We start from the raw sequence: 576,716 nt of genomic DNA, 5'->3' as shown, positions 1-576,716 counted from the left end.
GCTGCTCAGCTGCTCATCCCAGTAACTCACCTGTCAGGGCGGGATCCACTCGCCTCTGGGGCTTCCCCTGCGCGCGGGCGAAGTGCTCTGTAAAAGCCAGAAACTCACCGCCACAGCCACTACGAAGGTGAGGATGAAACTGAACACTTCGGAGTCCTCAGCCCGGGCTTCCTCCCTGCACACGCCTTTCCTGCGGTGCCCCAGGGCAGCCCGCTGCTCGCGCCGGTGTGGACAGCAGGGCATGCAGCTCAGAAATGGTGGGGTGGCAGGAGGAAGGGGTGGGGGGTGCGGTTGCTCCGAACACGTAGCCGGGCCCTCCAGCGTTTGCTGTTTGCCTGGTTCTGGTCTGTAACCAGCCCTCCACTGCAATGGAGGAAAGCCGGAGCTTTAGATTTTTTCCAAAATGAGTCTTAGAGACCAAACACCCTGTAGCCTCAGACCCTGCGGACGTGCCCGGCGCCTCTGCACAGAGCAGCCAGCTGCTGTCACGGCTGCTCCCGGCCACCTGCACTGGACTCTGCACCGGGGCGACCGTCTGCTGCCTACCGACGAGTCTGGGCTTGGAAGCCGGACGCCTGGCTCCCAGGCCGGTCGCCGTCTCCCGCCTCCCCGTCTGTAAAACGGGGTAATAATAACCGCCCCGCTTCCTCACGTGGTGGCTGCGAGACAGAGTGAGTAAAGTGTGTTCAGAATAAGAAACACTATTCAAATGCAGGGCCCTCAGGCCTCCGCTCCTCCCTAAGCCGGCAGGCCTCTCCTCGCCCAAGCCCTGGCCGGCAGGCTGTCCTGGTTCTTCGGGGATGGAGGAGGTGCTCCTGGGGCTGCAGCCGCCCAGCCAGTGACAGCTGGGAGGGGGTGGCTTCCCCTGCAGACCTGCAAGCGTCCATCAGAGCCCATGGCTTCCGCGTCCCGTCAGAGCCCTTGGGAGCCCACGGAGAAGCGTTTGCGAGGCCAAGCTGCCAGTGGCGGGGCGGCCGGGCGTGCAGCAGCTTCCTCCTGGGAACCTGAGCTGGGGCTCCCGGGAGCAGGCCTAGGGCCTGCCCAGTCCCGGCCACACTGGTGGCCATGCGGCCCACGCCCTGGTCACCGGCAGCCACCAGCCTGTGTCATTACACCAGCAGCTTAGGGGCTGGGTGGATGGCCACCTGGTCAGATGCCCAGCAGGGCTTCCCTCAGTTCCTGCTGCAACAGGGTGGAGCCCTCCAGGACAGAGGACCAGCTGCCTCCGAGAATGGAAAGACACTCGGAGATCTCTCTAGTCCACACCTCTCACTATCGATAGAAGACAGAGGGTCCCGGGGAGTAGAAACTGGGTCATGGGTAGGGACTGGGTCTGTTTTGGGCTCTCACAGATCTGGAGGTCCAGTCTCAGCTCCACTTTCGGACCCAGGAGAGGCGCACAGAGGAGGGCTGAATGGGACAAGTGTCTGCCGACACCGAGCACCTAGCAGGCGCTGCAGCCCAAAGAGCCCGGGTCGGACTAGGTGCGTGGTGGCAAACAGCTGAACTAGCTCACCTTAGCTGGAGAGAAAGGATGTTCTTAGCAGAGCCTCAGGTAGCTCCGCAGTTTGTCTGCAGGACGCCCAAGTCAAACGTGGACACTACACAGCCAGGAGCCAAGTTCATGTGCATCAGGCGCGTCAGGCGCGGTGTGCGGCTGCAGCCTGCTCGTCATGCCTCCCTAGGCAGTCTCTTCAGAAAGCAGCTGCCAGCAGAATGGCTTCCTCAGGCTGCTCTAGTCCAAACTAAAATCCCAGGTGACTGCTATGATTGGCAGAGCCCAGGTCACATGGCTGTGTTGCAGTTGCAAGGGAGGCTGGGAAAATGAGTTCTCAAGGTCTCTAGCTTGGGGAGGAGGCACTCACTGTGGAAGATTCCCTGAGCTTAGAGAGAATTTTCAGAGTGATGGAGAGTTTAAGGCATAATCTCTGTGGTTCTCCGGGCTGCTCTCTGTTCCTGTCCCTTTCTGTGCACATGGGCCTTCGCCAGCCCACCCCTCAGGCTCCAGAATCCCAAACCGTGTCCCCTGTCGCACTGTTCCCTCCAGCAGCCACAGGTGAGCTCGTTGAAGGTGGCTGCCACTTTGAGTGTTTCCTGGAGTCAGTCCCTCACCTTCATTGCTGCCACTATATTGCAAGCATTTTCCTCGTTATTAACTTTTCTTTTGCAACATGATTTTTAACAAGTACCTAGTATTCCCGAGTGGGGGGTGCATCAAATGTATTTAAGCAGCTTTAAAATGTGCCTTCAAGTTGTGCCTATTATTCTCCCCCTACCAATGACTTAGCAAAGAACGTACTTGTGCAAAAATCTCTCTGCATACTTCTGATTATTTCTTTAGCTTAGTTTTCTTGAAATGAAAATACTAAGCCACATGATCTTTAAAAATTCTTGATATTTTCCAAGTTGTGCTCTAGTACTGTGGCAGGAGTTTCGTATCCCCAGCCAGTGGGCAACATGTGCTTGATCATTGTCTTGCAAACTCGGGGTGTTACCATTCTTTAATCTTTACCAATTTTATAGGTGAAAGATGGTCTTCACTATTATTTCAGTGAAAAATTCTTTGATTATTAGTGATAGTAAATATTTACTTCATTTGTATGTTTTTACTAGCAGGTGCCTGAAAGCATGGATAGTACTGAGCCCTCTAGACTATGTTTTTCCTATATCTACATTATCTCTGGTAAAGTTTAATCAATAAACTAGGCACAGTGAGAGATTGACAACAATAACTAATAATAAAATAGAGCAATGATAACAGCACACTGGGTTGAGTGGGAATGTGGCGTTATCAAGTGAAACAAGGGCCATTTGGACACAAGCACTGAGATACGGCGACAGCGGATCTGATAACTGAGCCGGCTACTGGGCGGGGAGCACACGCAGCGTGGACATGCAGGACAAAGGGGTGATCACGTCTAGGGTGGGACGGAGCGGGACAGCTGGAGGTTTTATCACGTTACTCAGAACCTATTGATTATTCATTTGTGGAATTTTCCATTTAATAATTTTTGGACTATGGTTGACCACAGGTAACTGAAGTTGGAAGGTGAGACCACGGGTAGAGCGCATTGCTTTTACTTCCTCCCATGTTGATGGTGGTTACCTTTAAGTTGTGAGATTACGGGTGATTTATCTCCCTTTTTTCTCACATTAGTTTTACATTCTCTACAATAAACATTAATTGCCTTTGAAATCGAAAGGCCAGTTATTTATGTATCTACTTACTACTTTACTGACAATCCCCGTCCTGGATGGCTTGCGGAGACGGGTGTTGTGTTTTCACAGTGGAGTGCGACTTAGCTCAACATTTCTGAAAACTGATTTGTCAGGAGAGAAACCTTCAAGGCCTACATTCTCTTCAAGCTGACAGGTCTGCTTTATTAAAGTCATCTTAAACTGTATGAAGGCACAAGATATAGGGACAAGAAATTCATTACAATACAGATATTTGTAGTTAAATCATGACAACTTAAATGTACAAGGAGACAAGACTGGCATACAGAGGAGTCAGCACCGCTTTAAGGATGTTATTTGAAGTGCCTCAGGAAAGTGAGTCATGCTCAAATATGGTTGCAAAATACCATGCTAAGCAAAGTCAAATGTTTTTCTTTACTTGTAGGGTTTTAGAGACTTTATAGTTAATGTGTATTATAATGGTTAAAATAGGCAGTATTTTCCAAACTTATTTCACCATTGAATGTCTTTTTTTTCTCGATGTACCTATTAGAGTATTTTAGAGTGATGTTCAGAACATCAATTTTGGAAACACTGCCATACAGAGTCATTCAAATGTTATTGTAGGAGGATGTTTCATTACATGGGAAGGTATACACCATACATACAAGATGATAAAACAGGTTGCAGAAGAATCTGCATAACAATATGGAAGACTAAATGCACCGGAAAAAAACTGGACCAAAAACACAACAGCAAAGTGTTAGAAGTGGTTCTGTTGGGTACTGGAAATGAGTAATTTTTAAATATTTTTCTCCTTGCTTGTACACATTTAATAAGATTTCACAATGAGCATATGCTACCGTTAAAATAAAATAAAAAGATAAAAGTTACAAAAGTGGTTTAGAAGAATATGCAAGATATTATTCACAATGTGTCCTATGGGAAAAGAGGATTACAAAGCAGTTTGCCCATTATACTTTCTTTCTAAAGGTACTTCTGTGTATGGGCAGCGGTGCAGAGGAAAAGGTGATGTACCACGACATTAACAATTATGATTTTGGGATGACAGATAATTTCATATAAACACATACCCTTTCCTTATTGTCTCTTACCCCTAAAAATGTGCCTTTTACCCCTTGGTCCTTTATGGGAATGTCTCCGGAGTGGAGTGCAAACATCCCAGGGAGGGTGTGAGATGATGTATTGGATGAAAAACACATGAAGGCATATATTTTTACATCATCCTTTAAATGTCTATTTTGCGTGCTTAGTAATGCACATAATATATAACATAGTAGTACACATATTAAATTTATAGATGCATTGGTGGTATATTCTCCAAAATTGTTTTCCAAAGGTTTCCATGATAAAACATGTTTGTTAACTACACCTTCCAGGCAGCGACACACTGGCAGGCGGCATCCCTGGCCACATTCCCAGTCTTTGAGAAGATGCTGTCCTGATGACCTGGCACAGTTCCAGTGGCCTAACTGCTCCATTTTCCTCCCTGGGTTTGCTGACCAACCATCTGAAGAGCCCAGTTTTCCTCTCGGTTCGGATTCCCGGATCCCAGTACCTGCTCTCGGGATCTGAGAATGGGCATTATATTGCCATGGCAGCCACTAATGCTAAACACTCAAAGTTTCTGGCTCTTCATCTTCTGGATACAAGGTGAGGGTGCTATTCTTGTTCCTGTTGGGTGGATCCAGGTAACCAGTCCTGGCCAGTGAGCTGTGGAGTCACATGTCTCTCCAAGTGCAATCACTTGATCACTACTGTGAGACCCTCCTTCCCACCGCCGTGACCTGCAATGCTGGATACTGTGGGGGCCCCATCAGCCGGGGTCCTGCAGAAAAGACAGTGATGACAGGGAGCAGAGCCCCCACATAAGTGGGTGAGTAATAAGCCCTAAGTATCCATCAGTGGCTGAGTGGAGAATTAAAATGTAGTGTATACATAAACAATGGAGTATTATTCAGTCATAAAAAAGAAAGAAATGGTGCCATTTTCAACAGCACGAATGGAACTAGAGGACACTATGCTGAGGGAACTAAGCCAGGCACAGAAAGACAAATGCTGTATGATCTCACTTATAGTGGGAGTTTACAAAGTCAAACAGGGAACCGGAGGGTAGCATGGTTATTGCCAGGGCCAGGAGGGTGAGGAAAACAGGGCAATGCTGGTCAAAGGGTACACACTTCCAGGTATAAGATGAGTAAGTTCTGGGAATCTGATGTGCAGTATGGTGGTTATAGTTAACAAGACCGCATTGTATATGGTCACGCACCCAATAATGCGTTTTGGTCAATGACTGGCCACATATACGACAGCGGCTCTGTAAGATTGCAATGGAGCCAAAGCATTCCTAGTACTGGGGGACATCGAGGCTGTCAGAACCTCTTGGTGCAGTGCATTAGTCACGTGTTGTGACGATGCTGGTGTAAACAAACCTACTGCACGGCCAGGCGTGCAGGTGATGTACAATACCAAGTACCCGATGATGATTATAAAGGGCGCTCGTGCTGGTTCACGTATCTGCCGCACCTTTATCATGGCTGCAGAGGGTGCTCTTTCTTCTTATAAAGAAAAGCTTGTCGTGAACAGCATGCCACGTTACGGCAGCAGCCTCCTACAGTTCATGTTCCCGCATCCCTCGATGGCATCGTCGTCTTGTGTTGGATTGAGTTTTGTGCTGTTTTGTGCAGTAACGTGCTGTGCGGGCTTGTAGCCGGGAGCCGTAGACTGCACCACGCAGCCCAGGTGTGTAGTGGGCTGTGTCAGTGCACTCACTCTACGGTGCTCGCACGAGGAAAATCACCTAACGACACATTTCTCAGAATACATCCCTGTCATTAGGCAGCACATGACTGTACCTGAAAGTTTCTGGGGGTAGATCTTAAGTGTTCTCATTAGAAAGAGGGAACTATGTGAGGTGACGGGTGTGTTAATATAGTTAATGTGCATATATTATATATGTATAACATATGTAATTGTATAATAAGGATGTATATATACACACACATATATAAATGTATATATGTGTGCGTGTATATATATGTATGTATGTATACATATAAATATACAATTTTTATTTGTCAGTTATCTATATATATAAAACCCTAATATGCAAATAGACTGAATGGCTGAAGAACCAAACAACCAGTCGCTATGACGTGCACTGACCACGCGTGTGGAACATGGAAGGCATCAGCAGCAGACAGCAGAGCACGGAACGTGGCAGCATCGGCAGCAGCGGGAAGGTGGAGCAGGTGAGCAGGGGTGCCAGACCAAGGCGGGGTGCTGATCGCTGTCATGGGGTGAGCCTCTGGTGGTTGCTGAAAATTCTTTGCTCCTGCACCTTGGTCCCGCCCGGTGCTTGCACCTATTGCCGGTGACGGCCCCACTTGCATCCCAATCACTCGGCGCCATCAGCGGGTGCGAGAGTCAGCTGCTGGCCCTGAGCACCCCTGAGGGCTTCACCACCTCCCCCTGCTCCTGAGGGTGATTGGGGGCAGTAGTCACCACTCTCATCTGCTGCTGGCGCCGGTCCCAGTTGCTCTGCACGGTCAGCGGGTGCAAGTGGGACCCGCGCCGTCAGCATGTGGGAGCAGTGGTGGTGGCGGGAGTGGGCAGGAGGGGCCGGGTGGGGGCATGGAGGATGGGCCGAGACCCGCCCCTGTGCCCACCGCAGTCTCACAGCCCACAGTTCCTTTCAAGGTGCATGAATTCGTGCACTGGGCCCCTAGTACCCCAATAAAGCTGGGAGAAAATGAAATAATCCCTTATTTGTTTAAGCTCATGAAGTTTGGGGAACCTAATCTATTGCTGACTTGGAGATCAGAGTTTAGTAGTTTACCAAGAATGTTCTAGAAGCTGTCAAACTTGTCCAATATTATAGTCCTACCCCTGGTTTTTATACATGAATGGAAAATAATTAAGTCAATTTAAAAATATTTTTATTGATTTCAGAGAGGAAGGGAGAGGGAGGGAGAGATAGAAACATCAATGATGAGAGAGAATCATTGATTGGCTGCCTCCTGCATGCCCCACAGTGGGGACTGAGCCCACTACCCAAGCATGTGCCCTGACTGGGGATTGAACCATGACCTCTTGGTTCATAGGTTGATGCTCAACCACTGAATGACATCAGCCAGGCTAAATAGATTTTTATTTCTTGTATGATTAAGGCCTACTTTTATGTGACCTCCGAAGGGAATTACTAAACATACAAAATGTTTATATTCAGAAACAAAAGTTAGCAAGTTACTAAAGTTTTTTGAGGACTTTAACTCGTTATTCTACTAAAAGATCTCCTTTCATTCTCTACTCATTTCCATAGTAGACTCTCCACAGCAGCCTTTGCTAATTCCTGCCAGGGCGTTAAGGTATTTCCCTAGACCATAGTTTATGCAGGAGTAAGATTTTCAAGTCAGTGAACAAGAAACAATACATACAAACAGGCAGTTCATTCTCAAAAATATTTTTCACGAGGTTTGGTGATTTTAAAAAGAATTGTTGACAGCTCTAAAGAATTAAAACCCTTGAACATTTCTTAAATCACTTTTAAAGAACAGTACATATGATTTTCTGTGTGCAGACCTGCACATATGCATAAATATTAACATATATAGTAATCCAAAGTATGTAATAAAGGGTTTGTGACTGCATTTACACACACCAAAATCACACACAGTGTGGCAAACTCCTTCACTCTGAGAGGCTCAAAGGCACTGTGATCGATGGGGGACCGTGGATCACTGCCACCGGCTCATGCTCACTTGCACACATAACCGTGTGCAGTGCGTGGTGGGCAGAATTCCCTCATTGTTTAAACACATTCTCTTCCCTCCCTGTGGCCACCCTGCAACAGATTTGAATTTCCAGATGTTTAATGCCTGACTGTTAACACATACACTGAGCTTCCTAATCACAGCATTCTCTTCTACGCATTGTCTGACTCTTCCCACTAATGGAAAGCAAAGCTAATCTATCCATCCAACCATCGGTTCCTGAAGAGATTTTCGATTTCACCAGATGGATGCTTGCTCACCCTGGAACAGTAGTATTCCACACCCCGCATGCCAGCCGTTCCTGTGTCTTCCCGACACCTGACGTCTGAGAGCTGGGCCCCGGCAGCGGAGCCTGGCTTCTGAGCTGGATGTTCACTTTGCCTCACTCTCCACTCTCAGTCCACCACTTTGTCCTACAGGTGATTGGGAGCCACCAGGGAATTTCGGTCAAGGACATGATACAATTTACTTTCTGTTTGGCTCTGATGACAAAGGCAGCAAAAGAGAGACATGGCATTATAAAGCTGCTAGTTAATGACTTAGGCAATAGATGCCCAAGATGGGAGGGAAGCATTTGGAGGCCAAGTCATCAGGATGGTGATGGAGTAGTGGAGTGAGAATTAAGGCTCTCAAAGAGAGAGAGAGAGAGAGAGAGAGAGAGAGAGAGAGAGAGAGAGAGAAGAGGTGGGGGATATTCCTGTATTGAATTTATGGCAGGATCAGAGATGTAAACAATTGGAAAAAAAGAGTTTCTTATTTCCATCACTTCTCCATGATAAACCACATCTCTGTTTTCCTCCGTCTTTAGTTTTTCTCTTCCTTCTTGTGCCTTTTCTCCCCTTATCTCCATTTTCCTTTCCCCCATTCATTCACTGGGTCATTTAACACCTTCACTAAAAGTTCCTCTGTGCCGTGCCTCTGCTTCTGTATTCCCTGCCCTGCCATCACTGCTGTGGTACTTAACTGTGCATCACCTGCAGGGAGCTTTCCACTGAATCAAACCATGTGCGTGTCCGCATTGATGTTTGCTGTGTCGGGCCGGCTCCCCTGAGACTGTGGTGCCTGAACGGTGGCGTCTGACACTCAGTCGCACTGCTTGGCTTGCTCGCGACGCCCCGTGTCTCGGCTGTGCAAATGCCAAGGTGTTCAGGTTCCAGGGAACTGTCCGTCCTTAGCAGACTTGCACAGTTCATGGTGCTCTTCATTGACAATGGGATTTCCAGCGCCAGGTCCCCCGGCTGTTCAGGGCTCCGCTTGTGCTCCCAGCAGCTAGCCAGATGCTCATCCTTGTATTTCTCCTGGAGAAGCAGGCTCATTGCAGGCAATGGGATTGGCAAAATACTGCTGGGATTAATGAGTTTCCCAGCAGGCTCCCTACTTATAGTCTTGTTACTTCGAGTGGCCTCAAATGTCCCTCTCCGTAGTCCTTCCTCCTTGCTGTGATTTTATTTCTGTTCAGATCTTTCCACATTGTCCCAGAAACTTTTTGTCAGCTAGTGAGTGAACGGTCAGCAACATGAAACCCAACACAGACTCAGAGGATAAGATGCCTTTAATTCGAAGCCTTTTAATCACCTCCAATCCGGAAATGACTACTAAAACTAGAATGGGTAAAACCCAACAACAGCAACCTACTCTGTTTGTGACCTGGTTGCTAATTAGGTCCAGATCTTAGTTTCTGCTCTTTGCTTCCTTCTTCTCCATGGGAGAAGGGCTTGGTTTTTATTTTGTGGGTTTGCTAATGCAAAACTAACAACTTTATCTTCCTGCCAGAGAGTAAAGACCAAGAATCACTGCTTTGGACTAAGAGGGTTGTTGTTATAAAAGGAATGTTTACAAGTCTTTAAGATAGAATCCAGCTTGGGGTAGCCTTGGCAGCCTGACAGTTTTTTCCTATACTGTCCTCTCTGTCACTCAGCTACTGAGTTTGGGATCAGAGTGTGGCTGAACACGACTGACTAAGACACTGCTGCTCCAATGGTGGCCAAATGTTGTTCTCCAGCTCATGATGTAAAGACACTAACAATTTCTCTGTTGAGTCATTTTTAAAAGTGAACACTAAAGTGGCATCAGGGTCACTTACGCATTGGTCAATCTAAGCGTGCGATACAGGTGAGATGGGTAGTGAGGTCAGCTTTCGATTGACCTTCAGGCATCAAGGAAAGTTGTGTGATACTATTTTCATTGTTAAGTGGTGTCTCAGTGGCAAGAAAAACTTGTTTGCAAGTTTTAAAAAAAGTGTCTAGTATTAGCTCATTAATCTCCATTTTAATTCATCATCGATACTTTAGTTTCAGTGACTATTTCCTTCACTATAATTTGTATTTGGCCCTTTTCAAATATTCTTGTTGTTTTTCATAATGGTTTGTGTTCCCCAAAATTGGCTCCCCCAAATGGCTGGAAGTTGGTGCTGTCTGTTAGATGAGAGTTTAGCTTGAGTTGTCATCAAATTCAGATTCTAAGATTACATTCTCCAACTCAGGTTGAGGTGTGGGTGAGGCTCCTGTGTGGCTCCTTGAGCATACACCCTGTCCACCTAAAGACTTGGAGAGACAAAACACCTGTTCCTCCACACTCCTAACACACAGTGATGGTCTAAGGGCAGAATCCTGCCATAGACACTCCTGTTTAGTATGGTATGTGGGGGAGAGAAATACATGTCCATTGCTGGTCCATAGCAGTTCTGAAATCTAGCCTGGCAAATGTCAGTTCCTTGGTTAGCACTCGGTCTTATACCTTGAGAGCTGTTCTCCATAGCTCTTGTCTTCACCCTCTTGGCTTCTGGTTCCCCAATTTTATTGAGATGTAATTGAGCTATAACACTGTGTAAGATTAATGTTTCAAATATAATAATTTAAGATATATATTTGTGGGGTGATTACTGCAATAAGGTTAAATACACCCATCACCTCACATAGTTACAATGTGTGTGTGTGTGTGTGTATTGATAACTTTTAAGATCTACTCTCTTTGCAACCTTCAAATATACAAAATAGTATTGTTAAGTATAGTCACCATGCTGTCTGTTACATCCCCAGAGCTTATTAATTTTAAAACTGGAAGTTGCACCCTTTGACCACTTTCACCCATTATCCTCCTCAGCCCCTCACTCCTGGCAACCACCAATCTGATCTCTGCTTCTGTGAGGTCAGCTTCTTTTAGATTTCACATGTAAGTGAAGTCTTACAGTATTTGTCTTTCTCTGTCTGACTTATTTCACATAGCATGTGTCCTCAATGATCATCCATGTTGTCACAAACGCAGAATTTCCTTTTTTGTTATGACTGAGTAATATTCAATTTTATAATACTTAGGTGGTTTCCATGTCTTGGCTACTGTGAATAACGCTGCAATGAACATGAATTGCAGGTATCTCTTCAACATAGTAATTTTATTTCCTTTGGATATGTACCCAGAAGTGGAATTGCTGGATCATATGATAGTTCTATTTTTAACTTTTCGAGGAACCTCCATACTGTTTTCCATAGTGGCTGCACCAATTTACATTCCCATCAGCAGTGCACAAGGATTCTCTTTTCTCTGTCCCCTCGCAAGCACTTGTTATCTCTTGTATTTTTGATAATAGCTATCTTAGCAAGTGTGATGTATTATCTCATTATGAGATTGTTTTGCATTTCCTTGATAATTAATGATGTTGACTACCTTTTTATGTACCTGTTAGCCATTCATATTTGTTCTCTGAAAAAATGTCTATTCAGGCCTTTCAACTGGTATTAATTGGATCTTTTTTTTTTTTTTTTTTGCTATTGAGTTGTATAAGTTTCTTATATATTTTGAATATTAAGCCATTACCAGCTAGATGGTTTGCAAATATTTTCTTTTTAGTTTGATGTAATCCCCTTGCTGATTTTTTCCTTTGTTGCTTGTGCTTTGGTGTCATATCCATAAAAATCATAGCCAAGACCAATGTCAAGGATTTCCCCCTCTCTTTTCTTCTAGGCGTTTTATGGCTTCTAGCTTTATATTTAACTCTTTATGCATTTCAAATTAATTTTTGTGAGCAGTATAAGGTTGGGATCCAATTTCATTCTTTTGCATGTGAATATCCAGTTTTCCCAACACTATTTATTGAAGAGACTATCTTTTTCCATTGAGTATTCTTTGTTCCCCTGTCAAATTTAATTGAGTGTATATACATGGGTTTATTTCTGGGCTCTTGATTCTGTTACATTGGTCTATGTGTCTGTTTTTATGCCGGCACCGGGCTATTTTGATTATTTTATAGTTTTTTATTATAGTTTGAAATGCCTCCAGCTTTGTTTTTCTTTCTCAGGATAATTTTCTCTTCCCTCTGAGAAGTGGCGCATGTTGTAATGGAGGCACCTGCCCAGCCTGATTCCTTCCTATAAAACTTCGGGAGTCCAAAGGTCTCTTTTCATTTTGTACTCTCACTGTCCCTTGCAGTTATATCTGACACAATTCCTTTAGAGACTTGAAGAGATTCTCTCTGTAAATTTAGAATGTATTCCACCAGACAAAAGTCACCCTGACAAATGTGTTTGACATACACTCTTCTCTACCTTGGGCTTCCGGTGAGGCTGCTGTGGGAAAATGCTCCTCTGGTTTTTGAAAGTCTCATTGTTTAAGGTCTGCGAGACATCTTCTTAAGATCCTTGGGTGGTTTATTGTCTGTTTGGAAGGGTCTAGGATACACTCCCTTTGAACTTTCTGATATCTTATAATTATAAGAAACGATCTTACAATTCCACCCTGGATTTGATTCTCGCCCTGAGGCCATTTCTTACATTGAGAATCTTTTGTTGGAGAGATTGAACATTGGAAATAGTTTTATTTTTGAACCTAAAATACCTTGGCTTCTTTATAATTCTTCTAAATCCTACTTGAAAATGGAACAGTTCACTCTCTAGTTCATTTCCTTCATTTTTGAGTTTTCTATAGGTTTCAGGTGGAGACAGATGGGACCGTCAGCAGCTGTGAAGAAACATCTTAGCCAGATGACTGAGTTCTTAGTGCATTTCTCATTATGCACATTACTGAGGAGGGGAGTTTTGCTACATTTTATGTCACCACAAAACGATGGTCTCCTTTCTATCAGCTTTTAGTGACGTTTTCCTTACTTTCCTGTAAGCTCTTCCCTACAGCCTCCTTGAGGCCCTCTTCTTTCATTAACACTCTGTCGGATGCCTTTGGGGCTGTTGCTAAGTATATAATGAACTTCCATAACTCAATAACAATAACATGAAATCCGATTAAAAATGAGCAAAGAATTTGAATAGACACTTTTCCAAAGAAGCTATATGAATGGCCAATAGCATATGAAAAGATACTCAACATCACCACTCATGAGAGAAATGCAAATCAAACCCACAATGAGATATCACCTCATACACATGCGGATGGACTATATATCCCACCAAAAATAATAAGTGCTGGTGAGGATGTGGTGAAATTGGAACTCTACACACTGCTGGTGGGAATGTAAAATGGTACAACCTTTATGAAAAAAGTTCCTCGAAAAATTAAAAATTGAATTTCCAGATTATCTGGCAAGTCCACTTCTGAGCAGATACCCAAAAGGATTTAAAGCAGGATCTTGAATATTTGCTTCCTTGTGTCTATTACAGGCATTACTCATAAGGTCCAAGAGGTGGAGGCAACTCAAATATCTATAGGCAAATGAATGGATAAAGAAAGTTCAGTGTGTACAGACAGTGGGATATTATGCAGCATGAAAAAAAATAAGGAAGTTTTGACACATGTTACAACATAAATAAGCCTCACGGACATTATGCTAAGTGAAATTAGCCAATCGCAAAAGGACAAATCTTGAATGATCCCACTAATATGAAGTACCTACAGTCTTCAAAAAATTTTAGAGATAGGAAGTAGAAAGGTGGTTGCCAAGGGCTGGAAGAGGGGGAATTAGTATTTAATGGGTAGAGTTTCAGTTTTCCAAGATGAAAAAGTTCTAGAGATCTGTTGCACAACAATATAAAATGTATGCTTAAGAAAGGTTAAGATGGTAACTTTAATGTTCGTTTTTTGTCATAATAAAATAACCCCGAGCCATTTAAGTTTCCTCCTGATCTGTGAGTCAAGAATTCAGGCAGGGCCCAGCTGGGGATTCTCATGAAATTGCAGTCAGATGTTGGCAGTTGCTATAGTGATTTAAAGGCTTAACTGGGCTGGCTGTACAAGATCACTTATCCCCATGGCTGGCAGGTGATGCTGGCTGCTGGAAACTCAGCCGGGATGATTGATTCGAGAACCTGCTCAATGGCCTCTCCATGTGCCTTGAGATTCTTCACAGTGTGGTGGCCGCAAGTCAATGAAACTCCTAAAATGGTGGCTCCAGACTCCAATATACATAAGTGTTGCAGGATACAAGATGGAAACTTGACTGTATTTTTCTCAAGTGTAGCTTCAGAAATCGCATAGAGTTACATCTGCCACAGTCTTTGGGTTGTCCATGAGTTACAAGCCTGCCATGTTCAAGAGGAGGGGCTGTAGACTCCACCTCTGGGTGGCAGAATTGTCCAAGAATATATAAACACATATAAAATATAAATATCTTAAAACCGATATAATACGTAGGCTTCAAACACATTCATTTGTGATACCTCCACCCTAATGGCAAGATAGAGTATTTCCCTGAGAACTGAGAGACAGTGAGCTATGCAGAAGAGAATTCTCAGCTCAGACCTGAACCAATATCTCTGGGTACCCAAAGGACTGAACCGGGATTGGCAAACTTTAATCTGCAAAGGGCCAGATTGTACATATTTTAGGCTTTGTAGTCCATATGGTCTCTGTCACAACTCCTTAACTTTGCTGTTATAGTATAAAAGCAGCCGTAGACAATACATAAACAAGCGAGCATGGCTGTGTTTCAATAAAATCTTATTTATAAAAGCAGGCAGTGAGCCAGATTTGGCCCATCAGCCACAGTTTGCTGGCCCCTGGACTAGACTGTGGTTCTTTCCTGAGCTCCAGGTTAGCGATGGAGGGGGCAGCACTCATGCTACATCACTAAAGGTGATGCTGATGTCGGCAAACCTGGCCTTAGGTGAGACCCTTTCCCCACTTACCTCTGATGGTGGCTCACTGAGGGTCTGAGGCTACTCCTGGATTTCCCTTGTAATCAAAGTACTAGCTGGGAGAGTTTACATAAAATCCATTTACGTAAAAATATCTTTTGGAACTTTCAAAGATCTGGCAACATGAGTCCTCTGTTAAGGCACAGTGACATTTCAATCTTGTTTGGTGGATGGTAAAATCAGGCCTCACAGCAGGTCCTTGAAGAACCTTCTGGGGCTGTGATTAGTGGAGAGAATGCAACAGATTCAAGTCCAGGGCTTTAGTTCTAAGGAAAAGTCTTTGCCAGATCAGGGCAGTTCCTCTGTCTCAAGAGATAGTCTGGGGCAGTGGTCGGCAAACTCATTAGCCAACAGAGCCAAATATCAACAGTACAATGATTGAAATTTCTTTTGAGAGCCAAATTTTTTAAACTTATACTATATAGGTAGGTACATTGTTAGTCACTTAATTAGGGTACTCCTAAGGCCACACTCAAGGGGCCAAAGAGCCGCATGTGGCTCACGAGCCGCAGTTTGCCGAACACTGATCTGGGGGAAGCAGGAAATTGTCAGAATAGCGACTTACAGTGAGGATCAAACTAGAAACCCCGCATCAAGATTTAGGGCACCACAAAGTCTGATAGGAAGACGAGGCGACCTCTCTATCCGAAGAGCATCAGAGGGATCAATGACTTCTGACTCCGGACCTAATTCATCACATATCCCTTCATGGTCTGTGTTATTGCCAGGGCTTGCCCTTGCTGGTTGGGAATCTGTGCTAGTACAAAGGCGAGAGGGAGAGGGACATTTGACTTACTGTCAAGGCCCTGTGTCTGCTCTAACTGAATGCAAATCAGCTTGTTATTCAAACAATCTCTGTGTTTCAAGAGAAAGAGTTCGCTCTTATTTACCTTCTAACTCAAAGGCTAAGCTGTAATGTGAAATAGCTACCATGTCACTTGATAGATGCACAATGTTATTTTGGCACAGTTACATTTTCATTTTTTTTAAATGATTTCAGTCTAGAAACATATGGAATGGTTCTGCTGCCATGGAAGAGCCCGTCTTCCCCCTGTAGTCCCACTTGCCTCTCTCCTCTGTTCCTTTGTGTCTTGTAACCATAGGGGTTTGACCGTACAGGGCTTGACCATGACTCTGACCATCTAACACACAGACAGAGATCAACTGACACATTTCTAAGGCTCAACATTATAGTGAGCTTCTGAAGCGAGGCAAAGATGTCTAGGGTGTGAAAGAGAGGGACAGTCGGGGTCACATCGTGGGGAAGTGCACAGGAGACCTGTTTTCAAAGCGTGTTCTGCCACTTACTAGTAAGTGTGTGTGGCACCCACCAAGGTGTTTAACCTCCCTGACACTCAGCTTCTGTGTCTGTGAAACGGAGGTGATTACACAGACTACACTGGGCTCTTGTGAAGACTCTATTTGATAATATTTAGAAAGTGCTTGATGCAGGGCCAGGCACAATATATTCCCTCAATTAATGGGAGCTGTGAGAGATATGATTAATGTTCAATGTATGTTCATTTCCTCCTCACCCTGATCTTCATACCCTGGATGTCCCATTGATGTTGGGATTTGCCAGATGACTGGCTTTGGCCCGAGGAATGTGGGTGGAAATGGCAGCGCTTAAATTCTGAGCCTAGGCCTTCAGGGCATGTGTGTTTCTGCCTGCTGCTCAGGTAGCCACTCTTCTTCCCCCTACATAGCTTGGCCCCAAAATGGGATCAGGGCTCTTCCCCGTGGCTTGAGCTAGACCATATATCTGGAACCAAGCCCAAGACCGTGTCCCTGAAGACAGCTGGACCCTGGCTGACCTGCAGTCCTGTGAGTGAGAAATCGTTGCCTATTGTGGTATGCCACTGATATTTTGTTTGTTATGCAGGAACACCTAACTGATACAGCCAAGAAAAGATTAATCAAACACATCTTGAGCTCTCAGCCAGGCATGAGGGAGAGAACAGGCTGAGAGCCAGCAAAGCTAGTTGTCATTCTCACTTTGCCAGGAACTCACTGTATGACCTTTGAGCAGCCCAGGTTGTCTACCTGGCTCTGGTTTCTTCTAATGTGAGGAGATTATGCTCATTTTAGGTGGCTCAGTATAACATCAATTTTAGCTACAAACCTCTCTATATCTATAGAACTGTCCTTTGAACATAGACTAATTTTTAATATTTGTTCAGAAACAAGAAGGCAGAAAGGGGTTATGATTCAAGTCAACAAAATGACAAATTACATGAATAAGTTGAGGAGGGCCTTGTTCCTAAATTCGTGGCACAGCATAAAGGAGGAGGACCCTGATATACATGGAAATTCTTCCATGTTGATGTAGGGCCAATGGAAAGAGCTACTTTTATAACTAAAAGAAACTTCTGGAGCTCCTTCTTACAAAGTTATCACAAAGTGATAAACAAGACAAATATATAAACTTTCAGGTTTAAAATCCAGGGTCTGGGTAAATTCCATTGGCTAGCACAGTGTTTTTATTTTTTTTTTATTTTTATTTTTTATTTATTTATTTATTTTTTTTATTATTAGTTAAGGTATTACAAATGTGTCCTCATCCCCCCCATTAACCCCCAACCTCCCCCCCCCACACACTCATGCTCCCATCCCCCTGTTGTCCATGTCCATTGGTATGGCTTATATACATGTATACAAGTCCTTCGGTTGATCTCTTCCCCTTACCCCCGCCCTCCCCTACTTTCCTTCTGGGGATTGATAGCCTGATTGCTGTTTCTCAGTCTTTGAGTCTGTCCCTTTTCATCAGTCTATGTTGTTCTCTATAATCCACAAATGAGTGAGATCATGTGGTATTTATCTTTCTCTGACTGGCTTATTTCACTTAGCATAATGCTCTCCAGTTCCATCCATGCTGTTGCAAAAGGCAAGAGTTCCTTCTTTTTTACCGCAGCATAATATTCCATTGTGTAGATGTACCACAGTTTTCTAATCCACTCATCTGCTGATGGGCACTTAGGCTGTTTCCAAATCTTAGCTATGGTGAATTGTGCTGCTATGAACATAGGGGTGCATATATCCTTTCTGATTGGCGTTTCTGGTTTCTTGGGATATATTCCTAGTAGTGGGATCACTGGGTCAAATGGGAGTTCCATTTTTAGTCTTCTGAGGTAGCTCCATGCTGTTCTCCACAGTGGCTGCACCAGTCTGCATTCCCACCAGCAGTGCAGAAGGGTTCCTTTTTCTCCACATCCTCTCCAACACTTGTTGTTTGTTGATTTGTTGATGATAGCCATTCTGACAGGTGTGAGATGATAACGCATTGTCGTTTTGATTTGCATCTCTCGTATAATTAGTGACTTTGAGCAGGTTTTCATATGTCTTTCGGCCTTCTGTATGTCCTCTTTCGAAAAGTGTCTATCTAGGTCCGTTGCCCATTTTTTGATTGGATTGTTTATCTTCCTTTTGTTAAGTTTCATGAGATCCCTGTAAATGTTGGAAATTAAACCCTTATCGGTGGTATCATTGGCAAATATGTTCTCCCATGTAGTGGGTCTTCTTGTTGTTTTGTTGATGGTTTCCTTTGCTGTGCAAAAGCTTTTTATTTTGATGTAGTCCCATTTGTTTATTTTCTCTTTAGTTTCCATTGCCCTAGGAGCATTATCAGAGAAGAAATTTCTTCGGCATATGTTTGCGATTTCGCTGCCTGTGGATTCCTCTAGTATTTTTATGGTTTCCCGTCTTACGTTTAAGTCTTTTATCCATTTTGAGTTTATTTTTGTGTATGGTGTGAGTTGGTGATCTAGTTTCATCCTTTTGCATGTATCTGTCCAATTTTCCCAACACCATTTATTGAAAAGACTGTCTTGACTCCATTGTATGTTCTTGCCTCCTTTGTCGAATATTAATTGGGCATAGTGGTTTGGGTTGATTTCTGGGGTCTCTATTCTATTCCATTGATCTATATGTCTGTTCTTGTGCCAGTACCAAGCTGTTTTAAGAACAGTGGCTTTGTAATACAGTTTGATATCTGGTATTGAGATCCCACCTACTTTGTTCTTTCTGAGGATTGTTGCAGCTATTCGGGGTCTTTTTTTATTCCAGATGAATTTTTGGAACGTTCATTCTAGATCTGTGAAATATGCTGTGAAATTGGTAATTTAATGGGGATTGCATTGAATCTATAAATTGCTTTGGGTAGTATGGACATTTTGATGATGTTGATTCTACCAATCCATGAACACGGTATATTCTTCCATCTGTTTATGTCTTCCTCTATCTCTTTTTTCAGTGTCCTGTAGTTTTCAGCATATAAGTCTTTTACCTCCTTAGTTAAGTTTATTCCTAGGTATTTTAATTTTTTTGGTGCAATGGTAAATGGGATTGCTTCTGTAGTTTCACTTTCTGTAAGTTCACTATTGGTGTAAAGAAATGCCATGGATTTCTTAGCATTAATTTTGTATCCTGCTACATTGCCGAATTCATTTATTAAGTCTAATAATTTTTTGATGGAGTCTTTAGGGTTCTGTATGTACAGTATCATGTCATCTGCAAATAAGGACAGTTTTACTTCTTCTTTTCCAATCTGGATGCCTTTTATTTCTTCTTCGTGTCTGATCGCAATGGCTAGTACTTCCAGTACTATGTTGAACAGGAGTGGTGAGAGGGGGCATCCCTGTCTTGTTCCTGTTTTTAGGGGGAATGGTTTTAGTTTTTGCCCATTGATTATGATGTTGGCTGTGGGTTTGTCATATATGGCTTTTATTGTGTTGAGGTATGATCCCTCAATTCCTATCTTGCTGAGAGTTTTTATCAAGAAAGGGTGTTGGATTTTGTCAAATGCTTTTTCCGCATCAATTGATATGACTATGTGGTTTTTCTCTCTCAATTTGTTTATGTGATGTATCACATTTATTGATTTGCGGATATTGTACCATCCTTGCATCCCTGGGATAAATCCTACTTGGTCATGGTGTATGATCTTTTTGATGTACTGCTGGATCCGATTTGCTAGGATTTTGTTGAGGATTTTGGCATCTATGTTCATGAGGGATATTGGCCTGTAATTCTCTTTCATTGTATTGTCTTTATCTGGTTTTGGGATTAGTGTGATGTTGGCTTCATAGAATGAGCTGGGAAGTGCTCCTTCCTCTTGGATCTTTTGACATAGTCTGAGGAGGATAGGTTTTAGGTCTTCCTTGAATGTTTGGTAAAACTCCCCTGTGAAGCCATCTGGCCCCGGGCTTTTGTTTGCTGGAAGCTTTTTGATTACTGCTTCGATTTCCTCCATAGTTATTGGCCTATTGAGATTTTTAGATTCTTCCTGGTTAAGTTTTGGAAGGTTGTATTTATCTAGGAATATGTCCATTTCCTCCAGGTTGTCTAGTGTGTTGGAGTAGAGTTGTTCATAGTATTTTCTAACAATCCTTTGTATTTCTATGGGGTCTGTTGTTATTTCTCCTCTTTCATTTCTGATTTTGTTTATTTGGGTCCTCTCTCTTTGTTTCTTGGTGAGCCTGGCTAGAGGTGTATCAATCTTGTTTATCCTTTCAAAGAACCAGCTCTTGGTTTTGTTGATCTTTTGTATTGTTTTTTTGGTCTCTATGTCGTTTATCTCCGCTCTGATCTTTGTTATTTCCTTCCTTCTGCTTACAGTGGGCTTTTTTTGTTGCTCTCTTTCTAATTCTTCGAGTTGTAGAGTTAGGTCATTTATTCTCATTGTTTCTTGTTTCTTGCAGTAGGCTTGTAGAGCTATGAACTTCCCTCTCAAGACTGCTTTTGCTGTGTCCCATAGGTTTTGGATTGTTGTGTTTTCATTGTCATTTGTTGCCATGATGTTTTTTATTTCTTCTTTGATCTCACTGGTGACCCAGTTGTTGTTTAATAGCATGCTATTTATTCTCCATGTGTTTGATTTTTTTGGATTGTTTTTGTTGTAGTTGATTTCCAGTTTTATGCCTTTGTGATCTGAGAAGATACTTGATATGATTTCAATTTTCTTGAATTTGAAGAGACTTTGTCTGTGACCCAATATATGGTCTATCTTTGAAGATGACAAATGTGCACCCGAGGAGAATGTATATTCTGTGACTTTGGGGTGAAATGTTCTGAAGATGTCAATTAATTCCATCTGATCTAGTGAGTCATTTAGGATTGATGTTTCTTTGCTGAGTTTCTGTTTAGAGGATTTGTCCAGTGGAGATAATGGGGTGTTAAGATCCCCTACTATGATTGTATTGCTGTCAATCTCTCCCTTGATCTTCTCCAGAAGATTTCTTACGTATTTGGGTGCTCCTATATTGGGTGCATATATATTTACCAGAGTTATTTCTTCTTGTTGGACTGCTCCCTTTAGTATTATGAAGTGGCCTTCTTGATCTCTTTTTATGTCCTTCACTTTGAGATCTAATTTGTCAGATATAAGTATTGCTACCCCGGCTTTTTTTTCACTTCCATTGGCCTGAAAAACCTTTTTCCATCCCTTCACCATCAGTCTGTGTGCGTCTTTTTTTGTGAGGTGGGTTTCCTGTAGACAGCAGATATATGGGTCATGTTTTCTTATCCACTCATTTACCCTATGCCTTTTGACTGGGGAATTTAATCCATTTACATTTAAAGTTATTATTGATAGAAACTTGTTAGTCGCCATTTTTGTTCTTTACCGCTGAGTTCCTTCTTTGTTTCCTGTTTTTTCTATTTACAGCAGACCCTGTAGCATTTCTTGCATTGCTGGTTTGGTTGTAATAAACTCCCGTAGACCGTTTTTGTCTGTGAAGCTCCTGATTTGACCCTCAATTTTGATTGATAGCCTCGCTGGGTATAGTATTCTTGGATTCAGACCCTTCCTTTGCATGACTTTGTATATTTCATTCCATTCCCTTCTTGCCTGATGTGTTTCTGTTGAGAAATCGGTTGCTAGTCTGATGGGGGATCCTTTGTAGGTAACTTTCTGTCTCTCTCTGGCTGCTTTTAAGATTCTTGCTTTGTCGTTGGTGTTTGCCAATTTAATTATTATGTGCCTTGGTGTCGGTCTTTTCGGGTTCATTTTGTTTGGGACTCTGTGAGCTTCTTGGATTTGTGTGAGTTTTTTCCTCCCTATATCAGGGAAATTTTCTGTTACTATTTTTTCAAACAGGTTTTCTATTCCTTGCTCAGTTTCCTCTCCTTCTGGCATCCCTATTATTCGGATGTTGTTTCGTTTAGCATTGTCCCAGAGTTCTCTTAGGCTCTCCTCCTGCTTTTTAATTTTTTTTTCTAGAAGCTGTTCTGTTTGGGTATTTTTTTCTACCTTGTCTTCTAGCTCGCTGATGCGGTCCTCTGCTTCTTCTAGTCTACTGTTGATGCTTTCTATTGAGTTCTTTATGGCAGTGATGTCGTTTTTCATTTCTTCTTGGTTTCTCTTCATTTCCTCTTGGTTCTTCTTCATTTCCTCTTGGTTCCTACACATATTGTTGAATTGGTCTTCCATTTTTTTCATCCACCTTATGACCATTACTCTGAATTCTTTCTCTGACAGGTTGCTTGCCTCCATTGCCTCCATTTCGTTTACTTCCTTTTCTGATGATGCCTGTTTTTCTCTCATATTTGGGTTGGTTCTTTGTTTCACCATGATTTCTCTTCTCAAGGTGTTTGGTTATGTAGTTCTCTCTCTGCTGCGCTGATTCAAAGGCACAAAATACAACACAAGAAGGCACAACGTACAAGGCAACAAACTAAATGCATTCACGATATTAATAACCCCAAATAAAGGTGACCCCCCGAGCGAAGAGAATTAGGGGATATAGAAGAAAAAAGAGAAAAAGATTAAAGAGAAAAATAAAAAACAAGAAGGAGTGCCGAAATGAGATTGGGAAAAGGGAGAGAAGAAGAAAAACAAAAATACAAAAAAAAAAAAAAAGTAAGAGAATGAAATAGAGGTGGGGAAGAGGCTATTTGTATGGGGAGAGCGAGGGATTGGAAATTAGATATATAAGTAGGGTGAAATTTAGACAGTGGTTAGAAAGAAGGAATAGGTAAAATCCAAAGCAGGAATAGGGTACGAGAAACAGGACAACAAAAGTGGAAAAGTGAGGAAGAGAGTTTTGGCTTAAGGGTAAATGTGAGCTAGAGAGAAATGATGCTAAAGGAATGATGAAAATAGTGTGTATAACACTAATCCCAAAATAAAATAAAGAAAAATTAAAAAAATAATAAAAAATAAAATGACACTTGAAAAAATGGTAAAAGGATAGCAATAATACTGGTTAAAAAAATGTAGTAATTAAAAAGGTAAAATCAAGTGATGAAAAAAATAAAAAATAAAAAATAAAAAAAAATAAAATAGGTTCTTAATGAAATGGTGAAAAAAGAATTTAAAAAATATATATATATATATATAAAAATATTCGGAAGTGAAGGTGCTTCAGATCTTCCACTCTTCTTTTTGGCACGCCTCAGTCCTGCCAGGCATTCAGGGGAGTGTTGAACTTCCCTGCGATACACTGTCCCTCCGTGCAGTAAACCACAGACCTGATTTCAAGGCAGCTTGTATTTGTTTACCAGACTGCCTTTATTTGTGATCGCAGAAGAGACAGTTCGTGGCTCTGCCTCTGGGTGGCAGTGTGTCTGGATTGACCTCCGAGGCTATAAGTCCTCTCTATCAGTAGGGTTTTTTTTTTTTTTTTTTTTTTTCCCTCTATGGTATTGGGAACTGATTCAGGAAAGACCACTGCCCAGAGCTGGTTCCTTGCCACTGCCCGCTGTTTCCCAGGCTCCCCAAAAAGAACTTTCCCCGACAGGCTCTGTGAATGACCCCAACTGGGGAATCCCATGCACTGGGTTTAATAATCAAATGCACGGATCTAAGGGGAACTGTAACAAGAGCCTGATAGTTGTGCGAATTCGCAAGCCTCCACCTTCCAGGTCTGCGCACAGTCTCCGCGCGCAGTCTCCGCGCGCTCACTCACCCCTGGCACCAAGCAGCCATCAGATTGGCAAAGTCCAAGGCTGCTCCCTTACATCCAGTCCAGCTATGGGCTCATTTTTCGCGTTCCCTTCTGCCAGCAGCCCTGTGGGGCCCCTTCCCCACTCGTGGGTCACGCTGGTCCCAACGGCTGCAGACTCTGTGGGGCGCAGATTCCTCCCCGCGCGCGCGAGCTCGGTCCTCCCTCCAACCCGAACTGCAAACCGCACCTTTAGGGGATGTCCAACCTTTCCGTGAGAAGAAGCAGTGCTTGTCCGAGTTCAGGCAGTGACGCTGCTTGAGATCCCTTGTTCCCAGGTTAGTAGCTGGTCTCTGGATGCCGGCAACAACCACCCAAGATGGCGCAGTCTCCGCTGCTTAGCTGGCAAACCACGAGAGGCTTCAGCCGCAGTCTCCAACCGTCCTTTTCTTCCTGGGGGTTCTCGGTCTTTCCTAGCTGCAGACAGTCTCTCAGCTGAAAATCCTCTGCCTATTCGGGCTGCATGTTACCCGTTTCAGCTGCTCACCCTTATCTGCTCCAGGACACGGCACAGGACACGTCCGTTTATACTGCCGCCATTTTTCCACCCAATCTAGCACAGTGTTTTTAAAAATAAATTGTCAACATGTAGAAATGGAAGTATTTACATAAAAATTTATTTACATAAAATTCATTTACATGAAAATACTTCTTTGGAGCATTCAAAGATCTGTCAACACAGTTTCCGTTAAAGCACAGGGACAAACATTTGGAGCCAAGTGAGAGCTTTCTCCTCTTGATAGGACTTAACTTTCCGATTCACTCCGGTCTCCCTCTGACCTGTGCTGGCCGCCTTGCCCAAAAAGTCCTTTGAGGTTATGATCCTCTGTTTTGACAAACGCAATGACTGTTCCTAAATTGGTGCGCAATGGCCTTGAGTGTGTGAAATCATTAATAGCTTTAGGTTATTGTCATAAAAGGTGACTGGGTCCTTGCCCAGGGAACTCTCCTGTGTCTCCATCCTGGAGCAACTTGGAGACCTATTTTTCTTTGCGCTTTACAGAGAGCGGGTCAGTAAAAGGTCTTCTTTCAATGGTGAGAAGTAGGATAGGCAATTTCATGTCAAAAACTGAACCCATACGCTCATCTCCTAACTTGCTCGTTCTCCTTATTCTACATTTTGGTTAATGATATCACCCACTCACTCAGGCTAGAAACCTAAAGATCATCTGATTTTCTTCTTCCTTCCACTCACTATAGCCAAGTTCACATCCAAGTTACCAGCTTCTCTGAAAAGTCCATTGTGTTAGTCCCTCTTTATTCTATTCTCATGGCCACTACATCTGGACAACAATAATAATTGATATGTGTCCACCCTATAACCAGAACAAGATTTCTAATCATGTGTCAATCTATTCCTGTCACCCTCTCTTTAAAAACTTTCAATAGTTGATTAGTCATTGCCCAAGGAGTACACACTTCTCAATGCAGGGGTCCTCAAAATTTAGCTCTTATTTCTTCAATTTTACCTCTTGCTGTCCTTTGCCATACATCCTGTGTCATAGCCACTCTGACACAGTTGTGAAAATAAACGTTTCTTTTTTTTTATTGCTTAAATTATTACAGAGGGTATTACATATGTGTCCATTCCCCCCCCCCCCCCGCCCTAGACAGTCCCCTAGCCTCCCCTATCCCCCAGTGTCTTATGTCCATTGGTTATGCTTATATGCATGCATACAAGTCCTTTGGTTGATCTCTTACCCCCCTACCTCCTGCCCCCCAACCCTCCCCGGCCTTCCCGCTGCAGTTTGACACTCTGTTTGAGGCAGCTCTGCCTCTGTATCTATTATTGTTCAAAAGTTTATAATGGTCTCTATTATCCATGAATGAGTGAGATCATGTGGTATTTTTCCTTCATTGACTGGCTTATTTCACTTAGCATAATGCTCTCCAGTTCCATCCATGCCGTTGCAAATGGTAAGAGTTCCTTCCTTTTTACAGCAGTGTAGTATTCCATCGTGTAGATGTACCACAGTTTTCTAATCCATTCATCTACTGATGGGCACATAGGCTGTTTCCAGATCTTAGCTATGGTGAATTGTGCTGCTATGAACATAGTGGTGCATATATCCTTTCTGATTGGTGTTTCTGGTTTCTTGGGATATATTCCTAGAAGTGGGATCACAGGGTCAAATGGGAGTTCCATTTTCAGTTTTTTGAGGAAACACCATACTGTCTTCCATAGTGGCTGCACCAGTCTGCATTCCCACCAGCAGTGCACAAGTGTTCCTTTTTCTCCACATCCTCTCCAGCACTTGTTGTTTGTTGATTTGTTGATGATAGCCAGTCTGACAGGTGTGAGATGGTATCTCATTGTTGTTTTGATTTCCATCTCTCGGATGATTAGTGACTTTGAGCATGTTTTCATATGTCTCTTGGCTTTCTGAATGTCCTCTTTTGAAAGGTGTCTATTTAGGTCCTTTGCCCATTTTTTGATTGGATTGTTTATCTTCCTTTTGTTAAGTTGTATGAGTTCCCTATAAATTTTGGAGATTAGGCCCTTATCAGATATGACATTGGCAAATATGTTTTCCCACACAGTGGGTTTTCTCGTTGTTTTGTTGATGGTTTCTTTTGCTGTGCAGAAGCTTTTTATTTTGATGTAGTCCCTTTTGTTCATTTTCTCTTTAGTTTCAAGTGCCCTAGGAGCTGTATCAGTGAAGAAATTGCTTCGGCATATGTCTGAGATTTTGTTGCCTTTGGATTCTTCCAGAATTTTTATGGTTTCCTGTCATACATTTAAGTCCTTTATCCATTTTGAGTTTATTTTTGTGTATGGTGTAAGTTGGTGGTCTAGTTTCATTTTCTTGCATATATCTGTCCAATTTTCCCAGCACCATTTATTGAAGAGACTATCTTGGCTCCATTGTATGTTCTTGCCTCCTTTGTCAAATATTAATTGAGCATATTGGTTCGGGCCGATTTCTGGGCTCTCTATTCTATTCCATTGATCTATATGCCTATTCTTGTGCCAGTACCAGGCAGTTTTGAGAACAGTGGCTTTGTAATACATCCTGATATCTGGTATTGAGATCCCACCTACTTTGTTCTTTTTCAGGATTGCTGCAGCTATTCGGGGTCTTTTTTTATTCCAGATGAATTTTTGGAGAGTTCGTTCTAGATCTGTGAAGTATGCCTTTGGTATTTTAATGGGAAGTGCGTTGAATTTATAGATTGCTTTGGGTAGTATGGACATTTTAATGATGTTGATTCTACCAATCCATGAACACGGTATGTTCTTCCATCTGTTTATGTCTTCCTCTATATCTTTTTTCAACGTCCTGTAGTTTTCTGAGTAGAGGTCTTTTACCTCTTTAGTTAAGTTTATTCCTAGGTAGCTTAATTTTTTTGGTGCGATGGTAAACGGGATTGTTTTTATAATCTCTCTTTCTGAAAGTTCACTATTGGTGTATAGAAATGCCACAGATTTCTTGGGGTTAATTTTGTATCCTGCTACATTGCCAAATTCATGTATTAAGTCTAGTAGCTTTTTGATGGAGTCTCTAGGGTTTTGTATGTATAATATCATGTCGTCTGCAAATAAGGACAGTTTTACTTCCTCTTTTCCAATTAGGATGCCTTTTATTTCTTCTTCTTGCCTAATTGCAATGGCTAACACTTCCAGTACTATGTTGAACAGGAGTGGTGAGAGGGGGCATCCCTGTCTTGTTCCTGTTCTTAGGGGAAATGGTGTTAGTTTTTGTCCATTGAGTATGCTGTTGGCTGTGGGCCTGTCATATATGGCTTTTATTATGTTGAGGTATGATCCTTCTACTCCCACCTTGCTGAGAGCTTTTATCAAAAATGGGTGTTGAATTTTGTCAAATGCTTTTTCTGCATCAATTGATATGACCATGTGGTTTTTTTCTTTCAATTTGTTTATGTGATGTATCACGTTTATTGATTTGCGGATATTGTACCATCCTTGCATCCCTGGGATAAATCCTACTTGGTCATGGTGTATGATCTTTCTGATGTACTGCTGGATCCGATTTGCTACGATTTTGTTGAGGATTTTGGCATCTATGTTCATGAGAGATATTGTCCTGTAATTCTCTTTATTGTGTTGTCTTTACCTGGTTTTGGTATTAGGGTGATGCTGGCTTCATAGAATGAGCTTGGAAGTGTTCCTTCCTCTTGAATTTTTTGTAGTAGTCTGAGGAGGATAGGTTTTAGTTCTTCCTTGAATGTTTGGTAAAACTCCCCTGTGAAGCCATCTGGTCCTGGGCTTTTGTTTGATGGAAGCTTTTTGATGACTGCTTCAATTTATTCCATAGTTATTTGCCTGTTGAGATTTTTAGATTCTTCCTGATTGAGTTTTGGAATGTTGTATTTTTCTAGGAATTTGTCCATTTCCTCCAGGTTGTCTAGTTTGTTGGAGTAGAGTTGTCCATAGTATTTTTTAACAATCATTTGTATTTCTGTGGGGTCTGTTGTTATTTCGCCTCTATCATTTCTGATTTTGTTTATTTGGGTCCTCTCTCTTTGCTTCTTGGTGAGTCTGGCTAGAGGTTTGTCAATCTTGTTTATCCTTTCAAAGAACCAGCTCTTGGTTTCATTGATTTTCTGAATTTTTTTTTTGGTCTCTATGTCATTTATTTCTGCTCTAATCTTTATCTCCTTCCTTCTGCTCACTCTGGGGTTTTCTTGTTGCTCTCTTTCTAATTCTTTGAGTTGTAGAGTTAAATGATTTACTACCATTTTTTTCTTGTTTTTTTGAGATAGGCCTGTAGAGCTATAAACTTCCCTCTCAGGACTGCTTTCATTGTGTCCCATAGGTTTTGGATTGTTGTGTTTTCATTGTCATTAGTTTCCAGGATGTTTTTAATTTCTTCTTTGATCTCATTGGTAACCCAATCAATATTTAATAGCATGCTATTCAGCTTCCAGGTGTTTGAGTATTTTGGGTTGTTTTTATTGTAGTTTATTTCTAATATTATGCCATCGTGGTCTGCAAAGATGCTTTTTATGATTTCAATCTTCTTGAATTTGGGGATACTTTGCTTGTGACCCAACATATGGTCTATTTTTGAATATGTCTTATGAGCACTTGAGTAGAATGTATATTCCCTGGCTTTGGGGTGAAGTGTTCTGAAGATGTCTATTAAGTCCATCTGATCTAGTGAGTCATTTAGGATTGCTGTATCTTTGCTGATTGTTTGTCTAGAGGACTTATCCAGTGCTGTCAGTGGTGTATTAAAGTCCCCTACTATGATTGTATTGTTGTCGATCTCTCCTTTGATATCTTCCAGGAGTTTTTTTATGAATTTGGGTGCTCCTGCATTGGGTGCATATATGTTTACCAGGGCTTTATCTTCTTGTTGTATTGATCCCTTTAGTATTATGAAGTGGCCTTCCTTATCTCTTGTTATGGCATTCACTTTGAGGTCTATTTTGTCCGATATAAGTATTGCTACCCCAGCTTTCTTTTCCTTTCCATTTGCCTGAAAGATATTTTTCCATCATTTCACTTTCAGTCCGTGTGAGTCCCTTCTAATGAGGTGGGTTTCTTGTAGACAGCAGATGTATGGGTCATGTTTTTTTATCCATTCAGCCACTCGATGTCTTTTGGTTGGAGCATTTAGTCCATTTACGTTTAAAGTTATTATTGAAAGGTACTTGTTTGTAGCCATTTCTTTTTGTGTGTGGCTGTTTTCTTTCTGAGCTTTTTATTTCTTCTTTTTATACCAGTCCCTTTAGCATTCCTTGCATTGCTGGCTTGGTGGTGATAAACTCCCTTAGCCTTTTTTTGTCTGTGACGCTTATTATTTCCCCTTCAAGTTTGAATGATAGCCTTGCTGGATAGAGTATTCTTGGATTCAGTCCTTTGCTTTGCATCACTTTGTAAATTTCCGTCCATTCTTTTCTGGCCTGATGTGTTTCTGTTGAGAAATCATTTGATAATCTAATGGGAGATCCCTTGTATGTAACTTCCCGTCTCTCTCTTGCAGCATGTAAGATTCTCTCTTTGTCCTGAACATTTGCCATGGTAATTATGATGTGTCTTGGTGTGGATCTTTTCGGGTTCACCTTGTTTGGGACTCTCTGGGCTTGTGTGACTTTTTTCTTCCCCACCTCAGGGAAGTTTTCTGATATTATTTCTTCGAATAGGTTTTCTAATCCTTGTTCATCTTTCTGTTGTTCTGGCACCCCTATTATTCATATGTTGTTTCGTTTCATGTTTTCCCAAAGCTCCCTTAGGCTCTCCTCCTGTCTTTTAATTTTTTTCTCCAATTGAAGTACATTTTGGGTGTGTTTTGCTTCCTTGTCTTCTAATTCACTAATTCGGTCCTTCGCTTCTCCTAGTCTACTGTTGATACTTTCAATGGAGTTTTTTATTGCAGCTATATCACTCTTCATTTCTTCTTGGGTCTTACTTAAGTTGTTGATTTTTTCATCTGATTCTTCTAGCTTCTTCCATATGTTATTGATTTTTTCATCTGTTTCTTCTTGCTTCTTGCATAGGTAGTTGACTTTTTCATCTGTTTCTTCTTGCTTCTTGCAGAAGTTGTTGATTTTTTCCTCCATCCAGTTTATGCACTCTAGGACCCTTATTCTGAATTCTTTTTCTGTCATGTTGCATGCATCTGTATTACTTAGCTGCTTTTCTGGAGAGTCCTCCTTCTCTTTCCTTTGGGGGTTTCTTTGTCTACCCATTTTTTATCTCACTGACATATCTAGATGTTGAGTCGTTCAGTGGCTGCTTCCTGGGAGGCAGTGACTCCTTCGTCTGTGGTTGCTCTTGGGGTGGTTGCGGTAGCAGCTGCTCTTCAGTTGGCAGCAACTCCTCTGGTGGGTGCTGTTCACAGCTGTGGTGGCTTTTCTGGCTGGTGGGGGGAGGTTTCACATACAGCTGCTGTTCCTCAGCAGAGGGTGTGGTGCTCAGGAGGCTGCTGATGCTTGGATCTGCTGTGTTGATTTAAAGGCACAAAATACAACACAACAAGGCACCACGTACCAGGCACTTTCCAGGGGAGTTCTGTCCTTCCCGGCTGCAAACCGTCTCACCAGCTGAGCAATTTCGCCAATTCAGGGTGGGTGTTATTAGTTTCAGCTGCTCACTCCATTTGCTCCGGGACACGACCTGGGACGCGTCTGCCTATATCGCCGCCATCTCGAAAATAAACGTTTCATGGGCATGACTCTTCATTTTTTTTCTGGTCTCCACCTTCCATGGCTATCAAAATTTTTTTTACTAAAAGTTCACCTTTTTTTGAAGCCTTTTTCCAGTTCTCCTCAACCCTAAGTCAGATTTAATTATATCAGTCCCTTTCCAATTTCATCTGTTAGAAAATTTACTCTAATTGGGTATAATTATCTACACTAATAAAAGAGAAAGATGCAAATTGACCAGACCTTCGTGACGCCCACCAGCTAATCAGGAGTGAGTATGCAAACTAACCCAACAAAGATGGTGGGTTAATTTGCATATGCAGGCACCCAGCGGTGGGGCTGGGTGGTACGCTTGCATCGCCATGGCGACGATGCAAGCGTTCCACACTGCCCCAGCTGCTCAGGGCCTCGGGGCAGTGTGGGAAGGTGGAAAGACAGCTCCCGGCCAAAGAGATGGTGATGCGGGCAGCCAGGGGGAAGAAAGGCCCATTCTTGCACGAATCTTCGTGCATTGGGCCTCTAGTGTTTATATATGTTTCCCTGCCTCATTATTGACTTCTGGAAGACAAGATTAGGTCTCATTAATTGTTGTAGCACCACCATCCCACAATGCTGGGCACATTGTAGGTATCAGTAAATGGTTGCTTAAAGAGGGAATGAATGCTCTGGCCGGCATCTCAGTGGTTAGAGCATTGACCTGCACACTGCATGGTTGTGGGTTCAATTCTGGTTCAGGAGCACATACCTGGGTTGCAGGTCCTGTCCCCACCCATGGTCTGGATGTGTGTGGGAAGCAACTAATGGATGTGTCTCTGTCACATCAATGTTTCTCTCTCTCCCTCTCCCCCCTCCCTTTTACTCTCTCTAAAGTTAATGGGAAAAATATCCTCACTCATTGTGTGAGGATTAAAAAAAATAAAAAAGGGGATGAATGTATTACAAACAGACCTCTCTGAGTCCCCTCAGTGTCCAGCATATACTTTACTTGGTATTTCTAGTACCCACCTAGCACCATTCATAGTTATTAGCGTATTATTGACTATATTCCCCAAGCTGTACTTTCCATCCCTGTGAATAGTTTGTAACTACATTTGAAGATCTTAATCTCTTATCCTTTTTCTCCCAGTCTCCTAACCCCGCTTTCCTCTGGCAGCCATCAGTCTGTTCTCTGTATCTATGAGTCTGTTTCTATTTTGTTTGTTCATTTATTTTGTTAGATTCCACATATAAGTGAAGTAATATGGCATTTGTCTTTTTCTGTTTGACTCATTTTACTTACCATATATGTCCATCCAGGCTGTGGCAAATGGTAAGGTTTCATTCTTTTTCATGGCCAAGTAATATTCCATTGTATATACGTACCACCATTATTTTTATCCATTTGGGCACTTAGTTGCTTCCATATCTTGGCTATTGTAAATAATGCTGCAATGAACATAGAGGTGCATATGTTCTTTTGAATTAGTATTTTGGTTTTCTTTTAATATACACCCAGAAGTGGAATTGCTGGATAACAAGGCAGTTGTATTTTTAATTTTTTGAGGAACCTCCATACTGCTCCAGTGGCTGCAGCACTCTGCATTCCCACCAACAGTGCTTGGTGGTTCCCTTTTCTCCAGATCATCCCAACATTCATTTGGTGATTTATTGATGACAGCTATTCTGACAGGTGTGAGGTGCTATCTCATTGTGGTTTTAATTTGCATTTCTATGATAATTAGTGAGGTTGAGCATCTTTTCATGTGTCTATTGTCCATCAGTATATCCTCCTTAAAGAAGTTCCTGTTCAGGTCCTCTGCCCACTTCCTAATTGGATTGTTTGTTTTTTGTTGTTGAATTGTCTGAGTTCTTTCTAAATTTTGGTTATTACCTCCTTATCAACGTATCATTGACACTATCTTCCTTTACTCAGTAGGTTTTCTTTTTGTTTTGTAGATGGTTTCCTTTACTGTGAAAAATAACTTTTTAGTTTGATGTGGTACCACTTGTTTCATTTTTATTTTGTTTCCCTTGCCTGAGGAGTTAGTTACATCAGAAGAAATATTACTAAGAAAAATGTCAGAGACTTTACTGCTTGTGTCTTCCTCTAGGAGTTTTATAGTTTAAAGTCTTACATTTAAGTCTTTAGTGCATTTTGAGTTTATTCTTGCATATGTGTAAGAAGGTGGTTAGTTTCACTTTTTACATGAAACTTAGGTTCAATTTTCCCACCATTTATTAAATAGACTGTCTTTATCTGATTGTATGTTCTTGCCTCCTTCGTCATGTATTAAGTGACTATGTAGCTGTGGGTTTATTTCTGGGCTCTCTAGTCTGTTCTATTGATGTTGGTGTCTTTTTTTATGCCAGTACCATGTGTTTTGCTTACCGTAGCCTCATAGTATGGTTTGATATCAGGAAGCATGATACCTCTAACGTTTGTTCTTTCTCTAGATTGCTGTGGCTATTTGGGGTCTTCTGTGGTTCCATGTAAATTTTTGGAGTATTTGCTCTGGTTCTGTGAAAAAAGTTATTGATAGGAATTGCATTGAATCTCTAGATTGCTTTCAGTACTGTGGATATTTTAATAACATTAACTCTTCTTACCCATGAGCACAGTATATGCTTCCACTGATTTGTATCTTCAATTTCTTTCTTCAGTCTCTTAATATTTTCCAAGTACAGGTCGTTTACCTCATTGGTTAAATTTATTCCTGAGCATATTATTTTACTTTTTTAATGCAATTGTAAATGGGATAGTATTCTTAGTTTCTCTTTCTGATAGTTCATTAGTGGCATATAAAAATGCAACTGATATCTGATTATTTTGTATCCTGCTACTTTACTGAATTCATTGATCAGTTCTAGTAGTTTTTGATGGAGTTTTTAGGGTTCTCTCCAAATAGTATATCGTATGTAAATAATGAGTTTTACTTCTTCCTTTTCAACTTGGATGGCTTTTATTTCTCCTTCTTGCCTGATTCCTGTAGCTAGGACTTCCAGTACTATGTTGAATAAGAGTGATGAAAGTGGACATCCCTGTCTTGTTCCCGATCTTAAGGGAAACACTTTTTAATGTGTCTCCATTGAATATGATGTTAGCTGTGGGTTTGTCATATATGGCCTTTACTATGTTGAAATATGTTCTCTCTATTCCCACTTTGTTGAGAGTTTTTATCAATGGATGCTGGATTTTAAAAATTCTTTTTCTGCATTAATTGATATGGTCATATAATTGTATCCTTTATTTTTTTATGTGATGTATCACGTTAATCAATTTCCAAATATTGAATCAACCTTGCAACCCAGGAATACTAGTAAATCCCACTTGATCACATGGTCTATGATCTTTTTAATGTATTGCAGAATTTGATTAGCTAATATTTTATTGAGCATTTTTGTATCTATGTTCATCAGGGATATTGTATTGGCCTTTAATTTTTTTCTTTGTAGTACCTTTATCTGGTTTTAGAATCAGGATAATGCTTGCCTCATAAAATTAGCTTGGGAGTCTTTCCTCCTCTTGAATTTTTTTGAAGTTTGAGGAGGAAAGGTGTTAATTCTATGAATGTTTGGTAAAATTCACCTATGAAGCTTCTGGTCCAGGACATTTGCTTATTGGTTGTTTTGTTTGTTTGTTTGTTTACTGATTTGATTCTGTTGGTCATAATCAGAGTGTTCAGTCTTGGAAAATGGTATGTTTCTAGGATTTTACCCATTTCTTTCAGATTTCCCAATGTGTTGGCATATAATTGCTCATAGTATTTTTGTATAATTCTTTTTATTTTTGGCTGTTTTGTGATTCTTAGCTATGTATATATATTTTTTTATTGCTTAAAGTATTACAAAGGGTATTACATATGTGTCCTTTTTTTCCCCCCGCCTTTGACAGTCCCCTAGCCTCCCCTATCCCCCAGTGTCTTATGTCCATTGGTTATGCTTATATGCATGCATACAAGTCCTTTAGTTGATCTCTTACCCCCCTACCTCCTGCCCTCCCACCCTCCCCGGCCTTCCCGCTGCAGTTTGACAATCTGTTTGAGGCAGCTCTGCCTCTGTATCTATTATTGTTCAAAAGTTTATAATGGTCTCTATTATCCATGAATGAGTGAGGTCATGTGGTATTTTTCCTTCATTGACTGGCTTATTTCACTTAGCATAATGCTCTCCAGTTCCATCCATGCCGTTGCAAATGGTAAGAGTTCCTTCCTTTTTACAGCAGTGTAGTATTCCATCGTGTAGATGTACCACAGTTTTCTAATCCATTCATCTACTGATGGGCACATAGGCTGTTTCCAGATCTTAGCTATGGTGAATTGTGCTGCTATGAACATAGGGGTGCATATATCCTTTCTGACTGGTGTTTCTGGTTTCTTGGAATATATTTCTGTGGTGTCAGTTTTCACATCTCTCCTTTCATTTCTGATATTATTTATTTAGGTCCTCTCCCTTTTTTTTTTGATGAGTCTGGTTAAAGGCTTATCAATCTTGTTATCTTTTCAAAGAACCAGCTCCTGGTTTCACTGATATTTTGTATTGTTGGTTTAAGACCCGTTTTGTTTATTTACTTTCTGATCTTTATTATTTCCTCCCTTCTGCTAACTTTGGGCTTTGTTTGTTGTTCTTTTTATAGTTCCTTTATGTGTAAGGTTAGATTGTTTATTTGAGACTCATCTTGTTTCCTGAGGTAGGCCCGTAATGCTATGAATTTGTCTCTTAGGACTGCTCTTTCTACGTCCTACAGATTTTAGGTTATTGTGTTTTTATTTTCATTTGTCTCATTTCATTTTTCCTCAATGTCACTGTTAACCCATTCATTGTTTAGTAACATGCTGTTTATCCTCCATGTGTTTGTGTGTTTTTCAGTTCTTTTTTGTAATTGATTTTTAGTTTTGTACCATTGTGGTTGGAGAAGATGCTTGAAATGATTTCAATCATCTTAAATTTATTAAGACTTGTTTTGTGGCCTAACATGTGGTCTGTCCTAAAAAATGTTCCGTGTTCACTTGAGTATGTTCTTTTTGTGTGTGTGTGTGTGTGTGTTGGGGCGGCGGGGGTGTGTGAAATGCTCTGAAAATATCAATAAAATCTATCTGGTTTAATGTGTGATTTAAGGCCACTGTTTTCTTGTTGATATTCTGTCTGGAAGATTTAGCCATTGATGTCAATTGGGTTTTAAAATACTTTTAAAGTTTTTATTACAGTGAAATTATTTTCATTTAATTTTATAATTGACACAATTATTGAAAAGTGAAGCAATAGAGAATACGACCAAGTTTACTGAGAGAATTTCCGCAGGGTGCATCGCCTTCTGGTAACTCAGGCCAACATTTGATGCCTGTCCTTTTCTCTTCCTGATCTGGGTTCAAAATTGTGTCTAAACAATTCTCTCTTCCTTGAGTTTTAGGGGCTATTTTCAATTTTGGAGGCAGCTCTACCAACCTTGATTACCAGGGGAACTGTTATTTTGTATGCAGTTTGAAATACTCGACTCATCATTCATAGTTGGTTGGCCCAATGGTGAGCATCTTATAGGGAAATCTTCCCTGTTTGCAGCCAGCCTCTGGAGGAAATAAGTTCAAATATGCCTTGTGAACACAGGTAGTGGATGCCACAATGGACTGTAAACATATGTGAGGAATTGAAAAGTAAACGACCTGCACTAGATTGGGGGACATGAGTGAGAAAAAGTGAACAGTTTTTATTTTACCTCCCAAAGCCACTTATTACAGTACAATCCATATGGGATGAAGGACATCGTGTATCTCACTGTAAATCACATTTAATTGGAATAAAAACTTGATTTGGGGCAACATCTCAGGAAGATCCTGCCTTGTCACGAGGCTAAGAAAGAGTGGACAACAGGTGGGGCAAAGCCCTGAACAGGGGTTCGAAAGGCATGCCTGATGAGACGTCTGTCACGGGCTAGCAGGAAGCGCTCTTAACGGGATTGCTAGGTAGCTATCGATTTTCACTGGGAGTTGTTTCTTCAGAAGAATTCCAAAAAGCTGGAAATAATGGCCTGGTTGGCATACCCGTCAAGGCGATCCCGGGTCCCAAACACCTGCACTGAGAGCCAGCACACGGCCCCACGGTGCAGTTCCCTGTCCGGGAAATTGTCCTGAATTTCCCCGCATGCGTGGTTTTGAAAATCACTAGACAAAAATATGTTTGCTTCAGAAAGACTTTAGGGAGCCAAGTTTCAGAACAGAAAACTTACGTTCCTACCGGGGTACTTGCTGTCCTTACCCCCTCATTGTTCCAAACTTTGCTTGTCTGTCCGAATCCACCAGTGGTTCCCAATTGGTGGGGATTTTGTCCCCAGAGGGCATTTGGCAGTATCTGCAGACATGTTTGAGTGCCACCACTGGGGGAGGTGCTCCTGGCATGTAGAGGCCTGACGTAAACAAGTCTCCCCTAACAGAGCATCTGACCGCCGTGTGAATAAGGTCAAGGCTGAGAAAGACCGCAGCAGAGTCTGGGCTCTGGACCTAGTTCTCCTTCACTGTCACTTTCAAATGACAACCATGCTGCACGTGGGCTGCTTTCCTCCCCTGCTTCGTGTCCAGTTATGCCTTGTAGTGCTGGGTAGTAAGGATCTGTGGGAGACGGTCCTGGAGGAAAGTGCGTCACCTGAGAGCAGGTTATTGATACCACCCTCACAGAAGCTACTCTGCTTGGTGCGTGGGTTTGCTGTGTAGATGTGGTAGTTTTGAAGTAAATGGGAAAAAGTGACTGTGTCTGTTTTCTGGAGAGCAGTTAGATGGAATATACCTGTTTTAATGGACCAGTTCCTCCACCCTGGGTTTTCTGGGAATTGTCCTCATTTTACAGGAACAGCGCCACCTCCCCACCCCGGCTACCACAGAACAATTTTATACAATATGACACTGTCACCCAATCAACAGTTGGTTAAACCAGGGTTAGATGGTTCTCTAGATTGGGTCAATCAGAGTGGTTTCTCAAGGACTTCGAGGTGAGGCCAACATATTCCAGTTTATTTTGTCTGCCTCATGGAGCTAAAGAAATGCACATTTAGGATATGATATTTGTAACTATTTTTGGCCATATGGAAACAAGGACAACAAAAAGGCAGGGTGGAGTGAGCCTTCAGAATGAAAGCTATGTGCAAAGAAGAGCAGAGAGACTGAGAGATGGTTATGATAATATGCTTGCTGGTTCTGATTGCAATTCTGTTCTTAGAGGCTGTGGGTTTGGATTGTATATTTATGATCAGAAAATACAATAGGATAGCTTTGTTATTTATTAAACAATATAATTTAGCCAATTTTTCCAGGTCAATAAATATAACCCTGCAGGCTGTATTTCATTGTTGATGAACATACAATGGTTTATTTAACAAGGTCTCTTTGCTCGTGGTATTCAGGCCTCCAATAAGTTTATTCCTACGATGCACAACCTTTAAAAAGTACTTGCACACTTATCATCTCCCCAAAAATTCTTTAAGTAAGATTGCTGGGTCAAAGGATATTTTTATTCAAAGTTGTTTACATATTAACATGCTTCCCTCCAGAACAATGACATTAATTTACACTTTTACTAGCAGAGATTGGGAGATAGTGTTTTCCCCAAATTATTACCAACTCTAGATTTTGTAAATATTTTCAATATTTGCATTTTGGTAGGAAAAGTTCATGTCACATTTTAAACTTTGAATTTATTTGGTCACCAGTAAAAAGGAACATCATGTGCTTATTGGTGATTTGTATTTCTTATTTTGTGAGTTGCTCCTTCATGTCTTTGACCCTTTTGATTTGGAGTTTACATTTTATTATTGATTCACTAGAGGCCCGATGCACGAAATTTGTGCAAGGGGTTTGGCCCTCACAGCCGTGGCTTTGTCCGGAAGGTCGTCTGGAAGGTCGTTCAGCTGTCCGGTCTAATTAGCATATTACATTTGTATTATTATAGATAAGCAATCTTTACATGTTAGGACCTCCACTCTATTATCTGTGTTGCAAGTTTTTTCCCCACTTTGTATTTGTTTTCCTTTCTTTTTGACCTTGTGCATATGTCAAAGAAGAGTGCAGGCATTTTTAAAGCTTTGTAGTCAAATTTCTCAGCTTCCAATTTTTCCAGGTTTCCTAATTATGAAAATAAAGGCAATACTTTTCACCTGTATTTTATTCTGGAATTTTAATTCTTTATATTTTAAATATTTGATCCACCCTGGTGCCTGACATTTTGGATTTTCCGCACACAACCATCTGTTTCTGAAGTTCTTTCAATTCTATCTTAAAATATTTTTGGAATGTGTCCTCTTGTTCCACCTTCAACTTCATCACTTTGGCCAGAACTCATTATTTTTGGCCCACATCCTCCTAACTAGTCTTTCTGAATTCAGTCTTAAAACTCTAAAATTCTGTCCCAGATGTTGCCAAAGTTTTTTGAAAAATACTTCTGGGAGACCTTCAGGAAAGATTTTGACTTGAGCACAGTCACTTAATTGTTCTCGCCAATATTCTTATGGAAAATACTATTGTGGGAAGTTTGAACTACTTTAGAATATTCCGAGTGCAGATCTGGCCATCTTTTTTAATTTCTCAAAATTAAATTACCATTTTAATAGGACCCGTTGCTTCAGACAGATAGACAGTTTAGTGTGGCCTTAAATGGGATTTTCTGACCTATGACACAAAGCTCTACTGACCATTTATTTAAGTAGCATCAGAGCAAGAGAGACTTCCATGAATGTGGTACTCCTTGTATTACAGACATCTATTGCTTACCAAATGTGTGTCATGCCCTGCACATTCCCAAGCTTCCTAGCAGGTAGGTTTGAGCTAGGTGACTGGTTTTCACTAATGGGCTGTGAGCAGGTGTAAGGTGTGACATGTCCAAGGAGCAGCCCCCAGAGCCAACATATAGCGACTGCATTCTATTGTTTTCCTCTTCCATGAAACTGTTATGGTCCAGAAAGAGACATTTTACTCATCCCGTGACCTGCAATGAACAGCATGTGGGCCAGAGTTGCAGTGAACTCGCAGTAACTTGAAATGGGAGTAAGGAACAAATCACTGAGAATTTGTCAGCATCTGCTTCTGCAGCATAAATAAACCATATCCCAAGACACCAAGGGAGTACCCGCAAGTCCTTTTAAAGCCCAGGCTCTGAACCAGGACATGCCACTTCTACTCTACTCCAGTGATGGAAGAATTCCCAGGCCATCGCAGACTCAAAAGAGGGGGAAATGGATGGAAGCAAGTGTCAAAAAATTTGTGACCATCTTTCATGTACCACAATCTGTTCTCTGGCCACAAGTACATTCCTCTCACATGAAAAACATACTCATTCTCCTCCAAGACCAGCCAAACCTCACACCATGATGGCTTTGGTTCAAACTCCAGGGTATCGTCATCTAACTCAGGTCCAGGATGGATGAGACAGTTTGGATGTGGTCCCTTGAGTGTGGCTCTTCTGGATCTGAATATCTGTGGATTAAAGAGTTCTTTCGAGCATACCCAGCATGCAATGGAAAGACAAAGATCAGATAACCACAGCAGTTACTAAATGGGGGGAGTGGGTGCACACACAGCAGTTGCTCATCTGCAGCGATGCTGAAATCCAGCCCGGACCATGTTGTTGGCTCCTTGATTTGGGCCTGGTTTTAGTCTCCGGTAAGGATTTTCCACGGCTCCTGGTTCCATCCTCTGAGACCGTTCCACTTAATGAGAAATAGGTCAGTGTGCAACTGAGTAGGCTTCTCAGCTTTTTTTCTTTTTTTTTTTATCCCTATAAAACGTTGGATACAACTTGCCAGTACTTTCATCAGTTGAATTCTCTTAAACATTATGTGAGTTTCCCATAATAAATCTTATTAGGTTTCACTCCATTAGGCAAAGCAGCACCCACGAATCTCTTCATGCCAGGCTGTTCCTGGCTTTCTTTTAGAATCACTGTGCTGTGGGACAATGCTCTGCAGATGCTCTGAGGCCTTTTTGTTGAGTTGAAGTGAAAAGGGTCGTAGTCCCTTTCTTGAGATGATATTTACCCTGAGGCCATTTGGGGGGTGATATTGAGATCCTTTTGCTGTCTTGAGAGTTTGAGAATAAGAAATGATTTTCTTTTTGAATCAACAAGTTCTGGCTCCCTCATATTTCTTCTAAATTCTTATTGAAATTAAAAACCAAAGAGTTCTTTTTATTTCATTTTAGCTCATTTCTCCCCTTCTGTACTTTATTATATGTAGCTAAACAAAATAAGTTGGTAGTTTCAACATTGGTAGAAGTCTCCTTAGCAAAATCTATAAATGTATTAGATATATCTTCTGTTTTGTACATTACCTCTGGCAAAAATGTTGGCAAACTTTTCAGCATTAAGGATACATATCTCCTTTACTCCAATATCTAATAACAAGTTTCTACTGAATTTCAAGCTTTCACTAAGGCTCCTTGAGGCTCTTCCAGCTCTTGTCTACAACTCAGCCCCCCCCCAAAATGTCATATATTTTAGTTTTTGTGTTTTTAAAAATATTTTTATTGATTTCTGAGAGGAAGAGAGAGGGGGAGAGAGAGATAGAAACATCAATGATGAGAGAGAATCATTGATCGCTGCATCCTGCATGTTCCACACTGGGGATTGAGTCCACAAGCAGGCATGTGCCCTGACCTGGAATCGAACCGTGACCACTGAGCAACTCCAGCTAGCCAGTTCATTGTTTTTTAATGAAAGCACGCCACTCCATGTACCAATCTATGTTCTTATCATTTATTGATGTTGCTAGGGCTTTGGCTGGTGATGTGGGCTATGAAAGAATTCACAACTAAAAGAATAGATGCAGAGAGAAAGTTTATTTTTACTTTCCCCAAAGGAAAAGGGCTGGTGCATTGCTAATCAATACAAGGGCAAAGAACAAAAGCGACTCCCCCTTTTAAAGCCTTGGCTGCTGTTGCTAGGTGACAAGGAAGGGAGAAGGATTTGGGGGCTGAAGTTGAGCAGACATCAGGGGGGTTGTCTTTGTTAGTTCCTCAGGAGACAGTCTGGGCAGATGTCCTAGGGAGGTGTCTTACCAGTATTTTTCCAAAGCCTGTAAAATATCCTTAGAGCAAAAGTTATGAATAGTTCAAAAGAGGCTTCTTTGAAGGGGGAGAAGGTAACTTTCTACTAATAATCGCTGAGTTGTAAAAACAGCAGAGAGGAGGGGTATGCAAAAATGTAGCATTGAGAGTAACTTGTCTTGTCTTGCAGTTTGAACAGAGGGGCCGTTTGAATCAGAGGAGCTAACAGTCTTGGGGTTTAATTACCAGGTGCTTCTCATAAATTGTGCAAAGCCACAGCAAAGAAAAAGAACAGCCTTCTTTCCATCCCTACAGATGTGTTACAAAACTTAGAGGCATACGACTATTTTATGCTCATGATTATTTGGGTATGGGACTCATTTGGGACGTAGCAAGGATTACTGTTACTTGTGTCTGCACTTCCATGCCTGAGATCTCAGTTGGAGAGGCTCAAGTGTCTGTAGGTGGCGTGGGTCCTTGACTAGGGCCCAGTTGGAAGAGTGACTTCCTCTTGAGTTCTCTATCTGTCTCTCGCTTTCGGGCAGCCCTCAGGCAAGGGATGCCACGCCAGGAGGACCCTCAGGCAGCCTATGGAGAGGTCCACATAGCAAGGAACTGAGGTTTGCCATCAGCCATGAGTGATCTTGGTGGTGGATCTTCTGAGGCCTGCACACAGCCACATGAGTGAGTTTGGAAGTATGTTCCCCCTCAGTCCAGCCCCCACGTGGCCACAGCCCTGGTTCTCATCCTGATTGCCATCTTACAAAGAGCACGGAGGCAGAACCTCTCAGCTGCTCCTGGATTCTGATTGACAGAAACCGAGAGAAGTGTTTGCTGTTTTAAGCGCCAACATTTTGGGCAATTTGTTATGCAGCAACTGGTAATTAAGAACATTAGCCCACTCTTTGCCCATGATAATATGTTGGGCATGTGTGTGGCAGAGAACATCTCTCTGGACCAGGAGCTGCTGTATGTGCCCTGATGCAGAACTCTTGGGCTTTGTGCCTAACGCCTTATTGAGTGGGACTTTCAGACTGTCTCCCTCAGGGAGAGGAAGAGTGTGTGTCTGTAGAAGGGAGGGAAGTGAATGTTCATGACAAGAGGGTGGACTGTGAGACAGAGCACACCATGAGAAATACCTGCTGCCTTTCCTGCGGGGAAGATGATACTTCTCCACGCCACTGATACCTGATGGACATGTGGTTCTCCTCAGCCAATGAATGATGAGAGAAATGAGGTGTGCTGTGTTGAGCAGGAGTTTTATTTTATTTATTATTTTTAATAAAATCTTTATTGTTGAGAGTATTACAGATGCCCTCCTTTTTCCTCCCAATGCCCTCCTCCACCCGGTTCCCACCCTGTCCCAGGCCTTCACCACCCTATGGTCTGTGTCCATAGGCTATGCATATATGCATGTAAGATTTTTAGTTAATTCTCTTCCCCCCACCCCCCCGCCCCACACACACACCCCTCTGAGATTCGTCAGTCTGTTCCGTGTTTCCATGCCTCTGGTTCTATTTTATTCGTCAGTTTATTTTATTCATTACATTTCTTGTTTGTTTATTTTGAATTTTTAGATTCAATTGTTCATAGATATGTATTTATTACCATTTTATTGTTTGCATTTCTGATTTCTTTTTCTTCTTCCTCTCCTTAAAGAATACCTTTCAATATTTCATGTAATACTGGTTTGGTGGTGATGAACTCCTTTAGCTTTTTCTTGTCTGTGAAGCTCTTTATCTGACCTTCTATTCTGAATGATAGCTTTGCTGGCTGGAGTGATCTGTGTTGTAAGTCCTTGCTATTCATCACTTTGAATATTTCTTGCCACTCCCTTCTGGTCGGAAAAGCTTCTGTTGAGAAATCAGCTGACAATTGTATGGGTGCTCCCTTGTAGGTAACTAACTGCTTTTTTCTCACTGTTTTTAAGATTCTCTCTTGGTCTTTAACCCTTGGCATTTTAATTATGATGTGTCTTGGTGTGGGCCTCTTTGGGTTCCTCTTATTTGGGACTCTGCATTTCCTGGACTTATAAGTCTATTTCTTTCACCAGGTAGGGGAAGTTTTCTGTCATTATTATTTTCAAATAGGTTTCAATATTTGCTTTCTCTCTTTTCCTGCTGGCACCCCCATAATGTGAATGTTGGTACACTTGAAGAGTTCCCAGAGGCTCTTTACACTATCTTCATATTTTTTGGATTCTTTTTTCTTTTTGCTCTTCTGATTGCTTTTTGCTTCCTCATATTACAAAATGTTGATTTGATTCTCTGAATCCTCTATTATAGTCTTGACTCCCTATGAATTATTCTTTATTTCAGTTAATGTATGCTTAATTTTGACTGGTTCTTTTTCATGTCTTTGATGCTCTCACTAAGGTTCTTAAAATTCTCACTAAGGTCCTTGAAAGTCTCACTAAGTCCCTTGAAGCTCTTATTAAGATCCTTGAGCACCCTTATAACCATTGTTTTGAACTCTGTATCTAGTAGTTTGCTTGTTTCCATTTCATTTAGTTCTTTTTCTGGAGATTTCTCCTGTTCTTTCATTTGTGACATGTTTCTTTGTCTCCACATTTTGGCTGTTTCCCTGTGTTTGTTTCTATGTATTAGGAAGAGCTGCTATGTCTCCTGGAATTGGTAGAGCAGCCTTGTGTAATAAGTGTCCTGTAGGGCCCAGTGGCTCGGTCTCTCAGTCACCTAGGCTGGGTACTCTAAGTGTACCCTATGTGTGGGCTGTGTGCACTGTCTTGTTGTAGTTGAGCCTTGATTGTTGTTGGTATCACTGGGAGGAATTGACCTCCAGCACAACCAGCTGTGAGGACCAGCTGGGGTTACAGTGGGAGAGCCGCTGCACAGGAGACACCCCTATGGAACAGGACTTGCTTCAGTGGGGCTTTGGTGCTCACTGAGTCTGCCCCTTGAGTGTGTCGCTTGTAGACACATAGAGTTGTAATTTGCTATGGTCTGAAGCTCTCCATGAGGTGCACTTGCTCTGGGGCTTCCCAAGAGGTGCAAAGTCAGCCAGTGCCTGGGGTCACCTGGCAGGAGCTTCCAAGCAATCTGCAGATGGTTGCTACTTGTATTGGGCATGGAAATGCTCAGGTGAGTCCCAGCTGTGAAACAAGGCAGGCTGGTGCTAGTGCTGGTCTTGGACCTCTTATTGATATGCATGGGACATACTGTCATCAGCTCCTGGTTGTTTGAGAGATTTTAGGAAAGTCTGAAGCCTGAGCCAGGACAGGCAGCTTGGGTGGGGCCACAAATTGGATGGAGAAGGGTTCAGGGAATTATCAGAGCAGAGTGAACAGTGTGAACCAGGCTGATGAAAACTCAGATATGGCTGCCAGTCAACTCTGCGACAGGGGTGGTCCCAGCATAAGAACAGTAGCCTTTGGGAGCACCCCGACCCAGGAGAAAGCCACCCCTGAGTGCTTGCCCTGATGCCAGCCAATCCAGCTCCTCCCCAAATGTCCCAGGTGCCTTTCAAGCTGCTGCCCCAGTGCTGGAGCTCAGAGGGATTGAGTCTGAGTAAGTCCATGCTCTGGCCCTTTAAGAATTGCTTGGGTCTCCAGCAGCCTCAGTGTCAGGCAGCCACAATGCCCTCTGGTTTTTACAACCCAAATTACGGACACTTCTCTTCCCAGCTCTGGAACCCTGGGCTGAGGGTCTGGTGTGGGGCTAGGACACTTTGCTCCTCACAGGAGGCCTCTGCAGTCACAATATCCCTCCCGATTAAAAAAAATGGCACAAGTGAGTGTTGGCCAAGCCTGTTCCATGCCTCCGCCCCTCCTACCAGCCTCAATGTGCTTCCTTCTTTTCTTCTCTAGTTGTAGGACTTCCATTCAGCCAGAGTTCAGGCAGCTCTGAATGATGGCTGTTTGGTATTTTAGCTTTAATTTTGAGGTGGTTGCAGGAGGCAGCGAGTACCAGCATTTACCTGTGCTACCATCTTGGTTCTCCCTATATATCCAGCAGGAGAGTCGTAGTCACCTTAAGATCCTTCCCTTTTATCTTTTCCCTTTGCCACGAGAGCAGCGAGTCTCAGGCGAGGGTGGCTTCTTCAGCCTAGGACCTGGAGTGAGAAATATGTGCAACAGCTGGTTTGTATGTGCACATGGGCTGTGGCCGGAAACCAGCCCTTGGTGCTGCAAGCCATGGGGACTCAGGGGCGCTGGTCACTGGAGCGCTACGTAACCTAAGCTGACGCAGTCAGTGACTCTGCAGTCCTGTCTCCCCTGCCGTCTCTGGGTCCCTGTGTGCCTGTGGGGCAGAGCGCACGGACACCCACAGCTCTAACAGCAACAGCCAGCATTTACTCTATAAGCCTCTGAGATATGGGAATTATGCTTTAAAAGACAAACAACCATGGTATAAATGAGCCTATTCTAATACACACCTCTTCACCCTGAACATTGATCCCAACTTCATTTAAAATTTTGATAGCTGTTCATTGTGAATTTTTGCATTAATTTGATGTTTAAAAGTCATGCATTAAAATAACATTTATCTCAATTACTGAATTGGGGGGTATCCTTAAATGTCGCATGTGAAGGTCTCACCAGCTTTCCCTCTATCCTGGTCCTGCCCTGCAGTGATGCAGGGGAGTATGATTTGGTTCCCGGCCACAGGGTTGCCCTTATTGTCTACTATAACCACCCGGCATTGAACCCGAGATGTATCAGCTGGACTGTTACAGCGCCGTTAGAAGCAGGAGGCCGTGGCTTCTACCGGTGGAAGGATCTTAGAGACACAATCCCAGGTTCTTCTGTTAGAGAGAAGGGAACGGAAACTCAAAGGGGTAGGATAATTTGGACACAGTCACAATCTGGTAAATTACAGTTCTGGTATCCAAACTCATTATCTTTCCCCCCAAGTTTAGCATTCTTTCCGCGACAATAAAACAGCCGATCTGAGATCCCTGTCTTCACGAAAAGAAATCATCTCCTTGTTAAATTTCATGTGGGTCTTCTGGGGGAAAATGTTAGGAAATAATAAAAATCTGGAGCTCCTTCCTGTAACTCCAGAGCACAATTTCACTGCAGCGCAGTCTATAAACTGACACGGATTATGAGGTTATGTGGTATTTAGCGTTATGATAATTACCTATTTGAATAGCTGATAAGAGTTAATTTATCCTGAAGACAACTAGAAATAAAAGAATAATTGGGTTATAAAATTAAAGCAATAACATCTGTAGTTTCTACTACATTGAACATATTTGATGTAGAGAATATTTCAATTAGGCTGAAAAACCCTGTGAATGTTTTTCTTCCTTATATTCTTCCTCAAAAGACTAAAAGGCCTACCACACTAAAAAAAAAAATACTCAAAACTAGAAAACGTTTCCAGCCTTTTGCTGTTTCACATTTCTCCAGAGAAAAGTATGCCCCCTGGGCCGCAGATGTTCTTCTGTGACGGGTCATAGCTGAAGGGAAGCAGTGGTCAGTCTGCCTTCTGTGAGCTCAGGTAGGTAGAGCGAGTGGGCGGTCCCTGCGTGCTGGTTGGCTGGACTCAATCAGGCAGCGTGGGGCTGCGTGCCGGCGCGGCTGAGAGCTCTGTGACTCTGGGTAGGTTGTGTAACCTCTCTGGGCCTCCGCTCCCTTCCCCGTGTTTACTCATGACTTTTAACTGCAGCAGCGAGAAGCGATGGCCTTTTTAGTTTCAGACACGCTGCTGAGCCCTGGGGAAGATGGAAAAGATGTGGCCCCCGATGTCAAACAGCTTGTGATAAAACATGGACACAATTGCTTTCATGTGGGATAGCCATGTCGGGCGGGGAGGTGGGGAGAAGTCTGTGCTGGGTGTAGCAGTTGCAGAAAACTCAAAAACAATAGCAAACCCAACACGAAATGAGTCTGCTTTCCATTGTCGCCGTATGCCGGCAGCTCTAAATAACGTAAGAGATACATACGCTCTCCGCGGGCTGGCCATCACCGTTAGGCCACCATCTGGAGGGTGGAGGAAAGGATGCAGGAAGGAATGAAAGGGGCGCCTGACCCCGGAGCGTATAGTTTATGGGAGAAAGTGGGAGATGTGCTGTAAAGTTGGGTGGTGGCAAATTGTAGAAAAACATCTACCTTGTTGCTTTATTTACTTAATCTTGCTCTATGACAAATACAGTATTTAAATATAATCATTAATATTTAAAAGGAGTTCATTGTTAGCTCTTTAACGCATGCATATTTATTTTTGAGTGTAATTAATGGGAGAGAAGAAATGTGCGGCCACTTAGCAAGGTGCCTTAAGAACGGCTCCGACGACTGTGACTTGGAGAAATAGAGTATGAAATTACGAGGAAAAGGAGACGTCTAGGTTTGGAAGTGTCCCCTTGAGAGAAGAAGCAAGTTGTAACCTTGCATCCAATCCCATCAGCTTCTTTGTTTTCTTATTGCTAAAATTTTCTTCACTGACTAAGATGAAATAGTTGACTCGGTAAGAAAGAGGCTCCTACTTCTGTGTTTGACCTGAGATGTAAGAAGACGGTTAGGAGGGAATTACCACTCCGATGCGTCACTGTTGGAGCATTGGGACATGCAGGTGACAGATGGAGGGAAAGGGGATGGTGAAGGCAGAGTCCGTGGTCCGAATGAGGTGGGCTTTTTGGTATCAGAGGCTCCTGCGTGCTTCATGTCTGAGGGGAGCCCCGCGTCTCCCTGGAAAGGGGCACCCATGGTGGCATTAGTGTGTTTGCCACGCTCTGGTGTTGCCATGCATTTTCACACAGTCATACGGGCCGGTTGTGTGCTTGCTCCGGGGTCAGCTTCATCACATAGGACTTACCCTCAGAGGAGCCACCTTGTGGGCTACGTCGGGAGAGCGCCGCGTGCAGTACAGCCGTGGACTGGCATGGTGCCCGCTGTGCACACAGGACTCATGTAAAGCGGCTTGGAAACGACTGCTTCTGTGCATGGTAAGGGCTCTGCTCGCCCCCCACCCCCCCACCTCCCGCACTCCAGACTCTGTGCATGGAGAACACTGTCTTAGATGCAATAACTTTCCGTGACACGTCTTCATTCTAATAGTCATAAAAGCACCAAATACCCCGTCTTCTATTCTCCGCAGGGTAGCTAGGGAAACAGATTCATGTGCGCGTCTTCCTTCAGAAAGCAAAACTGCCTGCAGTTCGGGGCTTACCTTATTTCAGCTCTTTGTTGCCATCCCAGTTGGGATTACCCTGCTTTCGCTCTCTCCCTTTTCGCCTTACATCATCTACATAGGAAGCTGGAGACAGCCAGGACTGGACAAATTCAGGGGCATTAAATGCGGGCAGGAAAGGGCTGCAGTCTTTTAAATGTCTCCATGGAGAGGGGTAGCCTGGTTCTCCCTGGAGGGAGGGTTTGGGGAGCCACACAGACTGTAGTCCCATTTCTAACCATTCATGCCGACACGTCGATACCAAACTGAAATCCCCGGAGTCACCTGCCCTTGACCACCCTGAACAGCGCCTCATGGGCCCTCTTGGCCTGGAAGCACATCTTAGTCTTTCCAGTCACAGCTCTTCCACCGTGAGCCGTGTGGCCACACTACTCCCGACGACTTAACCGTGTAACATCCCAGGTATTTCATACCCACATGCCTTTGTGCCCGCCGTTCCTCTGCCTGGGACAGTCTCACCTTAGTCCTGCAGAGCCAGGCCAGGGACCCTGTAAGCGGCGACCACGTGCCTGCAGCGGCCGGGTCTGAACCAGAGCACACACCCGGGAAATGCTTCCTCAGGACTGCCCCGCCCAGCTCACAGCCACCTCTTCTTCCCTAAAGTGTCTCCTTTTAATATTCTTCCTGTGAGTGTCCAGGCGGGGCTGTAGGTAATATATTTTTTAATGTTTGCATATTGGAACATGCCTTTATTTCGCCTTTACATTCAGCAGATGTGAGTTGAGGGTTGCGGCTGCTTTCCCCCCACACTGTGAGGATATGCTGCCCGTTGCCTCCGGCATTGACGGCTGGTGAGGCGTCTGCTGGGGTGTGATGGTCACCCCTCGGGGGTCACCTGCGATCCCTGTGCGAGGCTGTGTCCAGGTGTGCATTCGTTCTCACCTCTACGACCTGGACTTGGTGCCGCAGCCATTAGTTACCTTTTAAATATGTCTGCTCTGCCACTTGCTGTATTGTGTGCGTTTAACACTCCTATTAGGCCTGTTTGAAGCCTATCAGCTTATTCTCCATGTACTGACCACGTTCAGTGAAAAATGTCTTCTCTCTCTGTGCTGCATTCTTGTTGCACCCTCAGTGGCATCTTCCAGTTCGCTAATTCTTGCTAATGACGTCGCTTAGAGATTTTATCATCTACTGATTTAACATTTTTAATGACCGTATTTTTCACTTCCAACGTTTCTAGGAGACACTTTGTAAATACACATTTGTAATGATTTGTGGCACCCCCATAATTTTTTTAAAGTTATTTCTTTATTTTGTTGAAAGATATAAAACATTATCTTATTTATTTATTTAAGTTAGATTTTCACTTTTTCTCCAGCTTTATTGAGATGTGATTAACATAACACTGTGTGAGGTTAAGGTGGACAGCTTGTTGCTTTGATACATGTTGCAAAATGATGACCCCATAGCGTTAGCTGACACATCACGTAGCTCCCATTTCTTTTCTGTGGTGAGAACCTGTGAAATGTCCTGCCTTCACGGCTTTCAATACATAACACAGTATTCTTAACTGTAATCAGTGCGCTGAACTTTATACCCCAGAACTTACTTATCCTCTAGCTGGAACTTGTACTCTTAGACCAACATCTCCCCGTTTTCACCATCTTCTCCCCAGCTGCTGGCCACCACGGCTCTACCCTCTGTGTCTATATGAGTTTGGCTTTTCTCGGTTCCACATGGAAGTGGGCCAGACAGTGTTTCTTTCTCGGTTTGACCCATCTCGCTTAGCGTAATGCGGTCACGGTCCATCAGGCTGCTGCCAAGGGCAGGGTTTCCTCCCTTCACGCGTCTGAGTGCTTCCCAGGGGTGCCCAGCCCGCAGCTGAGAGGAGCCAGTTCCAGGGCCGCTGCATGGAGCACAGCCAGGACAGGCCTGTCTGCCGCTGCCTGGCGTGGCCCACTGCCTGGCATGGCGGTGACTCCCCCAGGTCCCGCCACATGTGGTGCTGGACCCACAGCTCCCTCCAGGCACTTCTGTCTCTGGATGGATGCTGGGTTCCTGCTATTGGGGTGAATGGCAGTGACAGACATCTTATGCCACCATGATGCTGACAGCTCGCTACCATAAAATACTAACCATCATGTAATCCTTTGGTGAGGGTAATCTTTTTGCACGTGGAGGGTCTTGCCTCAGTTTTGATAAAAAAAAATGCATTGTCCGCAAAGCACAGTGAAATAAAGTAAGGCTGCATTTACAGGTGAAAACATCTGATGTGACACATTTTTATGCTCTAGTACTGTCTTTGCACGTGGTTCATAATTTCATTGAGACCAAGTAATTATCAGTGTCAATTAAAGGCAGCGTTTACCTTTAAAGATCCAAGTAAGCAGAATGGGCTGTTATTAGATTGGCATTTCTGATGCCAAAGCAATAACTTCTGGTTGAAATTGACTACTTGACCACAGGAGTTTATTTCTCCTCTCTACCAATACCTCAATAAAAGGGTAGTTTAGAAATGAGAATAATGTCTACATACATAATGATAAGAAGCTGAAGAAAGATTCCATCGAATTTCTGGAAGGTGGATACGATACACAGGATTGGAAATGTTCAGGAGATGTAACTCAGCATGTACAGAAGGAGAAAGACGCGAAGAAGGAGCCGCTGTGTCCTTCCGTGCGTGTAAGGGCCTCCGCCCTGGGACATTGGGCGCAAAAGACAGGAGAGTACAAGGCGGAGCAGAACACAGGTGCTTAATCGAAAGTTCACATATGAAACAGTCAAACCCTTTCCCTCTTGAGGGCGTGATTCTTGTAATTCCTGGAAGTCGGGGTTCTATGCTGAGACTTAGAAAAGGAGGAGTCTCCTCCAGCATCACGGGGAGGCGCCAGGAGACGCCTGTACATTTGATCACACAGGGGCTCACCATGCCGTAACTCACTTGTTCGCGCGAACTGGTCTCACGTAGAGCAAATGGGCGAAATCAGCAAGGCCTGTAGGCACCACGGGACTCGTCTCAGGCTCAACTGGCTTTCCCTTGAGCATGATCTCAGGAACGGCCTTCAAATGGGAGGCCTGCAGCATGGAGAGAGACGTGGAGACGAGCCGGAGCCACAACACTCACCCTGTGCTCAGAGAGGCCCGGCACAGTGAGAACGGAGTAAACACATACCAGGAAGTAGCTCCTCTAGGCAAACCTATGACACGTGTGTCAGAGGTGACACGCGAACTCATTTTTATGGTTGATTTTTCTTTGTTAAATGACATTTAAATATATAAAATAAATATCAAAAATATAAGTCTTTGTTTTACTATGGTTGCAAATATCAAAAAATTTCTATATGTGACACGGCACCAGAGTTAAGTTAGGGTGACACGCTGAGCTCAAAAGGTTCACCATCACTGTCCTAGACCGTTAATGACCTGTTTGTTAGAATAGAAATTAGCCCAATAGAAAAGTTGGGAAATTAGACCTGGGAGATTTTTCAGAAGTAGAGAGAAACACAGCAAGATGGAAAGTGTGAGAAAGCAACACAGAAGGTCAACGCAGGAGCATTCAACAGCTGACCAAGAGGCAAATAGCAGGGGAAGTGTCAAAGACATCATGACATTGTCTGGAACTGAAGGACTGAATGTTCAGACTGAAAACGTGCACGCAGTGTCCAGCACAATGAATTAAAACACCACAAACCTCACGTAACCCATGACCATAACACGTCGGAACAGTAAGGATAAAAGGAAAATCCTAACAGCAAAAAAGAGAAAAACATCCAAAATGAAAACAATAAGTCAACCTCAGTCTGTACTCATCAGCAACCCTAGAAATTAAGAGCTTTTGGCTTTTTGAGGGAAAGTCAATCGATTGAGGCTCAACACATAGCTAAAGTATCAATAAATAGGATGGTAGAATGAAGACGTTAGCAGGCGTGTGAGGCTCAGAAGGGACTCTCCGGGGAAACAGGAGGGCTTGACAGAATACGAAATTTGTAAGAGAAGTTGAACAAAATTAAAAACATGTCAAAAGTAATTAGTTAAAAAAATTGAACTCCAGGCAAAAAGTCATACGAGAAAGAACAGTTCATCAGAAAATGCAAAGGCTGTGCAATGAACCACATTGAAACAGTCAGAATCATGAAATCACTATTGATTTCAGAATCAACCTACTGATAAAGCTCAGATGGCTAATTGCCATTATAGAACGCAGTGTAAGTGTTGTAAATTTGACATCGTGAAAGTAACAATTCAGGACGTAGAAACGGGAGCAGAACGGAAATCGGCACCTGCACTCTCATGTTTGAAAGTAGGAAGTGCCCTGGCCAGTGTGGCTCAGTTGGTTGAGCATTGCCCCATGCACCTAGAAGTCAGTGGTTTGATTCCCAGTCAGGGCACATGCCCAGGATATGGGCACCATCTCCAGTAGGGGGTGTGCAGAAGGCGGCTGACTGATGTTTCTCTATGTCATCAATGTTTCTCTCTTTCTCTCCCTCTTCCTCTCCCTTCCTTTCTGGCTCTAGAATCAAAAAAACATATTAAAAAATTAAAAAGAAAGTAGGAAGTGAAGATTGTTGTGCTAGAAGAAAAAATAAAGATCTTTTAAAATAATTTTTAAAAATTAACCAACAACAAAATCACACATAATTTTGCATCTTCTGGCTCTTGTATCCATTTAGAAGTATGTTGGCAGGAATAAAAGCAAAGATTCCCCTTTAAAGCCGAAAAATATTTTCATGAAAGAGTTTAGCTTTTGATGTTAGGATTAATCCAGGTTTTGATTTGTCATTACGAAAGCAACGACATTGCCACCAGTTGTCGCAGGCTAACGCCAGAATGAGAGAGGGGAGTGTAACAAACAAAGGGTGCCCTTGGGCAAGCGGAGGCCGAGCGCTGCAGGGTGGGCAGGGCAGATGGGTGTAACCGCTGCAATCTCGCATCGCCAAGATGAACAGAAACCTGGCCATCGCCAGTTATATCCTGTTCACGTCATGGGTGCTCATTTACCACAATATTGCACATATTAGATGAATGTGGAAAACGTAATTTTGTTAGCTTTGCGGTTTTGCTTCTATTTGATGTGCATTTTTAAAACAGGGTGTCATTTGTTACTGTGTTGGAAGCATTGTAACTCCACTTGGAGAACTAAGGAGAGACGTATGTGGATGGGCCTCATGTCCAGGCCACTGTGCCCTTTCCTGAAAGAGCAGCTTGTTGGCTCCGCGGGTGTGAGCTAGCTCAGTGGCACACAGGCTGAGCCCAGGCCTACACCTTCCAAGCAGGTCAGCCCTCCCACGACAAGCTCCATTGCTACATGGTTGCCCAGATCCCGGCTACTCCTAAAGTGATGGGACCAGCGGCACTGCCATTCCCTGGGGACGAACCAGTCGGCATCTCTCACTGACCCCCCAGTGACCTGTGTGCACTGAAGTCTGGGAGGCACTGTCCTGCCCTTTCTCTGGGACTTGGCGAGCATGGGAGCAGCATCCCCTCCAGGAACCCTCGCCCGGCCGGGCTTGCGGCTCTGCCCGCGAAGTGCCGCTTCTCCGAGCACCACCAGGGCTTAGGGACGCTGTGAGCTCCCGCTTCCAGCACTTGGCAATGTTTGCAGTTTCCAGGTGCCCAGACTTCGTGTCTGTAAATCACAGCAGCAATAATATTTGTCTCATAGGGTTGCTGTGAGGCTCACAGGTAATAACCCATATGAAGCGCTCAGCACAGAGTAACATCTCAATAAAAGGGGCTGTGATGCTGAGCTACCATCAGAGTCGGGGTGATAACACCCAGCAGGAAAGGCTGATGTGTAATGGTCTCAGCCTCGGCTGTCATCAGGCCCATTTCCCTCATCAGTAGCTCATTACTGGGTTGTCAAGTCACAGACGCTGTAAGCCACACGCCATCACACCAAATAATAGCAATTATTGCAGGCCTCGTGTGAAAGCATTGCAGAGCCGGTACCCTCTGCTCCTGAGAGAGATGTTCACTGGAGGGGTGTGAGGAGCAGGGGCACTGCCCACTGGAGGGGGGTAAGGAGCAGGGGCACTGCCCACTGGAGGGGTGTGAGGAGCAGGGGCACTGCCCGCTGGATGGGGTGTGAGGAGCAGGGGCACTGCCCGCTGGATGGGGTGTGAGGAGCAGGGGCACTGCCCGCTGGAGGGGGGTGTGAAGCATGGGGCACTGCACGTGGAAGGTTGTCTCTCTCGCCCTTACCGTCCAGTCCAGTTTGTCTCATGAGATTGCCAGCGTGCTGCCATGTGTCCCAATACTTAACAAGGCCTGAGGGTTCTCTCCCTTGTGTTCCTGTTACTCACTCCTTGATGTACCGCCTCCTTAGACAGCCGGGCACACAGCACATGCTGTGCTACCAAAAGCCGTTCCCCACGCCCACCTTCCTTGTTAGTTAATTGCCAACATCTACAAATTGGTAGATTTCAGCCACATTCAGATTCAAAAACTTGGCAAACAGGGAGACGTGGCAATTCCCACATGTGCGCTGGCAACAGCTGAGCGGTGGCTGGGCCGGTAGGCAGGACACTGCTCTTGGCTCACAGGCTCCCACCACCTTACAAGGCCCCTGTCGGTCTTCTCTTGCTACATTCTCTGCCTGGACTCTGACGATAAAAAACCAGGACAATTGACGTTTCCTGCTGTCACGTGGCAAGGAGCGCAGCTCAGAGACTGGCTGCTCTTGTGACACTTCTCATGGACTCATGTTCCCTCCGGGCCTGGCTTGAAGTTGCCATATACAGAGTATGAACAGCCAGCCATTAGGATATTTGCTCTCATGCAGAATAATGACTAAGTGGCATGTACAACCTCTTCCAACAGTGAGCCACGCCAGCCACTGAGCAATGAAGTGGGTTCGTTAAACCCTGGATGAAACCAAGACAGGCAAGGACTAGGGCACACGTGCGCTGGCCGGGTGCTCGAGGATTACAGCGTTGGCCCGCAGACTAAAGGGTTGTGGGTCCAATTCCTGGCCCTAGTTGGGCTGTGTGTGGGAGGCAACTGATTATCTCTCTCATGACAATGTTTCTCCCTCTCTCTCTCTCTCTCTCTCCACTCTCCCTTCCACTCTCTCTACAAAATCAATGGAAGAGTTTGAGACACAGTCCTGGTAGATGCTCAGTGAGTATTTGTGAGATGGACCAATGTAGGAACGACAGATGTTTTTACTCATTGACTAGAGTTAAATAGAGAACCTGGAAAACTAGCCTCAAAAGCCCAAAGCCAGTTGGAGAGGAGATAACTTTCCAAAAAAAAATCAGGGTGACATTGCTAAGATCGAGTGAGTGGGTGCTGGGCAGCCAGTGGAGTGGGCACGCAGGAAGACGCCTTTGCGTTCCCAGCAAGGCTTATATAACCACGCGGAAAACATCAGCCCTCTCCCATCTTTCGCACTTCGACATAGCAGCAAGGGAGCCAGGGTCCAAGTGCACCTAAGTCTGCCCTGTTTTCTTGCACACACAATGGCAGCCAGATCTGGGGTGCGACCCTGTTCTGGTTCTGATGGGGAAGGCCGCTTGCTGGTGCCAGCCCTGCCCTGAGTGCTTCCCTGAGCTGCAGGCACGTCTCCTCCAAGAACACGCCACATGCACATGAGGCTGTTCCACGGAGAAGCAAACTTGCACATCCCAACTCAAAGGGGCAAAGGCAAGGATGGGTGCGAGGAGCCCCCAACTTCCTGCTCTTCCTCTAAGGACTCCCTTTAAGGATCCGGGAAAGAATGCCACTGGGATGGGATGGCCAGGAAGGCTCTGACCATGAAGCAGCCTTCGTTCAGTTGGCAATGAAGCCACATCCTTCTTTGCCGGGAGCCGGTCCATCCATGCTGTTTCAAGGGACCTGAAACATATATGGCATACTGTTCTTAATATGTTTGCTCACCTTCTTGGCACTATGTGTTTTAACCAAGGTCACCTCTCTGAGAAAGGTTGTTTCCCCAGGTAGGGATTTTCCCCTGAAGTTAGGGAGGGAATAAAACCCCTTGACTAAGTGCCAGGCGGGTAGTTAATCACTTTAACTATGAAAAATCATGCTTAAGCTACATAATCTTTACTCCCTGGAATGGAGATAAGAAACGCCCTAACCTTTGGAATAGAGATTGATAGGATTGGAATCAACTGGTATAAATACAGATGTAACAAGACAACAGGATACAGAACCTAGACACAGAACCTAGACTCAGAACCTAGACACAGAACCTAGAGACAGAACCTGGCTACAGAACCTGGATAGAACATGGCAAGAGAACCTGACTAGAACCTGGTGACTGAACTTGGCTTGAGAACCTGGACAGAACCTGGCTGGAGAACCTAGCGAGGGAACATGGCTACAGAACCTGGCTGGAGAACCTAGGAAGAGAACATGGACACAGAACCTGGCTGGAGATCTTAACCAGAACTTCGCTGGAGATCCAGACCAGAACTTGGCTGGAGATCCTGGCTAGGCTGCTGATCAACTGAACGCTGTCTCCGTGTCATTCCTTCTTCACCGGCTCCGTCCACACCTTTGGGGACCCCTGGACCTGCTGGGGTTGGACCCCAGCACTTCTTATGCTGAGTGGCCATGGCCCAGCCCACACTGCCAGCTGGTCATACATGATTTAGCCCCTGATTGTAAGTCCTCCTGTGAGGCCCTCAGAGCATGAGCCCCAGCCAGGCCGTCAGAGGACAGACTTGGAGAGGCCTTCCAAGGGGCAGCAAGAGCAGATGGCTCTCCAGCCCCCACCTCAGCTGCAGCTGGAGACTTCCGTGGCATTTCTGTGGTACTTGGGCTGGAAGCGTGGGTGCTGAGTATTGGGGTGAACTTGTTTGGAGAAGAAGGGGGACAATATGCCCTCTGAGAGATCTGAGGGCCCATGCATCTAATCTGACTACATACATTTTTTTTCAGCCTTCATAAGATTAACTTTTTCAAATATTATTTTTGAATTCTATAAAATTAGGAAGCTTTCCATACCAATCTGGATTTCCAACTTGTCTTGAAGCCAGGTACAGTCTCGTGTTCCTAGGCCTGCTTTCCCGCGAGGCAGCGGGCGTGGAGCTGGCCAAGTGGTGGCAGCTCGCTGGGCCAGGGCCTGGGCTGCCCACTTAGCTTTGGTTATAGCACAGTGTGTGTGTGTGTGTGTGTGTGGCCGGAGGGCGGGGGGGCGGTGTGTGTGTGAGGGGCGGGGGTATTACTTGGAGCCGGCTGGAGGATGCTGGGAACCGGAGCCAGGACTCCGTGTGCCCGGGGGAAAGTCCACCATACCTTGGCTTCCTGCTTTCCAGCTTTTAAGCAGTTTGGCTTCTAGATAAGGCCCATGTCACTGCATTACATGATGTGCCAGATTGTAAGAGGCCTAGCATGCCATGCTAAGGGTTTCTATGGGAACAGTAGGTTTGAAAACATCGAAGCACTCTGAGTCCTGAGTCCCGCGGGCATGGAGCGGGTCCCCGTGTGCAGGGCCGCCTGTTCCTCCAGCTCCCATGTTGGAGTCCCCTGCTCCCTGCAGAGCCCCGCACGCCCTCTGAGGGGCCCTCTTGCTTTGGGGGTCGCCATGCACAGAAAGACATTCATTTAAAAAAAACAACCAAAATCTTTGTACTTTCATATCTTTGACCCCTAGTCCTTTCTTTTGGGAATTTATGTCACAGATATTAGAGGATGTGACCATGGCATATGCGTGGCCTGCTTTACTAGCTGGAGACGGACGCCCGCAGGGCCCGTCAGCAGGGAGAGAGGCAGAACTAGCAGAGGCCCAGCCGCAGGTCCAGTCCCGGGTGCGGGGAAGACGCGGCCTATGGCTCACGCGGAGTGCAGCCAGGCAAACGGCAGGTGCTGCGGGCTTCCTATGTGCTTCCTCCATTTAGGAAATGTGCTGGCTCTCACTTACTCTTACGTCAGGTGGATATTTTAGGAGGTGACAGCTTCGGGGAGGGGGCCTGGGCCCGCAGGGGAGGGAGACACACTCTGCATTGCATCGCCCCATAGTGGTTGCTGATGGCATCGCATGTATATGTGCTATTTGTTTCCTATTTATTTATTTATTTTTTAGAGTTGGGGTACAGTATACAATAAGAGAACAGAGCTGGCGGCTGTGTGCGCTTACTTCTGAGCTTTCCTTCTGGAGACTGCTTCATTCCTTTTGAGAAAAGGTACCCCAGTCTAGCCAGTGACGCCCCACAGAGCGGTCTTCTCCAAGGAGTCACCCGTCTGCCCGGCTGGCCGGTCACCTGCGGAGACTGGGACTCTTTCCGTGTCTGCTGCTGGAGGAGGCTCTCAGCTGCGGCTGGTGCCAGGGAGCTGGGGGGAGAGGGCAGAGCCCGCTCTGTGCAGCCCTCCCCGCCTCACTTTGCTGACCCTCCCTCTTCTCCCTTCGGAATGCACGTGACGAATCTGTCCTTTCCACGCGGGGAGCTGTCCACGCACAAACAGTGGGGACAACGCTACCTCAGAGGACTGTGTCCCTCCGCAGCCCCCAAAGGGCAGGGTGACGTACTCCGGCCCCACACTGAGGACCGAGGCAGAGTGGGGTGGGGTGAGTGGCACCACGTGTGAGACCAGGAAGGACTGTAGAGGCTCATAGAAGACATGCAGCCGAAGGGGAAAGGATTCGGGGAGAGGGAAGCTAAGGCACGCGAGCGCCCTGGAGGAGACGCCTCTAAGAGCAGCCGGAGCCCAGCGCGGCTGGCACAGGGAAACAGGAAAGGCAGCAGGGGTGCGACTGGCAAACCCTCTAAGGGATGGAGACTTTATTCTGAAAACGTTTGATTCCTGGAAGGTTTCTAAAATAAGAGAATATGATCTAGTTTTATTTGACAAAGATAACTGGCAGGAGTGTAGGATATAGTTACTAAAACAAATCCTCTTTCGAGCTCAAGATGATAAATCCCGAGGAAGGTGGTGGCAGGGTGAGGGCAGGTGTGAAAGGGTTTTGTGAAGTAAAATCAAATAGCTCAGCAAGGATCAGATGAAGGAGAAGGGGGGATGTCCACAACGGCTGAGTGAAAGGGGACTTGGATCCAGGGGGTAAAACACACAGCGGGAAGAGAGAGCCCACAGCGGGAAGAGAGAGCACACAGCTGGAAGAGAGAGCCCACAGCTGGAAGAGAGAGCACACAGCTGGAAGAGAGAACACACAGCTGGATTGTAGAGCACACAGCTGGAAGAGAGAGCACACAGTGGGAAGAGAGAGCCCACAGCTGGAAGAGAGAGGACACAGCTGGATGAGAGAACACACAGCTGGATTGTAGAGCACACAGCTGGAAGAGAGAGGACACAGCTGGAAGAGAGAGGACACAGCTAGAAGAGAGAACACACAGCTGGATTGTAGAGCACACAGATGGAAGAGAGAGGACACAGCTGGAAGAGAGAGCACACAGCTGGAGGAGAGAACACACATCTGGAGGAGAGAGCACACAGCTGGGAGAGAGAGCACACAACTGGAGGAGAGAACACACAGCTAGAATAGAGAGCACAGCTGGAAGAGAGAGCACACATCTGGAAGGTAGAGTACACAGTTGGAAGAGAGCACATCTGGAAGAGAAAGCACACAGTTGGAAGAGAGCACATCTGGAAGAGAAAGCACACAGCTGGAAGGTAGAGCACACAGCTGGAAGAGAGAGCACACAGCTGGAAGAGAGAGCACACAGCTGGAGGAGAGAACACACAGCTGGATTGTAGAGCACACAGCTGGAAGAGAGAGCACACAGCGGGAAGAGAGAGCCCACAGCTGGAAGAGAGAGGACACAGCTGGAAGAGAGAGGACACAGCTGGAAGAGAGAACACACAGCTGGAAGTGTGGCTTTTGACCTTGAAGTTTTAAATCTTTGTATTTTACTCACCATACGGGTTTGTGTGTGAATGTCCTCTGATTTCATGAGTTTACTTGACCAAACATTTATCAAGTCCTCACACTGGGATCTTGGACAAGAAATTGTGTAAGACATGAAGGTCAAGGCAGTCTTTGGAACTGAGTATTTTACATCTTGCTCCTGCTCCTTCTCCTCCAACAGAACCAGCCAAGTATTCCCTCTCTTCTAAAGAACAATTAAGGTATCCATAGCAATCAACCAGAAATAACACCATTGTCCGTGGAAGGTTAGTTTCCAGCCTTCTCTGTCAGGACTCTCCCTGTGTACCAGCCAGCATGTCTCTGCCTCCATGGCAGTGGCTTGGGGTTACCCAGGAAAGCCTGCAGGGAGACAACGGGGTTATGAGCAGGTCATTCCTCGAAGAGGGTAAGACTAGCAAGCTCACAGCTGCTGAGCGGGGAGTTGCTTCCACCCGAGCCACATGGGGAATCGGGGAGAGAGAAAGGGGGGCTGGCTACCCACAGACAGCCTGGCTTCTCTCTCAGCTGCGGGTCCTGCTCGGTGGCTTCCGGACGAGGCGTCACCGTGGCCCTGCTGGGTTTTGGGGTGTGGGATGTGGGTGCGCTGTCCTGGGGAGGGCAGTTCCTCCTGGTGACAGTTTCCTGGAACCTGCTGGCTTGGAGGCTGCTTTCTTTGCCTCCAGCAGGCTCCAACAAGCTGGGGGGTGGGGGGGAGTCCTTCTGCAGCTTCTTTGCACCTCTCTTCCTGTTTGGGTGCCAGCAGGCCTCATCCTTCTAGGAGTTCAAGCGGTGGGTTCTCCCAAGGTGAACGGGTATAACGGGTCTAAGCCTCAGAACAGGACCAGGCGTGATGCCATCTGCTGTGTGCCCCTCGCTGGGCTCTTTCCTCTCTCGCCAGCCTTTCCACAGCCCGCCGGCACCTTTCCCAGGGGCTTCCTTCCTGCCGTCCCGCCTGCGTGGGCTGCCCCAGGAAGTGGCGTGCTTTCCGACGGTGGGTCTGTATGAAGAGAGGCCAGGGCACTCATGTCGGGCTCAGCTTCTTGTCTGAGTTCTGCTCAGCATTTTGCTTGGGGCAGTGGGCGCACAGTGCAGGGAGCAGATGATGTTTTGTTGAGTCGTACACTTGAATCCCGTTTGGTTTTGTGGACCAATGTCACCCCGATCCTATATAACAAAGAACTAATATGCTAATTAGACTGAACAGCAGAACAACTGTCTGGACGGCCTTCTAAACCAGCGGTTCTCAACCTGTGGGTCGCCACCCCTTTGGCGGTCGAACGACCCTTTCACAGGGGTGGCCTAAGACCATCCTGCATATCAGATATTTACATGACGATTCATAACAGTAGCAACATCACAGGTATGAAGCAGCAACGAAAATAATTTTATGGTTGGGTCACAACATGAGGAACTGCATTTAAAGGGCCAGAAGGTTGAGAACCAGTGTTCTAAACAAAGCCGGGGCTGTGAGGGCCAGCCGATAGAGTTGTGGCTGCGAGGACTGAGCCACTTGCATGAATTTTGTGCATTGGGCCTCTAGTGAATTTCATAAAGGAAGAAAGAAATCACACATCCTTCCAAATCACATTATTGTTATCACTGATCTATCAATGTAGAAATGTTTACGTAGGACACAGCTTTGACGTAACTGTGGTTAATAGACAGGGCTAGATCTTTTATTGAATATGTCAAAGACTCACATGTGTCACCATATTAAGATGTATGCTGATATTTAAGGCAAAGAAAATGCTTGTTGACCCTCTGTGCTCTGCCAGGCCCTGCCCTAAGCGCGGGGCCTGTAACAGGGCGGACGCCGTGGCCCGTGGAGCCCAGCCCGGCCCTTCCAGCTGGCCCAGGTGCTAGGCTCACGCATGCCTCACACCTGTCCCGTCTGGGTTTCTCATCTTGGCTCTTCAGCCTGTCCCTCTGCTGGCAGACTTCTTAAGGGCATCACAGTCTCATTGTCCTCCGTCGAACCGCATCCTTTCCTCACTCCTGCCTCTTAACCTCAGGCAACCTGCTGCCCAGCTGTATTGGTTCTGCCTCCTGATTTCCCTGGTGCACCCCCCCACACACACACCCTTCCCCTCGTCACCCCCAGCCTCAGTTCATGCTCAGCATCCCGCGCCCAGGCAGCTCCTTCCCTGCTGTCAGAGCTTCTTGTTTCCTTCCTCCCCAAAGAATTGGGATGCTTTTCTGTGACGTCACCATCCATCCCCACCCCCCCCATTGGAATAAACCCCGATTGTGGTCTCTTAGCTGCACGACCTGCTTCTGGCCTGCCTTTCAGAACGAGTTTGCTTTCCTGGAAGAAGGAAGAAGAGGAGGCGAGTATAAAAGGAAAAGGGAGACAGGAGGGGTGTTGACAGTGTGCTGTGCACTGAACTGAAGACTAGATCACTGGCCACTTACTTACCCTCCCCAAGGGGCAGATGCTTAAGCTCCCTTTAAAGTAGAAGAAGAGGGACATTCTGAGAGTTTAGATAACGTATCCAAGGCAAGTGAAATAGTAACAATAACAGTGACCCTGTACTGCAGCGGTTCTCAACCTGTGGGTCGCGACCCCTTTTGGGGGTCAAACGACCCTTTCACAGGGGTCACCTAAGACCATCGGAAAACACATATCCTATATAATAAAAGCCTAATATGCTAAGTGTCCAGTCATCTTTTCAACCAATCAAAGCATAATATGCTAATGATATGCTAAGACTGCTCAACCGCTTGCTATGACATGCACTGACCACCAGGGGGCAGACACTCTGACCAGTAGATTAGCTTGCTGCTGGGGACTGAGCGAGACAGGCTGGACATGCCCTGGAGCCCTCCCGCAATCCCTCCCGGCTGACCAACCTTCCATGTCCCTCCCCAGTCCCAATTGTGCACCAGTGGGGTCCCTCAGCCTGGCCTGCACCCTCTCGCAATCTGGGACCCCTCAGGGGATGTTGGAGAGCCAGTTTCGGCCCAGTCCCACAGGCCAGGCCAAGGGACCCCACTGGTGCACGAGTTCGTGCACCAGGCCTCTAGTTGAATATATAATTACATATTGTTTTTGTCATTAATCACTATGCTTTAATTATGTTCAATTTGTAACAATGAAAATACATCCTGCATATCAGATATTTACATTAAGATTCATAACAGCAGCAAAATTACAGTTATGAAGCAGCAACGAAAATAATTTTATGGTTGGGGGTCACCACAACATGAGGAACTGTATGAAAGGGCCGCGGCATCAGGAAGGTGGAGAACCACTGCTCTACTGAGAAGTGGATCGCGTCTGGCCCTGCCAAGTGCTTTACCAACATCATCTCCACAGGCAGGTGCTCTCAGGGTTCATCTCACAGATGAAGAAACTGGTCACAGACCGGGGAGTGACACCAAGTCCAAGGCCACCAGCCCTGTGTGGTGCAGCAAAACAAACTTTCAACCTATGCAAAAAAAAGAAAAGAAAAAAAAGCCATTTAAATAGATGCTGGTCTTCTCGCTACAGGAGTGCAAAGGGCGTTCCACTGCTGGACATGAAGGACAGCCTCTTGCAATCCCTCCCCCTCTCCTTTCGCCCAGGATTTCACACATTATCAGCATGGCCGTTCCTGTGGTTCCCGCGCCCCCCCCCCCCATCTCCCTCCACCCCAGCCTCTTTTCTCCTGGGAGCAGCTCTGTGCCTTTTCTAATGAAAATCCATCAAGCCTCTGGGCTTTATCCGACTCTCCTCTCTGTGCCAAATGCCCCAAACCAATGGCTCACAGGCTGGATGCAGCCATCAGGCGTGTTTTATGTTTGGCCAAGACAATTTTAAAACAATTCTAGACAACAGTGACAAATGGGTGGCTCTCACACCGACTTCCAAATGCGGAAATGCCTTTGCCTTGTTTCTGGGAGATCCAGTGAGAAAGGACCTGCAGCCCAGACGGCCAGTCACACACCCTCTGTCTGCCTTGCCCCTCCACCCACCTTGTCGTCTCCCCACCCCAGGGCTTGGTGCCAACCACTCTGGGCTCCAGGTCGCCTTAAAGATGGCAAATAAAAGCTAGAGAGATGACACTGCCTAGGGCCCCATTTTTACTCTGAGGCAAATGGTGATCCTCATGGAAAAAAGATCAAGGGTCTTTGACAAAGACCCTCACTGGCTTCTCTACATATTCCTGTGGGCACTCGAGTTTATGCCTGAGCAGGTCTTCAGAGCACCCCCTCCCCTTCCCCAGCCCAGGTCAGCACCGCCCCCTTCCCCAGCCCAGGTCAGCACCGCCCCCCTTCCCCAGCCCAGGTCAGCACCCCCTCCCCTTCCCCAGCCCAGGTCAGCACCCCCTCCCCTTCCCCATTCCAGGTCAGCACCCCCTCCGCTTCCCCAGCCCAGGTCAGCACCCCCCCCTTCCCCAGCCCAGGTCAGCACCCCCTCCCCTTCTCCAGCCCAGGTCAGCAACCCCCTCCCCGTCCCCAGCCCAGGTCAGCACCCCCCCCTTCCCCAGCCCAGGTCAGCACCCCCTCCCCTTTCCCAGCCCAGGTCAACACCCCCCCCCCCCTTCCCCAGCCCAGGTCAGCGGCAGAGGCCCAGTTGAGCAGGTGAACCTGGTCAGCAGGAGGAAGGCAGGGAGAGAAGGAAGCTGTGATCACAGGTTCGTGTTACCTGCCACTGTAGTTGCAGCTTTTGACCCCACATAGTAAAAACCTAACCAACAAACAAGCAAACAGCTCCTTCCTAACAGAAACCGCAGGCTGTTAGGGGTTGTAGTCGGTGTTGAATTTAAGTGAACCGGCCCCTTGGGCAGCCACCGGCCAGGCTTCCTGAGGCAAAGGGCTTCTCAAGGAGCTTGTATCCTTTACTACCAAGCTTACGTGCCGAACAGAAACTTAATCAGATTTTCCGCAGAGATTTCAGGAGGCCCCATCACAGGGCTTAACTACAACTACGATCTATTGCTTTTAGTGCATTTTCAATTTGACTTTACGGCCCCCCAAGTTGTGTTCAAGTTAAAAGTTAAAAATCGGTACCGGGAGAGAGCAAAGACTTTGGGCTGCAACTTCCGTTTGAATTCCGCTGTTGCTCACTCTGAGCTTTTGCGCTGCGAGCGAATGGCTTCACTAATGTGTGCCTCCGTTTCCCACGCTCTAAAGCAAGCATGTCAAACTCGAGGCCCGCGGGCGCATGGGGCCCACAACGAGTATTTTTGGAGCCCAGCCAATATAACGGTATGTAAGAAACGTTTTAATAAAAATTTTGTAACTTAATTTTCACAATATCCTGTTATACATAATTATTAATAACGAACTACAACTAATGTTCACTAATGACTGATTACTATATCGTGTTGCATGCATTTCCCTTACACGCCTTACGTGCAGGGGTGCCATTTCTCTCCACTAACACCAGCAGTGAATATTTTAGCAGCCGGTGGCCACGTCATTAGTCTTGGACTGACTTGTTCAGTGTGTGCAACAGGAAATATTTCGTTTTTGGAGAACAAAAAATAATAGGTTTATTTGCGTGATGCTGATTAATTTGTGCAGTTATTCAGTGTCTGGTAAGTTAATGTTCAAGAAAAAAATGTTAATTTTTATTCGAATTTTCTATTATTTTATGTTAACAATTACTCATTTATTTCAGTCCTTTGTATTCAGCATGTCTCTATGAAATAAACCTATGTTTCTATGAAAATTGAAGCTTTTGTTTTTTGTTGTGGCCACATACACGTAAACCTTGTTTATTTGGCCCGTGTGAGCCTTGGAGCTTGACAGGCTTGCTCTCAAGGAAGTGATGCTACTGCAGGACGGCTGACCCGCATGGTGCAGGGCCTGGTGTACAGCAGGATGCCCGAGACGCGTGAGGTTGAATGGGACAGTAACGCCACTCAAACCAGCTTTGCTTACTGACTTGCCTAACTGGGAAGGTCAAGACTATCTTGGCTGGGGGTGGCTGAGTCCAGGGCACGAGCACTGTCATCGGGACTCAGCCCTTCTCCTGGTGGGTTCTGTTTTCTCCCGGGCTTGACTTCATTCTTCACTGTGCCCAGCAGGCTAGCTGGCTGATTTCTGGAGGCAGCAGAGCAGAGCTCTGAAAGATCGTGGGCTGAGGTGTGGGCAGTGTGGGTGGCAGCCTCCTTGGGCAGGTGAAGCCAGTGTGGGCATCACAGTTCACGGGGTGGGGGGTGCCCTAGAAGGGGTGGCACTCAGGGCCAACATAAGAACACAAGACACTGCATCCTCAGCAAAGACACACAGAATAGCAAGGCCAAGCTTATGGTCTCCAGATGGCAAATAAGGAAACGGAGGCTCTGCATTAGCTTCCCGTTGCTGCTGCAACAAATCACCATGAACGGGCTGGCTTTAAACCTCAGGCTTTGTTACCCTGCAGGGTTAGAGGCTGGAAGACCAGAGTGAAAGTCAGTGGGCTAAAGTCCAGGCGTCCACAGGGCTGCCCCCTCCTGGAGGCCCTGGGGGGACCGTTTCCAGCCTGGAGAGGTGCCTGCATTCCTCAGCTAGGGGCCCCTCCATCGTCAAAACCAGCACCCCGCCCCTGCCGCCTCCTCCTTCCCTTTGTAAGGTCCCTGTGACTGCACTGGGTCTGCCCGGATAGTCCAGGAAAACCTCCCCTCTCAGATCCCAAATCTAATCCCACCTGCAGGTCCCTTTGCCATGGCAGGTGGCAGTCACAGGCCTCGGGCATTAGGTCAGGGCCCTCTCTGCAGAGGCTTCTAAAGGGGGAAGCCCATGGTCACCCCTGAAGTTAGTAGCTGAGTCCCAGCTGGGACCAAGGTAAATGGCTCTAAATGAAGATGATGGGCCAGGGTCCTGTCAGCCTCAGTCAGGCTCGGGGAGCCTGAAGTCTGTGGCGCCAGGGTTGGCGGAGACACGGTGACAGTGCCTAGCACAGCTGACATGAGCACACAGTCAGCGATGTTGGCACTCCCGTTACTCAGCTGTGAACAATCAGGCGCCCTGGATGGCTGGCCGAGGGAATGCTGGGGAAGAGCCAGCATTCAGGGGGGACAAGACCTTCGGGGTCTGAGTCAGCCCTGCGCCCATAAAGAGTGTGAACTTGTCTGAGGGCCAGTTCCTCACTTGTAAGTGAAGGCAGTAGGTCCGCCCCTCACAGCAGGAGCAGCAGGCATCTGTCTGCCTGGGGCTTGCACCCTCAATGAATACCACTCTCTCCCAGAGCTCTCCCTGCCCCTCCGCCCTTTCTTCTCTCCCTCTTCCTGCCTTTCCGTCTCCTCTTTTCCCTCCTCCTTCCCATTGGCCTCCGTCCTCCCTCCTTTCTTGCCCGGACGTGAGACCTCTGTTTAAGAGCGATTGATCAGTTTCTGGTTTCTGGTCTGTGCGTGGTCCCCCTCCTCTGTGTCACAGCGCCACTGCCTTGCACTCATCAGCTCCTCAGTGGGCAATCTAAATGCTAATGATCCTGCCACCTGCCCTCACCCGCTCCTGGTGCCACTGAGCCCCGGAATGACCGACAGAGGCAGACAGGACGCCTCTCCCACCCCCCGCTCACCCGGACGTGGGCTCGAATCCTAACCCTCTGAAGGTGCAGAAGGGGGGCCTTCACCAGGAGCCCCGAGCGCCTCCTCCCCAGCAGGCCCCTATCTACGGAGCTGGCCGATGCCCACCCCGATCACCTCATTCCCTTTCATGCACTGGCAGTTCTCACTCTGATACTGAAAGTGCAATATGCTTGCCAGTAATGATGTCTTATTGGAGTGTAAAGATTTTCCCATTTCACCGCTTTATCCTGAATTTAAAGTATTTCAAAATTCACTTAGATCGGAGAGGACCAGCAGCCGAAAATAAACTGGTGCCTTCTAAGGTGTTATCTCTGAAATGGGAGATGGGAAGGGCTGCGGGCGGGGCGGAATCCATCACCGAGCGTTTCCATCACTTGGACCAGGTGGCCTCTTCTCCTCCGCGTCCCGGTCCTGCATCAGGTCCTGCATCCCAATCCTGCATCCTGTCCTGGTCCTGCATCCCAGTCCTGCATCCGGGTCCTGGTCCTGCATCCTGCATCCTGGTCTCCCTCAGGGAACACTTGCCTTTGCTGTTCCTTCTGCTTAGCACGCTGTTCCCCACATGACTGCCTGGCCGCCCCCCATCCCCCTTAGTCAGGACTCCACCGAGTGCCACCTCCTCGGAGAGGCCCGCCCTCAGTATCCTAGCCAGTTCCCTCCCACGTTTTGCTTCTGTCCCCCCTGGTGGCGGGAGAGGTTGGGTGGCCCACCAGTCGGCGTTTCCGCTGTGCGGGGATAAATAAGACAGACCCTCTCTTCCCAGGGCGCTTATATTTTGAAGTGGGGAGGCAAATGACAAACACATAAACATCTAAATACAGTAATTTCTGGTCTAGTGCAAAGCTTTGAAAAAGCAGTCATGTACAGTATTGGTCCTGGAAAATTGTGGACTACCCCATATGGCCTAAAATCCATTTCTAAATCCCTGCTTGAATGCGGAGCTGGAAGGTTTGTCTGGGCTGCTTTTCAAACTGGGGTGGCTGGGTAGCACCCTCCTGCCTTCCCAGAGGGCCTGACGCCACTCGCTCCTGAGGGCCCTGAGCCGAGGCCAGCTCCATCAGATGTTCACACTCAGTGCTCCTGGAGGTGGGAGGAGGGGATGATGGCCTGTCAAGTCTCTCTCCCTGGGTTCAGGCACGAAACACTCCTAAATTAGCCACCAAAAGGCGGTCTGCCTCAGCGGAGGAGAAAGGCAGGAAAGAGAAGAAGGTGTTTGCAGGGAAATAATGCGGTCCCAGAGCCCAGCACCCAGGAAGCTGGCTGGCACCCGGGCAGCCGGGACTCCCCCCAAGCACAGCCTCCTGCCCTGTGAGACGTGTTGCCCGTGCTCTGCCTTCTGCCCGTGTCTGTGCGCTGCTTCCTTGGAGCCTGTGTAATTATACACACAGTTGTAGTGCAGGGACCTGGGGAAGGTGACGCAGGAGTGCGGGTGTGCACAGAGAAAGAGGCGGGTGAGCACAGGGAAAGAGGCTCCGCTTGGTAAGAATCTGCTCATTCCATGTCTCACACGGAGGAGGGATCCCTCTACCCAGGAAGAAGTTTGACAAGCCCTGGCAGAGAGCTCCTCCCCGGGGGACTCCTGGCTCTCCCCGGAACATGAGCCTGCTGTGGGCGGACGCCCATGTGCCCTTTAAGTCTGTGTCCAAGCTCTATCCCCTGGTGCGGTGGTATTTGGAGGTGGGGCTTCGGGAGATAACTGGGTTCAGGGTGGGGCCCTCAGGACAGGATCAGCGCCCTAGAGAGGAGCGCCTGCCCTCTGCTCCCTGTCTGGCGGTACTGCTTGAGGAGGGCTCCCCAGAACCGCCCTGCAGGTGCCTGATGGAAGGCCTCTGCCCTCCAGAACTGTGGACAATAAATGTCCTTTGTGTCCAAGCCCCTCAGTCCGTGGGGCCTGGCGGTAGCAGCGGAGCCGAGACTCAGGGTCACGTCAGATGTCCTCCTGGGCAGCATCCCGTGTGTGCGTGAGCTGCAGTCCAGGCCTCTCCAAAGGGGCCTTTAGTTCGAAGAAATGTTTGGCATTCACAACCACTCAAGATGTCAAAGGGAAGAGAATTGTTTTTACTTGTGTTACTGAAAAAACTAGAAAATTCTTGAAAAGCAGAAAAGAGAAAGAGACCCATGATATTACCATCCATGCAGAGCCAGTATTTCCGCGTTAATGCCTTTCTTTAGGGCCTCTTTATGCACAGTTTCTTTTACGTAATTATATCCATTCTCTATGTGCAATTATTATCTTGGTGTTTTAGTGACTATTCTATCATAAGCATTTCCACATGGCACAGTCTTCGTGAGCACTGCGTTTTATGGCTCCATAATGTGAGGATTACGGCATGGATTATTTAACCAAACATTTAAGTTTAAAAACATTTATCTCATTACTTATTCTGTTGTGATGATAATCCTTTTGCAAACTCACCCCTCCCGCAGCCCAGCCCACCACCAGGATTTCTCGCTTCATTAAGCTATACCCTCCGATATGTAATTACTGGATCAAAGGCATTCAGTAGACATTTACCAATTACCGTGTAAAAATGCTGGGCCCGTTTACACTCAGACCTGCAGAGTAAGGGAACACCCAGGTGGCCGCACTGGTGCTGTGCCCATTATCATTTTAAAGACCAGTAATTGGGATGGCAGAGAGGCTGCTGTTTCTGTTTGCCGGCTTTGGTTAGCAGTGATAGTGAAACGTTTTCCGTGTTTGTTAAACAGTAGCATTTCCTCTTTGGGGAAATGTCTGTGCATGTCTGTTCTCCAGTCGTCTCCTGGTGGTTTGTTTTTCTTAAAGATTGATATTAATTCAAATGTTTAAACACACCGTAGCGAGGGTTACATTTGCTTCACATGCAGTTCCGTTTGTTGTTTCCCTTTTAAGTCTGATTACACTTTTTCTGTACAGAAGATTTAAACATTTTGTAATCACATCTGCCCATCTTTTTCTTTGTGAATTTTTAAATCATTTCTACATCTAAACACTCCTTTTCTCTCCCGAAGCTTGATAAATATTCATTCCTGTTGTCTTATAGTTGGTTTATGCTTTGATTAAAAAGATAACTCTTTGCTCTAACTGGGAATTATTTCAGTGCATAACACTGAAGAGACTTTTCACATGGCTAACCCTGTATCCCAGCAAAATTCATTCATAATCTTATTTTTCCTTCTTTATTATATATTGAAAAGCCGCATGTACTGGGGCAGAATCTAAGCTGTCTGTCGTGTGGAAGTTTAAGGAAAGACAGGGGTCGAATTTAAGAAGGGACAGCTGGGATGGAGCACCTTCATCTTCCTCCTGCCTCAGGGTAGGAAGCCGGTTCAAAGATGAGCAGGGGTGACAGGGATATCGCCCCAAAGACACAGCATGCCAGTCCAGTGGGCCTCGAGTCCTCCCACACTGATCTCTAACTCTTTTAAATCTCTCACATATCAGTTTTATTGAGGTACAGTTGCCATACACAACTATAAAATATGTAAATGAACACCGCCATGATCCGGTATATACACTGAGAAAGGCTCCCCTCCGTCCAGCTAGCCAGCTCATCCGTCACCATACACAATGATTTTGGTGAGAACATTTAAGTTCCACTCTCCCAGCAAATTTCAATTCTACAGCAGTGTCATCCTCTGTAGTCAGCAAGTTTCACATTAGACCCTCAGAACTTACCTTAGATCAAAGTTTGTATCCTTTTACCAGCCTCCCCCTTCCGCTCCCCCCGCCCCGCCCCACCCCGCCAGCTCCTACCATCACTTTCTTACTCTCTGTTTCTATGAGCTTGACTTTTTTTTTTTTTTTAGATTCCACACCATGCATTCTTTGTCTTTCCCTACCTGGCTTATTTCACAGAGTTTAATGTCCTAAAGGTTCATCCAAGATCTAGCAAACGGTAGGAGTCCCTTCTTTCTCATGTGCGCTCTGTGCTGCTGAGTCGCTTCAATTCCTGGCCGCCCATGAATGAGTGATGTCCACCGTGTCCTGTCCACTCCTGCGGCATCTTTTACGGAGTCAATTCACCTCACCTTTGGTCTCCCTCTTTCCTGCTGCCTTCTATTCCCCAGCATTATGGTCTTCCCCAGAGAACCCCGCCTTCTGGCTGTGCCCGAAGTCGAACAGGTTCAATTTTGTCATCGTTGCCTTCAGGCTTAACTTGCTTCAGAACCTACTTGTTCATCTTTCTGGGGTCCAGGGTATGCACAGAGCTGTCCGCCACCATATGGCAAGTGAATCCATCTTCCCCTACCAGCCTTCTTCACGGCCCAGCTTTCATATCTGTGCACAGTCATTGGGACCATGAGCGTGTAGGTGACGCCGGCCTCTTCTCCGGTGACACACCCTTGCTCTTGGTGAGCTCCCACTTCTCCCATGGCTGCCCTCTGCGCCTCAGCCTTCTCTCCATTTATTGGCTGCGGTCTCCACTTGAACTGATGACGGAACCCAGGTCAGCAGAATCTTTAACAATTTCGCCGTCTTCACTGTGTAGGTTAGAGCTGTGTATCTCTCTGTGGCCATGACCTGTGTCTTGATGTTCAAGTGCAGCCCTGCCTCAGCACTTCCTTCTCTCACTTCCATCAGAAGTTGCCTCAAATCATTGCTACTTCCTGCTGGTAAGACGGTGTCACCTGCAGATCTTGTTATTGATATTTCTTCCACCAAATTCACTTCTCCTTCCTCCGCGTCTAGCCGAGGTTTTCAAACGATATGTTCTGTGTATAGATGAAGCAACTTGAGAGATAAAGTGCACCCTTGTCTGACACCTTTGCCTGTTAGACACCATTTTGCCTCCGCATTCTGTCCAGACAGTGGCTTCCTGCCCGCAGTCCAGGTTTCCCATCAGGACAGTCCAGCGCTGAGGCATGCCCATTCCTTTCAGAGCAAATCGTAGCTTCTCATCATCAACACAGTTGAAGGCTTTACTGCATCTGTAAGTAAACTAACCTTCCTCTGAAATTCTGTGGAGCACGCTGGTTCCCAACAGGTGGTCACAACTAAATCTGAGTGCCTCTTCCTCCTCTGAATCCATCTTGAACTTCGGCATTTCTTGCTCCATATGAGGTAGAAGCTCCAAGTCCCTTTGAGCATCACGTTCCTTGCATGGGGAAGGAGAGCAATGGTCCTATAGCAATGGTCCTCTGTTGCGCCCCCTTTCTTAAAGACTGGGATGTATAGTGACGCATCCAGTCTGCAGGCCATCCTCTTGTTTTCCGTATTTGTTGACATAGTCTTGCTAGGATTTTGACAGATCCAGGCTCTGCAACTTGAAATAATTCTGCCACTGTCTTGCCCCTCTCCTCCTGGTGATTTATTTATTCCCAATACTTTCAGGGCAGCGTCCACTTTCCTTTCTAGAATTACATAGGAACCTTCCTATGGAACCTTTTTCAAAGACGACTGGCATCCTTGTCTCTTCCACACAGATTTTCATTATACTTGCCCATCTTTCCTCTCTTTTCTCTGGGTCAGTCATTTGGCATTCCTAGTCTAGGTCTAATTTCCCTTCATTTCTTGAATCTTCTGGTAGTGACCTCATTTTTCCTTTTTTTGTGGTTCCCTCCTGTCTCCGTAGGTGAAGCATCATCAGAGTTCTCTGCATCTCTATGAGATAGTCACTGGAAAACTGAAGGCTTCTAACCCAGCTTTTGTCACCTTTTACTGCTGCCCCTCTGCTGTCTAACAATTGTCAGTGTTTCTTCTGTTATCCATCTTGATTTGTCTTTCCTTTTTACTTCCGGCATTATCTTTTCACTTCTTTTTTCAAATATTTATCCTTACTAGAGGCCTGGTGCATGAAATTTGTGCACTCGGCGGTGGGGGTGGGGTGGGGGGGGAATCCCTCAGCCCAGCCTGCACCCTCTCGCAGTCCAGGAGCCCTCAGGGGATGTCTGACTGATGGCTTAGGCACGGTCCCTGTGGGGAATGGGCCTAAGCTGGCAGTAGGACATCCTTAGTGCTCCTGTGGAGGTGGGAGAGGCTCCCGCCACCGCTGCTGTGCTCACCAGCAGTGAGCCTGAATTCTGGTTGAGTGGCACTCCCCCTGTGGGAGTGCAGTTACCACCAGGGGGCAGCTCCTGCATTGAGCGTCTTCCCCCTGGTGGTCAGTGCGCATCATAGCAACCGGTCGCTCTGCCTTTTTGTCAATTTGCATATTAGCCTTTTATTATATAAGACTAGAGGCCTGGTGCACAAAAATTTGTGCACTGGGGGGGGGGGTCCCCTCAGCCTGGCCTGTGCTCAGTCACAGTCCAGGACCCCTTGGGGGATGTCCACTTGTGGATCCCCACTCCCTGGGGGATCAGGCCTAACCTTGCAGTCAGACATCCTTCTGGCAGCCAGGGAGCCCTCGGGGGATGTCCAAATAAAGGCTTAGGCCCCCAAGGGATCAGGTCTAAACCATTAGTTGGACATTCTTAGTGCTGCCACAGAGGTGGGAGAGGCTCCTGCCATCACCTCTGCGCTGGCCAGCCATGAGCTTCTAGCTGAGTGGCACTCCCTATATGGGTCTTCTGGGTCCCTCCCTGCCTTGCCTTTTTTTTTTTCTAAGACATTTCACTTTATTTAAAAGAAGCCAATATACAGGATATAAAGGGTATGATATTTACAACAGTACAGTAAACAGGTTGGTTTTCCGGTAGGATCAGTAGTCTTTCAGTAAGTATAAACCCCCCTTCCCCTTGATGCTAGACCCAGCTGGCAGACAAACAGCAACAGTGGGGTGGGATGGGACTGCAGGATAGAAAGTCTCCCTGAAGGGATTAAAAATCACATAGATGCTAAAATGTCCATGAAGGGGTCTTAGGGGTGAGGGGTGCCTCTGCCTCATTTCTTTGAGGGCTTGGCAGCAGCAATGCTGAGGGATTTGCCCCAAACTAACACACGGCCCACCCTGAGCCTGTAAATCTTCCACCCATGGAATATTCCCTTCCTGAGAGAATCAGCCCTAATCCCTCAGTCAGGGCCTGGAGGAGCCGCCCAGGCCATGGACACAGCCAGGACTGTGGACATTTCATGGCCTTTCCACTCCCACTCCAGCTGCCTAACAACTCTGTACTGCTCCCCTCTCCCACCTCCCCGTCACCCCGTCAGGACACCGTGTACAGGAGGGGACACTGGTTTTCCCATGCACATTGGGAACTGGCTGTTTCTGTTTTCTGGAGTAAAAAGGTTCCTGTGGGTCGAGTAAGCTCTCTGCTTGGCAAGAAGTTCTGAAACAGAGCCACTGACCACACCCACCTCCTCTGGGCATGGAGCAGCTTGGGCCCTCGGAGCTCATCTCTCCAGCAGAACTGAAGGGAAGACTGTGTATACCCTTCTGTCCCTCACCCTTCACATGCCCAGAACCACCAGTGTCACACTTCCCACTTCCTATCACTGTATTTCAATAGTTCCATACTGTTTTACTAATCCTAAATGTAAACAGATTGGTTCAAAAAGAGATCATTCTATTTTTAAAGTAATTAGTGATGTACCTGTGAGCTTTGCATGGACGAACTAAGCACATGACTCTTGTACATCAGAACCTGCACACACATGTAAAAAGAGGACCCATTTTTGACAGATGTGAAACCACCGTTTATTTGTAATAAATAATTACACAATCTAAAAAAAAAAAAAAAAAAAAAGACCTGGCTTCCACGTGTTCTGGGCCCCTCCCTGCCTCGTCGCCGGGGATGCGATCAGGTCCCCCTGGTGCAGCTGTGCCTGGGACCCCGCCCCTCACTTCCAGATCTCAGATCAGGGGACCACAGGCACCTCAGCACCCGGTGCCCTGGGTGCCGCCATGCCTGTGGCCCCGACCCTCCCTTCGCATCTCAGATCTGATGGCTTCAGGCAGGCTGCACCCTGGACCTGCACCCGGTGCCCAGGATGCTGCCATGCCTGCTGCCCCGCCCCTCCCTTTGCATCACATACCAGAGGGCCCCAGGCATGGCTGCACAAGGTCCCGCCCCTCCCTTCGTGATAGCAGATCCTGGGCCACAGGCACGGCTGCACCTGGTCTTCCAGGTGAGCTGTGCCTGTGGCCCAGCCCCTCCCTTCGAGAGGGCGGCAGGCTCGGCTGCATCCTGGGCCTACACCCAGTGCCCAGGGTGCTGCCATGCCTGCTTCCCCACCCCTCCCTTCAAGATTGCATATCCGGGGGCGCAGGCACTGCTGCACCTGGTGCCCCGGGTGCAGCCGTACCTGCGGCCCCGCCTCTCTCTTCACGATCGCAGATCAGGGGACCGCAGGCACAGCTGCACCTGGTGACCAACTGCCATGCCTGGGGCCCCGCCCCTCCCTTCGCCATGGCAGATCAGGGGGCTGCAGGCCAGCCGGCACCCCTGGCCCTGGGGGTCCTGCACCCCGGCTCTCTCTTCCTCCGATCACCACAGCAATCACTGGCACCCCAGGCCGGGGGTGTTGCCTGGCCTGCTGCCTGGCTTTCCAATGATGATCACTGGCTGGGGGGCGGGTGCAGCCATGCCTGTGGCCCCAGATCTGCTATCACGAAGGGAGGGGCGGGGCCACAGGCACGGCTGCACAGGGAAGGGTGCAGCCTTGCCTGGGGCCCCCTGGTATGCCCGCCTTCCAGCTCTTGCCTGCCACTGTTCTTCCGGCTTTCCCCTTTTGCCTCTCATCATTGCGCCTATGTATGCAAATTAGCCGCCATCTTTGTTGGCAGTTAATTTGCATATCTCCCTGATTAGCCAATGGGAAGGGTAGCAGATGTACGGCTAATTACCATGTTTCTCTTTTATTAGATAGGATTGTTGAAGATGCCACCTTTCTTTCCCCATTCACCCCTCCAACCCAATTCCCCTCCCACCCCAGGCCTTCACCATACTATTATAGTCTGTGTCCTTCGTTATGCATATTAGTTCTTTGGTTAACCTTATAATATTTCTACTTTCAGTATACAGTTCTTGTTCTAGATCAATTAAGCTTAACTGTGTAAATCTGTTTTCCGGTGGACTTTGAATCTATCAGGAATGTTATTTATGCTGTATTTTGGCACCATGATTCTTTTAAGGATCTTCTTTAGCTTTATTCTTGTGTTTGATAATAACAGCTCATGCCCAGTTCTTCATTATGGCTGATTAACACCCCATTGAGTATATACCACGTCTTCTATCCATTCATCCTTTGATGGACACTGGGGTCGTTTTCATATCTTGGCATTGTGAATAATCCTACAAGGAACACAGGAGTGCAGATGTCTCTCAGAGAGGGTGATTTCATTCCTTTGGATACAAACCCAGAAGTGGGATTGCTGGATCAGATGGTAGCCCTATTTGTAATTTTTAAAGAAACCTCCATACTGTTTTGCACAGTGGCCGCACCAATTTGCAATCCCACCAACAGTGCACTGGAGTTCCCTTTTCTCCTCACCTCACCAACACTAGTTATCTCTTGTATTCTTGGTGACAGTCATTCTACGAGGCGGGAGGTGCTATCTCATGTGGGTTTGGTTTGCATTTTCCTGATAATTCGTAATACTGTGCTCATCTTCGTGTACCTGCTGCCCATCTGTCTGTCTGCTCGCTGACCCCTGAGGATGATCTGTGTCAGCTTTTCTCCTGTCGCCCAGCCTGACTTCTACTCTTATTGCTCCGAGTTGGGAGTGGGGCTTAGCAATGAGGATGACCTCCTAGAGGTGAGTTTTCCCCTGGCCAACCAGGGCCAGCCCTTCACTAACTTTTCTCCCATTGACCTCTCCCTGAAGCTCGCCCTCTCCCCCAGGTGGACAGACACCTTGCCTCTGAGGGGACTTACTGATATTTGCTTTCTTTCTCAGATCTCATTTCTTCCTGGTAGGAGACAGATGCCCCTCCCAAGGTCAAAATCTTATACTTAAAACCCCAGAATACATCTACTTCCTTCCAGACCTGATAATTTCCAGATTTTTGTTACTTCTGATTTCCCTCCTGTAATCTCAGGGGGGAATAGGAAGAGCTAAATTAAGGGCGTATACAATCCCTGATAGAAAGGCCCTAGGAGCTGCTCCATAAGAACCACCAGGCCATCTGCAATGACATGTGTCCCGGGAGTAAAGGAGCAATGCTCCGTATTCATGCAGCCACCGCACTGGGCAAACAGACCACAGGAATGAACTCTCCACCACACCTGCAGGCCCTTGGACTTGTCTTCCCCTCATCCAGCTACCAAGCCTGCTCTTCTCCTTTAGCTTTTTGCAAATTTAGCATTTGCAAATTTCAACACCCATCAGAAGGGTCTGAGCAGATCATGTCAGGATGGACCAGGTCTCTGCAAAGGTGTAGTAAACGTGTGGGGCAGGATTCATCAGTCACTTATCTACTCATTCATTCATTCATTCACTCACTCACTCATGTGACAAATACCCATCAGGTTCCTCCTCTGTGGCAAGCTTCATTCTGATCTTAGGAATCTGGGATTCAGTGGTGAAATCAACCCAGTCTAGAGGAGGAGGCATGCTAGCGAACCAAAGGGAGGAGACAGGGAACGGGTACACTATGTCATCGTCTACTCTTTATTTTCAGCCATCTGCATTAATGCTTCTGGGTGAAACATGGACATCAATTCTGGTTTGCGGTGTAGGGGTGATCAGCAGGTACCCTCACGCAGGCTGCATTCTAGAAGCAGTGCAGGAGTGTGTTCTGTGGCTCTTTCATACATGCTCTGCCCGCCACCGCCTCTTGAGAGGGAATGGCCACACCCACCGGGAAGCTGTACGTGAGGTATTTTGCTAATAAACAACCGAACAACAGGTAACTGTCCAGCAGTTCTTCCCACATGGGATCAGAGAAACTGGAGGCCTGCAAGCAGTGGGCAGGATCTATGCTTGCAGACCCACCGAATAGGTCAGCTTGTTTGAAAACAAAGACGTTTCCCCCTTTTCTCCCCAGGGGTTAAAAAAGAGAGAGAAGAAGTGTCTGAGCATTTATACAAGGGGGTTCAAGATTAATTACAAATACTTTATGGGCTTAATGGACAGTTGGAAAATTGTAAACCACAGTCTCTTGACTTCTTAATTTGATGCCATGAATCCGTGCTTAGCCACTGCCCGTCATTGGCCCGCGTGGTGTCGGGCATGGAGTGGGCCCGGAGTGGTTTTTAGCGATGCACTGTGACAGAGTCTGAGACACAAGACACCGCCATTAGGTTTAAGGAGAACACAATTTAGGGTAGAAGACAGTTATGTGAGCAGCGATGCTCATGCAATCATGGCCGATGTTTATTGAGCACCGACTGTATTTCAGGCGCCATGCTAAACACATGCTCATGCCTCCTGCAGCTCTCCAGTAAGCGCTGCAGTGGGCACGAGCGCTTCTGCTGAGGGAGGACACAGGTGCTGGAGAGGCCCATAGAGCTCTGGCCACGCTGTGATCCGAACCCAGGCCTCTGTGGTCCCAGTGGCCCTGCCTGAGCGCCATGCGTGCGCCTCTCCCACGGTCCCTGCTGCCTCCAGGTGTAAATGATCTATCTAGAGACAGAGCAGGGTGGGCGCCGGGCCCTGGAGAACATTCACCAGGGAAGTGTTACACTCGCAGCTTGAGGTTTCCAGAGCGGGTGAGCTGCCATCGGTTGAGATGAAACGGGTGGGAAACTGCACATCACATCACATCATTTTGCAACTAGTGTGGCTTTGGCCTGATGCCTCATCCTGGTAACAGCGAGGTCACCCACTGCGCTGGCTCCTCCGTCTCCGGGTGACAGGAGAGCTTGGCCTCCGTCCAGCTCCACTTCCCTGAGGCTGTCCCAAACCATCAGACCCCTTTCTATCTGGAATATGGGGGGCCCTCTCTTTTGGTCCACCCCATCTCCGTTTCTATGGTTACGTCATGCTGGGCAGTGCTGTCTTCAGGCTGAGCCACTACCTGTGTTACTGACACGCCCATACTGGGAAACAGATGCAGTCGTCTTCCTCTCAGAGTCCACAACCAGCCCTCCCCTGCGATCCCACCGTCCACACGGACCTGGCAAAGGTCAAAGCTCATCCCAGCGCTCTCCCACTCTCTCCTCTCCTCCCCGCACCAGCAACTTTCCACAGAAACTGCAGACACATAGAAGCTCAGCCCCTAGAGGAGGTCGGGGTCTCCCTTCCTTCCCCGTGGGGAGTCGCCCTGTCTGTGGAGTGCGCCGCCTCCTGCTGGTCCCCTTGCCTCGCCTGGAAGGAGCAATTGCAGCTGTGCCCTTATGGCAGCCCCCCCCCGCGCCCCCCCCCCGCCGCCCCCCCCCCTCCCGCCGGCTTCATTAATAAACTCTTCCACTTCAAACTCTGTGCTGATTGGCCTTTGAATTCTTCCTTTTAAGAAGCCAAGAGCCCCACCCCCACCCCATCCCCCTGGCTCAGGGCTGAGCCCCCAGCCTTGCCATCCCGCATAGCCCTCAGCTACCCCACCCCCAGCCTCAGTGGCAGGAAGGCCTCCTCGCCCACAGACATGTGACACATGCCCTCACTGGGGGAGACACTTCGCCTCATTCATATATTTTAATTCATTTAATCCTCACAGCCCACCCTAGGAGGTAAGTATCTATTATCCCCAATTTACAAATTGCAGGACTCACACAACCCTAGGGAGGCTGAGGGTCTAAATGACATCAGACAGCAATTCAGCACGAGGGCCGGCTGCACGCCCAGGTCCCCAGCTCTGCCCCCCGCTGTGCAGAGCCTGGGTTCAGTGCTCAGGGCTCCAGCTGCGCTCAACTCTGGGTTACATACAAGGGCGCGTGGCCTGTACCTGGAAGCACTCCGGGCCGACTGGAGGGTTTCCTCCCCCAGGACGCTCTGGGCACCGGGACAGCAGAAATTATCTCACTGGCTACTATTCCTCACTCTCCGGCACTGCAGACTGAAAAGGCCTCGGGTGAGGGCTCCACTCAGCCCGCTGGGGCCACAGGTGAGGCTGGGTGGGTGGGTCCCAGTCAGCCTGGCGGTGTCTCAGCACCTGCAGCCCAGCCAGCACTGGCGTCTGGGGCTGATTCCTGGGCGGGAGAGGCGGGGTGAGCCCAGCCCTGTGGGCTGTTGAGGAATTACCTCCCTAATGCTTCCCCTGAGAAGTGCTATTGCACCGCGGCCTCCCGGGGCGGCCCCTTCCATGTCCATTCCTCCTATTCTCCGGTCCCTCAATTTAATGAGGTCTTCCCTTTGCTTTGAAGAGCGCTCTGACCCCGTGGAGCCCAGCTGTTAGCTGGAATTCAGCACTGAAGGGAGCAGGGAGAGAGCTGGAGGGAAGGGACCAGGGGGTCAGCCCCGCACACTGAGGAGGCGCTGCTGTGGCTCCGTGGAGGCCAGCCCCTCCTCTGCCTTTCCTGAGATTCCACATTCAGTGTCTGCCTCCGAGACGTCCCACCTGCGGGTGAGCCCGCTCCCGCCCCCGCCCCCCCCCCCCCCCACCCCGCACCTCCCCACTCCAGAGCAGACTTTCTAGGGGCATAGAATTTATTAATAGCCTTGACCCTGGACAAGTGGGGATCAGAAAAAATTCACATTCTCAGAAAACGGAGCCAACACAATGGCTGGGCCTCTGGCTGCCCGTCCGCCCTGCTGCTCCCAGGCTGTTGCTGGCACGTAGACGCCCACCACTGACCCTGTGCCAGGGGACCCTTGGGTGCCACATCGCGCCACAGGCAGCACTTCTGGGATATGGTGCTCCACTCACTGCTTCCTCCCCTGACACCGGCTCAGCTGCCAGCCAGGCACAGTCCTCCGGAGACCCTGCTTAGTGCTGGAGACTCGGCTTTGGCCCAAGCTCAACCCCCGCCTACCTGTCAGGAGCCCGCAGACACACTCAGACCCTCCTAAGCTGGGTCACAAGGGAGGAGAAGGAAACTGAGGCATGACCACTGTGACGACATGACCACTGCGACCGCACTCCACTGTCCATCACGTGAGTGACAGACGCAGGCTCGGGCTAGCCACCTGCTCAGGCTCAGAGTCAGGCAGTGGAGCTACTGGAGAGTGGCTCCTCCGTCGCATCACCTGCCTTCATCTGAGGCTGAACACGGCCCTCACTCTGGCTGCACATTGGAATCACCAAGGGAGATTTTGAGATCTCAGATGCCTCATCTCGCACCCAGGAATTATGACTTAGTTGGTCTGGGGTAAGGTCTGGGCACTAGCACTTTTGAAAAACTCCCCAGGTGATTCTAATGGGAAAGTGCCGACAGTAAAGAGAGCTACTGGCACACACAGAATAGGATTTAGAGCAGCGGTTCTCAACCTGTGGGTCGAGACCCCTTTGGGGGTCGAACGACCCTTTCACAGGGGTCGCCTAAGACCATTGGAAAACACATATATAATTACATATTGTTTTTGTGATTAATCACTATGCTTTAATTATGTCCAATTTGTAACAATGAAAATACATCCTGCATATCAGATATTTACATGACGATTCATAACAGTAGTAAAATTACAGTTATGAAGTAGCAACAAAAATAATTTTATGGTTGGGGGTCACCACAACATGAGGAACTGTATTAAAGGCTCGCAGCATTAGGAAGGTTGAGAACCACTGATTTAGAGCTTGATGGAGGTGTAGTAGGCAGTTAGACAGACATGAGCAGAGTAGGAAAGACCAGGTCGCCGGGGCAAAAAGCCCCAGGAGCCTAGCAATGGGCAAATCTGGGCAGGGACCTCGCCCCCAGGTGACCTTTCCTCCCCTAGCGTATTGCTAGTCATGGGGTTTAGACCCCCCATCTTCCATATCCCTGGTCATGGGGTTCGGACCCTCCCCTGACCTTCCCTCCCCTGGCCTGTCACTAGTCATGGCATTTAGACCCCTTGGAGGAGGAGCAGGGGGCACGGGAATAGCCTCACAGACTCCCGGACACGCTCTTTCTTGCACCACCACTCCCTTGAGCATTAAGCTCTCAGGACAATGAAGTTGGGACCTGCATCAAATTATCTTAGGAAGGAAGCCTCGGGTCTATTGACCACAGAGACAGAGTTTTGGTCAAACTAGAGATGACATCTAGGCTTCGGCTGTGTTTCAGCTCCAGGCCCAGAAAAGCAGCCAGGCCAGGCAAGGCATCAAGGCCCGCTTCAATGACTGATGACTCATTGCTCTGGTGCCAACCGATCAGTGGAGAACAGCTCCCCAAGGGGACACACCTGGAAAGCTGATGCATAATCCATTGAGATCCTCCTGTGGGACCTCCCCTGGGTCCCAGCCTTCAGAACACTGACAAAGGCCCTCAAGACAAAGGACTCAGGGGGCACCGTCTCTCTTGAGTGTGCTGGCACCTCCCCCGCTCCTTCCTGCAGGCCAGTTCTCTTTGCCTTTCGTTCTCCTGAGCTCCGAGAGCCCTTTTTCAGCCTCTGTAACTTGCTTCCCGAGTCCACACAGCGCAGCTCGCTCCCTGCTTTCATGGCTCCTTCTTCTATCTCTGTGACTTTCTAAGTAAACCTTTGCTTGTATTTGAGTCTTGGCTCTGAATTCTTTCTTAGCCAAAACTCCAGGACCAAGGTTTCATATCCTGGTGCTGTTTCACGGCAGCAGAGGCAGCTGGGTTGAGGGCTCTGGCTCTGGCGTGGAACTGGAACACAAGGCAGGAGAAGAGAACACGCCTAATCATAGAGACTAGCCCTAAGCAAGTTAGGTGATTTCTTACAGATTCACCATTTGCGGTCTATTCCAGATCTCTCTCCCCCAGCAACTGGTAAAGCTGAGGTTCCTAGTGAACCCCCGCTGAGTTCTGGTTAAGGGGCCAGGCTGAACTGAGTTGAGGAGTTGAGGACAAAAAAGGAACCACATGCTAGATGTGACAAGCTCAGGGAGGCCTGCATGGTGGCTTATGAACTCAGACCTAAGTAACCACAAAGGATGGTCTGAAATTAAAACTAAAAGCAAGTCATGGTGTTAGTCATGTCCTAGGCCAGTATCTTCCCTGACAAAGATCCATCTGTACCCTACCTGGGCCTGTCTATTGTCTTTTTGCATCCACGATAACATACCTTTGGAATGTCCGAGTAATCCCCTTTCCCAGACCCCTCAGGCCACCATCTCTCACCAGAGCTGAGACACAGAGCCTTTCACTGTTATCGTGTTGCCTCCATACCAGCTCTATGTGTATAAACGTTGACTGTGAGCTATCCTGTGCCCACCAAGGAAAAGAAGTATGTGTCTCTCTGTTTTACTTTTTATCCAATCCCAGAGATTTGCTGCTTTGCTTTCTCCCGCCTCCCTAATCTACCTCCAATGAACTTCACGTATCCCCCTTACATCTTCCCCTTGGATTATAAGGTAAGTGGTAAAACTGCCATTTTCTGGAATATTTTCTCAATCTATTGAGATTTTGCTTCCCAGCAATTGTCCTAAGTTTGGTTCAAATAAACTCATTAAATTCTCCACAGCTTTGAACGTTTCTTGCATCAACAGAGTGAAGGGTCCCACTGACCACACCCGGAGGAGTCAGGGGCTTACATTTTGGCACCACCACTGTTCCCGGTAAAACTACATTTGGACTATTATTCTATAACATAAAACCCTCCTCCAGGAGTCCTTTTAAAAGTTACAATAAGAGGAGGCTATAGACCTGGGATGCAGAGAAGATAAAATGAGCCATTCAAGAGCCTTCCTTTCTGAGCCACGTAAATTCTCTTTATAGAGTTAACCTGGAAAGAAAACCATCTGAAAACAAACCCTGTGGTTGATGTGATGAGCAGAGAGGGGATTGAGCCTGGAACGTGGTGGAGGAGGTGAGCAACGCTAATGGCATGACAATGATCCATGGAGTTGAGCACCTATTGGGTCTGCTACCAACTGGATCCAAGGGAGAGCTCTTCGGGGACACGGTCCCCTGATAAAGCTGTGTAAGGCTGCTGATGCCTTTGGCTGGTTTAGATGAACAAAGGTCGCCTAACATAGCTCAGCCTCATTTCCATACAAGCAGCCCATACCCTGCCCCAGGCAACCTCCCAGCCAGGGCCTTTGTTCCCCCAGGACCTGCAGTGCCCTGGAGCCGTGAGGATGGGAGGGGGCTGCAGGAGGCTTCTGAAACTGAGTTTTGAGTAGGGAATAAATAAACCAACCACCTCATCCGACGCTTTCTCATTGCTAACATGTTGCGCCTCACCGTGCTGCTGTTGCTAGGACAGTATAAAGAATCGTATATTCATTCATGTAAAATATTTATCAAGTGTCTACTTTGGGTAGCAGACTTTTTTAGGTCCTGAGATGGAGCAGTGAGCATAACAGACGAGCTTCTGTCTTCGTATTGAATATATTCCGGTGGGAGACAGGAAATAAGCAGCTATACCAATAAATAAATAAAATATCAGTGAGCTTAAAAGTTATGAGGAAAGCAGCACAGGGTAACCTGAGCTTCAAGAAGAACCCAGCACAAGCAACAATAGAAAAATAGATAAATTGGACTTTATCAAAATTTAAAACTTTTGTGTTGCCATGGAAGTGATGCAGTGGAAAAGATAAATAACCCAATTGTTTTCTTTAAGGGCCAAGGATCAGAATAGATATTTTCCCAAAGAAAATATACAAATGATCAATAAGCACATGAAAAGTTGTTCAACATCGTTAGCCATCAGTCAAATGCAAGTCAAAACTACCATATGATACCACTTCACACATGCTAAGATGGCTGTAATAAAAAAGACAGATGATGACAAGGATGCTGCTGATGAGAATGTAAAACGATGCGGTGACAGTGGAAACAGCCTGACAGTTCCCCAAAACTTAAACACGGAGTTACCGTATGACCCAGCAGATCCATTTGATGTATATAATCAAGAGAAATGAAAACAGATGTCCACACAAAAGCGCGTATATGAACGTTCACAGCAGCATCATTCCTAGCCGCCTAAAGTGGAAACAAACCAGATGTTCACCAACTGGTGACTGGATCAATCAAAGTGGCACATCCACACCAAGGAATATTATGTGGCAATAAAAAGGGACAAAGTGCTGACTCATGCTGTACAATGTGGATGAACCTTGAAACCCCATGCGGGGTGAAAGAAGCCGGATGCCAAAAGGCGCACATTGTACAATTGCATGTACTTAGAATGTTCCGGAGAGGCCAGTCTCCTGAGACAGAAAGCAGATTAGTGGTTGCCAGGGGATACCCGGTGGAGGGGGGAGGGGAGTGACTGCTAATGGGTACAGGGTTTTTTTGGGGGGGTGGGGGTGATAAACATGTTCTAAAATTGGTTGTGGTGAGAGTAGCACAACTTTGTGAATCTACTAAAAATCATCGAGTATACCAAAAATAGGTGAAATGTGTGGTATGTGAATAGATATTTTATTTAAAAAAGGAAGAGGAGGAGAGGATGAGGAAGGGAGGGAAAGTACTGGCCTCTGCCACCAGCCACAGAGGAATTAAGGATTTGGGAGAGGCATTCTGTGTAGAGAGAACAAATAATGTAAGTACCCTACATTATTCTTCAATATTTTATGGTATAATAACAAGACTATGGGTTTGGGGTAGGCACATTAGACTTACCATTTACCACGCTACCTTCATCTAAATCTTTTTACGCTTCCTTTCTAACTTATTATGTACTAGATGTTGTGCTAATAGGCCTAGGGCATTGATGTGACTGGGCCCCTGTAAACATCTCTGAGGGGGTGGTACTCTCTGCCTTTCACAGGAAGTGGAGACCCAGGGGGCCTTTCAGCACCACACTGCACTGAAGGGATGACCCGGGGGACACACCACCTCCTTGGTCTCATGCATCTCATTTACAAAATGGGCATAATATCTCCACGTGATGGTACTGTAGATTGGGAACCCATGTGTACCTAGCAATGACTTTATCATTATTTTAAATTGAATGTATGGGGGTGACATTGGTTAATAAAATTATGTGGGTTTCATCATCTGTACATTGCATTGTGTGCTCACCTCCCCAAGTCAAGTCTCCTTCCATCACCATTTATGCCCCCTTCACCCTCTTCTACCTCTCCCCACCCTTTCCCTCTGGCAATTGCCATATTGTTTCCTGTGTCCAGGAGGCTTTCTTTTTTTAGTTTGCTTAATCCCGTCATGCATCTCACTCAGCCCCCAACCCCTACCCAACAGCTGTCAGTCTGTTCTCTATATCCATGAGTCTGTCTCCACTTTGTTAGTTTATGTTGTTCATTAGATTCCACATATATGTGAAATCATATGGTACTTGTCTTTCTCTGCCTGGCTTATTTCACTTAGCATAATTATTTCCAGGTCCATCCATGCTGTTGCAAAAGGTACAGGTTCCTTCTCTTCTTGTGGCTGGGTAGCATTCCATTGTGCCTACAATTATTTTAGAAGTTTGTTTTTTTTTAGTTTAACTTTGCACCAGACAAAACTATGTTTGGTACGCATAGTGGGCTGAATAATGGACATAATATGTTCAAGTCCCAACATCCAGGCGGTGGGAATGCTAGAAAAAGGTTTTTGCAGATGTAAAGAAGTTAAAGATCTTGAGATGAACTCATTCTGGATTACCCTTGTGGGACCCGTATCCAATGACACGCATCTTTATATGACAGAAGAAGAGGAGAGACAGACACCAGGAGAAGGCATGTGAGAACAAAGCAGGGGCTGGAGCTGTGCATTCCCAAGCTAAAGCAGCAGAAGCTGGAAGAGGCAAGGAAGGATTCTGCCCTGGAGCACTTGGAATGGGGCCCAAGCAACACCCTGACTTAGACTCCGGCCTCCGGAACTCAGAGAGACTTACTGCAACACATTTCTGTGCCATAAGTCTCCCGGTTTGTGATAATCTGTTATGGCAGCCACATATAGTACTTAGCAGATTGTGTGTAAATAAATATTGATTAATTGAGGCTGTTAACCATAAAGGCCACCAGGGCACAGAGGAAGAAAAGGAGGATTGTCATTAGTAACTTTGAACACCCACTATGCACAAGACACTGTCCTAGGTACTTTCACAGCTGTCACCTTCTTACAGATGGAGCAAGTCAGGATGGCTGACTGCATGGACTTTGGAGTCAGAGTCAAGTTCAAGTTCTGGTCCCATCACTTATATGTGACACCAGGCCATCAGTGTAACCTGTGTGTATATCAGTTCCTTCATCTGTAAAATGGGGTTGTGAAGAGCAATGAGAAGTAGAATTAATATTTAAGATAAACCATTTACCTGAATAAATAAGCAGCGGCCCTCGAAGAACTAACAATTCCACAGAAGGTGAGCTCTGCATAGATTTTCAGCAATTGGACGGTGACATGCCTACGCATGGTTTTCTTCATGTTTGTTTTGTTTTCTGGGCTTCTTGACTAACTTTATGTCTTTCACCAAAAGTGGGAACTTTTCAGCTATTATTTATTCAAATAATGTTTTCTATCCATTAAAATTGCTTCAGCAATTATGTATATATTAGATATCTTGATTTTCCCCCACAGATCCCTGTACATTTTTTCTGATATTTTTCTTTCCAGTCTTCATTCTGTATTTCTATTGATCTGCCTTCAAGTTTACTTTTACTGGCTTTCCTATGTCATCTCCATTCTGCTATTAACACTGTCCAAAACACTTTAAATTTCAGAAATATATTTTTTAGTTCTAAAATTTTCAGCTGGTCCTTTTTATATTTTCTATTTCTCTAGAGATATTCTATATTTTTATTCCTTAGGAGCATATTTTCCTTGACCTTGTAGAGCATGGTTATACTGTTTTAGAGTCTTTGTCTGATAATTTTAACATCAAGACATCTCAGGGTTGGCCTCTGTTGATTGTCTTTTTTCTTAAGAATGGGTCATATTTTCTTTATTCTTCACATGTTGGATAGTTTTGGGAGGCATCCTGGACATTGTGAATTCTATGCTGTGAATTCTGTTATATTCCCCTGAGGAGTGTTGATGTTTATAACCTGCATTAACTTGGTGAGGAGGCGGTAACTCAAGCCTCAGTTTCACTTGGGCAGAATCTGGACACAGAATTGAGGGCCCTCCTTCTCAGTTCTCCCCCTTTCTGAGAGTGCCCCCTCACTCTTTCGCAGCCAGAGTTGTTCCAGGTCCTATCCCTCTGCTCCTTAGGTGAGAAAATCAGTGGGTTTTTTATGGTGTTTGATTCCCTAAGTCATCAGGACAAGGACCCCAACCCCCCCAAATGACATGGTGACTTCCAAGTGTTGACTCCCCTCCTCTCTTGCCTTTGTTCACACTACAGACCCCTCGGGTGGTTGCGAGGGGTGTTTTTGCCCAGAGAGCATAGCTGTTACCCGTAGGAGGGTCAGTCTACTGGAGTTTGCATCTTTATCCTGGGAGTAGAACCTGCATTAGGGGTAGGTGGGAAATGTAAGAAAACTTAGATAATGTCTGGCCCTAAGGAATCCTCAACAATAATCACTGTTGATTGTTCTCATCATAAACTGTGTGAGGTAATCACTATTATTCCTACTATTATGAGTTTCAATTTGGAGTTTTGGCTGGATATTTCCAACCCCGTTCCGCCTTGAATTTTGAATGACCGTAAATGACCCTGAAATCTAAGCTTCACTGAATTCCATCTGGAAATGGGGATCCATAATTGTGCTTCTGAGCTCCTGCAGCTGCTTTTCGTGAGGAGGAATTGACTTGAAGTGACTGGAGTGTCAGGCTCCGCTTCTGCTTGAGCAGACACGCAAGCCCCAGGCCTCTAGGCGGCCACCTTGAAGACACTCAGCTCCTCCCTTTACTAACGAGGCATCACTGATCAGTAACCTTCCCTTCGAGCCTCAGTTTCTTCATCTGCAAATTGGATATAATGACGCCAAACCCCTAGACTGGGAGAGAATGCAGTGAGAAAGCTGGCTTTCACAGGCCTGACTTTCTCTTCTGCAAATGGCCGGAAACAGAATGAAATGAGCTGAGTTGGAGCAGTGGGCGCCATACACAGTCCAAAGAGAGAAGAAGCCAAGTCATTGGCACAGAGGGGACCAGGAGTTTCTCTCTGTGTTTGCCCTGATGCAGTTCTTCTTTTCAGAAGGCGGGGAGGGGGGCTCCCACGGCCCGGGGCGGCCAGGCCCAGACAGCGAGCCTTGTACATGGCATCCTCCCGGCCGCGCACCACCGCTCGCTCCCAGAGTGGCCTCTGGCTTCTGCAAACCTTTAGGCAGCTGACAAGGCTGCACACAGTTCCGAAAAGTGGCTTATTATTAGTTGAAGCTTCATTTTTATTTTTAATTTTCTCCTCCTCGTCCTGCCCCAGGGAAGGAAGAATCCTCACATCTGCTACTAGGCTCTCGCCATGCAAAGCAGAGTTTGCGGTCCTTTGGTCTCTCGTGGGACCAGCCTGCATAAACAGAACTATGTGTTTATCACCCTTTGGACTTACATTTGGAAACATTGGTTCATCCCAGGCTTGTCACATAGGTTTGATGATCCCCACGTATCGCAGAAGGAGACTGAGTCAGGGAGGTAGGGCCTGGAGCGAGTCCCCCAGCTCTCAGCGCAGAGCACCCAGGCCATGGGGAGGGAGGTGGCTGCAGCTCGGTGGACATCACTTCTCTAGACCCTGTCTCCATTTTTACCTGTAGTTTCTCAGCTGCCGTCCCAATTAGGGGCTTAATCTTATGTTTTCTCAGAGATTTTCTCCTTGGGACTTTTTAGTCTGGGAGTTGGAGGGCGAGGAGCAGATGTGAGCATCCATTTCAGTGTGGAGATGCCGCCAAATGTCTGGGGGCCGCACGAGACGAGACTGACACTAACCTGCGGGTGTGCTGTCAGGGCTGCGCTCACCATGTCATCGCTGGCAGTGGCGCTCTCTCCTACAGTATCACAGCCGCCTCCTTCCGAGCACAGTTCTCCCCAGTCCCCTATGTGCCCAGGGACCACATAAACAAGGGGACCCGGAACGGCCAGGCAGGCAGCGCTCCTGGGAGCTGGAGTGAACGCCCCCAGGGCTCCGTGGGGGGTTTGTCTGGAGGCCCCGAGCCACGCTGTTTGGGGACAGCTGTCCAGATGAGGGGGTGCTAGGCGTTTGGAGAATGAAGTTGTTTGGCCGCAGTGGTGGTGTGCGACGTGAGTGGCAGATGTCTGGTTTTGCACCAGGCATTCCACCCTCGTGCCTCTCGGTTTCCAAGCAGACACGTGGGGAGAGATGAGAGTGAGGAAACACCACTTCCCTGTGTAGGAGAGATGGCATTATTCTGAGCGGGTGCCATCCTGCCTGGAGGGTCTCAGTGCTTAAAGCTGGTTCCCGCCCCTGCCTCTCTGCAAACCTAACCATTTTCCTCTCTGACCTCGTTGTCCACAGCAGCTCAGAAGCCAGTGGGCACTGAAGCATCCCCCTCGCCGGCCTCATCTCCAGGCTCCCATGCGAGTCTGCGGAATGGAAGCCGCCCTAAGCGCTGCGGCATCAGCCTTGGTCTGGTCCAAAGGACCGGCCGTGTGATGGGCTCTTTGGACAGAGCTGCCTTCACAAAGGACAGTGGCCAATGAGAATCAGGTGCTGTTGCAACCTCTTGTCTGGCACATGCTCCGTACCAGCTCACATCTCCACCTGCCGGCTGCAGTGCAGGGCCAGCCCGGGGCCCACAGTCTCTCCTTGGAGTTTACAGTGTCTGACCAACGAGGGAAAGCTACCCGAACAGGGGCCGTGCGAAGGGAGAGAAGTGCGCTGGAGAAGCTCAGAGACGCGCAGAGGGAACTTGCTGCTTTGGCCTCACAGACACATAGCGAAGGAGAGAGGCCACACACACCTGTGACCGCCATCATGCACGGCCTCTGCTCTTGGAAAACACCACCCAGTCAGTGTCCTTGACTTTGGCCACACATGGTTAGCGCTTCTCCCTTCTGAGGAAGAGTGAGGCGGGGACAGGAGGGAGTGCCCGCCCTCGCTTCCCCCCGGAGCAAGCATTTCCCCCCACGCACTGCCCCCCTCTGTCAGGTCCCCATCTACATCATCAAAAGTCAGGGGGAAAGTCTGCACAAGCCGAGCCAGGAGTGAGAGCTCCGTGGCAAGCCGTGAAGGGGTGTCCCCCAGAGAGAGCACCCAAGGCTGCCAAGTGAAAGGGCGAGGAGGAGGCGCCCACCTCTCCTTCCTCAAGTTACCACAGATGGTAAGCAGCAGGCCCTGCGGGGCAGCCATCACCAGCCACCTGGGCAGGGCCCTGGCTGGAGGGCATCTGAGAGCCGGGACCTCTGATCCCTTCTCATTGCCCTGGGACTTTGGGAGTTGGGAGGCCCCAGGGAGTGAGTGGAGATTCAGCAATAGGAGAGGGGCCAGCTGTTACCATGTCATGTGTGTGGGATGAACTCGGGCCAGAGAAGACCTACGCCTTCCAGTCCAAACACACAGAAGTGATCAATAAAATGCTTTGAAAGTATATAGATACATAGATGTAGGACAGATAAGCAAAAATAAATAAGCAAAATCCCTCCCCCAGCCCCCTTCAGAAGACTTCCATGGACCAAGGCGCAGGGGAAGCCCCAGTGTTCAGTGGAGACCACGCCACAGCCTGGGATGGGACGGGGACACAGCTTCCTGCAGGAAATCCGGTGGACTCACCTCCCCCCGCCCCCCCCCCCCCAACCCCCTGTTCTCCCTGAGCAGAGCCAGGCACCGGGACCCAGTTCTGCCCCAGGCAGAGCAGCATCACAGAGGATGGGCTGGCTTTTGGCGCCAGCCTCCTGGTTCCCAACTATGGGTTGTTCCTCAGTTTCTTAGTCTTTAAAATGGGGATACAGATAGCATCTTCAAGTGTTTATTTTATGGAGATTACGTGAATTGGTATAAGGTATTTGCACCCCATGGGACCATCCTGTGTTTGTAAGTGTGGGCTATTTGTAGGGGGAAAGCTGGGAAAGCTCTCCAGCCTGTTGAGGGTGTGTCAAGAAATGATGTGCCTTCGGCAGAGGGGGAGGTGGAGTGCGGGACCTGGAACTGCACTGCGTGCTGTCGGCGTGCCCACACTGGTTCCTAGTGCTCACCTCCTGAGATTTCAAAGAGTGCAAAGACATTCAGAATGAGCAGCAACCGATCTCCAGGACCCATCGCTGTGCATGCCTTCAACTTCTATCCATTTGACCAACATCTCCCCGTTTAATGTAGAGCAGTGTGACTATTGTTACTACTAAGAGATGTGTGAGGAGAGTAGATCTCAAGTGTTCTCACCACAAAGAGGAAAGGAAATGGTAACTATGTGAGGTGGTGGGTGGCTTGCTTGGAGGGGTTATTTCACAATGCATACGTATAGCAAAATATCAAGCTGTGCCCTGGCTGGTTTGGCTCAGTGGATGGAGCATTGGCCTGCGGACTGAAGGGTCCCGGGTTCAATTATAGTCAAGGGCGCGTACCTTGGTTGTGGGCTCGATCCCTGGCCTGCTCAGGGCAGGTGGGGGGGGGGGGGGTAGCCAATCGATGTGTCTCTCTCACATTGATGTTTCTCTCTTTGTCTTTCCTCCTCTCTTCCACTCTTTCTAAAAGTCAATGGAAAAATATCCTTGGGTGAGGATTAACTAAAATCAAGTTGTGCATCTTAAATTTGTGCAATGACTATGAGTGATTGGCAGAGTTGGGGGCTCAATACATGCCTATCAGTGAAGAATGAGTGCAGGAGTGAATGGAGCTGACCCACCTGGCAAACAAACACGGGGAGTCTTCTTCTGTCCTGCCCACCTTTCCCTACCTGTCCTGCTCCCCTCCACCCCACTCACCAGATGAGCACTCACTGCACTGGTATTTACTGGGCAGCTACTCCATGAAGACACTGTGCTAGGATGTGTGGATGACACCAAGGTGAATGCATAACACATGAACCTGGCCCTCAAAGAGGACAGAGCCTGGGAGGCGACAAGGGGGACCCAGAGAAACCTCACCTGTGCTCAGCACGTGACCATTTTTGATTGAGCGGCCTGTTTTCCCCAAGAGTTCCTATAAAACATAGGAAGCCATCAAGAAGAATTTCAAAGTTGGCAATAACGAAATAGCATCCAGGATGCAGTATCCGAAAAAGAAACCTTCTCACACAGGGCTTGTTCCAACCACCCACTTCGCAAAGGAGTTCGGAAGAAGTAGGTCAGTGTGCAGAGTTAGCTGCCGTAGACTCTGCCGGCAGCTGCCTTCGCTGGAGCCTGTGTTTTCTAGGGAAGATCACAGATGGCACCACTTTAGAATATTCCATAGAGTGATGCCTGCTACTGAATTTTTAAAGGATTGTTTTACTAGATGTTTCCATACTGACTTCTTGAGAAATAGGTCGCTTCTACAGAATCTGATGGCGTCTGATTGCATGTGCAAACTTTCTTTTCCATGTTACCACTGGACTTTCAATAGAACCTACTCCATAGCCGGCTGAAGAATCAGCCACACAAATCCAGGTGCAGGGCTGGTAGGTTATAGAGGACACAGCTTCTCCTCCCATAGTGGTCCGCTGGCTTGTGAAGTGTCTGGTTACAGCAGAACAGAAAATCCTGCCTATTTTCCATTTTCCTGGTGGAGAAGGCCATGATCTAAAATAGGGGCTGGAGCCCTGACCAGTTTGGCTCAGTGGATAGAGCATGGGCCTGCAGACTGAAGGGTCCCAGGTTCAATTCCAGTCAAGGGCATGTACCTTGGTTGTGGGCACATCCCCAGTAGGAGGTGTGCAGGAGGCAGCTGATAGATGTTTCTCTCTCATCAATGTTTCTAACTCTCTATCCCTCTCTCTTCCTCTCTGTAAAAAAATCAATAAACTATATAAAAAAAATAAAAATAAAATAGGGGCTGGAAAGCTATAGTCCGAGACCACAGCCTGTTTTTGTAAATAAAGTTTTATTGGCCACATCCACACTCTTCCATTTCCTTACTGTCCACAGCTGCTCTCAGGCTACACTGGAGAGCTGAGTAGCTGTGACAGAGACTCCAAGGCCTGCAAAGTCTAAAATACTCACATCTGGTTTTTCATAGAGAACCTTTGCTCCCTTGATGGAGAAGGCTCAGCAGTGCAAATGTGTCCTCTGGCTCCTGGGATGGCTGGACTTCCAGAATATGCCTAGGGATGGTGGAAAGAATAGTGTGGGCTGACAACTCACACTTGCTTCTCCCTTTTCATGTCTTTTTTTAAAATATATTTTTATTGACCTCAGGGAGGAAGGGAGAGGGAAAGAGAGAGAGAAACATCAATGATGAGAGAGAATCATTGCTTGGCTGCCTCCTGCGTGCTCCACACTGGGGACTGAGCCCACAACTGGGCATTGACCGGGAATTGAACTGTGACCTCCTGGTTCATAGGTGGATGCTCAAGCACTGAGCCACGCCGGCTGGGCTGCCTCTCCCGCTTCCATCTATAAAGACGCTAGAGGGTATCAAAGTCTGCTCCATCTGAGGACGTATTTTTATCTTGTTGAAGGTACAGGTGAAATAAGACAGGCCCATAAATAACCATCATATAAAGACCAAGGTCGTAAGAGAGAGACAGAGAGGAGTACTGTGGAAGCTCAGTGTGGGAAAACTGCTTAGACTTAGGGGAACAGAGAAAGCGATACAGAAAAAGGTATTCAATCCAGGCTTTGGAACATGGGGAGAATCTGAACTAGAACCTTATGAAAGGGATCAAAATCACAGATCACATGTGGGAAAGCCATCCCGGCGTTGGGCTTCTACATCCATCTCTCTGTGCATTCCATGGAAATTTATGAATTTTCTGCGATGTCGCAGGCATGGCAAATGGAGACCCAAAGCCAGCAGACCAACTCTCCACCCTCTTCTCTCCAATTTCAAGGTCTTACCTAAGATGACCCAAGGAGTATGCAAAGAGACCTGCAGGGAAAGTAGGAGAGATGGAATGCGTGCACCACTCACTTTAAGAGTGTCTCTGAGAGTGAGAGAGAGAGAGAGCTGGGTGGACGAGGGATGCGGCGGCTGGTGAAACATCACTCCGGGGTGTGTGTGTGTCTGTGAAGGTGCTTCTGGGAGGGAGGAGCAGGTGGGTGGGTTGACGGAGTAAAGAGGATTCCTCATCCCCTTGGGGGCATCATCCCATCCACTGAGGCCCCCAGGGAGCAAACAGGCAAAGGAAGGGTGAGCTCGCTCTCTTCTTGAGCTGGACGTCCATCTTTTCTGGCCCCGGTGCCACAGCTCCTGGAACTTGTACTGTTCGCTCCCCTGGTTCTCAGGCCTCAGACTTGGACTGAGTTCCGCCTCCAGCTCTCCTGGGTCTCCAACTTGTGACAGTATATTGTGCAACTTCTCAGCTTTCATAACCATGTGAGCCAATTCTTACATGCATCTTCTTCTGTATATTTACATCTATCCAGGGGCTCTGTTTCTCTGGAGAATCCTTCTACAGGGGGGCAGCAGAGGCCAGAGCAAGAGGCGTGGGAAGTGAGGACAGAAGGTCTGAACTGCTCCTCCAATGTGGAGGGCTGCATGGGAGGCAGAGGAGGCATGGTGCAAACGGGATCACTGCACAGGACTTCATTCATCTGTCAGGAAGGGCTGCTCCCACCATCAAAGATGGTGACACCCAACAGGACACTGGAAAGCAACAGGTCATCTCCGTGACAACACGATTTGCTCTGAGTATGTGGCAGTACCACTTGGAAGGTCAGTAGAGTCAGTGCCCATGGAAGCAGAGGTCAAGTTTCATGCAATCCTATATAATAAAAGGCTAATATGAAAATTGAACCCTAGACCTGGAGTTTGATGAGGAGTTCAATGAAGGGGCGGGGCTGGCCAGCCAACCTCCTGCAGCCCCTCCCCCCAGTAGGCCCCGCCCCCAATTACCCCCCCCCCAATCGGGGCAGGCCAGCCAGACCCCACCCATGCACAAATTCATGCACTGGACCTGTAGTATAAAATAAAGTGGTGCCCAGTTATGTAGCTTTACCAAATACAAAGGAAAAGCCAACCCAGCCAGTGTGGCTCAGTGGTTGAGCGTCAATCTATGAACCAGGAGGTCACGGCTCAATTCCAGTTCAGGGCACATGTCTGGGTTGTGGGCTTGATCCCCAGTGTGGTGTATGCAGGAGGCAGCCGATCAATGACTCTCTCTCATCATTGATGTTTCTCTCTCTCCCTCTCTGAAATCAGTAAAAATATATTTTAAAAACCACACAAAAAAAACAAACAAAGGAAAAACCAGGCAGAGACTTCCTATAGCACCTGGATTCCTATTTAACCCCACCTGGGAACACAGTCTGGAGGATCCGTAACTGATCATGAAAGCACCATCATACTAGGGCGGCACCCGGGCGCACTGTGGAAGCGAGGACACCCCTCGCACTGTCCTGCACAGATATTAGGCAAGGATAGAAATAACTTCAAAGCTTCTAAAAAGCAGGAAACAGAAGCCAACCTGTGTCCCATGTAAAGCTATTTCAACATAAAGGAGGAAAGGAAATGTAGGATTAAAAAGGGTATCTTAGAAAAATAGACATACATTTCAGATAACGTGTTCCCCACTGTCTGTGAAGTGCAAGTGGAAAGATAGCTACCGCAGCCCATGCAGCTGGGATGAGGAGCTTCAGCCTGGGATAAAAGGGAAGTATGAGGAAGCCAGTAATGGCAGTGCGGGATTTTAAAATACATTAGAAAACGAACCAGTGGTGTGTGTTCCTAAACGGGGGAAGCTCTAGAATTCAGAATACCAGGAAAGGCAATGAAGCAACGAGTGAGGATGTTACAGCCTATGTTGAGAGGACAGAGGATGGAGAGTCATGATATGAAGAATTGGTTGTTGCGAGAATGAGAAAGGAATAAAAATTATATGATAATCAAAGGCAAAATTGAGTATAGCCCCCTGAACTGAAGAAAGAACCGAACCTACTGGTGTACAGGGTTCAACTAGTTGTGGGCAAATTTTACAGAAACACTCCAGTATATCCATATTTAATTTAGGGATAAAGAAAATTCTATGAGCATAAAGTTTGTATGAAATGGTTACAGGTCATTAATCTGGCAGTTCTTTATGGGCTCCTCATGTTCCCTTTCCCTTTCCTCATTCTTGAAGAAGAACTCTGTCCAAGCTTAGGAGCTCATAAAAATACAGTATAAACACTTTTCTCCTGTTTAGTCTTATGGCATCTAAATCCCATTTATGCATCTGCAAGTACTTACTGACCACCTACTGTGTGCCACGTGCTGTTCCAGGCCCCGCAGGTATATCAGCAAACAGAAGAGACCAGGTTTCTACTCACATGGACGTATATCCTAGTGGGGGAGGAGAGTGATGCATGAGTCTGATTATGTTGAGCACCGTGAGTGCTGTGGGAGAAAACTCAGTGGACAGAAGGAATGGAGAGCGGCAGGGACTGTTGTCGATGAGTCGGCATTTGCACAGAAACCCAAATGAATCGAGGAAGCCACCCAGGCAGATGTCTCGTGGGGGAAGGAGCTGTAAGTGGGGATGACTTGCACTGGAAACATGTCCGTTTGCAGTGTTTGAGGAGGAGCCAAGGCCTATTTGGCTGAAGCGGAGTGAGGGGTGGGAACTGGGAGTCCTACGTCCTGGGGGTTAGAACATTAGGGCTTTGTGGCTCTGAGTGAGATGATGGGGACCACCTGTGGCATTTTGCACAGAGGAGTGACACGATCTAACTTACATTTTAAAGGTGTCCCCGTGGCTGCTGTGAAAGGGACCAGGGGAAGCAGGCAAGGGAGAAGCAAGGAGCCCGCAAAGAGCTGTTGGGAAGGTCCCCGGGTGAGACAGTGATGGGTTGGAGCTGCTAGCGTCTTCCCAAACCCCCAGCTACAGGCAGGTGCATGGCTCCTCGTGAATCCCCAGTTCCCACTCAGCTCCTTCCTCAGGGATCCCTCTCCTCCGAGGGGACGCCCTCCTCTGTCCCCACTGCAGGTGCCACCATCTCTGAGACGTAGGGCAGCAAATGTGTCAAATGTGGCTACCAGATCCCTTCTGTCTTCACCCCGGGAGCTTTTCTCGTGGAGAGAACACCTCCACAAGTTCATCCACCTCCGTTCTCTCAGGGCTGCCCCTCCGTCCACATGCAGAAATGTCTGGCGAGGTCCCAGAAGGACCGCTGACCAGTTCTCTGATGGTTACAGCCACCCCACCCGGGCTCTGAACCGGGGAAACACTGGCTAACACAAAGTCCTGTTCCCTTTTCTGTGTTCTTGCTTTCAGGAATCAACATAAACAGAAACCCAAGCAGGCTTCATTTTTTCTTTCTTAATCGAGATCCCTTTACCCTATAATTGAATTAAATTCTCCCCAGATTTGGGCATTATAATTGTGTCCCATTTTATTTTTCTGCTGTAAATATTCACAGTTGTTTGAGAAAGGCAAGCAGAGCCTTATATGCCTGAAGCTTTAGCCATCCATCATGTTAAAACAGATGTTACCAAGATTGTGCTTAAAAGTACCAAGCAAGAGAGCAGAGGCTAGCCCACTGCAGCCAGGGGAAGACCAGATGACAGCAGTCACCACTGTCACGAGCATTTCCACACAGAACGCGTCTTCAAAACAAGAACCAGATATGATGACATTACGTAGGAAACACCGTTTGCACCGTGCAGCCCCCTAGAATTATAACAAAACCTAAATTTTCTACAAAGTCACGGGGAACGAAGCTGCTGTGTAGACCAGACATACACACACTTGCTTCGTTTTGGAGGTGGACTGAGCTTTATATGTGGCACTGTTTTGTGTATGTATGAATGTTATACAGCAATCACAACTTCAAATTCAAGGTCATGGATGAGAGAGGAGCCCAAGAAGTACCCGAGTGTGCAGAATGGAAAACAAATGAGGGGGAATTTAAGTCTGTTTTTGTCCATTTTGATTTGGCATTTTTATATCTTATAATAACACAAACACTCTCAAAGCATTATTCTTTAAATTCCTGCAGGACAAATAATGTTGTTGTCCATCTAAAGCCCTTTAACTCCATGAGTATTATTTTCAATGGAATTTATGTTCACAATGCATTTTTGAAACCTTTACAAGGTGTTTAAAACAAAATAATTTAGCAAAATATACTTTACATTGTTCTAGAGTTCTTGCCAACACAATAAAAGAAGAAAAGAGAAATGATCAGTATGCATATTGAAAAAGCAGAGACAAAATTATTATTTATTTATTTTTTTATACATTTTATTGATTTTTTTACAGAGAGGCAAGGGGAGGGATAGAGAGTTAGAAACATCAATGAGAGAGAAACATCGACCAGCTGCCTCCTGCACACCTCCCACTGGGGATGTGCCCGCAACCAAGGTACATGCCCTTGACCGGAATCGAAGCTGGGACCTTTCAGTCTGCAGGCTGATGCTCTATCCACTGAGCCAAACCGGTTTGGCTCAAAAACCCATTTAAAGAAACTTAAAAGCTATTAAGATTAATATGAAAGTTTAATAATTCACTAAACACAAGGGAAATATAAAAAATTAACAATTAAAAAAAACCCAGCCACTTATTCAGCCTGAGCCTGTAGACTGGCAGTGTGGGCTGGGCTTGGCGGTTAGTCCTGGGTCAGCTGGACTCCCTTCTGTGTCTGTAGTCAGCTTCCAGGTCAGTTGGGGATCTATGATCTTTTCTTATTTTTAATTAATTAATTATTTTAAAATGTTCAGTTAGAGTTGACATTCAATATTATTTCATATTTTATAGTTTCAGGGGAACAGCATATTGGTTAGACCTTTGTACAGTTTGAAAAGTGATTCCCCAATAAGTCTAGTACCCGCCTGGCACCATACATAGCTATTACATACAATATTATTGACTAAAATTGCTATCTTGCACTTTCCATCCCTGTGACTGTTCTATAATTACATTTTTCACCCAACAACTTTCTTATATGCCCAGGGGAAAAATTAAGAAAATTGAATGGATTAAAAATGTGCCATTCATATGACGTAAAAATAAAATGTCTGGTAGTAAACTTAACAAATAAGAGTGGACTTCTTTTGAAGAAAAATAAACTTGATGGGAAGACATAAAGGGAAATTTAAACAGACTCAAATAAATACTGACAACACCTATCACATTCTTGGGTAGAAATATAGATTCCCAGAAAGATTTCTATCTAATTTCCTGAAGTTCACCTGAAGTTTAGGGATGTCTCAATATAAATAACAAAAGTAGTTCTTAGCCTTTCTTCTAATTCACTGATCCAATCCTCAGCTTCCCCTAATGTGCTGTGTATTCCTTCCAGTGTGTTCTTTATTTGTGCTATGTCATTCTTTATTTCTGTTTTCATAGTTACTCTATCTTTTCTCATGTAGTTGAGCATCTTTACCATCATTATTCTGAACTCTATATCAAAAATTTCTTATCTCCATTTCATTTATCTCTTCTTCTGGAGAATTATCTTCTTTCATTTGGCAGTTGTTTCTTTGTCTCCTCATTTTGGCTGCCTGTTTGGGTTTGTGGCTATGTATTAGGTAGATCTGCTGCACCTCTCAATCTCTAATGCAGGACAGTGTCAAATGCTATTTCTGACTAATTAGAATAGGCAAAGATTCAAAGTCTCCAGAGACTGCCTCTGCCTGTAGACTGATTGGATTCAGTCTTGAGTAGCCCTCAGGCCATCATCCACAGGTGTGGTGAGAGTTTTCCCAACAAGGTGGGGCAATTGCTTCTGTCTGGAGACTAATTGCTATTCTCAGTCTCTTAATGGGCCTTAGAAACTCCACACCATGGGACAAGGTGTTTTCTAATAGGGTGGGTCAACTGTCTTCCTCCCCCCCCCCCCAGGCAAGGCTGCCTGTATAGTAAATGTCTGTGTGAGAAATATGGGCTCTGCAGTGTGAGGGGATGACTGAGCACAATAAACTGGGGTGTCTACCTTCTGAGCTCTAACCCCAGAGCCCCCACCTCTGGCTTCTGCTCACATAGCTCCTGTCCACTCTGCCCTTCCTCTGCTGGGGCCCAAGGCTGCACAGAGAATTTTGTGTATTGGCCCTTTAAGAGGGTGCCTGCATTTCTAGTCATCTTTCCCTGGCAAACAATACCCCCATTGCTTTTCACAGCCAGATGTTATGTGGGTACCCTTCTCGGTTCCGGTGCTCTCTGCTGGAGGATCTAGCTTGGGAATCAGACCCCAGAGTTCTCAGTGGCAACAACTGAGACATCTCTCCAGAACTTCAGTTGCTGTCTGTGGGTGCCTGGCCAACCCTTCTGCTCCTCTGCCCTCCTACCAGTCTCTACGCTTCAGTCCTTGGTTATCAGGGTTCTCTCCAGCGAGTCTTCCGTTGATTATTCAGGAAGTTTTTCTGTATTTTAATTGTAATTCCAGTTTGGTCCTGGGAGCGTGTCTATGCAGCATCCACTAACTCTGCCACCATTTTTAATCTCCCCAAAAGTAATTTTTAGAAGCTAGGAGAATGACAGAATAACTTAGTAGCTCATTTGTAAGAAGACATAGGGCTATAGCCAATACTCTTTTTAGAAGAACTGCAATGTGAAGCACTGTAGGTACTAAAACATATTATGAAGGCGTACACTGTGGAAGCCACCTGTGACCAACAGCTCGCTGGAACGGAACAGAAAGCATAGAAGTAGATTTAAGCACAAATAAGTATTTATCACCCAAGAATTTAAATAAGTTAAACCAAATTTAAATAAGTTAAACAAAAACAAGATAATTTAAAAAAATGGTTAACATTTTTTTTGTGTGTGGGGGGTAGGGAGGGGGGTGGTGGAAATGACTCCGTAAATTCCTGTTTGATATTATGCACCAAAATAAATTTCAGACAGATGAAGGAGTTAGATGGAAAGTTAAAATGCACAACGATGTGAAGAACGTGCTGGTGAAGTTGGTAAGGGTGCGCTTTCTGCATACTCCGAGCCCGCGCTGGCTCTTTGATGTTCGGCATGTCTCCCCTAATGGAAAGCACATGTGTCTGAGGTGCCGGTGACCTGGGTGGGGTTGTTTCAGACAATTATTTATCACAGACTGAGAGGCTTCCCAGGAAGGACTCAGGCCTTGGGAAAATGATTGGGATAGGACAGACGTGGCCCAGCATCCGGGCACAGTGAGTGCAGGTCAGGATTATGTGGGCTCCCACGGTGACTGTCACAGCTTTGTCTCTAGGTAGCCTGTGGGTTATCTCTGGGGTCTGGGAGAGAGACTTGCACATTGAAACCGGAAGAGTTGTTTCACCCAAACTTAAAAAACAGTGTAGCTCCAGCAGCCAGCCCCTCGGGGACCATTTATAACAGAATAAAAGGCAAACGGACGTGGGCTCATTGATGGGCGTCTCCCAGTCATGCTGGGCTGGAGGCAGCCACACCAGGTAACCCCAGATCTCCATGACTCCCAGCAACACGTGTTTATTTCTTGCTCACATTACGTGAACCCCTGTTCTCAGTCCCAGTGCTGAACACAACACCTTGCCCCAGGAGTCGGGCTAACAGAGCAGGCACTCTGGTGTCACTGCAGCTCTCAGGGCAAAGGGAAAAGGAACTTGGTCCACCCCCACGCTGTCGCGAAGGCTCCCTTTCGGAAGTGACACTGGCCAAAGTCAGTCATATGACAAGGCGGGATGTCAATGCACCAGGAAGTATAACTCTCCCTGGCGGACGGACGTCCCTGGGCGGACCCAGGACGCTCGGTGGGTAGTAATGCTGTGCCTCCCTTACCCATAGTGCTGCTTCCACAGTTTCGGTTATCTGCAGCCAACAGCAATCCAAAAACATTAATTGCAAAATTCCAGAAGCAAACGATCTGTAACTTTAAATTGCATGCCGTTGTGAGTAGCGCGATGCAGTCCTTCAGCGCCCCCTCCTCACCCACTGTCTGGGGTTCCCACACTGCATACACTTCCCCCGTTAGTCCCTTAGCAGCCTTCTTGGGTTATCAGACGTTTTCAGATAGAGAGACCACATGCACCAAACTTTTATTAGAGAATATTGTTATAATTGTTCTATTTTATTATTAGTTCTTTTTGTCAGTCTCTTTTGTGCCTAATTTATAAATTGAATTTTATCATAAAAATGTGTGTATAGGAAAAAACATAGTACAGATAGCACTATCTGAGGTTCCTGGCATCCATGGGTAAGGGGGGAAGGCTGCACAATCTAGCGAACCACGTTTGCAGAGACGACCTTGTTGCTCGGGAACTCACAAGGCCCTAGACTCTCCTGTTTATTTGGGAAATTGCCCGACGGCCTCAGACGCAGCAAGACTGGAGTTTGTCTAGAAGCCAGCTGCTTGCTCTCCCCTCTCCGAGGTGAGCGCTCAGCCGCTGGAGCCGATGCCGGCGGCCGGGAGGGCCAGACCCGCCGTGCTGGGCAGCCCCTCCGTGTAGTTCACTCCTCCAGGCAGGGTGATAAATCCTCCCTCTAATCGGCTGGTGCTCCTCACTCTGCAGGGCCCGGCTAATGAATGATCCACCAAGTTAGCAACTCAGACCCCGAAGCGCGGAGCTGCTCTGCCTTTGTTATGCAGAGTCATGCCCTCACTATCTCCCTTACAGCACAGCCTTGAGTTCGGAGGATGGCTGGATGGCGCGGAGGGATGATGGAGTGTGCACCAGCCTCAGGTAATCTGTTCCCAGTAATTCAGGCCACTATAGACTGTCAGGCCTGCTGCCGAATACATTGGTTTAACTTGCCGAGGGAGAATGGGGGACTCTACAAGCAGTGGAGAGGGACCCCACGCTGCCTGTCCAGGAGACCTCCAGGTGAGCCTGCCCGCACTGCCCGGCAGAGGAAGATCCACATTGGGGGGTCCCAGGAGCAACCCCAAGGAGACCCCGCTCCCTGCCACCACTCACCAAGGCTTGAGAGAAGTTAAATGCATACAGAATGGAGAGATTGTTTTTTTTTTCAATCTGGGCCATGAATTTTTTTCAAAATTCATATTAAAACCAAGACTAGTCAAAAAGAGGTAAGAGAAGAGGATCTTAAACCACAGCACGTCTGCTAGACCTCCGCTTGAAGCTACTGTCCAAGCAGCTGGGGATTAAAAATGGGTCAGGCTTAGAGCAAGATACCCTAGGACCGTGGTCGGCAAACCACGGCTCGCGAGCCACATGCAGCTCTTTGGCCCCTTGAGTGTGGCTCTTCCATAAAATACCACGTGTGGGCGCGCACGTACAGTGCAATTGAAACTTCGTGGCCCATGCGCAGAAGTCGGTATTTTGTGGAAGAGCCATACTCAAGGGGCCAAAGAGCCGCGTGTGGCTCACAAGCCGACCACTGTGAGTCACAGGGGCAGAGACGTGCACCTGGCCAGGCTGCTCTCTGTGGGCAGCAGGTAGCCCATGTGTGGCTATCTAAAGCGTGTGAGGATGCTGTGGAGAAGTGTTGGTCCCATGGAAGGTGGGAGTGCTCAGCAGTAAAGGTCCATATGCCCAGGGGGAAGGTAGAGCTCAAGGTCAACTGGGCAGAGAGTTGTGGTCACACAACGGACTCTAAGAAAACAACCTTCTCTTAACTGCAACCTCTCACCTGAGAGGTAATCAGCCTGTGTCACCTGGTAGGCAGCTGAGTCAGCACGCCCCTCCCAGTGCTCACCTGGAGTCCAGGCGTGGCCTTGAACAGTCGGCAACACGGACGATGACCAGGGAAGACTGGGGTTCTGTGGACAGTGGCTCCCAGCCTGCAAACACGCGCGATGTGTCCGAGGGAGAAACTCCATCAGGGTAAGACTTGGTTCTGGTGATGTGAACACATACACCGTGACTAACCTGTGCCAACCAGGAGCCTGTATTTTCAGAACTTTGCCATAAGCACCAAACGGATGAACCAGCCAGAGGGAGAGCAGTGAGTGCTGATATAGGTGTGCTTGGTTGTGGCCGATTTACTCTCCATGTGAGCCATCTTGGTCAAGGATAGCTTGTCAGGAGCGGAGAGCCACCTGAGTCACCTTAAGTAAAAAAATAGTTACTCTAAGTGCAGTGGGTACAGCTCTGATGCAGGAATATCTCTGCTTCCTCCCATGAAAACAGCATCTTTCCTCAAGTCCCCACTCCCCTAACGACGTCAGAAAAACGTAACCCACACCGGTTCTTCCTGTGACATGCCCTCTCCCATGAAGTTTCCATGTGAGGCTGCAGGGAGGCATGAGTGGCATAGAGTCTATGCCATAGACCTTAGCTTTCAGTTTCTGGTCTTCCTGGGGCGCTGCTGAGACGTCCACGTGTCTCCCCACATGTGGACTCAGGGGCTCTCCACTACTTCATGTTCATGCCCATGCGGAGAGTCGGGGGTCTGGCGAGAGCAGAACCCGCAGGAGGCACAGAGCTAGAGATGCACTGTGAGGGGTCAGCTCATGTGGCTGTGGAAGCTGCGAGGAATCGCAGTGTGTTGCCTGCAAGCTGGATGCCCGGGGGTGTGGTTCCAGCCCCGGCTGAGGGCCCGAGAACCAGGCGCTCCGGGGTTGGGGTCTGGAGATGATGCCCCACTCAGTGGAGTGGGTGATGCCCACTGGTGGGGGGGGTCTTCTCTTCTCAGTCCACCTATTCAAATGCTCTCCCTCCAGACGCGCCCTCGCAGACACACCAAGAACAGTGTGGCTCCAGCCCCTTCGCCCAGTGACGCTGACACACCGATTCACCCTCAGGGAGCCGCCTGGAGACAGACAGTGTTCTTGCGGGTGTGACTGGAAAGGAGGGAGTTAGGGTCTCTCTTTTGGGCCCTAGGTATTCTCTCCCCGCTCCCCAGACCAGGGAAATGTCTTGGGTTAAGTATCTGCCTTTCTTTGCTAAACCTGAGAACACCCGAGACACTGGTTTTTACAAATAAAACCCAGGACAAGAAGAGAGATTTGGTAGCTTTGGTTTCTCCCTTCAGATGCTTGGGCCCATGAGAAAGAACCAACTTCCGTGATTAAAGGGAGGAGAGAGGAAAGTGAGGAGGCTGTCCGTGTGCCATCTCAGAATCAGGGACCAGCCATGGGAGCAGGCTGCTTCGGGGAGCGCAGGAACAAACGCGCCGCCAAGTCCCAGTGAACGGCGGTGTCAGGGCAGGGACGCCGTGCTCCATTCCCTCCTGGTTGGGGCACATGGTTTGTCACCTCTCTCTTCTTGGTGAGTTTGGTTCGCCTTGTACCTTTAAAAGCCTGGTCTCCTGTTTTTTCTTAACATGGGCCCCCCACCCCCCATTGTGAGTTTACATGACCTTCATGTGGAGAAGCCACAGTAAACGACCTACAGTCCCTGGCCTCCAGCTGCACATTCCTGGGAGAAGGATCTCATTATCCCACTGGGGACAAGCCCCAGGAGCTGTAGTGCAAGGACGTGCAGGCGTGGGGCACAGATAGGACCAGTGTTTCAGGGATCATAGTCCTCCTGTCTAGGGAGGCACGTGGACAGGCATTCGGGGGCTTTCACCACGATTTCCCCCAGAATCAACAGCTCACGGGTGCTACGACCACCCATGTTGCTTCCTTAATCTCAAGGCTTCAGGGCTACCTCAGACCTTGTTGAGTGACCTTGTTGCGAACCTAGCTCCTCCCCCCAATAATTGAAGGACCTCCTCTTAACTGTAGCAGAAGTTTCCTAATATGGGAGTGAAATTAACACTCCATCGGGCTGTTAGGAGAAACAACTTATTCAATCCAGAGAGATCTTGAGAGAACACATAATTTAAATCAGAGGACACTGGGTGGAGCCCCGTCTGCCACCTACCAGCTGTGTGACCATAAGATATTTGCTAAGCCTCTCTGGGCCTCGTAGGCAAAATAGGGGATGGTGACGATGACAGCGAAGTCACCATGTAGCACAGAGGGTATGTCTGCTTCTCCCATTCCTTCACTCTGCACCCCTCCTAATTGGCAGTTTTTAAGCTCATCAGGTACCCACTGTGCCGCCAGCTTGGAGAAGCCCTGCTCTAACCTGCTCGAGCTTCCCCTCGCTTAAACCGAGCTGGTCTCACCTATTATCTCCCCTTTCCCAACCGGCTTTCCTGGACCTCTGTCCTAGTCCAGGCCTTCATTGCTTTTTACCTGGGTGGTTCCCACATTTTTAATTGATCTTTTTTATCCCTGGATATTCTGAGAATCCCTTAATCTCACGGATGACTTACAGATCTCAGGATATTCCCTACTTGTTTACAGGCCTCTAATGGTCTCTTCCTACCTCCAGGGCAAAATCAAAACTGCCTCACTGTCAGGCACCTGCCTTCAAATCTGGTCCTTCCATCTTCTCTTTTTCCTTCCTTCCCTCCCTCCCCTCCATCTTTCTTCCTCTCTTCAACTCTTTTTTTCTAGTTGCAGAATAGCTAAATGCATTGTAATAGTCATTACTCATATGCATGTGTGTATATTTAATGCAAATATATACAAATCACAAAGTGAAATTCCCCTTGTCATCCCTCCGCCCCCACTTCACAGTCCACGCAGAGGCAGCCCTAGGATCAGCCTGGTGCACCCTTCCAGTTAGTCCCATGTGTTGTGTGTCGCTCTGCACCTGCATCTATAGCTGTGCCTACCTCTCTGTCTATATCTATACCCGCATCTCTGTAATGAGTGTGTGCTCTTTCAAAATACAGTTCACGTTTGCATTTGTGAGACGTTTCTCTTTTAACAGAAATAGCGTCGTACTATCTAATAGCTGCCTCTTACTGTTTTACTTAACTCTACATGGAAGATAGTGCCAGGCAAACAGAAATCTCTTTCATTTGCTTAGCAGCTGCATGGCCTTCCATCGCACGGGCACGCCATCGTTTCTTTCACTGTCCTGTGTGTGCGCCACTTCGTGCCCATGCGTTTCTCGGGATATCTACCCGATTTCGTGGTAGAGATTCAATTCTTTAAGAAGAAATTAAGACACTGCTGAATTGCTCTCTGGGAAAGCATTTCTGGATTGATCTGCTACCAGCAAGGTCTGAAAAAGCTCATCACCATGCACTGAACAGTCCCCACACTTCACTATTCTGTTGGAAAAACCCACAAAATACCATTGCAGTTTTATTTTACATTCTCTTGGTTCTTAGCAAGATTAAACATCTTTTCATTTGCATTCTTTTCTTTGTTCATTGCCTGTTTATATTGTCTGCCCAATTTTCTATTACACTTTCGTGTTTATATCTTATTGATTTTTGAAAAATCTTGATATATTTGTACATCAATCCTTTGGCTATTTTTTCCAGCTTTATTGAGATACAATTGACATACAGCATCCTGTAAGTTTAAACTGCACATGTTGATTTGATACACATATACACCCATATGGGGCAAAATGATGGCCACGGTGGTGTTAGCTATCACCTCCACCACATGCCTTCTTGCACCTAATCGGCATTCTTCTGTTTCAGTGAGAGCCTTTCACCCGCCAGCATTTCTCATAGGCAGGGCTAGCGGGTGACTTCCCTCAGCTTTTGCATGTCTGGATAAGTCCCTCATCTCCTTTGTTCTGGAGGATAAATTTGCCAGGTATATTTAGCGTTTTCATTCAGCGGTTCTCAACCTGTGGGTTGCGACCCCTGAAAATACATCCTGCATGTCAGATATTTACATTACAATTCATAACAGTAGCAAAATTACAGTTATGAAGTAGCAACGAAAGTAATTTTATGGGTGGGAGTCACCACAACATGAGGAACTGTATTAAAGGGTCGAGGCATTAGGAAGGTTGAGAACCACTGACTAGATTCTGAAAGCTAGGTATCCGTCTCTTTGTCTTCCCAAAGGGTTAAATACTATTTGTTCAGGAACCTCTTCCTCCCGCTTTTTTTATTTTTTATTTTTTTATTTTATTGATTTTTTACAGAGAGGAAGGGAGAGAGATAGAGAGTTAGAAACATCGATGAGAGAGAAACATCGGTCAGCTGCCTCCTGCACATCTCCCACTGGGGATGTGCCCGCAACCCAGGCACGTGCCCTTGACCGGAATCGAACCCGGGACCCTTCAGTCCGCAGGCCGACACTCTATCTGCTGAGCCAAACCGGTTTCGGCTTCCTCCCGCCTTTGAAATGCTGCTTGTGTCACACACTGATTGCCTGCCCATCGGAGCCTCGCCTGGCTCTCTGTTCTCCTCCGTTGATGTATTTGGCTCTTCCCATACCTGCACCACCTTGAGACCACCTGTGTCTTTCAAGAAGGCTTTCCTGGAGTTGCTGCACTCAGAACTGAGAGAGGGCCTCGCTCCCCTCACACACGCTCAGATCCCTTCTGGGGACTCTGGCTCAGCCTGTTTCCCACTGCGGGGGGCGAGGAAGTCTGTGCGCCAAGGAAGAGCTTCAGGCATTTTCAAACCTCCGTGTTTGCCCTAATTTGTTAATAATCACAGAAAGAGGAGAAAACACCACATCATCTCAGCCTGGGCCTGCCCCTCAAATCCTCCCATCCTGTCCTGGGAGCCAGGTGTTCCCAGGACGACGGGCCCCAGGAGGAAGCTTCACGTCTGGGCTGAGGCCACCTTTCATGTGGGGCCGTGTGGCTGTCTGGATGGCCCATCCCACAAGACAACCACACAGCAGCCCAGTGCCAGCTGCTTTACAGTGTCTGGGTCCCTGCCATTAAATCATACCCATGTGATGTCACAGCCCAGCCAGCATGAGAATGTGCCCAGCCAATCTCGTTCCTATTCAATTTCTTATCAAGAGCTGACTCCCCCAACCCCCCCCCCAAAAAAAACCCCACAATCACGAGCCCAGTCTCCCCAGGACCATACCTCTGTCCCTTCACCCCTGGACTGGTGCTGAGCCAGCCTCTAGCGCCCAGCTGTGAGCTCCCGTAAGGCAGGCATGGCATCTACGGCCCTTCAGATTGTCTTGTCCTGCTTTCCTGGTTGGCACTGTGTCTTCATAAAGCAAGTACGTTATTACGAAGCCGTCTGTCTAGGGGCTGAGTAATTAGCGCTGCCACACAGTCCCCAACGTCATCCTCACCGCGGAAAGCCTTCCTCGCCCTGTCACTCATCCCATAATTTCCACTTGCTCCTTCGCCCCCCACGGCGCCATTGTGCAATTTCTTATCTCAATATTTGCTCAGTTGTCTGTGTGGCCCTCGTGTCTGTCTCCATTAGCGTCCTTTACATGCAATCGGATATCTGCACCCGCACAGAGGCTCTGCGGCTTGATCAGCGAGCAGCGTCTCAGGCAGCTGAGAGGGCCTGTAACTGGCATGAAATAACGGAGCATCTGCTCCGTGGCACAGAGCCTCTCAGCGTTGCTCTCTCGTCTGCCCGGAAATGCCTTGGCCACCTGGAAAGACCATGTGTGTCAGATGGCAGGTCATGAAAGATGGCGGCTCTAGGACAGAGCAGGAGTTTGAGGGAAGTGGAAGGATGCTATGTGCTCTGTCCTTCATCCTGTGTTCTCTGTTCTCTTTGCAGCACTGCCCAGTGCCCGCCCGATTTCATGGCCACTTGTCTCCCTCAGTAGAAGCTAAGCACTTTTACTCCCCCTGCTGATGCCAGGCCTAGATCACATGACTCACCTTGATTTGGGCACCGATGAGCTCTGCTCAGTTCCTTGGGTTTAATTCTGCCAGGACTCAGAGGGACATGGGTCCACTGGAGAGGAGGTACGGAGGCCAGCACAGGAAGGAGTCAAGTGCAGCTCGGCAAGTTAGGGCCTGCAGCAAACTTGATTCACGTGTGGGGTGGCCCTGGAGCTCCAAGGTCTATTCTGGAGGGGCAGGGCGGGCTGCACACCATAGGGGCTGCACAGCCGTGGTGGGGTGGCAGCGTGGAGAGGTGGACTTGGCCATGTTAACCTTTCTGAATCTCGGTGCCTTCATCTGTAAAATGGGGACAATGCTTACCACTTCCAATGTATGAAGATTAAATAAGAGAATGTACAGGCAGTCCTTGGGTTATGTCGGATTCGACATATGTCGTTTCATGGGTACGTCGCCATCTCCCATTTATTTATGTAAAAAAAACCTTCCATCATTTTGACATATGTACATATGTGCTTTATGTTTTTTATTATTTATTTACCACAAGTAAAGGTCAGGAATTGTTATCTTTCTTTTAATTTGTTTTTTACTGCTTCACTTCATTACTGCTGTGTATGTGTTCCATGTGAGTGACTTATGTAGGTGCTTATGTAGGTGGGTTCCGACTTAAGGTGAAAATCGCGTTAATCGCACTGTAGGAACGGATCTCCGACGTAACCCGAGGATCTACTGTACATTAAATAATTGCTAGCACATCTAGCACTACATGCAGGTAGCATTTTAAGTGCTTTGTATATCCTGACTCCCTATGGCCTCAGAATTAGGAACCAGTATTCTTCCCAGCTTATTTTGTAATGGGGTGACCCGCAGAAATGACCACCAGGACTCAGATAAAAATTTAGGAGCCTTTATTAAGTTGGCCAGTGACTACAGCTACAGCACCCTGCCGAAGCAGAGGCTGAACTGCAGTGCAGACTACAGGAGTTACAGTGTTTTTATTTGCAAAAACCACAGAGTTACAAAACCTTAGTTCCCCACACAGTATAGGGTCATTACAGTGACTACCTTCCTATCTATGTGTTCTAGGAACAGAGAGTACAGAGTGCCGGGAAGGGGCCATGAGACCATATCTCAAGGCCTGGCCTGATGTCAGCACATTCCTATCTATGTGTTTTAGGAACAGACAGCACAGAGCACCCCGTCTGGCCGAAGCGCCAGATATGCAGCCCAGCACAATTTAGACAGGGAAACTGAGGCACAAAGGTGTGTCCAAGGTCTCCTACTTAGAAAGTGGTAAAGGTAGGACTCAAACCAAGGCCAGTCCCCGAGTCCAGAAGCGGGGCATATAATGGTGAATAATGAGTGCGGCAATGCCTGCGTCCCCGACTTCTTCCCACTTTTCTAGACATTGGCGATCTGGAAGGCGAGACAGGACGTCAAGTAGGTTGCACAACTGAAGACCTGGACCGCGTGTCAGAGAAACTGAGTATGTGGGCACGGAGGTTAAAGTGCACGGAGGCGGCGTTAGGCCAGCTGCCCGGGGCTCTGGGACAGGCTCGGTGCAGTGGGAAATGGAGAGGGAGGCCGGTGAGCCAAGAGCAGGGAGCGCGCGGGGAGACGGCAGTTTGCACACCAGCCTGACAGCCTCCTCGGGGAAGGACCTGGAGACACACAGCAGGCAAGCTGCTGTCGGCACCTCGGCCTGGAAAGCCACGTGTGATAGGCCGACATCATTGGTGGTCAGGCAAGGCTGGGGCCCGCAATCCCCACCCTGTCCCCTGCCTCTCCCTGCCTGAGGCCAACCCTTAGCCCTGTTGGGTGGGCATGGGGCCCAAACCTCCTCTCTAGGGTGAGGCCTCCAACAGCCCGTGGTTTTGAGAGAGAAGGTGTTCTTGGAACAAGCGAAGGTCTCATCTATGGACGACAGGATGTTTGAGGAAGGACAACGGAAAACAGAAAACGTTTTGCTTTTTAAAGAATCATGTATGGAGTACGCCTAGTGTGCCAGGCCCTCTTCTAAGCAAATGGCACAGATTAATTCACTCCATACTCTCAACAGCCCTGCCAGGTAGGCTCTTTCCTCCCCATTTTCATATGGAAACTGCGGCCAGAGAGCACCGTCTGGTGAGTGCAGGCAGACAGTGACGCGGCCAGCACCGGGCCAGCGCGGCGCCCGCAGACCTTTCTCTCCGGCCCCCATGTCTCTGGAAAGTGTTCCAGGCTCGGCTCCCAAGGCCGCTTGGTCTCCAGTTCTAGCCTCCTCCTCCTCCTTCATGTTCAGTGACGACCCTTCCTTCAGACCTAGTCTTGTGTCTGACCACGCCCAGACTCTAAGCTTTATTTGTCCATTCAAGTAGTTAAGGAGCAGATACCATATTGCCACACAGTTTCTGGGCAGACCGGCCCTGCCCTGGGAGCACACATTTGCGTTGGTGTGGGAGACAACGGAACGAACCAGCACATATGCACCCAAGTCATCTTGGGTAACAATGCGCGCTATGAAGCAGATAAAGCAGGTCAACCAGGGAAGGCTTCTCAGAGGAGGTGACATTTGGGCTGAGAGTTGAGTAGTGAGAGAGGGCTGATGATACAGATCCTAGAGAAGAGCATGCTAAGTAAAGGAGACAGAAAGTGCAATGTTCTGAGGTGAAAATGAACTTGCTACGTTCCAGACACGGAGAAGAGGGGCCATCTGGGGGTGTGGGCACTGGCATGAGTTGGGATAGAGACCCAGCTTGTAAACAACCTTTTGGAGTGCACCGAGGAGCAGCCAGTGCCTTGATTCCCACGTTTTCCCTGACAGTGTGGCTGCTAATGTCCTCTAGAACACAGAAGTGTGGTGTTGTCTGCTACCTATACATAACATCCCCGCAGTTGAATGAGCCTGTCGCAAAGTTGTCTTATCTGGTGCAGCTTGAAATAGTGGAGGTAAGTGCCTTTCTCTCGGTGGATGACGCCAAGTCCAGAAACTCCAACAGCTCATCCAGTTTCCCACAGAAACCTCCTTAAAGGCAGCGAGTTAATTATCCTGCTTAGTGATGAGAACGGAGTGTCATCAAGGCTTCCTCCCAGGAGGGCCGCTAAGAAGGCCTCCTGCCTCCGGGCCGGTGGCTGCAAGACCCGGTAGGCAGGCTGACTACCTGATGTTGTGACTGTTGCCAGGATGTGGCTGATGTTCCATTCAGGAAATGTGTAAATGCTGCATGTCGCCACCCTGTGCCTTTCAGCCTCCAGGTGCCAATCACCATCCTTCAGCATTTCCAGATCCTTCCACCCGACCGCGGGGAGTCAGCCTCCTGTGGGAACCCAAGCTGGGGTGGGTGTGGAAGGAGATGCTGGATCCAATGCTCATGTCCTAGTAGAGAACCAGAAGAAAGAGCACGCGGAGGTGAAGCTGCAGGCAGCGGACCATCCTAAGGAACGTGTGTGCAGAGAGCACTCATCGAGGGGGTCCGAGCCGTGTGCATGGTGCTTATACATAAGCAAATGTGGTATTTACCTAAGTGCTATCTGTTCATCTCTAGATAAATGTCTGTCTGTCTCTGCAGAGACCCTCCAGGGACCAGGGACGCAAGGTAACCGTTCCAGGAACCAAGTCTGTACAAAGGGAGCGCGTGAAAGAGATGCCAGGTCCGCTCCCCCCCGTGTATATGCCAGTGCGTAGAGAGTACACTGACCAGCATTTGCTCTCGAGCCACCAGTCCCTTCTCCACACAGTGGACTGGGTGGTCCTCCGACAACACAGGCCGCCTGCAGCTGGCCAGCCTGGAGCTCAGGTGAACCCAGCAGCGTCATGTGATCCGGGCTGCATCTCTGGGTGGAAGACTCAGAGCCCTAGGAGCACTTGGGGATCGGATGCTAACCCCTCTAAAGTGAGCTGTCAGCTGGGGCACTGCTGGGAAGTGGCAGCTTCCTCTACCCGAGAGTCTGGAGAAGCCTGGATCAGGCGAGCATTTGAGTCCAGGTAACACTCCTTTCCCAGAGGTGACTGTGGCATCCCCACTGTCTGAGCACCGGAAGGACTTGTCCAGCCCACTCCTCAGCAAGGCCTGCTGGATCACAGCAGGCCAGGGCCACCCGTTCCCCTTGAAGAAAACGCAGCATGCTTGCATGGTGCTGCGCTTGGCTCAGCTGGCTACTCTCCTTGTTCAGGACGTTGCAGCGGGACTAGCCTCCTTTCCATTTCCTGAAAGCTGCCTGCACCGCCCGGCCCCTGGGCCTTTGCACAGTCAGGGTCTCACTGCAGCTCTGGCTTAATGAGCTCCTATTCTTCCTTCAGATGTCAACTCAAATACTTCTTGGAAACTTTCCCACATCCCTGAGGAAACTTCCTCTATGAAAAGTTTCCCTGTTCGTACCCTGTATTTTCTTCCCAACAGTTCCCTGCATGCATTTGCATCGTTCTTTGTTTCTGATCTGCCTCCACACCAGCATGTACTCTCTGCGACAGAAACAACTGTACAGTATGTTTTCTTTGCTGTCAAAGAAGCAACCAGTGCTCAGCACAGTGCCTGGAATACAGAAGGGGCTCAGCGGATACTGTCACACTGTGCAAATACCCCTAGAACATGCTTGTTCACGTTAAAGCTGTTCATCAATGGAATCAAACAACCTCTGTCCAACTCCAGCCATCTCTTTGCCCTTAGCAGGGGCTCAATAAATATTTGCTGACCAACTGACAGATATGGAAGGAGAAAAAGGGAAAGGCTGCTCAAGCAGGCTTGCTGCCCTCAGCATCTCCTTTCTAGTCTATCAGCTCAGCCACAGGCATCCCATAAACATGGGCATCTGCCTGCACCCCGTGGTCCTCGGGACGCCCTCCAAACTGGGCCTTCAAACCCACTAGCATTGTTCTGCGTCCTCCCTTTGCTGGTTGTCTGCTTCAGTTCCAATCTCTGCCTTGTGCACTTGGCGAGCCTGGCGACTCCTGCTCTGTCTTTGCTGCACACTCTGCACAGTCAATATAGGCTCTTTCCTTCGTGTTCTGAAGCCCTAGGCCTGACCCATTTACTTGCTCAACTGGTTTTTAGAGACCACAGTCCAGATCAGAGTGCGTGGCCGTCACCCCAGAGGGGAAGTCAGGTGGTCACTGTCCACCAAGGGTAACATGGCTGCTTTGGACATTTAACTGGTCATGAAGTAACTCTTTAAACCAGGAAACAGCACGGCCTGCATGTTAAGCACGCAGCCGGCAGAGCACTGAAGCCAGGCTCCGCGCCTGACCAGATGGCCGTTTGTGGATCAGTTACTTTGGCCGTTGGCCATTCCAGGCATTGGCTGGTGGTCATCATCCAAGTGGCCATGTGGCTTCATCGCTGGCAGGGTCTCGGCTGTGGCAGAATCGGGACGTGCTGAGGAACCAATGGCGTTGCTTCCTGGGACCTGGGGTAGAGTCGGGCCTCCCTCCCACAGCATGTCCGCCCAGGCACGCAGGCTGCTGTGTAGGCACAACGGACGTCAGGTATATGCAACCCCATCCCCACCTTTAGCTAAAATCCCCTCTTCTTTTCAAAAAGCACATTCCTATTTCTCCAATGTGGACAAAACGCACAGAAGACTCTATGAACTCACGGGCAGTGGCCCTCAACCTTGACTGCAAAGTAAAACCATCCAGAAGTTTGAGAATCCTGTTGCCCGACTCCCCTCCGGACTCATTCCCACCCTCTCTGGGCATCAGGATTCTGAAAGCTCCCAGCAATTCCAGCCACCAGGGCGGGGCACGGGCAGGCGGCGCTGCTGGAACTCGCTGCTCAGAACCACTCGAGAGGCTGCCAGTCCAGGGCCCCAGGACTCTGGGTTCCGTGCGGCAGGGCTGCGAGGATCCCACGTTAACCAGCCGGTGCTGCTGCGGAGGGTCCAGGAGCCGCACATGAGCAGCCCTGGCCCAGAGCTTTGCGCGTGCGGTCTACCGAGCAGCCGCAGAAAACATCGTCCGACATTGAAGGTCTCAAGCCCACCCAGACCTGTTACATCAGAACCCATGTTTAAAGGGCTCTAGGCAACTCATATGTTCACCACGGAATGAAAAGCGTTCGTCACACAGGGTGCCCACGTGCGTGCCGGGCCAGTTAGCCGGCGGGTGTGTATTTCCTGCCCGCACAGTGTTTTTAGAGATTTGGAATTAATTGACAGAACTTAAAAACTGGGATTTGGGGCTGCTGTTGAAAAACTGGAAGATGTAGCAACATTGGGCCTCCATCCTCACTGACAGCCTGGAAACAGGGTACACGTGCTCCCAGCTGCCAGGGGACGTTCGCTCTCTAATGACCCGGTGTGGCCTCCGCAGGCGTTTAAGCTTCCGGCTCCCAGTTCACACCCTCTCCTCTCCACAGGCAGAGGTGCTGCCCCCAAGCATCGGATCTTGAATCCACCCATTTTCTGTCTTTGCACCTCATGCTGCCCATCTGTGGAGGGGATGGTGTCACCTACTCAGGGTGCTGAGGAAGGTCCGAGGGAGATGGAGACCATGCCTTCAGCTCTCTCCCCTTTGCACAGGAGTTGTTATTAAACCCCGAGTTCCTCAGAGTTTGTCCCTGAACCCGTGGCACTGACACCACCAGGGCACTTGTGAGAAATGAAGACTTTCTGGCCCCACCCCAGACCCAAATGCTGGGAGGATCGCCAGGTGTTTCCAGGGAAAGTGGAACTTTGCGTGGATTTCAGGGGACGGAGAGCCCACTGCAGGCTCCATACTTTATGTGCAGAAAGTTACAGCAGGACTCACGGTGGCTGAGGTTTGCGGGTGAGAGACGTGGAAAGGAAAGGTTAGTATGTGTGGATGGAGCGTCCCCAGGCCTTTCATCCGGAGTCCCTGACTCCGCCGGCCTCAGTTTCCCTGGCAGGCTCTTGAAGTGTGACTCTGAGTCCGCCTGCTGCCCGGGGCCCCTGAGTTCACCACGTCTGCTAGATCGGGCTCCGCAGGTCGCAGGTCACAGGTCACCTCCGGCCAGCCCAACCCTGCTGCCGGTAGACGTGTGTGTTTGGGACTGGGCCAGCTCAGCCCTCGCCCCTGCCTCTCCCCGTCTGCACTGGCTCCTTCCCAGGGTCCCAGGAGGCCTGTGGCCAGAGCTGCCCGAGTAACAGGAGAAGAAAATGGGGGTCATATGACCTTCAGAGAGGAAGCTGTGAGGTCACCAGACATGATTCTTAAGGCAAGAGAAGTGGCTGTTCATCTAAAACCTCTTGCTCTCGACGGGTAATAGCACAGGTGTTGCGGCAGCAGCGAAGGGAAGGCTAAACACGTGTGTTTTCCCGCGTGATGGCAGGTGCGTGGGATGGATTGCAGAGGGCTCCTCGGGAGCTCTGCCCTGGCAGTTTCTAAAGAGGGCGTCCGCAGGAGCAGTCTTGGGGTTGCTTAGGGGTGACACTGCCGCAGCAGGGAATTCTTCCAGCAGAGGTCCGTCAGCCATGGCAGTGATGACAACGAGCCATCCATCGGCAGCAACAACAGCAGCGCCGTTTCTGTGACAGCGCTCTTCTAGGTAGTGTCTGCACACCACCGCAGGGTCAGCAAGCTTCTGCAGTGAGGGCCAAAGAGTGCATGTTTTAAATTCTTTTCTTAAAGATTTTTTAATTTTTAATGTTCTTTAAATTTATCTTTACTGTTGAAAGTATTACAGATGTCCCCTTTTCATCCCCTTCCACCCCCACCCTCCCAGGCCTTCACTGCACTATTGTCTGTGTCCCCAGGTTATGCATATATGCATATAAGTTGTTTGGTTAATCCAGCCGTTCTCAACCTGTGGGTTGTGACCCCTTTGGGGGTCGAACGACCCTTTCACAGGGGTCGTTCGAAAATGCATCCTGCATATCTGATATTTACATTACAATTCATACCAGTAGCAAAAGTACAGTTATGAAGTAGCAACGAAAATAATTTTATGGTTGGGGGTCACCACAACATGAGGAACTGTATTAAAGGGTGGCGGCATTAGGAAGGTTGAGAACCACTGGGTTAATCTCTCTTAATTTTTAGAGAGAGGAAGAAAAAGGGAGAGAGAGAGAGAGACATCAATAGGCTGCCATCTGCACACCCCTGCTGGGGATGGAGCCTGACCTGGAATTGAATGGGCAACCTTTTGTTACACAGAATAACAGCCAATCAGCTGAGCCACACTGGCGAGGGCTAGTAAATATTTTAGGTTTGAGGGCCACATGGTTGCAACAACTCAAGTCTGCCCTTATAGCACAAAAGTAGTCATGGACAGAAAGAAAAAAAATGGCATGCCCGTGTTTCAATAAAACTTTATTTACAAAAGCAAGTGGTGGGCCAGATTTGACCCACAAGGTATATAGTTTGTTGCTAACACCTACATTACCTCAGTGACCCTCAGGACACTGTGAAGTAGGTGCTTTTACTCTTCCCCATTTTACAGATAAAGAAGCTGAATCTTGAAAAGATGAAGCAGCTTTCCAGGACAGTAAGCGATGGATTTCAGGACTTCCTACACCATCCCGCCTGGCAAACACGTCTATTCCCAGAAGTTTCAGCATTCTGGCTCACATGTCCTGGGCCCAGTTTTTGAATTATCTAGCAATTATTTAGCAGCCTCAACATATCTATCGTGCTGCATCATCTCATTTAACTATCGGGGCAGCTGCACGAGGTACAGCTTCAGTAACAGAAGGGAGCCGACACCTAATTAAGCCGCATTAACTAGGAAGGGGCAGCTTCAGGCCCTCCAGGGAACAGCTGCCCCCTCCACCAACAGATGCTAATCCCTGAGTAGGCGGGAAAGGCGGCTCTCCACCCCCCAGGGAAATCCATCATCCCCCAGATTCCGGTGGGAGGGGATAAACACGGAGGGGGAAGGCCTCCGCTGAGGCAAGTGCAGTGAAAACCAGATGGCGAAGCAGAACTACCAGGCATGTGCAGCAGGAGCCAAAATGGCGGCATAAAGGGAGCGTCTACCCTGGGAAACCAGTGGGCAACCGCAGATAGGCAGGAGCCTAGAGGGATGGAGGGAGAGGCCCAGCACAGCCCGGGGAAGACCCAGGAAGGAGGTCGGATAGTTTGGAAGAAAGCCTGCTCTCCTCCAAGCCCAAGGAATACAGTCAAAGTGCAACAAAGGCCAGAGGCCCTGGCCCTCCCTCTGCAGCAGCTGCTCGGCCGAAGCACAGCCCCGATTGCGGGCCAGACAGGGACAGACGGGCAGGGACAGAGGAAGCTCGCCGCCTGGAGCCTGGGTGCTCTGGGTCCTGGCCTCCTGCTGGGCGTGGTGGGCCCTGCGGCCTGCGGCCCGAGGCTCGGCCTCCTCCTCAGAGAGAGGAGCTGAGCCACCTGGTTGTGGATGAGACACAGGCACCAGGGCAGTCCTGCTGGGGGCAGAAGGGACTGGTAGGGACTAGCTATCATGATAAGTAATATTACTGTTAAGAAATATCATCTGTTAACTGTGGTGGTTCTGTTCTGAGAGAAAGCACATTCTCACCTGGCTGAGAGCTGGACGCCCTGGGATGGGAGCAACATTGGAATGCAGCCCGTCCTCCTTCCCCAGCACTGCCTGTCAATCATGGAAAGATGACCATAACTGTTGCTGAAAAGATCTGGTCCCAGAGGCACTCACCCTCTGCGACCACCCCCACCCCCGCCCCACCCGCATTGTCTGGAGCCTGCAACCATTATACCTCGCCCACTTCCCCTGCCTGTAATCCCTACGTCCCCTTTTAATCTTTGTGCTTCTACCCCATGTAAGCAGCTGGCTTATTGGGAGGGGCAGAGCAGATTGTCACGAGGACCTGCTGCCCCGCCATGCTGCTGGCAGGACTGGAATGAATGCTCAGGAATGATTCAACCCCGTCTCTGCTTCACTGGCTCAAGTAGGGACAGGCAGCCCGGACCCATTGGTTGTCCGGGTTCAGTCCTTTGTTGTCCCTCCTGTAAGTCTTGTCACTGCACCTCAAATCCTCCTGTGTGTGTGTCCCTGGGATGCATTCGCTGTGCTACTGCAGAAGAATCCGGCTCCCCACCTCCCCCCAGAGCCTGAGGTTCTCAGAGGACAAGGTTGGATCCACCTTAGTGAGAAGCTGAGCTTGGAGTCAGGCGAGGTCCTCAGGGTCCAAGTGTTAAGCCCAGATTTCAGGATCCCCAAAAGACCACCAGGGAGTGCTGAGTCCAATGCAAAAGCAGAGAGTCTTTATTCAAGCTAGCTTGAGCTCCCCGTCAGCCACACTTGCCGACGCAGCGGCAAGTGGCAGAGAGAGAGCTAGCCCTGTGGGAAGAGGGGTTTTATAGGGGGGTTGGAGTAAGGGGGGGAGAGAGGACTGTGGGCCCTGCCGATTGGCCAGGTGCAAGTTTGGGTCTTGTTACACAGGATGTGGTTGTGTCTATGGCACGCACTTCCCTTGATTGTCATTAGTTAGTTTAAAGAGCAGAGGCTTGGGCTTCTGGGAAGAAGCTCCTTGCCCAGCACATGGCTAATGGCTGCTGCCCAAATATGAAGGATCTGGGGTAAGATGGAGGGCATAGCCCTCGCCCTCTCACCAAGTCCAACGGTCTTTCCTCCAGGCCTGTTGCCTCCAGATTTTAAAAATCCTCCACAATCCTGAGAAGTCCAAGTAGAATGTGTCTATTGTACACGGACTTGTCTACTGTACAATCATAAAGATAAAGACAGGACAAAGGGTCACTCGGGATCCATCCATCTAAAATTAACCTCAGCTCTCCGTCTCACACTTTCCCCATGTGGGCCCACGCCCATTCTCCCACACACTTACACACTAAATGAAACATTTCTGTACTTGTCACATAGATTGTGAGCATTTTATTATGTTATAAAATTTAATGAAAGCACCGTTTTAATGATTGCACACTTTCCCAGCATAGGACATAAATAATTCTTAATGACTTTGATACTTTCTCTCTATCCTGAGCGTTTTGAATACAGATTCTGAAGCACTGGCAATTTTCCTAGGGTAAATGCCTAGAAGGGGGATCATTGCTCCTTAAGGTGTTGGTTATTTTTAAAGCACTTTATACATACTTCCAGATTACATATTTTTTTAGAGATTTGTGCTAATTTTTGTTCCCCTCAGTTGGTCAGATTTACCTAAGCCCAAATCAACAATAGAATCTTAAAATTTGATAATTTTGTGGACTAAAAGGGTCCATTTTTTACTTTGACTTTTATTAAGAAGGGAAGCTTAGAAGTTTTCTTATTGATCTGCTAGACTTTTCTGGAAAATTCTACCTGCAGGTTTTTATTTGCCTTTAACGGGAAAATAAACGCATCTGTACTCACGGATCTTACTCCTGGCAAGGAGCACGCAGGCCATTACCACTCGGCGCATCAGCAGCAAGAGAGTCACCGCGGGAAGCTGCCTGCCCAGGCGGAGGGCCAGATGCTGGGGTCCACGGGCTGAGAGGCCGAGCACAGACCCCAGCTCCTGGCTGCAGACTTGCTGGGCTGTGCGCACACAGGTTACTCCAGGGCAGGAATCCGCCCCGGCAGGAGGCAGCCAGAGGCAGGCGGGAGCTTTCCAGGCTGATTGTCAGCGCCAGGCCAGGGCGGCCTTTGTTCTGTAACAGCCGCAGGCACTGCCGCCATCTCACCATCCTTTCAAATATGTACAAGGAGGTAAAAACAATGTCACGAAAAACTTTATTTATAGACTGTGTGCTTGAAGATCAAACTTTCTTTTCTTTTCTTTTTGGTAAACTTAGAGAAAATAAAAATGCTTTGAGGGCTGACATTTTCTCCCCTCAATCCTCAAGCATCTTTGGTTCTGAAGCAAAATAATCCCTTTGCCATGTGGGGCTCTTCTATTGGAAGCAATCGCATTTCTGTTTATGTATTAGAATGGGCCAGGATGGTGTTTCTCAATCCAGGCACCATCGACAGTTTTATAACAAGTAATTGTTTGTTCTTGGGACTAAGGAATGAATGATCCAATAGTTTCCATTTAAGTATTTGGGGAATTGTGATATGAGAACATCACCTTTCCCACCCTCTGTTGGCCTATGGGGTGGAATGAATGACAGGGAGAAAGATCTAGGGATCAGTGTGAAAGCCGGGCGGGTCTGGCTCTGGGAGAATGAGCTCCATTCGCCAGAGGCGTCTGAGGAAGACCGTGGTCCTAGGGCAGGATGCTGCGCAGACTCCACAAAAGAGGAAGGAATCTCTGTTTCTCGCTGTCTCTTTTTAAGTATTCATATTTGGGTTGTATTGCCTCTTGAGGAACTTATTTTTAAAAACAGAAGCTAAACTTTCTAGAGTACTCAAACATCACCGCACACACTGCAAATACTGGCTTCCCGGGGCCCCGCAGAGAAAGCTTTCTTTAAAGAAGTTAAAATAGAAATTTTCTGCAAGCCGAACTATTTTTACCAGCCTAGAGCCATAGATTGTTCATGGTCTCTCTCAGATGCCATATGGTTGACAATGGGCAGTGGAGTGAAATCAGTAGTGGGAAGGACAAGTGTGTGTGTGTGTGTGTGTGTGTGTGTGTGCGCGCGTGCGTGTGTGTTGCGGGGGGGGGGGGGGGGTGGAGGCAGGTGTTACACTCCTAGGCAGTTTCCATAACTAGTGCTACAGATCTTTGCTGAGATCCCAGGCCTGCCCTGAACTGAGATCTAGTTTTCTGGAACTTGAATCTTCTGAAGGACTGGACCCTTTTTCTCTTCCCGCCAGAAGCCATGGGTGACCAAGAGGCATGGGTCTGCAGGAACTATGTATCAGCAAAGGACACGGGTCAGCAGGGGCCATGGACACTCAAGTAGTTGCCATGGATCACCGGGAACGAGGGGTCAACAGAAGCCAGGAGCTGGGAGAACCGGGGTCTGTTGAAAGCAGGAGTCATTCAGCACGAGCCATGAGTCTGCGAGGCCAACGGGAGACATGGGTCAGGGGGAACATGCATCAGCCAGAAGGAGTAGGCAGAAGGTGGTGGGGCAGAGGCTAGAAGACAATGGGGTAGCTGATGGCCCCCTGAGAAGACAGGGGAAGCCACGCCTAGGCCAAAGCTACAGGCTAACAACAAAGCCCAGTAGAAAGCACTTGTATCAATAAGGTATAGAGATAAGTCAGTCACCATCACAATGTGTTTCCGAGAGGGTGCAGGATAGCCTGGTGTGTGCAGGAGCGAGGAATCCTGGGTGACCTAACCCTGAACAGTCCCGACTTGGAAAGAACTGGCAGTTTGGCAATTGAGATTCATATCTTTCCTAATTTCCCAGGTGTCCTTATCATAAGCCCCCGCTACTAATTATTTTTTGAGGTTGGATGCTTATGAAGGGAAATTCTTGAGATATAGTATCCAAGCCCATTTTTTAAGGTTCTTGATACCTATTGCTAAATTGCTTTTCAAAAAGGGTGTAAAATTTGCTCTTTCCCACCTTCTAATTAAAATACTTATTAAAATGTAGTCTCACAGGCGCAAAGTTTTCGGGGGACGGAAAGCTATGAGCATTGCTATCCGCCAGGAGGAATTTCCAGCCCAAAACTTGCAGGTAGAATCTCGATGCATCGAGCAAAATGGCAAAGGAGGTTGATAGTGCCCATCCTGGCCGGGCCTCCACCACACAACGCAGGACTCCGTGGGATTTAAGAGAAAGAATGCAATTCAAATGTAATTGGCCCAGTTCAATAAAGTAATTGACAAGACCACGTGACTTGAGAATCAGAAAGTAGAGTGGTAGATTTCAGGTGTGGCTGGATGCAGGGGTCGGCAGTGTCCATCAGGATAAATGCATCTGCTCTTAACTCCGCCCGCCTCAGCCCCGGTGCCTGGAAGCTCTGACTGGCCGGCGCCTGCAGCGTGCCCACTCTTGGAGCCGGATGTGGCGGGAGTTACTCACCGACCTCCCCTGCTTCAAGCTACGGGACTCAGGAGAGTGTGGTTTTTAAATGCAGATGGAAGCGAAAACACACGTCCGCAATCCCGTCTAATGGACACGGGGACTTGAGGGAGCCCTTCGGCTGGGTCGCAGCTGCCGCTGGAAGTGTTCGGAATGGCTGGGACATCCCCATCGGTTCTCTCCGTGGCACCCGTCTTCTGGAAGGCAGGCTGTGGTTTTCAGAGCCAGAATGCCACAGGCTGGGAGAAAGAGGACGTGGCTGCCTGTTGCATCCAAGATGCGGAGTCCACGGAGATAAAGTTGTGGCTGGAGCAGGCATAGGAACGATGCATAAAAACTTTTATAAAAAAGATTTTAAATTGCATTTTAAAGAGAGCAAAACATCAATCTGCTGCCTCCTGCCCCGACCGGAATGGACCCTGCAACCTCCTGGCGCACTGGACGGTGCCCAACCAGTGAGCGCACCGGCCGGGTGAGAACTCCTCTCCAGCATCACTTCAACAGCAGCAAACAGAGGGTGTGAAGGCGGGCAAACACGCCTTCCGGTGCAGCGCCCAGGCACTCCGGGGGCACAGCCAGCCCCTGCCCGCCCTGCCCGCCCTCCCCAGTGGCAGACTGCAGGGAGAGGCACCCGTTTTTATTTAATTTGGGTGTTTCTAATATCTCGCTAGGCAAAAGCAACTGTCCCCAGAGGCTCTGGAAATTTCAAGTCATCCGTCCTCCTGACTTGCTCTCCTCCTGCACGGAGACATTTCCAGAATATCACATGCTCCCGGAAATGTACTTCCCGGCATGCGGAGCCTGCTAACAGCTCCCCCGAGGAGCCGCTGAGCGGGTAACGAGAGCCCGGCCCCGGTGTCAGAGCGTGATGGAGCGGCGCCTCTCCCCAAGGCTGCGTTCCCGCCAGCAGCGTCCACCGGGCGACGCTGGGGAGCAGTTGGTGTTAACTCCAGGCTGCTGAGGTGGGGAACCACTTTTCAACACCTCAGCCCCTTTCTCCTCGTGCTCCAGCTCTGGGTGAAAAACGGATTCTCCACAGGCTGCTCATAACCTGCCTCCGTGCCCCTGGAGAGCCCGTCTCTAAGGGGCTTCAAATCCGTCCTCCTGGGCCACGCCACTTGGTGGAGGACACCGAGGTGGAATTAGCCACGATAACACGGTTTTGAAAGTAGCACTCGTCAGAATAATAAAAACGCTAAAGGACCCTAGAGGTGGGAGAAAGAAAATTTGCCCAGGAGATCTAGCAACTCAGCGAAAGAGGAAGCATTCGAATTCAGTGGTGAAAGAACAGGAGTTTGCCAGAGGGAGACAAGAGAGGGTAATAAAAGAGCTAACATCTTCAGGGTAGATAGGCAGCCAGCATTTGGGGCCAAAGCACAGAGTCTGCCAACAACTAGCCAGGGGTGAGGCTTTCGGGATAAATTATAAAGCCCTGCCGCCATCCTGCATGCCATCCAAGGTCACTACTCACCAGAGGAACGCTAACCTCTCTGTCCTTATCCCTCCACCTCCAGCCAGAAAATGCCTCCGCCTGTATAACGCCTTTCCGCACCCGTAGGAGCTTTCATTACCTCATTCCTTGTTGTGCAGCCGTTTGCAGACCCGCTTTCTTCCCAACTGGATGGCAAGCTCCTGGAGGGCTGAGCTCACATTCTATCCTTCCTCCTCGCATACAATCCCTCGGTCACGGCAGGAAACCCATCAAGGTCGGTGGGATGAACGCTGTCCACTGGGAAACCACACAGCTGATGGACCGACTTTCATTCCGTTCCAGCCAACGTGCTGTTTCCTTGTCTTGGGCTTTGAGTCTGATGTCCGTGAGCAGGACAGATTGAGACCCAATAGGCTGACTAGTTTAAAGTCCCGGCAGGTGAGCTGGACACGCTCAGCACAATGGTGTGAAGTGATGCACAGCTATGCGGGCTCAGGGATGATGGGTCAGGGAGACAGGGCGATAAGCCCGGATAGAGACATGCCTGGGGTAAGTAAGGCTGGCCGTCAGGGGAGATGCACATCAATACAAACCATCATTCCTGTGCAACGTTTGAGTGAATTCCTCTTTTCTGCCTTGTTCTCCACTGTGTGCTCAGTTCCTGCCCATAGAATGTCTGATACATATTTGCTGAACTGAAGAAGGCTGATGTAGAGAATAAGTGTATTCATGACACTCAGTTCTCTGGGCTGTTCCTACAGACAAGGAGTTGGGTCTCATTGAAAAGGATGTTTATGGATAAAGGGGGACTCCATCCGGTCACAGGAGATCCAAGGCAGGGACATGGTGGGGACATCCCCACCTGACACGTCCTCCCAGGACACTGGGGAGGGATTCCAGGACATAAAATTCATTGAAGAGGAGAAGCCCAGCCATGTTAGTTAATATAGGAGACATCTTTTTTGTTGTTGTTTTTTCCAAAGCTATCTATTAGTTTCTCCTTCTTTATAACAGTCCCCCGAGTCCCAATGAGAATCTGTGGGGCCTTGGTTGCTATTGATGGGAGAGAAGTTGCCCTTCTTCCAGCAGCACTTGACCTGGAAAGAGCTGGTTTCAGAGATACTGTATCCATTTGCCATCAAGTTGTAGAACTTGAGAATGAAGCCCGCAAGAGTGAAAGAATGCGAAACAGTGCGGATGACACAATTTCCCACAAAGTCTCCGGGCTTTTAGGTTGAATAGGTCAGATTCCCATTTCATTTTAAGATAGCATGACTGTAGTTTTCTGTCACTTGCAATTTTGAGAGTCCTGACCGCAGGGACCACCGCTGGATGCTACACCAGTAGCCAGGGCCACACGGAGGAAAAGATATCAGGCACAAGGCCCAAGAGAGAGTCAATTTCCACTGATTACTAACCTTACTTTTGTAACTTAATAAGAAGATTTGTTTTCCATTATTATGCAGCTATATAGGGCCAGTATTTTCTCTGAAATGATTCAGCAATTATCTCCAAATATTATCTTCACAAAAGTGAAATGTCACCTTTATCATATTCTAAACTTACACACAATTTTCTCTCACCTATTCTATCTTCCCCAGTCTGCTCCATTGATCTGTGTATTTCTGTGTCATCCACTGGTTTTATCATTTAGCTTTATGATACATGTTAATATCTATTGACTACTCATTACCCTCTTTTGCCTTCAAACTTCAATTTTTCTGTTTCTGGCATGACATTCTTATAGATGAGAATTAGAAACTTACAATCAAGGTCTAGAAAAGTCCCATTGGGATTAAGATTAGAGAAAATTGGAGAAAAATGAATTTTCAATTCAGGACTCTGGTGAATATTTTTCATTTATTTAAGTCTGTACACCTCTGAGTAAACTTTTGTAACCTCATCTCATTAGACAGAAAGGATTATCTGAGACGTAGGTGACTCAGCTCCGACCCCGATTCCCTCCATATCCCTTTCATCTAATGGCATTCCGGACCTCGTTCCTTTGTTTCTATTTTTCTAGTTTTACTGCGATGCGACTAACACACAGCACTGCATGCACGGGAGGTGTGCACATACTGCTTCGACTTCCGTACATTCTGAAATGATGGCCACAGTCAGCTGAGCTAGCATGCATTGTCTTATACACATACAAATAAAGGAAACAAGTTTTTTCCTTGGCTGAGAACTCTTAGGATTTATCCTCTTAACTCTCGGAGTTAGCTGCAGTCATCATGCTATACATTACATCCTTGATACTTATTTATCTTATAACCTGAAGTTTGTGCCTTTGACCTCGTTTATTTATTTAATTCTTAGAACACGTCTTCCTTTCCATCTCAGCCTTTGCCAGCCTCTGGGCCTGGTCAGTGGCCATGCAGGTGGTCTCAGGCCTGTGATTTCCTCGTCCCTAACGCCTTGACCTGCATTCCGTCTCAGCCCTCCCTCCGACCAAAGAGTCCCCTCTACATTACTAACCCAGGCATCGACCTCTTCTCCTTATGACTTACTTACTTAAACATTTTCATGACTGTGAATATTAAATATGATATTGCTGTTCTTTCACTCCTTTGGTTCCTCCAGCTCAACGTTTCCCGCGTCCCTCAGGGCCCATTCAGGAAAAAGAAATGACCCAAGTGATTGGAACAGGGAGATTTTAACATCAGCAGTGCTAACTGGTGTTGGAGAGGTGAAAAGTCTCTGATGCTAGGCCCGTGGCAGGGGCACCTGCAGGAGCAGCGAGTGCCTGCGGGAAAGGCGCAGCCAGGGAAGGCCCTGGGGCTGAGAAGGCACGGAGCTTGGAGCGGGTGCCCTGCATGGCGAGCTGCTCAGTGAGGCCGAGGCCACCAGGAGCCGGTTCTGAGGCTGCCCAGAGGCTGCTGCTCAGAGGGCCACCCAACCTGGAGGAGCTCTGCCTGGGTGCCGGGCACGGACATGGTGGGAGGAGTGAGCCAGTCGCTGCCCCACCTCCAGTCTTGCAGCCCCCTCAGGGCTGTCTCTCCCTCTCCAGGCAAAGCGACAGGAAGCCAGCCGGCCCGCAGAAATGCCATTTGCCGTGTACCAACCCCAGCTCCTGTGAAGCCTGGACGAAGCTTGACTCCTGGGTATTCACCTAAGACAACAGAAAACGTCTTCACACAGAAACCTGCCGCGCAGGTTCACTGCAGCTCTCTTCAGACCAGGAACTGTCAGACACGGGGAATGAGGCCTTCGCTGGTGCCCGGATGGAGAAGCGGGGGCCTCCGCACAATGGGGTACTCCTCAGCCCTAAAAGGGGTGAGCTACTCACACACAACAGCAGGGGTGGATCTGAAATGCATTTTGCCAAGTGAAAGAAGACAGATTAACAAGGGGCACGGGTCTGACTTATTTATATGCCCTTTTGGAAAAGGTGAAGCTATCAGGGAAAGGACAGATCAGTGAATGCCATCGAGAACCCCTGTGAAATTGTAATAGACAAGCCTCTTTCATTAAAAAAATCTCACCGAAGGCTCTTTGGGGCGTCACCGTCCCCTGGACACACCGCCAGAGTTACTCTGACTCTCACAGGACATTTCACCAAGCGATGGCGGCCGGAGAAGGCTGTGTGAAAAGCCCGTGCTTTCACTGCCTGCCCTCGATTCGCTTCTCAGCAGCGGCAGCGGCTCTCACACCTGGCAGGTCTCTGTCCTCCTCCTGGGCCTTGTCCCAGCACCAGAGCTGGGGCTCCCTCCCTGTTCAGTGTGGGGGTCTCCCCGCGGAAGCCGTGCAGAGGCAGGGGCTGGCCGGGTCCCCCAGCCGTGGCCCTGGCCTCCGACAGTCACCCGGAGTAGGGAGACCCGCGGCCCTTTCTGGGAAGCAGCTTTGGAACAGGCGGCTGGACAAGGCGGCGCCATCCTGGGGTTTCAGGAAAATTCAGTCTCACCTGCTCTGCACTGAGGACACCTTCTCACCAAGACCTTCCCCGTTTATCCTGCCCCCGGAGGAACGAGACAGAAACCGTCCTCACCGCAAACACTAACACGGCCCTCTCACGTCCTTAATTCTACCCCCTCCACCCCCCACCCCGCCAGTGCAGCTCCCACAGGGACGGGCTCTTTTGTTGAATCCTGAAGGAGAAGCTCCTGCTGCCTGGACCGGGTTCGAGTCAGGTTTATGGCCTGTTGCCTGTATCTTCCGTGATGGATTGTGCTGGACAGGCGGCAGCAGCAGCATGATCATCCCGGGATGGACCGCACAGGTGGCCTCAGGACTCTGAATTTGGAAAGCATCCCCACCAAGCAAAGGACGCCGCTGCTGCCAGCAGGAGGCGCTGTCAGGACTCAACTCCGTCACTTAGGGTCCAGCGGGTCCAGCAACTGCCCTACATCAGGGCTTCCCGGCTCTGCCCAGTGGTTAGCGGGGTCAGCTGAAATGCCAAGTGTCCTCCTATCTGTGCCTGAGAGAGCTTGGTAAGAGAGCTTGGTAGGCTCTTCCTTCTTGTGGGGCATGGGCTGCTACAGGCAAATCGGTGCGATGGGCCTAATCACGAAGCAGAGCTGGTGGGATGTGAGGGACCCACCTCTTCCCCATCAGCCGGTCTCTGAGGCCCAGAGTTCGCTGTTGAATAGAAGCAGGCGCCCTAGGAAATGGAGAAGTTGAGACCTAATTTAAAAAACGAGGTAGGAGGGAAGCTGCGTTGGTCCCAAGGCCGTCCCAGGTGCCATGTCTGCGGCACACACAGCGCTCCGCTCCCCAGAGCCTGGCTGCCATTTCTCTTACTGGGAATTGCTGGGGCGTCGCTAAGCGGGTTTTTGCAGACCATCTACTTGGTGTGAGGACACGGTGCCAGGCGTGAGGCGTACAGGCGTGAATTGCCATCCTCCCTGCCCTCAGTGGCTCATGCACTAAAGCACTTCGATGACTGGAACTCAACAGCCGCAGAGCTCTGGGGCGTGAGGACCGCGTGGGAGCGCGGGAGGGAGCCGGGCTGCGCTCTGCAGGACGGGCACTGAGAAGAGACGTTGAAATGACATTCAGAGCTTCTCCAGGTGAAGAACAAGGGGCAGATGAGCATGTGGAATAGGCAAGGCGGCCTGAAAAGAAACAATTTCAGGGAGAAAAGGATTCGTTTCATGTGTTCAGAGCACAGGCTTCGTGGGGGGTGCGGAGGAAGTGGAATCAGAAAACCTTCCGGAAGGTGGCTCCCCCAGCTGGGTGGTTCTGCTCCCTAAGACACAGGGGCGACCGCAGCCCCCAAGCAGGAGCACAGCAAATGTGCTGCTCGGAGAGATGCCGTCACTGAGTCCGCAAACTGCAGCCTGCAGGCCACGCTCAGTCCCAGGCTTTTTATTTTATGGTCCATGAGGTAAAGATGTCTTCTGCATTTTTAAATGCTCAGAAATCAATCAAAAGAAGAAGATCTGGCCCTAACCGGTTTGGCTCAGTGGATAGAGCGTCGGCCTGCGGACTGAAGGGTCCTTGGTTCAATTCCGGTCAGGGGCATGTGCCTTGGTTGCGGGCATATCCCCAGTAGGGGGTGTGCAGGAGGCAGCTGATCGATGTTTCTCTCTCATCGATGTTTCTAACTTTCTGTCCCTCTCTCTTCCTCTCTGTGAAAATTCAATAAAATATATTTTAAAAAAAAGAAGAAGAAGAAGATCCGATGGCACATGGAAAGTTATGTTTCAGTAGTAAAAGGGTCTAGTGCAGTGGTTCTCAACCTTCTGGCCCTTTAAATACAGCTCCTCATGTTGTGACCCAACCATAAAATTATTTTCGTTGCTACCTCATAACTGTAATGTTGCTACTGTTATGAATTGTAATGTAAATATCTGATATGCAGGATGGTCTTAGGCGACCCCTGTGAAAGGGTTGTTTGACCGCCAAAAGGGTCGCGACCCACAGGTTGAGAACCGCTGGTCTAGTGGAACCCAGCCAGGCCCATCTCTTGATGCCTGGTGTTGGAGAACAGAGACCTTGTAACATATGTACTACGTGCCCTCTGGGAAAGGCTGCTGGCCCCGGTGAGAGGCGCCGATTAAACAGAGAGGAAGGGGCAAGGGAAGCCAGGGAGAAGGTCTAGGGAAAGACGCTGCACATTTCTCACACCTGGAAATGCACAGGCTCCTTTACAAAACTTCTCAGGAGTCCTCCTTCCTTTACATTATTTGCATTCAAATGTAAATTAAATATTTACAGACATGTGGCAAAAATTCCTTATTCTTTTAGCTCTTGTATAATTGTAAAACCAAAACAACCTTTAAAAGGGGATACAAACGAAACTAGGAGACCAGTCCATTTTCCATGAGCACCTCAATTTCACGTGGGAGATGCTGCCTTTCTGTGGCCATGGGACTGGGACTGCTGCTCAGAGGCCCAAGGCTGGTCCCAGGTTCGTCTGAATGTGAGTGCAGGTGATGATTTAATTCTCACACAACCTTCTCTGGGTGCAAACACTTTAGAAAACTTCATTCATATAGAATAGGGTTGGCAAATCTTTCTGTAAAGAGTCAGATAATAAAAATTTTAGGGTTTGCAGATCCCTGCTGCACCTCCTCAATTCTGCCATTATTGCTTGAAAGCACTCACAGACAATACATAAATGAATGGGCATGGATGTGTTCCAATAAAACTTTATTGACAAAACAAGCAATGGGCCAAAATTGGCCTGTGGGCTCTAGTTGTAGATCATGGACGTCCTCCAGGAAAGTGGGAAATTGGTGGATTTTGGATCTGTTGTGGACACATTTGACAGCCAGGAGACCGCTGTGCAATGAGAAGGAATATCTGCTACAAGCAACTCTAAAACGGATTTGCAAACACAGGCATTAGGCTGGATGTGGTCCAGGAGCTATAACCTGTGGGCCCTGGATATGAAACAGGGTCAAGTAATGATTACCTCCAAACCTGCTCACAGCGGGAATGGTCACATCGCCACTCTCCTCGGCCCAGCGCGGGGTTTCCACCCATCACCACTTCCCTTTAAGGGGCTCAGCGATGCCTGTGGGCATTCAGAGGGCTGGCCATCATGGGCTTTGCACATTAGCCACCAGAGACCAGTGCCCACTGGTGTGGTAGTCTGAGCATCATGAGGTCAGAGGCCTCAAGCTCTAAAATGCAGCAAGAACGCAGACTTGGGGAACATCTTTCTCATCTGGTACCCAACTTTTTATCCACACTGCAAAGCATTTGGGGCCAGAGATTGGACTCTCTTTTTGAAGCCCTCCTGTATAGAGAATCACATCCTGCCTTTATCTCTCGGCCTGATATACCAGAGAATTGACTTTATTATTGTTGGGCTTTAATTTTAGACAAAGAATACATTTTAAAAGAAAGAAAAGCCAGGAAATACTATGAGTAGGATGAGAAATGGTCTCCTTTAAAAGTGTTGCAAGGAAAGAAAACTTTGTCATCCTTTCCCTCACCTGGTTACTCTCCCTCCCGAAGATCGTCAGTTATGGGGAAAGTGGCGGTAAAATCCGATTCTGGCTTGTGTGTGTCTAAACCAGGGGTGGGCAAACTTTTTGACTCGAGGGCCACAATGGGTTCTTAAACTGGACCGGAGGGCCGGAACAAAAGCATGGATGGAGTGTTTGTGTGAACTAATATAAATTCAAAATAAACATCATTACATAAAGGGTACGGTCTTTTTTTTTTTTTTTTTTTTTTTTTTTAGTTTTATTCATTTCAAATGGGCCGGATCCGGCCCGCGGGCCGTAGTTTGCCCACGGCTGGTCTAAACTTTCACCTGCTGAGTGGATGGGTGGCTATTTACCAACCAGGTAGGGATGGTGAGTTCTCCAGGGCTGGTTGTGTTGTTCTGGATATCCCTGGACACACTGCACCCCATTACTCACAACCATGTAACCCATGCCGGGCTCTGTGCCAGGCTCTGGTAAAGGTGAACTAGAATGGAGGATGGGAGAGGCCTTGTCCCGCAGCAGACGGCACTGGTGTGGACCACCAGAAAGTGCTAACTTTTATCTGTAAAACATGGAACGCTTCGCGAATTTGCATGCCGTCCCTGCACAGGCCATGCTCGTCTTCTCCGTCCCGTCCAATTCCAGTACATGTGCGGCCGAAGCGAGCACAGCGTGTTTAACTTTAATTAAGTGCTTGCTGTCTGCCCAGCACTGTGCTAAGTGCTCTACATACAATTTCTCTGGCAATACTGATGACAAAACCACTTCATAGATATTATCTCATTATTACGAATAAGGAAATGGAAACTCATTGAGGTTAAATAACTTGCCCAAGGACCATCAGTATAAATGGCACAGGCAGGCTTTGCTTACCCTTGTCCTGAGCTTCTAAACTGCTGCATGTGGATGATGCTCAGCCAGACAGACAGACCATTCCATGATGTTCAGACAGACAGACTATTTTATGATGCTCAGCCAGACAGACAGACCATTCCAAGATGCTCAACCAGACAGACCATTCCATAAAGTTCAGTCAGCCAGCCAGCCAGCCAGACCACGGTGCTCAGACAGACAGACCATTCCACGGTGCTCAGACAGACAGACCATTCCACGGTGCTCAGACAGACAGACCATTCCACGGTGCTCAGACAGACAGACCATTCCACGGTGCTCAGATAGACAGACCAGTCCACGGTGCTCAGACAGACAGACAGACCATTCCATGATGTTCAGACAGACAGACTATTCTATGATGCTCAGCCAGACAGACAGACCATTCCAAGATGCTCAACCAGACAGACCATTCCATAAAGTTCAGTCAGCCAGCCAGCCAGCCAGACCACGGTGCTCAGACAGACAGACCATTCCACGGTGCTCAGACAGACAGACCATTCCACGGTGCTCAGACAGACAGACCATTCCACGGTGCTCAGATAGACAGACCATTCCACGGTGCTCAGACAGACAGACAGGCCATTCCACGATGCTCAGACCAACAGACAGACCATTCCATAATGCTCAGGCAGACCATTCCATGATGCTCAGACACTATATTCCCTTATGCTGCCCCACGGACGAGCTGAAGCAGAGGTGTGGGGAGCATGGACTTGGAGTCCATGGACTTGGACGCGTGGAGGGCTAGTTTAGAGGGTTGTGGAAGGAATTGATTAGGGCACATGCCTCAGGGGTGGGACACAGGCAAAACTGAGCTTCTGAGGCTGATGAATCGCTCTTGCTAAAAATCCCACTTTAGATTGCTCTGGACTGTCTTAGAGGGAAAATAAAGGAAGAATCAACCAGGCTTTCCTCCCAGAGACCCCATGCCAGCTCCTTCATCTCTGCTGAGTCTTCTCTCAAACATCTCTGACATGAGAGCCACTCCACCATCTCATTTAACCTGCAACCAGCCCCCATCCATCACTCCAACCTCTCCACCTGCCCTCCTTTCCCTCGTCATGGAACTGTGTTCACCTCCCAGCACACTGCGCTGCAGCCGTTGTGTCTACTGCTTATCCTCATTGTTCTTTCCTGAATCCCCTCTTCAGAAGATCAAGTCAACGAGGGGAGAGAGCTGTGTCTGTGATGTTCACGAACGTATTCCATGTTCCTGAGGAGTGCCTCGTATACAGTAGGTGCTCAATAAATGCTTGTTACGTTAATAGGTGAGTGAATGAATGCTTGAAAAACAACTGTGGAGGAAAGATTGAGCTGCACGTCCTGGAGGCCCACGCAGCCCTAGCATTCTGGTCGCACACCCTTCCCTTTGGGATTCGGGTATTGAAAGCCAAGTGCTCACCTGTGCGGCTACCTGACGTGGGTCTCCCTGAGGCTGTGCTTTTGAACCTGGACTAAGCCTCCATGCTCAATACACTGCCACCTCCGGCCTGCTGCGCTCATCTTCATTCCAGCCTCTGCACTCCTGACACGGGCGGTTACAGAAGAGAATTTAGTGCATTCGGCAAATATTCCCCACATCCCAGTGGCAGGAGAACAAACCCTGTGATCTGGGTTGGAAATATTTTTTAAAAATTCATGGGAGTGTCTTCAAGTTTGAATTAACATAATTATAGAATTTACAGGCACCCAGAGTGCTTTCTGTAAGACTCCTATAACAGATGTGTCAAATGTCTAGTTTTGAAAGGACTTCATAATTCAGTTACAATTTCCTCTGGGTTAAATATTGGAGTCTGAGAGTTGGGGAGGGGCGAGAGTAATGCATTTATTTCCTGATGTGCTGTCTGAATGCGGAGGAATGCCTCCTGCATTTCTTTTTCTCATTATGCTGAGTCATCCCCTTACGAGGGTGGGGAGCACTCACCTTCTTTACAGGTTGACACTAACCTCCGAACTCTCCAGAGCACGTGTGGGCTTCCGCCAGGCCCTGGCTCTGTTTGAGCCCGTGTGGAAGGCATGGAGGCACCGACCTTTACTCCTGTGGGCGGGCTCAGCACTGATCGGATCTGGAGCTCTGATTCGCAGTTGACGTCCGAGAACAAATCTGTTGTTTGCTTGTGTACTCGTTCCTTTTTTATGCACATCCCTCCAGCTTCCAAAGCCAAAATATCTGCAGTTCATTCTCCATTATTCCTGACCTAACATCTTCCCTGGCTGTCATTTCTCACCAAGTTCCATCAATTTACCTCGAAATGCTTCTGAGTCACCCACTCTTCACCACGGTTGCCTTGACTATGGCCACCGACCACACTGCTCTTCTGCTGAGGCCCAAAGAACTGAATGAGGCCTGGAAACAGGGACCACATCACCGCGGTTTGCCTGGGACTGTCCAGGTTTTAACACGGAACGTCCACATCCAAGGAGCCCTCCCCACTCAGCCCCGGCCACACTGGGACTGTCGGTCACCCTGCCTCTAAGTCTCTGTAACTCTCTGCCTCCCTGGCCCGCTCCAGCCCACCGACCTGTGTCCAGCCCCTGGACCTCGGCCCTGTGCCTTCCCACCTGCAGACCCCACAGGCTGGTTTCCTCTCGGAGTTGCCTTTCGGATCATGATCCACGCCCAGCCCAAGGTATCCGGGACCTGGCTCTAACCGCATTGTCCTCTTCACTTTTCCCTCATGGCCCTCACTTCGGAGTTGTGTTTTATCTGAGTAATCACTTGTTTAAAGAAGCACGTCCTCATTCAAAATTCAGTTCCTCGAAGGTCAAGGACACATCTCTTCGTACGGCCGTTGTGTCCTGGCTCAGTCCGGACCTGGCAGTATTAAGCATCTATAAATACATCTTCAATAAATTTACTTTCTGTGTGCTTTCCTTTCCCCTTCATTAAACTTGCAGTACCTTTGCGCGGCCCCCTCCACCCCCCATTCGCTTGCCCTTTCTTTTGAAGGAACAACTCTAGGACTTGTTTTTAATTCTGCTGTTTCTAGGATTTTTAAAGCAATGGTTTCTGATTTTATCAATATTGTTTCTTTACCTAATTTGGGGTATAGTCTTTGCTTCCCTTTGTGGGCTCTCAGGCGTCTCGCTGCCACTCTCTTTCTCTGCCCCATTAGCTGACGGAGGCCTCTTTTCCCGAGGACACGGGGCTGTCCGAATGTGGTCACTGCTCAGCGTTTTGCCTGTGCGCCAGGCCCGCGGTCCCCAATGTAACAAACCTTTCATGGGTGCCCGCCCGCCTTGCTACTGAACTGCGATCTTTAGGACCACGCGCGGCTGTACGGTGTCCATCATGCTTTCCTGCTCCCAGCCCCAGTGACTTCATCCGTTTCTTTGTGCCACGGCCGCGCCCTGAGCAACACCCATCACGGCACCGGGCCGCAGCAATTCCCTGTCCGTGCGCACCTGCCCCACCGCACTCAGCTCCACGCGGACACTGTGGGACCCTGTGTCCGCTGGGGGAGGTGTAGTTCCACAGGAAGGGAGCAAATATGTAACCAGCATGGCTCCCCTCCCTCTTAAGCCAGGAGAGCCTCTAAGACAGGGAAAGAAGCATTGGGTCATGCACCATGTTTTCAACCTCACTAGATAAGCCAAGGAAATTTCATTATTTGAGGCAAGAAGAATAAAAAGAGAGAGGCAAAGCCAGATATAAATCTGATGTAGATAAGAGAGATTTTGAGGAAACTCACACTGGATGGACTTGGTACCCACACAAGGGCTTAGTGGTAGGGATGGAATATGGACCTTGTTCAGAGTGGAATAGGTTTGAAATCCTTGAAAACATGTTATGAAGTCAACCTGTGTAGGATCAAGGACATTGGAGCCATCAAAAATGTTAGGGTCCAGGAGATGAAGAGAAAATAACTCATGATTTTACTCAGCGAGGCCTGACATTCTAGACACGGGAGGGGGCATCGGGGCACAGCTGAGGGTGTGGGCAGGAGGCGGCCAGCGCCTCAGGGATGCTCCTGAGAACTGTGAGGTGGCTGACCATTCGGGACCAGGCAAGACCAGAGAGGTGAGAGGAGGAAGCTCCTGGGCTGGACAGACAACAGGCTCCGGGGAAACGGATGAAGAGGTGGGAGGAGAAGTTCCTGTGGCCAGTGGGTTAAGGATGCCAGCCAGTACCACGTCATCATGTTATTTGATGGAAATGAAATAAAAACTAGGAGATATTAAAAGACTAAAACTGGCCTTACCTATCCCTTCACTAGCCATCAAACCCAATGCCAAGTTCTACTCCGGGGTCATGACCTGCACTGCTGCTGCCTCTGGCCGCGGGCCAGGCTGCCTGTGGCCTTTTGGTGGCGGAGCAGGTTTCAGAGCCACTGCCCCAGCTCCTGCTGAGCCTTTGTTGGGGACAGCAGGAGAGGGCCCCTCCTTCCATGGTGCCATCGAAGCACGGGCTCCTGTGACTCTGGAGTACGGAGGGGCAGGATCATAGAGGCTGCAGATCTGCAGACGCTCCCCTTCCCGCTGCATATCTCTCTTCTTTGGGAGGAAACACACAGAGCGCGGGGCTGCTTTCTTTAAAACAAGAGGAAAGCGTCCAAACAGGGAACCTCACGTGCCTCACATGGTACAAAAGGCAGCACAGGCTGCTGTGGGAGGCTCTGGAGTAAAGATTCTCCCCGATGCGGCTCTCCCAGGAGAGATTCCAAGTAACAGGAACATCACAGGCCAGGCCCACAGATAACTCAGGCGGCGGAAGTGAGGGTCACGCCGACGAGGAAGTCAAGGACCACAGCCAGGGGACGGGCAGGTGATGGATGGCCCTGAGGATACTGAGTCAAGGGGACAGATGAGAGGGATAAACACAGCCAAGGTCTGAAACTCCAGGAACTGAGATGGCGATGGTGCCATAAACAGAAGAGGGAGGCGCAGAAGGAACTGCAAGAAGGGGGTGGATCAGGGGTGGAGGGGGTGGGGGGATGGGTGGGGCAGCCTGCCTGCAGCTGAGCGGAGAAGGCAGGTGGCAGAAGCTGGAAGTCAGAGGGGACTGCCTTGACCGCCTTCAAGTTCCGCCTGAACAGACATCCAGCTCGTCCACTCCCTCCGGAGAGCTCCCAGGGCCCCGCTTCCCTGGCCGTGCATTTGGGACGGGCAGTTTGAAGGCAGCCCTCACAGTGGCTGATGTGGGTGGACAGCGGAGGGAGAGCTTGAGGCTCCGGTGCTCTCAGATCCACGCTCGCTCCTTTCTCCACCTCGGCACCAGCCCCGGCCCTCCCCCGGACAGCGGGCAGGTGGATTAAAACAACAGGAAAGAGTCCAAACAATGAACCTCACTCACGTGCCTCAAGCCCTGCAAGCCCTCCATGTGCGCTGGTGTGCAGTGCCAGTGAGATGCTGCAGGCGGCCTCCCCCCTCCCCACCTGCCCGCTTAGGCCTTGGAGTGTGAGCCCAGCTCCTGCCCAACCGAACTTCTCAGCCTCACTTCCCAATAATCTGAATTTCCTGCATCGCATGTGTAAGTGACAAGAAGTGGTGTTTAAAAATATTTGCATATGAAGTAATTTCTAAACCCTCCTGTGGGGCTCATACCATTAGTCAGATTCCCCACCGGCCCCGCGAACACGAGCCGTCATGCTTTATTAGTGTCTGCTGCTCCCGTGCTCCCGAGGGGCTACGTGTGGGAGAAGAGCCTTTGTCATGGCTTTGAACCTTACACTTGTCAGTGAGTTAACCCCTGCTTCCCCATCTTTAACCAAAGCCGTTTCTCTTCAGGGAGAGCACAGGTCCGGGACCGACTTGTTGGCACTTAAAATTAACTCGTAGTAACACCTCTATTGAATTTTGGATTTAATGATTGTACTAAAAACTTTAAAAAATAGCCCTTTGTATCGGGCCAGACAAACCACTTTGCTTCCTAGACGCCAGCATTGCCTCCAGGGCGAGTTGCTGTGTCCCCGTGTCTTTCCCGCCTTCACTTCGGAGAGGGGGGAGGGGAGAGGGGAGCCCTCAGGCCCGGCTCCCGTGTGGCCAGCTCAGGGAGCACTATTCGCATCCAAGTCTGACCGGGGAACCTCCATCGCAGCGAGAGGTGCGGGTCAGAGAGCAAAAGCCACTCAGTTGGGTAAACAAGTAGCAAACCTCTCAGAGCTTTCTCGGTGTCACAGGTCTGGTTCCTGCAAGCAGGGCCTGCGGTAGCGACTCTGGGGAAAACGCGTTCGGAGAGGTGCTCCCTGGAGAGGGTGGAGGGAAGCAGGAGGTGGGAGAAGAAAGCTAAGCACAGGTGTGGTCTCTGCCAGAGGCCGCCTTCGGTCTGAATCCCCGGGGGGCGCTGGTCCTGCCCCAGCCAACTACTGGCCACTGATTGACCCCTTTGGCCAAGAGTAACCCCCTGGGAAGGCGGCGCCATTTAGGCAGTGAGTGCTCTCAGCACCTGGGAAACGTGCTGACCGGGGAAGGGGACCTGGACGCAGGCAGCATCCAGGACACGGGAGGAGGGAAAGGACCGTGGGAAAGCAGGGGAAGCCATTGCGCTGTGACCAGAAGGATGAGGAAGGGACTCGGGAGAGAAGTGGGAAGATGGTGTCCCGGGCAAAGGGAACAGCACATGCAATGGCCCTGGGTAGAGAGAGAATGCGGGTCTCCCTGTCTCTTTACTCACATTGCTCGCTCGAGTCTGGTTGTGGATTTGAGGGAAGGGTGCAGTGGGGCTCCCGTAAGGCAGCGGCAGGATGGGCAGAATGTGCTGTACTCGGGGTTCTGCAAAGAAACTAACAGACATGTGGCAGGAAAGAGTGTGAGCGTGGACTGGGCTCTGAAGATGCTAATACCACAGACAAGCACTCTAATCGCTGTACAAAAGCACATTTATCTGCCTTAGGGGAAGGAGTGAAGATTCCTGTGCCTGGGAACTTTACAAATGCCGAACAAAGCAAAGGTTTGTCTGCAAGGTTGAGGGTCTTCTCTTCCCACCGGGGTAACAGGGTACATCCCTCCCATGACATCTGTGTGTGCCACTCAATGGAGAGAAATAGACAGATGAAAGAGAGAGAGAGAGAGAGAGAGAGAGAGAGAGAGAGAGAGAGAGAGAGAGAGAGAGAAGACCAGGAGTTGAAGTAGGTATTTCAGCATATTAGCACTGCAGACAGATCACGAGAATTCTTGCTTCGTATTACACAGTGTTTTATAAAGTATCATACTTTAAAAAGATATTAGCTTGTAAGAACATGTAATAAATAACTGCAAAATGCAATGGGTATTTAATTTTAAAGCGTGCCTTTAACATTTATGTAAAACGTTTTTTGTACTCGTTCAATAGAAATTTATCTGGCCACTGGGTGAAGCTAGCAATAAAACTTCTGGTCCACAAAGTGTTAAGGCACTGGAAGAATTAACCCATTTCTTCAGTGCGACAGCACAAGGTTTTTGATGAGCTATACTCAGCTCAGCTGGAATTGAACAAGGCAGGCAGATGCGAGTACAACCAGTAGGGAAAGGCCTCAATTTTGTTTGCAGATAAAAGGTACACAATAAATATATATTGGATGGTGAGTAAATGCCTATTGAGTTCTCTGCTCTTACCAGGCAGTCTAAAGACAAGTTGTAAAGAAGAAACAAAGAGAAAGAGGACGAAGAAAGGATAATAGAGTGTGATGAGCTTAGAGCTACCACTTTACAAATGAGATAAGAGAATTTCAATTGGAGATGGTGAGTTGGGGACAGTCATGTAACAGTCCTTAAAATGTGAAAAACCATTGATAAGATAATTTATCATAATCCTAGAACACTAGAAAGGTGGTGTGGGAACCCTGTCCAGAATATGCCGGATGTTCAAGGCCAAGTTGAGTGTGGGGGCCGGATAGGCAAAGCCGATCTGAGCATGGGACTCCTAATCAGAGTGCTCAAGGCTAATTTGCTACACGCAGGTACGAAAGCATAGACTGCCCAGGCGTGCCTTCTAGAACCCAAAAGACTGAGGTCATTACTTTGTCAAGAAGCCTCTTTGTCGAAGCCAGTATAAACTATGTCACTGTGTTACTGACCAGCCAGTGTGGGGCTGCTTTACAGGGAAGATGTGTTACTGACCAGCCGAGACTAGGCCGCGTTTATGTAGGGCTGGACTACCGTATTGGCTCCTGTGGCTACTGTATTTGCGGCTACGTAGTCAGGCTACTATATTTGTATAGTTCTTATATTGGAGGCTGCTTTGTAGGAAAGATGTAATATTAACCAGCCAGTGTGGGGCTGCCTGTTTTATGGGACTTTCCTTTGAAGAACTGCTTTGTCTGATGGCTCCTTGTTAGTGATGGCTACTGGGTCTGCAATAAAGCCTCTCTCATACACCTATGACTTCTCATGTCTTCTCTATCTAATAACCAGTGTCCCAGGAAATCCAGTCCCTGGCAGGGAAACTGAGCCCCAACAGTTGGCATGACCGAGGAGTGAGTACTCCCACAATTGGCTCAGCGAGGAGGGTCGAGGAAGAACTTACTCCAACATTTGGCGCAGCGAGCAGGGCTCTGGAGTATGTGTGGACTCAGGAGCGAGAGCTCCTGGCAGGTGACGACTGGATGAGGACATTTTGAAGAAATTCTGAGAGCGAAAGCCGATGGATCCGACTGAGATAACAGATCGTGGAAAGTTGTAGCACAAAATGTTGGCGGGAAGAGGGGTCCTTCCTATGAGTCTCTTAAAAGCATCCCAGTCCACAAACATGGAGGATAGGGAGGAGGCATGGAAGAGCATCAGACAATTCATTACAGTCCAGGTCCTCCCACATGGTCAGTCTCCCCAACTTCCAACCCTTCCTCTCGCTCTTTGCTTCTTTGCTCTTTGCTTCCTACTCCAGCCTCATTGACTTCCTTTATGTCCTTTACTGTGTTCCCACCTCAATGCCTTTGCTCTTGTTTCTTTCGTCTGGAACAATCCATCTCTAGACCTCATGTGCTAGGCTCTTCCTTGTCATCCAGATCTTAACTCAGAGTTCACCTACTCAAAGAATTCTTCTCTGCCCCCAGTATCTAAAACAGATCTCAGCCCCAGCCAGTCGCTCTAGCACAGTGATGGCGAACCTTTTGAGCTCGGCGTGTCAGCATTTTGAAAAACCCTAACTTAACTCTGGTGCCGTGTCACATATAGAAATTTTTTGATATTTGCAACCAGAGTAAAACAAAGACTTATATTTTTGATATTTATTTTATATATTTAAATGCCATTTAACAAAGAAAAATCAACCAAAAAAATGAGTTCGTGTGTCACCTCTGACACGCTTGTCATAGGTTCGCCATCTCTGCTCTAGCATGCCCCCTGACTCTCCCTTCACAGTGCATATGGACCCCTGAAATGTCTTACTTATTTATTTCTTTGTTTATCATCATGTCAGGGCAGAAGCCTTATCTACTTTCCTTAACACAGTATCCACAGCATCTGGAACATTCATGCACTTTGGTGCTTGTATGTGTTAGCTTTTCCTGTGCAACAAACCACCCCAAACTTCGTGCCGAGCAGGGTTCAGTAGCACTTGATTTAGCGGGTGGTTTGGATCAGCTGGGCAGTTCTCTGTGTGGGCTCTTCCAGCCTGGGTGGGCAGTTCTGGGCAGCTGCTGGTTGGACAATCCCAGCCGGTGTTTCACAGGGTTGGCGCCCGCAGGCTGTGGATCACGGCTGAGGCAAATGGGCCCCACGCTCCTTGCTGCCCTGAAGGGCTCCTTCACCAAGCTGTTGTGTGGATGTCTCTGCATTCACTCGCGAGAAACTGTATTTTAACGCTCTCATCTTTTATCTATCTTCTTTGCAAGAGCAGCAAGAGAGAGCCAGCCCCAAGGCCCATGCGATTTCCCAGTTTCTGTCTCAGATCACCTTTCTGTAGTCCACTGAACAAAGCAAGCCACGTGGCCAAGCCCACACTCAAGAGGGTAGAGAAATAAACCTCACCTCCTGAGAGGCAGAGCTCCAGTCACATGGCCAAGAGGCATGGATACAGCGATGGAAGATTTTAGCCATTTGTGCACGCTTTTTATACTGGTCAGTGAATGCATGTGGAATATATTTTATTTAAAGAACTGGATGTAGGATGGCTATGCTAGTTGGACTCCATCTCTTGCCTGTCCTCCCCCAGGTACATGCAGCAGGTAAGAGAGGCTTTGGCCCCCTGTGAAAACCGACACTGCACACGCTGAAGAACGCGGCCGGCTTCCATGCAGATGCCTCCTCATCGGAGTGTAAGACCAGGAACAGGAAGCAAAGCCGAGTTTGAGGGACCTCGGGAGCACAAGCAGGTACTGTAGTAAGGAAGGCAAGGCAGCTTTTCTCAAGAAGGAAGACATCGGAATAGCCTGCTGCTGTGTCATGTCCTCACGCCCTGCCCGCTAGTACGGAGTCATCCAGGGAGAAGTTTCCTGGCAGACAGATCTGCCCAAATCCAGATGGAATCCCAGCTCTTAGGCCTAGGTCTTTATTCATAAACAGGAACTACCCACCAGGGGTCAGCAAGCAAGTGAATTAAAGAAATCACATACTAATAATCAGCATAAAGCTAATGAATTCTATTGAGATCTTCCCTTAAATGCCCAGTCTTTACAACCCCTTAGAACAAAGGTCCAGCGTGTGCTCTCCTGAATAATAAACTTAATTAAGTAAATAAATTTAAAGATCAAAAGTAAGGTACTACAGAATTGGAATTTGGATCTTTTTCACTTTGCTAAAAAGACAAGAATTTTCATCTGGCTTTTCAAATATAAGGATATTTTTTAAAGCAATTTGGTGAAAAAAAAAAAATATATATATATATATATATATTACAGGCCCAGTGCATGAAATTTTTGAACTTGGGGGTGGGGGGCCTCAGCCCAGCCTGCACCCTCTCGTAGTCCGGGAACCCACAGGAGTGGGCCTAAGCCATCAGTAGGACATCTTTAGTAGTCGATTTGCATATTAGTCTTTTATGCCTGTAGGACCAGGCAGAAACTGGCTCTCTGACATCCCCCAAGGGGTCCCGGATTGCGAGATTGTGCAGGCCAGGCTGGAGGATTCCACCAGTGCATGATTGGGGCCAGGGAGGGACTTGGAAGGGCTCCAGGGCATGCCCGGCCCATCTTGATCAGTCCTGATCGGCTGGACCCCAGCAGCAAGCTAGTCTACCGGTCAGAGCGTCTGCCCCCTGGTGTTCAGTGCACGTCATAGTGAGCAGTTGAGCAACCTTAGCATATCATTAGCATATTATGCTTTGATTGGTTGAACGGACAACTGGACACTTAGCACATTAGGCTTTTATAATATAGGATATATATATCCCCTACCTGATCCCTCCAGAATTTGGCAATTCTTTTTTTTTTTTTTTTTTTAAATTATTTCTTTTTTTTTTAATATATTTTTTATTGATTTTTTACAGAGAGGAAGGGAGAGAGATAGAGAGTTAGAAACATCGATGAGAGAGAATCATCGATCAGCTGCCTCCTGCACATCTCCTACTGGGGATATGCCCGCAACCCAGGCACGTGCCCCCGACCGGAATCGAACCTGGGACCTCTCAGTCCGCAGGCCGACGCTCTATCCACTGAGCCAAACCGGTTTCGGCATTAAGAATTTGGCAATTCTTAATGATTGAGTCATGACAGTATGATTGTTTCATGAATTCAATAAGCCCTTCATTAAACTTGCAGTACCTTTGCACGGCCCCCTCCACCCCCTAGTCTCTTGCCCTTTCTTTTGAAGGAACAACTCTAGGACTTGTTAATTCTGCTGTTTCTATGATTTTTAAAGCAATGGTTTCTGATTTTATCAATATTGTTTCTTTACCTAATTTGGGGTATAGTCTTTTGTGGGCTCTCAGGCGCCTCGCTGCCACTTTCTTCCTCCGCCCCATTAGCTGACGGAGACCTCTTTTCCTGAGGATACGGGGCTGTCTGAATGGGCTCACTGCTCAGCGTTTTGCCTGTGCACCACTGTCATGTCTAAGAGACATACCTGGGCTCTGGCTGTCACCAGAAGCCCTAAGAACTGAACACTGACTGCGAAACCAATAAGAGCCCCTTGGGGAAAGTCTGGTGCCTTGCTTGGCCATGTGGTCCATAGCAGTCTTTCCAGGTAAGGAGCAAAGGTTGCTTTCCTGAGGGATGCAAGGAAGGAGCTTCAAGACATTTCGGGAACCTCAAGAATTCAAGGAGTCCCCCAAGGCTGCAGGTGTTGCAGGAAAACCTGATGCAGCTAGGTGGCTCAGCTTCTTTGCCCTGAGGGGCTAATTAAAGCTCAATCATGGGATTCCAGCAAAGCAGATTTTAAAGAGCCTATTATCAGTGGCTCTCAACCTTCCTAATGCTGCGACCCTTTAATACAATTCCTCACGTTGTGGTGACCCCCAACCATAAAATTATTTTCGTTGCTACTTCATAACTATAATTTTGCTACTGTTATGAATCGTCATGTAAATAGCTGATATGCAGGATGTATTTAGGTGACCCCTGTGAAAGGGTCATTTGACCCCCAAGGGGGTCGCGACCCACAGGTTGAGAACCACTGGCCTATATGATCAATTGCTGTTTTTATTGTGTTTATGCAAACAACCAGGTCACACTGAAACTGGACTTAATACAGTCAGTAAATTGTTCTTAATTTGGATTTTTAATAAAAATGAGGGTGATTTGAGGGGAAACTGTGTTTCAAGAGATTCTGTAATACACAGTTAGGAATATTAGACTCTAATGCAATTAATTGTCTTCAAAGTTTTATTTTTCACCTATGAATTGAACTGAATCCTGAACTTATCTGATTTTCTTAAATATTTGGCTACAACCCTTCAAAATAATGTTTCATTTTTCTCCCATCCTTTGACTTGGAATTAGTGGGAACTAAAATGTGTTTTCTATCTACTGGAACACCTGTCATAATACTTGTTCTAGCTTTTGCCCAAATAATACGAACATTTATAAGTTTGTCTCCACCAGGTTACAAGCCCTACTCATACTCAGGAAATTCCACCTCTAGACACCATCACCACCTCCTTCCCTGCCCAGGCCTCATCTCCCCTCTGACAGAGAGTGAGGATCACTTGGCTCTAAGGTAAAACGTCACCCCCTTTCAGCAGGAAGCAGCTACAGAAGAGACCCTGTACCCCTTTTCTCAGAAAGAATTTAGAGGCAAGGTCCTTGAGGGGGAGTGTGGTAGGCAGTCAGACAGACACGGAAGGTCACCAGGTGAAAAGCCACAGGTGCCTAGCGAGGGACAATAAGTTGGAGAGAGGGACCTTGCCCAGGGTGACTGTTCCTCCTCTAGCATATCACTGGTCATGTGATTTGGACCCCCTGACCTTTCCTCCCTAGCGATGACATCTAGGCCTCAGTTGTATTTCAGCTCCAGGTCCAGGTAAGCAACAAAACCAGCCTCAGAACCAGCTGCATTGACTACTGACTCTCTGCCCAGGTGCTGGCCAAACAATCAGTAGAGACCATAACCATAGCTGGAAAGCTGCTGAGGGTTCTATTGAGATCTTCCCCAGGACCTCCCCTAACATCTCCACCCTTGCCTGGCCAACATGGCTCCGTGGTTGAGCATTGACCTATGAACCAGGAGGTCACAGTTTGATTCCCAGTCAGGGTACATGCCCGGGTTGTGGGCTCAATTGCCAGTGTGGGGTATGTAGGAAGCAGCCAATCAATGATTCTCTCTCATCATTGATGTTTCTCTCTCTCTCTCTCTCTCTCTCTCTCTCTCTCTTTCTCTCTCTCTCTTTCTCTCTCTCTCCCTTGCTTTCTCTCTCCATCTCTGAAATCAATAAAAATATATTTTGAAAAATAATAAAATAAAATCTTCACCCTTAAAACCCTTAGGATGGAGGACCCAGGGCATACCTGTGCCTTCCCCCTTCCCCTCCCGCTTCCTGCACCTGGCATGTTACCATTAGCTTCCTCACTAAGGGCCCTCCCTTTACCTCCATGACTTGTTTCCTAAGCCCATTTCTTTTAGGAAGTCTTTCTACCTCTGTGACTTACCAAATAAATGTTCTCTTACAAAATAAAAAAAAGAAATTACATATCAGAGAAACATTAATATTAACAAATAAAATAGTCATGTTTTTAGGAAACAAAGATCACTCAGGAAAGAAAACAATTTTTTGGCCCTGGCTGGGTAGCTCAGTTGGTTAGAGCATTGTCCTGATATGCCAAGGTTGCAGGTTCATTCCCCAGTCAGGGCACATACAAGAATCAACCAATGAATGCATAAATAAGTGGAACAATAAATCAATGTCTCTCTCTCTCTCTCTCTCTCTCTCTCTGATACTCTCCCTTTCTCTCTCTCTCAAATCAATAAAAAAATTAAAAATTTTATTTACAACAGCAAGAACAGACTGCTGCTACACAAAAGGAGCAATCAGAGACCCAAATGAGACCTGGTAACTGAAAACATGTTTGGCACTACAGCAAATTCTGTGGACAACAAAGTTGGGGATAGATCTGGGGATAACCAAGATCTGGGGATAAAGTCAATGCAATGTTGCAGACTGGACCACAGAAAATAATGGAGTGCATGAGATAAATGAGAAGCAGCACAGATGTTTGCCACTTCTTTTTTGGGGATTTTGGAGGCAGAGAACAGAGGCTATAAAAGGGGGGAAAAGTTTAGTGATCTATTAAAAGATAATTTCCTTCAGACAAAAACTAGGGATGTCTCTCAGGCCACTCTTATAAGGGCACTAATCCCACTTATAAGGGCCCAGCCCTCATGACCTAATCACCTCTCAAACATCCCAGCTCCAAATAACACCACGTTAAGCATTAGGACTTAAATTAATTCTGGAGGGACACAGCCAATACAACATTCAGACCATAGCAATGCAGCCACAGAGAATGGTGTAGTTTTGCTTTGGGTACCTGGGAGTAGCACACAGAGGAGATGCTGCTATTTCTGCTCCACCCTGAAGGATAAGTAGGAATTTCTGGCTGTGAGGCAAGGCGTTACAGGCAGGCAAACAGTATCTGAGCAGAAATAGCAAGGTCTGAAATTACCTGGCAGGCTTGGAGAAATAGCTTAACAGCCTAGTGTGGTGAGAGTTTGTGATACATGGCAGATGTGAGTACAGGTGAGATGCTGGTTGGTCCCAGGCTGTACAGAGCTCACAGCTGTTCCGGGGGCTTTCACACCTTGCCCTGTGCACAGTTGGAGAGCCTTGTAGGGAGGGCCGCATGCAGCAGTGACATAATCACAGCCCACTTAGTGCTGAGTCGTGATGATAGGGAGCCAGGGCTCTCTGACTTGCCATTCTGCAAACTCATAAATATAACAACTCAAGAGGGGATGGACAAGGTCAGTAGCACAAGGAGCTAGGAATATCACACAAGGACCAGCTGGAAAACAGGGAGGATTTCCATGAGTCAAACCTTCGAAGCCTACAGGCACGATGGTGGAACCACTAGTGGAAAAATACTTCCAGGATCTCACAAGCTCGGACTTGATTCATCAGAGTGGAGGAGTTCAAATCTCCCTCTGTACAGAAACTACTGACTAGAGCAGGGGTGGGCAAACTTTCTGACTCGAGGGCCACAGTGGGTTCTTAAACTGGACCGGAGGGCCGGAACAAAAGCATGGATGGAGTGTTTGTGTGAACTAATATAAATTCAAAGTAAACATCATTTCATAAAAGGGTACGGTCTTTTTTTTTTTTAGTTTTATTCATTTCAAACCGGCCGGATCCGGCCCGCAGGCCATAGTTTGCCCACGGCTGGACTAGAGTGTTCAAAGTCTGTTAACACCCATTTCCAGCATTAGCTGTGATCTGACATCTGCAATCTAGAAGGAAACCAGGTGTGCGGTGGCTGTTGATTTCAGTCATGAGTGCAGAAATAGCTGATCCAGGAATAAATTCTAAACTTTGTCGACAGACAAGATAGTGGTATGACACTGGCCCTCCTTGAACACCAGAGTACTATTTTTAAGAATAAGTGGCTTTTTGAAGTAGAAAGTTTAATGATAACAGGCGATTGTAAACTAGAAATTTGGCTAAAGGTTGCGCACATCAAATAGTTCTCCAATTTCAGAGCAGGAAGAAGGAACGTATCACATAGCAATCTGATGGCACTTGGGGGAATAAAAGGGAAATTATGTATAACACAGGAAATGGTATAACTTTCTTGTTCCTTGATAAACAAGCAGAAGTGGAAATAAGAATAGCATATATCTCAGCCATGTGTCTTAGTCTTATTTTATTCAAAATCATCTAGCATGAAGACAGAAAGGTGACGCTGAAGAGTCAGAAGGAGAGTCTTTGGATGAGTACTACCGGAGGAAACAGAAGCATACTTCAGAGAGCATCTGCTGCCTTATGTTCTCAATAAAATTCAGGAAATTGCTCAAAACAAGAGATGGAAAACTGTATGATAAGTTGGGATATTGTGATGTAAAGGGAGAGGGTGGCATGATAGAAAATAAAGTTGAAGAAAGGCAGTAAGACAACCAAATGGGTGGAATGGGAGATAGGCAAAGGAGGTCCAACATAAATATAATTAAAGATTCAAAGGGAAGGATAGGGGAAAACAATCGAATAAAACTAGCATTTAAACTATAATCTAAGAAAACTTAATGGAAATGAAAGAAAACTTAAATCTGCATTTTATTTTATTATTTTTTTAAAAAATAAATTTTTATTGGTTTCAGAGAGGAAGGGAGAGAGAGAAAGATAGAAACATCAGTGATGAGACTCATTGATTGGCTACCTCCTCACACCTCCTACTGGGGCTCAAGCCTGCAACCCAGGCAAGTACCCTTGACCGGAATCGAACCCGGGACCCTTGAGTCCGCAGACCAATGCTCTACCCACTGAGCCAAACCAGCCAGGGCTTAAATCTGCATTTTAAAAGAGACTACAATATTCTGGGAAAATTGACCTGGAACAATAAATTCTAAGCCATATCTTATTAAAATGATTAAAATTCAAAGACAAATGAAAAGAATCATTTGGGCTTCCAGGAATAAAATCAAAATCAAAATTATTCACCAGCACAAGAAAATTAGGATGGCATCACACTTTTAAAAAGAGGAAACAATTCAAGGAAACAGGGGACCTCAAGGAAAGAAAGTGTAGCCAAAGGCTTTCCATTTCTGTGTCAACCCTGTAGGAGAGTGAGAGCCTCCCTGCCCTGCCCCTCAGGACACTTGTCAATGTCTGAGGCATTTTCTGTTGTCACCAGTGGGGGATGGAGTGCTACTGGCACCTAGTGGGCAGTAGTCAGGAGAGCTGCTAACCATCCCACCCTGTGCAGACCAGCACTATGTAACAAAGAATTACCCAGCCCCCAATGGTATTAGTGTTGAGGTTGAGCTATTCTGCAGTAGAAGGAGTTCTGAACATGCCAGCATTCAGGAGACATTGTACACTTGTGACCACCCTGAAGAATTTATTGTGGATGAACTTTGGCCAACCAGGAAATAATTTGGAAAATGTTGGCAAAAGGGCTAATAGTGAGCATTTCATGTATTTAATTGTAGAGGTAAGACTAATACAGGGAAGGGACATCTGTGAAAGAATAGTATATAAATGTTATAGATTCTGACAAAAACAGAAAAATGCAACTAAGGTGCTAACATTTTACATATTCAAAAATATGTAACTGAAAAACACACAAAGACATAGAGGCTAAATAAGATGTTACTATACAATGAATGGGTTAACAAGGAAGAGATCAAGGAAGAAATCCAAAGATAACTTGAAACAAATAAAGATGAGATCACAACAGCCCTAAGGGACACAGTGAAAGCAGTCCTAAGAGGGAAATTCATAGCACTATAGGCCTATCTCAAGAAACAAGAAAAAAAATCTCAAATAAACAGTATAACTTAACACTTAAAGGAACTTGAAAAAGAACAACAAACAACAAAGTGAGTAGAAAGAAGGAAATAATAAAGATAAGAGCAGAAATAAACAAGATACAATCTAAAAAAAATACAAAAGATCAATGAAACCAAGAGCTAATTCTTTGAAAAGATAAACAAGATTGACTAACCTGATTCATCAAGAAAAAAAGAGAGGACCCAATAAATAGATTAAGAAATAAAAGTGGAGATGTAACAACTGACACCAAAGAAATACAAAGGATTATAAGAAAATATTACAAACCAAACAACTACATGAATGTTTCACATATAACCTTAATTTCATTGAGGTATGCTCCCTCTAGTCCCACTTTGCTGAGAGTTGTTATCATAAATGAGTGCTGGATTTTGTCAAATGCTGTTTCTGCATCTTTTGATATGATCATGTGATTTCATCCTTCATTTTGCTTATGTGATATATCATGTTTACTGATTTGCAGCTATTGTACCTACCTGCATCCTCAGAATAAATCCCACTTGATCACAATGTATGAATTTTTTAATATATTGCTGGATCTGATTTGCTAATATTTTGTTGAGTAACTAACAATCTTGGGGTTTGATCACCAGGTGCTTCTCATAAATCGTGGAAGGCCACAGCAAAGAAAAAAAGAGGCTTTTTTCCCTGTCCTTACAGATCCATGCAAAAACTGAAACTAGACCACCTCTGACACCACACACACAAATAAACTCAAAATGAATTAAAAATTTAAATGTAAGACTTGAAACCCTAAAAATCCTAGAAGAAAACATAGGCAGTTAAATCTCAGACATTTCTTATAGCAATATCTTTTCTAATATATCTCCTTGGGCAAGGGAAACAAAAGAAAAAATAAACAAATGGGATGACATCTAACTAAAAAGCTTCTGCACAGTAAAAAAACCATCAACAAAATGAAAAGACAACCCACTGCATCGGAGAACATATTTGCTAATGATACATCTGATAAGGGGTTAATATCCAAAAGGCATAAAGAACTTATAACACTGAAAGGCAAAAACAAAACAAAACACAATCCAATTTAAAAAAACAGGCAAAAGACCTGAATAGACACGTCTCCAAAGAGGACACACAGATGGCCAATGGACATATGAAAATTGCCCAATCAATGTCAATAATCATCACAGAAATGCAAATTAAAACTTCAGTGAGGCCCGGTCAGCTGGTGTGGCTCAGTGGTTGAGCTTCGACCTGTGAGCCAGGAGGTCGTGGTTCGATTCCTGATCAGGGCACATGCCTAGGTTGTGGACTCAATCCCCAGTGTGGGGCATGCAGGAGGCAGCCGATCAATGATTCTCTCTTATCATTGATGTTTCTGTCCCTTGCTCCTTCTCCCTTCCTCTCTGAAATCAATAAAAATATATTAAAGACAAACAAACAACAATAACAACAAAAAAAACTTCAGTGAGATATCCCCTCACACCTGCCAGAATGGCTACCATCAATAAATCAACAAACAACAAGTGCTGGCGAGGATGTGGAGAAAATGAAAGCCTCGTGCACTGGAATCTAATGAACAAAATGAACTAACAAACAAAATAGAAACAGACTCATAGATAGAGAATAGACTGATAGCTGTCAGAGGGGAGGGGGGTTCAGGCTGGGTGAAAATGGTGACGGGATTAAGCAAAACAACAATATCAACAACTCATAGACACAGAGGCAACAGCATGGCATTTACCAGAGGGAAAGGGGGTGGAGGTAGAAGAGGGTAAAGAGGGGATAAATGGTGATGGATGGAGACTTGACTTGGGATGGTGAACACACAGTACAATATGCAGATGACGTATTATAGAATTGTACACCTGAAACCTATGATTTCATTAAGCAACTAGAGGCTCAGTGCATGAAAATTGTGCACTCGGTTGGGGGGGGGGCAGTCCTCAGCCTGGCCTGGGCCCTCTCACAGTCCAGAAGCCGGACCTAAGATGGCAGTCAGACATCCTTAGCACTGCTGTGGAGGTGGGAGAGGCTCCCGCCACCACTGCTACACTTGCTCCTCATGAGCCTGGCTTCTGGCTGAGTGGTGCTCCCCCTGTGGGAGTGCACTGATCCCCAGGGGGCAGCTCCTGTGTTAAGTGTCTGCCCCCTGGTGCTCAGTGTGTGTCATAGAAACTGGTCATTACACTGTCAGGCCAAAACCAGCTCTCTGACATCCCCTGAGGGTCCTGGATTGTGAGAGGACACAGGTCAGGCCGAGGGACCCCACTGGTGCACGATCAGGTCTGGGGAAGGGCACAGGAGGTTGGCCAGCCGGGGAGAGACTGCTGGAGGGCTCCAGGGTATGCCTCACCTGTCTTGCCCAGTCCCAGTCAGCCAGACCCCAGCAACAAGCTAACCTTTCTGTTGGAGCATCTGCCCCCTGGTGGTCAGTGCATGTCATAGCAAGCGGTTGAGCGGCCTTAACATATCATTAGCATATTATGCTTTGATTGGTTGAGTGGCCGACTGGATGACCAGACACTTAGCATATTAGGCTTTTATTATACAGGATTTCACCCCAATAAATTCAATAAAAAATGTAATCATTATAAGGGGAAAAAGAGGCTAAATTGAATGCAAACAGAGGCCAATGAACCCATTTGTTTTGTAAATTTAAGCTGCAGAGGAAACTAGTAATGTTAGTAACAACTGAACAAGGTACTTTCAGTGCAGGGGATAATGAACTGCAAATTAATCTTGAGCTTTTCTTAGTAGGTATGTTTGTCATGGTATGTAGTATGTGTGTAGCAACCTGAACAACTTTCTGTGGGATACAGGATTATGCAAATGTGCCTTGTGTTGGGAGCCAGGGTTGCCCCTGGGGATGGGGAAACAGAAGAATCTTGGGGGTTAGACTGGGATTTGAGGGCTATCCGTGTAAATCTATGATTCCTAATATTCAAATACAAACATTTCACAGCCCTGTCCAGGGAGATGATGTAAGGCAGGGAGATCTCAGTGACAGTGAACAAACTCAGACCCGGGTCTTGGTGTCGGTCCCCAGCAAGGAGAGCCAGGACGCCTGGAGCAGGCACTAACTCAGGGCTGGGGCAGCAAAGGTGCCAGCCCTGGACTCACTGTGCCAGAAGGTAAGCATGTACTAAAAACCTTAGGGGACTTAGCAAAAGGACGCACGGGCCTGCTTAAAGGGATCCTGCCAGCCAGATCTGGCAAAAGAAATCAAGTATCAAAATAAAGACAGTAATGTAATATAACCAATTGAATAAAATAGTAAGCCATTGATCTATACTAATGGTAAATAGACAAGTGATTGGGTGGATGGATGGATGGGTAGACTGAGATAGTAAGACAACTAGAGAGCTAGATAAAGAGATGAAAAGAAAATGCTCTTTCCTCAATAAAATGCCAGCTGGTAAATGAGGAGGGGGTGGTGGTGAGCTGGACATTGCCGTTTGGAAGTCATTATAGGAAAGACTTGTCCAGATAGTAACTGTTGATGGGTAGTATGTCTGGGACATGAGAGTCTGATGAGAAACAGGCATTTGCATGATCTGAATCTGTCTCCCTTCGGGGAATTTAATACATACAAGTGGGTGATAGCAATTACACCGAGACACTGAGCTAGATAAGACTTACCCGCTGAGAAAAAATGAAAATGCCGAAACCAGTTTGGCTCAGTGGATAGAGCGTTGGCCTGCAGACTGAAAGGTCCCAGGTTCGATTCCAGTCAAGGGCATGTACCTGGGTTGCAGGCACATCCCCAGTGGGAGATGTGCAGGAGGCAGCGGATTGATGTTTCTCTCTCATCGATGTTTCTAGCTCTCTCCCTTCCTCTCTGTAAAAAATCAATAAAAATATATTTTTTAAAAAAGAAAAAGAAAAAATGAACATGGCCCCTGAGTGGGCCAGTGGCACGTGCCTCTAGGGGTAGCTTTCTGAGAACATAGCACCATTTCCACGGTTCTGGCCGGAATGTTAAACATGACTTCAATCATGAGGAAACCTCAGACCAACCCAAACCGAGGCACATTCTGTGAGATAACCTGCCGTGTTTTACAGAAAGGTCAACGGCATGAAAAACAACGGAAGGCTAAGCAAGGACTGCTTCCAGATTAAAGGAGGCTAAGGAGCCACAACAATTAAATGCAAAACCAGATTCTGGACCCGATCCCGTAATGGCGGGAAAATGCTGGAAAGGCATTGCTGGACAACTGACAAAAGTGGAACAGAACTGTGCAGCGGGGAACAGTGCTGTCAGTGTTCAAACCACCGAACTGGGTGAGGGGAGTGTGGTTACATAAAGGAACAGGTTGTTTTCAGAAAACACAGAGTGAGATGTTAGAGGATAAATTGTATTATATATGAAACTACTCTGAAATCAAAAAGAATGAGAAAAGAGAGAGGAGAGAATGAATGAATGAATGTGGTCAATGTTAACAACCGTGAATCTTGTTAAAGGTATTCTGGAGCTCTAGGTATTAATCTTGTAAATGTTAGATACATATAATATTTTTTTTCAAAATAAGAACATTAAAAATAACTGGGTGAAAATATGAATTGCCACAGAATTTTAGTTCTTCAAATTATGAAATGTATGTACAAGTTGACATAGCAATTCTACTGAATATATATATACACACATATGTATACACACATGTGCACACATATGTAATACATACGTATGTTTACACACTCATATAAATATACACCCACTCCCCAATTGGAAATATCCTAAATGTCCACCAGTGGAATTGTTTAATATTTTATGATATGAATTTCTACACATGACTCTGTGGTCATTAAAAGAAATAGGGTATATCTATATGTTCTGATAAAAAAAAAAAAAAAAAGCCCCCTACACCTTTGTGACAGAAAGCATTAGTAAATAACAATGTATATTTTGTAACCCAATTTTTATTTATAACAACAACAAAAAGATCAGGGCCTACCACACTGTTACTTAGGGCAAGTCTATACTTTGGGTAGATGAGGGTCTGAAGGATATTTGTAAATTCATGGTTTTAAGCCCGAATAACTGAGACAGACATAAACTGGTGGTTCCCCATTGCACGTCTGCCTAACAGGAAAGTGAATCAATGTTCGTGACGCTTATTCGTCTCCTCTGACATGTATATTTTGTAGCAGATTTATTTCCCCCAAATAGACAAACGCTGTCTTCCTTGGAAACCCAAGGCAGGCATTTGTCTCGTCCCGCGGAACCTGCCGGGCCACCCATTATTCTTCAGCCCTCTGAGGGCCACCCGTGCTGCTCTGTGATTCCCACTGATGGTGCTGACTCCCTCGGAGCCAGGGTCAGCAGCTGCCCAGAGAGGGCACTTCGCCCTTCATTCTCCGCACCAGGTCTCCGCCACATTCACACCAGGGCGGCGGATGTCGGGCTTGTTTGCCTCTCTCAGTCCAACAGTTCCTCTCACTTTTCGAGAATGAAGTTGATTTCACAGGCACTTTCTCTTCTCCTGCCCCGTTCACTCTCCCCTCAAAACCACTCAGGCTCTCAAACAGCTCAGGCAGTGCCTCTGCGCCGCCTTCTTCCTTCTCTCATTGCCAGAAGCCTCTTCCCCCTTTAACCGTGTGCCCTTTCTCAGTAACTTTTTCAATATCCTTGCTGCTTCTCTGCTGACTCGATGTGACGGTGCCAATCATATTTGTAAAGATCTGAACACGAGGCACCAGCCAGGTACACCCAGTGCAGCCCGGGCCGCCGAGGGAAGGCCCCACACGTGGTCACTTCACCCCACAGAGCGGACTCTGAGCTCTCACCACATCCGTGGGAATTTGCAGGCTCAATATTTGTTAACAGAGGAGCTTGCAGTTACATCTGTGTTCTTGGAGTTATTTTTTGCTAAATTTACGACTATATTTTTATCTTGTAGGTTGTAATTACAAAAACAGAAGAAGGAAAATGAAGATATGTTATAAGTGTTATGCACTGGCAGGCAGAATTGTATTTCTCCACATTTTGATCCCCTTGTGGAAAATGTTTTTGTTTGTTTGTTTGTTTTGATCGAATCACAGCTTGAGAGTCCTTTGTATCCAGAAAAACAATCGATTTTGACTTTTATGGAAAAGCACACTACATAATTGGGAGCCCTGCCAAGTTCAAAGCTCAGACTTGGAGGAAAGCTGTGTTCCAGAAACCCAAAGGCGAATCAAGACTCAAGTGTAGGGTTGTAAAGGGACTGGAGTGAATCACAAAGGACCTAACGCAGCAGACACTAGAAAAAGTGGTTGTACAAATGCGGGTGGAAATACATGCAACTGTAAAAGAAGATGGACAATTAAAACATGGATTCAGCGGTGACAGTAAGTCTAAAGTTCCAAAGTTTAGTCACAGGATTAGGTGTGGGAAAGGCTGCGAGGCGCTGAGAGTAAAGGTTGGATACTTTATTCCCTATGGGAGTCGTGATGGTTGATTCTATGTCCCAATGTGACTGGGTGACAAGGTGCCCAGGCATTTGGCCAAACATGAGTCTGGGTGTCCCTGCGGGTGTTTCTGGAGGAGAGTACCATTTTGAGTAAAGCAGATTGCCCTTCCCAAGGTGGTGGGCCTCAGCAATCCATGCTAGGCCTGAGCCAAAGGGCTGACAACCTCCAGGGAAGGATGGGGGGGCGGGGCTTTCCCCCACCTTTGGACTTGAACTGAGACCTTGGCTTGCCTGGAGCCAATTCCAGCATGTCAGCAGGGCTAAATCATCTGGAGATGGCTGAGGGCATTTCCCAAAACCTGAAAAGGATGCATTAAATTGATTGTTTGCTGCCAGACAGCTCAGGGCATCTTAATCTACATGTTATTGCCTCCTACTGGCCAAACACCTGAACAGCCGTAGGCTAATTCTTCCAATCTGATAATCGACTGTGTATAGAAACCCTACCCTTTGAAGTGTATATCTCCACCTCGCCTCAGGACAATTTGTGTTAATAAAAAGCATGGGGTCCTGAGACAAGGAGATCTTAGTTTCTTTAACTAGGCTCCCCTGATCCCCAAATGCCTTTCAAAATTATATTTTGTCTCTGGACTCCTATTTAATCTATGCACAACCTTCTCCAGATTGCTGCACCCTTCTTAATGCCAGAACAAGAACCCCGGCATTGGCTCTCATGGTTCTCAGGCCCTCGTACTCAAACTGGAAAGACACCTCCAGCTCTGCTGGGTCTTCAGCTTCCCAATTCCAGAATTGACTGAGCCAATTCCTTAGAATAAATTGATTATCTATCTATCTATACCTATATCTATTTATCTATCATCATCATCATCATCATCATCATCATCATCATCATCTATCAATATCTCTTATTGGTTCTCTGGAGAACCCTGAGTAATACAGGAGCTAATATTCTTCTATTGATGGCATTTAACTGTAGTAATTTGAAGTTCTTGGTTATGACAGTGTGGGTAGGACGATGCGTTGCTTGTCCAAATCCACACTCTCTCCTTGTCCTGGGTGCCCGGCGAGGCAGATCACAGGGGCTTGCAGTCAGAGGCAGCGGGGGACTGGGTTTCAGCTGGTGAGTGGCAGGGGGCGTGATGTGCACCATTTCCAGGCTGACACTAAGCAGGTGTGCCTGCCCCGGGCACCTTCTGCAGGTCAGTGTCAGGCAGTGATACTGCCCTCGGGGTTGGCAGAGACAAGAGACGGGAAGTCCTGTCCTGTGTCCAAGACACACACCCCGTGCGGGGACACCCATCCACCCAAATAGAGTGCCCACACCTCAGCCTGAAAGGTGGTCAAAGGTACATTTTTTATTGTATTTGTGTCACTCTTTTTTGGAATCTTATTATTTTCTTAATATAGAAATATAAGGTGTCCCCAAAATGTATATACACTTTGAATAATTATTAATTCCAATGGGTTAAATCTGTAAAGAAAGAAACATCAATTGAGCTATCAGAAAAAAAAGTGTGCATACATTTTTGGGGGACACTCTATATTTGGAACATACAGAAGAGTATATAATATAATCTATAGTTATGGTCCCAATAAACTATAGAATAAACATGTTACACTTTGCCAGGTTTGCTCCAGATATTGTAGTAGTTTACTAGGCCTGTCATAAGAAAATCCCACAGACTGGGTGGCTTAAACAACAGAAATTTATTTCTTTACAGTTCTGGAAGCTAGAAGCCCTAGATCAGTGGTTCTCAACCTTCTGGCCCTTTAAATACAGTTCCTCATGTTGTGACCCAACCATAAAATTATTTTCGTTGCTACTTCATAACTGTAATGTTGCTACTGTTATGAATCGTAATGTAAAAATCTGCTATGCAGGATGGTCTTAGGCGACCCCTGTGAAAGGGTCGTTCGACCGCCAAAGGGGTCGGGACCCACAGGTTGAGAACCGCTGTCCTAGATCAAGGGCTTGGCAAGTGGAGTTTCTGCTGAGGCCTCTCTCCGTGGCTTGCAGACGGCCACCTTCTTGCTGTGCCCTCACATCCTCTCTGTAGTCTCTGTGCTGTCTGCGTCCTAATCTCCTGTCCTTAAAGGACACGGGTTCTATTGGACTGGGGCTTCTCCATATGACCTCATGTTCCCTTAACTACTTCTTTAAAGGCTCTATCTCCAAATACAGCCATATTCTGGGGTCCTGGAGTTAGGACTTCCACATATGCATTTGAAGGACACGTTTTAGCCCATAACAGTGTTTTTGTTTTTAAGAAACAAAATATTGCAGTTACAGCTAAAATTCCCCTTTTCATCCCATTCCCTCCCTCTCTCATCATAGGTATCAACAGCCTGTGATTAATAATATATGTGAATGTCACCATGAATCATATATTACATTCTTACGCATTTAACTCTTTACACAAACAGCACCACAAAGCACAAATCCGTCTTTGGTTGGCTTTTATCAGTCAGCAATAGCTTTTGAGCTGCACCCATGTTGTTAATACGTGTAGAGGGGGTTGGTTTTCTTTAACTGCAGCACCTTACTCCAGGGCATGAATAAAGCACAGCAATCACCCCCCACTGAGGGGAAGGGAACTTGCTCCCCCTTTACCTGTAGCCGCCGCCAGAGCCACTGCACACGCCCTGTGTGTGCAGACCAGGCAGTGGCTTCTGGTCAGGTGACGCCGTGATAGTGTTCTCTCCAAAGGAGTTGTACCAGCTCACAGCAATTCTGTGGGATGGGCTAGCTTTTCCCCACAGCCTTGCTAAGATTTGGAAGCATACGGCAGTACATTTTGCCGATCTCATGGGCAGGCCATGGAATTTTAACTATTTAATCTTCACGGTCCCGGGTGATAGGGAGGCTGATATAACCTTATGAATACCTGCCATTCAGGTGTTCTCCTTTGAGAATTGCCTCCTTACAGCCGTTTCATCTTTTTCTAGTGATTTTCAAATTACTTGAGGGATTTTCTTATATATATCCCAAATTTTAAGTAATTTTAGCAGGCTTTGTTTTTCATTTCTCTTGACGGGCAAATTTATGAATTTTTCTTTCTGATGTGTGCTCTTTGCCATTTTGTTTATGGCATTCTCCCCTACCTGATGCCATCAAGTTCATAGCCTGTGTTTTCTTATAAAATTTAGTCTTTCTTTTCATACTTAGGTCTCCATCTAAGATGCCTGGACTTCGTTTGGGGTAGGGCGGGTTTTTCCTTTTGCCTATGGACAGCCGATGATTTATTAAGTAGCCCCGTTCTTCCTCCCACTGACTTGTGATGCCTTCTTTGTTAAAATCCAGTTTTCTGTTTCTGGGTTTTCTATTCTCTTTTATCATTTTGTTTACCAACCCCTGGGCCATCGTTCTCATTGTTTTAATTACCATAATTTTATAATATATATACATCGTTTTGCCATCTGATCGTGTGGATACTCATTTTTTATTTGTGTTCTTCAGAATTGTGTTGGGTATTCTCTGCCCTTTTCCCTTGTGTAGAAGAATAAACATGGTCTTCTGTTGTGCTTGTAGAGGCTGTCGGAGGGATTTCCATATTAATTGTTACAGAGGGGAGATGACAGACCACACTGATAGCTAAACACCTAAAGTAAGGCTGAGGCCTTTGTCAGACATGCAGAGCCAATGATTCAGTTTAAGGGAGGAGTGTTGGGGTCCAGCCCCAGTGGGTCCAGGGGTTCCTAAAGGTGTGGACGGAGTCAGCAAAGAAGGAATGACACGGAGGCAGCGTTCAGATGATCAGCATAGCCAGCTTCTCCCTTTATTCTCCTGTTACATCTATATTTATACCATTTGATCCTATAAGCATGCCTCTATAATCACTTCAAGGTCTGTTTTGGGTAACCTTCTACAGTTCCTTTTTCACTTCCATAGTTTATCTGACCTTTGCCAAAAATCCTGTCTCTATCTAGTTCTGTTGATTTTAATCTTGTCTAGGTTAATCTCTGTGTTCCATTATAAGGGCTATTCCAAGGTCACTATTCTACTGCTCTACTGATAAGCTACAAGGAAGTGACTGAAGGAGATTATCCTACCCAGTAAAGGTTATGTCCTCCCAGCTCCGCTGCTTGCCTTCCCTGGGATTGCCCTGTGTCAGTGGGTCTTCAGGGGTATAGGCTTTGGTGCTTTCCCTGGTGGGCAGACCCCTGGGGATGTGGGCCCAACAAGTCCCAAATTTATTGCCAACAGTCTTAGTCCAAGTTCTTCATAAGTAGTACATGGTATTTCTGTAACACTAGGGGGTTTTATTGATTTATTCCCTTCCCTAGTCCTGTTAATCCCTAACTCCAGGGAAAAATCCCCACCTGGGGGAACAACCTTTCTCAGGGAGGTGGTTCTGGTTATAACACATAGCACTAAGAAGGGGAGCAAACATATTAAGAACAGTATGCCGTATACACCAGGTACCTTGAAACATATGCTGTGCAGATGTTTCTTCCCTGCAACGACTGTGTCAAGCAACAAGGGTAAACCGGCTTCCCACAGAGGAGAATCACAAACCATGAGTTACACAGGGATATGGGCTAGCTGATACCATTCTGCATGCTTACTAAGGCTGACAAATCTTATATAAAAAGCTAATATGCAAATTGAACAAATGGCAGAATGACCAGCCTCTATGACAGGCACTGACCATCAGGGGGCAGACGCTCAATGCAGGAGCTGCCCCCTGGTGGTCAGTGTGCTCCCACAGCCAGGCTCATGGCTGGCGAGTGCAGTGGTGGTGGCTGGAGCCTCTCCCACCTCCGCGGCAGTGGGACATCCCCCAAAGGCTCCTGGACTGCGAGAGGGTGCAGGCTGGGCCGAGGGACCCTGCCGAGTGCACACAGTTTGTGCACCGGGCCTCTAGTAAATAAATAAATCATGTACACTGGGAACCAGAGAAAGGGACTGCCAGTAAGGAAGTGTGAAGATGAGAGTGAACGCCTACGCTGACTTAGAGCTGCAGACTTTAGTAGGCACTCATGTTACTTTTATGTAAATATGTAAATGAACTGGTGTTAATAGGCAGGTATGTGAATTCCTATTCCTAGGTCGGTCTTAGGAGGGAGCCTGAGAGCAGTGAGAGTGATGCCCGGTAGCAACGAGAATGCAGCACTTGCTTCTTGATTTCTCTCTTTCCCGGATGAGAGGACCAGGAATCTTTGGAGAAATGCTGGTTTTAGGCTGGACAGGGAAAACACAACATGGGCCTGGGGCATCTTGAAGTGTCTAGAAAGAAGGAAGAACAAATAAGTAAAAAGATGGGAGCCAGTCAAAAGGATACAGGCTCCAACACGCAAGAACTCCCAATGGCCAAATCTGGAACATTGTTGGCAATGACATAAATTATAATAGAATACATTTATACTGCTTGTATGGGCCAAAGAATAAAATAAATATTCACGAACCCATGCAGATGTAAATACGGAATTGAATAAATAAGCAAATGGAGAAAAGGGATACATCTTTCTGACATAAAAATTCCAATTAATAAACATAAAAAAATGAGAGAAATGGAAAATCACCATTAGACCACAGCAGTGAGCATTGCTATGGATAAGACCCCCAGATGATACTAAAACTACTGGGTGGAACTTTAAAGAGAAGCAGGATGCTTGGATAACCTCATATATATCCCCCCAATACTTGTGAATTACTGTACTGTTTTAACATGTGTTCACATAATCTTTGCCAGTCCTCACTCTCACAGGGGTCACCTAAGACCATCGGAAAACACATATATAATTACATTACGATTCATTTAACAGTAACAAAATTACAGTTATGAAGTAGCAATGAAAATAATTTTATGGTTGAGAGTCACCACAACATGAGGAACTGTATTAAAGGGTCGCGGCATTAGGAAGGTTGAGAACCACTGCTCTAGGAGGTAAAACTTAATTGTCCTCCTTTTGAGCATGAGCGGGACTCAGGCAGTCACATCTAAAACATAGATTATGGGGCCCTGGCTGGTGTGGTTCAGCTGGTTGAAGGTTCATCCAATGCACCAAAGGGTTGTGGGTTTGATTCCAGGTCAGAGCACATACCTAGGTTGTGGGTTCAATCCCAGGTCGAGGCAGGTACAGGAGACAACTGATCGATGTTTCTTCCTCTCCCTTCCTTTCTCTAAAAAATCAATTTTGAAAAAGTTTAATAAAACATAGATTATGGAAAGAGAAAGAAATAACGTCACAGTGGAGAAACCTAGCAAACAACCCGTTAATCTTGTTTTTACGGTTAACGGCACCAATCAGTCATGCTGATGTCATGCATCCTGATAGGATGTCACTGGACAGGCACTTCACCTGTGTTGTCTTCTTCTCCCATATGTATAACCTCCAGGAAATCATGAGGAAAACCCCAGACAACCCAAAGCTGAGGGGTATTCTACACCATACCTGTCCGCTGCTCTCCAAAAGTGTCAATGCAGAGAAAGACAATGCCATATAGAGACCTGGTATTAGTTTACAACCAGGGGCAAGGAGAGGCTGAAGGAGGAGGCAGGCCACTCCACATAGGTAGGCGGCTGGTTTGTCAACCACGGGCGCTTACCAAGCTTGTCTTGGGTGACTGCAGGGCAGCGAGATCTCCACCCTGCCCCCTGGAATCTTAAAAGCTTCTAGAGAGGCCGTAACGGGTTCAGTCACATATACAATCCTTTCAGTCACATATTCCATCCAGACGTCTCAACAACACTTCACTCTCTCCAAGCTGTGTCCTTGAAACAGCTCCCACGGTGGGACAGTGGGCAGAACACACATACCACCGACAGGGGAGGAGGCACGGAGCCTCAGTGCCTGGGTGCAGCCTGAGGGCCAAGGGTGGTCCTGCCCTCCAGGTGACCTCCTCCTCCACGCAGACCAGAGGACATTAAGAAGACATGAGGACAGACACAGCACAGTTGGACACTGGTACAAAAAAAAGGGTGTCAGTGGAGACACCAGCGAAACAGGAAGATAAGCGTGTGGGTTAGTTGACAGTACTGTGGCAAGGCTCACTTCTGCGTTTGGACACTGTGCCATCTCATATACGATGCTAGCACCAGGGGAGGTGGGTGAAGAGGGGGAAGGACTCTGCGCTACCCACACACTCATTTGTCAGTACAACTACTTCAAAATAAAAGTGCGTCAATCCCCCAGTGAATTAATTGTAAATGACTGCACTGAGAGGAATGACAATACCAACAATCACTACCTCTTCCTTCATTAGTCATATTTTTTGACTTCTCACAATTATGAAAAATGTATTTTGCACATCAACATTCACGCACATACAAATATTTACATGTCAGATAGGTAAAGACCTACTCTGCTATAAAAATAACTTTAGCCTGACTGGTGTGGCTCAATGGTTGAACATCGCCCTATGAACCAGGAGGTCAGGGTTCGATTCCTGATCAGGGCACATGCCTGGGTTGCAGGCTTGATCCCCAGTTTGGGATGTGTAGGAGGCAGCCGATCAACGATTCTCTCTCATCATTGATGTTTCTATCTCTCTCTCCCTCTCCCTTCCTCTCTGAAATCAATAAAAATACATTAAAAAATAACTTCATAACAAGAGACTTCTTTATACATAGAAGGGTAGGAAAATACACGGGGTCCAACCTGTCATTCCCAGAGATCAGATTACCTGGTTACATTTGCTTCTACTTGCAATATTTTCTACTTGGGAACTTCATCTTAGTTTATATCAACAACCTGAGCTCCTTGATTAGCTCATGAGGTTGTCAATTCAGCTTTCCTATCAGAATATGGAAAGAATTTACCTCATAGCACCTGAATAATCAAAGTACTTTGGGGCTAAGAAATTTCCTTCAATCTTTCCATTTAATTAAAGTCCCTCTCCCTTCTTTACTCTCCCTCCTTCAAGGGAGACTAGTTTTTCTTGTTACACATTTTTGTGCTTTTTTTTTCCCTAAAGGAGGGGTTGATATTAGGTTTCCTCTACACCTCCATGTGAAATTTAAAATTAATACGAAAATATACACATAATCCATAATACTTACTCCACACCTACACATGGCCCTGTTGGGATTCTGTTTGAAATTACATGGAATTTATTGATTAACTAGAGGCCCAGTGCACGAAATTCATGCACTCAGGGGTGGGGGTCTCCCTCAGCCCGGCCTGTGCCCTCTTGCAGTCCGGGAGCCCTCAGGGGATGTCCAACTGCTGGCTTAGGCCTGCTCCCCCAGCGGGAACACATTGTATGCGGGAAACATATTTACACGTTTTACGTATTTATACGTTCTACCAGTGTAGTAGAGCGCAGGACACGTATTAATACATTTTTTATAGACTAGCGGTAGACTGCAGGTAACATATAAATATGTAAACTAAAGTTATCGTAATTTTACTGAACGTTGCCATTTACACAAAAAATTAGCAAAAATGGCCCGCACCACCTGTTAGCACGTGATAAAAACTACCCGCAAACAATGTGTTAAGAGGGTGGAGAAGGCTCCCGCCACCACTGCTGCTGTGCTTGCCAGCTTTGAGCCCAGCTCAGGGCTTCTGGCTGAACGGTGCTCTCCTGTGGGAGCACACTGACCACCAGGGGGAAGCTCCTGTGTTGAGCATCTGCCCCTTGGTGGTCAGTGTGCATCATAGTGACTGGTCATTCCGCCTTTCAGTTGATTTGCATATTAGCCTTTTATTATATAGGATGATGAGAATTTTATCTTTACAGTACTGAGTTTTTCATAATAAATATAATAAATGCATAGGTTTTATTTGTTTATTCATATAGATATTTTAATCCTCATCCAAGGATATGTTTTTATTAATTTTGAGAGACAGAGAGAGAAAGAGAGAGAGAGAGAGAGAGAGAGAGAGAGAGAGAGAGAGACATTGATGTGAGAGAGAGACATTGTTCAGTAGCCTTTCGTATGCACCCTGACCAGAAGTGGAACCTGCAACCTTTTCCGTGTATAGGATGACACTCCAACCGACTGAGCCACAGCAGCCAGGGCTGTTTATTCATATATTTTTATGCCTGTTTGAGTTGAACTGTGTCTCCCAAAAAGGTATGTTGAAGTCCTACCTCCTAGTACCTGTGAATGGAAACTTACTTGGGAATAGGATCTTTGTAGATGTAACCAAGTTAAGACACGGTCGTTAGGGTGGGCCCTGAGCCATCTGACCGGTGTCCTCACCAGAGGGGAAAGTGGCCTGAAAAGACAGAGACACGCAGGGAGGAGGCCATGTGACCACAGAGCGGAGCTGGGTGGAACCGCGCAAGCTGAGGAACTCCGAGGATGCCGCCCCGCCCGTCGGGAGCCGGGCCAGGCAGGAGGGCTCTGCAGCCTCAGAGGCAGCCTGCTGCCCACACCCAGATGCCTGACCCCTGACCTCTGGACTGAAAAGAGGGAATTTCCGGCGTAAGCCACACGGTTTGTGGTACTTTGTTATGACAGCCAGGAAACGTAATTAATACAATGTCCTTCCAAAAAGTTATATAATTTTATCTTTTATAAAGGACTTGCTTGCTTTTCATTAGGTTTATTTCTAAGTATTTAATGGATTTTACTGTAATTCTGAGTAGGATCTTCTTTTAAAATTATATTTTCTAATTGTAGCCTGATTGTCTATAAGAATGTTGTTACTACTTGCATTTTTAATTTATTTTTTTGTTTGTATATTTCCATAGGGTTTTTTTTTTTGTCACCAAACATAGTTTGCAAGTAACAAAACTTTGTTTCTTTCTTCCCAACTCTCACACTTTGTTGTCCTCTCTTGTTTTATCGCATCCACTGAGCCCGGTGTGTGCTGAGTGAGGCCGTGACGGAAGGCCTGCCCGTCTTGTTCTGGTCTTTCCGGTTCTCTTCTCTCACGGCTCCCTTTGCTCAGTGTATTTATAATGCATGAGGTGGGTGAGATGTTGCGCTGCTAAAAATAATCTCGCTTTACCTGGCTTAATCCCATGTTCCTTTTACACATGGACGTAAATGCCACTTCCTCTTGGAGGTTCTCTCTTGCCGGTGAGCTGGCTGCTGTGCCCCCCCCATGGGCTCCCCGCGCTCGGCATTTTCTCTCTCCTGGCGCCTGCCTCACGTTCAGAAACGTGCTTGTGTGATTGTTTCTGCCTGAACGGGCTCTTGCTTTCTGCCTCGCTGCTCCCTCCACGTCCAGTCCAGGGTCCAGAGAATACCAGTTGCTTCAAATGGCAATGGAAAGAATGAATGAAACAAAAGGAGAACAAGAAGCCTTATAAAATTAAGCAAAGTACAATTAGATGTCAGAACATTCATCCAGACAAAGATATTTCAGGGTTTATGTCAATAAAAGTATAGAAGTCCCATAAGAGATAAGAAAGAAGATTGAATGAGTGGAGATTCGTCGTCTGTGTTTCTGGGTGGGAAGCTCCACCATTATACCTTTATTATGTCACATTTGAGTTTCAAACTGTCGGGAAGTAACCAGTGCCAGGAAAATGAAGAACAAAATACAGTTAGATCCGTGTGTAAGACCATATGTCAAAATAAATGTCAGATGCTTTCAACATTTAAGTTTAGAAAAAAATAATAAACCAAAAATGTACTAGAAGAAAATGTACATTGACTTTGGGGACACCATTTTCCACCAAAGGTTAAAAACTACAAAGAAAATGCCTGAGACATGGAATTTGAATCATAAAAATGAAAAGCATATGTAATTAAAAACACTAAAACAATTTCCTGGTAAAGACAAGCTGGTAACTCAGTCATTGGAAGAATACGATAGAGGGGAAAATCTGTATCCTTATTACCTAAGAGGCTTTTACGAATCAGTAAAAGCAGTAATAGCAACTAAGCCATTGGCAACTAATAAAAATAAAAAATGAACTCCTTCCTGAGTGTGTGCTCCCACTTCGTGTGAACATGAGTGGGGCTGAAGGATGTCCCAGGGGTTGTCTTGCTCTGTTTTTTGGTGGATCTGGGAAAGGGGGTGTGGGAACGGTGCTGATGCGACCGCAGTTCTTGCCAATGGAGGACAATAATGACTATACCTTTTCCTCTTCTTCCCGCGTCACCTACATGTTTCCCTCCTTGATGCAGTGATCACAGGACCAGGGCTGCAGCTACAGGGGCTGTGAACAGGGACGGTTCCTGAGCTGGGAGCTGTCACAATTCCCAAGGGCCTGACTGAGCAGGCGGTGCCTTCACCCTGCCGGCAATTGGGATCAGCAGTGAGTGCAGTTGCGCTGCCTGGAGGTGAAGCTGTCCCTCCAGTTCTGCACCTCACCTCACCCCACTCGGACGGAGGGAGGCACTTGCTAGACCAGTACTGCTGCCTGCGGTCCAGGCCAGCAAAAGGGGTGAGAGTTTGGGCCCACGTGGGGAGGAGGGTCAGGGATGAACATATGGCTGGGCTTCGTCATGAGGGAAACCCAACATTACACTCGAAAGAGGCTCAGAGCGAGACAGTATTGTCTCCTGGCTCCTTATAGCAGGTCCTCCTGGAAGAGGGGCATATGCAGCTGAGACCACTCATGCTCTGGGGACCCGAGGAGATCAGATGGCGGCCTGTAAACTTAAGTGGCCTCGCCCTGCGCCATATTTTCATGTGATAAGATGCTGGGCCTGCTGGTTACTCGTGACGGAATGAGGTTCTAGTCATGTGTCACTACCTTTTGACCTCTGTGATTGGTTGCTCTAAGGGACCCTGTGAGAAGACCAGGGGTCAACTGTGAGACTGTGATTTATAATAAGAAATATATGATTGGCCCGGCTGGCGTGGCTCAGTGGTTGGGCATCATACCAGGAGGTGATGGGATTCCCAGTCAGGATACATGCCCGGGTTTTGGGCTGGATCCCCAGTTGGGGGTGTGCAGGAGACAGCTGATCAATGATTCTCTCTCATCATTAATGTTTCTGTCCCTCTCTCCCTCACTCTGAAAAAAAAAAAAAAAAAAGTAATGTATTTTCAGTCTTGGACCCATTCCTGGCACAGAGCTCCTAAAACCTTGGAATCTTCTGTGATAAGAGCAATAGAGGTGTTTTTTGTTATTGAGGTGACTTCTGGAAAGCCTTACAATAATTTGAGGATGGGGACCCAACCATGTAAATGTAATTCGAGGGTTGGAACTTTTAACAATCCCCATCCCCAACCTCCAGGGAGAGGAGGGACTGGAGGTCGAATTTACAGCCGAAGACCAAAGATTTAATCAGCCATGGATAGGTCACAACCCTCCACAGACACAAAACAAACAAGCAAACAAAACCAGAGGAGGCTCTGAGGGCTCCCAGGGGGTGAACACAGGATTTAGGGAGAGGGGCACCTGGAAACGCATGGACGCTCCGAGCAGGTCCCTACTCCTGCTCCCCCATCTCCCACCGCCTGTTCGAGTCACATCCTTTCCTGATAACTGGTGATCTAGAGCAGTGGTCAGCAAACCGCAGCTCGCGAGCCACATGTGGCTCTTTGGCCCCTTGAGTGTGGCTCTTCCACAAAATACCACGTGCGGGAGCGCATGTACAGTGCGATTGAAACTTCGTGGCCCATGCCCAGAAGTCGGTTTTCGGCCTGGGTGAGTCTATTTTGAAGAAGTGGCGTTAGAAGAATTGGGGGTACGTTCGCTGAAGTCGACCCCTCAGATTGAGGACGTTTTTAGCAAAGGCCAGCTTAGGAGTACCCTAATTAAGTTCATAACAATGTACCTACCTATATAGTTTAAGTTTAAAAAATTTGGCTCTCAAAAGAAATTTCAATCGTTGTACTGTTGATATTTGGCTCTGTTGACTAATGAGTTTGCTGACCACTGAGCTAGAGAGTAAAGTGCTGCTCTGAGTTCTGGGAGTCGTTCCAGCGAAGTACTGGAACCCAGGGAGGGAGTCGTGCGAACCTCTGACTTAGAGCCAGTGGGTCACCAGCACAGGTGATGACGGGGCTGGCGCCTGGCAGCTGAGGGGCGGAGACAGTCTTGCAGGATTGAGCACTGCCCCAGCGGGTCTGGCGCTCTCTGTGGGCGCAGCGCCTCAGAATCGTGTCGAATTGTAGGGTGCCCCGTGGGGTCCAGGCATTGCTTGTTGGTGTGGGGGGTCCGCCCTGCCCCTGACACACACATTGGAATTGGTACCAGAAACTATTTACAAACCGTGGAAGACCAAGGTTGTAGCCCAGGCTACCAACAAGAAGCCATAGACGGGGCCAAACAACAGAGACCCCCATCTCACGGTTCTGGGCTGGAAGTCTGAGATGGGGTGCCAGCAGGGGGGCTTCTGTGAGGGCCCTCTTCCTGCGTCACAAGGTCCCCTCCTCTCTGCGTCCTCAGATGGTGGGATGTGGGTACCTGTGTGAGGAGACGTGGAGAGCTGTTCAGCTTCCTCTGAGGCCAGTCCTACCTGGTGAGGGCTCCACCACGGAGACCTCATTTTAACTTCAATACGTCCGAGAGGCCCCGCCTCTGGATATGGTCACCTTGGGGGTTGTTAGCGCTTCAACAAACGGGTTCTGGGGGACACAGTTCAGTCCACAGATAAATAAACAGCAAATAAATATAAACGGAGGTGTGGCATTTATCTTGGTCATTCTCTTTCTTCCGGAATTTACTCTCTTGTTCGTTTTTGGCTTCTTGAGCCAATCATGTAGCTCATTTGTCTCTACTTTTTCTTCTCTTGGGGCGAGTCTGTTGAACATATAACCTTGCTTGTTAGTGTGGCCTCATCCCGCCCGCTAGGCTTTGTCACGGAGTGCTTTCAGCTCTGAGCATTTCTGATTTCCATGTGGGATCTTTCCCACCCAAGGTTCTAGATGTTCTCGGCCATTATTGTTAGTTTCTGCTCCTTTGACAAATATCTACTGTTCCTCTTTGTCACCATGTGGCCTGTCAGGAGCTTTCCCTCCAGACGGACAGGACAAAGACAGACGGGGAAGTGCATGCGCTGGGTGGGAGGCGAGGGTTCTGTCCACACTGCTGGCCTAGCGTAAACTTCTGACCTGTCTCCCTCCCCTGACTCTAACGGGGCCTGCTCACCCTCTTCTCCCCTAACTCTGACGGGGCCTGCTCACCCTCCTCCCCCCTAACTCTGACGGGGCCTGCTCACCCTCCTCCCCCCTAACTCTTACGGGGCCTGCTCACCCTCCTCCCCCCCTAACTCTGACGGGGCCTGCTCACCCTCCTCCCCCCTAACTCTGACGGGGCCTGCTCACCCTCCTCCCCCCTAACTCTGACGGGGCCTGCTCACCCTCCTCCCGGCCCCCCTCCTCCCCCCCTAACTCTAACGGGGCCTGCTCACCCTCCTCCTCCCCTAACTCTAACAGGGCCTGCTGACCCGCCTCCCCCACTAACTCTAACGGGGCCTGCTCACCCTCCTCCCCCCCTAACTCTAACGGGGCCTGCTCACCCTCCTCCCCCCCTAACTCTAACGGGGCCTGCTCACCCTCCTCCCCTAACTCTAACGGGGCCTGCTGACCCTCCTCCCGCCCTAACACTAACAGGGCCTGCTCACCCTCCTCCCCCCCTAACTCTAACGGGGCCTGCTCACCCTCCTCCTCCCCTAACTCTAACAGGGCCTGCTCACCCTCCTCCCCCCTAACTCTAACAGGGCCTGCTCACCCTCCTACCCCCCTAACTCTAACAGGGCCTGCTCACCCTCCTACCCCCCTAACTCTAACAGGGCCTGCTCACCCTCCTCCCCCCTAACTCTAACAGGGCCTGCTCACCCTCCTCCTCCCCTAACTCTAACGGAGCCCGCTGACGTCACTGGTCAACACGAGAGGAAAGGAATATGTGTGTTTTTGTAAGTCACATAGTGTGGGGTGTGTTGCACTCACAACCAACCCCAGGTCTTAGGGGCTGACAACAGCCCAGGGCACGTGCTGCGGCTGCGGCTGCTGCCTGTCATCAGCGCTGGCTCTGCACTGTCCTCTCTCAGCGCGGGGACGGAGCAGGTGGCGGTGAAGACAGGCCACTCCAACTCCTGGCACGATTGTCAGGCGGGAAACACTCCCACTGGCAACTGCCTCGCCTGTGCCCGAGCTCCATCAGCCCGTGTCAGTCACACGGCACTGGAAGAGGCAGGAAGAGGGTCCTGCCTGTGGGCCGCCGGACGCCGGGACTGTGTGGTGAAGGGCAGTACCAACATCTGTACACCATATGCTCTATCAGCAAGCATGTCGAACTCTCGGGCCGCACGCCTCCCGCTGGCCGCGAGTCTGGCATGCTTGCAGGCCTTCCCCAAACCCGTCTTTGCTTCTTATTTGTTGATTTTTTAAAAATCCCCTTCAGTATGGGAGTTATTACACATCCTCCTCATAAATTTCTTTAATTAAAAAACAACAACACACAAATGAAGATAGCCAGAGTTAGTTTCTATTGCTTAAAAATTTAGAAGGCATTTGACTTGGCATGATGATTGTTACTGACAGCTCAGTGCCCACGCCGGCTGGCTGGACAGAAGGGTGCACACACATGTTCTGAGGATAAGGCTTTCCTGGGAGCAGGCATGGCAGGAGCCAGCATTTAGATAAATAATTATTGGTGACCACTGTATGTCAGGCACCAGGCCCGGTAATTTGCTTATGTTATGTAAGCCAATTTCATTTTTTTTCTTTTTTTAAATTTTAATATGTTTTTATTGATTTCAGAAAGAGGAAGGGAGAGGGAGAGAGAGATACAAACATCAATGATTAGAGAGAATCAGTGATCAGCTGCCTCCTGCACGCCCCCTATTGGGGATGGAGCCCACAACCCGGACATGTGCCCTGGACCTGGAATCGAACCCTGACCCCTGGTTCACAGGTCGGCGTTCAACCACTGAGCCACGCTGGCCAATCAATTTCATTCTTGATAAAAACATAATTTACATATGCAGAAAATGCGGCGCAGGGAGGTGAAATGACCAGTCGGGAAGCCACTCAGCTGGCCAAGGACGGCCGTACTCTAATGTTATCATCTAACCGTGTGGAGGAGGACGAGGATACCGCGATGCATGCTCAGGTGGCGGGGCACGCAGGACCGTGAGCGCAAAGGGGAAGCGGTTGTGGCTTCTCAGTCGGGCGGGGCAGGCGGCTCTGGGTCAGAGAGGGCACCTGCAGCTTCTGGGGCCTGTAGCAATGAGGTGTGCTGGAGGCCTGGGCACACCTGGGGGGGCATTGTAAAACTCAGGCGGGTCTGACGGAGCATGGGTGTAGCTGAGGAAACAGAACAATCCTTCTCTCCAGTCTCCAGGCCCGGGGGGTCTTGGAGGCCGAGTTCTCCCTATGAAACGGCCCCTACTTCTCATCACAGGGTCCTGAAGAACCTGCTCCCAGAAAAAGCCTGGATCAAGAGCAGAGAAGAGGAAGAGGCACCAGCTGAGAGACGCTCTTCTCCCCACACCAACTCTCCCCCAGCAGCTGTAGCCTAACATTCCCGGCGGGCTCTGTTCCTGCAAGAGTCTCTTATTCAAGTGTGACCGTTTGGGTTTGGGGACAAGAGGGGGAAAGGGTCCTGGGAGATTTCCTCTTTAGCAGTCTCCAGGCAAGTAAGATACATGCGGGGTAGTTTGCCGGGGTGGGCACCACGAAGACCCTGCAGACGCCCCACCTACATGGCTTTTTAGCTCCAGCAAGGGGCCCAGAGTTGCCGGATCTGCTGTTTCAACAGAAACCTCGTATCCAGATATTTTTGGGGAAAGCCCTCAATTTTAAAATATTGCAACTGTTTTATATTTCTTCCTATCACTGTGCTGGCCACACTCAGCTCTCAGTTTGCCACCTCTGGGCTCAATTTTAATACCATTTTGTCCAAACCTTTCCAAATTTGAAAGCACGTCTTTCGTAAAACTAGACTGTGGCACAGGTTCTTTGCATGGCTGAGAGGGTGGGTAGAGAGTGCGGGTGCTACTTGTGTAGGCGAGCCCTGGGCCACAGGCTTGGCCTCCCGGCGCCTGGCCTTGCAAGGGTGAGGGACCCTGGCAGTGGCCTCCTGGCTGACCTCCCTACGCTGGGCTGGGCTGGAAAGAGGGATGGGTGAGCTGCGTCCCTCAGCTGTTCCCAGCACAGTAATGCAGCTGTGTGAGCCTGAAAAAGCACCCCTGGTTCCCAGGGTGATTTACAGGACACCAGACCCTGCGTTCTGAGCCCCCAGTGCACCATAAAGATGCATTACGAGGGAATAATCTTTATCTGAACTAGAGCTGCGGTGAAGGAGACTCTGTCCAGCTGAGAGCAGCAGTGAGCTTTTGTTCGCTCGGGGAAAAGTCCCTGTTCTTCATCTTATTTGATTAACATTTCTTTTTCCTCTTTGACACTAGGTATCTAGTTAATATTTAGACATTATATACATTTTCTTTCAACTGTTGTATCTATTATGTGATCAAACAAAACTCGAGATGCCAACCACATCAGACCTGCCAGGCACCCAGCTGTGGCTAGCGGATACCTGGGACTCACAGGGCCAGGTCCTGGGAGGGATGGCGCCAGGTGGGGGGTGGGGGGGGTATGGGGGTCCAGGGCCAGCCCTGTCCCCAGGAAGCAGAGTCGCCCAACTTGTTTGTTTATTAGGTGTATAGATCGACGATGGTCTCAGTCTATTTCAGTCCAGGGAAATCTGAATTCTTTTAGTGGCAATGTCCCCAAGGGACGATGGCGTAACTGTGATTAAAAAGGGGGCAGCCTCAAGTTTCTGGGCAGAAAGCAGTCACCTGGTGGCAGGACAGAGGCAAAAGGTTTGGGGCAGGAAAACTGGGGGTTTGTGTCAAAGCTCCACCCACTAGGAGCTCCAAGCTAAGATGGGGAGGCTGGGAAGATGGAAATTGGGGTGGGGAAGCTGCTATGGAGAAGAAATCGCTCCGGGGGCAAGGCAGGAGGCTATCCAGGGAGAGAAGGGCGGGTCAGGGGCCAGCAGAGTTTGCCTGGAGTCCCAGGGCAAAGGGAAGCTGAGCTCGCTCGCCCCTGGCCCCCTGCTTCCTGGTGCCTGGCACCGGAGGCGGGCGGCGGGCGGCAGGCGGCGGGCGGCGGGCTTTACGCCCTGAAAGTACTGGGGAAGGATGGAGAAAGCGGCGTCCCAGGCTCCAGGGAAAGGGATGCCGCGGGGCTGGGCGGGGAACACCTCCAGTGTGTGTGCGTTCAGGCGGGGGGCACACGATCTCCGCTTCCCGGGCTCCCCAGCCCTGCGCTCGCCTCCGCTCCCGCGCCCCCTCCGCAGGCGCGCGCGAGGCGCACACCCCCTCCCTCGGCGGCGCGGGGCGCGCGCCCGGCCTCCGCCTCCCCTCGCGCCGCTCGCTCTCCCGGCAGAAAGTTAGCAGCGGGAAGGAACTCGGGGCCGCAACAGCGCGCGGCGGCGGCGGCAGAGGCTGGAGCAGGAGCCGCGGCCGAGCCTGGAAACGGAGGCGCTGCAGGCGGAGCAGGTGCAGCCGGGCCCGCGCGCCCCCCTCGGTCCCCTTGCCAGAGGCTGAGGGGGGGAGCCGGGGGGCCGCCCGGACTCCGCGGGCAGAGCGGGGAAGGGGGCCATGCGGCCGGGCTTGCCCCGGGCTCAGCGGGACAGCGGCCAGGGCCGGGGGCGCAGCGGCGTCGCTTCATGCAGCCGGGGCGGCTGGGCAGCGGCGGCGGCGGCGGCGGCGGCGGGGGCGGCGGCTGAAACCATGTCCGGGCAGCGCTGGGGGCCGCCGCCGCCGCGAGCCGGGAGCCGCGATGGCCCCGTGGCCCGTACCTCCTCCGCCGCCGCCTCCGCCTCCACCTCTCGCCGCGCCGCCGCCGCCCGGCGCCTCGGCTAAGGGGCCGCCGGCGCGCAAGCTGCTGTTTATGTGCACCTTGTCCCTGTCCGTCACCTACCTGTGCTACAACCTCCTGGGCGGCTCGGGGTCCCTGCAGTTCCCGCTGGCGCTGCAGGAGCCGCCGGGCGCCGCCGCCGAGCCCCCGCCGAGCCCGCCGCCGCCCTCTCTGCCGCCTCCCCCCGTGCGCCTCGGCGCCCCCTCGCAGCCGCCCGCGCCGCCGCCGGACAACGCGAGCCGCGTGGAGCTGACCGAGCCTCCCGAGCAGCCCGCCGCCCCCGGGGCCGACGGCTGGGGGCTGGCGAGCGGCGGCGGCGGCGCCCGGGACGCCTGGCTCCGGACCCCGCCGGACCCCAGCGAGATGACCGCGGTGCGGAGCGCGCTGCTGGAGAGGGACGCGCAGGAGTCCAGCACCACCGACGAGGACCTCGCAGGCCGGAGGGCGGCCAACGCGAGCAGCGAGCGGGGCGGCGCCGCCAGCACCCCGGACTACGGGGAGAAGAAGCTGCCCCAGGCGCTGATCATCGGGGTCAAGAAAGGCGGAACCCGCGCGCTGCTGGAGGCGATCCGCGTGCACCCGGACGTGCGGGCGGTGGGCGTAGAGCCGCACTTCTTCGACAGGAACTACGAGAAGGGCTTGGAGTGGTACAGGTAGGACCCGGGCTCGGCGGTTGGGGGACTCGGAGGGAAGTCCTGGCGCCGTCCTGGGGGCCCCGCGCCCCGCGGAGGCTCTGGAACCCGGGCGGGGCGCCCGGGGCGCGGCGGGGAGCGCTGGGGCCAGCCAGGGCGAGGGAGGAGGTGGCGGCGGGCTCTGCCTCCCGAGCTGCGCGTCCAGCCAGCTGCTTTCTGAATCTGCGCAGCTCCATGCCTGGAGTCCCCAGCCCTGGTGCCCCCAGCGTTCCTCCCGCAGGCTCTTGGGGAGCTCTGCGTTCCTGTTGGGGACGCTGAGGACTGAGTCAGGACAGCTATGTTGACTAAAGGGCGTTGAGATCCCCGGGAATCTCTCAGAATCGCCCTGGAACGCATCTGCGTGGCTGGAATCCAACTTTAAGTATTTTCAGGTTAAAGCAAAATGAACAGGGAACAGTTAAAAAGGTGGTGCTGGCGAGTTCGGGCTTTCTAGTAAAGACCTAGGATGTCCCCCATCTCCAGAACTTTCTGTCCCCCTTGGCTGGATGAACACTGGGTGCAGGTGACAGAGGTGCCCTGGGTGTTGCTGCCTGCACCCAAGCCCTTCCCAGGAAGGTGGACATTCACCCTCCTCCTGTTCCCCCCTCTGCTGGTGGCGGCGGGGGGCGGGGTGGTGGGGGAGGCAGGGGTACGGGGAGAGAAGAGGGGACCAGAAAGTTGAGCGCAGGTGAAATAAATGGATGCCCCAGCTTCCTTGCCAGCCATAACATTTAAAGCAGCACTGGCGCAGATGCCCGCATGCAAGCCTCCGTTGCGTTTCTCCTTCCCTCTCTCCTCCTGTTTTATGTCTCTTCGGAAAACGGATCTGGCTGGCTGGCCCCATCTCTGTTGCATCTCAGTAATTAATTGCAATTGTCAAACGGAAACACAGGCTGTGTCAGCTAAAGTGATGTTATCATCTTAACAGAGCCAATAGGTAAACTAAGGATTGTTTCCTAACAAGCTGTTTTCCTGTTGAAGGGATGGCTGTCTCAGTTTAAATTACAGCCTGGGAAAGTTTTAGAAATGACAACTTCGGAAATATACAATAAATGTGTGATTGATTTCCCCCCTTTTAAAATGTGCCTTGTACTTGGGAAGCTGGAGAGAAGTGCACTTGGGGCATAAACATTCCAGCACATGAAAGAAAATAGCAAATGTGTCTGTTAATGTCCTGTCTGTTTCAAAAGCCAGAACTAATTGCAACATTTTAGGAGGCTTCAAACAGCCCCTTCCTCTCCAGACATGAAACAGCAAGTGCCCCATTTAACTGGAAAATCAGTGCCGCAGACATCACAGCCATGCCTTCCAGGTCGCAGTTATCACTAAGACGGTGTTAGGATGAGGAATGCACCCCTACGGGGGGCGTGATGTCTGGGGAGGGTTCCCTTAACTGATGGTTGCAGAAAGGTTCTAGCTTCTTCTGTGGGGCAGCTTTGGTCTCATGAGGGTAGCTGGCTCCCCCCCACCCCCCTTCTGATTTCAAAGCTGTGTATCTTGTGAGAAGTGTCAAGTGCCCTTTTGGGGAGAGGGTGGCTTAAGGATCAGATCTTTCCGAAATGTGTGTGGGTAGTTTCGCAGCAGCTGGAAACAGAAGGGGGGGCTGAGGAGATGCCGCAAAGGTGGTGCGGGGTGTGTGTGGGATGCGAGTCAGGAAGCCCGCCGGAGGGGCTGGACAATTTTCTGAGGAGGGGATGGAAGATGCCTGTTTTCCCATGTCCTTTTACACCGAGGCTGGAAAAGGAGGCGCATGCACTGCCTGGCCGTGGGGACCTGGCTGTGGCGTCTGGGGCTCCCCTTCCAGCTGGGACAGCAGGGAGATGTGGCGGGAAGTGGAGGACCGCGTGTCGTCCTGTCCTCAGTCCCGCCCCAGGCTGTCCGGGTGGTGGGCCCCTGTATTGCTGAGGTGTCACCGGAAGCGCTGGAGGAGAGTCTGTCGAACACGGAGGGAATTTTAGCCGAGCGGACTCCCAGGACCCCCTGCCACGTGTGCCCGGACGACTTGGTGTCTCTCTAGCCTTACCAGGGCCACGGTGCTCGGAGGCCCGGGGATTTTCCTGGGCTCTGTCCCTGGCTCCCGCCTGTGTGCGTGGAGGAAGCGGGCATGGCATCCTCGCTGGCTGGTAGAGAGGAGGCTGTGGCTCCGAGTCAGACCAGGACAGACACCTTGCTCTGGGGTCGCTGGTGTGGCTCCGCCTTGGCAGTGGCGGCCTCTGGACTGAAGCGCTCCTCTTGCCTGGAGCGCCGAAACCCACCGGAGCCTTCCTTTTCTGTCGCCCGATGACACAGCCCTAGGTGAATTCAAGCCCCCCCCCCCCCATGCACTTCTTTTTCTTTTCAGGGTGCCTCCCATGGCCCACCAATTCTGCAAATGTTTCCCGCGAGGGGGGCAGGAGCAGCGGCTGCTGCCAGCAGGGCTGGCCTGGGCCTTCCGCGGGCCGCCCAGCAGCCAGCAGCTGTGCCTTCTCCGAGCCACTCCAGTGGTGTCTAGATCCGGGTTTTGCTTCCTCCCGTGCTGTTGATCTAATGTGATTTAAAAACACATTTGGGATTAGAACATGTGCCTCAGATTTCCAGGCCCAGATAGCCTCCTGGATTAGGGTGTGTTCCAGCCGCTGCAGAGCCGGCTCCCCTCGTGGACAGCACAGGCCAGCGGTCAGTCAGGGTGTGGGGCAGCTTGCACCCTCCACGCCCCGCCCCAGACAAAAGGGCAGAGTCCCAGGCGCCTCACGTGCTCTGATGTGAGCTGTGAGCTGCACAGGCAGGGCCTTGAAGGGCTGTAAGGACCGGCCCGGTGGCGGGGCTGCCACAGCAGAACTCATCAAAGTGAGGAGGCCAGGAGCGCGGCCTCCCCCCCGCGGTTTAGACTGTGCGGCAGCCGTGGCCGCATAGCCTTTTGGAAACTGCCCAGGGCGATGGGAAGTGACCCTCCAGGGCTTCAGGCTGTCCTCACTGCCAGCAGCTGACACACGGCCCACTGGCTGGGCAGCGCCACTCAGGGGAGGGCTGCTGTAGTCCCGCCAGCTTCCGGAGGACAGTGGTGACAGCGTGGTTCCCACACGGCGTCTGGAGAGAGAAGGGAGGAGGACGGCGCCTGTGATTGCGGTGGTTGGCGCTGTAGAGGCCTGTGATGACGTTTGAGCGTCATGATGAGGCTGTGAGTGTGATCGAGACACCCCTGGCCCACAGGTGGCTCGGAGGGAACACATCCTGCTCAGGGTTTCTGGGAGGGTCCCCGTGAGCTGCCCGCGGTGAGCTGGCTGCGTCTGCCCCATGAAGGCACTGGGACGACCGTCCTCGTTTTTGTGTTCCACAACTTTAACCAGTATCTTCCGTGTCCCAGGACTGTTTCCGGTCCTGGGGAGAACGTGGGCCACAGGAGAGCGGAAGCCAGCCCCGTTCGTTCTGGAACTGGCATTTCACCAGGGGTGGGGGGAATGGCAAACCCACACGTCTTTCTTTGTGCCTCTGTCAGTGTGGCTGCTAGGAAATTTAAAGGTACACTGGCGGCTCACATTTTATACCCGCTGGACAGGGCTCCCGCAGATCAGTTCTTTTAAACTCCAACACGAGTCACCTGGGGATGTTGTTAACATGCAGGCTCTGATTCAGACTGGGAGGGGCGGGGGATGCTGACACTGCAGGTCCCAGGGCCTCGCTGTGAGGGGCAGGGGCTTAGAGCGTAATCGGTGCGCACACAAGTTTTACCTAAAATCAAATGATCAGGGAACTCCTCTCTGTGGAAAGGATGTCAATGAAGCGAAGGAGGAAGGTCCTCCCAGGTGAAGAGCTGGGTGGAGAGGTTTTCAAATCGAGGGGACAGCAAGTGCAAAGGCCCTGGGGTGGAAGTGAGCCTCAAGGATTTCCAAAGTGTTCTTTTATTATCCCCAAAGCACGTCCTTGGTAGCCGGACTAGCCTGGGTTCAATTCCTGGCTTTGCCGCGTTCTAGTTGGATGGTCTTGGTTGGATAACAGCTTCAGTTTACCTGAGAGTAAGTCCTTCCTTGAAGGATTGTTGGGAGGAATAAATGAAATAATACAAGTGAATATATTTTCTAGGCAAAAAGTGGGTTCTAGAGCAGAAATCCAAATAGGCCCGAACTGGGTTTTCCATTTCTCAGTCTTGTTGGTCTCATCCGCTTTACCTGCTATCTCGGCTGTGAGAATGTTCACGAATGTTTCCTTACCCGGGTGTTTTGGGAAAAGCCTAATAATGACTGGCTTTTCAATCTGTCAGCTTAACCTTTTACGCCAGGGGTCGCGAGGGCCGTGGGGAGCCTGCAAATGAGGGAAATGAACCAGGTGGGGAGAAACGGGGTGAATGTATTCTGTTAAAGGGGTGCACTGCTGGCTTCCCAGCTACTCTTCTCCATGCTCAGAGGTGGCGTCAGGGTTACCCGGTCTCCCGTTTGGTAAGAAAGTGGAAATTAGGTTTTGATGTGAAATCTCCTGCTTTTGAATGCTGGCAACAGAGTGAAATTTCTTGGAAGTGCTGTGAGGGCCAGCACCGGGAGGCACGCGGAGCCCATCGCGGGCTGGATGCCGCAGCTGCTCCCGCTCCCAGCTTCTGCTTCCGGCCATGTCGGAGACGGCTGGCGTGCCCAGCCCCTTGCCCCCGCTAGGACCCTGCCTCCCGGGCTACTTCAGTGTCCGTTCCCCGCCCGGTCCCAGGGCATCACAGCGTGGGGCAGAGGCGGTGGCCGCAACGCAAGGGGGCTGGATGGAAACGGACATCGAGGCAGAACAGGGCCGCTCCCAAGCACATTTCCCGCTTCTTCCCAGTGAGCGTTTTCTGGAAGGTGGGAAATGCCCATGTGTTCACTCACTGATCGTGAGTGCCCGGATCTGATCCATGTGGTTAAGTTGCGCTTATAGGCTCTGGTCAGAAAAGTTGGGTTCTAGGCTGTGTTCTGCCACCTACCAGTTCTACTGGACATCAGGTTACTTAAATCAACCAGTCTCTCTCTCTCCTCTCTCTCTCTCTCTCTCTCTCTCTCTCTCTCTCTCTCTCTCTCTCTCTCTCTTGCTCTCGCTCTCATCTTTGTTTCTTAGATGATGATGCCTTAGATGATGATGCTAGATTGTCTCCAAAGGGCCTGCCTATTCATTCACTCAGTGAAATGTTTTGGTTCTAGAACAGATTTCTGTATTGCTCAGAGGAAGAAAAGGGTAGAGTAGACGCAACACTGTTCGCAGCATGAATCCACTCATCCTCATTGCGTGACACTGGACAAGCGACTTAATGTCACCAGGCCTCGATTTCTTCATCTGCATAATGGGCTTCCTGATACTTCCCAGGGGTTATGTGAGGATGAAATAAAATGGTATCCATAGTACACAGAGTTTGTGAGAGCCAGTTTCCCTCTCCCCTTCTTTCCTCTCTCTCCCAGTTTTTCTTTTTCCCTTGCTTTTCTCTTCATTTCCTTCCTTTTATTTTATCAGTCCTGAAGGTCCCAGAGAGAAAGCTGTAATGCATTTTTCCATTTGAATGTAGTCTTTTATTTCCAGATTATGTCTGAATGAGGGACTTCAAACCCTGAAGCAGCTCTTAAGTAGCTCTCCAGAGAATAATCAAAGCCGGTTCCAGAATTTGGTCTCTTGTACCTTGAGCTGAAGGAGGAGAGGAGTCAGCGGGGCTGTCCAGCACGGGTGAGCTGTGGGCGGCAGGCCCAGCGGCAGGCGGGCATTTTCCGGAGCCTGCGGTAGGAGTGCGTGCTGCCCGGGACAGGGCGGCTTGCCCTCTCCGTCTGCGGAGCTGAAGCAACTGCGAACGCAGGGCTGGTCAGAAAGGCCCGGGAACGCCTGTGACGGGGCTGCTCCCACTGCCCCCGGCCATCACAGCACAGCTCACTCTTAGTCTAACTTCCATTCGGTCAGGAGAGAGGTCTAGAGACGGGTGAAGGGCCGATGCTAGGCCGCATGTCAGAAGGCGTCCAAGGCTTTGGTCTCACATGACGGACGGGGACGCTGGCTCCGCACCTGCCGAACCTCCGCCCGTTACGGCAACCGCTCGATTCCATGGGTTTCTGTGGTTTAACCAGCGCCTCTCTCACTGTCTTGGGAATTTCACTCTGAAATTATAACTCGCTGAGGGAACCTTTCAGCCCAGTTTGCCGTTAATTAAAAGCAGGCTGTTGAATTTTTTTTTTTTTTTAACACTTACCAGTTAGGATTACCTTCTTTTAAAATTTTTTTTTCGACCTTTACTTAGATATAAACATCTGTTTACAGGGAAACAAGGCGACACATGAAGGCCGTAAATGCTAGAGATTGAACTGAAACTGTTATAAACAAGAAAAGTAATTTATTGGCTTATGTAATCAGGAAGACTTAGGGGGTACTTGGCATCAGGAAAAGCTGAATCCAGGGGCTCCAATGGCGTCGCCAGGTCTCCCCCTTCCCGGTCTCTGCCATGTTGGTTCCTGCCTTGCTTCATTCTCAGTTAGGCGGTGTCACCACATTTTAGGCAAGATGGTCAGCAGCAACCGTGATAAGCATGTGTATGTTTATCAATTTATGGGAAATGATTTTCCTTAAGAGCTTCTGTAAGAAACTCCTGCAGACCCTGTGGCCCCGCTGGTCATGTGCCCCTCCCCACAGCAGTCCTTGTGCAGCGTCCAGCCAGGCTGGCGAGGTGGCCACCCCTCGGCTTGGGGGGTGGTGGGAGCCGGGAAGCAGGGTGAGTCCCATTGGAACCGTAAGGAATGGTTTCCCTGCAGAGAATGTGGTGTTCAGGGATTCTGTTGCTAGAAGTGGGGGCCAGTACACCACAGGCCTGTTAAGCATATAGACCCACGCTGGGCCAGGCCAGGCCCAGGGTCCCTCTCAGTATTTTAACCCAGGAAGGGAAGCAAAGGGTTATTTTGGGAGGCTCAGTGCCTTTGTCTTAGCCATTCATTTATTCGTTTATTGCGCATGTATTGATCGTTAACTACTTGCGGGGTCAGACGTGCATCAGTCATGGCCAGTGATCTGAAGGAGCTCCTGGGGCAGAGAAATGGACAAGCACCTGATTCCATTTCACTAAAGTTTGGACAAAGTGGGATTCACTCCAGGAATGGAAGGATGGTTGAATCTTAGAAAAATCTAATAATTTGACTTATTCTTAATATGGATAAATGAGAAAATCCTCGGATTTGTTTTATGGATGCTAAAAAGACATCTGATCAAATTAAATATCTATTCCTGATTTTTAGTACAACCCGTGATAAAACAGGGTCATTCCCAAACCCAGCATCATGTTTAGTGGTGTAACACTAGACACCCCCCACAATTCCAGACCCAGAACAGAAGCCCACGGTCATCACTGTTATTTACTGTTGCTCAGGAATTAATAAATGATACAATTAGATATGGAAAAGAGGAAGAAAGTGGGAGGTAGAATTATCACCATTTGCCAGTAAGTTACTCTCTTTTTTTGAAAACTTAAGTAAACAATGACGCTATTAGGAACGATAATAGGATTTATTAAGGCAAGGAAATTAATATGCAAATCTACAATTTTCCTATATGCCTACACCAGCAATTTTGAAAATATAATGAGAGACAATATTCTATTTATAGAATCAACCCAAGAGACAAAATAACTAGGAATAAATTTAGCAAAAATTGCAAGGGACTTGTAAGAACAACATTTTAATACTTTACTGAGGGGCAATAAAAAGAGACGAGTAAATGGAGAGAGACCTCTTTCTCTAGGACAGTATTTCTTTCTTTCCACCCATCTGCCAGCCCCTCTCCCCTGCCCTTTCTACTGGAGTTCTTTGCTGCTAGATTGAGATCAGCCCAGTGTGTCTAACAAAGGTGTGAAAATATTAATTCTGTGAACATGGCCCAAGTGTTGGACTTCATTCTTAGGATTCCCTTACTTCCCACATTTTGTTTGACTGAAGAGAGGATGGTAAGACAACCGTTACGGTTCTGATTCAAAAACAGTGTTATAAATCCTTGGTGGGGGTGTTGCCTGATTTATATCCCAGATTTAGGGGTGGTCGGACTGTGCCCAGGTGTGGATTAACAGCTGAGTTGGTGTAAATTTAGATGCACTCCTGCTGTTACAAAACAAAAAACAAACAAACCAGGGACAAGTGATGGTTATTTTTAATGCACCAGAAAGATGAGGATTTGGATGTGAATGAATAACAGTATCAGCTGTGGCAACAGGATCGGGCTGGCAACAGCAGGAGCAGTGGCAGCCGCAGCAATGGTAACAGTAGTGGCGGCAGCGGTAGCTGTGGTGGTAACAGTGGTGGCAGTGGTAACAATAGTGGCGGCAACAGTAGCTGCAGAAGCAGTGGCAGTGGTGGTCGCGGTTGCCGTGGCGGCAGCAACAGTGGTGACAGTAGCGGCAGGAACCGTAGCGGCGGTGACAACAGAAGCGGCAGGAACCGTAGCGGCGGTGGTAGCGGCGGTGACAACAGAAGCGGCGGTGGACACATATTGTATTTGCGTGTGCCAGGCTGTGTTCCAAATGGCGGATTCGTGCAGTCTTCACAAGCACTTGGTGAGGCAGGTACTGTTTTGCCCGCATTTTACAGACGAGGAAATTAAATGATGGCACAAGGAGGTCTGAATGTGGAGTTGGGATTCACACCCAGGGGTTGGCCCCACACATACACAGGTCCTTTACTTGCCCTGGCTCTTTCCCTCCCCTCCGGCGTGTCTCCAGCCTCCCGGGGAGGGGGCGGGAGCTTGAGGCTGGCCTCGCTTTCCCTCTGCAGCTGTGGGGCCCTGCATCAGACTGGCGGGCAGGCCCACCACCCAGCTCCCTGAGGGCTCTTGTCGCAACACAAGGGCTTCCTTTCTGCCCTTCGAGCAAGTTCATCCCCACATTAGGGCCTTTTTATTCCCTGTGTCCCCTCCTGGGACCCTCTGCCCCATCCTCGGCTGCAGGTCTCCTCACCTCCCCTTCAGGTGGCGGCTCAGATCTGAGCTCAGAGCCCTTCCCAGCCCCTAATGTGCTTGTCCGTGAGCGTTTCTTCCTCGGCTCCTCTTGCCCTCACTAGAGGGCAGGCTGCATGGGACCAGGGGCCTTGTCCATCGTCTTTGTTGCCAGTATTTGGCACCCAGTAGGTACTCAGTAACGGTTAACTAATCACTAACTACGAATGAATGAATGAAAGGAGTGCATTGTGTGTGCTAAGTTGTCTTCCGAAACCGTCTGAAAAGAAATAACACCTCTTTTGGTAACTGGCTGAGAATTGTTCTGATGTCTTTCTCACACTATTTTTGCAAGATTATTTTGGGTGTAAGAAAGAGAAACCCACTCAGACAAGCTGTGGGTTAGATAGTCTCCCCAAAAGTTGCCTTCAGCACACGGCATTGTCCCAGTTATGCCGCACAGCAGCCTGGCGCGGCCCATACCCCCTTATCCCCTTTTAACAAATAAAGAGAACGCCATCTCAGAAGGGCGAGAGGCAGTCCCCGGGTCACCTACAGGCTGTCACAAGCCAGGTGTCTTTTCGCTGCCACACGTGGCTTTTGGTTTCTGGCCTTTTCGTTGCTGTCACTGCCAAAGTGTTAGGAGAGCCTGGGTTATTCCCCATGGGCTGTTGGGCTCCAAGAGCAGTTGGGATTACATGTCTCTAAATGCATGATTAAAATTGCGTAATTGCCACTTAATAATCCAACCATCCCACGGAGGCCCTCTGCTTCATTTGTGACTCCCCGAGGCATACACACACCTTTCCCTGTGCCTCCGGGGGAAGCCTTCTGTGGGGGTCAGAGGTCTGGGTGCCTCAGGAGCTGAGGAAGGAACAAAACATTCACGTCAAACTCCCTGAGCGCGTCTGTCATAGGGCGCTGGGGCTGTTTGGAGCTTTGTGGTATTTTGAACAATAAAGCTGAGCCTGGAACCAGGAATTAAGGGTTGGAGTCCGCGTCCCGGTCTACCTTGCTTTGTGTGCATAGGTGAGTTTGGAGCTTTGTGGTATTTTGAACAATAAAGCTGAGCCTGGAACCAGGAATTAAGGGTTGGAGTCCGCGTCCCGGTCTACCTTGCTTTGTGTGCATAGGTGAGTATGTAGCCTGCTAGCCCTGCTCCCTCATCTCCACGGTGGGAAAACAGCCTCCCGTCACGGCACAGGGACGGCCAGGATAGGCTGACGGGATGCGCTGGCACCTGCTTTGCCTACCCCGGTTGCGTGTTGCTAATCCCTGCACGTTTGCGAGAATCCCCCTGGTAATTGGTTTTCTGGAATGCTGCACTCCAGGGACACCTGAGATGCAGGACGAGCGCTCTCATCATAAAGTCAGATTAAGAAGTTTAATTTACAGAAACATCAGAGACCGTGGGTATCACACCCTGTGAGGCCCACTGCATGAAGATGCCAGGATTCTGAGGCCCCGTCTGTGTACTGTTCTACTTGACACCTGCGCTGCTGCATCTGCTTTTACCCTGAAACACGTGGACGCTCCAGGGCACATTTGCTGTTAGGATTGCCCTGCAGCTGATGAGCTTCGGAGGGGACCAGACACTCTCTCATTTGTTCCCAGTTGGCCCGACACCCCTTCTCACGTGCTCCCGGTCAGTGCTGCCCGGGTCAGCATATTCACGCCCCCCCTCTGGCTGCCTGGCTGCCTACTTTGTGTGCAGCGTGATGGCCCTGAGATAACCCGTCCTGGTCTCCAGAACCTCTGACCTTCCTCCATTATGTGCACCGGGAATTAAGGCTGCAGATGGAATTAGATTGCTAACGGCTGACCCTGAGACTGGGATTATCTGGGATCATCTCATGGGCCCTGTAATCACAGGCTCCTGAAGGGGGAGGCCGGGGAGCTGGAACCAGAGGGATGGCGGCAGGAGAGGGGCTCCGCCCGCTGTCCTGGCTTTGAAGATGGAGAGAGGGGCCAGGAGCCAAGGAATCCAGGCCGCTCTGGAAGCTGGAAAAGGAAAGGAAAGGATTCTTCCTTGGAGCCTCCAAAAGGCAGCCCTGCGGACCTGCCCTCGCCTGTGGGCCTCTGGGCGTGGCTCAGAGCGGGCTGTGGGCCTCCTGCAGGAGCAGCCCCTCCCCCGTCCCTAGCAGGCGCCTGCTCTGTCCTTCCCTCCCTGCTTCTCTCTTCCTGGAGAAGAGCCCCTCCCCGGTGCTGCTGGTCTGCCAAAGGCCACATGCATGTGAATGCCCACCATCTGCAGGTGGTCACCATGCTGGATGGGGTAAAACCCAACTTCTGCCGCCAAGAAACCCAACATACAGCGGCTTCCATAAGATCCATGGCTGCTCTCCTGTGTGGTGACATCCGCATTCACAGCTGAGCACTGCGTGGAGGCGGCCAGGTGGGAGCACCCTGAGCTGGAGCACCCCGAATGCTGCGTGGAGGTGGCCGGGCGGGAGCACCCCAGAGCTGCATGGAGGCGATTGGTTGCCTCCCACATTTGCCTTGGTCGGGGCACAGGGATGGAACCTGCAACTGAAGTGCGTGCCCTTGCCTGGGAATCGAACCTCGACCCTTCCGTGTGCGAGTCTGCGCTCTAACCACTGAGAAAACTGGCCAGGGCTCACATTCCTACTTTAAATTTTCCAATGGCTTCTTGTCCACCTACAAAAAAATTTTTGTCTTGACCATGGTCTACAAGGCCCTACAGCAGCGGTTCTCAACCTGTGGGTCGCGACCCCTTTGGCGGTCGAATGACCCTTTCACAGGGGTCGCCTAAGACCATCCTGCAATATCAGATATTTACATTATGATTCATAACAGTAGCAACGTTACAGTTATGAAGTAGCAACGAAAATAATTTTATGGTTGGGTCACAACATGAGGAACGGTATTTAAAGGGCCAGAAGGTTGAGAACCACTGCCCTACAGGATCTGGCTCTGCCCACCTCTTCACCACACTCACTTGCCTTCTTCTCTTTGCTCCTCTGCTGAGCCCCCTGCTCCTGCTGGACCCAGGAAGCAAGCATGGCCTGCTCGGCGCCTGTGCACTTGCTGCTCCCTCCTCCTGTGCTGCTGTTTCCTTAGACAACTGCACGGCTGGCGCCCTCCCTTCAATTCAAGCCTCTGCTCAGCCATGTCCCCTCCACATGGCCTTCTCTTGCCCGCCCTGGATGGAGCTTGGTCACTCCTACTGGTGAGAGCTCCATTCATTGGAAATTGCTGCAGGGGTGCCATTAATATTTGCCTACATTCATCGTTACTTCAACTTCACCCAAATTAAGAACCGGGTGTCTTCATTTCCTGGTTCTTATTTCTCCCATTCTGCTGGGAGGATCTTGTTTTGATCTGGTGCCACCAAATGACCTTGACGTTGCTGAGGTCAATTTAAAATATGTGTATGAATGCTCAGCTACCCCTGTCATTTAAGGACACGACCACTCGATGTGGTTATGGGACACGTGCTGAGCCCAAAGTAAGGTGTGTCCTGCAATGTAGACGCGGGTGGCTTCTGGCTTCTTCGGGGTGACCCTGCAGGCTGCCCTGTGCAGCATGAGGCTCTGTGAAAGGGCTGCTCGCAGTGAGCAATAAGCAGGCGTCAGGACAGACGTGTCCAGCATGTTCTAAGCAAACAAACAAACTCGGATACAGTCGGGCACCTTTGATCCGTGCCTACTTCGCAGCCAATGTTTTCACTTGTGATTGGATACAGAGAGTATTGCCAGGCGGTATTTTTCTTTCCTCCTTACACGCCTCCGACTACCTGGATGGGGACAAACATGAACATACCACGTTACCATAAGTACCTGCTAAGACATTTAATATCAGGAAATGTTACTACAATACATGCCAGATATGAAACAGGTGCCCTGCCCACCTCACACCTGAACGGTGCCTGGCATTGTCCGCCAGCGAACCCGGGACCTCGCAGCGCCACTGAGTCTGTACTAACTGGTTCTCACCCACTGAGGAGCTGCTGTGTTGGGAGTCCCTCCTTCAACTCTACCTTCAACTCTGGCCGTGGTGCTTCTAGATTTTCTTGGGATTGTGCTGCTTTTTTTAAAAATAAATTGGATGTTTATTTATTTATTTATTTATTTATTTATTTATTTCAGAGAGAAAGGGAGAGGGAGAGAGAGACAGAAACATCAATGATGAGAGAGAATCATTGATCGGCTGCCTCCTGCATGCCCCCTACTGGGGATTGAGCCCACAACCCTGACATGTGCCCTTGGCCGGAATCGAACCTGGGACCCTTCAGTCCACAGGCCAACACTCTATTCACTAAGCCAAACCCACGAGGGTGGGATTGTGCTTCTTATCAGTCTCTTCACCAGGAGGAAGAAATGGCCTAAAGGCAATATAGTAGAGCACATTTGAAGAAAAATCCTCCTGTTGGTTAGAAACTAGCTTCAGCTATGGAACTCTATTGGCCAGGATTCTCCTGGTTAAAACACAAAAACAAGAGGTAAAATTTGAACCAAATAGGAACCAGAAAGGAATGGAGTGGCTTAGGTGCTGAGAAGTCCTGGGTGGGGTGGCCTCAGTGGAGCTGAAGCAGTCACCAGGCCTCTTCTTTTGGGCATCTGCTGCCTCTGAGGCAGTCGGCTACCTTCTTCACCCTGTCCCCTGTGCTTGTCAGTGCTGCCAGCCGATCTCTTGCCCCAATTGCTGTAGGAAAAGTGGTCCACCTTTTCCCAGATGCCTCTGCTGCAGTGTCCTCGCGCTCAGTTTCCTTTGGACCCCAGGCACGTGCACATGGGCCTCCAGGCCTGTTGCCAGAGCCCCCGGGAGCCAGTGGGGTCAGTTCCCCGCAGGCGCAGAGGAGGAAACGCGGGCATCTTCCCAGAGCGAAAGCAGGCTGCGGTTATCAGAGAAGGGAAGCGGATGCTGGTGCCAAAACAACAGATGTCTGTTTCGAGACTCGTCTGTTCAGATGTAATCTTTCCCCGAAGAACAACCGAAGGGAACACACACACCAGGCTCCCGCTGGCTTGTGGGGCGACAGGATCTGGGCTGATCTGTGGCTTCCACCAAGGAGGGCGCCCCGGTGGCCTGGTGGCCTGGCTTGGGATCGCCTCTGCTCACTGCCCAGCGTCTGCGTGTCCCCCGCAGGCAGGAAGGAAGGAGGGAAGAGGAGGGCAGGGGAGGAGAGAGGGAGGGACCGCAGGAAGGACACATCTGTGCACCTAATAGGTGTTAAGGACTGAGAAAGCATTCTAAAGAACCTGCCCTCAGGAACCACTGATTATTTTTTTTAAATTTTTATATAGTGCTGGGGTCCAACCCCAGCAGGTCCAGGGGTCCCCAAAGGTGTGGACGGAGTCGGCGAAGAAGGAATGACACGGAAACAGCGTTCAGTTGATCAGCAGCCTAGCCAGAATCTCTAGCCAGGATCTCCAGCCAAGTTCTATCCAGGATCTCCAGCGAAGTTCTGGTTAGGATCTCCAGCCAGGTTCTGTGTCCATGTTCTCTTGCTAGGTTCTCCAGCCAGGTTCCCCAGCCAGGTTCGGTCACCAGATTCTGTAGCCAGGTTCTTCAGCCAGGTTCTGGCTAGGTTCTCCAACCAAGTTCTGTAGCCAGGCCCTGTCCAGGATCTTTTGCCAGGTTCAGTCACCAGGTTCTAGTCAGGTTCTGTAGCCAGGTTCTGTCTCTAGGTTCTTCAGCCAGGTTCTCTGTCCTGTTGTCTTGTTACATCTGTATTTATACCAGTTGATTCCAATCCTATCAATCTCTATTCCAAAGGTTAGGGCGTTTCTTATCTCCATTCCAGGGAGTAAAGATTATGTAGCTTAAGTGTGATTGTTCGTAGTTAAAGTGATTAACTACCTGCCTGGCACTTAGTTAAGGGGTTTTATTCCCTCCCTAACTTCAGGGAAAAATCCCCACCTGGGGAAACAACCTTTCTCTGAGAGGTGACCTTCGTTAAAACACATAGCACTAAGGGGAGCAAACATATTAAGAACAGTATGCTATATACGCCAGGTCCCTTGAAACATATGCTGTGCAGATGCTTCTTTCCTGCAGCGACTGTGTCAAGCAGCAAGCATGGACTGGCTTCCGGCAATATAGTTTTTATTGTGGATAGTATTACAGATGTCTCCCGTCCCCCCCTTCCCAGCCCCCTAGGTCTTCACCCTATTGTCCATGTCCAGGGGCTGTGCCTATTGGTATGTAAGTTCTTTGGTTTATCTAGTATTTTCTGTTTCGGTCACTCCCTGAGCAACCCCTGGCAGCTGCCTGCGAGTATTTGAAGGGCTCACATCTCTGACTGGAGAGAGTTCTTCGGCCGCGAGGGGAATGGTTTGTCACGTTGTCTTTCTGCGCAGACCTGCTTCTCGGAGGGAGGGCGAAGTGGTTTGGCCTCTCAGTCCGGGTCTAATAGCCCGGTAGCCCGGGATTTCTCATTCTCTGTCATTTTACCTCTTTACTTAGTGGGAGGCCTACGAGAGAGACGTGTATGTGACTTAATATCTGATGCCTTTGGAAGGCGTTTTATGGGAAGAAATCCACATTTGGGAAAAATTTTTTTTTGGTCAAATCTAATGTCCTGACATACAATAGGTACGTTGTGTGTTGTCTGGGGGATTCTCATTGGTGCACATGGGGTTTTGTGTGTGTGTGCACACGCATGTGCACATGTGTGCATATTACATGGTGAAGGTCCCTCAGCAGGGATTCCTTGGGAACTTGCAGGGTTCGGGCTTCTAAAGCCCCAGGGTCCCTATTAGGTCCAGGCCATTTTCCGTGTGACCTTTGAGCTTCTGGAGGCTCCAGCTCCAGCCACCGCTGGCACTGTCCCCTTTGCTGTGGGCCCCTCCCCCGAGCCCTGTGGACTCTACTTCTCATTCCCCACAAAGAACACCGCAGGCCGTTCCCTGAGGGCTGGCCTTGGGGAGCGGGAGGAGGCGGGAATCTCGCAAACACGCTTCTTGTGGTCATGGGTCTCCTTAGCCCCTGTGAGCGCTTGTTTTCAGTTTTCTGGATTTCTCTTGACTTTTTTAAGATTCTCAGGACTTCTTCAAAAGTCTCTCTTATTTCAGAAAAAGGCAAAATTTAATAACCAGGACATTATGCAGGAAGTTAACTTCTGTGGTTTCTACTTCCCAGCACTTGCGCTTGTGCACATTATGAATCTCGGTGACGGTGGCTGACGTCCCTGAGTGCTTATGTGATTAACAGGAACCCCGTGCGTTCCGGTCCGTCCTTGATCTCACTGAGTCCTCACTCGGTAGTCCGCTATGGAGTAGGGTACCGTATGCTTGTGGAAACTGAGGCACAGGGAGCTGAAGGTGGTACCCACAGACCCACAGGTCGTTACTGTGTGGCTGGGATTCGAATAGGGCGTGTAGGGTGCACTGCTCTGGTCACCATCTTGTGCTGCTTCCTGAGGCAGAAGATGCTGAGGTCTTGCCACCCACGGGGACCCGGAGTCCAGCTGTCGCTTGTGCCGCCTGCAGACGGAGACGGATTGTGATGTCTGCGGCGGAGGTCACGTCTGCGTCGGAGGAAGCTCCGTTGCTGCAGGTTCGGGCTGTTTGGGAAATGAACCCGCCTACTTGAATGCCGTGAAAGGCATGGATATGTCCGCCTGCTGGGGTGGGGTGGAGGTCTTGGCACTCGGGGAACTCGGAGAGTCTGTTATTTTCCAAGCCCTGCTGAGAGACCCAGAGGCCCAGCCACCCCTCTCCCCGGGGCAGCTCAGCTGAGAGTGGCTATGGGCTGTGCATTTTATTTTATTTTAATTGATTTCAGGAAGGAAGGGAGAGGGAGAGAGAGAGAAGTTATCAATGATGAGATATAATCATTGATCGGCTGCCTCCTGCACACCCACACTGGGGATCAAGCTCGCAACCCAAGCATGTGCCCTGACTGGGAACCCAACCGTGACCTCCTGGTGCATAGATCGGTGCTCAACCACTGAGCCACGCTGGCCGGGCATGGGCTGTGTGCTTTAAAGAGGGGCCTAGGCTACTTCAGGGCAGTGTACTGTGCGGGACGGGAAGCAGCTCTCTGACCCCCTCGGCTGTGGGCTGGGCACAGACAGTGTTTGCTCTATCGCGGCCACACTCTTGTCCCTCACGAACCCCCCGCCCCCCCCATGAGGTTGACAGCTGCCCTGGGAAATGTGTCTTCATGAACAGGTCTTTGGTTCGGTGTTAGTAACAGCATCACTCCCTCGTTACAAAGCTCCGTGACATGGGCACCCTGGTGTGTGTGAAGCAGGTGCCAGGTACCCGGCAGGGAGCAGATCTTCGGAAACCTGGCTCCTCCGCGTCTGCGCCCTGCGCTGCCTACACCGTGAGCCACACCTGTGCACTGCCCTCCCATCCTGACAGTGGCAGCTGCCCTTCTGTGGCTTTGCCCTTCTCGCTCGTGTGGGACGTTATGGTGCACTGACTGGGTGCTTGGTATGCCCTCTGAGAACTCCACATGCACCGTTCCCCAAAGCGTCCTCCTGGCAGCCCCATGGGAGAGATTGTGCCTTATTTAAAAAATAGTTCCATTCGTTTTTCTTGTCATGAAAAACACAAAATAGATGCTTTCCCATCCTGGCCACTGATGAGCACACTGTTCGGTCGTATGGAGCACATTCCACTGTCGGGAAACAGGTCGCCAGGACTTTTTCTTCCTCTAAATCTGACTCTGTGGCCACTAAACTTTATTTTCCTTAACAGCAAATCACAAGCATCTCTCCATAGCACCAAGAGAGAGTCTATCTGTCTCCGTTCCACACACGAGGAAACTGAGGCAGGGAACAGCAGATGACGTGCCCAGGCCACCCTGACCCGGACACGAGTTCGTCGGAAGCCCAGGGCCTCGCCGTCATCTCTGTATTCTGGTCATAGTTGTGTTCTTGTCTTCCTCACTGCCCAACCCCTGGGATCCAGTAGGATTTCACTTAAGATCGTTACTTAAGTGGTACTTGTTCAGTGAAGACGTTTAGAAAATGCTAAAAGCATACACATTCTGTCACCCAAAGCTCGCTATTCCTAATAATTTAGTGCCAGCGTTTCCGTAAGTTTCCAATAGTTACAAAGTATATATAGTTTTCAAAAATGTGTATTTTTAAAAATAATTACTTTTTTTTCACCTAAAAGTGAACATCTTTCTCTGCCTAAAATAAGCTTCTGTAATATAATTTAAATATTTTCATGAGTGTAAAACTAATAGAATGGGCTTCTGCAAAAAGCTAGGGCATGACCACAAGCAAATCACAGAAATGAGATGCCAGGGAGAAGGAAACAAGAAAGACACCACATTCAGCAACCCCGATAGTGGCCGGAAGAAACAAGGATGGTGTCAGATGGCATCAGCAACCCCGATAGTGACCGGAAGAAACAAGGATGGTGTCAGATGGCATCAGCAACCCCGATAGTGACCGGAAGAAACAAGGATGGTGTCAGAAGGCACTGTGGACACATCTTCGTGATGGTGGGGTGGCAGCATCCTTTCTCATGAGTATTTTAAAAAACGACCCCCCGGAATCCGTAAGGGAGAGACTGATGGGCTTGCCCATAGAAACTGTAAGTCCATGTGAGGGAGGAGTCATCTGCCGTTAGCCTGCTCCTGCCGCCGCGCAGAGCGCCACTCGGGCGTAACCCGGAGAACATTTCTCACCGTTCCGGCCGCTGGAAGGCCAAGTTCAAGATGCGGCCAGGGTCGGTTTCTCTCGGCCTCTGCCTGTGACGGTGGGGGGCCTCTTCTCCTCCCTGTCTCCACATGGCCTCCCCTCTGCATGTCTCTGTCCAAATATCCCTTTTCTCCTAAGGACACTCGTCATCATGGACTGGGGCTCACCTTAGTGACCTCATTGTACCTTAGCTATCTCCTCAAAGGTGCTGCCTCCAGGTCCGTCATGTTCTGAGGTGCTGAGGGTTAGGGCGTGAACACATGCGTTTGGGGGACAAATCTCAGGCTGTGACTCAGAGCGAAAGGCCAACGGGGAGCCTGGAGGCCCCGCTCTCAAAGCAAACACAGGTCCGAGGCCGAGCTGCCCTCCCCTGGGGCTTCTGCAGCTCTGGCCACCTCTGCTGCCTTCTACTTCCTGAGCAGCTCAGACTTGGTGACGTCCCCACCCCCAGCTCTGCATATCTCTCTTCTAATCTCCATTAAGAGATGCAATTAAAGTTTAATTCTTAGAGGCAGATCTTGAAAAAACAACACACCTTTATTGTGAAAGTAACATGAGCTTGTATTAGAAGCAAAAGACACTAACCAATAAGTGGAAATGGAAGCCGTTCCCGGTGTGTGGTTTGCATCCTGCCTCCGGCTCTGCCGCTTCCTTCCCAGAAGGGGCAGCTGACAGTCGCTTTGAGCCGGTGGCACCGGGAGTGAGAGGTGGTCATCCGCGCGCATGGTGACACTGCCCAGGTGTTAGCCACACCCCAGCGCTGTCTCTCGTTAACCCCGTGCTGCTTCGCCATCTCAGGCTGCGTTTGCTTTTTCCAGGACGCCTGGAGGTGGTCCTGCTAGTACCCCATGTGTCAGCTGAGCAAACTCCAGCTCGGAGATGCCCAGGAGCCTGCCCACAGTCACGGAGCTGGAAGCACGGAGGCGGGGCTGCTGGCTGCAGGGCCTGCCTTTGCTGTGGTGACCACCATTAGCTCATGAACACCCCCAGGACACCACATAGAGCTCAAGTTCCTTACCTGTAATCTCGACACCCAGCCTGGCGGGCTGTGTGATGACAGGGCGACCGCCCCCCTCTCCACGGACAGCCTTTGCACTTACAGCCGAGGCGCACAGGGTACCCTGGTGCTCGTGGGTGTCTGTCTGCAGAGAAAACGGACAGATACCCTTTGATATATTTTGATCAGTTGTCAGAAAGCAGTCTTATTTCTAAGTTCTTGGGAGAGACCTCCACGTAGCCACCGAGTAATGCTATAGATGTGGTAAAACTCGGCCCCTCGTCTGCCCCAGGCACCTGCTGCTCCTGATGAAGGCTTTTAATACCGAGGCTGGGTCCCGCGTGCAATTACCACGGGATGGAAGGAAAGGGGCAGCTGGAGTGTGGTTACCACTCCCGGGTGCTCTTTCTTAGAGTTTAGTTTCTATTATCAAAATAATACCCGGCGCTCCTCCTCTCGCCCCTCCCTCCTCTCTCTGAACCGCTGCAGGCATTTTTCTCGCAGGCTTGAGAATTCAGAGAGGCCAGAGATTCCTTTTTCAACTTTCCCAAGCGAACTTAAGGGGAGTGACAGGGTCATTTCAGCTCTACAGCCAGATCGGGTGTCCCAGGTGCTGGTTAGTGATGGCGGGGCAGCCTCGCCGTGTCAGGTACGGCAGAGCCAGAGCCCTGCCTGGGGCCCGCAGCGCCAACTGCCTTCTCTTACTGTGTCCCCTGCTGTGTCCAGCGTGGCACCTGCTGGATTTTGCACATCGCAAGGCGGGCGGACATGAGTGACAGTCGGACGGACCTCTCAGGTTCCTCTCCCTGTGGGACGAGGGAAGAGGTCAGGGACTGGGCAAGACCAGAGCTGAGCCACCTCTCGGGGAACCGTGAGCCCTAGGCCCGTGGACTAAGAAGGCTGGCGTAGGTGTGGTCCTGGGGTTTTGGGTAAAGTGGGGGAGGCGCGTCCCTGTGACCAGCTGAGTGCATTGACGGGCCTCTGCAGCCTCCCTTGCCCGGGCCATCTTCTCCCTGGGGGAGGAGGGGGTGCCCCCGGCATCAAGTGCTCCGTTTCCTGCAAGAATCTTCCTCTCGCCCTTGTTGGGAGAGGCCGCTCTTGGTCTTCAGCTTCTGTTGATCCGTGACAACCTGCAGTAGAGACTGTGTTGCCGGGCTCCCTTCTGCTTGATGTGGCTCATGAGGCTGAGTCCGGGCCGGGGGGATTGAGAGTGGGTGCTGGGGCGACTTCCGAGAACCGTCCTTCCGAGGACACTCTCCCGGCTCGTGACGAGAACGCGCCTGGTGGGGGAAGCTTGAGCAGTCATTCGGCACCATGGTGAGAAAGCCCCATCATGAGAATGACGGAGAACAAGATAGAAGGCGCCCCTGGGAACCTCGGAACAAGACAGAGAGATTTCTGGGTTGCGTCACCGTGTTTTTTTGGGTCTTCAGTTGCTCGTGGCCAAACTTGATTGTAATCGATAACATGTGCCGTCCGTGTCCCAGGCTTCCGGCATTTTAGGTGGACCCTCTCAGGGACTCTTCTTGTTGACCCCATTGTACAGATGAGGAAACTGAGACTTAAGAAGGGAAGGGAAATCGCAAGTGGCTTTTCCCAAGGTGACAACACCTTGCTTTTGGACCGACCAGGATTCTAGCCTGTTTGACTCCAGCACCTGTGCTTTTCCTCGGCACACCTGCTAGAAACGATGCCAGCGTTTACCTCTCAGTTCCTCCTGCTTGCCTGCCAGTGTGCCAGGCGCTGTGCGTGGTGCTGGGGACACAGTAAGAGAAGGCGGTTGACTCTTACTCCTGTGGCACTTGCCTCCAGTGGGGAAGCACTGTGACCCATCAGGGCAAGCAAAGCCAGCGTTCTGAGCCCAAGGCGTCCGAGGGAAGCCGCTACCGCCAAGGGTGGAACCTGAACAGCAAGAGGTTTAACCTTGTGGGGGATCAGAGAGACTGGAAAACTCTCTTCAGAAAGTGGCATGTGAAGGATGAGCAGGGGGTAAAGATGCATGCATGTATGCATGTGTGCATTCGTGCATGCGTGTGTGTATTTGGGGCAGCAATTCAAGCAGAGGGAATGGCATGTGCAGTGACCTCATGACAAGGAAAGCGATGGCGCGCTGGAAGAAATAAAAACCCGCCCTGCGCCCAGCTGGTGTGGCTCAGTGATGAAGCCCCAACCTATGCACCAGGAGGTTGAGGTTCCATTCCCAGTTGGGGCACTGGCCCGGGTTACTGGCTTGATTCCCAGTAGGGGGCGTGCAGGAGGCAGCAGATCCATGATTCTCTCTCATCATTGATGTTTCTCTCTCTCCCTCCCTCTTCCTGCCTCTCTGAAATCAAATTTTATACATATATCCCACAGCGCTGGAGCTCAGGAGGGAGAGGCGTGGTGAGGCTGGAGCTGGAGCTCAGGAGGGGGAGGCGTGGGTGGTGAGGAGGAAGCTGGAGAGGAGAGGAAGGCATGGTGAGGATGAAGCTGGAACTCAGGAGGGGGAGGCGTGGGTGGTGAGGAGGAAGCCGGAGAGGGTCGCTGTGCAGGGCTTGTGAGACGTGTAAAGCTTCGGGGCTTTCTCTTCAGAGAGATGGAGAAGGAGGCTGTTCAATGGTGTTAGCACACAGGTGGCTCAGTCAGCCTCCTGCTGAACCACCAGCCTGGTCGCCATGTAGGGAATGGACAGTAGGGACAAGAGTGTAGGAAGTACTCACAGTAGTGGAGGAAAAGGTACTGGTGGCCCAGGCAGGAGGGTGGCAGGGGAGATGGGAAGGACTGGGGGTGTCTATGGGCTCAGGTAGGAGGGTGGCAGGGAAGATGGGAAGGACAGGGGGGTGTCTGCGGCCCAGGCAGGAGGGTGGCAGGGGAGGTGGGAAGGACTGGGTGCTGTTGAATGGTATCTGGCAGGCAAGATGGAAAGGCTACGATGCTGGCTTACCCCTGGGCCATGAGAGAGAGGGAGGTCAGCAGGGACTGGTAGGCATATGGCTTCGGTAACCCGATGGGAGAATGATGCTTTTAACCCCTGAGACATAACCAGGAGCAGAGGGGGCTTGGGGTAGAGAGAGGACATCTGCTCAGTGAGCCTTCCTGTCTATCCCATGCCCTGGTCCTTTGAAGAGCAGTTCATTCCTCACGTGGTTTTAGTTAGATTTCCCTGGTCGGAGCACGCTGTGCCTCAGGGTGGCAGTGTGCGTGGGGCGAGCACTGGCTTAGTGACCAAGGCTGGTACGATGGAGTGCGCTTTGTGGGGTGTTGAAGATTAAGTGGGAGGGGACTTGCCTGTGGAGTCTTGGAGCAAGAAGGATGGAGTGGGGGAGATGGAGAAAGCTGGTCTAGAGTGGGAGGAACAGGAGTTAGGGGAGGATGAACAGGAGAGAGAGAGAGAGAGAGAGAGAGAGAGAGAGAGAGAGAGAGAGAGAGTGTGAGAGTGAGAGAGAGAGGCAGACACCTTCATCTTCTGGCCCCTGATTAGTCAGGGGAGAAATGTTGAATTTCACATGGTTTTGATGTAGATACTAAACAGCTGGATACATGTGTCTGAGCACAGGGGAGAGGAAAGGCTTGGGGATGCGCGGTTGTGCTACAACATAAAAGTAATAAAGCCACGGCCAAGGTGACTGTGCACAGGGAGTGAGTGCGGTGGGAGGGAGGAAGGCTTAGGGCTGGGCTCTGAAATGGGGGTACATACCGATGGGAGAAATAAAGATGCGGGGCCAGTGGGAACAGGGTGCACTCGATGGCCAACTCAGGGCTCTGCAAGGGAAGGAGGGAGCAGCCGTGTTCAGTGCCACCAAAAGCTCCAGCCTGGAGTCTAAAGAATATGCACTTGACTTCGATAAAGCTCAGGGAAGAGGGATCTTAGCCGTGTCCCGGCATCTGAGAGCCGGGAGCTGGCAGCACCGATGCCTCTGCCGGTGCAGGGAGAGGTGGCTTGGCTCGCGTTTCAGTTCTGGGGAGCTGGGAGAGGTGGAAGTGGGGGCCTGTGTGGGGGACCCTGTTCCTTGCCAGGTGCCGCTGAGGCCAGGCGGATGGGAAATGACAAGGCGTTCTCACCTTGGGGAACTCGGTCCAGGTAGGAAGACAGACCAGCCCGTGCCAGTCACCATTTCGATGAAAAGTGCAGAATGTTTCCTTTTGGATGCTTTTGGCTGTAAGCAAGAGAGACCTATCCAACAGTGATTTAGGGAATTTAGGTTTCACTTAGCAAGAAGCGGGCATCGGGGGTCCAGGGTTGATCCTGCATTTACCCCGCGTGCAGGGCCCGGCTGGCTGCCTCCTCCGTGCTGCACGTGAGCCTGGCGGGTGTGCACGTGGCTTGCTGATCGTGATCTGGAGACGGGGCCGCCGCTCGCGGCTGCCTGTGCTTGCCGAGGGCGTTCGAAGGAGGGAGGGAGAAAAGTGACCAGCCGTGTTCTTCCGGCAGCACTTGTCTTTCATACGGGAGGAAATTCCTTCCCGAAGGCCCTCGTGTGTTTCCTCTGCACCCTACTGGCCACACGCGGGCCCCATCATTTATGACATTATCCATTTATTAGAATCTGCTAAGTCACTGCTTCCTGCCAGGGCTGCTGTGGGTCCGGAGTTCGCACAGTGAACAGAGCAGGGGAGTTCCCGAGGGAAGTGGCCCTGAAGCTGAGACGTGAGGGACCTGTAGGGCTTGTTGTTTAGGCTCAGAGCCGGTGGTGACTGGTGACGGGAGAGTGTCGGGCAGAAGGGAGGAGTAGGCGGAAGGTTGGAGGAGAGGGGGCGTTGGCACGTGAGCATCCCATGGTGAAGTGGCGATTCTTCTCTTTACACGTGTCGTCAGTGCGGGGCGGTGATTTCCAGCTTTTCATCTCATGGCACATAAGCTAATGACTAAGATTCTGCGGCACACCAAAAATAGATATTTTTTGCCAGTCTGACAAAATAGAGGTATAATTGTAATTCACTCACACTGGACAGCTCTTGTGTTGGCTGTTGCCATTTTTCTATTTGACAGTCTGGGGAAAGGAGGTCAGTGGCCCTGACTAACAGCCAGGCATTGCAGGGTTACACACTCCGGCGGCGCATGGTTGAAATTGCTGGCGTGGATTATTGCTAACGGGGCTGGGGCTGCCACTGCAGTGTCACCTGGGGGCACATTCTGGGTTGGGGGTTGCCTTGTGTGCTACTTTACATGGACGAGCTTAGCTTTTTTTTTTTTTTTTTTTTTTTTTTTTTTTTTTGCGACTTTTTCCCTGTGGCTGCTTAGCCATGAGATACACACTTTTCACGCAAAGCAATCTTTCCCAGACCCCACCCGAATGCATGGACATTCCCACCACCTGGCTCCCATGGCGGGACTGTGTTCTGTGCCCACCGTGGCGAGTCTCCACTGCGCAGACAGCCTGGAGAGGCGTGGTCTGACCGCATTTCGCAGGGACATCTGCCGAGTGATGCGTGGCATCCTGTGGGTGGCCTGTCTGCCTGGTGCAGGGTTAGGTGGACGAGAAGGAGGGAGGGCATCGTGAGCTGCTGCGAGGGGCAGAGGCACTGTCTGTTTCTCAGCCAGATGTTTGCCTTCTCTTGACGAGAAGCATCGAGCTGGAGGGAGGACATGGGAGATGGGAGCTTTTATATGCCCCCTTGTGCATTTGTGGCCAGATTCTTCGGTGCACCCGGTTTTCTGTGTTATAAAATAAAAGATTCTGACCCTTGGTTGTCAGTATGATGTGTTGACAGTGTGTGGCCAACTGAGGAAACGCCAGTTTACAAGATAACTGCCTGGGATTTTACTGGGAGTGGTTGACATACGAGACTTCTTTTTGGAGAAGAAAACTAATCAACTCTCTCTACCCTAAAATTAACCTGCTGCAGATTGTTTTTATTAAAATCTGCCCTATCAGATCTCAGAGGATATAAAACCCAGAGCATGGGGCATGTCTATCTTCAGGTGTCTGAGAGTCCATGACAAGGACTATCTGGTCTCCCAAAGGAGCCAGGTAACGGAGGCGTGTGCTCACTTCCCTTCCTCATGGAGACCATTGTGTTTGTGTAGGCCCAGGACACGGAGTGCCCGAAGAACCGCTCACTCTCCTCCTTTTCCTGGTTTCACTTTGCTTTGCGTTTTCGCTAGTGAGAAGGAAGGTGGCATTGCAGGAATTACCTTGGCCTCCCAGACAGTGCCCACATGGGCATGGATATGGAATGACTTGGGGAAGGTCGCTGTATTTTAACAAGCTATTTCCAGGGGCTTCTGGGAGAAGGAATAAGGTGCCATACACTAGACATTTAGACTGCATTGGGCATGGGCACCAGTCGGGTAACAGGAGCCCTGGAGTCAGTTGCTTGGCTAAGAGTATTGGCTGTAAGACCTGTTGGCTGTGTTGCCTTGAATGAGTTACTGAACCGGTCTGTGACTCAGTTTCCTCACCTGTACAGTGGAGGTATTAGTAATACATATTCCATAGGATAATGATAAGGAATAAATGAGATACACATGCAAAGCTCTGGGAAATAAATACTAATAAAGCAACACAATGATGTAGGCATTTTTAAGAATGAGAAGTAAGTTATCTATGGGTACAGACAAGTGGATCCAGGCCTTTGGGAGTTTCTGTATATTTCTTTTCTGAAATCCTTTTGGGATTCCACTAAAAATTCAAGCAACTATATTCATCTAATATTGGATGATTATTTTAACAGTCTGCTATCTCCAGTATGCTGCAAGATGCTAGGAATACACAAGCGAATCACAAGACTTGAGAAAGGGGTATAATTTTGGGCAGTATACTCTTTGACAATGGTATGTGGTCAGTGAAGCCACCTCAGTTTGGCCCCCAGATTTCACAAGGATGGATTGGTCCCTCTGTCCAACAGTGACGTTTAGATGCTTTTCTTCTCCAGCCTGGAAGATTGTCGGTCTCCCTGGGTTAGTGTTCTTCTCCTGTGTTCTCACGTGTTGATACCCACGTCTTGTCTGAGTGGCAACAGAGGGTGGTTTTAACTCTCGCTGCCCATCAGCGAGCATTCTCCCCATCCCAGCGACACTCAGCGTCGCCTGCAGAGAAGTCCTGGAGCGCGTGGCCTCGCCCACAGGACGGCAGCGCGGTGAGGACAGGCCACGCCTGCACCTGCGGAGATTTGGGGAGCGGAGGAGTGGATTCGTGATGGAAAGCAGCCCCATGTCGCACTGGGGTGGGCGCCACGGAGCAGAGCAGAAGGTGAAATAAAGCCACCAACGGCCCTGCTTTCATACTCCAGCTCCCGCCCGCTTTCCCCAAGCGTCTGTGTTGTTAACATGAAGCCATCGGGGCCTGAACCGGCCGGGCTCACAAAGTTCCTCATCTGATGGGAAAGCGGCAGGTCACTGGCCACTTCATTAACCCATTGTGAGTTAAAACACGGCTATTGAGTTCTTGGGCAGTTTAAAGCATAATAAACTCAGAAGGACACTTGGTGGCTGAGACCCGTGGTCATAGGAAAGCTTTGTTAAGCATTTCGCTGCTGTATTTTAAAGACAAGCTTTCCTTTTTTTTTTTAGAATAGCAGATATTTTTGGTACTTTTTCTTTTCAGCCTTTTCCTCCTTTTGCTTCATTTCCTTCCTTTCTGTTTTAATGACACAACAGTCACCTGTGTGTGTTGTCACGCCACGGTACGGAATGCTTTTAGCTCTGAATGCCAGTGCTTTATTCTTCACGGCACCTGCGCCCAGGCACACGCCACTTGCCCCAGGTGTCGGCGCATACCTGTTCCGAAGGATGCTTTTCACTTGCCACAGGCACGCTCCCCAGGACGGGGCGGCGGCCTGGTCGTCTCAGTCATTGCTTCTGTCACATGTCCCCACCCTGAGAGCCATCTTCAGGTTGTACTGTACTAACCACACCACACTTGAGAAATAGCCCTAGCTTTTTTCTGGAAGAAACAATTATTCACATAATAACGGTTCATTACAGGAAATTTAGAAAATACCAGGAAACACTGCATTCTCCCATAATCCTGCTGTCCACGGGGCGCTTCCTTTCTGTGCACACCTGTGCATGTCTCTTTGATTACTGGTATTATCTCAAACCTGGGATTACACTATGTAATTTTTAACCTACATTTTTCCCCTTACACGTAGAATTTTGACATATTACCGTGCTACCAAGTAATTATTCTTCTCACCACAGTGGTCTTTATTTTTTTACTCTATTCTGCAGTAAGAAATACATTCTACTTAATGGCCTGGTGTAAACACACATGCATTTAAAACATTTTTCACGAAGCCCTACTTCCACTCCTCATGTGCGGTGCACTCACATTTTCTCTTCTTCTCTTTGAAAAGCTGGCCGCGGCCCACAAAACTGGCTTCACGACTCATTAGAGCCTGTGACCCGCAGTGTGAACCCTGCTCCTTTACTGCATGCGTTTTATCGGTGTGTGGCGCTCACTGTGTGATATCGCTGTGTCAGAATGCACTTCACTGATGCCAGGCAGTTCCACTGCTCCCGAGGTTTCCCTTGTCCTCCAAGATGGCAGTGAACAAGGGGGTACAAGAAGCCTGCGAACGCGCGCGCGCACACACACACCACACACACACACACACACCACACACACACACACACACACACACTTCCGTACGATAAGTTCCTGGGAGTACATGCCTATACATTTACGGGGTCAGAAGGTGAGTAGTGAGCCTGATTTTAAAGGGAAGCTTGTGCAGATATTTACACTCCAGTCCCCCGTGTCTGGGATGTCCGGCTCTCCCTGCCCTCACACGTAGGGCCTCCGTCACAGGTGAAATCACAGCATCACTCGGCGGTGAGGGAGGGCTGGCCTGTGTTCCCAGTGGTTAGAGCGTTGGCCCGGGCACTGAAAGTTTGTAGGTTCGATTCCTGGTCAAGGGCACATGCCTGGGTGGTGGGTTCGATCCCGGCCTGGTCAGGGAGCTTGAGGGAGGCAACCGATGGATGTGTCTCTTTCAAATGGATCTTTCTCCCTTCCTCCTCCCCTCCCTCCCTCTCAAAAAATCAGTGGAAAAATATCCTTGGTTGAGGATTAACCAAAAAGAGAAAAGAAAAATGTCATCAGAAAACACCTCAATGGTCTAATATTGATGCGGTGTTGCTTCTCGCTGATAACTTTGGGCCGAGTGCTTCCGCGGTGAATATTCTTGGGAACCACACCGACCCTTGGAAGGAGTGGATGCCACATCCCAGATGGCCGTCCCCCTCCACCCGCCTGCACCCAGGAGCCCCCACATGGTCAGTCCCCTTCCGGCTGGGCTGTGCCAGTGGGCACACCTGGTGACTGGAAGTGCGGTCGGCGTCCAGGATTGCTGACCAGCACGTGCTTTATGGAAGGCTGAAACAGGAGGAACCGCGCTCACGCACCCCCATGCACGCTTTCAAGGGGGAAAGTCTGTGTTGAGTTCAGTGTTAGGACCTCATGGGAGCGCAGGGGCGAGCTGGAGGGGGGTGGCTCGGTGTGCACACCCTGGAAATGAGCAATGCTCTCCACACTACCTGCCCCCGGTTTCCGCCGCCTCTTCTCTTCAGCTGGCTGTTCAGTAGGTTTGGGTTCAGGTTTTAGAGTCATCCTGACCTGCGCTCAAAGCTCAGTCTGCCGAATCTTAGCTCTGTGACGGCGGACTAAGGGCTTCGCTTCTCTGAGCTTTATTTTTGATCTTGCAAAGTGGGAAGTGTGATAGCTTTGCTGTAGGCTGTTGGTCGGGTTAAAGGAGAAACGTAACACCTGGCCCCTGGCGGCCCCTGGTGGGGGTCAGACTCCAGTCCCGTGGGAAGCGGCTGTACCACTAAGACCCTAGTGTTGGCTTCTAGTTTCTTCTGTTTCCCAGCAGTGATCATAGTTAAGCCCTGGAAAAGTGTTAGTCCTACAGGTTTGTGCAGGGCCCTCAGGGCAGAGTCTGGAGAGGTGGGCCCCCTCTCCTACCCCCGAGGAGCCGCTGGGAGCCCCACACCGGGGAGCCCAGTGGGAGAAGGACTTTCTTCCTGGGATCCTCTGGAAATAGACATGGGACTCGGCGCTGGGAAAATGGCCCCAGGCATCTGATGTGTGAAAAGCCTGTGGTTTCCCTCATTGGCCACAACTTGTATGTGTGCGTATTGTACTCTCCGGACCCCAGTCTTGCTCGCACTCCATAGCTCACCTGCGCCCTCTGACCCCAGACACAGCAGCCTGGCTGGGACTCAGGTTCCACCTGGCGCCTGGCCCCTCCCTCCTCTTTGACGATGTTAGGATTAGCACCCGGGCAGGCGGCAGAGCTAGAGAGGGAGCTGCTGTCCTGAGGACTGACTTCCAGCTGCCGATCCTGTTGTAAGGGCTCGGGCCCCGGACGCTCGCCCCCTTCCCTGCCCTCTGGTTGTCACGGGACTTCTTTCCCCCGAGTTATTAGATCTTGCATTTCAGCAAACATTTTACTGCTCCAGGACCACTGAGTCTCGCGTGGGACGTTTGTCACTGCACATGGTGTAATGCACGGAGGTGATTTCTTTCAAATGATTTTTGCTGGAAGTGGTTTTCAGTGAATGGGGGAGGGCGAGGGTGTGCCTGGGGGGCTGAGCTTCCGGTGCGGGTCCAGGCACACACCCTGCGGAGCTCCCGATGACTGGCCCCTGGCCCCGCGGCACAGGACTAGGCAGCACTGCGTTCCCTTGTCTTGTTGGACAGAAAGAAAAAGACGGGCATTACTTAATGCTGGGAGCTGGCAGAGTCTCTGCCAGGTCGGTTGTGAAAGTTTTGCTTTGTTTCATGTAGAGTTTTCATCAAAAGGGAACATTTTCTCCCAGGTGGGGCTCGTTACTGCGCTGGGGAAACGGCTGGGGAGACGGTTCTTCGGCCTCAATGATGCCCGTGCGGGGGCGGGGGGGGGGGTGGGGTGGGGCGGGGGGGCTATGCCCTGGGGTCGCACGGGCAGCCGCTGGTTGTTGTCAGTGTTCGGTGTCTCCCAGGCGCGTGTGAACACAGTACACAGTAAGGAGTTCGGCTCTAGAACAATCCTTGGCTCGTTTCTACTGTTTCACTCCTTTCCTTTCTCTCCCTTACCCCTCTCCTGCCTCCCGGCCGGGGTTGGGGGTCCCTCAGACCGCCTCTCAGGTCCCAGGGTTTGCCATGAGGACTTGCCGCACTCAGAGCAGCGGTCGCACTCAGCTATGAGGTGTTGCATCCGAGGGCTGCATGTTGAAATCAGCCAAGGAAGGAACGCCGAGGGGCAGAGTCCAGGAGAGACGGGCCGGCCTCAGCGGGCTCGCTGGTGGAGCTGCAATGAGCGCGAGTCTCCCAGCAACGGTGTGTGACAACACGGCTGAGTGTGCCCCCCAGGGAAGCTCACCGGGCTTGAGGGCCAGGAATTGCCCTGCAGGTCAGTCGTGTGGGCACCGAAAGCTCATGGGCCGGACCTTAGCTCCTCTGGAGGTCGAGCTGGTGGGGCGTGGCCCGGGGCTCCTGCCGGTCTCCACAAATCACAGTGTTAGCCTAGGCCCGTGGTTGGCAAACTCATTAGTCAACAGAGCCAAATACCAACAGTACAACGATTGAAATTTCTTTTGAGAGCCACATTTTTTAAACTTAAACTATATAGGTAGGTACATTGTTATGAACTTAATTAGGGTACTCCTAAGCTGGCCTTTGCTAAAAACGTCCTCATTTTATAATAATAAAGCCACCAACACAAAATAATTACAATTCTTAAATTGATGACAAAAATACCTGTAGGATTTGCAGCTGGTTGGAAAAATACAGGTAACTTTATGCCTCGAGTAGGTACTTTTGTCACCTGCGCGCGATTTGCGGACGCGACTAGCACTAACCACTGCACAATGAAACTGCTGACTGACCGGCTCACTCAACTCGTGCATGAATCGTGTGCACCTCCCCCGCCTGCGCCGTGTCTCCTGTTGCCCGACCGACCGACACCCCCCACTTCTTCTAACGCCACTTCTTCAAAATAGACTCGCCCAGGCCGAAAACCGACTTCTGGGCATGGGCCACGAACGCACTGTACGTGCACGCCCGCACGTGGTATTTTGTGGAAGAGCCACACTCACGGGGCCAAAGAGCTGCATGTGGCTCGCGAGACGCGGTTTGCCGACCACTGGCCTAGGCTATGGGGTCGTCCAGTGTCCCGAGTACACGGAGACCCAGAGACCCTCCGCTAGGCAGGAAGCCCATGGTGATGTCACACTAACCAGCCCTGGAGAGCAGCCAGCAGTCACAGGCCTCCGGGTCCGCCCAGGCCTCCGGGTCCGCCCAGGCCTCCGGGTCAGCGCAGGCCTCCGGGTCCGCCCAGGCCTCCGGGTCAGTCACAGGCCTCCGGGTCCGCCCAGGCCTCCGGGTCAGCGCAGGCCTCCGGGTCCGCCCAGGCCTCCGGGTCAGTCACAGGCCTCCGGGTCCGCCCAGGCCTCCGGGTCAGCCCAGGCCTCCGGGTCAGTCACAGGCCTCCGGGTCCGCCCAGGCCTCCGGGTCAGCCCAGGCCTCCGGGTCCGCCCAGGCCTCCGGGTCCGCCCAGGCCTCCGGGTCCGCCCAGGCCTCCGGGTCAGCCATGATTCTGCCCCTAACGAGGGCCCGGAAAGGGCGAGGGGAAACTCAGCAGTGTGGCTTAATGTCCTCTGCGGACATCATGACGAGGCCCCTCCTTCCAAGGTGGATTCTACCAAAGCTGAGGGACAGAGGGGGACACCAACCTCCTCAGTCGCAGGCAGGTACCAGCCCGCCAGGCTGTCCTGCCTGAGGGTGACGGTCATACCTGCTTCGCGGCACAGGGATGCTGCTGGGAGGACGGAGTGTGGGCCTTGTCCCGTGCCCAGCACACAGGCAACAGCCGCCGAACGGCAGCGTCCCGTTGACAACAGTGTGACAATAAAATGATGCCTGACGGAGCCCAGGACCTCCAGGTGGGAAGTGCCTGCCCAATAAGACAGTCCTGTCCCTGAGATCCCGCCCATGTGAGGGATTTCTAGAACCTTCTGCCTGGGCTGCTCTCCCTCCAGGATTGGGGAGATGAGAACAGCGGGAGAGGAATTTAGATATTACCAAGTCAGAAGCACACGCATTTTATGATTTAAAAGTCCCCATAAATCGGTGCTGTGAGATATGCTTTTGTTCTTTGATTATTACTCACCTGAGTGAACTTGACTCTGCATGGGAGCCTGAGCTGGGATAACTGGCTGCGTTAGGAATTCTCCTCCCAGCCTCTTGGTGCAGGAACCCTGTTCCCAGCAGACCCCGCGCAGGTGCGGGCTCTGGACGTCCGTCCCTCGCGTTCGGGCTCCTTCCCCTGGACCGGGCAGCACGCCTGGCCCTGTGGCATCGCGTTTTACACAGGAGCGAGGGCGAGTCTCTCAGTGACTAGTTCTGGGTTCAGAGAGGCTGTATGAGGACTCGGTCCAGTCCAGGCTCCAGGATTAGCATCACGGTGTAGAAGAAGGAAACGGGCTGGGAGTTGGTTGGCTTGGATTCTGGCCCTGTCCTGTCTCATTTTTTTTGGTATAAAAAGGGGGGTGGGGGGGTGGGGGGGGTAATGTCTTCCCAGCTCTGGGTCTCAGATTCTCTTTCTGAGAAATGGTGGGAAGCAGGGAGGTTCATAGTTGGCAGGTGAGTGCAGCAGTCTGGGTGTGAGGCCGGCTGCTTCCTCCAGCTCAGAAGCACCTTGCAGTAGCGTGTAGCAGGTACATGCAGGCTGCCTGGGCTCCTGGCTGTAGCATGTAGCACCTTGTACATGCAGGCTGCCTGGGCTCCTGGCTGTAGCATGTAGCACCTTGTACATGCAGGCTGCCTGGGCTCGTGGCTGTAGCATGTAGCACCTTGTACATGCAGGCTGCCTGGGCTCGTGGCTGTAGCATGTAGCACCTTGTACATGCAGGCTGCCTGGACTCCTGGCAGTACCGTGTAGCAAGTACATGCAGGCTGCATGGGCTCCTGGCTGTAGCGCGTAGCAGGTACATGCAGGCTGCCTGGGCTCCTGGCTGTAGCACATAGCAGGTACATGCAGGCTGCCTGGACTCCTGGCAGTACCGTGTAGCAAGTACATGCAGGCTGCATGGGCTCCTGGCTGTAGCGCGTAGCAGGTACATGCAGGCTGCCTGGGCTCCTGGCTGTAGCATGTAGCACATTGTACATGCAGGCTGCCTGGGCTCCTGGCAGTAGCGTGTAGCAGGTACATGCAGGCTGCCTGGGCTCCTGGCAGTAGCGTGTAGCAAGTACATGCAGGCTGCATGGGCTCCTGGCTGTAGCATGTAGCACCTTGTACATGCAGGCTGCCTGGGCTCCTGGCAGTAGCGTGTAGCAGGTACATGCAGGCTGCCTGGGCTCCTGGCAGTAGCGTGTAGCAAGTACATGCAGGCTGCATGGGCTCCTGGCTGTAGCATGTAGCACCTTGTACATGCAGGCTGCCTGGGCTCCTGGCAGTAGCGTGTAGCAGGTACATGCAGGCTGCATAGGCTCCTGGCTGTAGTGTGTAGCAAGTACATGCAGGCTGTGTGAACTTGCATGAGTTACTTAACCTTTCTGTGCCTTAGTTTTCTCTTTTTAAAAATATGGATACTCCTAGTGCCTGTCTCCTAGGGTTGCTCTGAAGGTTGAATGGGGCAAATTGATGTGTTTAGAATGGCACTGGCACATGTAATAAATGTGACATGGGTGATTGATTGTATTACTGAGTATTTGGGGTTTAAGTTCACTCCTGTTAAGAAATATGCTCTCTCTCGAAGATGTTAAAACACAACTCTCTTAGAATCTCCATAGATATTTATTTATTCACAAGAAGAAAGGAGATAGGGCCGCGTGACTCTAAATGGCCGCTGACCTTGTGCGGGGACGGCAGTGGGACTATGGAGGGTGGGAGATTTGGTCTCATTCAAAGCGGCAGCCATTATTCTTTCCGGCCCATTGCTGTCCTATACAGGGTGGGCTCCGTGTTGCCAGAAAAGCCAGAGGTCTGAAGTTTTACATGAACTCTCTCAGGTTTGTAGGTTGCTGCAAACATGTAAAATCAAGGGTGGGCCAAACAAACCCAATGGTGCTGGACTCCAGCTCTGATGCCAGGGCTCAGAGGCCACCTCCTCATTGGCTGGAATGAGGCCCCTGGCCCCAGGCCCCAGGGGCATGGCATGAATGGGAGGGTAGACTTGGGGCAGAGCCAAAAGCAGAAACCAGGCCCCTAACTCCTAACCCCAGAACTGTCACTCACAAACCATGTATTCATTACATATCTGTTGTGTGTGTGTGTGTGTGTGTGTGTGTGTGTGTGTGTGTGTGTTCTGGGCACTGCATGGGGTGCTGGGGACAGTGGGCCCAGGAAAGACACTTCCTCCCTCTTAAGGAATTCACAGTGCGGGGGGCCAGCCAGCCGGGAGCAAGCCTGTCTGGTTTCTCTAGGAGGCTGCTCCTCATGTTATGAGCAGACCTGCGTGATCTGGACAGGTGACCCCTCCTGTGTGACACAGATGTATCCCAACAGAAGGCTTTGAGAGAGGGAGGGAGAGAGAGAGAGAGAGAGAGAGAGATCGAGAGAGAGAGCCCACAGGGGAACCTGATGGAGGGGATTTAGACTTTGTGACGGGGTGGTGGGGGGACCGGTGGAGTTTTCTTGTGTCTTACGTCATCCCCTGGGACACCCACACCAGATGGTGGAGGGCTGGCCCCCAGGGGTGCTGTCCACAGTGACGTGTGCTCTGTGGATTCCGACCAGGCTTTGACTAGGAAAGCCCTTGGCCAGGGAGCTCTAGGGGTTGCAGGGAGCACACGTCTGGTGTCTGGTGTTTGTGCACTGCGGAGCTTGGCCGCCCGCCCTGGCACCGTTGCAGAAGAAGTCTCGTGTAAAGCTTGGGTAAGAGGCCAGTGTGGCCCATCTGCCTGGACATTTGGACCATGGGCATGCAGGACGCAGCAGTATGTAGTTAAGTCAGGATTCTGTCTGTTGGAGGTGGCATTGCCCTTCCCCACAAAGGAGTTTATTTGCTCAGCAGACCGAAGCATCGGCCATTGTCCAGAGGCTTCATGCACAGCTGGCCCCGGGACCCAGACCCCCAGGCTGTCTCCAGTCCTAGGCTCTGCACTGGCTTCGCTCCCCAGGCAGTGGCTGCCAGGATTCCAGCTTCCTCTCCAGTGCCCGTCCTTTTCTCAGATACATTCAGCGGAAGTCCCCGGCTGACTGCGACTGGCCCCGATTGGGCTGTGTGCCATCCTGAGCCGATCCCTGTGCACGGATGGCACAGACCTGGGTCTCCTGCGGCCCGGGGGCCGGGGTGGAGGCAGTCTGCCTGAAACAACCCAGCCAGAGGAGGAAGGGGTGCCCCAGAGGGAGTGGGGACTGGTTGCCAGAAGATGGAAGGGTGAAAGCTCGGAGGAGAGGCTCCGATGGGCCCAGTTCTTTGCCGAAGGTCTTACAGCAGTTTGAGTTCTTTAATCACTCAGTCCCGTCTAAGTTTGCAGCGCTTCTCCCCAGTGCGCCTCCATCTGGCCTAGTCCCGGTTTTCATTTCCTTGTGCCTCCCATGGTGTCTGAGCAGAGGTCAAAGGGCATGTTCCCAGGCTGTCGTAATCAGGGTTCTCTAGAGAAATAGAATCAACAGAAAGGGGGGTTGAAGAGAGAGGGAGAGGAGGAGGGGGAGAGGGAGAGAGAGGGAGAGAGTTGGGATTACAGGAATGGGCCCTACGATGAGGAAGACCGAGAAGGCCCACGCTGTGCCACCTGCACGCTGGAGGCTCGGGAGAGCTGGTGGCGTAATTTATTCCGAGTCAGAGGCCCCAGAGGTAGGAGTGATGGTGTTCAGGGCAGGAGAATGTGCTGGTGCCAGCTCAAGCAGGGAGAGACTCGCCCTCCCTCCCCTGTGTGTTCTCCTTAGGCCCTCGGTGGGCTGGGTGATGCCCAGCACGTTGGTGAGGGGGTTTTCCTTTCTCTACTGACTCACATACATGCCCAGAAGTAAGTTTGCATCAGCTGTCTAGCATCCCTCGAATTTCCTGCTCAAGGTTTGACCCTTCTACATCACCCCCGGCGTGCAGCGTCCCTGTCGCCCTTTCCGTATCTTGTTCTCTGTTCCTTCCAGGCCGTTCCTCTTGCAGCGTTTCTCACAGAGCACTCCCTTCTCTCTCGGACGGCCGTCTCTTAGGCTTCTGCTGGTTGTGATGCAGTGACAATCTGTCATGACTTCTACCCGGCCCGTGCTCATTGTGAGACGCTCTGATTTCAGATAGGTTGAAATGTCAGTAAAAGTAAACATTTCAGCCAGGCCCGAGCGTCGGCCCATGAACCAGGAGGTCACAGTTCGATTCCTGGTCAGGGCACATGCCTGGGTTGCAGGCTCGATCCCCAGGAGGGGTCATGCAGGAGGCAGCCGATGGATGATCCTCTCTCATCATTGATGTTCCTCTCTCTCCCTCTTCCTTCCTCTCTCTAAAAACCTATTTTAAAGGTAAACATTTTCAGACTGATGAAATGAGATAGTCGGCTCACTTCTCTGTGCTGCTGGCATCTTGCTAACAGCAGCACCAGGCAGCACCCTTACTTTGATAGCCCATCACATCGTATCCCCTTTCCTGACACTGTGCAGACGCGTGGGACCTGGCTTCCATGCTCTGCTCATCATTTGTCTCCTACGTGAAATGTTACCAGTGGGGAGCTGTCCCTGGGCCCACCTGTTGTGGGGAGGGAGAACTAGGAGGGGGTGGGAGGTGGAGGATGGGGAGGATGTGGGTTTCTTGCGATGTCATGAGAAGAAGAATTTTCTGAGACTTGCACACACGGGGGAATGAATGATACTTATTTGCATGGGATTAGGCTCCGGAATTTCCAAGGTCCCGTTTCCCTTCATCCTGCCGATGACGAAGTCCAGCCTCACCTTCAGCGGAGCCAGGATTACAGCCGTGGCCTAGAGTTTCCATTCCATGTCTGCACAGTCCGACCAGCAGCAGGCTGGCTGAGTTTGTGTTTCCGGCTGTCGTCCATCAGCCCATTGTGTGTGGGTCCGGAGAGCACATGGCTGTGGGGAACAGGAGCAGGAGCAAGCAAAGCCAGAGGAACGAGAGAGCCACATGAGCCAAGAGCGCCAAGAGCCACGGGTGCGCCAAGCAGAGAACTTCTTTGTTTGGGGGATTATGTGTTCCCAAACTTTTGTGGGCTCTACTCCCTGTGGCCAACCCATGGCTCCCAGGCTAGGCTGACAGGCACCTTCCCTATGTCATCCCTACATCACCTGGCATGCGCCACTTCCTCTTTGTCCAGTCCCTTCCCCTGTGACCTGCAGGGAATGGGCGGTGGCTCCCTGGAGCGTGTGAAATGGCAGCTTCCTGGTGAAGTGGCCCAGATGGCCCTACTTACAATGTCTGGCCTCCCCCTTGTCCCTTTCCTGTCATTAGCAACTAGCTAATTACAATGGCATTAAACCCTTCCCAGCTGACGGCGTGCAGTCTCCGCATACCACGGCCAAGCCTGTCTGATGATAAACTCACCCTCCGTCTTTCCCCATCACTCATTCCAGGCCAGACCACCAGCCTTCGCTGCTGTGTGGACAGCCCTTGCTTCTGCCTAACTCAGGCCTTTGCCTTTGTTCGCTCCTTTGTCAGTGGGTATGGAGCGTCATCCCCCTGCTTGTAAGTGAGTGCCAGCACTTTCCACTACCCTAATGATTGCAGAGGGGACCCTACAGCGAGCAGGTCGGTGGGGTCACGGACACTACATGCCCGGCAGTGCTCAGGACAGGCCCACAGTAGGGAGAGAGACCCACTCCGAGCGCCAATGGCACCCCCTTTGAGAAAACCTACACCTACCTCAGTGGCCCTTGTCCGGAGCTCGCCGTGCTGGCTCCCATCACTCATTCATAAAACGTCCAGAGCACAGCCTGGCTGCACAGGCGTCAGCCCTCCTCCCTCCAGCCAGGTCTCTGTCCATCCTGCCGCCCACTTGTCACTGCCTGGGCTCTTGTTTAGCTTCATTATTTTTTGTTTGTGTCTGACTGGCACACACATTCTGTGAGAGCAAGGATTGTGCCTTGTTTGTTTACTGCTCTGCCCTCAGCATCCAGAACAGAACCCCGCACTTAATAAATATGGATTGAATGAATGAATAAATGATTGAATGAACGAATGGAGCCTGAGAATGTTTGCTGATGACCTTAGCCTCCTGTGTGACAGGCAGCTGTCTGTACCTGCCCGCTTCCCCTGGCTCCGCTTGAGCAGATGACGCACTTGAAAGAGAACCACAACTCCAAAGCCGGGCTGGGAGCTGGCGCCACGTGACTGGGCCCTTCGCACTGCCGTGGTGCTCATCAGTGTCAGAGCGAATTGGACGGCGATGTCCTGGCTGATTGTTTCCTGAGAAGAGCTTCCTCCGGCAGGACCCCTGGACGCGGCTGTCTGTTTGGGATGGCAGCGCGTGGGGAGATGATGATGTTGGTTATTGAAAGATGTCCTTTCCACTTAAGCTTTCTTGGAGAGTCCAAGTGCGGCCCACAGACCTTTAGATAGCCGGGCGGCAGTGCTCTCCCGGCCTCAGCATCTTCCTGGGGCTGATGCGATGAAAGCTTCTGGCTCAGGCTCCCCCGGGCAGGGGAGGCGAGACCAGGAGAGAGGGTGCAGCCTGTGCAGGGCTCCTAAGCCTGGGGTGGCTCTGTCTGGCCCCTGGACATGAATAGTTGCCCACCCTGAGTGGGTTCAGGCTCTTAGATGGAGTGAGCCTCCAGGACCTTAGGAGCTGACGGTGACTTAACTTGGCCAAGTGGGCAAGTAGCTGGAAGCAGCCGGTGCTCTGGGGTGGCTGTCTGTATGTGGAGGGTTGTGCTGATTTGTGGTGGCTGGTCTAAGCCAGGTTCGATGAAAGGATGAGTAAACAAATGATGGATTCCTGTGGTAAGCACTTTCCGGGCCGTTTTGTCACTCAACCCCAACAACCTGGGAAAGCATCACTTACCCCGTTTACAGGTAGGAAAACTGAGGTCTGAGAGGTGGGCTGATTTGCTCAAGGTCACACAGGGGCAGCGTCAGGGACGTACATGTCCCCTGTCCTCCCAAGCCCACCTTCTACTTGCTCAGTGGGTGGGCTCTCCTCTTTCCCATCATTTCCCCTTTACTCTCCCTGCTGGCTGAGAACCGGGGAGAGAACCAGGTGGGAGTGAGCATAGTTGGAAGATACGGTGAGAGGTTCTCATCACTTGGCTTATTGTGGGTTTTTAGTTCCCATTTGGAACTGGTCACTGTTACATTTGTGATTATAGTGTACAGTGTGTGTGTGTGTGTGTACTTTACTTTTGCACAAGTTATTTGAATGGAAGGGATTTGTATTTTTGAATCATCTGTCTTTTTCCCTTCCCATGCAGGACTTTAGCAGGCATTGTAAAGTTCATTACCCATAGACATTTTTCTGTCCCATTTTGCATTTGAGCATCAGAGATGGATCATAAATTGTTTTTTTATTGCTTTAAATGATGTACTCCTCCATCTTTTTTGTGTGTGTGTTTTGTTTTTGTATAAAGGAAGCATTTACCTTGCCAAGATTTGATGTTAAGTACCAGCACTGCATTTCCTTAAAGGATGCATTTGAGAAAGAAGAGGAAAAAAGGCAAAGGGCCAGATTGGTAGGACGCCATGCGGCTGAGCAAAACACGCTGAGGGCACCTCTTCTCGGTGAACTCGATGGAGTTTCTGATTCAGCACATTTTAAAAATAAAGAGAGGCTATTACAACACCTCTGTTTGAAATAATAGTAAAAACACTTTACAGTTTATAGCACCCTCTCGCCTGTATTATTTCATTTCATAGACTTGAATGAATTCAGTGACATTTGTTTCTGCAGTGAATGCTCCTGCCCTGGGCGGTACTGCTGGTGGGGGAAGGCCACTCCTTGCTCGTGAGGAACCTGTGATGCAGTAGAGAGGCGTGGTGCAGAAAGCACGTGTTGGGGGCGCGGTCTCCCCAAAGCATAGCGGGACACACTGGCCATCACTGTCAGTAGCAAGTGACAGAAACTGACAAAAAGGAGAATTTATTTGTGTACTTAACAGAAACCCAGGAAGTATCTTATCTAAAAAAAGAGAAATATGTAAATTAACCATCACTTGCAACACCCCAAAGCCAATCAGGAGCAAATATGCAAATTAACCCAACAAAGATGGTGGCAGCCCCGCCCCCCGACCACTCCAGACCTCTGGGCAGCGCGTCTCCTCAGGGCCTCCCTGCCACGCCATGTTCCACACCTGTCAACCATCCTTGCAGCCTCCCTGTGACCCAGCCCCTGGCCTCAGAGGCAACCCTCTGGTACCTGAGGTTGTAGCTCTCTGTGTCTGGCGTCTCCCTCTACCCCACCCTGCCCTGCAGCTCTGGTAAACAAAACCCTAGCATTGGAGCAACCCTGTGGGCTTGGATACGTGGGAGCTCGCTCGGTGCACCGCTAGCATGCCCGGGAGCCCTGTGCCAGCCCAGGGGCGATGGTGGTGGCCATGGCAGCAGCCGCAGGCGGCTCAGCTTTGTTTTGAATAGATGAAAGAGGCCACCTACACAGTAACCCAAATGATCAGACCTCCCTCCTCCCTATCTCGCCAGATCAAGAGGAGAGGGGTGATGGATGTGGAGGGAGGGCGGGCGGGCAGGAGGTGGAGGGCAGAGGAGGAAGAGGATGAGGAAGGGGCCAGTTGCATCCCACTTTCACAATGGGAAAGTGAAACACACTAGCGCACCCGACCTCTCCAGTCCTCCCCGCCTCTGCCGCTGCTGCACAGGCTGCCAGAGCGAGCCCGCCACATGCCAGCAGCCAGGGGAAGGAAGGCCTGTTCTTGCGTGAATCTTTGTGCATCGGGCTTCTAGTATGTAAATAACATACTGGATCTGGATGTGCAAATACCCTCACCCCTTGGCTCTCCTTCCTGTCATGTTTGTTCCTGTATGGACAGCTCTCCCCTAGTGGCAGAGAGGGTCCTAGCAACTCCATGCAGTCGTCATACCCGCACAGGTGCCCTGGCTGGTAAGGAGGAGGATCTTTCCTAATAATTCCACCAATGATTCTCATTGAACCCATATGGGTCCTATGTCCACCTAAACCAACCATGCTGATCTGGGGAATAGGCCACGCTATTGGCCAGGTCTGAACATGGGTGATTGTGGATTCAGGGGTCAGGCACACCTGGGAGCCTGGCAGAGAGGGGGTTCCCAGATAAAATCGGGGTGTTGTTGAAGAACAAAGGGTGGGTTCTGGACACGCCAAGGCAACAGGCCCTCACAGGTCTCAGCACTCAGCCTTGGAGCGGCTCACGTCCCGCCCTCTGCAGGACCAGGCTGTGCCCAGGGCCCGCCTCTGCCCACGCCTGCAGGGTGCGGCTCACGGTTTGAGCCTTAGCCCCTGCCATCCAGGTCTCTGCTTTGCACCTTCTCAAACCCGAATGCCCTGTGGCTTCAGTCCGCACAATGCCAAGGGGTGATTTCAGGCTCTCTGTCTCTTGCCCCGACTTTTCAGACAAACCTATGCCTCTGGTTTCTTTGCTTCTCTTGAACATACAGTTGTGTTACCTTCACATCAAACTGCAGGTCACTAACCCAGCATGTCAACGGTTCCGCAGACCAGCCTCTCTCCGAGCGCCCCTAGGCCCCCGCGGTTGACGGGTCGGAGAGGCCCACAGTCCCCGCTGCTGTCTCAGCGTGGCAGCCTCCCTCGCCGCCTGCCCCGTAGCAGGGTGGCCCTGCCCCGTGGCAAGTGCGCGGGCTCCCAGGCCAGATGCTTGCCTTGGAATCTCGGCTTTGCCTCCATCCTTCTCTCTCTGTGACCTTGGGTGAGGTATTGAACCTTTCTTCTCAGTTTGCTCATCCATAAAAATAGGGATAATAATAGTAGCTGCTTAAGAGTGTCGTGTGAATAAAATGAATTATACATATGAAGCACTCAGACTAGTGTTATCACATAATCACTTTAGAAATGTGAGCTATTTATTTTGGGCACAAGGTGAGGTGTAAATCAATTAATCAATCAGTGTACGAGAGAAGTCAATATTTTGTGAGGCAGCTCGTTTTCGGTCTGGTGGGTCTCGTGCTGATTCCCTCTGGTGCCCATGTGTTTCCTCTTCGGCTGCGCCGATGAGACCTGCTGTTCTAGAACGCGATGGCTTTGCCAGTGTTGGCATCATCTGTCCCTTCCGCCCCAGTGTTCCCTTCTCCAGGTTAGAGTCTAAATTCCGCAGTTGATATTTTCTGACCACTATCTCTAATCCATTCTCGAGTTTTGTTCCTCTCAATTTTATCAGCATTCTTCTTCCAGTGAAGTGTCCAGAAATGAATTTAATATGCCATCTGTTTCCTACAAAGTATATTAAAAGGCTCATCTTTATACGCTACCTCCATTTATATAACCTGACACTGAATTAGCTTTTTGGAATCTTCTGTGTCACAGAGTTGACTAATATTGAGTCCTGTGGTCAACAAAGACCCTAAGAGGTTTTCCTTTGTCCCAGTTTTATTGCTTTACCAGATTTGCCTGACATTTGATTCTGCCACCAAGCACCCTGGAGAGTGAAACCAGCATGGTGAGAAAGGCAGTTAGTAAGCCAAATGGATGCGTTAAGATTAGGTTCAGCTGCACATACCAGAAACATCCCACATAACAGTGACTTAAAATAAGAGGAAAGTTTATATTTCTCTCCAATATAAAAGAAACCCAGTCCTGGCTGGTGTGGCTCAATTGGTTGGGCATCGTACCATGCAACAGGAGGTGGCCAGTTCGATTCCCAGTCAAGGGCTCATGCCTGGGTTGGGCTGGATTCTGGTAGAGGGTGTGCGGGAGGCAGTCAGTCAATATGACACATTGATGTTTCTCTCTCTCCCTCTCCCTTCCTCTCTAAAAAAAAATCAATAACCATTAAAAATAAAGAAGTCCAGAGTTAGACATGGTCTAATATAGTCAATAGTATCTCCATGGCCATCAGGGACTCAGGCTCCTTTTAACAGGTGCTTCTCCACCTTTAACAGGTTGCCTCAGGGTTAAAGATGGATGCTGGGACTCCAGCTGTTGTACTCATATTCTAAGAGGGAGGAATGGAGACAAAAAGGGGCACATTTCCTCTTTTAAAGGAGTTTTCCTGGAAATCTTGAAACCTACTTCTCATTGGTCAGGACTTAATCACATGGCCATATGTAGTTGCAAGAGGGGCTGGGAAATACAGTGTTTCACTGGGGAACTATGTACCCATATAAAACGCATCTATTACTGGAGATGAATGAGAGAATAAATGCTCAGTTAGCAGCTGGAAGTCTCGGCCACACATATGTTGTTGATAGCGTTTGGCACAATTTCAAGCACGATGTCATGTGTCAGACAACTAGAGATCTTCCCAAGTATAACTTGGAGTAGATGATCAATCCATCAGAATTTCTAAAGTGGTTGTTTTCAGACCGTGCACAACAGATTTGCTGGAGATGCTCATTAAAGATTCAGAGTCCTGGATGAGGTCCTGTGTTTTATACATATTAAGTATTTCATTGCTCCCTCTAAAATCAACTTGGTTGAAGTATAATTTACATTCCATAAAATTCACAAAATATCAGTATAAAATTAACGCGTTTTGATGTCCATATACAGTCATGTGTACCTTCAAGGTATAGAATATTTCTGTCACCCAAAAGAGTTCCCTTGCAGTCTCCTCCCACTGTGGCCCCAGTAAATGTGCTTTATGCCAGCTTTTGGCTGTGCCTATAATTTTATATAAAAAGAATCTTATAGCATGTTGTAGTGTTTTGTATACCATTAAAATCTGAGCTTTCCTAATCTACATGTTTTCAATAAAAACAAGCTCTGACGGGTCCTAACCGTTGTTTCATTTGGCTCTGATTTCTTCATCTGGTCCCTATAGTGTCATGGGACAGTTTGTCCGATGTTATGTTTGGCAAATATGGAAACACAAATACCCACTGCAGACAGCCTTTCCCCTTCATTGTCATCTGCCTCAGGCATCCTCCAGATCCCGTGCAGATTCCATGCCCCTTGGAAAGCCGCCTTCATTCCTCTCATCCTGCATCAGCTGCCTGTTCCCCATGGTACATTGCTTCATGGACTTATCTATTGATTCTACTCTAAGTCTGCTCCATTAGACTGTGAGTATCTGGACCTTAAAGGAATTGGTAGGCAAAGAATGGGATTAGAGCATCCTCCATAAAGCAGACAGTGTGTGCAAAAGCACAGAGATACACGTGGATATGCAGTGTTTAAAAGGAAGAAGGAGTGCCAGTGATCGGAGCATGCAGAGTGTAGGGGTTCAAGTCACAAGTGGGTGTTAACCATCACAATTAATCCGAAAGAAGTGGGGGAGTCTTGATGGCCCACGTGGAAAAATATCGTCTGCATTATTCCTCAATACCAGCGTTATTTACTCCTCTTGCCATAGACTGCTGGCCAATTAGAAGCCGTGGACAGGACAGTCAGGTAGCCCTGAGTGCTGTTTCAGAAGGTGGGGATGAGCTCATTTTCAGCACCACAGTTGTGGACAGCACCCATTGCACGGCTGAGCTTTTGCTGCCTCCTATAGGTCAAGATACCTGGTTTGTGTTCACTCAGGACTTGGGGCAGGACTGGACTCCCAACACATGAGCATCAGCACTTAGGAACTGAAAGGCAAGGCACCCTCACTGGCACAGGGATATGCTTAACCCTTGCGTTTCCTCACCTAGTCCTCCCGGCTCTTCTCAGGCAGGTGCCATTTTTGCTTCTCTTTTATGGAAGGCAGGAACTGAGGCACCGATAGAACAGAAGAGGGGCAGGTCCAGGACTCAAGCCTGCGTTTTCCCGACACCAATGTCTGTGCTCTTAGCCACTGGACTTGCCTTCCGTGGGCACCTGCAGACTCTGTGATAGTCTTCAACTTTTGTCAGAGGCCCAAGCGCGGATGTCTTCTCATTGGAGAAGCAGGGCTGTGGGTCATTCACAGGTGGAACCCTGCCGGAGCCAGCGCATTCATCCCGGGAGTGGTGGGAGGAGAGAGCGTTACCTCAGCTGGCTTCCTCCTGTGTTTGAAAGGGCACACTCTCAGCTAACCATGGCAGCTGGCAAGCAGGTGTGTGCATCCGAAATGTTCTAGCAGTTGCACCTGTGAGGGGGAAGGTAGTGGTGTTCAGGAATTAAGTCTCTCCCACACCAATAGGAGTCTTTGATGTCCCCGTGGAAAACCCTTGCCTGCTTCTCCACTAATTTCATTTACAATTATGCTTCCTAATGCTTGCCCGGGACCCGGTCCGTGGGAGGTCCATCTCCTCGTCTGTGGGAGAGATGTGCTGAGCTGTGCTTGGATGGGCATGCTCACATATGGCATACGCAGTGCTTCCTTAATGGTTGCACGCCACTCCTCCTCGCTTCGAAATGAGCCCATACTGTGCCCCATTAGCTGAAATTGACGTGGTGGTTATTTCCAGTGCCATTTCTTTAAAGAACTCCGTACACTGCCTCGGAAGCTCCCCCACTCGCTAAGGGGAAGGAAGGACCCCTGGGAAAGTGTGGTGGCAGCTTTTCCGAACTGCAGAGCCCACTCCTGCCTTTTCACCCTCACACCTACAGCTCAGAGAACATCACGCATTATACAGACATTAAGGATTCCTCCCTCAACGCGAATCCTCTGGAAATCTCAGCATCAAACGGCTCCATGATAAAAATGCATGAAGCGCTACTCTTATTGGTAAACTTATGTATCCAGCTGAGATACCCACATGATAATGCAATTTTCTATGCAAAAAGGCAAATCTCCATCCAGATATTATTCCACGTCATTATTCATTCCGGAGATGTGATTGCTGTCCTAGGTTAACTGATTGAACTTTTAGAATGAAAGCTTCAAGCTTATCTTACTGGCTATTGCCTCACTTCTCATGAATTGCCATTAGATTGGTAGGAACGGGTAAATGTACACTCCATTAGGAAATATAAAAGTTTTTACACTGGTTTAGGATAAAAACATGGTTAAAGGGGGGCATTTCTAAAGTTCAGTACAGCATGAAATTGAAATCTTCGGGGCATAGAGAGTACACACTGCGGATATTCTCCCTGTTGTTTTCTTATGGCTGGGAGGGGTTGCGAGGAGTGGACAGAGCACCCAAAATTCACCTGTAGGTGCCAAACCAGAGAGGGAGGAAAGACCCACTCGGGTGCTTCCTGTCTGTGTCTGCTGATTATCAAATTCTTAACAACAATGCCACTAATAGTAACAGTAACAGTAATGTTGTTCTTCAGCTTAAATATGTCTCAGGCACTGTCCTAAATGCTTGTCTACATGTGAGCAGGTTTTGTGAGTGGTCAAGGAGATGGAGAAGGTTGCTCTGGTTTCAAATTCACCTTCTTCCTCTCACTACGTGTTTCAGAAAGCTACTGTTCTCTCTGGGCCTCGCTTTCTTATTTTAAAGGGGATAATAACAGCTTTCTACATCCTCGGTGGTTAAGAGCATTCATTTATATAATACTAGAGGCCCAGTGCACGAAATTCATGCACGGGTAGGGTCCCTAGCAGCTGCCGGCTGCTGGTTGCTGGCCAGCCCCGCCCCCTGGTCAAACTCCCAGTCGAGGGGACAATTTGCATATTAGACTTCTATTATATAGGATATGCAAGATGAACCCTGAGACATAGCAACTCTAAGTGAATGTCGGTGGTGGTGATTATTATCATAATTTATATTGGTGGCTCTTTTAAAAGCTCTGTGAGCTAGGTAGTATTCGTCTTAGTCCCATTTTCCAGATGCGGAGACTGAGATTAGTCATGCAGAAATGGATGGTTTCCTGAAGAAGCAGAGGAAAGACAGACCTGTTCTGGTTTGCTTTCATGGTGTGACACACTGACGGACTTTTGTGCTGTGAGACGACCATTTTATTAGGCTCTGGTTCTGTGGGGAGGAGCAGAGCGGCGCCTGGCCCACTGGGAGAACCCACATGGCCTGGCGTTGGAATGGCCTGGTCTCCTCAGCGCCATGTGGGCCCCACTGGTGTGCCCGGAGGCTGGGTCCTTGGGGATGGTTGTGATGGTTGAGGAAGTGTCTCCACGGCCTCTCCCGGCATGATGACCTCAGGGCAGCAGCTTAGCACGTGCAGCCCAGGCCTCCCGGAGCCAGTGCTGCAGGGACACAGTAGGCTGTGTTGCCCTCAGGGAGCTGGCCTTGGAGGGCACATGGCATTGCTTCGTCCTCTGGGGTCAAAGGTGGTAAGCCTCTCTGGGCTCCCGTTCTTCATGGAAGATGGGTTGTAGGCATAGTGACCAAGCTGCTGTTGAGACTTGAGGTCACCGTTGTGTCTGGGACAGACCGCGTGCGTACTCACCTAAGCCCGGGAGCTCTGGAGGAGGGTGGACTGCGAGAGGGCCTTTCACAGGCCCTGTGGGCCCCGCCCTGGCCGGCGTTGCCATCTCAGAAGCTGTGCATTCACACCTACGCAGTTTCTCCCCTATGGCTTCCCAGAGCTGGCCCTGCCTGTGTGTGTGTGTGTGTGTGTGTGTGTGTGTGTGTGTGGCACGTGCGCAGGTGTGTCAGCCTCTCCCGCCTCTGTCATTCCATCAGGTTACCTCACCCTCCTTTCTCCTTCTCCCTTCTTCCTTCTCTCCAGTGCATTCAATTAGTTCTCTTTGCTGCCTTAGCAATAAACCAGTTTCCTCCACAGCATCAGAATGAGTCTCTCTCATTATTTCATTTAGATTGTTGTTATGTTTGAAAACTGGAGGGCAGGGCAGGCAGGAGGGAGGAATGCTAATTTGCAAGGAGCTCCTGTTGTGTGGAGGGAGTGCTGCTGGCTGAGCTGGGAGCTCCTGGGACAGGAGGGAGGGCCAGGGAGCTGCCACTGAGCTCCTGGGATAGGAGGGAGGGCCAGGGAGCTTCCCGCTGAGCTCCTGGGACAGGAGGGAGGGCCAGGGAGCTGCCCCCTAAGCTCCTGGGACAGGAGGGAGGGCCAGGGATCTGACTCCTGGGACAGGAGGCACCCATGAGGGAGGCCTCGCACTACCGACATCAGCTCACACCGAGACCGAGCTTCACAGGAGCTGGCACGTGGGGTCCTGGCCGAAGGCCAACTTGAAGTGACTCATTGTCTCGACCCCTTTGTCCACCTCAAAGAAGATATTTCCCATGGAAGTGTAGAGATGTGGGCGATGCCTGTGTGCCTGTGTGTGCACATATGTGTATGTGTACCTGTGTGTGCATGTGTGTGTGCGGCCTCATTCTGCTCTCCATCCTCTCCAGTCAGGGAAAAGCTCTTCATTGTCGCCATCCCTGGGAAAATGAAGTAAGTGGCAGAGACCGAGCTGGGGATCCTTATAATTTCACTCACAGGAGGTCACAGGGCGTTACACAAAGCCAGGAGTTAAGCTGTGTGTGCACGGAATGACGTCGATGATGTAAGCATGACACATACGTGATACGGGCCACTCAGGCCTCTTGGGAACCTGGTAGTCCCCTCAGGAGTGTGCAGTGCCGTCGGGCAGCGAGTCGTGCTAATAGCCGTGTCCTGTTCCGGCTCCACACTGTGCCCGCAGCACTCGCGTTTGTGACGGGACTGAGAGCTTCGCGGGGGAGAGGGCTGGTGGGGCGTGAGCAGGGCTGGACGGAAACCTGAAACCTAATTGCCTCCCGTGGCCCCTGCTGTCTGGCTCACGCACAGGCGGTGTGTGTGGGGAGTGAGGAGTGAGAACAGCCTGCTCCGCTGCTGTCGGGGTCAGGCGTCGGCCCCACGTGGGTGAAAGGAAGTCCCCGCGTCCCTATGCGTGGATTGTTTTAAAACGTGCCTGTCCCGCCGCGTTTCTGTGACTGGCAGGTTTCACATCTGCTCTAGTGCATCCGTTTTCCTTTCCCTTCGGTTTTTATTCCAAGATCCAGTCTGGGGCTGGCTGGGAGCTTGCACACAGGGACCGGTTCGGACCAGCTTTGGACGCGGGGAGGTGGGCGAGGAGGGGCCTCCAGTACCATTTACTCCACGAACCCATTTGTCCCAGAAAGAGGAGTTTCCTGACAGACTCTGAGGGTCACGGTCGCTGATTGTGCCGACATGCCGACGCCTCACCCAGGGGCTGGCTGGGCTCCCCTCCACGCTGCCCCGCTGGCGCTGGGGACAGTCACATCCGCAAACGGCCAGCTTCCCAAATGGGCCGATTGGAACTGTTATTAATAATCTGGGGGCGTGAAATGGAGACGTCTGAGCGGCGCGGGCACGTGCACTTGGACGAGAAAGGCCACTCTGCACATGAAAAATGAGCCCGCGGACGTGTGCAAGAATGAGGGAGAAATTTAGTAATTAATCACCTGGGTCATAACGAGCAGAGGAAGCCCGTGTGATGAAAGGATTTGTCTGAATGGATTACAGGCAGCGTGAAAAAGGAGGAAAGCGCAGCGGCGGGCACTGCTGGCGTGGGAACTGGGCGCTTACGAGATCCTCCGTCGTTCTCACAGGCAGCCCCGCTCTTGCTCTGCAGCCACGTGAGACGCCGCTGCCTCTTCCAGGTGTCAGGTTAGCCCCTGACGCAGACCACACACTTGATGAAGAACCAAGTATGTGTCGTCCCAAAACACACCGAGCGCGCTTGCTTCCCCAGTAGGTGATGCATCAAGGCCTCCAGCTAGCTCCACGCTGTACGTCAGTGTCTGCCCCCAGCCGCCCGCCTCGGGACTCAGCTGTGCAGGGCCCCGCAATTACAGATCGAGTTTTTCTCGTACGCTGTTTGTTTGCTTCTGGAAACAATCAGGCTGACGGCATTATAGAGCGAGTGTTGTATCGCAGCTGGCAATCCTCTTTTTGCCTTTTCTTAACAAAATACCATGTTGACATATGTGGGGCCCATGGAGAAGATTCACATACGGTGGCCTGACCCCCAAGGAAACTGCTCAGAGGAAGTTTCCCCGGAGAACGGCATTGCCAAGAGGAGGCGGTCTGTGAGCGGGTGCTGTCGGCGTCTCGCTGGCCCTGGTGTGGACGCCCTCCCCCCTGCAGGGGCCCAAAGCTGCCTCCCTGTTCAAAGCCCAGTGAAGGCAGCAGAACGTCTGCCCAGTGCTGGAAGCGTTCACAGGCTGGTGGCTTGCAGAGCCGCACGAGGTAAATGCGCAGGGAGGAATCAGGTGTGCCGATGTCTCTGTTGGACAGGCCAGGTCTCAGAACATGGGAGGTCAGAGGGCAGAGAGGCCTCACAGCTTCCCCGTGACGGCCATCACGTGGGTGTTAGTGTGTGAAGAACTTTGTGTCGGGTGCTTTTCATGCAGGACGATCTTACTCCTCTCAGCGCCTTAGGAGTTTGTGTTGTTACTCTTTCTGTTGGACAGATGGGGAAACGGAGGCTTAGAGAGTTCAGTAGTTGGTCTAAGGTCACTTGGTGATGACAGGTGACAAGTCGTAGCCTCAAGCCCAGGTCTATATGGATGTAAGGCCAGGCTCTTAAGAACTGCAGCATGCAGCTGCTTAGAGGGAGTCTCAGTAAGGACTAGAGATTTCTTATTCCCAGTGGGCTTTTTTTATGTCACAAAGGCCAATAAAAGCACCAAAGAACTGGGCTTACTCATTTATTTAGTTGACAAGATGCATGGATTCGTGTACCGGTGGGGTCTCTCGGCCTGACCTGCAGGGATCGGGCTGAAACTGGTTCTCTGACATCCCCCAAGGGGTCCCAGATTGTGAGAGGTCTCAGGTCAGGCTGAGGAACCACACCAGTGCATTATCAGGGCCGGGGAGGGACCCAGGAGGGCTCCAGGGTGTGTCCGGCCCATCTCACCCAGTTCCAATTGGCCGGACCTCAGCAGCAAGCTAACCTACCGGTTGGAGTGTCTGCCCCTTGGTGGTCAGTGCACATCATAGCAACTGGTCAAACAAACGGTCAGACACTTAGCATATTAGGCTTTTATTTTATAGGATTATTTTCTCCGTTAGTAATTCGTTTATCCAACTTTTTCATATTTTACTCAGCATTTGCGTGTGCTGGGCACAATGTGTTCTCATGAAGCTTTCTAGTGGGGTGGATGGGAGGCACAATGTGAACAGGAAAGCAGAAATATACACACACCAATTTCGGATGGTGAAATGATTATGAATAAGCACAGTAATGTAATAATTATTGACTTGGTTGTGGGTCTTCTGATTGGGATGGCTGAGAAGGGCGTTTTAAGGAGGATTTGTCTGAATCATGAGAAGAAACTAGTTTTGGGAAGAGCTGGTGAAAGAACAAGTTCAAAGTCCCTGGTAAAGGATTAAGCTTGGTGTATTTTAGGAGCTTAAATAAAGCGAGAATGTCGGGACTAACCCTTGGCAGCTCTACTGAAGACCCTGGTGAGGAGTCTTCAGTCACACAGTTTATGCAAACAAAGTGTGTCACCCATCCATCCATCCCTCCATCCTTCCATCTATGCACACTCCATCCATCCATCCATCCATCCATCCCTCCATCCTTCCATCTATGCACACTTCATCCATCCATCCATCCATCCATCCATCCACCCTTCCATCCTTCCATACTTTCATCCTTCCATTCCTCCATCCCTCCATCCATCCATCCATCCATTCATCCACCCTTCCATCCCTCCATCCATCCATCCACCCACCCACCCACCCTTCCATCCTTCCATACTTTCATCCTTCCATTCCTCCATTCCTCCAACCATCCATTCATCCACCCTCCCATCCATCCATCGATCTATGCATCAGTCCTACCATACCTCCATTAACCCTTCCATCCTTCCATCCCTCCATCTTTCTATCCATCCATCCTTCCATCCATCCATCCCTGCATCTACCCTTCCACCCCTCCATCAACTCTTCCATCCCTTCATCAACTCTTCCATCCTTCATTCCTCCATCAACCCTTCCATCCTTCCATCCATCCACCCTTCCATCATTCCATCTTTTTATCCTTTAACTAGAGGCCCAATGCATGAAATTTGTGTAAGAGTAGGCCTTCCTTCCCCCGGCTGCCAGCACTGGCTTCCCTCTGGCACCCAGGACCTGGGCTTCCCTCGCAGCCCTGGCTTCATCCGGAAGGATGTCTGGTCTAATTAGCATATTCCGATTTTATTATTATAGATCCTTCCATCCATCCGCCCATTCAACAAACATTCATGCAAGCCTTCTCCGTAACAAGCCCATTGTTGGCGTTAGAGCCACAGCGATGAAAAAGGAGTAACTCTTGCCTTTAAGAAGTTCACATAGAGACAGAAATTAATGCAAATAATGAAGAGTGGCTTCACACTGTGATGTTTAAAGTACTGCGGGAGCCCTATAGAGGCAGCGAGGAACTCCGCCTCTCCCCTGGGGACGAGGGAAAGGCCTCCCTGAGCAGGTGACGCTGGGGGCATGCTTTGGAGGACTTTTCCAGGTGGAAAAGGAGGAAGAGGAAGCAGCATGCCCAGAGGCCCAGGTGTGGGTACACCGTGGCATGCGGGCGGGGCCTGGGGAGAAGGGAGTGACGGCAGTGCTGGAAGGTGAGGATGACCTTTGTGCCCTAGGTCAGAGGTCATAGAGTGGAAGCCACAGGTTACATATGGCTTAGAGCAGTGCTTTGTTTAGACTGGACTGGGGTTTTAAAAATAAAGCAGTTTTCCAGTTTTTAATTAAGAGATCTCACACATAAAAATACAGATTTTCAGCTGTTCTTGGAAAAATCAGAACATTTGGCAACTCTGGGCCTGCCCTCCTACAAGGTGGCAACGGCCGGCTGTCCGGGGAAGGGTGTCCAGCCCTGCCCTCCCAGCTGGCCGAGTATCGGCTTCCTTATCGTCTGACTTGCACTGTTGTCTTGAGTAAAGAGGAAAATAAGGCATTTCCTTTCCTTATGTCGCTACCACAAGAAGGAAAACAAAAACTTCCCTGAGAGGTCTGTCTGTTTCAGGAAAAGTGAGAGGGAACATATTTCTTTGTGGCGGTGAAGACTATTTCTTTGTCTTCAATATGCAAACAAAGTGTGTCAGTGTGGGGGAGACAGCTCTGGGTGCTACTACGCACGCATGCGCACGCACGCTTCGAACTTCACGTGACCTGTCCGGACCGGTAAGACACCTGTGTCTGTGACCCTTCCCACAGGAACGGGGTCTCACGCAGAATCTGAAGCAGAGGAGTGACAGGTGTTTGGTTGGTGATTTAATGAGGCCACGCTGGTCACAGTGGGAAGGGGTGTTGATGATGGTGGTTGGCAGTGGGAGGTGAGGGTGCAGGACAAACCCCCAGAGGCTGTTGCAATTGTCCAATTGAGGGCAGAGGTGAGCCTGAATTAAAATAAGACAGTGGCAGGAGTCTAGAGCAAGGGCAAGCTGGAGATGTTGACCTGACAGGAAGTGACGAATCACATGGCAGCAACTCTCACCCCTCCCCCAGCTCTCATTGCACCCCAAAGAAGAGCCCAGGTCCCCAAATTCAGCATTGACCACAGACCTTCGTGGGGAGGCGGAGGCAGCTGCAGGCTCTTGGAACTACGATATATCCTGTATCGAAACTGCTGTGCTGATAAAAATGACCCCCATGTGAACAGCTGTCCTTGGGGCGGGTGCAGAGGAGGAAAGGTAAAGAATGACAATGGGGTTGAGAAAAGGAGACCTAACAGCATAGCCCAAGGAAGACGCGGGAGGCCCTGGCACCCCGTTTTCCCGCCCTGTTGGGGAAAGGCTGGGGAACTTCTTACCTCATTGAAAGAACTGCAGCAGCAGCTCCGAGCTGGAGGTAGGTCCTGCCTGTGTAATAAGATCAAGAACTACCTGTGGGCAGGCTCCTGGCCCCACCTTTTCTATGCAGTTGATTCTTGAACAACATGGGTCTGAACTGTGTGCTCCACTTATACGTGGATTTTTTCGATAAATGTGTGGTCGGCTTTCTGTGTCCACCGGTGTCGCATCTGTGGTTTGAACCAACTGTGGACCACAGATAGTATTTCCCATCGCGGGTGGGAGTCCGCAGCTGGCGGCCGATGTATGCGTTGTTGTATGCATTTCACGTGAGGGACTTGAGCATCAGCAGATCTTGGTATCTCCGGGGGTCCTGGAGCCAGCCCCCAGGTGTACTGAGGGGTGACTGAGTTTGGGGAGTCCAAGTTGTATGTGGGTTTTTAACTGCATGTGGGGTTGGCACCCCTCACCCCTGCTTTATTTAAGGTCAGCCGTATTATTTTCATGCCCCTCATCTGTGTGTGTAGTTCGGTAAAATCAGTCTCCACGCGTTCAGGGTGCCATGTGGGGTTGAGCAGGTGGGCACTGCACCTCGAGGACAGCGCTGCTCACATAGATCCCGCGTGTGTGGCGCTCTCAGGCCGTAGCCCTGGGCTCCAGCCTGCACAGCTGCGCTCAGCGGCCCTATCAGACGAACCTGACTCCAGTGCCACATTATTTTGGCGACTGCAATTTTGGAATGTGTTTGGAATAAGGGTATGTGAGTCTCCAACTTTATTCTGGTATTACTTTTTGAAAAATATGTGGTCAATATATTGTAATGAGTTTGTATGGTGACAGATGGCTACTAGTATAACTTTTTAAACCTGGGTTCAAATCTGAGCTCTAACACAATAGGCCATGTGACCTTGGGCAAGTTATGTAACTGTCATGAGCCTCATGTTCCTTATCGTTAAACCAGGCACAGCTATGATACCTGCCTTCCTCCTGGGCTCTGCAGCCCGATGCCTGGCTTTGAACCTCCCCTCTGCCACCTCTTGGCTGATGACTTAGAGAAAATTCACTTAAACTCCCTGTGGCTTCATTTTGTCAGCCATAAAATGGGATAATAATGGCGTACACCTCAAGCATGGCTCCGGGAGTAGAGGAGTTAATACATGTGCAGTGTTTGGAACAGAGCACTGTGCATAGTCGGTATTCCCTTCGTTCCAGCTCTTACTACGGTCCGCACTGATGCCCCGCTGGTAGACAGCAGTAGCTCAAAGAAGATTATTGTTTTAACTTGGAGAGCAAAATCTTGCTTGTTTTGTGGGTTTAAGATCTCAGGGCCTGACATGTAGTAGATGGTCAGTTAGCTGTGCGCTACATAGGCCTTGTCAATGGGTCTTGTAAAGACTAGATAGAATGAGGGAATGGCCGTTGAAGCAGTTGAAGGAGATTGTAAGGTTTCTCGTTGCTAGAAGAGGACTAGTGGGATCCTATTGGAAAAAAAAATTATACTTAATAAATTAATTAAAAATTAGACAATTTTTAGAATAATTTTAGATTCACAGCAAAATTGAGAAGGTACAGAAATTTCCCATGTGCTACTTCCCTGAAATATGCACACCCTCCCCACTGTCAGCCTCCCCAGTGTCAGGCTCCCCACTGTCAGCCTCCCCACTGTCAGCCTCCCTGCTGTCAGCTTCCCCCACTGTCAGCCTCCCCAGTGTCAGCCTCCCCAGTGTCAGCCTCCCCACTGTCAGCCTCCCAGTGTCAGCCTCCCACTGTCAGCCTCCCCAGTGTCAGCCTCCCCACTGTCAGCTTCCCCAGTGTCAGCCTCCCCAGTGCCAGCCTCCCCACTGTCAGCCTCCCAGTGTCAGCCTCCCCACTGTCAGCCTCCCCAGTGTCAGCCTCCCCACTGTCAGCTTCCCCAGTGTCAGCCTCCCCAGTGTCAGCCTCCCCACTGTCAGCTTCCCCAGTGTCAGCCTCCCCACTGTCAGCCTCCCAGTGCCAGCCTCCCCCACTGTCAGCTTCCCCAGTGTCAGCCTCCCCACTGTCAGCCTCCCCAGTGTCAGCCTCCCCACTGTCAGCTTCCCCAGTGTCAGCCTCCCCAGTGCCAGCCTCCCCCACTGTCAGCTTCCCCAGTGTCAGCCTCCCCCACTGTTAGCCTCCCAGTGTCAGCCTCCCCACTGTCAGCCTCCCAGTGTCAGCCTCCCCCACTGTCAGCCTCCCAGTGTCAGCCTCCCCACTGTCAGCTTCCCCAGTGTCAGCCTCCCCACTGTCAGCCTCCCAGTGCCAGCCTCCCCCACTGTCAGCTTCCCCAGTGTCAGCCTCCCCACTGTCAGCCTCCCAGTGCCAGCCTCCCCCACTGTCAGCCTCCCAGTGCCAGCCTCCCCCACTGTCAGCTTCCCCAGTGTCAGCCTCCCCACTGTCAGCCTCCCAGTGCCAGCCTCCCCCACTGTCAGCTTCCCCAGTGCCAGCCTCCCCCACTGTCAGCTTCCCCAGTGCCAGCCTCCCCCACTGTCAGCTTCCCCAGTGCCAGCCTTCCCACTGTCAGCCTCCCCACTGTCAGCTTCCCCAGTGTCAGCCTCCCCACTGTCAGCCTCCCAGTGCCAGCCTCCCCCACTGTCAGCTTCCCCAGTGCCAGCCTCCCCCACTGTCAGCTTCCCCAGTGTCAGCCTCCCCACTGTCAGCCTCCCAGTGCCAGCCTCCCCCACTGTCAGCTTCCCCAGTGTCAGCCTCCCCACTGTCAGCCTCCCAGTGCCAGCCTCCCCCACTGTCAGCTTCCCCACTGTCAGCCTCCCCACTGTCAGCCTCCCAGTGCCAGCCTCCCCCACTGTCAGCTTCCCCAGTGCCAGCCTCCCCCACTGTCAGCTTCCCCAGTGCCAGCCTCCCCCACTGTCAGCTTCCCCAGTGCCAGCCTCCCCACTGTCAGCCTCCCCACTGTCAGCTTCCCCAGTGTCAGCCTCCCCACTGTCAGCCTCCCAGTGCCAGCCTCCCCCACTGTCAGCTTCCCCAGTGCCAGCCTCCCCCACTGTCAGCTTCCCCAGTGTCAGCCTCCCCCACTGTCAGCCTCCCAGTGTCAGCCTCCCCACTGTCAGCCTCCCCACTGTCAGCCTCCCAGTGCCAGCCTCCCCCACTGCCAGCTTCCCCAGTGCCAGCCTCCCCCACTGTCAGCCTCCCCACTGTCAGCCTCCCAGTGCCAGCCTCCCCCACTGCCAGCTTCCCCAGTGCCAGCCTCCCCCACTGTCAGCCTCCCCACTGTCAGCTTCCCCAGTGTCAGCCTCCCCCACTGTCAGCCTCCCAGTGCCAGCCTCCCCCACTGCCAGCTTCCCCAGTGTCAGCCTCCCCACTGTCAGCTTCCCCAGTGCCAGCCTCCCCCACTGCCAGCTTCCCCAGTGCCAGCCTCCCCCACCAGATGGTACATTTGTTAACACGGATGAGCCCACGCTGAGCCATCATCACCACCCAGAGTCCATCGTGTACATTAGGGCTCCCTCTAGATGGTGTACATCCTGTGGGGTTGGACTAATTTACAGTGACATGCATCGAACATTGTAGATCATACAGAGTATTTCCACTGCCCTAAACAGCCTCTGAGCATGGCGGAGTCACCCCTCCGTCCTCCCCACCCCGGCAGCCACTGATCCCGTTACTGACTCCACAGCTTCGCCTTTCCCAAATGTCAGATCGTTGGAATCACACAGTGTGCAGCCTTTCAGACTGGCTGCTTTCACTGAGGTGCAGTTAAAGCTCTTTCGAGTCTTTTTATGGCCTGAGAGCTGATTTCCTTTTATGACCGAACAATATTCCACCGTCTGGATGGACCACAGGTTATCCCTCCGTCACCTGCAGAAGGGCATCTCGGTGGCCTCGCAGGTTTGGCAGTTGTGAGGAAAGATGCTGCCGTGTCCGTGAGCAGGCTCCTGTGGGTGTCAGCTTCCGGCTTCTCTGGGTAAACACCAAGGAACACAATGGCACGTCCGAGGGTAGGAGGACAGTTAGTTAAAACCAAGCAGTCCTCAGAAGTGGCTGCACCTCTTCGCATCCCCACCGGCCATGAGTGGAAGTTTTCTCGCTCCATATCCTCTCCAGCGTTCAGTGTCAGTGTTCTGGATTTTGGCTGTTCTAGCTGGTGTGTGGTGGTACCTCATTGTTGCTTTAATTTGCGTTTCCCGGATGACACAGGATGTGGAGCACCCTTTATATTTTAATTTTGTGTTCGCCATGACATTCTGGTCACATGATATGGAATTTCCGTCTTCATTCCTTTTCCCCTCCTCAGGCGCCTCATTCAGGGAAGTTCTCAGACCCTCAGCCTTTCTTCCTAGACACTGAGCTGGAGACTGACTGGGTGCAGGTGCCTGTCAGGTGGGGCTGGTGGAGACTGACTGGGTGCAGGTGCCTGTGCGGGTGGCGCTGGTGGAGACTGACTGGGTGCAGGTGTCTGTGCGGGTGGGGCTGGTGGAGACTGACTGGGTGCAGGTGCCTGTGCGGGTGGGGCTGGTGGAGACTGACTGGGTGCAGGTGTCTGTGCTGGTGGGGCTGGTGGAGACTGACTGGGTGCAGGTGTCTGTGCGGGTGGGGCTGGTGGAGACTGACTGGGTGCAGGTGTCTGTGCGGGTGGGGCTGGTGGAGACTGACTGGGTGCAGGTGACTGTCAGGTGGGGCTGGTGGAGACTGACTGGGTGCAGGTGTCTGTGCGGGTGGGGCTGGTGGAGACTGGGTGCAGGTGCCTGTGCGGGTGGGGCTGGTGGAGACTGACTGGGTGCAGGTGCCTGTCAGGTGGGGCTGGTGGAGACTGACTGGGTGCAGGTGCCTGTGCGGGTGGGGCTGGTGGAGACTGACTGGGTGCAGGTGTCTGTGCGGGTGGGGCTGGTGGAGACTGACTGGGTGCAGGTGTCTGTGCGGGTGGGGCTGGTGGAGACTGACTGGGTGCAGGTGCCTGTCAGGTGGGGCTGGTGGAGACTGACTGGGTGCAGGTGTCTGTGCTGGTGGGGCTGGTGGAGACTGACTGGGTGCAGGTGCCTGTGCGGGTGGGGCTGGTGGGGACTGACTGGGTGCAGGTGCCTGTCAGGTGGGGCTGGTGGAGACTGACTGGGTGCAGGTGTCTGTGCGGGTGGGGCTGGTGGAGACTGACTGGGTGCAGGTGTCTGTGCGGGTGGGGCTGGTGGAGACTGACTGGGTGCAGGTGCCTGTGCGGGTGGGGCTGGTGGAGACTGACTGGGTGCAGGTGTCTGTGCTGGTGGGGCTGGTGGAGACTGACTGGGTGCAGGTGTCTGTGCGGGTGGGGCTGGTGGAGACTGACTGGGTGCAGGTGCCTGTCAGGTGGGGCTGGTGGAGACTGACTGGGTGCAGGTGTCTGTGCGGGTGGGGCTGGTGGAGACTGACTGGGTGCAGGTGCCTGTGCGGGTGGGGCTGGTGGGGACTGACTGGGTGCAGGTGCCTGTCAGGTGGGGCTGGTGGAGACTGACTGGGTGCAGGTGTCTGTGCGGGTGGGGCTGGTGGAGACTGACTGGGTGCAGGTGTCTGTGCGGGTGGGGCTGGTGGAGACTGACTGGGTGCAGGTGCCTGTGCGGGTGGGGCTGGTGGAGACTGACTGGGTGCAGGTGCCCGTGCGGGTGGGGCTGCTGGAGAAGCCTGTCTTGCTCACTGTTGAGGTCCAGCCCCTAGCATGATCTGGAACACTGAAGAATCACAATGACTGTTTAGTATACAAGCTCCCGAGGGGGTGCTTGGATAGAAGGTTAGTGTTTTAGAGGAGAGTTCTCTTCTAGGGACCCACAGGTCCTCACTCTCTTCCTGTGTGTTCCCCGAGCCCCCAGAATGCCTTGCAGTCTCCCAGTGTGTCCCCAGAAATGCTCCTCTGCTCCCAAGATGGCACAGGAGAGGTACGTCCCTCTGTGGGGCCACCCTTTACCCATTTCCTCCCTTTTCCTCAACCCAAAGCTGAGAGAGGGTAGGAAGCTCTGAGTAGAGCAGGGACTTCCTGCCTCTTTCTTACCCGTTTAAACAGTGCCCTTGCTCTGGTCACGGTATCATTCCCATCGGCACCGTGTTGGTTATATCATTGGCCCTCTTCCCGCTGCCTGTAGGTGGTGGGGCAGTTGATCTGACTGTCTCACCGGCTGTGTCTGCTATGATCCCTGCACGCATGCTGCCATTGCCTGTGGGTCTCATTTAGGGCAGTGATGGCGAACCTATGACACGCGTGTCAGAGGTGACATGCGAACTCTTTTTTTGGTTGATTTTTCTTTGTTAAATGGCATTTAAATATATAAAATAAATATCAAAAATATAAGTCTTTGTTTTACTCTGGTTGCAAAGATCAAAAAATTTCTGTATGTGACACGGCACCAGAGTTAAGTTAGGGTTTTTCAAAATGCTGACACGCTGAGCTCAAAAGGTTCGCCATCACTGCTCTAGTGGCTGCACTCGCTGAGTCACCCAGAGTCCTTGTCACTGGGCCCAGCCTGCTTCTCTCAGAGTCCTTCCTCCCAGGTGGCCCAACTGCCACGGTCTTCAAGATGCCGGAACCATCCCTGGGCCGTGCCTGAACCATCCGTGCCTGAACTTGAGTGTGGAGACCTGTTGGCTGGTTCTTTGTTCCCTTTGCGGGTAGAGCAGCCACCCGTGCGTTGGTGCCACAGGAGGCAGGTGGGAAGGTGGGAGACTGGGATGCTAACCATGACCTGCCAGGCTCCAAATAGCTGTTGTCCGGGAGGGAGAGGGGGGCTCGGTGTGAACGAAGGTGCTGAGAGTCAGCCTGGCGCAGAGACGGCCTCTGAGCAACAGGAAACGAGAGGCTAGCGGAAGCCATCCAGGACTTGAATCCATTGGCAGCATCTGTGTTGGTCTGCTCAGCTGCCACAGCAAAGTACCAAACCCTGGGCGCTTCAGCAATGGAAACGTATTTCTTCAAGGTTCTGGAGGCTGGAAGCCCAAGGTCACGGTCCAGCAGGGCAGGTTTTTTGGAGGCCTCTCCTCGCGTGCAGACGGCCGTCTTCTCTGTGTGCCCTCACGGGGTCGTCCCACAGTCTGTGTCTGTGTGTCTGTGACCTAGTCTCTTCCTCTTGTAGGCACACCACTCATCCTGGGTTAGGACCTAGCCTATGGCCCCATTTCAACATAATGACTTCCCTAAAGGCCTCATGACCACAGATCATCATGTTCTAATTACTGGAGGCCAGGGATTCCACATAGACATTTTGGGGAGACACAATTCAGCCACAGAAGTGACCTTCCTATAAAAAGGCTTAGGACCGCCTAAAGGAGCAGTGGGGCTGGTGCCGAGTCAGGGATGAGGTGGAAGAACTTCAGAGGCTCCTGAGGCAGAGCCCCCATGCAGGCGTGTGTGCAAATGGCAAAGCCAAGGGGAAGGGGTTGCGGCTTGCCAAGGAGATGCACGCATGCAGACTGCTCTCCAGGTCAGACCCGGAGTGGGAGAGAGCTGGCTCAGAGCTGGCAGGCCGGCGAGGGTCAGGTCCCGGGGAAGCCTGGGCTTGGTCCGGACCCGCCGGTGGACTTCCTGCAGCCACACTGTGCTCGCAAATACAAGCAGGTAATCCACGTGCGCCATCCCACTCAGATGTTAGCTCCGGGGCACTCGGGTGGCCGTGCGCCGCCCCGCTCAGCAGAGCTGTCTGTGATGACGGAGCGGCCCTCTGTTGTCTGTACGGTCCAGACTGCTGGCCTCCGGTCACCACTGAGATTCACCACCCTGCGCGTGGCTCGTGGCCACCCTGTGGGTAGCATGGTCCTGGCCAGCGCAGCCTGCATCTGAACTGCCTGGAAGGTCAGCAGGAAGGGTCGGGACCTCCGTGAGCCAGGGCACAGGTGAGCCTTCTGAGTTGCAGGTGCTGGATGGAGCAGCCTGGGCACACCTGCCTGACAGGAGGCTGGCCGAGAGGTGGGAAACCAGCGCCTGTGGGCCTGCTCTCTGGTACCCCATGGCACGCAGCCATTCAGGAGCTGTTTGCTAAGTGCGGGCAGGGCCAGCCTCCCTTCTCTGCGGTTTGCTTTTCAAGGTGTCCATTGCCTGCAGTCAACCGCGGACCAAAATAAAGTGGAAAATTACATGGACAAACAGTTACACGTTGTAAATGGCATGCAGTTCTGAGATGAAATCTCACTCTGTCCCGTTCCATCGCCTGGGAGGGAACCATCCCTTTGTCCGGTGTCTCCGCTCTGTGCCCGCCCCCATCCGGTGTCACTCTGTAGCCGTCTGGGTTATCAGAGCGACTGCCCTGCTGCCCCGGTGCCTGGGTTCATGTCGCCTTCTTTTTACTTAATGACGGCTCCGAAGCACAGGAGTGGGGGTGCTGGCAGTTAGGGCATCCAGAGAGAAGCCTGCAGGGCTCCCTCAGGTGAAAAGGTGAAAGTTCTCCACTTACTAAGGAAAGAAGAAATATTGTATGTGACAGTTGCTATGCTCTATGTCAGCAGAAATCTCCTACATGTGAAATTGCATAATTCTCCTATATAATAAAAAGGTAATATGCAAATTGACCCTCACTCTGTCACACCGTCACAAGATGGCTGCGCCCACAGCGGAGGCAGGGTTCCCTTAACGAACCATATGAGTGATCAGCAGGGACCTGAGGCTGCGTGGCGCTGGGCTGGGGTGGGGGACCTGAGGCTGCACCCCCCTGCCTGGTGGGGCTTGACGGGGGTGCGGGGGGGGGGCAGCTGGGTCTGGATCTTGCCCAATGGGCGTGGGGCTGGCTGGGTCTGGGTCTCGCACAATTTCGAGGCGCACGTGGGTGGGCAGGGACTTGACTCTGGTTCCTGTGGCGCGCCCCAGACTCGGACAGGAGGAAGATTTTCATATACATTTTACTAATTTTCTTTCATCTCTGACACTTGTATTATAGAGAAAGGGCAAATAGCAATATTAAAATATTTCCTTTAATTAATTCCCTTTTAATGTGCATGAATTTTGTGCACCAGGTCACTAGTTTATAAATAAAACTTTATCGGAGGTGTGTGCAGGGAAAGCACAGTACATACAGGCTTGGGTGCTCTCCCTGGTTTCAGGCATCTGAGGGATCTTGGAAGGTGTCCCCCGTGGATAAGGAGGGGCCCGGGGCTCGGCCCTGTTCCGGCACCGCCTGTGCCCCACTGGCCCAGCAGTTACCTGAGTGCGCGGAGGAACGGTGGCCTGTGCCAGCTACATGCCTGAGGTGCATTAGTCTCATCCTCAGCGGGATTCTCACCGTACATCATCCCACTCAGATGTTAGCTCCGAAACATGTTCTTTTTTCCTTTTACAACAAAGGCGAGCGGGGAGGCTGGCGGACTCGTGACCCACACTCATGACCACTGAGGTCTCGGGAAGATCCCAGTGGAGTGGGTACCGGTGGGGGGTGGCAGGGGTCCCACGAAACGCAGGGAAAGGGAGCACCTCTTGGTGACTTTAGCGACGCTGTCACTGTGAGACCAGCTCCTGGGGGGCACGCCAGGGACGGGCAAGGCATCCAGAGGCATCTTTGAGGGATTTGCCTCAAGCAAAAGCCAGAGGAGGGGACTGACAACACCAGGCAGAGGGCCAGGCGCCAGGCAGTGGAGCCTGCAGTCTGCGGGGTCCTCATGTGCGCGAGGGTCAGGGCCCGACCTGGCTGCCCAGGAGGAGGGCAGGCGTGCCGGAGGGGAGGAACTGGGTGCACATCTGGGCTCTGGCTCACTTCCGCACCCTGGCCCCGCGCCGGCCACACCAGGCCCATCAGAGCAGCTGCCGGGTTAAGAAGGCTGCTCCCACCTCGACCTCTGGAAGGTCATCCGAGGCCCAGGAGTCCTGGAAGAAACTTCCTGTTCACCGGAGACACTTGCCTTTGGGAAAGTTGCAACAACTGCTGCTTTCCAGCCTGCTCAGCGGTGTCTCCGGATGGAAGGCAGCCCAGGCAGTGGGACCCCTCCTCTGATGGCCGTCCCCCAAGTCCCTGCTCAGCGGGCGGGCGGCAGCCAGGTTGAGAGTGGCCTGGGCAGAGGGAACCCCACCAAGGCCCCAGGGCGTCTGCAGCGGACACTTTCCTGCCATCTCCAGACAACACTTTGAAGGTCAAATTATTTATGCATTTGCCAAATATTGACCTAGCACCAGGCACTGAGCAAGGACAGGACAGACACTGAGTCAGATATCAGCAGGGCAAGCCTTTGGCCAGTGAGGGAGGCAGCGTGGGGGGGGGGGGGGCGGGACGGAGTATTGTGCAGTGGGGAGGAGCGTGCGCAGAGCTCCCAGGGTGCTGGCAGGAGACAGGATCCATGGTGCCTGGCCTGAAAGCAGGGGGCGGGGAGGGCAGGAGTGCCTGCAGAAGGGCTGGGAGCGTGGCAGTGCAGGCTTCCTGAGCGGCCTAAGCAGTTGTCTTTTATGGGAAAGGCAGTGGTGAGCCACCAAAGGCACCTAAGCAAGGGAGTGACCTGCTCAGATTTGAATGTTTAGAAAGATGGCTCTCGCCTGTGATTGGCCAACAGATCAGATGTGGGCAAGAAGGGAAGAGCAGCTGGAAGCAGTGCAGGTAGCAGCCTGGATGGAGTTGGCTGCAGCAGCCGCGGTGGGAAGAGGCAGGGAGTCCAGGCAAGCAGAACGTGAGGACTTGGCGAGGGAGCGCTGCATCCTGCCGACTCCTGGCTTGGGCGGCCGGTGGAGGAGGTCCCTCCCAGCCAGGGGTGCAGGAGCACGCAGGATGAGCAGGTGTGTGGGGGATGGTGGTGGATTCTGTTGGGGACACGTTGGGAAATTGGAGGTGCCCACAAGCAGTGGGACTCGGGTCCTGAGCCCAGCGGAGCTGATGTGCAGAGCTGCAGCGGCAGAGGCGAGAGGGCGTGTTCTGTGCAGATAGGACTTCCCTCCGGGCCTTTTCCTTTAATGCTCACGGTGCAGCCCATTTCACAGATGAGGCACACAAGGCCAAGGGCCATCCACCGCTTCGCATGCAGCCTGGGGTTGGGACCACAGCCTTTGTGTGCATGCACGTGTGTGCATGCATGTTTCCCCAGTAGGCATCCTGTCATCACTCTTCCCTGTGCCAGCCAGTGTTTGAAAATATCACCATTGCCTTTGCCAACTTGGCATATGTCCTTGGCTTAATGCTATGGGACATCCAGTGTTGACTGCCCCAGAATAGGGTTGGCACAGTGACACGAGCTCGGGTGGGCACGTGGAGGAGGCAGTGCCCCGGGAGCTGGCGCCCGGTTAGGAGGTTCTCTTTGCTCCCTGCCATGTGTGGCCACAGACGTGGGTCTCAGTGAGGTCACACTTCCACTCGGCGCTGTGTGTGCCTGGACTGCGGCGTCCTTTGAGGTGAGAGTAACCTGTGAAAGGCCGCCTTCTGCTCATGTCAAGCTGTCGCCTTCACCTGGAGTAAAGCTCAGACAGAAAACAAGAGAAACAGCTCAAGGGGAAGGGAGGGAAGAGAGGGAAGACGTAAGTGGCAGGGACGGTGGCAGCCCCGATTGGAGTGCTGGTGCTGGGCTGCTGGAGTGTGGCAGAGCCGCAGCCACGGGCTTCCTGAGGCCGCAACCTTATTTAAAGTCATGTTTTGATCCTTGGAGCACACCTTTGTTTTGTGAAAAGGAAACGAACCCTGGCATGAAATGCTGTTCCGCTGCATTTATTCTGAGCGACGCTCCTGCTCATTGGGCCAAGGCATTATGAAGATTCAGAGACGCCACTGGGAAGCCGGGTCCACAGGAACTCATGGTCAAGACCAGGATGAGGAGCTGGTTGCCATGGGAGCTGAGCCAGGCTGAAAACTCCGGCTCCCAGCCCTAATCGGTTTGGCTCAGTGGATAGAGCATCAGCCTGTGGACTGAGGGGTCCCGGGTTCGATTCCGGCCAAGGGCATATGCCTGGGTATGAGCTCGATCTCCAGTGGGGTCGTGCAGGAGGCAGCTGATTAATGCTTCTCTCTCATCGATGTTTCTGATTCTCTATCCCTCTCCCTTCCTCTGTGTAAAAAAAAAAAAAAAAATCAATAAATATATATTTTAAAAAATGCTGGCTCCCAGTCCCCCTGAGTCATGGCTGACTCAGAAGGAAGGTCTGTCATTGCTTTGACTAGAGCCATTCCATGGCGGACCCCAGGCTCCTGTGAGTAGGACTCTGGTGGAACACACCTCCTTTTAGGCCCAGCATGGGCTCCTGGCTGCTGTGCATCTCGGTCAATTTGCGGGGATGGTCCGTACCCTCATTGGGTTAGCTGGGTAGCCAATTGGCCAACCTACGGGTGCCCCATTTCTAGTCCAGTCAGTGGTCAACTCAGAGAAAGCGGGTTCCTTTGCTGCACCTGGGGTGCCGGGAGCGGGAGTTGGAAGCGGCTGAGCCCTGCTGACTTGCCCAGTCCCCGTTTCCAGAGTCTCTTTGTGGGAGAAGTCTTGGCTCGAAGCCGAGTTACCGGGTTGGTAACGACTGGTGTGTTTGTTGGTCACTGTGGTGAGAAAGTGGGACCAGGAAGAACACACGCATTGAGTAGCAAGTCAAGAATCCCAGAATAATGCAAGGGCCCCCCACCCCCATGCTCATTTAGTCTATTCGGGCAGGATGTGGGATGAGGTCTCTGGACTTGGGTCAATGGGCAAGGTGAAAAATTAGGCACCACTGCCCTGGCTGGGGGGCTCAGTGGTTAGAGCGTTGGCCCACATACCAAAGGGTCACAGGGTTTGGTTCCTGGTCAAGGACATGTATCTGGTTTGCAGGTTCAATCCCTGGCCCTGTTCTGGCCACATTCAGGAGGCAACTAATCCATGTGTCTCTCTCTCATTGATGTTGACCTCTCTCTCTCCCTCCCTCCTCTCCTTCCACTTTCTCTTAAAAGCAATGGAAAAATATCCTCCAGTGAGGATTAAAAAAAATGGCACCATCATTTAATAGCTGTGTGGTCTTGGGGAGCTCAGTCAGCCAGTCAGAGCCTCAGTCTCTTGGGCTGTGAGCTGGGCCTGCCTCCCGGGCTGTGAGGATGAGGTGAGATGAGGTGCCTGCCCCAGCTCCCGGGACCCTGATGCAGGTGATGACGTGAGACTCTTACAGTGAAATACAGGCGGCCCTTCAGTGTAGAAGGAATTGCAGAAGGAGTGTGTCCTCCAGGGGCCAGTGGGTGGGATATAACCTGTGAATAAATTTTACATATTGACAGTCAAAACAGCTTGGCAGGCTGTGGCCAGACTGTCAGTTAGTGTCCAGAGAGAGGAGATAATAGGTAGTCTTAGCTGGTGATTGTCTGTCTGGCTTTCCCACTCACTCTCTACCACCTTATTATAGTTATCTGTCTATATACCATCTATTGTTTTATCTATCAGTCATCTATGTACATCCATCATTTTTTAAAATAAGCATTTTTATTGATTTCAGAGAGGGAGCGGGAGAGATAGAAACATCATTGATGAGAGAGAATCAATGATTGGCTGCCTCCTGAACGCCCCCTACTGGGAATTGAGCCCACAACCTGGCATGTGCCCTTGACTGAAATCGAACCCAGGACTCTTCAGCCCACAAGCCAATGCTCTAAACACCGAGCAAAACCAGCCAGGGCTGAACATGCATCATTTTTAAATCAAGAACTTTGTTGAATGCCTGTCAGGTGCCAGGCACCGGGAGCACCGAGATGATCAGAGCGAGTACCCTGCCTTCGCCGAGCTACCCTCGGATGGAGGTTTACGACACCGAAAAGCAAGCTTGTTGCAGGTAGTGGCCGTGTAATGAGCTTCATCTGCTTTCCTGTTCCGTCCGCTCAGCGTCTCTGCAGGAAGAGGCCTTCTCCTCCCGCCTTAAAGATGAGCACGTCAGCGCTTGGGAGGTGCCCGTGCCACCAGGTGGGCACAGCCAGCCTGCAGAGCCTGGCTCTGAATCCTGCGCACTGTGAGGGCCCCGTCATGTGACTTCCTGGGGAAGGAAGAAACAGGAACTGATGGATAGAAAGGGAAGGTTTTCAAAATGAGAGTTTGCAAGTCAACGGTAAGAAGTTCCATGAATTGCAAGATGGGAAAACAGCTCATTCAGTTACTTTCTTTTTTCGTTTGGTCCTAAATTCCCACAGCACGCTTTCCTGAGTGGTGCAGGTACTTTAGCATCTGCATTGCCAGGCAAATATTTATCCTGATGGGTAAAGCGATGCCGTAGTCATCTTCACGATTTTATTCACCGAAAGCCCCCCCTCCTCTGCTGCTTCACCCGCCCGCTCTCTCCTTTCTTCTGGGATTGGTCCATGGACTGCAAGGCCAACCCCTGGGTGTCAGAATGAGCGCAGGGCCTGGTGGGGCCATGGGGCGCCCGAGAGTGGATGTGCCACATCCAGGGGCAGCCTGACCCGTCGCCATCCAAGTCCCACGGCGACTCCGGGGTGCTTCAGATGGTCAGTATTCCTCATCTTTAGAAAGAAACACAAATCAGATATTTATATGTGCTGTGTTGAGTTTAAATTTGGGTTCAGCTTTGACCAAAAGAAACAAGCCCACAGTGTGGGCCACGCCGCACGCACCTGAAGGCCAGGCCATTTGGGGCCTGGGCTGAGTGTCTGTCTGTGGATGACACTGTCCAGGTCTGGGCAGCGGGGCTGCTACGCTCTGAGCGCCTGCTCTGTGCCTGGGCCCTGGGCAGTGCCTGGCACATCTCGGGGACGCGGGAGCTCAGAAGGGTTGAGTCACACCCAGGGTTACATAGCCAGTCGGTGACAAACTCAGACTCCTGTTGGCCGAGCTTTGAGCTTCCTGGTTTCTTACGGTGCCCGGCAGACTGGCTCCTTCACGGGGCCGTGTTCCTGGTACCTGAGTGCCAGCAGTGGGTGCGCGGACAAGGAGTCACATCTGCTTCGCTGTGGAGCTCACGGTGGAGATGAGGAGTTGAGAGCGTAAGGCCCAGCCTTCCCATTTTACAGGGAGGAGGCGAGGCGGGAGGCGCAGGGAGCAGCGTGCAGAGCTGGGCTTGGAGGCCGTGCTTCCCTGAGCTGGGCCTTCCTGCCTTCTTTCGCCCACGCGTGTCCCAGTCAGCACGGATGACATCCTACAATAGATGCGCTTTCATGGGTTATACCCTTGCAGTCATTTACTTTCTTTTTAAGTTGTCACAGGCGTGCTGTTTGCTTTCGAGGGGAGACCAGGCAGGTCCAGAGGCCCTGGGCGGGGAGCAGCCATGTTACCTCTCTCCCTTTCTCGTTTCTTGAGCAAACACACTGACCAGAAGCCCAGCGGCTTGGTGGCAGGACCGCAGGGTGGGGTCCCGCCAGGGGGGAGCCGGCTGGGAGCTGAGCAGCCCCGATGTGGCCTGGGGTGCAGTTTGGACGCTTTGCGCTTCACAGTGGCTCCCAGTGGCCTGTGTTGTGAAAGTTGGCCTGCAAGGGCCACCAGGTCCTGCTGTCTCCGTGGAGCACAGGGACAGTGCACACCAGAGGGCAGGTTTGATCTGCTTGGTGCAGTGGGGTTAAGACGATTTCAAACCAGTGGCTGATATTTTTAAGTTTGGAGATTTCACATACACATCTGGGCGTCTGGATTCTTTAAAAAAATCAAAATACGGAACAACACTGGGTCCACATTTTCACCCCGTCACAGCCCCTGGTGCTGAGCGGGGGAGCAGGGGAGACAGCAAGGCGCTCTCCAGTTTGCCGCAGTCCCCACCACTCCTTGGTGTCGAGCTCCGGCCACTTCATGCAGTTGTGAACTCCTGACTCCTGCAGGCATTTGGGTCTGTGACCCCAGGTTCAGATGTGTGTTGGGTCGGAACATGAAAGGGTCATTATTACTCACCTGGTGTCTGACACTTGGGCAGCAGGAATCAGAGTGCCAGCTCTCCCAGGCATGGGCAGCTCCCAGGAGCAAAGCCAGCCCTGACACCTTGCCTGAGTGCCTGTGTGGGTGTGAGTGTGTCTGTGCACACCTGCACGGTCCGGTGCACACACACCTGCATGCATGCTGTGGAGCTGTGGGGCCTCACGTCTCCTTCTGTCCTGCACTCACCAGCCATCTCTGCCGGCTCCCTCTGGCCCCAGGCTTGGAAAGGGGTCCTGGCTCCTGGAGCAGGGAGGACAGGCATCTTCAACAGGGGCTCTTGCGGGGGCTGGCAGCCTTGGCAGGTTACCCTGGATCGCCTCTCACAGCTCCCATTTGCCATGCACTGAACTCGGTAAAGTCGCCTTGAGATACAGCGTTCAGCGCGGGAGCCACTCAAGGCTCATCCCTCCGTTCCGCCACTGCGGCCCTCCCAGCGAAAGGACTTCAGAAGGAAACATTGACTTTAGATTGATTTTTAAATAAGCACCTATTTAGCTACTGGTGCTTTAAGTGCAGGGTGGATTACACTCTTCAAGGAGCAAGCAGTTCTAATTGCTTCCGCTCCTGGAGAGCGAGAGCCCCGCCACGCCAGCCGGGGTTGCGGGGGGGGGGGGGGGGGGGGGGCGGGGAAGACAGCAGGGCAGACGCAGGTGGCGCCTCCCCCTGTCCCAGCTCTCCCCCCGGCGCCTGTCCAGCCCCCACCTCCCCTTCTAAGTGCAGGTGCAGAAGTGTCGCTGGCTCCTGACCGGGTGGAGTTTCCGGGAAAGGTGATGGACAAACCGTGTTTACACTTGGAAAGGGACTTAGAAGTTTCAGGATTTGCACTTGCCTTCCACTCGGTGAACATTTTTCTCCACTTTTATTAGAAACGTCTAGAATCTAAAGTGCTTTTGCCAAGTGAGTACCAGCCCTTGCTCCTCTATCAGGGCTTCCTAGAGTTCGAGGAGAAGACACACACCCTCCTTTCGCTCACGTCAGGTGGCCTTGAAGATGACAAGTTGATGGCCGCCGTTTAGTGATGACTTCCTCCGTGCCAAGCGTGGCCCCGGGCGCTTCTGCAATCATCTCATCTAATTCTCATGACCACCTCAGGGGGTGTCTGGTTCTGTTATCATCCCCGGTTTACAGAGCAGAGACTAAGGCGCAGAGAGGTTAGGTAACCTCTCTCGGGCCACACAGCCAGGAAGGGTGGCGCCTGCATTTGAGCTGTTCTCTGAAGTGGAACACATTCTAACTACAGCCTATAGTGGTACATTTCACCTGCTACTGTTTCCTGACACTTTTCTCTCCAGGTTAAAGCATGGATGGGGGTAGAATGTTGCAGTAGATGAAGGGCAGTTAGCTTGCAGGGCCTTTTGGATCAGCCGGATAAGAGTCTTAACAATACGTGACTGTTCAGTGCTCAGACATATCAGGGCCTGTGCTGAGTGCTGTACATGCATTTTCTGGGCACTTGTCTACATATTCTGTGCTATGTATATAAATCCATGTGGGCCTCATGATGACTGAGAGCTGGGTACAGAAGTCATGGACATGACCCCACAGGCAGGATCTGAACCAGGACTTGTAGGGCCAGGATGGAACTTGTGGAGCTGTCTGCAGAACTGATCTCCAGCCCACGGTACTCCCTCCTCCGGAAGCTGGTGTCCTCAGGCCCTCACAGCCCTCCTCACACCTGCTGCGGTAGTCTCTGTCCCCCAAGGAGTCGTCAGTTCTTTGAAGCAGAGAGATCATAGGGACGTATCTCATCCAAGGGTGGGGACCGTCCGGCCCACAAGCCGTATATGGCCTGAGAAATCATCGGTCTGGCCCTGCCGAAGCATTAGGGATCAGTTAATTAGATGTTTGACCAAACAGAGCAGGCTAATTTTTAAGGTGGTAATTTTGTATGGTCCATGAATGATGTTAATACATATCCAAATGGTCCTCTTGGCAGAAAAAAGTGTCCGTGCACTTGGTGTTGATCACCATCTGCGCACCCCCACTCCATTGCCTGGCACATTGGGGTGCTCGGGCGCTCGGTACCTACTTGTTGAGTGAGTCTCTCGCTGGTGGGCTGTCCCAGCTCCAGCAGAGAGGGAATTGCCTTCCCTCTGCCTTTTGGTCCTGCTTGGGCCGCAGCTGATGGGTGGTGCCTGTCCACTGAGGTGAGATGGTCTTGACGCAGTCCACCGTCCCGTCTCCTCCAGACACGCCCTCACCGACACACCCAGGACAGTGTCACCAGCTCTCCGGGTGTCCCTTGGGCCAATCCGGTTGACTCATGACATTAACCATCGCAGAGCCCAGTGCATTTTCATTGGCAGTTCTCGTCCCCTGCCCCTCCCACCTCGGTCACCCTGGGCTTCACACCGCGCTCATGGGAGGATGGAGATGCACCAGCCGGGGCTGGCGAGCGTTCTCTGTCAAGGGACAGAGGAGGGGTGTTTTAGTTTTGCAAGCCACATGGACCCTGTCACCGCTGCTCACCTATGCCGTCGAAGCGTGAATAAGTCTTGGTTGCAGGTGTGACCACAGGCTGGGTGTGGTGGGCCGGCTGCAGCTTCCCCACCGCTGTTCTAGAGTATTCTTGTCGGGATGGGCACTGGGATGGTACCCAGGCTTCTCTCATCACAGTCAGGATTGGCTCCGTTGTCTCAGCCACAGCCTTCACCTGGGCCTGGAGGAAAGATTATCTGTTTGCGTCAGGCCTGGATCGCTGTGAATGCGTCACCGCCAGCTCACGAGGCGTTGCCTGCCCAGAGGCTGTCCTGGGAGGGCTGTGCTCTGGAGCCAGCCCTGGCAGTGTGGCTTCTGCCTCGGAGCTGTGTGGTCCTGGGCCAGGTGCCGAGCCTCTCTGACCCTCACTTAGATCATCATATGCACCTTGCCCGGATTTAACGGCTGAAAATACTTAGTGTGTTTCAGGCACATGATAGGGATTGAGCAAGTATTGGTTACTTTGTCTTCCTGCAGACGTTTATCCCAAATCTTCACCTTTCAGCGAAAACGTGGAGGTGGGAGTGGAACCGCAGAGAAGGCCAGGGCAGCCGATGTCTTCAGAATTCCGGAGAGAGCCTTTCAGAAGCGAGAGGCGTTTGAGTCTGAGGAAGTCATCCTTCGGTCTCACCATTCTCTTGGAAAGGGAGTGAGAAAAACTCGGCATTTTATTTTCACACCTGGAATGTCACAGTCTAAGGCAAGCCTGGCATGGAAGGGGGCTGTGACGTCGGGCCCGGGCCCGGGGGACGAGGGTAAGCGCGGCATACCTCGGCGGAGGCGCCACGCCCAGCTCTGCCAGGCAGGCGGCTTTGATGCCTGCGGGAATCCCGGGCTCTCAAAGTCCTGGGGCCGGGAGGAGTCCCCGTGAGCCTCTCCACAGGGAAAAGAGGCAATGGGACCGGACACCATACGTGTCTGTACATGCCGCCTGCCCTGAGTGTATCCGTCCCACGCGTGCCGTGCCGTGCAGCCGAGTGTCAGCAGGGCTGCCTGGCCCTCTGCCCACGCGTCCCCAGCTCTGTGCCCGGACAGGGCCACACAGCCTCAAAGACGCCGTGGTCCAGGCGGACCCGGCTCCTCCGCTCTGTCCTCAGGCGCCCCCATTGAGCTTTGCTGGTCTTCCACGCGTGTCCCCTGGATGGGGTCTGCCGGCCTCCCGCCGGCCACACTGTTGGAAATCGCACTGAGCACCTACACGGACTGACCCAGCTGTGAGTTTATCTCCCTCATAGATTACAGTCAGGGCCATGTCTTCCTTCTCTCAGCTCGCATGGTGGTAATAAGAGTTGCTGCATATCACTAAATTTGAAAATAGGGTTGTTTGTTTCTGAATCTGGGCATGGCCCGAGCTGAGCTCTGAAGTGCCTGGAATCCTGGCATCTGGAGAGGAAGGCTGTGTGCTGCCTTGAAAGCGGTGGGGCCTGCCCTTTTCCAGGAGCCCCGCGGAGCCCGGCAGTCGCAGGGCGCCTGGGGACCAGACGAGGTGCCGCAGAGGCCTGCGGCGGGCTTGGTCGCGGTGCACTGTCCTTGCCGTCTGTCCCGCAGGCGTTCCCGGGCCGCCCTGCGACTCGACAGCAGGAAGCGGGGTCCACTGTGAAGGAGGCCCGGGCAGTGGCCACACGAGCACTCGGGGAGTGCCTGGAGTTCAGACCCTGTGAGCCTGCAACAAGAGTGAGCCGCCCCGGCCGGGGCCTCCGACGACTGCTCAGTTGGGGGTTTTGCTGACCCCTGCCCCGGCTAGAGACCCCCGCCAGGCACTGCCGGCATCTGCCTGTCACAGTTGGGAACACCAGGTTCACGTTGAGTGATGGCCCCGCAGACTGGGAGGAGGGGGTGGGCAGAACTACACGGCACACGCACGTCTCCCGCTTTCCAGAAAGTGTCTCCCCTCCGTGGCCGTGGGCGCTCAGACCGTGACCTCCGAAGGCAGCCTACCGGGCTGGGTTTCCTTCCCAGCTCTGTGTGACCTTGGGCAAGTCACTTCACCGCTCCGTGCCGCAGCGGCCTCACCTGGGGATGATGAGAGCTCCCGGCTCGCTGTGAGGCTGAGTGGCCTGTATGTGTGCACCGAGGGCCAGGCTGTGTGAGGGCAGCCAGCCCGCAGGCGGTTACGTGGGAGCCTGTCCCGCACACGGGGCTTCCCCCATGTCCTTGCTCAGAGTTTCCCATTATCTTCTCGTTGGGAGAGTTGGCTGCCAGCAGAGTCTGTGTGCATATCGTGATGCACTCGTCAGCCACTGCCCCTTTCCTAGCAGCACCGAGTTCCCAGGACACGGCGGCGTTTGCTGCGTAACGTCCCAGCTGTAGCTCAAACCCGGTGACTGTTACTTTCCTTTTGCAAGACCGCGCTCCGGGCCGTCTCCTTCAGCGCTGACTGAGCAGGATGCTGTCATGCGGGCCTTCGTGACGCCCGCATACCAACCCGGGTGTGTGGTTTGTGAGCTGGCACCTCGACCCATCGCGGTTCCAGAGCAGAAGCGGGTTTCATTCTGGGACTGGTGAGGACCAGGCCACCCTGCCGGGTTGATGTGCCAGAGGATAGTTTTGCCAGGTGTCCACATGGGGCTCTGGAGAATGGAGCTGGACAATGAGATGCTGGCACATGTTCGTGAGGTGAGCACTGCTCCTGCCATTAGCCATACTGCAGGGGAAGGCAGCACGTGACTGCACAGGTTCTGTGTCTGGAGCACGTGACTGCGTGGGTTCTGTGTCTGGAGCACGTGACTGCGTGGGTTCTGTGGCTGGAGCACGTGACTGCGTGGGTTCTGTGCTGGAGCACGTGACTGCGTGGGTTCTGTGTCTGGAGCACGTGACTGTGGCTGGAGCACATGACTGCGTGGGTTCTGTGGCTGGAGCACGTGACTGCGTGGGTTCTGTGTCTGGAGCACGTGACTGTGTGGGTTCTGTGGCTGGAGCACGTGACTGCGTGGGTTCTGTGGCTGGAGCACGTGACTGTGTGGGTTCTGTGGCTGGAGCACGTGACTGCGTGGGTTCTGTGGCTGGAGCACGTGACTGTGCGGGTTCTGTGGCTGGAGCATGTGACTGTGCGGGTTCTGTGGCTGGAGCATGTGACTGCGCGGGTTCTGTGCCTGGAGCACGTGACTGCGCGGGTTCTGTGCCTGGAGCACGTGACTGCGCGGGTTCTGTGCCTGGAGCACGTGACTGCGCGGGTTCTGTTGCTGGAGCATGTGACTGTGCGGGTTCTGTGGCTGGAGCACGTGACTGTGCGGGTTCTGTGGCTGGAGCATGTGACTGTGCGGGTTCTATGGCTGGAGCCACATGGGCTCTATTATTAGAAACACCAGGGCATGTCACATGGCTTCGTGGGAAAAGCCTTTCCTATGTAATCCAACTGTCTCCCCTGCTGCTTGCAGACCTCCTCTGCAGGAATAGTCGACTTCAGGTCCTCAGTTCTCGGCTAGCACAGCAGGCCCTATAGGAGGACAGTGGGCCCTATAGGAGGACAGTAGGATCAATGGGAGGACAGTGGGCCCTACAGGAGGACAGCAGGCCCTACAGGAGGACAGCGGGCCCTATAAGAGGACAGTGGGCCCTATAGGAGGACAGCGGGCCCTATAGGAGGACAGTAGGATCTACGGGAGGACAGCGGGCCCTACAGGAGGACAGCAGGCCCTACAGGAGGACAGCGGGCCCTATAGGAGGACAGCGGGCCCTATAGGAGGACAGCAGGGTCTACGGGAGGACAGCGGGCCCTACAGGAGGACAGCAGGCCCTACAGGAGGACAGCGGGCCCTATAGGAGAACAGTAGGCCCTATAGGAGGACAGCGGGCCCTATAGGAGGACAGTAGGGTCTATGGGAGGACAGCAGGCCTTACAGGAGGACAGCGGGCCCTATAGGAGGACAGCAGGGTCTATGGGAGGACAGTGGGCCCTACGGGAGGACAGTGGGCCCTACAGGAGGACAACAGTCCCTATAGGAGGACAGCAGGCCTCGCCATCACAGGCACCCATCTCAGCTTCTCCCACTTGGACCCCAGGATCACTTTGCCCTGAGTTTCTAAGATGACCAGCCCCCTGGTGGTTTACGTTTGCGCACAGGTTTGCCTTTGAGTGTGCTCTGCTTTTTGCATGGCTGCCCATCCTCCTCTTCTCCAGGGCAGCCTCCTGCTTAGCCTGTAGACCCTCAGGGAACAGCCCCTGTGGAGAAGCCTTCTGCTGGCTGCGAGCCCAGCCCGCTCTCTCCTGGCCTCATGCCCACTCTCTTCTCCCGTGGTCTCCTGGACCCACTCCTTTTGGTTCTGTCTCTCCACCAGTCCATGCTCCTCGATGGCAGAGACCATATTCTTCTCCGTCTCTGAACTCCTGGGATAGCCCCGGCCGTATTTATTCTAGGAATCACTCATGAGTCCTGGTGTGGAGGAGTCTGCTGTCTGCAGGGCCATGCTCACTGGGAGAGTCTAGCCAGGGCCCAGCGTAGTCCCCTGTCGGAGGAGTAGGCCCTCCTCCCGGGCCACAGGTCCAGCCTTAGCAGTGATGGCCTGTCCCTCGTAGACTCCTGCCCTGGGCTCTTGCTTGGACACCGTGACGGAGGGACATGGGCAGGAGATGCGACCTGAGTCCTCAGATGCCGGGCGCAGTCACCCTGGCCCTGACTCAGAGCCACAGGAGAAAAAAGTCCGCACTCTGCTCAGCATAGTCTCAGCTGCACGCATTCAGCAGAGTCCCCTTTATCTGAAACTCAAACCCGGGACCATGCAGCTTCAGCTCTTTCCTGGTGCCACCTCGCTCATGGTCACAGGAATGTCCCAACTCTAAAACCCATCTTCTGTGTCATTCCAAAGCCTCTCCACGTCGTGGTGACTGAGCCCCATTCTTGCTGGCTAAGTCATGTTGGTCTGGTTCTAGGGAGTCAATGCATTTCACTATTAGCAGCAACACACAACGAAGAATTCCCAAAGAGGCGTGCCCTCCTTACAAGGCGCATTTCTCCACGTGTGTTGCGTAGCCAGTTCTTCCTCCTCCATGTCCTCCGGGCCCTCCGGACCGGTGCTGCCTCCACGCCCCTGTAGGGCGTCCTCTCTGAGGAGCGGTGGGAGTCCTGGAAAAGTGGGGAGGGTCTCCGTTGACGCCAGCACACCAGTCACTGCACATCGGTGAGTGAACCCGTGGTGCACCCACACAGCCTTACAGTTAATACGTTCTGTCTCCACTTTATCTGTTTTGTTTGTTTCTGTAATCTTCTGTTTTGCTCACAACCTGCCAATATCCTTCACACCTCCCCATCTTTGCCAGGACTCAGTAATTATTCCCCCCCGCCCAGAAAATACATATTTGCTTCCTCTGTGCCAGGCACAGCCCTGGGCTTTGGATACAGCAGAAAGCACAACAATGTACAGCTTAGACATGGACTGCGTAACTGAAATCAGTGCTGTGGTAGAAGCTGGGAGTGCTGTGGGGAGAAATGGAGGTGAAGGAATAAGCCTTGTAGGTATTTGGGGGCAGAGCCTTTCAGGGAGGGGGGACAGCAGGTGCAGAGGCCTGAGGTGGAAGCGTGCCCCTGGCTGTGGGGGACACCGCGGGCAGATCGTGTGGGACGTGGGGTCATTGTAAGGACCCTGGCTTTTGTTCCGAGTGAGGCGGGAGACGTTGGAGAGCCTGGAGTGGGCAGACAGGACTGGCTTCATGTCTTAGCAGCATTACTCCAGCTCTCGTGTTGGATTAGACTATGTGAGCAAAACGTGGAAACTGAGGGGAAAATGTGTCCCGTGCTGCAGACCACGTTTCAGATCTTCGGAACAAAATCCGCTTTTCCTGAGCGCCTCAGAGCAAACACCGGTGTAGATGTTGCTGGGAGGTGCTTTAAAGCTGTGGTTTCCTTTCAGATCTGCAGGCTGTGAGTAAAGCAGATGACCCTCTGTGATGTGGCGGGCCTTGTCCAATCAGGCGAATCTCTGTGTCCACACCATTATCTACACCTTCATCTCTATGTCCATTGCATTTAACAGATACTGCATTTGCATGGACATCAGGCAAAACCCTCCACCAGCAAAAAGATTATGAATTGCTGAAGGCTCAGATGATGGTTAACATTATTTAGCAATAAAGTATTTTTAATCAAGGAATGTACTTAAAAAAATATATATGTATATATATGTGTGTGTGTGTGTGTGTGTGTGTGTGTGTGTATACACATATATATATTTGTTACGGCCAAAGGTGATCCTGAGTGGGGGGGTGAAAGGATTAAGGAAAGACAGACAAGAGAATGAAAGCTGGGTCTCGGTGGGACGCTGCTCCCTGATGAGGAGACAACGACGGTGCCCACAAGCCGTGTCTTTATTTTATAGCAGATGCCACGAGGCAAAGTAGGGGCGTGATCAGGTTGTTTACAGCATTCTCTTGAGTTCCAACCTCACTCAACTACATGCACCTGAACTCTATCACAAGGCACGTGGAGCCACGTGTTTGGACCATAGGTTCAAGCTTACAACCACAGCCGTTGGCTATGATTGTGCTGGGAGGGCCCGGCCCTCCAGCTGGGACTTGCACGTGGCAGTGAGAGGACCCTGTCCTTTCATTAGTCCGAGGCTTGAACCTGGCCAAAACACTGCAGCCGCGCCCCACGTATATTGATTTCAGAGAGGAAGGGAAAGGGAGAGAGAGATAGAAACATCAGTGATGGGAGAGAATCATTGATCGACTGCCTCCTGCACACCCCACCCTGGGGATCTACCCTGCAATCCAGGCATGTACGGTATACCCTGACCAGGAACTGAACCATGACCTCCTGGTTCATAGGTCCACATTCAAACTCTGAGCCACACCGGCTGGGCAGAATGTACTTTTTTAAAGGTATAATGCTATTGCACATGTAATAGACTACAGTATAGTATAAACATAACTTTTATATCCACTGGGAAATCAAGAATTATGTGACTCATTTTATTGTGACATTTGCTTTATTTCGGTCCTTGGGAACCGAGCATGCGATGTCCGAGGCATGTTTGTATTTGTATTATCTACATCTGCATCTAGCTACATCATCTGTCTTCATCTATATCTCTCTATACATCTCTATTATCTATGTCTGTGTCTGTCTTTGTATCTATATCTGTCTCTTATTTTTATCTGTCATCTGTGCCTGTGTCTGTTTATATCTCCATCTCTGTATCTATTTTCAACATTTGTATCTGTATCTGCATTCGTATCTGTATTTGTATCTACATTCAAATGGGCTATGGCTTCTGTCTCTCTGGAGAACCCCAACGGACAGGTTGTGATGGGCTGGCCTGACGCATGGTCCTGCCCTGATGCCGTCACCTTCTCCACAGCAGTGCCACACCCTGGCATCAAATCGCATGTGCTCACGCCTGGGGCTGCAGGTGGGGGAGCTGGGCCCACCCAGATGACCACAGTTTTGAGGATGGGAGAGGGGTGGGTCACCAACACAGAACTGGCATTACAGGAAGCGAGAGAAGTGGAGGCTAGAGGGCAACAAGAGAACACCACAGAAGCCCATCATGGTAGTTGTTGCTGTCACCTTTTCCAGATGAGTTAACAGGTCAGAGGTTAAGTGGCCTGGGCAGAGTCCCACAGGGTCAGTGATTGAGCCGGTCCCAGCCCACTGGGCCTGGCCTTGAAGCCTGTATTCTTCCCACTGCCAGTCATTTCATTCATTCATTCACTTACTCATTTTATCAACCAACCAACCAACCAACCAACCAACCGTAAACTGAGAGACTTGGCTGCTCACTGTTGGCCACATGAGCTGTGCCGGACCCTGCAGAATCAAAACCATCTGACCTTAAACGTGTCCCTCTCCCTCTCAGGGAACACGCTTCAGGTATCCTGGCCAAACCCACTCCCCTGCTGTTCCGAGCAGGCACCTCTCAGCACGCTGGTCTCCGGAGACAAGTCCGAATCCTTTCCCACCAAGTGAAGCCATTTTCAGTTCACCCCATGAAGCCGTCAGAGAAGCAGTAGGGTAGAGGCAATGCCAATGACAGCACCCACTCCCGTGCACAGGAGGGAAGCCTTCCTGGTGGGTGTTTTTCCCTCCCTACTTCTCCCTTTCAAATTTCTATCCATTCAGAAAATCAAAAACAAACTCCGCCAGCAAACAGAATCACCCATGTGCTCAGCCTCACGGCGCGTGGCCCCGAGGGCTCAGTGGCCCACGGTGTCCTTCCCGCAAACTGTGTCTCTGCCTCCTGTCTTCCCGTGGCTCACACGGTTCTCCCGGCTCATGCAGAGATCTCCCCATTGTCGGTCGGACCAGGGCAGTTCATGCGAGAAGGACAGCACACTGATTGGGTCCTCCGCCCGCTCTCCCTGGGGACCGGCACCCCCCGTGTTAGAGCGGACGCCGTGAGGAGCCCCAGACAGGGCAGTCACAGGCGCTCTGCAGCTGCCCGGCCGGCCCGTTGTCCTTTAATAAAAACACTGAGAAACCTAATGCAAGCAAATCAGATAGCAGCTTGTTTCCGTGAATGTTCTGACTGCATTGAAAATTAATGAGATTTTATTAAATTAGAAGATTCAAATAGGTTACAATGAAATCAGTTCACATGCTGTTGCAAACATGAGCATATGGAATCAGACTAGCGGTCTTACTGGCTCCATAGTTTAAAAATCCTTCCCCTACGTCTTAGTCCTCCGTGGTTGTGGGCTGGCCGTGTCCCTGGCTGAGGGCTCTCCCCACAGGCTTTCACTGTGAGCGGCGTTTTCTTTCCCCGCTGAACACAAAGGAAACGGAATCCAGCCCTCATTTTGCTGCTTTCTTTGAGAAACAAAATGAAGTGGATTGGGAGTTATTTAGCCAATCTGCCTTGTTCCAGTTTCTCATATCAGAGGAGCACCGCGCGTCTTTTCTTCCTCGTATTTCGTAGATTGCAGATATGTTTGAAGATGTCATTGTCAGTGAACGGATTCTTTCCAATTTTCCACTGTGTTTCTTTTCACCAATCCAATTATCTCTTTAACTCAATGCTGCTTTTATTTATAGCTTGTGACACCTCTTCCAAACCTTCTATCACTTTCCAGAATGGTTCAGTTTTTAAAGCTGCTGCCGACTGCCCATTTCCCCAGCTTTTGTTGTTGAACTGGGGATAGGCTGCCCTGCCCTCTGTTTCAGCACCAGCGCCGATGGCCGCTCTCACCGGAAGTCACGGTTCGCTCCCACCAGCGCTGCTCACACCAGCATTGCCCTCACTAGCGCTCTGGTCGTGGAGCCGATCCATGCCTCCGCCTGTGGCGACTGGCAGGCCCCTGCTTCTCAGACACTCGAGCCATCTAGACGCGGAGCCAGTCTTGGGGGAAATGCATTATATTGGAAGGCAAGGCAAGTGGTGGGGGGAAATCTGATTAAGGAAGAATTTGTGGTGATCAGACGCCGAGCTGCCTTCTTTTACACTCTGAAAGAAGATGTGCGTGAACCTGTTTTTGTTGTAAAATGTAAATAGCACAAAGTTACCATTTTAACGATTTTTAGGGTCCACTTCAGAGGCACAGGTACATTCACAGCATTGAGCTTTTATCACCACCGTCCAGCTCTTGAACTACACACATTTCAGAGATTTTGAACTCCTTGGGGTGACAAAACGTGTTAAACGCTTTTACAGCATTTTTGTACCATGATGTCCAATTTGTTCGTTAAGAAGCATCTTTTCATTGATTTTCAGTCGGTCTGTTGTTTCCACTGCTTCGGGCGTGGTTTCCGCCCAGAGGGCTGCAGTGCCGATGAGGAGGACAGGAGCTCAGAGCTGGGGTATTGCCGGGAGTGAGTCGCAGGCCTTCTGGAGTGGCTCAGCACCACTAGTTACACACGCGTGTGGATATGTTCTTTTCTGAAAAATGAGGCCGCAGTCCCCTGGCGTCAGCTCCACCCCAGCGTCTCAGACCCACCCAGTGCGCATGTGTGACGTGGTCCCCACCCTCGCTCTCCGCAGGCATCTACTGCAGGGCTGGCTCAGGTGCTCAGCACAGGTGGTGCCGTGTTGTGTGATCGCTGAGCCATTGGCTTGACTTTCTCCAGTTGTACTAATGCATTGTTAACATAGAGCATCGTGTACATTTGCGATGTGCAGCATAGGGCCTGGACTTCCAGATATTGTGAAATGATGACCCCAATACGTTTCGTTAATGTCCATTGTCTCATTCAGATACAAAAAAAGAAAAAAAAGAAACGTATTTTCCCTGTGATGGAACTCCCTTAGCAACCTTCAAAGATGCCACCCAGTCGTCATGTTGTACATTACATCCAGTCCTTATTTATCTCATAGTTGGAAGTTTATACTTCTTAAACGCCTGTCATTTGCTTTTTTACTCAATAATATTTCTTGTAAGTCAGTCTGCATTGTTACACGTACGTGTCCAAAAGCGCTAGTTGAATCCTTACCGTGTGGAACGAGCTAGAAGTTAGGCGCCATCGCCTTCTGTCTCATTTAATCTTGACAGAAACCCTGGGAGGGAGGGATGGGTCTGGGCACTATTCTCATTTTATTTATGTAAAAAAGGAGAGTCAGGGAGTCCAGGGTCACACAGGGAGTCCAAGGTCACTGAGCTGGTGAGTAGAGTTAGAATTTGAACTGGAAATGTATGGCTACCATTTCACCAAGTTGCCTCTAACAGTTAAATCAGAAATTTCAGCCATTAAGAAGGATTTGTTTCTAATTAGTCCAAATAAATGGGCCATTAATCATGTGGTCACCCACATAGATGTAACACTGCGGGCGTGGTGAGTGGAGTCTGACCTGCCTGCTCTTCCCTGTCTCAGCTTCCCTGGGGAATGATGGGAGCTGAGCCGGGTGAGGAGGAAGGCAGGGGCTTCTGGGTAGAGGGAAGAGCCTTCCAAACCCAACAGCCAGCGTGGCTTCTGCAGCAGGCAGGAAGGGGGCGCTGGGGCACAGCGGGAGGGGTGGGTCCTGGGCTGGTGGGGAGTGGGGCTCGGTCTGTACTTGGAGAGTCCTGGGAAAGCATTGAATGGTTCTGAGCAGGAAGGGTGGCGCTGCGTTTCTAAAAGACCACTCAGCCACCCTGGACTCAGATGCCAGAGACCAGAGTGGAAGGTGGAGGAATGGTGGCCTGGACACGGCTGCTGGCGGTGGAGACGCGGAGGCGTGAGCTGATGGGATTGCTGTTGAAGAGACAGAGCCAGCAGGTCTTGGAGTCGCCCTGAGTTTGGGGAGGGAGGGGTGAGAGAGGAGGGAGCGGGGGAGGGAGGGAGGATGCGAGCCTGTAATGGCTCCTGGACTTCTGGCTTGAGCAGCTCAGTGGAAGGGGGTGGTATTCACAGAGCTGGGAGGGCAGGAGAGCGGCCCTCTGTGGGGCAAGGTCAGGACCTGGCAGCCCTGTGCAGAGCAGACGGTTGGGGAGCTCGTTTCCAAAGGGCCTCCAACTTAATCAGGGGAACCTATGGGCTGGGGCAGCCTGTGGGGTGGGGCAGCCTGTGGGGTGGGATAGCCTGTGGGGTGGGGCTGCCCGTGGGGTGGGGCAGCCAGTGGGGTGGGGCAGCCCGTGGGGTGGGGCAGCCCGTGGGGTGGGCAGCCAGTGGGGTGGGGCACTCTGTGGGCTGGGGCAGCCTGTGGGGTGGGACAGCCTGTGGGGTGGGATAGCCCGTGGGGTGGGGCTGCCCGTGGGGTGGGGCAGCCCGTGGGGTGGGGCAGCCCGTGGGGTGGGCAGCCAGTGGGGTGGGGCACTCTGTGGGGTGGGGCTGCCCGTGGGGTGGGGCAGCCAGTGGGGTGGGGCAGCCCGTGGGGTGGGGCAGCCCATGGGGTGGGCAGCCAGTGGGGTGGGGCACTCTGTGGGGTGGGGCAGCCCGTGGGGTGGGATAGCCTGTGGGTTGGGGCAGCCAGTGGGTTGGGGCAGCCCGTGGGTTGGGGCAGCCCGTGGGGTGGGGCAGCCCGTGGGTTGGGGCAGCCCGTGGGGTGGGGCAGCTCATGGGATTGGGCAGCTGGCAGTCGCTCCTCTGAGCTCTGGCTCCTCTGGGGTCAGTGCGAGGTCAGAGCACCTGCCCTGCGGGTGGGATGGTTAGGGAAGCAGCAGGCGGGAAGCCCTCCGCCCAGTACTCTTCGACACCAAGTACTCAGTCTGAGGACCCGGATCCTTGTCTGTATCACGGAGGTTGTCATTCCAGAGTGATTTGTAACTAAAATGCCAAAGGTGCCCAGGACGCCGGGCGGATGACTGCTTTTCGGTGTGTATCGATTAGACCTCACCCCTGACTTCGCATGGACTCCCTGGACAGTGGGGTCTTGCTCCCGAAAGGATATTTTATTGCACGTGCATCGGGCAGGCGCTGCCTTGGAATGGATGTTGTACAAGCGCCACGATACATAACTGTAAAGGTCACCGGTGTCCGTTTGTAAATTAATTTTCCCTTTCTTTAATGGTTCAGATCAAATTCTCCATTATATGAAGTTATTAAAACACACCCAGCTGCCCTGTGATTTCAGAGGCTGGGTCTGCCTGATACACGTGCTCTCAGCAGCAGGGATGGGCGATCCCCTGGGAACACCAGCCCCCCGGGAGGACCTGCCTCTGACACGTGCAGAGGGAGCCGCCAGCTCTTTCCGTCTGGAGACTTGCTAAATTAAAAGCAATTCAAACACTGCCGATTGGGGTTGAAACTCTGAGGGTGTTAAAAATGTCACATAAAATGTGAGCGTACCTATCGGAAAAGGGTAGTTTTCCTTCTAGAGATCGCTTAGGCAAAGCCATCTGATTTTCAGAAAGTGCAGTATCGTTCCACTAAGTAAATAGATGCCAGGGCTTCAATGCCTCATCTCTATTTGAAAGAAATATCTTTCGGAAGAAGAAAAATACTGGGTATTTGGAGAACAGATGTTAACAACAGTGCCAGCATTGCCCACGTCTTAGATGGAAGGGAGAAGGATGTGTGTTTGAAGCCAGAGTTGATTCACCTTGCAGATGGGTTCGGCCTGCATGGAGATTACAAAGACTCTCCCGGTGGCCACGCTGCTGGGGCTGAGTTGCAGCCGGCCACACTGAGCATCCTTTGTGGACCCTTTTGTCTCACCGGCCTCACCCCCTGTAGGAATTTGAGGCTATAACCCCTTCCCTAAGCCTGTCCTCATCCTCAAACCACGGAGATGTGGCCCCAGGAGGCCACAGTGCTGGGCGGGGCACGGGCATCTTCAGGATAACACGTGTTCCTGGCGTGTCAGCTTCACATGACAGCCTGGGGGAACAATATATTCATATTAAGACAACAGAGTAGGTAGGAAAATGTGCATGATTTTCTTTCTTTTTCTTTTTTTAAGATAATATGAGACTTCCCAGCTCCTAGTGGGGGAGCTGGTGTCTGCGTGTGCGGCCCATTCTCCTTAGTCCATGGCAGGTGCGGTTGGGAACGTTTGGGAAGGCACTGCCTAGTCCTGGGCTTAAGCCGGAAGTGGCCTTTGACATTTGAAGTCAGGGCTCTTGGCTGCAGGTGACAGGAACCCAATTACTGCCTCAAGCCAAAGCGGGAAGTGATTGGCTCTCAAGACTGAAAAGTCAGAGATTGGATGTGACTCCGCTCAGGTTCTCAAATACATATTAGCACAAGTCAGCCTCCATGAATAATCGATGTATCTTCTCTCTCTCTGCCCGTCTATTATTTATGTATTGTCTATCTGTGGCTCCACATACCATCTCTTGTCTGTCTGTCTGTCAGCGTTGTCCTCATCTCGTCGTCATCATCATCATCGTCATTTCTGCTTTTCTCTATTTTTTCTTTATTCTCAGGCAGAATCTCACAGTGCGATAGCAATGCCAGAATTATCTTCTCTAGGTTGTTGTCAATCTTGGTGGCCAAGTGTGCAGTTCTTGTCAGGTAATTCCATTAAGTTTGTCCTAAAGTCCTTGGCCCTATTTGGGCTACTTACTCACTTCTTAATGCGTTCATGACGTGGCCAGGAGATGGTGTATGCTGATTGGCCAGGCTGGGTCATGTGGGGTTGAGGGTCAGTTCTACCTGAAATTCCTGGTCTGGAAGTGGGCACGTGAGTGTTTCCTTCTGGAAGAAGTTGAAATGACAACTACAAAAGATCTTATTTAGTGCCGATTTCTCACTTTACTAATAAAAGAACACAGGGCCAAAGAGATTTATTGTATTTTATTGTCTCATGAAAAGTAAATGTGGGTAGGACTGGATTTTTAAAAGAAATTTTAAAATAGAAATAGAACACATATAGGAATGTGCACAAATGTTAAGTGTACAGCATGATGAACTGTCGCAAAATGAATCACCATGTACCCACCACCCAGATCAGGAGACAGAGCCCCGCCACGGAGTCCCCCACCAAGCCCCTCGCCATCGCCACCCTGGGTCCCCAGGACCATCTGACGTGCATTACTCAGCTCACTTTGCCTGTGCGAGGTTTCCGTGTGTGGGCCGTACAGGGAATGGCTTTTGAGTCTGTTCTCATCGGCCCCACACTGTGCGTCCTTTTCCCTTCCACGCAGTGTTCCCCGTGTGAGCTCCTGGAAAATAGCGCGTCCACCCACCGCTGGTGCTTGTGTGTGTGTGTGGGGGGGGTGGCGGGGGGGCTCTGGGGTTTAGGTATTACAAAGAGTAATACCCAATTCTTGAATGTTCCTTTGGGGGCGCATGTACTCATTCCTGTTGAGAATATTCCAAATAGTGGAGTCTTTTGGTCATCACGTAGACAAATCTTCCCAGTTAGGTCATATTATAAAATTTTCTAACAGTTTGAAATCCCCCGCAGTGCTGAGTTCAGGCTGCTCCCTGTCTTTGCCAGCACTGGGTGACATTGTAATTCTGAGCGTTTCTGGTGGGTATGGTGTATCCTGTTGGAGCTCTGATTTGCATTTCTCCTGATGATGAACAAGATTGAGCACTTTTTCATGTGCTTCACTGAGCACGTGGTTACACTTTTCTGCGAGGTGCACCTTTGGTCATTGCTTTTAATGGTTTTATATTTCAATAAATATGTAAATATATGTATGTACATGTAGATATAGGTGTATATATAGGCACGTAGATATATAGATGTATATATATGCATATATGTATATATAGATATAGGTATATATAAATATAGGTATATATAAATATATACACTGAGTGGCCAGCTTATTATGACCACCTGACATTTGTAGGCAAATTAGCTATAATTTCACGCTGAAGTTGCTAGAAGGCCAGACCATTATAAACGTCTGAATAGCACAACATACCTAAGTATCGTTGCTGATCAGGTTCATCCTATCATGTTGATGGCGTATCCCAATGGAGATGGCTTCTTCCAACAAGACAATGCGCCATGCCACGGTGCTCGTATTGTGCAGGAGTGCTTTCAAGAACACGAGGGAGACTTTACCTTGCTTAGGTGGCCCCCACAATCACCAGATCTCAATCCAATGGAGCATTTGTGGGACGAAGTTAAAAGAGCCATCAGGCAGCGGTTCCACAACCATCAAATCTCACAGACCTGGACAGTGCTATTCATCAGGCATGGTGTCAGATTCCTCACATCACCTTTCAACAACTCATGGAGTGAATGCCAAGAAGAATTGCTGCAGTATTGAAGGCAAAAGGGGGCCCAACGAAGAACTGATGGGTGGTCATAATAATCTGGCCACTCTGTGTGTGTGTGTGTGTGTGTGTGTGTGTGTATTACACACACATATATATATACACATATATATGTACATATATACATACATATGTATAATCTCACAGTCTGTGACATGCCTTTTTAGTCTCTTCAAGTTACCTTTGTGAACAGCTCTTGTTTTTAGATAGCCTAGTTTATCAATATCTTCTTTTTTATAGCGAGTGCTTTTTCTTCCGCTTAAAAATTAAGACTTGAGCTCAAATTTGTGAAGACGTTTTCTCTGTCTTTTTCCTAAATGTTTGTGGCTATATTTTCAAACTTAAATCCAAAATCCATATGTGATTGATTTTTTTGAGTAAGGTGTGACGTAGAAGCAAAGATCTGTTCTTTCTTTTCTTTTTCCCTGATGATATATCCAAATGACACCCAACCACACTTTCCCTCCTCTGCAACATAATGTCACCTTTGTCACAACGGAAGTGATTGTGTATCTGTGGGTCCCTTCCTTTACTCTGTATTCGGACTTGCTGGACTATTGGTCTATCCTTGAGCCACTTTCACACCATTTTAGTTCTTGTAGCTTCATAATAATTCTTGGTATCTGAAGGTCTAAGCCCTTTGAGCTTGCTCTTTTTCTTCATGATTGTCCTGTCTACTCTCAGCCCTCTGAGATTCCATGTATATTTTAGAATCATCATGTCAATTTCTATAAAAGTAACTTACTGGATTTTGATTGGAATTACATCAGATCTGTAGCTTGATTTGTAGGACAATTGGCATATTTATTTAATTGATCTTTTAACCTATGAATTTAGTATATCCTTACATTTATCAAGGTGACTTTTAATTTATCTTAATAATGCTTTCTAGTTTCTTGTGTAGAGATCTTGTCAGATTTAGTCCTAAGTAGTTGGTGATATTGAAAATGGTATATTTAAGAAATTCTCATTTCCTAATTATTTGTTGCTAGCATATAGAAACACAATAGATTGTTTTTTTTGGAAAAATTTCCAAATCCACTTTCATTTCTAATAATTTGACTGTCTATTCTTTAGAGTATCTGTATATATAATCCAGTGAACTGTGGATAATAACAGTTTTATTTCCTTCTTACTAATCCTCTTATTTTATTTTGTTGTCTTATGGCACTTTATCTCTGATGGATAACAGTGGGGAAAGCAAGCATCCTTGTTCTGTTTCTTACTTCAGAGGGGAAACTTTCAACATTTCAAGTTTAATTATGATAATTGCTTTAGTGTTTTAAAGTTGCTCCTTAGCAGATCAAGAACATTTTATTTTACCAATAATTTGCTTATAAATTCTCATGAATGGGTATTATATGTTATCAAGTGATTTTTATACAGCTATTGGTATGAATTTTCCCTTGTTTGTTCTGTTAATGTGGTGAGTTACATTGATTGAGTTTCAAAAATTATTGAGATGTATTATTACATTCTTTTTCTGATTGCATTTTGTAATTTTTACTTAGAATGTTTACATCTATGTATATTAGAGAGATAGCTCTGTAATTTTCTTTTCTTGTACCAATGTCAGGTTTTGTTTGATGTTTGAGGTAATGCTGGTTTTAAAGAACAAGGTGGGGAACATTCCTGTTTTTTTTTCTGAGAAGTTTGTGAAAGACTGGAGTTAATTATAACCTAAGTGTTTAGGAGAACTCACTGATGAAGCTCTCAGGGACTGCAGGTTTCTGTGTTTCAAAGTTTTAATTTATATTTAAGTTCCCTAATTGACGTAGGACTGTTCAGGCTTACCATGTCTCCTGTACCGGTTCTGTAAGTTGTGTTGTTCTAGGAATTTTCCTAGTAATCTGAATTTCCAAATGTGTTGGCATAAAGTCGTTTTTAATAGCCTTACACTGTCTTTTAAACACCCGTAGGATTTGTAATGCTGTTTTTTTTCATTCTTATTTGCAATTTAATGCAGTTTCTCCTTTTTTGTGACCATCATGCTAGGTGTTTATCAATTTTGCATATTTTTTCAAAGAACGGACTTCTACTTCTTTGATTTTTTTCTGTTTTCATATTAAATTTGCCCTTGTATTTGTTGTTTCTTTTCTTCTCATTTTTAAAGTTTATTTGGCTCCTTTATTAATGTTTTTAGCTATATTGGTAGAATTGTTTTCAGCCTTCCTTATTTTCTAGTAGGTGCATTTATGGCTATAAATTTCCCTCTATTTATGACTTTAGATCCTTTCAACCAATTGCATTTTCATTAATATTTGGAGGAGAATATTTTATAATTTCCATGTTAATATGTCCTTTCCCCATGGTTATTAACACTTGTATTGCTTGGTTTCCAAACATTTTGGATTTTCTAGTTTTTCTTTTATTATTGATTTGTTGCTGAATTCTAATCTATTCAAATAATATTCTTGGAACGACATTTGCTTGGACTTACTTTATGATCCAGGATATGGTAAATTTTAATAAACATCTAGAAAAACTTGAAAATTTTGTGTGTTTATGTCTTTGTGTGTTATGCCAAGTGCAGTGTTATATATATGGTTCAATTAGGTACATACAGTTAATCATGTTAAGATTTTTAAAAAATTCTGGATTTTGCTCTGCTTATTCGACCAGTTACAGTGAGTTACTGAAAGTGTGTTAAAGTTATTACGCTTGTGCATTTGCTTATTTTTTTCTTTCAGTTATATCAGTTTTGCTGGATACATGTACTGTTGTGCTGTTAGTTGCAGACATTTAGAATGTTTAGGTCCTCCAGGCAGTGTGACCATTCTATTAGGATGAAATGTTCTTTATCTTCAGTTACCTGTCTTGTCTTAACGTCTCCCTATCTTATAATAGTATGGCTCCATCAGCTTTCTTTTCTTTAGTTTTTTTTTGGTAGGTATAACTTTTCCAGCCCCTACTGTCAACTTTTATTTGTTCTTATATTTAAGGTGTGTCTCATAAGATCAGCATATAGTTTTTAATGTTAATTCATCTGGACTATATTTAGTTTGGTGCATCTAGACCAGCCATGGGCAAACTATGGCCCGCGGGCCGGATCCGGCCCGTTTGAAATGAATAAAACTAAAAAAAAAAAAAGACTGTGCCCTTTTATGTAATGATGTTTACTTTGAATTTATATTAGTTCACACAAACACTCCATCCATGCTTTTGTTCCGGCCCTCCGGTCCAGTTTAAGAACCCATTGTGGCCCTCGAGTCAAAAAGTTTGCCCACCCCTGATGTAGACTATATTTTAATACTGATACGTTGAAATTTTTATGTAACAATTTAAACTATTTTTTATTTTCCCACTGTTTTATATGACTTTTCTCCCTTACCTCTGCGTTTGCTTTCTTTTTGATTAGTTCAACATTGTAAAATTATTGCATTTACCCCGCTCTATTAGTATGTAGATTTTTTAAGTAGTTCCTTGGGGAATACAATGTTAATCTTTGGAATACCTAATATTAACAAATTCACAGATAATGCTAGGAATGTGGGACATTTTGAATTCTACCCTCCATAGCCTTTTATATTGTTATTGCCATACATTATAATTCTACAAATGGTTCATAAGTGTATTCTTTTGTACAGTCAGAGTTTCACTAAACACATCTCATACTTAGACTTTCTTTAATCCTTTCTGCATTTCTCCTGTCTGCCTGGGACCATTTCCTCCATCCCAAATAACCCTCATATTCTTCCCCTGGCCCAGGTCAGCTCCCAACGAGTTCTTTCAATTTTTTTCCATTTCAGATGTTTTGCTTCACCTTTATTAGTAAAGAATGTTTTCTCTGGGGATAGAATTGTAGGTTGGTGGGTGTTTCTCTGCTCCAAAGATGTAAGTGCATTTTTTCTGGCCCCACTTATGCTATTGAAAAGTTAGCTGCTCGTCTAATTTTGTGCCTTTGAAGACGTGCCTTTTTCTCCCTCAATGCTTTGAAAGTTTTTGTCTCCTTATTGTAGCAGCTTATATATGAGATGCTTTGCATGTATCCTTCTTGGGTGTGGTATCACTTCTTGAGGTCACACTTTGCTGTCATTACCAGTTTTGGGAAATTCTGAGCTATTATCTGTTTATATGTTGGTCTAGTCCCGTTCTCCCTGTTTTCTTCTGTGGGACTCAAATTCTCTATATGATAACCTTTCCCCAGGGTTTCATCGAGCTCTTTCCTACTCTTTCCTGTATTTCAGCTTTTTTTAAAATGACATTTTGTGCATCGCTATGGGTATTTCTAGCCGTGCATCTACAAGCTCTCGTTACCCCGGTCCAATCTGCTGCTTACCTAGCTACCGAGTTCTTAATTTGAGTTTATTATAGATTTCAGCTCTAGAATTTCAGCTCAGTTCTTTTTTACACAGTTCGGTTGTTTGCTCAGATTCTGTAACTTCTCACCATTTTTTAGTGAGCATTTTAACCCATGTTCAGAGTCTGAGTCTGACACCTCCAGGAACCGGGTCCCTGGTGGCTTCCCTTTTCCCCTCGATGCTACTCTTTGCTCTGCCTGGCGACTGCAGCTGGGTGTGGGGCATTGTAGATGTCAAGGTGTTGCCGCGCTGGTGGTGCGGCTGCTCTCGGTGAGGATTCCCTCTGCCCGGGCAGGCAGGCAGTGGACAGATGGCTCCGAGCGCCGTGGAGAGAGCAGACTCGCGGCTGCCTTGCGCTCCTCAAGTTCTGGCTGACGTGGCAGTGCGGATCCCCGATATGTAACGCTTGCCCGCGCTCTTGCCTGAACCCCTGCTGGCTGCCAGGAAGCTCTGGGATGCTTTCACACGGAGGGACTTCGATATGTTACTGGCTGTTGTCGTTGCTGTTGCTGAGAATGCGGGTCCACTGAGAGCTACTCCACATCTGAAGAAAGTGGGTGCTTAGAATTTGGTGTTACACTTAGGTTTCCCGTCTGGGGACGAACTGGGCCTGTCAGTATCATCAGTTCATTGTTGTCACTGAGCAACCAGTGATGACATCACAAAAATGAATCACTGTCAGTGCCACTTACTTAGCATTTTGGGGTTGAAAGTTGCCAACCCCATTTATTCTCACGTTCTGTCTTCTCTGCAGCCATGTAAAGTGAGCATCATTGTCCTCATTCCATAAATGCAGTAGCATCTTCCAGCAGCTCATGGGTAGGTTAACATCACACAGGCAAAAAGTGCCCTGATTTGGACTCAAACAAAACTGTCTAGACCAGCGGTTCTCAATCTGTGGGTCGCGACCCCTTTGCCGGTCAAACGACCCTTTCACAGGGGTCGCCTAAGACCATCCTGCATATCAGATATTTACATTATAATTCATAACAGTAGCAACATGACAGTTATGAAGTAGCAACGAAAATAATTTTATGGTTGGGACACAACATGAGGAACAGTATTTAAAGGGCCAGAAGGTTGAGAACCACTGGTCTACACAGTGAGTTTTTTGTTTGTTTTACTTCTTCCATACTAGTCTTCTTGAAAGAGGATTATAGATATGGGAAGATTCCCAAATGTTACTATTTATTTGTATCATTAATCTCAAGTCATATAATATATTAGAGGCCCAGTGCACTAATTCGTGCACAGGTGGAGTCCAGCTGGCCACCCTTATTGGGGCCGATTGGGGGCAGGACTGGGGTGGGAGGGACTGAGGGAGGTTGGCAGTCCAATCAGGTTGATTGGACCCTGATTGGGCTGGTTGGCTGCTGCAGTGTGTGTCATAGCAACTGGTCATTCTGGTCGTTTCGTCTTTTTGGTTGCTATATGTAGATGATTAGGAGCTCGGACTGTGATGCCCAGAGACCTGCATTCAAATTCAGAACCTCCCCTTGATTGTGGTATGATCCTTTGTAAACCACCTTTATAATCTTCTGTCTTTTCATCTTTAAAGTGTGATAATAGGTTGTACCTCCTCTCAGCTAAGTTGGGAATGGCAAAACAAGTCCTCACGAGGGCTTAGCCACCTTGCTGCCATCAGCAAGAGCTCCTGTTAGCCGCCATATTAATAATGATGACCATGTTGATGTTGTTTCGGACGCCTCTTGCCCATTCCCAGCATGCCCCGCGATTTTATGTCCTTCAAGCCTTCCCTGTAACATTCATGTTGCAGGTTCGCAGCGGCCTGTGATGCTGCTCATGGTGTTCAGAAAGCAGATGCCCGCGTGGCATTGCCAGGGACAACCGTGCTCTGTCGTAGTGCACAGAACTATGAATAACAGCCGGGATTCTGGATTCTTGGAAAACAGTGTTACTCAGGCAGCCTTCCTTTATGCAAAGCTTGAGACACCACAGGCCCTCGAGGATGCTGACTGAAATGAGGGATTTCCTGTCTTGCCATCTTTCGGCTGTCATCTGAAGGCCACGTCATTCTTGCTGGAGCAGCATCCATGGCTCCTCATATCCTGTTAATATCCCAGAAGTGTGGAGGCTGTGCCCATGCTAGATAGAAGGCCAAGTTTTGTGTGGGTTTTTAAAAAATATATATATATTTTAATTTCAGAGAGGAAGGGAGAGGGAGAGAGAATCATTGATTGGCTGCCTCCTGCATGCCAGCTACTGGGGCTTGAGCATGCAACCTGGGCATGTGCCCTGACCGGGAATCTAACCATGACCTCCTGGTTCATAGGTTGTCCCTCAAACACTGAGCCACGCCGGCTGGGCAAGGCCAGATTTTTGATGTAAGATCGCAGTGAACTTGGGGTGGAGGGATGGAGTGCACAGATCAGCCTGCTTTCCACTCCACAGAGGAACCAGTGATTCAATCATCAAGACCAAAGGAGAGAAAAAAGCCCTCATCCCAGGAAGGAAGAGACACCCCAGCCACGTCTGAGAATGCCGGAGGGTCACGGAGCTTCGAGGATGAAGTGGACATGGCGTTGAGCGGGTCTTCACATATGAAAGCAGAGATGCAATAGCGTGTCGGTCAGTTTATACTAAGTTATGCCCCAATGACATATCGCCCCAAAGTGTCTGACTTACGCTCACAGAGGTTTATTGTCCACTTTTCATATCCGCTTTGGGTCAGCTGTAATTATGCTACACAACGGGGGTCCTGGAGGGTCCAGGCCATGGAGCTGCACCTGTCTGGCACATCAGTGGTTTTAAGGCCGAGAGAAGAGGGAGATAGCCAAGTGCTGTGAGCTTACAGCGACTCCAATGACGTCACAAGCAAACTGTGTTTACAAGAAGCTTTCATTTTTATTTCACTGTCCAAAACAGTCACATGGACACCTCGATGTCAGTGGGTGGAGAAAAATAATCCTGCCAAGGGAGTGGCAGTGAATATTTTGAACAATAATATAATCTACCCCAAGGCCAAGTTCATCCATAGAGGGATTGGAAGCCCTAGGACAGCGCAGTTGGAGAAATCTGTGTATTGAGTGCCTGCAGTTGGGGTGTACTAAGCCGTGTAAGCCTTTGCAGCACCCTGATCCTTTAGGGGGGTCTCTAGCGCTTGGAGGGAGCCTGCAGTCCCGTCCTCACCTGAGGTGCCTACCTGCCTCCGTTGGCAGCCCTCCCTGGACCCTGAGGTGAGACTGTTGACAGCACAACACAGAGGTGACACGTGATCCCTCCAATGAGCAGACGGGCTCTCTTGAAGCCCCCACTGCACACGTGGAGGTGGTGTGTGTGAAGCAGGGGCCCGGGCAGCTTGCAGACCCCAGCTATTGGGGTCTCTGCATGAGGAAAGCCCTCACGTCCTATTCATGGGGTGGACTGGAGGGAATTTCCCGGACTTTGCTGTGTTTCCGTAGCTGCCGCCTCGCAGTGTGATGCTGGGTGTTGGAAGTGGTCTCCATGCCACCCACGCTCACGTTCTCATTGTGGCCCGGAAGTACCATTTCTTTCAGGGCACCTGCCTCTCGACTCGCTCTCTGTGGGGTGGATTTGGGAGAGCTGGCCCTCACAGGAGCTCTCATGTGCCCTTTTCCGTTAATACACGAAAATATGTCCCCAATTAAGTGTTTATCACTTACATAGCTCCGGCCCTCTACTTAGGACCAAAAGATGAACCAATAGAAAACAAAGTTTAAATTACTTTGAATTTCATGGCCCAGCGATAGCTAGCCGTCATTCATGCCTTAGTGTCTGATCTTCCAGTGTTTGCTCTGTGAGCCGCCACCACCAGCTGAAATGCCACCATGTGAACAGCGATCACTGGGTGGACATGGGAGACAGCGCTGGGACCCGCCGCAGCCTGCACCCCTGCTCAGAGCTTGGGCTTGGGATCCTGGGCTAGGTACTTACTCTCCAAAAGTGTTTCTTTGTATGTAGAATGGTGGTTTTACTTCTTCATATGGTTGTTAGGAGTAACATTCTTAGAATACTGCCTAATGCATATTAAGTGCTTAATATCCACAGCTACATTTTTAATAGTATCTCTCTCTATATAAAAGCCTAAGTGACTGTTAGGACCGAATGACTGGAACGACCGGAACAACCTGTCGCTATGATGCACACTGACCACCAGGAGGCAGACGCTCAATGCAGTGGCTTCCCCTGGTGGTCAGTGCGCTCCCACAGCCAACTTCTCCCAGCTGGCCAACCTCCTGTAGTCCCTCCCCCCGGTTAGCAGGCCCCGATTGCCCAATTGGGCCCCGGGATGGGATGGGGAAATGAGGGTAGGTGGTGGCAGACGAGGCCCCTTTCCCAGGGGGCCTGAGGGCCAGCTCCCTCCTCAGAGCTGGCGGCCAACCTCCTGGGCCCTGTCCCTCCCCCTGGCTGGCAGTTCCTGATTGGGACCCGCCCACCATGGTGGGGGCATGGTGGTGAGGGAAGGAGGAGGGGAGGAGGTGGGGCACCATGATGGCAGCATTGGTGTTTAGCGTCCAATGTTCAGCATCCGTTCCTTCCACACCTGGCCCAGCGACCGTCGCCTCCTCTCTCAACCCCACCAGGGCCTTCAGGCCCCAGGCTGGGATGGGGAACTGGGGGTGGGTGGCAGCAGACATGGCCTCTTTCCCAGGGGGGCTGAGGGCCGGCTCCCTCCTGGGGCCAGTGGCCAACCTCCCTCAGTCCCTCCTCCCCATCCTGTCCCCTGACCACTAGGTCCCGATTGGCTCGGCCCCACTTGGCCTGGACCTGATTGGCCCTGATCACTGGCCAGACCCAGGGACCCCATCCATGCAAGAAATTCGTGCACCTGTACTCTAGTATTAATATATTACTATATTGCTATATCTACATTCATGCCATCCTTTTAAATGAAATAATTATATCACAATAGCAGTGTGTAACATAATTCTTTTGATCCATTTTATATTATAAAATATTTAGAATGCTTTTATTTTTTGTTATTGAAAAACACATTCCCTCAAATATCTATCTAGGAGAAACCCCTGGAATTTGAGTTTCTGGGTCAAATATATGCCCAGTTTTACACCCTCAGCTATGACTTCCGGTCTGTCTCTGTGGTATCTGCCAAAGGCCTCTGAGAGCCCACTGTGCCCTTCACTCTCTTAATGCTGTTTGATAACTGAAAGAGTTGTCATATTTTAATACATATGTCTTTGAATTCTCATCAAAATGCCTGTTTATTGGGAATTTACTTGGCCCTCCCTCCCTCGCACTACCTCCTTCTTTCTCTGATGGACATACCTTCCCTTTTCGGTGTCAAATGCAGTCATGTCAGCTGCAGTGTAGACGAGGCATCAGAGGAGAAAATGACGTTCCCCCGAAACTGTCCCCGAGACTTGTATTTACAGCGTGGAGTCTGTCTTTCAGGATTTGCCAGTGGTTCTCGAACTTTTGTGGCATCAGTATGTGGTGAAGGCTTGTTGAAGCACAGGTTCTGAGCGCCGTGCCTGCAGTTTATGCTTCAGTAGGGGTGAGGCTGAGAGCTTGCCTCTTGGACAAGTTCCCAGGTGGCACTGACTCTGCTGGACTGGGACGCGGTGTAGAACTGCTGCTACGTATGCACACGGACGCAAGACATCCACGCTGCTCGTAACGGGCTGTTCTGCCCACTCTGTCCCCGACATTGCTCCTGTGGCCCTGACCCACACTGCGGTGCCTCGAGGTGCATCTTACTCCGTCGTGTTGGTGCACCCTCATTTATTTGCTATCAGAGGCACTTGAGTGGTGACATCTTTTTATTGTTATGATAGCAATGCATCAGGAATCCTTGCTTCTCTCTGAGTACTGTTCTGTGCAGAGCTTTTTGTAAGACAGTTGCTAGAAGCAGATTGTTGGTAAGTGGGCATGCACACGAAAAACTGGACGTATTTCATTGCTCCCCAGAAAGATCGTATAGAGTTTACCTCTGCTTAGAGGGGGAGAAGTCTGTTCTTTATGCTCTGGCCGGAGACAGCGTGTGATCCCACTTTGCCAGTCAGTGTGTCTCTCATTTTAATATAATTTTTTATTTGCGATGTTACTTTACATGTTTATTGACCATTAATGTATTTTTCTTTTGGTCATCATCTTTGCCCACTTTTCAATCTAATTGCTTATAAAAGCTAATTATTTAACCATAGTCTTTATAATACAGGTTGCAAATATTTTTCCAATCTCTCTATATTTTTATTTGCCTTTTTTGATGCAGAGAAAAAATTAATTCACCTTGTAATTTGTATAAGGCATATTCTACAACTTTTCTTTCATGTTACCTTCCTCTTTGATTTTATGTTTAGACCGACTTTTTCTAGTTTGATATCGTTTGTTTATTTATTCATTCAACACATGCTTTTGCTTCGCTCCTATGTAACAGGAGTCCCCCAGGGCAGTGGTATAAACAGTTTAAAATCCTGTTCTCACAGAGCTTGCATTTTAGTGTGAAGAGACAGACAGCGAGCAAAACAATACAGAACTGATATCCGATCTTAGAAGCTGACCAGTGCTATGGGGATAAGTGAAGGGGAGAAGGATGATATGAATATTTACTTAGTTTTTCTTCCGTTTATTTTTTATAATTTCATTTTTAAATTTTTATTTTTTTATTCACTTACAAATTGTCCTGTTGTAAGGCTTGAGATGTGGTTTAAACCTTTATATTACCTAAATTTATTTATTGAATATGTGGTTCCTTTCCTACTTATCTGAAACATCAACTTTAGGGACCATTAAATACTTATATGTTTGTGTCTGTTTTCTTTTTATTCTGGCCCATGGATATACCTCAGTTATGGTCTCAGGAACAATTTTTTTATTGTTCTTTTATTTTGTATTTTATTGTCGAATACTTATTCCTCCTTCCCCTCCTCCTCCTCTTTCTCTTACTTCTTCAATATTTTGAAGGCTTTTCTGACCTACTTTACTTCCTGGTAAGTTTTAGAATCATGGTGTCAGATTTCAAATACAATCACGCTGCGATTTTAGTTAAATTGAGTAAGTGACGTCAAACCTGTGGATCAGTGTTAGGATTTACATCGAGGCAGTGTTGTCCCGCGTGAGAACGTGCCATACAGCAGTGTGCTCTGTGCTCTATCAGGGTGCGTGCACGCCCTGTCAAGTTGGTCTGCGTCATGGTTATTGTGACCGTCACGATCACATCTTAGGCATTTAAACTGGGTATGACTGCCGCCTGGGGAAGCTGGTCGTTGGAATTGTGTGTATAATGATTGAATTACAGAGTCTGGCCTGGCCGCCGACTGAACCACGGTAGTCAGTTTGCAGGGAGCCTCCTGGTTACAGGAAGTAGAGTGGGACCCACAATAGCGATACAGGGGCCTCTTCCTGTCCGGTGTGTATATAATGTTGCTCCACTTACATGTGCACATCACCCATGCTGTCCAGAACGAGGGTAGCCAAAAAGCGGGACGACTTCCTTGTCTGATTTTGACTTTCAGGAGGGTCCCTATGTCCGTCGTGCTTCGCGGGCTGCCAGCGAGCACCGCCGTCCCAGGCTATGCGCCCCCGGGCTCCGAGAGGGTGGATGTTCTCAGCATCTGACTCCTGTCCTTTGCTGCCTTTATGACACACTTTCCCCACAAATGAGGTTTTCATTTTTATTTATTTTCTTGTGTGGCGAGAGGACTCCTGGTGGGACTCTGTCACTGGTGTGTCCCATCGTCTCGTGTCTTCCTCAGGGTCCAGGGGCTTTTCCTTCAGGCCAGCAACAGCGTGCAAACCGCTGTGGAGTCATCGCTACGTGGTTCATTCCTTTCCTTTCCTTCTTTCATTCAGAAAGAGCTCCTTCAGTTCGTTTTGCTTAACACAGTGTTGAAATGTCCTGTCTTATCGGGGCAGATCGTCAGTGCTTTAATTCTGTGCGTTACTATTTCTTTCCTCGAATTAATTCCTTCCCTCTCTCCGCGTTCTCCTTATTTTCCCTCAGCAAGTTGCTTTACGATTTCCTCTTATTTTACAGGCTCTGTTTTCTATGATTTCCTTGAGAGTGAAAAGCAGATGGTCTCTAAAATTTCCCAAGCAATTTTTTTTTTTTTTTTTGGAAAATCTGATCCTTCTCTCTGATTGTATGTTCTGTTTAAATCCTGCGCCAACGTTACACGTTCTATTCAAAGCCTGCTGTGGAGGTGGAGGTGGCGTTTGTGGTTCCTGTTAAGTTCTTCCCCGAACGTGGACAGCCATGCTCCGGCTGGTTATCTGCCTCGGAGCTCCCTGGCATTTTCCTGGAGTTCTGTTCTGGGCACCCTTGTGCCCTGGGGATCCTTGTCTCCAGTCTTGTAAGGTTGTTGCTGGATGAAGTGAGATAATGTACTTAGTGTCACTCATTGGCTAACACTTGATATTAGCACTTCATAGTTCAGTGGTCGGCAAACTGCGGCTTGCGAGCCACATGCGGCCCTTTGGCCCCTTGAGTGTGGCCACGAAGTTTCAATCGCACTGTACGTGCATGCCCGCACGTGGTATTTTGTGGAAGAGCCACACTCAAGGGGCCACAGTTTGCTGACCACTATCATAGTTCATGGTTATCACAGTACTAGAGGCCCGGTGCACAGATTTGTGCACCAGTGGGGTCCCTCAGCTTGGCCTGAACCCTCTCGAAATCCAGAACCCCCGGGGGATGTCAGACAGCTGGTTTCTGCCCAATCCCGTCAGGCCCGATCCAGACAGGAGGGAGCCCAATCCTGTGCGTTGAACATCTGTCCCCTGGTGGTCAGTGCGCGTCATAGTGACTGTTCCCTTAGGCTTTTATATATATAGATCTTCTCAAGCTGGAGAGGAGGGTGACTTTCGTTGGCATCAAAAGATGAAGGCGACCACAGTCCGAGGAGGGGTGAATGGGGCTCTTGGGGCCCAAGCAGTCCTGTCAGCTCTGGGATCATGATTATCTTGGCGGATGCTCCATGAGCTTCAAGATGTGTGTTGTGGGCAGGGGATTTTGTGTTTATCACCTGGGGCCTGTTGGCTGATTGTGTTCAGATCTTCGGTGTCTTGGCCGATCTTTCTGATCAGGGGTTCTGTTATTTGCTGAGACTGGGTGTTAATAATGTTCCGAGTCTCACTGTGGACTTGTCTGTTTCTCTCCTTAGCACTTGGTGTTTGCTTCAGTTTTCCAGGCTCTGTTGTCTGGTGCGGACACATTTAGGATCTTTGGCCCACTCGTTCTCATATTTCTAATATAGTACCAGCGCATAATGCCGGCTCTCAGTAAATATCCCTAAATGACTCAGCAAGTTAAAATGAAGTAAAAAAGTAAGCGGTAGGAAATACTTCACTTTTTCAAGTTGTGATTTCCCCCTGGCTGTGTAAGTTATGCATCCTATAGTTTTCAATTAAATCTTACTATAGTTCCTCATTTATGTTTTTAGTGTTGATTCAAAATTGTTAAATTTGGGAAGGAGCAAAACTTTGCAGGAGAAGTATGGACTTTCGAGTGAGACGGTCTGATTTTAAATGCCCTCTGCGTGACACACAGGTAATTTCTCCTCTTTAATTTTCAGCTTCTCAGCTGGAAAATGAACCTGATGGCAGCCTGTCAGCTAGGAAACTGGGTGACAAGGGAAACCACGATGAAATCGGTTTCTTTAACACCAAATTTCAGAAGCAGCTCATTGCAGGTGTGGCCTGGTACCCAGTGCAGAGCGGCTTGGCCGCCTGGGCATGGGGCTGCCTGTTAGCTGAGCTCAGTCTCCCGCAGTGCCAGCTCCCTCCTCAGAGTGGCCTCCCTCGCAGAGGCCACGTGGCGCCCGTTGTTCCGGACATCACGGTGCTCATCCCTCTGCACAGTTTTCACGGAAAGAACGGGTACCTCTCTGGGCAGCTCCTGCAGGAGCTTGCTCCCCAGACGAACCCCCACTTTCTCTTGCTTCTCATTGGCCTTCACTGGACCATGTGACCTTCCCGAGCCCATCACCAGGACTAGGAAAGTGGAGCTCAGGGTGGTCTCAGCGTGGAGCCACTCGGCGGAGAAAGGGTCTGTGGGTCTAAGTTGCAGAGGATGCAGGAGGCAGACAGCGCGTCTGCCATAGTTGCCAGGATCTCAGAGTCGCTATGAGAATTAGGGGTAATATTCAAGGGCACCTCTCATGGTGCCTGGTGTTATTCCTCACAGGTCTAATAACTTCTGATATCAGAATGATGCTGATTATTTGCAGAGTTTGGTCATACGGTATCAGCAAATGTCTCTAGAAAGTTCCTGGAAAGACAATAAGTTGAGCCTTAAATGTGTTTTATCAAAAGTGACACTAACTTCTGAGGTCCAGGGGGACTCACAACGATGATCTCTCTGTCCGTCGGCCGGCCCCCCTCACCGTCCTCTGCGTGGTCTCCGGGGTGAGGTCCTGCATCTGTTCATCTGGTCCAGCTCCCCCGCCCCCCCCCCCCCCCCCCCCACACACACACACTCCCAACAGCTTCAGAGGCTGCGCAGCAGCCAGGAAGCCGTCACATGCGATGGAGTGACACACGCTTGTTCTTGGGGCCACTCTGACAGCCTCCCGGTGCTGCTGCTGCTGTGAGGATGGGCTTTGAGAAGCTGGGTCTGCAGGACAGGAACAAACTGCAGGTGGCAAAGACCCTCGGTAATCTATACCTGCACCCCTTGTCTCACCTCCCCGTCACCACACGCTGCCCTTGCCGATGGCACAGGCATTGGCATTCACTGACCCCCTTATGTGCTCTTCCTGCTCTCTGCCCTCTCCTGCAAGTCTCCGGCCGCCCAGCCGGCCCCAGGCCTCTGCTGAGGCTGGCGAAGCTGGCGAGGCTGGGGCTTCAGGGAGCCCCTCCGTGCTTGCAGCCCGTTCAGGGTGCGAGAGGCCTGCAGTGTGTTCTTGGGGTCATCTCTAAAGCTTGAAATACATTTTTATTTCCATTTGCCCGCAAGCGTGTGAGAGGCTAACGGAAGCCTCAGCCCCATGAGCTGCCTCCATGCCCAGTGCCTTCACGTGGTCAGCAGGCTTCCTCCTACCTACTCAGCCGGCCCCTGACAAGCAGCCCCACCTCCAGCCTCCGCCCGCTTCAGCCCCCGGTGCCCACTGCTCCCTGAATTACTAGGCTAGTGTTTTCAACAGCCATTCCCCAATGTCCCCTTTTTATAAAAAAATACTTGTAGGACGTCCTGGAAGGAAATTCATAGATAATACGACCCATTCACATGCCTGATTAAAATAATCAGTGTGAACTAATTGTAATATGAAGGAGAAATGAAAATGAAAGGAATCGCTCTAAAATAATGCACATACCAGTATGTAAAAGCTCCATCATGACAACAGCAAAAGGCTGGGACTTACTGCCCTGGGACTTACTGCCCTGCCCCCACCCTCTGTGCCTTCAGGGCTGGGAACCATTCTCAAGACCAAGGTTGTCTCAGACTCTTCCGGTTTCAGCACCTTCCGAGGGCCTCCTCCCTGCAGCGCCTTTCCCGCTGTCCTGCCTTCCACAGTCCTCGGAGCGGCCCGACGGTGGCCCTCAGCCCACCCTCCGCAGCACCCGCTGACAGCTGACTGCCCCACAGGCGGCCCCTCCCTTTGTCATCTGTGCCTCTGACATTCGTCCCGACTTGTGGTCTGCCCTGGCTGCACCACATCGCTCCTGCTGATGTCCGATCTGATTAGTATTATTAATCATTTATGTCCAAGTTAGAGACTGGCAGAATCCCAGGGCTCCGGGCCGAGATAAGGCTGACGTGTCCCTGTGATGCGGAGGCTGGAACAGGAAGGGAGGGAAGTGGAGGCAGGGGCCAGTGCAGGGAGCCCACGGTGCCCACAAAGCTGCCTCGTCCACAGCTGCGTCACTCCCTGACCTCGGTTTCCGCATCTGTAAAGCCGGGCGAGTAGCATCACCTTCCACCCACCTGCCTGGTGAGAGAATGAAAAGGAGATGCTTGTGAAGCACCTGCGAGGGGATTAGCACCCGGAAGTGCTCGCTGAGGGGGCTGTGGTTTCAGAACAGCCGCACCCCAGCCTCCTGGGCTGCGTGTACAGCCCTTGGCAGGCTTTCCATCAAGGCGAGGCAGTAAACATTTGGGGCTTTGCTGTCGTACAGTGTCTGTTGCAGTTACTCAGCTCAGTACTGTAGCAGGAAAGAAGACATAGACAATAATGCAAATGAATGGGTGTGTCTATGTTCTAATAAAACTTTATTGACAAATCAGGCCTCAGGCTGGACTTCGCCCAGGGCGTAGTTGGCCACTCCTGTTCCAGAGGATGGGCTAACAGGATGGTCTGTACCCCGGAGAGGGCTGGACCACGTAGCCGACGAAGCCTGGGCTACGTCCATATGTCTTTACATTTCCTTTCAGAAAAATAAGATCATATTTTGCAATCTGTTCTGTGCCCTGTTTTCTCTTTATCCACACAGAGAGGGCGTATGTTGGGTAAATAAATGTATTTATGCAAGCTCATTTTTGTTGCCTACGCTAGTAATTTATTATACATGGATGCACCATCACTCATTTGGCCATTCCTCTGTTGCTGGAGATATGGATGCGCTTTTGCTTATTGTGGTTTGTAATTATATATTTTCGATGTTATTTACTTAATATATTTCTCCCATCAGACCGCACGGGGTATGAAGGTGGGAGTGGTGTGCGCTGCTCAGTCCGTGCTGGAGGTGTGGAGCCATAAGCCCGCACCCGCCACTCCTCGCCCACTGTGCAGCCAGCCGACTTCTCCCCGCCAGCGTCCTCTCCAGCAAAATGTGGGTCCAGGCGGTGCGGGGAGGGACACGCTCTGGGTGCCCGTGAGAGGCTGGACGCTGCAGAGCTGTGTACACGGGGCAGTGTCCCAGGGTGGCAGCCTCTTCCTCGGCTCCTGTGTTACTTACTTTCTAGTCGCCAAGGGGAGAACGCGCCGTGCCCCGAGAGGTGGCAGCTCCAAGCCAAGAGCTCGGAGTACGCAGAGCTGCTCTGAAGATCAGAAGCCATGAGGAAGTGGGACAGTTACAGCAGGAGGGAGGGGACACCACCAGGGGGTCAGCGACACACAGAGGCCCCAATCCCGTGTGCGATGGCTCGATTGCGTCTTGATTTCTTCCTACTTCCATTCGCTTTCTGTTTTCATCTGCCTCACCCAGAGGTGCTCTCCGAGTGCTGGTCCCTGAGGACAGGCTGTGCTGACACCGGGTGCGTGAAGAGGGGCAGATCTAGAGAAAGGGGCAGAGGGTGGAGTCCAAACTCACTGTGAACGGTGCCTTCACAGACCTGTGCAGGGAGTGAGCTTCACAGACCACGCAGGCTCCATGCAGAGGGCCTGCGTGAGAGGCCGGGAACCGAGGCGGCGGGTACGAGGTCAGAGAGGACTTTTGCTTGCAACCCTGGGGGAGCTGCTGCTTTGTGGGGGCCTCGGAGTCTGCAGCCCTCCCAGGCCGGGAGGAGGCAGGACAGGACAGACGCCCATGCGTGCACACACGCTGAGTTTTCTCACGGAGTCTCCTCTCAGCAGCCCCCCTTCACTCTGCAGGCAGGTTCCCCAGCGATGTCCCAGCCACAGAGGGTCATGCACCGCAGCCCCGGGGGTGTCCCTTGACCCTGTCTGATCTGCAGAGGGCAGCTTTCCCAAGATGAAATGCCCTGAAGCCGCAGACCCTGCCCCCAGAGTCATGTGTCCGCTCCTCCCTAACTCCAGCGGCATCACAGGACTGGCGTCTCCCGCAGGACTGCGTGGCCCACTGATTTGTGCTGGGGATTCCGCTGTCGTTACTCCACAGAGCTGTGGTCCCCGGTGGAATTCAGCTCCACTGACATGTGCCCCGGGGCGCTCTGGAGGGAAGCGATTTGTCATTCTGAGCACAGACTCTTACCCCTGGGGGAGATGTCTGGTTCACACAGTGGGTTGGCTGTTGGTGGGATATGTGACAGGCCAAGGGGCCCAGTGTCCATCGGAATGGCTGGTCCTGGCCCGGAGTCCTGAAGAAATGCCATTGAGCAAGAAGTGTCTAAAGCAGCCGTGGGCAAACTGTGGCCCACGGGCTCGATCCGGCCCATTTGAAATGAATAAAACTAAAAAAAAAAAAAAGACTGTACCCTTTTATGTAATGATGTTTACTTTGAATTTATATTAGTTCACACAAACACTCCATCCATGCTTTTATTCCAGCCCTCCGGTCCAGTTTAAGAACCCATTGTGGCCCTCGAGTCAAAAAGTTTGCCCACCCCTGGAAGTCTCTCCTTCCTCCGCCTGAACGCTCGCTCCCCAGAAATGCCGCGTGCTCCCATTTCACGGTGCGCGAGGGGCCTGGCACCTGCAGAGAGCGTGGCCAGGGCCGAGTCTGGCCCATGGACAGTGCTCCCTGTGCACCTGCGCGTCTCCCCTGCCTGTGGGGCTGTGCTTGCCAGAGAAGGCAGGGGGGGTCCGACACCTGTTCTGCCCCTTGGCCGCTGAAGGGATGGGGGTAGGTTAGGGAACCCCTTCCTACGGAGCCGATGTTCTACGCACCCACTCGCCCGATTCCCTCCGCACAGGGCGGGCGGTGGGATTGCTGAACAAAGAGCCTTTTCGTCGGAGGTTTGATACAGAACATCTTTTTGCTCCAGAGAGTGCCTCCCGATGTCTAGACTTACCCGAAGGAAGGTCCAACTTCTTTTCCGTCTTCAAGACCACGGGTTATAGTTATTTCTGTGCCCTTTTCAGAGATGACAAGTGGAAAGTGTTTCTTAATCATTAAAATTCATACATTTACACTTTTTAGTGATGCTAACTCTGCTATTACATGTTGATTATGACATTTGCAGTTTGGGGAAGGTTGATGGCCCTTTTTTGTTGTAACGTGTTTTCTTCTTGTTGCTTTATAAGAACTCTTTACATAGTGATACTCTTAGCCCTTCCTCTGTCTGCTGTGTGGCAAATGGCTTGTCCTCCACCTTCACTTGTTTAAAGCTATTTATTACTTTGTAGATGTTGGTTTATTATTTTTTTATTTTAAAATATTTTTTTATTTTTAGCCGAAACCGGTTTGGCTCAGTGGATAGAGCGTTGGCCTGCGGACTGAAAGGTCCCGGGTTCGATTCTGGTCAAGGGCATGTACCTGGGTTGTGGGCATTTCCCCAGTGGGGGATGTGCCAGAGGCAGCTGATTGATGTTTCTCTCTCATCGATGTTTCTAACTATCTCTCTCTCTTCCTCTCTGTAAAAAAATCAATAAAATATATTTTAAAAAAATATTTTTTATTTTTAAAACATATTTTATTGATTTTTTACAGAGAGGAAGGGAGAGGGATAGAGAGTTAGAAATATCCATGAGAGAGAAACGGCGATGTTGGTTTATTTTTATGTTATCAGTCGGCCAGTCCTTTCAGGATGCTCTCCTTCTTTGTAGTTCCCTTTACACTGGCCCTCACTTCTTTTTTTTTTTTTTTTTTAAATATATTTTATTGATTTTTTACAGAGAGGAAGGGAGAGAGATAGAGAGTTAGAAACATTGATGAGAGAGAAACATCGATCAGCTGCCTCCTGCACATCTCCCACTGGGGATATTCCCGCAACCCAGGTACATGCCCTTGACCGGAATCGAACCTGGGACCCTTCAGTCCGCAAGCCAATGCTCCATCCACTGAGCCAAACCGGTTTCGGCACACAGGCCCTCACTTCTTGGTGCTCATGAAGGAGGCGCTCTGCACACCTGAGGTTTTCTTCCTAATTTGGTGAACCGGATGCCGCACAGCCTGGCTTCCTAGGTCTGCTCGTCCAGAGTCCTGTCCCTGTAGTCCTGGCCCATGGTAGGTCAGTCCACTCCCCTCAGGAGCTTCTGCAGGTCAGAAGGGGACTGTCCCAGGGAAGGCAGGACAGACCTCCCTTTTCAGGGTCCTCCTGGCCCATTGATGGCAGTGGCTTCCAGCCAGGGTCTCTCGGGGCGGAGCTGGCCAGGTGAGTGAGCCGCTCCGGCCCCTCTGCTGGGTGTATGCTCTGCCCTCGCCACTTGGCCGTTTGAACCTGTGCACCTGCAGTTTCATTTCGCTCTGGGCCCTGCACGTTGTGTAGCTGGTCCTGGTCAGCAGTCCCCACTGACGTCTGGGTTCATGTCGTTCTTTGTTGGGGGGGCGGGGGGGCTGTCCTCAGCGTTGGTCTGGTGATTGGCAGCACCTGTTGCTTCTATGGACTAGCTGTCGGCATCCACACCCTTCCCAGTGGTGACACTGCCTGGTGCCCCTGGGGCAAGGCCACCCTGCGGAGCCCTGGGCCAGGCCCCTGCCCCCACAGCTTGCCTGTGTCTCCAGGGCTTGCTCCTCCATCTGTGGGCAGGGAATGTGGGCGGGGAGTGCGGGCAGCGTTCCCCCAGTTCTCACTGTCTCCTTGGATAACAATAACAATAAGAAACTTTCTTAGGAAGGGACTACAAGGCAGACCCCAGCTTTCCCTCTATATGTAGTCTCATCGCCATGTTTAGAAGGATTCCTAGACATGCATCCAGCTGGCTGTGTTTGCACCTTCCACTCCTGTAGTTCGGGGATTCTTTGTTCTGAGGTTCTTACATGTTACATTTCTGCTTCCTGATTCCCCGAGGGCTTAGGTTTATGAAATTCCAAGGTCTGAACTCTTCTCTGACAAAAGCCAGAGGCAGACCCGTGTTTCCGTCCGGGTAGCCGGCCCAGGAGAGTGGCTGTATTTCCCGCGTGGAGGAGGGCCCAGGAAAGAAGAGGCAGGGACGTGGTCTCTCTCGTCACATAGCTCCTCCCCGTCTCAGTCTTCCTTTAGCCATTTGATCTATGATTTACTGGCTCTACGAGACTTCCAACAAGTCTTCTCCAAGGCCACTACTCTTTACATATTTACTTATTCTTTTGTCTCTTCAGTTGTTATTTAAATAAAAAAGAATTGATTTTATACACACAAAACACAAAAACCTAAGTGAAGGGACTGCAGCCCAAGGCATGGGCCGGAGTGGGCGGAGCAGCATGGTCCCGGTGACGGGGGCAGGGGCAGTGTGGCGTTGTCCGGGAGAAACAGCCACGTGCAGAGTGGCTGGGAGGCCGGGCTGAGCTGTGTGCCCCCTCAGGGCAGATGCAGAAGTGGAGGCCGCTGAGGAGGCCTGGCGGGGACCGGCTCAGGACCCTGCAGAGAGAAGTCCAGTCTTCCCAGATCCGGTCCATGGCCCGGAGGGAGCCGCAGGTCTGCGCGCAGGCCATGCTGGGAGCGCGGCCTGCTCTGGCCCAGAGGTGGCTGCAGTCAGGCCTGGTCCCCACGTGGCCGTGAGCTCCGCATCTGCTGCTCCTGTCCAATGTGTCACACCCGGATGAGCGCGAGGGAGTGCGGTGGGTTGAATTGTGCCCCCAAAAGATATGCTGAAGCGCCAACTCCCAGAACCTGTGGATTTTTGGAGGGGACACAATACAGCCCCTAACACATAAGGGGAAGGGTATGTATGATTCATGCCGGCTGGGGCTGGTGTAGGAAATGAGAAAGGCGTAGGGCGGTGGTGATAATATCAAGAACATGGCAGAAGTAAGGACTATAGACAGAGTGTACCTACAGAGAGAAATGAAGGGATCGGGAGGAAAGGAAGATGTTGTGGGAGCCAGTGAGCTCAGAGAGGGTCATGGGGCGTGGCGAGCAGGCGAGTGGAGGGATGGAGGCTGTGGTTGAGGAGGGTCATTGTAGTGGTTTCGGAGGGGATTGTAACACCTCCAGTGGGCTACGGTTTCTACAGCAGTTTCTCTCTTTATGAAATGCAGACGTGCTTGCCCTCCCCAAGCCTCTAGAACAGCCGTAGGCAAACTACGGCCCGTTTGAAATGAATAAAACTAAAAAAAAAAAGACCGTACCCTTTTATGTAATGATGTTTACTTTGAATTTATATTAGTTCACACAAACACTCCATCCATGCTTTTGTTCCGGCCCTCCGGTCCAGTTTAAGAACCCATTGTGGCCCTCGAGTCAAAAAGTTTGCCCACCCCTGCTCTAGAATGTTCACTCTACTAGACGGTGGAGATCCACGGCGCTACCGCCGACCTCAGTGATAGCAAGGTCACTCCAGGCGCCTTTATTTGCAAGTCAGAGGAGCTCTCATTCAAACCTGCCGGGGAACAATGAAAGAGAGATTTATTGTGTGGATTCAAAGATATGAACTGGGACTTAATAAGAAATAGAGCCAGACCTCTCAAGAGGTTAGGATCCGAAATTGGAAAGAGAGTCAGCTGGAACACGGTACTAGAACCAAGAACCCGAAATCCGCCGGGATCAGGGCAGCTGCTCTCAGCGTCTTGCCGGGAGCCACCCAGGCAGCCATGGAGTCCTGCACGCTGGCCTTTTCCTGTCCAGCGCGTGCCGAGCTGCCCTGCGACAGTCTCAGAGCTCATGTGCCCTGTTCAAACCAAAGCAGAGTGTTCCTGGCACCTGTCCCTGAGCAGCCACAGGGTCCCAGGACGGGTGCAGCACTATCCAGGCGGTGTCGGGCGGCCGGACATTGGCTGACAGGTGGAACAAGTCCCTTGGAAGATTTTTCTGTTTCTTACTTTTTAATTAATTGTCGCATAAAAGAAGCAGGCTTTTGGTTTCATGTTGCTGGTCCTCAGTTGTTTACTGCAGGAATCAGTTTAGAAGAAGACCCTGAAGATGCTACACTTGGCGTGTTCTGATGCTCCCACATACACATGCTCCTCGGCTGGGGATGGGGCTGCGTCCCAGTTAACCCACCCTGAGGTGAAAATACTGTGAGCTGAAAATGCACTTAATACACCTGTTCTACCGACTGTCATAGCCGAGCCCTGCCGGCCTGAAGGGTGCTCAGAGCACCACCTGAGCCCACAGGTGGTCGTGCGGGGTGCCCCCTGGCAGGATCAGGAGGCGGAGATGGGAGTTTTGTGACATGGCAGGACGTGAAAGCACAGAATACAATTCTGAACGGCACTGCTAACATAGTGCACCGCCCAGCACCAGCGGGTGACTTGCGGAATCCTGTGGCCGGCTGCCACCGTGGCCGGCTGTGCCGCCAGGAGAGGGAGAGAGAGAAGAGAGAGCGAGAGAGAGAGAGAGCGCGCGCGCGCGAGAGAGAGAGAGAGAATATTAAACTGTGTATTATATCACTAGCCTGAGAAAAGATCAAATTTCAAAATATGATTCCTACTGAATGTGTATCGCTTTTGCACCATGTTCAAGTAAAAAAAAAAAAAGTTTAAGTCAGGGACCATCTGTATAAAATAATGTTAAGCACTTTAATCTGTAGGGATCTCTTTCCAGAGTAAACCTGCCCTACTGTGTGCCAGGCTCTCCACAGTCTCGCCATCAGCAGGACTGGGTTTTGAGCTCACGGGCTTGTCGCCGGTTGGCTCTGTGAAGGTGGACGGGTGTTTACCTCCTTGGACTAGTGTCCTCATCTGTAAGGTGGGCGGTAGGAGTAGAGTCCAGCTTGACGTGGGAACTCCGCACGTGACTGACGTGCCTGCTGGGACTTGGTAGGCAGCATCTCCCTTCCGCCTGACTCTGGGGAGACCAAGGGGAGGCAGAGGAGGCAGTCCTGGCACCTTCGTGCCGAAAGGCAGATGGGCGCTTGGCTTCGTGGGTACAGTGAGTCTGGTTGAATCCAGCACTGGATGGAGGTGCCCATCCGTTCCAGGCAGCACGGGGCTGGGACGCGCTCCCTTCAGGGACGTGCCTAGTAGGACTTCCCCGCAGAAGGTGACGGAAGGCCTGCCTCCTGCCAGCTGCTGGCTTCCTCCAGGGGAAAGGCGATTCCCCAAATGGGATGATCTGAAGGTCACTCCAGGTCCCCGAGGCAGAGAGGGCGGAGCGAGGCCCCCGGAGTGGGAGTGTTTCACCCGGGCCTCCTCCTGCGGAAGGTGGAGGGGAGCTCCTGTGGACAGCAGGCGGCCAGTGTGGGCAGAGCAGAAGGGCAGTCTGCAAGGCAGAGCAGCACGTGTTCCGTGCGTGGTACCAGCTTTCTCCCTTTCTCCTCCTCGGTCACCTTGGCTTGTGCAGACTGTGGACTAGATGAAGACCCCTTGATTGAGGCATCGCACGGTGGCAGGAGCACAGGCCACGGTCTCTGTTCACAGCTCTCTCCTCGGGGCGGGACATCGGTTCTTGTTTATTAACCCCCCTTGCATCTCTGGCCGCCTGCCCCCGGCTCTGAGTTCAGACTTGAACAGTGAGTGGCTAACCTGACTTTACACTCAGAGATCTCCCGACACCACGACACGGATGTCCTGACTTCCCCCAAATCTGTGTCTTTCTCACTTGGAGAGTGGCCCCCCCCCCACCCCCCCGCCCAGCGGCCTGCTGGCGTCCACACACAATGACTTAGTCTGACTGCTTCTTTCCCTCTCCCTCCCACCTTCAGTCCACCAGCGAGTTCTGTCTTTTAACTCTCAATGTAGCCCACCTTGGCCCCCAGGCCTGGCCGCTGCTGAGGCCCTGGTCAGTCGCCTCCATCTCTCGTCCCGTGGGCAGCGATGGCCTGACAGCTGGCTCCTCCTGCCTCTCACGCCACTTGTGATGCTCTGAGGTTTCGGGACGCATCCCTGGCGGTGAGCACCCAGCGCCCCTGCACGAGGACCCGCTCCAGCTCTGCACTGCGGCTCCAGGACTCACCCGCCCGCCCTGCTGGCTTCTCCAGCCCGTGTTCTCGGCTCCCCCACCTGGTCCCCTCGCCTTTCCCGGCACCGCTCCTACTTGAGGACCGTGTGTTGTGCCCTGAGCACCTTCCCCATCATCACATGTTAGTCTGCATCACACCATTCGGATTGGATTGCCCCTCATATGCCACTTCTTCGGAGGAGTATCCCCCCTTCCCCCCGCCGTCTCTCCAGAGGCCCCTTGGTAGGAGCGCTCACTCCTCTCTGCCTGAAATAATCCTGGTTACTTATCTGGGCCTGAGACTATGAATTCCAGACTACATGGCCCTTCCTGGCCTGCTCATTGCTCCGTCTCCAATGACAGAATCATATCTGGCGCATAGTAGGTGCTCAGTACCTGTTTGTTGAATGAAGAGATGATGGAAACGTGAGTGAGGACACCGTAGGGTTGGTGTTAGTGACCCTCTCTGGTCGCCTGCGTACCTTTCTCTTAGGTCTTGCTCGTGGGACTGTAGAACAGACTCCGTCAGGCTGCTCCTGCCCCATCGGCTCCTCAGTCATCACGGTTGATTCTCACATCCTCAAAAATTATCTCAGCTAAAGGTCCTTATTATTAATCCACAACAAAGAAATACCTCAGGCAGCAGAGGCGAGACCTGGTGTCATGGACGGAGAGAGCCCTGGCTGACAGGGAGGCCAGGCCCGGCGGGTGCGGGGAGCGGTGTGCTGGGGAGGGCGTCAGCTCCCTTTCTCGTAATTGAGCGGCACATAATGGTGGGGACTTCACATTTCCCTGTGATTTCGCTGACTTTGCCATTTTAGCAAAAAATAATTTATTCCAACGTAATTTGCATTACATAAAATTATAATGAATGTTTTTAAGAACAAGGTGCTGTATATTTATGAGATCGTTGTGTTTCTATGAGGAAGAGGTTTAAATGTATTGGCATGTATTTCCCACAAACACTTATATGCAAAGCTATATGCTCCGCAGCCTTGGCATTAACATACATTATTTGCATAAACCATAAACACTGGGCAATTTCTTTGTCAAACAAAAAGTACTGATTGCCTCAGAAAGGATATTAATACTTTTCTTCATCCATATTTTTAAATTTGCTGACTGCGTTTTGATGATCATTCATCTTGTCTGGGAGCGCGGTCTGCACAAAGCCTCTCCTGTTTCCCAAAACAAAGACGCTCCGGAGGCCACGGCCTGAATGCCAATGGCCCGAGCCGGCCGCCGCCGCCGGAGCCTCTCTCCAGCGAGGTCACGGCTGCCAGGCCTGGGCGTGCGCCAGGTGGACATCTGATTGACAGAGGGGCGTCAGTAAATCTATTTTCCAATTAAATTTTATGTTTATTTTCAGCTCTCCTTCACAGCTTTCCAGTTGGAGTTTTGGTCCACTGAGCCTAGCTAGTTTCCCTGGAAAAAAAATAGGCTGTTCAAATAATTCTCTGTGCCTCTCCCCTTCGTGGCTTGGGATCCTCGGGACTAATTTCAGCTGAATTCATAGACACAATGCGGAGGTCACCCCCGCCCCCAAAGTTGGGGTTCTATTTCCTTTGCAAAGAAGAAGTGAAGTGACTGACACTGACCAGTTGCAGAATAGTCAGAAGGCTGATCTTGGAGTCAGCCAGATCTGAGTCCACCGGCGGTGACGGGGCTGGACCCGATGATGGAACTGCTCCTCCCATTACCTCCTCCATGAGATGGCGAGAAAGGCGGTCCCTCTGCCATGGACTGCAGTGCGGAGCGGATGAACTGAGCCGCACGGGGAGCATGGGCCAGGGCCTCGTACACAGTCAGCACAGCACTCACTAACTTTAACTGGTGTGTTGCTATTATTATTATTGCTGTGTGAACTGGAGATAGTGATGCTGCAGCACAGGCTGCTGTGAAAATTAAACAAGATCAGGTGCCTGGCGTGCAGTGGAAACCTGGGGTTGGGGGGGGGGGGTTCACAGCGGCAGGCCCAGTGCTCCTGTGGTCTTAACACCAAAGGGCAGGCACAGGCAGCCAGCAGGCGCCCCTTTGCTCGTGCCCAGAGGATTGTTGGATGAAAAGGCAGAATTTGAAATCCAAATAAATGGATAAGTAGAGTCAGCAAGCGTGTCCTTTTCACAGAAGGTGTTTGGTTTGAGCCTCGCAGACGGGAATCCTTTCCATCCCAGGGCCCGGATGCTGCGGGGGAACGAGGGACCTGGCTGGCCTCGCCCGTTGGCAGCAGCTTTGCCGCGTGCTGTGTGCTGTGTGTCTCATGACACTAGTGGGACATGACAAGCCTACTGCACCCCACCCTCCCCCTCTAAACCAAAGCCTGGAGCGGTGGTTCTCAAAGTGTGGCCCCTGGGCCCGCAAAGCCAGCAGCAGCATCCGGGAACGTGTTAAAAGGGTAGATCGCATCGCAGCTCCAACTGTCTGAGTTAGAAACTGGGGGGGGGGGGGGGGGGGGGTGTGTCTTTGTTCTGAGAAGCTGTCCAGCTGCTGCTGATGGCTCTGAGGGTTGAGAACCCCTGGCCCGGAGGCCCTCTGGCATCGAGGTCCGAAGGGGACGGACGCGAGTGTTGGGATCAGACGTGACCTCGCTGTCCATCACCATTGGGTCGCTGTGAGAGATTCCTACAGAGTCAGACCGTCCAGCACGGAGCAGGGCTATACAACCCGGTGCCTCTGCGACATGATGTTGCATGAATACCTGCCCCGTGGCACCTTTTGTTTATAATTTTGAAATCAACAAAATAAATGATATATATAATATTGTGTAGAGATGTACCCACTTGTAGAGAAGCTGGGGGAGAGGAGGAGAGAGGTGTAGACTAGATTTTATTTCTTAAGCCGATAAATATTTTTTTATATTATTTTTTATATTTGTTTGAATGTCTGAAATATATAATCATCAATTCACTTTTATTTTATTTATTTATTTATTTAATATATTTTATTGATTTTTTACAGAGAAGAAGGGAGAGGGATAGAGAGTTAGAAACATCAATGAGAGAGAAACATCGATCAGCTGCCTCCTGCACACCCCCCACTGGGGATGTGCCCGCAACCAAGGTACATGCCCTTGACCGGAATCAAACCTGGGACCCTTCAGTCCCCAGGCCAACGCTCTATCCACTGAGCCAAACCGGTTCGGCTCATCAATTTACTTTTAAAAAGAGAGATTTTTCTAAAACCCCCAGGGCAGCTTCCTACCTGCCTTTGTCTCAACGTGAGAACTCCCGCTGAGGGCTGAGGTCCAGACAGAGGGGCCCGGGGACGGAGCTAGCTAGGTGCTGTGCGCGAGCGGAGGGCAGCGCATCTATTCTTCTGGCTTCGTGTTCGTAGACTCCTTGTGTATTTCAGAGAATTGTCCCCACATTTCATCCTGAAAATGGATCTGGGTGATGAGGACTTTGTTTCCCAGTCGGCGGATGATGAAAGCATCCGTGTTCGCTAACACGTACGGAGCGGCACCATGTGCCGCCCAGAGGGAAGGCTGTGGCCGTGTCTGCTCATGGAGTCATCATAGGGACCCAGGTGACAGGTGAGGAGCCCGAGGCGAGAGGGGTTATAGGAGCTCCCGACATCCAGTAGCTGCAGAACTGGAGTCTAAGCCCCATGGGCACCAAGGCCCAGACTCCTCACTGTCTCGGAGAAAGGCGCGGCCCCCTCAGCGGCCCCGGGCTGGCTGGGCTTGGCTTTAGCTCCTGACAGATATTCTCCCTTCCCCCACGGGCAGCCCACACTGCTCTTGGAATTGCTTTGGCTCTCTCTGTAAGTCAGGCTTCCTGATGGCAAGGAACAAATCGATGCTCATTTAAGCGGAAGAGAACTTAGGGGGAGAATATCAAGGGCCCAAGGGAAGGCAAGGAAGGCTGGACAGAAGGACATGTAGCTGACCGCAGCCATGTCCAGGCCTGGACGAGGGAAGAGAGGCCCCTCTCTCTCCGCTGGGAGAAGCTGTCCGGAATCGCTTCCTCCCAAGTCTACAACACAGAGAGCAACCTTCTCCCTCCATCCCCTCCCACTCTGCGAAGTCAGGGGTGATGCGGGATGGGGGAGGGGGGCTGGTGAGGCAGGGTGGAGACAGGAAGTCCACACCCTACCAGGCAGTCCCCTTCAACAGGGAGGAAAGAGGGAAGTAGACTGTGTCCCTGGCGGCCCCAATGGGTAATTAAAACGATGTCATGGCTGTTTTTACTACATTCAAACGTGTTTTAATTTGTATTTAGCCAGAGGCTTTCCAGCAAGAGGAACATTTTACACATCTAACAAATAATTATAAATAAATAACGTCTCCATTTCTGCTATTTAGGGGAACGTTTCCTTCAGGTAACACAGTTATAAATTCACCTGTTTGACAACATGCAGCTAAAATAACAGTAGGGCTTGAACTGGCGGCGTAAGTGACGGTTGAAATGGCGTATTAATCAGTACAGAAATGAAGAACAGGACCGTGCAGGGCGGCAGTCTTGTCCCAAAGGCACCATGGACTATAAATGCTAAATTACAATAGACCTGGAATACAACCCGCATAATTCCCGACGAAAGATCGCGGAGAGCAGAAAGCCCGAGGCAGCAAGCGTTCCGGTTAGCAGAGGTCCACACAGAAGGCGCAGAGGTGGGTGCGGCGCCTTTCCGGCCACCGAGTGTCTCCTGTGCGCCTGGCGCTCCTCGCACCCTGGGTGCACGTGCGGGGGAGGGGCAGCGTGGGCAGCTGTGCATGGTCAGGGCTCACACCCCCTCCTTGGGACCTCACGTCTCCCCAGGTCAGTATGGTTTGATGTCAACCACTTGAGTTTCCCAGTTTTAGTTCCTGGGTGATTTCAAATCGAGTTTACGTGATACCAGCCTTCCTTCCGAGTGTGAGAGCTGATCTTGGGGACCAGGCCAGTGGCTTCGCTGCGGAACACTGCCGGTCAGAAACTCACTAGGTGCCACAGCTAGTTCATGCCCAGGAGACGTGTGTGTGCGTGTGCGTGTGTGTGTGTGTGTATGTGTGTGTGTGTGGACATGAGCCCTCGTCCTGCTCTCTTTCCTTCTCCATGACACGGGTCCAGGGCGGAAACCGGGTTCCCTGTGGCCCCAGCAGGAAACCGTGGAAACAATGATGAGGCTCCCTTTCCGAAGCCTAAGAAAGGGTAGACTCCTGTCCTTAACGTGCCTGGTATAGGGACAGCGGGGGAGGGAGATGCCAAAGTCAGCAAACACCAACGACTGTGCGTAAGGGGGAGGGCTCAGTCCCTGCCTCCACTGTCAGATGGGCATGTGACCTCCCACCAGGGCACCCGAGGCATGTGAGTGTGAGGGTAGGGTTCCTCCCAGGCACAGACCCACTGGGGGTCTGTGTAAACCATATTTTCAATGCAGTGGTAGGACACACTCTCAAAAGAGGCCCTGCTGTGAGTTAAATGCCCTTTGGGAAGGACACCCCACTTTGGTTGAAGAGAGGCCGTGCCGCCTGGCAGTGAGAGCAGGCTGCTGGCATCAGGCGTCTGGGTTCGAGTCCGGCTCACCTGGCAGCTCCCCAGCCCGAGAGCTGTGCTGGTTCCCAGGGGCCCGGTGGGAATCCTGATAGAGGACACGTTTGCATGGTATGCTGTGCGGATTCGATGGGTACCAGCCACTCCAGGAACGCTGGGCTCCGTGAAGCTGCTGAATGCTGGCGTGGCGTTCTGGGAAGTGCGCTGGGCTCCTCATCACGTGCAGTCTTCCCAGAAGTGCTCCTCCTCCCCGACTCATCCTCTTTATTGCTCGCTCTCCCTCTTCCATTCAGCCGTACGGTGTACCTGCCATGCGTCAGACATACGGAGCTTGTGTCAACAAAAGGGGAAGATAATGGTTTCAGCTCTCAGGGAACTCTCGGTCGAACAGCAGAAAACCAGAGTGGATGGTTTAGGCTTCCGTCTCCTCCTTCGCTGGTAAAATCCGCCCCCGCACGTCACTCACTCACTCCAGGGTCATTGGTAACCATCCGTGCCCTCGGTGGGTGAGCTGGGGGCCCCCTTTGCTCAGGCTCCTTCAGAACTCCAGAACCTTCTGTCCTTGCATAGACGCTTCCATTCCTGGGTCCTTTAGTGGGGGGAGGGGTATCTTTCCAGAGCAGCTGGAATAGGTCCGGCCCCGTGAGGTGGCCCTTGGTTATAAATCACGGGATAGCTTTTAGAATAATTCAGCCAAGAAGATCATGAAGCCTGTTGGGGCCGCCTTTCCCGCTAACCCCAATGAAAACTTAAGGGTCCCTTGAGGGGTGGGAGGTACCACCAGAGAATTCCCTTTTGTGCTTTGCCTTCCCTGCCACTGGGTGTCACTGTTCTACATAAATAAAAGGGGACCACTTCGGCCTGGGCACTGTGCAGCCTGGCCTTGGGTTCAGGGCCCAGGCAGGTTGAGGTGGCTCCTCATTCTGAAGGTGCCAGGTGACCGTGACTGCCACATCCCGGCTGGCCTCGGCACAGGAGCCGGCTGCGGGGAGGAGCCTGGGGGTGAGAGCACCTGGCACGTGCCAGTGCCGTACTCTGAAGATACCCTCTTTGGTATTGATCCTTTAAAACAGACTGAGAGGTGAGCCTCTGGGGCAAGGGTAATGTGTTCATGGCATGCATTATTTATGCACCTGGTTGCATCAGGACGGCATAGGGGAGACAAGGAAACCTCACAGAGAAGCTGTTTGCCCTCTATCCGTGACCTTCCTCTTTGAGAGACAAAGGGGATCATGAACTCACAGTCAGAGATAAAATAGGACATTGTCCACTGGGCCCTCCCTCCTGCCATTTCCAAAGATATCTTCCAGAATTTTCTCCCTTTAGGACAGTCGGTGGTGGTTCTCAGCAGGTACGAGGGGTTATCAGCAAAATAAAACACCGCCCGCTCACCCACTCCCTGCTCCACAGCGGCACCCAGTTACTGAATCGATGGCCTCTGACCCCTCCTTGAGTTATCTGCGTGCTTTTTTCTGACAAGAGGCTCTTGTGTTACCTTGTGGTGTTTACTAACATGCGGGGGCCTGGACAACTGTGGCGGTCAGCCAGCTGCCGCGCCTCACTTTTGTCCGTGACGGGGTGGCGAGTGAGGCTCCGGAATGTCAAACGCAGGACGGGACGGGGAGCTGGAGGGGAAGCCCACGCAGCATGCTCTTCTCACGGAGCTTTCGCCTTGGGAGCCAGGGGTCAGTCCAGCATGTGGTGCAGGGCCACCCCCACGGCGTGCTGCCCAGCGCCGCCAGCCTGCGCCTCTTGCTTGATCTCTCACCACGACCAGCGGCATCGTGGTCATGGTCACCCCGCTTTCCTCCTGCGACTCCCGGGCCTGGCGGGGGTGATGGAGAAGGTTCCGGTCCAGAATCCCTTCACCGCCTTTCCCGAAAATGCCCTAAAAATAGTTCTGGAGGCCTTTGCTGCAGAAAGGGGACAGGGAGCGTGGGTGTTGCAGGAGGAATCTGAGATTGGTTTAGGGTTCCCTGGAGCCATTTTGAGAAGCAATAAGCCACATTCCAGAAGTTTCCCCCCGTACTGTGGATCTGCGAGGTCAGCATGGCATCTTGACTGTTCCACTAGAGAGCATTTTGATAGGTTAGATCACATAATTTCCATATTTTATTTTGCTTCCAATATCAGACAAATTGTTGGTCATCATGGAACTTCCAGGCTCGCCAGGCCTCCATGTAAAGAGTCTTTATGTGCTATCACATTATGATGATGAAGGTAATGGAATGTCAGCTTCCTGGAATAGAAAAGTGATTTTTTCCATAAAGGGCATTTTTAAATGGCTCATTAAGTCATTTTATGAGCACCTTAATGCTTTGAGCACTGTGAAGAAATAATGTACCAACCTATTGGGGCCAAAATGGATTCAGAAAAGGACTCCATCGCCTATGGAATATTCTCTTATAAGGCATTACACGTCCTAACAGCCTGGATCGAATAAACATCGCCGAGCGTTTGTTTCCGCAGGCAGCACCCATGTAAACATCACACTTGGACGAGCCTGCAGTGCACACCCAGCCCACAGGCCGCCGTGGGCAAGCAGGCTTCTTGTCTCAGACAGAAGAGTCTCCAGGATGGCCACACGAAGCCCAGCATTTAATTCTCCCGACATTTTATTCCTTCACATTTAACTCACAGCCAGGGCCACCCGTGGAGCATTTTGTATCGCTAGAGTAGCCTTCAGGGTGGTCTCAGTGTCCCCCGGCCTGAGTTCCCAGGGAAGGTGGTGTCACGTGGACGAGGACCTTCCTCGGTGGCTCATTCAGTGGGTGTCTCCCACATCACACCCTAGAGCTGTGATGAAGGGGCAGGACCATCCACAGACAGGAGTCCTCACCGCGTTCCCATAGAGGCTCGTCAGCGGTGCGCGCTGTGAGGGCCGTGGGAGGAGGTGCTCGCAGATGGCTGGGTGCTTGGGTACCGGGACCATCCGGCGCCTTGGGGCCGAGCCCAGCTCACCACTGCAGGAACCGTGTTTGCGACGTATTGGCACCGGCACGGGAGTCAGTGGCTCCTTGACATTTGGACTCGTCATCATCTGGCAAGTCCAGCCGCAGAGCCTGCCCTTTCCCCGTGGCAGGGAGGCGGGCGGAGCAGGGTGCTTTTGTTGCAGGAAAGGTCAGCTCACGGAGTCGAAGCTTTGGCTTAAGTGTGGGGATTACATGTGGCACCACGAGCCTCTCCTGTTAGGCTCAATGAAATGCTGGCGGCATTGAGGTAGAAATCTACTGAAAGATCTGAGTTTTTGCTGAAATAAACTTGGATAATTGACACGCTGGAACGGTGTGTGCTCTGCCCTCGCTGCCTTTAAACGCTTCACACAGACTCCAGTTATTGGGCACCGCAGGGCAGCATGGAGCTTCTCCATCCCCCCCTTCCCCCCCACCCCCGCCCGCCTCAGGCAGGAACGCGTCTCCTTCACCTTTTTATCCCCAGAATCGAGGGCCTGAACTAGCACATCTTCAGATACCCAGGAAACGAACCGAATTAGCCCCGACAACTTCCTCCGCGTGTGCGCTGTATTAATCCATTATTAGGAAGTCACCAAATACCGCTCTGCCTCCAGCATCCTAGCAGTCAGGACCTGCAGGATGAACAGCTGTTCTGAACTTGGGGGATTGGGGGGCGGGGGGGCTGAGTGCCTCTCACAGGCCTGCCCCGCGGGGCTGTCAGTGTTTCCCCAGAGTTCGCGGCGGGTGGATGTGCTGGCCCCTCTGCTTAGAGCCCTGCGATGCTGAACAAATCATGTGGACTCCAAAGCCTTAGCTTCTTCATCCACAAAATGGAGCTAATGATAGCACCTACCTCCGAAGTACGGATTTAAGGAAATTGAGCGTAGAAGGAGGTGAGCAACGGGAGTGGGGGCTAGAAGCAGTGCCTCCCTGCGCGTCCACACGTAACCTCCATTCATCCCTCCTGCAGGGCCCTGTCCTCTTGGAAAGTGAATGCTTGTTCGGCTCATCTGTTGCTCCCTGTGGGCTGCCCCCACATGGGGTGGTTTCAAGCAACAACTTGTTACTATTTCTCAGTCTGGGGGTCACCGTGGCTCCGCTGGGCGGCTCTCCTTTGTGGCCTCCAGAGCAGTTCGAGGGGAGGCTTGCCGGGGCCCCTCCCTCTGCAGGGGTGACGCTGTGGCCATGGGCGCGGGCGCTCCTGCCTGGCCTCTCCGTATCCTTGGGGTTTTCAGGGTCTCCAGGAAGTTGTGCTTGGAAGGGCAGCTACTTTCCCCCGGGAGCAGTCCTACCAGTGCGCATCCAGAAAGACCAGAGGAAGCGCCAGGCTGCTGTGACCCGCCTCTGGCCCCAGCCCCTTCACAGCATCCCACTGGTCAAAAGGGAGTCCCAGGGCCGGTCTGGGTGTGGAGGGGGGAGCTGTGTTAGGGCTGAACCCTGGGAGGCAGGCTCACTGGGGAGGGAGGGGCACAGGCTGTCTTCACAGAGAGGCGGCCAAAGTGAGCCCAGCAACCCTGGAAGAATCTGGAAATAAAATGGTGAGGGGTCTGTCTGCCGACCATCCGCACGGAGCAGCTGTAATCAACGCCCGTCTTTCCGCCATGGCTGCCGTGAGTCCTGGCACAGATGTGGCCGCAGCCTGGTTGTCGGGCATGTCCGGTGCATTAGCAGCTGCAGAATCAGAACCAGGGCTGCCTGGTCCAGGGCCACCTGCTGTGCCGAGGCTTGCACTTCATTCTGCTGGGCTTTGATTGTCTTCTCCCCTCACGCTGGTCCAGCTGCCTGAAGTTTGTGTCCTGGATTCTTGAAACGGACCATATTTTGCTCCACTTTAAGCTTCGTGCTGTGTTCCCGAGCTGCCCTGCAGATGAATTAAATAGGAATTACCCGCTGTGAACAGGCCACATCCCCGCGGGCCGCGCCGTTCTCCTGGGTGTATGGGTTTTTAGCACTCCGGGTTCCCTCCTATAAGACGGTTCTCTAAGCTTTTGCAAAGATATATTTATAGTCTCATTGGTTGTTAAATACAGTTGGGACCATGCTTTCATTCAATTACAAATTCATGTGTATTCATTCAGAAATTATTTACTGAGTGCCCCTGAGTCTGAAGTTTTATTTTATTTGACACACATGTTGGCCTTTCTTCTGGATGCGCTCATGTAGTTGCCTCATTCTTCCAATTCACTACGTGAGGTGATCTAACCACTCCTTTGGTGGTGCTCACGGAGCATTTTTTTTTTAAATATATTTTTATTGATTTCAGACAAGAAAGGAGAGAGAGAGAGAGAAAGAGAGAGAGAGAGAGAAGCATCAATGATGAGAGAGAATCATTGATCGGCTGCCTCCTGCACACCCCACACTGGGGATCAAGCCTGTAACTTGGGCATGTGCCCTGACTGGGAATCGAACTGTGACCTTCTGGTTCAAAGGTCCATGCTCAACCACTGAGCCACACCGGCTGGGCGTTCATGGAGCAATCTTAATTTGTGACGTCACAAAGCCCCAGCAGGGGCCCTCCATGTATCTGAGGGCCCCCATGCGTTTGTTTCTCTTCTGTGAGATGGAGTCTGAGAAGTGGAAACGCTGGGTCAAAGAGAAGGCCGAGTGTCCGGGTGCACACGCTTCCCGCACATTAGTCCCTTAGTGCCGGCTCAGTTGTCAGGTCCGCTGTGCTTGTGTTCAAGGGATCCTGTTTCCTTAATGATGACCCAGAGCCATCCACATCACTTTTACTGCAGTGCGTTGCTATAATTGCTCTGTTTGATCAGTTATTAAACTTTATCAGTTAAACAGTAATTAAACTTTAAAGTAAATTAAACTTTATCAATGGTATGCATATATAGGAAAAAACCAGTATGTTAGGGCTCAGTACTATCTGAGATTTCAGGCATCTACCGGGGGTTTTGGAATGTATCCCCCACGGATAAGGGTGCCCCTGTATAGTGGGTGCCCCGATGTTGGGTGCTATTATTTATAATTGATATATCTTCCTGGTGAATTGAACCTTTTGTAATTACATAATGATTTCTTTGTCTCTCCAGTTTTAGACTTAAAATGTATTTTGCCTGATAGAAGTATAGTCACTCCTGCTTTCTTTTGGTGACTATTTGCATGGTAGCTCCTTTTTCATCCGTCACTTTCAACATATGCATGTCCTATGCCTGAAGAGAATCTCTGACAGATAGCGCATTACTGGATCATGGTTCTTCATACATTCATCCCTCTGTGTCTTTTGACTGGGAGTTTAATCCATTTACTCTTAAGGGAATCATGGAAAGGAAATGACTTGTCATTTTATTATTTCTGTCTGTTTTGCAGTTACTTTGTTCTCTCCAATTATTGCTATCTTCCTTTGTTGCTTGATTTCTTTTTCAGTGTTTTGCTTTGATTCTTTTCTCTCTCTCTCTTTTTTTTTTTTTTGTATCCACTACAGGTTTTTTTTTTCTTTCTTTATGGTTAATGCAAGGATTGCATAAAATATATTGTATAAATGCAATAAATAAAACACCTGTTTTAAGTTGGTTATACATTAACGTCAGTTGCACACAAAAATGCTGCACTTTTACTCTCCCTGTGTGTTCTTGTCAGCGGAGTTTGCTTCTTTTTATGTTGTGTGTTTTTTTTAATCTTTTAATTTTTATATTAAGGTTAACTATAATTTATGCACCATTTACATTGTAAATTTATTGTGCATTTGTCTTCATTTTACCAGTACAGTTGAAATTATGCTTTCATATACTTTCACATTACTGTTTAGCGTATTTCCACTTAAGAACTCCCTGAAGCATTTCTTGAAAGGCAAATCTATTGGTGACACCATTCCTAATTTGTTTTTTTGTTTTTTTGAGAAGGACTTTATCTCTCCGTTTTTAAAGGTTAGAATTGCCGAGTGTGGTATTCTTGGTTGGCAATATTGTTCTTACTTTTAGGTCATCTCTTTCCTGGTCAAATATTTCCGCTAAGAAACCCTCTGATAATTTGATGGGGGTTCCCTTACAGGTGATGAGTCATTTTTCTCCTTCTGCTTTCAAAATCCTCTCTGTCCGTGGCTTTTGGCAATTTGACTGTCCTGTGTCTCAGTGCAGTCTTCTTTATCTCGTCCTCTTTGGGGTCTTTTGAGCTCCACGAGTCTGGCTCATTTCTCTCCCAAGATCTGGGAATTCTCTCTCATTCCCTTCCCCTCAGGAAGCCTGCATGGCTCTGCCGTGGTGGGGAGGCTGCTGGGACCCCCAGTAGTGAAGCTTGTTGGCTTCCAACTTTCCCCCTCGGGGGCACGTTGTGTCCAAGCGGCTCCCTCTTGACACAGAGCTGTGCCAGCCTGAGCGGATGCAAGTAAAGTGCTTCCTACACTTTCCTGTGTGGCCGTCCCGGTGTTTGTGTCCTCAGGGTGTCTGCAGTTTCCTCACTGTACTCCGGAGCCCTCCCAGAGCTACTTCACTGCTGGGTAGTTGTTAAATTACTGTCTTTTGGGGGGAACCTCCTAGCTCACCATCTTGCTATGGTTGCTTTCTGGGTAGTGAGATTTCTCAATATCATAATTAAACTTTTCATTTGTTTCCGTGTTGTCTGTTCTGTTTCACTCATTCATCTCTCTACCAGAACCATATTGTTTTTATTTATAATTTTAAAATTACCTTTACTGTTGAAAGTATTGCAGATGTCCCCCCGACCCCCATTGATCTCCTCCACCCAGCACACCTCCAGGCCTTCACCACATGATTGTCTGTGTCCATGGGTTATGCATATATGTATATACATTACTCAGTTAATCTCCCCCGCCCCCTTCCCTCTGAGATGTGTCCGCCTGTTTCATGCTGTTGTGTCTCTGGATCGAATTACTGCAGCTTCTTGTGTATGGCAGTGCTGTTTTTTGGGGGTGGCACATCCCCCTGACTGTTCCTGCCTCCAACACCAGATATTTTTGTTTTGGCATATTCTCCCTTGTTCATTTTCCAGATAAATTTTACAAGCAGTTTATTAATTTTATTAAATGCCATCACATTGAGATTTTTCATGGGATTGCATTGAAATAATAGATTGATCAATAAAAGAAATAAAATAAAACATTAATACTTAATCTTTTAAGTATTTTTAAATGTACTTCAGTTAACTATAATTTTTCTTACATCTTATGAATTTTAGTTATGCTTCTAACTGGGCCTTTTTTACTAATGTTGTAATATATCATTATAATTGGGATTCTTATTGGTGTAAATTGTAAATTCTTATTGGTGTTTAGGAGAGCTATTAATTTTTGTTTGCAATTGACCACCTTTATAATGTCCTCCTTAAAAAATTAATAACATTCTTATTAAGAAAATTAACTTGATTTTAGCAGAGTTATTTTTTTTAGGTCAGGAATTACAATACATGCAAGTAACGATAATTTGTGGAATTCTTTATAATTTTGACTCTTGACAGTTTTTTTTCCTTTTAGACTCAATGCGATGTCTAGAATATTCAGAGCAGTTCTGAATAATAACAATGATAATAAACTGTTATATTTAATCCTTTGTTATAATTGGAAAACCTATAATGTTTCACTCCTAAATTTCTGGTGAATACCCTTTATCAGTTGAAATAAAATCTCCTCCTATTTCTTGCTTCCTGTTAGTTTTTCTGGAAATTCAGTTAGATATTTATCAAAGTTATTAGCATGTATTCAGACGATTATGCAGGGTCTCTCCTTTTTTTTATGAAGGTGGCTACTTCCAGAAATTCTAATGATGAACCATCATAGCATTCTTGATGGACCATCATCATAAATTCTTGAATTTATTTACAATCTTCCTTGTCTTTTCATACAAGTCTTTAGTTATAAATTTTCTTCATTCCATAGTTTAGATATGTAGTGATCTAGTTATTGTTCATTTCTAAACAGGTCATAATTTCAGTTTTGAATTTCTGACTATCTTTTAGAAAACAGTTTAAAATCTAAAAATGGATAGTTTTGTGATGATGTCATTTACTTTTTTTTTTTTTTGCCACCTATTAATACTTTGAAATTTATCACGTTAATTGTTCTATACAACTATAATATTTTTGGCTTCTTTTAAAAACTGTTTTTACTGATAGAGAAGAAGGGAGATAGAAACATCACTGAGATAGAAGCATCATCTATCGGCTGCCTCCTCCACACTCCCTACTGGGGATCGAGCCCACAACCTAAAGCCTATGCCCTGACCAGGCATTGAGCCATGACCTCCTGGTTTATAGGTCAAAGCTCAACCACTGAGCCATTCTGGCCAGGCTTTTTTACTTCTTTTGAATTTGAGAATTATATGGCCTGATAAAACATTAAAATTTTTGATAAATTTCTTTTGAAAGAATTTGTATCCTCCTGGTACAGACTATATATGTGAGTACAGACCTGCATATTTATATACATACTAGAGGCCTGGTGCACAAGATTCAGGCACTGGAGGGGGGGGGGTGTCCCTCAGCCTAGCTTGTGCCCTCTTGCAGTCCAGGACCCCTCGGGGATGTCCACCTGCTGACTTAGGCCCAATCCCTCTGGCAGTCAGACATCCCTCTTGCAGTCCGGGGCTCTCGCAGTCCAGGACCCCTTGCTCTTTACCGCTCACCTGCAGCGGAGGCTGGAGAGGCTCCTGCCACCACCTCTGGCTTCTGGCTGAGTGGAGCTCCCCCTGTGGGAGTGCACTGACCACCAGGGGGCAGCTCCTGCATTGAGCATCTGCCTCCTGGTGGTCAGTGCATGTCATAGCGACCGGTCATTCCACCGTCCAGTCGATTTGCATATTACACTTATTATCTAGGGTAACCACATATATGAACATATCTGTTTACTCAGACTTGTTAGTCGTAATCATTGAAATCCTTTCTGTATTTTACCTTGATCTGTGAACATCTGAGCAGGAAGTATGTCACTCCCTCGGCATTCTGAATATCTTTGATGCATTTATTTTGAAGTTCTGTTGTTTGGTATATAACTTTTTATGATATAGCTTCTTAATTGATCATCTTTTATCAGTAAATTATTCTCCAGTGTCCCTTATGATGTCTCTCGCCTTTAATTCTGTTTTTTCTGATGTTTAAATTACTAATTCCATTTCCCCCCACACTTGACTGGCATTTTGTCCTTTTGTTTAATTTTCAATTTTTAAAATTCACTTTGTTCCAGAAGCATGTCCTGTAATGAGCATTACAGATAATTATTTTTTAACTCTCGCTTGTGGCATCAGGTATTTGAAATTTCTGCATGGGCTGAGAATCCTCCACGTCTTGACTGTCTTGACCTTGACAAATTCTCCCCAACCTTTGAGAGGATATCCAAATAGCAGCTTCCAGGTGATACCTTCCCAGAAATTTCTAGCCTTGAAAATAAATGGATCTCTCCTATTTCGAAGGCACTCTGTTACTTTTAATTTCTAGCTCTTAGCACATTTTATGTGTCTACTCAACTATTTTTCTTCAGGATCCATGAAAAACAAAATTCTCATTCTTTGCCACTTTAACCACCCTGCTCCCCACACTTGCAAACAATGCAAAAAACACGACTTCTGTTGTTCTTGGTTCTGCACCTCCTGCAGAGACACAGGGTCCCCTGCAGAGACCCGGGGTCCCCTGCAGAGACCTGCACACAGAAGGATTTCAAAGTGAAGACAGAGATAGTGTGTCACATAGAGGGGCAAAGGCAGGAAGGCAGTGGCCTGTTTGGGACTTTACTAGGAGGTCGTTGTGGCTAAAAACTACTTCGCATCAAGAAGGGGAGCAGACAGTGGTGGTAGGTGCGGATGCAAAGCAACTGATTTTCACGTGGAAATAGTCCTCATTATACAGATGAGGAAATGGAGACACAGGGAGGCTCAGACGTTTTCCCAGGGTCACAGAGACGGTCAGTGATGGAGCAGAGATTCAGGCCCAGGCGGTGGGAGTCCACAGGCTGTTCTTCGCCGTTAGGTTTTGAGGGCAGCCTCCTTCTCATGGCACCTCCCACAGGACCCCACTTGAGATGTTCAGACTTGAAGAAAAAGAGTAGGGGGACTAAGCTATTTTGATGTAATTAACACAGCTCAGCTGTGGAATCTGTGGCTACATCCACTTTTTTTTGGCCAAGGTGATGGGCAGACCTGAGAGAGGAGACATGGGACGAAGCCCCCAACCAGCCAGCCCAGAGTGGGCCCAGAGTGGGAGCAAGAAATAAGCGAGCTCTTTGAGATGTTATTATTATTATTGTTGTTGTTTCCATGCTAATGTACTGGCAAATTGTTGGGGCCCGATGAATTTTGGTGAATGAAGGACAAAATGGCTCAGATTCCACGTGACAGCCTAAGAGTAGGCCAACCAACACACCAGCCATAAAAATTACATATTGCTTTGGACAGAAATATCTACCAATCATCAGGGACTTAATCACGAGGAAATACAATTTACCTGCTATGTGCTAGATGCTTGTAAGGGAAGCAGGATAACGTTATCATCCGGCAGCACCGAAGATGAAAATAATGATGGGGATGGGCGGGGCCCATCCTTACAAATGAGTGTGTAGCAACAGATTCCACATCTGAGCTGCATGAATTACACCAAAATATAATTAATACTTAGTCCCACGATTCCTTTCTTTTTAAAGACATTTTTTGAATTCCCAGCATTGACTCCCTACTCCAGTTTGTGAGGCGTGTGGTGAGTAAGCAGTATAGCGTCACAGTTCTCAGTGGGGAAACGACCAGCTCAGGGGCGTGCACGTCGTTCCGGGGCTATGCCACTTCCTGCGGTTCTGCTGGGCCTGATTTGTTGAGCAGAACTCACAGGCCGCGGTGCTGGTCTGAATATCTGGGTGGCCCTCAGAACATCAGCCTTCACTCCATGATAGTCGGGGGTTCCAGATACACTCTCTTTTTTTTTTTTTAAATATATTTTATTAATTTTTTACAGAGAGGAAGGGAGAGGGATAGAGAGTCAGAAACATCAATGAGCGAGAAACATCGATCAGCTGCCTCCTGCACATCCCCCAGTGGGGAAGTGCCCGCAACCCAGGTACATGCCCTTGACCGGAATCGAACCCGGGACCCTTCAGTCCGCAGGCCGACGCTCTATCCACTGAGCCAAACCGGTTTCGGCTCCAGATACACTCTCATGTGAAGCTTCTTTTCCTTTTATTTCTTAAGTGATCATAGCGTGAAAATCACTGTTTTTAGCACACAGTTCTAAATGTTAACACTTGTAAAGACTCAGGTAACCTCCACCACCATCAGGATTCGGGACAGTTGACCCCACGCCCATGATGCTCTCCTGTCTGCTCGCTTAGCCACAGCCTCGCCCGACCCTCTCCCTCGGCAGCCACTGAGCTGCCTCCATCTGTGCGGTCCAGTCTTTCTAAAAACGTCATATAAATGGAGTCCTGCCAATGATAGCCTTTGGGACAGGCTTCTTTCACTCAGTGTAATGTCATTGAGGCCAAACCAAGTCTTTGCGCACAGTGGTAGAGCACTCTGTGTTATTGCATAATTATTTAATAAATTATTGTTGAATATTATTATGGGGTGAATTGTGTCACCCAGAATATTGGTTGAAGACCTGTCCCCCAGGACTTCCGCATGTGACCTTACTGGGAAACAGGATCATTGCAGACCCATTGGCTACGATGAGGTCATGGTGGAGTGGAGTGGGTCCTCAATCCCATGGGGCTGGTGTCCTCGCAGAAGGGCAGAGACTCAGAGAGGAGAATGCCGTGTGGAGACTCAGGCAGGGAGAGGCAGTTAGGAGGAGACAGAGGCAGGGATTCCAGAGGCTCTCCAAGCCTAGGAACCCTGGGGCCACCAGAAGCGAGGCCGAGGCAGAGAAGGCCCTGTGCACCTTGATGTGGGCTCCTGGCCTCAGATCTGGGAGATGACAGCTTCTGTTGTTTTAAGCCATTCAATTTGTGGTGCTTTGTTACGGCAGCCCCCGGGAAGGAATGCAAGTCGAACTGCTAAAAATTCGTCACCATTCCTATCCACAGAAGATAGCTGAGAAGACATAGGGCAAATACAGTGGGAAGGGAGAGGGTAGCTCACGGGATTAAAGGTCACACTGGAAAAAAGTGTCGCAGAGGGCAGGGAACCCAGGTCTTGGGGCCCGGGTACAGAAACGAATTGCGGGCTCTTCTTGGTGCTGCTAAAACGACGCACCTCAGCTGCTGAGTTCACACCCATTTCTCTGATTACTAGGAAACTTAAACATTTCTACAAATAGTTCCACCTATTTGTACTTTTTAAAAGAATTTAAATTCTTTATTGTTGAAAGTCCCCCCCGCCCCTTGACCTCTCCACGGCAGCTCCCCAACTTACAACATACACACAAATAAACTCAATATGGATAAAAGACTTAAATGTAAGATGAAAAAACCTTAGAAGAATCCATAGGCAGCAAAATATTTATACTTTTTCTGAGTAATCTTTTTTTCTTTAAAAATCTATTGCAGGAGTTTTAGAAATAGTCTAGATTTCAAGTCTATTTCTGTTATGTATGATACAGATAATTTCTCCTAAAATGTTACTTGTCTTGTACTAATTTTGTAACTTTTTTCAGAGTGTTTTGTCAAATGAATGTCAAACAAGGTAAAACCATTGCATTTTTTTCTTTATTGATTCTTTTGTTTATTGCTTAACATTTTCTCATTAAGATTATGAAAGTATTATCCTATATTGTCTTCTAACCTAACTTTTAATGTCCAAGTGTTTAATTATTCTGCAATGTAATTTTGTGTATGTAGTGTGAAGGATGAAGAACTTTAAAATTTTCCAAATGTATAGTCATGTCAGCCACCAGTTTCTGAAGTCAGTTCCGCAAGCGTCCTCTGATTGGCAGTGCCACTGTCAGGGTGTACACATTTCTCTTCCACCCACAGCCCACCTCTGGGCATTCTACGTTAACAGTGCACTTGTTAGATTTCTGTAGCTTCCTAACATTTTTTGATAGAAAATAGAGCACGTGTTCCTCAAAAATTTTTAGAGAACTTTTTTGATTTTAATAAAATATTTACTTTAAAAATAGCTTGCCAATTTGATAAGAATACATTTGAGGATTTACTCTGTAGAACACTAAATTTATAGATGCTTTGAGCAGGGAGATTTTAAATATTTGACTTTTTAAGTTATTCAGGTATTTTTAAAGATACTTCCATAAATTTATAGGAACCTATTAATAAAAGTGTAGTATGCAAATCGTCCCCTCCGCCGGGAGTTCTTCTGGGAATTCGACCAGGGGGCAGGGCCAGCCAGGGGAAGGGAGGGAGGAAGTACCTGGCCGGCTGCCGCCAGCTGCTAGGGACCCTACAGGTGTACACATTTCGTGCACTGAGCCTCTAGTTTTCTTTATATTCTTCTTAACCATTTATTTCTGTTTATCTCATTTGTTTGGAGAAGGGAGAGCTTTTCATTAATGTTATTAATTCACTGTTGTTCAGTTACAGGACAGGAAACAACTTCTGTGTATTTATAAATTATCTGGCCATCTAACTGGATTGTATTATAAATTAATAGTTTTTCAGTTGCTTTTCTTCATTTTTCTAGTTAGTCTTACCTTCCATGAATATTGACTGTTCAGCATTTCTTTTCCAGTATTTCCTCTCCTTTACATGTCACATTGCATTCACTCAAACTCCAGAATAACGATACGTGGTAAATGTGATGCTAGGAGTTTTGTCTTTTCCCGACTTTACTGAGAAGGTTTTTTTATGTTGGCACTTATGTTAGCGTTTTGGTAGATACAGTTTCTGGAGTTGGGAAGTAGTTTTTCCAAGAGTTTTTATTTTTTAAAAAAATGGCTGAAATTTATAAAATACATTTCCAGTGTCCACTGGAATAACAAAATACATTTGCTATTATTCTGTAATGTAGTGGATTATTTGACTAGAAACCCTAAAGTTCATCAGTTCTTTAATTCTGTGCCGTTACCAGGCCTTGTCATTTTTGGTTGAATGTTGGACCTGATGCGTTGGGTAATAGGAACCCGAGGCAAACAGACCATCAATGTGAGGTTTCATATTAGCCGGCTTTGGCTGGGTGGTGTTTGTATTTGCTGCCAGAGACGTTCCCTTCCTACAGGCAGGGAATGAACCCTCCCCCCAGGTGGGGTAAAGCTCAGATGAGGTCTCATCCTCTGAAGATTGGCCCTCTGTGGTGGAGGACGCTCTGACTTCCTCTGCAGCGGTAGCTCTGGCCTCCCCTCTCCTCTACCAGAGCCACGGCCCCCCTTTGCTCTTCCCTGTGAGAACCTGGTGGGAACACACGTGTACGTGCTTCCCTGGACCTTGCCTTTTCACCTCCAGTACGTCCCGCAGATTGCTCCAGGCCACCTGATACAAACCTAGCCGGTTTTTTATGAGCACAGAATTTTTCATGTGAGGGCATTCGCTTGGTTTTCTGCATTTTGGCTTCTGCGGGTAATTCTGCGTTACTGAACCTCACACATGTTCTGTGTGCTGGGGCTTCTGTTACCCCTGGGGAGACTCCCAGCATGGAAGTTCTGAGTGGGAAGGTCTGTGTGTTTTTAATTTGAAAGCTGTTTCCCATTTGCATTCACCGGCAGGTCGTGTTGAGTCGTTTTTGAAAGCATTTGCAATTTCCTCCATGGTTACGGATTTACTCCAGTTTTCCACCTCTTCTTGCGTCAGTTTCATAATTCATGTTTTCCCAAGAAGTCATTCATTTTGCATGGGGTTTCAGGATTGGTGACATAACTTTCACACGTGCAGCCTTAAACATGCTCCCCCACCCGTCGAGCTCTGAGCTGTGTGCCTTCGCTCTTGGTCTAGCTGCCCTCCACGTGACACCCTACTCAACCTAAGGACGCCCAGGGCTTGCCACTTTTTGCGTTTATTTCAGGTTCAGAATGAGTTGCCACTCCTCCCTCCGCGACAGTCATCCTCTGCCATATGGGGGTCACCCATCCCCCCCATAGGCCTGGCTTCGACCTTGGCTACTATGAACTTATTCTTTGAAAAGGTTGTTTGTCATTTCTTGGGGTTGTGGAGAGAGAAAGCAGGTATTTGTTCTAAAACCACATATGGGTCAGTCTTCTCACCTGTACTTCTGAGGAGCCAGCACCTTTAACAAAGTGACTAGGAGAGACGGGACTATGGATACAGCAGAATCCTTGGCAGATCCCTAGGGGCATGGTGACACACAGACGTGAGGCGAAGGCATGAGCTACTGAGCTACATCATGTGTGTTATCTCACTTAATTTCCACAGCTGGACTGTAAGGTAACCCCGTTATCGCATTCATTAGATAACAGAGGAAATCAAGGCTCAGAGAGGTACACCAGCCGCTCTCAGCTAAGAAGTTCAGGGCCGGGGCTCGAAAGCAGTTTTCCTGGTGTGCCCGCGGCTGCTTTCCCGTGAGCAGCTAATTTCTCTGTTCTCATCCCACCGACCTGCAGAATCACCAGGCCCAGCTGTCCGGTTGCGCCCGTGAAAATCTGCCCTCACGTCGGGTACTTCCTGAGCTCTGTGTTTTGATGGTGCCTTGAGCGGGGAAAATGATAGAAATGAAATAGCCACAAGCCTGCGTCCTTCCTGCCCAGCAAACTGGCGGGTGCTGCTGATGGGATGCGGCTGTGTGCGGCAGGGGCTTGAGCTGCGTGGGGAGCATCTGTTTTCCTGGTGTCAGACGTCGGGCGTCTATAGCTGCAGCGGAGGTTCTCGACCCAGGAGTTCCCTGCCCGCAGCAGCTCAGTCGGGGCGCAGGTCTGCCCTGCTGAGCCCAGCTTCGTCGGTTCCTGGTGTGAGGCGAACCGGAGTGAAGTCGCTCCGGTGGCAGGAACCAGCGTGGGTCCTGTTACTCACACGGGAAGGCTGGCCCCTGGCCCAGGCCTGTTCGCGTTGTCGTGGTTATGACTTAAGTCGGCATGCTTGGGCAGGTTTTGTTTGTTTGCTCTTAACATTTTTATTGTAAAATAAAACAAATCAAAAAGTGCACCAAAAAGTATAGTAGATGATAGCAGCGCCCCTGCCCGGGTCAGGAGACGCTGCCCCTCCGACAGCCTGACGCGTTCCTCTTAGGGAAGGAAAACCACACCCTGGCCAGTGGTAATAGTTGGCGCTGCGCCTTTCTTTTGAATTTTACCGCCTGTCATTCTTAAACAATACAGCTTTGCCAGTCTTTGAAATGTACATGAGTGAAATGACACTAGACATGTTACTTCACTGGGCGTTTTGTCTGCAAGAGCCACTTCCTGTGCGGAGCTGTGGTTCGTTCATGTTCGGTTCTGCGTGGTGTTCCGTGGCGTGGCGCTGAGTGTCAGACCCGGTGTTGCTTCCAGTTCATGCCGGTGAAGGTGACGCAGCTGGAGAGAAACGCTCCGTGTCTCCCCTCCAGGACTCACGCGGACACTCCCGTGGCAGGCGCGTGCGGGTTCTCCCCTCGCCAAGAACTCTCGATTTTCTGTGGAACCAAATGGATGTTCCACAATCAGGTCTGTTCTGCACTGTTTGCCTGAAGTTAACATCAGACCCAGGTGCAGGGCTCGGCCCCACCAGATGACTCTTGTCAGACACCAGTCTGCGCCCCAGGCCGTCACCTGTGCTCCCCTGGTCTGCGTACGTCAGGGTGCCCACAGCCTCCTCCGTGGACTTGCTCATTTAGTGGAACAGCTCGCAGAACTCAGGGAAGCACTTACATCACTGGTTTATAATATAATAAAACTAATATAAGGAGTAAGGGGAGCAGTGAGATGAAGAAGGCACAGGGGGAGCAGTGAGATGAAGAAGGCACAGGGCGGGGCGTGGATGCTGAGTGCAGGCGCCCCTGCCCCGTGGAGCTGGGTGCACCCGCTCCCAGCACGTGATGTGTCCACCAGCCCTGAGGTCCCTGAGCCCAAAGTTGTGCGATTTCTGTGGTGGTTTCGCCACGTAGGCACGGCTGATTAACTCGGTGTCCAGTCCCTCTCCCTCCTGGGCAGTGGGGCTGCAGGCTCCACGCTTATACCCAGCACCGTTCTTTCTGGTAACCAGCCTGGTGAAGATATGGAACCAATTCTGACATGTATGAGGGCTTTTTCCCTTTTCTTTTTGTTTTCAAGGTCAAAATTATGCGTAGAGACTGTTTTTTTCTCTGCCAGAGATTTATTTAATACAGGTTCGCTGTGGGAACTTCACCATTCCGTAGCATATGGACTATGTCTCTTAATAAGCCAATAAATATCATACTCCAACGCAATAGTGGGTTAATTATACTGTTGTTCTAGGCAAAGGAAGATGAAAGGAATAAAGTCGCAATTTCATGCAGGTGGACCTTTGGGGAGAGCAGGTCCCGGGAGAGCCGGTTGACCCCAGGAGCTGGACCCCGCTGGCGGCACACAGGGCAAGCCCCTGCCGCTGGAAACATGCTGGGGGGACAGTACCGTGTGGCGGGCTGGTCCTCGGCGCCTCCCCAGGGCCTCCTCACAGCCTTCCCAGGGCAGGAGCTAAAGCCGCCGAGGGCTCCCCAGAGCTGTTTAGGTCAGCCAAGTGTCGCCTGGCCCAAGCTGAAACTCGTGCTTGTCCTCATACACTCTGGGATTGGAAGCTGAATGTCCCCTTCCCATCGATGCTTCTCCACGTGTGTATGGATCCGCGCCCAGCGATGGGCGTCACCCACAGGCCACCGCGTGCTTGCCAGTCACAGCAAATGTGGCGTGATGACATCCCAGCACAGCTTATATGCACATGAAAACAGCTTCACTTCTAAAAACAACGATTTTGGGAGTCTTTATCTTAAACAAATGGATTAAAACAATTTCATTTAAGTGATAGACAAGTGGACTCGAAATCATATCAAACAATACACAGCGTTCCCACACCAACCAGCAATGCGCTGGCATCGGCTGGTGTTCTACATTCAACCCAGTCCTGACCCCTGCGCCTGGCATAGCTCCCACAGGGCCCGGGCTGCGTCCCACGAGACCGCCCCTGCCACTGCAGGTGCCAGTCGCCAGCCCAGTTGGCCCTGTGCTTCTGACCCACGGGGGGCAGATAGGAGGTCCCCACCACGCCCTCCACACACCCCTTGGGTTTGGTTACTTTGCTGTAGCAGCTGCCACAACTCAGGAAACCTGTTTACTCACTAGATTACGGGTTTATCACAAAGGGTATTAAAGGCCAGGGATCTGCAGCCGTATGAAGAGACACATGGGACAAGGTGCTGAGAAGGGGCGTCCCAGGGCTCCGTGCCACTGTCCCTGGTCTCCATGTGCCCACCAACCTCGAAGCTCCTCCAAGCCTGTCCTTTTGAAGTTTTATGGTGGCTTCATGCCCTAGCATCTTGGTTAAATCATGGCCATTGGCAGTTAATTCAACTCCATCTCCTCCTTTCACCTGAAGGCTTAAGGTACAGGGAGGGGTGGGACTAAAAGTTTCAACCCTCGAATCCAGCGGTTCTCAACCTGTGGGTCGCGACCCCTTTGGCGGTCCAATGACCCTTTCACAGGGGTCGCCTAAGACCATCCTGCATATCAGATAGTTACATTATGATTCATAACAGTAGCAACATTACAGTTATGAAGTAGCAATGAAAATAATTGTATGGTTGGGTCACAACATGAGGAACTGTATTTAAAGGGCCAGAAGGTTGAGAACCACTGCTCTAATCAAATGATTGGTTCTCCAAGCAACCAGCCAGCCCCACCCTTAGGTGAAATCCCAAAGTCACCTCATTAACATAGCAAAGAACACCTGGCTTGCTCTCAGGGCTTAAGGAATCCCAAGGGTTTCCGAGCTCCCTGCCCCACATCATCAGAGGCCAAATATTTATTTCTTACTATAAGTCACAGTATCACGAGCCCCACCCGGGCCCACCAGTCACCTTAGAAAGATGCCCCTGTCACCCAGGAAATGACAAGCGATGGAGGAGCAAGGTACCAGGATCTGGGGTCAGATGCCAGGTAGAAGCAAAGATGCTTCTAGTATCTTTATTGCTTAGGAAATTACAAAGGTCTTAGATGCTCAGGCCAGGAGCCAGGGTGAAGGCCGCAGTCTGCATCTCTTATGCTCACTCAGTAGCCAGGCATTTTCTGGTACCTGCATTTGGTGCCTGTGTGCATGCGTTTCTGCAGAGGACTTACCCGGATCATTGGGTATTTGTGCCTCCAACCTCGCTCAATAATGCAAACTGCTTCACCACGTCATCCCGCTGGTTCTGTGCCCCCAGCAGGCGTGCCGGCTCCCGTGGCCTCCTGCTTTTGCTTATTCTTGGCGTTGTGTGAGTTTTCACCTCTGCTGACTGTGTAGCGGCAGCTTCCTGCAGCTTCGATTGTTGTTTCCCTAATTCTGATGGAATTGGGCACTTTTCTGTCTTTCTGGCTGTTTGGATTTCTTTTGTGTTGTGTGATCTGGTATTTTACTCATTTTCTTATCGATTTATACCTTCCAGACATGAATCCTTTGCTAGTTGTATGTGTTAGAAGTATATTTTCCACTGTGAGGCTTGATTGTTCTCTCAGGGATGGTTATGATAAATAGGACTTCTTAACTTTAATGGGATGACATTTATTATTCTGTGTCTTTAGGAATCGAGTTGTTAGGTCTTATCTGAGGTTTCTCTGTCCAGTCTGATGGCATGGAGGTATTCTCCTGGATAATCCTCGAAGAGTCCTATGGGATTGACCAATGGGATTTTAAAAACAAACAAACAACTCAATCTTGTTTTAAAAGATCAAATCGCCCACTGGAATTAAGCATTGTTTTGATCTTATAGAGAGGTGTTATATAGTTATTTTTCTGGACAAATATTGAATCAGGATAGAGGTTTCAAATCTCTGTCCTGTAAGGTCATCTGAACATAGAAACATCATACATAAATTTTTCTGTGATGCTCCCTCATTTTACCCACGATGCCCAGTGTTTGGACACATGTTAGTCTACTCAGGCTACCTTAACAACATATACAGAATATGTGCTCAGTTCTGGCGGCTGGAAGGCCAAAATCAAGGTGTCAGCAGGCTTGGTTTTATCCTGAGGCCTCTCTCCTTGGCTTGCAGACGGTTGCCTTCTAGCTGCCTCTTCATGTGGCTGTTCCTCTGTGCAGGATGCCCCCGTGTCTCCCCCAGTCCCCTAACTTCTTATATGGACACCGGTCAGATTGGATAGGGCCCACCTGATGGCCGCATTTTAGTGTAATCATCTATTGAAAGGCCCTGCCTCCAACGCAGTCACGTTCTGCGGTATTGGGGGAACGGGACCCCCGATCCTGTGTGGGTGGGAGGTCCCTTGGGCCTCTAGGAAATGCACACGTCGCTGGGGAGGACCAGAGACTTGCCTGGGACGCCTTGTGCCGGGGGGCGTGCATTTTCTATATTAAAGGGCGCTTGTTGCTCGGGAGGCAGCAGGTTTCGTCCGTGCGCTGGAATCTCACGAGGAACTGAGTGGTCAGGACACCCATTTCGTCGGCCTCTCCGGTCTGACGTTCGCTCCTTATGTGCATGTGGGGAAGCCTGGTCTCCTGGAAGGCTCCCCCACGCATGCACATAGGAGAGGGGCCACGGAGCCCCAGAACACATGTCCAACCCAGGCTGTCATGTCTTTGATAGAGTTAAAACAACATTGCAATAAAATCCAACCTTAAAACCCTGCCACCCACCAGGAGTAACGAAGATGGAGGAGGATGCAGTCACACAGCAGGGTGTGCTGTCGGGCAGACCCCAGGGCGAAGGAGGCGTCAGAGATGCTGTGGGCGAGAGGCTGGAGGAGGGCAGTGGGGACGAACACCCCACCGATAGGGGCAGGAGTGCTGCCTGTTGTCTGTGCTGTGGATTTGGCAGGGCTGCAAGGGGAGAAATGAGGTCTCCCCCTCGACTTGAAACTCTTGCTAAGAGGGGTCTGCTTTCCTCCGTGCCCCACATGGCTTCCGGTCCTATGCTGATAAAGCTTCCTTCTGCCAGCCGGATACACTGCGGAGTGCATCCCTCTGCTGTCAGTCGGCACGTCCAGTGTCTTCTCCCTCAGTAAGCAACACACACACACACTCACACACACACACTCACACACACTAACACTCCCTCTCACGCACACTCACACACACACACACACACTAACACTCCCTCTCACACGCACACTCACACTCACACACACACACTCACACTCACACATACTAACACTCCCTCTCACATGCACACTCACACACATACACACATACACACACACTCACACTCTCACACACACTCACACACAAACACTCACACGCACACTCATACACACTCACACTCACTCACACTCACACTCACACACACACTCACACATACACTCACACTCTAACACACAAATGCACTCCCTCTCACACTCACACTCACAGACACAGTCACATACATACTTACACTCACACACACTCTCACACACACTCACACACACACTGACTCACACACTAACACACACTCACACAATTGCTCATGCATAAGGGTTGCTAAGGCATTTTTCTTTGGGGGTTTTAATCCCAGACACTCAGCCCTCCTCTCTCAATAGCCTCAGGCCCTGGCACCTGTTCGGTCCTCAGAGAAGCAGGCTGAGTGAGAGATGACTCCTTTAAGTCAAGAGTAAGCACCACTCCGTCAGAGGGATGTGGAGTAAGAGCAGTGGGCGTGAAGTGGAAAGTCCTGGGTCCGTCTCCACTCGCCCACGTGTAGCAAGTTGCTCAACCTCATGGGCCTGACCTGTAACAGGAGCCTGGGAAGTGCTTTTTGGGCCTCAGTTTACCCAGCTGTGAAGTGCACATACAGTGGGTAGGCAGGTGGCTAGAACATGCACAATAGGTCGGGAGGCTGAGAGGTCGGCTTGCAGAGTTAGGTAGTAGGTGTCTCCTTCAGAGTGACCTTTGGTGAGACAGGAAGTTGAGGCAGTGAAGACCCCGGGGCCGCTGATGTCAGATCACTCGGGTGAGCTGAGCCCGACTGTGTCCCCTCCCTGTCCTGTCTCCTGCGGCTCCTCCCCTGTGGCCTCCTCAGATGCAGACGGTGCTGCCAGGGGGAGAAGGCATAGCCTACCGCTCGCTCTGGAACCTGTGCGAGGAGTGGGGCAGTCTCTGACCTTTGGCGGCCACAGTGACTTCTGTGCCAAGAAGATGATTTAAAAAAAATTGAAGATTCAGTGTAAAATGCTAACCCTGGAGGCAACAGCAGGCATCACACCTTCTCTCTCTTCCCAGCCTCCGGGCCTCCCCAGGAGCCGGTGGCCTGACAGCAGTGTCCCTGCCAGCCCCCAGCCCGCGCAGCCGCCGGAGCCCCTGCACAGGGCAGCAGCCTGCTGGCCCCGGCCTCTGAGCACAGAAAGCAATGCCAGCACCTCTAGGTTGGGAAGAAAGTGTGTCCTATACCGAGGCCGTTTGGTGACCTTCACTTTGAAAGGCTCAGAACCCAAACGAACAGGAGAGAACCTCGCACCTCCTCCTCGGGCTACACTCCTGCAGGGGCAGAGGGTGTCACTCAGGTTGTCAGCGTGAAACGCTGGCTAGGAGTCAAGACAAACAGAGGTGGCCCCTGCCAGCCTCAGCATCGCCTGCCTGCCCGTCTCCCACTGGGAAGCTGGGTGGGTGGCACCTGCTGCTCCTGCTGGAGGAACCCGGGGAGGCTCGGGGGCCGGGCCGCTGGCAGGGCGGCTCCTGGAGCTCCTTTGCCTGTGTCACAGCCCCTGCCACGCCCTGTGGCATCCGAGGGCTTGTGTGTGTGTGTGTGTGTGTGTATGTGTGTGTGTGTTTACTTTTCCACTGTACATGTGTTAAATTCTTTGAACACTTCCATTATCTTAACAGAAACATATTATCTAGCTTAGGGGTGAAGAGAATAAGGCCCAGAGAGGTTCAGGAACTTGGTGAGGACTGCACAGCACCAGGACTCGGATCTGTCTCCCCTCTGAGCTCCAGGTCTCCCCGGAGTGTCCATCTCCATCCACCTTTGCGATAGTAACAGGTGGGAGCCACAGGCCATCCAAGCTTAGGTTGCCCCACACAACTCAGGGCCTGGATGGGTGAGTTAATAGAAAGGGAGACCAGGGTGTTTTCAGGATGAAGGCATGGATCCCACGCCCATGGGCATCGATTATGTCCTTGCTGGGGCAGTTTGCTGCTCTCTGAGGGGCCTTGTGCTTTTCCAGCACCTGCTGGCTCTTTCCTACCTTTACCTCCCTCCCTCCCTCCCTCCCTCCCTCCCTCCCTCCCTCCCTCCTTCCCTCTTTCCCTCCCTCCCTCATTTGCCTGATACCATACTTGTTATCATGGATGCAACAGTGAGCAAAACAGACAAAATGACCTGTGACTGTGGAACTTATGTTCTGTTAGGGAGAAATGGACAATCCCCAGCATAAAACAAATGAACATACCATGTTCCATAGTGACGAGTGACATGAAAAAAAAACAACACAAACAAAATAGTGAAGGGAGCAGGGAGGGGGCGTTTGGAAGGTCAGGCAGAGTGGCCAGGGAGGGTCTCCCTGAGAAGGTGGCGATTGAGTACAGTGAGGGAACGAATGACATGGTTGTCTGAAGGAAAGCCTTACGGATGGAGGAGCAGCCAATGCTGAACCCTGAGGTGGAAGCATAAGAGAAAGAAGAGGTGGGCATTGACACCGTGGAAGGAGAGCATGGCTGCACAGAGCCGATTGGGAGGGCTTTGCAGGCCTTTGCGAGGACACTGGCTTTTTTCTGAGTGGGATGGGGCTCTGAGAAGGGCTAGCTACATCATTTGATGAGCTGTAACAGGGCCATAGGGGCCAGCAAGGGTGCCACGCAGGGGGCAGGCAGAGGTGGTAGAGGTGCTGGTCAGGGTCCAGCTGTGTTCAGGTGAAGGAGATAAGGTGAGATGTGGGTGGGAGACACAGTGGGTGCCTCTTGCTGTTCCCGTCCCACCTGGTAGGCGGGGAAGGGAGACACTCCAGGTCTGGAATCCAGTTGTTGGATGTTGGCTGTGGCCCCGGTGGGCAGAGGGAATCAGAGAGCAGACGGGGGATATAGTGTCAAAGAGTGGATTCGTTTGGGTCCGCCAAGAAACGGAAGCAGATGCCAAGACAGAAGACATGCCAGAGGTTTGGGGAGGATGTGAAGGGAAAGGGGAGGCAGATGGAGAGGCAGGGAGGGTTTCCGACTGCACCAGGTCTGACGCCTGCAGGGGAGGAGCAATGGAGGAGGGGGAGGCATTGTCGCTCACGCGATTCTAGCAGAATTAGGTTTGTCCAGGCCAGTGCAGAGTCCTCAAACCAGAACCACCCACCGTGGTGCTCCCCACAGCAGCAGAGTGAGAGGTGCATGTTCACAGTGGCCTCGAGGAGGGAGCCCAGGTCTGAGTCGGGGAAGGCAGATCCACGTGGGTGTAACGGAGCCAGAGCCACATGTCAGAGCCGTGAGCATGAGGAGTGAGAACAGGACGCCAGCAGCAGGAAGGGTGATAAAAGTAACACTTACCAGGAGGCGCTTCCTACGGTGAGCAGGTACTTCCGCCTACAGAGGAGAGGACAATATCAGTCCTGTTTTCTAAATAAGGAGACTGAGTGCAGAGAGACTGATCGACCTAAAGAGTGAGTCCTGGATGCAGACTCAGGCAGCAGAACTGGCCCTTCATGGCGCCGGGCAGAGCGGGCACAGCTGCAGTCCATCCCGGGCGCTATGGGCAGCCTGTGGGCGGGTTTCCTGGCTAAAGGCTCAGATTCAGGAGAGAGATTTGTCCTAGTGCCACTTCCTGCTCAAAACTCTCTTCCTGCCTGGAATCCAGTTCCAGCCTCGATCAGATCCTCAGCCAGTGAGCAGCACCGCCCAGGTCTGTGTGAACACTCAGCCATGGAGGGAGGGGCATACCTGTGTCTGTGTGAACACTCAGCCATGGAGGGAGGGGCACACCTGTGTGTGTCTGTGTGAACACTCAGCCATGGAGGGAGGGGCACACCTGTGTGTGTCTGTGTGAACACTCAGCCATGGAGGGAGGGGCACACCCGTGTGTGTCTGTGTGAACACTCAGCCATGGAGGGAGGGGCACACCCGTGTGTGTCTGTGTGAACACTCAGCCATGGAGGGAGGGGCACACTGTGTCTGTGTGAACACTCAGCCATGGAGGGAGGGGCACAGCTGTGTCTGTGTGAACACTCAGCCATGGAGGGAGGGGCACACTGTGTCTGTGTGAACACTCAGCCATGGAGGGAGGGGCACACCTGTGTGTGTCTGTGTGAACACTCAGCCATGGAGGGAGGGGCACACCTGTGTGTGTCTGTGTGAACACTCAGCCATGGAGGGAGGGGCACACCTGTGTGTGTCTGTGTGAACACTCAGCCATGGAGGGAGGGACACACTGTGTCAGTTTGAACACTCAGCCATGGAGGGAGGGACACACTGTGTCTGTGTGAACACTCAGCCATGGAGGGAGGAACACACTTGTGTCTGTGTGAACACTCAGCCATGGATGGAGGGGCACACCCATGTCTACATGAACACTCAGCCATGGAAGCTGTAGGAACACTCAATCCTGGGGGGACGGCCACCACCGTGACTGACTTGCCTTCCTCTCTATTTGCAGGGCTTACGCCATTGGTGCTCAATCAATTAAAAAGTGCTGAGTAAATACACTCATGCCAAGTGCCTCCCCGATGCCAGAGCGTGCTCAGCTCAGGTGCTGGCACCGCTGGGAAGCTTCTCTGAGGTGTGCCCTCTGCCCCGGGGACTGGCCAGCAGAAAGGAGTGGCCACCTCCACACCAGCCTGTTCCCTCCCTCTGGTGTGGCTACTTATGATTTCGTTTTCAGGGAGATTTCAGAGCTCACCACAACACCAGGCTCAGTGGCTCGGCGTGGTGACCAGGTCCCTGTTCCTCAGGGCTCTGTGGCTGGTTCTTCTGGTTGTGGCCTCCTCAGCTGCTCTCTGCGGTCTCCTGGCACTGAGCGGGGCTGCCCTGTCTACGATGGCCTTGCATGTCTGACAGTTGGCTCTGTGCCAGCCGGGGCGCTAGGGGTGACTCGGCCATGTGTCTCTCATTATGGAGCAGGATGTCACCCTGCCATTTAGGTAACAGTGGCCGCAGGGCACCCAGAGCAGCAGGAGAGCAGACTTCAACATGCAGGCATGGTCAGCCCTGCTCTGTCACATCCTCTCAGGTCCCATGGACCAAAGTGAGCCCCTCGGCAAGGCCAGATTCATGTAGAAACATCAGTCCCACCTCTGGACAGAAGATCGCAAAGTCACAGTGGAAAGGGAGCATCCATGAGATTGGGCCTTGGTGGGCATTTCTGTTACACACCTCACCTGTCTCTCTGGGCCTAGCTAAAGGTGGTCTTCCTTTTTGCCTGTGTTACCTCCTATAGTCTGGCCCTGGTTTTCATCTCCCTCATGTCATCTCAGTTAAAGTTTCTGTCTTTGCCCCAGATCTGCCTGTTATTCCTGTTCCATCCAGCTTTTAAATATGTGGACATCGGCTCAGAGTGGACGGGTTTTTGCCCCTGGATGTAGGTTTTGTGAAATCCTGACTCTTCCCATCTGGACCATTGCTTTAGCTACGTTCTATCCATCTTCCCTCCTTTCCTTCCTTCCTTCCTTCCTTCCTTCCTTCCTTCCTTCCTTCCTTCCTTCCTTCCTTCCCTCCTTCTTCCCCTCCCTCCCTCCCTCCCTCACTTCCTTTCTTCTCTTCTTCCCTCCTTCCTCCCTTCTTTTCCATCCACACATCTATCCATTTTTAATCCATTAGGCAGAATGGGCTCCTCCTTCAGTGCTCTGTGGGCATCTCTCTAAGGCCAGGTGTGGTAGGGGAGACACATATGCAGTGCCGGCTAGCCCAGGTGAAGCACATGGGAGGACCATCACGGAGAGGCTGATCTACCCCAGACATGCCCCCTGAGAATCCTACCCTTCCCTCTTCTCAACCCTCATCTGACATGTTTGTTTTCCCCGTCTTTTCTGCTAAACAGAAATTTCTGAGTACAAGGACCACACTCGCCTGGCTTGCTGTGGTGTCCTTCCCCCAGCACAGTGTCTCCTAACATTTGTTGAACTGACTTGAATTGAAAGCTACAGAAAAGAGATGACACTTGAACTGGGCTCCAAACACTAGCAAATAACATTTAATCCACAGCCACTATGTGAGGAGCTGGGTTATTCTCATTTTATAAGTGAGGAAGCAGGGCCAGCGGGTTAAATGATTTGCTCCAGGTCACAAAATGGGAAAGGGAGGGGCCAGGCTGCTGGTCCCAGAGCCTGTGTGCAGTTCACTGACAAATTACTGTCAAAAGCAGAAAAACCCCGAGGAAGAGAGAGCCACAGCCTCGCTTATTGATGACTCACTGGTGATAGTCTGTTCTCTTTCCACAGCCCTGAATCCCACCTTGTTGTTCATCCATCCTTCTGTCCCTCCATTCTTACATCCATCCTACATCCATTCACCCATCCAACCAGCAGATGCTCAGCGAGCCCCTGACTTCTTCGTCATAGCTGCGCCCCTGCACCTAGAGATGTACCTGGTGTGTGCTCAGTGCTCACTGACCTGCATCCCAGGCAGCTGGAGGCGGCATCCAAGTGGTAGCAGTTAGAGATCATAGGCACTGGGGCCAATTTGCCATAGGTTCGCATCCTGGCTCCACTGGATGCCTGCTGTGACCTCGTGCAAGTTATTCAACCTCCGCCTCAGCTCACTCATCTGTAGGTGGGGTAGTGATGGTGCCAGGGATTATTAAAGGGTCGAACATTGACACACACACACTCTTCGAATATTGCCTGACCTGTTGGAGTCCCATTTTAAAATTACTAGTCTGTTATCTTAGCTATTAAGGAGGGAGTATGCAAATTGACTGTCATGCCATAACGGTCAAGATGGCTGCGCCCACAGCGGAGGCCAAGTTCCTGTAACAAGTCTTAACGAGCAATCAGCAGGGACTTGAGGCTGCATGGTGCTGGGTCGAGGCACCTCAGGCTGCACCCCCCCCCCACCCTGGCATCAGGCTGGGGGACTTCAGGCTGCGCTCCCCACCTAGCAGGGCTTGATAGGACCTCAGACCATGCCCCCCACCCCGGCGCTGGGCTCGGGAACCTCAGGCTATGCCCCCCGCCTGGTGGGTATTTATGGGGACCTCAAGGCATGCCCCCTGCCCCAGCCTGGGCTGGGAGACCTCAGGCTGCATACTCTGGCACCAGGCCAGGGGATCTGAAGCTGCACCCCTGCCTGGCCGGGTTTGACAGGGGACCTCAGGCCGCAGGCCCCCCCACCCCCCCAGCACAGACTGGGGCACCTGAGGGTGTGCCGGGGGCCCTGAGGCTGTGCCGCTACCTGATGGGGCTTGATGGGGGACCTGAGGCTCCGTCCCCTGCCCAGCAGGGCTTGACAGGGGTGGGGGCAGCCAGGTCTGGATCTTGCCCAATGGGGGTGGGGCCTCATGCAATTTTGAGGTGCCATGAGTGTGCGGGAACTTGACTCTGGGTCCCGCAGTGTGCCCCAGACTCTGACAGGAGGAAGATTTTCATATACATTTTACTATTTTTTTTTTTCATCTCTGACACTTCTATTATAGAGAAAGGGCAAATAGCAATATTAAAATATTTCCTCTAATTAATCCCCTTTTAATGTGCATGAATTTCGTGCACTGGGCCACTAGTCATTAAATAAATGGATAATGTCAATCAAGAAAGACAAGGTCACTACTGTCATAAAGCCTACATTTTAGAGCAAGCATGTTAAACTCATGGCCGGCAGGCCACATGCTTTGTTTAAATAAAGAGGATCAGACAGACGATTATCAGGCAAACAACCTGGAAACCAAGACAAGTCCAGACAAGCACAGTCTTCTGTAGCTTCTCCTCTATGTGGAATTGTCCCCTTGTCCCTGTCATTGCTTCTTGGAAAGCCAGCGTATGGGAGCCTTGCTGCTCTCTCACTGGGCCCATTGAAAAAGGAGGGGACACTGCCCCTCTGAGTGTTGTTCATTCATGGCACTAACAAGAATGCCAGGTGGACGTGGCATCTGTATGCCCAGTCTAGCCTGCATGCCCACGCTGGCTGCTGACTGCAGACCATACCTCCTCCCAGACTCACACAGATGCGCCTGTGTGCCCTGTGTACAAACATTGAGACACATACATACACAGGTGTGCCCCATGTATAAACATTGAGACACATACACAGGTGTGCCCCATGTACAACAATTGAGACACATACACACACAGGTGTGCCCCGTGTACAAACATTGAGACACATACACACACAGGTGTGCCCCGTGTACAAACATTGAGACACATACACACACAGGTGTGCCCCGTGTACAAACATTGAGACACATACACACACAGGTGTGCCCCATGTATAAACACAGACACATACACACACAGGCATTCCCTGTGTACAAACACTGAGACACATACACAGGTGTGCCCCGTGTACAAACATTGAGACATATACACACAGGTGTGCCCCGTGTACAAACATTGAGACATATATACACAGGTGTGCCCCGTGTACAAACATTGAGACACATAGACACACAGGTGTGCCCTGTGTACAAACATTGAGACATATACACACAGGTGTGCCCCGTGTACAAACATTGAGACATAGACACACAGGTGTGCCCCGTGTACAAACATTGAGGCATATGCACATAGGTGTGCCCCGTGTATGAACATTGAGACACACATACACAGGTGTGTCTGGTGTACAAACATTGAGACACATACACACACAGGTGTGCCCCATGTACAAACACTGAGACACATACACACACAGGTGTGCTGAGCGCAGTGTTCAGAATGAGTTTCTGGTGATCCTGGGCAGCTGGCTTCTCTGTGTCACTGCTGCTGAGCCCAGTCTGCAGCCTGGGACTCTGCACATAAGATGTGACCGTAGTCTCCAGCTCTGTTTCCTGCTTTTACAAGCTCCCTGGAGCCCAGAAGGGCCATTTCCAGCACCTGAAGTGGACTGGATTGGGAGCAGTTGAGGATGGGGAGGCATGGCCACGGGAGGCGTAGCCATGGGAGGCTCATGCTGGCTGTGAGGCTTCTGCAGGTGTGTGATCAGCCTGCCCAGGGGTCATGGGCTGGAAGTTCTTCCCCGACGGCAGACGGCATACTTTGCTGCAGCGCCTAGACAATGCCATCAGCACCAGCTGTGGCCGTGTGCCTGCTGGATGGCTCCACGCCAGAACCTGCTGTCTTCTTTGGCAGCTTCAAGACTCTCCCGTTGGGGTTGCAAGGTGGTGCCAGCAGCTGCAAGCCTCACGTTCTTACAGCTGAGCAGTGGCGTGCGGGCCTCTGCCCTCCACCTGCCATGGTCCCCTTGGCGCTCATTGGCTCTAGTTAGACAAGGACCCGGCAGGATACGCTGACCGGCCCGAAACGCCTGGAGCTGAGGGTGAGGTCATCCTCCTCAGGGGACAGAGCTCAGAGGGAGAAGTGGTTTCCCACGGATGCTTGGTGTGGTCACTAGATGGAGGAGGGTGGTTTGGGCCAGAGACAGCAGACTTTGCCATGATTTTCCTGCGTGGAGAGCTCCCCTCCTCATTGGCGCTTGATGCCCTTCCATCTCCTTTCTGTGCCTCCACAGCCTGTGGAGTGAGCTTTCTCATGCATCGCTGGTTGTTTGCGAGGCCGCCCTTCCGTTAGGCTCTGAGGAAGGGAGCTCTGTGTCATGACTTCATGCTGGAAACGCGGTCGGGGTGAGTGTCACTGAATGAAAGGATGGTACCCTAATGCCCTGGGCTGACCATGATGTCCTTGCCCACATCCTCACGTTTGGGTCCAGCCCTCTGCCTGATCATGCCTGGCGTGGGCCCAGCCCCATCTTCAAACACCCTCCTCCGCGGTGGCACTGGGCTGAGCAGGGTCCCCCGGAATTCACGTCCACCCCAATGTGTTCCCTGGCAGCCTATTGAAGTAGGGTCTTTGCAGATGCATGAGTGAAGAGGGTCACACTGGGTTAGGGTGCCCCTATTAGGAGAGGTGCAGAGACAGGTGGTGCCCCCAGAAGGCAGGCTGCCTTGTGAGTTGGAGGCGGAAATGGGGATGATGCGGCTACGCCAGCCTGCAAGGTGCTCGGGTACCGCCAGAGTGAGGAGAGACACAGAGGGCTGCTCCCCCAGAGCCTGCAGAGGAGCGTGGCCTGCCCGACACGGGGATCCACATTCCAGCCGACAGGGCTGTCTGTGCAAGAGTAACTTTCCGTGCGTCGCCCACCCGCCGTGTGGTGCGGTGTCACAGAGCCCTAGGGATCGAGCACCGTGCAGCCGTGCTTGTTCATAATCCACTCAGTAGTCAGCAGGTCCCTGTTAGAGATGCGCTGAGCGCTAGGCCTGGAGATGTGAGGTGAGCAGGACAGGCCACACATCCGGTCTGATGGTCCTGCCCAGGGCTGGCGTGACAGGCAGCAGCCTCCCCCACCCTCATCCCACGGATGCCTCTGGGAGGAGCCCCCCACGTAGCAGAGTGGGCTTGGTGAGCGGCTGAATCTGGGTTCAGGCTTAATCTCATCCCGGGTCCACCCTCCCTGATGTGCTGCCTCGGCCCGCGGCCCCTGGCAGCCTGTGTCCTTCTCATTGTGGGTGGCGTGGGGTCGTGGTGAGGGCCGGAGGAGCGGCTGTAGGCCAAACGTTCAGCCCCCCGCCTGGCCCACATCAGCGGCTGTTTTCTTCACCTGCTGCCTCCATAGACTTAAGAATGTGGACATATCAGTCTTGAACCACAAGGTGGGACGTGAAGTCCCCATCCCTTCCTGGTTGTGCTTACTCAGTGGCGCTCACGCGTGCTCACATCAGAGCAGAGCAGGAGTCTCACCTCCCTTGTCCTAGAATTCTGCTCCGGGTAATGCACCCAGAATGATCGGACGGTCTTAGCCGCGTCACACGGACCGGCACTGAGCTCGTAGGCAGCGCAGACGGGCCAGGTGCCCTCACACCTGCTTCCCCATCAAGGGCTCGTCCAGATGGCCGCTGGCCCAGAGGGCAGGACCCGTGTTTCCATCTGTACGTGTCATGCTGAGTGATCAGCCTGCTCACCAGCTGCCGGAGGTCTTCTGGGAGCCTGACTCCATTATGTAGCATATTGCCGACAAGATACATCCCACTCGGTACCGCACACAGGGTTTTATCAGCTTTTATCCGAGCCTTTGGAAGAAATGCTGAATATTGGGCCCCAGGCTGAGACTGCCCTCCCTCCCTCCCGGCTGAAGCCGCGGCGATGACGACGCTGCTCTGGCCATGTGTCCGCCCCGGTGTGGCTCTGGGAGGTCTGCGTCAGGAGGAAGTGGCTGTGGCGCCTCTCCCAGCCCAGACTCCCCGAAAACCCCAGGCAGCTGCGGAGCCAGTGAGAGCGTCTAAGACAAGCTCCTGGGGTTCCCTCGCTCACCGACCCTCACAGCCCTCGCCGGTCCACTGACTTCTGAGGGACCCGAGCCCTGGCGCTGGGAGTGTCCTTGGAGAACAGGGGTCTGGACTGGCCACATCCTGCAGTGCCCACTGGCTTGGGGCGGGCGTGGTGCCCAGCTCACTCAGTCCATCAAAGGATGTTTGAGGCGGCCCCCTGCTGGATGAGGAGACCGAATCTGAGGAAGCACCTGCCTTTCCCGGAGGTGTCTGAGGCCAGGACACTGAGCTTCTCAGCCCCAGGCCTGTGTCCGGGCTCCAGGCTCGCTGGCCTCCTCTCTCAGCACCTCGCAGGGTGTGCCTGTGGCCCAGCAGCGTGTGTGCCACAGCAATGCAAGAACTGCATTTGCCTAGTGGCTGCCTCATTCGTGGGACCAGTGTCACTGGTCAGGGACCATGTCTGCTTCCTCATCTGTGTTCCTCGCAGCCCAGCACAGTGCCTGGCACGTGGCAGACATGTGACAATTACCTGTTGAATAAGCTCAGGGCTCCAGCTGCAAATGTGCCGGAACCCACTTCTCTGAGTGTGAGGCGGACTTGACGTAAGGCGGCTTTTGTTTTGAAGTAAGGCCTCCCCTGTGCAGAGGGGCTAGCTAGCCTCTCATCCCAGAGCATCCAGAACTCATTCAGGTTGGTGACACCCTTTAAAACCCCTTGTAATGTGCAGCCGCCTCAGCGGCCTTAGCCAGGCGCAGCGCTGGCCATTACCAGGCCTGGTGCTAATGGGCATTTGTCACACCTCCCGCTGCCAGGTTGTGAGGTCTGCATGCCCCCGTGATTGCTGAATAACTCCTGGAGTGCTGGGGTTGCTAAATTTAATAGGTAAAATAATAGAACGCATGGGTGTGTGGAATGGACAGAGACGGCCCAACACAGAGGACCCCCTGCTGGCTGCCTCTTAGGGAACTAGGGCGACTCGAGTTCGGGCAGCAAGAGAGGGCTTATAGTTTGGGCAAGTTCCCTGGTTCCGTGGAGGGCGTGGTGCTGTGCTGGAGGGCGTCTGCTCCCACGCATCCTGTGGGAGGAGGAAGTCAGCCGCTTACACTGTGATCAGAGTGTTTGGCTGGCCTGTCCAGGAGGTGAGAAGCAGCAGCCGGGGTCTTGAGCGGAGCACAGTTGTGACTGGGAAACGCCTGGTCTCCAACGACTAGAACAGGCAGGCAGCCCACAGGGGCTGGTCCGGGGCTGAGCGCTAAGTAGGAAGAGCGGAGCCGGGACAGGCGAGGGCCAGCTCATCCCGTCAGGACCAAGGCATTCCCCATGGGGCGCGCTTTCACCTCCTCTCGTCCAATCAAAGTAAAGTGTGAAGTGAAGAACTGAACCCAAACTGGACTCTAAGATTCCGAGTAAAAAATAAAGATGTAACCAGAGGAAGTCGTGCCTAAGAACGCAGGCCTTTCCCGGAACGTACAGGATTCACTCAGTGTTCATTACATGTGCATGATGAAGGTGAATGGTCCTTAGACAAGTTAGATTTTTAAAAAATCCTTAGATGTCGGATACTGACAGTTGGGAATGCCTGGATGACTGAGACACTCAGAAGGGGCTGAATTTGGGGGTGAGCTGGGCCAGGTGAGGGGTTACCTGGGTGCGGCGGACAGGGTGACCAGTGCCTGACAGAAGGCTCCTGGGGCCTGGGCCGGCGTGGGGCTCTTTCCAGAAGGACTTGATCTGGGAGATGGCACTTCATCAGTGGCCACAGGTGGTCATCCTGGGTTGATGGGGGACAGGCCAGAGTAGGGGGCAGGGCTCTGAGAATGGTGGTCCCAGGGGCGAAGCTGCTCCTGCAGCCGGAGGCCAGGGCACCGGAGCGGGCAGCTCTGAGTTCCAGTCTAAGCTCTGTCTCTTCTCAGCAGCGAGATGTTGGATAAAGAGCTTCACGTCTTTGTTCCCCAATGGACTCATCTGCAAGATGGGACAGAAATGGCACCGACTCTAGAATCTCTTTAATGACAGTGAGCTGTGACCGGATATGTTCAGTGTCCAGCTCAGGACCTGGAACACGGTCAGTGACCAGTGAGTGGCCGCAATGGTTGCTGGTGTAACCGCATGATTAAAATAAGGGCAAGATAACGAAACTGCAGCGGTCAGAGCAGCCTGAGGGTCCAGGGCGCACCCGGGAAAGGCAGCGGCCACTGGGCCGTGCTGGGTGGCATAGCTGGGGCAGGAGTGTCTAGGATCCGGTTTCAGACACACTGGTTTGCGAGAATACTTCTTCACGGAATTGCTTTTGGCAGCTGTTATCATTTATCACAGGGTGCAGCAAGGAGTTTCATCTTGCCTGGGAAGCCCGGCTTTTGTCCTTGAGGGCTGGGACGTGGTCCAATGTCAGACCTGCAGGGATGTCTTTGTTCGCTTGGACCTTGGGTCACGCTGGATGGTCTGACGGTATGATTTAGGGTGGGGGTGGCCAACCCACTAGGTATTTGGGGTGGGGCTTTGGGGCACACCCCAATAAAGCCCTAAGCACGGAGGCTCAGTGAGTGTCCTCGGTTTGCGGACTCGCTGTACATGGTCACACACTGGTGTCACGAAAGCTGTGCGTCCTCACGGCACGGGGAGCAGACATCCGGAGCTCCCCGGTCCTCTCCCTGCACTCTGCCCGGCTTCCACGGCTGACCTCAGTCTCCATCCCTCTCATCAGCATAGCTGTCCGAGCTCCCGTTTCTGGAGTGTACAGTCCAGAAGGCAACAGGGATGAGCCTGGAGACCCTGGGGCATCGCTCCTCCTGTCTAACTCAGGAGGTTGTGTTCCTGCAACTTCCTCTCGGTTCTGCAAGAGAAGTGAAGGAGCGGGTAGAGCAAGGGCTGGGCCAGCTCTGAGTCGGGCACGTCTTGGCTGCTCTTTCTCTAGACCAGTGGTTCTTAACCTTCCTAATGCCGCGACCCTTTAATACAGTTCCTCATGTTGTGGTGACGCTCAATTTCATTGTTACAAATTGAACATAATTAAAGCATAGTGATTAATCACAAAAGCAATATGTAATTATAGATGTGTTTTCCGATGGTCTTAGGCGACCCCTGTGGAAGGGTCATTCGACTCCCAAAGGGGTCGCGACCCACAGGTTGAGAACCGCTGCTCTAGACCATAGTTTATCCATGGCGGGTTGTGTCTCCAGCAAATCTCTCCTGATTGCGCGTGTACAGTTGTGAGTGTATAAAGGTGTGTCTGAGTGTCCTTCCAGCTCCGGGAGCTCAGTGGTTCCTCCTGTTCCTCTGGGCGTCCATGCTGAGATGATGCACTTGGATTTTAGGGCCGCCTTTCCACCTGGAGCGCCATGGCCACTCGGCGCCTTCATGAGGGGGATCTGTCCACCTGGGTAATTCCAAGGATACCAAGCAAGTTATTGGGGCGCAGGCGGGTTTCTCTTGGCTGAGGAGGTTGGCTGCTGCCTTCCCAGGTGCCAGGAGGACAGCAGTTCACGTGCTGATGTGACTGCTCACCTGCATGGCTTCTGCCTCCATCCACAGAGTCCTCCCAACCCAGGGACCCTGGCCTCGGCCCTCATCAGCACCAGGCTGCCGCCCCACCCCTGTACTGTGTGACCCTCAGCGCGGCGCTGTAGGGCGCGCAGATCCTGGTCACTTTCCTGGCCCCTCGTGGGAAGTGAGAAGACATTCCCTATATGCTCATATCTGTCATTTCATTCATAACTCCTGTTGCGCTGGCCTTGCCTCACCAGGTTCCCCGAGCAGAGCCTAACCTCATGTTGCTCTTCGCCTCCTCCCCAGCCCGTGGGGTTTCTTGTAGCGGAGAAAACCTCGTTCTCACAGACCAGTAAGTGTGTTCCCCAATGCGTGTTGTTTCGCTTGGGATTTTGGTCTTTTGAAACTCACAGGATGCAGGCGCTGAAACTCAAGAAGCCTTTTTGCTCAAGTCTGTCGTCTTTGCCTGGAGCTTCAATGGCCTGTTTTGAATCTCAAAGGCCAAGCACTGACTTTCTCTTTCCAGATCCCTGCGAGAAAGTCCTACACTGAAGACCCTGGGCATGGAGTGCTCTAGCTATTGAAGGGGTAACAGAACATATCTAGAAACCCCAAAATATCAATCAGTAAATAAAATTGACATCAGCTCCTAGGTCACAGTAATCAGCTCTGACTCAGTCAGACAAGGGGGGACTGGGAACTCAGGTTCAGGCCACGCCGCTGGGACCCGTCCCCGGGCTGGTGTGAACCCAGGCCTCTGCGGAGTGTGTCCGGGAACGCAGGAACATTGGGGTGACGTGCAGGCGTTGTTGTCACCCAGGTAGCAAGGCGAGCATTTCAGCTACACCAGCGCATTTTCCCAGGCAGCTGTGTGATCCCTGTCCCCCTTTCACAGATGGGAACACTGAGGCTCGGAGATTTGTTCCTTGGTTAGCTGGTGATGGAACCAGGAGTGAAAGTCAGCCCAGAGCCTCGTGGCTAAGCCTTGAGAAGAGAAGTGTGGGATGCAGAGCCACGCAGTACTTGAGGGAGGGGATCAAAGACGAGGTGAATCGAAGGAGTGTGGTTGCGGCTGTGGTACCCCGTCTCCCTTTACCAGGAAGGCCCTTCCTTCTGCTGTCCGCGGCTGGCTCCTTCCATTGTTCAAATCTCAGATCAAAATATCATAGAAACCTTGGCCACTGGGCTGATCCCCGCGGCCTGCACAGCCCCCGGGGTGCCTTCCCATGGCCCCTGCTCTATGTTTAAGCAGCCTGGCGCCCCCGCTCTGTCCTTCCATCTGTGAGGACCACCCGTGTTTGCTGCCTGTCTCTCTCCGACTCTCTGGAGCACAGGCTACTGAGGTGAAGTGTTTGTGGTTCTGGCCTCTGGTCTATCCCCGACGTTTTAAAAGTTCCTGCTCATCCAAGTCTGCTCGATTAATATATGTGAGACAGTGTGGCTGAGCGAGAAGGTGCCGTCGGAGGAGAAATGGCCCATCTCGCAGGCCTCTGGGCACATTTGGGAAGGACAGTGACAAGCCTGACCACTCACTGCTTTCAGCTGGTGCCTATGCTGCTTGGGAAGGACCTGCTGGTTGGTGGTGGGGCTGAGTGAGGTCAGAGGCACCTGCAGGGGGAGCTTGGATTGTTTGCTGAAGGCCGGCCCGGCCCTGCATCGCACAGGGGTTCTGTGGATGGGACTCGCTGGAGCCCCTGGAGCTGAAACAGCAGCGGTTCAGGTCTGAGATGATCCTGGGATGTGGAAATTCAGCCCAGACACCCTGAGAGGAGGGGCCGGGGAAGTTCAAGTTCTGACCTGGTTTCTGTAGTCCTTTGTGGGCGGGGAACGCTGGCCCCAGCCAGTTCCTCAAGCTGTGCTTCTTCAGCTCTGGCCACCAAACACTTCCTGGGCATCACCGGGGCATCACCTGGGTTTCAGGAAGGGACGGTGTCCAAAGGCAGCTGCTTCGGCCCGTTATTCTAGGTATCCTCCCCTTAAACTTGACTGGTTTGATATCAAATGTTTGCCATGTCCAAGCACCACCTGTGGTTAATATATGTAGTTATATGTGCAATAAATACTTATTACATGTCATACACATTATATTACATATGCCACAAATATGTGTGTATATATATATGTGTGTGTGTGTGTGTGTGTGTAAACCTTTACTTAATGTCTTTATTCTGATTCAGCATTTAAATGGAAACTTTACATCATTAATAAAAATGGAAAAGAAACAAAAGGTATCAGCTAACTCAAGTAGAAGGGGATTACAAACTAATACAATGAGAAGGAAACAATATGGATTTTATGCCTTTAAAACAAGAGCTTAGCAAGTTCCGTGTGAGATACAAACAAGAGCAATTGGACTGCTGCGAAGTGGCCGGAGAGACAGGAGGAGGACTGAGGGTCCGGTTCCTCTGTGTCTGCTGGCTTTACCTGCTGCCGTGTTGATGCCCCACCTCCAGGCGTCTGAGCCCTGACCAGCGCTGCACCTGCAGGGGCCTCGGGCCCTCCCCCTGCCCGTCTGTAGCCTCTGCTCCGTGACCATCTGCGCTGCCGGCGGCTCCGTCTCCTGACGCTCCCCCCAGGTGCTCTCTCCTTCAGGTGAGAGGTCAGGAGCACGGGAGGCTGAGCGGGTGGGAAGGAAACAGGCCTTAAGATCCTCCGAGAAGCCAAGACATTCAGGCAGATGGCACGGCACTTAGGCAGGCAGCAGGAAAGAGTCAGCGTGGCCTGTTTCAGGGGAACTGCAAGCCTCTCATGCCAGTGGGGCTGGATCCATGCAACCTGCAGGGAAGGAAGGGGGGAGGGAGGAGGGGGAGGCCCGTGGGCGGGGCACCCAGGACAGCAGCCCCCTCCTGAGGGTCCCTGCATGTCCTGCTGCCGTCCTGGCTAGTGTCTATAGTTACAGTCCTACTTGGGTGGCACGGCACTGCCTTCCGGAAGAAAGCTGCATGGATACTTGGGTAAGTTTTGAGGGTCGGTGGGAGAAGCGTGTGAGCGTCCAGGGTTTTGTTTTGGTTCGTGAGATGCAGGCTGAGGGGAGAGATGACTTTCTAAGGATCATGAAGGGGAGTTTGTAAAAGGTTGGGGGGTTCCCTTAGGGGAGGAATGCAGGTGTCAGATGGGGAACGTGCTGACAGGTTGCTCCCTGGGCAGAATCGGGTGCTGAGACAGTGCCCGAGCAGGCGTGGTTTACTGAGGAGGCGCATGTGGGCGGTGCTATGGGGAGTGACGGGGGCATTAATGTGCCAGCTGTCACAGGGGCTGCCTAACACTGTGGAACTCTGGGAAATGGGGTAAAAGATGTCTCAGAATCATCCTTACTGAAGGCAAGTCCATGATGAAGGGTTGCCCTAGGGGGGCACTGCTGGGAGCCGGTCCATCCTTGCTGTTTCAAGGGACCTGGCATATATGGCATACTGTTCTTAATATGTTTGCTCACCTTCTTGGCACTATGTGTTTTAACCAAGGTCACCTCTCTGAGAAAGGTTGTTTCCCCAGGTAGGGATTTTCCCCTGAAGTTAGGGAGGGAATAAAACCTCTTAACTAAGTGCCAGGCGGGTAATTCATCTCTTTGACTATGAACAATCATGCTTAAGCTACATAATCTTTACTCCCTGGAATGGAGATAAGAAATGCCCTAACCTTTGTAATAGAGATTGATAGGATTGGAATCAACTGGTATAAATACAGATGTAACAACAGGACACAGAACCTAGACACAGAACCTACACAGAACCTAGAGACAGAAGAACTTTGCTGGAGAGAACATGGCAAAAGATCCTGGACAGAACCTAGACTCAGAAACTGGCCACAGAACCTAGAGAGAGAACATGGCAAAAGATCCTGGACAGAAACTGGCCACAGAACCTAGAGACAGAACCTAGCGAGAGAACCTGGCTGAAGAACCTAGAGACAGAACCTGGCTACAGAACCTGGATAGAACATGGCAAGAGAACCTGACTAGAACCTAGTGACTGAACCTGTCTGGAGAACCTGGACAGAACCTGGCTGGAGAACCTAGCGAGGGAACATGGCTACAGAACCTGGCTAGAGAACCTGGCGAACCTGGCTGGAGAAACTAGCAAGAGAACATGGACACAGAACTTGGCTGGAGATCCTAACCAGAACTTGGCTAGAGATCCTGGCTAGGCTGCTAATCAACTGAACGCTGTCTCCGTGTCATTCCTTCTTCGCCGACTACGTCCACACCTTTGGGGACCTCTGGACCTGCTGGGGTTGGACCTCAGCAGGGCACTAACTCCCAGGCCCAGTGACGGGTGATGGATGCAGGTGAGGCAGGCTTCTGGCTCAGGCTGTTGGAGTGAGATGGGTGTGTGGGGGGGTGCTGGCGTCTGAGTGGTATGTGGAGGTCCCCAGCATCTGCTGGCCGGGAGGTTGCATCTGCTCCCCAGGAACCAGGTGAAGTCTGCAGCCAGCTGCCCGTGTTGCCCGCGCGGTGCCAAACTGCATGATGGGCAAGGTGGCCCTCACCTGGCTGCTCAGACCTGGCGCTGTCCCAGCCTCCCGCGGGCACAGCTGCCCTGTCTCACCAGTGCTTTCTTAGCTGTAGTGACAAAAACCCAACTTAGGGGGCTTAAGACCCAGGAAAACAGAACCTACGGGTTTGGAATAGAGACGCCCTGAAGGCCTTCAGGTGCAGCTTGATCCCAGGCGCTCACATGGTCTAATCAGGTTTCCTCTGTCTGCCTCTGCTGGTTCCATGCGACTCTGCTGGTTCCATGCTCCTCGTGCTGCGATGAGATGGCGCCCGGAAGCTTCGGGCCTGCAGCCTCTCCCCCGCCCTCCTAGACAGGTGGCTTCTTTCTGCTGCGATTGCAAGGAACCCCAAGACCGGGTCCCACTGGCACTGCCACGCCTGGCACTGCCACGCCTTCCCAGCGTGTTCACTGAGGCCCAGGCTGCTTGGCTCCTTAGGGCTGGAGTGGGCTGAATTCCACGGAAATCTCGGACTGAGAAGAAGTGGGTGCTATTGGTGAGGAAAAGAAGGGTGCATGGGTGCTGGGCAAGCCAAAACCAAGAGATACCTCCACAACCAAGACAAGCCAGCAAGATGCTCACAGATGGAAGCTCAGACCCGTCGTAAGGACCTCGTGCAAAACCAGCCTCTCAGGCAACTGTGGCCCCAAATACCCATCCTGATGACCATCCGCTCCCAGCCAGGCTGGCTTCCTCTCAGAGCTGCGGGCTGTGGCTGAGGGGTTGGGGGGGGAGGGGGCGGTGTCTCAGGGTGTCTGACTGCTCTGACCTTGAACTGCGGGCCTTGTGGCCTTACTGGCAGTATTTAACACAGATCTGTTCTCCATCCTTGTCAAATCCCAGATCCCACTTTAGTATGTGTGGCGGGGGGCCGGGGTGGTGGTGGGGGGAGGCGGATGCTCCACTGATTGCTCTGAAGGGGAGGGCTCCGGAGCAGACACAGCCCTCCTGGGGGTGCCTTGGGGACGTGGTGGGGGTTACAGGGGCATCTTCCTTATTAGCTTTCACAGACGCTTCTCTGTGGGGAGGATGGGACTCCGGTCATCATTTGCCCAATATTCTTTTCTTAGGCTGGAGGCCGAGGGGCCAAGCTTCCAGTCACCAGCCTTTCCAGAGAAGATTGGCACTCAGCATCGTCAGGCGGCTGATCAGTGGCAATGGTTAGGGTCAGATGCTTCCTATCAGCTTGGCTCAGGGAGTGGCTGGAACAGAGCGAATGGACACATCCTTGGACTTGGGATGCGGGGAGGAGGAGGGAGGGAGGGAGGGCGTTCTGGCCTCTTTGTGGGGTGTTAGGCACTGTTTATACCACCGTTTGAGATAATGGGGTATTCCGTTCTAGAATCCAGTGACATTCTGCTTGCTTCTCTTTGGTAAGGGTCCAGGCCATTTCTGTTCATAGTGACATTGATAATAGTCTTTTCTCCCTTTCTTATGTGCCAGGGAGACTGTCTTCATCATCTTACTCCGTCCTCACTGCACCCCCCCCCTGCTACCCCAATGAGGGCATGGGGACTTGCCAGGTCACAGCTTGTGCCAGGTCACACAATGGATGTTAGCGGGACCTGCATTTTGACCTTTGACACCAAAGATTGTTCCTTTAGCCACCACTACCCATTCCCTTTCATGAGATGGCTGTGTACACCCGTCAGTGACGGATCTGGCCCCATCTCTGAGGGCAAGGATCCAGACAGGCCCATTACACCCTGGAATGTTAAGATATGGAAACTGGAGGCACCTGGCCAGTGCAGACCTCCTTGGCCATGGCCACCGGGCCCACTGGTGAGGAAGGACTGTCCCTGTTCCCCAGATGTTTCCCAGATGCGTCGCTGTGAGGTATATCTTCAAGGTAGAGGAAATCTGCGAGGGCTGCTGTCTTGTTGGGACGTCAGGCAGACTCGATGCTCTGCCTGGGGGCACACCCAGTGGCTCTCCGTCTGGGAATCTGCCATCTATCTTGCTGTCCCTCTTCCAAGGTTGGCTTCTCAGGGGCCACTGAGGCACAAACACAAGCAGAACTGCGGGCCCAGAGCTGACTTGCTCTCTGAGCTCGGGTCCTTCGTCCGCAGAAAGGGCCGGAATAGCACTGACCACACGGGATGATTGTGAGGCTCACGTTCCGCCCTGCGCGCTAGGGACTCAGGAGATGCCAGCGGCTGCTGTTCTGTCTTATTTTGCCTCCCGGGTCCCATTCCTCAGGGGAGGAAGAAGGCAGGCGCCGCTCCGTCCTGACCCGGGACTGAGTCCCTGGAAGGGATGGGGCTGGTGGGAAGGGAAGGGGGCAGGAGCCTGAGGCCTATGGGCAGGCGCGAGGGGTCAGCAGCCACTTCAGGAAGGGACAGCAAGTTCAGTCTCACTGGTGACACTGGGTGTCACAGGCTCCAGCGACAGACAAGAAGCGGTAATTGAGGTTGGCTGTGGGCACTCCCGAAGTTCAGCAGGAAATGATGGGGTGACACGGGCGGCAGAAGATGGCGGGCCTGTCACTGCGCATTAGGGACTGCAGCAGATGCTGTTGGCGGCAGAGCCTGTGGCCGGGGTGGACACACGGTTCTGGACGGGCTGGTGTTCCAGCTGCTGTGCTGGTGACAGACCACTGCAACCCCAGCCCCATCAGGGGGTCAGGAGCTCAGGGCCTTGTCTGGGCTCCCTGATGTCTGGGCCTCGGGGGGGAAGACTTACGGGCTGGCAGTGACTGGACTCAGAGCAGGGGCCATCGGGAGGTCTCCACTCACGCAGCTGTGTGATGCTGGTTCCCACTGGACCGCAGCTGGGCTCGCAGGTGGAACCCACTGACGTGGTGCCAGGTACTGAGACTGAGTCCCCTGAGAGCAGGCAAAGTCCATGGCATTTCATTATCCAGCCTCCCAGTCTCACAGTGAGATGCAAGCCAGGTTCAGAGGGAGGGCACAGTGGCATTGTGGGGAAGCCTGGGGGAGGGGGCAGGAGCCCCGCCCTGTGGTGGGAGGGATGTCACAGTAGCATTATGGGGAAGCCTGGGGGAGGGCACAGAAGCCCCGCCCCATGAGGGAAGGAGGGTCACAGTGGCATTGTGGGGAAGCCTGGGGGAGGGCACAGAAGCCCCCCATGGGGGGAAGAGGGTCACAGTGGCATTGTGGGGAAGCCTGTGGGAGGGGATGTGCTTGCATCCATCTGTAGGAAATCTAACCTGCCACCATGGACTAGCTGTGTGATGTTGGCAAGTCACTTAACCTCTCTGTGCCCCAGCTTCCTCCCTTGTGAACTGGGACTACTTACGGTACCTTTCTCATTGGCTCCTTGTGTAGATTAAATGAAGCCAGAACATGAAAAGGACTCAGGACACAGCCAGGCCCACCACAAACACCAACTACAGTTCACTGTTGTGGTCGTCACTAAGAAGGTTTCCAAGGCAGAGCCTGGGGGTAGGAAGCAGCCCGGCACAATTCTGAGACCCAAGCCAAGGAGCCAGGCCCAGGCCAACCTCCTAGAAACAGGGCCTGATGCTGCCCCGCGTGTGAGACTAGAGTGAGTGTGCTTCCCTTTTGGGCCAGCGTGGGTCCTTGAGGTGGTGCCTCCGTTTTAGGGGCAGGAGACAGGAGACGGGGCCAGTGGCCCCTGCGGGTGGGCCCAGCACAGGAGGAGTGTAGGGCCGGGCTCAGTCCCTCTAGCACATCTGACCCTGCCGCACTTCCTCTCCCTCTCTTGGGAAAGCCCCTCCTCCTGGCCAGGTGAAAGGCCTGGAAGTGAGTCGTGTTAAATCACCAGTGAGTGACAGAGGACAGTGGCCGGACCTGCCGTGACCAAGCCTTGTTTAATCCGCTTGGGGATGTGGAGTTAAGTGGAGAAAAGGGGCACGGTCAGGCTCCACCACTCACCCCTCGCTCTGTGCACCCCCACCCCCGTGGAGTACGTCGGAGTGTTGTGGTCCCAGGTGACGGGGACACAAACCAGCTTAAGCTAAGAAGGAAAATTATTTGCTCCCTTAATGGAAAAGTCCAGGAGGAGACAGCCTCAGTTGGGCCATGGGCTCAAATGCTGCTGCTAGGAATCCCGTCTCTGCCTTTCAGAGCCACTTTCTTGTTCATTTTGGGTCTATTCTCAGGTGGGATGGATCCATTCACTCACTAATGCACCCATCTAGTACTTATTAGGGCGTATGGTGCACCAGGTGTGCTACAGGCACTGGGGACGCAGCAGGGAACAAGGCAGCGATGTCCTTGATCTTGTGGAATTTATTTCCAGAGGGGAAGAGAGAATAAATGTGTAGACAAATGGCAGTGCATGTGTAACTTCGGATAATGCTGTAATGAAGGCAATAAAGCTCTGCACAGGGACATAGAGTGAGAGTAGAGGGAATGACCATAGAACACCTCTGTGAGCTGGCGACGTGTGAGAAGGGACACACATGGTGAGCCAAGGACACGTGTACTGAGAGGGAGCCAGGGTGTGCTGATGAGGGGAAGCGTTTCCAGGCAGCAGGAACAGCACCTGCAAAGGCTTTGAGGCAGGCGTGATATTGCTGTGCTCCGGTAGCTAAAGGAGGCCAATATGGCTGGGGCTCAGTGACCAGAGGAAAGTCATGTCAGAGCAAGTCAGAGAGGCAGATGGTAGGGGGATTGTGTCCATGAGAAGGCGCTTGTTATTTTAAGTGTAATGAGAAGCCACTGATGATTTATAAGTAGGGGAGCAATATGATCTTATTTGCTTATTTAAAAGATCACTCAGCTTGGTGGGGAATGTGGTGGCAAAGAGAGACATTTTTGAATCAAGTCTTAAAACCTTCCTGATTAGCAACCCTTCCAGACAAAGTCCCAGGGAAGGATCTCATTGGTCAGACTTGAGTCACATGCCAATTCTTGGACCAATCACTGTGGCCATGGTGATATATTTTGAATGTCCCAGCTGAGGCCACATACCCACTCTGGAGTTGGGGGATAGGGTCAGATCCACCCCATCCACTGAGACTGAAAGAGTAATTCCTTATATGAAAATTGTGGGTACACTCAACAAATGAGGTGATGGGTGCTGGCCAGGCAAAAGTTACAGGAGTCCTCTGTGCCCCTCAGTGTAATTCCGGAAACGGGTACACACTCCCTGCTTTGAATATTCAGTGATGTCCAGAGAGCTGCTTCCTCCTGTCCCTCTTCCCACTTCCCCCTCCCCCTCCCATAGAGAGTGGCTTCAAAGGTGAGGCATTTCTTCCAGGTTTTAACCGGGGTAATCTCACCTCTGTGATCCTCACTCTCCCTCCTGAAGCTGCCAGGGGAGCCGCAGACCTTTGTGTGGAGCCCTTGTGATGGGAGTAGTTCCTGTCCCTGGGCACTGGTTTTTCTGCCTGCAGAGCCTGAGCTCATTCCCTTCTCTTCCAGGTCACAGTGTCGCCGTTCTGCTCGCTTTCCTAGTCGCGCTGAGGACTTCCTCAGATTTTCAAGTGCTGGGTTCTGCTAACGGGGATAACTGCGAGTTCAACGGGAGCAATTTCTTATTTTAAGCTTGATTTAAGCTGAAATAAAACAGTACAGTATGCAAATGAGGTTGTTCCCCACTCTAGACAGAGATGTCACACTAGCCAATAAATCATCGCTACTGGGGGAGACAAGGTGAGGACAAAGCAGCTCAAAAGCAGGAAGGGGGGTTTCAGGGAAGTCGCCTGTCCCTCTGGCTTCTGTGACACGGTGCTAGGCTGCAGTTCGCAGGCCTCTGCCCATGTGCAGAAGGAGAGCCAGTAGGAATGTTTCTCCCACACCACCCGGTTGTGCCTCCATTTGTGGGACCCATCATGTTTACTGATCATGCATTTACTTCACAAGCATCGATTAAGCATCTGCTGCGTACCAACTACTGGGAAGTCGGGATGTAGACATGAGACAGCAAACCTCCTGGACTCTGAGTGGTGTGGGGGATGGACGGTGGTGTGGGGGATGGACGGTGGTGTGGGGGATGGACGGTGGTGTGGGGGATGGAAGGTGGTGTAAGGGATGGACGGTGGTGTGGGGGATGGACGGTGGTGTGAGGGATGGACGGTGGTGTGAGGGATGGACGGTGGTGTGGGGGATGGACGGTGGTGTGGGGGATGGAAGGTGGTGTAAGGGATGGACGGTGGTGTGGGGGATGGACGGTGGTGTGGGGGATGGACGGTGGTGTGAGGGATGGACGGTGGTGTGGGGGATGGACGGTGGTGTGGAGGAACAGGGTGTAATGGGGGAGGGACGATGTTATGGGGGACAGACGAGGTGGTGTGGGGGACAGATCAGAACATCATTGTGGCAGGGAAGTGGGTTCAGGCCTGTAATAAGAGTATATCCCAAGGGGTTCCTTCTAGAAAGGGCCTGAGACTGGGAGGGCAGAATACACGGGTGAGGCACAGTGTGCTTGTGCGTGTGCGTGTGCCTGTGAGTGTGTATGCATGTGTGTGTATGTGTATCTGTGTGCATCTCTGTGTGTGCATGTGTGTGTCTGCATGTGCACATGTGCTCGTATGCATGCATGTGAGCGCGTGCGCGCACACGTGTGAGAGTGTGTGTGTGTGTTCTGGACAGTGGAAGCAGTGTATATAAGGAAAGGCACCAGGCTGGAGAGAACAGGTAATGTGGCTCACAACCTGCCGGGGAGGAGAGGTCAGTGGGATCTGCCGGATATTAAGCCTGGTCAGTTGACAAGGATCAGCAGTGTGGGTCCGGGGATGTCACATGAGGGTGGTGGGAAGATGGAGAGTTTCAATCCCAGGCAGTGACGTGACCAGAGCTTGTTTGAGAAAGATGACGCCGGTAGATTTGCAGAGGGTGGACGGAGACGGGTGGCTAGGGGACAGGCGGCGAGAGCGTGAGCAGGCAGCGGGCAGGGAGGCCGGGACAGAGCCGAAGCGGTGGCTGTCCTCACAGTCCTGCTGCTGTCACAGCACATGCACCGGCGGCATGGAGGGCCTTTCCCTGGCCTCCTCTGCCAAGCGCTCCAATCCCGCTCATGATCCTGTCCCGCCTGCCCTGCCCCCTGCCAGAGCCCCACCTCCAGGTGCTATCACACCGGGGATAGGCTTCACCCTAGGAACTTGGGGGGCACAGACTTCTATCCACAGCAGAGGCCAAGGGGCAGTGGGGCGGGGGGAAGAGGGAGGGGGTGGGTGATAGCAACATGCTCGGCGACCGACTTCCTTTCAGGCCTGAGCAGTGGCAGCCGGGCTCTGCACCTCGTCCTTGGGCCTCACGGAACGGGGCCTCAGTCTCTTCCCGGAGCCCCTCTGGCGCTGAGCACAGGGTGTGGGCGCTGCCTGTCTGATGGACGACCCCCCCCCCCCCCCGCCCGCCCCGGCCCTGTGACAGCACTGGTGGTCGTGATCGTACAGGGAGAGGTGAGGTGCGTCTGGGAGATTCCACATAGGAAGTCAGACGGCACAGCTGGGGTCTCCAAGCCCACGTCCTCGCCTCACCCAGACGGCGGGTTTCCTGAATTGCTGGCCACAGGTGCACTCGGTCCTGCGACCTGGGCAGCTACCTAATCCCTGGGGGCTCTGGGTTCTTGCAGGACTGAACCCGGTGGGCAGTGGGGAGCAGATGGACGGGGCCTGTCTGGACTGGGAGAACCCCTGAGTCGGGCTTCTTCCTTCCCTCCCCTCCTGGGTGAGGTCACAGGGGCTCGTGGGGGGCTGTAGGGAGGATATGTCCTTGGCTCAGGGTTTTGGTCTTCCCTCTAGTTTGTGTTCAGTGTTTTCCTTTCTCACTTCAGCCGATGAGAACACCCCTGTGAGTGACAGCTGGCATTCTGGAAGTGACAAGCGCCTCCATAGGGACGGGCTGTGCTGGGGATGGTGTCTGTGCACAGTGTTCAGGGAGTGAGTCTGTGCGGGCTCCTGGCGGTGTGTCAGCCGCTGAGAGCCTAGCCCAGGGACAGGAGGCCGCTGCCACGCGAGACCTGAGATCCTGCCTCCCCAGCGTGTCCCGCCAGCCCCCTGGCCCTCCTGGCTGAGCTCATAGGAGACTAACAGCCTCCTGGCTCCTCCCCTGAGCGCAGCCTCCCCCCATAACTCACACTGATGATGATGATGGTGTACTGAGGGCGCTGGGGGTGAAGGTCACTTTATGCGCCAGGCAGGATCCCAGGGCTTTGAATGCGTTGACTCCTGTCCTCCTCGAGCGAGTCTGTGCAAAACAGACCTCACCGGCCTCTCTGCGCACATGGGACGGGGCTTCCCCAGCGGCCCCTGCACTCCACCCTCAGGCGTGCGGACGCGAGGGCAGCGCTGTGCGTGGTCTCCCAGGTTCTGTCATTGTCTCCCACCTGTAAATTAACTCATTTCGAAAAATTTCACGTGGATTAAAATGAGAGAAATGCTCTCTTTCCAGTCAGCGCCATGGGTAAAGGGCAACCATAGCACAAATAAAATGCAAACGCAACAGAACAGTTACGCCTGATGGGGCGGGCCGGCCAGGCTGTGCCGGAGGTGGGCATGCTCTGTGCTAAAGGGACATGGATGAGAGAGGGATGTGAACGGGACAGCATCAACCCGGACTTCCTCCTCCATGCAACGTGGAGCCGCGCACAGGCGGCTGTTTCTCATTCGACTCGGCGCTCCTCACGCGTGGCCCTCCGTCTCCCGGAGGCGCCCGCACTCCCGCAGGCAGCCCTGTACGTGGGAAAGCACTGCTTGAGGAGCTAAAGCACAGTGGGACCCCGATCTGTTTGATGTCTCCATCTCTCCCCACTCCCTGGCGGGGTCGCTGTCCCCATTCCAGTCTCACCATTCTGTGCACTGCCTCTCTCCCGCCTGCCTGCCTTCCTGGCTGTCCCCGCGCCTGGAGCCTGGAGGCTGTCCGGACTCCGCCCCAGCCTCCCCTGCCACGGGAGCCTGTGACCCAGTTCCGCCCATTGCGATGCTGGGGGCTACCTGCTGAGTGACTCTACGAGTTTGGGTTCCTGTGGGTGAGGGCAGAGCCCACTAAAGCTGCCCCTCCCACTTCTGCCATGGTAAAGGCAAACTGGTCACAGGGCAGCCTGTGTGGGGAGTGTGGTCACAGGGCAGCCTGTGTGTGGGGGGTGTGGTCACAGGGCAGCCTGTGTGTGGGGGGTGTGGTCACAGGGCAGCCTGTGTGGGGAGTGTGGTCACAGGGCAGCCTGTGTGGGGAGTGTGGTCACAGGGCACCCTGTGTGGGGAGTGTGGTCACAGGGCAGCCTGTGTGTGGGGAGTGTGGTCACAGGGCAGCCTGTGTGTGGGGGGTGTGGTCACAGGGCAGCCTGTGTGGGGAGTGTGGTCACAGGGCAGCCTGTGTGGGGTGAGGTCACAGGGCAGCCTGTGTGTGGGGGTGTGGTCACAGGGCAGCCTGTGTGGGGAGTGTGGTCACAGGGCAGCCTGTGTGGGGGTGAGGTCACAGGGCAGCCTGTGTGTGGGGTGTGGTCACAGGGCAGCCTGTGTGGGGGGTGTGGTCACAGGGCAGCCTGTGTGGGGGGTGTGGTCACAGGGCAGCCTGTGTGGGGAGTGTGGTCACAGGGCACCCTGTGTGGGGAGTGTGGTCACAGGGCAGCCTGTGTGTGGGGGATGTGGTCACAGGGCAGCCTGTGTGGGGGTGCGGTCACAGGGCAGCCTGTGTGGGGGGTGTGGTCACAGGGCAGCCTGTGGGGGGTAATGCCTCAACATCGTAAGGAAGGAGGATGCCAGCCCAACCCCAGCCGCCTCCTGTCGCACTTGCTGCATCTGTTGTACGTGTCGACCTGGGTTGGCCGCTGTTAACTGCAGTTGAGTACATTCCTCATAGACTGGTTCTACCAGTCTCCAGCCCTCGATGGACTTGGAGCCTTTCCCAGACAGGAGCACAGCGTCCCCACAATCCCCTCACCCCCACCGGCTTGGGGCATGGTTGTATTTCTCATTGTCATCACCCAAAACCGCAGGGTGATTCCAGCTCCGTGTCTGGCTGGCTCGAGCCGGGGTTCCTCACCGCTCTGCTGTGGTTCTGCCACTGATCAGTGGAATGAATGAAAGAGTGAATGAATAACGTATCAGCAGGAGAATTTGCAGAAATTGGCTTCTATGCCATTTTACTTCACAACTTTATTAGCACTTGTCGTACAATGTTTGAAACGAGGCTGTCTTTTGTGTTTGTTTTTTCTAACTTCCTTTATTCTAACCCATGAAAATTTACATTCTTGAGCTTTTAGCCAGCATTGAAGGGTGGCAGTTAGGATGGATGGGGTCCCCTGACCTGCCAGATGAGTCAGGTGTGTGGATGAATGTAACACAGCCACCTGGGGTGTAGCTGTGACAGAGGAATGATAGAGGGTGACTATTTTAACACGGTCCTGCTAGACTCTGGGTTCTGTGTTCTTCCTCTCTGCGACCTGGGTGACCCCTGCTTCAGGGTGGCTGGGAGGCCCTGCCATTGACATCCGGTCTGCTGTTCGGGGAGCCAGGGTGGGCACCCCGCGGGGCAGCTCCGCAGTGAGGCTGGGGGTGTGACCCTGCAGGGCCAGGCAGGGTCTCTGGCTTCCCTGAGCTCATGTGCATTGAACCCTCCCTGCTCCCTGCAGGTGAAGACGCCTGGGACAGGACCCACCCTGGCCCCGCACACCTGTCTCTGTCTCTGCCCCGGGAACCTCACGTAGTAACCCTGACTCTGTGCAGCCCGGGTCCTTGTAAAACCGTCTGGGAGCAGCTCTCAGCGCCTGTGGAAACGTAACCAACCCCCCCGGGAGCCAGGGAGTAAGGGACATTCATCAGCCCATCGATCTCAAAGTGCTCTTTCCCTCTGCCCTTCGCCCTTAGTTCCCTGCTCCCGCACTCACGCAGGAGAGCTGCTCCATCCTTCTCTCCTCCAACGCTTTCTCCCCTCCCTCAACATCTTCCACACGTTCTGCAACTTTACATGAAGCCACATGCAACACAGTCCGTGTTACCACAAGCTGATGGACAGAAACAGCTAAGTTCCTAGCGTGTCACTGACGCTGAGCAGAACGATGCTGAGCAGGACAGTGCCGAAGGAGAGGGGGCTCTCGGAGGGCCTGCGCCTTGTGCTCGCGCCTCAGCCCTGTGCTCCTCACCCTGCCTTGCTCTGCCTTTCCTCATCCTCTGCCCGCGCTCATCTTATTACAAACCCCCCAGAAACCTGTGTGGCCAGACAGGGCCTTCCTCAGAGTTTTGGTGAGTGGGAGAAAATGGGTTTAGCGTGCAAGGATTAGGGGGAGTTTAGAAATACAGATGCAGCAATATCGTTTGATCTTATCCTCTGCATATGTGTGCTGTGATCTGTCTATGTCTCTCACTGTGCCCTTCTCTATACCCACCTCCACACCGCGTCTCTATGATAATATGGGTATTAATCTGTGGTTTGTTTCTGTGTGTCGTCCCCTACCCCCTTTCCCTCCTCTCTCCCGGTCCTGTCCAACCAGAGAGACAGCCTGCTCCATGCTGAGTGCCTCCGGGGGGGATCTTGCAGGGAGAAGGTGCATGTTGCCTGCCCCACACTTTTTTCCGGGCTTTGTGCCCAAAAGCTGAAGCCCCAGACGGGGTGAGGGTTTTGGCTGGAGGGTGTCTTCATGGGGAGAGTGTGGGCCTCCTCACCACCCTAAAGAGGGAGGCATCCTTCAGCCAACTCAGTTGGCGGGTGAGTGAGGAGGGGTGAGGGGAGCTCTCTGAGTGCAGAAGAGAGGTGACAAGGCTCACCTGTTGGATGCATGCAGGGGACCAGGAGACGCCACAGGAAGGTGTGGGTGTGGTGCTGCTAGGCAACGGGCCCAGGCAGCTTCCACACATGGCCAGATGCCCAGCGCCTTGGCGGCAGCAGCGTCATACTGGGTAGGTCACCAGAGTCGCCAGCATCTTGCCCTCCAACTTCCACATGGGGACATTAAGCCCCAAGGTCAGGGGAAGACTCCAGAAGAACTAGGAATGTTGTCCCGTTCCCCCCTCCCCCCCCCTGCCCTGCTCAGACTTAGGGTCAGAACCGGAGTTGCTTGACAAAGATGAAGATGGTAGGTCGGCAGAAAGACATAAATATAAACTTGTATGAATGTTTGTATGTGTGTATCTGCACCCCCATATTTGAGTGGTATAATTCATACCCAATTCCTCATTTCATCGATAACCTATAAGGATATGGGTATAACTGAATATGGTTATATTAAGTCCCCTCAACTTGGCACAGCTCTTCCTCAGGGCATCGCTTGTAGACCCGCAGAGCTGCTGACATCCCTAATTATGAGAAGCAAAGGGGGCCGAGCATCCTCGCCCACATCCCTCATCGTTCTCCCTCACTGCTGGCGCTCCTCCTCTAGTCTCTGTTCACCATCCTGGACCTCCTCAGTGCCAGCTCTCTCACAGCTCGCACATGTTACCTGTGTCTCAAAGCTCACACACTTTACCTGTGTGTCTCTCACAGCTCGCACACGTACCTGTGTCTCTTTCACAGCTCACACACGTTACCTGTCTGTCTCACAGCTCACACACATACCTGTGTCTCTTTCACAGCTTGCACACGTTACCTTCACCCACCCCTCCCATTCACTACATCAGACACTCTGATCCACACACCTTTCTGCCTGAATAATTCTTATATATCTTTCAGGGATCAGTTGGGAGGTAATTTTTATTTTTAAGGAAAATTCTTTGACTACTCTCTTCCAACTTTGCCATATTTGCAGCACTTAAATAGTTCCACAACCAAACTAAGGCTTAATAAGTGTTTGGTGAATGAAAGAATGAATATCAGGATGGATCAAAGAATGGAGAAGAATAAACAAATGAAAAATTGGGTAGATGAGTGAGAGCAAAGATGGGTGGACGGGTGGATTGGTAGGTGAGTGGGTGGGTGAGTGGTGTTTGGGGCCTCAGGCCTCTCACACCCTATTATCGCTGGAGGAACAACATGTTCTTCAGCTTCCTGGAGCTCAGCGTGCCAGTCAAGCATCTTTGCATCCTTCATCTCGGTCCCAAGGAGCTGAGATAACAGATGGAGGCATTTGCTTTTTAAAATCAAATTTTATTTTGAGCTGCTAGAGGTCCGGGCAGTAAACCAAAGGCGTAAATCACCCCTTTTGTCCTTACATGTTAGCATGTGGCCATCGGAGCAGGGACCCTGCATAAACTCGTGGGGTGAGGTTGCCTGGCTCCCCAGATCCCCAGGGCAACAGAAGTCATCCATTCGTTTATTCATTCATGTCTTTATTCCCCTCTTTCTCAGTCTTTTAATAAAGCTTGGCATTGAGAGAAAGACTTTTGGAATTTTAATACAATTGCGACCTGGTTCGGTTTTGCTACTTGTGCATCTTTGGGGTGTTATATTGCTTCTCGGAGCCTCAACTGGCTCTTGTGTAAAGTGGGGCTCCCTTATGTAACTCTCAGGGTTGTTCGGGGCATTGAACGAGTTAATAAGCGCACAGCGTGTTGCACATGCCCGGTACGGAGGCAGTGCTCAGTAGATGTCACCTCTTAGGATAACCCCCTAACAGTTAGGGCCTAACTTAATCCTGCCTGTCGCCCAACACTCCTTGAGCTTCTGCTCACTAGCAGACACTCACGTATGGCATTGCGTCAGCTGAGGTCGACAGGTACGCGGGTCACCGAGTAGAAGCTGACAGATACCAAGGCGCAGCGTGTGGGCAGTGGCAGGACCGGGCAGGGGTGGCTCTCGCTCTCTGCGCGGAGACGGTAATCTGGCTGGAGTGGCCAAGAATTCTGGCTTAATCGTGCATGGAAGGCTGTGTTTAGATTATAGTGTCTTAAGCTGGGAAGTGATGGGATTGGCCCTTTCCCCTAAGACAGGGATGGCGAACCTATGACACGCGTGTCAGAGGTGACACACGAACTCATTTTTTGGTTGATTTTTCTTTGTTAAATGGCATTTAAATATATAAAGTAAATATCACGAATATTAGTCTTTGTTTTACTCTGGTTGCAAATATCAAAAAATTTCTATATGTGACACGGCACCAGAGTTAAGTTAGGGTTTTTCAAAATGCTGACACGCCGAGCTCAAAAGGTTCGCCATCACTGCCCTAAGACATCCTTGGCACATAGTGAAGGAAGAGCTAAAGGCACATGGGACTCAGAGAAGGAGACGGAGGGGCAGACGCTAAAGGGGCCGCTGTGCAATGGGAAGGGTCTGCGTTAAGGGAGAGAGGGAGGCGGGGGAGGGGATGTGTTGGGGCTCTCTAATATTTCCCTTCTCAGAGAGGGTTCCTTGGAGCAGCAAGGTCAGCCTGACCTGGGAACTTGTCAGCAATGCAGACTCCCAGGTGCTTGGCGGGTGCGCCGAGCTTGAGGAGGACTGCAGGGGGACGGTGAGGATGTGGTCACCGCCTGGAGGTGGGAGTGAGGGCGTCCACAGGGCCCAGGGCGGATGCTGCTGCTTCAGAACTGGAGAGGGCTCTGTTCTTCAGGAGGGCCGTTCTCCCGGGAAATGACTGGATCAGAGCTGTACCAGGGAACGCGGCTGCTCCCCGAGCCACTGGGACAGCCCCGCGTGCTCTTACATACACGCACGTCGGGGCGGTTTCATTTCTTCATCACCGAAGCGGAGTGTTTATGGCCGAGTGATAAATCCCAGAGCCACGGCCTCTCCCTGCAAGTGCTGACTCAGCCCCACCCCCGCACACGCTGCCGGGATGAAGGGCGTATATCAAAGTTGTGGGGCTGCGAGGCCTTTTACGGCGGAGTTGACACTGCGGTATGTTTCCTCGAGATAAGGTGAGGATTTACGTCCATAAACAGAACTGTGAAGCCTGACACGCATAATTGCCAATTTGGGGTGTTGAGATGCGGGATCTTTTGTCCTTGATCCTCACAGAAGACTCGCTTCTCTTTCCGTGGGAGGCAGCCTTGCTTTCTAGCTTTGAATCTGGCTTTGTCCCCAGAGACCAGGAAGAGGAGGCAATTTGGGGGCGGCCCGGGGTCACCTCCCCTGCAGATGCTTTCAAGCCAACCCAGTTCCACAAAACGGCGTGTGGAGCCCTACCCTGTGCTGGGCACGCACTGAGCGCCGGGATGCAAACCGAACACGAGACTTCTTTTCAGCGAACACACCATCCACCCTGCGCAGTAGACTCATTTTTTTTTTCATTTTTTCAGCAGATCTATGTTGAGTGCTAATTCTATGCCAGGCAGCAATGCTAGGGGCCGGGGTCCCAGCATAAACATGACAGAGTCCCTGTCCTCAAGGGATGCATATTCCAGAGAGGAAGACAGTAAAACGTGTAGACGGATAAGTAGGAGCTACAGTATAATCCCAGGGAACAGGTAATGGACTAGAGCAGGGGTGGGCAACCCCTGGCACGTGTGCCAAACATGGCAAGCCAGTAACTTTTGCTGGCACGCAAAACCCTCTCTTATAATCTTCTACTTACAATGTGAATCTTTGTTCTCAGTGATGAATTTTGTTAAGTCTCGTAATAGGAGTAACCTGACAGATGAAAGTAGTAGCTCGTGCATATCTCTGAAGGTCATGAAATATAAACCTGATATAAAATCTCTCTGTCATCAGTGATGCAGTAGCAAAAGTCCCACTGATAATATCAAACGGAGTCATAAAATTTTCTGTTGGACTATCAGTGTACATGTATACATTAAAAAATAAATGCATCTTTCATCATCATATACTGTGTTTTTGTTGCTCGAATGAATTTTATTATTTCTTCAAGGTTCTTCACATACGTACGCCTTAAGAGATATCAAGTAGGCGTAACACATCCTCAAAAAATTAGGGTTGGCACGCAGAAGAATTTTGAGTCCGAGATTTTGCTGGTTTTGGCACGCACTCACAGCAAGGTTGCCCACCCCTGGACTAGAGGGACGTGTGGGGCCACAGAAAAAACCCCTTATCTGCCCCTGAAAATCTGGACTTGAGAGAAGCCCTAGGAGGCAAGCAGATAGATGCCTGGCATGTGAAGGAACCAGGCACATTGGGTGCCTGCGTGCTTGGTGCCCGGGACGTGTGTGTGGGCGTAACTCCTGAGAGAGGTCACAGGGGGCAGATTCCTAGTGAACTGCCCGCAGTGGCAGAGGGCAAGCAAAGAGAACCTAGTAGGTGGCCATCCTCATGAGGGTTCCATTGAGGCCAGCAGCTGCGTGAGGAGGGCAGACGAGGGCGTACTGGAGGGAGAGTCGTGGCCACGGACATGCGGGGGCCGGTTCTGGTTCTGGCAGGCCTCCAGAGGGACAGGGGAGTGACCGGTGCCGGGGACCCAGGGTGGGGGGGGGCCTTCTCCCAGGTTGGAGGTAAGGATCTGACGTTCTGGCTAGGTCTTTGGGGTGTGTCGTTCTCTCTCTGACTGTCTCTGAAGGGTGTCATCACATGTGGGCGTAAAGAAAGCTGAAGGTCCCTCAGTGCCCCGGGCCCAGCCCCTGTGTCCTGGGCACACAGGCCCGCGTCACACTCATCCCAACAGTCAATATTGACGCTCCTCCGAGCGCCTGATTAGGGTTGTTCGCCGCCCCGGCCCCTTGAAACACGCGCCGCGCACATGTTCTGCATTGCAAAGTGCGTATTTTTAATATCGATCTCTCAAAACCCTACCGGCCTCATTGATTTTCCCAAGCCCGGGAGGCCGCCTGTGATAAACCAGAGACACTTACAGCTTCATCAGCCGAAGGACATGACTTATTTTCCTCTTTCTTGAACTTTGCTTGGCTTCCTGGGAGTATAACTTATTTTTATTCCTCTCTTTATTTCTTTATTTTGTATCAGCCTGTGTTAAAGTCCTATAAATAACCTTGGAGACACACGAAGCAGATTCATTTAATTTTCCTTTAGTTATCCTAAGTCGGAGCAGATGTGTCCTGGTGATCGGCTCGGGGAGGGCGGTGAATCATAGGTGCGGGGGAGACAGGCCTCCTGGCGTCTGTGCTGCAGCAGCTGAGGGATTTCGGGGCTCGGCCAGCAGCGCAGCGAGGCCTGGCTGGGCCTGTTTGTTTGGACAGAGTGACAAAGCGACAGCTGAGCCCCCAGCGGCCACAATGCCAAACAGTGGGGGAGGGGTGGCGATCACAGAGCTGAGGGCTTTCTGTCCTCACTGCCTGCACTGCATCCAGGGCTCAGCCCGTTGACGACTCCCCTGCTGCCTTTCCGTGTGCTCAGAGGGGAAGGTGCGGGAGCCTGAGGTGAGAGGTGCAGCCTGGGAGTTAGAGGCTGGAGACCAGTTGGTCAGTCCACAAGCCAGGCTGAGCGTTGGTGGTGTGCCAGGCTGCCCTGGAGGCTGGGCTGTGGGGGGTGCTCAGAGCCTCATGGACAGGGACCCTGAGTGAGGGCAGGTGCCCTTGGTGGTGCCCTTGGAAGTCCCTGAGTGTCCCTCAGGGCCGAGGAGGCTGGGCTCCTGGAATATGAGCCGGTGAGGACAAGCCGTCAGGATCCCGGTGGCAGGGCAGCGCCAGCTTGTCTCTGCAGGCGTCCGGGGCACATGGTGCCCGGGTGTGACACAGTGTGGTGTTCAGTGCCCAGAGTGCATGTCACGTCCGTGTCTGACCTACTGTGCAGACGGGGCAGTGGAAATGGGAGGCGTGAAGGGCAGGCCCGTGGGGGAGGAGGTGTCGGGGTCCAGCCACCTTGTCCTGGGAGATGGGCGGACAGGCCTGCCTTTGTTGAGTGGTCTCAAAAGAGGAACACGGGACAGAGGTGCCCTGGGCCAGGGTGGCAGGTAGGCTGTGGATGGAGGTGCCCTGGGTCAGTGTGGCAGGTAGGCTGTGGATGGAGGTGCCCTGGGCCAGGGTGGCAGGTAGGCTGTGATGGAGGTGCCCTGGGCCAGGGTGGCAGGTAGGCTGTGGACGGAGGTGCCCTGGGCCAGTGTGGCAGGTAGGCTGTGGAATGTCCCCCCCCCCATAGCACTGACTCCCCCCCCCCCACCCCCCATAGCACTGACTGAGGCTGCTGGCATCACAGTCTCCACTTCATCAGGGTGGGGATGGAGCAGGGGCCTGACCCCTAACCACGGGCACCACTCACCTGGGGGATGTTGTGAGCATGCTCCGTAGGGGCAGGCTTGGGCCGAGGTTCTGCATTTCTAACCAGCTCCCCTGTGGTCTGCTCACACACGCTGAGAAGCAAGAGGGTCGAGGAGCCCATCAGAGTGGATGGTTGGGAGGCGTTTGAGGACAGGACGTGCCATCTGCAGATGGACATGCCACCTACCAGAGAGTGTCGCTCTGAGACGCAGTATGTTTTTACCTGCCAGCCCTCATCTAACTCCAGACAGCACTAACGTGACGGCCTCATCTGACAGGTCCCTTCCCGGTGAGGGCCCTTGCAGCTCAGGCTCAGGTGTGGAGGCCGCAATCAGATCTCTTTTCCCAGCTCAGGGCCCTGGCCCTGACGTGGGTCGAAGGACACAGACCATGCAGAGGCTTCTGCGCAGGACACACCACAGAACACCAGTCAGTAGGCGGGTCGGCAGTCGGTCTGCAAAGGCCTGAGAGTAAACATTCCAGAATCTGAGGGTCTAAGGTCCTGTTGCAACTACTCAGCCCTCCCGTTCCAGCGAGAGCAGCACAGACAGTAAGTCACGGTGCCGTTACTTCCATGCACAGGGACCTTGGGGCCAGGGCTGCCCAGGTGCTCGGCTGCTGGCCCTGAAAGCCTTCTTCAATGGCATCTGACTGAGAAGGCCCAGCGAGGGCGGGGAGAAGCCGGGGAAGAGAGCGCACAGAGCTTTGTTTAACTCACCTACGAATCACAGATGCCCTGCCCTACCCTTTCCTCATGGCTTATCTCACCGAAATGGCGAATAAAACAAAATAACTGTGGGTAACGCAACGCCCAGTAATATGGAACTGTGTCCTAATGGAGCTGTTAGGACAGTGACTGGTGGCGTCGCCGCAGACTCTTGTACTGAGGAGTCAGACATTCCCTCCGCGGCCGGAATTACAGAATGACTCTCCCGGCAGAGTCGCCAGGACCAGGTTTTCAGTCAGGGTGAGCTGCTCCGTCCTGGGTGATTTCCGCTCCCGATAGCGCCTTAGAGACTCATGAAATCAGGGCCTTCTGTCATGCCCGCCCCCTCATTTATGTGGGGGTGTACGGAACTGGGGTCCCTGGGAGGGACGCAGGCGGCGGTGGGAAGGTCCAGGGCGAGCACCAGGCTGTGCTCTGTGGGCAGGTGGCTCACCGTGTGGCTGGCTCAGGTGCGGAGTCCAGGCGGCCTGCGGGGCTGCTCCTGGGAGCTCTCCCTCCCTGGCCCTGCTCCCAGCCCCTGGCCCTCCGGAGAGGGGCAGGCTTTGGTTTTGTTTTGTTGTCCTTATGCCTGTGCCTGTTTTATTCCCCCCTGTGTCCCCAGGACTGGCATGTAGGAAGACGCAGTAAATATGCTGAATGAGTACCCCAGGGAGTGTGGAGGGGCGAGTGTGAAGAATACCGACCGCCTGCCTAAAGCAGCAGGAAGCAGGGAGGGATGCGCCGGAGGAGCAGGAGGCAGCTTTCGGAGCGTGGGAAGGGCGTGGCCGCCATGGCTAGGAGGCTGTGACGCCGAAGGTCTCACATGCAGCTGGGAGAGGGGGCCCTGGTCCAGTCAGAGGTGAGGCCCGCAGAGGGACAGCCAGAATGTGGGCCGCGACGGGATTACCCGCCCCACCTGCAGCTGTGAGCTCCTCACTCTCACCGGATCTCAGCTGCTGTGTCCTCTCCCCGGAGAGCCCGCCCCTGCTCCACTGACTCCTGTTCGCCCTTGGCCGCTCGTCCTGAGCTGCTCAGCTGAACTCCCCCTCCTTCCGGGAGCAAGACTAAGGCAGTGGGCGCACCCCCACACCCCCGACAGCGTTCACCACCTGGGTTACTTGTGCATTTCTGACTCCCTCCCCAGAATGTCAGCCCCAGCCGGAGGAGGGACCAGTGTGGTTTCTTCCTCCTGTGTCCCCACTGGCCAGCACAGGGCTTGGCAGGCGGGGAGCTGCAGGGGGTGTCACAGGATGGGTCCTGGGCACCGCTGGGTGGGTGCTGAGGGTGTCACCACACCCTGTGGCTGGCCCGGGCCCGCACCACACGCAGCTGCCTGGAGAAGGGCCGTCTCCCCTGGCCGGGGCTGGGAAGCGTGGACTGATAGCTGGCTCATTCCTTTAGGCGTCATATATTGGGTGTCTGTTCTGTTTTGATGCCAGTGATATGAAGATGATGCCCATCATGGAAAGAGGAATAAAACACCTCCCTTCTCCAGCTCAGGGTCGGGAAGTGGAGAGAGACACGCACACAGACAGTCGCTGCACTGGGCGCAGCCTGTGAGCAGGGGCTGCCTCGAGGCTCTGGCCCGCAGAGGAGGCACGCTTACCACAGGCCTCTTGTACCGTAAGGGGATCTCGTTGGAAGGCTATGCTGCCTCCCTGGGTCTCGGGGGGCCTGGGACCCTGCTTTTCTCATCCTCTCAGGTGACGCTGGTACCGCTGGTCCCCGAGCCCCACTGTGAGTAGTAGGTTTTCACAAAGGTGTCCAAGGTGACGTGATGGAGCCTCGAGGGACCATGGAGCTTGCAAGGTGGGGGAGGGAGGCCAGGATGACCAGGTGGAAAGTAGTGCAGGCCCAGGGCTTGTCGGGTGATGGTAGGAAGCCTGGCACGGCTGCTCCTGGGGGATGAGACCCGCACGGAGAAGGCCATGGGGATCCTAGCGCTGCGCTGAGGGTCCCAATGCCGCTGTGAGGACAGGGAGACCTGGAGGCTCAATCAGAAAGATATAAAGGAGTGTGTTTTAGAAAAGCCATGTCAGTGACAGGCTGATAGCAATTTGCTAAAAATTTCTTTTTTAAAATTCAAAAACAGATACCCCTTTAAACCAGTGTTTCTCAATTTTGGCACCATGTTCTGCTGGGCACCACCTCCCGGCAGGTCCATCCAGGAGGGGGCTCTGTGGGCACCACCTCCCACAGATCCACCCACGCTCTCTCTGGAGCGGCAGCAGGAGAGGAGCCTGGAGTGATCAAACAAATGCACCTGCTTATGGATTCTGTTTCAGAAATAATACAATTACTTGCCTTTCCTTCCATTTCTCGGCCTTTCTCTCTTCTTGATACATAAGGAGCTATTGAGGAAAATACAGTCATAATGAAAACTCCGTGTCCTTAACCTCCGTGGATGTGTTTGGGGTTCTAACAATACTCTTCAGGTAAAAGGATACCAAAAGTAGATTCGCACAGATACTGACGCCTAGTAATTTCCTGTCCATCATAATATTGGCTCAGGCTGGCTGATTTCCGCACACACCCCAGCCGATCTGTCCGGACCTTGCTACCTTTGCATTCTCCTGGTGGCTGTGCACAATCATAGAATGCCAGGTGAGGGGCTGTTGTTGTGAAAACCTCGAATGAACACAAAAGGCCTGTGCCTTTTCCGTGTTGAGAGTCCTGGTGTGCAGTGAAGGAGTCCGCACGTGCCTTGGCTACGTAGTTGCTTCAGCTTCCAGTGGCTGAGAGTCGAGTCCTGGCCCGTTAGCTGTTGAATCTCTCCAAGACTCAGCCCCAAGACCCGGAAGAAGAAGCATAAATGAAAATACATAGACTTTTCTGGCATGTAAGGCAAAGGGGAGCTGGCGGGTTGCAGGGGAAGCATCACAGGCAGGTGCCCTGCTTGGAGCAGGGAGAGGAAAGGCGAGGCCGCCCTCACTGTGCGTGTGTGGCAGGCCAGGCCACCACGGGGCAGAGAGCCCAGCAGGGCCCGCACATCCGCTCGGAGCTGTGTTTGACTCCAGCGCTCACACCCCTTCTGCAGAGCTGCGCCCGGCGCTGAGCGTGGCTGCGCTGGTCCAGGAAGCTCCTTGGAGATTTGCGTCTGCGGGCAGGTCAGCACCGAAACTTCCAGGTGCTGCTGCTGCTTCCTCTGCTGCTGGTCTGTTCTTTGAATTCTTTCTTCAGTGCCTGTGCCGCTGTCCTCGGCCCTTTGCCAATGTTGTGACCTCAGGCAAGTTATTTAACCTATTGAACCTCGGTTTCCACGTCTCTAAAAAGAGATGATGGTCCCTCTCGAGTGGGGGTCAAATGAGGATGCGTCGCCCAGCTCTGGCACATAGTAGGGGCTCATAAACCTTTCCTGTTATCCCTCTTCCCAAACATGCGTGAGCTGGACAGGTCACAGGTAGACGGTGTAGACCAGTCCGTGTGGGCTGCTGTCACACACTCACTGGGGGGTCACGGAGATGATGTCCGGAGCCTCACAGACGAATGTGAGTCCTACGCTGACCACAGCTGACCTCACCCCCACCAGCTTTGGGCCTCCCCTCCCCGTCATGTCCGACTTGGCTTCACCCTGCGCTGTATGCGTGAGGAAGGTTTTTGACTTTGGGTGAAGACAGACTTTCTATAGTTCTTTTGCTGGTCAGACCTTCAAGCCATAAGCCTCATGTTTATTGACAGACTTCAGGTGCCTTGAAAAATAAGACAGCTAAGAAACAGAAACTCGGTCAGGGAAACAAAGCTTTGCCCTAGGCCTCAGCGTATTGATTCACCGCAAACATGCTTACGGTAAGATCTCCATGCCTCATGGTTGGGTCGGAGCATCTTTTTGAGAAAGAGGATAGGAATGATAGCTGTGGGCCAGGGGACTGACATCGGCTGTCGTTCTTACCGTCCGCAGACAAATAATAATAGCAATTCCGTTCAGCACACATTGGTTGGGCAGTAACTTTATACCAGGAGCTGACGATACAGACACGGGTAGAATAGCCTTTCTCGCCTGCAGAATAAAAATGTAATGAAGTGGCAGGTTGTCTCGTGGCTTTATGTGGTCTATCAAGTTATCCGAGCACAAAGAAGGTCAGTACCACTGCTGTCACGTTACAGGTGAGGAAATGGACCGTCCGGATGTTGTAATGGAGATGGAATTCACTCACCCACCCACCTGGCCGAGGCTTGCTGTGCCAGGCACTGGACATCGGTGGTGACCACCGCAGAGCGTGTGTTTCCAGCCTGCGCGAGGAGAGATGGCACAGAGCTGCCACGCACACACATGGGCAGAATGAGAAATTGCAGGAAGGGCTGTGAAGGAGCACAAGGCAAGGGCAGTTTAGATGGGGTCAGCGATGAGGCCCACGGACGTGACATTGACTGACATCTGCAGGATGGTAGGGGCGAAGTGGTAGGAATGAGGGCTGTTTTTCTGGCAGAGGGAAGGAACTGAGGCAGAAAAGAACCTGGATCTTTTAAGGAATGAAAAAGTGCCAGTGTGGATGGGTCCTAGAATTCTCAGCAGGGAGAAAAGTACAACAGGAGGCTGGTGAGTGGCTGCCCCCACCCCCCGATACCTGCTGGGGTGCCCTGAGCATCAGGGACCTGAAGACTGGGCCATGCATGGGCTTCCTACAGCAGACCTTCACCCTGTGGGAACCCGTGCCAACAGATCTTTCCATTTTTTCTAAGACCGTCTATGATCTTGGATGTTCACATCACATTTTATTTATTTATGTATTTATTGATTGATTGATTGATTTTTTTATAGAGAGGAAGGGAGAGGGATAGAGAGTTAGAAACATCGATGGGAGAGAAACATCGATCAGCTGCCTCTTGCACACCTCCCACTGGGGACGTGCCCGCAACCAAGGTACATGCCCTTGGCCAGAATCAAACCTGGGACCTTTAAATCCTCAGGCTGACACTCTATCCACTGAGCCAAACCGGTTAGGTCAGCGGTTCTCAACCTGTGGGTCGCGACCCCTTTGGGGGTCGGACGACCCTTTCACAGGGGTCGCCTAAGACCATCGGAAAACACATATATAATCACATATTGTTTTTGTAATTAATCACTGTGCTTTAATTATGTTCATTTGTAACAATGAAATTGGGGGTCACCACAACATGAGGAACTGTATTAAAGGGTCGCAGCATTAGGAAGGTTGAGAACTACTGGGTTAGGGCCACATCACATTTTAAGCGTTATCCTTATAGGACCTGACTAGAGAAGATGGGCATATTTGGGGGTGGGGTGGGGAGAGAGCAAGAATGTTGTTTGGATGTGTGAGTCTGACAGCCTTTGGACGTGCACATAGCTTAGGGGGAAGCAGTGTATGTATCAGCCTGAGGTCGGCCATGAGTTAAATTGGGAGGCGCTGGAAATAGCTGGGTTTGTAAGAAACAGGACTATGACATCACTTAGGGAGATAGTGTGGAGGGACCTCCAGCCTGAGGCTCAGCTGGATCTACCACAGCAGCCGTGGGAGGCCCCCGTGAGGAGGCTGAGAAAGAGGAACAGGTGACTTGGAGGGAAATTGGGAACGCTGGTGCCACCAGAGCCAAGAGAAGCTTGCGTTCAGAAAAGCAGCATGGTCGCGCTGAAACACTGTCGCGGTGTGACGCGGTGAGGCCTTAAGTGTGCCCCGTGGCTTTGTGATCATTTTAGAAGAGTGAGAAGGAGAGAATTCGGATTTGAGATGGTTAAAGGATGAAAGGAGGGAGAGAAATTCAATTACTTCAAAAAGCGTGGCTATACGGGGACCAGAGCAAAAGGCCCGCTCCTTCTCACTGAGCGCTCGGTGAGGATGGGCTAAGCATCTGCCCAGCAAAGGGTGCGGGTCTGAGCCCCCTTCGTGTCATCTCTGGGACCTGAGCCTCTTTCCGCTCTTGCCTTGGAGCTTCCGCAGTAGCCGGTGTACTAATGTCAGTGTTGATGAGGCGACTCTCCTCTCCACTGTGCCCCCTAAGTCTAAACCGCCATCACATCTTGCCTGTGGTTTACATAGACCGGCCAGATGCATCTCGTACAGACAAGTTCTACGGGGCCACATCTTCCTCCAAACTGACCTTCGGCTCCCCATGGGCTCAGGAGCAGCCACGCCCTTTCTGATGATGGGCGATGGGGCTCCGTGGTGAGCAGCCCTTCCTCGAAGCCAAGCCCTCTGACTCCGCCTCCTCACTTGCTTCAGTCATTCTCCGGCAGAGACGCCGGTCCCTTGCTTTTCCACAAACACTCCGCGTCCACCCCGCGGCCTTCTGCAGCTGGAGACCTCTGCACCTGGGGCGTTTGCTCTTCAGATCACCACAAGACTTGCCCGTCACCTGCTTCAGGTGTTCATTTACGCAGTCATGCCTTCCCGCTCCCAGATCTAAAATGGTCATCCCCGCCCCTCTTGACACTCTATCCAAGGCACTTAACGCTACCTGATGATACTGCACATGTCCCTCCTTCCACATGCCTTGCTCTCTCCATAACGCATGCTCCGCGGTCTTTGTCTCTCTTGTTTACTGACGTATCCCTGGTACCTAGAACGGGTCTGGCGTGGAGTAGGCCAGGGATGGCGAACCTTTTGAGCTCGGCGTGTCAGCATTGTGAAAAACCCTAACTTAACTCTGGTGCCGTGTCACATATAGAAATTTTTTGATATTTGCAACCAGAGTAAAACAAAGACTTATATTTTTGATATTTATTTTATATATTTAAATGCCATTTAACAAAGAAAAATCAACTAAAAAAATGAGTTTGCGTGTCATAGGTTCGCCATCACTGGAGCAGGCTCTCAAACAATTGTGCAGTGAATGAATACATGAATGAGCCATCTGCAATCTATTCTCAAATTCTCGGAGTTGCCCAAAGTTCAGGAAAGAGATTCAGAATCTACACACATGTTCTTTTTTCTTATCATGGACCACTCGTTACAGCTTGCAGTTTTATGTCCATTATTCTTGTGAAGGGACAGGCCTGTCTCTGTGCCACAGAGGAGTAAACGAACATGAAAGGATTTAAATGAGTTTTCCTTGGTGGCCAAGACGTAAGTCACAAAGTCAGGTTTGACGTCCAGGTCTCGGGCTAAGTCGGGTTGGCCTTTGGCCCTTTCCGGCTGTGGCCAGCAGTCCCCTCAGTCCTTGGGGACAGGATGGTGAGGACACATGGAAAAAGAAGGAAGGCAGGGAATGGTTTATCTTCCCAATGGAGACTGAAGAATTTTTAAAAACTAGAGCCTCACGCAGTCTGGTGTTCTCGTCGCTTCATCGGCAGGAGAGGTTTAGGTGCGTCCCTAGCTCTCTGGAATGTGGCAGCTCGGTGAGCCTTCGCCTTTGCTCCCACGGCCCCGTGTACCACTGACCAGCTTCCCTTCTCTCTAGGTTTTGACTCCACGTGGCCCTGCCAGCTTAGCCTTTTGGTGGCCTTGTGGCTTGTGCTGTCTCGTGGCTTCCTCTGACTTCCTTTTCTGTGTCTTCAGGGTTTCTCTTATCCACTAATGCTGCCTCTAAATGTTGCCCCTCCTTGAGAGAGGGTCATTTATTCAGTACAGTGGCCAGCACTGCTCTGGGCACAGTGGCATTGCCTGGGTGTCCCTGTCATCACAGATGAAATCTGGCAGGCAGAATGCTTGTGCCCATCCTGGGCCCAGTGAGGCCAGCACCACCACCAGGGAGCCCGTTAGAAATGCAGGTTCATGGGCTGCACGCCGACCTACGGAGGTCCTGTCTCAGAGCATGGGCCCCAGAAAACAGCCTTTTAAACGAGCTTTCTGGGTGATTCTTTTGCAGATTAAAATGTAAGAGCCGCTGCCGCATCAGCAGCTCCCCTGGGGCTGCCCCACCATGGCCAGTCAGCTGTGGCAGAGGGACAGGGGCTGGTCACTTTTCCTCTGAAGGGCCTGTTGGCACGGCGCCCTCTGGAACATCATATAAACTTTCCCGATAAAAGGCAGTTGCTTAATGACCATCGCAGCCACCCTTAAAAATTAGGTTTTCTGACTTCACTGCGTAAAGTTCACCAACTTGTTTTTATTGCTCTTGCTTCTTGCACTTTTCTGCCACTGCTGCACAAATCCATCCGCCGAGAGAATTTCCGACAGGCGTCTTTGCTGACTCTTCAAACTCTGGTGTCTGCTCTGCCGGACTTCTGAGGATTGGCCACGTTCTGTGAGAGCTTTTTGGAAGCAAGAGCTGCTGCTAACTGGAAGATACCCCTGATACTCAAGGCTGGACCCCCCCTTCGTGTTGAACAGAGCTAGTAAATGTCTGTTCTCTGCCAGGCTCACCCTGTTCTTTTCTGCTTCCCCGTGTTCAAGCTGGAAAGCTCCGGGCTCAGCTTGCCTGTCTGTCAGGGACTTGCGGCTGAGGTCTGGTGCCTGCAACTCAGGGCATCCATCAAGGGGGCCGACGTTCGGTAGAACAGAATAGTAATGAACAGACTTCTGTAACAGAATCAAGTTGGGGTTTGGTGGGTTTTTTTAATGAAGTTTCAGACATGTTTTATTTGCCTGTCCTTTTGCCTCTGTGTTAATTCTTGAAAATTAAGAAAAATATGGGAGGCAGCCAAAGGGAGTGTAGAATTCAGGAAGTCAGCTGGCTCCGGCAACGGCTTCCTCTCGCTGCCTCTGCTTGAGAATCTGATCTGCAGCCCCAGCTCCAGTCCTGTGCATGCCCCAATTGATTGGTTTGCTTATTCAATGGGTAAATATTTATTTACAGGGGTTGGCGGCATTGGGGGGGGGGGGGAGTTCGAGGTGGCTACAGCATCTGTCAAGCTTGATGGATGCCATCGGCTTTCTCTGGGAATGTGACCCTGGACACTCGGAGCATCTGCTGCATCCCATGGCTTCAACTGCGCAACACCGATGACCCGAAACGTCCCCTTTTCGGGTTCCTCCCCTGAGCTTCAGACATCCATACCCAGATCTCAGCTGACATCTTCACTCACACATTCGATTGCGCCCACATGTAGCATGCACAAGACTAACCTCAGTGCCTTCCCCACACAGCTTGCTTCCCTCCTAGTTCATGGCCTCTGGTAAGTGACATGACCAGCCGTCCAGTTGCTTTCCCCAAACTCCGAACGTCGCCTCTGAGCTGCTTGCTCCTCTGTCCCGCATAGTCTGTCACCAAGCCCTGTCAGGTCCCCCTAGATGTCTCGCTAACATATCGGCTTCTGTTCTATCCACTGACATCCTGCTAGTTAAAGGTACTGTCCTCCGTTGGTGTGAGGATGGCACTAGACTTCTGTCTGCCTCCTGTCCCGTCTGAGGGCTTGACCTAACCATTGTCCACCCTACATCCAGGAGTTGCTTCAAAACTCAAAGTTCATCAATTGCTTCTCCTTATTCTAAGGATAACTATTGTTTAGTAATAGTAACTAGTACTTGATTTGTACCAAGTACATAGTTGAGCCTATCTCCATATATTAATTACCCCGTTTAAACAGAATTGAAATCATTGCAAAGGCCGTCAAGTCCTGCGGCTCTGGCCCCAGCTGCCCCTCCTGAATTGTCTTTATTTGTGGTTTCCACACGCCTTCCTTCTTATATAAAATGCAGCCCTTCTCTGGTTGACCTTGAAGCGGACCTGCATCTGGAAACCATTGGTGCCCGTGTGCAGGGGCCAAGGCTGGCCAGCAGCTGCCCTGCCGCCTGGGTGTGGACCGTGAAGATCCTGTCGGGCAGAAGAGCGGGGTTCTGGGCTCCTGCCTGCACTGTGACTCGGACAAGCCACCCTCTGTCTCAATTAGGACACTGATTACAAAGACTTCATTTCCAACTTGTTTAAGCAGAAGACAGGAATTTACCGGAAGCACACAGAGCACCTGACTATCCCAGGGCCTAGGCAGGTGAACCAGGCTCACAGAGGACCAGGCCCAGGACCCGCACAGCAGTCAGGATGGAGGGGGAGTCAACTCCGTCACTGTCCCCAACCAGATGTCCATGCTCGGCGACAGGCCTCCCGCCTCTCCTCGGGCAAGGCCCACTGACTGGCCCAGAGCAGCGTGCACTTCTCAGCTCAGGCCAGACCCTGCAGCCAGACCATCGCAGCTGCCCTCCAGGACCGGGACCTCAGCCGCCCGCTGGGACCAGGGATCCGATCTCCTAGGTCAGGAACATGGGGTAGACGAATGTAACTCTCTGCCAATGTACAAGGGGGGGCAGTCAGGAGGGACACGTGGCCTGGCCAGAAGCCCTGAGGTGCTGCCGTGGCCTCACCTTGGTCAGCTTTAAACCTGGGCTTCCCCCAGCCCCTCCCTGCATGGAGCTCGGAGCTCACTGCCACAGAGGCGCCTCATGCTCTGGAAACGCACACCATACACCGCCTACATCTGAACTGGAGGGTCTGGGATTAAGCAGGAAAACCTCTTGTGCTGTTTCTGCGAAGAGGCTACAAATCCCCTAAGTGCCAGCGGAGGGAAAGCTTTGCCGGCAGAACATGAGCAAAGTCAAACACTCCTCCTGCTCCCATGTCCTAGGAGGGGATTTCTGGTTGCAAACAGTGAGCTCATGTCTCTTTGCAAAGCCAAAGCCGACATTAGTGCTGGAGAGAGACTGAAGCAGTGGAGACTGCGTGTTGCTGAGGGTGGGGCAAGGGCCTCTGTCCCTGTCCAGGGGCCCACCGCCAAGGTTAGCTTCCCAGCAGTGCCTCAGCCAGCCCTTCACCCATCTCTGCTCCCACCTGGGTGCTGCTGCTCCCTGCGCAGGCGAGCCCCACACTTTCTGCCTTTGCTCTTCACCAGCACCTGTCTGCAGGGCGCTGGAGGCCCTCCTCTCTGTGCAGTGAATCCTGCCCACCCTGTGGGCTTAGCTTACAGGGCACCTCCACTGTGAGCTCTTTTTAAGAACGCTTTCATGAGGTCTGATTTGCATATTTTAAAATTCACTCACATGAATATATAACTCAATGGTTTTCACAATACTTACAGAGTTGTGCAGTTTTGAGCATTTCCTTCTTCCCCTGAAGATCATTCATGCCTTTCTGTAATCAGTCCCATTCCCACCCAGAACCCCAGGCCACCACTAATCTACTCTCTGCCTCCCTGGGAACTCCACACACACACATGCACACACCTACTCCAGCTGAGTAATTCTGTCCTCTGGGCTCAGAGCAGCCTTTGTGTGTACCTGTGAAATGATGAGTAATTGTAGTCTGTGTCCAGTCATCCCCCCCCTTATCTGGGGTTTTGCTTTCTGTGGTTTCAGTTACCCATGGTCAACCCTGGTCTTAAAATATTAAATGGAAAATTCTAGAAATAAGTAATTCATAATTTTAAGTTGCGAGCCATTCTGGGTAGTGTGATGAAATCTCACGGCCTCCTGCCCTGTCCTGCCTGGGACATGAACCAGCCCTTTGTTCTCACATCCATGCTGTGTATGCTCCCTGCCCATTAATCACATAGTAGCCATCTCAGGTATCAGATCACTAACGAGGTTCCACAGTGCTTGTGTTGTGGCCACCTTAATTTTATTTATCAACTAGAGGCCTGGTGCACGAAATTTGTGCATGGCTAGGGTCCCTAGGCCTGGCTGGAGATCAGGGCCAATCTGGGCCTTCCGGCTGCTGGCCGGGGCCTTCCTTCATTCCGTGCCACCCTCTGGTGGTTAGCGAATGTCATAGTGAACGATCGAACTCCTGGTCTCCCGGTTGAACTCCAAAGGGGACACTTTGCATATTAGCCTTTTATATATATATATATATATATATATATATATATATATAGATGCTTCATTCACAGAACTTTTATTACAGTATATTGTTGCAGTTGTTCTTTTATTATTGTTGTTCATCTCTTACTGTGCCTCCTTTATAAGTTAAACTGTATCATAGGTACATATGTATAGTAAAAAGCATACATGTACAGGGCTCAGTACTAGCTGTGGTTTCAGGCATCCACTTCAGGTCTTGGGACGCATTCCCTGTAGGTGAGGGGGGAGTCAACTATATGTTCCTCCAACTAGAGTGTAAATGCCAAGACCACTCTCTTACCCTGGGGGCTCGGCAAAGCGCCTGCTATGGCAGGTGGACTACAACAGTCTGTGTGTGGCTGAGACAGGCAGGAACTAAGTCTATCGCTTGATGGAGGGCAAGTGTCCATGCTGTTTTTCTTTACAAGTAGCATTTACTGACCATCTACTATGTGCTGAATGCTGCACCAAGTGTTTATATTAATGTTGAAACCTCCCAATCCTTATCTAACCTTCACTTCAATTGAAGAAGAACTTACTATTTTTATTAGCATTTGCAGATATGGAGGTTGAGGTTAAGAGAGACTAAGTACCTCAGCACTGGAAAGGGACAAAGCCAGAACTCAAACCTGGTCCTGTTTCCCTAGAAATCTGTTCTCTTAGCCACAAAGCCACTGTGCCTTCCATCTGCTGATGCGGTATCCACAGAACCACGCCCAGGTAGGTTCCTGGGATCTCAGATCTACTCAGTGAGTGCCCCCGCTGCATTCACACTGGGGCCCCCTGAGAGGAGCAGGGCCATTCAGAATACTTTGAGGTCTCTAACTTAATGTGAAGCCATTTGGTTTTCCTGATCAGATAAATCAACTACATTCTTTCCTTCCCATTGCTCCTTTCCTAGCAATGGCCAGTGGAATATGAGGTAATAAAAACAAACAGCGTTTGTAAAGTATTTTAGGAAAAAACAACAACAACTGTCTAAGGAACTGGATTCTTTTGCATTTTGAAGGAATCGCGTTTCACATTTTGGAAATGTTAGAAGCAAAGGAAGAGCGAGGTATGGGATGGTTTGCGACTTTGGCCTCCCGCCGCCACAGACACTAGCAGAAGTGAGGACTGCTCGGGAGGGATGCTTACAGGGCTGGCTATGTCGGTGGTGACCTGCTCTCTCTGCTGTGCCCTCTTCAGGGATGAGAGGGGACTTAACAGGGAAAACTCTTACAATGGCTTAGGCCATAGTCAAGAACGTGAAGGCCTACACATTGGCATGTGAAGGGTAAAATGAAGCGAACCCAGTGTGAGACAATAGGGAGTGGTGAGGACTGTGGTAAAAGGGAAAGAACAGCTCCTGTCTTCAGGGAACAGCTGCTACTTGACCCTAACTCCCTGTTTTCCTAATTTTTCTGTCTCCCCAATTTTTCTGACTTTTTTGTCAAAAGAAACTAGAAATCTGGATGTTCATTAAAAATCAATCACTTCTACCCTAGCTGGTTTGGTTCAGTGGTTAGAGTGTCGGCCCATGGACTGAAGGGTAATAGGTTTAATTCCAGTCAAGGGCACCTAACTCTGTTGCAGGTTCTATCCCTGGCGTCAGTAAGGGCACATGCAGGAGGCAACCAATCAATGTGTCTCTCTTACATTCATGTTTCTTTCTCTCTGTCTCTTTCCCTCCCTTCCACTCTCTAAAAATAAATGGGAAAAAAGGAAAGCAACCACTTCCATCATGTGTTCATCCATCAGCTCAGTAAATATTTACTGAGCCTTTACTCTGTGCCAAATCATGCTCTAGGTGCTGAGAACTTAATGAATAAGACAGACAAAGCTGAGTTTTGACTTCCAGTCAAGATGGCAGAGTACTCATTTCCTCCCACAATTACAGCAAAATTGCAACTAAACTACAAAACCATCATTCAGAACCATCTGAAATCTAGCTGAACAGAAGTCCTATAACTAAGGATATTAAAAAGAAGCCACATCTAGACTTGTAGGAGGGATGAGATGTGAAATAGACTAGTCCCACACCCATGTGTGGTGGTCGAGAACCCATAAGATATCTTAGCTTCAGAGGTCCTTCCTGAGGAGCGAGGGGTCCCAACCGCACACTATGCCCCCTAGTCCAGGGTTCCAGTGCTGGGAAGAGAAATCCCCATAATTTCTGGCTATAAAAATCAATGGGGATTAAGGCTGAGTAAGATTAGAGTCCCAGGCAGTTCTTCTTAAAGGGCTGGCACTCAGGCTTACTCAGACTCACTACCTCTGAGCTCCAGTTCTGGGTCAGCAGCTTGAAAGGCACCAGAGACATATGGGAGGAACTGAATTGTCCAGCATCAGGGCGAGAGCTAGAGGTGCAGCTTTCTCCCAGACACAAGTGCTGGCAGAGGCCATTGTTCCTTTGATGAGCCCTTCTCCCAGAGAGCCAGCAGGTTGCACCATATCTGAGTCTCCATCAACTTGGCTCACACTGTTTGCCCACCCTGGTGATTCCCTGAGACCCTGCCCCACCCCAACTTGTGGGCCCACCCAAGCCATTTCCAGTGTTTTTTGTTTTTTTTCTATACAAATGGCTTGTCTTGGCGCATGCTTCACACTTCCCTAAAATCTCTCAAACAAGCAGCATCTGGCCTTGGTGGCCCTGTACCTCTTACTAAGTGGCCCCAGGCCCAGCACTAGTGGCAGCCGGCCTTGGTTCATAGCTTGGCCTCACATGGGCACATTCAAGCTCAGCACAGATAGCAGCTGTCTGCAGATCACTCTGTATGCATGCAAGGTGACTCTGGGCAGGGCACAGGTGGTGGCTGATTTGGGCCTGCACTCCCTCCCCAGAGGCCCCAGAGCCACTGGACTGCTGTACACCATGCTGAAGCACCACCAACCATCTGCACAAGCAACACACTCAGAGGGCAGACTCATCAGGCACTAGATGCAAGCCTTGCTCTGTGGGGTCAGCCCTTGCACAGTAGCTCCTCTTCGGAGGTCATGGCTTGACCTTGCAGCCAATCAGCCTGGGGGTAGATCCCTCCCAGTGATGTGCCAACAGCAATCAAAGCTCAACTACAACAGGAGGGTGCACACAGCCCACAATGGGGGCACGCCTGGAGCATCCAGCTTAGGTGACTGGGGAGGCTGTGCCACTGGGTCCTATGGGACACTTACTACAAAGGCCACTCTACCAAGACTGGGAGAAATAGCAGCTCTACCTAGTGCATAACACAAACCCAGGAGACAACCAAAATGAGGAGACAATGAAACATATTCCAAATGAAAGAACAACAACAACAAAACAGAAAAAGAACTAAACAAAATGGAGACAAGCAATCTACCAGATGCCACGCTTGAAACTCTGGTTATAAGGATGCTCAATGAACTTAGTGAGAACTTCAACAAAAATACAGGAAACATAAAAATGGGGGCAGTAATTGGCCTCCCTCCTGTTTGGGGGCGGATCCTCTCTCAGTGTCCCAGGCCCAAACATTATTCCCCAGACCCTCTCCTCTAGCTTTGCCACACGGCCAGGAGGAATGCGCCCAGTTGAGGTCCCTCGTGCTCACCATAGGGCATGAGCTTTTCTGAGTGACTATCCTCTTCTACTGGAGCCACAAAGGCACCTGAGAAGGCCAGGTTCAAAGGTGATGATGCTGTCTGTGGTGGGCGTGGGGAGGCGGGATGTTTTGTGTGGGGTCTGAGCCTGGTAAAACGCAGAGAAGTGGTGAACTAAGAAGCGAGTGGAGAAAGACTAGAACTGGAGCAGCTGGCAGATGACAGGTGAGGAGACTGTCTCAGGAAGGTGAAGGTCATCTTCAAGGCACAAGGAAGGAGTCGGGTCTATCCTTCAGGCTTCCTGACTTCTTATCTCATACCCCCACTCACACTGTGAGATCACCCTGCCGGGACCCACCTGAAGACCAGTCAAGTGGGCATGCCTGTCTCTCAGGCCTCAGCTCTCAGGTGATGTGGGCTGGATTCCAGGGAGGCACTGGGAAACTCAGTTTTCAGCACCAAAGTCTCACAGGCTCGGCCAGGTTGATTGCCTAGAAAGCTGGCACCAGGGAAGGAGACACGAGTGTTCGGCTTGTCAAGAAAGAGAAGAAAAGACCTGTTTGCCTTTATTTGAAAAGTCAGGTGGCAGTGGTCTGGGCCAGTCCGTCAGGTGGCAGTGGTCTGGGCCAGTCCGTCAGGTGGCAGTGGTCTGGGCCAGTCCATCAGGTGGCAGTGGTCTGGGCCAGTCCGTCAGGTGGCAGTGGTCTGGGCCAGTCTCTCAGGTGGCTGTGGTCTGGGCCAGTCTCTCAGGTGACTGTGGTCCGGGCCAGTCTGTCAGGTGGCAGTGGTCCGGGTCAGTTTGTCAGGTGGCAGTGGTCTGGGTCAGTCCGTCAGGTGGCAGTGGTCTGGGCCAGTCCGTCAGGTGGCTGTGGTCTGGGTCAGTCTCTCAGGTGGCTGTGGTCTGGGCCAGTCCATCAGGTGGCAGTGGTCTGGGCCAGTCCGTCAGGTGGCTGTGGTCTGGGTCAGTCTCTCAGGTGGCTGTGGTCTGGGCCAGTCTCTCAGGTGGCTGTGGTCTGGGCCAGTCTCTCAGGTGACTGTGGTCCGGGCCAGTCTGTCAGGTGGCTGTGGTCCGGGTCAGTTTGTCAGGTGGCAGTGGTCTGGGTCAGTCTGTCAGGTGGCAGTGGTCTGGGTCAGTCTGTCAGGTGGCTGTGGTCCGGGCCAGTCTGCCTAAACACCAGCCACTCCCATCCCAACCCTTTTCCTACAGAAATAATGGAGTGAAATTCAGTTCCCAGCCTGCTATGAGATTTTCTAGGTCCCGGTCTGAGAAATGCTGGTCTGTCTTCATAGGTCTTTCTGCTTCCTCTTTCTTGGCCTAGTGCATTAGAATTCTTTAAATTGCAAGTGACAGAAATCTACTCAAACTGGCTTAAGAGAAAAAAATGTACTCAATTAACTGGAAAAGTTCAAGGTATAATGTCTTCAGCTGTGGCTGGAACCAGTCTAATTCAGCATGACTGTGGCTAAGAAGTTGTCACTAGAAATCTTTCTTCATCTCTTGCCTCTCTTTTTTCCTTCTGTTGTTTCACCCTCAGCCGTTCCTCCCTAAATATTGATGAAGACACATTGGTCCCTCTGAGTTTCTATTCTACCAATGTAGGAACCCCAGCAACGTAGGATGACCTCCTTTTCAGTAACTCCAGCCAACGTCCAGGTACCCACTCTCAATGGACACCTTGGATCCTGTGCCCACTCCTGAACCAAAATCCCACTGGTCAAGCCCATCCTCGGATTATAAACGCATCCCTGGATTCAGAAGTAGAGTCAGCTGGGCCCATGCCCTATAGACTGGGCGTAGGGAACACATAGGGAGAGCGGGTACTGGAGCGAATCCTAGATCCTAAACTCCATGTGAGCAGTGCCTGGCTTTTCCATCTCTCTATTTCCAAGGGGAGCAAAATGTCAGACCAGAAGAGGTGCTCGGCAAATATTTGTGGGATAAAGCAGTGCGGCCCCGGATACCTTGCACATCCTCTACCCCGAGTGCTGATCGGAGTGCTTAAGACCCTCTTTCCTGGCCTGCCTCCCTCGCTACCCTGAATCCTTGAGGGCTGTGTCTGAGTCGCCATTTATATTCCGACCACTGAGCACGATGCCTGGCACCTGGCGAGCACTCAGTAAATTTAAAGAAAATAGAATAAAAAGGAATGAAAGTTCTTAGAGACCTGAAAGTGATGATAACAGTATAAAGACAAAAGGTTATAGCTTGTGAGGTTGAATGAGCAATGCGGGATATAGTTTGGGGAAACTTGGCCTAAGGCCAGAAGCCACCTGCGGTTATACCACCAGAGTTCATCCTGTAAGCAGATGCCCACTCCTGCACTTGGCAAGGTTGAGGGGCAGGCTTGCTATCATCTCAGCAGTCCAGGCCAGAGGACACAATGGCAGCACTGACAATGCCCAAAGAAAGCTGGCATACTCTATGAGTATTAGAGTATTGCTGGATGGAGGAGGCATGCTCTGTGAGCGCTTGAGTATTGTTGCATGAAGGGGGCATACTCTGTGAGTACCGGAGTATTGTTGGATGAAGGGGGCATACTCTGTGAGTACCGGAGTATTGTTGCATGAAGGGGGCATACTCTGTGAGTACCGGAGTATTGTTGGATGAAGGAGAGTCATGGTGAGCACACATTGAGAGCTTCATGTGTGCCATGACTTGTGTTGAGCACTTTTGTACATGTCACAACAACCCCATGGGGATATGCTGCCTTTTTTAATGATGAGGAGACTACGGCTCAGAAAGTGCTCGAAGTCACTTTCCCACCAGGAAGGCCAGCTCCACAGCCTGTGCTGCTGATCGCTGGGCCATAGGCTTCCCTGTGTGGTGTGGAGCAGGGAGGAAGAGGGGAGGAGCCCTCATATAAAGCAGACATCATGAGGCCACTTATCAACATTCAGCCAAATGACCTCTTCAACACTTAATTGCCCGTTCTATAAAATAGGAACACAAGATTGAGAATTCCTAATGGAAGAAGGAGGGCCAAAGAAAAATTGTGAACTTGGATTTGGGAGACCTGAGAGGCAGGATGAGCTAGGTTATGCTGCGGTAACAAACAGTGCCCAGTCCCGTGGCATGAGATGCAAAGTGTGATTCCTCACTTTTGCTACCTGTCCATCGTGGTCTGACTGGAGCTCTGCTTCCCATCTCCTCACTCCAGGACCCTGGCTGCGGGGCCCACTGTTTGGGGTGTCGATTTTGTAACAGCTGAGAGAAAGTCAGGAATTGCGCTCTGGCTCTCAAAGCTTCTACTGAAGGCTTTGCTCACACTCTGTGCTCTAAAATGAGTCACAGATCACACCTCACTCCTAAGGGCAGGGTGGCGTGATTTTCTGTGAGTCTAAAGGAGAGAGAACTGGAAACATGGTTTCTATCTAAGGTCTAGAATCCCTGTGTGACCTTGAAAAACACCCCCTCCCACCCCTAGCCCTCAGTTTCCCCTTGTGTACAATGAGGTTAATCTCTTGAAACTCTTGGAGGACTGAATATCACCCATGGAACAAAGGCCTTGTAACTGCAAAGTTGGTGCTGGAGTAAGTGATTTCTTCTTTTTATTGCTCCTCCTCCTGAAATCCCAGCCGCATTTGTTCCCACCAGTGGTGAATGCCTCGCTCCCCCTCCCCCACCTACAGAAAACAGTCCATGCGTGTCCCAGCTCTCCCCCTGGCTGTGGCGTTACCACACTCAGGTAGCACGTTCTCACTTCCTTGCAGGAACAAAGCCTAAAAATAGATAAAGTTGGGGGCACAAACCAGAACCATACCACAATGTATTGACCCAGTCGCCAGTTTATGTTGATGAAATTCAAATTTGCTCTTTATTCCTGAATGCAAAAGCACTTTCTATGGGCAGTTGCAGGAGCATTACCAGGGCCATTTGGCAATAAAATGTGACCGACTTCATTATGGAGGAGGAGACAGGAGAGGCCGGTCTGAAGTCCGGGGCGGCTGACCAGGAGGCAGGGGCACAACTCAGGCCTCTGTGGACCCATCCTGGTGGGTGGCAGCGGAGTTGCAGGAGGGGAAGGGGGCTGTTATTAAAATGCAGGATTGTCTTAGGTTCCTTTGTTTAGCTCAGAGCCAAAGGTAATTTATGTGGAACGTGTAGCAAGCCATATGGTCGTGTCTGCTGTCGCTTTGCCTTCCAGGCGTTCCATCTCTGGGAAGCATCATGACGGGGCCACCTCATGCTTCCCACAGGCGGGTTTGGGGAAACAATTCCATTGGAAGGGCCTTGCTCTCTTCTCCGAAGACGAGGCTTCCCTGAGGGGGCGCTGTCCCTGTGGCCCTTTCTCCAGCCGCCTGCCCCCCGGCCCCACTGCACACTGCAGATCAGTTTCCACCTGCGCACTCCGCTACAGCCCGTCTTCAGCCCAGAGAAAGCGCAGGAGCTGCCGCTGTTGTGCCTCTTCCTGCTGGGCACAGGCAAGACTGGCACAGGGCATCTCAGTGTCCTCAGGTGGGATGCTATTGCTCCCACACCTGGGTGAGGGGCCTGAGCCCAAGGGACGGCCAGCTGATAACTGCCCGACAGGCAGCACTCGCCCGGAGCCAGGCAGGTGCCGGCCCTTCCACCCACCGCGACCCCACCGAGGCCTCCACCTGAACCCACTGTGATCGGCCCATCTCACAGGAGGGGCCTGAGCAGGTGGAGGGAATGGTTTAGGGTAGAACAGCTTCCCAGCAGGAACTGGCCTTAAACGCAGGGCAGCCTGGTTTCTGCCATTCTGCAAGGGAGGGGCCATTACGCAGCTGTTTTCCCCGGAGATGGGGGGGGGCCGGGGCAGATCTCAGGCCAGGGGCATCCTTTCCTCTTCCCCTCCCCTCGCAGTGGGCTCCGGGGGTGGCACCCAGGCCTCCTTGATGGGGGCTGGCTCCCAGATGTCCTTGTCCCGCGTGTAGTCAGAGAGGTGGAGGGTGACTCACACCCGTGCGGGCTCCCCACGCCCGTCTGCTTCTGCACGCAGACATTGTTCTCGGGCTCTCATTAAACCGCCTTTAATTACTGCTGTGAAGGCTCGGAGAGAGACTTCTGTGCTCCTCCCCCATGTGCTGTATTGATCGCTGCCCAGAGGTTTCTGTCACAGGGATTAGAAAAGGTTAGTTCCCCTCATTCTCTACCGCTCTTCCTGGTGATAATTGGTTCCCAGGTGCAGCATCATTCTACGCGGACGCGTGGCCTCCTGGTCTACCCGCAGTTCCAGCTGCAGGGAGAGTTAGCAAGGCTGGCAAACCTTCTAGATGCACAGGACCCTGCGTGAGGCTCTTGTCCTGGTCACTGTCAGTCTGTCTGCTGCCCCTCATGCCCACCTCAGGGATGGGTGAATCACACCTGGTTTCCCCAACCCCTCTCTCCTCCCCGAGAGCTTCCTGTTTACCTTAAGGAAGGTCGGGATTCCTGGGATTCCTGCCCACCCTGAGGCTCCTCACGCCTCCTGGCGGGACTTCTTCCTGCTCTCACGTGGGTAACATTTTACTTGTTCCCGTGTGTCTGCTCCCTGCTTGGCTCTTGATGCCACGCTGCCCTCTGGGCTCAGAGCAGGTGGCCAGGCAGACAGGTGGGGCCTAGAAACCGCTGGGCATGAATGTGGTGGACGGACCTGCGAGAAGAAAAGGCTCACTGTTTCCGGGAGGCAGGGACAGAGCCCTCAGAGTGCCTGCGGGAAGGGCGGCGCCTTGCAGCGACTGTGGTCGCCGGACAGCGCCCGGCCCAGTGGGGGAAGCAGGGAGGCTGAGGGATGGTGGTGCCCATGCCCAGGAGAACGAGCATGATGCTCAGCTCTGCCAGGAGGGCCGGGTCCTGCTGTGGCACCTCGGGCTTCTGGACCAGGACGTTCAGGCTGAGGAGGTTTGCTTTCCTGTCCGAGCCTCAGCTGGGATCCGTGTGAGCATCTGGGTGGGGCAATCCTAAGCCCGCGGCAGTTGCTTAAGCACCTGAGAGGAATGCCGAACAGCAGGCTCATGTGGGACAGGGCTGATGTGGGCAGGCAGGGAGGGGAAGGGGCCAGGCGACGTGGACTGTGGCCCACTGGACGGCATGCTCCCTCCATCCTGAGCTTCGGCGGCTGGCGCACTTTGTGGGCATGGGCGCCATGTTGCTAGGTTTGGGGGCTTTTATAAAAGCCAGACATTGAGACCTTTATCTGAAAGCTCCCACATTAAAAGAAGAGTCAACTTAAAAACACTTATGGGACCAACAAATCGCGCAGGTTTACCCAGACTCAGCTTTTGCTGAATACCCAGGGGCCCCTCCACCGGGCCGTCGATCAGATGGCAATGCATTTAGTGGAGGATGACCCCTGCTGGCCCAGCCCTGGCCCGTGATGGACAGTTCCTTTTGCCCCTGGAGAGAGACGTCCCTTTATGATCCTTGGTCCTCTAATGACCCTCTGTGTTTCCTTCTGTCCAGCCTGACATTTTTTATTTGGGGAAATGATTTGATGAGGATCTAAAAGACCTAATAAATTAAGCCTAGGCTCATAGTTAATAAGAAGCACAAACAAACCAGGACTCCAAACTACGGGATCAAGGTGGAGAGCTGGAGAGACCCAAGTTAAAATTCATTGTGGACTAAGGCAACGTCTCGTGTTTAGGTCTAAAATGTGAATTGCATTTTCTCCCAATGAGGAGAAAAACCAACTTGGAATGTGTTCATGTAAAAAGGGGATAAATATAAAATCCGGGAGGATTTATTTGAGCCCAATTTGAATATAACCAGCAGTTTGATAAAGATAATATAAAAACCTGAGGCCAAAAATATATAGTCACCCACTAATGATCTCTGGCTACCATGTTCTCTGTGCCAGAAAAGGCGCTACTCACGGGGGCAGAGGGGCGAGCAGGGTGGGGCCTACTGCTGAGGCACCTCCAGCAGCAGATCTGGGCGCAGCACAGCCCGGGGTCAGCTCTCAGGTGCGATGCCCAGCGCACGGCCCCAGCTTTCCTAGTGTTGCACAATTGCACATCACAGGCAAAGTGAGCTTCTGAGGGCAGAGTCCGTCACAGGCCTTCATGCTTTTGGTCACCGAGTGCTTGGCACTTGACATTGTGGGGCCCGGGGCCTCATAGGGCCTGCACTTTGCATGACGTGGATACAGCTCCTGGGCCTGGGTAGAATGCATGACTGACTAAGGCATTGTGTCTTCTGTCCAACAAGTTGGACCAGCTAGGGACAAGGCACTACCTTTCCGGGACAGTGTTTTAGTTAATAGGAGAATTGAACGTCTGTCTAGCTCAGTGATGGCGAACCTTTTGAGCTCGGCATGCAGCATTTTGAAAAACCCTAACTTAACTCTGGTGCCGTGTCACATATAGAAATTTTTTGATATTTGCAACCATAGTAAAACAAAGACTTATATTTTTGATATTTATTTTATATATTTAAATGCCATTTAACAAAAAAAAATCAACCAAAAAATGAGTTTGCGTGTCATCTCTGACACGCGTGTCATAGGTTCACCATCACTGGTCTAGCTGGTTGCCAACTAGAAAGAAAGTAGGAACTACAGCCACTGGGTGGTGAATTTGTCAGGGGTAAGAATGGAATCCATTTCAAAGTAACACACAAGAAACAAAGAGAAAGTACATCCTATCATTTGAATTCCAGACCAAGTAATGCTTGAAATATTGCCCATGGATAGTCTAGTTACACATACCTGTCAATATCCTGCCCGCCCCTCCCCTTCCTTTCCCCCTCAGCCCCTCCCCTATCCTGCCCTCCTCTCTATTCACCCTCCTCTTCTCTCTCCTCCACTCCCCCCCCTCCTCCTTTTTCTCTTTCCTCCCTTCCCTTTCCTTCTCTATAAGTTGAATTACCTCCCGTTTCAAATAATGGGCATCCTGTGTGGTTTTGGGCGCCCTGTGTGATCTTGCTTACCCATCGGCCATGGAAAGGACATTCCAGGCAGGGAAGCAGCACCTGTGGAACACGGAGGCTCAGAGAGGCACAGCATGTGCCCATGACCCCCCGCGTGGACTGGGTGTGTGAGTGGACTGCGGGAGGTGCAGCTGGGGAGAGGCTAGATTGTGATGGGCCTTGAGGACCCGTGGCCGGCACTATCCATGTTGTTGGTCGGCCCTGAGCTGATGACACAGCGTTCTTGGGCAGAGCGCTAACCCGCTGTGAGAGGCGTATAGGATACTGTCAGGGTGTGCGGGTGCTTCTTCCTTCCCTTACTGCTCTATCCTCCCCGGGGTCATGGCACCGTGGCTGAGTGTATCCACTTCATAAATATACAAATAGGACCAGAGAGATGCAGCAATTAGCTCCAGATGACCTGGTGAAGCATCCAGCTCTGCTGTACCCAGGGTCCCTGGTGGCAGCCAGCGGCCTCCTGGCCACAAGGAGGCAGGAGGGGAAGAGGCGGATGGAGACGTCACATCGCAGGGCCTTTGGGGCAGCAGCATGGGGGACAGCACCGGCCATGCTGTCCAGCTTCAGAGGCGCTTCTGAGCGCAGGCTGCAGGGCAAGTGCTGGACCTCCCAGGACTGCCCTTTGGACCTGAACAGCAGCCGCCTGTGCCCAGAGCCAGGTGCTCAGGGCAGGAGTCACCAGCAAGGACAGCTGGGCCCAGCAAGACAGGCTCAGAGCGGGCAGAAACCACAGCACCGCGGTGGACACGGGGCCGCAAGCTCTCGGAAGCAGCTGGAGGACAGCTGCAGGACCTCCGGCCACAAACGTGCGCGTAGGAACGAAGGGCACCATCTCGCCTTGCAGTCACGGGCTGACGAGGTTGGGGACTTGTGAGTTACATATATTTCACTGCCTTTTTAGGGAGCAAAAAAGGAGCGTGCATCTTCGGCTGGGGATTCTTGCATCTGTGTGTGAAAGCCCAGATAGAACCCTCGCGGCGTCTCTTGCTCAACAATACCGAGTATATTGGAAAGATCACCGTGGCGATAGGGACAAAAGAGTAATGAAACTCTGCCAGGGTTTTATCTAAGGCATTAAAAATAAAAATAAGAGAAAAAAGCCATCTTTTAACTCCCAAGTTGTGCCAGCCTCGTTCCTGCCTGCAGGCCTGTGCACCTGCCGTTCGTCATCGAGACTCCCCCTCCGCCGTGTCCCACGTCCCCTGCCACTCCCCTGTCCTTGAGGTCTCAGCTGAAATGTCACTGTATCAGAGAAAGCGTCCCTGGTCCCCTGGAGAAGGCAGATTTTTCTTTTCTTTGTTTTCCGGTGCACTCTGCTTTTCCTTGGAAATACATCTTACCTTGCCGTTCGTCGGTGAGGCTGATGTTTATAGCCTTTCTCCTCTGCTAAGCGAGAGCTTCTGCCACAGAAGCTGTGTCGCCTGCTGGCACCTGTTCCCAAGGACGAGAGAGTAATGAGATTCTGCTAAGCTTCTGTCTAAGGCATTAAAGGTATCCAGTGAGATATCTCACTCCCAGCCAGTGATCCATGATGGCTTTTTGGCCGAATGGATGGCGTTGGCCCTCTGACTCCAGAGCCGATGTTTGCCCCTGTTGGTTGTTTGCCTGGGGAAGCTGTCCAGCAGAGATCAGAAACGCATGCGCCCCGTTGGACTGGGTGGCGAGGGCGGCACAGGCGAGCTTACCGCAAAGGGAGCAGGTGCCACAGGGCACCGGCTGCGTGCTGCCTCAGAGGCCGGGTGGACCCGGTGTGTGCAGGTGCTGCAGTTGTGTTAAGAAAGCTCTGAGACCTTGCTTTTATGGGTTCCCTGACAGTGTTTTAATGTTGGCAGTTAAAAGTAAACACTCTATCGATCCAAGCGGTCGCATGTGGGAGCAGGACCTGGCCTGTGGGCAGTGGTGGCCTCGGCTCAGACGGACCGGAGAGGAGAGTGCCGGCCTAAGAGAGCTCCACTTAGATCTTGCTCATTTGTGGACCACAGGCCAAACAGGGCAGCCGGCGTGGGGAAGGTCTGGAAACCCTGCCAGGGAAAGAGCTGTTGCCCAAAATGTGAATGTTTCATGTTGATGTTTCAGCTTTGCTGCCCTGGCTCTCCCAGTTGGGTTCCTAATTTACCAGATAAGATCTGGACCTCACTGTGCTGCAAGGGTTATGACCACAGCACATGCCGGGTGGGAGGTAAGAAGCCAATTAGTAACAAATACGTTGGTGCCCGTGCACCCACACGGATGTCGTCCGACTTCCAAGTAGATCCCTGAGGAGGTCAGAGCTTTATTCCAATTACTTGGCAATTTCCCAGCTATTCTGGGAACTGATCTTTGGAAATTGCCATCAGAGCTTGAACATGATTTTTAAATGTCCTCAATTGTGACAAATCTCCAGATTTGATTTTTTTGAAGCAGCCCAGAGTTATTTGGAGCTAAGTCGAGTGAGTCAGGTCTGACGATTAAGCCGTGCACCACTGTTTGGGGCCACTGTGATGTGCCTCAGAGGCTCGGAGAGCATGGCCAGGAAGTTGTGCTGGGGTTAGACACAGGGCCAAGGGGAGGGAAGGACATAGGACCGCATAGATGCCCACCATGTAAGGGCAGGCTGTGGACCTAGGGTGTGCCTACTTGGTTCCAACATGCCCAAAGGTGTTAAGTCCAAAAGGAAAATTAAGCAGAATTAGATTTGGTTCCACAGGCCTGGTGCGAGCACAGGTTTACAGAAGGAACCAGACAGTTGGAGTCAGGTCCAGCTGTGGGAGAATCTCCTTTTGAGGCAAGTCTGCTAGTCCTGGTCAGGATTTTAAGAGCTACACACAAGTCACATAATAGGGATTTAGAAGAAAACTTCTGTTTTGTTGAGAGAATGAAGCATGAGGTAGGTTGACCAGGTGGCCTGAAGTGCTGATGAAAGTAGAAGCTGTATTTCGGTGAACACTGGCCCCTCCTAGTCCTTCGCTGCCCAAGGCATCTGCTTTCTGGCCTCTCACCATCCTCATCGCCTTCCACCTCCTCCTTGCTCTCAGCTTCAACCAGAAAAGCTAACCGACGGCTTTCCTTCTGCTCTTTGAATGCAGCCACTGTATTTCTGCTCAGGGCCTTGGCTCTGCAGTCCTCCTGCCTGGAACACACTTTCTCTAGGTTTTCACTCGGCTGGCTCTTTCTCCCGCAGGTTTCATCTCAGATATCAGCTTCTCAGGAGGCCTTCCCCGACCACCCAGACCAAAGCTGCTTTCTCCCACCCAGTTACTCCCAACCCAATACCCAGCCGTGTCCTTCAGCATTTCCACACCCATGCTGTCTCTGTGTTCCCTTCTTTAGAATCCCTCTCCCAGCACGAGAAAGGAATGAGGTGGGGGTGAGAGCTGGAGTGTGCTCTCCTCTGTCCTCAGAGCTCTGACTACGCATAGCTTTCAGCAGTTACTGAAAGACTCCACAAGTGAATGGCGACTGAGTCCTTAGGGCAGAATCAGCCATTTGGTACAGGGGTTGAAGGAATTCCGGGGAAGGAATTCCCTGTGTCACTTGGTCCCAGACCACTGGGCAGCAGGTCGGAGGTCCTGGGGCTGCTCCAGTGGGTGGTCTCTGGAGTATCATAGTATCATAGGACCTGGGCCCCACACTTGGGGAGCAGGGAAGAGAGACAGGAGCTGATGCAGGGTTTGGGGAGCAGGGAGGAGAGACAGGAGCTGGTGCAGGGTTTGGGGAGCAGGGAGGAGAGACAGGAGCTGGTGCAGGGTTTGGGGAGCAGGGAGGAGAGACAGGAGCTGATGCAGGGTTTGGGGAGCAGGGAGGAGAGATAGGAGCTGATGCAGGGTTTGGGGAGCAGGGAGGAGAGACAGGAGCTGGTGCAGGGTTTGGGGAGCAGGGAGGAGAGACAGGAGCTGGTGCAGGGTTTGGGGAGCAGGGAGGACAGACAGGAGCTGGTGCAGGGTTTGGGGAGCCGGGAGGAGATACAGGAGCTGGTGCAGGGTTTGGGGAGCAGGGAGGAGAGACAGGAGCTGATGCAGGGTTTGGGGAGCAGGGAGGAGAGACAGGAGGTGATGCAGGGTTTGGGGAGCCGGGAGGAGAGACAGGAGCTGATGCAGGTTTATCGCAGAATGAGCAACACAGAGCGGATCCCAAAAAGCTGGCCACTGGCAGAATTCTGGGAAGAAGTGAGTCAACAAGAAGTGAACGCATTCCGAATGCGTGTTGAATTACTCCAGGTTGTAGTCACAGGTTCTGTGCGCCGTTCTGTGTAGTCACAGGTTCAGGCCGGCCTCCGGAGGAAGGTCATCGCTCTCTACACCCCTTCTCAGAGGACGAGAGGAGAGGTCCTCGTCACTGCAGGCGACTTGCTCTTTGAAGCAGTTGCTCTCTCCATAGAAGTCTTTTTGTGGAGACTGTTTTACATTGGAGTTTACGTGTGTTCTCTGCCCTGTCTTGTTTTAAAAAACTCTGTGGTACCTGCAGGGTGATTTTCGTCTTTATCTTAAAAATTAAGGAAGTAAACCAAGCAGTTCATTAAACAGCCCACTTCAGTAACACGAAATAATGATGACAACCATAGCGCTGATAATCAAGGCTGTCAGATGAGCCCTGCCCACCGCCAGCATCACCCATATCCTCAGCACTGCGGCCTTCTTAGGCACCAGGGACAGGCCACAGAATGGGAGACTTTGTACAAAGAGATGCCTGTGGGAAGGGGCATGAGGGTGTGACAATCATTCCCACAGGAAGGATGGATTAAGTGCCTCACGGGAGTGTGGGGAACGCTGCACACCTTTGGGGTATGTGGAGGGCGCAAGGTGTTTGCTCCATCAGTGACATGCAGGTCCCCACTCCCCTAAAGCCCCCACACCCCCGCACTCAGCACCTGCAAACACGCTGAAGCAAAATCCCAATGGATTGAGAAAATGCTCTGGAAAATGGCAGTTTACCACTTATTTTATACACCAGAATCAAAGGGGAAGACATCAGGCGCTTACATGAAATTCATTGGTGACAGAATTGGGAGGCAGGAGAAAGCAAAGGGGATGGGGAACCTCTGGAATCGGATAAAAGGTAAAATGCGTAGACATGTCTTTTACATGGTCGGTACAGAGAGGTAACAGTTAACAAGGACCATGACAGCAGTGCCGATGAGGGCTCTGTGGTCTCTGCTCTGGTGGGAGGTTGTGCCCTGAGGGGGTCTAGAAAAAAGGAAATGACCCTGACATTCCGAAGGTATGTTATTGTAGATTCGAGTCTATAGACAGGCTCAGTTGAGGCAAAGATTGCCCTTTGCCAGGGAAGATGCCCGCCTGGGATGTGACCACACCATGACTCGCTTCTGGTTGGGAAGCTTTCATTTCAGACCGCTTCATTGTTGTATCGTAATTAGCAAATGAGATACATGATGCCTTAATGAACCAATTAATTATGAGTCATTTATTGCATGCGGCCCAGAGGGAGGTGTCTCTTCCAAATCTCTGAGCAACACATATAGGAAGTTTCCCCTATTTATACTTTTTGAGCTTCTTTGTTTGCAGATATTACAAAGAGCTCGCTGTGAGTTACTGTTATAAACAGTTTGTAATCTTGGATACATAAAAAACAAACATTTGGCATAAGAATATGGGAATTATTATCAGTATTAGTCCATTATGTTAGATGGCTAGCTTGCAAGGTCAGACAGTTGTTTTTATCTTTTTCTATTATTCAAACTAAAACAGTTATTTTATAGAATAAGAGACTGTCTAAAAATGACAGAGTTTGCAGAACAAGGGACTATCTAACAATAGCAGAGAATTCAAACAGCAGTTTTATACAAGATGGAGGTTACTGTGCTTCACCATGTGTGACTCAGGGCTGCGTTTGCAAGGCCGCCACACAGGCCTCCCCTGGGCTTGTCAGGGTCAGGCTGTGGCCCTGTCGTCCACGCTGGGAAGGGAGATCCAGGCAGGCCTTCTTCACACCTCGGGGGGACTTGGAGTCAGTAGCTGCCACGCTGCTCTGCTGGCTGAGACACCTTCCTTGCTTGTGCATTGGTTTCGAAGATGATGGCTTGGCCGACCCCTGGGGAGCATTGTGCATCCAGGTTTTATCTGCCTCCCATTGCGGGCGTCCTCTGTGCATAGCATCGTGGTGGGGATGCCCGGGACCAGGAGGGACGCCTGTTGTGTGGATGGGCCATGTGGACTTGGGGAGGTCACATGTCCTGGCTAGTGAGAGCAGGCCGGAGCACCCCCACCTTGTGAGGGATGGCCTTGGCAAGGTCTCAGAGAAAACCTGCCAGAGCTGAAGGGCCCATGGAAGAAGGAAGGATTGCTTCTGCTCTTGTGTGCTTTAGGCAGCCAAAGCAGCCAGCGTCCTCCGTGCTGTTGAAGCTACCAGCTCACAGCACTCTACCATTCACCAGAGTACTGAGCATCAGCCAGGGCAGGGACGTCCTGATGCCGGGGTTACAGAGGTAAGGGGCCAAGACCCTGTAGAGGCTTTCAGGAAGTAGACAGTTTATTGGCAGAGATGGACACTGATCAAATGTTATGAACAAACATGAAATCCTATATAATAAAGAGGGAATATGGTAATTGACCATCATGCCCTCACAAGATGACGGCACCCACAGCCACAAAATGGCGGCACCCAGTCCCCTCAGCCCTGCTGGCAGTGAATTTTCATGCAACCATTATCTCTTTAAAAAATCCTTATCCTGCCCTAGCTGGTTTGGCTCAGTGGATAGAGTGTCGGCCTGCAGACTGAAGGGTCCCAGGTTTGATTCCGGTCAAGGTCATGTACCTTGGTTGTGGGCACATCCCCAGTGGGGGGGGTGCAGGAGGCAGCTGATGGATGTTTCTCACTCTCCCTTCTTCTCTGGAAAAAAATCAATAAAATATATATTTTTTAAAATCCTTATCTAAGGATATGATTATTTCTTTTAGATCACCTGTTCTCAGGGAGCAGGCCTAAGTCAACAGGTGGGCATCCCCCAAGGGTCCCAGACTGTGAGAGGGCACAGGCTGGGCTGAGGGACCCCCCCGTATGCACGAATTTTTATGAACCGGGCCTCTAGTCACAACTCTAATAAGTAAAATGAAAGAGAAACACATGGTGCTCTGAGCACATATCACATAAATGGACTTACCAAAGGGCTCAGGAAGGTTGCTAGAAGGAGATGACACACTGAGAGGTAAGTAGGCGAAGAGTTAGTGAAAGAGCATTTCCACCAACAAGAAAAGCATGTGCAAAGGCCCTGTGGCAAAGGAGTGTGCACATTCAAGGAACTGAAAAGCAGCCGTGTGGTTGGGGACACCTTGAAAGGGGAAGCTCAGTACAAGATGCAGTGGAGTCACCGAGCTGAGCAGGGTCCAGAATGGAGGACCTTGGGTTATGCTAAGGATTTGGGGTTTTATCCTAAGAACAAAGGAAGGCCATTGATGGTTGTTAGGTGAGTGCATGTGTGGTGATGGGGAGGAAGTAGTGACTCAATGTTTAACAGTTTTTGGACACTTCCCAACATGGCTAACATCAACTTTAAATGCCTATCGCAGAAAAGGCTCCCTTAGCCACCTCAAGCTCATTAATTCCAATGAGTCAGCTGTCGCTGTGATAATGCTGTGTAAGAAACGACCCAATATCTCAGTGGCGTACAAGAAGCATTCTTTCTTTTTTCTCCGTGATGAGTCTGCGAGCTGGTGGGGGAAGCTCAGGCTCTGGACTGGGTTCTGGTCTGGTCCAGTTGTCTCTCATTCTAAGAGTCATGCAGCTGCCTGGACCTTGCTTTATCCCTAATAAACTACAAGGCCATTTAGTTTCTGCTAATGTCGCTTCTATGAGCATCTCACTGGTAAACGCAAGCCCACATGCTGGGGGAAGAGTAGTCTTTTTTCAAGGAAAAGGCATGGAAAGGAAGGAGAAGGAAGGGAGGGAAGGGTTGTGAGTAAATAATACAGCCAACCACAGTTGCTCTTAATTACAGCAATACAGGTGGTCGAGTGTACTGTTTAAGGATTCAGGCTTCGTGGCTCTGAGTCCTGGCTTAGAAACTTCCCAGCTGTGTGAGTCTGGGCAGGTTAGTAACCTCCTTAAAAGTCCACTTTATCATCTGTGCTAAAGAGATAATAGCAGTACCAGCCTACACCAGAAGGGTTAACTCAGGTGCTTAGAGAAGTACCTGAATATAACAAGTGCCCAGTAAATATTAGCTATCATTCATGTCTCCTTACCCAAAACCAGGCGTGTTTGGAATTTAGATGAACTGCTGTTTTAGAAAGGCAGCGTGGTACATGCGCCACGTGACACGTACCATCCCGAGGGTCTGGGCAGTGACGCATCGCCAAACTCGCGGACAATCTCTCCTGACACACGATCATTCACACAAAACGGGGAAATGACAATTATACGTGCTTCTGTGTCAGATCAGCTCAGGTTTTGTCACAAACATTCATGAAAGCATTTTGGTTTTCAGAGCCTTCTGGATTTGGGGTTTTAGTTTTGTGGGGAAAGGCTGGTGGCCGGGGTTTGCTTTGACACATGTGCCTGTGGGTCCTAGGGCACCCGGGCTGCCCTCTCCTCCTGAACGCCCGCAGAGCCCTCTTCGTGCACGAATCGAGTCATGCCGTGGTCGCAAACATCACCTTTCCTCGAAGACCCGTGTCCCTGCTGGAAATACTTCCTCCCGCTGCTGGGCCCTCCCCGCATCGGTCCCTGTGTAGCCTGTGTTCTAATGATGCGTATTGACGCCTGCGTTTAGTGGTGTGTGAAACCATAGCTGCCCTTTGCTCCATGCTGTAAGCCACACCACCAAGTCCCTTCCTCCACCTAATGCTCATGATCACTACCGAGCTTGCCACCACGTGCAGTGTGCCCACCCCTGTGCCAACCTAGTCCCTTCCTGCCTGAGCTGACCCTCGCATCTCCCTGCAGCGATGCTGTTATTCGGCCTGTTTACAAACAAGGAAACTAAAGCGAAGTGTAGTTCTCTGGGAGCAGACTTACTACCTGCCGGTTGTAGATGCTGGAGCCTGAGAGTGTTGACCTGGCAGATCCTGGCTTGTCAGATGGATTTGTTCCTCCCCTGACTCAGAGCCAGGGGCTACACCACTGTTCAGAGCAGGTGCACCGAGGGAGTCGCTTTTGAATGAACAAAGGACTCTTCTTTTCCGTGTGCCCTCCTCCCGCGGCATCCACCTATCGGAGGAAAGCAGAGCCGGGGAAGTTAGAGTGGTGGGAGCACACATTACCCAGGATCCATGGCGGTGGGGGAACTGAGGCTCATGTAGAACTAGTTGCGGTTCCAAGTACAACAGGATTTATACAACAGGATTTATTGAGGGGATTTATAGCCAAGCGTCAAGGCGGGGGCCAGGGGGTGGAAATGACTGAGAGGAGACATCAGGGGTGAGGGGGATCCTGGCTAAACTGATTCTGCAAGAGTGAATTGGGCTTGCTGAAGGCAAGGCCAGGGAGGAGGACACGGAGTGGGGAGGAATCGGGTGTATATCCAAGGTGAGGGTTTCTCTAAGCCAACGCTGCATGATTCTTGCTAAAGCTGGACTAAATGGGCCAAAGATGGAGCTCAAAAGAAAGACCCAGTCAAACATGGAGCTCAGAGGAGCTGACCAACCACGTCTGCTGAGGAGCAAGTCTTGTCACCTGGGATGGTCCCCAGGTGTCCTGCACCCCCAGGGATCCCAGGCATCCTGGGGCGCTCCCTCTGCAGGACAGCTCAGATGAGGAAATCTCCTGCACAACTTCACAAATGGCTTGTGTTTTATCAACTTACTAGAGGCCCGGTGCACTGGAGGGGGGGTGGTCCCTCAGGCCGGCCTGTGCCCTATTGCAGTCTGGGATCCCTTGGGGAATGTCCACTTACCTGCTTAAGCCCACTCCCTGGAGGCGGGAGAGGCTCCAGCCACTGCTGCTGCCCTCATCAGCCATGAGCCTAGCCCAGGGTGGGCAAACTTTTTGACTCGAGGGCCACAATGGGTTCTTAAACTGGACCAGAGGGCCAGAACAAAAGCATGGATGGAATGTTTGTGTGAACTAATATAAATTCAAAGTAAACATCATTACATAAAAGGGTACGGTCTTTTTTTTTTTTAGTTTTATTCATTTCAAACGGTCCAGATCTGGCCCGCGGCCGTAGCTTGCCCACGGCTGGCCTAGCCTCTGGCTGAGTGGCGCTCCCCCTGTGGGAGTGCACTGACCACCAGAGGGAAGCTCCTGCATTGAGCATCTGCCCCCTGGTGGTCAGTTCTCATCATGGCGACCAGTCATTCTGCCATTCGGTCAATTTGCATATTAGGGTTTTATTATATAGGATATCTCTTCACTGACCCAGATCCTGATCTCTGGGAACGGTAGCTGTGGTGCCCATTAAGGCAGTGGGCTGCAGAGGCACAAGATGGAGCCATCAAAGAGCACACACTGATCAGCGTCCAGGCAGATGGCCCATCTGACTCCCAGGCCGTGAGTGGCTCCTTTGCGAGGGTCTTCACCTGCCTCTTTCCCACCACTCACTCCCACGGACACACTCAGAAGCATGGCCTCTGTAAAAGGTTAACCCTGTGGGTGGCAGACACTGCGTCTTATTCATCTTTGTGCTTTCCCTCTCCAAGGCTAGCAGGGCCTGACACCCAGGCAATATGGTAACATGTTTTCATGGATGATTGGGTAATTGGATGATTGGGTAATTGGGTGTTTGGATGGATGGATGACCAGATAAATGAGTGAGTGAATGAATGAATGATGGCTGTCAAATTTCTTGTTTGATGCCCTATAGATATGACTACTCTTTAGCTGAAATGGTTATTTTTAAATCAGTTCCGTTGGGTTCATTTTGGGCATATCTAGGTCAGGGGCTGTTGAGCAGCGGTTCTCAACCTGTGGGTCGCGACCCCTTTGGGGGTCGAACGATCCTTTCACAGGGGTCGCCTAAGAAAACACATATATAATTACATATTGTTTACAGTAGCAAAATTACAGTTATGAAGTAGCAACAAAAATAATTTTATGATTGGGGGTCACCACAACATGAGGAACTGTATGAAAGGGTCCGGCATTAGGTGCAGTTTGACACCTGGGAGCTGTTGCTGGCCTTGGAGGTGAAGAGCCTCTGGAATCCAGCACAGGTGCTCAGCGTGAGGCACTGGTCAGCTTCGCTTCGCTCCAGCAGCAGGTACGTGCAGGAAGCCCACCTGCCGGACTTGCCCTGAGGGTTAAGTGACTGAGCCATGTGATGCCTGCTGACCAAGCCCAGCGTGAGGACAGTCCTCCGCGATGCCAGGTTGATCATTGTGCCATTATCATTGGAAACGCGGCCTGTGGCCCGACTCCTCTGTGCTGTTCTATAAGAGGCAGGGACTGTTGCAGGGGCATCCCCCGGGTCTTCAGTGAATTTCTTCCTTGTGAGGCTGACCCCCACCTGCTGGCGGGGCATCCATCCATCCCAGGTGTGGGTAGAGCTGGGCCTGACAGGGACTTTGCTTAGTGTTGGCCGCTCCTGGGTCAGGCTGAGGTTATGAATGTGCAGCGGGCCAGCATGGAGCCGCTGCCAGTTTTCTCAGGGGGCGCACGTGCCTGCGCTCTGCTCCTGTCCCAGCTCCTCCAGGACCCTGGCATGGACACTGGTGTCGGGCCACCCGGAGGTGAATTCCTGCCATGCGCTGGGTGATCAGGCAGGTCACTTCACCCCTGAGTTTTGTTTCCCTTCCCTATAAAGCGGGGATAATAGTACAGTCCTAACTGCGTCACGAAGGAGATACAAGGCAATAAACCACCGGCACGCATACCCAGGAACTGCACATGGTGCTCCCCGCCCCAAGTGGCAACTTAAAGAAGGTTCGGCCTCCTAGGCGAGGCAGTGCGCCCTGCTGTAGGGCCTCACTCTCCATTCCAGTCCTGGTCTGCAGGCATCGGACGCTAACCCTTGAGGTTGGGGTGGGCCAGTCCAACACTATACTTCAATTCTCTAACCATTTGCCATTTTATTAAAATAAAAGCACAATGTATGGCCGTGTCTTTCAGCGCCTTTGTAAGCGGGAAGGAAGATCGGGGCTGTGTCCACATACCTTTGTTCATGCTAGGCCAGGGCACAGTATGGCCAAGCCAACGCGTCAGCTCTACCACCTGATGTGTGGCCCACGGGCCAAGAATGGTTTTCACATTTCCAAGTGCTGGGAAAGAAGTCAAGAGGCATCAGTGTGGTGATACATGAGAATAGCATGACATCCCCAGTTCAGTGTCCATTCCGGAAGTGACCTAGAGCACGGTGTGCCCACTCATCCAGGCGCAGCCTGCGGAGGGTGTGAGCTGCAGCGTGGGAGCCGGGCAGTGGACAGAGACCATGTGGACATAGGAGCTGAAAATATCTACTTTCTCATCCTTTCCAGAAGTTCGCTGAGCTCTGTCCTAGGGCAAACTTGTGTGTGGGCTACTCAGTATGTTTATATATATTTTTTTAAAAGGCCCTTTCCCTGGTGAAGGACATCAGACCTGACCATGGAACTGGCTCCTCCAGGAGAGCAGTGGGTGGGGCTAGGAGGCTGGGCTTCCCCTGATGTTGGGCCTTTCCAGGCGATGTCCTCGTGGTCACAGACAGATAGACAAACAGACAGACAGTTCCATCAAGGGATTCAAGCACCTGATTGGCAGTTGGCCAAGGTGGTCTCTTGCATCCAGCTGTCACTCTTTTCTGACTTGTAGTGTCTCTCAGCCTCAGTGTCCTTATTTGTAAATGGAAATAATAACCGCACTTATCTCAGTGACTGTGTGAAGCGGAACTTAAATGAGCACGATTCTCAGTCCAGCGCCTGGCACCTGAAGAAGAATTTGAATATGCGTCATTATGATTCATATTTTCGTTATTATTCTTAGTCTGGCTCTTGCTGCCTGTGTGACCAGGGCAACTTATTCCATCCACCACAGCCTTAACTTCTTTATCTTTAAAGGTGCCCATCAGGCAACCTACCTGAGTGGCAGGAACTTTAAATGTCTTTGTAGGTAGCGCGATGCTGCGTCCACAGCATTCAGTGGGCGCGTTCTCACGCCCCCATTTCCCTGCAACACTAAGATCCTAGGAGTGTGCGGCGTCCTTAGAGCTTCCCTTTCACCTCTGGACCACTCCCTGCCACCAGCCCCGCCATCCTACATCCGTTTAACGCCTCTCTTGCCTCTGAATGAACCCCCTGAGCCCTTTGAGGCTGGGGTCTCCTGTGGCACTTCTTTATCTAAAATGAAGCTGCCGGAACAGCCAGCTTGAAGGAGCTTGATATACAAACCATCCTGGCCTGGTTTGATGTTAGGAAGTCGAGCTTTTCTCCCAGGCCTGGGGAGATTGGGCTATGCCGAGCCTGGGCCAGGGTGCAGGCGGGGAGGGAGGCACCGAGGTGTGAGGGAGCATGGGGCTGCCAGGGAGGAGCTCGTGAAAGGCTGTTTGTGCTTCATCGGGACCCAAACACCTGCTCCCCAAGCTCGGCCCTGCCCCTCCCCAGACACTGCGAGCTGCGCAGGAGCCCCTCTCGTCTCCCTACAGATGCCTGACCTCGGGGGCACACGGCCCCATACAGATGCCTGACCTCGGGGGCACACGGCCCCATACAGATGCCTGACCTCGGGGGCACACGGCCACAAGTTGAGAACTACACTTCCCAGCTTCCTTTGCTACCCTCTGAGGCCATGTAGGTGTCCTCCCAAGAAATGTTCTTTAGAGGAGGGGACTCACCTTTTTCTGCCCCCTCCTTGCTGGCTGGAATGTGGATGAGACGGCTGGAGCTCCAGTGGCCGTCTCAGGCCATACCTTAGGTCGCATTCCCCAGAAGGGCAGACCCTGAGCCAGGTTGGAGAGCGACTGGTTCATTAGTCGGGTGACCTCAGGAAGCACAGGCGGGGGAGGCGAGGAGGTAGGAAGGGGAGGAAGCCGCATGGGCTGCACTAAGAGCCAGTTATGCCTGGCTGCCTGCTGGGAGCTCTGGGCAGTGGTGTGGCACCCGCTGCAGAGGTGTCCTACGTGAAGGACGGGAGCTGGGGTATGTATACACCATCGCGTGTCCGCTATTGGCTGAGGGCTCCTCCTGCAGCATGACTTCCCCCGCCCCTCCCGCTGCCGCCTGTGGACCGACCCCTCTGCTGGGGCCACCGACAGGGCCAGTGTCAGGTGCCTGCAGCCAGGAGCGCCCAGGCCTGGAGCCGAGAGTCCTCACAGCCACTGCGGACCTAGGGGCCAAGCGTGGCACAGCTGACCGAGGCACTGGTCCCTGCAGCTGCGGTCGCCACTCCCGGCGGGAGGCTTCCCTCTGGATTCATGCCAAAGGGAAAATATGTCTTCTTTAAGCCATTGTTGGGTTTTCTGTGAGAGCCAAACCTAATCAGATAAATAGTAATAATGGTCATCATAATAGTCATCATCACTAGCACTCATCAAACATGTGACATGTGAATCCACCTCCGTGTTTATCCCCCCTCCCCCACACGTGAAGTGAACAAGACGGTATGAGCTTTACGTCCCTTCTGGCCATTCTCTGCAGGGACATGTGAGCTCCCAGAATGGTTATTGAAATGCTAAATAAATGAGAAAAACAGTGAAGGGAAAGCCAGCACTGAGGCCCTGATCTGCCAGCTCCCAGCTGCCAGCTCTAACCCTGGCCGCGGTGGGAAGTGGAGACCCTGGCCTGTAACCACGGGAAGGAGCCCAGTGTGCGCCAGGGAACCCGTCCTGGGAACCCGGCCTGGGAAAGAGCCGGGGATGCGCTGAAGTCGGGGGTGTGCTTGAGGAGCAGGCGGTTTCCTAGTCAGCGTGGGCACTGAGGCAGAGGCTGGCGGCACAGACGCTGTGGAGCAGGGCTGGGCCGGGCCCGGTGGCCCATGAGGGTGAGCCTGGGCGCGAGGCGGTGCTGAGGGCCCACGGCGCCCCTCCCTTGCCACCAAGCTGCTCTGTTCACCTGCTGAGCCTGTGGCCACAGAGCCTTTAGGTACCCCTGGCCCCCAGCACAGCGGCATTGACGCTAAAATTGTTCAAAGGAGCCGACTGGCAGATGGTCAGGGACGCGTGAGGGGATGGATGGCCCTGGGCTGGGAGACGGGATGAGGGGCTTTGCAGCATGTCCTGCAGGTGCCATGCCCTCACCCGTCCCTTTGTAGCCTTCAGCACCGGGTTCCAGTCCACACGCGCAGGCCCGGGCCTCAGTGCGGGCTCCCACGCCCCGTCCTCTTCTCCGGGAAGCCCAGGCAAGTGTTACACAGCTGCCTTCACTATCAGCACCTCGGAATCGGCACAGGGCGCTGTGAAGAGGTGAGTGTGCGAACTGTGTTATTCTCCTCCCGGGCATCCCTGCAGCTCCCGCGCCCGAAGACGGGCCACGGTCACCGGGGCAGCTGTGCTTCTGACGTGATCATCTGATTCGTGAAGTTATCCAAGGAGCCCCTGCTGGAGTGTTAGTCTGTTGTCCGCACTGGATGCTGGGGAGGACCCCAGCGTGAGCAAGACGTGGTGCTGCAGTTTGCAGCATTTGGGGGGATAGACTCCGTGGTATTACAGCGTGGCGTGTATCTGATTAAGGTGTGTCCGGGGAAGGAGTGGGGGCACAGGAGGAGCTGGAGAATCACCCCTCTCCTGAGCCGGCACTCACCTGCCCACCGCTCTGCCCATGTCGGTCCCTCTGCCCGACAGCGTCTCTTCTCCGCTGTTCTCGGCAGAATCTTACTCGTAAGTTAAAGTGACGACAGACGTATTGGTGAGGCCCCAAAGTCGCTCTCCTTCCCTCCATGTTGACAGCCTTTCTGGGGGAGAAACGGCAACGCTTCTGGGAGGGCAGGCCCTGGCGGTCAGGCTGGGTTGACCTAAACCAGACGCGGTGTCCAAGGCCTTTGGCTGATCCCTCCTGTCACTCATCAGTCTCCTCCGGGCCCATCCCTGCAGCACCCGTGTTAGCGGAGTGAATGTTTCACCGAAACAATGTAGTTGGAGTTGCGGCGAGTCTGGGGTGGAGCTGTTCCAGTGTGTCCCTGGGCTGGGAAACCTCATCAATCACTAGGTCTCCTCCCCGTTTCCCCTCTGCCCCCCACTACGATGTCTGCTTCTCCCCTCCACCCTCCCCTCCCCTACGATGTCCGTGTTTCCCCCCCGCCCTCTCCTGCATTGGTGGCTGCTACCTGGTGGCCACCTGAATGCTGCCTGCAGTCCGGGCGCTCTGTCTGGCACAGCTGTGCTTGTGACATGAGCCTCGCCGTCTCCCTGTTTCTCTGTTCTTCCTGGAGGAAACCCTTGCTGGAACCCAGCTCTCAGCTCCGAAGCGAGGCCCAGGTCAGCTGCTCACCCTTAGCCAGGGGTGGGGGGTGACCAAAGAGGAACAGGCCGGGGGTGAAATACTCGGTGTCCTTGGCAGCCTTCCAGAAGCAAGACGAAGGTGAGGTGAGGTTTGTGCACTCACAAAGGACGAGTGGGGCATCTGACTTAAGCCTGAGCTTGGGGTTGGATGTGGGTGACACTGGAGACAGGAGGCGAGGCAGGATTCCAGGGGGAGACCTGAGCCCAGGGGTGGTGAGGCCGGGAGGAGGCGGAGAGGCCTGGGGAGGAGCACGCTGCTCAGAGCTGAAGGCCCGCAATGCCCCCTTTGGGAGAGCCCTCCTGGGCCTCAGTCACAGGGCACGTTACTGGCTGGATCCCCTTCCCCTCTTCTCCAGTGAAGGCCGGGCAAGGGAAATAATTGCACTCGACTCGGAGCAGTGGGCACATCACAGCAGGGATCTATTTAATTAAATTTTATCTGCAGCTCCGTAGTCATGAAAAATCAGGAACCTTACACGGCCCTCTTAACATGTGCACTTTAAATCACAGAAGAGCCGTGTGCGAGAGGCGCTCATCACTGGCAGCTCAGCATTTCCCGGAGCTGCCGGGAGTCTGAGCTCGGGGGAGACGGAGCAGCGGCAGCACGGCTGCAGGTGCGCTGCCTGCCAGGCCGCGGAGGCTGGCTTCCAGGCACGGCACGCTTCCTCTTGCCTCTGTGCACCTACTGTGTGCCAGGCATTGTCCTGGACTGTGGCTGCTCCGCAGGGAACAAGCCCCAGGGAGTCCCAGCGAGGGAGGGAGGCAGCGAGACAGAACCAAATGTTTAGAATCACTGCTCTGATGGGGCAAACGCCACGGAAGCCTTTGGCTGTCTCTGCCGCATCACATCCACTGTGAAACGCAACGATAACAATTATGTCTTTGTTTACGACTCTGCAGTTGGAGCAGAATGCAATCAGGGAGACTTTTCTTTGATTGTGTGGCTTCGCTGAGCCTGCGCCTCGGGGCTGGAGGAGGTGCTCTGAGCCGGTTGCACGCGCAGGCTGGCAGAGGCACGCTGCTGCCCCTCTCCACGCGGCTTGTTCTCGTGGCTCCTCTTGGCTTCTCGGGGCACTGAGGCCTCAGGGGAGTCAAGCTTCTTACACACTGGCTGACGCTCTGCAAAGCACCCAAGTGGACGGTGCCGGGCCTTCATGTCCGAGCTCAGACGCCCCCGAATGTCACTTCTACCACATTCCGGTGGTCAAGGCGGTCGGGCCTGCCCTGAGTCAACGGGCAGGTAAATCGACTCTATTGATAGGGCAGTGACACAGCCACACTGCAGAGTAGCCTAGCGACCAGGACCCACGGCTGCTGCCCTCTGCCCTGCCAGAGCCAGAGGAAGGGCGCCCATCGGGGGGGAGGGGTGCGACCTAGAGACAGGCACCAGGAAGGCGAGTGGGAGATGCTTCATACTGGGGTTCAACCCGCTCCTGCAGTGACCCTGTGGGACTCTCAGTCACGTTGCTTCTCAAGGGCAACTTTTCTTCTAAGTAGAATAAATGAGGCGGGGGCTCATTAAGCTGGTCCAGAGGCTTAGAATAAGCCTGTGTCTCTCTCCCCTGGGAGAACTGCGTGTGCTTTGTTGGTGGGTTTGCAATCTGAAGGTCTGAGTTGCGTGCCCACCATGGCTGCAGACACGATCTTTGCGCAGGGACATGGCATATCAGAGCTGGGCCTCCAGGCCTTGGGGTGGGACCATTTCAGTGGTATTAGCACCGCACAGAGCTGCGGGAAGGTGAAGATGGCACCGCCTCGGAGCTCCCGCTTACAGGTGCGCACTTGCTCTGTGACCATGAAGAACAGGTGTGCAAGGTGTGGTGTGTGGTTGATTTTTAGAAAATAAAATTCGGACATAAAATTGAGACCATCTGCAAGGCTATTGGTCACTCGTTCTCCCTTTGCCCAGGTGTGATTGGAGTGCGATTGGGAAAAGAAGGGACTCGCAGGCAAGTAGTGCTTGAACACACTTGGTGGTGTCTCCAGTAGAATTTCTGGGGCAGGCGGCCTCGTAGACACCCCTGCAAGGACACAAAGTACAAAGTCACGGGTCTCTCCTACGTATCCAGGAAAATGGTGCCCCCACCCCACGCCGGCTCACTTCCACCATTGCAACTGGAACACCATGACATTCTTCCTGGGAATGTGGAGAGAGGCAGGAACCAGGTGGGAAGAAAGGGAGAACACGGATTCTAGAGGCCACAGGCCTGGGCCAGCTCAGCTCCGCCACTCACTGCTTTATGACCGTGGGTGCGTTGCTGACCCTCTGTGGCCTCAGTGTGCTCATCTGTAAACTGGGCATGATGGCATGTTTTAGTCAGAGCAGTTAATTCACGTGAGCTCCCATGACGAACAAACCCAAACGCCAGAGCCTGGCCACAGTGAGCACGTCCAGCTCTACGAACTGTTGGGGCTTCACATCTTCCCTGGATGGCTCTCCTCCAGGCAGCAACTCGGGGGCCAGCTGTGTCCATCATGACTTTGGAATCCTTAGCCTTGGAGTCCAGCTTTGAACACATGGGCCAGCACAGTGGACCCTTAGCCACCTCCACCTGCAGTGACACACATTGTTCTGCTCCATGGGGAATGGGATATGTGGCCGACGACGCCCAGGCAGGAGTGCAGGGGGCTAGCGGCCGACCACGCCCAGGCAGGAGTGCAGGGGGGTAGTGGCCGACCACGCCCAGGCAGGCGTGTGGAGGTGTCCCTCTGAGCACTAAGGACATCTCCCATCCTGAGTCATGTGTTGCTGTGATTAAACAAAATGACACGAATGCCATCACATAGAACAGGCCCAGCATGTAGTAAGTGCTCAATAACTTTTGTGACTGGAGCTACGCCCCTGACCGCATCCAAGGTGCAGAGGGTTGTCTAGTCATGTCACAACAGAAGATTGCCAGGCACACATTCTGGGCAACAGGAATAACACTCAAGTCCAGTCTAGAAAGCAAAGGCGGACTTCTGAGCAAATGCGGCCACTTGGTTGATGTCACGTGGGCCTCGCCTCTGTACCCACGTTGTGAGCAGAGAGCTGCAGCAGCCTGAATCTTGAACGTCACATTCCGCTCCTGGACTGGTCCCTTCCCAGGCAAGTGTCTGTGGCCTCTCTCCCAGCGCCAGCTCTTCGTGCTCCTGATGCCTGGACGCCCGGCTGTGCCAATTTCCCTTGTCCCTGGCCTCCAGCCTTCGACCCCTCCTCCATTCATGTCTTAGGTCGCCTCCCTAAAGCTTTGCCCTGTGGCACATATGTTCCTGAAATGCTGGGACTACTGCACGCTCTCCTGAAACAGTGAAACCTCCGGGAGCTGTCAGTGCAGCTCTGCCTCCAGCGCCCTCTGACTTCCCACCAGAGCCGCTCTGTGTCTGCCTGGCTACAGGTTCCCCATCCCAGACAGAGCGAATGCCTGCGGTAGCTTAACACACAGCATGTACTCCCATAGGGGTTTCATCAACATCTTATTCTCGGAATCATCAAAGAATTTAGTGGGCAGCGCTGGAGGCCAGCGTCCTCCGTCCCAGCTCCGCGTCCTTGTCCGTGAGACTGGCAGCCGTCTGGCCAGGTCGGGGCAGCCTCGCTAGCCTTACGGTGGGAGCGAGGAGCCGGCCAGGCAGCCGGGTGTTCTTCGTGGGCAGGATTTAACGAGTGCCCTTGAAAATGAACCGTTTCACATAAAAATTTTTAAAGTTCCCCAACTTCTCATCATGAAAATGTGTACAGTCATGTGACAGACACTGTTTTAAGTGCTTGACATGTTTCAACTTACGCTCACAGCAACCCTACGAGTTCCCATTTGCAGAGAAGGAAACAGGCATACATATTACATACCCGCCCCAAGTCCCACAGTGAGGGCCCTGTGGAGCGGAGGCGGGACCCCAGGCAAGCCGCCCAGAGCCCGGGAGTCCTGCCGCTCCCGACGGGGAAGGGATCAGCACAGCGCTTCTCGCACAGGCTATCCCAGTGTCGGCCCAGAAGGAGCCACTTCCCAGTTAATCCTACATGTAACCAGCAGCTACCACATGCCAGGCCGTAGGCTAAGCATGCAGACCAAGCAGACCAAGCAGGCGGTTTCGCGGTCTCTGTCTGCATTCACGGTCCCTGGGAGGCGTGTGCAGCTCAGCGGTAGGGAGTGTAGCTGCAGGGGTGTGCACGCGTGTCCGGCTGGGGGCCTGGGGGTGTAGGGTTCCCACCCCGCACATCTGGGAGGCTGGGTCCCTGTCGGGGGCGTGGGGGGCGGTGCAGCCCAGGTAGTGGGACTTGGCTTCTGCGTCCTGGACCCTTGGCGAGGCAGGTCCATCAGGAAGCCATGAGCAGAGGGCCTGCTGTCTCCCGGACAGAAGTCCAGCCCCCCAGTGACGTCATCAGTCAGGACAGGTGAGGCCGGTGAATCCGACTTGGAGTATTTCACGCCCAGGAAGTTCCTGAGTCCGCAGGCTCATGCGGGGCCTCCTGGGGGTGTCTCTGACCCTCCAGCCACTGCTGTGTTCCCAGTCGCCTGCCTGCGGTCCCTTCCTTCTTCCCGCGCCGGTAGCCTCAAAGACCTGGTTAAAGGAAATGTTCCCTTCACTTCGCCTCGAGCTGCCCTCTCTGTGCTGGCTTGAAGCGCTGTGTTCTCTCCCCAGATCACAACGAAAGGGTATTCACAAGGGGACTCTGTCCAGCGTCGTCTTTTTGCAGACGAGCCCCACACAAGTACTTCCCGGACACATATTTCATTGAAGGTGGTGTTGCTTCTGAGAAATGGTGGCTGAGGTTTCCTCTTGCAGGGACCCTGCACGCGATGGCAGGGTCGTCACCTGCTGTACAGGTGAAGGCACCGAGGCCCAGGCGGGTGGAGGGACAGGCTCAGGGCCACGTGGCTGGGACATGAAGGAGCTGAGCCTTCTCGCTCACAGCTCTGACTGGGCCTGCGCATCTGACTGCCGCGCCCGCACCGCCTCCCTGGCCTGTGGGTTTCCAGGATGTTGGAGCGAGATTCCAGTCCTGAGCATTGCCTGGGGACCTGTGGGCAGCGCACCTTCCAGGCCTCCCGGGCCCACAGATTCAGCAACTACTGGGGGCCCAGAGTCCGAGTTGTGGCAGCCGCGGGCGATGCTGGGGCCAGCTCCGTGGGAGCGCCATCCAGGGCCAGGAATCAGGTTAGAGCCCTTATTTTAAAAGCAGAAGTTCGAAATGTTTTACTTTTATTGTACAAACGATACAGTGCTCCTCTAGAAAAATTAGGAGTTGAAAAGAGAAAAGTTGGTAAAATTGCCCACAGTCCTGTCTCAGCAGGAAGTGGCCATGGTCGGGTTTGGGTGTTTCTCTGCAGAGTTCCCTGTCCGCTTCGCTTTGGATGAGCTGGTATGAGGGCCGCCTCCTGGACTCAGGAGAGGGGGGAGATGTGCAGAGGCAGCGACCTGGTGGGGGGCTGGGCGGGTGGGGGGGAGTGGGAAGCTCAGGGTGCAGTGCCTGGGGGGGGGGGCAGGCTGCTGGCACAGTGGCCCTCCAGGCAGTGACCGCCGCTCTGATCTGCTGTGAACACGCGACCCCTTTATCACTCTCGTTAGATGGGACCAGATTTACGTCAGCTCAGAAATCATTTCCGTGATCAAAATATGTGGAGGGCTGTCAGAGGGCGTGGGATTAATCTCTCGGTGATTACAGAAGTGGAGGCTCCCAGGGGAGGCAGGAGGAGGGGGCAGGCTGGCTGCGCCCGATCCTGACCAGGGTGGGGAAGAGCCCTCGCAACCAGAGGCAAGGATGCTGGCAGGATGGCGGGCGAAGTGAGGGCCGTGGTTGCTGGCCCTGAGGACGAGTTGAAACGGGCAATGTGCGAGCAGATGTGGCCGGCGCATGGCCAGCCCCGTGCCCACACCTAACATCTGGGCTTTTCACGGCAAATCTGGAAAACCAGGACCCTGGGAACCCAGCAGCTGTCTTCCTGTGAGCCGGCTCCGTGGCTGCTGCTGGAGGAGACTCGAGTGCTCCAGCTTGCCCTTCCTCTGCCCCCTCCTTCGCTGGGGGGAGTGACAGGTGCCAGTCATCTCATTTGAGCCTTGTTTCCTACCTGCATCCTTCGTTCTGCATGCTGTTGATGATCGGCAGCATTGGGTGCCATTTGAGATGCAGGTTGTCGGGTTCCCATCCCGCCTCTCCCTACCAGCTCTGGGACTGGGCTGCTTACCGAACTGGGCTGTGCGGAGTGTTTCCGATGTCAGCCTTCCCAGGACAGACGGCTGAGGGGAATGGCTGGGTGAACAGTGTCTGTCCCTATCCAGCCGACGCTCTGATGACTGTGAGGGGCGGTCGCTGTCACGGCTGCTGGTCATCACCTACCTGCCCCCGGTGCCCGAGTTTCTGGCCACAGGGTGTCCCCTGGCTCCGTGCTGCTCATGCCCTCGGAGTGTTGGGAAGACAAAGCTTTGGGCAGCTTCCTGGTGGGATAGGAACTTTATTCTCTGAGGCAGGGAGTTCTCTGGGATCCTGGCTGAATTCATTCGAAAATACTGCTACCCTGTTGGCTGGCGGGCGCCGCGTCACCAACCTGTGCAGAGCTGGCAGGTGGCAGGTGGTCTGACGCGCGTGCGTGTGTGTGTGTGTGTGTGTGTGTGTGTGTGTGTGTAGAAGTGCTTTGCAGAGCGGCCCGTGTGCATCTCAGCGTGTGGGTAAGGGGCTGGGCTCCAGAGCAGGGTGTGCTTATTTCCTCCCGCTCCTCGCCTTCCTGGCTGTGACCTCGGCTCTCTGAGCATCGGCCTTTGGCAGCGGTAACTCGCCGTCATGCCAGTGATGAAGGGTGCCGTGTGTGTGGGGGAGGCTGGCACGCTGCAGGGGGCAGTTTTGTGCCCTTTCCCCTCTTTCCTGAGATGAAGGGAAGGGCTTGCCATAGCATGAACTTGAACTTGAGCTTGGCAGGCATGGGTAAGGAGCAGATGGTCCCCATCCACGCTGTCGAGGAGCCTAGGTGAACGAGCTATTATTCCGTGTGTGTGCATTATGGTCACGTGAGCACATTATGGTCACATGCCCTGGTTCGGGCACCTGTGCTGAGCTTTACACCCCAAGCCTGACCCCACACACTGCGCTGCCCCCGGAGCATGGCACAGTGCCCTGCCCAGAGCCATGGATTGAAGGGGTCAGCGGGCAGTGTTCTCACTGTCAGCGCGGGACTGAGATGAGGCTCTCACTCGGAGTGTACACGCACCTCCCTGCCCCATCCCCCATTCATCCTGTGGAGTCGGAAGTGAAGGCTCAGGAGTCTGACACGGTGTCATTCTGAGCGGACCACAAGACCAGCCTGAGCCTCAGTTTCCCCTTTGCAAAATGGAAATGGGATCATCAAACTTCGGGACAAGGCCTGGAACGTAGTAGGTATTCAATAAATGCCAGTCTCCTTTCCCCTGCCTCTGGTTGCTTTAACTTTTTAAACAGGGGGCCAGTTCACTGTCCCTCAGACTGTTGGAGGGCCGGACTATAGTTTAAAAAAAAACTATGAACAAATTCCTATGCACACTGCACATATTTTATTTTGAAGTAAAAAAACAAAATGGGAACAAAATGGGGGTTGTATTTGCATGTGGCCCGCGGGCCGTAGTTTGAGGACCCCTGCTTTGAAGGAAGGGAGTGTTTTGGCCTTTGGATAATCACTTTATCTAAGAATTAGATGTTACATGTGTCCATGTGATAGTTGCCATAAGCTCATTTCCTCCGTCCACCCCAAGGCTGCAGTCAGGTGGTAGCCATGAAGCTATTAAGGCTTGAGGTAGGTCAGCTTCCGTGCTCAGCAGGGTGCCATCAGGATTCAGTTCCTTGAGGATTGTTGGGTCGAGCATCTCAGTTACTCCCGAGCTGTTGGCTAAGGGCTTGCCTCGGTCTCTTGACACATGAACCTCTGCATAAAGCAGCTCACAGCATGTCAGCTAGATTCAGCGGAGGGGGATGGAAAGTGGGGGGAGAGAAAGAGAGAGAGGAGTCCTAGTCTTCTGTACCGAATTTCAGAAGTGACATCCCACACGTTGGCGCATGCTGTTCATCAGAAGTAAGTCACCAGGCCCAGCTTTCACTCCGGGAGGGGATCGTTCAGGGCGTGAGTGCGAGGAGGGGATCCCGGGAGCCCTGTTGGAAGCTGCCCATCACAGTGGTTGTGAGGATTAAATGAGTTTCCGTGAAAAGCATTTAGAAGCTTATGAGGGACATCATTCACACTTAATAACTCTGCATTATTATTATTACTAATATTATGTCATTTTTTTTAGCAAATATTCATTAAGTTTCCTACTACATCAAAGTCGCCATCTCTGTTGCTATTGGGAATGATTAGAGGGGAGCTGGGATCATTCATTGTAGATGAATTACAGGCCGGTCCTTCCACAAGGAACTCCCAGCACACAGGGGACGATGTTCAGTAAAAGGACCACAGGGTAGAAGATGTACTGTCAGGGAGGGCGGTGTGCGGAGCTGGGGGCCTGCGGGGCACAGGACGCCAGGAATAGGACGCCGCACCAGGGAAAGCCAGCTCAGCGCTGGGTCAGACCAGAGTCTGGAGTCTGCCTCCTTCCAGGTGTGAGGCCTGGGGGATTGTTAAGCTGAGGAATGTCACAGGCACAGCTGGACGGCTCCACAGGGAGGGGGCAGGCTGGGAGGGGAAGCCACCTGCTGAAGTCCAGAAGAGAGGTTCTCCTCTCGGTCAGGGTGGTGCAACAGAAGGAAATCCAGTGCGAGAAACCCAATGCTTCTCCCCCAAGACCTCTAAGCTGCGTGGAGGGGCGGAGGAGCGCTTGTCTCTCTCTGCCTGAGGCCACGGGAGGTAATCCAAGAACCCACTGGTGGTGGGGAGTCTGACCCAGTCCACCATCTGTGACCTCGCGTACATCATTCGACCTCCTGCACTTCAGGTTCCTCATCTGAAATGGGAGGGTTTGCTGACCTCGAATGCTTTGATGATCACACACACACACACACACACACACGCACACACACACACACAAGCACACGCACATGCACTGCATGCATGCACACACACATGCACACACACGCACACATGCAGATGCTAGCGTTTATCAAGTGCCTTTTTGGAACTCGGCAGTTCCGTGGGCTGTTTGTTATGGCCATTTTACCAGTGAGAAGACTGAGTCACAGGAGTTGCTTAAGTGACTTGCCAAACCCTGGCGGAGCTCAGTGCTGGAGTCTGTCCACCTGAAGATGACACCTACGAGGCTTTGTCCCAGGGCACGGCCAGGTCAGCCGACCCAGCTCCTCGCCCAGCTCTGACCAGAGGTGAGGCCCTTATATGTGTGCATGCTGCACTACACCACTGGAGGGATTTAAAATGTGCATTCTCCGCGTTTCTCCATAATCTGTCACTGTATCTCTCTGAGAACTCACCTTTAAATCCTTTGAGCTGAGTTTATCCAAATACTTGTTTTTTGTTTTTTTATCAGTCATCAAGCCATTAGTCATTACTGTTCTATCTGATACTAGATTTGGGGAGACATCAGAGGACCCTGAGTGGCCTCTAAATCTATTCCCCTGCCCCCCGATGTCTTGGTCAGCACGCAGACACCCCGGGCACGGAGGTGCTGAACTGCCCTGGAAGGGCCTCTCTCCTAACACAAACTTGTGCTGAAACTGAAGTTCGGAATTAAATGGTGCAGGTTTCTCCAGAGGGCACCTCAGTGTGGACCTGAGGATGGAAATCGGGTCCTGGGAGAAGCCAGCAAAAGGAGACGCCAGATCCTGAAAGCGCGGGCCTCAGACTCTGCCCTGGGCCTGGGGAGACCGAGGGCTGCGCTCTGAGAGCGTAGCCTGGAGTTTGCTCTCTCAGCCGAGGGAGCACAGTGCTGTCTACGAGGCCAGGCATTGTAACTCATTTTACTTTTCCTTGTGTTGTTTACCTTCCAGATTTTCTATAATAAATTTATTTTATAATTTTTACAAAGGATTGTAATTAGAAAAATATGTCGTTTAAAAATAATACACTCTGGTCCTTAAATAACCTGTAGCGGGCAATCATCGACATATTCAGAATTACAGACCCACATGAAATACCAGGATAATACTTTGGACGGAAGGTATCCAAACCAAACAAACTTCCTGGCTGATTGCTCTCTGGAACCTCCTCCAATGCTCCATCCAGTAGCTCCGGCCGAAGCTCTGGACTCATCCTTGACCTCAGCTTCACCACCCCGTCATCTCTACTCCCGAGACATGCCCACGCGAGTTCCCGCATTGGCGCACTGGTCCGAGCCGGCACCTTCCTCGCCTGGAATCCGCAGTGGCCTCCCCTCGTCGCCTTGCCCTCCTGCCGTTCACGTGTCACGTGGTGGGGAAGGCGTCATGAATGTGAAGTCCAAGCAGGCTCTTCTCTTCTGATTTCTCTGTAGCCTCTGCTGACACGCAGAATGAAATGTACACACTAAACGTTCATCGGAAACAGGGCTTCTAAAAGCGGCTGCAATGGCCATGTGGTGTGATGTGCGGAGCCTGCTTGTTGCCGAGGGGTGGGTTCCCCCGTTCAGATGGGGGGCTGGGGCATGTACACAGTGGTCTCTCTTCATCCCAGCGGATCTACGGAGGGTGGACCTTAGCCGTTGACTCAAAAACCACAGGGAGCTCCCCTGGTTCCTAGGGGAGGAGAGAAGCTGAATAATGCTGCCAGCTTAGTTTCTGGAAAGATCCTCCAGCTTCCCTTTCCGCCGATCGATCCTGCTGGAGAGTATCTGGAAAAACACGCCCTCGACAGCAGTGACTTTTACAAACCTGTCCCGTACCCCAGCTTCCTCATTCACACGTTATCTCTACTTTCATGGCACTTACTTCATCACGAGTGGCTCCTGTGCCTGTGTGAAACCACGACTGCTCCTGTGTGACTTGCCAGTTGGTTGGTGTGCTCCGCCCTCATTGCCCAGGCGCGTCCATTTGTTCTGCCTCCTGGCCACTGATGGTCCAGGGGAGCGCGGTGCCCCCAGCGCAGGCGTCTGGGAGGGAGCGGGGTGGGAGGCCACCACGGCGTCCACTACTGCTCCCTGCGTGCTGAGCGGCTGTGCGCGCTTGGCAGGGGGGACTCGTCCACGTCCTGTTCCTCCGGGGAAGCGGGCGGGAGAGTGCCAGCTGTCTCCCGGGGCCAGGCCAACGGGCCCTTCTGTGAAGGACCAGAGAGGGCGCTGGGCGGCTCCGCGGGCCAGGCTGTCTCCTTGCAGCGCTGCATCTCTCCAGCTCTGCCCCCGTGGTGCCCGGAGAATGAGCGAGCACGACTGTGTGGCATGCATTTCATTTGTTGACATTGAAATTTGAATTCCATTTAACTTGTACGTGTCACAAAATCTCCCTCTTTTAAAAATTGTTTCAACTACTTGAAAATGTAAAAACCATCCTTAGCTCATGGCGAGCGGGGCTTGGCCCTTGGCGGCAGCTTGCAGACCCCTCTCGAGGGCCTTGCGTCAAGGAAAAGCTTGGCACAGACCAGGTGCTTAGCATACGCCATTACTGTCTTGTGATGCTGGTAGAACTGTGGTGTGTTGTCAGAATTTCTCAGTGAGAGCTGGTCCTTGCCTTACAGACTCACCGAAGCATGGCAAGGCGACCTGACTGTGGCCTCTCCCGTGGGTCATGACGGGCATCTCCTGTTTCCCTGCCCTGTGTAAATGCAAGTGATCTGTGTCCGCCCCCTGGGTCACTGCGCCCACCTGCAGCCTGTAGTCCCAATGACGGAAACCCTGCTAATCTCTGAACGCCCCAGTCCCCTCCACCTGTCGCCTGTCCCCTAGCTCTTTAACCACGGCCCAGCAGGGTGTCTCCATCCTGAGACAGTGAGCACACTAGCAGACCCTGGAATGCAAGGTCCTTCCATATGCCTCGCTGTGTCCTGTCCACAGTCTTTCTTGTTAAAGTCCCCCCCCATCGAATCACAGTTACGTTCTCTGAACCTGCCCCTGGGTGTCAGCACCCTATCTAGTCGCCTTCTACCTGGAATTCAGGTTCCCTGCCCGTGGCGCTCTGCCCCTGGAAGAGAAGGGAAGGGCATTGCTTATCCTTCCATTAGGGCGTAGCACTGCAGCTGCTGGCAGTCTGACACTCCTCCCTGGACCAGCGGTGGGACACAGGCAGCTCTGGTGGGCCCCCCGCTGTGGCCAGTGATGGGGGACACAGATTGCAGTGTGGGGGAGAGTGAGGCTCCCTCCCGCGGAGTCCGGACACACGTAGGCACTCACGCCCCGTCGCTGCTGAGGATGCTGCCAGCCAGCGCGGCTGTGCATGAAGGTGGGGACTGCTTGTGGTAACGTGCGCTAGGCTCGGGCAGGGGCATGTGGTCCTCCCGGCTCGGGAATTCTGTCTCAGAAGGAAGAGCAGAGGTGCTTTCCAGAGCAGGGCCAGCAAGCGTTTCTGTAAAGGCCCAAGAGTAAGGAGTTAGCTTTGCAGGCCATGCAGTCCCTGTTGGAACTGCAGTCACACACACCCCGCCCCCATTCATGGTTATGCTTTCCACAGTTCCATTACCCACAGTCAACTGCAGTAAAAAAATTATATATATATATATATATATATATATATATATATTTCCAGAAACAAACACTTCATAAGTTGTGAAGTGCACACTGTTCTGAGCGGCGCGATGACACCTCACTTCATCCCAGTCTGTCTGGACCGGGATGTGAATCCTCTGTCCAGCATCCCACGCTGCGGACACCCCGCCTGGAGTCACAGAGTGGCCGTCTCGTTATGGGGGTGGGGGGACAGGGCTGGCGTGTCAGTCACCTTCATTGTACTTAGTAATGCCACACGCTCATGACTTTCATTACAGTATGTTGTTCTAATTGTTCTATTTTTATTATTAGTTGCTAATCTCTTACTGTGCCTAACTCACAAATTAAAACCTATCATAGATGCGGTGTATAGGAAAAAGAGTATATACCGGGCTCTGTACTCTGCAGTTTCAGGCGTCCACTGGGGGTCTTGGCACGTACCCCTGTGGGTAAGGCGGCTCCTGTGCAGGAGGTTGTTCGTGGGTGTGCACGGTATGTGTGCATATTTGCACGTACACACACAGCTCCTCCGAGTACCTGGGGCCCTGCTTCGCCGGCACAGCCCTCCTGGAAAGTTCTCCAGAGAGTGACACGCTCCCACCTGCCCAGAGCTGGGGCGATGCCTGGCAGCCGTGCAGGGTCATCCTGACTGCCCGTTGCCTCTGCCTCCGGCCCCTTGTCACAATCAGGTTGCAGCTTTGCCTCCAGGGCCCAGTGTCTCCCCGGCCACTGCTCTCTTACTAAATAAGCCTGGTCACAGTGCCCGGTTAATCTCCGTTCAGAAACCTGTGTCTATGGAAGGGAAGCTGGCCACTCGCATCGCCAGGTGCTATGTGAGGACGGACATAAACCCGGGTTGCGAGCAGGGCCTCTTACTTCAAGTTCATCTCCTCCCAGTTTCCATCACAGCACACTGGCGTCTTCCTTCCCGTAGAAGCACACTTGGAATCCCCCTTGAACAAGGCAGAAGTTAGCACTTTCCTCCTTCTGCAGGGTTTGTCTATTCAAGACCCGGGTGTTGCAGGCAAGTCCAGGAAACGATCTTTCTCTGATCTCAGATTTATCCAGGAATGGGGCCAGTCTGGGTCTGAGGCCCATACTGTTTGGGGCAAGGGTGGCATGAAGACTGGAACTGAGACCCGGCTCCAGGGCAGTCCTGGCCGCGCACTTATGAGCTTGTGCTCCAAGGCAGGTTCCGTCCTGCTCCGACCTCCCCTCTCATCCAGCACTACTGAGTGCCGGCTGCGCAGGCCGGTTGGGGAGCAGGGGAAAGGACACCCCAAACACAATACTGAAAATGTTCAACAAAACCAGGTGCCCATGGTTTCTACCTCATGGAGGTCAGGGTCCTAGGGGGGTGATGGACATTAATCAAAGAGTCAGCAAAGGAAGAAAATCTGTGCTGGGAAAGAAGCTAAGAGATGTCAGTGGCTTCTGAGTATATCAGGCCAGAGAGGCCTGGGCAGGGAGCTGGGCTGAGCATCTCCAGGCAGCCAGGGTCGGGGGGTGGGGCGGGGGGGTTGGACTAAAGAAGCCAGAGTGGCGGACACAGAGGGTGGAAGAAAACTTGGAACACTTCAGGGATTTTGTCGTTTGTCTTGAGAGATTGGGAAAATTAATTCAATGTTTTAGTCAAGGGAGAGGTGGGGTGGGGGATCAGGTTTGCACCTTGAAAAAAGCAACTGCAAGGTTTACATCCTATATAATAAAAAGCTAATATGTTAATTAGACCAGACAGTGGAACGACCTTCCAGAACCACCAGTGGGCAGGGCCACCAGGCAGCAAGGCAGCCAGGGCTGTGAGGGCCCAGCCCCTTGCACGAATTTCGTGCATCGGGCTTCTAGAATGATAATATAGGTAAAGAGCTCCTTATCCCTGGCACACTGAACCTACTTCACAGTAGCAGGTGTTGATGATGATGATGATGATACTATGGTCTGAATATATGTGTCTCCCCAAAATTCATATGTTGAAATCCTAACCCCCATGGTGACGCTGCCAAGAAGTGTGGTCTTTGGGAGGCGATTAGGTCACCAGGGTGGCGCCCTCATGAATGGGATTAGTGCCCCGATAGAGAGGCTTAAAGATCTCCTCACCCCTTCGGCCCTGTGAGGACCTAAGAAGGAGTCCCCTACCCAGAGGAGGGCCTGCCCTCAGCCTGCAGCCCCAGCTCCGTGAGACCTACGCTTCTGTTGTGTCTAAGCCACACGCCGGTGGCATTTGGTTCCAGCAGCCCAAACGGACTGACAGTTCAAATCCGGCATTCGTTGAGCCCTCAGTCTCCCCGGTGTTTCATCTTGTGGAGGGAGACGGGCCGCACTGGCCACATGGAGTCGGCGAGAACCCAGGAGAGGTCCCCTCCTGGAGCTGCCCCTGGCCCCGTGTGCGTCCAGTTACGCGACCCGGCGGGAAGCTCAGTGTCCACTCGGGCGGGCTGGGGGAGGCTCCTGTGACCTTGAGCCTCAGTTCCCTCGTCTGTAAAGCAGGCATGATGCCTTAGCTTGGGTTGTCCCAAAAGCCGAGCCTAAGACAACAACTCATGTGCAAATAGTACATTTGGAATCTGATTCCAGGAGACAGGGATGGGGTGCAGGGAAGGGAGAGAAACACAAAGGCCTCCTTCAATGGGTGAGTCAGCCTGTGGGTGCTGAATCCCCCTGGGACTCTGGAGCCAAAGTAGACCTTGATCCTCAAGGGAATCCAACCCAAGAGGCCAGGGCGCTGGGTATTGCACACCAACTTCCATCAGCCACTGGTTCTGGCTGTATGTCCCAGGAGTGTGGGCAAGGACTGGCAGTGTCTGCCTCAGGGGGCTCCATTCAGCGTCTGTCCTACCCTTTCTCCTCCTTCCCAGGCTGAGCTTCTTGGGGCCATGCTGCCAGCCTCCTGCCCCAGTAAGGAGCCTGTAGCTGGGACTCAGTCCATGACCGTGGATGAATGGTGATGAGCAGAGATTTGTATGAAATGTCTAGTGTGGTGTCCGACACCGAGGAAGCGCACCCTGAATGTCTGTGCATGTTGCCGCAGTTTCTTGGCCCGGGAGGAAGTGCACTCGGACTTGTTGGGATTTTGAGAGGATTGATCACTGCTCGCCGACCCGAGGAATGCTCTTCCCTGAGGTCCCCGATCTCCCGAGTCACACCCTTTGTCATGTGCAGTGTGCAGGCGGCTTCCCCAGCATCCTTCCATTTCCACAGGGCGCCCTGGAGGTGCCCACACTCCCCCTGCCCAGCAGCAACCAGTCCTGCAGGCCTCCCAAGCTGGTACGTCCATCTGGACCACTTAATTTCCACTCGTTCACTTCACTGGAACAGAAGCTACATGTGCCTGTGTGGATAGAGACGGGGGTAGGGCCAAGGAAGAGGGAAGGGAGTGGGAGAAACTGCTTGCCTTTCTCAGGAGGTGGGTTGTACCACTGCTCTTCCACACACCAAGTCCTAGACAGCATTGTTGTGTCCGGCTGATGTGAGGACACTGGGACGTGGACAGGTGAAAGGACGAGGCCAAGGCCATTAGTAGGTAGCCACAGCTCCTGACCCAGAACCCGGCTTCATACCTCGATCTCTGCCCCTAACACCAAAGACTAAGCACAAAGACCCATGGCTACCAAACAGGTTCTCAGTAATGTGGTCAGACACCCAGTACCCTGGGAAGGAATCTGTGGCTGTCCTCAGGAGTCTGTTTGTAACAAAGCTACAAAAGGGTTAGGCTGCAGGGCTGACATCTTACAGGATGGGTGTCCTTTAAGAGCCTTTTCACTGCAAGTGACAAAAGCCCAACTCAAAATGGCTTCAGGAAAAAAACGTATTGGAGCATTTAACCGATTCAGGTACGGCTGCATCAAGGAGTTCACACAGTGCTATTGGATACATGAATCCTTTTGTTTTCCTCTTGATTCTCATCCAGGCTCTCTCTCCTCCTAAGGGGAAACCTGGTCACAGGCAACTCCAGGGATCACCCTGCCGCTAGCCCACCCCAGCATAAACATTGGGTGTTTCCTGATATAAGTTTAGCAAACATTTTGAGGTGCATTTGTTGGCCCAGGTTGGATGCTATCTCGTTCCTGGAGCTTGGGGTTGCAGTTTAGCTTCAGATTAACCACCTGGACTGATACTTGGGTGTGATGGTTCCCGCCAAAGAAAATTGGAGGTTGTTTCCCAAAGAAGAGATGAGGGATATTGTCAGGCAATAAAACAGCAGATAAGGAAATCAAAAAAGTACTTCCTTGCAAGTCAGGTGAATATTTGGAGTTCAAGAGCAGCCCAGTCACCCCATTACTGTTACTGTTGGCTTCCCTTCAGCCTTGATGAACGTGGAGGGAACTATGTTGAGATGCAGGGAAGGCGCTTGAGGCAGGGAGCCCAGACGTGGGGGCAGGAGCAGCGAGTACAGGCACTGAGGAAAGGGGTTGGCCCTACACAACATCAGGGCTCCTGTCTCCTAAAATACCTACTGTGTGCCCAAAAGCCAGCTGGTTCCTTTAAGGGGTATGGATAGTGGACGCTCCCGACACGGGACCTGGAGTCAGACTGCTTGTGTGTTATCAGAATTTTCCAGCTGTGATGTTGGCCAAAACCTTCCCTCTCTGGGTCAGCCCCCTGCTCGCAGAGTGGGGCGATGATGCCACCCTGCTGTCGGAAGAAAGCCGGCGATGCCCGGAAGAGCTCAGCACCCTGTCCATGGCATGTTAATGCCCAACAGACGTGTGATGCCACTTTTGGTCCCCTCAGCGAAGCGAGGGCAGTAGGATCTCCTGTTACAGGTGGAGGTAATGGCCGGTGGGACACTCCTCTCCCTGAATCCAGCCAGGCCTCCTGCTGTCAGGAAGCTTCCTATGGAGGAAGCGCCCGCGGACAGCTCAGGCAGCGGAGGGTGTGCGGCGGCGGCTGTGTTCTCTCACGTACCCGGTGCTTCCATCAGAGCGGTGCTCTCTCCACCCCGGGTCCACGTGAGCGCGGATTTTAAGTCAGACTTGCACGTACGTCGCACTTCTACCCGTGCTGGTTCTGTGACTCATAAGCGACTCTTACAATCCACACTTCTGGCTAAGTGACATTTCCCCACATCACAGTTAGTCAGAAAGCGTCAAGTGCGAGGAAGCCCAGATTTTAACTCTGGTCTCCAGAGTCTAGAAAGAGGAGATCAGAATCTAGGATTTTCAACTCTTTAGGAATCTCTAGAAAGTCAAGTGCTAAGTGACAGGCAGACTTTTGAGACTCCGTGTGGTGATTGGAAAACCAGGGCTTCTCCTTGCCCCCCCATCCCGGCTTCGTTGAGTCCTAGGCAAGTGTCTGTCCAACGCACACTGGACACTCGAGGCCGAGGGACCTGCTGTGGAACACATGGGCCAGGACGCTCTGGGCTGCCTGGGTCACATGCTGCACCTCCTGCCCGCTCCGCTCATCTCAGAGCCTTCTGGATTGCAGGACGGTGTCAGCGTCTGCGCAGAGGCCTCCGTGAGCCCCTGGCTTGGGGTGCGTGGCTGTGAGTGCGCAGCTCTCTCCCAGGCGCATTTCCACACCTTTCTCCCCGTGGCAACAGCAGCCCAATAACGGTGACAGCGCCGTACAGGGTTGCTCCCTGTGTGCGCCTGGCTCTCGCTGATGCCCTGCTCTATACAGACCCTCCTCCTCCGGGATCATTGAAAGGTCACCTCAGCATGGCCTTTTGACCACTCTATTAAAACTGCCTGCACAGCCCTGGCTGGTGTGGCTCAATTGGTTGGGCGTCCTTCCCTGCACGGAACGGTTGCCGGTTCGATTCCCAGTCAGGGCACATGCCCAGGGCTGTGGGCTCAATCCTCAGTAGGGGGTGTGCAGGAGGTGGCTAGTGAATGTTTCTCTCTCTAAAAAGATCAAAAACATTTAAAATAAATGAAATAAGGTTTCCTGCATTCCCCAGTCCCATTGCTGTTCTGAGCCTTCCCCTTCTGATTACTGTTTCTCAGTTACCTCCTCTGTGTAGCATTTCCATTGTCCGTCTTCTCCCGCGAGCCGAGTGTAGTCCCGCGGGGCAGGCTGTTTCTGTCTGGATCGCCGCTGTGTCCCCAGAACCGAGAGCAGAAAGCTCCCCGGATGGACGAAGGGAAAGGCAGAAGAGCTCAATATTTGCAACATCTGTCTGAGGCTGGGCTCATTATTATCCCCTCTTTATCGACGATGTGACCGAAGGTTGGGGGTGTTTTATTTTCATTTTCTATTTTAGTTAACTTGCCCCCAATGTCACAAAACAGAAGAGGCCCGAGGCGCGAGCAGCCCAGCTCTCTGCTCTCAGGCCCTGCGTCGGGGCGGCTGCTCGGAGGGAGACGGGCAGTCCCGGGCAGTCCTGGTGGACTCAGCCGGCTGTTTATGCTCAGTGTCCATAAACGTGTTATTTTAGTTCTGACGCTGATGCTTGTGAGTGCAATTTAGTCCTCGTTCAAAAGCACATTAGCCGAAGCCATTTGGCGTCGTGCTAGGGCGTTAATTTTTATGGAGCAGCATACACGGGCGCGAGGCCCTGCCACCTCCGGGCAGAGCAGGCCCCGCGAAGGCAGGCCGGGTGCGCTCGCCGCTCTGCATGGACACCCTGGCGGGCGGCTGCAGCTTTGCTCGTGGGACCCGGGATATGATTTTCAGATGGCGGTTTGTTTTGCCGCCGCGCTACGTCTCGGGCTTGGCAATTACCTTTCATTAACAGGGAAACATAAGCCATAAATCATTGATCAGAAACAGGTTGTTAATCGGTCTGCTTAAAGCATCTGCCGGCTGGCAGGGCGCGGACTGCAAATTGATGGATGCCCGGGCCCAGGACCTGCCCGGCTAGCCCATTAAAGCAACACCGCTAATCATCCTCACTGTTTATTGAGCTAGTTTCCTGTATGCCTCTGACTCTACCCTCACAGCAACCCTAAAAGGACTATTCCCATGCGACCGGCGAGGAGGCTGAATCCCAAATGGGTAAATGGCTGGCCGTGACCACGCAGCTTGAACGTGGCGGAGGTTCAAGGACGTGGGCTCCATGACCACCTGCTCTCCTCCTTCCTGAATGCCAGCACCAGGGGGAAGGAGTAGTGTTTGAAGCCCCCAGCCATAGGTCTGACTAGTAGGCCCTAACCCCCCGCCCCTGTGGCAACTCCTTTCTGTGCAACAGACCTCGCCCACCCGGGGGAGGCCGTGGGAGACACTTAGAATCTGCAAGATTGAATTTGAAGCCGCGTCTCCAGCAGCTGGAGCTGACCGGCGCGGCCAGGCTGCCGCTAATCCATCTGACTGCGCTCCACGCCTGTCCTGGGAGAGCAGCGTGGTGGCAGCTGGGCCCGTTCGCATCCTATTAACCTTGTCTGTTGGAATGACACCTGGCTGTGCTGAAGCCTCGGATCCTGTAATTAGGAATGTAAACAACACCAGCTTCCTCCCGTCAGCGCTGGCTCTGTGCCTGCCGAGCAGACACCCTCCTGCGCGCGGGGCCACCAGGGCGGGGACGCCGCCTGGTCTTGGTGTAACTCTCGGCGATCGCCCGCCGATCCTGAGCGGAGGCCGTTAGTGCTCGGCCTCGTTTAAACTCAAGCTGACCTCACCCGGGGTTCCGTCCCATCCCGTGGACAGGACACGGGCTTCTGCAGAGGCCGAGCGCCGTTCTCAGGGACACAGCGGCTCGTCTCTGGGACAGGTTGTTTTTTATCGAAAGTCCATAGTATTCATCCACCCCCGGTGTTGTGCATTCCATGCGAAACATACATGTGTTTGGACAAGTTTAGACAGACATATGCCAACCATGGTAGCATCAGACAGAGGGACTTCATGCCCTAGAGATCCCGTGTGCCCCTGCTGTTTATCCCACCCCCTGCCCCCTGGCGAACACTGGCCTTCTTTCCTTTTCCAGAATGTCAGGTGGTTGGGATCACATGATGTGTAGCCTTGTCAGGTTGGCTCCTGCCCCTTAGTCAGAGGTGTTTACGGGTCCTCCATGTCTTCGCATGGCCTGATGGCTCATTTCTTTTGGGCACTGCGTCACACTCCACGGTCTGGGTGTGCCACAGTGTGTCACCCATCACCTTCCGAGGGCCTTCGTGGGTGCTGGAAGTCTCGGCGATGGTGAATAAAGCTGCTGTTCACATCCATGTGCTGGGTTTCGTGTGGACATAAGTTTTTAATTCCTTTGGTCAAACGCCAAGGAGCGCAAATGCTGGGCCCCATGGTGAAAGCGTGTCTAGTTCTGTAGGGAAGTGCCCGCCTGTCAGGCACAGAGGCTGTGCGTTCCGCACCCCCACCGCAGTGAGCTCCAGGCGCTCCGCTCCTCGCCAGCACCTGGTGTTGGCAGTGCTCTGGCTTTGGGCCATTCTAAACCACTTCGGACCCCAAATATGTTGTCTCTAAATCCAGTGAGCCTTCTGGTGGGATAATAATGCAAACCCGGCAGGACCCGTGTGGATTGTAACAAGAATAGCACCTAACATTTGGCGCTGTGCCAGGCACTGTGCCAAGTGGATGAAGTGGATTTAATCCTCACAGTGACCTCATGAGCCAGGTGCTGTCAGCTCCTTTTTGCAAATAAAGAAACAGCAGATCAGAGGCCCAAGGGTACGTAGGGAGCCGCAGAGCCCTTTCACACCTAACCCTGCCTGACTGCAGGGCCCGCGCCCTTCGCCATGTGCTCTGCGTTGCCTCGGACAGAAGAGGTGTGCAGTAGCAGGTTGTGCTTCTGCCTCAGGCACACCCAGCACCAGCCTCCATCCATGTCAGCCCTGAGATGCCAGGTCCCCATCAAGTAGCTTTCAGTGTAAGGCCCTGCAGTCAGCTCGCCGCACATGCCGGCAGACCCTGTGCCCACAACCCTGTGGAGAACACAGTCCCTGGGGCATCACCCTTGTCATTACGGCCCAGCATGCTCTCTGAATCCTGGAGTCATCAATAACATTGATGCCGACTAATTGAAACCACTGCGCGACTGAGCTCGGGCTGCACACGTCGATGAGTGGGATGCTAAGCAGGTATTCTAACTAAGTGAGCTCTTCTTGCTTCAATTAATGCAAAAGGCGGCAGCTCAAAGGAAATATTCGGAGCATTAAGCTTCGCATTGGCGCCATTTATTATATCTGATAGTTAACACTTTTAATCACTTTATTTCTGTGTTGACAGCTACTGAGAGAAAAAGAGCTCTCATGGTGACTGTGACCCAGGAATTACTGTCAAGCCGAGATAGATGGTCACTAACCCCTGAGTTGTCCTTGTCTCCTGAGGTTACAGGGAGGATACTATTAGCTTTATTAATGGTAATCAGGGAGATCGAGTTAGTGATTAGCAAAAAAGTGACTCCATAAGAAACAAATCTCTCCGAAAGGCTAACATGACAGAGAAGGGAATTAACATTTATTGAGTACCCGCTGTGTGCCAGGTATATGCTGGGCTACCTACCTGCTGAGTTACCTCTCCAAGCAATCCTGCGAGGCTGGCTACAGTTACGTCCATTACACAGTGAATGGAAAGGCTGAGCTACTGGTTCATTCACAGAAACTTTGGCACTGTGCTGATCACGAATACTAATTATACTCTCCCTCCCCTTGTGGGGTTTCTATTCTGGTGGAGGAAGTAGACATTTATGATTATAATAGTGAGACAAGTGCTGAGACAAGGGAAAAAATGGAACTGGAAAAGGTGAGCCTCATTTAGACTTTAGGGTGAGAAGTCAGGGAGGACTTCCTGGAGGAAGTGAAGTCTACTGGGTAAGCTGAGATCTGGATGATGGGCAGTGTTCAGCCAGGGTAACAGGGAGGTGGATGTGTACTCCAGATAGGGGAAATCGTGTGTATCAAGACACAGAGGTATGGGAAAGCCGCTAACTTGCCAAGCATTGTGCTTCTAGGTGACAAAGCTAATATTTGAATCCAGGTTAATCTGACTCTTTCTGCTGAAACCCAATACAATAAGGAATTTGTGATCTTAGGCGTATAATCACCATGATCAGTCTTCAAAGGAAACGTCCAAGGAGTTTGCAGAGGCTGGGGGTTCCAGGTGAGGGCCACAGTAGTCTGGTGCTGACACCTGTGGACCAGGTGAGAGCCACATCGTGGTGGGGCTTTGGGGGGAGGAGAGGGGGGCGAAGCTTTCTCGGCCTCTCATGGCCTCTCACGACAGGGGTACGGGATGTGAGTTGATGTCTCTGGCAGTTAGCTTCTGGCTACAGCCCTGGTGAGATGCGGGGCCCATTCTGCTGCAGGTTTGGCCGGATGGAGGGTAAAGAACTGAGATGCCCCTTCTTCCTCACTCAGGGCTGTCTTGCACACTGAGTTTTAAGACAAAGCTGGGTGGACACGGGATGCTGTGGGGTGGGGTGAGAATCTTGGGTCACCTGCCTTCTCTGGAACCAGTCGCTGTTGTGAAGGGAAAGCAATGAGCTGACTGGCTGAGGCCTGGGCCCGAACGCTCCTGGGCTGAGCACATAGTAGGGATGGGTTCCGGGGGAAATGGGGCTGTTGCCAAAGTAATGGGGGTGGAGCCTGGGCTCCATCCTTTCCCTGACATTCCAAGGATATCAGCCCATCTTGGAATTCCAATGACATCCGAGACAGGAACCAGCTTTGGGGGGCGCTGAATGGGAGGCCAGCTGTTTTCTGAGGTGGTGTGGGGGAACCTGGGAGACTGGGTTCCCTTCCAAGTGCCAGGCACCCCTGCAGGTCCTCCAGGCCTCCTAGCAAACTATCTTATTTAGCTCTCTTCGCTTTATAATACATTTCCCTTGCCCTGGTATTATCTTATCACATTTTAATTTTCATTCTAAGTAGTCTTGTTTGGTATTTTTAATCCTTTACATTTAGTTTTTTTCAGTCTTATTGTAACTTATTTATTCTCTTTATTGCCCATTTTATCTTATTTATATTATCTACCTGTCTTGCTATTTCATACAATATTTTAAAGAGACCATAATGTATAGCCCTTATTTACAAGTCACCATTTTTATCTTTCCAATACTGCCTTTGAGCTAATTTATTCTATTGGTAAATGGAATTAACTTGGTCCAACTTATTTATTTTTTAACCAATATTCATGTCTTCAAATGTTGGTTTTAATGCTGAGTCTAAAGACTCGCTATTATATGTTGCGTTAATAGCACTGGAAATCTAAACTGTGCTTAAATACCCCAGCAACACTGAATACTATTACATTATAGCCCTTGGCAATTAAGAAAAATAAAAGCACTTTAACAGCCAAGATCTTATTTTCATCCCACAGAGCTCTGCTGAGGAAGGGAAAAAAACAAGGCTCTGAGCACTACCCCCTCTTACCTAAAATCGCGCAGCTGAACAGCCCGTTTTTCCTTCCAGCTCCTTCTTTAGCCTGAGCACCATGTGCCGATTGAATCAACCCGAACCCGGGAACTGGTCTTCGTCAATGCAGTTTACACTCATTCTCTTCCGCTTTCCCAGAATGCTCTCCCCTAGTCCCGCTCATGAAAGATGGCGCAGTGCTCACAGCCGGCCAAGGAGGCGGCGGGCATCACAGCAATTTCCTTTGTGAATTGCACTGTTTTCCTCCAGGGAATACACAGTGCTTTTCCAGGAAGCATGGCCTTGTGGGAAGATCATGACCTTCGGAGGCAGAAAGGCATTTATTTATCTGTTGGCCCTATCACTTCTGGGCTCCAGGGTGACTCAGATTTCTGTGCAGGGAACAGCGGTCCAGTGTAAGGTGATTTCAGTGCCTCCAAGAATTTATCGGAGTATGCATCTGCTAAGTCCAAAGGCAGCCTGTGCTTCAGGTATGGCTGGATCCAGGGGCTCAAGCTCGCCAATCAACAAGCTGTGTCTTGGCCCCCTCTTGATTATGATTCCATCTGTTCAGCTCAGTTCTCAGGACGGTCTGTCCATTGGGCAGCTTCTGACAGATCGAGGCGGACAGTTGACCACCTCAGCTACCCGAATTAAAAGAACTTTTGTTTTTCAGCAATCCCAATAACATTGTTAAATGGGCTCTAATAGAACAGCCTAGAGTTCCAGGCCTGTCCCTGATCCCCTCACTGTGGCGAGGGGATGAAGCAAAGTGGTCGTCGATGCCTCAGCGTGTGCCTGCCCGTCCAGAGGCACAAGGGCGGCTGGACGGTTTCTCCAGGACAGATCTGAGTGCAGACAGGAGAAAACAGGCAGGGGGATACATCGGGAAACCTACCCCAGTGGCCTTGAGCAAAATATTTAACCTTGGTGAGCCTTAGTCTCCTCGTTTACAAGACAGGAATAATGAAACACACTTTTTTGGCTGAGATACTGAAAATAGTTTGCAAGTAGTAGGGGAACAGTAAATGTGAGTTTTCCTTTCTCTCTCCTTCTGCTGCCTCCACTTCCGTTTTGCTCAGACTACGGGGACTGTGTGTTGGAACAGTGGCCCCGTGTCACCTTGCTAAGAAGCACATTCGCTTCAGTTGATTTGTTCTTCCTTCTTATGAAAAATGGCATATTTGTAGATAAGATGGGCCAGCAGATACTCAGTATAAATAATGAAACAGGAAACCCTTCCCTTGGCTGGTAACAAGTGAGGAAATATGATCAGAAACCAGATAAGATCCGGGACCAAATGGCTTCTCATTGTTGGTTAAAGCAATTCTCTGCAGGCATTGGTGGAGACCACACTACACCGATACCTTCCTGAATTCTAAGAAGAATTCTCCTTTAGTTATGTGACTGCTTGCATCCATCCTGCACCAGAGGGCTGGCATAAGACTGAGACAGGACAGAGTCTTACAGCGTCTAGCATTTCGTGTGGTTTAAATATCTAGAGATATGCATATCATTTTAAATTATAACCTAGGATTTTTAGCTATGTTATTTCTTTTTACATTTAGTTTTTAATCTATCTCAAATTTAATATACAGTATAAGGTAATTGTTTCTATTTTTTTCCAGATAATAGGCAGTTTTGTCAGCACCATTAATTAAAAAACAAAACAAAAAAACTATGCTTTACTTACTGGCATTTTTATTGTGTACAATTGTCACATATAATGCAATTTATCACAAGGTTTATTCCCTGCCTCCCAATCTATTTATGGATTTATATTAATTCCACATTGTTTTGATTATGGTAATTTCATAGTATGTTTTAATACCTTGCAAGGCAAGTAAACCTTCACTATTCTTCTTGACTCATTTTTTTAGTTATTCTAGGAAATTTATTCTTCCATGTGAAAGTTAACATCATTTTATAAAATTAACAAAAATTTGGTACCCAAATTAAAATTACATTAATATGGTAATTTTCAGATAATTGATATTTTAATGCATTCAGTCATTTCATTCCTGGACATAATATATTTTTTCACTTATTGATATCTAGATTAATATTCTCAAGTACAGTTTTATAGATTTCTTCCTCTAAGTTCCATATCTTTTTGTTTTAATACATTTCTAAGTATTTTTACCATGATTATAAATATGATTTTTTTCAGTTTTCATTTCTAGCTAGTCACTGCTTAATTTAGAAAACATGTTGATGTTTTATATTTATCTTACATCCAGCCACTTTATCAAATTAAATTTTTTTTTAATCTGTAGCTTCTTAGACTTTCTAGATTTATAATCTATATATATAAAAGCCTAACATGCAAATTGTCCCCTCAGGAGTTTGACCAGGAGACTGGAAGTTTGATTGCTCACTGTAACGTCCGTGACCACCAGGGGGTGGCATGGAATGAAGGAAGGCCCCAGCCGGCAGCCAGAGGCCCTGATTAGCCCTGATTGTCGGGTAGGCCTAGGGACCCTACATGTGCACGGATTTCATGCACCGGGCCTCTAGTTAATTATAACTGCAAAAAGAAAAAATGTTAAACTTCCAGAAAAATGCAAATATTACTAGTGATGCAGATCTTTCTTACCTCATTCTTGATTTCCATGAACTGGTTTTTGAGAGGAATGATCTCCATGTGCCATTTAAATTTAAAAATTAATAGTTCCTTAATCATTTCTCATATGGTATATTTGTAAGATTGAATTGGCTAAAGATCTCTTGATGGTGAGTAGCAGACACTGAATTCAAACTAGTTAAAGAGCATTTGTGGAGACACATAAAGGGAACATTCACAGTGACTTTGAGAAAGACTGGACTGAGGTTCTCATCAGTGGCACCAGGACCCTGTCTCTCTCCATCTCTTGTCTATGATATTTTCTCCACTGACCTCATGGTCATAGTATCCCCTAGTAACTCAGACTTAATGTCCCTTCAGTTCAGCAACCCCAGCAGAAAGTCAACATTTTCCTTCAGTTTCCAACTGAAGTCCTGACTTGATTTGGTGATCATGAGCCTAAAGACTAAAAACTAGAGCCAGTTTTATACAGAAAGGTAAAACTGTGCGTGGACATGCCTGGACCATGTACCCACTGCTCTGGCTGATTATAAGACCCAACATGAGCTAAGAATGGTGTAGGAGTAGATGCTTCCCTACGGAGAGATGAATACTGTTCCCCAAAGAATGGTAGTAAGTCGAACAACAGATTCTACCAGGTTGGCACCTCATTCTCCTAATCTTCCTCTAGATATTCTCTCTCTCTCTCTCCCTCTCTCTCTCTCTCTCTCTCTCTCTCTCTCCCTCCCTCCCTCCCTCCCTCCCTCCCTCCTCCTCTCCCTCTCTCTCTCAGATATGACATTCCACCTGTGCAGTAACTATATCAAAGTGTACTGGCCACATGTTCCTGAGTTACACCGAGTAGGTGTTGAACAACTGATCTCATAGATCTGACGACTTTCCTGGCCGTATCTACCAGCGTAAGTACCATATGCAGGTAACTTTAGAAGTATCTCCATCACTCCATATTGTCAGAGTATTTTCCATTCCTGGTCTTAACACTTAGTCCTTTTTTCACCTTTTCCACGCTTGTGCCATTGGATGGGTGTTTATTTCCTCCATCTATTCATACAGGGCAAGCCTCTCCCACCCCCAAATTCCCATTGCTGGGGAGATAGTCCCTGCCATGTCCATTTGATGAATTCGCTGTCAGACTTTGAGAACCAGCAAACGCTCCCGCTGAAGTGCTCTGACAGGTTCCCAAGGGCTCCCTCTGAGCATTTGCCGCAGCGCACCCCGCAGGAACACTCGGCAGCAGTCCGACCTAAGACTGCCCTCCGAAGGTTTAGCAGAATTTACTCCTGAAGTTTCTGGGCATGCATTTTTTCTTGCAAAATGGAATTGCCTCTGCATCTGAGACTACTTCTCTATTCTTACTTCAGTATTGTGAATTTGGATTTTGAATTCGGATTCTTCTCTTCATTAGCCAGGCAGATTTTTTCCCCAGAAAACTATGTTTGGGATTATATTCATCATTTCTACTATTTTTTTCTATTTCATAATCTGGTAATCTCTGCTTTTCTCTTTGTAAATTGATGTCATCTGTTTTCTTTGCATGTGTCTTGTTATTTCTCTAGATCCTTGAGTTCAAGTATAATTTACCTTCATTTGTATAATTTAACTTTTTTTAACATTTAGAACTATGAGATTCCCTCTGAGAACTACTTTAGACATATCCTATGAGTTTTCAAAAATTCTTATGGAGCTTTCTGTTTAAAATATAATATTAAGTAGTTATGTACTTGTCTATTCTACCAGACTCCTCATGAGCAAGCTTGAACAATCTGTACAGCAATATGTGAACACAGAATCTAAGACATGGTGACTGATTCTGTGGATAAATGTGCACAATGTTGAAAAGTAAGTGTATGTGTTATTGCCCCATCTGTAGTCATGCTGGGATTTGGCAACACAGACGAGTGTGAAAAAGATGATAGAGTTATTTCCTTTTGGTTTGCAAGATATAGACACCCGCTTTCAGCTTAAGCAACACAGGAATTTACCAGCTCAAGCAGCTGAAAATCCCAGGTAAGGAAGGCTTCAGGCAGGGCAGGAATCGGGTGCTTAAATGATGCCATCACCTATCTCTTTCTCACTCACACATACTTCCACTTCCAGCTACATTTTTGTCTCATTCTCAGGAATGATGTGATAAGATGTCCTTCCTTCACAGATTCAAACATATGCTCCTCGTCATTCACAAAACTCAAAGAAAAGATGTAAGTCCTGAGAGGTGCAGAAAAGCCGAAGATGGCCTAACCTGGCCTGCGTGCTCATCCTTGGTTGCCTTTCTGTGGCTAAGGAGAGGACAGACTTTGATTGACAGTTCCCGGTTCCTGATGATATCTATGGAACCAGAGAAGTGGGATCTACCCTATGGAAACCATGAGGGTTGAGCAGCGTCAGTAAGGAATTGGGGGAGGGCAACCTGTGGGTCGAGACCCCTTTGGCGGTCGAACGACCCTTTCACAGGGGTCGCCTAAGACCATCCTGCATATCAGATATTTACATGACGATTCATAACAGTAGCAACATTACAGTTATGAAGTAGCAACGGATATAATTTTATGGTTGGGTCAAAACATGAGGAACTGTATTTAAAGGGCCAGAAGATTGAGAACCACTGCCCCAAAGGAATGAAGGTTGGCAGCCAAGCAGATGCCCAGTGGTTGGTCCCTGGGAGGTCAGCCAGACAGGGTTCAGTTGTCAATATTAAAAAGAGGAGTGTGTGGACTCTAGGGAGGGTCAAAATGTAAAGACCTTGCATGCTGCATTAAGAACAGCTTACATGTGCCCCTTAAGGAGGAAGGGATATCACTTATGTAGTATTTGATCAGGGAACTGTTAATTTGAATCCAATCATGAGGAACATCAGGCAACTCCCAAAGAGGAAAATTCTATTAAAAAGAAAAACAAGAACCCAGCCAGAGTGGATCAGTTGGTTGAGTGTCATGTGCACCGGGTTTGATTCCTGGTCAGCATACTAGTATATCCCCATTCGGGGCACGATGTTTCTTTCTTTCTCACATCGATGTTTCTCTCTCTCTCTCTCTCTTTCTCTAAGCATGCTTTCAGGTGAGGATTTTTAAAAAAGAACTGTATTTCTCAAAAAAAAATTCAGTGTCACAAAAGATAAAGGTGGTGGAGATGTCCCAGATTAAAGGGACTAAGGAGACATAGCAACAAAACACAGTCTCTGATCCTTGACCAGATCCTGTGCTAGAGGGAGAAGCAAGCAATAAAGAACTGCATTGGGTCAATCGACAATATCGGGATTCCGACAGCGGATTAGATAAAAGTATTGAGTCGGTGTTCAATTTGGTGAAGAGGATAACTGTGCTGTGGTTACATAAAAATACCTCTTATTCTTAGAAATACACACTGAACTACTTGAAGGTGAAAGGCCCTGCTATATACAATGTGTTCTGAAATGGTTCTGAAAAATACTTGTGTGTGTGTGAGCATTACATATAGAGCAGATAGGAAAGCAAGAGTAGTTGAATCTGGGTGAAATGTATGTCGATATTTCTTGTACTGTTTTTATTCTTGAACCTTCTCTGAAGGTTTGATGATATTTCCAAATAAAATAGTTTAAAAACGATTAAGATTTATCTTTCTTTAGGCAATAACAAAGTAATTGAGGTTTTTCAACAAGCTGGCAACATAAGAAGGTATGTTTTTAGATCTATTTTGAAGGACACTGCAATTAATATAAACTTGTCCCTGATTCCAAGTGTGATTGCTTTTATCCTGTCAGGGGAGATAACAGGCCTTCCTCTTATTGGCTGTTTGTGGGCATTTTAAAGGGAATTGAAGAGCGGGTTTCCTTACTGCTTGCACCTACCTACTGGGCCGTTTCCTCCAAGGCTCCAGAATGGCCTTTGAAGAGGGATCACGCTGGGAAAGGCAGGTTAGGATGGAAATGACCCAGAGGTGGGGGGATGTTTAGGGAGCTCTTGGCAGTAGTTCACCGAGATGGAAGGAGGGAAGGGGAGAGGCTGTGCTGGGGAGATGTTTAAGGGAGCATTGTCAGGACTTGGTAACTGACTGAACTGGAGGGACTCAGGAAAAGCAGAGTCATAAAAGCACAAGGGGCCTCACCTAGGCCCTGAGAACATCTTCTTACCAGATCCCTCCAGAGCCCAGGGGCAAGGAATATTCACCTCAACTGCAGTAGATCTCATGAGGCCACGTGGGCCGAGTTGGGCAAAGTTCTGGTCTGTTTACTTAGAGGAAGGGAACCAGAAATAGTGCAAGAGGTTAAGACCTGAATTCCTTGTGAGCAAAATCCTGCGTAGCTGCCAGGCCAGGTGAAGGGCGGGCGGTAGACCTCGGCCTGGGGATCCAGGAATTAGAGCTGTGGAGCCTTCGGACTTCCGAGAGAGCAGAGCTGTGCGCTGCTCTGTTTCCAGAAAAGGCTGCGGCTCCCTACGTGCGTGCTTCGAGTCCCTTCCTTCAACACGCTCCCCCGGGGAAAGGTCTGCAAGGCTGTAACTCCAGTGTGTGCGCCACACGGCCCATCAGGACGGACTTCTCTCTAGACAAGACAGTCAGTCGCTTGGTTGAGTCTCTCAGGCAGAAGGGGCAGAAATCCAGCCCCAGGGACCTAAGTGGATGTCCTGGACCCACGGAGGGCGCATGTGTGGGAACCCGCAGGCTGTGGAGCCAGTTGGAATTCCCCAGTTGGAATCTTCACTTTCCTACTTACCTAACTTGGTGACTTCTCTCATCGGTATGCGGGGTCAATGCTAGCACCCACCACAGAGGGCTGAGGGTGGGTTCGTTGGTTTAACATGACAAGTCTCCTAGGACAGGGCTGATGCAGGCTAACAGCTCAGTGAGTGCGGGCTGGTTTGATGAAGGGGCTGCAGGCCTGGCCCCCAAGCGCGGCCCCTCATCTCTGGGACCAGCTTTGTCCTTGACTTCATGCTCAGGCACCCTCTTCCCTGGGGCAGGAGGACGCAGACACAGCACCTGAGCCACAGTGTCGCACTCTTGGCAGGGGTGCCTCTGTGCTTAGGATCTCCAGCCTGAGTCCCAGGGCCCACGGAGCAGGCGATAGGCCTTCCCTGCGCTGCTCACTGGGGCAGCGAGTGAGCTGATGGATCTGTCCCCCTCCGGAGCCACAGACGCTGTGTTTCTGTGGCCTTCGAGTTGGAGGTGCTTTCAGGGTGGTATTAGGGGGCCGGGGGGGGGGGGCTGCCTATGCTTCCCAGGGAGGAGAAGTCCTTCAGCCCCACAGCCCCCCTTCACTCGGTGTGGGCGCCCACCGACCCTTCGCTGGAACCTCGGGGGCTGCGCCTTCCGTGCTTCCTTGGAATAAACTCGCTTCTTTTCGGGGTGGGCCAAAGTGGGGCTCAGTTCCAGCTTTCCCACACGCCAGCCCAGTGTGCACCCGACGCTGGTGCCCCCTCCAGTTCTCGCCGTGCACCTGTGATTATGCTGTTTAACTGGGACCTGCTGCCACATTAGTGGTCCCTGGAGGGAGAGGAGACAGGAGCGCTCGCTCCCTCTGCCCGCTAACCGGAGTCCCTACCGAAGGTGCTCAGTGCTTCTTGCCATCCTGACAAATGATGCAGGGACAGATTTCCCTCAGTGTGTGTGTAGGGGGGAGAGGGGTGCAGCCCGGGGATCTGGGGATCTGTGGGCCCTGAGCAGTGGTCCACATCTTTCTCTACCATTGAGCTGTACAGGCCAGGGCCACGCGGGAAGAGTGGCTGGTAGGGAAACCGTTACTGCGCAAAGACACTGCGGAGGACAATGCTGTGAGAGGACAGCGTGCATAGAGACTAAGAGACCGAGGTCATGTGCCCCGTCCTCAACCTGAGATAAAGGTAGAGCCCCCGGGTGAGATCTGTGGAGAAGCGTGAGGAGCAGGCATCCACCGCTTGGGTACTTCCTGGGCGTGCGCGTCAGGAGGCCCTGGCAGTGTCTGTGTGGCACGCGCTGCGTCCTGTGCCCGCCCCCGGAACCAGCGCGTGGGCCCGCACTCAGTGAGACCGCCTTCGCTCCGGCTTGGCTTCCACGGGGAGACGGGAGTCCGTCTGGTGGGAGGCGAGGGCAGAATGCGCCGTGTGGGCTCCGGCACAGCGCCGTGTGCAGAATCCACGGAAACACCTATTCAGAGATTCCATGGCTGCGCCTTCACGCGCCGCCGTCGGTTCCCACCGGAACCGGGAAGATGCTTCCGTGTCTTGCCCTAAGCGTCGGGCCAGCGCCTGTGGCCCATGTGCAGAGTTAACCCACTTTATTGCCACGCCTGTGGGTTTGTGGTTTTGTTCTTTTTTAATATCGCAGTTGATCTTACATTCAATAGCCTTCCTTCAGCCATTAAGTTCCCTGGCCGTTGCTGAAATAGCATCGTGTTAGAAGGGATTCCATGTGAGTGTCTGTTTCCAGGAAGAGAGCAAAGACCGTGTGAAGGTGGAGACAACACTCGCTCCCCAGGCTGTCCGGGAGGAAGGCCGGGACGGTTGGGGGTCACGGGGGCACCGGAGGAGTTTCTTAGCAATGGGCCCACCCTGACAACTCAGGTGACTGTTTACTCCGTAATACAATGAGCCTTGTTTTGAGTGATGCTGGAGCTAATGGCTTAATCAATCTGTGTGTGTAGCAGTGGCTTTATTTCCGCAGGAAGTAAGAGGAGATAAGCCACCTCCGAGTGAGTTAATTGGGTTGTGTTTAGCGTTTCTGCTGCTCAGCAGCACAGAGGCGCCCTGGGCCACCCCTGCCCGCCCAGTGAGGGGTTATCTAGCCCAGGCTCTGTTTACACTATTGACTGCAGTTCACTCGCTCCTGTGCCTCAGACACTGGAACAGGAAGCTGGATTTGCAAGTCTAACTCCAGTCCTTCTGCGTGAGTAAGAAGTAGCCCACATTCGGCACAAGGCAAGCAAAGTGAATAGCAAGGAAATATGTCTCATCCCTGGCACAGGAGAGCTGTGAGGGGCGATGAGACCAGGAGACATCAGAGCTTGAGGGACACCGGGTTAAACCAGGGTTTCTCAACTTCAGCACTTTTGCCATTGGGACTGGATAATTCTTTGTGGAGGCTGGTCTGTGCGGCATATGTGTAGGATGTTTAGAAGCCTCTATCCTTGACCTCTGTCCACCAAATTAAAGGAGCACTCCCTGTCCAAAGTTGTGATAATCAAAAATGTCTCCAGACATTGTCACACGTCTCCTGGGGACCAAAGTAACATCCAGGTGAAATTAGGCTTAACTACAGTGTTGGTCTGTGCAGAGGTGTGGTTGGATGGATGGATGATGGATGGATGGGATGGATGGATGGATAGATGGATGATGGATAGATGGATGGATGGATGGATGGATGATGGATGGATGGATGGATGATGGATGGATGGATGGATGATGGGTGGATGATAGATGGATGATGGATGGATGGATGGATGATGGATGGATGGATGGATGATGGGTGGATGGATGATGGATGGATGGATGGATGGATGATGGGTAGATGGATGGATGATGGATGGATGGATGGATGGATGGATGGATGAATGGATGATGGATGGATGATGGATGGATGGATGGATGATGGATGGATGGATGGATGATGGGTGGATGGATGAATGGATGGATGATGGATGGATGGATGGATGGATGGATGATGGGTAGATGGATGGATGATGGATGGATGGATGGATGAATGGATGATGGATGGATGATGGATGGATGGATGGATGAATAGATGGATGGATGGATGGGTGGATGGATGGGTGGATGGATGGTGGATGGATGATGGATGGATGGATGGATGGATGGATGATGGATGATGGATGGATGGATGGATGATGGATGGATGGTTGGTTGGATGGGTGGATGGATAGGAGGATGGATGGATGATGGATGGATGGATGGATGGATGATGGATGGATGGTTGGTGGATGGATGGGTGGATGGATGATGGATGGATGGATGGTGGATGGATATATTTGTTTGTTTATATCAGATGCTAGCATTTTAGTAGCTTGGAGATTTCACATAATTATCTGAATTTTAGGATTTTCTTGAAATATGGGCAGACCTGTCTTCCTGACCCCGTGGCAGTTGTCAATAGGAGCTGGTTAATGGGGGCCCCTTTGCAAAAGGACATGCCATTTGATCCGCTCTCTGCTGTGTTTCTCCCAGGCCGTGGAGGTGTTTGCTTTTAAAACTCCTGCTTTAATTTTTGCACCAGCGGAAGCTTATCCCTTGCCCCAGGAGGACTCGGGATCAGATAGAACTGGATTCAGGTCTTAACTTTACCCATTACCCGCTTTTAGGCATCTCTCTGCCTCAGTTTCCTTATCTATGGCATTGTTTAGCCTCTGAAAGCATCTGCAAAGTGGGGGTGTTAACATATACAGTTCAGGGAAGTTTGGGGGGTTAAAGAGGCACTATCTGAAAGTACCGTAGAACTTAATAAATGCTGCTACCCTGCCCCATGGTTTCCAAATCCTGCAGGCTCCTGTTCAGAGGCGTGAGTCATAAACCAGCCCTTTCCCCCTTCCCAGTGCTCCCCTTCAGGCCGTGGGGACCCAGCCTCTGCCCACCCCACGACACTGTCCTGCAGGGATGTCACACTTCGCTCCCATGAACCCTGAGTGGGAACGGGGATTATGAGGCCATATGAAGGGAAGCCGCCTCACCACGGTGCTCTCGCTCTTCTTAGGTATAAACTTCTGAGGCCCGTGGCAGGTAGAGTCGGGGTCCCTGTTACAAAACAAGCGAGCAAGCAGGGGTCAAGAGCTTGGTGCACCAGCCGGTCCAGACCCGCTGGTGCCCAGGAGGTGCCTGTGAGAGTCCCTCATCTCCAGGTCCTGCATCACTGCCTGTGCACCGACTCCCTCCGCAGCGCCAGGGGTGGTGGCCAGTGCTGGGCCGGAGCAGGCGTGCAACTCCCCGCTGGTCTTCCTGGCACTTCATTCAGCAACTTAGACCCGGGGTCTTGTCCTGGGGTCCTGGCCCATGCTTCCCCCCCGCCCCCGTCTCACTGCCTCTTCTCCCTGTCCCAAACCTTGAGCTGGGCTTTCTCTTCCTGCAGCTCTGCTCCTCTGTGCATCCCTGGGACGTCTCTGCTCACCTGATCTGTCAGCTTGCCCCATGGCGTCATGCTTCTTGTCTCAGAGCATCTGCCACGTCGTACATTTAAATATCTTTCTTTATAACTGTTTGTCTTCCCCAGTAGACAGTGACTTCTGTGAGGTCACAGGCCGGTCTGACTCTGTGCACTATTACATCCTTAGCCCCGGCCTTGTGCCTGGAACATATAAGGTGCTCAGTAGATCTTGGTCGCGAGGATGAATAAGTAGGTTTTGCTGCAGGAATGCTCTCCGGATACCAGTTGCTTACATAGCAAAGGGGTGTCTTCTACTCGGTGAGCTTCGCATCCCAGCAGTGGGCTCAGGCCTCTGCTTTCAAGACGTGGGGAAGCAGCCTCGGCCAGCTGCCGGGCACATGGTCGGTGTGGCCAAGCGAAAGAAGACAGCACACTGTGCACCAGTTTTGCAGACTTCCTCCCAGGCACATGGCTCGAGTCCATGCACACGGTGTTGGCACAGCAGGTCACTGCTCTCGCCTCCCACCCATGGGGTGGGAAGCGAGGCTCTGGGCTGCAGACGTGTGAAAACTAGCTCACCTCTCAGCTGTGGGACCCTGAGCTGCAGCCGCTGCCTCTGGGGAGTCAGCTCTGCTAAGTCGCCTTTCACTTTGACTTAACTTTCCCTCCCAATGTGGCCACATCGCCATTCTCAGGAAGCCTGTGATGTCATTCATTCATTCATTCGTTCATTCATTCTTTCCGGGCCAGAAGCTGCCAAGGCTGAACAAGGAAGACCAGGAGATGAGAGAAGCACGCCGCCTGCCTGCAGATGGGAGGGTGGGAGTTTTCAGTGTTCCCACCGTCTAACTGGCGTGGCAGCGTGCGAGGGTGATTGTTAAGTCCGCTTTTGTTTGCTAAGGTGGGGCTTTTCCATTGGGGCTCCAGAAAATCCGGAAGATCTGGATATGTTCTCAGACATCTCTCATTGTCAGGCCTGAGAGAGCTGGTCTAGAGGGACACTTACCTGGAACCCAGTCAGTGCAGCGAAGGTGGATAACATCACAGACCTGTTGTGTGGAATGCGGGGGGTCCTCAGAGGGAATAGGACTCCACCATGGGAGCTCACAGAGGCTCCCCAGGGGAGAGACCGTCTGAACAGGGTCTTGAAGAAAAGGCTACTTGCTGGGATAGTTGCTGGTATGTTTTGGGGCTGATGGCCCTTTTCCAATCTGAGATCTGCCATTTATTTGCTACCAGATATTAAACAACTGCCTTACCCTCTCTAAGCGCATGTTTCCTCTCATGTAAGACGGGACCCGGACATTCCCTCTTGTGGGGATGCCAGCACAGTGCCCGCGTGGATGGCAGGACCTCGAGGTGCTTCTGTGGGACTGGAGATGGAGACTGCAAGTGGAAGTGCCTCCAGGGCCAGACGCATCAGTGAAGCCACAGAGCGCGGGCTGGTGAGGACGTGGTGAGTGGAGGGCCTTGAAAGCACTCGGAGGGAACTGTTTAAGGGGACAGGCAGGCACAGCAAGGCCTGGGCTGGCGGGTGGGCCGCTGGTGACACACTGATAGCAGGGGTGCGTGACCGCGAGTGTGTTTGTGTGGAGGTGAGCATGTGTGTGTTCACATACCGGAAACAGGGTTGAGATGGAGACAACGTGGGGGTGAAAGGAAAGGCATGTGAAACCCATTTTTACTAATTCATTGACCACATTGTAAGGCTGAGGGGCGAGTCACAGAAACGAGGAAATGGAGTCTCAGACTCCAGCTTCTCCTCTCGTGAACCCCTTGGGCCAAGATTAACGAAGGACAGGCCAGGGCCACGCAGCCCCTGCTGTTTCTGGAATAAATCAAGAGGGCTGTAAAGTTGAAGAGCAGAATAGATTCTACACCCGAATAATCAATTAATGCCTCTTTAATGGTTGTGAGAGAGTGAGGTACACATTCCAAATCAATCTCAAGGATTAATCAACCGAGGCCGCAGGGCCTGGTGGCCCAGAGGTACACCGGCAGGCGTGGCTCGCAGGCAGTCCTGGTTCACATAGGGCGAGGACACAGGTTCCCGGCTCACTCCTTGCCTGGTGCGTGGGGAAGGACTTCCTGTGGAAGTGTCTGAGCGTGAGGACCAGAGAGAAGCGATGACGTGCAACAAAACCGAAATGGAAGAGGAAGTGTGTCCCTCGCTCAGTGAGCCAGACGGGCTCTGTAAGAGGACAGGTCAAAGGAGAAAGATCAAGGTCGGGGCAGCTGAGAAAACCTGCTTAGCAGAGTTGCTTCCAAGCACAACTGAAGGTTTCCTGGAACCTGCGATTCTGCTTCTGTCGCTCTTTGTTTCTCAGAAGCCACTGATGTTTGTCCCACTGTTCATGAAAAAGTCCAGATTCACCAGCGATGCGTTTTATACGCCACCACCTCTGCTGACATATCCCTGCTGGGAAGACAAGCTGAAGACACATGAGACAATTAAGTAGCGTTTCGGGGCTTGAAATAGCACATTACAATGTGCACTTGCCCCTGCCCACTCTCTCCAGGACGCATAGAGGCCGGCCGCATCCTTTATATTCTCGGAGTCTGTTCAAGGGCTGGGAAGTTGGCAGGTGTTTGATAAATGCTCACTGAATAAATAAATTTATTAAGTAAGAAATTCACAGTGAAAGTCCAAGTGTGTTCTGAGAGGTCAGAGAAAGGAGAGCAGATCTTGGATTAGGGACGTTGTTAAAGGGGCAGTGCTGGGCGCGGTGGGGAAGGGTGCGCAAGGGCCGCCGCCCAGCGCTGAGTCCTGGTTTTACCGCTGAAAGGCTAGTGAGTGTGGGCAGTTCACTTCAGTCTTTCGCCTCTATGGCCCCATCTGTAAAAGTGAGGAAGGCGACGTTATCTACTTAGGAGGTTGTGAGGCTCAAATGAGTGAATTCATATAAAATACATGGTAAGCACACAACAGGATCAGCCATTACTGTTCCTGGGGCGTTTGCAGTAACAGTCAGCACACATGTATGCAGGTTCACCTAACAGGCGCTCACATGGTCATCTCAGTGCCAGGTACTCAGCACATAAATGTCCTAGGCTTCCTTTCATTTCATCCCCAATGATCATACCAGACTTTAGATATGCCAGACGTGCCTACCTCAGGGCCTTTGCACCAATGATATCTGCTCATAAACATGTTCTTAAAGGGCTCGGTGGAGAAAAACATCCACTCTTATATCACTTTCTCTTACCTTATTCTGCTTTATTTTCCCTGTCACCCTTTCCATCATTGGAAGCTATTTGTTTGTTGCCCATCTCTCCTACTAAAATATGACTTCGTGAGGGGTAGGGGCCAAGTTCACTACTATATCCCTGGGGCCTAAATCAGTGCACACTCCATGGACACTGAATGAATGAACGAATGAATGAATGAATGAATGAATGAATGAATAAATGAATGAAAGGTCTATCATCACCATTTTGCACAGGAGGACAGAGTCTCAAAAAGGCGAAGTGACTTTGTTCACCTGAACAGCACCAGATGTTACCCTCAGATATAGAATTCAGAGCCAAGAACTCCAATTAAAAGAGAAAGTTTATTGGGAGAGTCACGGAGGTGGAAGTGAGCCAGCTGGGCTGTGTGGACTCAGGAAACAGGCTAAGGAAGGGCCCTGGGAGCTTAGGAGAAGGGATACAGGCACATGCTGAGGAGAGGAGACGGGAAGGTGCGGACCTGCTCCAGAGGGGGGTGTGGAGAGCTGGGGCACCGGGCCTTCCTCCTAGGGGTTTTTATGTTTCCTAAAGGCGGGACTTTCAGGCAGTCTCAGGGGAGCAATTTAACAGACTATTCATCAGCTTTCCAGGCATGTCCTTCCAGGGTCCTGGTCTCTCCTGATTGGTCAGTGCTCGGGGAGGGGTCATTAGTCATTGCAGCTGGTCCTGATGTCACTTCATCTGGTTTGGCAGCTTTTCTGGGCCTGGAGCTGAAACCCAGTCGAAGCCTAGATGTCAGCTCTAGTTTGACCAAACCTCTGTCTCCGTGGTCAACGACCCCAGGCTTTGTTCCTAAGATAATTTGATGCAGGTCAGAACCTCACTGTCCTGAGGGCCCAATGCTTAAGGGAGTGGTCATGCACGGGCTTGCACGGGAGTCTTTGGGGCTATTTTCCTGCCCCCTGTTCCTCCTCTAAGGGGGTCTAAACCGCACGACTAGTGACAGGCCAGGGGAGGAAGGTCCGAACCCCATGACCATCAATGTGAAAGATCAGGGAGTCTAAACCCATGGCCAGTGATATTCTAGGGAGGAAAGATTGCCCTGGGGGCAAGGCCCACCCTACAATACATGTTTGACCAGTTTAGCCCATTGCTGGGCACCCGGGTTTTCCCTGGGTCCCTTCTGTACTGGGCCTCTCATTCCTGCTCTGCTCTTGTCTAACCGCCTACTCTACACACTTAGCTACCACAGACAAGCAGAAGGGCTGGGCTTGGGATCTGTACCCATGACTCAGAGGCCCGGGCTATTTCCACCTTCCTGGCTTCCTGTGTTGGGAACTCCTGGCTATCATAATGAGTTAAAGCCATTGAACACCGCCCTTTCCCCAAGAGAGTGATGGTAAACTGCTAGAGAAAACATTTTTAAGACAAAATTAATGAAAGTGATGGTTAAAAATACATGACACTGTTACACCTGCACTTGGAGTTGGCAAAGTGGAGGTTAAAGATACCACCTTCTACATGTCAGGCAGCCTGAGATGTTGACCCTCATCACACGTTTGGGGCCCTTAAGGCCACTTCCACTCAGACCTATAGGGGTTTCCACAACAGCCCTTGGGTGTGAAAGTTAACGGAATGACTCACAGAACTCAGGAGAAGGCTATACTTACAATTATGTTTTATTAAAGCAAAAACATGCACATCAAAACCAGCCAGCAGGAGGGAGACAGAGCAGAATCAGGTGTGTGCAGGGGAGGGGGAGGGAGAGGGGAGTAGGTGTTGATGTAAGAAATGAGTTTTTTTTTAGCCCAACTGACAACAATTGCTGGGAAGCAAAATCTCAAATGCCCCAGAAAATTAGTTTTGCACTTTTGTGCCGGGTTGGATTACAGGATCGTTAACAAGGTCATGTGCTCTCGTGAGGGTGGTCACGACTTCTTTCAAAGGTGTGTTAACCTGGTGCACAGACACGATGGACAGGGCTTGCTTCAAGCAACGATAAGCCTTTTCCTAAAAAATTATGTTTGCAGCGTTTATGCCCGGGTTGTGACTACCCACCATGACGTACCCAGTTGGGAATTTAAGATTCATCCCAGCACCCCTGTTTCACCCACACAGGGCTCCAAACACGAAGCTTCATCATCCTTAGAGATGCCCCATCCTCCGGACATTGGCGTGGCCATTAGGGGATGTTCACCCAGGCATCGGGGTCCAGAGATTTTCCCGGGGCCCCATTCATTGAGTTGTTGCCCACGTGGTTGACTCAACCCCCAGCCCTGTTCCCCTGCCTGGTGGTCCGGCTGCTCTCACCAGGTGACTGGTCCATGAGGAGGCGTGGCCAGCCCCTCCAGAGGCATCTGGTTAACAAACCACCTGGGCCCACACGAGTCACCTTGTTAGTGCAAACTGAGTAACAGGTGTTCCTATCACCTGGGAAGTTCAAGGACAAAATCAGACCTCTTTCTGGAGGGCACATTCTTTAAATCACATTTATGCAAAACCAGTGCTTCTCAACCAGGGGTGACTGCACCCTCACCTGGAGACATGGAGCAGGTGTGGACCCCTGTGTGGTTGTCACAGCTGGTGTGCGGGTGGTGTGACTGGGGACTCATGTGGGAGGCCAGGATGCTGCTATATGTTGCACAGTGCACACCTCAGCCCCTCTCTCCACAAGGAAGGGTGTTCTGGCCCCAAATTCAGTTGCGATGAGATTGAGAAGCCTTGGAATAAAGTAAACCTGGAAGTGAGCCTAGGTAGGGGTGGGCAAACTTTTTGACTCGAGGGCCACAATGGGTTCTTAAACTGGACTCAGAAGAAGGAGCTGCGGCCGTGTTTCCTGACGTTGCCATGTTAACACTGCTGCTGGTGAAGGAGCGGAGGGGAGAGCAAGAGAACCCTCCGCTCTTTCGGCTCCGCGGGCCGGATAGAACAGCCCAACGGGCTGGATCCGGCCCACGGGCCGTAGTTTGCCCATGGCTGGCCTAGAGCTACGTGGTTGCTCAGAACGGAATACGGGCGATGGGCTTGCCCTTGCCCTCTCTCATCTTGCCCCTGCAAACACAGGGACACTTGTTGTGGGTAAAGTTTCTGGGACTCTGCCCACAGATGTGGTGTCAGCCCGCCCCCAGGGCCCGAGTCCGCAGGGTATCTCACGAGGTGACACCGCTGGTGTTACTGGGCCATCTTCCGAGCGACCTGGGCAGCGTTAGATAACCTTGACTCACACGGCCAGGATGTCCCTCACATGTTCTTCCCTTTGTCTCCTTACACCCAGGGGAGGGGCTCAGTGTGGCGCCAGCAGCTTTAACACCTGTCTGTCACCAGCTCACACCCCTCTTTTCTTGCAACCTGATCAACAATATCTTCATCAAGTTCTGAAGTGTGTTTTCTCTCTGTTTCTGATATGTTCCTGTTTACCATCTATTTTTGGCAAGTGACGCCGGCTATCTTTTCATGGAGGACGTATCGACTTCCCTTATACATATAATTTCTCTCAGAAGCGTGGCCAGAGCTGAGTAGCAAGAAGTTGCTTATCTCCACCCAGTCCCACCATCCCCACGACCTTTCGCCTGGCCCGGTTCGCCTGCGTCACCTCTCTGGCTCCTCCGGTCACGTGACTTTGCAAGCCCAGCTCCGCAGCCTCTTACCTCCTCTGGAGGCGAAGGGCCCTTCAGGCAGCAAAGGGCAGAGGCACCGTCCCTGCGCTGCGCCCTGCAGGCGGAGGCCGCCACCACTCAACACCTCTCTCATCCGCTCCCCACCCCGCCCCTCGCCCCCGGATTTCCACATGTCCAGGCGGGAGTGGCCCAGGCTGTGTGGTGCTCACACACCGTGCACCCAGACTCCAAGTAGCAGCATTGGCTCGTGAGAAAGGCCACCAGCATTTAGTATTTTTATAATATTTCCTAGTTAATCTGGTCTCTAGGTTCACTCATTATGTATGCAAAAATGAGAATATGCTGATATGTTAATGCTCTTAAGCACACAATGTTCTTAATACAATATTCTTATTAATCAGTTGCCTTTCTCATCCACACTGAAGGCGTGTTTGTGGCAAAGACTCTGCATTTCCATTTCCTTCAGGTGCCTCGTTCTAACAGGAGGGCGCTCAGAGTAAGAGGGCTGGCTGGGCGCTGGCCGCCTTCATTGTCAGAGCAGCTAGGATTCTGGCAGCCGAGCGACCTGGGGCCGCAGGGGAGCCGCGGGGAGGGCGCAGGGCTCCTCTGGGACCCGGGGTGCAGCATGCCACTTCTCCAGACAGATCCCCATCGGCACCCTGTAACCCACTCCCTCAGTGACGACAGCGTGAGCCTGAGCGTGGCCCTAGGGCTATTTATAGCAGTTTGTACATTTAATCGGTTTTCGAGGAGATGTGAACTCTACCCCTGTGTGAGACGTTGGGTTCAAATCGGCCGAGACAGGGAATAATCAAGATTTATGATTCTCTGCCGAAGCCGGTTTGGCTCAGTGGATGGAGCATCGGCCTGCGGACTGAAGGGTCCCGGGTTCGATTCCGGTCGGGGGCATGTACCTGGGTTGTGGGCACATCCCCAGTGGGAGATGTGCAGGAGGCAGCTGGTCGATGTTTCTCTCTCATCGATGTTTCTGGCTCTCTATCTCTCTCCCTTCCTCTCTGTAAAAAATCAATAAAATATATTAAAAAAAAAAAAAGATTTATAATTCTCATTCCGACTCCCATCACAGGCACTTCGACGGCTGCTCACCACTGTGCCAGCCTGGCCTGGCCCGGCCCAGGACACCACTTCACTGGCTCTCCTTCAGGGACTGAGTGTCCCTCTCGACGCTGGCCGCTGCTCCCGCTGCTGCGTATAACAGCTGTGCCGTCTCCGCTCCCCAGACACCCCCTTACACCCGCTCCCTGCAAGGCGCCTTCCAGAGGCTGTGAGTGACCGAAGCCCAGGACGAGGGCAGCTTCTGAGCAGGGTGCCCGTCCAGAGCACACATGCCACCACCTTGACAGGCAGCTGTGGTCACAGGGGTGACTGAGTGGAAGTGGGATAACTTTATCTCACTTGATCTTGGCCTGCGTGGAGGGTACACGTGCAAACGGAAGCAGCCTAAGGTCCCTTGTAACTATTGAAGGAAGGGCTGTGCTTTCGGGTGCAGCAGGAATTACAGCTTCCGAGCCCTGACACCAAGCAGAGGGTCCTTCCCTAGAAATCCAGGGCCTGGTCAGAAAGGATGGGCTGTGGGAGCTCCTCGACTGAGGCTTTGGGTTTCTAAGAACGTGAACTTACATCAGAATCATCTGGCAGACAGATTGCTGGGCCTGATGAGCTGCATTACTAGGGAGCTCCCAGGGCGCGGGCCCTGCTGCGGGGGCAGTGGGACTTTGCGACCCGGGGCCGGCGGTCAGCTGTGCTCCCCAGTGTGCTCCTGGGCCCGCAGCAGCAGCACCTGGGAGTGTGTGAGAAGGGAATCGCGGCCCCACCCCATTCCTGCTGGACATGCATCTGCGTGAGCTAGATGGTCAGGGTGGGGGGTTCTGGCTCAGAACCCGAGGTCTGGGGCCCATGTTGCCCAGGTTCAAACCCAATCTCGACACTTACTAGTGTTGTCGTCTTTAGTGAATGAGTTAACTGTCTGTGCCTCAGTTTCCATATCTGTAACGTGGCATTGGTGCAGCTGGCCCTTGCCCCATGAGGAATAGCTGTGTTAATATACGGAAAGCACTCGCAGTAGAGCCTAGCGTATCACAGGTGCTCACTGTTGATATTTATTTGAGTGCCTGGATATTTAAAACTTCCAAGTAGACCTTGTGCAAGGACTTGAATACCCATAAGTTGTTCAGTCATGCCCGTCAGGTGCACCCTGAGCCCACCTGGGAGGGACCCGCATGCTTGTGAAGTGAGTTTTAGCCGAGTTGACAACTGTCTGCCTAAGGACCAACTGTGTCTAGAAATGTCTACTGTTCTATGTGGTATTTTTTTTAAGTTGCCAACTTTCAAATATGGGGAGTTTTTTTCCTTTGTTTGTTTTTGTTTTATACCTTAGAAAAGTTATTAATCTGTCCACAAGGGTCCGCATTCCTGGGGTGACCAGCCTGGGGTGGGAGCCGCCTGCACCGCTGGATGGATGGGGGCTTCCTGCTCACCTCTGTCCCCATCACTCTCTGTCATCTTGCAGCCCCCGACTCTCTTGCATCCCCTGTCTCGCCCCTGAGGGCACCTGAGTTAGCAAGTCCTGACTTCCCTATGGGAGCCTCACAGGACATGGTGGAAAGAGGCATCCTGGGTCGCTGTCTCTGCACCGGAGACCGGAGGGCGGTCAGGCGGCGGAGATGCACGCAGTGCTGGCGGCTGTGAGTCACCCATGAGGCCCTCTTCTCAGTAAAACCGCCAGCACGCACCTCCCTGTGAATCATGGTTGAAATCAGGGAAGCGAAATCTAGACAGGCTGGTGGTAGACACTTCCCAGTGGCTGGCTGTGTCTACTATTCCTGAGGCCAGAGTCTGAGCCTTGGTGCGGGAGAAGGTCATATCCCAGCACTAAGGCCGGGAGGGGACACACGGATAGGGAGCATTGTCAGGCTTGGGGACCAGGAGGCCCGCCGCTCTGCCCGGGTGGCGTGAGCCCAGACACAGCGATGCGTGAGTGAGGCCCATGGCTGCATGGCAGGCTGTGTGTACCAAGCAGGTGGCAGGCAGACCTGGTCCATCACTCTTCCATCGGTCACTCCTGCTCTGGATCAAGGAGAAGGTCCCTGTGGGGAAAGGAATGCTTTTTAATTTGTGAAAATGCCTTTTAAATCATTATGGTCACCTTTCCTTTTCCTTATCCCATGTTATTTCTCACACATTTTCCCATGTGTTGGGAACCTCGATGATTGTCATTATTCATGGCTCCAGCTTATGTGCTATTGACGTGCCGCCTACGTCTGTGGGAGACTGTTTATATCCAGGGCCACACACGGGGACTCTGCAGACATGCTGGTGGCTCTCCCCTTCTCCAGACGTTGGCACAGCCAGCTGGAAATCATGTGCCCGCATTGAAAGTCCCGCCGGGATGAAGGCGCTGTCCTAAGCGGTTCCTATCTCAGACGTGCTAGTGTGCCTGGCACTGGGGGTAGTGAGCACGAGTATGCCGCTGGGCGTGTAAAAGCCTGCACCCTGGCACTGTCACTTGCAAGTGTGTGACCCCAGCAAGTTGAGCAGCCTGAGTCTCGTGTCCTCATCTAAAAATGCTTTTCCTGCGAGGTGGTTGGCAGCACTAGAGGCAACGTGCGGGGGGCACCCGGATCAGCGCGTGGTACCCGGTGGTGTCCATAGAGGAGGTAGCTATCAGATTTCTACAAAGACCATTTGTTGTGTTAGCTCCCTCGTCCCTTTAGACCTATGACGTAAGTCACAGGTAGGTAAAGCACCTAGAACAGTGGTCGGCAAACTGGCCCCTTGAGTGTGGCTCTTCTACAAAATACTGCATGTGGGCACGCACGTACAGTGTGATTGAAACTTCGTGGCCCATGCCACGGGGCCAGAGAGCTGCATGTGGCTCGAGAGCCGTGGTTTGCCGACCACTGACCTAGAACTATCTTGTGTGTTTTGGGTTTTGCTTTTTTTTATCATTTAAACAAGTCTTGTTTTGAAAACAAGTACTTGATGATTTACAAAACACTCTCAATATCTCCTTAATTAATCTTCATATAATTCCAGCCTCAGACAAAGTGGCAAAACATAGTCTGCCACAGGCTGAGCCCAGTGCGGCAGCCCCGTGCTGGTGGGCAGCCGAATGAAGGCCCGGTGATGGACTCGGCCACTCAGGCTCCATGGCCACTGGAGCTCGCTTGTGGGACTCGACTCATCCTATACTATGGACCCTCCCATTCCATTAATAGTAAAGTCACTACTGGGTAAGGTTTGGATTTGTGTGTTTTTTTACTCAATTCTACCCTGTTCCCTCGCGAGCCACATGCAGCTCTTTGGCCCTTTGAGTGTGGCTCTTCCTAAGCCTTAGGAGTACCCTAATTAAGTTAATAACAATGTACCTACCTATATAGTTTAAGTTTAAAAAATTTGGCTCTCAAAAGAAATTTCAGTCGTTGTACTATTGATATTAGGCTCTGTTGACTGATGAGTTTGCCGACCACTGCTCTAGACCATGGGGTACTTGCTGCTTTTTTATGAATTTGCAGAGCATGAAAGTGACACTCTCTCAAGTTATCTCTGATAGAACAGACGTGCTGCTCTTTAACAGAAGGTCACAATTTTCCAACAGGAAAGTACAGAGCATCGCTGATGTTGGAGAGATCCCAGCTGTAGGTCTGGGTGATGGTGAGTTGGGGTTTCTGTGAGCATCCCGCTATCTGCTCCCACTGTATTCTCACCATGGGTCCCACCTCTGATTGTCACAATGTTCCCCGGAACGCAAGGTGGTGTGATTGGCTGCTGACGTGCCCTTGGTTCTGAAATTGCTAGTAGCAAAGGCGGTGGTGAAGCCAACGATTTGGCAAGATGTAAAGGCTGCCTTTGTCGCATGGATTGATGTCACCCGGGAGGATGGGCAATAACGGAATGAAGTTTCCCAAGGAGCAGAAGGCTTAGCGACGTCTGCTGAGGAACTTCCCTCATGTCTCCTTATGCAGATAACCTGGACCAATTCTTGGGTTTAAAAAGCCAATGGACTGTAGCTCGTCATAAAGCTGCTGTCAGCCCCAAATAACAAAGAGCTCTGACTCCATTGATCAGCAGAGTGGTTTATGATTGCACTTAATTCGATGTTTGGCAAGTAGGGTGGTGCCTGGGCAGATAATTCAGCAGCTCGGTGACGTCACCAGGGATCCGGTTCCTGCCTCCCTCTGTTGTTGTGCGAGGTGGTTTCCCGTACAGGTAAAAGGGCAAAGAGTGAGGTCAGGGAGGGGCTATATTTTAACCCCCCTTAAAAGTTGTGCTAATTAGTGGAAAGCTCTACTGGGCATGTTTGGTGATCCAGGAGAGCAGCTTGTGGGCCTGTGTGTGGAGGGCCGCGTGCTGACTGGGCCCCGTGTCGGCTGAGGAGGAGCTGGGCTTGGCAGCCACAACAGTTGCTTACGAAGTTCCAGCCGCCCAGTGGCTCCATTTGGGCTTCCTCTTGGGGCTCTGGTACTCGTGGCACCAGATAGATGCTGCCGTGTGTATTCATTCCTCCTCTGGGCAAAGCTTGACTGGCCCAGGCCACGTTGACCATCCAGGCCGGAACTGCCCAAGCTCTGGATTGGGCACAGAAGTGCGAGCCCTGTCCAGGCTGGAGGTGGGCAGCAGAGGGCTGGGCAGTCACTCTGAGACCTGTGCCAAGTCCTTTGCCTCAGAGACTGTTTCCTGGACTGAAACATGGAAACAGCTCCCCTGAAGTGCCCTGAGGACTGAAGGAGATGAGGTGTGATGCCGTTACAGCGGGGCACCAGGCAGGGCTGGTTTCATGGGTATGTGCCCGAGTGGGTGCCCGGAGCCCACACTGGGTTTAAGGATCTGCGGTTGAATCTTGAAATTACGTTTGCACAGGGGTCCCCCACTTTCATGTTGCACTGGCCTTGCCGGGGGAGGCCGGGCCTGCTGCATTGCCGTTCCAGGGGTGAGGGTGTGGCCCAAAGAACTGGCTGTGGGTGCACTTCCTGGTGAACAGGGCAAGGCGCTGGCTACCCAGAGTCCGGCAGCTCCTCAGGCCCCACCCCTCAGCCCAGACCAGGCTCCTATCACCCTCATTTCTGTCCACACAAGCCTGGAGTCAGATATGCTTGGCTTGCCCAGGGACGGGGTGTGTCCCAGCAGCGAGAGGCTGGGAGGCCTGCCTACTAACCGCACAGCTCTGCACCGAGGCAAGCTCTCATTATCCTGGTATCTGTTTGGACTAAACCAGTGTCAGATCCTAATCAGGCAGCAAGGAGCAAATTGGTCCCAAATTAAAAGTCTCAAAGGGAAGGCTGGACATTTAGGAAGCGTGTCTCCAGGGGCTGGGGCGGGGTTCTGGAGCAGCGCCGCCCACAGGAAGGGGTCCTGGCTTTCACCCTGGCTCAGATTCTGGCCCAAAGTACCTCCCGGGGAATGACGTGTCTGGAGCTCAGGTGCTCTCTGCACCCCGGAGGGTGTGGGGGAGTGAGACCCGCTCCTCAGGCCTAGAAGAGGCTGGAAGTTGAGTGAAAGGAGCGCAGGCTGGGAACTGGGTGGGCCGGGGTTCGATGCACACCCCACTGTGTGCAGCGGGGCAGCCCAGCCTCTGAGCTCAGCCCCTCATCCCCAACAAAGCCAGGATCATGTGGACCGAGAGAGGTGAAAGGGACAGTGCTAGCCGCGTCCTGTTTAACAAACGTTCTCCCTCCCACACCCCACGATCTGGAACCAGGTTCCACAATCCAACTGCAGCTCTGGGTGGCCCTCAGGACGGAACAGGAGAGCCTCACCCAATTCCTGTCCCCGGGTCCTACGAGTCCCGGCTCTCTGTCTCCCCCATGTCCTCCTGGAGCCCAGGTCTCTGGCTCTGACTTCCCAGGTTCCTGGGCAGAGGGCAGAACAAGGGAGGGAGGGGCTGGCTGGAGCAGGCTGGGGCACCACAAAGTCAGGGGTGGGTTCTAAATGCAGAGATGACCCCTAGTACCCTCACCCAAGCCTGGCCACTGCTCCCTGCATTGGGCATCTGACCTCACTCAGCGCACATGTACAGAGCCTGCTCTCTAGCAGCCTGTGCTGGCTCAGAACATACGAGGTGTAAGTCGTGGATCCTGCTCTACAGCCACACGGAATAAATAAGTCGTCTCTTCTTCTTGCCAGGTCTCTCCATAACACCCCCAAGTTCCCTCGCTCCCCACCCCTCACGGCCTGTGGGCTATTGTCCGTCCTGGACCCTGGTCCACAGTTCATGTATTTCTGCCCTGAGACTGGAGATGCTCCATGAAGTGGGGTGGGAGGTCTCAGCACGTAAAGGCCGAGGTTTCAGAGCCCGGATGCGGAGTCCCCATTAGGAGAACCAATGCAGACGCACAGAATCAGCTTCCTCATTCAGCTCTCTGACCATCTCTGTGGAGACACGGGCATAATCGCGCTGTGTAACATGCTTCCCAGTCAAAACACCACCGCAGGGACCAGCTGTGGTGACATGGGTTTAGTGGGAGCCAGCCATGGGGGGTGCCCTTCGACGGGAAGGAGAATGCTGTAAGCATGAGATGGAAAGAGAGGGGCATCCAAGTGGGCATACAGGGGCAGTTAGTGGTTGGTCTCGGCTCTGCCTTCTCTCGCGGGCACCGTGCACATCCGTGGCTTCATACAGGGGCTGGCATGTCAACATGCCCAACCCACCAGCCTCAGTGTTCCACATGCGTGTGTCCCGCTGCCTCGCTGCCTCGGAGTCCGAGCCGAAGCATCTCTCCACGAGCCCCGCCCCCAGGCTGCTTATCTGTGGGACGTCCCTCCTTCATGGAGTCGCCATTGCCCATCCCTGCACTAAGCTCCCACTTAGGGGTCATGTGTGGCCTCTTTTCTCCCTCACTCCCCGGATCCAGGTCGTCACCAGGCTGCTTCCCTCAGTCCTGCCTGTATTCTAGTCCCCCTGCCGCCTCCCACCCTCAGGCCCTCTCAGTCTCCCTGCGGCTCTGCTCCTGGGAAGTCTCCTCCCACTGCAGCCCGAGGTCTCCCCAAAGCACATCGCACCCCTGGTCCATCCCCGACCCTTTCCTCATTGGCGCCCTAAGACCCCTCAGTGCTGTCCTCTTCCATGACAAAGACAAAGCCACTTAGGGAAACGGGACAATGGAGTCGGGGGCGGGGGGCAGGGCACGTGTACCCTGGGCACAAGCTTATGGCGCCCATTTGGATGGCGCCAGCTGGCGAGGCCTCGGCACCCGGTGCACCTGCTGCTGAAGCTCTCGGTTCATGTGGGGAGAGGGCTGCAGGGCGGCTCGGGCGCCTCCACGCTTCTCCCCGCGCAGAAGCCATCTGCTCCGTGTCCTCCAGAACGGAACAGGGCTTGATGCTACTGCCCAGCCTGCAATTCCGGGAGCAGCCCTGCATCCCCCGTCTTCCCTGAAAATGCAGGCGTTTGCCATGTCCGATCCCTGGTGTCGCTTTCAGCCACCTGCGCGGGAACTTCTGCTTTCCTCCTAGAAGTCCAACGTGTAGGTCAGGATGGACGCCTCGGGTAAGCCACCGTCTGAGGTGCTGGAGGGGCTGCTCTTCCCTTCGGCCCATCTTCCACTTCTCCAGGGACATTAAGAACCCACTTCTCTGTTTAAAGCTAATTTTCTACAGAGTGAAGGTCAACTGCCAATGTGGCACACGGAATTCTTTGTAACACGCCTGCGTCTTGTGCGGTTTCTTGGTTACGGGCACAGTAGCTGTCTCTGAACAGCACAAGCCTAGAAAGAATGCAGGCAAAGCTCCTGGGATGCAGGGAGCTGAGCAGGGAGGCCTGGGGAGGGGGTGAGCCAGAGAGCAGGAGTCCAGACCATCTCCTCAACACCCTGCGGCCAGTACAGACCAGCTCCAACTCTTCCTCCAGCCCTCCCGTCAGGATTCAAAGTCCTAGGAGCGCCCCGCGACAGTTTCCTGGCAGGAGTACCAGTCAGGGGATGCCAGGCCCCTTGGGGGAAGCCAGCTGAGTGAGAAAGAAGGGCAGGACCACTCTTAAGCCCATTCAAGAAGCGTCCTTGCCCGGGTCACACACCCTAGAGGTCTCCCTCTGGCCCTTCTCCAACTGCATGTCTCCCCGTGGGATAAGGAGGCCACAGGCTCAGGGCACCTGCCCACCACACTTGCCCCCTCCCTTCTGGACCCTTCTCTAGGTACTGAGACCCTGGACTCCCTACCCAGCTGCCTTTCCCTGGATCTGTCCTCCCAAGGGCAGATTGCATACCAAACCCAGAGGGGGCGAAGGTTGTCCACTGATGTTCAACTGCACTGACTCACACATGTATAGAAAGCCACCGCCATGGTGGGCAGAGCTGGGGGGAGGAGAATGAGGAGGTGGCGTAGGGCACGGGCTGAGGGCAAGGATGCAGGGCCATCGCAGGAGCCAGCCCTCCCCACGCTGCCGAAGTTTGGCAAGGAAATCTGAGTAGTCACAGGATTCCAGATCTGAACTTGGCCTTCCAGGTCACAGGAAGCTGGGAGGACCATGCGTGTTTTATACACGGCTTTAATAGATTGCTTTGCAACTAGCACACAGGCTGTGCTATGGGCATGTGGTGCGGGCCCAGCAGTGGTACCCTGGCCTGGTTTCTGCAAGGAACAGGCAGGTCTGCCTAAGAGAATTGGGGTGTTGCTTCCTCAGGGAGAGGCACCAGTGATGTCCAGGGCTGCTAAGGCTGCGCCCCAATGCCGTACCTAGGGCCCCCAATACCCAGGCGCCTGGGCCCTGGGCAGGTTCTGCAGGTGCTGGAGACTCCCAGCTGGTCTCCCCAAGCAGCCAAACAGGCCTCGGAAAACACTGGCAGGTAAAGCCACTTCTCCTCCAGAGGCCTCCGGGGACCCCGGCTCCCTCCGAGGAGAAACCAACGTCCTTCCGTGTTTCACAAACCTTCAGGTGTCAGGCCCTGCCCCCACCCCTCACCGACGCACTGCCCTCTTGCTGCCCCTTCCAGGGGCGTCTTCCTGTTGTCCCTGGGACACGTCCAGCTCAGCCCTGACCAGGTCCCCTGCGCCTGCTGCTCTGGTGCCTGGAATGTTTGTCCCCGATGGTCCCCGTGGCTGGTTCTCTTGGCACCTTCAGCTCCGCTGCTGATAGCTACTAGCACGGCCTGCTCAGGCGACCCTGACCAAGTCAGGGAGCCCACTCCCACTGCAGAACACGCCACCACCCGTCCCTGCATGACCCCCGATTGCCACCGCCATCACAGGGCGATTACTCGCTTGTTCCTGCATCGTCTGTCAGGATAAACTAAATGGGAGCATTGGGAGGGGCGGGGCCTTCGTCTGTCCCTCAGTGTCTCCAGCACCCGGCACATTCCTGAGCTCAGAGGAGATGCTCTGCAGATGTGTGTTGAGTGAAGAATGCAAGAACGTGTGACAGCATTCCTGCCCCTGCGCCTTGCGACTGCACATGGCCCTCCCCAGTGGTTCCTCTGTCACAGCCCAGTTTGCTCTGCCTTAACCCGTGGCTGCTCCTGTCCATCCACCCAGCAGAATTCTCCTTGGTACCACCATCACACTATACAACGCGTCTATAATAATGCTCACCGTATTAAATTATTGTCCTTTTCCCTATAAAAATGTCTCTAAGAAGTACATGAATATATTCATATCATTAAATATTCAAACAATATAGGTAGTGGTCTCCCCACCCACTCTAAGCCTATCTTTGCTTCTCGGGAGTAATGTGGTCTAGGAATTTGCCTCCACTTATGGGGATGAAAGCGTAGGGTTTTCGGTTGGGTATGTGTGCTCTTTGATGCATGCTTCTCACACTGCTCTTACCTGCAATGTCGCCCAAAATACTCTGGGCTCCTGTCCGTTTTATACCTGTATGGACTCATCATTTAAAAATAGAGCTTCAGCAGTAACTCTCCAAGAATGGAGGGATGTCGATTTAGTTAGCCCTTCCGTTCCTCAAATTGGGGGTACTTAGGTGGTGGTTTCCGCCGCTGCCACAATCGTAGCGAGCGTTCGCGCACAGTCTCCCAGCGCCTGCACCTCTCTACAGACCAGACACCGAGGGAGAAGAAGGGTGTGGAAGTGCACAGATTTTACCACTTCTGGCAAAGCAGAAAGTTTTCAATGTTAATAGTACGTTTCCTGGGAGAAAATGTCCCTCGGGTTTTATTTCTCATTTCTCCGATTATCACTGAAGTTAAACATTTTTTGGATTTGTCTGTCCGCGTTCTTTCTCCCCTACTGCTGTCATGGTTAACGTGCTGTCTGTCGTACTTGGCCATGAGCTCCTTCAGGTGATCCTCATGTCATGTTTATCCTGGTTTCCCTCCAGAGCACACGGCGGGCTTCACGCATGTGGCCTCAGTGCGCTGTGGAAGCCACGGGCAGCGGCCTCCGTCCCACGTCTCACCGTTATCTCCATCCTCCGGCAAACACTATTTATTCGGACTTACTGCTGAGTCCTGTCTTGGGAGGGAAACAAACATTGTCTCTAATCTTCATCGTAACTTGCCCAACAAAGCGACAGTCCTTTATCAACAATTACTTTATTTTAATTTTTTTTTATTTTTAATTACAGTTGACATACAATATTATATTAGTTTCAGGCATACATAATAGTCTCTAGACTATTATATAACTTACGAAGGGATCCCTCGGTAACTCTAGTACCCACCCGGCACCTTACACAGTTATTACAGTATTATTGACTGTATTCCCTATATTGTACTTTACATCCTGTGACTATTTCGTAATGACCAATTTGTACTTCATAATCCCGTCACTATTTTTACTGAGCCCCTAATCCCACTCCCCTCTGACAATAGTTTGTTCTCTGTATCTATGAGTCTGTTTCTGTTTTGTTTGTTCGCTCATTTTGTTTTATAGATTCCACATGTAAGTGAAACCATATGGCATCTGTCTTTCTCTGTCTCTCTCACTCAGCACAATGCCCTCGAGGCCCATCCTGTTGTTGCCTATGGCAAAGTTTCATCTTTCTTTAATATTCCATAGTACATGCATACCCCTTCTTTCTCCACTCGTCTACTGACGGCCACGTAGGCTGCTTCCACATCTTGGCTGTTGTAAATAATGCTGCAGTGAACACGGGCTGCACGTGTCTTTTCAAATTAATGTTTTGGGTTTCTTCAGATAAACACCCAGAAGTGCATTGCTGGGTCCCTCTTTATCTCCTGCTGTAGACCTTGTTTTGCAGTCTGTTTTGTCTGGTGTAAGTGTTACTACCCAGCTTTTTCAGCCGTTCACATTTGCATGAAATACCCTTTTCATCCCTTTCCTTTCAGCCTGTGTGTGAATTTGATCTGAGGTGGGTCTCTTGCAGACAGCATACGTGCAGGTCTTGTTTTCCTACCTATTCAGCTACCCTGTGTCTTTTGATTGGAGCATTTAATCCATGCACATAGACATCCTGGTTTTACAGATAAGACAGCCGAGACTGACAGAGCTGCCCGGGACACTCAGCTGTGGGAGGTGCGGTAGGAGGCAAGTTCTTCTCAGCCTGGTTCTGAGCCACGAGCAAGCAGCGTACTCACCCTGGCTGCGCATTAGCACCACCTTTTAAAGGAGACCTGTGTTCCAGTCCACTCCAGGCTGCTGATTCAGAATATCTGAGAAAGGTCTGGGAAAGTGAGAGTAAACAAAACAATCCCTAGACGATTCTGATGGACAGAAGTGGTTGAAACCACTGGTCGGTGTTGGAAGTGAGCAGCCTTTCCTGTGAAGGGCCAACAGTAAATATTGTAGACTTCACAGGCGATACGGTCTCTGTAGAAACCACTCAACTTTGCCATCGTAGTTCAAAACACCCGAAGACAAAAATGAATGAACGTGGCTATGTGTCAATAAAACTTTATTTACAAAAGCAAGTGGCAGCCAAATTCAGTGGATGGGCTGTAGTTTGCTGACCTCAAGCCTATATCATAATATTTATTACAGCCTGGAGTTTAAGACTGTCCCTGTGAAACCACGGCATCTGGTCACATTCATTACCATGGTAACTCTCAAGTATAGTGGCATGAGAACCCTTGACCCCCACCCCCACAAGGAGGTTTTGCTTTCGTGGGTTGAGGCCCGGGCCCGGGAGTCTGCATTCCCACCAGCACCACAGAGGATGCTGATGTAGGTGGATATGGGGTCCATACGGCAGCATCCCTGGTCTACTGACGCAGTGTTCCTGGCACGCAGCGAGGGCTTGGCTGGAGAAGCAGAACTGGCGTTGATCCCAGCTTCTCTGAGATCAGGGTAGACATTCTGTGTCCCTGCCTGCCTTATGTTCCAGCAGCCTGCCTGCGAGGTTCTGGAACCTCGGTGCCTCGCCATCCCACCCGCTTCTGCATGCGGGCAGAAGAGGAAGCCCCTTCGCCGTCCACTGTGCAGCTAGTAAAAGGCAGGAGTCCTCTTAAATGTTAACACATTGAGGGAGAAAGTGACTGTTTAACCATCTACATAATGAAAGAGATGCTGGCATTTATGTGTGTGTGTGTGTGTGTGCGCGCTTGTACCTGTGTGTGCCCATGTGTACATGTGTGCATGCATGTGTGTCTGTGCATTTGTTCCTTGTGTGCCTCTGTGTGGGTGTCTGTGCATGTGTGCCCGTGTGTGTGTCTGTGCATGTGTGTGTGTGTGCCTGTGTTCCTGTGTGTGTGTGCCTGTGTTCCTGTGTGTGTGTGTGTGCCTGTGTTCCTCTGTGTCTGTGTGTGTTCCTGTGTGTGTGTGTGCCTCTGTTTCCTGTGTGTGTGTGTGTGCCTGTGTTCCTGTGTGTGTGTGTGCCTGTGTTCCTGTGTGTGTGTGTGTGTGCCTGTGTTCCTCTGTGTCTGTGTGTGTTCCTGTGTGTGTGTGTGCCCGTGTTTCCTGTGTGTGTGTGTGTGCCTGTGTTCCTGTGTGTGTGTGTGCCTGTGTTTCCTGTGTGTGTGTGTGTTTGTGTGCCTGTGTTCCTGTGTGTGTGTGTGTGTGTGTGTGTGTGTGTGTGTGTGTGTGTTGATAGTTCAGGACTTACTATAGAAGATGGAGCCCCCATCCTCCCGTCGTGTCGTGGCTTTCACGCGTTGTGGTGGGTGAATGCCGCCACTCGTTTCCCAGCCTCTCTGGCATCCACACTTCTCTGCTGTGTTTGCCGGACAGGCTCAGCCCTTGTGGTCGTGGATGGTGTGGGACAGCCCGGCGCCCACTGCGAGTGCCATCGCGCATCCGGACAGTTGCACTGGCTGCCCCTCCCTCAGCCCGGCCCAGCTGGGGTGGTTTTGCTGGGAGGACCATCACTTGCAGCTCCATTTTTGGGAGTGAAAATAAATTTCCCCAAAGATGAAGGGGAGTCTGCTCAGTGTAGATCTGCCACATTACTTTCCCTTCTCTCACTTTTTTACATTCCATTTCCACAATTTTCCTCAGGAATAACTCCTCCGGGGAAATAGGAGTGTTCTAAATTGCACAATTGAGTCAAATCAATATTTAGAGTGCTTTGGACTTTTAAGCCCTTTGCTGGGTTGGCAGTATCATTTTAATCCGTAAAGCCCCTTTTTCCCAGGTAACCTGTGATGTTAATATTGAACATTATTCACAGCTTTCTAACACCCCCGATTTCACTTAGCGATCAGCTAAGCAAATAGTGCCCACGAGTTAAAAATATGCTATTCTTCTAAAGCACATGCACTTTTATGTGCAAATGCTATTGCCATGTCCCTAATCTCCATGTACACATCTATCTGTGCATGTAATAGCGTTCAGCACTGTAATTAGACACAGAAACCTCGCCGTGCAGGCAGAATGCGCACACAGGTTTGTAAAGCAGCTGTGACAAATGCACGCTCTGGTAAAACACCGCTCCCCCAGCGGGGCTGAGCCTAGCGTCGCCCGCACCTGAGCTGCGTTGTGCGGGAAGACCGCCAGCTGATGCGTGGGATGCCCTCTGCAGAGTGCATCGAGGGGCAGTGCGCAGAACTGGAGGCCATAGCTCAAGAGGTCCATCCTCTTGAGTGTAAACCAGCCAAGACGCTGTGTGATCTTGGCCAAGTTACTTCACCTCTCTGAGGCTCAGGGACTGCTTTCCATGACGGAGATAACAGAACATTGACCTCATGGGGCTACTGTGAGGATTAAATAAGGTAGCAGAGGCCAAGCAGCGGAGACAGTTCCCTCATCTGAGGGTTGTCACCAGCGTGGCGATGACAACGAAAGTACTAAGTAATTATTATGAGAGACTCCTCTGTAATGCTGCCCTCGCTGTCACGCTCACAGCAAAGATGAGCATCTCTGCTGATGTGCTGTGGTCAACAGCATCCTTGTTTGCTCAGCTACCCTAAAATTTAAAAAATTTGGAGCTGCACTTGAATGGTTTCGCTCTCATATTACCCCTCCCCTGGCGCCCAGGTGGGTTAGTCACCAAATGGTGCTATTTGACGTCCTAAGTAACTTCCCGATTCTGCCTCCTTATCTTCACCCTCCCTATCATGGGCTCAGGCCAGGTCCTTGTTATCTTTTGTCTGGATTAATGCAAGAGCCTCTTAGCCAGTTTCACTGTCAGCTTGGTTCCTCCCTATCCCTTATCAGCCCCAATCTACAGGTTACGAAAATGAGGCACAGAGAGATCCAATAAGTTGCCCCAAATCACACAGCCAATAAGTGGCGTGATGAGTATTCCCACCAGGGAGCCTGGCTCAGGATCTCTGCTCCTTCCTGCCGTGGGGTTCCAGGTGCAGCACAGTATTGGGATGGGGAAACCCGGCAGCACCTCCGACACCTGGAATTGCACCTCAGTTTCTCTCTCGCCAGATGTTCCATTCCAGCTGTGCTAATTGTTACAGTGACTCCTAGGAGTTCTGTGAGCAGCCAAGCAATTCCGCAGGGCAGGGGGGTGGGGGAGGGAGAGTGGGCAGGCAGAAATCCACAAATGAGTCCTGGTGGGAGGCTGTCAGTGCCTTGACCTTGACCTGGGCCAGGTACAAAAGGGAGGATCTGGACTGGGGATGGGAAAGTGGGGATTCAGCTGCATTTCAGCATTCCAGGACCCCGCCCAGTGGTGGTGGGGCAGGGGGCGGGGGGGGGGGCGGAGCGGGGGCCTGGCACAGGGAATTTCCAGGTCTGGATGATGTTCCGAGTCCAGTGGTAGCAGAGGCTGCTGGTTTGGAGCAAGATCCCAGGTAGATGTGACATCAGAGGTACCATGGGGACAGGTCATCCATGTCCCACTGAAGCCACACCCAGTGGAAGCAGGGCCAGGGCTGTCCGTGCCCCATGGCCACTGGCACTAGAGTGGCAAAAAGAGTAAACTGAGGCGCTTCAGGCCTGGGAGAGGATGGGTGCCCTCCTGCGAGGCTGGCAGTGGTCTGCCACCCAGGATTTTGCAGAGGCACCCACAGCCTCTGTGAGTATTGATCTATCAGGCTGCTCTGCGGGGGGTGGCGCCGCGGGCACTGCCGAGGGCCTGCCACACGTGGTCCTGGCATTTTCGGGCTGAGGCCACCTGGGCATTTCTCGGCCTTGTCTGAGAGATGTCAGTAGCTGATACAAGGGATGAAAAAGACGAGGCTTGGCATCGTGGTGAAAAGTATCAGGAAAAATGACCTCCACCCTTTCTGAATCTGAAAATGCAGCCTAATATCTCTCTCTCTTTAACATTCAGAGTGCGTCTTAGCATTGCAGTTCTGCAGCGAAGAATTCATTTTGAGTTTAACATACTCCTGCCCAAACTTCTCTGAACAGAGACCTGCTTAACCAGGAAGAGCCAGACACATGGCAGACAGTGGCCCCCGATTCAGTCTTAACAGCACTGGTGTGGTGGAGCCGGCCCTGGGACTCAGGGCCTGGGAGGAGGAGAGCAGGGGCACCGGGGCTGGCAGTCCTCGTGGGTGGCCCTGCCTGATCGCGGCCTCCCACCCCCCCCACCCCCCTTGGCTGGGCCCATGCAGGCGTCCTGCCCAACTTCCCCTGCTGCCTCTCCCCAGCCTCCGAGTGCGGATTTTCTTGTTCTGGCCTTTTCTGTAGGAACGACTGTCATTCGTGAACTTTTTCTCTCTCGACAGGTTTGTCCTTTTTTGCTGTCTCTCTGCACTTGGCTAACATCCCAGGTCTCCTCCGACACTAATGGCTGCACGTCCGTGTTGGAGACTGTGTCCTCCATCGCGCCGAATGCATGTTTTGCTCCTTTTGTTTTTCATGCAATTTAGCTTACCTCACGCAAGCCTTCTCATTTCAGTTTGTTTTCTCATTTCAGCTTTTTTTTCTTATTTCATGGAGTGTATGTTTTTGAAACTGTATAGAGACCTTACAGCATTTTGCCTTCAAAAAAGTCGCTTTTGTTGCCCATGGTGCACCTTGTCCCGGGCCTGCCCTCCGGTGCGCCCTGAGTGCGGGTCTCTGCACGGGCCCGGGCCACACCTGCACAACCGCCTCGCGTGGGCACAGGTGAGCCGGGCAGCCTGCTGCCTGCCGCCGGCGGGTCTCACTGGGTTCCGCATGCACTGCTGGTGGTGTCAGATCTATAGTGACGTCCACGCTGAACCACGTCTCTGGCCTCTCGGAAGACGGTTAGCCAGTGTGGTTCTTTAAGACACAGGAGAATGTCCTATCTCTGCTTTACGTGTGTGTGTGTGTGTGTGTGTGTATGCACATATATGTACACATAAGTTGTAGGTTGTTTAACAAACGTTACACAGGGCTTACTGGGGCACTCGGCACTATTCTAAAGCCCTTCACTGAACCTGCACAGTAACCTAGGAGGGGAGGCTCCCCATTTAACAGGTGAGAAAACTTAGTGTAATTTACCCAACGCCCCACAGCTGGTGTCGGAGCGAGACTTCAAACCCGGGCAGGCCAGCGCCGCGATCTGTGCTTGGAGCTGCTCCTTCCTTTTTGTTCCTGTCTTGCCAAAAAGAAAAAAGGGTGGCCCTAACTGGTTTGGCTCAGTGGATAGAGCGTCGGCCTGTGGACTGAAAGGTCCCAGGTTCGATTCCGGTCAAGGGCATGTACCTGGGTTGCGGGCACATCCCCAGTAGGAGGTGTGCAGGAGGCAGCTGATCGATGTTTCTCTCTCATTGATGTTTCTAACTCTCTATCCCTCCCCTTGCATCTCTGTAAAAAAATCAATAAAATATATTTTTTTTAAAAAGAAAAAAGGCTGTGGACAACTTCAAGCCACCTTGGTTTTCATCTCTGTCCTCTTCCTCTTTTTCCCGCCTACGTGACAAGGCACTGTGCTCTGAGTGTGCAGACGGGGGGCGCTGGCTGGAGCGGAGCAGTGGGGGGATGAAGCCTGGGGCCCCTGGGAGCCCCGCCCAGTGGGAGCGCCCCCTCTGCTGGCACCAGACCCCGGCTCCAGGCCTGTGGCTGAGTGGTTAGCGGTCAGGCTGGCTTATTTTCTGCATCAGGAACCCGAACCTCTGATTCATGGAAATTGCTCCAGGGCCCCAAGGATTGTCCTCGATATTTCTTGTGCCCAGGGCTGCAGGAACTTGGCATTTATGGCTGTATCTAGTTTCATGAATATTTTAGTGGGAAGTTAGTGGAGAGTGAGTCCGGTCATTTGCCAGCTGGTCTCTGGTGCTGGAAGTCCCTTTATCTTAAGACAACCTCGCTGGGTGCTGTTATTAACCTGCTTTACAGGTGAGAAAATGCAAGTTCTGGGTGTCTCACACGTCACTGAGGGCCGCTCCACTCGCAATGGCAGGCGCAGTGCCCATGCCCCGCCTGGTCTCGGAGCCCTGTGTCCCACTCTCCAGTCTTTTTATATCATTTTACTTAATCCAGTCTCATTGATTCGTGTTGACTGGGCTCCTAGTACATGAGAAAGGCCTGGGCCGTGCGCTCAGCAGCTCATGGCAAGGAGGGGAGGGTGGAAAGTGGGTTCTGTGAGGGATGGCAGGGAGAGTGAAGGAAGAATGGTTTTGGCAAAAGCTGAAAATGCATTTGTGTGGATGGGAAATACCTCATGAAGAAGGAGGCTGGAGGTGGTGCTGGAAGAGGGACGTGGCTTCTCGCCCAGCCAGGTGTCCCCATGGCACCAGGGCTGGGCGTTGGGAGAATGCATACCTGTGGGAAGTGGCGCAGCTCTGGTCTGAAGGTGTTAGTCTGCAGGGGCTGTGGGAACAGTGACACACGGGGGTTAAAGAAAGAAGTGTGTGTGCTTTCTCAAGGCCTGGAGGCGGAGTCTGAGGCCAGGTGTGGGCAGGGCAGGCCCCTCCCCTGGGCCTGTGGGTGGCCATCTCCTCTCTGTGTCTTCCCTCTGTGCCTGTGTCTTAATCCCTCTTCTTAGAACACCAGTCAGCTTGGATTGGCCCACCTTAATGACTTCATTTTAATTTAATCACCTCTTTAATGGCTCTGTCTGCAAATAGAGTCACTTCTGAGGTAGCGGGATTAGGACTTCAACATAGGAATCTGGGGGGACACAGTTCAACCCATAAGAGGCTGGAACCAAGGGTGTGTCCGGGTGGCCACACGGAATAGGCTGCGGACAAAGACCCGTCAGGCGGCCCAACACTTGGGAGGCCACGGGGGGCTTCCTCCTCCCTGTAGACCAGTTTCCCTGTGTGGAACACATGTGCACACATCTGTGTGTACGCGTGTATTGTGTGGCACGGGTTTGTAAGTGGCACTGGGGGGCAACATTAAATCACACCGAACCCCGCGGCGAGTCATTCCCTTTGCATTTTTCTTCGCATTTTTCAAGGAGAATGTCTCAGCTGGCCCTGGTGTGTCGTTCACACCTCCCTGGCATTTGCTAATAGCTTTGGAGGATAATGGCATCCAGCTAGGATTTGATAATACTCTGTTGTTCTCATCTTAGTTAATTTTTATGTCTGCCTTTCATTTCTGACAGGTGACTCTGGGCTCCCACTTGCAATGATAATTTAAAGCTTTCCTTTAGTACCTAAAGGTAGCCACATTTTTTTAAAAGTGGGTTAATTTAAAAAAAATATTGGAACATTAATAGAATAATTCTTATAAGCCATGACCAAAATGATGACGGGGGTTGGGAATGCCAGAACCCTGGGAAATACTGGCGAGGGCTTAGGCCGGGGAGGGAGGCGAGAAATTGGTGACACTTATTAGGGAAATGCCTGGAGAATGATGGAGGTGTGAGAGAGAGAGAGAGAGAGAGTGTGTGTGTGTGTGTGTGTGTGTGTGTGTGTAGGGCCATGTGTGCCTGTGGATGGGTGGGTGGGCATGTGTATGTGTATATACGTGTGTTTGTGTGTCTATGTGTTTGTGGGTGTGTTTGCATCTGTGTGTATGTGTTTATGTGAATATTTGTGTATCTCTGTGTATGTATGTGTCTGTATGTACATATCTGTGTGTGCATGTGTGCATGTCTGTGGGTGTGTGTGTTTACATGCATTTGTGTATATATCTGTATGTGTGTATGTGTATTTGTGTGCATCTGTGTTTGTGTGTATGTATATCTGTGTGTATGCCTGTGTGTGGATGTGTGTATTGTGTGTTTGTATCTGTGTATAGGTTTGTTTGTGTATATGTGTGTATCTGCATCTGTGTATGTTTGTGCGTACCTGTGTGTAGGTGTGTTTGTGTGTATCTGTGTGTGTGTATCTGTATTCCTGTGCATGTGTGTGAGTGCTTGTGTGTATCTGTGTGTATCTGTTACTGTGTGTGTGCTTGTACACGCATGTGTGCTCTCACACCTGTAATCATCCCATTCCCCGACATGAACGAGTGGTTTGCCTTTGCTCCCTCTCTAATGCACAAGCAGAAATGAATGCATTCGCACACTCTCAAGTACCTAATGATATGAAGTCGGCTGTTTCTCTGGAAACAAGCGGTTCTCCACGGAGAGTTATGGAGTGCTTTCCACACTCCAGCCCCGTGCGCGGCTGTGACTACTGCCGGGATTACATCCCATGGGTCCCGGCTGAGAGGCCAGAGCTTTGCCTGGACTCACTCGGGACTCCCATCGCACCTCTCCCTGCCCATGGCCAAGGGACTGGGACTCTGAGCACCCCCACCGGGACACCCCTCGTGTCAGCCGTGGTGATGGCAGTGCACACATGTGGAGGCATGCGGCCCGTTATCACTGGGAGCCTCATGTTCCGTGTTCAGAATGTCATTCAGAGACTCCCTGCCTTCTCAGCCCGCGGAGCCAGCAAAAGACATGGCTACTCAGGAGACCTCACTGTGTAACATGGGCAGTTTCACTGGAAATGTAAGAACTGCCGCTGGCACGCGTGGAGGTGCCGCATCTGGGGGCATTTGTCTGGGAGGTGCGCTGGGTTGATGCAAGGCGCCTCTGTGTTTTAGTAACAAGCCCGACAGCCCGGCCGGCATGGCTCAGTGGTTGGGCATGGACCTGTGAACCGGGTCACAGTTTGATTCCCGGTCAGGGCACAGGCCCGGGTTGTGGGCTCATCCCCAGAGTGGCACATGCAGGAGGCAGCTGATCACTGATTCTCTCTCATCATTGATGTTTCCATCTCTCTCTCCCTCTTCCTCTGTGAAATCAATAAACATATTAAAAATAACAATAACGACAAACCCGGCACATGTGCAGAGCCCCAGGCAGAAACCCAGAAGGGAACCATCTGAAGGCAGGCCCGGCTCATCAGAAGCAGTGGCAGTCTCTCTTCCAGGGGCCACGGGGCGGGAGAAACGTCCGGTTAACAAGCCAGGGACACCTGCCTCTGTGCCTCTAATTACCGGAGACAGCCAGCCGCAGGGCTGCTGCGGATTTCCCGAGCTCTCTGCACAGGGAGCTCACAGCCCTCTACCCCGCGTCCCATCCCCACAGGGTGAGCGCCATTCCGCACCCCCTGCCCGGGCCGGGGAAGCCAATCACATCTCCCCAGGCGTCTCCTCCAGTCTTCAGAACAAGCCTGAGGTCAGCATCCGTGTGTTTATGTACCCAGGAGGACACCGAGGCCTCAAGATACGGGAGCCATAGGTCGGCATCACCCGGATGGGAGTAGGACAGGTGTAGGTAGAACTCAGGTCTGTCTGACCGAACCGTCGCTCACTCCGGATTCTGTACAGCCGCGGGGTGCCCACCAAACCCCTCCCTGCATCCCCCCACCCATCCTTTCTTTCTGTCCTTCCTTCTTTGCACCTTCTCTTCCTCTTTTCCACACATATAGACGGACCAAACCCCGCATCCCGGCTGGTCTCAGCACTGCAGACACAGGATGGAAAAGGTCTCTGCCTCCAAGCCTGACATCGTACGTGGGGGAGATGGGAGAAATAAACCAAATAACAGCAAGTAAGCAGGCAGGCCGAACACGTTCAGGGGAGGGTAAAGGGGCCGGAGTGGAGACCCACGAAGGAGGCAGTGATCTGGGATCTGAGTGGGGTAATGGGGCGGCTCCATGGGTCTGCAGGGTGAGAAGTGCAGGCTGGGATTTAAATGGGGTAACGGGGCAGCTCTGTGGGTCTGCAGGGTGAGAGGGGCAGGCTGGGATCTGAATGGGGTAACCGGGCAGCTCTGTGGGTCTGCAGGGTGAGAAGTGCAGGCTGGGATTTAAATGGGGTAACAGGGCAGCTCTGTGGGTCTGCAGGTGAGAGGGCAGTGGAGGAAGCAGTGGCTGCCAAGGCGCCCATCAGCCAGTGCGGGCTGGGATCACAGTGTGGCAGACAGGCGGCTTTGGCAGCAGGCAGCAGGCATGCATTTCTTGCCGGCTGCAGGCTGCAAGCCCAGGAAGGAGGTGCAGGCAGTGTCATGCCTGGTGAGGGCCCATCCCGTGGCCTACCTACGGCCGCCTTCTCACAGAGCAAAGCAGCTCTGCCCTCCCTCCCTCTTCCGTGAGGGCCCGGATCCCATCTCGATGCTCCATCCCAGGACCTCCCTGACCCTTGTTACCTCTCAAAGACGCCACCTCCAGGCACCACCACATGAGGGGTTAGGGCCTCAACACGTGAATTTGGGGCCCAAACATTGAGGCTGTCGCAGTGCTGTGAGTTCACGATGGTGTGTTTGAGAAACAGCCGGAAGGTCCACGTGGCTGGGCCCGGCGGGGAGACAGATGGGAGGAGATGAATGAAGAGAGGAGACAGCGGGGTCATTCACTTCTAGCCTCCTGGGCCAAGGAGAGACGGCCTGGGGGCAGGGAGCTGTCAGCAGGCAGGACCTGGCACTGACACCCTGTCCTCCCCTCTCAACCCTCCCCTCCTCTTGCACCGGCCCACCAGCCCCTGCTTTCCAGATGTTAAAACATTTTATTTGTCTCACACAATGTGTGTTTTTTATAAGTCAGGGGACTGCATATTTTATTTTAAAAATGTAAGATCCAGAATCCTGGCCTATTCTGAAAAGCTCAGCAGGCCTGGCGATGTGGGCAGTGTCCCTCCGTGGCCATGTCACCTGGAGCAGGTGGCTCAGGCCCCTCCCCCGGGCAGTGCCTCACCTCCGTCCTGCTGCCCGATGCGTCTCGGACCGGAGGCCAGCGTGCTTGCTGGGTCGCTGCGCTCTGCCCGCTCTGCCCACATGGGGCCTTACCTCTGGGGGCAGTTCCTGGTCACAGTGTCCGGTTTGAGATGAGGACTTCTGAGCAACTGAAAACATATTTTGTTTAGCTTCTTTAATTCTTTCCATTTTACATAACATATGTTGTTAGCTGCCTCCATATGATTCCATGACATTTGTTGGAAAAAGTAGAGCAGACCACAAGACTGGATGCCTGTTGAGTCCGGGGCCGCTGGTTTGCTGTGCTGCCTTAGGCAAGCCCCCTCCCCTCTCTGGGCTTCAGCTCCCATCTGTAAAAGATGTTCTCTAGGCAGCACCCTTACAGCTTCGCATCTACATGTACATTCTGGCAACATAAGACACTCCCCTCACAACACCACTTCCCCACGTAAATTGACAGCCACGTTGTCAACTGTATAATGGCCTGTGAGAGCAGGTGGGGCTTTGGGGTCTGTCCTGTACACAGATTGGGATAAATCATTGTAAATGCTTATCACGGCACTTAGAGCAACTAATTAATGTTAGTATCTGTTGCTCTTATTACCCAACATGAACCTCCAAAGACATAGAAATAGAATATAGAGAAAAAGGAACATGTCTGTCTCCAGAGGACCTAAACACAGGCTCCCAGGAAAGGAGCAGATAGCATGGCCTTCTCTCGCAGGAAGATGAACACTGGGGCTTTAGGAATGTGGTTCTAGCCAGCCCGGGGCAAGGAGCTCTTTGTCCTGGGTTTGGGGCTACCACGTGTGTCTCTGCCTGATCTGGGTCAAGCATTTATCTCCCTGGATCCAATTTAATTGCCTAGAGACTCAGAAATCAGCATGTAACATCCTTCCCCTGGGAGCTCAGCTGGCCGCCTCCCTGCTGGGAGCCCTGCGGGTCTCCTTAATGATTCCTATTGAAGAGCAATTGGATGATCCAGAAAGATCAGTGCACCCCATTTAAGAAAGGATAATGGGGGGTGGGGCAGGGGTAAGCCACTATAGTCATCTATAGTTGCCTTTCTTAGCAATATAGTCATCTGTCTGTCTCTTTATTTTCCCATGTGTTATTATTACTATGGATGCTCAGGCACGCGTACTATGGTTAGGCCAGGCTATGTTGCAGTGATAATCACAACAAAGTCTCAATGGTTTAAAATGTCTATTCCAGCGGTTCTCAACCTGTGGGTCGCGACCCCTTTGGGGGTCGAAAGACCCTTTCACAGGAGTCTCCTAAATACATCCTGCATATCAGATATTTACATTATGATTCATAACAGTAGCAAAATTATAGTTATGAAGTAGCAACGAAAATAATTTTGTGGTTGGGCATCACCACAATATGAACTGTATTAAAGGGTCACGGCATTAGGAAGGTTGAGAACCACTGGTTCCTCATTCAGAAAACACGTCTGTCATGCATCATCAGGGGCATGGCCAGCACTGGGTGCAGGTTCAGGCATGCAGGCTGACGCAGGCTTCACGGACTTCTGCTACCACAAGACACCTGAAGGAAATGCCTGGGGATCTGCACACCACACACATCCCTTCATCCCACGTGTCGTTGGTCCAAACCAGTCACACACCCAGCCCGAGTTTAGGAGGAGGTGGAGACGTGTGGTCCTACCATGTGCCCAGGCCAGAGAAGGAAATAATGTGTGAAGGCCCTACTGTGGACCACAGAGAAGTGTTTGTCGTCTCGTTCAGCAGAGATGACGACTCCCTGATATCTCATGGCTGTTCCCCCGAAGTCACATGCATTTCCAACCCCTGGACTAGAGATTCTCTGAGACCTGACAAAGGTTAGATCTGATTGTTCTGTTTGCTCCTATGAGGCTGACTCAGAGTTGCTTATCCCTGCCCCCCCCCCCCTTATCCTTTCTTAAATGTGATGCATTGATCTTTCTAGATCATCCAATTGCTCTTTAATGGGAATCATTAAGGGGAGGGGCGGGGCCCCCAGCAGGAGGCAGCCGCTGAGGTCCCAGAGGAAGACACAGGCCATGAAGTTGGGCTGGCATAGCCCCAAACCTCAGCTCTGGCCTTGAGAAGAGGTGTGGCTTTGGCTCACTGCTCAGTGGCAGGGTGAAGGGGTGGTATTTGCAAAGCACTGCACTCTGCCTGGCTCCCAGCAGACATTCGGTCAGTGAGGAGGAGGATTTAGGGGAGCCAGGCACTCGCTATAGGGAGCACAGGACTTGGTGGGTACAGGGCTGGAGGGAGGCCCCAGGTACAACTGCTTTGGGTCAGGGGCAGCAGCCTAGTCCTAGGTGTTACCCACCGAGAGCACTAAGGCTGTAGACACACACCAGAGCTTGTGGAGTTGAAGGAAAGTTTCCCATAGAAGAACCCCCAAACATCCTGCTTTAAATCCTCAAAGCTGGTCCCTGTCCTGTGCTAAGTATCTCCCCCTCTGTTGTGTGAGGGTGCACACGAGTCTCCTCCCTTCTCCTTCTCCTTCTCCTTCTCCTTCTCCTTCTCCTTCTCCTTCTCCTTCTCCTTCTCCTTCTCCTTCTCCTTCTCCTCCTCCTCCTCCTCCTTCTCCTCCTCCTCCTCCTCCTCCTCCTCCTCCTCCTCCTCCTCCTCCTCCTCCTCCTCCTCCCTTTCTCCTTCTCCTTCTCCTTCTCCTTCTCCTTCTCCTTCTCCTTCTCCTTCTCCTTCTCCTTCTCCTTCTCCTTCTCCTTCTCCTTCTCCTTCTCCTTCTGCTTCTCCTTCTCCTTCTCCTCCTTCTCCTTCTCCTTCTCCTTCTCCTTCTCCTTCTCCTTCTCCTTCTCCTTCTCCTTCTCCTTCTCCTTCTCCTTCTCCTTCTCCTTCTCCTTCTCCTTCTCCTTCTCCTTCTCCTTCTCCTTCTCCTTCTCCTTCTCCTTCTCCTTCTCCTTCTCCTTCTCCTTCTCCTTCACCTTCTCCTCCTCCTCCTCCTCCTCCTCCTCCTCCTCCTCCTCCTCCTCCTCTTCCTCCTCCCTTTCTCCTTCTCCTTCACCTTCTCCTTCTCCTCTTTCTCCCTTTCTCCTCCCTTCTCCTCCTTCTCCTTCTCCTTCTCCTTCTCCTCCTCCTCCTCCTCCTCCTCCTCCTCCTCCTGCTCTTCCTCCTCCTCCTCCCTTTCTCCTCCTCCTCCTCCTCCTGCTCTTCCTCCTCCTCCTCCCTTTCTCCTCCTCCTCCTCCTGCTCTTCCTCCTCCTCCTCCCTTCTCCTTCTCCTCTTCCTCCTCCTCCTCCTCCTCCTCCTCCTCCTCCTCCTTCTCCTTCTCCTTCTCTTCCTTCTCCTCTCTCCTCTCTCCTCCTCCTTCTCCTCCTCTCCTCCCTCTCCTCTAGGCGTTCTGGGAATGGATACCATCCTAATACATTGTCATTCGTAATGGTTGAATATACGTTGACCAGGAAGAAGTGACGTGCTAACCTGATTGGTTTGATTCATGCAGACAGTGAGGTTTTGCAGTTTGGGCCAAGAGTTCTCTATGACCTGGCTTGTCCACCTTGCTCAGGTTCACTGCACATTTGAAAAAGATGCCCTCAGAGCATAAACACAGGTTAGATTTACGGTGCAACCTGCTGAATCCTGACCTGAGGGGGGGAGGGTAAAGAGAGAGAGAATATGCATCACTCTAATTTCTCACAAGGAAGTAACTCTTGTCCATTCAAATTAGCTTCTGCTCTCAACCCTTCCCAATGGACTCAGTTTACCTATCAGTGCAATGTCTCTCTCCCATGAGTCTTGGTCAATTTCTGTCAAGGGGCCAGGCAAGCTGGGCAGCTGAGTCATCAGAACTGTGACCAATGGCCAGGCGAGGCTTTGAGAGCTGGTGGTCAGGAGAGGGTTGTGCAGGAATGGCTCCCTTCCCAGAGTAGAAAGGTGAGGTCTGGGAGGTGGGTGGGTCAGCACCAGGTCGTTGTGAGGCAAAGGCCCCAGCAGAGGGCAGAGGCTCAGGAGAGCACTTGGGCAGAGCAGCAGGGAGTGTTGGCACGGCATCCATGAAGGCCTGGCGAGGACCCGGGGCCAGGGGGCTGCAGGGCCATCTCAGGCGCATCACCACTGAAGCTCGGCCTCTCTCCTCTGACTCCCAGGTGGTGCTCCCCCCACCCCCCACGCCTGTCACCCCACGTCCTAAAAACCACAGAGGGTCCTTCTGTTTCCCCCAAGAGGAGCCATAACACAGACTCATTTACGTATTGCTTTTTCCTGGTGGTAACGCAGGTCAGCTTGCACTTGGTATTCTTTGTTACGTAAATACCGAGAGAGGACAAGTTCACATGTGTGTCGCTGTGAGTATTATAGGATGTACTCATATGGATCATGAGCACCGGGTGTACTGTGCTGAGGTTCTCATTGTACTGTCCCGGGAGGTTGGTATTATGCCCATTTGATTGTGCCACATGGCCAGAGTGATCCGAACCGCGTCTGTCCGCGTGAGGAGGGCGGACGCCTGGGACCCAGTGAGGTCTCCGTCTAGCGGTGGGGCGCATGTGGGAGCTGGTGGCGACCTCTCACTGGGGTCTGAGAAAGGACAGCACAGTCCTGTCCAGAAAGTGTGGAGAGAATGGGAATCTGCTTTGATGAGACGTCCTCGCTGAGAGAGGAGGTGCTGGTGGGGGCGGGGGCTTTACCGATGAAGCAGGAACAGCACCATCCTCACAGGAAAACGCCCTTTACCTTCGAGTTGGAGCTGCTCTGAGCTGTGTGCTGTGGCTGGGAGATTTCTAGAGGTCACCGTCCCTCCTCAAGCCCAGTCTCCCATCCGCAGGGAAGGGCTGAGCTGCCCACGGCCCCGTACGTGAGCATTATCTGGCCATCAGCTCAGAACGACCCCTGGGGATTTTCCATTTGTCAAAGAAGAAAAGGAAATCAGGTCCCAGTGAAGGTAATATTTTTAGATTGCATGGCTTCATGCAGGCATTTGCGTCGGACATGGCAGTGAGAGGAATGAGCCAGCGTGGGGGGCTCCTGGGCCTGCGAAGAGGGGAGTGACCGGGATCACGGACGCAGCAGGGGGTGGACAGCTCCATGGCGGCTCTGACTAAAAGGTCTTAATGGATTGTGCTCTCTCCTGCCTCATGATTACAGGCTTCTCTCCTGTCTGTCAGTTCTGGGCCTCAGAGCAGCGCCGAAGAACTGCGTGCCTGCTCGCCCCTCACTTCCTGTGCAGGGTCAGGACTGCTTGGGTGGGACACAGCTTCCCCTCTATCATGGCCTCTGCTTCCTTCCACACCAGCAGATGATTCTGGAATTTTGACTTTGGAAGGACCCACCTGGAACATCTTACCAGCCCCTTTCTGTACAGATGGGGAAACTGAGGCCCAGAGAAGGATGAGGAGTGAGTGAGGTCATAGCACCAAACTGCACAGCGGGACCCTGGTGTCCCGAGGAGCAGCTTCAATGGACAGGTGTCCCGGGAGCGTCCCCACTCCCTGTGCAGGTGCAGACCGCCGGCGGGGCGCCGGGTGCGAGGCTCTGGCTCTGACAAGGTGGGCTGAGGTCAGAGCCTGTGGGTCAGCCTTCCTGGGGGAGGAGAGTGTGTGACCCAAAGGATGGGTTCAAGTGGAGATCCAGCAGGGAAGCCAGAGGAGCAAGCGGAGCCTCCATTGGGAAGAGTGAGGCATAGCCTGAAACTAGGAGCTGGGACAGTGGCAGGCCCATGACTCTCTCTCTCTCTCTCTTTCTCTCTCTCCCGCTCTCCTTTCTCTCTCTTCCTCTCCCCCTCTCTCCTTCTCTCTCTCTTCCTCTCTCCTCTCTCTCTCTCTTTCTCTCTTTTTTTAAGGGTAATTAGTTATTTCCACAGACTTCTTTAGCCAGATGCCTGTTTGCCATCTGAAAAAGCACTGATAAGTGAGTGAGCACGTCCCTTCTCACTTGTGCCGACCCCGTGTCCAGCCTAAAGTCAGTGTCCGGCCGTGGTAGGGGAAATCTGTCCGACCTGGTTCCAAGTCCCCATACCTCTCCTCTTTCTTCAAGCTCTCCTGGCCTCCCCTCCCGCTCCTGGCTGCAAGCCAGCATCTGGGAACAATTATGACCAGAAAGAGGGTGGATTTAAGAAATCCCAACAGCTCATTGGGAACCTGACATACTTTTAGCTCTACTTCTTGCCCAGAATTGGAGTAGGACTCTCATGGAAAGTGACAGAAAACCTGCCCACATGGTCTCAGCAGCCAGGAGTTCGTGGGCTCGGGAATTTGAAGAATAGGAGAGTCATTCTAGCTTCAATGGCAGTTGACTCGGGCTCCAATGCGACCCGTTTCTCAGTTTCTCTTTCTTCTTCCATCTCAGAGCTCAGGTCTGTGTTGACCTCATCCTCTGATCAATGCTGATCATGTGGTGACTAGATGGAAAGATCTCCCAAGTTCAGGTCCCATGGGGAAAAGGAATTCTTTTATTTCCCTCCCAGGACCTCCTACAAAATTCCTGAGACTCATCTTGGTTAGATTGGCTCAGGCCACCTGCTCAGCCTTGAACAAATCATCATGTGGCCAAGACAATGAACTCTTCTATTTGACTAGACTGGGTCCTGTTCTTCCTTCTGGAGTTGGTGATGAAGTTCGCTGTGAAGTACATGGGCTAAAAATGGGAGAAAGAGCTTAATAAACATTGAATGACTAAAAGATCATGTGCCCACTATTCCTTAAGTTTCTGTTTCAGAGCCAGGTTCCCCAGTCCAGCTAAATTTTCTCAGATCAGATTTAGAGAACTTAGAGCATTGGTTCTCAACCTGTGGGTCGCGACCCCTTTGGAGGTAGAACAACCCTTTCACAGGGGTCGCCTAAGACCATCGGAAAACACATATATAATTACATATTGTTTTTGTGATTAATCACTATGCTTTAATTATGTTCAACTTATAACAATGAAAATACATTCTGCATATCAGATATTTACATTACGATTCATAACAGTAGCAAAATTACAGTTATGAAGTAGCACCGAAAATAATTTTATGGTTGGGGGTCACCACAGCATGAGGAACTGTATTAAAGGGTCGCAGCATTAGGGAGGTTGAGAACCACTGACTTAGAGAAAGGAACGTTGTCAGAAGATAGATTTGGTTCAGTTCCTGAATCCAATACTGAGTTGCTGCTTCAGCCCCTGGGCCTTAGTCTCCTCATCTGTAAAGTGGGAATAGTGACAGCTCTCTCACAGTGCTTAGCACAGTGACTGTGCCTACTACACTTTTATAAATGAGGGTCTGGCTTTTCTTCCCTCTTAGAGATCCGCCATGATAGCCTCCGTGGTGCCGCCAGTCAGTGAAGATGCGCTTTCCTCTTCCCTATCTCTTTTTGCCTCCAGGGATGAGACAGTATCACCTGAATGGTGGCTAGCTGCCTGCAGCCCTGCTAGCCGACTTCTTTGATACCTGCCTGCCCACTGCCTGCCGCAGCTCTGAGCCATCTTCATCGCCTTGCATCACACAGGCCGGGACCCCTGGGCCCTGTGCTGAGCTGAGCCATCAGTATGTCTACACTTTCCAGAGTTCCTGGCTAGCTTGACTCTCTCTTGTAGCTCAGAGCTGGATCTAACAACCATCTCCACCATTCCCCACATCTTCCCAGCACATTTGGTTCATTAAATAGCCCCTAGCTATCGCCTGTCTGTCCCATCCATTTTCAGACGGTGCTCAGCCTTGTCTTGAGATGTGACCGGGAGCGTGAGTGGGTGAGATGCTCACAGAACCAAGTTGAGTTGAGTTGAGTTGGAAAAGATGTTAGAGGCCATCTGATAACACTTCACTCCGGTGGGAAAGCCTGGCTGTGTGAATGCGGCTGGAGACGGAGAGGGTTGTTGGAAGCCAATTATGAAACTCTAGGATTCCAGCAAAACCGTGGCGAACTCCACTAAATTAGAACATTTCAGTTGGCAGTTAACATCGCATACTTCCTCAGGGAAACAATTAGAACACAACTAAAATATGCTTTATGGAGCAAATGGCCTTAAATTAGGTCTGGGCTTCACCTGGATTCATTAATGGAACATGTAAAAGGCCCGGTGGGCCATGTGCAGGGTGAATGGGGCTGGTGTGTGCGCGCGTGTTCTGAGGGTGAGGACGATGTGAGCGGATGCGACCGCCCTCTTCCAGACGCCACGGGTATCAGCTCTTTCCAACAGTCTTCGCGCAGGGAGGAGAGTCCAGTGCAGCCAAGTCTTCTACTATTTTAGGAGATGATGGAAATCTGGGCTTTTAAGCTAATCTCAATTTTTAAATGTTGGTTATTTTTAATCACTAGCAAAAAAAATCATTTGCACGGTGTGTGCTGAGGGTGTGGAGGGACTGTGGGAGGCGACCCAGGTGTGGGGAGACCGTGAGCAGAAGCCCCGAAGCAGCTCGGCACCACATGTAGGAGATGCAGGGCGCCCTGGAGGCCAGGCCTGGCAGGGAGGGCGCTGGGCACATGGAGTAGGAGGAAGGGAGCTGTGGAGTCAGCCAGAACAGTTTTGCTGTCATTGCTGGGCTGTGGAATCCAGAAGGTTCTTAGGCATCAGGGTTTAGGGAATGAAGCTGGCAGAGGGTGTCGATCTGGACAGAGCAGGGAAGCGGGGGACAGGAGGCAGCTGGGCGTATGTCTTTATGTCTCTGGCTGCGTACTCCATGCGGCTGGTGGGGGAATTGGGTGAGTTAAAGATGCAGGGCGTAAGTCGGACGTTCAGCACAGACTGAACCACAAAACCAGAGGTGACAAAGGAAGGAGGGGAGACTATCCCCAGGGGTTTTAGTACTCACCGAAGACCTAGCCCCGAAGCTCTGTCCAGCGGCCTCGTTCCAGGAGGCCAGACACAGCAGGAAGCAGAGCCCTCTGTGAGCCACGCACCCAGGAGGCTGCCTACAGGGAAGAAAGAGACCAAGGGCCAGAAGTTGGCACTAACTCCTTAGCTCTGAGAGAAAAGTGCCAAATAAGACAGTAAGACAAGGCAATCTACAGCTCATCTCATTAATCACATACATGCCGCCCACTTTTATGTTACTACATCGTTCAACAGAGCCGGACGGGTTTTCACCAAGTGGGGAGGGCATGTTTGCGAAGACCTTCCTGAACATGTTCCATGACAGCCGGGACTGCGTGTGACATGACATGTTACGATCTCATAAAGAAGACGGGGTGTCTCCACTGTCAGCCCTGAAATGCAAGGCACCCACATAGCAGAGCCGGGTGGGAAGTGGCTGCTCACGACTCAGACACGTGCGCAATGCGGCATCAGCAGAGCTGGTAAAGGTCCTGGCGAGCAAGGTGAGGTGGGTAATTGTTAGACAAAGGGCGTCTGCATGCGCATCACATAGAACTGGCTTTGTCCTTATCCTGAACTTCACAGAGAATCACTAAGGGAGGAGGAGGGAAGGGTATTCCTCTGCGAGAGACAGTGACCATTCTAGCGGATGGTCCCCGCTATCACTGCATGTTTGAGACCCCCAGGATTCCCATGGTGAAACTCTAATCCTATGAGTGGCATTAGGAGGCGGGGCTTGGGGGTGATTAGGCCACGAGGGTGGGGCTCATGAGGGGGCTAGAACCCTTATGAGAAGGGGCCAGGGGCAGCCGCTCTCTCCCTGCAGCTGTCACCAGAAAGGGCCGCTCAGCAGAACCTGACTCTGCTGGCACCTGGATCTCAGCCTTCCAGTCCCCAGAGCTGTGGGAAATAAAAGTGTTATTATTAGCCACCCCGTCTGGTACCTCTGCGAGCAGCCCCTGCTGAAGCTGACGGAGACAGTTGCCTGGAGCTCTAGCTGGGGCGGACCTGTTTGATCAGCGTCGATTACCTCAGCCCCTGGGGGAGGCACAGGGGGACTTACTGACTCCAAGAAGCCATCAATGGGATGCACACACTCATGCTTGACTTTCAAGTGGCATCGATCGTGTGGCACACCCCAATTTCAGAGATGTTAAAAAATGAACTTGTAGAGTGATAATCATATGAAAACATATTCATGATGTAGAGAGTTAAAAAGAAGTTATTAAACATATTGTAGTATGATCATATGTGTTCATATATGTATGCAAATGATTAACAAGATAAAAGAATATACAAACAAGTGAAAAGCGTATCTTAGAATTAATAAAATACAGGGTAGACTAAAGAAGGTTTACAGTGTAAACAAATAAATAATACAATAATTAATAGATAATACTACAAGAATAAACTGTGTTTCCTATACTCACAACTGTAAACCTACTTTTGCCCACCCCTGAATTATACCCTCATGTTTCTGCTGAGGATACTGGAGATCATTGAGGTCAGGCGTCTTATCCAGATTCATGTAACCAGAGTTTGGGGAAAAATTTGGACCCAGACATTCTGACTTTACTGGGCCGCTGTATCCACCAGCTGATAAGGGAACATTCCAGGTGACCTCAGCTCCAGCCTGTTATACGGCCTCGGGTGCAAGTGACCAGTGGCTCTGCTCAGTTTTGGAGGAAGCAAATAAAATAAAGAGCAAGTACTAAACCCTGGAAACACATCATCAAAAATTGTGTCTAACACCTGTGCTAAAATTTGGCATTTTACGATATTGTTTTGCTCTCTGGAAGCCAAATGCCTTTTAATATGTGAGTGGGTTGTTTGACTTTTTAATTTTTTTTAATCCTCACTCAAGGGATGTTTTTATTGATTTTGGAGAGGGGAAGGGGGTGAGAGAGAAAACCATCAATGTGAGAGAGAAACATCAATCAGTTTCCTCCTGTATGTGCCCCAACCAGGAATCGAACATGCAACCTTTTGGTGCACAGACAACGCTCCAACCAACTGAGCCACTGGCTAGGCCTGGATGGTTTGACTTTTGCATGTTCAACTCTTGTGTGTGAGTTCAAGGGTTGCCATATATAAAAGTTGGCATCTTGGTTGATTGTTTGTAAGAATGACTTTAATTCTCTATGCCTGCCTCTATCTGCACCCTTTGCAATGGGACGTTGTACCTTCTGTCACCAGGAAGTGGAGTCTGTTCAGTTATTCGGTTTTTCAGATTCCACATATAAGTGAAAACATATTGTATGTGTCTTTCTCTGTCTGATTTACTTCACTTAGCATAATGTCCTCTAGGCCCATCCATGCTGTCACAAGTGACAAGATTGCGTTATATTTTATGGTTGGGTCATAGACAATTACATATATGGACCACATCTGTATCCATTCATCTATGGATGAGCATGTAGGGTCGATTCCATATCTTGGCCATTGCAAATAATGCTGCAGTAAACATAGGGTGCATCTGTCTTTTCAAACGAGTGTTTTGGATTTCGTCATATAAATACCCAAGGTGGGATCACTAGGTCATATTGGGGTGATCACTTCATTAGTGATATAAATGCTTAATCACTGTGTTGTACACCTGAAGCTAAAATAATATTGTAGGTCAACTGTAATTGAAAAATTAAAAGAAACGGCGTCTGTTTCTAGACCTTTTGGGTCTGTGCTGGCCTTGTGCCTCGCCTTAGCTCAGGGGTGGGGAACGTCTGGCCTGAGGGCTATATAACGCCCACAAAATCATTTGGTCTGGCCCTGGCAAGGCATTAGCGGTGAGCTGATTAAATGTTTGACCAAATATAGCAGACTAATTTTCAAGTTGATAATTTTGTATGGCCTGTAATCCTATATAATAAAAGCCTAATATGCAAATCAACCGAACAGTAGAATGCCGGCAGAAGGACCAGTAGCTATCACATGCACTGACCACCAGGGGCAGACACTCGATGCAGGAGCTGCCCCCTGGTGGTCAGTGTGCTCCCACAGGAGGAGGGCCGCGCAGCCAGAAGCCAGGGTCATGGCTGGCAGGTGCAGCAGCGGTGGTGGGAACCTCTCCTGCCTCCACAGCAGCGCTAAGGAGCAACGAGCCAAGCCATAAGGAGCAGCAAGCATACAGGTGGTAAGGAGAGAGAGGTCCCAGACTGCTAGAGGGATGTCTAGCAGGCAGACATCCCCCGAGGGCTCCCTGACTGTGAGAGGGCGCAGGCTGGGCTGAGGGACTCCCCCAAGCCCAGTGCATGAATTTCGTGCACCGGGCCTCCAGTCTATAGTAATAAAAGTGTAATATGCTAATTAGACTGGATGTCCTTCCAGACAACCTTCCAGATGAAACTGGGGCTGCGAGGGCCAAGGCAGCTGCAGCAGCTGCGAGGGCCAAGCCCCTTGCATGAATTTCGTGCATCGGGCCTCTAGTGATATTATAAATATCCAAATGGCCCTTGGCAGAAAATGGCCCCCACCCCTGCCTTAGCTGATAGAATGAGGGAGAAATAATAGCCTTCCAGTTCTGACCTGAGGCTTCCAGAGGTCTTCTGAGACATGACTTTCTCTGGTTCCAAAGTCTGGAGCATCCTGATAGGGGGTGAGGCACTAAATGAAACAAAACCAAGTCATGTCAGCTGCTGCCTTCCTAGACCAGCCAGTTCCTAGTGGCCCTGTTAGCAGACTACAGACTCTTGAGCAAGACTGAAATCAGATGAGCCTGGCACAGATGACCTTGAGCCCAGGCCAGATACACCGAGTTTCCCCACCAACCCAAAGACTCACAAGAAAAATAAATTATTATTGTTTAACATGTTAAGCACCCAGCCTGTTTTGTCTTCCTGACTGGGTGCTTAACGTGTTAAAGTCACTACATTTTTTTTTTGATTTGTTACACAGCAGTAGCTAACTGATACAGCTCTGTCTTAGAGCTTTGTCAACCAAAGTGATGGGACAAGTCTTGGTTAATGTAAAAATGTCCTGGGTGTTCATTCACCCTCAAATATGCTGGCACTGAAAACTTCCCTATTGAAACAACTCTCTTTTCTGTACATCCAGTTGCTATAGAAACCAGATACTTTTGTTCTCTGCTCTGGTCTTCCTGATCATATCACATTGCAGTTAGTCAACATGATGTTGGAACCTTGGTTGTTATGGTAACCTGGGACCATTTTTAAAAAATGTATTCCATTGACATTGTTTTTGAGGAGACTTGCGATTGCGTCTTGTACTCATCTGGGGGACCTTGTGGTACAGAGCAAAAAGCCTTTCAGGAAATGCTCCTCTGGGGAGAAATTCTTCATTAAAGCTGCCTTCCAGAAGCCTCAGACATTCTGTGCTTTTATAGATTTTTTCCTATTTAAATGCCTCTCAGAATTTGGTGAATTGCAAAGTATGTTTTAAAAAGTCCTAAAAGAGCCTGAATTGCTAATAGAAAACATGTGTAGCTGAATTGTCATTAATTATGCATGAAGTCCCATAGGCGCCCCTACACAGAGCTCCACACACCCTGGAGATGAATTTCTTTGTGATCCGAGGAGGAGGCACATGAAACAGACAAGGGAATGCCAGTGGGAGCAGATGAGGAGTGAGGGAGAGGGGCCGGGCCTGGGCAGCCATGGACGGGGCTGCTTTCAGCATGAAGAGGGCGGGCAGGGGCAGGCGATGGAGGGATCTAAGTCCAAAGAAGACTCTAGAGGGAAAGGAAAGTGTTTCTGTGCTAGAGACGTCTCCATTTCTGGGAAGAACAGGCACTTGCATTTTTTTGAAGATTTTGCTATATTAACAAAAATCATGAAATGCCAAAACGGTTATAAAAGACTAGAGGCCCGGTGCACAAAAATTTGTGCACTCAGGGGGAAAGGGGGGTCCCTCAGCCCGGCCTGTGCCCTCTCCCAGTCTGGGACCCCTCGGGAGATAACGCCCTGCTGGCTTAGGCCCGCTCCCGGGTGGCAGTGGGCAGGCCCAATCCCTAGGTGCAGCCCCTGGTCGGGCTCAGAGCAGGGCCGGTTGGGGAGTTGGGGCACCGCCCCCTGTCATGCACAGAGCAGGGCAGATTGGGAGGTTGCGATGCCACCCTCAGTCATGCTCGGGGTAGGGCCGATTGGGGAGTTGGGGCACTGCACCCTGTCACACTCAAGGCAGGGTTGATGGGGAGGTTGCGGTGCCACACCCTGTCACGCACAGAGCAGGGCCCATCAGGGGGGTTGGGGCTCCGTACCCTGTCATGCACAGAGCAGGGTCAATCAGGGGGTTGGGGAGCTCCCCCCTGTCATGCACAGAGCAGGGCCGATCAGTGGGTTGAGGAGCTCCCCCCTGTCACTCACAGAGTAGGGCCGATAGGGGAGTTGGGGCACCACCCCCTGTCACACTCAGGGCAGGGCGGATCAGAGGGTTGGGGCACCGCCCTCTATCACCCACAGAGCAGGGCCGATCAGGGGGTTGGGGTGCCACCACTGTCACACTCAGGGCAGGGCCGATGGGGAGGTTATGGCTCTACCCCATCACACACAGAGCAGGGTCCGTGGGGGGGGGGGGTGTGCCGCACCCTGTCACACACAGAGCAGGGCCGATCCGGGGGTTGGGGCGCCGCCACTGTCACACTCAGGGCAGGGCCGATGGGGAGATTATGGCTCTACCCCGTCACACACAGAGCAGGGCCCGTGTGGGGGGGGAGCAGGTTGGGGCACCGCACCCTGTCACACACAGAGCAGGGCCGATCAGGGGGTTGAGGCGCCGCACCCTGTCACACACAGAGCTGCAGGGCGATCAGGGGGTTGGGGAGCTCCCCCCTATCAGGCACAGAGCAGGGCTGATCAGGGGGTTGGGGCGCCTTCCCCTGTCATGAACAGAGCAGGGCGGATAGGGAGGTTGTGGCCCCGCCCCCTGTCACACACAGAGCCGCAGGGTGATCAGGGGGTTTGGGCGCTGCCCCCTGTCACGCTGATCCCGGTGCCGGGAGGCCTCTCGGCTCCGCTGATCTCAGTGCCAGGAGGCCTCGCGGCTCCGCTGATCCCGGTGCTGGGAGGCATATTACCCTTTTACTATATAGGATAGAGGCCTGGTGCATGGGTGGGGCTGGCTGGTTTGCCCTGAAGGGTGTCCTGGATCAGGGTGGGGGTCCCCACTGGGGTGCCTGGCCAGCCTGGGTGAGGGGATGATGGCTGTTTGCAGCTGGTCACACACCCTTCAGGGTAGGAGTCCCCACTGGGGTGCCTGGCCAGTCTGGGTGAGGGGCTGAGGGCTGTTTTCAGGCTGACTGAAGCTCCCAACTGCTCCTTTTTTTCTTTTTTTTTTATTCTGGGCCAGCTTTAGCTCTGGCTCCAACTCTGAGGCCTCTGCTGCTGAAAGAAGGTATCTGGTTTGTTTCGGTTCTATAATTGAAACAATGTCTAACTCTAGCTCTGAGATCCCAGGCTCGCTGAAAGCAGGTTTCTGGGGTTTTGTTTAGCTTCTATATTTGTTACAATGTTTCTTAAACTGCAAGCTCAGGGGCGGGCAAGGCAGGCGGGGAACGTTGGTTTCCTCTGTCACTGAAGCAAGCAAGCCTCATGTTAGTTTCAAGCTGCCTGGCTGCCGGCCGTCATCTTGGCTGGCAGTTAATTTGCATATCTCGCTGATTAGCCAATGGGAAGGGTAGCAGTCATATGCCAATTACCATGTTTCTCTTTTATTAGATATGATGGTATATATCTAGTGTTTAAATTTAATGTTTTTATTAAAAAATACAGTGCGATATAGTCATGCTCTTCACAAGGTAACTAGAAGATTTATTGTAAAATGCATTCGTTAGGAGCACCCCAGAGGCCAGTCAGAGGACGCAGGCACCCCGCTGCAGGCTGAGTCGGGGCCCAGACTCGGGGGAGCAAGTGAGGCACGGAGGCTGCGAGACTTAGGAGGCACACACTCAGAATGAAGCCGGCCTTCAGCGCTGTGCCCTGGACATGCCCTTCCTCCCTCCAGTCCTGGAGGCCCTTTCCTCCGGCAGTGGTGTCAGCACGTCACCGTTGCTGATTGCATAGTGCCCTTCGCACAGTTACCAGAAGTCTCCGGTGGAGGCCAATTGGAAAGGTGGACTGGAGCTAAGGCCGCTCCCTCCTTCTCCTCCTCTGCTGTCCTTGGGTTGGATGTTAGCAAAGGAAGGACCATCAAACCCGGAGGAGAAACAGTCTGAGGAAGTCAGCAGCTGGTGTGGAATCTCGGTGCCAGAGGCCTGGCTTCTGGGCCCAGACGGGCCTCTCGCTCACCGTGTGGCCTTGGGCAAGTGCCTGCCTCCCTGAACCTCTGTGCCCCCGGCTCAGCAAGTATTTTCCCGCCGCCCTTGCTCCAGCTGAGGGCTGGTGGCTCTCGGGGGGGTAAGGCAGCCTGGAGGGGGGTGCTCCATTTCTCCGGCCTCCTGGCGCCCTGTACCCCGCCGGTGAGCTGGCGGGCCTCCTGGCGTCCTGTACTCCGCCGGTGAGCTGGCGGGCCTCCTGGCGCCCTGTACCCCGCCGGTGAGCTGGCGGTCCTCCTGGCGTCCTGTACTCCGCCGGTGAGCTGGCGGTCCTCCTGGCGCCCTGTACCCCGCCGGTGAGCTGGCGGTCCTCCTGGCGCCCTGTACCCCGCCGGTGAGCTGGCGGTCCTCCTGGCGCCCTGTACTCCGCCGGTGAGCTGGCGGTCCTCCTGGCGTCCTGTACTCCGCCGGTGAGCTGGTGGTCCTCCTGATTTGCATGATGGGCTTCAGAATTGATACCTGGCATCAGACCAGTGTTCTCTAAAGTGTGTCGGTGGCCTCCGTCTTAGAAATGTAAGATGGCACTGAAGCGCTGGTAACTCTCCTTGTACATGGGGGGCAGCGTATAGACGGGTGAGGAGCCCGTGTATGCCGTGGGCTGAAACTGCCACTTCTCTCACAGGCTTAAGTGAGTGAGTACCTGCAAAGACGCGGACAGTGCCCAGCACGTCAGCACACAGTAAACACACAAGGCCTTACTCTTTCGTCCACGTAATCTTTCAGCGAACACTCATCGGCCGCTCATTCCACAGCTGGCATGTGCCCAGCACTTCGGGGCACTGTTTTATTTCACCGTCATGTGGCCTTTAGGCACAGCCCCGTCTCACAGGGACCTGGGTTCTAATGTCGATGCCGAGGGTGGAGGTGGGGGGAAGTTGAGTTGCGTGGAGTGACGATTACTCTTGACAAGTCTTTAGAATGATGCAAATTTGGGGAGCCACTGTGCTTTCTGACTCTCAACATCAACATGCCCATTAAAGCATCATAGGTATCATTAAATCCCCTTGATTTAATTTACTTTAAAGAGCTAATGTTGCCTGGGGATGTGGTGACAGAGTCCTGTCACCTGGTCACCTCTGGTGGACACTTGATGGCTCCCGATCTTTGATTCCTCCTTAGTTTCTCTACCTCAGGGTTGTCATAGGACCGAACCAGATAAAGCATATCTATGTCGTCAGCTCTAAGGCTGGAGATTATGAAAATGAGAGACATTGAAGACAAGCTCGTGTTTGTACCATCAATAACTTGCATTATTTGTCCAATTTTGAATATCTGCACTGAATATTTCAGTCAAGCCCTCTGAGCCTTCCAGTTTCCAAATGAAGCGCCTTCCCTGGTGGGAAGTAGCCGCACCTTGCAGCCCCCTCACACCCACCCGTTTCTCAGACCCGCTGAGGGCAGGGAACTGTGGCTTCCCCACACCTCACAGAAGCGCTTCCCCTGCAAAGTGAGACTTTAGCTTAATATCTCCCGTCAATCACAGTTGTTTAACTATCTCAAAAGGTTCGTTTTCTACTTGTGTGGCTGGAAATGCCATAAATGCATTGCCTCCTACATTCCCAAAGGGCGACCCAGTGCTGTCGCCCCCTCCCCCCGGTTTTTCACCTGTGCCAGCTGGGGTTTTCTCCACTAAAAAGAGCGCATGATCTTCTGCAATATTGGACATTTCCTTTTCTGAAGTAAGTTTCAATATCTTAGACTTACTTAGTCCCAACACTCCTCTCTGGGAGGTATACGATGCTTATCTGCTATCATCTAGAAATTTAATTTCCCCCTTGCCTTTATTTCTAAGTTTAATTCATTTCTCCATCCATAACCAAAACTGTGCTTCCACCTTCAGCACTAGTCAGGCCGGTGTGAAGGAGCTACTTTAAATGATTCCTTTTACAAGTCTGGGCTGACTGGAGGCCGTGCTGGAGCCTGCAAGCTTGCCAAGTGCAGGAGCGTTCGCAGGCCCAGGCCCAGGGCAGAGACCAGGGGCATGAGAGTTTGCAGCAGTGTGGACTTGGGGGGCAGTGGGCAAGCACCCCAGGAGTCCAGCAGGAGGTCAATATTTTGGTTCAGCTGGTTAGCACAGTGACTCTGGGTATATCCACCCGTCCTGCTGGTGGAGCTGACCTCGCTACACCTGAAGGCTCATGTCTACAGCGGCAGGAGGTGCTGGGTTGATGCAAGTGCTGGTGGGCCAGGAGCGTCTCAGCCTCCATCCTGAGCGAGGGCTGCAGGGAAGGCGGGGCTGGAAGGGTGGGGCTTTGCAGCAAGAATAGGTTTTGGTTTTTCCACTGAGTAGGTGGGTATAAAACGTCTCTTCAAGCAAAGTTTCCTCTTCTCTAAACTGGGAACAACGTCGTGTTCCAGATAGGACGCTAGGAGGACTGTATACAGGTGACAAGAAAGTACCCCAGTCACTGGAAGCTATTGTTCCTGAGTTATGAGGAGGGCGGAGGACAGGGGAGGCCGCTGCTTTTATAGGCTTTAGAATTGGAACTCTGCATTCCTTAGAGATTATTCAGAGCTACAGGCCAGTGCATGAATTCGTGCACTGGTGACGTCCAGGGGCCATGGGCGGGGCTGGCCAGGGCAAGGGGCCGCGGGCGTTCTGGTCGTTTCACAGTTTGGTCTATTTGCATATTACTCCTTTATTATATAGGATTGTTAAGAATTCTTGCACATTTTATTCCAGCTACACTGGCCATTTTGTGATTCCCTGAACCACCCTCTTCTCTACCTACACCCCCCGCACCTCACTACTACACAGCGTCTGCCTCAGTGCCTTTGAACTGCTCTTCCCTTCCCTGGCAATACTCTCTCCCTGGTGCTGAGACAGCTATTGCTACATAACAAACAACCCCTAACGTAATGCCTCACAATAACACTGATGTCTCTGTGGAGAAGCCCTGAGCGTCTCTTCTGCCCCTCTCTCCTGGGACCCCTCATGTGGCTGCAGTGCTCTGATGGTCTAAGGGACCTCACCAGCTTGTCCAGGCACTGTGGGCTGTCCACTGGGCACCTTAGCCTCCAGGAGGCTTGATTGGGCATCTGCATGGGGGGTATCTCAGGGCTCCCAGGGGGTGAATGAAGGCAGGGCCGCAGGAGGACTTGCTTTGACCTGTGCCAAGCCCAGGTGCCAGGAGGTGGGGAAATGGACTCCCCTCTGGTTGGGAAGGGCAGTGACATCTGTGTTGCAAGAGGTTGTGGTCATTGTGAGGTCAGAGGTCATGGTGAGGACCTCCTACATCCTCAGGTACCGGCGAGGCTCTCGCCCACTCCACTGCCATCCTCGCCCCTGTGTCGCTGTACTTATGTTTGAGCACCAGTGCTGCCGGACACGGTGCATGTTTACTTGTGTGTGTTTGCATGTCCTCCTAGCACTGGATTGCCAGCTCTGGGAGGGGTGGGTTCCTGCTGTGTGTCCAACACAGGCCGGTGCCTGGCACAGGCCAGGGGCTCGGGGAGTATTGAGTGCACGCCTAAAATGAGTTCATTCAGTGACGTTGTGTGAATATGATTGAAGGAATGTTCTTTCCAAGCACTTTCAGTAACCCCCATGGCGAGCAGTGTTCCTCGGGGTGGGGGCGGGGTGCGCAGGAATGACACGCGCCCGCCTTTCCCTGCGAAGCTGCTCGCACTTTCATTTGTAAACAGACCCGTGCCCATATCCCCGACCTGGAAACGTGTGCTTATGGTCGGCAGCAGCAGGCTCCACGCGTCTCATTAGCAAGGACGGCTGCCCTGGCCTTGCAGCCTGCACAAGGGCTTACGCAGTGATTCTCAACCTTCGGGCCCTTTAAATACAGTTCCTCATGTTGTGACCCAACCATAAAATTATTTCTTTGCTACTGTTATGAACCGTAATGTAAATATCTGATATGCAGGATGGTCTTAGGCGACCCCTGTGAAAGGGTCGTTCGATCGCCAAAGGGGTCGCGACCCACAGGTTGAGAACCGATGGGCCTTAGAGGATTAAAACTACGTTCAGCATGAAGTGCGATCCAGCCGAGCCGATGCACCCAGTCCTGAATGTAGACGCCCAGACCAGCATGATTACAAGACGTTGCATCTATGTAAATCCAACTCTTAATTGGTGTTTGAACAAACTCAACAAGAGATTTGACTTGGGGGCTTACAGACAACTGGCTTTGGTTGAGAAAATGCATGTTGCGGTCTTTAACCAGGATGCTGTGTTCCCCTTGAAAACTCCCCGCGGAGTGAAGCGCTAACAGGTCATAGCTGAGAGCCCACCCAATTAGGCCAAACCGTGTCAATAATAAAACAGGGAAACAACCGTGTCTGTCTCGTGGAAGGACGAAAGCAGCTGTTGGTACTGAATAGGAAAAAACGCTAGTGAAACGGGCGGTTCTGATGACTTGGGGTGCCTGGCAGCCCCTGAGGAAGGGGGTCCTCCCAGGAACTGTCAGCCTCAGGCGGTGACCAGGCTGGGGTGCTGCCCCCCCTGCCCCTCCGACCCCGCGTTTCACTGGGTGGCAGTGGCCGGCAGATAGAGTTTATGAAGGCTGCCCCAGGTGGCGCCGGGAGGCCCGGACTTCATACATGACCTGCCTCCGCACGATGAATGCAGCTGTGATAAGGAAATAAGCAGAATGAGCGGGACTCGCAGGAGCCCAGGGGCCTGAGCCGTGACCTCTCTCTTCTCGCCCTGAGAAGCTCTTGTCCGACCATCAGGACCATTTTATCCATCTTGGTTAAGGGAACAAGGGCAGAGCAGATGGACTAGGCTTGGCAGCCAGACTCCATTCTTCCTAATGGTGTGAACGAGGGCGTGTTGCCCGACCTTCCTGGCTGGTGGTTGCACTGTTTGTAAGCAACACCAGCAGCCAACACTCAGCCTTACTTCTAGCTTCTCCTTCTGGCACACTGCGAGCCCCTCCCTCCTGGTTTGCCCGCTCCATTGCACATGTATGTGAGCCATAAAATAAACCTTGGTTGTTTTAAGACCCTGAGATGTGGGGACTGGTTGTGCTTCGGCGTAACCCAGCCTATTCTAATACAAGCAAGCATCCACCTTAGGGGTTAACTGTAAGGACTGAGTGTGACAAGCTTCCACACAGGTCCTGGGGCAAAGAAAATGCCCAATAAATGAAGCCAGGGTCAGTGATATTCGAGGATGAGGGGAGATGGCATGGATTCAACGAGCTCTTCCTCATCTCCTGTTCCCTTTACACGTCTCCCCGTGACCCCCTCCCCCCCGCCACCCCCCCATCCCACAGCACAGTCTACACTCCTCTGCAACACACAGACCTACAGCAATGCGTTTCTCAGTCTGTCCCCTACACCAGCTCTTAGGACCCCAACGCCGGAACAGTGCCCTTTATTTATATCCATTCTTGCCCCTCTCTAGGCACAGTGCATGGCACCACAGTGTACGGCACCACAGTGTACGGCACCACAGCGCACAGCACCACAGTGTACGGCACCACAGCGTACGGCACCACAGTGCACGGCACCACAGTGCACGGCACCACAGTGTACGGCACCACAGTGTAGGGCACCACTGTGCACGGCACCACAGTGTACGGCACCACAGTGCACGGCACCACAGTGTACGGCACCACAGTGTACGGCACCACAGTGTAGGGCACCACAGTGTAGGGCACCACAGTGTACGGCACCACAGTGCACGGCACCACAGTGTACGGCACCACAGTGTACGGCACCACAGTGCACGGCACCACAGTGTACGGCACCACAGTGTACGGCACCACAGTGTAGGGCACCACAGTGTACGGCACCACAGTGTACGGCACCACAGTGCACGGCACCACAGTGTACGGCACCACAGTGTAGGGCACCACTGTGCACGGCACCACAGTGTACGGCACCACAGTGTAGGGCACCACAGTGTAGGGCACCACAGCGTACGGCACCACAGCGTACGGCACCACAGTGTAGGGCACCACAGTGTACGGCACCACAGTGCACGGCACCACAGTGTACGGCACCACAGTGTAGGGCACCACTGTGCACGGCACCACAGTGTACGGCACCACAGTGCACGGCACCACAGTGCACGGCACCACAGTGTAGGGCACCACAGTGTAGGGCACCACAGTGTACGGCACCACAGCGTACGGCACCACAGTGTAGGGCACCACAGTGTAGGGCACCACAGTGCACGGCACCACAGTGTACGGCACCACAGTGTACGGCACCACAGTGTAGGGCACCACAGTGCACGGCACCACAGTGTAGGGCACCACAGTGTAGGGCACCACAGTGCACGGCACCACAGTGCACGGCACCACAGTGTACGGCACCACAGTGTAGGGCACCACAGTGCACGGCACCACAGTGTATGGCACCACAGAGTACGGCACCACAGTGTAGGGCACCACAGAGTACGGCACCACAGTGCACGGCACCACAGTGTATGGCACCACAGTGCACGGCACCACAGTGTATGGCACCACAGAGTACGGCACCACAGTGTACGGCACCACAGTGTACGGCACCACAGAGTACGGCACCACAGTGTAGGGCACCACAGTGTATGGCACCACAGAGTACGGCACCACAGTGTACGGCACCACAGTGTAGGGCACCACAGTGCACGGCACCACAGTGTACGGCACCACAGTGTACGGCACCACAGTGTATGGCACCACAGAGGAAGTTTTGGAAAATGTATTAAATTGAGCAAACTGCATTAATTTGAATATTTTGGTGGCGTTTGCAGCTAGCCTCAGCATTGCTGATCTTTTACTTCCCTTCAAACCTTTATTTCATTCTATTCATTAACTCCGTGGAATGTATCGCAAGCATTTTAGCATTCAGCGCTGTCTGGAACCAGGGTCAGCAACCTGCTTCTATAAAGGGCCAGATAGTAAGCATGCTAGACTCTGCAGGCTGCAAGAGTTCATGGCTCAGCTGTGCTTTTGCTGAGTGAAGCTGGCGGTGGGGACGCGCAGGTGCACGGATGGTGTCATGCGCGGTGCAGCTGCATTTATAAAAGCAGATGACGGGCCAGACCCGGCTGATCTCTGATGTAGACAGACGGGGGCTTACCCTCGAGTGCAGGGAAGATTAAAATAACCCAGTAAAGGGTGAAAAGCAATAATTTCACATGTGGCAAGTGCCCTGAATAAGAAAAAAAACAATAATTTGGTGGCTAATGGGGCAGGTCACAGGGCTGCTTTATTACGGCTGTGATGTCAGTGCAGCCGCTCTGAGGGAGAGAACATATGAAATGAGCTTGAAGCAGCCTTGTGGGTGTTGGGGGACGAGAATTACATAATCACCGAGAACAGCTCGTGCAAAGGCCCTGTGACAGGAGCAGGCATAGAATGGTGGGGAGCAGAAAGAGGGCCAGTCGCTCCTGGTGGGATGGCTCCCCTGCCAAACGTGGACTCTGCCCTGATCTACGCTCCCTGGGGCTTAGCTTTATTTGTCTGTTCTGGGCCAGATCCCAGCTCCCCGCAGCTCCTCCCTCCTTCCGGTGTCTGTGAGTAGTTATCCTTCCCCTGGAGCCCTGCTTATCGAAGCTAAACAGACTTAATTTGCTGAATCCCTCCGTGACATTCCAGTGCCTCGGCCATGGCTTTCTGTGGATACTTTAGGAGATTTGTGTTTTTCGAATCACCAGGGCCCTTCAGAAACAGCTTCTCCGCTGGAACTCACCCCCCTCACTCCTTTGCTTTCTGAAGCCAAGTCTCAAAGCTGGCACCCCAGCTAATCCCCCTTTCTTCCGTGAGATTGCAGCGATTGAAGTGTTAAATGCTCCCCTTCTCAGCAGTGATCATGTTTCCCTCATCCCCTTTGCCTCCTCAGACCCTTAGTCCGCCAGCCAAAGGGCTGGAGTTTGTGAGGTTCCTTTGTCCTTTATACGTCCCCCGAGTCTCTGGTTGCTAATGGCTTCTGAGCTCTGCTGCATCCAGGCGGTGGCTCGCCCGGTAGGACCCAGCGCGTGGCTTCCAGGTCTGGCTCTCCGATGGAAACTCGTGTTTCTGCTGGCTTCTCTCTCATCCAACATCCTAGACTTTCTGGAGAGAGTTTAGTGAGGTGAAGTGATAGTGGGGCTTAGATCTAGGAAAATTAATTAAAATCCAGACTTCCTCAGCAACGATAATTTGGGGCAAGTTTGAGTCCCCCCCCCCCACTTTCCAGAGTCCTCAGTTATCTCATCTGTTGCTGGGGGGAGAGGCCGTCCTTCCCACTGTTGCTCATGGGGGTGGGGTTCTTGCGATTTCCTGAGAAAAAGAATGTTCTGAGCTTTGCATGGGAGAGGGGGTGGTTATTATTTGTGTAGAATCAAATCCCCGACTTTCCAAGGTCTCGTTTCTATAGCCGGGGCTTCGGCAGAGTTAAAATCAGAGCCAGAGTGCAGAGTTCCATTTCATGTCTGCACAGCCCAGCGCAGCATCGGGCGAGCTGCAGTCCATCAGCCCATTGCGTGTGGGGTCCTCATGGCTGTGGGCCGCGTGGGCGAATGCAAGAGAGCCCAGAGAGCTCCTTGGTTCGGGGGATTATGTAACCCAAAATGATCACGGGCTTGCAGTGGCCCTGCCCATTCCCGTCACTGGTATCTGTTTCCAGGTGTGACTGACAGACAAGTACCTTCCCTGGGTCACTCCAGCCTCACTGTACATGTGTCCGTCTCCCCTTGTTAGACCCTCCTCCTCCCTCCCTCCCCCGGTGATCTACCCGGAATGGGCCTGTGGTTCCCTGGGGAGTGAAACTGCAGCTTCCTGGTGAAGCCTTCCCTTTGCTTCCTTTATATACATATATATGCCTAATGTGCTAAGTATCCAACCAATCGTTGGTTGACTGCTCAACCAGTTGCTATGACGTGCACTGACCACCAGGGGGTAGATGCTCCAACTGGTAGATTAGCTTGCTGCTGGGTTCCAGCTGATCGGGACTGGGTGAGATGGGCCAGACATGCCCTGGATCCCTCCCACGGTCCCTTCCCGGCCAGCCAACCCCCGTCTCCCTGATCGGGACTGGGTGAGATGGCCCCAATCAGCCCCAATCACCAGCCAGGCTGAGGGACCCCACCCGTGCATGAATTCGTGCATTGGGCCTCTAGTTATTAATAATTGGCTAATTACAACAGTATTGATATCAATCCTGCTTATGTGGTGGGATTATTTGGAGACTAAATTTAATTTACTCCTTCAACAAGTATTCCTGGAGTGTCCAGGGCACATGGGCCCAGAGTAGGGATGCAGAGATGGGGTGGTTCTGAGGTTACAGTGAACGATACAGGAACAGTGCTGCCCATGAGGCCTACACTCTCGGCCGAAAGAGGAATAACATCCTGCCCTTCTTGAATGTTGCTTTAATCACACGAGTGTTCATACATGAATGATCCCCGTCCTTATGAAAATGTAGCTCCTAGACCTCGTTTATACATCAGGAAATGGTGGTTACTAGAGGCTATGGGACTTGCCCGAGGTATCAGGGCCTAGGAGCGCACATGGGGTCTGAGTCTAGGTGGGCCTGTTTCTACAAGCAGGGCCCTTCACCAATAGACGCGCTGCTTACTGGAGGAGAACCCGGGAAGTCCCGGATGCTGTAATTAATAGCTTTGCACAGGCGATTCCCATTGCAACCTTGCGAGACAGTTTGGATATTTCACATGAGGTCTCTACTCGCTGGGCCTTGCTTTTATGCAGCAGGGACAGACTCTTTTTCAGTAATTCCTGTAATGATGGTTTAGAGCTTTTAGCTCAAGTCCCAGACACTGCTTTTCCCTGAAATTCACGTATACCATATACTAAAGGGCCCGTAGGACATCTTAGATTACATACCACATATTAACCATAATAACATTTATTAAAATTCTACAGGGTATCGCAGAGGCCTCTACAGCCACATAAAAATCCTTACTCTCATCCTCCAAAAAGCACACTTACGGGTCCATTTAAAGACAAACAAATGCTTTAATGGTGGTTTGTAAAACAAGAAGAGGTGAATTCTGCCTGGAGGGACCCAGAGAATAGCAGTAGGGGTGACAGTTGGCGTAGGCCTCAGAGAAGAAGTGGGAGATGGCAGGCATTGTGATAGCGTCTTCCATGGGACACAGTCCACAGCTGTGATCGCCCCGCGCTCTTCCTGACCACTCGGTGGGCGCATTTTGCAGCTGGAGGCCGCGAATCTCATGTGTGAATTGCGTTAGGAGTAGGGACACACGCTCCTCTCCTCGGCGGCCTGGGTCTGGCCTTTTCCATGTTCTCTCTTTCCCCTGCGTTGAGGCCTGGTTCTCTAAGCAAGCTGGTCTGAACTCCTGCATAGACTGGTGGAAACTTAAATAAAATGTAAGAACAGACACGTAGTTCCGTGTAGTTGAGAGAACAGCTGATAGAAAGGCAGGCCAGTCCAGGTTCAACCCTCAGCTTTGCCAGCCATAGCTTCCCAACTCCAGACATATCGGCTCATCTCTGACCTCAGTGTTCTCATCTGGAGAGTGGGTTCATAGAACCTGTTGTGTGTGAAATGGAATTAGTCCGGATGTGCCTGGAGTGCTCGCCCCTCAGTTAACCTCAGCCCTGGCTTCCTCACATCACGCAGGCCCGCACCCACTCCTTGCTGTCGATGTAGCGCTCTCCTCTCCATCCCTAGCTTTTACCTTTCTTTCTAGTCTTTATAATCACAGGACATGTAGCACATATTTATTTGCCTGGCACTTAGTAGGTGCACAGAAATACTTGCTGAGTGCGTGAGGTGCAGAAAGCCCTTGGACTGGCTTACTATCCGTTTCTTCCTCACTTCTCCCAGCGCCCACTGAGCTCCGACTGTGCCTCTCATCCAGGCGACAGTTTCTTCTCCGTGTTGCTGATAACCCGACGTGAGTCAGGTTCCCAAGCACCTGCCTTGCTCCCCAGGTGCCGAGCCCGCACTGCCCCTCCCCCACCTCCCTGAGTCACTGCTAAGTTCCTTCCTCCCACCTCAGCTGTGCAGGTTTCCGTTTGGTTTTCTCCAGGCCTTCCATGTGGAACACGCTGAGTAATGGTTCTCCGATCACTTTGGGGGCCAGTTTCCGTGGCTGTTTTGTGGCACCTGGACGAGCCTGGTAATTAAGAGTGTGCTGGCATCTCCTTCATGGCCCTGCGTGGGGCCGAGTTTATGTCATCTGCCCATTAATGCAGGTGGCAGGCACGTTGCTGGCCACGCAGTGGGCACGTCCAGGCGGCTCAGATGTGTTTAATTACAGTGCATAGGGCGTCAGTCCCGCTGACCTGGTTAGAGCGAGCCTGGCGGCCCCGCGGAGTGGACAGCCATCGCCTGCGCCCCATGCTTTCCTTCCCCCTGAGGGACAAGTGGTGCTGGAGTTGGGATTCCACTGAACCCAGGCTCCTAACAGAGCAAGTGCAGCTTTTTTCTGCAGAGCCAACCCAGCCAGTACCTCTAACTCTGGCACCCGCAGTCCCCTAACATTAGGCCATCAGCAGGGCCTCCGGTTTAACCTCATAGCTCTCAAGTCTCCATTCCTCACATCTCCACCCCCAGCAGGCTGACCTTCGGCCGAAAGAGGAATAACATCCTGCCCTTCTTGAATGTTGCTTTAATCACACGAGTGTTCATACATGAATGATCCCCGTCCTTATGAAAATGTAGCTCCTAGACCTCGCCTCCCTGAGTCACTGCTAAGTTCCTTCCTCCCACCTCAGCTGTGACCCCAGCCACCTCACCCCCTGCCCTTCAATCCATCCCACTCTAGCCCTGCCTCCGTCTGAAACGCTCTCCCCTAAAATGATTGGATTACCTCCTCACACCCCCAGTGCCCCCACCCTGCGGGGCTTTCCCTTTCCCTGCAGATAAGGGCGCAGTCCGTCCTGAGGGAGGAAGACTCGCTCGAGCCCCACAGCCGCACAGCCCAGCCACGGGGCCTCCAGCCGTCTCCCTGCTGCTCCCTGTGGTCGCAGCTGGGGGGCACCTGCACCTCCTCCAGTTAACACACTGGATCTCAGCCCAACCCCGGCCCCTGTCCCCCATCCACCGCTGTGCCCCGGCAGCTCACATTCCTGAGTTGTAGGCGCTGTGGTTCACGGGCGTCGTCTCTGCTGCACTGAACTATTGTAAGGGAACATTTATGTAATCACTGGTTTTATTTCTGTCTCTCATGTGAGCTTCAGATCCGTGAGGCAGGGCCACACCCGCTTTTGGTCGGCTGTCATGATTGGTGGCTGTAATGTGTGTGGTTAGTTGTGGTGGCGGATGTCCATTGTGTTGCTTCTGGTTGTGGTAGTGGGTGTTGGTTGTGGTAGTGGGTGTTGGTTGTGGTAGTGGGTGGTTGGTTGTGGTAGTGGGTGTTGGTTGTGGTAGTGGGTGTTGGTTGTGGTAGTGGGTGTTGGTTGTGGTAGTGGGTGTTGGTTGTGGTAGTGGGTGGTTGGTTGTGGTAGTGGGTGTTGGTTGTGGTAGTGGGTGGTTGGTTATGGTAGTGGGTGGTTGGTTGTGGTAGTGGGTGTTGGTTGTGGTTCTGGGTGTTGGTTGTGGTAGTGGGTTTTGGTTGTGGTAGTGGATGTTGGTTATGGTAGTGGGTGGTTGGTTGTGGTACTGGGTGTTGATTGTAGTACTAGGTGTTGGTTGTGATAGTGGGTGGTTGGTCATGGTAGTGGGTGTTTGGTTGTCACAGTGGCTGGCTGGCTGTGGAGTGAAGGGGAGGCTGATGAGCTCACACAACTCTAGTGTGACATTTCTCCAAATAAGCATGTGTCAGTTATGCTCATTGGTTAAACAGGGAGAAGCTTGCACTGTGTGGGTCGCTGGTGAGAGCCCACACCTGTGATTAGGACCATCTGCTCAGATGGTAAACGGCAGCTGGTTCTATCCACCTGGGCAGCCGAGCGAGTTCTATGCTGTGTCCCCTCCAATCAGCAACCTCACGCTCTCTGTGTCAGCTGCTCAGAGAAACACCACATTCCACTTGGGGTCTCCACAGGGATCTCCAACATTAACTTTTTCTTGGGCCACGTGGGCTATACTTTAAGTCAGACCATCAAAAATATGCCCTGTGAATTCTTCAAATCCACCCCATTTCCTTCTGCTATGGCCCAGACAGGCAGGCAGACAGGCAGGCAACAGAGGCGTCACTGCCTCGAGTGAACAGCTCTCAGAGGCCATGTCTCCTACTGTTTGCTGTCTGCTGGGGAGTTGCTGAAGGGTCCCTGTAAGGGCTTCACGTGTTGTGTGTGTGTGTGTGTGCGTGTGCGTGTGTGTGTGTGTGGTGTGCTAGCAGCAGGAGCTTTTCTGAGCAGGTGTAACCTGGTGGTCACAGCCCCGCTGTTCTCCTAAAAGGCCTGTGGCCAGAGCCCCTCAGCCCCTTCCAGAGTAGGTACATATGAGGAAGCAACCTAGGGACCTGGGGACCCTGGGGATCAGAGGGGAAGGTCTGACCTGGGGATCAGAGGGGAAGGTCTGACCTGGGGGTCAGAGGGGAAGGTCTGACCTGGGGGTCAGAGGGGAAGGTCTGACCTGGGGATCAGAGGGGAAGGTCTGACCTGGGGATCAGAGGGGAAGGTCTGACCTGGGGGTCAGAAGGGAAGGTCTGACCTGGGGGTCAGAGGGGAAGGTCTGACCTGGGGATCAGAGGGGAAGGTCTGACCTGGGGATCAGAGGGGAAGGTCTGACCTGGGGGTCAGAGGGGAAGGTCTAACCTGGGCATCAGAGGGGAAGGTCTAACCTGGGCATCAGAGGGGAAGGTCTAACCTGGGACCCAGGGAATCAGAAAGGAACTTCTTCAGCTGGAGGTGGAAGGGTGTGCCCAGCCCGAGCAGCTGAGGGCAGAGCAGGTGTGAGGACAGCTCTGAGGGCAGGTGTGCCCAGTTCCCACAGGTGTTGTCACCTGCTGGAGCAGGAGAGCTTGATGCAGGAGCCAGAGAGGTTAGGGTAGGTTTATGGAAAGACGTGTGCAAAGTGTCACTGCAGAGAGAGTCTGAAAGCAGATAACAAGACAGAGACATGTAATTGACCAATCCCTAACAAAGAAGAGGATCAATAGAGAGTTGTTACCAGGCATTTTTCCTACTTGTCATGGTTGCCTTGATCTATGGGAATATTAAGCCTCTGTAACTAATACACATGTGCAATCAGATGTGTTGTTGGATGGATTGGTAACAGATATATTGAAAGCATCCAGCGTAGGATGTGCACATAGTAGATACTCAGTGAGTGCTATTGGATATGGACCCTGCCTGAGCAGATTCACAGGCACACACTGTTTCTGAGCAGCGGAGAAGAGCTGGGCCAGCAGCTTTCTGCCTTTCCGGCGTGGTATTTGTCATCGTGGCCCATCTTTCATGCCCTGGGGCATCAGGACACCCTATACACTGTGACGCCCGGCCCTCCTCCACCTCTGTTGCAGGGACCCCTGTACAAAGGGCAAACTGACGTGGGGCGCTACTGAGCCCAGATAAAGATACGAGAGAAGGCACCATATCCTAGAGAGATGCCAAGAGTGAAGTTAGAAAGGGACTGTTCAGGTCTCCGTTTCCGAAGCTAGGAATCTCCGACACGGACCCGCAGAACCACGAACATGCAGGGAGGAACGGGAGAAGATTTGGGCATTTATCTAGTGCCCACTGTGTGCCAAGAACATCACCCATGGAGAATTCAAAGCCAAGGACTCCAAATACAAGTGGGATCCAGGAGGCAATCATTTCAGAAATGCATTTTTTTGAAAAATATTTATTGAGCACCTGCCATGTGGCAAGTACTGCTCTGGGTATGGGACAAACATAAACAGAGATGAAAACCCCTGTGCCCCGGGGGCGGCGACCCTAAAGGAGGACCACACTGTGGAGGGAATCGTGATGGGGCAGCAGGCGATGGAGGCTTGGCGTGAAAGCTGAAAGTGCTGAGCTGAGCAGCATGACTTCTGTGCTCTGGGCACCACGGTGTGGGCAGCCTGCGTCCTCGCCGAGGGCCGGGGGGAGGGCACAGGAGAGAATATTTGGGGCTCCCAGGGCTCTCTTCCTGAGCTGTTAATCAAGGGTCTGTCTCTGTCACATCCCGACCCCGTCATGGCTGCATTTCCCTCGGCGGAATAAAGTGGGCAGAGAGCAGGCCATAGCCAGTTTCTTCACAGGACAGCCCAGCTCTGTGGCTCACATTAAGAGGCGTGTGGCCTGGCCAGCCGGGACTCAGGAGGATGCCAGCAGGAGACCTGCCCCAGCTAAGCAGTGTGGCTCCCACTGCTTCATGTCCAGTCTCAACTGCCCCAAAGCATCATATCTGATGATTCATCAGACCTGGTCGAGGCTCCAGGCCCTGGCTCTAGGTCCTGTGGTGGATACATCGTCTTATTGCACGAGTCTGGGTTTCCTAGAGAAAAAGAGTCAGTAGGAGATTGTCTGTCTATCTTTCTGTCTATTGAGATTAAGGGAGAAGGAAGGAGGGAGAGAGAGATTAATATAAGCAATTGGCTCATGTCATCATAGAAGCTGAGAAGCCCCAAGATTCGTAGTCAGCCAGCTGGAGACCCCGAAGAGCCGGCGATGGAAGTTCCGATCTGACTCCTGAGGTCCGCGAAGCAGGAGAACGAATGCTGAGTCCAAGTCCGAAGGCGGAGGAAGATCAGTGTCCCAGCCTGAAGACAGTCAGGCAGAGATAGTCCTTTCTTGTCTGCCTTTTCGCTCTATTCGTGCCTTCACCGAGCTGGAGGCTTCACACACAGGAGAGGCAACCTGCCTTACTCAGCCTTGCCATTCGCATGGGATCTCACCCAGAACCCTCACAGACACACCCGGAAACGAGGTTTGATCCAGTGCCCGGCACTCCGTGGCCTAGTCAAGTTAGCTTTTATGTACCTCGGGACCTCTGGAGTGTAGCATGGGCTTTAGCACATAGGAGGTGCTCAGTAAGTGTTTACTGAATGAAGGAACACATGGGTGAATGGTCAGAACAGACATGGCAGTTCGGGTGTGTGGATGGTGATGGATGGCTGTACAGACACACAGGTGGGTGGACTGATGGGTGGGTGGAGGAGAGAGGGAAGGTGTTGACAGGGAGAGATCGAATAGTTTGTCCCAAGTCAGACATCTTTATGTAATCGAGCTCGGATTTCAACTCAGGCAGCCGGACTCCCTCGTTGTGCTCAGACCTTGAGACGAAGGACAGATCTGGGATGAACTGCAGCAAACATCGCTCTAATAGTCAATAGGGGGAGGGGGAAAGAAAGGAAAGCCAACACAGACTCCACATCTGTCATCTTCAGACACCGTCAGAAGTTTATTCACATTCATTTATTCATCCATTCATCAGTGTTCACTGAGGGTCAGTTATGAGCCAGGTTCTGGAAAAAGAGACGTGAGGAGGACAGACAAAAACGCTTGCCCTAATGGAGCTGCATTCGAGTGGGGGGGGGGGCAGACAGTAGGTAAGTAAACCTGTACAGGGGTCAGGGGTCACAGGGTTGGGAGGGAAGGAAGAGAGAAGGGTGTAGGGGTGGCCTGAGGAGAGAGTGCAGAAGCGCTCGAGGGGCCGGTGGGCACCTGGGCAGACTCTGCCTGTCCCTTCCACCATCCCATCCTCACCACTGCGGTACCTGGAAGGCATACTATTCCTGTGTTATGTATGAAAAGGCATGATTGCTAAATGTTGGAACAAGCTGTGGGGACCCTCTCATATCCTCTAAGCCCACAGGTCCACACAGGTCCTGTGGGGGAGTGGACTGCTCCCGAGAAGGTATCTTCTCAGGTCCCTGAGGCTTCTGAGGGTGACTTACGTAGTGGCCCCCAATTTCCAGGACGACGGGGCTCATTAGGGGATGTGTGAGTTACTCACTTGCACCCTCCCTTCCTCCTGCTCCCAATCCATGGTGCAATGATACAACAATGAGAAAACTTTTTCACTGTGATTTATGAAAATGACTTCCATTGCATCATGTTCAAGCCTCGTCAATCGCCCCAAACTGAAGCAGAGACATTAGAACAGGCCTGAAAGAAATCCACTCAACCCGCCACCTGCATCCCAGGGCGGCTGCTCTCCCACAGCTGCACCGTCAGCGTCTTCATTAGCACCACGCTATCTCCTGTGTCCTTTAATAGTCTTAATGGTCCCATGTAGCAGTTCAGGAAGCTGTTATTGTCCCCATTTTGCAGATGGGGCGATGGCAGCCCCATAGCTGAGCCAGGGGAGGCAGGAGAAGAGGGGCCAAGCCTCGCAATTTTCCAGTTCTGTAACGGCGCCACCATCTGCCCTGTGGCTGAGCCTGGAACCTGGGAGTCCTCACTGTCACCATGTCCCCCACGGCTGTCAGCAGGCCCTGTTATTCCAGTATGTTCTCCAGCTCCCTACCCCCCATCTCCTCTACCCCCCAGCCCAAGTGGCCGTCTTTCTTCTTAAATTAGTCACCTTGCCTCCATTCTCACCTCTGCATTCCCCGTCCATTTCCCGCAAGGACCTGCGTGGACCCACCCCAAGCCATCCCTTTACTTAAAGAGCATCTAATAAAACCCAAAGTCGTGTGTCCTGCCTGGACCCACCTCCTCTCCAGCCTCCTGTCGTAGCCCTCTGCTTGCCAGTTGTGTGGTGTCCAGTTGGCTACTTTTCATTTCTTTGCTCAGGGCCCAAATAGAGGATCCTCCTTCTGCCTGACACACCATTGCCCCTGGCTTTTCTTGGTGTTTGCTTTCCCTTCCTTCGGATCTCGGCTTAAATGTCAGTCACCCCAGCAGGCAGGTTTCCTGAAACCTACCACTCCTCTCTTTTTCAGTACGTTGCCAGGTGTTCATGGTCTCCACCACCATGACCCCTGTCACCACTGGAATGTAGGTTCCGTGAGGACAGAGACTCGTCTGTCGCCCCAGTGCCCAAGACCCAAGAGCACTCATTGAACACTTGCAGGAAAATGAATGAACTTAAATGAGTGAAACGAAACAGTATGCTGGTTGCATATATTAATAATCAGTATATCCCTCTTTCCTTTTCCATAGGATCCTTGATGAATTTTCCTAGTACTTTTTGCATTTATATACAGAGTATCTATGTATAGAAGGTTCTCATCAGTGTATTTGGATGCTTGGATGAATGGATGGATGGATGGATACATGGATGGAAGGAAGGAAAGAAAGGGAAGGAAGGATAAATGGATGGATGGATGGTGGATGGATGGATACATGGGTGGAAGGAAGGAAGGAAGGAAGGAAGGAAGGAAGGAAGGAAGGAAGGAAGGAAGGGAGGGAAGGAGGGAGGGAGGAAGGAAGAGAAAGGAAGGGAGGAAGGGGAAGGAAGGAGAGATGGATGGATGCATGCATGCATGGATAGATGCATGGATGGGTGAGTGGGTGATGGATAGATGATGCCGAATGGGTGGATGGAAGCATAGATGGATGCTTTTTACTTTGTGATCTCACAGATTTTTTTTTCCTTTTTTTATAACCAAATAACCAAGCTTATATTATTTTTATGATTGCCTCCCACCCTTTCCTTTCGCAATATCCTCTCTATCTTCCTTCCGAACCAGATTCTGGGTTGTGGTCTCTCACAGGCAGAGGTTCTTAGGTGACCCCAGCAGCAGGGTGGACCACGGTACCGTGCGTTATTGTCTTCATGCGGTACCTTCTCTTTGGCATTAGTTCCCTAATTCCAAGGATATGTGAAGAAGAAAGTGTGTGATAACCAAAGCATATCCGGCTGCAAGCACTCTGGACTTATTGACGCAGAAAGTGTTTCTGTTGAGGGTGGACAGGTCAGTATAACAATTCTGAGCCTGGCTGGTGCACTGGAAGCCTGACATGCAGAAACACAGCTCCCTGGAAGGGCAGTCCCCAGCGTTTGCCTCACCAGGAAAGCCACCGAGGCCTTTCTGTCCCCAGGACCCCTGTTCTGATTTTCCCTCTTGCTGGGCATCTGTCATCACTCCTCCGGGCTCTCAGAGGTGGTCCTTGGATCCCCAGGTTGCTGCAGGGAAGGCCTCTGGGTTACTTGTCAGTGGCACGCCATTACTTATTCTTTCTTTCTCCCCTGGTGGTACCGTTCCTCACACGGTAACAAATCAAGCAAAGTAAAATACCATTCCTCGAAACAGCTGTCCCTTGGGCAGCATGAGGCCCATTATCCCATTCGAGAGCTGGTACGTATGAGGCAAGCACATTCTTCCTCCAGCCCCCAATCGCCATGCATTATGTCTACCTGCCACCTCCCGTGTGTAATGGCAGGTGATTTACTCTGTCTGGGTTGTAGCTCATTTGCTCATGTTCTTTCTTCAGGGTAAGGGTGAGAGAAAGTAAACATTTATTTAGCACTTACTAGGCATCGGATTCTGTCTGTACAAGTTAGAGCAGGCGAACACAGTAAGAGTTTACTTTTCACTCATGTAAATAGTCAAGAGGTCATCAGGCAAAGGGAGGGAGGGTGCTTCGGGAGCACGGGGTGATAGTGTTGCTGACATTGTAAACATTTAGCTTACAAGACAGCTTTGGGTGTAAACATCGCCGATAGGGAAGTAGAAAGAGAAGTGGGAAGCTCGTGAGCGGGAGCTTTCTAATGGGCAGAACTGGAAGTTAACATATCACTTTAGCTCCTATTCTATTGGCTAGAATTCAGCCCACATGGCCACATCCTACTGCAAGAGAGGCTAGGTAATGTAGTTATCTGTCCTGAAGGAGAAATGGGCTTTGGGAGAGGAGCTAGCCTAATGCTGCACACAGAGGTGGGTGTTTTTATATAATTGCCTGATTTACTTTTCACAACAATGGACATTATTATTACTATCCTATATAATAAAAGTCCAATATGCAAATCAACTGAGTAGCAGAACGACCGGTCGCTATGATGTGCACTGACCACCAGGGAGCAGAAGCTCAATGCAGGAGCTGCCCCCTGGTGGTCAGTGCACTCCCACAGGGGGAGCACTACTCAGCCAGAAGCTGGGCTCATGGCTGGCGAGTGCAACAGTGGTGGCAGGAGCCTCTCCCACCTCTGTGGCAGCACTAAGGACCCCTCGGGGGATGTCTGACTGCTGGCTTAGGCCCATTCCCCTAAGCCAGCAGTCAGACATCCCCCAAGGAGTCCTGGACTGCAAGAGGGTGCAGGCTGGGCTGAGGGACCCCCGACTCCATTCCACGAATGTCGTGCACCAGGCCTCTAGTTGTCAATAAGGAAACAGAGGCCCAAGACATGAGTTTCAAAAGAATACACCACCGTTACAGCAAATAAATTGTATGTTCATATTCGAACTCCAGTCCATATGATTCCAGTTTAGTTTTCTTTTCAGGGAATCACAATTCTTCTTTGAGAAGAAAAGATGTGCTCTGGAGCTCACAGAACAGCTAGGAAAACTGCTGGTGGCTGTCAGCTGTGTGTGGGGCAAACTCCCCACTGTCTCAGAGCTGGGCAGGAGTTGCCCTGCCATCTTGGTCAGTTACCCACACCGCCACCTCCATCCCCAGGTGTCTTCTCTATAAGTACATTGTTATTCCTTCAAATTCGTGTCTGGATACTTTATTTGATTTCCATGAATGAGACTTTTGGTACATGGCTAATAAAACCTCCCCAGCTTAATTAATCCAACACCATTTTTCCCAGCAATAAATTCGCTTAAAGACCATATCATTTAAAATTCAATGCCCTCGAGTATTCCACATCTACTTGTGTTTCCTGTTCTTTTTATCCTCAGAAACTGAATTTTAAAGAGTGGGTTTTTATTTGCCACTGAAAACTACTTTTTAGTAGTGTTTGAAAGTGGATAAAATATGAGGCAACGCCCACACCACTACAGAGGGAGCCTATCTTCCCTACAATGTGCAGATTTGATGGCCACACACTCACACACAAGAAACACAAAGTTAAGCTGGAATGCCTTTGAGCATGTTGTTTAGATTTTTTAGTGCCATAAGGTGGTTTAAAAAAGGAAGCGCAGTCCATGGACTGGATGCAGACCCTCTAGGGAAGTGTTCTGTGACACGCTCACTAGTGGGGCTGCTCACGGAGAGAATCGGGTCAGCTTCCACTGAGCCATTCCTGGGCCTCGGCATCACCTTGTGTGAAGGCGTCCCTTCCTCTGGTGCGACTAACCAATCACCCTATCGAAGTCTGTCGGGACCAGACTGCCCTCCTGGCAACTCGAACCCAGCCCCTCCTCGCCCACCAGCCCACCCTTCTTTGTGGTTTGCACGGTGCTGCCTCTAGGCCTGATGCTGGAAGCCTGGGGTGGCCCACCTGCTGTTTGTGATTGATATGGTTGACAAAGGATAATAGACTTGTAGGTTGGAGCCACATTAGTGACTCAAGTAACTGGAAAGAAAGAAAGAAAGAAAGAAAGAAAGAAAGAAAGAAAGAAAGAAAGAAAGAAAGAAAGAAAGAGAGAGAGAGAGAGAGAGAGAGAGAGAGAGAGAGAGAGAGAGGAAGGGAGGAGGAAGGAAGGAAGGAAGGAAAGAAGGGGAGGGAGGGAGGGAGGGAGGAAAAGTGATGGTTCTGCTTGTTGAAGGGTCAGCAGATCTCTTTTTGGAAAGCTCTGTGGTCAAGGCTCTCTGGGAGCCTGGGGAGCATCCTCAGCATTTCCTCTGCTTCCACCCGGCCCTCTAGGAGCTCAGCCAGTGTCAAGGCTGTAAATACCTCCTATTGGCTGCTTTCCAGTTTATGGGTCTCAATCCAGACCCATGAACTCTCGCTCGTAATTCCAGCTGCCTCCTCAGCATTCCCACCGGGCTATCTAGGAAGCCCCCAAACATTAGCATGTGCAACCCCAGCGCTTCCACATGCGGCTCCTCCGGGGGCTTCCTCTTCTCGGAACATGTGGGCTCCAGCCTTCCCTTCACTCAGGGCCCTCGGAGCCATCCCCGGGCCTGTCCTTCTCTCACGCCTTGAATCCAGGCTGCAAGCAAATTCTGCTGGAGCTACAGCTCCTCACACGTCCACCACCTTTCCCTTTGTCCAAGTCACCTCACCCTCCCTGATGATTCCTGTAGCCCCCTCATTGGTCTTCCTGCCTCGGTACCCAGTCTTACAGGGGCCTCAAGCTCTGCATTGTCTGGCCCCTCTACTCTCATGCTCTCATCTCCTCCCACCGATACCGTGTAATTAGCCAGTTATTAATAACAGGAAAGGAGCTAAAGAGAGGCCTGACATTATAAACATGGCCATCTGGGCAGCCTCACCAGGAAGCTGCAACTTTGTATCCCCAAGGAATCACCGGTCCATTCCCTGCAGGTCACTGGGGGAAGGGACTGGACAAAGGGGAGATGGACGCATGCCCAGTGAAGTTGGGGTGATGTACAGAAGGCAACTGTCAGTCAAACCTGGGAACAGAGATCATTGGCCAGAGGGGACAGGGCCGATGCAAGCCCATGAATATTGGGAAAACATAACCCCGTCCTCAACAAAGGAGTTTGCGCTCTTGCCTCTCTGGTTCCTTGGGCTTTGCTCCTGCCCCGAGGACCCCCACCTGCAATGGACTGATGGACTGTAACTGGGAACACACACTAAGCCGGCCTGATGCTGGGCTGGACTGTGACCCAGCAAGACGCTGGGCACTGGCTTTGACCCCAGCCCTGTGGAAGCCACAATCTGTGTCAGGACAGAGGGAAGTGGGGCCTTGGCAACTCAGAGGTGTAACCCACAGAAATAAAGCTTCCCACTATGTCTCTTCCTCTCATGGGGACCTCCAGAAATTCTATTCCCTCCGCACCCCAGGACGCCCACTCCCACCAGCAGCTGGCGGGGAAGTGTTCTCCCCATGGATACCACCCCATCCCCATCACTTCCCCCCACTAGCGCCATCCTCCCTGCCCGAGCCCTGGGCCTGCAGACACGTTTTCCCCCAGGCGCTCTCTAGCCCTGCCCCGCCTGGCTTGCTCCATGTTCTGTGCCCTGTGCAGGTGCCCCTCTGACCTGGGCGTCCGGTTAGAAGCTCCCCTACCTGCACCCAGGGAGTGGCCCCTGCCTCGCTGTGTGTGGCTTAGGATCATCTCTCCCTTGGATAATGAGCTCGAGCAGTCAGAAGTCTTCTATCAGGACTCTGGGTTGTTAGTGGAGTGAAATAGAAAAGATAAGAAGAAGGAGAACAAGAGATAAATAAATAAAGAGAACATGAGGGGTAGAGGAGGCGCAGACTCTGACCCACTCCTGCGGCCTGTGCCCCCAGCTTCCCCGCTTCCTACCTCTCCCATCCTGCTCAGGAGCTCAGTCACCTCACACAGCCTTTCAGTCGATTCCCTCCTACAACCGTATCCGGAAAGATCCCTTGTTGCTGGTTGGAGACCAGTATTCCAACTGATGGGCCACCAGCATGTGCAGGAGTGGGGGGAAGAGCCAGGAGCTGGACGTCCACAGGCACAGTGGAGCGGGAGGGTCATGTGACCCAGAGGGGCCACATCCACTGTGGAGCCAAAACCAACCCTCTGATTAGAGGGGGGCATGGACTAGCCTGGTCAGCCCTGCCTGGGGGACATTTAACAATGGGGCAAATGAAGGCCCAAACCAAGACCTGCTCAGAAACTCAGCCAAGAGTGAGCAGGAGGAGTGAGGCCAGACACCTTTCCTCACGTGCTCATCCCCAGCACAGAATTGGGGGGGGGGGGTAGGAGGGCGAGCAAGATGTCACGGGAACTAACCCAGGCCCTCTCCTCAGCCTTCCCATGCCACCTGCCTGCCACATCCGCCCCCTCTGCCCAGTGCACAGGGATAGCCATGCCCTGCGAGCAAGGGCTCAGGCTGACCCATCACATCTGCTTGGCTGGCCCACCTCATACGCACTGACACCTAAAGGCCCTTTCCTTCAGTTCGGACTGGCTGCCCCTTCACCTCCCCACCCTCTCAGGGTCAGCCCTTCCCTCTGCTGGCCTCTCAGTGCCCTGGACAGACCTTCGTCTACATCAGCTCAGGTCACACTGCGGCCGGAACACAGTTTGATCCTCAGAGGAACCAGACACAGATCTCAGCTGGGGACACGGTATCTGGGTGTCCTTGGGTGGGTCACTCTCAGAGCCTAACTGTCTTTGGTAAAGTGGGTGAAAGCATCCAGCTAATTTTCCAGAATGAGCGATGAAAGGATGCGTTGTCATGGAAATCACCTACCGCAGACCTGCCTCAGGAAGCCTGTGGGAGAGATGCTCCGTCATCCCCCTGGCCTGTTGCACACCCAGAGGCGGCCTCAGGGACTGGTTACGAGAGCTGCCTATTGGAATTCTGCCAGGGGTGTGACCTTGAACAAGTCATGGAACTGCCCCGTGCCTCAGTTTCCTTATCTGTGAAATAGGGATAAAGGACTTTTCAGCCCAGAGGATTGCCGTAAGGGTGCCATGACTAATTGTGCGAAGCACAGGGAGCAGCCTGACATCGGTGGGCGCGCGGAAAATGGTAGTGACCATCTCCTGGGATGAGGAAGTTGTAGGTGTGTCAGGGGTCTCCCAACGAGGCTCCTGATGACAGGGACATGTAGCATAGGACTCAGCAGGGTGGTACTGCACCCGGTCAGTCAGAAGCGGGTCAGACAATGAATGAGCTGCTGCAGTGAGTGCTGGTGCCCTGACTGCAGTGTGACCCGAGCTGATGTAGACGAAGTGCGTCAATCGTGGAGCACGAAGAGGACCTGCCCCTGTTCCCACCACCCCGCCAGGCCCGCGCCCAGCAGGCACAGCGCAGCTTGGACTACGAGGGACCACTTTAAGTGCAGGATGAAACCAGGGAGGCGGCATCACAAATAACCCTCGGAAGGAAAAGGAACTCGCTCTCCTTCAGCTCACTCTCTGGCACCTGGAACTGTGCTTTACTCCTGCAACTACCAACTGTGACATATTCACAGCTGACTCCCCGGCCTTCCCGGTGGCATGGCTAGGAGGCAGGTTGTGCGGTGGTAAATGCGGCTGCACTCACTGCAGTGGCCCCGTATCCTGCAGCAGCCTCGGCAACCGAGTCATGTATATCTTCCGCGCGCACCCTCCTTCAGCCTGGGCCTGAGCCCCGATGGCAGGCAGTTGAGGTTTGTGTGGTGGGCATTATGCATTGATGAGCCAGAGCAAACATTTACTAGCGCTAATCATTCATCTGGGGGTGGAGGAGGAGAAGGGCTGCGGCACCAGGCACAGCCCTGGCTCCTGTCAGGGTGTCCCAGGCCTGGGGTGCAGACTTGGCACAGAGCCAGGAGGAAATGGCCTGTCGGTCTGGAGACACCCGCTCTCCCAAGCTCACCTCCTGTCACGTGCCTCTCCCCACACCTCCCACCCGTGGGATCAAGATAGAGGTGCCCAAGGCTCAGCCCGTGGACCTTTTCTCGTCTCCGTCTACACTTGAGTGGATGCCATCTGTATACGCTGCCAACGCCCACATATTTCTCCACCCAGATCTCTGCCAGCCTCCCGTACTCACTGCTTCCGGACCTTTCCACGTGGGTGGCTACGAGGCATCTCAGGCACAATAGTCAGAGCAGAGCCTGTGACTTCCACCTCCACACCCATCTTCCTGTGTCTTCCTCCAGCTCGGGAAACAGTTCCTTTGTCTTTCAGTTGCTCAGGCCTATGACTTGGAGTCATCCTGACAGCTCACTTCCTCCCACACCCCACATGCCATCCATCAGCAGGCACTGTCTCTCCTCCGGGGCTGCCCAGAACCTGCCCACCGCCGGCTGGCGGCGCTCACCTGGACCGCTCCGATGCCTCCTCCTGGGTGTTCCCGCTGCCGCATCCCTGTGCACTCCGTCCCAGGCAGGTGGAAAAGGGCCCTGTACACTGGAAACCCTTAGTCCTCTGCTCGAAACCTCCAAAGAATTCCCAGAATAGAGTTTCATCATCGGCCTCCTGCTGCCTCTCTGATCTCATCTCCTGCCGAGGAATCCATCCCTCATCGTCTCCACCCACCGGCCTCGTGTGCGCACTAAGAACACTCCTACCTCACGCCCTTTGCACAAACTCTTCCCCAGAGAACCAGGTAATCTGCTCCTTCACTCTCCTTATACGTATATTCTCAGGTAGAGAAGTATTTCTAAAACAAGAAACAAAAGTGCTAGTCACAAAAGGCAGATTGAAAAATTAACGTTAACATTGAAACTTCTGACCATCCAAAGACCCGTAAAAAAGGTGGTAAGTTAAGCCACAAACTGGGAGAAGATATTTGCAATCCATATAACAGAGACAGTACTACCCAGAATATACAAAAAACTCAATAATAAAAACAAAACAAAACAAAACAAAACACAATCCAGTAGAAAAATGAGCAAAAGATATAAACATTTCACCCAAGAGAAAACACAAATGATCAATAGACAAAAAAGATCTCTCAAACCCAGCGAAATTCCAGTGACGACAGTAGCACAAATTAAGGCTTAAGGAGGAGGATGTGAACTCTGACGCATAGGTGGAGGCAGTGTAACATAAGTGGCACCGTCTTATAAGGTAACGTCACAGGGCACCAGACAGCATGCCCATTGTTTGGGAAGTACCCTGAGGCATGCACAGGAATTCACACAGCAGCAGTTCTATGAAGCAAAGGTCTAGAAACAACCCCATGTCCATCATCAGAAAACTGAATAAGTAATGCAAGTCACACAATGGAATATTATACAGCAGTGAAAATGGGTTGATTGACACAATGCAATGGCATGAATTTCAAAAAGATATTGTTTAATTTTTTTAAAAAATAACAGAAGACTAAATAGAGTAATATGCCATTTTTCAAAACAGCAAAATTAACAGTGTATTGTTTAGACATGCAATATATTACACACATGCAAGAATGATAAACAGAAAATTCAGGAGAATGGTGTTTTAGTCTTTAGGCCAATTCTCCAGCAGCCCTCAGCTATCTGTTCCCCTGTGGGTGAGTGAGGGTCCTATGACTAGTTTTGATCAATCAGTTAGTAGAAATGATGAGAATCATTTCTAGGGTTAGCATTCAATTACCAATGTGACATTTCTCAGAATGTCACATAATCTCTCTCTCTCGCCCTCCTCCTTCTCCCTCTTTCTTCCTTTCATCTGTCCCCCTGGTGCAGCATCTGGGAATGTTTGAGATAGTGGGGGGCATCCCCCAATAGATATAATGATGTCAGGAATTACTGGATGGGTGCATACATATGTCCCTCAGAAGCTCAGAGGGGGAGGCTTGGAGCTGACACGCCGTGAACAAGGGTTGGCCCAGGTAGAGGGCCGGAAGGAAAGGGCCTTTCAGGAAGTTGGGGCCTCTATCAGATGCAAATCCAAGATATGACAACCTCTGTGTCTCCAGAATAGGACAAGAAGGTCCAAGCAGCTTCGATGCAGAATGCTGGGGGCACGTGGCAGGTCTGTGGCCAGAACCCTGCGCTCCACATGGGGGTCCATGGGCCTGGCTAATATTTATTCTTTCCATCAGAACTTGGCTTTGAGGTTTGTCTATGTCCTATTTCTTCTCAGTTGCACCACATTAATTTCCACAGATAATTATTTTCACATAAATATTTATCAATGCTGAAAGTTCACAGGGAACTCCACCTGTTCCCGGTGCTGCCAGGGCACAAGAATTCCTGGCAAAGACCTGATACAGCATCTGGAAAAAGCAGGGGGTTAATCTGGTCCAACTGAGCAAACTTTTCCTAGGAGCCTCATTTGGCCTTTGTCCCAGAGAGCTCACAGTCTAGGAGAGATGACAGGGGAACACAAACATGCCATATGGTGTGATGTGTCAGCAGTGGAAATCGGTGGGTAGCCACAGGCAGCAGAGCCCAGCTCGGGGGTGCCCACAGCCTGGGACACAGGACTCATGAGCTGAGTCCTGGGGGGTAGCCATGGGTGACCTGATTGACAGAAATGAAGAGGTTTAGTACCATTAAGTGCTGAGGGACATGAGTACCCTCACACATTGCTAGTGGGGGCAGAGTTTGGCTTAACCACCACAAAGGGCGGTTTGCCGGTATCAGATAAAGCCTTTGCACACACGCTCCCATGAAACAGGTGAGCTTACCTAAGTCTCTATAGGGAAGTAGTTAAACAAGTGCCTACAGAGTCATGAGCAAAGGCCCCTCACTTCAGCCTTGTCTTAAAAACTTGGTTAAAACTAAAGGACCCTCCATGGGGGAATGACTAAGTAAATGGTGGCTTGCAAATAGAATGTGACATTCATTTAAAAATGATATGTGCACTGATATGGGAAGATCTTGAGAAGTATTTTTAAGTAGAAAATCCAAATTTTAGAGTTCTCCCAGGGTATGACACTGTGTCAACACTCCCACACTCGCACACACACTGGCCCAGAAGCCGTAACTCAGCCAGGCTGCAGGCGGAGAGGCACAGGTGGTGGGGGGCCCTGGGAGGGGAGGCATCTGTCTCCCCCTTTGTGTTTCTCTGCAGCCATTTGAATCTGGAAAGGGAAACATTTATCCGCCTGGAATCAGAGGAGCACCTATCCCAACTCAAGGTGCACAGGTTTGAGGTTCATTGAGAACATATCCCCAGAGGCTGGCAAAGAAAGAAGAAGCCTGCCCCTAAGGCAGCGTGTCAGATGTGTGTTGAGCTCTGGAAGGGAGGAGGGAGAGGGGAAGGGGGGCGGGGGATTCTGTAGACCAGGCAGAGTGAGTCCAGGCAGAAGGTGAGGTCCCTGAGCAGCTGGGCCATGTCCTGCTCCCCTGGAATCTTTCAGCAAAAGCAGAATTTCACTTTGCCCGGCTACTGAGAAAGGGTCCAGATAGGAGCATAAAAAGAGCAGCAAGGGGATCCTTAGCCTGAAAACAGCTCCAAAAGTTGATCTAGTGATTGCAGGGTGAGTGTGGACAGACGAGATGGAAGAAGTGTGTAGACAGTATGACCGGACATGTAGCAAAGGCTGTGACATTGTCTGTGCTCCAACCCCTGGACCTGGAGCTTCCTGGAGTTCCCTTCCCCAGGGGCCAGAACCTGCTAGGACTCTCAGTCAGCTCCCGAGAAGTCTGGCAAAGTTTGTAGAGCCTCAGGGAAGAGGGCGGGGTTGGTATATGCTTCTACAGTAGTGGAGAGCTGGGACATTTTGTAGGAGAATGGGCAGATAATCTCAGTCCTATAGATAGAACCAAAAGAGTGGACATAGAGGAAAGACAGGACCTCCAGGTGCAGGAACTCTGTAGGTGGAACAGGTTACTCAGGTCAAGGCCATCTATTATCTCTGGGTTCCATGTGCTGACATATCCCTGACCTGAATGAGATGTTAATTCCCAACTAGAGGTTAGAGGTCAATGGGTAAGTGTGATTGGCTACAGGAATTAACGGACACTAGAACCATGCAATTAGGCATAGACAGGGAAGAGAACATAATTCCCTTGCAATCTTTTTGAGAAGATCTCATTTAAATCAAAGGAGAAGATCTCACCTTGGTACTGGGAGGTCTTTAACAGCTAACTGCTCATCTCCCTTATCAGAAAGGAAATACCAGGCTCAGAGTCTAGGGCAGGCTCATCAGCCCTTTCTTGTATTGTTACCTTTTATTTATGGCAATTGTGTGAGTTATCTATCGATACATAACAAATTAGCACAGACAGGGCTTAAAATCACACACACTTATGGTCTCACAGCTTTGATGTTTCTGTGCTTGATGGTCTTTCCCAAGGTTCCAATCAAGGTGTTGGCTAGGACTTAGGTTTCACCTGGAGCTCAACTGGGGAAGAATCTGCTTCCAAAATTGTGTGGTTGTTGGCAGGATTCAGTTCCTTGTGGGGGTATTGACTGAAGGCCTCAGCTTTTTACTGGCTGTTGTTCTTTGACAAATTGACTTTTCCATATTGTGACTTCCTTCATCAAGTGAGTGAGAGAGAGAGGCAATAGAGTCTGATAGCAAGATAGAAGTTACAACCTTATGTAACAAATCATGGAGGCAATATCTCATCCCCACTGCCATTAGATTAGATTAGAAGCAAGTCCTGGGTCCTGCTGACTCTCAAACTTTGGAGATGATACCAGGGCTTAAATGCCAGGTGGGGAGGGGTAATTGGGAGCCACCTTAGAGTCTGTCTGCCACAGCAATTGTAATTGTTTTTCTATTCAAGGTAGTGATATACAATTTCTGTTGTAAGTAGACTTACTTAATCAAATAAGAAAGAACCTGATATAAAAACAATGAGTCCACAATAGCATGAGTTATAGGTGGATGTCCAGAATTAGAGATACTCAAGGTTATCAGGATGTACTAATTATAGGGCTTTTTCACTCACTCATCTGTTCATCTGTTCATCTGTCTGTATCAGTCACGGTTCTCCAGAGAAACAGAACCTCCTATCTAATAAAAGACAAAAAGGGTAATTAACCATACCTCCGATACGCTTCCCATTGGCTAATCAGCGAGATATGCAAATTAACTGCCAACTAAGATGGTGGCTAATTTGCATACTGCAGGCAGGGTAGGACAGCACAAGCCGCCATCCAGGTCCCCATGTACGACCTGGGGGTGGGGGCTCAGGAAATCGCTGATCGCCTCACTGGAGCCCTCGCCCACCCACGGGAGACACAGGGCCCACTACTGTGTGTGACCCGGGGGCAGGCAGAGGCTGGGGTGAAGGCAAGCAGTGCGGATCACCTCCAAGCCCTCGCTGCCCACCAGAGACAGGTCCCAATGTGACCCAGGGGCCTGTGGGGGCTGGGGCGAAGGCAAGCGGTGTCCATCCCCTCCCCTTGCCCTTGCCCTCACCCTAGCCCTTGCCCACCCACCGGAGACAGGGGGCACACTCCTGGGCACCCCTTCCTGCTCACAGCAGAGCCCGAGGAGTCTGCGAGTGTCCAACCAGCCTTCCAAAGTGTAATAAAGTATATTTCCGGTGAGGAGAAGCCCGGGCTGGGGGTGCACGGGCTCACAAGAAGCCCAAGGGCTGATGGCTTCAGGCCCAGGCTGCCTGGCCAGGCCACTCGGAGTGCTCAGAACTGGTGAGAGCCAATGCGCCTAAGGCCAGAGGTTCGTGCTCTCCCAGCCAGTGTGGAGCTGCAGGCAGGCACGGCCCGCCCCCATGTCCTCCTTGCCCGGGGGTCACACTCATACCGCGCGGCTACGGGCCTCCAGCCTGGCTCCCGGCTGGGGTTGGGGTAGGCGCCAAGCACACGCTGAGGCCAGAGGAAGAACCCCAAACCCATAGCCGGATGGACCTCGGGCCCTGGAGGGAAGGAGGCCGTAGGGGCCAGGAGAGCCTGAGAAGAGGGAAATCCCAGGAGGAGGCACCTGGAAAGTGCAGTGAATCACAGGAGAGGGTGGAACAGCCACACACTGGCAAACCCTGCCAGCCCCGGGTCAGTGACGCGGGCCCCAAGTGCTCCTGGGCTTTGCCTTTCATCGCGGGGGTTATGCTGCCTGTGGGCTGGGAAAGCAAGGGCCACCCCAACCTGTGAAGCTTTGCACAAAGGTGGGGAGACCACATTCGGGTGGGTTTGTCAGGCCCAGGGAAGGTGCCTTCACTCTCTGCACCAAGACGGTGGCCAAGGGGCCCTCCGGAGACATGTGGTGACTGAACCCAAGCCAGGTCGGAGTCCTGCTTGCACTGAGAGGCAAGTAACTGGGCACCGCACCCCAAATGCATGGGGAGCACCAGCGGCCTCCTCTCTCCTGCCCTGGAAGGTGGGAGGCCTGGCGGGATTCACAGGTAAAACGCAGACACTGATGGGTCCCAGACCCCTTTTCTTTGCACACACACACCACCTGCCCTGCCCCCTCCCCATCATTCTGTGAGACTAAGGTTCCTGAGCCCAGATCCAAGGACTGCAAAGGGAACAATTCTCCCGGTGAGAACATGCAGGCAAGCGCTTCCTGTCAAGGCGGCCAAGTTTGACAAACAGAGCCTCCTGGGGTGGGGAAAGCAGTGTCCTGGAGCAGCGCTGGCTCCCAGCTACCCCGGGGGCAGGTGGCCACCTCGGCTCCCTGCTGGCCCCAACAGCTGGGCGGCGGCCCCTGCATGTCTGGTGCACCTAGGCCTCGCTGACCTCCTGACCCCCAGAGCATGCACCCGCCTCCTGGTCCTAATTGCCTCTCCCCACTACACACACACACACACACACACACACACACACACACACACATGCATCTGCAAAGGTGGGAACAGGGCCCAGGCAGCTGCGTCCACACCCTTGCTGGCGAAAGTCACACTCCAAGTGGCCGGCTGTGTGAGGGGCAGTGGACACTCACTCGCTCACTCTCTCCCTGGAAAATCCAGGGCGCACCTTGGCTCCTGCAATGTGCAGAATTAGAAATCGAACCGTTTATTGTCTCCTAACTTTTCTCTGGTTTCTTCGGTCACTCACTGTGGCTGCCCCCACTGTTCTGAGTGGGCCCTGGGGGCTCCTCAGCCAAACCACAAATCCCCAAATCAAACTCTCGCTTTCAGAAAGCCAGGCTTCTCTCAACACACCCCGCAACCTAAAAGGTTGCCCCTCCGTGAAAAGCGCGGAGGAGCACCGAGCTGGGAAAGGACAGCTGGTGCGTGGCGGGGTCCCTGGGACCCGAAAAGGTGCAGAAAAAAAATTTTTTTTTTAACACATTTCAATTTCAAGAAGCAAAAACAAAACCAAGAAAGAAAACCTACGCTTTCGGAGCCTGAACATCCACAGGGACCTCAGTGCGATCCCGAGCCACTGCCCGCCCAAGCCTGGGATCCGGGCCTGCCATCTGTGACTGGGGGAGATGGGGCAGACACCGCGGGATGGGGCATGCCATCTGCCACCAGGGGAGCGGGCCTAAGCCAGCAGGTGGTTATCTCCCGAGGCGTCCCAGACTGTGAGAGGGCACAGGTTGGGCTGAGGCCCCGCCCCGCCAGTGCACAAATTTTTGTGCAAAGGGCTTCTAGTCTAATCTAATAAAAGACAAACATGCAAATTGACTGTACCTTCGCTATGCAACTATATGCAAATTAACCTAACCAAGATGGCGGCAGACAGCTACAGAGTTGGAGCGAGCAGGAGGCTTGGTTGCTCCAGTGATGGAGGAAGCCAAGCTTCCCGCCTGCCACGGCCGGCTCTGAGCTCCACTGAAGGCAACAAAGTTTCAATTATAGAAGGTAAATAAATCCCAGAATAAACAAAGAAAAAAAGGAGAGGCTGGGAGCTTCCATTGCCAGAGGGATTGGCTAGCCTGAAAATGGCCCTCAGCCCCTCACCCAGACTGACCAGGCACCCCAGTGGGGACCCCCCACCCTAAAGGGGGTGTGGCCAGCCTGAAAACAGCCATCAGCCCCTCAACCAGGCTGGCCAAACCTCCATGGGGGGAGGGTCCCCACTGGGGAGGGGGGCTTGACCAGCCTGCAAACAGCCATCATCCCCTCACCCAGGCTTGCCAGGCACCCCAGTGGGGACCCCCACCCTGAAGGGGGTGTGACCAGCTGCAAACAGCCAACATCCCCTCACCCAGACTGGCCAGGCACCCCAGTGGGGACCCCCCACCCTAAAGGGGGTGTGGCCAGCCTGAAAACACCCATCAGCCCCTCACCCAGGCTGGCCAGGCACCCCAGTGGGACCCCCACCCTGATCTGGGACACCCTTCAGGGCAAACCAGCCGGCCCCCACCCATGCACCAGGCCTCTATCCTATATAATAAAAGGGTAATATGCAAACTGACCCTAACAGCAGAATGACTGGGAATGATTGGTCACTATGACACTCACTGACCACCAGGGGGCAGACGCTCAATGCAGGAACTGCCCCCAGGTGGTCAGTGCGCTCCCACAAGAGGAGCTCTGCTCAGCCACAAGCAAGGCTGATGGCTGCCAGTACAGCAGTGGTGGTGGGAGCCTCTCCTACCTCCTCAGCAGCACTAAGGATGTCAGACTGCAGCTTAGGCCGGCTCCCCGCTGGCAAGTGGACATCCCCCGAGGGGTGTCAGGCTGCCAGAGGGATGTCTGATTGCCAGCTTAGGCCCAATCCCCTGGGAAGTGGGCCTAAGCCAGCAGGTGGTCATCCCCTGAGGGTTCCCAGACTGCGAGAGGGCACAGGCTGGGCTGAGGGACACCCAACCCTGAGTGCACAAATTTTTGTGCACTGGGCCTCTAATATATATATATATATATATATATATATATATGTATTTGTGTGTGTGTTTATTTAGATATTATCCTATATAATAAAAGCCTAATATGCTAAGTGTCCAGTTGTCCGGTCATCCGTTCAACCATCAAAGCATAATATGCTAATGATATTAATGATATGCTAAGGCTGCTCAACCTCTCGCTATGACATGCACTGACCACCAGAGGGCAGACAGTTGACCAGTTGACCAGTTGCTATGACGTGCACTGACCACCAGGAGGCAGACACTCCAACTGGTAGGTTAGCTTGACTGGTAGGTTAGCTTGCTGCTGGGGTCTGGCCAATCAGGATTGAGCAAGAAAGGCTGGACATGCCCTGGAACCCTCCCGCGGTCCCTCCCTGGCTGGCCAACCTCCCACGTCCCTCCTCGGCCCTGATCGTGCACTGGTGGTGTCCCTTGGCCTGGCCTGAGCCCTCTCGCTATCCGGGACCCCTTGGGGGATGTCAGAGAGCCGGTTTTGGCCCGATCCCACAGGCCAGGCCGAGGGACCCCACTGGTGCACGAATCCACGCACCAGGCCTCTAGTAATTATATAAACAGTGAGGGAGTATGATTAGTTGACTATAGGAACTGGATTATGGGATTGTGAAGACCAAGAGGTCCTATGATCTGCCATGTGCAAGCTGGAGACCCAGGAAAGCTGGTGGTATATTTCAGTCCAAGTCTAAAGAACTAAGAGCCAGGGGATCCAATGTTGTGAATCTCAATTCAAGTTCAAATGCCTGATAACTAGGGTTGCTTATAGTGTAAGCCACAGCCTCCTGCTCTTGGTCACTAGATGGCCCAAGTTCCAGTGACCAAAGTCAGGAGAAGATGATGTCCCAGATCAAGCAGAGAGCCAATTCGCCCTTCCTCCAGCGTTTTGTTCTATTCAGGCCCTCAATGGATTGGGTGATACGCACCCACACTGGTGAGGGGATCTTCTTTACTCAGTCTACAGACTCAAATACTCATCTCTTCCAGAAACACCCTCACAGATTCACCTAGAAGTACTGTTTTATCAGCTATATGGTAAGTGGACATATAAAATTAACCATCACAGCTGTCCATCTGTCTATCCATCTACTTATCATGGAATAACATCAGTCTAATTTCTAGCTTTTCCCTGTCCTCCAGAGTCATGGAGATGGAAAGACGTGTTGTCTTTTAAGGAATTTGGTTCAGCAATGAGTTTCTAAATCCTGGCTGCACACTTGAATCCCTTGGGGAGCTTTTAGGAAGTGCCAATGACCAGACACCATCACAGACCAGTTGAATCAGAATGTCCCATTATAGGTCCTAAGGAATTCTAATGGGCCCCAGAATTGTGGTCACTGGTGTGGTGACTCCAGGGTGTCAATCCATTTGCAGCAGAGTTGGCAGATGGAGAAATTGTTGGAGATAAGGCAGCAAGCCCCACAACCACAAACAAACCAGCAAATTCTACTTCTTTCTTCTCCAGAGAGGGGGTTGACTTTGAGAGAACAGGCTGAACCCTGCTCTGAAATACAGTCCCTGTCTTTTGTAAAAAATAAATAAATAAATAAATATATATATATATATATATATATATATATATATATAGTCTTTTTAGAGAGAGAAGAAGGAAGAGAGAGACAGAGAGAGAGAGAGAAACATTGATGTGAAAGCAAAAAATCCATCAGCTGCCTCCTGCATGTCTCCTTCCAGAGATCTAGCTCTCAATCTTTTGGTGCACAAAAAGATGCCCAACCAACTGAGTTCCTGTTCTTAATCTTGAAGTTTATCCCCGACCTGTGACATGACCTCCACCATGAACTCTAGAACTGACCTTCAGATCAACCTCCAGCCCCACCTCTTCCTCTCCTTTGCTTTTCCAGAGGCTGGAGATGCATGATCCGATATCACACATGCACTTCATGGTGGAGGTTTCGCCACTTCTAACTGCTTCTACTTGCCCTGCTTCTCTGGCCAGGGGCAGAAATAAGCCTCAGCACCTTCAGCAGTTCAGCCTCAACCTTTCCTACCTTCTCACCACCTAAACGTAGAGATGGAGGCCCAGCTACCACCAGTGTAGGCCCTACTTCACCTCCTTTGTCCTGCTTCTGGCCTTTTGGGGTATAGGGAATGAGTGTGTAGAAATGGGGATGTGCATATCCAGGGGGTCATTCATTTATTCATTGTTCATTTATTAAGCGCCTATTCTGCACCATGCTCTAGTATAGATAGATATAAAACCTAGTGAGTAAGACAAAATCCTGTCATTGTAGAGCTTAATTCCAGGTAGAGAGGAGCCAGAAATCATGTGAACCAGTAAGTCCATGATATAGTTACAGATCGTCACCAATGCCACAGAATGGGACAAAGAAGGGAAAGCAAAACAATGGGGTGGAGTGCCTTGGGGAAGGCATTTTTAGTAGAAAGATCAGGGAAACTCTTTCTGAGAGATGAATAAGTGGTATGTAGATGTCATACAAATCATAGCTGTGGTCCAGACCAGCATTACTGCTGATCATTCTGGAATACGCTGTATTTGCATGCTGACAGTAGCCATTGGCCCTTTGTAGCCACTGAGCACTTTAAGTGTGGCTACTGTCACTAAGGAACTGAATCTTTCATTTTATTTAATTTTAATTAATTTACATTTAAGTAGCTACATGTGGCTAGTGGCTTCCATGTTGGACCTTTAATGATGAGAAGAAGCCACCGGGGGAGATCTGGGGAGAGAGCATTTCAGAGTGAGGGATGGGCAAACACAAGAAGGGGAGGAACTGGAGTGTGGAGACCAGATGAAGAGAAGGCAGCATTGTGGGACTTTGAGGAAATGGGATTGCATGTAGAGGACAGATACTATAGAGCTGTGGTTCTCAACCTTCCTAATGCCACGACCCTTTAATACAGTTCCTCATGTTGTGGTGACCCCAAACCATAAAATTATTTTTGTTGCTACTTCATAACTGTAATTTTGCTACTGTTATGAATCGTAATGTAAATATCTGATATGCAGGATGTATTTAGGCGACCCCTGTGAAAGGGTCGTTTGACCCACAAAGGAGTCACGACCCACAGGTTGAGAACCACTGCTGTAGACCATGAAAAGGGAGTGCATTTAAGAACATACATAATGATAGATTACTGGAAGGATTCCGGCAAAAGAATAATGCAATGATGATAATGATAATAAAGTTTAGGTAGATTTATTAAGTGGGATTTATGTACATACTAGAGGCCTGGTGCATGAATTCATGCACATTGAAAGGAAATTAATTAGAAGAAATATTTTAATATTGCTATTTGCCCTTTCTCTATAATAGAAGTGTTAACCAATTCACCATCGACAATGACAGATGGAAACACATGGGGGTGATTGGTGCTAGTGAGAGCATTATTTATATAGATAAACTTGCTTAATTACACCTGCTTTCTGATTTAGCTAAACTTTTTCCAGTCCAGTGAAGCACCCCAACTTCTCTTTCAGGTAATTGTCAGCAACACAGCAGTAAATATCAACATGAAGCAGATTATTATTGTAGATAACGCAGGGAGAACAAAGGGTGAAATATTTAACTGCAGCAGTGTTTGACTATATTCTGCGCAGTGAGAAAACCTGAAGTCATTTTCAAGGTCCACCATTTCTTCTTTTCAGTTGGGTCAAGTTTCTAAGCTTTCTAAATCTCCGTTTTCTGACAAATGAAAAGAAAATAGGATTCCACCGAGTCTCCTATCTACCTACTCCAGGACTTCTGTGAGGATCAAACGAGATGAGGCACATGAAAATGCTTCACAGGCATTTGGTTAAAGTGTAAAATGTTTCCACCTGGCTATAAAGCAAGTTGTGTTCCTGGATTGAAGAAACTCCAAGGAGGCTAATCACTAGGGAGAGTAAGCTGGGTGTTGCTATGTGACATCATTACCCAGCACCCACAGCGACCGTTTCCAGGCTGGGCTGGGCTGTGGGCCACATTTTGCACCATGGGGTCTTGGCAGCATTGGCTGCAATTTGGTGGGGTGTTGCTCTGGGGTGGTGGCAAGGCTGTGTCCCACTTGGGGGAAGCCAAGTGTTGCTTTGTCGGCACCAGGTCCGTGGTGCCATTTCTTTGTAATGGTCAGTGCATGTCACAGCAGCTCCTGCATTGAGTGTCTGCCCCCTGATGGTCAGTGCACATCATAGCAACCGGTGAGATGGTTGGACACTTAGCATATTAGCCTTTTATATATATATATATATGTAGATAATTTAATCCTCGTTCCCCAATCTTCAATAATATCAATGAAATATTTTTGTTATCATTGAAATCTCCCTTTTCAGATGGGAAACTGAGGCACAGAGGTTCATTACCATCGGGGCTGCCCTGCCTCCCTCTCGGCTACAGCAAGCTGTGGAAAGCTCACTCTTGCTCAGTGCATAGTAACATGGGGGCCAAGACTCGGGGAGGCTGAAGATGGCAGGGCTGTGGCCCAGCAATGCCAGGGGAAGGATAGGAAGGAGAGGTTACACTTAAGGTGTATGTTAGAAATAGCAGCAGCAGACAGGGCTTCCTGGGATTGGATTGCTGAGGGTGAGTGAGGCCGAGAAGAAGCAGTGACGGCTCCCAGGTTTGGGCCAGGCAGCATGGGGGACAGTGGTGCACTTCCCTGTGGTCGATCGGGAAGACTAGGAGTGGGCAGGACCCGGGCTGTAGGGAGGGGTGGGTGCTGCAGTGTGGGGTTGGGTATAATTCTGTGCCTCAATTTGGGCACAGTTTCCTCTTACCTTCCTTTATTCTTCTTTGCCGTCTTTCCTTTACGTCTTCCATCATTCCGCAAATATTTATTGAGACCTACTTGATGCTAGGCCCTGTGTGAGGGGCTGGGGTACAGCAGGTTACGAAGGTGCCAATCTCTTCCCTCCTTGGAGTTGACGTTCTTTAGGAGGACAGACAGACTATGCATGAGAAAATGAGCACAGAAGCAGGCCAACTGCAGGTAACGATGCGCCCTCTGAAGTGAACGAAAGGAGGACGGAGACGGATTTCAGATGCTGCCTGGGCGAGGGGATCGTGCTCTGAGAGGGTGATGTTTGAGTCAAGAACTGAATAATGAGAAAGCCAATTATGAAAAGAGCAGAAAGGAGAGAGGAGGAGAGAGAGAGAGAGAGAGGACTCTGCAGGGGATCGGTGGGCATGAATATCTGACACCCCAAGAACCTTCCATTTTCGCATCACAGTGTGTGTCCGTGTCTGTGTCTGTCTCTCTGGCGTGTGAGGAGCCTCTTCCATCATCAGTCATTTCTTCCTCTGTTGCAGGAGCAGATTGATTGGTTTGAAAATCTGTTTAGTATTTCATGAGCCCAAGCTGTGAGAGTCAGGGCTAAATACAGACACGGTAGGACCCAGTAATTAATTGATGAGTGTGGTTACAGCATGGAAGCTGGAGATCGAGGTTTGGGGAGGCAGCTTTTCAAAGGAACTGTCTCAGGGACAACATGGAGGGCTCTGGCCTGGGTGTTTGTAGAAGCCGCTGTCCTGACATTCTCACCAAACACAGGGAAGGGGCAGCTGGGCCGAATTCCCTCAGCATAGACTGCCGGTTTCCCCAACACAGCGTCACTGCTGCCACACCTGGGAGCCAGGGGCCGCAGTGCGACCCCACCTGTGCTCACAGCTGGCACAGCTCACACCTGTGTTCATCGGATGGATGCTTCCATCTGGACTGACTTATTTCACAAGTTTCCATGGCGAAGCATGAATTGACCCAAGCAACCCTTTGGCCAGTAAAATGGCATGTGCTTTGTGTGCGCTGGCCAGGCTCCTCGGATCACCAGGGAGAAGCTTTACAAATTACTTACAAAACCGAAGTTTGTTTGAAGGATGCACTGGGGTCAAAGTTCAACGAGCTCACGAGCACAGGTCCTGAGACGGTGCGCTCTGTGAGAGCGCGGTGGGCAGAAGGCTGCATGTCCAATATCAGCACGCATGCCGAGCAGTTCATTCCTCCCGGCACCGCACTCTCAGTCTGTCCGGGCTGCTGTCACGGAAACACCACTGACTGATGGCTTAAACAACAAATACTTATTTCTCACATTTCTGGAGGCTGCAAGTCCAAGACCAGCTGCTCACTGACTCGGTGTCTGGTGAGGACTCCCTGGTTCATAGAGGGTGCCTTTTCTTCTTCTCCCCGTGTCCTCACATGGCTGCCGAGGGAGGGAGCTTTCTGGGGTTTCTTTTATAAGGTCACTGATCCTATTCATGAGACTCCACCCTGGTGACCTCATCCCTTCCCTCAGACCCCACTTCCCAGTACTGGGATTGGGACCTACCAGGAATGTTGGAGGGACACAAGCATTCAGTGCGTAGCAGAACCATAAGCACCAGCCTTTTAACCTTCATAAACCATCTCGAGATGGGTCTGGCTTGGGATTCCCTGCTGTTTACAAGAGGGAAATGAACCTCAGGTTTCCCAAAGTCATTGAGAAAGGCAGAGCCAGGTCCCAGGGGCAGACAGCACGTGTATCCTCTGCAGCAGCTGGAGGACGTTCGCCCAAGTGGGCAGAACCCCAGGCCCAGGAGGCATGACCATGGACGGCCAACACGCGACGCTCTGGACAAGCAATGGTGAAGGGCCTCCATGAAGAGCACGTGCTGGAGTCTTGAGAACTCAAGAAGCAGGTGGCACAAAGCAAAGGGGGTTCAAGCAAAGGCAAGACCTGAGTGAAAAGCTGATCTATCAGCAGCCGCCTTCATCACTCTGAGGTCAGGGCTGAAGTGGCCCCACAGTTAGAGGCAGGAGGCCTAGACACCCCTGGGGGGACAGAGGCTGACTCAGCAGAGAAGCAGGGCGGGGCCAGCAGCTGGGTGCAAGTGAGAGGGAGGGGGATGCAAGTGAGAGGGAGGGGGATGCAAGTGAGAGGGAGGGGGATGCAAGTGAGAGGGAGGGGAAGGCAAGTGAGAGGGAGGGGGATGCAAGTGAGAGGGAGGGGGATGCAAGTGAGAGGGAGGGGGATGCAAGTGAGAGGGAGGGGGATGCAGGTGAGAGGAAGGCAAGGAGGCTGGCAGCATCCCCAAGACAGAGAGGAGCTGCTGCACTGCACAGCGGGGAGTGAGAGGTGAGGTGGGGAGCCCTGGAGTGCAGCCTTCCGAGGGGAGCCCTCCTGTCCTGCTGTTAAGCTGTGAGCATGAGGTGCCCGTGCGGGCATGCTGACACCTCTGTAATCTTCATTAAATTGTGGCACCTGTCCCTTGAAATGCTGAACCCAAGGAAAGAAAATACAATAAAACCACTAATGGAAGTTGGTGTGAGGGTCTCCAGGGGTCAGTCTTTGAGTGAGTATGAATGTGTTTCAGAGAAATGCCCTCTGGGTGGACTCGCCTCTGGTCACGCCTGGGGAAGGGTGTTCTGAAATTGCCTTCATCCTAAGTCAGTAAGTGTCTTGTCTTAGAACCTCTGGGGTGCAATGGCCCAATCAAAAAAGAGGATGTATGAGGGGGCATTGGGGTGAGGGCATGGATGGGAGCTGATGTTGAGGGTAGGCAATGGCTTAGATTTTCGAACCCTGCTTCCCAGCCTCTGGGCTTGAGCATTATTGCAAGGGACGGCCACGTCCCTGTAGATGCCAAGCATTGTACAAACTGAATCAATAAAAACTCATATAAACACACACAGGGCGACCTTTCAGAAACATGGCTTCAGTGCCAATGACTCAATCACAAGTTCATTGTAAAGGATCGTGGAATTCACGGCTGCTTTCTACCCATAGGTGCTTCCTAAATCAAAACATACAGGTGGTGATGGCACTGGGAGAAGTCAGTCTACAGGGAAATAGAAGCAATGCCTGGGACTTGAGCAGTTGGAGTCATGAGCCCCATAGAGTGGCCAAGATCTGCCCAGCAACAATGCGTCCCAAATGTTCAGGCACCTTGGGGTGGCAAGGAGAAGGAGATTTCTAGTAATCCATGCAATGTATGCCCAGCTCGAGCTGTTTGGTGTTCTGAGAGTTGGGCACCCATCACTTAACAGAGGGACGCATGCATTAGGCCACCAGGAAGAGTCATTTAGATTCAGAATTTGAACAGAGCTGTCTCCTTCACGCATTTATCATACAGGTGTGCTTGCACCCACGGTGGGCACCAGCAGTACTGAGATGGGACATTTACCAGTACCTGCTCTGTGCGAGGAAGTCTGGTATCTTTCCTTGGGAATGAGTAAATGTTATCCTCATTCGATGGGTGAGGGAAATGAGTTGTTCAAAGCAAGTATGGCTCAGAGATGGGACCCTGAGGTCTCATGCCCTTGCTCCAACCCCCATGCTCTTGGGTTACAGTTCATCAGGAGAGCTCAGAATGTATTGCTAATTTATGCACCATTTGTTCTACTGGATAACGCATTAGGGAAAATGTGAGGTGTCCGAGTACCTCTAATGTGAGCAATGCAGAGGCAGCTGACCCTTCGCAGAGAATGGGCACTTACAGCTAACACGGGTGATTGCTCTCTCCCCGGGCATTCATGACGGTCCATTTGCTTCCACTGAGGGGGCCCTGGAGAGAGATCTCACAAATTGAATGCTGCTGCTTGATCTGGAGGAATTTCTGGGGATTCCAGCAGGGGTTTCTGTAACCCCCAGGGGAAGTCAGTGACAGCCCGCATTGACAACATGCAGAATGAGCCTCATTTTAAGGTGCAGCTCTGCCACCTACCACAGAGTGACCTTGGGCCAGCCGTGTCACCTTGCGGAGCCTCGGGGTTTAGTTCAACATTGCCAAGCAGTGACTAAGAGCTTGGGCTATGCCGCAACACAGGCCCGGGACTATATTTCAACTCCACTTCTTGTGCCTTTGGGAAAACTAATCCATTTCAGTTTCCTGATGTCCAAAGCTGGGGTGTAGTAGTACCTTCTTAAGACAGTTGTTTGAAAGTTACAGCAGTACATCGAGAACCTACAGAACGTGAGGCACCCTTTCCACTGCTAATTCACTGAGACCTTCATCCAGTCCCGTGTGATGGGATTACGAGATAATGAGTGCTTTCCAGGTGATGAAACAGACACACATGACTTGGGTTCAGTAATTGCCCAAGGTCCCACAGCTAATAAGTGGGTCTGATTCAGTAAGTCCAGAGGCGATGTTCTTATCACGAGGCTGTAGAGTCCAAGATGCTTAGAGACCTGGGTCTGCAGCCAAGATTTGAAATCTCAACCGCAGAAGACAGCATAGAGTGCTCAGTGCACGGTGTGTGACAGCTAGTGCATGACTACCATTAGCATCGTTCCCCTGTGAGGCCCCAGACGCGGACCTGCACTCAGACTGGGCTGGGACTCAGCAGAGCGCCACCAGCAGCAGAGCACGGGGGGGGGGGGGGGGGGGGGGGGCGGGGGGCGGCGAGCGACATGGAGAGTGTCTCATAAACATTTGGGGCAGTGAGAGCAGCTGCATGGTCGCGGGGAGAGATTTTCGCTTCAGGACTGTGTGTTGACGCTGGTGTCACGGCTGCACTGAGCACCCCAGATACTGTGAACGAGCTGTTCCAAGCCCAGAAGCAGTGTTTTCTCACCATATGCTCCACACGGAGTGCGTGGTCTTGCAGACAGGGATGGCGTGCAACTCAGAAGCCTGAGCGCCCAGGCAGGGAAAACCAGCTCAGAGGAGCCATGCCTCCCCAGCTGCCCCAGGTCTCCTGACTCCCAGGGGTCATTTCATGTGTGTGTCATCCGTGTAGTCATCCAACAACCATAGGTGGTGATGGGGCAGCTACTACACGGGAGGTACTGTGTCAGGCACTGGGGATACAAAGGTGATTGAAGCATTGCCTGCACTCTAGGGGCTGGGACCCGCCATGCCGGGCCTCGGGACAGGGCGTTGTTCTAAGCTCTGTAAAAGAGAGATATCAAGGACTTTGGGAACAGAAAGGAGTTAGTGAAAATCTTTGTAATGGAATTGAAAAAAAATTTTTTTGCACACCCAGCACCTAAACTCCTTTCCTATTCAAGCGAACTCCCCAAATAGGTGAAGGTAGGTCCCTCCTCTGCTGGCAGGTGGACTGCACACCTGACACAAATGTCCACCTCCGGAATGGGTGTCAGGCTCTTGGATTAAGGTGATCACTCAACACCTGCACCTGGGTGTGCAGCAGATCCCTCAGATGACTAAGCAAGACCTGGAACCTTCCCCCGAAACCGGCCTCTTTCCCCGTGTTCTCTAACCCCTTGGCTCGGACCAACCATCTTGGAGTCGCTATGATGCCTTTCTGTCTTGCACACACATCACAGCCATCATAAAGGCCTGTCGTCCCTACTTTTAGAATGCACCCGACTCTAAACACATCTTACCACTCAGCACTCTGCACCGGAGTTGGCGCCACCACCATCTCCAACCCGCTGTCCTGAAATGCCCTCCTAGCAGGTCGCCTTCGTCTGTTCTTGCCACACTCCTGTCTGTCCTCAGCAAAGCAGTTACAGAGCATCTCTTCAAATGGAAATCATATCACAGTCTCCTGCTCAGTGTTCCTCAGTGGCTTCTCACGACACAGAGTAAGCGCCAGCATCTCCCCGGGGTCAAGGAGGCCCTCCACGATCAGTGTCCTGCCCATGCCAGGAACGTGTTTTCTCACTTCCTTACTTTTCCTCATTCGCTCTTGCTGTGACTGGTCTTCTTTCTGTTTCTCGGGCACGCCAGGATGTGAGAACACCGGCATGTCAAAACATCAGATCTAGTCAAGAAGGACTTCCTTAAAACCAGGAGAGAAAAGGAGAATTGGGGGTGAGAAGTCCTGAGCAGGTAGCTGGAGATAAGGTCCAAAGGTGATTTGGGAAGAAGTTGGTCTGTCAGAGTAGGGTAGCGGCTCCTCTACTTTTCCAGGAAGAGGGAGACTAGGAGAGGTACAGAAATAGTTGCCAGATCGAGGGCCTGGGTGAGAATTCATTCAGTGGGTATTTATTGAGCACCTGCTGCTTGCCAGGAGCTGGTGTTAGCACTGGTACTGAATTACTTCTGCTTGGCCAGTGAGCTGAGAAACCAACATGCACACTTGGGGAGACCTTGAAAACCATCTTTAGGGTCTGAGTCTGTTTCCTTCTCTGTAGAACTGGGATAGTAACGCTATCTGCTCTGTTGACTAAAATAGTTATTCATGTGATACTATAAAGACCTCTCGGTTTATCAGATGTGGAAGTTAGACTGGTAGCTCTGTGGAGGAATGGGCTCTGTTTTGTTGACTGGTATATTGCCGATTATGGAAGTGAGCATTTATGGAATGAATGAATGATTGTAACTGAGTCGAAATCACTTTTGGAATGGAGAACTGCTACTTCACAGATTTCGAGCAGCTTCTGGATATCTTCTTACTGGGGAAAAATCCCCGTCAACTCATGCCACAATAGTTATATCTTGGCCCAATGAGATGACCTTGTCATGTTTGCCCCAAATGCATAACTCTCTTAAATCACATGGTTTAATTCATCTGTAACGTGATGATCAAAGCCGTTTAGGTTCCTCGGCTCCCCTCTACCTTCTCCAGCACCTCCTCTCATTCCCTCTGTGCAGAGCGCTGAGCGAGGCACACCTGTCCTCTCCTCCACGCACTGGCTTATAGGCTGGGTACCATTTCATCCCAGATGCTGCAGATCAAAGACTTGAGATCCACAAAGATCTTGACAGACCACAGACAGCACTCAGCCAAAGTGAAGGACATGAGAAGGAAGGGGGCGTAATGTGAAGACAAACACTGAGGTCTAGAAGTGACCGCGGAGGACAGATGAAAAGAGAAACCTAGCAGCTGCACTTGCATGACAGAAAAGTGCGACAGAGTCAAAAGGCAAAAACACAGCTGGACTAAATTCTGCGAAGGGCCGTGTAAGAATCTACCTTCAGGTGTTTACTGACTCAACATGTATTTGATATTTTCATAATAGGACATGAGTTTCATGCTAAGAGAGTATATCTCTCCAACTGAAATAGAAATGGGAAGTCGGGCCATTCCCTAATGCTGGCTGAGCTCCTAGTAGAAGCTCCTCGCTGGCCACAGCCCTCTGGTCAGGCAGTGGGTCTGGTGGCATTGGCTTGAGTCAGAATATCCTTTTTGCCTAGATGGGTTCGTTAGTTCTTATGCTGTTCAACTTTTTCATTGGGTGAAATGTATTTTTTTTCCTTGTTCTTCTCTAAGAATTGCTGTGCCAATGACCTTGTGCACCTGGCTTAGGTTTTTAAAATTCTGGCATTACTGGGCACTATTCTAAGTGATTTGCCTGTGTTATCCCATTAATCTTCATTACAATTCTATGAAGGAGGGACTCCTATTAACCCTGATTTTTAGATGAGAAAATCGAGACTGAAAGTGGGTTACGCAACTTCATCGAGATGACGTGGGTAGTCAGAACTCTTAAATTATGCACATACAACTCCCAAAGGCTGTGCTCCTTAGCCCTGTCCCTTCAAATGAGACAATTAAGTCTAGTGCAAGCCAGACAGACACATAAACATGAAGACGTTCAGAACACTTTGAAGAATACGTTGTTCCAAGATAAGCATGATTATGGCCAAGGCTATTGCTTTGATCAGAAAACTCCGTGCTGCCCAACCATTATGCCTAACTACACCAGCTCTGTGAATTTCTCTACCAGGCCATTCCTCTTGCTCAATAACGGTGCCTGCTGATGAAGCTCAAAACCCAGTAGCAATTAATTATTGACAGAGCTTGTGAATTAGAGATAAAAGAAAAGTCATTCTTTCTCTACACCCGCGATAGTAAATAAATTTAATTATGGTAGGGGAAGCTAAGGGATCTTCATCTGTATTAAGGTTTATTAGCTGAGACATTTAAAAGCATGTCATTATAACAAAGAGGTCTTGTGTAATCCTGAATGTACCACTTGGGTGCAGACTTGGAAGTGAATAGACTTAATGGAGTACGTGGTGGCAGATGGCCTGCTGTACTGACAGGTATTGAACAGGTTTATTGTCAGTTAACTTTGGTCTACAGATGCCTATAGCAAATTGGGGTATAATAGGGTCCTGCACCTCCCCTTTTCACTGGTTAGCTTGCTACATTGGGGCTGGGGGACAAATAGCATCCAAGTCCTTTAGTATCTTAAAGCTGTCAATGAGGCGAGGCCATCCTGAAGGTGAACATGGATGGAGCGGTGAATTTAGGATAGAAGCAACCTTGGGAAGGACAGCAAGAGCATGGCCCTGGTGTGGGGTCAGTCAGTGGCCCACTGGCAACTCTGGAACAAAGAAAGAAGGAATCCCATTCATAGAACCAAACTATGCTGGATGCTTTCATGCTCTATGCCCCTTTATTCTCAGGTGAACTCGCGGTAAGTTTTAGGAAAAGATTCAATTTGTGATTCAACTTGTTGAGGTCACAAAGTCTGTCCATTCTCCTTCTCTGAGCTCCAGTTTCCTTCTTTGCACAGTGAGGCCTTTGATGAGGTCAGGAGACAGCAGACTTTTTAAAGGGCCCCAGAGTAAACATGTTTGGGTTTGTGTGTCACGTGGTCTCGTCGCAACTGCTGAAGCCTGCTGTGTGCCACATCAGCCAGGGACAGCACGTAAAGGAAAGAGCGTGGCTGTGTTCCAACGCAAGTTTATTTATGAGCATTGAAATGTGAATTTCATGTAATATTCATGCATCACAAAATGTTATTATTATTATTATTCTGGTTTTTCCCCGACCATTTAAAGATTTGAAAATCATTCTTAGCTGCAGGCATTACAAAAACAGAAGGCTGGCAGTAGTTTGCCAACCCCTGGACTAGATAATCTTTGAGGTTTTGTTGAGCGCAAACATTTTCTGAAAGCTGCTACAACAATAATAATAACTTTGATGTATTAAGCTCCTACATGTGCCGGAGTCTATGCTAAATGCTCTACAGACATTATCTCCCTTAATCCTCATACTGCAGTGGGAAGTAGGTGCCATTATTATCTCCATTTCTGAGATTATAAAACTAATACATAGAGAAATTAACAGTATATTTAGCTTAAATATAACTGGTAAGAAATAGAGCAGCAGTTTAAGCCCAGGTGTACAAGGCTCCCAGCCATGAACCCATGAGCCTTAGGCTGCCTTTTCTGAGGTTTCTACAATCAGAGCTCTAGAGGGGAGGATAGTTAAAAAGAACTGCAAGTGTTTATCCACGAATTTTATGTGGTAGCTCCCCATGAGCTATTTACATCACACGTTTTGTGCAAAATTAAGATATTTCTGGATAGGCATGACCACTCTTTCTACTTTTCTCCCTCTTCCAGGAATGTGATGCCTAAGACCGTGGACGGGCAGATAACCATGGAGAAGACGCCGAGTTACTTTGTGACAAATGAGGCCCCCAAGCGCATCCACTCCATGGCCAAGGACATCAAGCTGATCGTGGTGGTGAGAAACCCTGTGACCAGGGCCATCTCTGACTACACCCAGACCCTGTCCAAGAAGCCCGAGATCCCCACCTTCGAGGTGTTGGCCTTCAAAAACCGGACCCTGGGGCTGATCGATGCCTCCTGGAGTGCCATTCGCATAGGGCTGTACGCCCTGCACCTGGAGAACTGGCTGCAGTTCTTCCCCCTCTCCCAGATCCTCTTCGTCAGCGGGGAGCGGCTCATCGTGGACCCCGCCGGGGAAATGGCCAAAGTACAGGATTTTCTAGGCCTCACGCGTGTTGTGACTGAGAAGCATTTCTATTTCAATAAGACCAAGGGGTTCCCTTGCCTCAAGAAGCCAGAAGACAGCGGCGCCCCCAGGTGCTTAGGCAAGAGCAAAGGTCGGACTCATCCTCGTATTGACCCGGATGTGATCCACAGACTGCGGAAATTCTACAAGCCCTTCAACGTGATGTTTTACCAAATGACTGGTCAAGATTTCCAGTGGGAGCAGGAAGAGGTTGACAAATAAGGCTAGAGATGTGAGGGAAGGCTAGGGAGCAGCTGAGGAGACCCCTTACCTGAGTCCCGAATCCCCAGGGTCACAGCCTCAGCCTTGCTGGAGTGTCACCTAGGTCTCCCCCATCTTCCAGCTGGGATTGCTTCCCTACAGAGCAGCCAGGCCTGCCTGGGCAGCAGCATCTGGTTGACCAGATGGCCACCAGGATCTACTGCTAGTTCTTGTCTCCTATGGGTGAATAGAGTCTGAAGACAGGATTGACTAGCTGTCTAGGTCAGAGACAGTGCCATGAATATTTGTTTAAGTGAAACAAAGAAAGGCAGGTCTATTTTGGGGGGCTCTCACTTTGCTTTGGGAAGCCTGAGTTCTAGCCCTGTGTCTGGCCCAGGCCTTGCTGTATGAACCCTGCTCTGGCATCTCTCTGAAATGCTGATTGTGGCTGAGTGCTCCAGGACTCCTAGGGGAGGGGCCTCAGCCAAGGTGTCTCTGGCCTTCCTGAAAGATCTCATTCCACAACCTGTGACTTCCTCCCTCCACACCTTATAAAGGGAGGGGCATGCACATTCCTCACCCCAAAACGCTGACTCCCCTGGAAACCTTCCTTCTAAGAGCCCTCCAAGGCGGGCTGGGTCTCTCTCTTCATGAGCACCCAGGGCGCTGGAGCTCAGCTCCTGTCCTCATGTTAGATTCAGCCCCTGGACTGCTCTTCCAGCAGCGAAGCTCAGAGCCCTGAGCTTGGTAGAGGTGAATGCCATCTCTGGGAGCGAAAAAGACAGCCAGTCCTCTGGGGGGAGGTCTCCACACCTACAGACCCTCTCCCCAAGCACCCTGGTTCTGAAACATGCTTTTGGGGTGGGCTCTGTCCCTCAGGGTCCCCAGAAGGGCAAGGACCAGAAAGTTGGCATGTCTTATGTTCTGCATAACCCTTAGCCACACAGTGAACAGGGTACCAGTCACCATCGTCTATTTGCCTCACCATCTGCCCTCATGGTCATCTCCTGCTTCATCTGCTCTGTTCACAGACAGCACATTTTGGGGAGTGACAAGAGGGCTGACTCCACTTGCCACATCGGTTTATGGGGTGGGGGGAGCAAGGGCTGTCTGGGACACCCCCCTTCGAGGGCTACTGATTAAAGTATCCCTTCCCATTAGTCATGTTTGATTAAAACGCAGCATTTGACATAAAGCCTTGTTCACAGGTCTCCCAGTCCAGGAACTGTTCTAGTAAAATTGGAAATGTGTGCGTGGGGGGGCTAACTCTGTTCAGCTGTTACTAAACTGTCATTTCTCCGGCTAAATGAAAACTGTGTTGTTATAAAGCTTAATGCAACCTAATCAATGGGTTTTGATGGCGTGTTTCTGTTGGTCACCTCCAACCCCACCCCTACTCTCGAATTCTGGGGGTTTCCCTTCTCTGGAATGACCAGAAGGACCCGGATTAGATCTCCCCGGGGTTCTGTCCTGTAAGAAGCACGATTTTCTCATTCTCATCTGGTCCTGGTGAGGAATGGACTAGTGTGCTCGATTGAGGAACAACCTTACAAATCACTGTTTTTCCAGATAAGAGAGTGGTTATTGAGCTGAAGGCACCATATTATGCCTTTACTACCAAAATAAAAGAATACCTAGCCCTAGCTAGTTGGCTCAGTTGGTTGGAGCATTGTCCATACACCAAAATATTGCAGGTTCGATTCCCAATCAGGGTACATACCCAGTTTGTGGGTTTAATCCCCAGTCAGGGTGTGTACAGGAGGCAACCAAACAATGTTTCTCTCTCACATATTTCTCTCTCTCTCTCTCTCTTCCCCCCTCCCCCCTTCCACTCTCTCTAAAAAACAACAACAATAATTAAAACATCCCTGGGTGAGCATTAAAAAATAGATGGACAGATAGATAGAAACACAACTATTTCAAGAAAGAAAATGCATAAATGCATGCTTGCTCAGAAGAGTGTATGGTCAGCTGCTGATTTGGGGCCTGTTTTATAGGAAGAGCAAGGACCAATTCCAGTTACACATCAGAGCCAGCTGTGGGGTTTTTTAAGCTACAGCTTCCTGAGTCCCATTTCACATTTCTTGAGTCAGAATCTCCAGGTGGGGCCCAAGCATCTGTCCTTTCAAATATATTCTTACAGTCCTGGCCAGTGTGGCTCAGTTCACTGGCACATCCTCCCATACAGGAAAGGGTCAAGGGCTTGGTTCCTGGTCAGGGCACAAACCTAGATTGCAGGTTTGAGCTCCTGGTTGGGGCATGTATAAGAAGCAACCAATCAATGTTTGTCTTACACATCAATGTTTCTCTCTCTCCCTTCCTCTTTCTCTAAAAACATATAAATAAACATGTCCTTGGGTGATGATTAAAAATTATATATATATATATATATATATATATATATATATATATATATATATACTAGAGGCCCGGTGCACAAAAATTTGTGCACTTGGGGGGGAAGGGGGGGGTCCCTCAGCCCGGCCTGTGCCCTCTCCCAGTCTGGGACCCCTCAGGAGATAACGCCCTGCTGGCTTAGTCCTGCTCCCGGGTGGCAGAGGGCAGGCCCAATCTCTAGGTGCAGCCCCTGGTCGGGCTCAGAGCAGGGCCGATTGGGGAGTTGGGGCACCGCCCCCTGTCACACTCAAGGCAGGGTCGATGGGGAGATTGCAGCACCACCCCCGTCACGCACAGAGCAGGGCCCATCAGGGGGTTGGGGAGCTCCCCCCTGTCACTCACAGAGTAGGGCTGATAGGGGAGTTGGGGCACCGCCCCCTGTCACACACAGAGCAGGGCGGATCAGGGGGTTGGGGGGCAGCCACTGTCACACTCAGGGCAGGGCCAATGGGGAGGTTATGGTTCTACCCTGTCACACACAGAGCAGGGCCCGTCGGGGGGGGGGGGGGGTGTTTGGGGCACCGCACCCTGTCACACACAGAGCAGGGCCAATCGGGGTTGGGGCGCCGCAGCCTGTCACACACAGAGCTGCAGGGTGATCATGGGGTTGGGGAGCTCCCCCCATCAGGCACAGAGCAGGGCTGATCAGGGGGTTGGGGCACCTTCCCCTGTCACGAACAGAGCAGGGTGGATAGGGAGGTTGTGGTCCCACCCCCTGTCACACACAGAGCTGCTGGGCGATCAGGGGATTTGGGCGCTGCCCCCTGTTGCGCTGATCCCAGTGCTGGGAGGCATATTACCCTTTTACTATATAGGATAGAGGCCTGGTGCATGGGTGGGGCTGGCTGGTTTGCCCTGAAGGGTGTCCTGGATCAGGGTGGAGGTCCCCACTGGGGTGCCTGGCCAGCCTAGGTGAGGGGATGATGGCTGTTTGCAGCTGGTCATACACCGTTCAGGGTGGGGGTCCCCACTGGGGTGCCTGGCCAGTCTGGGTGAGGGGCTGAGGGCTGTTTTCAGGCTGGTGGGTGACGGAAGCTCCCAACCGCTCCTTTTTATCTTTTTCTTTTTTTTATTCTGGGACAGCTTTAGCTCTGAGGCTCCAGCTCTTAGGCCTCCGCTGCTGAAAACAGGTATCTGGTTTGTTTGGGTTCTATAATCGAAACAATGTATAACTCCAGCTCTGAGATCCAAGCTCGCTGAAAGCAGGTTTCTGGGGTTTTGTTTGGCTTCTATATTTGTTACAATGTTTCAAACTGCAGGCTCAGAGGCTGGCAAGGCAGGCGGGGAACATTGGTTTCCTCTGTCACTGAAGCAAGCAAGCCTCATGTTAGTTTCAAGCTGCCTGGCTGCCCGCCGCCATCTTGGCTGGCAGTTAATTTGCATATCTCCCTGATTTAGCCAATGGGGAGGGTAGCGGTCGTACGCTAATTACCATGTTTATCTTTTATTAGATAGGATATTATGGAAGCTAGAATTGAGAACAAAGGAGGGAAGTCTTAGGTATGTATGTCTTTGCCCTCTGTGCTCCTTCCCACCCTCCCTGTACGCTTTTGTGAGGGTACTTCCAAGAGAAGTGGTCCCCAAGGGCTTACTTTGGGGAATATGGTCCCTTCTCGGGGGAAGTCTAATGAGGACCAGGTAAGGAATGAATGTATGACTTAGAAGGTCAAAGGAGCACCTGCTTGTAGGGAAGCTTTACTGTGACTTTCTATCAGCTAAGAGTGACCATTTCTCTAACCTCCCCCATCTCTTCTGTCCTGACTCAGCCCCTCTATCACACCTCCTCTTCACTTCCAGTCAACCTGGCTGTCTGCGTGGCCCCCTGAACTCAGAATGTCCAGACCTTCTGTGCTGCTTAAAAATGAACCAAGTTCCATGTCCTCACATACATGACAAGCTAATCCATTGTTAGACTGGCTAGTTGATGGTTACAGTCATTCTCACCTGGGAGATAACAGAAGGGAACCTCTTAGAGCCTTTACACCCTCTGGCATTGAACAGGAGGCTAATATTCTCTGGAGAAACAGGGCGGAGGCCCAAGCCTCACAGCTAGGGTCATTGATGACATGGTTGGAAGCTGTGGTTCTTGAAAGAAGTGCGAACTTGAGATGTTTCAGTTCCATTTCTGCAGTGTCTGCCCCAGCTCCATCCCCAGACACTGGGAGTGAGCCACACAGCCACCCCTTTCCGCAGTGGGGAAACTTGACAAAGGAATTACTTCCTATCCAGAAAAGCTAAGTCAACCTGCTCAGATGGAGGCAGGTTAATAACACTTCCACCCTATTTAAACGCGAGCAATGCGACTCGAGGGAGATTGAATTTTGTATTTGATTTCAATTAGCAAAGCATAAATTATATTTAATTTTCTATTGCCCTCCCTTCCCTAGAATGATAACTCAGAGCTCGGGAAAGCCGGCTGCTGAGACGAGAAAAGGAGAGCCATGCTTCCGGTGGTGCTGCCTCCTTTGCCCCACACTCCTCTCCTTCGCCCTGTCCTTCTGTACCTGAAAGGTATGGAAGCCTTGGCCTTGGCACTAGCCCTACCAGCTCTAAACACAGAACAATGACAACAGAACCATTCAGCAGCCCCTTTTACCTTTGGACTTGAGAGCTAGGCGTGGCCATTCCCTAGAACTCTGAGCAGCCTTTGGGAGCCTCGCAGATTGAATTTCAGGTTGAGGAGCATGGTCTGCCCCATTCCATGGCACTAGGGCAGTGGTCGGCAAACTCATTAGTCAACAGAACCAAATATCAACAGTACAACGATTGAAATTTCTTTTGAGAGCCAAAATTTTTAAACTTAAACTATATAGGTAGGTACATTGTTATTAACTTAATTAGGGTACTCCTAAGGCTTAGGAAGAGCCACACTCAAGGGGCCAAAGAGCTGCATGTGGCTCGCGAGCTGCAGTTTGCCGACCACGGTACTAGGGCTCCTGATCTGAGCCGCACTTCTTTAAGACCTCAGCTCCTCAGCTCTTCCAGTTGTGTGTCTTTTCTGCTCCTCCCATTTGCCCACCTGCAACCTCCTTATTCCCCAAAGAAGGCGTCTGCCTTGCGGCAGTCAGAAGAACGGTAGCTGGTTTGAGCCTGGCCTTATCTATGTCATGGACCAGCAGCATTTTCGCCCTGAACCTTAGTTTCCATATCTCTAACATGGGCTTATTTAGTCCCTACTGGCCAATCACCAGAGTTGCTGTGATGACCAAAATGATGGGAAAGTATTTTTAAAACTGAAGCGCTTCATTGACACAGTGGAGCATAATACTGACGATGGTCATGAAGAAGACGAAGGAGGAGGAGAAGGGAGGTGGATCCTCATACTTCTTCCAGAACAACATGCCTCTGTAGCATTTCAAGGGTATACCTTTACTCAGACTGGACAATATGATGATGTTAAGAGAAAATGATTTTGCTCAAATGATTTTACCCAAAGCTAAGGTCAGAAAACAGCTCTCTATGAACAGCACAGAGCTGGCTGGATTTCAGGCATTCAAATACAATACCTTTTCCCCCACCGGGTCCGGGCGCCTCTCCACACGCCCCCAACACACACGCTCTCATCACGGCGGCCTTTCCCTGCCCCATACTCAAGGTTCTTTTGGATACAACCAGACACCATGGCTTGTTCACACAGAGCCAGACAGGTCTTCGTGAGATGGAAATGGGTGACGTTTTCAAGCTTTTGGGCTTTGAATGCTAAGCCTGGGGCCATGACTCCTCAACTTTTCCATGATGACACAGAGGGTGAAGAGCCAGGGCAGGTGCTGGGAGCGGGGCTCACGTGTTTCTGGAAATCAAGTGGGGCAGGCAATTCCTCAGAGTCTTCAGCACATTGGGGTGGCAGAGAGGAGTTCTTACGAGTTCTGGCTTCTCATGGGTATGAGGACGTGTCTTTTCCAGGTGTAGGAGATACATGGAACCACTCTGACATTGTGAGACTCTATGGCAAGGTAATGAGTCCATTGTGTCATTGAGGAGAAAACGCAGGCCAAGAACAGGCGTGGAGCGTGTGTCCATGGATGACGGTGGCAAGAGTGTCCCTGGGCACAGGCCAATCCTGTTACTCTAGGGTCAGTCACGTTTCACTGAGACTTTCCTTCCACAAATATGTGCAGAGGGACCAAGTGGCCATTGGAAGAGGTATAGGAGTGGGCAAAGCTGATTTGCCGGACTGGGCTCCCAGTCCAATGGGGAAGATGGATATGAGAAAAGTGCATGCAGTAAAGGCTGACACTGTTGTGAGAGAGATGCACAGGGTGCTATGGAAGCATGAACCTGGCGGGCGAGGGCGGGGATCAGGGTAAAAGGACACCAAGAACTTGCGTCATTAAAGACCACAGTCATCAGAATTTGCCTCATCCCAACTCATAAGACTGCCCTTATGCTCCAGGGGGAGACTAAAGCAAGGATAAATACTATCAAAATGAAAGATAAATACCATCAAAGATAAATACTAAAACGGATAAATACTATCAAAATAAAAGACAGCCTGGCTGGAATGGCTCAGAGGTTGAGTGTCGGCATAGGAACCAGAAGGTCATGGTTCGATTTCTGGTCCAGGCATATGCCCGGGTTGCGGGCTCAATCCCCAGTGTGGGGCGTGCAGGAGGCAGCAGATATGAGATTCTCTTTCATCATTGATGTTTCTGTCTCCATCTCCCTCTCCCTTTCTCTCTGAAATCAATAAAATTATATCAGATAGATAGATAGATAGATAGATAGATAGATAGATAGACAAGATTGGTCATTAAGAAGGCAGGATGTTAGGAGGAGACCTGGGGGAGAGAAAGAGAAGTGTGTGTGGGGAACATTGGCATCAAGGGTAACCTTCTCCCTAAAGGGAAGCTGTGTCTGCTTTCTGTAAGTGACCATGGCCAAGCCACTGACAGGGGCCACAAGTCCTCCCAAGGCCGTCCCTACCACAGTCTGTAGCTTCCTTGTAACTGTCTGAGGCCAAATCACAGGATGACCCTCCTCCCGTAGCTCTCAGCTACTTGTTGGCTCATATATCAAGAAGGGAAGCAGACCAGTAACATCCAACTTCTCTAAAATGTGCTAAGCTCACTGATAGGGAAAATGAAAATGTCTGGGCACACTTACATGTCTTAAGTTAGGTTACAGGGTAATACAGAGGTGTCCTCTAGGTCCGGGGCGAGCCACAAGTCTTACCCCGTGTTCACAGGCGGGACTGATGTTTGGGAATTTAGGGATGTTCCAAAGCTCCGCAGCAGCGCTCTGGCTGAAGTAAAAGGCAGCACAGGGGGGCATGCACGCCAGCCTGCCCTGAGGAGCAGCAGCCAATGGCTCACAGGGACTCTCATGATCTCCTCTGAGCCCAGGGGAGGTCCGCTTGAATAGCTCTGATTCCATCTCATGGTCTAGACCACTTGGAACGTGTGTTTCTGACGTAGAATAATGACCAAAGTCCAGGAGTAACTGGAGCTAGGATGGCCCATCATGTCTGGGGGTCAGAAGGAGCCGCTCCCAGCTTCTGGCTCCAGGGCCAGCACACCGGTCACTGTGACAGCTGTGGGGCATCGGCTGAATGGAGATGCAGAGCTCACTGGGGTGGACTCCTCACTGGCCAGTCCCCGGGCCCTGCATCTGAGATAACCATTTACATTCACGCTGAGGCCAGAGCAGGGGACACCTCTCTCCTTAGCCACCTGGAGCCTGAAAGGTCTGCCCAGCAGGTTTCCTGCACAGGTTACTTGCCAGCACCTGTATCTCCAGGTGTCCAGTGAGCGAGGCCTCCCCTTAAAGAGATGCATGTTCCATAAGCCTGGGGTCCTGTCTCATTTTTCTAGGACAGGCTGTTCAAAATCAATCAATCAATCAATAAATAAACAAATAAATCATTACAGGCAACGGAAAGTCGTGGGGTACCGTCTGGGGTGCTCTGAGAACTAGAAAAAGCCAACGCAGGGATCCAGGTGCAGGCCAGCAGACTGAGAAATGCTGTGTGAGGGACCCTCAGGGCTCAGGTCTTAGGAATCTTCATCTTACTGACAAACGTGGGAAGCATCTGGTCTCGCTCTGGGTGAGAAGAGCCAGCCTTCCGACCCGGATCTGCGGCCTCCAGCCCAGTGCACTGCCCACGGCCCTCACAGCGGAGACTGAGGACACAAACCAAAAGTATTTAGAAGTAGCTCTGCCTGGCAGCTTGGTCTCAGGAAGCAAGGGTAGCGTTTTGCCTGATTCTGAAAGCGCCCGGGCCTGCAGCGCCTGCGTGCAGTCAGAGGCCTCCCCTTGGGAGATGCCAACGGTGTCGGGCGAGCGCCTCCTGAGTTGTGCAAGGAGCACACCTTTGGGTGGACCTAGACTTTGTACTTGGCCTGTGCACAGAACGGGGCCCCTGTGCTCTGCCCACCCAGCATTCGGTCTGTGGGCCGGGGGAGGGGCGCTGGATGGGGAGCACGCGGATGCTCCCAGGAGGCCATGGGGAATCATCTCTGTACAGAATCAACTACATTAAACCCAAGAAGGACATTTGGGCAGTAACGCCTGTTACAGAAACCCAAGCGGCTGTGAAATCCCATTTTCCATCCCACCACTTGCTTGGTGAGTGTTTACCTGGTGCAGCTGCTCCCGGTGCAGAGGAAGGGTGGTGTCAGGGAGGTGCGGCTGCTTCAGAGGAGAAGGCACCCGTCTGGCTGGAAAGGTCCAAGAGCCCCAGCCCATAGGCAGACTGGGTGGGACTGTGGGGCTTGATTACTAGAGGGACCGAGGCTGGGGAAGATGCTGCATATCCCCAACTTGAGAGAAGGGTGCAGATTAAGCTTTCTGAAAATTGCTAACTAACTTGGTTTGTTTTTTCCTTTTGTAATCTCTCCCTATGTGGAAGAGACACAAAATATTCAGGGGCGGTGGGGGGGAGGGGTGGGCGCGGTTTGAAGTGAGCTGGAATTGCAGGATCGGGCTGGAGGCAGGTTGGGAACATGACCAGTGTGGTCCTTGAAGGCTGAGAGCCTGTCACCTGCCTCCACGTGGCCCTGAGAACGGAGGTGGGGCTGTGTGTGGGACAAGCAGCCCTCTCACAGCTCTGTGCTGGACGGAAGGGGTTAGCCTCTTTTCCTAAAAGAATGTCAAGAAGCCCAATCCCCTCTGTCGCATCTTTATTTGCAACTGGGTGGCGACAGTGTCTCTGTAACAAAGATTATTTCCCCTTAAAGGTGCGTGTCTTTAGGGGCTGAGATCTTGTCACTGGCGTATTTCTAAGATTATGGGAACAGCCTTGGGATGATCAAAAATCTACCAAAAAAAAAAAAAAAAGCATAAAGAAAAGAAAGTGGCTCGTTCTCCCTGAGAAGCCATGGGAAAGCATCTGAAGCAGCCCCTTTGGTCGCCTCTCTCCCGAGAGGGAAGGCAGGCGCATTGGAGGCGAAGGCTGCAGATTCCATGTGGCTTTGACGATCAAAGGCAAGACTTTCTGATGGATCTTTAGGGAGCCTCTTTTCCATCATTTAAGGAAGAAAGATTTCTTGGTTTTGATCCCAGGAGAAGTGCCTACAGAGGGTCCCAAGGGAGAGGATCTGCTTGGGAATGCTTGTGCAAAGTGCTTCGGAGAGAAGGGCTTTCATTACTCTGCGCGCTGCCGAGAGGGAGACATGACAAGACATAAAACAGGCGCTGTTTACGCCCCTGGCCGCGCATCCTGGGCCAGGTCTAAATCACGGGCTGCAGCCAGCCCCCAGCAGGACAGGACATGCCATCACCCACGCTCTGCTGCATGCTCCAGGCAGAGTGCAGGCTGGGATCTCTATCCATCCCGCTCCTACCTCAGCTGCACTCCCAGGCTGCTCCTTATGCCACTCCTGCTTCCCTAGGCCCCTCCCCTTCTTCTCCTGTTCAGGCTGTTGGCTGAATGGAGAAAGTTGAGGTTCTCTCTCTACCTCTGGAATGACCGTTCCTCGTCCATCAGACAGAGACAGTGACAGGGCCCCCTTCCCAGGACAGTGTGGGAGCTACATCAGAGGATCCATGCAGGGAGCTCACAAGAGGGACTGGCCCTAAGGAAGAGCCTGGCAGGCTTGCTGTTATTGTCATGACTACAGGCCTGTTGCACAAAATTCATGCAAGAGTAGGCCTTCCTTCCCCTGGCTGCCGGCACTTGCTTCCTTCTGGCACCCAAGACCGGGGGACCTGGGCTTCCCTCGCAGCCCTGACTTTTCCTGGAAGGTCGCCTGGTCTAATTAGCATATTACACTTTTATTATTATAGATGAGAGGCCCAGTGCATAAAATTAGTGCAGGGGGAGGTGTGTATCCTTCAACCCAGCCTGCACCCTCTCCAACCTGGGACCCCTTGAGGGATGTCCAACTGCCCATGTAGGCCTGGTGGGATCGGGCCTAAACAGGTAGTCAGACATCCCTCTCACAATCCAGGACTGCTGGCTCCCAACCGCACGCCTGCCTGCTGGCCTGATCACCCCCTAACCACTCCCCTGCCAGCCTGATTGATGCCTAACTGCTCCCCTGCTGGCCTGGTTGCCCCTAACTGCCCTCCCTTATAGGCCTGATAGCTCCCGACTGCCCTCCCTTGCAAAGCTGGTCCCTCCAAACTGCCCTCCCCTGCAGGCCTGATCACCCACAACTGCCCTCCCCTGCCAGCCATCTTGCGGTGGCTATATTTGATTACATGGGGACGGCCATCTTGTGTGTTGGAGTGATGGTCAATTTGCATATTTCCTCTTTATTATATAGGATTATAGATTTAAAACTTACCAGCTGAATTCCTCCACCCAAGTCTCCTCGTTTCGTCCTTTCGCCTTGGGTCCCTAGCTCTTAACCTTGTGCTTAATGTCACTTAAAGTGACAGACAGCACAATTCAAACAAGAGTAAAGACTAAAGGAAATTTCCTGGTCACGTAACTGAGATTTCCGAAAGGTGAATGGCTTAAGGTATGGCTGCATCCAGGAGATATTTGCCAGTCCCCTCTCTTTCACCCCCTCTGTCTTCCAAACTTTTGCTACCCTCTTACCTTTCCACATGGCCAGCCATCATTCCGAGTTTTTTCACATGATATCACTGTGGCTGCTTACAGTCCAGCCTACTCCACTCTTAATTCCACAGAAAACATATTTTCCTAAGAGCGCCATCAAAAGTGGGTCATATGACCACGCAGGAACCAATCACTGTGGCCGAGGCTCGCAGCCTGGCTTAGCACACGCTCGGGGACCAGGCAGAGCCAGCCCTGCTCTCAGGACTTGAGAGAGATAATTACTGAGTGGGGAGAATGGCTCCAAAGGAGATGCCAGGAAAATCAATAAAATGTTCTCCATGATTCCCTGCTGCCTGCATGATAGATTCCAGATTCCTCAGCTTAGCACATAAGTACTTTTACAGTCTGTCTCCAAACCACCCTCCTGCCTCCTCCTGGCAACTCCTGCATCCCCAGGGTCCCTTCCACACTGATTTGTCATTATCCCTACACAGTTTATTTGTACTTGTGATACCTTCCCTGCACCAACCATTCCTTTTCCTGCAAAATAGTTCTCCTGCTTAAAGACCAGACTGGAACTTCTTGCCAGTTGCTCCACTTGCTGGGGCGAGGCCCCTCCCACTCGCAGGGTTCCTCCTCCTCTAAAGCAGCCATGCTTTTCCACTGAAACATGGGCAGCCAGCATGACCTTGAAAAGAGGCCTCCGAAGACATCCTTCCAGCAAACCACTCTCTAGTTCTGGTGCTTTGTCACCAGAGAGAGCGAGCAGAGCCTTTTTCCCAGAGGGAAGTGATAACATTGTGGAAATGAACTAAGAAAACCTCATGTGAAATGGAGTCAGAAGCTATGGAGACAGCACTCTCACACAATCAACCATCGCGGCAGCTTTCATGGACCAGAGGGAAGAAGAAAGGCTTCCTCTCTGCCCAGCAACAGCAAGCTGTCCCGCGCTGCAGCCAATGAGAGGCTGCCACCACTCCCAACTCTCACTTTCCTCCAATGAACTTTTGTTAAAACAACTCCTCCCACTTCCTGTCCTCTATAAAGGAAAGCTCTTCTCCCTTTTTCTCTGGACTTGCCGATGGCTCCTCATAGTTTGTTTGTCACAAATTGCAGTTCCTCTGTTATTCCCAAATGTACTCATTTGCTGCTCAATAACCTTTGTTGTTTAACTTTTAAGGATGCCAACCTTGAAAACTAAGAGATGGCTTTACTAGACTGTGGGGAAGTGGCCCAAATAGTTTGTCACTCAGAAAAATTACTGGACTCCACTAGACTCTCAAACAATTAATTCCTATAATACCAAAAATCGAAGAAAAGTAATAAAAAGGATATTGAGAACACATTTTTGTTGAGCAGTCAAAACATTTGTATGGTGCATAATATTGATCCTCAAACCAAATTCAGCTTGCAGAAGTATTTTTATCCAGCCTGCACAATTTCATTGTTTTTAAACAGAATTGCTGTGGCTCACGACTCACCCCAATCCTTGAAAATCCTTGGAGTCTTCCATCAGCCTGATGTGTGTGTGTCTGCCTCTAAAAGTTTCAAGATTTAGCAACACAGATAAGGAGTTTTGGGAAAGCTTCAGGTTGAGTTTTCCAGGCCTGTACAGCATACTATTTTTTTTATTTATAACATTCACACTTAATAATACACAGGGAAACAATGATACCAGAATTTTGATAGCATCTTCCAATTTTTTTTCCAGAGCACATTCTCGAATGTTTGCTCACAGCATCCCTAGAAGGCATTGGTTCTTAAACTCAAGCACACATAACTAGGACCTGAAAACTGAAGAAAACACAAGTATCTGGTTCACACCCCTAGAGATCCCCTTCCGGTAGTTTTGAGGAAGAGCCTGAAATTCTTCATTTCTCACAAGCTCCCAGGGCTGCTGCTGCTGGGCCATGGGTCATGCTTTTAGTAGCAAGCAGGGGAAAGAGGCAGAAACTGTTCTCGTCTACAGAAGGTTTACAGGACAAAGAGACATCTATCTAATTCTCTGGTAAGATATTTGGTAACTTAATGTCTGTTTCTTCATTTCTCCTGGTAGCTCTGGGCTAGCTGGGTGGAGAGAGGGAGAGTTGAGTTGTAATGAATATTTCTTCAAGCTCATTAAGTTGTAGATGTATCTGGCCTAATAGGAAACAATTTTCTTCTATACTCTCACTGCTAAGGTTAAGAACTCCCAAGGTCAAAGCTAGGCCAAAGCCAAACTGCCTTCCTACTACTTTCCCCTGATGTTGATTAAGGATAATTTATTGCAGATGCAAATGGGAGATGGGAAGGTAGCGGGGGAGGGGGGTGGAGGGGGTGGAGTGGGGGGATAGTGGAGGGAAAGATGGCCCTGTCTTCCCATTGATGAAAAGCTAATGAAACAAATTGTAAATGTATTGATCTCTTTCGGGGACCCATGCTTACCTCCATTTGGGCAAGTAGTTTCATAGCCCATTGTATTGTGGTGCCCAATAAAACCACTGGAAAAAAATGTATCCACAAAATGAGGAAGTGGTGAACTATAAAACTGCTAATTATTTTCTAGTAAATTTAATTTAAATAACTTCAGACATCAATTACAGGCACCGTTAGACACCATTAAGCACTGGTGTGTTTCCCAAACAAGGCGGCACGTTGCTGATTCCTGTCCCATCCCGAGCCCTCAGCACCCGCCATCGGCCTCCCCGCTACCCCTCCCAAGCCCTCCTCACAGTCACGGCTTTAGTGTCAAGAGCTGAAATTAACTCCATAAATAATGGCAGATTGTTTCCATTGCCAGTGTCATTGCCCAGCCAAGCCCCAGGTGTCTTAGAGGAAGGTGAGTTTAGGGGAAGATCTTAATTCCAATTGTCAGTTTGAGTGCATTTTCTGGCCCAGGGTTCCTCTGACATTGTGACACACTACAATCGCCTGTGGAACTAAAAAACAAACAAACAAAAACCCATTGTGTCTGGGTTGCATGTCAGGCCAATTGCATTGAAACCTTAACTTAAAAAAAAAACCAACACATTTATCCCAGTGTTTCTAACGTGCAGCCAGGGATGCCAACCACAGCCTCAGCCATCCCCAGGGGCACCCCGAGACCTCTGCCTTCCTCGTGTCTCCTGTGCTCTGTTCAGCTGGAGTTCGGCATAAATAGCAAACCAGACATAACATGCACTGGCTGGACCTCAGACGTGGGGCCTCCTCAGGTGAGTCTCTACCGCCCATCACATACAAGGCTTGGGGGTCTTACGGCCACTTCTTTGTAGCCCTCTTTCCATGATGCAATTGAGTGCACTGTGGGTTCAGGCAGCCTGCATTCTTGCTTTGGAATCACGAGCAAACCTCAGGTTCCTCGGCTGGCAAACAGGGGCGAGGGCTGGGGGGGCTGTGTGCATCACCCCTGGCTCAGAGGGCCTGCTTTGGTGCGGTGCCTTCGGGTTGTTAGCCTGACTGCCACTCACTAGCCGTAGCATTTGTCAACTCACCTCAGTTCCCTCATAAGACTGTTGGGAGGGCTAAATGAGTGAATATAGGAAAAGATGCCTCGAGCACCAGAAAGGGCTCCCTCCGGGGTAGCCCTCAGAAAAAGCGCAGTGTCTAATCCACGCTCGTTTTCCCGCGTGTTCCCACAGAAAAGGAAACTGTGTCCATGCTTCTGACCTTCAGCAAAGGGTGGAAGGGAGCTTCCGCCCATCTTTCTTGTTCTCCCCCAGGAGCCAGAGCAGCTGAGGTAACTGGTGCAAACAGGGCATGTGTGGAGCACTCTCTGCTCATTAGCACCAGGGTCTCCTGCTCTTGGTCCTGCCTGTGCTTAGAGAGAAGGCCTGGAGGAGGAAGGGCTCTGTTTGCCAGCTTCTATCCATTCAATTATGGTTTACTTTGCGTCTGCTACACAGAAGAACATCAGTCCGAAAGCATGGGGAGTAGAATGGGCATAAATAGCAAACCAGACATAACATGCATTGGCTGGACCACAATGGTAGGGTCCAGGTGAGTCTCTATCGGCCCATCACATACAAGGGTGGGGTTCAAATCATGCTCTCCACATGACCTCCTGTTGTGGAGGGAAGGGGTCAAGGGGGGGCTCGGATATTAATAGCGCTGATGGTTGAGTTCTAACTTGGCTAATGTTTCTTCATTTTCTATAGTCAGACCCTGGAGCAGGGTTGTGGTGGCTCTGAAGTACCAGCATGCATCATGTCGCGGTGATTCCATTTTCCTCTCTGCTGGCTCTGTCCATGGCTCTGTCCATGGCTCTGTCCATGGCTCTTGTACAGAATCCCCTGCCTAACTCCTCTGCTCTCACATCAGGATCCACATGGGCTCTCGTGCACAGGGCTTTTTCCTACGAAGGCCCCACTTCCTCATTCTCCCAATGGCTGGGAGTACGTGGAGAAGCAGACTAGGGAGGAAGCAGCGATGCTTCCTAGGGACCTGGCCCCACTGTTGGATTCTCACTTGGCTTCCACTGTGCCACGCCTCGGCTGCTGACGAGGACTTCCCACACCACTCAAGAATGAGGATGTGGCTGTTTCCTCTTAAACATGGTGCTGGGACCACCCACCATCATCTGTGAGGCCAACATGCCATCTCTTTGGTCCCTTCACCGAGACCCTACCTCTCTCTGTGTTGATCCACACTGCAGAAATCCCACCGCTTCCTAAACAGAACCTTTTTCAGAAAGAGCCTGGAAATGGTGGTGGGAATTGTCTGCACGGGGCTGGATTGGCTCTTTGGCGTAGAGAAGATGCAAGGTTTTAATAATACAATGGAATCATATAATTCCCATATGTAACTACAATATCAAATTATAATTGCTTTGGTTGTGAGCTCAGTGGTGTGAGTTTGGGCCAGCGAGTAGGATGCTGTGGTGAATTCTCCCCAGCAGGGTCTGTATCCCAAGGCAAGCAGCTACGAAAGGAAAGCCCTTGAAAACAAATTGATATTTTTATTGTAACATCTTCTCTCATTAGCAACTACAAAATTCATGTAATAACAGTTTGGAGAGTTTGGAAAACAGAGGAAAATAACTTACTTAAGTACCAACCTTTAACACAACCCAAAATTTATTTTGTGCCTTTTCCCCCTCCACCCACAATCCATGTGCAAACTATTTGTACACACTCACCATAATTGCTTTATTCGGTAACCAATTACTGGTTCCCTATTATGTGCTGTAGCTTTCTTCTAGGGGCCGAAAGCCAAGGAAGGCTCCGTCGCTGGCCTTGACCAGCTCACAACTTGACAGAGAAACGGGCACATAGGTCCTTGCACACAAAGAGGTAACTGCACAGATAGAAGTTAAATCTCATGTCTGAATAGAAGTAATGAAGATAATGGCTTGATTCTTCCCAACGCCTTCAAATCCATCAGACAGGCCGGTGATGTTAGAATCACATCACGGTATAATTCAGAGGCCTCAAACTGGGTCAATTTCTTGCAATTCTATAATTGGATGCTTTGGGGGCAGGGGAGATAGTGCTTTGACAAAATGGAATTCATTGCTGATATTGAAATAAATCACGAGTCTTCATGTAAAAATCCAGGTTTCTGGCCTCTTATTGAAAAGGAGAAAATCAGCCAACATCAGGCTTGCCTTTTCCTTTGGGGCACTTGCAATTTAGGTGAGCAGGTTCCATCCCATTAAAATGGGGCAGGCAGACCTGTTTGCCATGGTCCCACCTAAGCCAGACTGCTCATGGCATTACCTGCCTGGCCCATAGGTTCGACTTACTCTGTGTTTACAGCTTTCTCATTCTTCTCATATTAGAAATTTATCATCATAACCTTTTTAAGTATCCAGATCAATGGTATTAAATATATTCATAATTTGTACAACCATCACTACCATCATCTCTATATCTCTTCTATCTTGTAAGAATGAAATTCTGTTCCCATTAGACAACTTCCCCTCCCCCAGCCCTGGCACCCACCATTCCACAGAAAGTCCATGAATCTGACTACTCTACCGCATCTGAGTGGAATCACACAGTATTTGTCCTTTTGCGACTGGCTTACTCTCTTAGCATAATGTCCTCAAAGTTCATCCATGTTGTAGCATGTGTTAGAACTCCCTTTCTTTTTTTTCTTTTTTTTTGAATTGATTTTTAGAGAGAGAGGAAGGGAGAGGGAGAGAGAAACGTCTATATGAGAGTGAAACATTGATTGGCTGCCCCTTACATTCCCCCTACCAGGGATCCAGCCCAAAACACAGGTGTGTGCCCTGACTGGGAATCAAACCAGCAACCCCTCCATGCACAGGACGACACTCCAACCAATGAGCCACACCAGCCAGGGAAGAACTCCCTTCCTTTTTAAAGCTGGATAATATTCCATTGTATGTGTAGACCAGATTTTCATTATCCATTCATTCGTCAATGGGCAGGGGTTCATTTCATGTTTTAGGTCAATTTATTTATGTTGAATAGATAAATGACCCTCCATTGAACTGTTGGACTTAGGAGACTAGTTTTGGATTTCATTTCCATCTCAGGGGCTCACTGACCTTGACCAGTCACCAAACCACGCTGAGTCTCAGTTTCCTTATTGGTAAAATTAGTTGGAGGCTTAAGAATCACACATGGCGCCCTAGACAGTTTTGCTCAGTGGATAGAGCATTGGCCTGAGGACTGAAGAGTCCCAGATTTGATTCTGGTCAAGGGCACATGCCAGGGTTGTAGGCTCGATCCCCAATTGGGGGCGTGCAGGAGGCCGCTGATCCATGATTCTCTCTCATCATTGTTGTTTCTATCTCTGTCTTCCTCTCTGAAATCAATAAAAATATATTTAAAAAAAAAGAATCACACATGGAAAGATGAAGTCAGTCTGGCTGGGCTTTGCCCCTCCATGACTAGGTGACCTAGGCAAGTTACTGAACTTCTTTATGCCTCAGTTTCCTCATCTACAAATTGGAGCCTTCCAGACTGCCTCCTCCTAGACTAGTTAGAAGGAGTAAAGAATGCAGTGTGTGGAGGGTGCATCAGCCTAATGACAGGTGTCCCTCCTCTTCCTCTCAATATGGGAGATTCCTTGGGGCACTTGGAGCAGATTTATGGGGTGAAACTGCAGGTCTAACCTTTTAAGCCCAAGATTCCTTGTGCCATAGGAATCGGAAGGGGCGTTCTGGGTGGGCAGTGGGCGAGGAAGTGTGTTCTTCAGATGAGAAGAAACTGAATGTGGCTCACCCTTTCCGGGGATGTGAATGCAGGGAGCAGCAGTGTGGTGTGTGAGGCGAGGGGCAGGGCAGTGGCTGAGGTTGGCGATTAGTTCTATTTAGATGGTCCATTCGAGTGAGCTAATAGAGCTTGAGCTTCTGCAAGGTCTTCTGGGCCTCCCCCAGCTTTAGGGGCAGTGAGACCACCTACCTCAACGTTGAAGTTAATAATGATGCTTCCTTCCCAGGGCAGCTGATGTGTGTGAAAACATCCCCAGGCCCCCATCCCGATGTTGACCAAGGTGCCCACAAGTAGATGGGAAAACCGCCAATTTGATAGCCTCCTTTTTTGCACTGAAAGTTTTCAAGGCTTAAAAATAACCATCATGATGAGCAAAGCCATCACTGCTGAGAGCATTTGCCAGGGCTGAGCATTCTGCTGAGCTCTCTGCTAGATGAGCTTATGCCACAGGGGCCTAAGAGCTTTGTCCCATTAGTATCACAGCTTTGACTGGACAATTCTGTGAAATTGGTCCTGGCTGGCAGCTGCAAATGGCTGGAAAAGAGGCTGGGTAGGTGCCCCGGGGCTACACTGTGAAAAAAAAGCACATCCCAGGGCTCTTCCCTTCCCTCCTGGGAGGATGGGCTTACTCTCCAGGCCTCTGTTTATTCGCCTTTGGCAGGGAGACCACCTGCTTTACCTCCCAGCACTTTATAAGGACTGAATGCACCCAGGACTGCGTTTTGTCCGAAGTATAGGAGGCAGAGAAGCCTGAGCTCTTCTCTCTCTCTCTCTTCTCTTTTCTAAGGTCTCTGATTGGCTAACTCATGTCTCCCTCTCCCTGGCCAAGGCCAGCTGCGGGAGTCCCAGCTCCAGCGCCTCAGGGTGCGATGGCATTTGGAGATGAGGTCTCTGAAGAGGTGGTTCAGTGAATGAGGTCACATGGGCCCTGATCCACTATGACTCGTATACGTCATAAGGAGAGGAGATTAGGCACAGGCCCGTATTTTGTCCCAGCAGCCCCGGCAAAGTACCGCAGCCTGGGAGCCTGGGAGCTTCAACAGGAAGATGGATTTCCCCCAGTCCCCCGCCCCTGGGTGCAGACGGCTGCCCTCCTGCTGCCTCTTTACAGCGTCATTTTCTGTACATCCCGGTGCCCCTTCCTCTTCTTGTAGACACAGGTCCTATCGGTTGTTAACTTAATCCCCTCTTTTAAGGCCCCGTCTCCAAATACAGTCACAGTCTGAGGTTTATGGGGGTTAGAACTTCAATGTATGAGATTTGGGAGAACACATTTCAGCTCATAACTCAACCCTAGTAAACTATTACAGTCTCTGAGCAACAGGGATGATTGAATCGAGGCCTGGCTTGGCTCTGAACAAGATCAGCTTTGGGTAGAGACAGCAGGCCGCTCAGTGGTCAGCCCCCATGGCGAGGTGCCAGGAACCTCCACATGCTCCCACAGCTGCGTTAGCCATGCCTGGGCTTCAGCCTCAGCTGTCTGCAATGGATGCTGCAGGATGCAGGCAAGTCATGCCCTGGATAATCAGCCGGAGGACCTGGGTCTCCCGAACAATCACCTGGACGGTGCTATAGAAGTAATTCATTCAGGTAAAGGAAATGTCTGACTATAGACAGGCTTCTTGAAAATTCCATGAAGTTCTTATTAAAAACTAGAGGCCCGGTGCATGAATTTGTGCACAGGTGGGGTCCGGCCAGCCCACCATGATCAGGGCCTTTCAGGCCGGGGCCAGCCTGGAGGATGGGCTGTGGGTGGTTGGCCAGCTGGCCTCGCCCCCGATTGGAGTGAGGGGGGCCAATCAGAGACAGGGCCAGTCAGGGGGAGGGGCTGCAGGTAGTTGGCTGGCTGGCCCTGCCCCCTGGTTGAACTCCTGGTCAGGGGGACATTTTGCATATTAGCCTTTTCTTATATAGGATAAGGGTCATTGGCCCTGCTCTGCTATTTTCATTCTCTGACTTTAGAATGAAACCCAAGGAACTCTCTCTTTCTCTCCCCCAACTCTCTTAACAAGGGGATTCTGCTATGCAGCCTAGGTTCGGGTGGGAACCAATGAATTTTAGACACCAAACCTATAATAAGAGCACAGGGCCACCTCATACGTCTGCACAGCTTGTGCACTGACCCACGAGCCCTTCACAGGGCCGAGCGGCAGCCTTGAGCATGCCGCATTCTCCGCAGGATGGCCTCAGGTGGTCACCACTTTGCAGTTTGTGCCTTTATCCTTTCATAGCTCAGCGAGGGTGAGAAGAAGCAAGCCGAGGCCTGAGTGGGTGTTGTTAGGGTGGGGCAGACTCAGCTCCAGAGGCTGCCTTGCAGGAGAGCGGGGTTTATGTGTCAAAAGGTAATTCTGCCTGGAAGTGGTTCCAAACACCAGGAAACACCGCAAACCAGACACTGCGAGAGAGGAAGGCAAAGGGAAAAATCATATCTTGATTTCCTGGGGAAAGACAGGTAAACAGTTCTGAAACCAGAGAAAGCTGGGCTCCTATCTCAGTCCTGGTGCATCATGAGATGATGACATTAAGTGAGCTCGCCATGCACTGGCCTGTTTTCTCACGGTGACGCCTCCCTTGTATATGTGAGGAGCAGATTAAGCGGGTTATGTCTGTAATGCTCTCATCACAGAGCATGGTACAGGGCAGGGCTTACTAAATGTCGGTTATATAGCAGTGGTCAGTGTCAAGCAGACCAGGAGGGAGCTTTGGCCATTGGGCAAGTAAACTGCAGGCAGAGAGAAAGGCCTAGAAGTCAAGTTAGAGTCAGTGGCTGATCTCCAGCACAGAGCTTGCAAGACACAGTGGGCTGGTCACACAGCACCTGCGCAGGAGAGATGGCCCACAACCTCAGGTGGGTTGGGAGATGCTGTGCCTTGAAGGCCATCCCTATGCATCCATGACAATGACTCAAAGTCCCAGTTGCAGTGATAAACTTCTCTGCTGGCCACGGTCGCCTGAGATGGCCCTGGGCTTGAGAGGGAGGAGAGGTTGCATACAGCTGGGAGGGACCTTGGAAACCTAGGTCTCAGAAATCGTCTGGCCCCTTTCACCTAGAACTCCAAGGAGGAAGTAGAGTTGAGCCCTTGAACCCTATCTTCATGCATGGGGTGGTGAAATCTACATGCACTGTAGCTAACGCAAGGTTGGATTTTAGGGGCCGGATCCTGCTGCTGGGCCTTTGTTATCAAAGCTCGGAAATCACCTTCCAGGATGTTTGCTTGACTCACTTTCACTTCATTCAGATCTCTGCCTAAATGTCAATTCAAGATATAAGACAGCATTCCCCGTACACACCTCCTACAGGAAATAGAACTCCACATACACACCTCCCACAGGAAATAGCACTCCCCTTACACCTCCTACAGAAAATAGCACTCCCCGTACACCCTCCCCAACAGGAAATAGTAGTCCCCATACACACACCCCAATGGGAAATAGCACTCCGCATACACACCTCCCACAGGAAATAGCACCCCCCACTCACACCTCCCTACAGGAAATAACACTCTCCATGCACACCACGTACAGGAAATAACAATATCCATACAAACTTCCCCACAGGAAATAACACTCCCCATACACACCTCACCACAGGAAATAGCACTTCCCATACACACCTCACCACAGGAAATAGCACTCCCATACACACCTCCCACAGGAAACAGCACTTCCCATACACACCTCCTACAGGAAATAGCACTCCCCATACACACCTCCCACAGGAAATAGCACTCCCCATACACACCTCCCACAGGAAATAGCACTCCCCATACACACCTCCCACAGGAAATAGCACTCCCCATACACACCTCCCACAGGAAATAGCACTCCCCATACACACCTCCCACAGGAAATAGCACTCCCCATACACACCTCCCACAGGAAATAGCACTCCCCATACACACCTCCCACAGGAAATAGCACTGTCCCTTCACTTGATATTCCCTTTCTCTAGTGGCAGGCGCATCACTTCCCCCTGGTGGATTGGCCTCCCTGGAGGCTCCTGAGGATGGGACCTTCCACAGTGGCCGTTGCAGGGGGGGAATGATGAGACTGCTCTGATGTCCAAGTCTTCCCAAAAGCAATAATGAAGAAAGTTTTGCGTATACTTTCATATATTCTTACTTATATGGATTTATTTAATTTATAAAATAGTACCATTTTATATAAACTACTTGGTAGCCTGCTTTTTATCTTACCACCTGGCTTAAACTTTTTCCTGTAGTGATGCATAATATTTTCAATACAGTCACAGTTTACCATTATCCGAATCCTTCATAGGGTACTTGATCTGTTCTTAATGAACATTTTTATTGTTTCCAATTTTACATTCTTATAAATAAAGCTGTGTATTAGTTATCTGTTGTTGTGCAACTAATTGCCCTGAAGTGTAGAGGCTTAAAACAACGTTCATTATCTCATATGAACTCAGTGTCTGAGTGGGGAATCTGGGCTCAGCCTAGCTGTGTCCTCTGGCTCTGAGTCTCCGGGGCTGCGGTCAGTGTTGGCTGGGCCTGTGGTCTTCTCTCAGGCTCCACTGGGAAGGACCCACTTCCTAGGTCCTGTCTTTGGGTGCTGGCAGGCTTCAGGTCTGTGGGTTCTGAGCGCCTCAGTTCCTCACTGACTGTTGGCTGGAGGCCTTCCTTGGCCCCTTTCTCCATGGACCTCTGCATGGGCAGCTCACAGCCTGGTAGCTGACTTCATCAAAACAAGCAAGGGAGGAGAGAGAGAGAGAGAGAGAGAGAGAGAGAGAGAGAGAGAGAGAGAGAAAGAGAGAGAATATAAGTTAGCTTTTTGTAACCTAATCACAGAAAAGACAGCCATCATTTTGCCATATTCTACTTGTAATAGGAACAAGTCACTCAGGGCAGCCCAAACCCAGTGGGGCAACCCAAGGGTATGGCCACCAGCAAGAAGAGTAGCTGAGATTCAAGGAAGAATCTGCCACCACGGGCTGATATGAATATCTATATCTTAGCCAGAGACATGTACACCCACATACATATTTGAGTATATCTCTGATTGCTGCATTGGAATACATTTCCTAGAAGGAGAATCATGGGTTGAATTATGCATATGCTTACTGCTGGGTCAAGCGCTATGCATGCTTTGTAAGGCTTTTGATATGTAAAGATATAATACCTTTGAAAAAAAAGTAATAGCAGTTTATCCCTTTGCTCCTTTCGGTATTGTGTGAGCATGCCTTTTACCCCTCATACATCAACAATGGTTCTTTTATTCACTCCCAAGTTAACGGGAGACACATATTTCACAATAAATTCTTTCAACGCATTTCATATTTGTATCGAGCATTTGGATTTTTTATCGCGTGAACAGCTAGTGCATACCCTTTACCCAGTTTGCTATCAGAGCATTTATAAATTTTATTTGTGTGTAAGAACTCTGCATATTTTATTTTTAATGTTTATCCCCATTTTTCTAACGCCCTTCCCTTGGCAAACATCAGCTTACATATGTGTGTCTGTTCTTGCTTTGCTTTGTTTACCCATTTGTTTTGTTTTGTTTTTAGATTCCCCATGTAATTGAAATCATACAGTATTTGTCTTCCTCTGTCTGACTTATTTCCCTTGGCATAATGCCCTCCGGGTTCATTCACGCTACCGTAAATGGTAAGATTTCATTCTTTTTTGTGGCTGGAAAGCATTCCATTCTTTATATCCATTTGTCTATCGGTGGGCACCAGGTTTCTTCCATATCTTGGCTGCTGTAAATGATGCTACAATGATCACAGGGGTGCACGTGTCTTTTCAAATTACTGTATTTGCTTCTGTCAGGTAATTGCCAGGAAGTGGAATTGCTAGAGCTTCATGAAAGCCCTCTGGTGATTTTTAAAGGACTCTTCATACGGTTTTCCACAGCGGCTGCAATCCCACCAGCAGTGGATGAGGGTCCCCTTTCCTCAACATCCCAGCCAACACTTGCTCTTTGTTGTTTTATTGATGATAATCATTCTGACAGGTGTGAGATGATATCTCATTGTCATTTTAAGTGGCATTTCCTTGATGAGTAGTGATGTTGAGCATCTTTTCATGTGTTTGTTGGCCATCTTTGGAGAAATAGCTATTAAGGTCTTCTGCCCATTTTTAAATCAAATTATTGGGGGTTCTGTTTTGGTGTTAAGTTTTATGAGTTCCTTGTGTATTTTGGATATTAACCCCTTATCAGGTATATCATTGGTGAATGTCTTCTCCCCTTCAGTAGGTTTTCTTTTTGTTTTGTTGATGGTTCCTTCACTGAACAAAACTTTCAGTTTCCTGTGGTCCCATTTGTTTAATTGTTGTTCTTCTGTTGCCCTTGTCTGAGGAGACATAACCAAAAAGATATTGCTAAGAGTGATGGCAAGTTTACTGTCTATGTTTTCTTCTAGAAATTTTATGGTTTCAGGTCTTACATTTAAGCCTTTAATCCATTTTAAATTTATATTTGTATACAGCAAGCAGGTCAAACTGCGGTCTGGGCCTATGGGCCACATGCCTAGTTTATTTGGCTTCTGTTAGCCTTTGAGTTTGACATGCTTGGTATACAGTGTAAGAAAGTGGTCTAATTTCATTTTTAGTGTATCTGTCCAGGTTTCCCAGTATCACTTATTGAAGACACTGTATTTATTCCACCGTTACTCTTTGCCTCATTTGTTCTAGGTTAATTAATAGGTAAGAATTTACTTCTGGGCTTTCTACTGATCTATATATCTGGGTGTTGTTGTTTTTTTTCTACCAGTACCATACTGTTTTGATTATTATAGCTTCATAGTATATCTTGCTATCAGGTAGTATGATACCTCAAGGTTGTTCTTTCTCAAGACTTTCTTGGCTATTCAGGTTTTTTGTGGTTCCAAATAAATTTTAGGATTAGTTGTTCTCATTTTGAGAAAAATGCCATTGGTATTTTGATACATATTACATTGAATTTGTATACTGCTTTAGGTAGTAAGAACATTTAAACAATAGTAGTCCTTCCAATATATGTGCACTCATTTGTATCTTATTCAATTTATTTCTTCAATGTTTTATAGTTGTCAGAGTACAAGTCTGTTACCTCTCTGATTAATTTTATTCCTTGGTATTGTATATTTTTGATACAATTATAAATGGGATTGTTTTATTAAATAATAATAATTATTATTGGGGTATAGAAACAACAGATTTCTGTATATTGGTTCTGTGTTCTACAACTTCACTTAAGTCATTTATTAGCTCTAATAGTTTTAGATTCTTTAGGGATTTTTATATATAGTGGCATGTCATCTTTAAATAATGACAGTTTTACTTATTTCTTTCCAATTTGGGTGCTTTTTACTTTTTCTTTCTTGTCTCATAGACTTTTCTTGTCTGTGACTAGGACTTCCAATACTATGTTGAATAAAAGTGGTGAAAATGAATATCCTTGTTTGCTTCTTAATCTTAAAGAAAAAGCTTACAGCTTTCCCTACTGAATATGACACTAGCTTTGGGTTTGTTATATATGGCTTTTATTACACTAAAGTATTTCCACTTTGCTGATATTTTTTAAAGATCATAAATGAATATTGGATTTTGTCAAATGCTTTGTCTGCATTTATTGAGATAGCCATATGGTTTTTATCCTTTATTTTGTTAATGTGATGTATCATGTTGATTGATTTACAGATGTTGAATGAACTTCGCATCCCAGGAATGAATCCCACTATGTGATGGTGTGTAATCCTTTTAATGTATTGTTGAATCTAGTTTGTTAATATTTTGTTGAGAACTTTTGCATCTATACTCATCAAGGATATTGGCCTGTATTTTCCTCTTCCTCCTCCTTCTCCTTCTTCTTCCTTTTTAAATTTTTAAAAAATTTTATTTATTTATTTATTTATTTATTTATTTATTTATTTATTTATTTATTTATTTTGTAGTGTCTATCTGGTTTGATGTTAGGGGAGTGCTGGCTTCATAAAATGAATTTGGAAGTGTTCTTTCAACTTCATTTTTTTTTTTTAATTGATTTTAGAGAGGAAGGTAGAAAGAGAGAGAGAAACATCAGTGATGAGAATCATTGATCGGCTGCCTCCAGCACGCCCCCTCCTGGGGATTAAGCCCACAACCCCGGCATGTGCCCTGACCAAGAATTGAACCGTGACCTCCAGGTTCATAGGTCAATGCTCAACCACTGAGCCACACTGACCAGGCAACTTCAATTTTTTGAAGTAGTTTAAGAAAGATAGGTATTAATTCTTCTTTGAATGATTGATAGAATTTACTTGTGAAGTCATTTGGTCCTAGACTTTATTATTTTTTAAACTTCACCTGAGGATATGTTTACTGATTTTAGAAAGACAGAAAGGGGGGCGGGGGAGAGAGAGAGAAAGAGAGAGAGAGAGAGAGAGAGAGAGAGAGAGAGAGAGAGAGAGAGAGAGAGAGAGACATTGATGTGAAGGAGAAACATCGGTTGGCTGTTTCTGCCTTGACCAGGAATCAAACCCACAACTTTCTGGCACACTGGATAACTCTCCAATCAACTGAGCTACCAGGCCTAGACTTTTATTTATTAGGACTTTTATTACTGTTTCAGTTTCATTGCTAGTGATCAGTCTGTTTAGATTTTGTATTTCTTCCTGATTCAGTGAGTTCTGCATATTTTAAATATTCTATTTCTATTACATAAATAGCAACAGAATAAACATAAATGTTAAGTATAAATTTAAGTATCCTATTTCTGTTCATATATTCTACAAAAACACTTTTACAATTTGTAATTGATTTTTCAGCTTTGTTTATGATGATTTTGATACAAATTTTTAAAATAAAAATATTTAAAATAATCAAATCTTTCATATGCATATTAGTTTTTCTTTGTTATGCTAAAAAGTCTTTCTACCTATACCAAGTTTGGTTACCTAGAGTATCTTATATTGTTTTTTAGTTTCCTTTCTTCATTCCTTCTTTTCTTTGTTTATAACATATTAATGCTTTAATCTACCATATCTCATTTGTTTTGTTTTATATGTTCAAATAATCACTCAATAAATCCATTTTCTTCTTTCTGCTTCACCTTTTCTTCTTCTTTTTACTATTATTTTTATAAATGTATAATGGTTTAACTATATATTAAATGACACCCAAGACCATTTATTGAATGATTCTTCTTTTTTCTACTGATGGAAAATGCCATATTTATCAGATTGTACATTTTTATATGTGTTACTCCCTCCCTTGGCTTAGCACCACTTTTTCTTTGATAAAACCATCCATTCTTGAACCAGTTTCCATTGTTTTTTAAACAAGTATGGTAATTGTATTATATTATAATGTATTTGCATATTATAATTTATTCATGCACATTGAAAGGAAATTAATTAGAAGGTGGCCGGCAGGGCAGGACTGGGGGAGACAGGTGGGGCATGCCCTGGAGCCAACCTCCCATGGTACCTCCCTGGCTGGTAAGCACCTGGGTCAGGACCAGGGCTCAAAGGTCATCTGCAGTGAGTGGGGTCCTTCTGGCAGGTGGGGTCTCTCAGCCTGGCCTTCGGGGATGCGGCCAAAACCAGCTCTTCGATATCCCCTGATTGTGAGGGTCCCGGATTGCGAGAGGGCAGGTCTTGGGTGATGCATCCTGGAATCGGGCTCCCTCTTCTCTGGTTCTGGGTGCATCATCCAAGAACCACCACTGCCAAGTCACTGCAGCTAGGCAGTTCCTGCATTGAGCATCTGCCCCCTGGTGGTCATAGCTACTGGTTGGATGATTGCTTAGCCTTTTATATATATAGATTAGCAATCATCACCTTATCTTAGAAAATTAATCTATTAGTACATTTATATACCTTCTTCTCCTGCCTATTAATATTTCTCTATTCTGGGATATTTATTTCTAAAATTTAAGAATCATTTGTTAATATGTAAATTTGGATTTTTATTGAAATTGTTTATACCTATATGTTAGGAGAATTAATGTTCTAAAAATATTATTCTTCCAAATAAAAGCATAGTAAATCTCTGTTTTTTCTAGTCTGCCTTATAAATGCTCGGGAAAATTTTATAGCAATTTTTAAATCAGTCTTAAACATTGTGTGTCCTCCTTTACAACAGTTACATTCCATGGCATTGCCCTGTCAGGGAAATTGCTTCACCTCTGAATGTCTTATGCTGTATTTAACCTGCACGTGTTCACTCCTGCCTCTCACAGATGCTGTGGGGATTAAAAGGTGATAATCCTTACCTGAGGGTATTTTTTTCCCAATGATCTCTAGACAGAGTGGAAGGGAGGCAGGAGGGGAGAGAAAGAGAGAGAGAAATGTCCACATGATAGAGACACGTCCATTGATTGGTTACTGGGGCTGGGGAACCTGCAACCCAGGTATGTGCTCTTGACCTGGAATCGAACCTGTGATCCTTCGGTCCACGGGCTGCTGCTCTAGCCCCTGAGAAAAACTGGCCCTGGCTGGGGTGATAAATCTGAAGCTCCCAGAGCGCCACCAGGTGTTCCACAGGTGGGGGCAAGAGCTTCTGCTGATGCGAAAGAAGCCATAGAGCAGTAGTGGACAATTGTGATCCTGCTACACAGGAGAATTTCTCTCCTCTGTGCACCCGGGCCACGAGCCTGGAGCTCCTCCGAAGTGAGGCTCTTGGGCAGCAGGGTGGCAAACAGGAGCCCAAGAGGGAGCATTGTGGCTTTAACTGGTTTTTGCTCATCCTGCTCCATACTCCCTACCAGAACATGGAGCTGCTTATCAGACGACAGCTATTTGGCTTCTGGTTGAAGTGGGAATTCCCCCACCTTCGGCCATTAAGTATGATTCCGTGGTCAAGAGCGGCTCATTGGTGTATGAATCAGGGGTGCGCCGATGCTGCTTAGAGAGACCCCCGAGATCTTCATCCCAGTCATTCTAACTCTGAGATTAGGCGATGGTTCTATGCGATGATTTTATAGGACAGTTCCCTGGGAGCTACTTTTTAGTTTCTGATCTTCCCTTTTCCCTCCCTCCTTCCTTCCCTCCCTTTCGTTCTTCCTTCCCTTCCTTCTCTCCCTTCCTTCCTTCTCTTATTATATTGCAGTGCTTTAATCCACCATCTCCCATTTAGTTTTATGTATTCAAGTCACCATTCAACATCTTCCTTCCGCTTTTCTCTTTTCTTACTTTTTCTTCTTCTTGTTGTTATTATTTTTATAAATTTTCAATTGAGCACATATTGAATGACTCCCAAGACCAGCTCTTGGGAGCTGATTCGCGGCTCTCCACGTGGTCTCTGCGTGGCTCTGGAGGGTGGCTGTGCCGGCTCCACGTGATGGCTCTGCGGTGGCCTGTGGGCTCTCCCCAGGGCCACGCTGGGACTGGAGTGGGCCCGCGAGTCCTCCAGCCTCCGCTGAAGACGGCCACTCAGATGGAGAATAAGAGCGAAGATGGAGGGTTGACAGAGGGGTTTGGAGAATGAGAAAGGGGTAAGAGTGGCAAAAGGGTGAGGAGCAGAAGGAACAGAATTTGATGAGAAGAAATGGACTGGCAGCGAGTGGAGGTGGAAGAAGCGCGGAAGGGCCAGCAGAGGGCAGAGGAAGTAGTTAGAGGGAAGGTAGAACCAGAAGTCTAGATTATTCAATTTCTGCAAAAATCGTAGTGGAAATGTCCCCAAATGCTGCCAACAATACATCCTGCGACTAAGTTATTATGCAGAGGCGAGCAGGGGCTGAAGGACAGAATTAATACAGTAAATAATTCTACCTCTTCGCAATGTCTTCCTGCATGAAATAACGATTTTATGTCTCACTTCTCCCCGGCCCGCTCATCCCTCACAACAAGCCGTTCCACAGCGAGTGGCTATTTATGTTTCAAGGCCACAGCATCGGCATAACGGACCACGCTCCGAATCCTGCCTGTGGAGGGGAGGAAGGCAGCGCCGCGAGCTTGCGGCTGGGAACCCTGCTGCCACTGCGGGAGTTGGATTTAGAAGCTGGAATCTGGCAGATCTGGTCCCAGCCCTTCCAGCACCAGGGACGGACTTCCCTTCCCCGCCTCTCACTTTGTCTTCTCTGGGAAATCGGGCCGTGCAGGTCCAGCTGGCACATGTGAATCAGAGAGGAGAAACGAGGGCCTCTCCACCCCTCACAGCTCCCTGCGACAGCGCACTCCATCCATTCAACTATCTCTAATGCCTCCTTCGTTCCAGCACCGTGTTCAGGGAGGAGAAGAGGAATGGACATAAAACCTGCCTTTGATTATCATTTTCATCTGATTATCTTTGTACACTTTTCACGTGCCATATGCTAAGCCAAGCCCTATGGCAAGAAGCACGTGAGTGGCTTGCTATTGTGCCCATTTTACAGATTGATACTATCTCAAGCACAGAGAGTTAAATGAGTCCCCAGGGTCATATAGTGATTGAACCATGATTTAAATGTCGAACTTTGTGTCACTGTAGCCTGAATTCCCAACCTCTGAGTTCTATTGCCCTGCACCTCCCCAAGCTTCCCACAGTATGGCAGGGAGACAGACACGCAGACAAACACAACAGACACAAAAGCTCTGAGCTCATTGCATAGGCCCAGTGGGAGCACAGATGGTTGTCTATCAGCTGACACAACTGAATATCCTAGGCTTGGGAGGTGGCTTGATAAGGGATCCATGTCTGCATTGAGTCCTGCAGAATCAGCAGGACTTTGCCTCACAGACCTGGCTTTCCAGGTGGAGGAAAGGACCTCTGTGGGGCGCGGCAATGCAGGTATTTTACGGCTCAAGTGAAAATGCTCATCGGAGAAACGACGGGACCTGGAGAGGGAGGGTCTGGTGGCTTAGGCCGTATGGGGCTTTCTCGCCTGTCCAGTCTGACTTTCCCCTGCGGCAATGGCGAGCAGGTGTTTTATGAGAGGAGGGGCCTGAGCAGATAGGGGTTCTAGAAAGAGCATGCCTGCGGAGTGGATGGATGGCTGTCACCTGGTGGTAGATGACACCCATGGCAGTCCAGCTGAAAGCCCAGGTAGGAACAGTGGGAGCCTGAATTGAGGCAATGGGCCTGGAGGAGAGAAGGTGGGTTCGCAGGAGATTTATGAGGAAGAATCCGTAACTGAGCTTGTGCATATATCATAGAGAGAGGAAGGGAGGCAGAGGGAGGGGAGGGGGCCAGGGAGCGTTCAGAATGGCTAAGGAGCTAACTGAGACACCCTGGTCATGTGTCCTGCCCGCTCCCCACCCCACGAGAGACAGGCCTGATTTGAAATCTATACATCGCCGGCCAAATAGACCCAGGTCTCCCATTCTAGAGGCACAGCGCGGCCTCCTGATTATTCCAGTTCAATGGCCTTTTGATCTGAAGGCAAGTTCATCAGCCAGGAGCCCACAGCAGGGGGTTAAATCACAGCACAGCCATTCGGCCCTTTGATTCACCAAGACGGTCTCTAACCTCAGTGCCTGAGCCCCTGCTTTCTGTTCCCATGAGGTCTGCTTCCCAGGGAACTCGGGTCCTGCAGGTCCAGGCAGTTTAGGGCGTCCAGAATGAGCCAGAGCCCCGCCCCGGGTCACATGCTGAGGATGCACCAGTTGCATAATGGGGGTGGGGATGGTTGGTGTTACTTAAAACAATATGCAATGGAGACTGTAGGTGCTGAGAAGGGGGAGGTACCGAGCTACAGGCTCCCCACTAATAAGGAAAACCCCTACTTGGTGAGGTCAGGGAGGAGCTCGGAGACCATGACAATCACTGCAATTGTGAGAACAGACCATAGTTTTAGGGAGAGGTGAAAGAAGAAGGTAAGCCGCTCTCCCCAGCTACCCAGCAGACTTGCCACGCCGCTCTTCGAAGATCCAGCTCTCACGCCAGGATGCAAAGCAGCCCCTGCTGCTTACCGTTGAGGTTGGCACTTCTGATTGAAACTCTGGGCCTCTCCGGTGACCCCTCAGGTGATGTACCCACCTGAGAAACGGCAGTGACGAGCCCTGAGCTGGTGCCAGGAGAGCATGTTGAACCCAGGCTCCACACCTTGCTAGCTGTGTGACCTTAGGCCAGTTCATACCCTTTCTGTGCTTCAGTCTCCTGGCTGGTAAATGGAGACCAAAACCCCTCTGAGCAGTTTGTGGGGCGTTAAGGAGGGAACACAGGCAGTGGGCGGGGTGCCTGGCATAGCAAATGCTCAGCAGTTGATGGGTTTTATTCACATGGACTTTTGAATTTGACTCTAGGTCAGTTTACTGAAAATCGGTTTATAACTAAACTGTAAAAAAGGAAAAAGAAAAAAGAATTCACTGAGTGACCGGTTTGCCACTGTTACTCGGTGCAGAAAAGCATCATGACTGGCAGGGAATGGAAGCATAAGACAAACACTGTCACTCCCAGCTCTCCCAGCGCTCCCTTCACCACAGCAGCTCAGAGGAAAAATCCCGGTAAACGCACTGGCTCCGCCTCGTCGCCCTGCCCCTCCCCCAGGAGGTTTTCCTGAGGCACCAATTACAGTCGTGCCCCTTATCTGCCAGGGTACCTTCCAAGATCCCCAGTGGATGCTTGAAACCACGGATTATACCCTGCATATGGAACCGCGGATAATACCTAACCCTGCATATGCTGTTTATTTCTATACAGACATACCAATGACAAAGTCTAGTGTATAGATTAGGCCCAGTAAGAGGTTAACAACAATAACTAATAACACGGTAGAACAATTATGACAAAATACTATAATGAAAGTCATGTGAATATGGCCCTCTCTCTCTCCCTGTCTCTCTCCCTCAAAATATCTGGAATTTTCCATATGCTGGTTTCTGATCATGGCTGACCCCCTGTAATGAAAGCACAGGGAGTGAAAGTGGGGGGAGGGGGGCACTGTGCTCTCTTCAGCTGGGTCCTAGGAGCTCCTTCCCCTGGACTTCCCTTACTGTTTATGGCCTCAGAGATCTGCATCATTGACCACTCTCTCTTCCTGGAAAAATGTCCCTTGTTTGGCTTCTTTCTCCGCATCCTCCCCCCTACATCTCTCTTACCCCCCTGGCTCTCATGCTAGGTTATGTCACTGTCATTTCTTGGGACGGGGTCACTGGCCTACTGCTCCCTGCCGCCCTGCCCCCACGTGGTAGCGCTCACACCCACAGCCTTTATCTGTTTGCTGAGAACTCCAAGCCTGATCCTTCTAGCCCAGATGTCTCTTCTGCAGTGTGTCCATATGCCTGCCTGGCCACTGACGTCAGCACTGAGCTAGCTCAGGGTCCCCCAGTGCAGCCAACACTGCGCTCAGGGCCCCAGGCCTCCACACCTGCGTCTCCCAAACTGATCTCCCGCCCTCCCCGGCTCTGAGCCCTGCAGAGACCCCCGCCCACCAGGGAGTCGTGTCTAACCCCCGGGACGCTCCCTCGACCTTACCCTGCCTCTCACCACCTGCCTCCTGACCACGTCCTGCAGTCTCCTGCTAAGGTCCCGGTTTCCCCTCTGTCGACAGAGAGCTTTAAAAAATGCAAATCTGATCATGCCCCTCTCCTGCTCAGAAGCCTTCATTCTCTCAGGATTAAGGCCCAAATCCCTCTCAGGGCTCCTAAGGCCCCTGAAACCACACCAGGGCTGTTCTCCCAGCCGCTCGCCCCGCCCCATCCCTGTGCTGCTGATCTCACCTGCGGCCACACTGCGCCTGTGGCTGCCCGGTAGGAGGTGCTCTGGAGCCCGGAGCCTCTCCCTCACCTCCACCCCGTGTCACCCCCTCGTTTCCAGGGTGCCTGCCACTTTCTCAGCTGTGAGGCTCACTCCTGCATCTTCAGCATGTTGGATCATGATTGGTACCGCGTGGCACTCGGAGAACATTCTCTGAGTATATAGATAACTGAATAAAGAAACCTATGTTTCTTGCAATATTGTTTGGGAAATGAAACGGGGAAGTGTGCAAACCGCAAAGGATTGCCTAGTCCCCACTTGTTTCCATTCGCAGAGTCCTGAGCAGACAGCTGTGAGGCTGGGCAGCTGGCTCTGAAGGCTGAGCTGGCAGGAGCAGGGCTCGCGAAGTGACCAAAGATGACAGACGGAACCGACAGCTCTTTAGCGGTGCGCACACCTGGAGTTCAGTGTGGATCACACCCCGCTGCCGAAGTTCCCGCGCTCCCTCAACGGCGGGGGAGGCTCGTGGATTCCTCCCTCCCACGCCCCTACGTCCACACTCCAGGATTCGAAAGGAATGGCAAGATTCTCCCCTGACCACCCCCTTCCAGTCCGGGCCTTAGGGCCTTCTTCATTCTCCGGGAGCACCCTGCACATCCCTCCATCGGCAAACCTATCACACTGCATCTCTGTTGTATATTTACACTTGTGCCTGCTCCCACCAACAATGAAATCATAGCTCCATTACAGAGCATGAACATGTGCCAGGCACGACGGTTTACTTCCTTATCAACTACCCATCACGCCAATCCTGTGAGGCCTAGGTCTGCTGTTTGCAGGTGGGGAAACTGGGGCTTAGAGACCTTAAGTGCCCTGCTCAAGGGTTTGTCTTAACAGACTCAGGGAAACTAGAATGGGAACACAATTAGGGTGTCTGATTCGGGAGCACATTGGTACGTGTTAACAGGGAGCTCTCGAGGAAATAAAAATAAGTCCAAATTTGTAGAGTTTGCCATTGTTTCTGGTGTCAATGTTCCCATCATGGCTGATTTCAAGCTACCAATGGGCTCTGGCAGACCAGTAGAAGCTGGCCCAGCACACCACTGACCTGACCAGACATCTCTGCTCTCGTCCTTACCTTGCCCTAAGGGTCCCAGACTAGTACCAGCACCTAGGAACATGGGGATTGCAGCTGCTTGGGACCCACCCACGAGTTCCTGTAGGAAGAAGTCCGAAGAGGGCCCAGCAATCCCACTTTAACCACCCCTCCCGGTGGTTCTGGTGCTGGTTGGCCTCTGTTTGGCAGGGCACCTGCACTACACGGGCATACGTATTTGAACTGAGCTGCATGGATAATTGTGAAGAAACCATCAACTCCAGAGCCAAGCTTAACCCAAGAGAGTCTTAGCTCTCCCTTCGGGGAACAAGATGAAGGTGGCTCGGACTTTTGGGTGGGGCTGACCTTCTCTCTGAAGCCCTCTGCAGACTATGCCCATTATTGCTCAGCCCTCCCTGCTTGTCTGCCTTCTGGGAACCCAGTTGGAAAGTGCCGTCTTTGAACGGATTGAGACAGAGCAGTTCCTTCACATCAGGGCTGATAGAGGTCAGATTTCGAGTTCCTGTGCTTTATCGAAGTCATCTTGGTCTAACCAGAGATCACAAAGACCTTTTCCTCTTTTGTTCTAGAAGTTTCATAATTTTATCTTTTACATTTTTATTTTTATGATCCATCTCAAGGTATTTGTTGTGTATGGCGTTAAATAAAGATACAGCCAGTTGGTCTGTCACCAACATGTAAAAAAACCCCAATCATTTCCCCACTGAATCACACTGGTATCTTTGTCAAAAATGGGATAACCATGTATGTGTGGAACTATTTCTGAATTTTCAGCCCGTTTCTACTGATTTATATGTCTATGATTTGCCAATACCACACTGTCTTGATTATCATAATTTTATAAGTCTTGAGATCAGGTAGTATAAGTCCTGCAGTTTTGAGTTTTTGTAAAAAACAAACTTGTATTCGCTATTCTAGTTCCTTCACTTTTCCATATAAATTTTAGAATCGGCTTGATTTTTTCAAAATGGCTACTGGTATTTTGATTAGGATTTCATTAACTCTGTAGATATATTTGGGGAGAACTGAGATTTTAGCAATATTTAGTCTTTGCATCTATGAACATGGTATATCTGTTTATTTATTTAGAATGTTTTCAATTTTTCTTAGCAACATCCTATAGTTTTCAGAGAAGAGTCTTGCATGCTTTTTACTAAATTTATTTTTAAGTATTTAAAATTTTTGGCACTAATATAAGTGGAAATGTTGTTCTAATTTTATTGTCTAATTTCCACGAGGATGCAAAAATACATTTGAATTTTGTATATTAACTTTTATCCTACAAACTCATGAAATTTAATTTTTAGTTCTAGTAATTTTTTGGTCAATTCCTTAGGATTTCCTACATCTGATAAATGAGATACCTCTACTTTTTTCTTTCCAACTTGAATACCTCATATTTATGTTTCTTACCTTATTACATTTACTCCAGGACATTGTTTCTTTACTTAAGGGTAAGCACTCAGTATTTCTAAATTAAATATGATGTTGGCCTCTATTGGTTAGGTTGAGGAAGTCCCCATTTATTTGCAGCTTGCTGAGTGTTTGCTTTTATCTAAATCTCCCCAAAATTCTGGATGGTGCCAAATTATTTTTCTTTATGTTCTAAAACTATTGTATCTTTTCCTTTATTCTGTGAATATGATGAATTATATTAATTTATTTTAGCATCTTAAACCAATCTTGTATTCCTGGAACAAGTCCTATTTAGATATAATGCATTATCCTTTTTTATACATTGTTGGATTTAGTTTGTTAATATTATTTATGGATTTTTGTGCCTATGTTCATGAGCCTTATTGGTCTGTAATTGTGCTTATTGTGATGTCTTTGTCAGGTCTTCAGATAATGCATTCGAAAGTATTCACTCCTCTATTTTTTGAAAGAATTTGTGTAAGATGATTATTTCTTTTTTTAACCTGTATTTTAAGATGATAATTGTGTATTCTCTGATCAGAATAGTCTCTAAAGGTCAATGATCCAAGCAGGAAGATCTCTTAGAAATCTACTAGTAATCTAGCAAAGAGATTATGGTTGCTTATTCTAGAATGGTAGTCATATTCTGGTTACATACAGAAGGTAAAACAAATAGGATTTCCTGGCAGATGTTTGGGGACATAAATAAAAAGGATGACTTCAACAGTTTTGGTCTTTGAAACTGAAAGGTAGAGTTGCCTCCACATGAGACAGGGGAGGTTGTGGTTGAGCAGGATTTGGGCAAGTCAAGAGTTTAACTTTGGACATGGAGTGCTTGAGATGTCTTTCAGACAGCCTGGCAGAAATGCTGACTAAGCAGCCCAATTTATGAGTCTGAAGGTTAGGGGAATGTTCTGGGTTGGAAATACAAAATTGGGAGTCACTAGGAATAGTCAGAGATTGATTGGAACACCAAGGGAATCTATAATAATAAAAATGTAATATGCTAATTAGGCTGGACGTTTTTTCAATGACCTTCCAGATGAAGCTGCAGCAGTGGGGGCTGAGGCAGAGACCCCCGGCTGCCACTGTGTTGAGGCAGAGGCAAGCATCATGGCAGCAGCGGAGGCCAAGCCCCTTGCACGAATTTTGTGCTTCGGGCCTCTAATGTGTATAAATAAAAAAGAGAAGAGATCCAGGGACTGAGTGCTTGGGCCTCCAACATCGAGATATTAAGAGACGATGAGGATCTACAAAATAACCTGAGAAAGAGTAGCCGATGGGATAGGAGACATGCCAGGAAGGTCCTGTGAAGGAAGGGTAAAGGAGGGGAAGTGAACGGTGATGTGAGGTGCTCTGAGAGTTCAGGTATAATAAGACGGGGAATTCATCACAGGATTTGGCAATGTGGAGGTTGCTAGTGGTCTGAAAAGGTGCAGTTTTTCTGGGGTAAGTTTAAGAGCAAAAGGGAAGAGAAGAATTAGAGACAGAAAATGCAGAAAAGTAAATATTTTACTTTTGAAGGAACCAAAGAGCTGGCAGGAGAAGGGGCATCCATTTCTTTTTTAACAGAAGAAATAGCATACTCCACAATCGAGAGCATTTCACTGCCCCTTTCTTGATGGCACATGTGCTGTATTTCATGCCATTTCCCATGGCAGCCCCTTCCTCCTCTAATATTTTTGGTTCCTGAGTCTTTCTGTGGCTTGAACTCAGTATCATCTGGCTGCAGGCTCCTTTTCTGTGTGCCGAGACCTCACCTTACAATAAGGGCAATGTTAAGCCTAATGACTGTCCCTTTGCTCCCTCCTTGCAAGTGAGTACACGCTGCTCCTTTTGACTCATTAGCACCTGCTTTTGACACAGGCATCGTTTCCTTAAGAAAGACCCTCTCTGACTTCCCTGGCCGTCCCTACCCTTCCCTCCAGCCCAACTCAGGCCCCTTGGTCTGCTCTTTCCAGCCTGTGCACCAACTGCTCAGAGCAGATTCACCAGGTGATGATTTAACTAAGTCTAAATGCAAGGGTCCAGTTGGTTTTACTTCCTTTTCCTACGCCCAGTTCTTCCAGGGATTCATTCAACAACCTTTCTGTGTGTGCACACTATGTGCTGCACCCACTAGGGCTACCAAGGTAACAAAGATATAAAACCTGCGGAGGAGGCACTCCCAGTTTTATGAAAGAGTTAAATATAAAAACATAATTCCTAACGATGGGCTTTAGTACCTGCCAAAACCAGAGACACCCAGGAATGTCTACCCAGTGGCAAGAAAGAAATGATTTTATTGAATTTATTATATCAAAACAATACATGAATGTGGATTTAAAAAGCGTAAGATAATAGAATAGACCATAATAAAAACAATAATCATTTGTTGAAGCTTTCCCCCACTTTTGCCTCTACTTTTAAGCAGTGTCATTCTTAGCTCTCTTGGTCATTACCTGCACATCTATAATAATAAAGGTAATATGTTAATTAGAACAGATGTCATTCCGGACGTTCTTCCAGATGAAGCCAGGGCTACAAGGGAAGCCCAGGCCCCAGGTGCCAGAGAGAAGCCGGTGCCAACAGCCGGGGGAAGGAAGGCCTACTCTTGCACAAATTTCGTGCATTGGGCCTCTAGTTTAAAATAATACTCTCCTTCTGTTATTTTGTTGATGTATCAACTTCACACATTGCTATTGACTTTCTGTTGTACAGATGGTGAGCTAGGGCTCCTGGGAATCCCCGACACTAACTTCTCTTCTTCCCCTGTCTCCAGCTGAGGTCTGTCCCTCTCCCGGGTAATTCTGCTGGTCTCTCTGCTCATTCGGACAGGGTACCTGCAATGCCTTTCCTGGTTGGACAGACCCAGAGAGACCGTTGTTGTGTAGAACTGGGTAGGAGATTTAAAGGACAGAGATAAGTAGAGTGGCCCTAAGGGTGGCCATGCCGGGTGCCTGGTAAGTTAAGTAAATGGTGTGGATGTGGACAGCAGCCTGGCAGATCCTCAGTACACATGGTGTCCATACCACATGGAACCCAAATAGAACTGCAAGCTGTCGGGTGGATTATCCAGGGCACTGTGTGTGGGCAGAGCAAACCCACGAAATAAAAAGGAAAAGGTTAGGGAAGCCAGCGCCGGACCTGTCACAAAAGCAAATCCTGTCACCCAACCAGTCTCATTAGTGAAAACAAGGAGACCGAAGTATTTTTCATTGAAAATGATCTTCCCAGTCAGATGTGAAATATTGTAAAATGTCACAGCCTTTTTAGCTACTTTAGTAATTTGGAAACCAAATAGAAAGAGGTATTTTTCAATTAAGTCCTGTCTGCTATAAATTTGTAAATGGAAAGCAGCATGAAAAAAAAATTATTTTGCCAATCTTTGGTCTGAGAATTTAATTAAAAGAACATATTACTAAAACTTACACTTTCCTCTTGTATAAGCTGCTGCCTATCAGATGAACTTTTAACCAACATATCAGCCTTTTCTTAGGCCTTGTCAGTATCTAGGAACCCAGTAGTCGTAGCGTGTGAAGCCCCAACGAAACCCGTGAAATGAGTATAATCACATTCAGTGTCGCGTGAATACTGCGAGGCTCAAAGAGCCTAAGCCACTTGCTTAGTGTCGTTGATATAAGCACAGCGGAGATGTGTGTATTTAGCACTTACTATGTGCTGTGGTCCTCGCCAATTCTTTTACCAATGTTGTACCATGAATCCTTACAAGGCCCCTGATGGGCAGGCTTTATTTGGCCATTTGGCAGGTGGGGAGGTAGGGCTCACTGAGTTGAAGTGTTATAACGTTCCCACACCTCTGGGATGGTGAAGCTAGGATTCTCATCTCAGCGCTGCCCTACATCGTGGGGTCTACAGGACAACCTCACTTGCCAGCCACTAGTCCAGCCACCCTTCCTCTTGAACCACCCTGATTCCTGGGGCGAAAGATTGTTAGTGATCAGATCCCTCCTCCATGTTAAAAGACATGTAATTATGTCTTCTCGTGTTGAAAGGACTAAATTGCTACAACTGAATTCTGCGCGAGTATGTTTGCTAACGCCTCCCAACTGATGGAAACCTCAGTGGGAAAATCTGCATCTAAATTGTCATGAAAAAAGGTTAGAAATCTACCCACATACGGGGCTCCGAGATATGCTAGAAGGGTCTCTGCCAAGCATGTTTTCTAGAATACCGGAATTCCATGTCCTTGGGACAGGAGAGGCCTTAGCGGTCAGAGGGTCCATCCTTTCCCCCGAGCAAGGTTCCCCGTGATGTCGCCTGCAGAAGGTCAGACACACCTGTTGAAATACTTTCCCACGTTCCTGTTGCATCCTGCAGAATCTGCCACTAACCTGTAATTGCTACTCACGTGTCCATATACCTGTCCTCTGAACCCACATAGAAATATGCGTCCTTTTTCACATTTTTTATTCATTGAGTCAACCATATTTGTTTTATGCCTACTTTGTGTCTGCTAGGCTTAATGGGAGGAGAATTGTGTAGGTAGCTGGACAAACATACCCTAAAGCCCTAAGGCAGAAGGAAGAAGTTGTAGAACTTAAAGAATGGGGGAAAGCCCAGCATGGCTGAGTAGGAGATTGTCCTAGAGAGAAGTTGAAGATTGGCGAACATTTCATGCCTTAAAGCAATTACTTGCTTAGACTTACAGGGGCATATTAAAAGGACAAGGGGCCATGTCAACATTAGGGACAATTTGATCATCAAAGTAAATTATTATAGAAATGAGTACTAATCCATCAAATGAAATAAAGATGAGTAAGTCAGTTCTGTAATAAACGGACGAATAGATAAGAAAATATTGCTCCTCCTAATAGAAGGACGGCACTATAAATACAGAAGGGATGGTGGAGTGAGAAGATTATAAGTGGACTATGCAATTAGTGGGGAAAGTTTAATGGGGAGCAAACTATTTGTATACCTTCTCACGAGACACTTATTAATGACAAGAGGGAGTCAGGAAACCTGGGAATGGGGGAATTAGGAACACCAGTGTAGCCGACTGATCAGTCACAAAGCAGATATGGGCCCCCGCCCTCCTGGGCCCTTGCTGCTGGGTGCACTGAGAACAGGCAGTCTTGGAGTTCCTGCCCAAATTCTTAACCCAAATCTAGTCAATGCGAAACATTAGGCAACTCAAATTGAGGGACATTTTACAAGATAAGCGGCTGCACTCTTTAAAAATGTCAAGGTCAAAAGGACAAAGGAAGGCATGGAGCTGTTCCGGATGAAAGGAGACTACAGGAAGAGACGTGGTAGCGGAGCTCCACACGTGACTCCGGATTGGGCCCTGGACTGGAAAATTGATATTGTTAGGATATTGTTAGGACAACTGACAATTGTGAATGCAGTCTGTGGAGTAGATAATAGTATCAAATCAGTGCTAACATTTCTGATGTTGATACTTGGCTATGTAAGAGAATGTTCGTATTCTTAGAAACATAGATTAAACATGCATGGCATATCTCAGGAACATACCTCCATCTACCTTTCTCTCTCTCTCTCTCTCTCTCTCTCTCTCTCTCTCTCTCTCTCTCTCTCTCTCTCTCCTCTCCATCTACCTAGAGAAAGTGATAAGGCAAATGGGGCAAAATGGAAGGGATTGGTCTCCCTGAGTGAGGAGAATATGGGAATTCCATGTATTATTTTTACAAGTTTTCTGTAACTCTGAAACGATAGCAAAATTCACAAAAACAAGATTAGCTGGAGAGCGAGACAAAGTCAAATGCAGAACTAGTGCAGGTCCTTGAACATCGTCTGATGGACTTGGGGTGAGAACACTTGGAAACTCTTGAAAGGTATTCATCTGCAGAGCATCAGGCGAGGACGTGGGACTCTCTGGACGGGAGGTGACAGCGCTGTCAGCGCAGGAGAACGGGGAGTTTCAGCAGTGGCGGATGGGCTGGCTGCTGTGACTAATTGAGTGTGGGAGGCAGGAAGGGGGAGAAGTAGCCTGGAGCAAGTGGGTGGATGGTGCCTCCCACTGAGTAGAAATAACGATCCTGGCAGACTCCTCTGCACCTGTGACAGTTCCCTCCGCCGCTCACGGAGAGAGGCGAGCAGAATGTACCGGCACGCCGTGTGCTCAGCCTGATTCTCTGAGGCTGGGCTGCTTCATTTTTCCCTCTTAAGAGCCCACTGCCCTGCCTACCCAGCTGGTTACTGAATCCTCTGAGGACTCTGAACCTCGTCCCCCCGACCACAGGGGTCATGACCTCCTCTGCGTCCAGTACCACTGTTCAGGGCAGCGCCCTCGTAAACTCCCTCAGGGCCTTGATCACTTCATTTTATCTTAGCTTTCTCATCCCTCACACTGGAGCGTGCCGACTAACATGACAATCTGGTCATGTTTTCCTTTGCTTAGAAAGACCCCCCAGTTCTGGATCAGATACCACGCAGCCCCCCCAACTTCTCACTGTTAACTCCTGACTCGGCCAGTGAAGCACAGTGCCTAGGGCTGGGTCCCACCCCTGACACGAACCAGCAGGTTAGCACAGATGGAACAAGGTTGGTCTTATAGGCGCTGGGGCCTGAATTTCCAACTCTGACCGTCAGGGGGTCTCTCTCTGTTCCCCGGGCACCTTTCACAGGACGAAGTTATTTCCTCCATTCCAGGAGATAGAGGGTCAGCCTGTCCTTCTTTTACCAGCGGCTTGTTAAGTAGCTTTAATTCGAAACAACCAGCATGTATTGCGGGGAATCTGAGGGGCCTGCCAGTGGAGAAGGCAGTCAGGGAAGATGCTCTTGACCCTGTCAGTCAGCTGAGGCCTGAATAAAGAGCGGAAACTAGGAGACTAGCAAGAGGAGGAGTCTTGCTGGAAGATGCACAGCACTTGACATTGAGCGGAGCTTGTGTGGACCCAGGAACGGAGTGTGACTGGAGACGCTGAGCGAGGGGTGGAGAGGAACTGGAGGGCCGTAGGCTCCTTTGTAACCTAGTCGGGGAGCAGGTCCTGCAGGCATGGCTCAGCGCAGGCGCGCTCGCTACATGGCCGTGTGTCCCAGCCTGTGATCGGAAGCCTCTAATGGGGAAAGCAGAGTGATTTGGGCCTGAGATGGGGACACTGATGAGGGTTATTTTCTACATATCTTGTTGTTATGTTTGATATCAGTAATGGGAGTGTGCCTGATGGGAGAAAGTTTCAGTGGCAGTGCACTGAGGGATGCATCTTTTGGAGTGTTAAGGGCTCTGCCATTTGCTTCACTTGCAATTGGAAATATGTATTTTATCTCAAAATACTGCAATATTGAAAGTTACAGTGGAACCAACCTTATTTTGCAGTTAAGTATCTGAGAGTCACAGACTCAGTCAAGAAAAGATAAATACATTTTCAAAAATTGCTTCCCAGATTTAGCTTTAAAAATGAAACTATTCCATCGCATGTGGATATCATTTGTTCATCTACCCGTTCACTGGTGGGCACGTGGGCTGTTTCCACCTTTTGGCTGCACCACTGTAAACATTCCTATGCAGTGCCCGTGTGGACACGTGTGTTTGCTCCTCTGGGTACATGGACAAGCTAGGTGGGTGGACAAGCTGGGGCCATGTTAGCGCTAGTGAAGTTTCTGGAGTGGCTGCTCCGTTTGTATACCAGCAGCCACACACAGAGGATCCTTTCTCCACACCCTCAGAAACACTTGCTATTTTTCATTTAAAAACTAAAGCCATCCTAGTGGGCATGAAGTGGCATTTCACTGTGGTTTTCATTTGTGTTTCTTTAATGACCGATGACAATGGACATGCTTTTATGTGTTGCTTGGCCATTTGTCTGTCTTTGGAGAAATGTCTATCTATTGAAGCTCGTTGCCCATTTAAAGAAGGGGGTTGTTTGTCTTTTTGTTCTAAGTTCCTTATCCATTCTGGGTACCAACCCTTAGGTGAATCCATGCAAAGAGACAGCAGCTTACACGTCAGCAGTGGAGTGGGGGTGGGGGTGGGGTGGGGAGCGATCGCTGACTGAGGGCGGGGCGTGGTGTGCAAGAAGAAGCCCTGAGACTAGAGAGAGCTGGTGGCTGTACAGTGTGACGATGCTAAATGCCACTGACTCGCAGGCTGTAGGAAGGTTAATTGTATGTTATATGAATGTTACCTCAATAAAAATGTTCATGTTAAAATGGAAAAAAAATGTTTTCAAAGACAGAGGAAGGTTAAATAAATGATGAGGGAGATTCGCACACATTGAATTTATTTATATGATGAAATGATTTCTTTTGATAAATTTATATTTTTGATTAATTAAACCTCCTGCAGAAAACTGTACTTACCTCTTATGGAGCCCATGGGCCGCATTCCAGGGACTGCAGACTAGAGCTTCACTCCTTTCCTACACACCACATTCCATCCACCCTTCCTCACCCAGTCCAGACTATTCCGTCCACACGCCCACACCCAGCCTTACCCATCCTGTCCACACTCCCACACCCAGCCTCACCCATCCCGTCCACACTCCCACACCCAGCCTCACCCATCCCGTCCACACTCCCACACCCAGCCTCACCCATCCCGTCCACACTCCCACGCCCAGCCTCACCCATCCCGTCCACACTCCCACTCCCAGCCTCACCCATCCCGTCCACACTCCCACACCCAGCCTCACCCATCCCGTCCACACTCCCACGCCCAGCCTCACCCATCCCGTCCACACTCCCACACCCAGCCCAAGCCAGCGGCAGAGCAGCTGCAGAGCAGCTTAGGCAGCTTTGGTGCCTAACTCTTCGGAATGAGGTAAGTTGACTTGAGGTGGGAGTCATGTTTAGTAGTCAGAATAGTTGACATTGACAGAAGCAACAATAGCAACAAAAAACTTTGAAGTGTTTATACCGTCAGATGTTCCTGTCCAGATCTGTACAGCTCATCACCTAGACTGCGCTCCTTCATAACCAGCTGAGCTCTGCTACCTGATAACATATGTCTCTGCCTTGTTGGAGCCGGGACCTCGGTCTTTGTGGGAATAGTGGGCCAGGCTCAGGCTGGAACTTACATGAGAACTTACACCTGCTCCTCAGGTACTGGGACTCAGACCTCACACTTTCATGATCATATGAGCCAATCCTTTATAACAAATAAAAATCAATTCAGTCTGTACCTGTCTACTTTGTATATATGTATATATCTTCTATGTATTATATATGTATATATATGCATACTATCTATGTCTGTAGATATATCTATTGATTCTGTTTCTTTGGAAAATCTTAATGCAATTTCTGTGAATTTTTTTTTAAATATATTTTATTGATTTTTTACAGAGAGGAAGGGAGAGGGATAGAGAGTCAGAAACATCAATGAGAGAGAAACATCGATCAGCTGCTTCCCGCATATCTCCCACTGGGGATGTGCCCGCAACCCAGGTACATGCCCTTGACTGGAATCGAACCTGGGACCCTTCAGTCCACAAGCCGACGCTCTATCCACTGAGCCAAACCAGTTTCGGCAATTTCTGTGAATTTTTGTTTGAGGATTGAAGTTTTACATAGACATTCCTACTATCCCATATCCAGATTTTTTCACATAAAAAATATTGCTAAGCCCTGGTCAGATGGCTCAGTTGGTTGGAGCTTCATTCTGTAATCCTAAAGGTGTGGGTTGGATTCCAGTCAGTGCGCAGGCCTAGGCTGCTGGCTTGATCCCCAGTCAGGGCAAGTGTGGGAGGCAACACATCAATGTTTCCCTCCCTCTCTCCCTTCCTTTATTCCTAAAAATCAATAAAACATATCCTGAGATTAAGATTTTAAAGACAGAGTGTCAAGGGTGGATGTTTGGAAAGTTATAAAAGGACACGTTTTGTGTCCCAGGTGGAGGAAGGTGATTTCATTCATTCTCAATGGAGAAGGCAAGCGCTGAGGCTGCCTATGTTCTCTGTGCCTCAGGGAGGAAGGGTGGGGTTCATGGTGGAGGCGGTGAAGCTCCTACTGGGATAAACTGGGGCTGGCAAGGTCATGGGGGCCCAAGCCCAGCAGGGGCAGGGAGCTGGGAGGGAGCTGGCGCCTGGCCCGGAAGAGGGCTCCACATACTGGAACAGGTGCACCCACAACAGCAGTCCTTTCTCATCTCAGGTCCTCAGACTCCCATCACCAGACACCGCTCCCTCCAAAAACTCTTTGTCAGCCCGGTAATGCCCCGAGCCTGTGTCTTGGACACGGGCGACGGTTTTGCTGTGGACACAGGGAAGCCCCACGCCCAGTCCTGGCTTTCACGCCCAGCCCTGTGGCCTCCGCTCCTGCTGGGGGTGGAGCTCATTTTAGCCCTAAATTCCCTTCCGCAGCTGCATCCAGTCACTCATTTACTCATCAGCTACTTACCCAGGGTGCATGTAGGCACTTTATTACTGGCCGGGTATGTGGTGGGGAACCATATGCGTATCCTGTCTCTGGGACGTGTAATCTGGTTGACAGGGTGTCAGGGGCCAGGGGCCAGGTTTCAAAGCGAAGGCAGTGCTAGGCAGTAGAGGCCGCATGGGGTACACAGTGTGTCCCATGGATAAGCATGTAGATGTAGAACAGTCTCCTTGGGGGGCTGGGCTGGGCCAGGCACGGCGTCGGAGCTGAGTGGAGTGGGTTTGGGCAGTCACGGGGGAAAGGCATTTCCATGCTCCCTGCACGGGCTGAGCCAGGCTTAGAGTTAGGGGACAGGATGGTGCCTTGAAGGCAGTAAAGGATTTCCGTGCAGGTGGGCAGGGACAGTGATGGGACATGAGGACGAAGAGGCAGCATCTGCACTCACTGTACCCCCCTCCTCCCTGCCTGCTGAGGACTGTTATGCCCAGGGCATCAGAGACGTAAGCCTGTGCCACACTAAACCCCGTGCCCTTCACACCCGCTGTCTCCCCGCAAATGTCTCCGGCAATCGCCATCTGGGCTCCGTCCAGCTCCTGGAAGACGGGAGCACACGCCTTCCGTCACAGAGAGCTGCTGCAGAGACATCTAATTTTACAGATCATGGTTTTGGAGAAAAATGTCACCCCAGAAGTGAGTGGGAAATTACTCACTTCTGGAGAGATGGAAATGTCAAGACAGAGGGGTCAGGCCCACACTGGGCTCCTGGGCGGCTCAGCAGCCTGCTGCACGCCGGCGCCCCCTCCCGGCTGCGGTGGGTGGTGCAGGCTTGGGGCCTGCAGACCAGGGTCCTTCTCACCTCACCTGCTGCACGGTTTCCCCTGCTGCTCCCTGCCTGGCGGGCCCGTCTCGCTCCCCCCAAGACGCCCACATCCTCAGCTTAAATGTTGCCTCCCGGATGCCTTCCCTGAACCCTAGGTTGGCTCAGTGACCCCACTCTGTGTTTGCAGAGCAAACTGTAATGTAACTTTATCAAAGTATAATAGCTGCTTTGTTTGTTCTGTGTGCTTTTCCTAGCAGACCTTGGATATTCATGCGTGCACATACACACAGTGCTCATGTAAACTAGAGCGCATTTTCATAATATACAAATGGCAGTGGTAGTTACTACTCTCCTTTTCAAAAGTAAAGTGTATATATACACACACACAGGCACGCACACACACATTCATGTGCCCTCACATATTTTTCTAGATGTAATTCAAGAAAAGAAAAACATCTCCATGTATGAAGGTTTTCACTATAATCTTGTCTGTAATAGTCCTTTCCCTCCCCTCCCGCCCTGAAATGCCTGAGGCCCAGCTGATGAAATTTCTCTTTAAATCACTGTGCGAAAAAGCCTCGTAAGAAACATTAGATACATCGTCTGATTTTTCCTTGGGGTCTCATTTTTCTATGTATTAAATGGAGAGAGACAAGATCTGTGTTGGAGCTCTCTGACGTCATCATGGCCGTGAGACTGTCACCACAGTGCCTGGGAGCACGGTTCCTCGAGGGCCTGGGAGGAGGAACTCGGTGCAGGCAGAGCCCATGCTGGGTTCCTCACTCTGAATGGCCCTGTGACCACGCTCCTCTTTCTGCAGCTGAGGCACATGCCACGAGCTAAGGTAAGGCACTGGCAGTGACTGAGAACATCTGGAAAGAACAGAATAGAGGTAAAGCTAAGCTGCTCTGATAGACTCCAAAGTAAAGTGTCTTAATTGAAATGGAGTTTGTTTCTGTCCCCAGGGGTGGCAGACAGGTTGAGCAGGCAGTTCTGCCACCCTCCACATTAGCTTCCTGTAATGGTTCCATCAGCTGCCACCCTTCTCCCAGGTGGTAAGGAGGAGATAAGAGATCAGGGGAGCCCCTGCCCCACCAGGTTAGTGGTGAATAGTTTATACCTGCAAGGGAGTCTGGGGAATGCATCTAGCTGGCATTTATGCATGTGCTCAGGGTCCATATCAAGTGGCCAGAAGTGAGAGCCAGGTCATTCAGACAGCACTGAAAGCTGATGCAGGATCTTACTTGATGAGGGCAGAGATGACATTTAAGCATCTCACCTCCTCCTGGCACTTTTAGTGGCAGACCCTACCCGGGAAACTTGACTTCTGATCCCAGTGCTAGCATGTATGATCATTAAATCTGGGCTCAGGGGGGTGACTACACTATTCTTGTTATTTTGTTGACCTGGGTTGTATCCCCTCTTTCCTCTGAAAGCATTTGTGGTATTTTTAAGGCCTATGCCACCAATCTTTGAGTGCAGAGTTGGGCTGGTGGTTTAAGGCTGGCGAACCAGAGCATTTCTCTGCCACAGTGACTGGTTCCTGGAGGGGCATATGGCATGAGACGGGCAGAGCACAGAGACCTAATCCCAATCATTTCGATGGAGTTATAGAGGAGATGCTCTCATCTTGCCAGGGTTTCTAAAGAGACAAAATGCAAACTCAGAGTCATGCGTGGCTATTTTTGCCCCTAAAGGGAAGAAGCTACTTGAGTATGAAGCTGAACTGAGAGATGAAGAAAGCTTGCAGGTGACATTATTCAGAGCCGCTGGATCCAGCCATGCCTGAAGGTGTTGTCCTGGAATGGGCTGCAGGAGCACGGATGCCTGTCTTGGCTTAACTAGTTGAACTAAGAACTTGGAAAGAGAACAATTCTGATACGTCACCTGTCCAGTCCCTTGTTTTTCATCACAGGTCGTGGCTCTCAGACATGGCTGCACAGAAGAATGTCTAAGGAGCCTTATAAAAAATAGATATTTACTAAAAAATGTTAGTTCCACCAGGTGAGGGGAGGCTAACAATCTATGTTTAAAAGTAGCTTCCCCCCAGTTTCTGAAAGGCAGCTCCATGTGGGAACAGCCTCCATGCTGCTTCCCAGTGTGATTACGGCTGTGTGACTTCTCTGGGTCACTTCAATTTTTTTATTTTATTTTTTTACTTATAACAGAAAGCGGGAAGACCGGATGATGTATCTTAAGTGGCCTTCAGCCCTAAGAGATTACCCTGATGACAGTCCCTGGGAACGCCTGCCTCATCTCCTGCTCCAAATTCCTCGTGCACACACATGCACCCCCCCCCCCCACACACACACACTGTGAGCAGACATGGCAGGAAATACACCTCAGGGGGGCTTGGGGGTCCCTTTTCACAGCCCCCTCTCGCCTCTCCGCAGGCGCTGACAGGTGCGAGCTGGGACAGACAGGCCCGTGAAGCTCCGTGATAAGAGAAGCTGGGAGAAGAAACAGAAATATTGATCTCAGGAGCTGACAGGTTTCCCGCAGGAGCCAGCGGCAGGCGAGGCGAGCCCGCCTGAGCAGTGTATACCTTCCCCGCAACATTTCACCGCCGCAGTCTCCGTGAAAGCACCCTCCCCGCGGCCCACAGTCCTCGCCTCCACATCCTGTTGCTGACGCTGCAGCCCTCCACGTCCAAGGGCCTGCTGTGCCCGGAGCAGGCCATGCCCCCTTCTGTCTGTGCCGGGACCTGGAGGCATGGCTGCGGCCCGGCCTCCTCCTGAGGCCCTTGCAAACGCTGGTCCAGCAGAGGGTTCTCTGGGAGCCTGGCTGGTGCTGCAGGCCGGGGTGTCAGCCCCGCCCCCTGCAGGACATCCAAGGCGTGGCCCAGGGCTGGGCCTTCCATGGGCAGGCCTGTTACAGTACTTGTTCACGTCTGCCCTACCACTGCCCTACCAGGAGGGGGCCTGTTACAGTACTTGTTCACGCCTGCCCTACCACTGCCCTACCAGGAGGGGGCCTGTTACAGTACTTGTTCACGTCTGCCCTACCACTGCCCTACCAGGAGGGGGCCTGGTACAGTACTTGTTCACGTCTGCCCTACCACTGCCCTACCAGGAGGGGGCCTGTTACAGTACTTGTTCACGTCTGCCCTACCACTGCCCTACCAGGAGGGG

At 50.7% G+C, this 576,716-nt stretch overlaps 1 protein-coding gene across 1 annotated transcript; it reads left to right on the top strand.

Annotated features, from left to right (window-relative positions):
* Positions 1–177,470: 177,470 nt before the first annotated feature.
* On the top strand, positions 177,471–527,248 carry HS3ST4 (heparan sulfate-glucosamine 3-sulfotransferase 4). The gene is made up of 2 exons (XM_036307775.1): positions 177,471–178,599; positions 525,299–527,248. Exons 1-2 carry the CDS (start codon positions 177,869–177,871, stop codon positions 525,933–525,935), a joined length of 1,368 nt encoding a protein of 455 aa, XP_036163668.1. The 5' UTR covers positions 177,471–177,868; the 3' UTR covers positions 525,936–527,248.
* Positions 527,249–576,716: the final 49,468 nt, after the last annotated feature.

Source organism: Myotis myotis, unplaced genomic scaffold (assembly GCF_014108235.1).
Source record: "Myotis myotis isolate mMyoMyo1 unplaced genomic scaffold, mMyoMyo1.p scaffold_m19_p_5, whole genome shotgun sequence".
Taxonomy (NCBI): domain Eukaryota; kingdom Metazoa; phylum Chordata; class Mammalia; order Chiroptera; family Vespertilionidae; genus Myotis; species Myotis myotis.
The sequence above is the reverse complement of the archived record's forward strand: the minus strand, read 5'-3'. Positions and strand labels throughout refer to the sequence as shown.

What these genes read in the sequence shown, in the direction of transcription:
- HS3ST4 (XM_036307775.1), top strand. Translation starts at nt 177,869, where the DNA reads ATGGCCCCGTGGCCCGTACCTCCTCCGCCGCCGCCTCCGCCTCCACCT. An exon ending in AAGGGCTTGGAGTGGTACAG is followed by an intron (nt 178,600 to 525,298) that starts GTAGGACCCGGG and finishes TCCCTCTTCCAG; the next exon opens with GAATGTGATGCCTAAGACCG.